The 576,716-nt window shown below is 42.4% G+C and overlaps 2 protein-coding genes across 12 annotated transcripts; both read left to right on the top strand.

The window, feature by feature from the left end:
* The first annotated feature begins 40,899 nt into the window (after positions 1-40,899).
* LOC130303199 (uncharacterized) lies at positions 40,900-56,066 on the top strand. Of its 3 annotated transcripts, XM_056551756.1 has the most exons (5): positions 40,913-41,029; positions 50,697-50,724; positions 53,090-53,326; positions 53,406-53,667; positions 55,050-56,066. In XM_056551756.1, exons 1-5 carry the CDS (start codon positions 40,938-40,940, stop codon positions 55,247-55,249), a joined length of 819 nt encoding a protein of 272 aa, XP_056407731.1. In that variant the 5' UTR covers positions 40,913-40,937; the 3' UTR covers positions 55,250-56,066. The 3 variants fall into 3 exon arrangements, 2 of the variants coding, with proteins under 2 accessions (XP_056407732.1, XP_056407731.1); XM_056551757.1 differs by lacking the exon at positions 50,697-50,724 and having other exon boundaries at positions 40,904-41,029; XR_008853336.1 differs by lacking the exons at positions 50,697-50,724; positions 53,090-53,326; positions 53,406-53,667; positions 55,050-56,066 and adding an exon at positions 47,092-47,479 and having other exon boundaries at positions 40,900-41,029.
* A 215,268-nt stretch (positions 56,067-271,334) lies between these two features.
* On the top strand, positions 271,335-573,534 carry BLTP1 (bridge-like lipid transfer protein family member 1). Of its 9 annotated transcripts, XM_056564133.1 has the most exons (87): positions 271,353-271,488; positions 294,934-295,052; positions 301,630-301,746; positions 307,646-307,724; positions 317,842-317,906; positions 326,780-326,966; positions 327,941-328,022; positions 337,022-337,215; positions 340,176-340,255; positions 341,119-341,269; positions 342,260-342,416; positions 351,936-352,014; positions 358,462-358,553; positions 360,090-360,207; positions 361,366-361,521; positions 362,720-362,817; positions 363,698-363,876; positions 367,124-367,230; positions 368,447-368,652; positions 378,675-378,902; positions 383,089-383,226; positions 388,462-388,638; positions 390,648-390,776; positions 392,912-393,031; positions 394,445-394,725; positions 395,403-395,653; positions 397,202-397,457; positions 401,235-402,075; positions 422,708-422,778; positions 423,579-423,752; positions 429,577-429,697; positions 430,247-430,387; positions 431,121-431,248; positions 431,621-431,823; positions 432,210-432,407; positions 434,996-435,207; positions 436,785-436,936; positions 437,958-438,108; positions 439,220-439,372; positions 447,277-447,517; positions 450,178-450,326; positions 455,783-456,002; positions 460,493-460,651; positions 462,378-462,553; positions 463,514-463,689; positions 463,818-464,524; positions 464,623-464,868; positions 467,203-467,296; positions 470,080-470,130; positions 470,984-471,190; positions 473,637-473,875; positions 484,822-485,066; positions 490,285-490,390; positions 492,765-492,862; positions 494,778-494,963; positions 498,284-498,452; positions 500,762-500,973; positions 503,205-503,403; positions 506,438-506,497; positions 509,525-509,751; positions 511,102-511,299; positions 511,484-511,614; positions 513,402-513,525; positions 514,818-514,927; positions 518,158-518,248; positions 520,564-520,629; positions 530,084-530,325; positions 530,489-530,704; positions 537,736-537,916; positions 539,264-539,453; positions 542,599-542,760; positions 543,923-544,062; positions 545,711-545,909; positions 548,170-548,373; positions 552,705-552,884; positions 553,117-553,254; positions 553,910-554,155; positions 554,661-554,814; positions 557,942-558,099; positions 560,149-560,341; positions 560,445-560,662; positions 562,282-562,533; positions 562,814-563,017; positions 565,970-566,164; positions 566,967-567,101; positions 569,408-569,573; positions 572,750-573,534. In XM_056564133.1, exons 2-87 carry the CDS (start codon positions 294,959-294,961, stop codon positions 572,964-572,966), a joined length of 15,243 nt encoding a protein of 5,080 aa, XP_056420108.1. In that variant the 5' UTR covers positions 271,353-271,488; positions 294,934-294,958; the 3' UTR covers positions 572,967-573,534. The 9 variants fall into 9 exon arrangements, with proteins under 9 accessions (XP_056420059.1, XP_056420108.1, XP_056420093.1 ...); XM_056564084.1 differs by lacking the exon at positions 511,102-511,299 and having other exon boundaries at positions 271,335-271,488; XM_056564118.1 differs by lacking the exon at positions 511,102-511,299 and having other exon boundaries at positions 271,356-271,511; positions 530,225-530,325.
* Positions 573,535-576,716: the final 3,182 nt, after the last annotated feature.

Below are 576,716 nucleotides of genomic sequence, written 5' to 3'. Positions count from 1 at the left end.
GGGGGATTTTAAACATACTAATTTGGTTCAAAGGTTTGCGATTTTCTTTCAGTGCAACAGTAATAGAATAGTATGTACTCATGGGTATCATTTTAATTGTATTAACCCAAAGAATAAATAACACATGTCATTTTTACCATAAATTGTACGGCGTGAAAACGAAACCTTCCGAAATTTGCAAAATTGCGGTTTTCTTTTTAATTTCCCCACACAAATAGTATTTTTTTGATTGCGCCCTACATTTTATGGTAAAGTGAGTGATGGCATTACAAAAGACAACTGGTCGCGCAAAAAACAAGCCCTCATACTAGTCTGTGGATGAAAATATAAAAGAGTTATGATTTTTTGAAGGCGAGGAGGAAAAAAAACGAAACCATAAAAATAAAATTGTCCTTAACCCCTTAACGACGCAGGACGTATATTTACGTCCTGCGCCGGCTCCCGCGATATGAAACGGGATCGCGCCGCGATCCCGCATCATATCGCTTGGGTCCCGGCGCTCATCAACGGCCGGGACCCGCAGCTAATACCACACATCGCCGATCGCGGCGATGTGCGGTATTAACCCTTTAGAAGCGGCGGTCAAAGCTGACCGCCGCTTCTAAAGTGAAACTGAAAGTATCCCGGCTGCTCAGTCGGGCTGTTCGGGACCGCCGCGGTGAAATCGCGGCGTCCCGAACAGCTGATCGGACACCGGGAGGGCTCTTACCTGCCTCCCTGGTGTCCGATCGACGAATGACTGCTCCGTGCCTGAGATCCAGGCAGGAGCAGTCAAGCGTCGATAATGCTGATCACAGGCGTGTTAATACACGCCTGTGATCAGGATGAAAGATCAGTGTGTGCAGTGTTATAGGTCCCTATGGGACCTATAACACTGCAAAAAAAAAGTAAAAAAAAAGTGTTAATAAAGGTCATTTAACCCCTTCCCTAATAAAAGTTTGAATCACCCCCCTTTTCCCATAAGAAAAATAAAACAGTGTAAAAAAAATTAAAAATAAACATATGTGGTATCGCCGCGTGCGTAAATGTCCGAACTATAAAAATATATCATTAATTAAGCCGTACGGTCAATGGCGTACGCGCAAAAAAATTCCAAAGTCCAAAAAAGCGTATTTTGGTAACTTTTTATAACATTAAAAAATGAATAAAAAGTGATCAAAAAGTCAGATCAAAACAAAAATCATACCAATAAAAACTTCAGATCACGGCGCAAAAAATGAGCCCTCATACCGCCCCGTACGTGGAAAAATAAAAAAGTTATAGGGGTCAGAAGATGACATTTTTAAACGTATAAATTTTCCTGCATGAAGTTATGATTTTTTCCAGAAGTGCGACAAAATCAAACTTATATAAGTAGGGTATCATTTTAACCGTATGGACCTACAGAATAATGATAAGGTGTAATTTTTACCAAAATATGCACTGCGTAGAAACGGAAGCCCCCAAAAGTTACAAAATGGCGTTTTTTTTTCGATTTTGTCGCACAATGATTTTTTTTTCCGTTTCGCCGTGCATTTTTGGGTAAAATGACTAATGTCACTGCAAAGTAGAATTGGCGACGCAAAAAATAAGCCATAATATGGATTTTTAGGTGGAAAATTGATAGGGTTATGATTTTTTAAAGGTAAGGAGGAAAAAACGAAAGTGCAAAAACGGAAAAACCCTGAGTCCTTAAGGGGTTAAAGGGGTACTCCGCCCCTAGACATCTTATTCCCTATCCAAAGGTTAGGGGATAAGATGTCAGATCGCCACAGTCCTGCTGCTGGGGACCCCCGTGATGACAGGCACGTAATGACAGGCAATACAGGGGCCGGAGCATTTTTACGTCACGGCTCCGCCCCTCTCAATACAAGTCTATGGGAAGGGGCGTGGCGGTCATCACGCCCCCTGTCATAGACTTGCATTTAGGGGGCAGGCCATGATGTCAAGAGGGGCGGAGCCATGATGTCACGCTGCTCTGTCTGCTGTATCGCCCGTCATTACGCACAGAGCGAACTCGCTCTGTGCACCAATGATAGCGCAGTGCCGCAGCGGCGATCCCGGGGCTCCCCAGCAGCGGGACCGCGGCGATCTGACATCTTATACCTATCCTTTGGATAGGGGATAAGATGTCTAGGGGCGGAGTACCCCTTTAAGGCCCAAATGGGCTGAGTCCTTAACCTCTTAAGGACCCATGACGTATGCATACGTCATGAGTCCCGGTCCTGCAATCGCGGCGGGCCCAGCGTCATAGTGAAGCCGGGACCCGCCTCTAATAGCGCGCGGCACTGATCGCTGTGCCGCGCGCTATTAACCCTTTAGCCGCGCGCTCAAAGCTGAGCCGCGTGGCTAAAAACTAAAGTAAAAGTGGCCGGCTAGCTCAGGGAGCTGTTCGGGATCGCCGCGGTATAATCGCGGCATCCCGAACATCTGTAGCACAGGAGGAGGTCTTCTTACCTTCTCCTGTGCTGTCCGATCGCCGAATGAATGCTTCAAGCCTGAGATCCAGGCTTGAGCATTCAATCGCCGAAAACACTGATTGATCCATTCCTATGGAGATGGATCAATCAGTGTAAAAGATCAGTAAATGCAATGTTATAGCCCCTTATGGGAGCTATAATGTTGCATAAGAAAAGTGTAAAAAAATCATTAACCCTTTCAATTATCCCTTCCCCTAATAAAAGTTTGAATCACCCGGCATTTCCAAAAATAAAAAAAACATTATGTAAATAATAATAAAAATAAACATATGTGGTATCGCCGCGTGCGGAAATGTCCAATTTATAAAAATATACCGCTTTTTAAACAGCTTGTTCAATGGCGTACGCGCAAAAAAATTCCAAAGTCCAAAATAGCGCATTTTTGATCACTTTTTATACCACAAAAAAGTGAATAAAAAGTGATCAAAAAGTCTGATCAGAACAAAAATGGTACCGCTAAAAACTTCAGATGACGGCGCAAACAATGAGTCCTCAAAGCACCCTGAACACAGAAAAATAAAAAAGTTATAGGGGTCAAAAGATGACCATTTTAAACGTATAAATTTTCCTGCATGTATTCATGATTTTTTTCGGAAGTGATACAAATTCAAACCTATACAAGTAGGGTATCATTTTAACCGTATGGACCTACAGAATAAAGAGAAGGTATCATTTTTGACAAAAAATGTACTGCGTAAAAATAGAAGCCCCCAAAACTTACAAAATAGTGTTTTTTCATCAATTTTGTCGCACATTGATTTTTTTTCCCATTTCACCGTAGATTTTTGGGTAAAATGACTAATGTCATTACAAAGTAGAATTAGTGACGCTAAAATTAAGCCATTATATATAATTTTAGGTGAAAATTTTTAAGAGTTATGATTTTTTAAAGTTAAGGAGGAAAAATTGAAAATGAAAAAACGGAAAAAGTCCGGGTCCTTAAGGGGTTAATGGGTTAAAGGGGTACTCCAGTGAAAAACTTTTTTTTTATTTTTTTATTAACTGGTGTAAGAAAGTTAAAAATATTTGTAAATTACTTCTATTAAAAAATCTTAATCCTTCCAGTACTTATCAGCTGCTGTATGCTCTGCAGGAATTTATTTTCATTTTAAATTTATTTTCTGCTTGACCACAGTGCTCTCTGCTGACACCTATTTCCATGCCAGCATCTGTCCGGAGCAGGATAAGTTTGCTATGGGGATTTGTTCCTACTCTGGACAGTGGTGTCAGCAGAGAGCACTGTGGTTAGACAGAAAATAAATTCAAAAAGAAAAGAACTTCCTCTGTAGTATACAGCAGCTGATAAGTACTGGAAGGATTAAGACTTTTTAATAGAAGAAACTTACACATCTGTTCAACTTTCTGGCACCAGTTGATAAAAAAAAATTCCACTGGAGTACCCCTTTAAGCTCAAGAATAAAATAGATTGAAAGTTTTAACCCTATAAAGATATATTAAACATGATCTATCAGCATCAATGTATCTTCCAAAGGAGATACCTTTAATATATCTATCCTTTCATAACATAGAAAATGTTGGACTCCTCACTAGAATGCCTCCTCAATCCCCTTCCCATCAGTAGCCCATCCTTATCCCAGCTTGATTGACTGGAAGCTGAGCCCTGACTGTCAATCAAGCAGTGACAGGGACATCCTAATGTTTACGACATACCTGGAACAATCTTTATTCATGAATAGAACAATAAAAGAATAATTACGTATTTCTAGTATAAAAGGTTGAATAGGTTATAGCAGGAGATGTTCCTTCTATGGTATTATCTGATGAAATTCCAAGTTGTATATATATCTATGACACCTGTTATTTGCTGGAGGACAGATGCGGTCTGTATACAAAATTTGCCCTTGAGCAGAAAAGTTGTATTTACACAGTTCCTATTCATTAACATAGATAATTCATAATATTCAGATGCTGTTAAACCAAATTAGGTAAAATTTAGCCATCATGATTTTGACCAAAGGTGTAAAAGTAACATCCTTTGTGGAAGCAATAAATACATATAAATGGTGTCCTCAGATATTATATAAAATCTATTTATCCCCTGAGCTATCAATAAATGACAATTTGACAACAACAAAGACCTACGGTACCTCTTGTGTACCCCTTTAATACCCTGCATGTCTCATCCTGTTTGCTTCTTTTGTTTTTGCTGATGAGCTTGAAAAGCCTTGGAGGTGGGGGCCTCGCACCTACATTACACCTCTACTATCTCTTTATAGTTGTTTATTTTTCCCCTGTTTTTGCTGGCCTTGCATGCCTTTAATATTTTGCTATTTATGTCATTTTTCTATCCGTTGACCTATCCATTCTCAGAAATGTATGCATAATAAATTAATGTAAAAATTGCCAATGTTAACTTTCCTGCGACATTAATAAATGTTTTGCCATGATTGTCAGTTACTGCATACAATGATGCTAGCTTGTGGCTAGATGGTTGAACTCCAGGAAAAGGTGTTTTTTTTTATGTTCCCAGGCTGCCTCTGGTATTGATGCTCCCATTGTCTGCCATACTGCTCTTTTTGATGCTGTGGGTCAAGATGTCACATTGTCACTGGCTGGAGACTGCTGTGGCCAGTCCTTTTCTGTGTAGCAATGCTTCATGCTGACATTCTTGGTGCTGATGTCGGCATGAGGCATTTCCTTTCATCCAATCACTGGTCACAGCAGTCTCCTACCTCAGCCAGTGATTGGCTGAGCAGACATCTTGACTTCCAGCACTCGGAAGGTCAGTGTGACAAACACCGGTAGCATTGAAACCGGAGGCTGCAGCTGACAGGGAAGGTGAGTACAGGTTCATTTTGTTTAAGCCGGCTGACTGGGCACATTTGAAAGCACAAGAACACAGACATAATTAGCAAAGAACTGCACAAGCAAAGGATCTTTTTAAAAGATTCTGATCACCTGATACAGAGCAATGGATTAGGTTGTGAGACAGATGCATAGCAACTACAGAAACAAGCTGACAGAATAAGACAGGGTAGCAGATAGATTCCTGGGTCTCCTGCCAATCATACATTGGTGGCATATCCTAGCAATATGCTACAAATATCTTTGATGATACAAACCCTTCAGAGCTCCAACAGAAACAATAGCAGCCTAGAAGGTATGGCTCCTTTTGTTGAAGGAGTACCGTAATTATTAAAGTTAAATTAAACTGTTAAGAAAGTATATGTCTTAATGTTTGCATGGAAACAAGCATTAATTCCCACAGTGCAAATGTGAATATGGTCTCCTATTACAAAAGTAGCATGAAATTTCCAATGTGTTGTACACAGTTTTTAGATATTTTTATTTCATCTTATTTGGCAAGAGGGCAGGGCTTAAATAAAAGAGGGTGCGGATCATATCCACATTTTGGTGTTCATTATTAAGCCAGCTTATATGTGGTAAAAACTTAAATGGGTTTATCCACAAGCAATGACTATAGTTGTCCACGTCTTGCTTTCTTTTTTGATTAAAAAAATTAAAATAATAATTAATAATACATTAGCAATCTACCTTTTTTAGTCTTCAGTAAAGAAAGGCGAAATTATTTAACCCCTTAAGGACGCAGGGTTTTTCTGTTTTTGCATTTTCGTTTTTTCCACCTTACCTTTTAAAAAACATAACCCTTTCAATTTTGCACCTAAAAATCCATATTATGGCTTAGTTTTTTGCATCACCAATTCTACTTTGCATTGACATTAGTCATTTTACCCAAAAATCCACGGCGAAATGGAAAAAAAAAAACTTTGTGCGACAAAATCGAAGAAAAAAACGCCATATTGTTTCTACGCAGTGCATATTTCAGTAAAAATGACACCTTATCATTTTTCTGTAGGTACATACGGTTAAAATGGTACACTACTTATATAGGTTGGATATTGTCGTAAAAATCTATTCTGGAAAAAATCATAACTACATGCAGAAAAATGTATACGTTTAAAAATGTCCTCTTCTGACCCCTATAACTTTTTATTTTTTATTTATTTTTGCGCTGTGGTCTGAAAATTTTATCGGTACCATTTTTGTTTTGATCGGATTTATTGATCACTTTTCATTCATTTTTTAATGGTATAAAAAGTGACCAAAAATACGCTTTTTTGGACTTTGGAATTTTTTTTATGTGTACGCCATTGTGCGTGCGGTTTAATTAACAATATATTTTTATAGTTCGGACATTTATGCATGCGGTGATACCACATATGTTTATTTTAATTTTTATTTACATTGTTTTATTTTTTTATGGGAAAAGGGGGGTGATTCAAACTTTTATTAGGGAAGGGGTTAAATGATCTTTATTAACACTTTTGTTTTTGCTTTTTTTTTGCAGTGTTATAGCCCATAGGGACATATAACACTGCACACACTGATCTTTTACACAGATCACTGGCGTGTATTAACACGCCTGTGTTCAGTGTTATCGGCGCTTGACTGCTCCTGCCTGGATCTCAGGCACTGAGCAGTCATTCGCCGATCGGACACCTAAGAGGCAGGTAAGGGCCCTCCCGGTATCTGTAAGCTGTTCGGGATGCCGCGATTTCACCGCGGTGGTCCCGAACAGCCGGACTGAGCAACCGAGATACTTTCACTTTAACTTCAGACGCGGCGGTCAGCTTTGATCGCCACGTCTGAAGGGTTAATACAGGGTATCACCGCGATCGGTGATGTCCTGTATTAGCCTCGGTTCCCAGCCATTGATAGCCGCCGGGATCGACCCGATATGACTGCGTGACCCCGCGGCATATCGCGGGAGTCGGCGGAGGACGTAAATATACGTCCTTTGTCATTAAGGAGTTAAAAACTGAATCTGTGACAATTTCAAGATATTTAGTACAGATGTTAGACACAATAGTCTTTTCAGATTCTTGGGCAAAATCTTAGACGGTTGCAAAATATTGTAATACATTTTTTATTGAACTAGCCTTACTTTTTAACTTTAAAAAGGGAGAACTCCTGAAAGATTGTGTCTGCAAAATACTGGTAAGCCAATAAATAAAGATATCACAAGATTTTGCAACATTCTATGATTTTGCATCACTGGACTAATACAGCTTTTCCAAACTACTGCATTGCTTTTCATCTGAAATAAAAGAACTAAAAGATTGTCCCTACAAAATATTGTTAGTCCAATAAAAAAGGGTATTGCTAGATTTTGCAACGTTCAATGATTTTGTATCTTTATCACTGGATTAACATGGCTACCCCAAACTACAGGTTCTAGGGGAAAACCAAGCTTTATTTAAATTTCACATAATACAGTCAGCAACTAAGTACAAACAGGAGACCCAACTGGGCCTATTAATAAGTAATCATTTTTTTTTTAATGAACTGGTGTCAGAAAGTTAAACAGATTTGTAAATTACTTCTATTAAAAGATATTTACCCTTCCAGTACTTTTTATGCTCGTATAGTTATCTCTTCTGCAACCACCCACTCCAAAAATATGGACAAGGATTCAAACAGAAACAAGACAAACAGTAATGCATAGGCAGGCATGTGTCAACATAAAAGACATTTTGTAAATTGAAAGCCTAGCATAAAAAAAAATTGGACTAATTGGTTACAAACAAAAGGCAGACTAAATGTCAGCATTGGACAGTAATGCTCTGTTACCAAAATTCCTGACTAAATATAAAGCTTGGAGAATAGTTAACTGAAGTAAAAAATGTTTCAACCTCATCATTGACAACATTTTCAAAAGGAAAAGATACATTATAAATTAAATAGTATAAATTAGGCTTCCTTTTCACAAAACCGCCTAAGGGTGAAAGTTTACAAAATGAGCAAATGAAAAAGGACATGTATTTTTATGTATGAACAATTGATATTGAGAAAAGAACAAAGAGACAAAATCTAAAGAATAACAGTATAACATGGCCTCTAAATTAATAAAAGCTATTACAATACAGAATCCTGTGGTTACAACGAATTACTGTATATAACAGCATCACTAAAAAGTTCAAAATTAGCTTGAAAATTCAGGGTCCTTACTCAAAATACTAGAAGCAGAGGATGACCGAAGAGAACTAGCTGATGCCTCCTGAGGAAATTGAAACTACACCAATAGTGTTAGGTAAACTAAACCCATAGAACCCTGATTCAGTAAGAACTTTAGGGACCACAAAATAGCTAAGGCTGCCCTCATTATTACCCCTGTATCCACCAGCTCCAGGGACACAGTGAAAACTTGGGTACCTACAGACTCGGACCATCAAAAGGTCTGAGACTGGGATAGTAGCAGGCTAATAGTATTAGGCGGCGGAAGGATAAACTAAATGGCTTTTGCCACCCTATACCAGACTGCTACTACTTGGTTTGTACCTACATGGATATTAAAAAAATCCCACACTTTTTGCATAATCAAATTTCAACAAGAATGCATTGTGCCACCCCTATTGTGCAGATACAAAACCAAGGAGTAGTAGCCTAGCATTACCAGTATGGAACAAGCTATTTATTGCCAGCCTAATAATACCAGTCTGCCACCGTCCAGTCTAAAATCATAAGTCTATTAGACGGCTTCCACTACTAAGCCAAAAGTAACACACACAAAACTTTACTTAAAAAAAGCCTTCTTTCTCCTGTCCTTTATCTTAAAGTTTTTGGAGGTCAGACCTCATGATCTGATGTTTAGGGCATAGGCCAAGCAAACAGCAGCGGTGATCTCAGGAAGCTCTACCCGTGCCCCAAGCCGGGTTCGGACCTAAGATAACAGAGGAAGATAGTGGAAGAACGGGACCACAGATTGGGGCCAGGTATCATCAGTGTCACCTGGACTTCTTGTCTGTACCGACAGGTTAGTGTGGTGACACTCATGACAGATTCCCTTTAAATTAGCTGAATTAACTCATTTGGACATAAATGGCAACAATCCAACGCATATATAGGGGCATCATGACAGTCTGTGATGTCTTCTTGATTCTTTGTACCTCCAGGTAGTTATCCAAAGCTAGGATGCCAGAATTGCCTGGCAGCAGCCTATTCCTGGCTTCTTATTAAAATAAACATGAGTGCTCAACAAATTTTAGCATGCAGGTTTATTTAGAACTAGAGACAGAAGAAAACTCATTTGTATGGCTGACTTAGGCTGTCAGGCATCGGGCATAGGTGAACTCATCTCATCGCAACTGATGACAACGTGCATCAGTTGTGATCAGTTATGGCATTCGGCACCCATTGTTTCTGGACACCGGACATGGGGAACGCAGCAAGCTGCATTACCTTGTCTGGTGCCATCCAGCGTGTCCAACCATCCAGCGTCAAAATTAAGACTTATGTAATAGCTTCTATGTTTGCAGGAGCCTAAGATTATCAGATAGATGAAAACAGCTGAAGCAGGTAAGTTATGCAATTTGCAAACAGACCTAAGGGGGCCATAAGACCATTAATTGAGATGTGAATAATTTGGGGCAAAATTGAAAACTGTCCTATATCCTATGTCAAACATATTTCAGTTTCACCATCATTTTGATGCATTCTGTAGAATAGGCAGGCTAAAAGACCCCAAGTGACATCATTTTGGGTGGTAGGCTATCTATGTTATCTCTGGAAAGTTAGATAACTACACTTCCTCTTCATATGAAGCTTCGGGTTATGACTATATTATAAAAATATAAACATTTTTACCTTATCATCTTATTTTCTGTCTTTCAGAATACAATTTTGATATAAGGATTCCATATTTTTCTCCACTACTGTAAACACTATAAATATATATTTCGCATTTATAACTGCCTACTACAAAGACACATTCTTTTTCTGAAAAAATATATAACATTTTTGTGCAATTTACTGTATTACATTTTTAGCTATTATTAGAAATATTCCTTTTATCTTGATCAAAGTATATAAGTGACATGCACTGTTTGCAACATAAATAACAAAACCAAATTTGACTATTTTAGCTTCTGTAGATGTTCTGCTCTGGAAAGACCATCGAGTGTGATATTTGGCTTCTGTCAATTACATTTTTTTCCTCAGTCAGCACAAATAGCTTTCTCTTATTACAATTTTCAGTGCTTCTAGTTACATGCAGTAAGCAAAATATTAGTTTTAATCTCACAGGCTTTAAAGCATGTTATTGTAGAGAGTTGAGCTATCCCTTGTTGCAGTCAATAATATAAATTGCCAGAAACCAATAAACCCATTTACATAATATTAGTTTTGTATTTACAATAAAGTAAGCGGTTTCATGATTTACACAGAAGGGAAAATGTACTGTCCACTTATTGGAAGCGATAATATTTCCTCATGAATTGGGAGCTTCTTGAAAAACAATGTTTGTTTGTAGGCTGTATTAATAACTTGACAACATGGTTCCAAATATATCAAAATAGAGATTCCGCCAGAGCCCTAAGCAAAAGGGGGAAATTACTTTGGGTTTGGGAACTTCTAGCCCCTGCAGTCTTTCCTGTATAGTGGTAGACGTTTAAGCCCAGGCAGTTCTGCTAGAATACTAGAATATAAATGAGCATGCATGTGCCTACTGTATTAAAATGAGGTAGGTGTAGTTTAAAAAGCAATGTAACTTTCTAACTTATCTCTTTCTTTCTCTCAGCAAAAGAACTGGAGCAAACATTTCCAGCCTGCCCATCCGAATTTTATCTATATTTTACAACGGTTTATATATTACCTATATATTGATGTATTGATGTATTATTAACCCCTTAGGCTAAGTTTCTACTTGTTTTGGTTTTTTTACGCCAAGAAAAATGCCAATTCTGCCGCATGGCGTTTTTTCTGCCAAAAAACACTGTGGCCAGATATTAGTTGTAAATCAATGAGAAATAGCAAAATTCTTATTCCACTTGGCATTTTTTTTTTTATCCTTTTGGCGTTTTTTCACTCTTTTTTTTGGCGTTTTCAGCTCCTTGGCAGTTTTCCAAAATCGCAGCATGTTGAGCCACTGGCGATTTTTATTGTCAAAAATTTTTTTGTCAAAATGTTTTTGTTTTTCTTCCATAGAAGTCTATGGGAGTGAAAAAAACGGCAAAAAAATTATATGAGGGTTTTAACTTTGGCGTTTTTGCAGACGGTTTATAGAGATACCATTTTTAATAACATTTTGTAGGGTACCATAAAAAAAAAAAAAAAAGATACAGTAGTGAAGGAAAAAATTGTATCTAACGAAATTTCTCTTTTTATTTAATTACAAAATTTATATGAATTTTTAAACAGTGATCAATTTATGTGGACAGGCGGGGACCTAAAAATGTAGCCGGCAATAATAAAAATGTAGTGTGTGTGTGTTTTTCACTTTTTTTCTTTATTTTTTACATTTTTTTTAGGTAATACTACTACTCCCAGGATGGAACACACTGTTCCATGATGAGAGTAGTAGTACCTGTACTAATTGACAGATCGCCCGTTGTGATCCTCCTTTATAATGTATAGATGCGGCTGGCCGCTCTTCTATGGTCCCCTGCACTGCCGTATATATACACCTATCCATATTTCCCGCAGAGAGCTGTGATTGGCCAGATGGTTCCAGCCAATCACAGCTCTCTGGGGGAAATAGGAATATGTGTATATATATATATGTCAGTGCAGGGGACCATAGAAGAGTGGCCGGCCGCATCTACACATTATACAGGAGGATCACAGCGGGTGTCATGAGTGACATCTGCTGTGATCTTTCCTTAACTGCAAGTACTACTACTACCAACATGGAGCACACTCTGCTCCATGCTGGGAGCTGTAGTACCTGCATTAATAGACAGATCACAGCGGGTGTCAGAAGCTACAGGTGCAGAGTGTGCTCCATGTTGGGAGTAGTAGTACCTGCAGGTAAGAACAGATCCCAGCGGGTATCACTACTGACATCCGCTGTGATCGTCCTATCTATTGCAGAGATGCAGAGCGGCTTTCTCCTGCGCTCGCATCTCTGCTCTGTACTCCAGCCGGCCACTTACTCATTCATATTTCCCTCAGAGAGCGGTGATTGGCTGCAACCATCTGGCCAATCCCCACTCTGGGCAGAAAATATGAATGAGTGATGTTCTATTCACATCACTGGCCGGAGTATAGAGCAGAGAGGTGAGTGCTGTATAAAGCCGCTCGCATCTCTGCTATATTATGGACGATCGCATCGGGTGTCAGACTGACACCCGGGATGATATGTCTATTAGTACAGGTACTACTACTACCATCATGGAACAGTCTGTTCCATGCTGGGAGTAGTAGTACTAACTAAAAAAAATTTAAAAAAATTGAGACAAAAAGTGAAACATACACACTTTATTATAAATGAATTAACCCCTTAAGAACATAGCATTTTTCCGTTTCTGCACTTTCGTTTTTTTCTCCTTACCTTTTAAAAATCATAACCCTTTCAATTTTGCACCTAAAAATCCATATGATGCGCCACCAATTCTACTTTGTAATGACATCAGTCCTTTTACCCAAAAATCTACAGCAAAACGGGGAAAAAAATCATTGTGCGACAAAATGGATGAAAAAATGTTAAATGCATATTTTTTTCCTTCACTACTGCATCCTTTTTTTTTTTTTTTTGGTACCCAACTAATTTTGGGTACCAAAAAAAACTGCTAAGGTGCAATTTCCACAAAAAATGAAAAAACGGCAGAAAAAATGCCAGATGCAGGAAATTGCACTGGCGTTTTTTTCAGGCATTTTTTCAGGTGTTTTTTTTTTCAACCCAAAAAATGCAGGACAAAAAAACAAGTAGAAACTTAGCCTTAAGAATGCAGCCCATTTTTACCTTCAGGACCGAGCCCTTTTTTTTGCAAATCTGACCACTATCACTTTATGCATTAATAACTCTGGGATGCTTTTTACTTTTCTTTCTGATTCTGATATAGTTTTTTCTTGACATATTCAACGTTAACATAGAGGTAAATTTTTGTCAATACTTGCATAATTTCTTGGCGAAAAATTCCCAAATTTCATGCAAATTTTGAAAATTTTGCACTTTTCTAACTTTGAAACTCTCTGCTTATAAGGAAAATGGACAGACCAAATCAATTATATATTGATTCACATATACAATGTGTCTACTTTATATTTGTATCATAAAGTTGACATGTTTTTACTTTCTTTTTCAAGACATTAGAGGGCTTCAAAGTATAGCAGCAATTTTCCAATTTTTCATGAAAAATTCAAAATCAGATTTTTTCAGGAACCAGTTAAGTGTAAAGTGGATTTAATGGCCTTTCCTGGGAGAAATACCCCATAACTGACCCCAGTATAGAAACTGCACCCCTCAAAGTATTCAAAATTACATTCAGAAAATGTGTTAACCGTTTAGGTGTTTCACAGCAGCATTGTGGAGGAGAAAAATCTAAATCTCCATTTTTTACACTAACATGTTCATGTAGCCCCATATTTTTTATTTTTACAAGGGTTATAAGGAGAAAAAGACCCCAAAACAATTCTCTCGAGTATGGCAATACCTCAAATGTTGACATAAAGTGCTCTGCTGGCTCGCTACATGGCTCAAGAGGGAAAGAGCAACTGTGGGATTTTGGAGGGCAAATTTAGCTGTCATGGTTTTTGGGGGGCATGATGCATTTAGGAAGCCTCCATGGTGCCATAACAGCAACAAAAAAAACTCCACATGGCACACTATTTGGGAAACTACACCCCTCAAGGAACGTAACACTAAAATGATGGTGTTTCTCCAAATTTTTCATTTTCACATGGGGTAATAGGAATAAATGGACCCCAAAATTTTAAGCCCAATTTCTCCCGAGTAAGGAACTGCCACATATGTGTACGTAAAGTGCTCTGCTGGCGCACTACAGGTCTCAGAAAAGAAGGAGCGCCATTGGGCTTTTGGAGAGAGAATTTTGCTGGAATTGAAGTTGGGGGCCATGTGCATTTACAAAGCTCCCATGGTGCCAGAAGAGTGGAAACCTCAAGGAATGTAGCAAGGCAAGGGTTAATAGTGAGTACTTACACCTCACAGGTTTTTTGAAACTCCCCACATGTGACCCCATTTTTGGAAACTACATCCCTCAAGGAACATAACAAGGGTTACAGTGAGTACTTACACCTCACATGTTTTTTTGGGCTGTAAAATAAAAAAATTGGATTTTTAACACTATTATGATAGTGTTACCCCAAATGTTTCATTTTCACATTAATAGGGGAAAAGGCCCCCAAAATTTGTAGTGCAATTTCGCCTGAGAAAGAAAATACCCCATATGTGGATGAAAAGTGATCTACGGACACACTGCAATGCTCAGAATAGAAGGAGAGCCATTGGGCTTTTGGAGAGAGAAGTTTTCTCTGTATTTACAGTTGACAGCATATTATCCTGTCATGTGCCAGTTTAACTTTCACTTTGGGGATATACCCCATATGTGGATGAAAAGTGATCTGCGGACACACTGCAATGCTCAGAATAGAAGGAGAGCCATTGGGCTTTTGGAGAGAGAAGTTTTCTCTGTATTTACAGTTGACAGCATATTATCCTGTCATGTGCCAGTTTTAACTTTCACTTTGGGGACATTTTAAGTGACACTATTAAAAGTTATATTTTAGGGGTGCATATAGGTTATATTTTTTTTTACCCCATGCTTTGGCCCTCGATTTTGGATTTATTATATCTTAAAGTGCTCTGCTGGTGCACTACAGGTCACAGAACTGAAGGAGCGTCATTGGGCTTTTGGAGAGAGAATTTTGCTGGAATTGAAGTTGGGGGCCATGTGTGTTTACAAAGCTCCCATGGTGCCAGACCCCAAGCTCCCATGGTGCCAGACCCCATTTTGGAAACTACACCCCTCCAGGAATCTAACAAGGGTTACAGTGAGTACTTAGACCTTACAGGTTTTTTAAACAGTGGGCCGTAAAAGTGAAAAATTTGATTTTTAACACTGAATTGCGGGTATTAACCCAAATTTGTTAGTTTCACAAGTAGTAATAGATAAAAATCCCCACAAAATCTGTAGCCCAATTTCTCCAGAATAAGGAACTACCCCACATATGGCTGTAAAGCAAAACAGGGTGCAAAACAGGTCTTAGGAGTGTGACAGCACCAATGAGATTTGAGGCCTAAAGTGGTAAGGTTCTGACATGAAATAAAAATAAAAAAAATAGCAAGTGACCACAATTTTGAAACTACACCCCTCAAGGAAGGTAACATGGGGTAAAGTGAGTACTTACACCTCACAGGTTTTTTGAACAGTGGGCCGTAAAATGAAGATTTTTTTTTTTTACACTATAATTTACAAATTTTGGAGGGCTTTTTCTCCTGACTATGGAAATACATCCACATATGGGATAACGTGCTGGGTGGGCGCACAAGGCTCAAAGGTCATAGAGGTCTGTTTGTATTTGAGGCCTATGGCATATCAGTATCTAATGGTTACATACATTCAGAGGAAAATAAAAAAATAAACACCCACATGTGACACCATTATAGAAATTAGGAATGGGTATAGGGGTAAAGAGGACATTTTGAACGCATGGGTGTTTCCTAAATTAATTTTCCAGGAATGGATGAAGGGTAGTTTTGGAAAATTGCAATTTTCAACCTATGCTGTGCTTCATCATTCTAATATATGACTCTGAATAGTCACCTAGAAATACGACAGAGCTCATGAGTGAGAACTCTTCTCATTTGAAGCCAATGTTTCTTATGGACCTGACAGTTCCATACATTCAGAGGAAAATATAAGAAAGGAACACCCACATGTGAGCCTATTTCAAACAGTCACCCCCTAGGGAAGGTGTATAGGGGAAGTGGAAATTTAGAACAGACTGGTTTCACTAAATTTATTTTCCAGGAAGGGATGTAGTATAGTTTGGGGAAAATGAAAATTGCAATTTTACTACTGATATGCCAATTATGGCATTTACTAATGATGCCCGCCCCAACCTCTATGCTCTGAATCATCATTCTGGGAATGGGATGTGTGTGGCCGTCCCTATTCTGTTATCTCAAATGCGCACACCGCTCAGGTGGGGAGAGAGCGCTGTACATTTTAGGCAACTTGCAAACCCCCAGTGCTGTAGACTGTGTGACCCATGACTCATTTTTGGGGGGGGGGGGGGGGAAAGATATTATCAGGGGTATTGGGGAAGAGTTTTTTTGGGTTTCACAATTTGGAAGACAACGTACTCTGGACTGGTACATTGGGGTAAAATTATCGGAAATTAAAATGAGGGAAAAGGATTAAAAAGGAAATACCCCATGGAAGTGTGATACTCCCTGAGGCAATCTTTAATGCAGAAGCCCAGATGAGTAGTGGTGTCCTTCCTTATCCCCCTCTTGCGACATACTCTGCTTTTTTTTCTGGGACCGTCCCTTCTTTCCAGTGTGAGGGACCTCACCTGGAAAGTGTTGGCCTCCAGTTCCAGAGGTGCTCCAGGCACCTCCAGTTCCAGAGGTGCTCTGTCCCGCTCTTTGGCAGTCGCCAAAGATTAAGGGCCTTTAGAACTTCCTCTTGGAACTGCAGGTATGTCCTTGTGTTGCCAGCCTACTGGGACGGTACAAAAGAGTTGTAGACGGCAACCTGTACTATGTAGACCGCAACTTTTTTGTACCACGCCCGTGTTTTCCGCATGATGTTACATGGCTTGAGAATTTGATCAGAGAGATTCACTTCCCCCACATACAGATTGTAGTACAGAATACAATCGGGCTTGAGGACGGGTCCCGCGGTACCTCCCACAGGGACAGGGGTGCTGCCATTACCATGAATTGTGGTCAGCATAAGGACATCCCTCTTATCCTTATACCTGACCAGCAACAGGTTTTCATGGGCACAGGACTCCCCCCGGGGGACAGGTGTGTGAAGGGGATAGGTCGGGAGGCCTCTTTGATTCTTGCGCAGTCCCACAAGTGGATGTGGATCTGGCGGCAAGGGATGTGAACAGAGGAATACTAATATGAAAGATATCCACGTAAAGGTGGTAACCCTTATCTAGCAATGGCAGCATGAGGTCCCAAACGATCTTCCCGCTAGCACCCAGAGTGGGGGGACATTCTGGGGGTTCAATACTGGAATCTCGTCCCTCATATACTATAAACTTGCAAGTGAACCCTGAGGTATTCTCACTAAGTATATACATCTTCACGCCATACCTCGCCTGCTTAGTGGGAATGTATTGTCAGAAGCTGAGTCTCCCCTTAAAAATGATGAGAGACTCATCGTTAGAGACCTCCCTTCCAGGGACATAGAGCTCCTGATTTTATACAGGCGGTCATACCTGGATCACTTCGGGGGGGACATGCCGCATTATCAGCATGATGCAAACATTTCCGAATGGCCTCGAACCGGGTACGTGTTGATATAGATTGTATCAGTGCTCTTGTAACTATCTTACTCCCGGACAAATCCGTATACAGAATTTATATACTGAAGTATACCAAAGTAAATCAAACAGAGTCATGTCGGTTTCAAATTCTTTATTAGCCTGTTCACTTGGTTGGATAACCTCTGTACTTAGCATAAGTTCCCACCCTCACTAGGGGGATGTCCTAGCATATAGGGAGTGAGCAAATAGCAGAGAGTAGAATGGGGAATGGGCATTGTCCTTTGTTAAACTTCAGGGGCCATCAAGTCTTCATGGCCAGCAACTTCCTCTACATGATGGCGGGGGCGAGATAGGAAAGAGCAGATGGGGGAGGGTTGAGCAAGTAACAGAGAAGCATGGAGTCCCCATCCCAAATGGGCATTTTAGGTATATATAAGCATTGAAGCTCTGTAATGGGGTATAGGCTTCATCTGGAAACTTGAAGTCCACATTCGTCATCACTGGCGTGGCATTCTCGACGGTCGTCTCACACTTCTTCTTTAGGCAAGGCAAAACACAACACACAACAAAGCAAGATTATCAGAATTATGAAATACCTTCTGTGCCATCTGTATCCAATGTTGGAGGGAGTAACGTAACCAGCCACCGCCACTCCCCAAATATAAGAGTTATGGCAAAAATCTAAATTAGCTGTGACCTCAAGGTTCCACACTGGGTAGGCAGTGATATATGTGCTTTGCACCCATTTCTTTGCACCCATCGCTTTAACCCCATAGCACCATGACTTATCGGTATGTCATTAATTGCCTTGCAAAAATGACAAACAGGTACATGATGATGATCGTGCATGCACAGGTGCTGGATAGAAGAGGCCAGCTGTAAATGACAGCTAGGCTCCCCCTGTAATAGTTAGGATAAGAGAATTTGAAGATTCCAGCCATTTAAAGAGAACCAGCAGCCAACTTAAAAAAATAAGAATGTATTTCCATTAAATAGTTTAGTGTACCCTGATCACACACCTTTTACAGTTTTTTGATACGCTCTTCAGTTTCTGGGATATGAGAGTTTATAATTTGTCTGTCAATTCAGGGTATCAGTCAGATGGGCATGAACTTAATTTTAATAATAGGAGTAAGAACAGGTGATGGACAGGGTTATGTAGTCTGGGGTATATATTACCTCAATGTACAAACTTCTCACTCCCTGACTGTATAATCTTGCCCATCACCTGATTGTCGCTCCCATTATTAAAATTAAGTTTACGCCCATTATAAACCCTCATATCTCAGGAATGGGAGGGTGTATAAAGAAACTGTAAAAATGTGTTTGATCAAAGCAATACTTTAAAACTATTTGAATACATTACGCTTAGGGTGCGTTCACACAGAGTAATTCAAGAGGAATTTGCACAAGTAATTCCTCTTGAATTCTCCGCTACAAACTAATGCGCATCTCCTCTGCCCATTGCCTTTAATGTTATTTCTGCTGGCCTGTTCACACTGCGGAAATTCTGCTAGCAGTATTCCGACGCTGAATTCCGTTCCGCTTGAAGAAAGAACATGTTCATTCTTCAGGCAGAATCCGCTAGCAGAAATCAATTGAAGTCAATGGTAAAAAAAAAAAGTTCCCCCCGACATCGTTTTCGCGTGGAATTCGCGGGTCAATTTGCGCGGAAATGGCTGAAAAACCCTTCACTTCTTTCTCCCCCACGTCTGTTTGCAATTCCGCGCAAATTGCGTGCGAATTTTCCGCGATTTTCGCGTGAAAATAAATGTCTTTTTCCGTCCGTAAATTTTTTGGTGGGAATTACTCTTCATTTACTCAGTGTGAACGCACCCACAGGAATTTGGAGCTCTTAGGCAGTGTTGTACAGTCTTATTTTATTGCAGTTTCGCAAAGAACCTGTTAGCCATGAAGATACTTTTTCGGAAAGTTCAGCGAGCCTGCTGAAGCAAACGTTTGAAAAGTTCTCTCAGCTCTAGTCAGAACACAAACAACCCCACATCCACTTTGACATTTGTTTTTACCTTGACAAACATGTAGATACATGCCTGCTTTATACAAACCAATAAATTGTGCGAATTATGAGCATGGGCTTGCTTGGCTGTTTATCATAGTGCCCAGGTGCAGAACAATGAATATATGAATTCTGGAATGCATGTTTTATTTTCTCCTGCATGGTTTTGGCTTGCCTTCAGAAAGTACTATATTGTTGTTCATAATTTCAATTCAATTCAACTCAATAACAATTTGTGATTAGCGTGGACAAACTTCTCCTTGTTAGTTGTGTTTCATTACTTTAATTCATTTAATTCTTTTCAGATGCATGTCCACGTCTGGAAAACAAAAGGCCACATTTTAAGTAAAATTACTACTAAAAATCAATTACTATTGATGTAGACAGCAGCATAAAGCTTTGCTTAAGCAGTGAAGACGTGTTATTTAAAAAGAAATGACTTCTGCAAATGCATGAGCAAAGTGACATCAATATGTGCATTACCAGCAACCAATCCATTGAGAAAAATAGGCAAATCTCATATCCAAATAATAACATAATAGATATTACTATGTAATTATTATTACTGTTGAAAATTAGTAATCTTTTTTCAAGTATTTGTGAAAGTGATTAAACCCTTAAAGGGGTTTTTACATGTTGTCTTTATTTTGTGGGTAAATATTTTGCAATAATATCCATATTTACATAGTTTTGTATTATTGTACTACTTGTCTATGTAAGTATGTAGTATGCTTAAGATAATCCTATTCTGACCACTATCACTTTTTTATTTTTCTGTTTATAGGGCTGGTTTAGGGCTCACAGCTGTAGTTTTTATTGACACCACATTTGTGTATACAGTCATGGTCCTAAATGTTGGCACCCCTGAAATTTTTCTAGAAAATTAAGTATTTCTCACAGAAAAGGATTGCAGTAACACATGTTTTGCTATACACATGTTTATTCCCTTTATGTGTATAGGAACTAAACCAAAAAAGGGAGGAGAAAAGCAAATTGGACATAATGGCACACCATACTCCAAAATGGGCTGGACAAAATTATTGGCACCCTTTAAAAATTGTGGAAAAATAAGATTGTTTAAAGCATGTGATGCTTGCTAGTTTGCAGGGAGAAAACATGGCTGCAGGAAGCTAAGGTAGGCTCCGCCTCCCTCCTCCAACTCGTGTCCCATGCCAAGCTATGCCGGGGAGTCCGGTGCAAGCCGGACAGCAGGAATGCAATACCCAATTGTGAACCCAATGTGGAAAAGAGGACCCTGGGCTGGGGAGCTCTTATCTCTGAGTTGAGATCCTAAGTACCTGAGATCACCGTGCAGGGAAAGAGAGAGAGCAGGAGACGGGTGAGCTGCGCCAGGCTGCCTGTGTGGGAGCTCCGGTACCCTCTGTGAACAGAGGCTGTGGGCGTGTGCCCAAGGGTGCCCGGTTCCCTGTGGGGGCTTCGGCGGTGAAGAGATCCCGTGGTGTGGCTGGAGGCGCGACGTCCAGTGGCAGGCGGTGCGCTAGGCACAGTGTACGGAAGACGTCGGGAGATCCAGGGATCACGTGGCGGTTGCCGGGGGAATGCCGACATCTGCGCCCAGCTGGGACGTATGTGGAGGAGAGCAGGGGACTGCTGTAGAGATGCTCGTCCCCACCGTGGTGAGAGACCGGAGGGGAGGAAAAGTGGACCGAGGCCCGATAAAGATTCAGCAGAAGGGTGAAACCGATCCATGTATCCCTCTGCCTATATTAAGGGTACTTTGACCCTTTGTGCTGCTCTATTTTGCTCTATTCTGTGAAACCAGGGGGATTATTAATGATAGTACCTAGCCATGAACAGCGAACAGTGATAATACACCGTTGGATCCTAGTGCTTATGGATATATGGAGGGTATATAACTGTATAACTGACTGGGCATAGTACCCATTCATATTTATGGTATAAATTATACCTGGACTGGACTGGAAAATAAAAGACTGGTTTAAGCTGGGACATTTTAAGTGGGGGGAAAAAAAAGATCTGGGACTGGAGCAAGGAAACATCAATTGGATTGCTCAAAATAGGTGTTATGACATCAGTGTGCAAGTAATTTTTCCTTTTTGTTTTGTGTAACCCGTGGTTAGTGTTGGAGGAAAAAAAAAAGAGTGGACAACTAAATTGCGGTGTATGTTAGAACTAGAATGCCCCCAAAAAGGAAATCCACAAGTCCGGTAAAAGAAAATAAGAACATGGGGAAAATGGATAAGTGTATGGCATCACCAACATTAACATGGAGGAATAAGCAGGGGAAGCAAACTGTAAGGGAGAATATATTGGAGGGAAGGTTCAGCTGTGACAATGAAAGTGATATTGGAGGCAATAGGGAAATGTAATACATCTATTGAGGGTTTAGCCAACCAGATAGGAAGTATTGGGTCAGACGGACATTGATTAGGGACGATATGAGAAAACTTAGGGAAAGATGTAAAGAAATGGAGGTAAGAGTGTAAGATTTACAGGATGAAATGCAGATATTGAAAAAAAGGTAGAAATAAGTCAGAAGGAGAACAACTTTCTAACTCAAAAAAATAACAGAAATGGAGGATACATCTAGGAGAGGGAATTTGAGACTGGTGGGCTTCCCGGAGGGGATGGAAGGGAAGGACCCTGTTGGCTTTCTTCAAAAATGGATAACTGAGGAATGTGGAGAAGGGAAAATATCCCCCACATTCGGCATTGAGAGAGCTCACCGGGTCCCGATGCGACCACTCCCACCGGGCAGTACACCCAGAACGTTATTGATAAAATTATCAAACGAAGGAGATAGGGATTTTATGAGCATTGAGAGAGAAGAGTAATGTCACGAATAATAATAATAATAAGATAATGGCATTCCCTGATTACTCATTTGAAACTCAAAAAAGCATATGGCATTTAAGGAAGTAAAAAAAAAGAATGCACTTTAATGGTATTAGATTCTCCCTCATATTACCAGCAAGGTTGCGGGTAGTATATAAAGAAACAATTAAGTTATTTCAAAACCTGGAAAAAGGTGTTAACTGGGTGGACAGTCAGGGTCTAAAAATTGCATAAATAAAGATAAAAAAATTTAAAACAAAAAAAAATTAATGTAAGAATGGTGTGGGGACAGGGGGGGGGTGGGGGGTGCATGTTAGGACCGGGACTTGTCAGAGGTTGGGATAGGTCAATTGGGGGAAGGGGGAGGGAAGAGGGTGGGGAATGGGAAGTCCTGTGCTGTGTGAATTATATAGTTTTTTTTTATAGTTTTTTTTTTCCTCTCTTACTCTCTTCTTCTTCCCTCTGGAGGAAAAAAAAGAATGAAAAAAGGGGAAGATAGGATGTGTACGAGCACAATGGTATGGAACATAAGGAGCTTGGGGGACAAACACAAAAGAGAAGGGATAGGAGATATTTAAAAAAAAAACACTTACCGGGTATAATTTATTTACTTGAAACACATTTAATGAAAGAAACTTCACAACAAAATAAAAAAAATCACATTATTATCACTCTTTGTTTACCCCATGTTCAAGAGGGGTCACAGTTATGATACATAGTAAAGTTAAATGGGAGCTATATGATGAATTAATTGACACAAAACAAAGATTTGTAATGTTATATGGGAAATTGGAGAAATTAGTATGCACTTTGGAATTTGTATATATATACCACCGCCATACACATCTGATGTTTTGAAAGTTGTAATCAGGTTTTGGCAAGGAAAGAGGGAATGTCCGTTATTCATTCAAGGTGATATAAATTGTGTGATGAATGATAATGTTGATAGGTTAAGAATGGGAAATGAAAGAAAGATTTATGGGCAAACACCTTTGAAGTAGTTTTGTGATGAAGTAGGACTAATAGATATATGGAGAGCTTGAAATCCAGGGAAAAATAAATTTTCGTGTTGGAATAAAACTTGCAAAACAATGTCCCACATAGACCTGTGTCTAAGTGATCAGTCAGGGAGTTTAAAGATTAGAAAAATTTATTATTGTACTCGGTTTATCTCCGATCATTTCTCGTTAATTAAGATCGATACGGGAATGGGAAATCTAGCGAGTGCATGTAGAATTAATGCATATTGGTTTGAGATTTTGGATAACGAGGTAATAAAACAACAGTTGAACAAATTATTTGACAGGAATTGGGACACAGCATCAGACCAAATTGTGTGGGAAACGGGAAAAGCATTTTTATAGGGGGGAACTATTACATGCAATTGGAAAAAAATAATTTAATAAGAGGGAAAAAATGTAATGGATGCAGTAAAAAAAAAAGCTGAGGAAAAATTTATAATAGAAAGCTCAGATAAGAATAAAAGGGATTGGGAAGAGAAACAAGAAAAATTAGAAACATATTTAATGGAGAAAAGTAGAAAGAAAGCACATTTTAATGGTCAACAGAGATTTACAGATATGGAGAAACAACAAGGGAACAGAAGTATCTAGGCTGTTAAAGATAGAAAAGGGGTGACACAGAATGACCCTGACAATATAATACATGAATTTGATGGATATTTTGAGTTATTATATAAAACAGAGTCAGATTTTAGCCAGGAGGAGTTAAAAGACGATTTGGACGGAATTGAGTTGCCCAGAATTCCAGAGGAAGAACTGGAGGAACTCAATAGTTGTCCCCTCTTCCCCCTGCTATTTGAGATGGTTGTAGAATCGTTGGCAGATAGTATAAGAAAAGATGCAATAATAGCGGGTTTTGGAGCAGAGGGGAGGGGGGGGGACAAGATTACAATGTATCGCAGACGATATTCTGATGTTCCTCGAGGACTCAAAAACATTTTTACCAAGAGTGATAGAAATGATAAGTAGTTATGGTAGATTTTCTGGGCAGGCAATAAATTGGTCGAAATCGGTTATTATGCTATTGGGAGACGAAAATACAGGGTGGACATATGGAATAAGGGTCATAAATAAAGGAGAGGAATTGAAATATTTGGGGATACATATATCAAGTGAGATAGGAAAATACCATCAGCTAAACACCTTAAAATTTATCAAGGACATGGAAAGAAACGTAAACATATGGAATGATTTAAATCTGTCTAAAGCAGAAAAGATAATACTGATCAAGTCAATCTTGATGCCAAAGATTCTGTATGTATTGAGATCTGCACCAATCTTGTGCGAGATGAGGTTGTTTAGAAAAATTATTTCAATTTTCAATTCACTGATCTGGGGCAGAAAAAGAACAAGAATCAAATTGGAATACTTGTGTCAAAAAAAGGAGAAGGGAGGGATAGACTTTCTGGATATATATAAGTATTTCTTGGCAGGACAAATCTACTTCTTGATCGAATGGAAAAAATTAGCTTTCTTTGACTTTTTGTTATCCGATAGTGGTGTGATATTTAAAGGGGTACTCCCATGGAAAACTTTTTTTTTTTTTTTTTATCAACTGGTGCCAGAAAGTTAAACAGATTTGTAAATCACTTCTATTAAAAAAATCTTAATCCTTCCAGTACTTTTTAGGGGCTGTATACTAAAGAGAAATCCCAAAAAGAAATTAATTTCCTCTGATGTCATAACCACAGTGCTCTCTGCTGACCTCTGCTGTCCATTTTAGGAACTGTCCAGAGCAGGAGAAAATCCCCATAGCAAACATATGCTGCTCAAGACAGTTCCTAAAATGGACAGCAGAGGTCAGCAGAGAGCACTGTGGTTATGATATCAGAGGAAATGCATTTCTTTTTTTGGTTTTCTCTTTAGTATACAGCCCCTAAAAAGTACTGGAAGGATTAAGATTTTAACTTTCTGGCACCAGTTGATTAAAAAAAAAATAAAAAAATTCCCCTGGAGTACCCCTTTAACCCCTTAAGGACCCTTGAGGTATGCCTACGTCATGACACCCTGGTACTTAAGGACCCATGACGGAGAATTCTGGGCCCCTGCCGTGCGCCGTGCGGGGATCGGACCGGGATGCCTGCTGAAATCATTCAGCAGGCCTCCCGTGCAAACGCCCAGGGGGGGGTCATCAGACCCCCCATGTCGGCGATCGCGGCAAATCGCAAGTGAATTTACACTATGGTGATCCGGTGACCCGGAATATAAGGGGGATCGCGGTTGTCTAAGACACCCACGATCCTCCTGAAGGGATAGGAGTGAGGTGGCAGAGGTGCACCCCTCCTATCCCTGCTATTGGTGGTCTAGACACGACCACCAATAGCAGATCGGGGGCGGGGGGTTAACTTTAGTTTTCCCCATCCTGCCCACCCACAATAGGCGGGGCAGGATGGGGAACGGAAGGAGACCGGTGCCGAAGATCCACTTACCCATCCGGGCAGGCGTCGGAGGCTGCAGGTGACGGAGATCGGCGGGCGGCGACGCCGTGCGGCTGGATCCTACGGCAGCCGGTGAGTTGCTTGGCAAAATCTGGAGGGTACAGTTTGAGACCTCTATACAGTGGTCTCTAACTGTAGCCCTCCAGATGTTGCAAAACTACAACTCCCAGCATGCCCAGACAGCTGTTTGGGCATGCTGGAATATGTAGTTTTGCAACAGCTGGAGGGCTACAGTTAGAGACCACAATACAGTGGTTTCTAACTGTATCCCTCCAGATCTTGCAAAACTACAACTCCTAGCATGCCCAAACAGCTGTTTGCTGTCTGGGCATGCTGGGATTTGTAGTTTTGCAACAGCTGGAGGACCACAGTTTGGAGATCACTTTGCAGTGTTCTCTAAAACTGTAGCCCTCCAGATGTTGCAAAACTGCAAATCCCAGCATGCCCAAACAGCAAACAGCTGTCTCGGCATGCTGGGAGTTGTAGTTGTACCTCCAGCTATTTCATAACTACATCCCCCAGCATGCCCTTCGGTGATCAGTACATGCTGGGAGTTGTAGTTTTGCAACAGCTGGAGGCACACCGGTTGGAAAATACTGAGTTAGGTAACGGAACCTAAGGCAGGTTTACAGTAAGTTTCCTGCTTCAAGTTTGGGCTGCGGCAAATTTTTCGCCGCAGCGCAAACTCCTAGCAGGAAACTCACTGTAACGCGCCAGTGCGAATGTACCCTAAAAACACTACACTAACACATAATAAAGGGTAAAACACTACATATACACCCCCTTACACTGCCCCCCCAACAAAAATTTAAAACGCATTGTATGGCAGTGTTTCCAAAACGGAGCCACCAGCTGATGCAAAACAACAACTCCCAGCATTTCCGGACAGCCACTGACTGTCCAGGCATGCTGGGAATTTAGCAACAGCTGGAGGCACCCTGTTTGGGAATCACTGGCGTAGATACTCCTATGTCCACCCCTATGTAATCCCTAATTTAGTCCTCAAATGCGCATGGTGCTCTCTCACTTTGGAGCCCTGTCGTATTTCAAGAAAACAGTTTAGGGCCACATATGGGGTATTTCCGTACTCGGGAGAAGTTGCACTACAAATTTTGGGGGGCTTTTTCTCCTTTTACCCGTTATGAAAAGGAAAAGTTGGAGGCTACACCAGCTTGCTAGTGTAAAAAAATAAAAAAAATAACACTAACATGCTGGTGTTGCCCCATGCTTTTTATTTTCACAAGCGTTAAAAGGAAAAAAAAGACCCCCAAAATTTGTAATGCAATTTCTCCTGAATACGGAAATACCCCATATGTGTGCGTAAAATGCTCTACGGATGCACAACAAGGCTCAGGAGTGAGAGTGCACTATGTACATTTGAGGCCTAAATTGGTGATTTGCACAGGGGTGGCTGATTTTACAGCGGTTCTGCCATAAACGCAAAAAAAGAAATACCCACATGTGACATTTTGGAAACGACACCCCTCACATAATGTAATAAGGGGTACAGGGAGCATTTATGCCCCACAGGTTTCTGACAGATTTTTGGAACAGTGGTCCGTGAAAATGAAAAATGTAATTTTTCATTTGCACAGCCCACTGTTCCAAAGATCTGTCAAATGCAAGTGGGGTGTAAATACTCACTGCACCCCTTATTAAATTCTGTAGTTTCCAAAATGTGGTCACATGTGGGGGGTTCCACTGTTCTGGCACCACGGGGGCTTTGTAAATGCACATGGCCCCTGACTTCCATTCCAAACATTTTTTTCCCAAAAGCTCAATGGCGCTCCTTCTCTTCTGAGCATTGTAGTGCGCCAGCAGAGCCCTTGACATCCACACATGGGGTATTTCCATACTCAGAAGAGATGGGGTTACAAATTTTGGGGGGCATTTTGTCCTATTATCCCTTGTAAAAAAAAAATTTTTTGAGGGAAAACTAGCATTTTAGTGAGAAAAAAATCATTTACACATCCAACTTTAACGAAAAGTCGTCAAACTAGCATTTTAGTGAAAAAAAAAATCATTTACACATCCAACTTTAACAAAAAGTCGTCAAACACCATGTGTTTTTATTTTTTTCTGTTCTGGCACCATAGGGGCTTCATAAATGTGACATGCCCCCCAAAAACCATTTCAGAAAAACTCAGTCTCCAAAATCCCACTGTCGCTCCTTCCCTTCTGAGCCCTCTACTGCGCCCGCCGAATATTTGACATACACATATGAGGTATTTTCTTACTCGAGAGAAATTGGGTTACACATTGTAGGAAGATTTCTCTCCTTTTACCCCTTGTAAAAATTCAATAACTGGGTCTACAAGAACATGCTAGTGTAAAAAATGAAGATTTCGAATTTTCTCCTTCAATTTGCGGCTATTCCTGTGAAACACCTAAAGGGTTAATAAACCTTTTGAATGTCATTTTGAATACTTTGAGGGGTTCAGTTTTTATAATGGGGTAATTTGTGGGGTATTTCTAATATGAAGGCCCTTCAAATCCACTTCAAACAGAACTGGTCCCTGAAAAATTTCGATTTTGAAAATGTTGTGAAAAATTGGAAAATTGCTGCTATACTTTGAAGCTCTCTGGTGTCTTCCAAAAGTAAAAACATGTCAACTTTATGATGCCAACATAAAGTAGACATATTGTATATGTAAATCAACATATCATTTATTTGGAATATTCATTTTTCTTATAAGCAGAGAGCTTCAAAGTAAAAAAAAAAGGCAAACTTTTCAATTTTTTCATCAAATTTTGGAATTTTTCACCAAGAAATGATGCAAGTATCGACAAAATATTACCACTAACAAAAAGTAGAATATTTCACGAAAAAACATTCTCGGAATCAGAATGAAAGGTAACAGCATCCCAGAGTTATTAATGTTTAAAGTGACAGTGGTCAGATGTGCAAAAAATGGCCAGGTCCTACAGTGAAAATTGGCAGGGTCCTTAAGGGGTTAAGGACTTATTCCAGCTGTTAGAATCGGGGAAGTTAGAAGAGGGTAAATGGAGGAAGATTTTAATGGTTAAAAGTCTTATTAAAACATGGAAGGTGTTTAGGAAAGAGATGGATATAAAGGGAATAATGGACAGGGCACCATTGCTGGATAATTTGAATATTCCTGAAGTAAGTGAGCTAGGAAAGATAAACGTATTTAATAATGCGTGGTGTATTAGGATAAAAGATGTATGGGGGAGAGGTAAATAAAAAAAACTGGATCAAATTGAAAGAAGAATTGAATTTAAAGGAGGGAGGATGGTTGGAATATATTGGTTTAAAAAAAAGCTTTTATTGAGTTTATTAGTAATGGAGGATGCATATATTCAGTATACCCTGAGATTATAAGTAAAATAATGGGTGGTAAAATAAATAAAAAATATATTTCGGATGTGTAGACAACTTTAACAAATTTAGGAAAAAATAAACTAACGCATAAGAGTTTTCAGAAATGGGAGGAGGAGATTGGTTCCATTAAAGAGATACAAAGGGATACTGTAAGGAAAAAATAACTTGGTATCTCCAAATTTTAATTACAGGTTAATACAATTTAATATTGTTTACAGACTTTGTTATGCACCTTGCTTCCTGGAAAGGATAGGTATCAGGGAAGGAAGTAATTGCAATAGATTTAGTACAGAGAAAGCAGGACAAAGACATTTATTATGGAGTTGCCCTGAGATTGTTAATTATTTGAGAGAACTATACTGCAAAATTGAGGAGATAACTGGTGTATGTATGGAGTTTTTCCCCCCTGACAGCACTTTTGGGTATAAAAGCTAATAAAGAGGAAAAAAATATGCTTAAGAATGTTATTCTATGCCTGTTTGTTGATTGTTAAAAATTGGATTCCCCCTAGGAGTCCTTGTTGTGTTGAATGGTACAACAATTTGAGAAAGATAGAAGGTTATATTGTAATGAGGGAGGGGGAGGAGAGATAGAGAGCCCTTTTTTTTCCCCTCTCTCGCACCATTAGTGAAAATTTGTGAGATGTGAAGGGGCATGGAGTTAGGAGGACAGGTTGGAATGGGACAGTTGAAAGAGAGTTACTGGATGACTGTGAGATGAAATATTAAAAGTGACAACTAAATAGTATTTTATACAAGGGGAAGATACATGGGGTTGGTGAAGTTGCATGGTTGTTTTCTGGCCTCCTGATTCCGTGCCCCTACACTCGGTAATGTATGCAGGACTAGGGGGTGGGTTGGTTGGGGGGAAGAAAATATTTTATATGTATAATGGTGAAGTTGGATGAGAGGATCTGTCTTTTCTCTTTTGTAATTTGAAAATGAAATAAAAAAAATAGCATGTGATGCTCCTTTAAACTCAACTGGGGCAAGTAACAGTTGTGGACAATATAAAAATCACACCTGAAAGCAGATAAAAAGGAGATAAGTTCACTTAGTCTTTGCATGGACAACAGAAAGAGAAGAAGAGAACTGTCTGAGGACTTGAGAACCAAAATTGTGGAAAAATATCAACAATCTCAAGGTTACAAGTCCATCTCCAAAGATCTAGGCTCCCTACATGACAGTGTGCTCAGTGTATCACAGGCCAAGGCGGGACATCTGACCGCAGTGTGTCGTTTCAAGCCTAAGAAGCAGGGACCGGGATGCCGATACCAGCGCAACGGGGGAATGTGGGAAGGTGAGCTAAAGTTTGTTTTATTTGTTTTTGCAGCCGGGGCACAGGGGAAGGTAAAAGTTTTCTGTTGCATTTCTCCATTTCTCCATTTCACCTGGCCAATTTTCATTTTTGCATTTTCATGTTTTCCTCATCTCTTTTTAAAATCCAAAACTCTTTTATTTTTTTCACCTAAAGACCCATATGAAGGCTTGTTATCTGCAGGGACAATTGTACTTTGTAATGACATCTTTCATTTACCATAAATAAATGGCACAACTCAAAACATATTATTTGCAGGCGGAAATTTATAAGAAACCTGGGGGGGGGGGGTTGTTTTTTACAGTGCACTTTATGGTAAAAATTATACATTATCCTTATTTTGTATGTTAATGTGATTAAAATGATACCCAATTTATATAGATTTCTCTAATATTGTAACATTTTATTTTGAAAAATGCTACCTTTTTGTAACAAAATTGGTATGCATAAAATTGCCTTTTTTTTTTACCCCTTTAATTTTTCATTTTTCTGTATACAAGGATGTATGAGGGATCATTTTTTCTGCCATGGTCTGTTGTTTTCATTAGTACCATTTTTGTTTTGATGAGACTTTTTGATAGCTTTTCATAAATTTTTTTCTAATATATGATGTGATTAAAAATCTGTATTTTTGGTGTTTGCTAATTTTTTTGTTTACGCCATTTACCGTGCAGGATCATACACATTATATTTTAATAGTTTGGACATTTACGCACATGGCAGTATCAAATATGTTTAAAAAAAAAAAAAATTTTATAACTGGAAAATCAGGGGGATATTTTATTAAGGGAGGGAGTCCTCAGTGCACAGAGCCTTGCTTGTCCTCAGTACACAGAGCCCTGCTTGTCCTCAGTACACAGAGCCCTGCTTGCCCTCAGTACGCAGAGCCCTGCTTGTCCTCAGTGTACAGAGCCCTGCTTGTCCTCAGTACACAGAGCTCTGCTTGTCCTCAGTACACAGAGCCCTGCTTGTCCTCACTGCACAGAGCCCTGATTGTCCTCAGTGTACAGAGCCCTGCTTGTGCTCAGTGTACAGAGCCCTGCTTGTCTTCAGTGTACAGAGCCCTGCTTGTCCTCAGTGTACAGAGCCCTGCTTGTCCTCACTGCACAGAGCCCTGATTGTCCTCACTGCACAGAGCCCTGCTTGTTCTCCCACACTTCCTGTATTTGGACTCCTCCCAGAGACACGCAGACAATAGCTGCAGGGACAAAAATATTATCATTTTTTAACTAATATATATTACAAATATACATACAATAGTATTATCTACATTATATTAAAATAATTGTAAACAACAGTAATAGGCATAAACAGATGCTGCAAAAGTAATATCTAAGCCATTAGTGATAAAGGCTAGAAAACATCTAGTAGAGCAGGAGAGGGTTCAGATTTAGGCAGCTAAAAGGATTAAATTAACACTCTGCTTCACATAATATATTTACAATGTTCCATGGTTTTATTCTACATAAAAGATTGAATATCTTTATTAATAATTTGCTTAACTTTTCTTGTAATGCTTGTATGATGTTTTATTTTCCATTCAGACATAATGCAAAATTCAAAATTCTTCTGGTTTCCCGTTAGCACAGAATACTACATGGTGGGAGCTTAGATGACAGTAACACAATCAGAGCTAAGCACCGGTCACTGTAGATATGTCAGGCACAATAACTACATTCAGCCCTGACATATTTTTTTCGAAGGATAACACTAGAGGATGTTAGCTACTAGCATTACCCTGCTAGTAGTCATTGCTATGGAATATAAAGTGACGTTCATTCAATTCATTCTGAAGCAGTGGGCTGAAAAAGAGAAGCTATGGGGGAACATAATGAAGGTAAGTTTTTTTTTTCTGTTAAAACACTACCAGTTGTCGAACCTCCCTATTGGAGTCTCGGAATGACCATCTGCTACAAACAACAAGGATCATCTGGATATTTCATCTTCTCCCGTCTACTAGTTAGTATGCAACTACTTTACAGCTAATCGACCATCCTGCTCAGCTTAAGCCTCATTTGGAGTAGAAGCCTTATATTGGTTAGGCTATGTTCACACCATCTGCATCTGTTATGCTGTTTCCATTAAATTTAGCTGTATACCAAAATTTGGTCAAACATGTTATTGCGTATAGTCCAATAAGAGAAGTAATGGAGAGAAGAAGCAGCACTCACGGATACTTGCAGGAAGTCTTTAATGCGGAGAGCACATGCAGACAGGTAACAAACAGCTGGAGTGTTCACAGGTAAGAGCAACACAGTGTTTCACCGGGGCTTCCTCCGGCTCTGATAGAGCCGGAGGAAGCCCCGCTGAAACACTGTGTCGCTCTTACCTGTGAACGCTCCAGCTGTTTGTTACCTGTCTGCATGTGCTTTTCGCATTAAAACCTTCCTGCAAGTATCCATGAGTGCTGCTTCTTCTCCCCATTACTTCTCTTATTGAACTATTCCTTGTGCTTTGCCGACACCTTGGATCGGGCTTATATTGAGGGGCTCCCCTGTTGCTTGTGTGCAGCGCTAGTGGCTTGAAGATTTGTTATGGTGAAGGCAGGTGGTGATTAGTCACTCTTTTTCAAGTCTTCCTAAGTATTTATTCAATGTTATTGCGTATGCCAAACAAAATTGTTCAGTTACAGTCTGTATTTTATAATGTAAGTTAATTGGAAAATGGATGGCTTACAGCAGTATCTGTTTTTAATCTTGTTATTCATTACCTCCTTGCATTGATATTTGCCTTCATATATTTGCTTTTGTGTTTGGTTGTTACATAATTCATCCCTACTTTAAGCCTACGTATATCTACTGGAATACTGTGAGCCACCTTTAGGACCGAGGAACGGCGACTGCTATAGCTATACTTTAGTTCTGCCATCTTGTGACCAGCTGGCATCATTACACTGTCCAGGTACAGTCACTTTAATACTTTTAAGAGAATCTGTTGGTTCCTCTCCTGACATCTAATGGCCAGAAGTCTTGAATATGGAATATAACGTAACATTCAGACTATTGTTTCCCTCCATTGATTATTTGTAGTATAAAGATGTGCTTTAATAAGTAAGAGAAAACAGAGGCTAGGTGAGTATTTACATTTTTTTTTTTAGCATCACCAGTTGTCAAGCAACCCCATATTGACTATCCAAGCATGCAAATGGACACTCGCTTTAAAAAACAGGGGAGAGAATGAGCTCTCTTTAGATACTATCTTTAGTGAATACCTATTAAATACAATTTAAATTTATCAAAAGCAGAAAATATAACATTAATAAAGTCAGTTATGATGCCAAAGATTTTGTATGTATTCAGTTCGGCACCAATTTGGTGTGAGATGAAGTTGTTTAAAAAAAATCATCTCAATCTTTAACTCATTGATTTGGGGTAGGAAAAGAATGAGAATTAAACTGGAATATTTATGTCAAACAAAGGAGAATTGGAGGGGTAGAATTTCCGGATATTTACAAGTATTTTTTGGCAGGACAAATTTATTTTTTCATTTAATGGGAAAGATTTGCTTTTTTGAATTTTTGTTATCCGGCAATGATGTGATGTTTATGGACATTTTCCAGTTTTTGGAATCAGGGAAGTTAGGAAGGTGTAGGAAGGTTTTGAAGGTTAAAAGTTGGTTAAAACATGGAAGGTATTTAAGAAAGAGATAGGCATAAAAGGAATAATGGATGAGGCACCGTTGATGGATAATTTAAATATATCCGAAGTGAGAGAGTTAGGAAAGATAAGCTTTTTTGGGAATATGGGGAGTGTTAGGATAAAAGATGTATGGGGGAGAGGGACATTTAAAGATTGGATGGAATTGAAGGAGGAATTTAATTCAGAAGAAGGTGGATGGCTGAAACATATTGGTTTAAAAAAAAAGCTTTTTTTGCGTTTATCGGTAAGGGAGGTTATATACATTCAGTATACCCCGAGATTATAAAGAAAATAATGGAGGGTAAAATTAAGAAAAAACATATCTCATATGAATACATGGCCTTGGTAAGATTAACTAAAAATAAATTATTTCATAAGAGCTTTCAGCAATGGCAGGAGGAGATTGGGTCCATTAAAGAAATAAAATGGGATATTGTATGTAAAAATATTAACTTGGTATCTCCAAATTTGAATTGTAGGATAACATAATTTAATATTGTGTACAAACTTTACTATACACCCTGTTTTTTGAAAGAATAGGTATAAGAAAAGGAAGTAATTGTAATAGATGTACTGTGGAGAAGGCAGGTTAAATGCATTTATTATGGTGTGGTAGCTTCGGGGTGTAGGGTAGGTAGGGTGTAGCTGTGCAGTGATTAAAGGGTGTTGGATTAACCCTTAACTGTCGTGACGCCAGGGTGAAGGTTCCTCTCTGTATATGTATCCTACCACCATCCGTCCCAGGAATGATAGGGAGGAATAAAGGATTGTCCACAACCGGAATTTTAGTAAACTGAAGATAACTTTACTGCAGATTTTATGCAGGTTAAAAGTAGTAACAGTCTTTACAGAGGACCGGACTATAGGCTCCTCACAGGTTTGGTTGGGACCTTGTAGGGAATAAGCTTGAAGTAATTGCTTTACGCTGTTCCACTGGATTTAGGGGAATTGTTTAGGTCCAGCAGTCACGTAGGATTAGGATTGAGTTAGATTGAACTCACGGTTTTGTATTCGGCTGAAGTTAGCAGGCTTCAGGCCTAGATTTGTCTTGAAGGTATACACGGAGCTTCTCTCTCTATGCTAGTCCGGAACCCAAGAGGGAAAGATTAAGTTTAAGTGAAAACAGCGCCCTTATATCTAAAGGGGCAGGCTTCAAGCTTATTGGTCCCCCAGACCTGTCAGTCCTAATACAAAGCATTGTGGTACAACACGTGACATGAGCACCTGACCTGGAAGGTCCTTAACCATAGCAGAACAATATAATTATCAATCATGTGACCTAAGGTCCTGGAAGCAATATTTACACTATACATTATATATAAAATATATACATAAAATGAAAGAAGGAAGAGGCGACTAGGGGTTATCCCACTAAGAGCATCCTATCAGCAGGGCCGCCATCAGTGGGGTACAGCCGGTACTCCCGTAAGGGGCAAGGACCCAAGGGGCCCGGCTGGGCCCGACATTTTTTACATTTTTTTTTTTACTCCTTGTCAGTCAAGGAGTGACTGTCACTCACTGACCGCTGGGGGGCCTGTCATTTTCCACTGACTGACTGACCGTACTCTGTACAATCAGTCAGTCAGTTACCCTCTTTCCCAGGCCCCGGCCCTGCCGCACATACCACGGAGGCCGCTGCCACTTAAAAAATAAATAAACTGCAGTGGCCGTTGGGAGGTACTAGCGCAACGAACGTGCCGCACGTAGGCACGTCCAGTGCGCTATGACGCGGCAAGTCGGCCCGGAAGTCAGAGGAAAGCGGCGCCCCGAAGAAGAACTGGAGTGGAGGAGCTGCCTGGAAGACGCGTGGCTGACATCGGGCCAGGAAGGTAACCACAGCAGGCTGCCTTCAATGCTCCGACCGCTGCTCCTCCAGTCTGGGCGCCCACTGCTCTGATCCGTAGGCCCCGAACCGGAGGAGCAGTGGTCAGAGCACAGACATACTGCCTCCAGCCATATACCGTGTATGTCTGAAGGCAGTATATCTGTGGGGGTACATGGGGCCTATAACTACTTGTTGGGGCACAAAGGGGGGCCTATATCAACTGTGGGGGCTGAAAGGGGGGCCTATATTTAACTGGGGGCTGAAAGGGGGGGCCTATATTTAACTGGGGGCTGAAAGGGGGGGCCTATATTTAACTGAGGGGGCTGAAAGGGGGGCCTATATTTAACTGGGGGCTGAAAGGGGGGGCCTATATTTAACTGGGGAACTGAAAGGGAGGCCTATATTTAACTGGGGGCTTAAAGGGGGGCATATATTTAACTGGGGGCTGAAAGGAGGGGCCTATATTTAACTGGGGGCTGAAAGGGGGGCCCTATATTTAACTGTGGGGGCTGAAGGGGGGCCTATATTTAACTGTGGGGGCTGAAAGGGGGGCCTATATTTAACTGTGGGCTGAAAGGGGGGGCCTATATTTAACTGGGGGCTGAAAGGAGGGGCCTACATGTAACTAGGGGCTGAAAAGGGGGGCCTATATTTAACTGTGGGGGCTGAAAGGGGGGCCTATATTAACTGGGGGCTAAAAGGGGGGCCTATATTTAGCTGTGGGGGCTGAAAGGGGGGGGCTATATTTAACTGGGGGCTGAAAGGAGGGGCCTATATTTAACTAGGGGCTGAAAGGGGGGGCCTATATGGGGGCTGAAAGGAGGGGCCTATATGTAACTAGGGGCTGAAAAGGGGGGCCTATATTTAACTGTGGGGGCTGAAAGGGGGGCCTATATTAACTGGGGGCTAAAAGGGGGGCCTATATTTAGCTGTGGGGGCTGAAAGGGGGGGGCTATATTTAACTGGGGGCTGAAAGGAGGGGCCTATATTTAACTAGGGGCTGAAAGGGGGGGCCTATATGGGGGCTGAAAGGAGGGGCCTATATGTAACTAGGGGCTGAAAAGGGGGACCTACATTTAACTGTGGGGGCTGAAAGGGGGGCCTATATTAACTGGGGGCTAAAAGGGGGGCCTATATTTAACTGTGGGGGCTGAAAGGGGGGGTCTATATTTAACTAGGGGCTGAAAGGGGGGCTAAATTTAACTGTGGGGGCTGAAAGGGGGGTCCATATTTAACTGTGGGGGCTGAAAGGGGAGGCCTATATTAACTGGGGGCTAAAAGGGGGGCCTATATTTAACTGTGGGGGCTGAAAGGCGGGGGTCTATATTTAACTGTCGGGGCTGAAAGGGGGGGCTATATTTAACTGTGGGGGCTGAAAGGGGGGGGCCTATATTTAATTGAGGGGGCTGAAAGGGGGGGCTATATTTAATTGAGGGGGCTGAAAGGGGGGGCCTATATTTAACTGAGGGGGCTGAAAGGGGGGCCTATCTTTAACTGTGGGGGCTGAAAGGGGGGCTATAACTAACACTGGGGCTGAAAGGGGGCTACCTCTAACTGTGGGGGCTGAAAGGGGGGCTATAACTAACTTAGGGCTGAAAGGGGGGGGCCTATTACTAACTGTGGGAGCTGAAAGGGGGCCTATAACTGTGGGGGCTCAAAGGGGGAGCCTATCATTACACATAGGGGCACAAAGGGGGTCTACAATCATGTATATTGGAGGCACGTGGGACCTACAATTATATATGGAGCACAGGAGGCCTACAAATATATATGGGGGCACAAAATTTGGAGATGTACAACTATATATAGAGGGGTCTACAACTATATAGAGGTGGACATTGTGCTGGAGAAAGGTTCCTTAAATGTCTGTCTGGTTGCTCTGACAGGTCCTGTGGAGATGGGCCTTGGGCAGGAGAAGTCTTCATGATGCCCCGGACCGGATAGTGGAAAAAGGAAACGTGAACGACTCTGATGAGAGTAGAAGTCCCCTGTGAGTATCTAAATGTGATTGTAACCATTTATACTGTCTGCAGAGTGATTTCTGGTATCTACCTCTTTATAGTCAGTGTGGGAGATTTATCAAAACCTGTTCAGAGGAAAAGTTGCCCAGTTGCCCATAGCAACCACTCAGATCGCTGCTTTCATGTTTCAGAGGCTTTCTTAAAAAATCTAAGAAGTTATCTGACTTGTTGCTATGGGCAACTGCTCCATTTTTCCTCTGCACAGGTTTTTGTAAATCTCCCCCCGTATGTGGAAATACTCCAATAATAATAATTTTTGGGCAGTTTCACAATATTCAGAATAGGGTATATTAGACTATAGCAGAGTGTGGCGCAGTAAAATTACTTTGCAGCACAGTGTATTACTGCACTACAATCTTCTATGAAGTAATTAGAAATATATCATTAGGAAAAAAAATGGGTTGGGGGTGGTCCTGGGGCGGACTCGGGGGCAAGACACGGGGGGGGGGGGGGGGCCAGGCCTTAAGCTGCGTAAGGGGCCCCAAAATTTCTGATGTCAGCCCTGCCTATCAGTACGGAGGAACTCTGACTTTAGGGACTTATAACACAAGGTACAGTACAAGTACAGTACCGGGACACCACAATGAAGTTCTGAGATTGTTAATTATTGGAGAGAAATATACTGCAGAATTGAAGAGATAACTGGAGAATGGAGTTCTCCCCCCTGTTGGCAATCATGGGTGATGATTCAAGTATAAAAGTCAGCAAAAAGGGGAAAAAAAGATGTTTAACCCCTTAAGGACCAATGCAAATAAACCTGTACGCCCCTGAAAGACCAGGCCTGTTTTTTCAAATCGGGGATGTCTGTCTTTATTAGAGAATAACTCTGGTAACGTTTTGCCAATCACGATAATTCTGACATTGTTTTTTTGTCACAAGTTGTCCTTCATGTACATAGTAAAAGTAAGCCGATATCATTTGTAGTTTTTTTTTACAATGCAAAAAATGATGAAATTTTTACAAAAAATTACGATTTTTTGCTATTTTAACACTAATTGGTTGCATATATTTATACTTACTGACCAAATAGTTCATGAAACTTATACTTTCAGATGTCTACTTTATTTTGACGTCATTTTTTTGTTTTTAATTAACATTTTAAATTAGTTAGAACCCTAACAATTTAACTTGAAATTTTGAAAATTTTGAAAAGTACATCTTTTTTTGTGTGCTATGCAAGGTTTGCAGAAATTAAAAGGTAGTAGAACATAGGAACACCCCCCCCCCCAAATGACCCCATTTTAAAAACTAGACCCCTCAAGGTATTCGCTAGGGGGTACAGTGAGTATTTTAACACCATAGTTTTTTGGCAGGAATTATTACAAAGTCAGTGTTAAAAATGCAAAAATTGCAATTTTTCACAAATGCATCATTTGGGGGGCATATTTTTTGTACATCACTTCTGATATTGAAAGAAATGCACCCTATATTTTATTTAGCTGCTTGTCCCATGTTCGGAAATACCCCCGCTTTGGCCATATATGGTTCCTTGACCGCGTGGTAGGACTCAGAAGGAGAGGAGCGCCATTTGGCTTTCAGGGCAGAACAGTACCCCCACCCCCACAAGTGACCCCATTTATATACCGCACCCCTACAAGTTATTGGCTGGTCAGCTGGCAGTAGAACGCGTCTGTCTGTGACAGTTAAGGCTCCTGATGGATATATCCGCCATGTTGTGGGAATAAGCACCCGCTCATGGCGAATATATCCATTACTGCTGCGGCTGGGTAGCTCAGTGTGTCCGCTCATGACTGCTGGCGGAAAATCCGCCGCTATGAGTGGACGCACAAAGCTACCCAGGCGCAGCAGCGAGCTCATTACCGTGACTGCTGCATAATGTGTAGGATCACGTTGCGGACATCCGCAGCATATTACATGCTGTGGATGTCCGCCAATGCGATCCTACACATTATGCTTTTTTTTAAATTAGATTCATTTAATAAATGTATTTTTAATATATTTTTTTTTACACTTTTATTACATTTTTATTTATTTTTACACTTTTATTTTATTTATTTATTTATTTTTACACTTTTTAATGCTTTGGAATACTTAGTATTCCAAAGCATTGGAGTTATATGCTGCCTGCCAGTTTTCACTAGCAGGCAGCATATTTCACTGGCAGGCAATACCCAGGGCAGACCTGGGGGTCTTTGTAGGACCCCCGGCAGCCCAGGTATGCAGCAGCACCCCGCGATCGCGATGCGGGGTGCTGCAGGAGAGACAGAGGGAGCCCCCTCCCTCTGTCAGAACTCCTTACAGCGCGCGGTCACTTCTGACCGCGGCTGTAGGGGTTAAACTGTCGGGAGTGAAGTGAACTTCGCTCCCGGCAGTGCGGCCACACACAGCACCCCGCGATCGCGCTGCGGGGTGCTGCAGAGGAGACAGAGGGAGCCCCCTCCCTCTGTCAGAACTCCTTACAGCGCGTGGTCACTTCTGACCGCGGCTGTAAGGGTTAAACTGCCGGGAGTAAAGTGAACTTCACTCCCGGCAGTGTGGCAGGCCCCGGCCAGCCGCGGACACACACAGCACCCCGCGATCGCGATGCGGGGTGCTGCAGGAGTGACAGAGGGAGCTCCCTCCCTCTGTCATAACACTTACAGCCCGCGGTCACTTCCGACCGCGGCTGTAAGGGTTAAAACTGCCGGGACCGAAGTTTACTTCGGTCCTGGCAGTGCAGCAGGGTCCCGGCTGTGTGATACAGCCGAGTCCCTGCCGCGATCTCGTGGGTGCACTGGGCAGCACCCACGAGAAGAATGGACGAGTATAGACGTCCAGGTGCGGGAACGGCCGCCAACCTGGACGTCTATACTCGTCCATGGTCGTTATCGGGTTAAGAATGCTATTCTATGCCCACTTGCTGATCATTAAGAATTGGATTTCCCCTAGGAGTCCAAGTTGTGTCGAATGGTAAAATAATATGAGGAGGATAGAAGGTTATATTGAGAAGGGGGAGGGGGAGGAGAGCTAGAGAGGAAGTTTTTTTTTTGGAAAAAATATGTGTGATGTGAGGGGGCGCGGAACTAGGAGGACAGGTTTAAGGGCAAGTAAAGAGTTGAAAGGTAATTGTTGGACTATTGTGAGATAAATTATTATAATAATGAAATAGTATTTTATAAGGGGGATTTATATGGGGAGAAGGAATTGATGTCTTCGGGTTATCTCCTGCCCTCCTGATTCCCCGTCCTTTTATTGCATAATGTATGTGGGACTTGGGGTGGGAAATAAAAAATATATATAAAAAGTACAACCGCAATTTTGCTCTCTCATAACTGTCTTCATGTATTTAATTTTGCGACAAACTCCCCTGATATAAACATTCACTTCATATTTATTCTAACATAATTTTTTTTCCTCTCTATATTCATTCCTTATCTCCATTCCTCATTTCATTCACCCCTGACATATTCCATATTTCATACAGTCTTTTCGCTGCTTTTTCTCCTCTCTTCATTCGACCCCTGTTATATAATATATAACTATCTGCCGGCCGGCTGGTCACGTGACCGCATCTCCGCTCGTGCGACGCTGCACTTCTAAGTATTCATATCAGTTCGCGCTACTCACCTCAGAGCGTTCCTGTCAGTCCAGTTCATTGCTGTCAGTGCTCCTGCTTTCTTCACGGACATCGGCTCTTTATCTCCTCTCCTCAGCGGCTCAGTAGTATCTGACAGCGCTTCTCTTACAGCTCCCAGCTGTGCTCTCAACATTATTATATTCTATCTAGGTAAATTTATTGGTGTCCAATAAAGCTCTTGGTCTGTGTGTGTGTGTGTGTGTGTATATATATATATATATATATATATATAATATAAGTATATATATATATATATATATATATATATATATAATATAAGTATATATATATATATATATATATATATATATATATATATACACAGGGTGGGCCATATGGATACACCTTAATAAAATGGGAATGGTTGGTGATATTAACTTCCTGTTTGTGGCACATTAGTATATGTGAGGGGGGAAATTTTTCAAGATGGGTGGTGACCATGGTGGACATTTTTCAATAGGAAGGGGGTCATGTGACAGATCAAATTTATTGGGAATTTCACAAGAAAAACAATGATGTGCTTGGTTTTAACGTAACTTTATTCTTTCATGAGTTATTTACAAGTTTCTGACCACTTATAAAATGTGTTCAACATGCTGCCCATTGTGTTGGATTGTCAGTGCAACCCTTTTCTCCCACTCTTCACACACTGATAGCAACACAACAGGAGAAATGCTAGCACAGGCTTCCAGTATCCGTAGTTTCAGGTGCTGCACATCTCGTATCTTCACAGCATAGACAATTGCCTTCAGATGACCCCAAAGATAAAAGTCTAAGGGGGTAAGATCTGGAGACCTTGGGGCCATTCAACTGGCCCACGACGACCAATCCACTTTCCAGGAAACTGTTCATCTAGGAATGCTCGGACCTGACACCCATAATGTGGTGGTGCACCATCTTGCTGGAAAAACTCAGGGAACGTGCCAGCTTCAGTGCATAAAGAGGGAAACACATCATCATGTAGCAATTTCGCATATCCAGTTGCCTTGAGGTTTCCATTGATGAAGAATGGCCCCACTATCTTTTGTACCCCATATACCACACCATACCATAAATTTTTGTGTTCCAACAGTCTTGGAGGGATCTATCCAATATGGGTTAGTGTCAGACCAATAGTGGTGGTTCTGTTTGTTAACTTCACCATTCACATAAAAGTTTGTCTCATCACTGAACAAAATCTTCTGCGTAAACTGAGGGTCCTGTTCCAATTTTTATTTTGCCCATTCTGCAAATTCAGTGCGCCAATCTGGGTCATCCTCGTTGAGATGCTGCAGTAGCTGGAGTTTGTAAGGGTGCCATTTGTGAGTAGCTAATATGCGCCGAAAGGATGTTCGACTAAGGCCACTCTCCAGTGACATGCGGCGAGTGCTACGCTGTGGGCTCTTGCTGAATGAAGCTAGGACAGCCACTGATGTTTTTTCATTAGTGACAGATTTCATGCATCCACATTTTGGCAAATCCAACACTGAACCAGTTTCATGAAACTTAGCAAGCAGTTTGCTAACTGTAGCATGGGAGATGGGTGGTCTCGTAGGGTGTCTTGCATTGAAATCTGCTGCAATGACCCGGTTACTGCGTTCACCAGACATCAACACAATTTCTATCTGCTCCTCACGTGTTAACCTTAACGACATGTCAATGGCTGTAAACAAAGAGAAACTTGTAAATAACTCATGAAAGAATAAAGTTACGTTAAAACCAAGCACATCATTGTTTTTCTTGGGAAATTCCCGATAAGTTTGACGTGTCACATGACCCTCTTCCTATTGAAAAAACTAAAGTTGGATTCAAAATGGCTGACTTCAAACTGTTCGCCATGGTCACCACCCATCTTGAAAAGTTTCCCCCCTCACATATACTAATGTGACACAAACAGGAAGTTAATATCACCAACCATTCCCATTTTATTAAGGTGTGTCCATATAAATGGCCCACCCTGTATATGTATGGGTGTATATATACTTACTTACCTAAGATTTAAAGTTCCCTTCAGTGAAAATAAATATATATTCTTTTCTACCTTCCCTCTTTTTCCTTTTCTCTTAACCTATATGGTAATTCATTTATATTAATACAATATACACACTTACCATTCAGTTACTCATATTAAATTCTATATTTCATTATATACTCTATAGTATTATTATATCAATATGTCCTCTCAAGGAAAATCAGCTTACAAAGATTCAGAGTATATTAACAATGACCAGATTCAGTTATTAGTCAATGAATCAGTTCAGTCAGCAGTTCAATCAGCCATGCTGACCATGCAAGATTCTATTGCTAGAACTGTGACTACTGCTATGTCACAGTCTAATGCTCAAAAGACACCTCATTCAGATAAATTCTAGTCTGCAGACGAGTCACACAGACCTACCAAAGGCCATAAACATTTGGCCAAAAAGAGGCATTTAACCCTTACCAGCTATCCCTCCTCAAAACCCCACAAAGGAGATGGTCAGGCTTCTTTTGAAGGATACTCTAATGCTATTAGCAATTTGACTGGTTCCAATTTAATGCACCCCAGACCTCCGCCCATGAGGAAGAACATAAACGGGCCAAGAAAGCCTCAAAAAGAGTCAAATCTGACTCTTATCAAGAATCATCCATTGAATATTGAACCATTGATTCAGACGAGTCTGATAATGATATAGCATTTTGTTCAGAGGATTCTGATGATGGTGACTCCAATATTCTCTTAACTGGAAAAGCAGATGAGGTCATTTTAAATTGAAGTGAAGTACCCTATTTTGATCTGTCTCGTATTAAACACCCCAGATCGGGGGAGTGGATACCACAACCACAAGTCCTTAAATATATTAATATGTGGATACGTAAATCGCTGGACAAATCAGCACATAATAAATTATGGGCAGAGTGCCCGAGACCCTCCTTACCTGCTAATGCGGCCATGACATCAGACATTAACCCAATTCTGGTGAGATATTTATTAAAAACATGCAAACATCCCAAAAAAAGGGTTTGGATCATTCCTTTAAATCCTGTCAGGATAAATTCCTAGACATTCTTGGACCTATCTTGAAAATTCTGGATTTGGCAGAGATATCTACTTCCACAGGAGTCCCAGTGAATGTTGAGGCACTCAAAGTTTGGGCACAACGTGCCATGTGTTTATTGGGTAATGCCAACGCGTCATTCTGTGCAGAGAGACTACGCACAATCCTGATGAAAATGGACACACAATTGTCCCAGTTGGCTAATAATGAGTCCACATCACGCACTAATGATCTCCTATTCGGAGAAGATTTCATCAAAGATATTGCTTGACCCATGAGTAAGGGAGCATTCCCTCGAAATGTTGCGTTAGACCCTGATGGCTCCCGACTAGTGAATATCATCTCTGCTGGGACGGTTGTATTCCGAATATAACACCTGCAAGCTTTGAATGTTACAGCTCTGAATTTCATGAAAATGACCGAATAAAGAAAAAACTATTGCAAAGCATCTAACAGTGAGTGTCTAAATATTTTGTAAAAAGTTAATGCTGCACAGCTCATGGTCTTACAAGGATTTGCACTGGGGAATTGGTGAATATCCACACCTGAGCATTGCTTAGAAGTCTACACAGGACTTTCTTTCTACTATGATATTCTAATTATGGCATCCACCCTGCGACTCATTCATCTCCATTCTCAATAAATCAAGAGAAATCAATTTTGACTCCATCCAAGGAACTGGAATTTCTGGGTTTCATGGTGAACACTCTTTCATTCTCAACAAGGATCTAATATCCTAGAGATCCATAGCCAGAATCATGGTACTTCTTTCGGCTTTAATTTAAGCCATATTCCCAGCCTCTCTGCCTTACAGGGCTCTTCAGAGATTGAAAATCATTCATCTGAAGAACAGACTTACTTATTCCGATGTAATCCATCTTTCTCCAGAAGTGAAAGAAAAACTACTATGGTGGCTCAAACATATTCAGTCTTCCACTCCCGTCCAGATTTTCAAATAGAGTCCTATGCAAGTTTCATCGGATGGGGAGCACGCGGCAGTCACCAACCCACAGGAGGAAAATGGTCTTCTTCTGAACAGACAAATTCCCTGACTTTTCAGTTGGCGTCCAGATACAGAATCTTCTGGGGTGGACGCTTTTCGGCAAACCTGGCCCTCAGAAACACTATATACCTTTCCCCAATTTTCTCTGATATCCAGAGTTCTTCTACACATCATCATCAACAAATCTACTCTGATTTTGATCACTCCATGGTGGCCAATGCAATCATGGTTTCCCCAACTTCTGGGGATGATATCCGAGGATTCTTCCTTCATACCCTCAGATTCTCCTCGATCCTTCAGGGAACCCACACACGTTGATCCAATCGAACCAACTAACCTTGATTGCTTGGAAACTTTCGCGCCATCAATTCTCACTCAACTAGACTCATCTTATCCGAGGCCTGGTCTCCAGGTACCAAAATGACGTATAGATTGGCCTTTGGGTGCGTTGGTGCTCACAACGGGACTTGGATCCCTTTCATGCACCTTTAGTTCATATCCTTAATTTTTTATCTGCTTCTTTTGATGCTGGTAAGGCATTCCATACAATAAATCTTTACAGATCGGCCATTTACTTTTACCATTCCTCGATTGACTCCATTCCAGTGGGGAAAAACCCACTTATATGTAAATTGTTGAAAGGTATTCAGTTGAAAAGACCTCCTCTTCCCAAATATCATTCCACCTGGGATGTGAACATTTTGTTGAATCTTTTTTCCTCATGGGAAGACAATGATTTTTTATCATTGAAATTACTCTCATTCAAACTCACTAATGTCTAACTATGTCTAATTTCCATTAAAAGAATCTCTGACATTAGAGCTCTCGATCTATCTCAAAAAGAATATCTTCCTAATGGAGTACGATTCTCCATTTCCAGACATACTAAAACTGGGTTAACCTCAATATTTTATCCTTCTTTCCCACATAATCTTAAACTGTGTGTGGTACGATGCTTACAATCTTATGGACAAAGAACTTCTTTTCTTAGAAATCCTTCTTCTTTGCAATTACTGATTAGGTGCTATGTCCACCAACTGTTTCAATCTGGTGTTTCTCTATCAGACATTTTTAAAACAGCAGATTGGTCTTCAGAATATTCCAGATATTCATGTTTCTAGGGCAATTATTTAATGTACCATGTACTTTCATGAAATTAGTTTATATTTTATTATTTATAATATTAATGTCTATTATTAAAGCTTTAAACTTGCAATAATGTGAAGTCCGGTCCTGTAATAAAATTGGAGATTTTCCTAGTCCTGATGACTGAAAATATGGATTTTATTAAGGACAAGAGATGAACATTATCTCTCCCGTAGATCTCTTCCCTAGGATTAATTAACTTAAATATATAATTTTATGTTTGTTCCAGCATATTAATATTTTCAAGACATCATTCTTCATCTCTATGGTGTTCTACTCTTCATCACGATTCTCCATTTCTTCATCCTTCAACCTGTTTAGAGTGTTCCAGTATCATTTGCATCTTCCAAGATTCCGATCCTTCTGCTGGATTCTCATGCGAATCTTCTCTTCTACCTCAAGATTCCTCATTGGTCACTGGTTCTCAATGTTCCTTATACAAGTTTTAATCTGTCAGCAAAGAAAGAGGGATAATTAGTGACTTCAAGAACTAATATAACCTTGCATACTGTTGATTGGCTAGTCATCAGATATAGCATGTTTGGTTGCCCCTTTAACATTTTTTCATGGTTTCTATTGTTAAAGTGCTTTACTGCTAAATGTTTTAGTAAAGAAAGAATTGCAATAATGTTCGTCTCCTGTCCTTAATAAAATCCAAATTTTCCGTCAGCAGGACTAGGAAAATTTCCAATTTTGGGGCATCTTTTCCTAGAACATTACATTGTGCCCTTCCTATGTTCTAGATATTTATGAATAAATTGACAACTGGATGTTACCTTTTCCCTTATTAATGGAATGTCTCCATACACAATATTATGTTGTCAGCTCTGATCAGACACTGTCAGACTGCATAGGGGAACACCCCTAACGCCAAGTTAAAAAATGTATTCATGACTTTCTAGGAGAAATAACAGAGGGGCGACAGAACAAAGAAATCGAAGAAAAAGATGTTCCAGAATTGTCAAATAATTGGAAAGGAATTATTTACTAAAATTAACATGTTCGGAGATCTTTGAATTATATTTAGAGTTTGAGGTTCACTAATAAGTTCAGAAAGTAATTGTTCTTCTCAAGTTGGACATAAATATCCTATTATCTCAAAGGGCCATACAAAACCCCACAATGGAACAGTTGTCACAGCTACTCCTTAAGAAGGGAAATACCAAGCGGGTAATTTGAAAGGACATATTTTAAACCCCTTCTGAGTTGCAATGTTATGTCATATACTTTTGTGCAACATTTTCTGTGCACTTGTTAATGATTATGTAATGCTAAATGTATTACAACAATTATGTCACTGTACGCACTCACAGTGACAGACACGAGTCCAGGCACTCAGAGAGTAGAAGCTAGGTAACCATACTTTCAATGGTGTCACCATTCCTATGTTAGTTGTGGACACTAGAAATGGTGTTCCAGGACTGCCTTCCTGTGGGGAAAGGAAGTGCCCGTCAGATCCAGCTATTATATTGTGCATTGCATCGGGCTAGGTGAGAAACGTTGCATGTCTGGACGCACTGTGAGGTTGAGGTGCATTAACTCCTTAAACGGGTACTCCAGTAAAAAAAAATAAAATAAAAATTAAATCAACTGGTGCCAGAAAGTTAAACAGATTTGTACCGGACCCCCCGAGGACCGGACCCGCTACTGCCGCTGTATAATCTGAGACGGCCGAGTCTCTAACAGCACCGCCCATACATCCAGAGCCAGGACCTACTCTGCAAACCACGTTCAAGGTACGATACATGTGATTATATTTGAAGCGCTGCAGTCCCCACTATTGAAGCCCACAAGCACCGCTTGCTACGTGAGACGGGTGAGTCTCTAACAGCGGACTCTCTGCTCAGAGAGCCGGGATATTATCTATTATCGCACGTATATGAAAACACTGTTACTCATTGTTACTAATGGATACAAACTATTTCTAATACCACTTTACCTTGCACAATATTTATTCATATTTCCTTCTGTACTATCCACCTGAATATATCCAATAAACATTGTTTAATCCAGTATTCATGACCCTGAGCCTCAATTTCTTTACCATAATTCATATTTTTTCGACACCATGGGTATAGGTGCAATTTAAGTTGCTCGGGTCAGAGGTTACTAGTGTTATAGGAGCCTCTCCTATATTCTACTTCTAGATTTGTAACTTACTTCTAATAAAAAAAAAACTTTATCCTTCCAGTACTTTTTAGCAGCTGTATGCTACAGAGGAAATTATTTTCTTTTTGAATTTCCTTTTTGTCTTGTCCACAGTGCTCTCTGCTGACACCTGATGCCCATATCAGGAACTGTCCAGAGCAGGAGAAAATCCTCACAGCAAACCTATGCTGCTCTGGACAGTTCCTGACATGGACAGAGGTGTCAGCAGAGAGCACTGTGGACAAGACAAAAAAGAAATTTAAAAAGAAAAGAATTTCCACTGTAGCATACAGCTGCTAAAAAGTACTGGAAGGGTAAAGATTTTTAAAATAGAAGTCATTTACAAATCTGTTTAAATGGGAACTGTCATGAAAAATTATTTGTGATATGTTGTAGTACTTAAGTACTACAACATATCTCTAATATACTTTTATTTAAAAAAAAATGCTTTTAAAACAATTTAAAAGCAATTTGAAATTCGGCCACTAGGGGGCGCCCTCCTAGTGGCCGAATGCAGTGCGGAGTGACGTCACTGCAAAATTCCGACTGATTCCGGCAGGGCATCAGTCGAAATTTTGCGCAGGCGCAGTAACAGCCAGGGCTGCGCATCGGCTTCCCACACTCGCCGACGGACCTGCTGCAAGGTGCGGGTGGTGCGGGGGGCTGCTCCTGCAAGGTGCGGGGGGGTGCTGCTGCAAGGTACGGGGGGGTGCTGCTGCAAGGTACGGGGGGCGGGGGCGCTGCTGCAAGGTGCGGGGGGGATGGGGGGCACTGCTGCAAGGTACCGGGGGCGCTGCTGCAAGGTACCGGGGGTGCTGCTGCAAGGTACCGGGGGGGGGGGTGTTTGGGTGTTACTTACCGAGCGGCAGGAAGAGGCTCCCCCGCACCCGTCCCTCCCGCATCGGCTCCTGGCTCACTCCTTCCCCCATGAAGCTCCTGTCCTGGGTGCCTCCAGTTGTTTTACCACTACAACTCCCAGCATGCCCTGACAGCCAATAGATGTAGTGGTGAAACAGCTGGAGGCACCCTGTTAGGAGAACTTAGGGCGGAAGTGCCGGCCTAAGCAGGCATCAGTGACGTGGTGCCTGCTGGGGAAGTCTGCCTGGTAGTGAGCACACTACCAGGCAGACTAAATGCCATTTTAAAAATAGTAAAAAAATAAATAAATAAAGGCAGGGAGGGGGTTAGGTATAGAGGGCAATAGGCAGGGACAGAAAAAAAATCATGATGGTGGGAGCTACCCTTTAACTTTCTGGCACCAGTTGATTTAAAAAAAAAGTTTTCTACCAGAGTACACACAGGTCACAAGTCACAGCTGCAACTTGAGGTGGGGAGGGAGGTCAGAGTTTTTTTTTTTATTTAGTTTTTTTATTATCATTCTCCATACAGTATAAATGACATGTTTTGTTTATTCTGCGGATCGGTACAATTATGGTGATCCTTCATTTATATACTTTATTTTAATAATTTATCTCATTTACATCACAAAAATATTTTTTTTCTTAAAAAAAATTGAGTCACCATATTCTGAGAGCTGTAAAGTTTCTATATGTTCCAACAATGGAGCTGTGTGAGTGTTTTTTTGTGCTTTTTTGTGTGTTTTTTTGCAGGATAGGTTGCAGTTTTTAATGGTACAATTTCGGGGTATGTCTGACATTTTGATCACTTTTTACAATTTTTATATAGGCAGGACTACCAAAAAGCAGTGATCTTGGCAAGTATTTTTTATTTATTTTTATTTATGGTGTTTACTGTGTGGTATACCACGGTAATTTTATTCTGCAAGTTGGTATGATTATGAAAATGCCTAATTTATGTACTATATTTATGGTTTATTCTAGAAGAACTGTAGCAGAAAATTTGACTTCCAATTGCGCAGGCAGTAACATGGATAGATGTACTATAAAACTTCATTATCCAATATAAGTGCTTTCGGGAACTGAACGTTCCCTTCCTCAGATAGGCAGACTACAACTGCAATCATGTTCACAACCTGTTAAATACAAGTATACAGGATCTGTGTGGCTCACAGCAATGGAAGTCATACAGGCTACGTATCACTGCGATTCAGCAACGGATCACATCGACAGAAGCCATGCAGACCACACCGCAGTCCAGAAACAGATCTGGTGCATGCCGAATTTCCTAAAACATAAATAGTCTTCTGTAAAATTTATATAAAATATAATGAATAAACATAAAATTGAAAAAATTATGATAATAATGATTATAAATACTATATATAAAATACATATCAATAACTATGTCAAAAAATAATAATACAAAAATAAATAAAGAAATAATCACAATAACCAGAATAAGGTGAATATAATCACCACTTAATTGGTGTATATATATATATATATATATATATATATATATATATATATATATATATATATATGCAAATCTAAAAATGTTGCAGTGTCTTGTAATACCTTTTTTATTGGACTAACAGAATTTTTTACAGACAAGCTTTCGGGATTCCTCCCTTTATCAAGTCCAAAGCAAATCTAAGCTGACAAGCAGAAGACACAGGTTACATCTCACAAATATGCAGGGGTTAAGACAATAGAGGTTGAGAATTCACACTAAGATAGGCCATAAATTGTCCTGTTATAGGAACATAGACTAAATAGATAATGGTGAGAAAAAGAGAGAGAGAGGGAGGAGGGAGGAGGGGAGAGACTGTAATTAAGCAGGACAAAGTGAGATGCAAAAGAGAATCCAGTATAGCACAGGTTATAAGATATTTTGATAATGAGATAAAAAGCTCAAATCCACATTGAGTGGATTTGAGCTTTTTATCTCATTACTAGCTGAGTACCCGGAATTGCCCGGTTTTTCCTTCTTTTCCTTCCTAATCCTTGTTGAAGACGAAAATAAACAAAGGAGGAAGCTTTTGGCTTCACATCCCATCCTCATATATTGTTGTCATATCCCAACCCCATATCCCTTCCTCATATCTCAACCTCATATCCCGTCCTCCTATCTTGACCTCCTATCTCGACCTCCTATCTCGTCCTCCTATCCCATCCTCCAATCCCGTCCTCCTATATCAACCTCATATCCCGTCCTCCTATCCCGGCCTCCTATTCCGGCCTCCTTTCCCGTCCTCCAATCTCAACCTCCTATCTTGACCTCCTATCCCGACCTCCTATCCTGTCCTCATATCCCGACCTCCTATCTCGACCTCCTATCTTGACCTCTTATCTCGACCTCCTATCCTGACCTCCTATCCCAACCTCCTATCTCGACCTCCTATCCCGACCTCCTTTTTCCATCCTCTTATCTCATCCTCCTATCCCGTCCTCCTATCCTCCTATCCCATCCTATCCCGGCCCGTAATATGTGTACCAGGTATTGAAATATCTCCAGCCGTACAGAAGTTATGTGGGAACATACATTTCCCCTTGATTTGCATGGGACTTTAAACAAAAACCTGACCCTCACAAATGGGGATAGTTAAGGGTTAAATTAACTATCCTATATTTTAAGTGGACATATAAGTAACATGTGACCAAGTATTATCGAAATATCTCCAGCCGTTTGAAAGTTATGCAGTAACATATATATCCCATAGACTTGTATGGGACTTTAAACAAAAACCCTGACCCTGGCAAATGGGCATGAGTAAGGGTTAAACGACCTATCCTATGTTTGTTGTTGACATATAAGTAACGTGTGTGCCAAGTTTCATGTTAATATCTTTAGCCATTTGGACGTGATGCTGGAACATACACACATACATACACACACACATTGGCCCTCATTTACTAAGACTGGAGTGTCGGTAAGTTTTTTTTTTCCTGTGTACTCCTCTATCTTATTTACTATTCTGTCGCAGTTGTCGGGTTTTTTTTCTGTCGCACGGGATTTTTGTGTCGCATGCGGAAATTGTGTCGCATCTACTCTAAGTGATTCTGAGACTATAAAAAGCCGACACAATTCCAGCAACAGGACACTGCTCATTACCTAAGCAGAGTACACACCTTGCTGCCCTCATGTAGCCAGCTTTATTGCCTCTACTAATGGAAAAAGAAGCCCTTTCTCAAGCATTTGTTGATTTCTTAAAGCAGCAGTTCCCTCATGAAGATGGCTTAAAATCTAAAGTTCCAAACACTTCGCAGACCCCTTCATGTGCTCCATCTGAACAGGTGATTCAACAACAGTGCACTAGCCTTACACTGTTTCCTACTGTTGAAGCTTACAATGAGGATGAAAATTATGAGGAGGAGGACGACAAATTTTCTGCTGGTGATTCTGGTAGAAAGCAGCGTTTTAGCCCCCAGGAGAAGCAAATCTCAGTTGAGGAGGTATTTTTTTAATCCTTTTTTTTGTGGGGGGGGGGTTAACTTACTTATCCTTTTTTGGGTGATAAATAATCTATTTTAGGTTTCAAGCCACTATGAAGACCTTTTTGGCAGAGAGTCAGATCGTGTCCCTCTATCAATCCGGAAACAAATATGGCGCAACTTTTGCCACAAAATTAATGCATGCAGGAGACTTGTTAAAGCCAAACTTTCCAAAATACACAAACATTGTAAACAGACCACAAGCAAAAAACTAACTGCTTTAGAGGAGATGATGGCTGACACCCTCCATCGTGAGCAAATCGAAGGAATTGGCAATTATGACTTGATGGCTGGACTTCAAGGTATGTTTTGCATATTTATGCCTTTGTTTTTCCTGGTTCATACATGGGGGGCACTGTGGGGTACAGGACTGTGCATGGTTGCAAGAGTTTTTCACAGGTGTTACCTTTCGCTAAAGAGTATTGTATATGAGTGTAGATGGGTGAAAGTGGGTCCAAGGAGGTGTTCAACCTTAAAAAAGATTTTTCAATTTGTTAATAGAGAATTGAACAATATTTTGCACAAGTGTGTCAGGCTAAGTTTACAATTTCGAATTTTTTCAGGTTTTTTGTTTTTGGTGAAAAAGCATGAGTATAAGCCCGAAAAAACTGCTGGTCACTGTTATGTGTCCTTTTTTTTTTAGGTAGTACTACTACTCCCATCATGGAACACACTGTTACATGATGTGAGTAGTAGTTTTTGTACTAAATGTCAGATCGCCCTGGCTGGCACATTTGCCAGCTGCTGCTATCCTCCTGTATACTGTCTAGGCTGGCCGCTCTTCTCTGGTCCCCTGTACTTCCGTCTAGTTACTAATGTTCATATTTCCCACTGAGATGTGATTGGCCAGAGGGTTCTAGGCAATCCCAACTGTCTGGGAAATCTTAATTAGTTTATATTCGTTTCCTTAGGTTGATCTTGGCGCTTGGAATTTTTATGTGAATATTTGGGAATATTTTCTGTTGTTCTCTTTTTTTTTGGATGCATTCGTGCCAAAACCATCAAATGCATTCGTTAGTCGTTAACATGCCTTCGTTATTTTACGCCTTGATTTGTTGATTTTTGGCTAACTTTCCACTAGAATTTTTTGCGTTCAGTTTTTGGATTTCTGCCACTGCAGGTTTGGAGCCAAAGCCAGAAGTGGATTAAGAATGAAGGAGAACTATAAGTCCTTCCTTTAGATTTCCCATTCCTTCTGAATACACTTCTGGCTTTGGCTCCCAAACTGCCTTGGCAGATCTAAAAAAACTGGACCAAAAAAAAAAAAAAAAAATGGAAATGTAGCCTTATATTGTTATTTGTATTCTTTTTCTGATTTATTCAATATTTGGATTTGGGCATTCGGATGGTAACGAACCCACAAAATCGGGAAAAGACTCTTTTGGATTGTGTTTTAATGTGTGACAGCCATTATGCCCCCTTCCCATAGACTTTCATTGAGAGGGCCATCCGTGACATCACAGGGGCGGGCATGATGTCACACGGGGGCGGGACGGACCACGGAAGCCTGATCCCAGCGTTCGGATCCCAGCATTCGGAAGTTTAGCTTCCGGGTGCTGGGACCGGACAACCCCTTTACTTATATTTCGGAGCACTATTGTTTTGTTAAGAATACATTAACATTTTGGGTGTGAGTTAATGCTAATTGTAACATTAATTGTTGCCAAAATACTTTCTCTTCCAGTCAATTTGCATGGGAGTAAAGAGGATGAGGAGTCACCTCTTCAACTTACCCAGGAACAGTATGAAGAAAGCCCTGTAAACTCGGGACCAGATGAACCACCAGAAACAGCAAAAATGAAACAGCAAACTCCACACTGCCAGACATGGACTTTGAAAGATTACCTAACTTGGTGCAAAGTTATATGGCTAAAAATGAGATAAATAGTTCAAAATATCTTTCCGCAATCGAAAATCTAACTACTGTTGTCCAGCAGTCTAGTGTTAAAGTCTGTGAGGAGGTATCTGGTGTAAGCAAAGCCATTTTGATGCTTAATGCTAACATGTGTCGTATAGCTGATCACATGGATTCTTGGGGTACACATCTGAGTTCAAACATTGTAGAGGGCCACCAAAAAGGTAGTCTAATTGGTTCCAACAAAGAAAGAAATACGTCTGTGGAAATCCCAAATGAAGCATGCTCTTCCAGTAACCCAAATTGTCTAAATACTAGAAATGCAAAGCAAAGTCCCACAGTTTTGGATATTAATAGCAGTGACAGTGATGCTGGCCATTTTGTAGGCCAAGTAAAATCTTGTACTGTTGCCAACCTGGATCTTGCTTGTCAAGATGCGGCCATGTGCCAGCCACAAAATAAAACTAGCCCTTCCGAACAGCAAAAATTCCTATTAAATATTAAGAAAGAAATGATGTCTACACCCCCAAACAAACAAAATATCTCAGAGCCAAAAAAATATCCAAAAAGATTGCGTAATTTAGCCAAGATGGGTCATCCCGAACCTCACAACCCTCCACCTACCCAAAAAAATAACCCCCCCCCCCAAAAAAAAACACCAAAAAATAATTTCCCTCAAAAATGGGTGCAGTTACACCACGAATTTGTGGATACTGGACCGTATACGGCAGGGGAGGGTGGGGGGCTGAAGAACTCTCTATTGCCGTATGCGGTCCTGTATGTAATGTATTTCAAGGAGCCAACCCGGACTGAAAGGCTGACTCCGGTAGGCTCAGTTTGGCAATGTATGCGTTTTCCCTACCGGACATAAAACCATAGTCCACTACGGTTTTAGGTCCGATTGCTAAACATCATACGATGCCAAAAAGAGCCAAACGGAGGCAGGGTTTCAATCCGGAGTAAACATTTAAATGCATTACATACATTACATACAGGACCGCATACGGCAGTGTGCATTTGTACCGCAACCCTCCTCTTCCTTGCTGTATCCATTTCTGTCTCGTCAGAATCGTGGTGTCAATGCAGCCTTAAAGACTAATGTCTAATTCAAATTTTTCACATGTATATAATGTTTAGCAATTTGTAACATTCAAAATAACGTCTACTGTAAGGGCCATGGATGTTAGGGATGAACATATGTTAAATAAAATCTTTCCTCAAGGTCACCTGCACTACCTAACAGTACTGACAGGTTAGAACAGGTGACACTGAGGATTTGTTATTTTGTTTGTGTGTTTTTGTGATTGGCAAAAATGTCAAAATTTATGTTTCAATTTTATCTTGCAATTAAAAGAGTCTAAATGCAAAACCATGTATTTTTCGAGTTTAGATTAAGCTGGAAAGAAAAGCAGCCAACAAAGAATCCACAGACTTTAACTTTTATTTTTTGAAACTTCATCTTTGTTTCTGTGTATTTTTTAACTTAAAATTTTTGTCATAAAATAAGGGCAAATATTAACATAAATAACATGGCAGAAACCCTGAGAATATGCAATCATGTCACCCTGATTACACATTTTTGTAAACAAAACAAACATTTTACACAGACAGCCTTTGGATTAGAGAATTAAGCCTCGAAAGCTGTTCTTCGAAAGCTTCCTTTATGTTGGTTAGCTCCACCAGCACTTCAGAAGCCACATTTTTGGGAACACAAACATCACCATCCAGAGGTTGATTTGGGATCCTTATTTCTGAAGTCGTGTCAGGGCTTGGAATCTCAACTAGAGTCAAAGTTATCATTTGCTCCTCACATTGTTGAATCTGAAAAAAGTTTAATAGGAAGAGTACATAAGTAAATTAAATTAATGTACAAATCTTTGAAGCTGTGAATGCCATAAATGGAATGATTTATTAACCAAAAACTTGGCCAAGAAACTTCAAAATATTACTTACTTACTTTGAGATGTTAAGCCAAGCTGAAGGGAAGGACCTCTAAGGTTGTGTTCTCTGGAATACTTCCTGTGCCATGCGCATCACAGGAAAGACAGCGGGAGCTTAGGGAGTTAAATGCATGGCTTAAGTCGTGGTGTGAGGGGGAAGGGTTTGGGTTTTTAGAGCACTGGGCTGACTTTTCATTAGGGTACAAACTCTATTCTACGGATAATTTGCACCTGAATGGAAGGGGGTCTGCTGTGCTGGGGGAGAGAATCCTGGAAGGGGTGGCTGAGTATTTAAACTAGGTGAGTGGGGGGAGGATAATAAAGCAAAGAAAGCAGACAGTGGGATGGATAGGTTAGAGAGGGGTCAGGACATAATGGCGGGTGGAGAGGAGTCCTGTGGGGGGAGGTTAAGAGCAGTGGATAAGGAGATTCATGCGTTACAAACCAGCTGTAAAAATAAATGTAGCCCGAAAAATTGTAATCCCAATAATTCAAAAAATTCCATTAGCCCCAATAACTCAATAACTACAATAAGCCCCATTAACTCAAAAAATACCGTTAGCCCCAATAACTTAAATAACAACGTTAGACGCAATAACGCAAAAAATCCCATTAGCCCCAATAACTTAAATAATAACGTTAGACCCAATAACTCAAAAAATCCCATTAGCCCCAATAACTTAAATAGTACAATTAGCCCTTATAACTCAAAAAATGACATTAACCCCAATAACTCTGAAAATCCCATTAGTGAGACTACATGTGTAAAACTTAATGGAAATGTAAAGTGTATGTTCACAAATGCCAGAAGCCTAGCAAATAAAATGGGGGAGCTTGAGGCCTTGATACTGGAGGAACACATTGATATAGTTGGGGTCACTGAGACATGGCTGGACTCCTCGCATGACTGGGCTGTCAATCTGCAGGGGTTTACATTGTTTCGCAAGGATAGAATGAACAGAAAAGGTGGTGGAGTCTGTCTGTATGTAAGAAGTGGTATGAAAGTCAATGTGAACGATGCCATAGTGTGTGATGATTCTGAGGATGTGGAATCATTGTGGGTAGAATTACAAAAGGAGGGAAAGACTGAAAAAATAATATTTGGTGTAATCTACAGACCCCCTAATATCACTGAAGAGATAGAAGGTCGGCTGTATAAACAAATAGAGAGGGCCGCCCGGGCAGAAACAGTGGTAATAATGGGAGATTTTAACTATCCAGATATAGATTGGGGTCCGGGGTTGGCTAAAACTACAAAGGGGAGAAAATTCCTAAATTTATTGCAGGATAATTTTATGGGCCAGTTTGTGGAGGACCCAACAAGAAGTGATGCCTTGTTGGATCTGATCATTTCCAACAACGCAGAGCTGGTTGGTAATGTAACTGTGCGGGAAAACCTTGGTAATAGCGACCACAATATAGTTACTTTTGACTTAAAATGTAGAAAACAAAGACAGACGGGGAAAGCAAAAACATATAACTTTAAAAAGGCAAACTTCCCTGGGTTGAGGGCTGCACTACAGGACATAGACTGGGGGGAGGTGTTCTCAAATACTGATACAGAAGGTAAATGGGACATCTTTAAATCAACTCTAAATAACTATACAGCTAAATATATACCAAAGGGGAACAAATATAAACGATTAAAACTAAATCCTACATGGCTGACAAATGAGGTTAAAAGAGCAATAAACAACAAAAAAATAGCCTTCAAAAAATACAAATCTGATGGGTCAGCTATAACATTTAAACAGTACAAGGAGCTTAATAAAATCTGTAAAAATGTAATAAAAACAGCAAAAATTCAAAATGAGAGACAGGTGGCCGAAGAAAGCAAAACTAATCCTAAATATTTTTTTAGATATATAAATACAAAAAAACCAAGGACAGAGCATGTAGGACCCCTTAATAATGATAATGGGGAGGTTGTCACGGGCGATCAAGAGAAGGCGGAGCTACTGAATGGGTTCTTTAGTTCTGTATATACTATGGAAGAAGGAGCTGACATTGGCCAGGTCAGTGCTGGTAACACATCATGTAATGTACTGAACTGGCTTAATGTAGAGATGGTACAAGGTAAGTTAAGTAAAGTAAATGTAAGCAAATCTCCAGGGCCGGATGGACTACACCCAAGAGTTCTTAGAGAGGTAAGTCCAGTAATATCTGTACCCTTGTTCATGATATTTAGAGATTCTCTGGTGTCTGGTATTGTGCCAAGGGACTGGCGCAAGGCTAATGTGGTACCAATCTTCAAGAAGGGCTCTAGGTCTTCGCCAGGCAATTATAGACCGGTAAGTCTAACGTGCATTGTGGGTAAATTGTTTGAAGGACTTATAAGGGATTACATACAGGAATACATAGGGGATAATAGTATTATAAGTGATAGCCAGCATGGGTTTACTAAGGATAGAAGTTGTCAAACCAATCTAATTTGCTTTTATGAAGAGGTGAGTAGAAGCCTTGACAGAGGAATGGCTGTGGATATAGTGTTTCTGGATTTTGCCAAAGCGTTTGATACTGTCCCTCACAGACGTCTGACAGGTAAGTTAAGGTCCTTGGGCTTGGAAACTTTAGTTTGTAACTGGATTGAACACTGGCTCATGGATCGTACCCAGAGAGTGGTGGTAAATGATTCGTACTCTGATTGGTCCCCGGTTATTAGTGGTGTACCCCAAGGTTCAGTACTGGGCCCGCTGCTGTTTAATTTATTTATCAATGATATAGAGGATGGTATTAACAGCTCTGTTTCTATCTTTGCAGATGACACCAAGCTTTGTAGCACGGTACAGTCTATAGAGGATGTGCATAAGTTACAAGATGACTTGGATAGACTAAGTGTCTGGGCATCCACTTGGCAAATGAGGTTCAATGTGGATAAATGTAAAGTTATGCATCTGGGTACTAATAACCTGCATGCGTCGTATGTCTTAGGGGGGATTAAACTGGCAGAGTCACTGGTAGAGAAGGATCTGGGTGTACTTGTAGATCACAGACTACAGAATAGCATGCAATGTCAGGCTGCTGCTTCCAAAGCCAGCAGGATATTGTCATGTATCAAAAGAGGCATGGACTCAAGGGACAGGGACATAATACTCCCCCTTTATAAAGCATTGGTACGGCCTCACCTGGAATATGCTGTTCAGTTTTGGTCGCCTGTTCATAAAAGGGACACTGCAGAGTTGGAAAGGGTGCAGAGACGCGCGACCAAACTAATATGGGGCATGGAACATCTTAGCTATGAGGAGCGATTAAAGGAGTTACAATTGTTTAGTCTTGAGAAGAGACGTTTAAGGGGGGATATGATAAACGTATATAAGTATATTAATGGCCCATACAAAAAATATGGAGAAAAACTGTTCCAGGTTAAACCCCCCCAAAGGACGAGGGGGCACTCCCTCCGTCTGGAGAAGAAAAGGTTTAGTCTAAAGGGGCGGCACGCCTTCTTTACCGTGAGGACTGTGAATTTATGGAACGGTCTACCTCAGGAACTGGTCACAGCAGGAACAATTAACAGCTTTAAAACAGGGTTAGATACATTCCTGGAACAAAATAACATTAAAGCTTATGCAGAATTATAAAACTACATCCCTTTCCCTTATCCCCTTACATCCTTCCCTTCAATCCCCTGGTTGGACTTGATGGACGTATGTCTTTTTTCAACCATACTAACTATGTAACTATGTAACTATGTAATTCCAAATTGAAACACTCGAGCTAATTTCCCTAAATATGGTTTATCTTTTCTGTCTCGGCTAGGTTCACACTGCGGTTTATCTTTACCGTTCACGCATACGGGAACCATAGAGCAAAACCGCAGTGTCAACCTAGCCTTCAGAAAATAACCAAGCAACTTGTGCAGCTAATAAAGATTTGAAGGATTCAGAATTTGAGAATATAGTTAAAGGAATAGCTTCGTGTAGACTTTTCCTATTCCTTCCTGCCCGGGCTGCTAAATCTCTTCCAAAAAATGGTCACTTACCTTCCTGCGTTACCACGGTGCTCCGCTACAGCGGATCATCTGTCCGGCCTGTATGTTTCCTATTTCTGTGTGCACAGATCGTCACACGGCACTTCAGTCAATCACCGGACGAGGCGGGTCCGTTGATTGGCAGAAGCACCGTGTGATGTCCGTGCACACGGAAATAGGAAACATACAGGCCGGACAGATGATCCGCTGTAGCGGAGCACAGGGGTAACGCAGGAAGGTAAGTGATCAATGTTTAAAATTTATTTTGCAGCCCGGCCAGGATCAAATCTGAATAGTCCGCACGTGAATCAATTTTTTGGCCAGAAACAGTGGACGCCGTATGCCATCCAACTGATGCCAATTTTTCATCGGTTGTGACATCAGTTTTGTAGAGATTTTGGCTGAATTCACCTATACCGGATTCCAGACATAGGTGAAACCAGCCTCAATGGTCAAATAATGCGTACCTTCTTCCTGAACAGATCAAGCACCCAGTACAGGCATTAACTTCTTAGGGTGGTTTCACACCAAGTTTTTGCAGATCCGGGACCGCATACGGCAGGGAGAGGGGCAACCGCACACTGCCGCATGTGATCCCGTATCTCATATAGTTCTCTGAGCGACCGGAGTCAAACGCTGCCTCCAGTCGGCTCCGATTTGCAAACGTATGCGATTTCTAACCGGACCTAAAACCGCAGTAGACTACGGTTTTAGGTCCGGTTAGAAACCGCATACGTTTGCAAATCGGAGCCGACTGGAGGCAGCGTTTGACTCCGGTTGCTCATAGAACTATAAGAGATACGGGACCGCATGCGGCAGTGTGCAGTTGCCCCTCTCCCTGCCGTATGCGGTCCCGGATCTGCAAAAACTTGGTGTGAACCCAACATGGCTAGGAGCAGGGCCCCATTCCCTTGTCCAACGTGAAGATTCTTTTAACCGGACTCTTGTGACTCCTTTAAGGTTTATGTCCAACTACTGCTAGTAGTGGAGGCAAGATCAATCACTGTTCTTTTTTGGGGGGGAAGCATGCAAATGTACATTGAGAACATTAATGTTATGATTCGGCTAGCTGGATGTGGATCCACTGTGTCAGCGAGGGATTGGCGTGGACCGTGTCGGTGGACCGGTTCTAGGGTTGCTACTGGTTTTCACCAGAGCCCGCCGCAAAGCGGGATGGTCTTGCTGCGGCGGTAGCAACCAGGTCGTATCCACCGGCAACAGCTCAACCTCGCTGAATGCTGAGAAGGCGTGGGACAGAAGGACTAGACAGAGGCAAGGTCAGACGTAGCAGAAAGTCGGGGCAGGCGGCAAGGTTCGTAGTCAATGTGGATAGCAGAAGATCTGGAACACAGGATTTGGACAACACTAACGCTTTCTCTGGCACAAGGCAACAAGATCCGGCCAGGAAGTGCAGGGGAAGTGAGGTAATATGGACAGGGAGCAGGTGGAAACTAATCAGACTGATTGGGCCAGGCACCAATCACTGGTGCACTGGCCCTTTAAATCTTAGAGAGCTGGCATGACAGCCGGGGACCGGGACGGGTAAGTGACTTGGGATGCGATTCGCGAGCGGGCGCGTCCCGCTATGCGAATCGCATCCCTGCTGGCAATGTCAGTGCAGCGCTCCCGGTCAGCGGGTCTGACGGGGGCGCTGCTGAGAGAGAGACGCCGCGAGCGCTCCGGGGAGGAGCAGGGACCCGGAGCGCTCGGCGTAACAGTACCCCCCCCTTACTTCTCCCCCTCTTTTTGTCTCCTTGTCCCTTCAAAAGAGACGAGAACATAGGGGACGCCTCTTGAGTCTCCTTCTGAAAAAAGAAGTCCTGGGTGGCTACACCAGCAGCAGGTAGTTCAGAAGAAGTGGGAATGGGGAGGGGGGGCAGAGGGTGAAGCTTGTCACGGGGCAGAGTGTCACCAGGACAGGGGCTATGAGGAGGCACGGCACAGGCCTTGGGGAGACCAAGCACAGGAGGAGACACTGAGGCCCGACAGATGGGACTGGGAGGAGACGTGAGGCATTTCTTGCGGCAAGCAGAACCCCAATTCTTGATCTCCCCGGTGGTCCAGTCAAGGGTGGGAGAATGATGCTGGAGCCATGGCAGACCGAGGAGAACTTCAGAGGTGCAGTTGGGCAGGATGAAAAATTCAATTTTCTCGTGATGCAGTCCAATGCTCATAAGCAAGGGCTCTGTGCGGTAACGCACAGTGCAGTCCAACTTCACTCCGTTGACCGAAGAAATGTAGAGCGGCTTGACGAGACGGGTCACCGGGATGCAGAACCTATTCACCAAAGAGGCCAGAATAAAATTTCCAGAAGAACCAGAGTCCAAGAAGGCCACGGCTGAGAAGGAGGAGTTGGCAGAAGGAGAAGTCAGCACGGGCACAGTGAGACGTGGAGAAGCAGACTTCGTACCAAGAGACGCCACACCCACGTGAGCTGGGTGCTTGCGTGCGTTTCCTAGACGTGGAGGACGAATAGGGCAATCCACCAAGAAATGTTCGGTACTAGCGCAGTACAGACATAGATTTTTTTCCCTACGGTGAGTCCTCTCTTCATGGGTCAGGCGAGACCGATCCACTTGCATAACCTCCTCGGCGGGAGGCACAGGGGTAGATTGCAAAGGATACTGTGGGAGAGGTGCCCAGAGATCAAGGTCTTTTTCCTGGCGGAGCTCCTGGTGTCTTTCAGAAAAGCGCATGTCAATGCTGGTGGCCAAATGGATAAGTTCTTGCAGGTTGTCAGGAATCTCTCGTGCGGCCAGCACATCCTTGATGTTACTGGATAGGCCTTTTTTAAAGGTCGCGCAGAGAGCCTCGTTATTCCAAGATAATTCGGAAGCGAGAGTACGAAATTGGATGGCGTACTCGCCTACTGAAGAATTACCCTGGACCAGGTTCAGCAGGGCAGTTTCGGCAGAAGAAGCTCGGGCTGGTTCCTCGAAGACATTACGGACTTCAGCGAAGAAGGACTGGACTGTAGCTGTGGCAGGATCATTGCGGTCCCAGAGCGGTGTGGCCCAAGACAAGGCCTTTCCAGACAGAAGACTCACTATGAACGCCACCTTAGACCGTTCTGTAGGAAATTGGTCCGACAACATCTCCATATGTAGGGAACATTGAGACAAGAAGTCACGGCAGAGTCTAGAGTCCCCATCAAATTTGTCCGGCAGGGACAAGCGGAGGCTAGGAGCGGCCACTCGCTGCGGAGGAGGTGCAGGAGCTGGCGGAGGAGATGGTTGCTGCTGTAGCAGTGGCAGAAGTTGCTGTAACGTGGCGGTCAACTGCGACAGCTGCTGTCCTTGTTGGGCAATTTGCTGCGATTGCTGGGCGACCACCGTGGATAGGTCAGCAAGACTTGGCAGCGGCACCTCAGCGGGATCCATGGCCGGATCTACTGTTATGATTCGGCTAGCTGGATGTGGATCCACTGTATCAGCGAGGGATTGGCGTGGATCGTGTCGGTGGACCGGTTCTAGGGTTGCTACTGGTTTTCACCAGAGCCCGCCGCAAAGCGGGATGGTCTTGCTGCGGCGGTAGCAACCAGGTCGTATCCACCAGCAACGGCTCAACCTCGCTGAATGCTGAGAAGGCGTGGGACAGAAGGACTAGACAGAGGCAAGGTCAGACGTAGCAGAAGGTCGGGGCAGGCGCCAAGGTTCGTAGTCAATGTGGATAGCAGAAGATCTGGAACACAGGCTTTGGACAACACTAACGCTTTCTCTGGCACAAGGCAACAAGATCCGGCCAGGAAGTGCAGGGGAAGTGAGGTAATATGGACAGGGAGCAGGTGGAAACTAATCAGACTGATTGGGCCAGGCACCAATCACTGGTGCACTGGGCCTTTAAATCTTAGAGAGCTGGCACGCGCGCGCCCTAGAGAGCAGAGCCGCGCGCGCCAGAACATGACAGCCGGGGACCGGGACAGGTAAGTGACTTGGGATGCGATTCGCGAGCCGGCGCGTCCCGCTATGCGAATCGCATCCCCGCCGGCAATGTCAGTGCAGCGCTCCCGGTCAGCGGGTCTGACCGGGGGCGCTGCTGAGAGAGAGACGCCGCGAGCGCTCCGGAGAGGAGCAGGGACCCGGAGCGCTCGGCGTAACAATTAAGTATTTCGGATGGGGTTGAATTCTATGCTGAATATATTTGCATTACAAATTTTATGTTTCATTTAGTAGGGTGTTTCTTGCTGATTCAAGACATTTGGAGGAAAGAAAAAAAAAACAACTAAAAATTACTGGGCTTGCAACATCTTCGGAATTCCCTTTCTGATCTTGATTTTCTTCATCATCGGAAATAACAATTTCCCCTGTGATGAAAAATTGGGGGATACAAAATGTAAACTATGGACTACCATAGTAAAGTTAAATCCTTGGCAGGTTTTTTTTAAACAAATATTCATTCCCTTACCTTGTTGTCTGGCAAAATTCTCTCTTATATTTTGGAGAAGCTTCTTCTGCCTAACTTTCATATCAGAATATCTTTTTTGGATTCTCCGACGGTCATGGTTTGTTCCAAACTTGACTCTGAATCTTTCCGACAACTTGTGCATAATCTTTGTTTTTCGTTTGTATGATTTTCCCATGGACTCCAAATCATACTTTTTGGCATCAAGATATCGAACCATGTACTCTAGTTCTGCTCGAGTAAAGGGAAAGGCATGTAGTGCTTTATTTTGTCCATCTGCAAAACGCAAATTTAGGATTTATTAATAAAAAATAAAGGCACCAAAATGTATGCTGGTTTGTAAATGTCACGAACATAACATTCGCATAAAAACATATATATTGTTGGCCCAATTTCTTAGACATCTCAAAAGTAAACAAAATGGTAATTCCATGCGTTATTTGGCCACAGAGCGGGATGAGACCTCTGTCTGTATGTGTAAGGCTGGCTTCACATATGTACGGAATCCGGCATAGGTGATTTCAGCATAAATCTCTACCCAACGGAGGGCACAACTGATGTAAACTTGGTATCACTTGTATGGCATGTGGCGTCCATTGTTTCTGGGCAACAGACAGGGGAACGCAGCAATCTGCGTTCCCCTGTCCAGTGCCCTCCGACATGTCCAACCATCCAGCGTTAAAATTGAGCTGACGGATGTTTGTGAACTGTCTAATTCAAAGGAATGTGATGAATTATAGCATCAGTTTCCATCCGGTGCATGACGGAAGGAAACTGTGCGGGACGCTGCACATATGTGAACGAGCCCTTATTTCTTATTTGGCGGAAACATATGTACGGGGTACTAAAGGAGTTAATGTTAAATAGAAAAATAAATGGAAAAGTTAAAGAAAAAAAAAAAAGACGTGGAATAATCTACATTTTAAAGGGGTACTCCACTGCCCCAGTGTTCACAACATTTCTTTCAAAAAGCCAATGTAGTTCCGTCACGCCTCCTCAATGCAACTCTATGGGAGGGGGCGTACTCCACCTCCCATAGACTTGCATTGAGGTGGCGTGGTCATGACATCACGACCACGCACTGAGCTTTTGGAACTAAATGTTCTGAGAGGTAGGGCAGCAGAGTACAGAATTAACATGTCCACAACCTTACACACAGCTAATCTTGAGAAAAGGCTCCTGTTTTTTAAATTAGAATTGGGGAAAAGTGACTTACCAGACTGAGATGTGCTTGGCTCCTCCGGTGCAGCCTCAGCCACCTTTTTTTAAAGATCAGATGCTAGTTTTTAAGGTAGAAAATGCAAAATTACTTTTGTACAAAATGTAGTAAAGTTTCACTCTTTTTTGTGTTTAGTAATGAATGAATTAGGCTGTTCAAATCTTACTTAAAGGACATGTGTCATGAAACTTATCCACTATCAGCAGGATAGGGGATAAGTTGGAGATCGCGGGGGGACACAGCGCTGGCATAGATCAGAAATAGGGCTGAAATATATCAGTCCGTGTGTTTTGCAACAGCTGGAGGCACCCTGGTTGGGACCACTGCTTAAAAAGGGAACTGCGCTGGCAAGCTTTTTTGCTCATTGTCAAACTAGTGCAAATCACATTAGGTGTGACAGTTGTGCAAATTTAAAAAAAATACCTTTTTTGGCTGTTAAATAAAATCAGTCGTCACTGTCAGTTCACGTCACAGTTGCCAGTTTTTTTGCCTGCAGGGCAAATTGTGTCACCCTAGTGCAAATCACATTAGGTGTGACAGTTGTGCAAATTAAAAAAAACAACCTTTTTTGGCTGTTAAATAAAATCAGTCGTCACTGTCAGTTCACGTCACAGTTGCCAGTTTTTTTGCCTGCAGGGCAAATTGTGTCACCCTAGTGCAAATCACATTAGCTGTGACAGTTGTGCAAATTTAAAAAAAAAAAAAAACCTTTTTTGGCTGTTAAATAAAACCAGTCGTCACTGTCAGTTCACGTCACAGTTGCCATTTTTTTTTTGCCTGCAGGGCAAATTGTGTCACCCTAGTGCAAATCACATTAGCTGTGACAGTTGTGCAAATTTAAAAAAAAAAAACCTTTTTTGGCTGTTAAATAAAACCAGTCGTCACTGTCAGTTCACGTCACAGTTGCCATTTTTTTTTTTGCCTGCAGGGCAAATTGTGTCACCCTAGTGCAAATCACATTTGGTGTGACACTTTTAACCCAAAAAAATTACAGGCAGAGGAAGGCCACCCCGCAGGGGCCGTCGTGGTGCTGCGATTCCCTTTGGCCCTAGAATGGCCAGTGTCCAGAGGCCACGTACCCTGAACCCCCAAAGTTCTGAGGACTTAGTTGACTGGCTATCACAAGACACCCAATCTACTACAGCTTCCGCTCGGAACCTTGACGCACCGTCCTTCTCCTCCTCTAGCCTAGGCACCTCTCATGCTACCACTTGCCCGCCTGCCGCCATCACCAACACTAGCACCGCAGCAGCTTTATTTGATCCGTCAGAGGAGTTATTTACACATCAGTTTGAAGACATGAGTGATACGCAACCATTATTGCCAGAGGATGTAGTTAACATGGATATGTCTCAGTCAGGCAGCATTACAAACATGGACGTACGGTGTGATGATGATGTTGTACCCGCTGCTGCTTCCTTTCTTGAGGTGTCAGATAGCGGTGAAGGTGTTGATGATGACGATGTGTCCATGGATGCCACGTGGGTGCCCGCTAGAAGAGAAGAAGAGGGGGAAAGTTCAGATGGGGAGACAGAGAGGAGGAGGAGACGAGTTGGAAGCAGGGGGAGGTTGTCGCAAGGAGCTAGTGGCACAGTCAGACAGCATGCATCGGCACCCGGGGTCAGCCAGACGGGATGCCAATCAACGCATGCTGTTGCCACCACCAGAATGCCGTCATCGCAGAGCTCAGCAGTGTGGCATTTTGTTTTTGTGTGTCTGCCTCTGACAACAGCGAGGCCATTTGCAACCTGTGCCAGAAGAAACTGAGTCGTGGGAAGTCCAACACCCACCTAGGCACAACTGCTTTGCGAAGGCACATGATGTCACATCACAAACACCTATGGGATCAACACATCAGTACAAGCAGCACACAAAGTCAAAGTTGCCATCCTCCTCCTGGTCCAGCATCTTCAGCCAGGCCAACCACTGCTGCCCTCCTTGCCCCTCTCAACCATCCGCCTCTCCGTCTCGCCTTGAGCAGTTCCTGTTCATCTGCCCACAGTCAGGTGTCTGTCAAGGAGATGTTTGAGCGCAAGAAGAGAATGTCTCAAAGTCACCCCCTAGCCCGGCGTCTGACAGCTGGCTTGTCGGAACTGCTAGCCCGCCAGCTTTTACCATACAAGCTGGTGGAGTCTGAGGCCTTTAAACCACAGTGGAAGGTACCCGGACAAAAAATTTTTGCACAAAAGGCAATCCCCAACCTTTACTCCATTGTGCAAAAGGAAATTATGGCATGTCTGGCACACAATGTAGGGGCAAGGGTCCATCTGACCACTGATACCTGGTTTGCAAAGCATGGTCAGGGCAGGTATATCACCTACACTGCGCATTGGGTAAACCTGGTGATGGCTGCCAAGCATGGAATGCGTGGCTCTGCAGAGGAGTTGGTGACACCGCCACAACCAGGTACTATTCCACATCCCGGATACGGCAGTGTCACGCCATCTTGGGGTTGACTTGCCTCAAAGCGGAGAGTCACACCGCACCAGCGCTCCTGTCGGCCCTGAACGCACAGGTGGACCAGTGGCTGAATCCGCACCAACTGGAGATCGGCAAGGTGGTTTGTGATAACGGAACAAATTTGTTGGTGGCATTGAGGTTGGGCAAGTTGACACTTGTGCCGTGCATGGCACATGTGTGTAATCTGATTGTACAACTCTTTGTGCTCAAGTACCCAGGGTTACAGGATATCCTGAAGCAGTCCAGGAAGGTGTGTGGCCATTTCAGGTGTTCCTACACGGCCATGGCGCACTTGTCAGATATCCAGCGGCGAAACAACATGCCAGTGAGGCGCTTGATTTGCGACAGCCCGACACATTGGAATTCAACACTCCTAATGTTCGACTGCCTGCTCCAAGAAAAAGCCGTCAACAAATATTTGTATGACCGGCGTGCTATTACATCATCTGCGGAGCTGGGAATTCTTTTGCCACGTTACTGGAGGCTCGTGCGCAATGCCTGTAGGCTCATGCGTCCTTTTGAGGAGGTGACAAATCTGGTCAGTCGCACCGAAGGAGCGTGCCCTGCGAAGAGAGCTGGATCAGATAGTAGATGAGCATGAAGAGGAAGAGTTGTGGACACCATCACTACCAGAAACAGCCTTATCAGCATTGCTTGCTGGACCTGCAGCAACGCTGGAAGAGGATTGTGAGGAAGAGGAGTCAGAGGAGGAATGTGGCTTTGAAGAGGAGGAGGAAGACCAACCACAGCAGGCATTCCAGGGTGCTCCTTGTCACCTATCTGGTTCCCATGGTGTTGTACGTGGCTAGGGGGAAGAAGATTATACCTTCCCTGACATCACTGAGGACGAGGAACGGGACATGAGTAGCTCGGCATCCGTCCTTGTGCAAATGGGGTCTTTCATGCTGTCGTGCCTGTTGAGGGACCCTCGTATAAAAAGGATAAAGGAGAACGACCTGTACTGGGTGTCCACACTACTAGACCCCCGGTATAAACATAAAGTGCCTGACATGTTACCACATTACAGCAAGGCGGAAAGGATTCAGCAGGTCCAAAATAAATTAAAAAGTATGCTGTACACAGCATATAAGGGTCATGTCCCAGCACAACAGGGATTTAACAGGGGAAGAGGTGAAAGTAATCCTCCTCCCACGAACACGCCGGCAAGGACAGGATGATGTACAGACATGCTGTTGATGGAGGACATGCAGAGCTTTTTAAGTCCTACGCATCGCCACAGCCCTTCGGGGTCCACCATCAGAGAACGACTACCTGGCCTTAACCGCAGATATCGACACTCTGAGGAGCGATGAACCCCTTGACTACTGGGTGTGTCGGCTTGACCTGTGGCCTGAGCTATCCCAATTTGCGCTCGAACTTCTGGCCTGTCCCGATTCAAGTGTCCTGTCAGAAAGGACCTTCAGTGCAGCAGGAGGTATTGTCACTGAGAAGAGGAGTCACCTTGGTCAAAAAAGTCTGGATTACCTCACCTTTCTTAAGATGAATGAGGGATGGATCCCGAAGGGACTGACACTGGGCGATACATTTGACTGAACAAGGCCTGATCAGATGAGCTGCCTTGGGCTAAAAATGGTCCACATGCTGCTGTATTTGAACTCTGAATGCCGGATGACTTGCGTGACTTATCCGCCACCAACTAGGGTTCAAGCCGCAATGTTTTAGGGCACTTTCTGCCTGGCGAAACAAACAGAAATTTTTCTGGCCACTGCTACAGCCACTGCTGTGACAATACCCCATTTTTCATCCATGTGTACATGCCTAATTTTCTGGCCTCTGCTGCTGCACTTGTTATGGTGCTGCAAATTTTATGGCCGCTGCTACAGCTTCGGCAATACCAAATTTTCCAGCCAGGTGTACATGCCTAATTTTTCTGGCCTCTGCTGCTGCACTTTTTCTGGTGCTGCAATTTTTCTGGCTGCTGCTACAGCTGCGGCTGCGACAATACCCAGTTTTTCATCCATGTGTACATGCCTAATTTTCCTGGCCTCTGCTGCTGCACTTGTTATGGTGCTGCAATTTTTCTGGCCGCTGCTGCAGAAGCGGCTGCAACAATACCACATTTTTCCTCCTTGTGTACATGCCTAATTTTTCTGGCCTCTGCTGCTGCACTTGTTATGGTGCTGCAATTTTTCTGGCCGCTGCTACAGAAGCGGCTGCAACAATACCAAATTTTTCAGGCATGTGTACATGCCTAATTTTTCTGGTACTCTCTGCTGACATCTCTGTCCATTTTAGCAACCGTGAATATTAGATGTATGCTAAGGGTAGCATGGTGGCTCAGAGGTCAGCACTGCTGCTTTGGCTCCTGGGGAGAGCCAAAAGCAGGGGAGTAGCAAAAGGTAAGTTAAGGTTAAATATTTTAATTGTGGTATCCCGTGCATATAGAGGTAATGCAAATTTTGCAAGACTATCAACTGGAACAGGAATAGGCATATGTACAAGTGATCTCCTGCTCTGCGTAAAGCACTGCAGGAGATTAGTGACCCAGCTGTCAATCACAGCCGAGATCCTGCCACAGCTACCGAGACCAAGATGGCTTCCTGTCTGCCAAGGTCCAAACATATGATATGTCAATAAATAAAGAGTAAAAAAAAAAAAAAAAAAATTTAAATATATATATATATATATATATATATATATATATATATATATATATACCCGTTTCCCAACAAAGCCATTTAATATCACACTATAAAAAAAAAAAAAAACTAAACCGTTACCTAATAGGTATTTCTACATTTATAATGAAGTGTACAATATAGCGATAATGTTATTTATCCCACACGGTGAACTCTGTAAAAGATAAAAACAACCCAAACCAAAAAAAGCGTGGAATAAAATGAGTAAAAGGTATCACAAAAATTACACTAATAAAAAGAGAATATCATCCTGCCCAAAAAATAAGCCCTCACATAATGCGGTCGGACAAACAATGAAAAATGTATGGCTGTGGGGACATGGTAATACAAAAATTGGAAAAAAAGAATTTTGTTGTAAAAAGGAAACAGAGTATAACATAAAAAACTTGATATAAAATAGGTTTTATATTGACGCCTTTAACCCCTTAACGACACAGGACATATATTTACGTCCTGCGCCGGCTCCCGCAATATGAAGCGGGATCACGCCGCGATCCTGCATCATATCGCGTCGGTCCCGGCGCTCATCAACGGCCGGGACCCACGGCTAATACCACACATCGCCGATCGCGGCGATGTGCGGTATTAACCCTTTAGAAGCGGCGGTCAGCTTTGAAAAAAGTGAAACTGAAAGTGACCCGGCTGCTCAGTCGGGCTGTTCGGGACCGCCGTGGTGAAATCGCGGCGTCCCGAACAGCTGATCGGACACCGGGAGGGCCCTTACCTGCCTCCTCGGTGTCCGATCGACGAATGACTGCTCCGTGCCTGAGATCCAGGCAGGAGCAGTCAAGCGCCGATAATGCTGATCACAGGCGTGTTAATACACACCAGTGATCAGCATAGGAGATCAGTGTGTGCAGTGTTATAGGTCCCTATGGGACCTATAACACTGCAAAAAAAATGTAAAAAAAAAGTGTTAATAAAGGTCATTTAACCCCTTCCCTAATAAAAGTTTGAATCACCCCCCTTTCCCATAAAAAAAATAAAACAGTGTAAAAAAATAAATAAATAAAGATATGTGGTATGTAAATGTCCGAACTATAAAAATATATCATTAATTAAACCGCACGGTCAATGGCGTACGCGCAAAAAAATTCCAAAGTCAAAAAAAGCGTATTTTGGTCACTTTTTATACCATTAAAAAAATGAATAAAAAGTGATCAAAAAGTCCGATCAAAACAAAAATCATACCGATAAAAACTTCAGATCACGGTGCAAAAAATGAGTCCTCACACCACCCTGTATGTGGAAAAATAAAAAAGTTATAGGGGTCAGAAGATTACATTTTTAAACATATAAATTTTCCTGCATGTAGTTATGATTTTTTCCAGAAGTGCGACAAAATCAAACCTATATAAGTAGGGTATCATTTTAACCGTATGGACCTACAGAATAATGATAAGGTGTAATTTTTACCGAAATATGCACTGCGTAGAAACGGAAGCCCCCAAAAGTTACAAAATGGCATTTTTTTTTTCGATTTTGTCGCACAATTATTTTTTTTTTCGTTTTGCCGTGCATTTTTGGGTAAAATGACTAATATCACTGAAAAGTAGAATTGGCGATGCAAAAAATAAGCCATAATATGGATTTTTAGGTGGAAAATTGAAAGGGTTATGATTTTTAAAAGGTAAGGAGGAAAAAACGAAAGTGCAAAAACGGAAAAACCCTGAGTCCTTAAGGGGTTAAAAAAAATATTAATCAAACTCAATAGTAAAACAGCTGTTTGTGCATATGTGTTAGTTTTGTGCCTAAATTGTTACATTCAGAAAATCTAAGTGTTACTATCATTTAAAAACAAAATTGACATGTTGCCCAGGTATGTCAAAAGTTTTCATTGCATCAGGTATCACATCTGAAACCTGCTGCGATACCTTATTATAAGCCAGGAAAGTGCATGACATTGCACTCGAATCCTGGCCACCCACCAGATGGTGAAATTTTCACTGTACAGATTTATATTTAAAAAAGTTCAGATTTGCCTGAAAAGTTTATTCAGATGATTGCAAAGCTTTAAAGGGGTACTCCACTGGGAAAAAAAAAAATGTTTTTTTTTATCAACTTCAGATTTGTAAATTACTTCTATTAAAAAATCTTAATCCTTCCAGTACTTATCAGCTGCTGTTATGATCAACAGGAAGCTCTTTTATTTTTATTTTATTTACTTTGTCTGACCACAGTGCTCTCTGCTGACACCTCTTTCCATTTAGGAACTGTCCAGAGCAGGAGAGGTTTACTATGGGGATTTGCTCCTACTTTGGTCAGTTCCTAAAATGGACAGAGGTGTCAGCAGAGAGCAGTGTGGTCAGGCAGAAAGGAAATTCAAAAAGAAAAGAAATTCCTGTGGATCATACAGCAGCTGATAAGTACTGGAAGGATTAACTTTTTTTATAGAAGTATTTTACAAATCTGTTCAACTTTCTGTCACCAGTTGATAAAAATGTTTTTTTTTTCCAGTGGAGTACCCCTTTAATACCTCAGCTTTCATCCAAGTTTTGGGACATTGTGATTCGTAGGGGTCTGGCTGTTAAGATCTGATTGCTAGAAGGAAGGGACAGAAGCTGTGCACCTGCATTTCTGCTCTGTTTTCCTCAAAAAGCCAAGCACACAGAGTACAATTGCCACAACAATCCCTATTAGAGATGAGCAAATTGAATCAGATGAATCCAAATTCGTTACGAGTTTCCTGAAAAATTTGATTCATAATGAATCCGAATATCGCCGCGATTTGATAAAATGTATCGCTTCATTAAACTCCATTTAGTGCGGTCCAGGCTCCAGGGGATCTAAAATGGCAGCTACACATGTGAGAACATGGGACAAGGAACACTGGGAAGGTGAGTAGGCGGGATCACCCTGAATCACATGTGGCATGCAGCTTATCAGCAGCCAGCCCTGTGATGTTAAAGGACATCTGCAGCATGATTAACACTTATCCCCTATCCACAGGATAGGGGATAAGTGTTTGATCGTGGGGGGTCCGACCGCTTGGACCCCCTGTGATCTCCTGTCCCGTGCAGGGGGCATGCAAGCCGCAGCATGACGTTGCGGCCAGCACGCCTCCTCCATACATAGTTAGTACGGTCAAAAAAAGACATATGTCCATCAAGTTCAACCAGGGAATTAAGGGGTAGGGGTGTGGCGCGATATTGGGGAAGGGATGAGATTTTATATTTCTTCATAAGCATTAATCTTATTTTGTTCCAGGAATGTATCTAATCCTGTTTTAAAGCTGTTAATTGTTCCTGCTGTGACCAGTTCCTGAGGTAGACCGTTCCATAAATTCACAGTCCTCACGGTAAAGAAGGCGTGTCGCCCCTTGAGACTAAACTTTTTCTTCTCCAGACGGAGGGAGTGCCCCCTCGTCCTTTGGGGGTGTTTAACCTGGAACAGTTTTTCTCCATATTTTTTGTATGGGCCATTAATATACTTATATACGTTTATCATATCCCCCCTTAAACGTCTCTTCTCAAGACTAAACAATTGTAACTCCTTTAATCGCTCCTCATAGCTAAGATGTTCCATGCCCCATATTAGTTTAGTCGCGCATCTCTGCACCCTTTCCAACTCCGCAGTGTCCCTTTTATGGACAGGTGCCCAAAACTGAACAGCATATTCCAGGTAAGGCCGTACCAATGATTTATAAAGGGGGAGTATTATGTCCCTGTCCCTTGAGTCCATGCCTCTTTTGATACATGACAATATCCTGCCGGCTTTGGAAGCAGCAGCCTGACATTGCATGCTATTCTGTAGTCTGTGATCTACAAGTACACCCAGATCCTTCTCAACCAGTGTATCCTCTATAGACTGTACTGTGCTACAAAGCTTGGTGTCATCTGCAAAGATAGAAACAGAGCTGTTAATACCATCCTCTATATCATTGATAAATAAATTAAACAACAGCGGGCCCAGTACTGAACCTTGGGGTACACCACTAATAACCGGGGACCAATCAGAGTACGAATCATTGACCACAACTCTCTGGGTACGATCCATGAGCCAGTGTTCAATCCAGTTACAGACTAAAATTTCCAAACCCAAAGACCTTAACTTACCTTTCAGACGTCTATGAGGGACATCTCTATGGGAGAGGCGGGGAGGCAGCGTTCGTGCCTCTCCGTTCCCCCAATAGAACTGTATTGGGACAGGGAGGAGACGGGGTGTCACTGTCGACTTCTAGGTCGACGCTACTTGCCTTAGCGCTCACTATGAGCACTAATGGGGGCGCCCCGTTAGGGAGATCGCGGGACCCCCCACGATCAAACACTTATCCCCTATCTTGTAGATAGGGGATAAGTGTATATTGCACTGCAGTTGTCCTTTAAAGCCCTATATATTCGGCAGCCATTTCTGCAGAAAGCCATTGCTGGGATTTTTCCTGAGAGAGCAGATAGTGTCTGTCTGAGTGTGTTACTGAGAAAAAAGATCTTTTACAGAGGCAATTCAATTCACCTAAAGCCCACATCAATGCAGGTAGGCAGATAGACAGGGAAAGTAGAGAGAGAGAGAGAGAGAGAGTACACTTTATGTTGCTAAAGCTAATAGGGGACAGTTAGTGTGAGCACTAAAAGACCTAGTCACCTGCTTTTAATGCCTAATTCAGGAGTAACCATACTGGGGCGTATTTTGCTATCCTAGGTGTATTATATACGCACTCACCGCTTTTACGTTTTTTCTGTTAAACTCATAGGGGCCAGTTATTGTTAAAGGCCATAAATACGTACACACCTGCTTTTAACGCCTATATCAGGTGTAACCATACTGGGGTGTAATTTGCTATCCTAAGTGTAATATACACGCACTCAGTGCTTTTTACGTTTTTTCCTGTTAAACTTATAGGGGCTAGTTATTGTTAAAGGCCATACATACCTACACCTGCTTTTAATGCCTAATTCAGATGTAACCATACATGGGCATATTTTGCTTTCCTAAGTGTGATATATACGCACTCAGCGATTTTACGTTTTTCCTGTTAAACTCATAGGGACCAGTTATTGTTAAAAACAACAAATAAGTACACATCTGCTTTTAAGGGAAATCTGTCAGTAGTATCACCTGCACTAAACCTGTTACACAGGCTTGTAGTGCGGGTGATGCTGATTAAAACGGTACTCACATTGTGTAGATTCACCAAGCCGTTCCGCCACAAATAGTTTTTCTATATATATGCTAATGAGGGCTTTGGGGCATGGGCGGAGCTCCGATCCGAGCTTCAGGCACCCTGACATCATCTTCACCAGGCGGCTGCTGCGCCCGGCTCATCAATATTCATAAACCCCCTCCCTGCTCATTCGGCCTTGTTATAGTACTGCGCATGCGCCGCTTACTGTGCAGCGACATCTGCAGCTATGAAGCCAAGGGGAACAGCTATGAAGCAGGGAGGGGGTTTATGAATATTGATGAGCCGGGCGCAGAGGCCGCCCGGCAAAGATGACGCCAGGGTGCCCGAAGTTCGGATCGGAGCGCCGCCCATGCCCCAAGACCCTCATTAGCATCTATAGAATAACACAATTTGTGGCGGAACCGTTGGGCAAATCTACACAATGTGAGTACCATTTTAATCAGCATCACCCGCACTACAAGCCTGTGTAACAGAGTTAGTGCGAATTATACTATTGACAGATTTTCTTTAACGCCTAATTCAGATGTAACCATACTGGGGCATATTATGCTATCTTAAGTGTAATATATACGCACTCAGCGCTTTTATGTTTTTTCCTGTTAAACCCACAGGGGCAAGTTATTGTTAAAGGCCATACATACTTACACACCTGCTTTGGACACCTAATTCAGGTGTAACCGTACTGGGGCGTATTTTGCTATCCCAGTTAAAGCACTTATTTAGTGCGAAACAGCGTTGTCGCCACTCAGTGGTGCCCCCCCTGCCAGTGACCATCTATGTCTTCTCCCTGGGCAACACGGATGTGAGTATGTGCTTAATAAAAGAAATTTGCTGAAACAAGAAGACCGGTGAGTGGCCGACTTTTTTTTACACATCTGCAAGTATAATATATATATATATATGGATTCAGCGCTTTTACGCTTTTTCCTGTTAAACTCATAGGGGCCAGTTATTGTTAAAGGCAAGAAATACATACATACCTGCTTTTAACTCCTAATTCAGGTGTAACCGTACTGGGGCGTATTTTTCTATCCTAAGTGTAATATATATATACGCACTCAGCTGTTGTACAAGTATGTCAGATAGAGAAGTGCCAGGACGTTCACAGAGGAGAGGCAGAGGCCTAAATTTGTCAGGCGCAGAAAGAGGCCGCCGCAAAGTAGGGGCACGTGGCAGCAGGAGTTGCAGCGAGAGGTCTGAGCTACCGGTGTCAGCTAGCGGTCATGTCTCAACCAGCAACCCAGCAGCCGTCATTGATTGGTAAACTCGGTCATCCACTTCATCCCAAGTGACATCTGACACCCCCAGTCAGCAGTCGGTGGGTTGTATAGCAATTATTTTTTAAATTATATTAAATATTATTTAAAAATGTACAAGTCACATGCAGATTACAGGCGTCGCTATTAGAATCACTGCAGCAGAGCGTCTGGATGTGGCAGCAGGGTCGGGAGACCATATAGCGTCACAATTGAAGAGATTATAGAGATTTTTTTAATTTCATTTTTATTTAATTTAAGTTTAATTTATTTAAAAAAATTTAAATCCTTTTTTGAGGACCCAAAATCATTTGTTCTGGTGCCAGCAGTAGTGGAAGTGTTAAGATTTTTAAGTAGAAGAAAATTATAAATCTGGAAAAAAAAATTGAAACCAACTGGTGGCAAAACATTAATCTCAGAGTTACCCTTGTTAAACAACCTCACTCAGGTTTATGGATCGGACTGGTGCAGAAATTTCTACAACTTAAACTGTCCCCCTTTTAAAGTTTGAAGTTTGTATTTTTTGCACTTGCATTTTCTGTAATCAAGGCTGTAGCTCCCATTAGGCGAGTGAGGCTATCGACTCAGGTGTGCTGTTGCAACGGAGCACAGCAGCCAGGGCTGCGTTGGCCCTGGCCGCTGCACCTGCTTGCACAGGGAGACCAGCACACATTACACTGAGGCATTAATTCCCAACCGGGGTGCCAGGACACTCTGGTGGGAAATATGGCGCAAAATTTTTTAGATTTTCCTGCCCAGGCCTGTGCACCTGAGTCACAGGCATTAAGGCCAGGCGGGAGGGAAGTCTTTGTGTAGTGCCGGGACGGGTGATGCTGCAGCTCCAATCCTTGTCTATCCGTCCTCTCCTGTGGAACAGCTCTGGACTCTGTATTCTCCCTGGTCCGTCAGCAGAATGATGGAGGGAAGGAGCTGGGGCAGCGCTGACAGAGGCCTACTCAGCTTCAGGTAGTGCACCTCCCCCCTTCTTTCACTCCTCTACACCTGTCTGTCAACCCTCTTAACCTCTCTGTAACTCCTGGACACCCCTCTGTTATCCCGCACACCCATTTGTCACCCCTCTACACCCTCCTGTCACCCCCCTAAACCCCTCTGTCACCCTTGTACACCCCACGGTTACCCCGTATACCCCTCTGTAACCCCTCTACACACCTCTTTCACCCCTGTATGCCCTTCTGCCACCCATGTACACCCCTCTACACCCCTGTCTCCCATGTACACCCTTCTGTCACTGTGTGGGGTAAGGCTGGAGGCGTTGTGTGTAGGTGAGGCAGGAGGCATTGTAAGGGGAAGGCTGGGGGTATATGGTTATATGTGTGTGCTTGTGCGGGGGGGGCTGAAGGCATTTGAGTGAGGCTAGAAACATTGGGGGAGATTTATCAAAACCTGTACAAAGGAAACGTTGCCCAGTCGCCCATAGCAACCAATAAGATTGCTTATTAATTTGTATTTAATCAAATTTTTTCTGAAACTTTTTCAAAAATTTGCTCGTCTCTAATCCCTATGCATCTTTATGAGAATTGCATTGTATGCTGTATGTTCAACTTTTCAAGGAAAGCTTAGTAAAAACGAAGATACACAGCCCTTGGCCAAGGGGTTTTGTCTCTTTATTCTTGCAATCAGTCAGGGTGTCCCTTTGTTTCTTCTCAGTTTTCTTCAAAAAGCCTAGCACACAGAGTATGAACGCCACAACAGTTCCTATGCATCTTTATGAGAATTGCATGGTGTTTGTATGCTGTGTGTTAACCTTTCAAGGAAAGCTTAGTAAAAATGAAGATGTACAGCCCTTGAAGGGGTTTTGTCCCCTGATTCTTGCAATTGGTGAGGGTGTCAGCAGCTGGACCTCCACCAATCACAACTCCTGACAACTTCACCATGACATGTCAGGAATTTTATAAAAGTGTTGAATGCTTCATGGCCATTTAGGCTCCAGAATCTGGCCGCATTTTGCTCATATCTAACTTTGTAATTTAGAACATATTTTGGTCTGCAATGGTCAACACATATGTCCTAAATTGAATTGAATTTTGGTAACTTTTTGGTATCTGCTCTACCTGTATGAGGCCCCCAAAATTCCTGATACCTGCCCTGCTTTATTTAAGACCCCCGTTGGACAGCCTAACAGCTTTCAGGTAATAGAATAGGTCCATCAAACTAAATTGGAAGCAGTATGGACCATCTACAGTATTTCTAAGAAAAGAAGCACAAAGGATGTACATGATGTGCTCAGTGAGCCCACAGGGGTTAAACAATCAGTTTACATTATCATGCTTTATTCAAAATGTGGTTCAATATTAAGTATATCTTCTACATCTACTCTCTTGTTTATCAGTTTGTATTCAGTTCATAAAAGCTCAAACCCTCCTTAGCTTAATGTTCATGTTGCTGATATGCCACACAGATTTCATCATTCCTGTCTGAGTTGAAAGCAATATTTGTCATAAACTCCTAACAAGCTTTTTGATACTGCCTTATTGCTATGCATGAAAGTGTTTACAAAATCAGTTGTCACCGTTTACGGACATGTCATTTTTCATTTCTGCTTTGTCCGCTAGAGCAATTAATATCTGCCACCGACCTTTAATTAATCGTACTGTGCATGCAGAATTTAGTGTTATCATCAACAGTCGCGTCATCATAACTCTCTCTGCAGAGTGTTTAATCCGATTGACACCATCCATCACTCTATCGTATTTATTATGTAACAGCTGAAACTATTTGACTCCAGCATCGTAACACTCCTGTAGCTGAAAGGTACCTTTGCAATCATTTATTGCCACCCTTAGGTTATGGCAGGACATTGATTAAGAATAATGTCTTTTTTTTTAAATTCAAACTATCACTGTCTACTTTTGTGCCTTTTGTGCAAGAAGTCAAATGAACCAAGCATTCAGGGATTTAAAGGAGTACTGCAATGGAATATACCTTATCCCCTATCCGCTGGGACCCCCTGCGATCTCCTGAAGAGGGCAACGGCAGTCTGCTAGAAGGGGGTGTACCGACCCCACACGGAGCAGTGGCCGACATGCCCCCTCCATGTATCCCATAAAGATAAATGAAGGGGGCGTGTCAGCCTTGGTTTCCTGTGACGGTCGTTACGGACGCTTCTGGCAGACTGCCGGGCCCTGTTCAGGAGATCGTGGGGTGTGCCAGCGGTCGGACCTCCCATCTATAATTTATCCCCTATCCTTTGGACACAAGTTATATTTCCCCCCACAATTAGACATTTATTTATTTTCTATGTTGTGAGGTTACCACAATGCTGTGGCTTTCTTTTTCTGTTGAAGTTCATTCTCTTAAATATCCCATAGTTCCATAGTTTGTAAGTTTAAGGTCACTTTCCTCTCTCCCACACATCAGCCACCCCAACCCATTGAAACACAAATGAGCTGAATTCCATTCAAAAGACAAGTGTTTTCTAACCAGGGTGCCTACAGGCGTCTCTTCCACCCAGCGGTCGCTCCACCCATTGAAGCAGGACAGGCTCCCTTTGCACACCTGATTAGTGATGTCATGTCTTGACGCACTGCAACCTGTGAAAACCCGAGACCTGAGTAATTATTAACGCTGTAAAAAATAAATATTGGTGCGAAAATCATAGAAGAATTACAAAGCCACTGTCACACACAGGTACAGACACTATATTATGACCTACACTAATTTTACAGCCCCTGTAGCATAGTCAATTGAAAAAAAAAATATCCTGGAATACCCCTTTAATACATATGAATTGTAGAGTTTTGGATTGGTCCAGTCAAAGACCTCGTTTACACTTAACCCCTTAACGACCATGGACGTGTATACTCCATGTGTCGTATACGGGGTATGGCACAGGCTCCCGACTCGAGCCCGCATCATACCGGTAGGCCCCCAGCTGATTCCTGTAGCTGGGAGCCAGCATTAATAGCCAACATACGGCGATCGCTGCGGTCGGCTATTAGCCCTTTAGATCGCCACTTTCAAAGCTGACAGCGGCGTCTAAAGGTGCCTTTATCCCATCCCTGGTGGTCAAGTGGGGGGGGGGCGATCCACTGCTGAGGTAGCTGGAGAGCTTACCTTTCCTTCAATGTGGGCTCCTGCGCTGAGAATGATAAAGCCTGGCAGGACCAGGTTTTATCAATCGAGCGCAGGGCACACAGATCAATGTGGTTCTATGAAAACACATTGATCTGTATGAGAAATCAAATGATTCGTCCTAAAAGTCCCCTAAGGGGACGAAAAGTGTTAAGAAAAAAAAGTTTTAAAAAAGTTTAAAAACACACACATTAACCCCTTCCTTATTAAAAGTTTAAATCAGCCCCTTTTCCCAAATTCCATATAAAAAATATATAAACATAGTAAAAATAAACATATGTGGTATTGCCACGTGCGTGTATGTCCGAACTATAAAAAAATATATTGTTAATTCCAAAGTCTAAAATAGCGTATTTTTGGTAACTTTTTATACCATAAAAAAATTAATACAAATCGATCAAAAAGTCTGATCAAAACAAAGATGGTACCGATAAAAACTTCAGATCACGGCGCAAAATATGAGCCCTCATACTGCCCCGTATGCCCCGTAAAATAGTTATAGGGGTCAAAAAAGGACAATTTCAAATGTATTCATTTTCGTGCATGTAGTTATGATTTTTTCCAGAAGTACGACAAAATAAAACCTATATAATTAGGGTATCATTTTAATCCTATGGACCTACAGAATAAAGATAAGATGTCATTTTTACAGAAAAATGTACAGCACAGAAACGGAAGCCCCCAAAATTAACAAAATGGCATTTTTCTTCAATTTTGTCGTACAATAGTTTTTTTTCCTGTTTTGCCGTAGATTTTTGGGTAAATTGACTGATGTCATTACAAAGTAGAATTGGTGGCACAAAAAAAAATCCCTCATATGGTTTTTTAGGTGCAAAATTTAAAGGGTTATGATTTTTAAAAGGTAAGAAGGAAAAAACTAAAGTGCAAAAACTGAAAAACGCTTGGTCCTTAAGGGGTTAAAAGAGATCTGTTTTTTCTACTTGCTTGTACGCAATTATTGATTCACCATCCTGTGTTTGCTGGATATTGCAGTAAGCTGATATAACTATATGCCTAACATAGCATGCCTATCTATAGCACAACCTACACAAATTCGAAAAAACCTGTGGTGAGGACACAGAGTTTCTTTTTTTTATTACTACAGGAGGGAGCACCCCTGGTTTGTTTTTTGTCCTGATTTATACCTATTTTATGGCAGCTTTTTTGTTTTGTTTGGCATTTTACATTGTGTGAACTCAGCCTTAAGCTATGTTGACACATTGTAAAATAAAATAAAAATGGTCATAAAATAAGTTTACAGTTGTCGTAATAGTGGCTGTTGGGGCCTACATTGTATAAAATAAACCATCATAATTCCATTTTTTTTAATACAATTTGTGCACTGGCAGATCCTTTTTAACCCCTTAAGGACTGAGCCCTTTTTCACCTTAAAGGGGTACCCGGTGCTTACACATCTTATCCCCTATCCAAAGGATAGGGGATAAGATGCCTGATCGCGGGAGTCCCGTAGCTGGGGACCCCCGGGATCATGCAAGCGGCACCCCATTTGTAATCAGTGCCCGGAGCGTGTTTGCTCCGGGTCTGATTATGCTCGACCGCAGAGCCGGCGGCGTGTGACGTCACGCCCCCGCCCCGTGTGACGTCGCGCTCCGCCCCTCAATGCAAGCCTACGGGAGGGGGCGTGATACCCCTTTGGATAGGGGATAAGATGTGTAAGCACCGGAGTACCCCTTTAAGGACTCAGCCCTTTTTGCAATTCTGACCAATGTCACTTTATGCATTAATAACTCTGGGATGCTTTTACCGATTATTCTGATTCCGAGACAGTTTTTTCGTGACATATTCTACTTTATGATAAATTTTCATCGTTGTGGTAAATTTTCATCGTTACTTGCATCCTTTCTTGGTGAAAAATCCCAAAATTTCATGAAAATGCTGCATTTTTCTAACTTTGAAACTCTGCTTGTAAGGAAAATGGATATTGCAAATAAATTCTATATTGATTCACATATACAATATGTCTACTTTATATTTGCATCATGAAGTTGACATGTTTTTACTTTTGGAAGACATCAGAGGGCTTCAAAGTTCAGCAGCAATTTTCCAATTTTCCACAACATTTTTAAAATTGGAATTTTTCAGGGACCAGTTCAGTTTTGAAGTGGATTTGAGGGGTCTTTCTATTAGATATACCCCTTAAATGACCCCATTATAAAAACTGCACCCCCCCCAAAGTATTCAAAATGACATTCAGAAAGTTTGTTAACCATTTAGGTGTTTCACAGGAATAGCAGCAAGGTAAAGGAGAAAATTACAATTTTTCATTTTTTACACTCACATGTTCTTGTGCATTCAGTTTTTGAAATTTTACAAGGTGTAAAAGGAGAAAAAGCCCCCAAAATTTGTAACCCAATTTCTCTCGAGTAAGGAAATACCTCATATGTGTATGTCAAGTGCTCTGTGGGTGCACTACAAGGCTCAGAAGGGAAGGAGCAACAATGGGATTTTGGAGAGTGAGTTTTTCTGAAATGGTTTTAGGGGGGCATGTCACATTTAGGAAGCCCCTATGGTGCGAGAACAGCGGAAAAACCCCCACATGGCATACTATTTTGTAAACTATACCCCCCAAGGAAAGTAACAAGGGGTCCGCTGAGCCTTAACACCCCACAGGTGTTTGACGACTTTTCGTTAAAGTCGGATGTGTAAATGAATTTATTAATTTTTATCACTTAAATGCTGGTTTTCCCCCAAATTTTACATTTTTACAAGGGGTAATAGGAGAAAATGACTCCCTAAATTTGTAACCCCATCTCTTCTGAGTATGGAAATACCCCATGTGTGGACATCGATTGCTCTGCAAGTCACATTTGGATTTTGGAAAGCAAATATTGCTGAAATTGTTTTTGAGGGGCATGTCGCATTTAGGAAGCCCCTATGGTGCCAGAACAGCAAAAAAAAAAAAACATGGCATACTATTTTGGAAACTACGCCCCTCAAGGAACATAAAAAGGCATACAGTGAGCTTTAAGACCCCACAGGTGCATGACAAATTTCTGCTAAAGTTGGACGTGAAAATGAAAAATTAGATTTTTCTCACTAAAATTTGGAGAAAAAGCCTCCCAAAATTAGTAACCCCATTTCTTCTGAGTATGGAAATACCCCATATGTGGATGTAAAGTGCTCTGCGGGCGAACTACAATGCTCAGAAGAGGAGGAGCGCCATTGAGCGTTTGTGAGATTATTTGGTTGGAATAGAAGTGGGAGGCCGTGTGTGTTTACAAAGGGGTGCAGTGAAAATTTACACCCCACTGGCGTTTGACAGATCTTTAGAACAGTGGGCTGTGCAAATGAAAAATAAAATTTTTCATTTTCACGGACCACTGTTTCAAAAATCTCTCAGACACCTGTGGGGCGTAAATGCTCACTGCACCCCTTATTACATTATGTGAGGGGTGTAGTTTCCAAAATGGGGTCACATGTGGGAGGGTCCACTGTTCTGGCACTATGGGGGCTTTGTAAACACACATGGCCTTCAATTTCAGACAACTTCTCTTGCCAAAATCCCAATGGTGCTCCTTCTCTTCTGAGCATTGTAGTGCACCCGCAGAGTACTTTACATCCACATATGGGGTATGTTCTTACTCAGAAGAAATGGGGTTACAAATTTTGGGGGGCTTTTTTCCTCTTCTCCCTTGTGAAAATGAAAACTGTAGGGTAACACCAGCATTTTAGTGAAAACTTATTTTTTTTTTTTCACATCCAACTTTAATGAAAATTTGTCAAACACCTTTGGGGTGTTAAGGCTCACTATACCCCTTGTTACATTCCATGAGGGGTGTAGTTTCCAAAATGGGGTCACATGTGGGTATTTATTGTTTTACGTTTATGTCAGAACCGCTGTAAAATCAGCAACCCCTGTGCAAATCACCAATTTAGACCTCAAACGTATATAGTGCACTCTCCCTTCTGAGCCTTGTTGTGCGCCCACAGAGCACTTTACGCCCACATATGGGGTATTTCTTTACTCAGGAGCCAAATTTTGGGGGGCTTTTTTTCCTTTTACTGCTTGTGAAAATAATTTTTTTTTTTACACTAACATGCTGGTGTAGACCCCAACTTTACCTTTTCATAAGGGGTAGAAGGAGAAAAAGCCTCCCAAAATTTGTAACGCTATTTCCCCCTCTCGAGATACACCATATGTGGTCCTAAACTGTTTCCTTGAAATACGACAGGGCTCCGAAGCAAGAGAGCACCATGGGCATTTGAGGCCTAAATTGGGGATTTGAATCCACCACAATAATACCTTACGGCAGTGTTTCCCAAACAGAGTGTCTCCAGCCGGTGCAAAACTACCAGCGTGCTTTGACATTCAGTGGCTGTCCTGCAATACTGTGAGTTGTTGTTTTTCAACAGCTGGAGGCTCCGTTTTGGAAACAGTGGCAGACAAGACTTTTTTTTTTATTGGGGGGGGACGGGGGACTGTGTAGGGTATGTAGTATTTTACTTTTAATTTTGTGTAGTGTAGTGTTTTTAGGATACATTCACATGGGCGGAGGTTTACAGTGAGTTTCTCACTGGGAGTTTGAGCTGCAACGGAAAATTTGCCGCATCTCAAACTTGCAGCAGAACTCGCTGTAAACCCACCCGTGTGAATGTACCCTGTACATTCACAAGGGGGGGGCAAACCTCCAGCTGATGCAAAACTACAACTCCAAGCATGCACTGACTTAACTCGGTGTTTCGCAACCAGTGTGCCTCCAGCGGTGGCAAAACTAGAACTCCCAGCATGCACAGTCTCTCAACAGTGGTTGCTGGGAGTTGTATTTTTGCAACAGCTGAAGGCACACTGGTTTCAAAACACTGAGTTAGGTAACAAACTCTGTTTCACAAGCAATGTGTCTCCAGCTGTTGCAAAACTGCAACAATCAGCATACATTGACAGCCGAAGGGCATGCTGGGAGTTGTAGTTTTGCAACAGCTGGAGGCACACTGCTACAACTCCCAGCATACCCTTTGGTAGTCTGTGCATGCTTGGAGTTGTAGTTATGCAACAGCTGGATGCACTTTTCATAGAAAAATGTGCCTCCAGCTGTTGCATAACTACAACCCCCAGCATGCATAGACTACCAAAGGGCATGCTGGGAGTTTTAGTTGGAACTCCAGCTGTTGCAAAACTACAACTTCCAGCATGCCCTTTGGCTTTGCATGACGAGAGTTGTTGCTTACCTCCTGCTGTATCCTGCCCCGGGACTGCCGCCGCTGCTGCAGCCGATCCTGCTGCTCCTGTTGCCGCCACCGATCCTGAGGGGACCCCCGCCGGACCAGGGCAATGTAGGAGACCCCCGCCGGCGCCGATCTCTGCTCCGATTGCCATCCCCAGCAGGTCCATCATTGATCGGTCTTTCTGACCGATCAATCACGTGGTCGTGAGGCGGCACCCGTGCCACCTCACTCCTGCTGAGTAAGGTTGAATGGGGCTGTCTCAGACAGCCCCATTCACCCTTTTTTTCCAGGTCACCAGAGACCCGATTGACCCGGAATAACCACAAATCGGACGTCTGAATTGACGCGCGATTTGCAGCGATCGCCGATATGGGGGGACCTCAGGACCCCCCTGGGCGATATGCCGGGATGCCTGCTGAATGATAGCAGGCATCCCGGTCGGGTCCCTGCCCGGCGAGCGGCAGGGACCGGAAGAACGCAGGGCATACCCATACGTCCTGAGTCCTTAAGGACTCGGATACGCCCTGTGTCCTTAAGGGGTCAATATAATGCATTATAACTTGTTCTTCAATAAAGGAATCTCTCGAGGGGCCACAAAAAACAATGAACTTTTGGAAGGCAAAGTTTGACCAACTCAGAGAAGCCCTTAACAATATAAAATGGGATAATATCCTCAAAAACAAGAATACTGACACTAAATGGGAGACTTTTAAAAATATCTTAAACTCTCACTGTAAGATGTAGATACCTTATGGGAATAAAAGGGTCAGAAATAAAAGAAAACCAATATGGATGAATAAAAATGTTAAGGGGGTAATAAATAGTGTTGAGCGGCATAGGCCATATTCGAATTCGCGAATATTCGCGAATATATGTACGAATATTCGTCATATTCGCGAATATTCGCATATTCGTAATATTCTCGTTTTATTTTCGCATACGCGAATATTCACATGTGCGAAAATTAACATATGCGAAAATTCGCATATGCAAATTTTCATATATGCGAAAATTCGCACGCCAGTCTCACACAGTAGTATTAGAGCCTTCTTACACCACATAAGCTGGAAGCAGAGAGGGATGATCACTGTGATGTGTACTGTGAAAAAAAAAATAAAAAAAAAACGAATATTCGTAATTACGAATATATAGCGCCATATTCGCGAATATTTGCAAATTCGCGAATATGCGATATTCGCGAATAAAATTCGAATTGCGAATATTCGCGAGCAACACTAGTAATAAATGACAAAAATAAAGCATTTAAACTACTAAAAGAGGACAGAAGTGAGGAAGCATTAAAAATCTATAGAGAAAAATGTAAAATATGTAAAACAAACAGATAGAAGCCTCAAAAATAGAGACAGAAAGACTCATTGCCAAAGAGAGTAAAACTAACCCCAAATTTTTTTTTAACTATATAAATAGCGAAAAGGTCAAAAATGAAAGTGTAGGCCCTTTAAAAAATGATGAAGAAGAAATTATAAACGGGGATCAGGAAAAAGCAAATATATTAAACAAATTCTTCTCCACTGTATTCACTGAGGAAAATTAAATGCCAGGTGAAATACAGCGAGATAAGGTAAACTCCCCTTTACAGGTCACCTGTCTAACCCGGGAAGAAGTACAGTGCCGCATACAAAAAATCAAAATAGACAAATCACCGGGTCCAGATGGCATACATCCCCGTGCTCTAAAGGAATTAAGTACTGTAATAGACAGACCCCTATTTTTAATATTCCGGGACTCTATGGTAACAGTGACTGTCCCCCAGGACTGGCACATGGCAAAAGTGGTGCCAATATTTAAAAAGGGGACAAAAGGGGACCCCGGAAACTATAGGCCTGTTAGTTTAACCTCTGTTGTATGTAAATTGTTTGAGGGTTTGCTAAGAGATGCTATTTTGGAGTATATTGATAAAAATAAATGTATGACACCATATCAGCATGGCTTTAAGAGGGATCGGTCCTGTCAAACTAACCTGATCAGCTTTTATTAGGAGGTGAGCTCCAGACTAGACCAGGGGCAATCGCTGGATGTCGTATTTCTGGATTTTTCCAAAGCATTTGATACGGTGCGTCATAAACGGTTGGTGCATAAAATGAGAGGGATTGGGCTGGGGGAGAATGTATGTAAGTGGGTAAGTAACTGGCTCAGTGATAGGAAACAGAGGGTGGTTATTAATGGTACTTATTCTGATTGGGTGCCTGTTACTACTGGGGTACCACAGGGGTCAGTCTTGGGTCCTGTTCTATTTAATATATTTATTAATGACATTGTAGAGGGCTTGAATAGTAAAGTAGCAATCTTTGCAGATGATACTAAACTCTGTAAAGCGGTAAACACAATAGAGGACAGGGCACTGGGAAGTGGCAGATGAGAAGTGGCAGATGAGGTTCAACACTGATAAATGTAAGGTAATGCACATGGGGAAGAAAAATCCGGGCTGGGATTATGTATTAAATGGGAGCACACTTGGGACGACTGACGTGGAAAAGGACTTGGGAGTTTTAGTTAACAGTAAATTTAGCTGTAAGGACCATTGTCGGGCAGCTGCTGCCAAGGCAAATAAAATCATGGGGTGCATCAATAGGGGCATAAATGCCCACGACAAGGAAATAATTCTACTGCTGTACAAATCACTAGTCAGACCACACATGGAATACTGTGTCCAGTACTGGGCCCCAGTGTACAAGAAAGATACAGTGGAGCTGGAGAGGGTTCAAAGACGGGCAACCAGGGTAATACGGGGAATGGGAGGACTACAGTACCCAAAAAGATTATCAGAATTAGGGTTATTTAGTTTAGAAAAAAGAAGGCTTAGGGGCAACCTAATAACTATGTATAAATATATCAGGGGACCGTACAGAGATCTCTCTCATGATCTATTTATACCCAGGACTATATCTATAACAAGGGGGCATCCTCTACGTTTCGAGGAAAGAAGGTTTCTACACCAGCACAGACAGGGTTTCTTTACTGTAAGAGCAGTGAGACTATGGAATTCTCTTCCGGAGGAGGTGGTCATGGTGAACTCAGTAAAAGAGTTCAAAAGGGGCTGGATGCATTTTTGGAGAGTAATAACATTACTGGTTATGTATACTAGATTTATAGGGACAGAACATTGATCCAGGGATTCATTCTGCCATATTTGGAGTGGGGAAGGAATTTTCACCTCTAGTAGGAGGGTTTTTTGCCTTCCTCTGGATTAACTCAGTAGGGACTCATTAGGGATATAGGTTGAACTTGATGGACTCTGGTCTTTTTTCAACCTTATGAACTATGTTACTATGTTACAATAAAAGCCAATAAAAAGCCCCCCCCCAAAAAAAAACACCATGAAAAATGCCACAATTTTTTTTTGCAGGGGTGTAATGTGGCTGCATTTTTTCATATGTTTTGTCGCTGCAAGTCCCAGCCTGACCTCAGATCTGATGACAACTGCCAGTTTGATTAATCATAAATAGGGACGGGCCAGTACTTGTGGAAGTAATGCAAATACCAACCATAGACCACTTTCACATGGCAATATCTAGGTTATTGTTTTGCATCACTATTTGTCAACCAAAACCAGAAGTGCAACCTACAAAAGTAAAAGCTGTAATATAAATAATTTAACCTCTTCCTCTTAGGTAGCACTTTTACATTTTTTAGTAGTTTAAATAGTTTTAACTAATCCTGTCTGCTGTTCTGGATGACTAGTGGACATATTTTGCCCTATAGCTGTGAGGTCTAGAAGTGCTGGTAGTATAAATCATTGTACAGGATCATAGAGATCTGGCCGTGCCCTCCTCTGGATGCAACATCTATTGCTAAGCAACTGTCCAAATACATTTGACTACTGCTAAGTGAGCAGTACAGGCAATAAAATATTTAATTAGGAAATCTGATTATTTTACTGGGATTTTCCTTAAAGAGCATTTCCACCTAACACATGTTCATACATACAGTCAGCATACACATGACAATTGGCAATATTCACAATGGAAAATAATTAAGACCTTTAAACTTATTAATAGTTTATATTTAACCAAGTCTTAAAATGAAGAAACATACATCCTAGAAAGCAGGCACCTGTCAATATACTCAGATAGGAAACCATTAACATAAAAGTGTCATTAAATACACATGGGAGATGACCTAAATCCTGATCTGGACACAAGCCATTCTCCAGGGATAGAAAATGGGAAAGGCCTGATTAAGGCTTTTCATCAAAGTCAAATCTTCAAGAGCTTACAAGGTGAGCCCTCTATATAACGGTATACAACTGGGCAGTATATTATGTGCTAAAGTCATCTCCTCCATGTCAAGGACATGTGTGTTGTCTCGCTTTTGCATTTGATATGCAGTATTTACAGGGGTTTTGGAGAAGTTGCCTAAAAGCATCCCAGAATTAGTTTGTACTAGATTAAATAAATGACTTTGAGGATTTTTTTTTTTTTTTTTTTTACAACAGAATAATGTGTATTAAAACACAAAAGGACAGAACATATAATTAAATTCAACATTTCCGGGAGGGAAGTCAGCTGGGAAGCTTAACGTTGTTAACATCATTACATGACTTTCCACTGCCTTGAATATTACTTTTTTGTGAGACAGGATAATTAGTCCAGTGACAAATAGCCACCATAACAATAAGTATTATAGTTTCAGATTTTCTGGTAAGGAAGAGTAAACCTGTTATTGCTTCTTTAATTCTCCTTAACTCCTGAATGGCAAATTGTCTTAGTTATTTGATTATCCATCTTTACTCTGTAGAGTACTGTTGTAATGTTGTACAACTAGGAAGATGACAACTCCAGCAGGAATGACTCTATTATGGTCAGCCAGAAACATGTACATCTTACAGATCTTTGATTGGCACAATAGAAAGCAGGTAGATTACTTTTTTTTTATTTATTTTTATTTCAGGGGGTTATGTCCTGTATATGTCCTGTTGCCATAAGTCTTAACCATAGAATTGAGATGTCACCTTCTAAACTCTTCATCAGGTCCCATTTCAAAATTCTTGTTCATGCCATGGGACTGGGTCAAAACCTGGGTCAAAACAGTGAGCAATAAAAGTATATTCTGCACTAAGAACACATGAAAACACAGAGCAAGAGGCCAGCATTACTAAAGAGGAGTGGATGTAGGGAGAGATGAATACACCTCCTGTCACTTACTGTCATAGGCCACAGGCTGCTTCAGACCTGTGACCAACAAAATCTCTGCAACACACTGAGAATGTTACAGGTGAAATAATGATATCACTGTTCTGTGCTGACTGTATACAGACTGTGGACAGAAAGAGGTCCCAACTTGTGGTGAGAACAGTGTTAAGTGAGTATTATTTTTCTCCTGGCACAAATACATTACTACTATATTGGTGCACAAAAGAGGACAACTACTGTGTGGGGAGTACATAGGAGGACTTAACTAAGGTTTAGGAATGCTCTATGGTGGCCCAAAGGGAAACACTAATGTATTTATGACTCAAAAGTGGGCATTACTACTGTGCTGGAGCACAAAAGGGCAGTATAGCAGTGTGGGGGAACTATTATTGTGTGTAGCCTAAAGTAGGCACTATTACTATTTGGGAACATTTATAGTGTGTTTTATAAATAAATAAAAAGTGGGGTACTATTACTGTACAGGGCATTAAGCAAATCATTATCTATACCATCTGGGGAATTAGTTAGTGGTAAAAGTGTGCACCAGTAAAATCCAACAAACCCGACACTGCATTGTGAAAAGCCAAAAAGGGGTGGGGTCTGTCATAGAGGGGGCATGGTCAGTTAGAAAAAGAGCTTGGTTTCACAACCCAACATGTTTTCTATTACTTGTAAATCTGTGAATCGCCAAAGTAAATAGAGAGGAATTCTGCAAGTCTGAAACAACAGTTCACACTGGTAAAAACCCGACACTCTTAGTAAATGAGCGCCAATGTGTCATTTTTACAGAAAACATGCGCTGCGTAGAAACGGAAGCCCCCAAAAGTTACAAAATGGCATTTAAAAAAATATTTTTTTGCCTCATTAATAATTTATATTTGGTTTTACCAGAGATTTTGTGGTGAAATAATTAATATCATTACAAAGGAAAACTGGTGGTGCAAAAACAAGTCCTCATATGGGTCTGTAGGTGACAAATTAAAAGCGTTATGATTTTTAGAAGGTGAGGAGAATGAAAGTACAAAAATTTTTCCTTTTTTTTTTCTTCAAATCAACTGGTTCCAGAAAGTTAAACAGATTTGTAAGTCACTATTAAGAAATATTTTTCATTTGAACTTTGTACAGCTGCTGTATGCTCCAGAGGAAGTTGAGTTGTTCTTTTCAGTCTGACCACAGTGCTCTCTGCTGACACCTTTGTCAGTGTCAGGAACTGTCCAGAGTAGGAGTAAATCCCCATAGCAAATCTCTCCTGCTCCGAACAGTTCCTTAAAAGGACAGAGGTGTCAGCAGAGATGTGATCAGACAGAAAACAACAAGTCAACTTCCTCTGGAGCATACAGCAGCTGATAAGTACTGGAAGTGTTAACATTTTTTAGGTTTAAATTATTTTTATTGAGGATTTTTAAGAAATTAAAACATGAAAATCAGGCCTTAGATGTAATTTACAAATCTGTTTAACTTTCCACCGGAGTACCCCTTTAAGGGGTTAAATTGATAAACTGTCATATAGCAGCATGTACACTGGTTAACCCCTTAAGGACCACAGGTTTTTCCATTTTTGCACTTTACTTTTTTCCTCATCACCTTCTAAAAATCATAATGCTTTTAATTTTGCAGACCCATATGAGGGCTTATTTTTTGCACCATCAATTGCACTTTGTAATGACATCAATTATTAAACCACAAATTTTATGGCGAACGCAGACAAATAAATATTTGTGGCGCACAATTGGGGAAAAAAAGCCATTTTGTAACTTTTGGTGGGTTCCTATTCTATGCAGTGCACTTTTCGGTAAAAATGACACCATATCTTTATTTTGTAGGTCCATACAGTTACAAAGATACCTAATTTATAAAGGTTTTATTTTATTTTACTACTTAAAAAAATGATAACTACATGCACCAAAATTTTTATGTGTAAAATTGTCATCTTCTGACCCCTATATCTTTTTTATTTTTCCACAAACAGGGATGTAAGAGGGCTCATTGTTTGCATCATGATCTGAAGTTTTTATTGGTACCCTATTTGTTTTGATTGGACTTTTTAATAACTTTTTATAAAAAAAGATTTTAGGGTATACGAAGTTTGGACTTGGGATTTTTATTTACGTGTACACCAACGTGCGGTTTAATCAACATTATATTTGTATAGCTTGGACATTTACGCACAGCGCGATACTACATATGTTTAATTTTATTTTTGTTTACATTTTTTTATGGGAAAAGGGGGTTAAATCCCCTTTATTTACTTTAAAGAAAAAACTTTTTTACACTTTTTTTTAGTCCCCATAGGGGACTATTACATGCAATCCTTGGATTGCATACACTGTACAATGCTATGTCATAGCATAGCATTGATCAGTGTTATCAGTGCTCTGCTGCTCCAGCCTGTATCTCAGGCATGGAGCAGCAGAGCGACGATCGGACAGTGGGAAGCAAGGTAAGAAGCCTCCAGCTGTCCTCTCAGCTGTTCGGGACGCCGCGATTTCCCGAACAGTCCCCTGAGCTAACCGGCAACGCTTTTCTCCCGTTTTAGATGCTGCAATCAACTTTTATTGCAGCGTCTAAAGGGTTATTACCGGCCATCAGCCTGATCTGCGATGTCCGGTATTAGCTGCAGGTCCTGACTGCTGATAGCAACCAGGACATGCCGGGTATGAAGCATGCTCAGCGATCACCTCTCACTGTACGTTTACTGACTATGATGTCTTCTAGGTAACTTCCTTACTATTTGTACAATTCATTTTCATGAGTCTTATGTCTCTATATTTTTAGGGAGGTACTTGATGGATATTTGTATGTTTTTGTGTAACTAAAAATTTTTATCATCATATTGATTTGTTGTGCTTGAATTTTTAAGCAAGTTTTTAAGTAATATATTGGCCCTCATTTGCTAAGGAGAACCCAGCTGTTTTTTTCAGTTTTATTTATTTTATTTTTTTAAACCAAGAGTCCCAGTACTGTAAGGGAACAGTGCTATTCAAGAAGCCACAATACTGCCCTGCAGACATACACTTGTAGTAACACAGAGCCCTGTATTTCCCTGCCTAGGGGGTAGAGTAGGTGGAGCTACATGTGTAGAGGAGTATGTTGAGCAGGAGGCTTGCAAACCTGACTGAAATCAGCCCTAGCAACTTCTGCAACACGAAAATTATGTCAGCAGGAAGTTCTTTATATAAATAAACAAACACATGGCAGAAAAGCAGCAATAGAGGATGCAAATGAAAGGTTGGCAGAAACAACTAGGGGAGGGATTACTAGTGATGGTCTCTTCTAATGAAAAAAAACCTAAACCCCTTTAACTCTCCAGGGTAGGGTCACAGGCGCATATGCCATGTATTTCACACTAAAAAAAAGTCTGCTTTGCAGTGGGAAATCCACTGCACATTTTGCTATAAGCAGACATGCACACAGTCCTGTGTCACAGTCACGTTGGCATGCGTGCCCTTACTGCACACACAGGGCTGTGGCACAGAAGCCCTGTGTGTCTGCTTAGAGCAAAATGTGCAGCGGATATCTTGCTATGTGAGACCTTACCCTAGAGGGTATCTGAACTGTTTTTGTAAACCAGTGAACCCCTTTAATATAAATATTCCCCATATTTCCTCCTGTTGCCTCTCTCCTATGTATGAGCTGCTGTAAAAGACATGTCAGATAAAAGGGAATTAGCATCACCTGCACTAATCTGTTAGTTAAAAACTGTGAAGTCCGGCCTACAACTTCTAGTTTAACACCTTCTTTATTAATATTCATGTAGCTCTGATGTGAGATCTCTCTAGAGAGCAGAAAGGTCGGACCACATTGCCAATTGCACATGCGCTGCTTCTAGGCTACACCTGGATGCAGTGGGTGGCACTACTTCATAGCCTCAGCCATCTTTTGCCTATGTAAGCATTCAATTGACAATGTGACAATGTGCGGATGATGCTTATGACAGATTTACTTTAAACAGATTGTTTATTTAAATGGAATTATTGATTTCAATACTATTGAATACACAATGCTACACTTGGAGCATTAATCTGTAAGTGAAAGTGACATTTCTTGTATTTTTTAAGATGATAGGGAGGTATTTTAGGAGAATTAAAAAGTAAAACTAATGCACTAACACTCAATTGGGAGATTTGTCAAAACCTGTCCAGAGAAAAGGATCACTTCTTTCATTTTTCAGAGGCGCTTTCAAAAATAAAAGAAGTGATCTGATTGGTTGCTATGGGCAACCCAGCAACTTTTCCTCTGGACAGGTTTTGATAAATCTCCCCCATTAATAAATGTAAAAATCACCACCACTATTTCTCATGAGCTTTTGGCTATAACTTGTTTTCTTCTACATGAAATATTTTGAGACCCTGATGGTTGCTTACATGAGCACATTAATAAAAAATAAATAAAAAAAGAGGTCATATGACATGTATGACAGTCTATGTATAAAAAAGAGTACATTTACATGTAGCAGAAGTGCAGTGGATTACAGAACTATGAGTATGAGACTATCCTATTCACATGCTATGGATTTTTACTGCAGGTAAGGGCCCGTTCACACAGCCGCCTGCTCCCATCAAAAACATGCCAGTTATGCAACCGGTTTACTAATTTTGCAAACGGGTTGCAAAGGGCTGTAAACGGATCCCATTGATCTCAATAGGATTTTTTAAAAGTCCTTTATCACCCCTTTTCACCCGTTGTGTTTGTAACCTGTTATTTTTGATGGCCAAAAGACGTTCCATGCAGAGTTTCTTTGGCCGTCAAAAATAACGGATGAAAAGTGGGTCTTTAAAATTTTACATTGAATTCTATGGCAAATGGATAAACCTTTAATGTCAGCCGTTTGCCCACGGTTTAAACTAACCGTTATTACTTCTGAGCATGCTCAGAAGAGGTTAAATCAGCAGACTCCTGCAGTGTTGTGGGACTACTACTACTCCCATCATGGAACAGACTTGTTTCCATGATGGGAGTAGTAGTTCCCTGGCTGCAGGAGTCTGCGGGTGGCTGGGGAGACTACATTAGTGCTTGAACTACTACCCCCATCATGGAACAGACTCTGTTCCATGATAGGGGTTGTAGTACATGGGCTTGAGGGATTGATCGCACCGGGTCTCACTTCTGAGACACGATGTGAGCAGAAGTTATAAAGCAGGGGAGCGGGCGGCATGGTCCTCAACCCTGTGATGAATAGAGTGTTTTAACTTTCATTTTTAAATCCCCCGCAGGGAGCCCTGAATAGCCGTTACTGAGGAGCCATTCAGGGCTCCCAGCTGTGTTTTTAAAGTGAACATTGTGAGTGGCAGGGGGGCTATATTTATATTAAAAGTGCCATGGGGGCAAGATACATAGCACTGCAGGGGGAAGGGGCAGACATATAGCCTATATATCTAGCCCCCCCAGCGCATTTATAATATGCCCCCGCAGCGCATTAATAAAAATATGCCCCCGCCGGCCCAATTAATAATATATATCCCCTGCCTGTGCATTAATAAAGATATGCCCCCGCCAACGCATTAATAAAGATATACCCCCCGCAGCGCATGTATAATGTGCCCCCCGCAGTGCTATATGTGAAAAGCATTCTAGCAGCAGCCGGCCGGCCCAATGCTGATGTTACAATACTTTTCATTCATAGCGCTGTGGCGGCATTTGCATATAGACACGCTGGGGGGGGGGCAGACATATAGCGTTATCTGCCCCCACAGCGCTTCTATATACATATGCCCCTGCAGCGCTATGTATGAAAAGTATTGTAACAGCAGCATCGGGCTGGCTGGCTGCTGCTAGAATGCTTTTCACATATAGCGCTGCGGGGGGCACATTGTACATGCATTGCGGGGGGTATATCTTTACTAATGCGCTCGCGGGGGTATATCTTTATTAATGTACTGGCGGGGGGTGTATAATTATAAATGCGCCGGCGGGGGTCATATTTTTATGAATGCGCTGCGGGGGGCAGTGCTATATATAGCTTGCCCCCATGACGTTATTATATAATTATGGCCCCCCTGCCACTCACAATGTTCACTTTAAAAACACCGCTGGGAGCCCTGAATGGCTCCTCAGTACCGGCCATTCAGGACTCCCTGCGGGGTATTTAAAAATGAAAGTTAAAACACTCTATACATCAAAGGGTTGCGGACCATGCGCTCGCTCCCCTGCTTTATAACTTCTGATCGCATCGGGCAGGGCCGTTTGAAGGAATTTGGGGGCCCCAAGCAAAATGGACATGGAGGCCCCCCCCTTTGATGTTCACGCACGTCACGCTCTAGGGCCGGCGTCAGGACATAGTAACGCCGGCCCTTGAATTCTGGGAGCGCAACGTGAGTGAACGTCAATGCGACGCACATTAGGTGCAGCAGTGGCAGTGTTCCCCCCACATTAGGTGCAGCAGAGTTCCCCCACATTAGGAAGGCAGTGTTCCCCCCACATTAGGTGCAGCAGTGTTCCCTACCCATACCCCCTGTCCAGCTCCCCCCCCAGGGCCATTTTTTTTGGTGGGAGTTTGACTGCTGAGACCCCCACCGATCACCTCGGTTAAAGTGGTTCTCCAGCTGTTGGAAAGCTAAAACTCCCATCATTCTGGAGAGCCTCTTGCAATGGGAGTTGTAGTTTTGTAACAGCTGAAGAGACACAGATTGGACACAGTTTTATCCATCATCACTGCAGAACTTACAAGTGACTACAGTTCTGATGGGACAGTCAGGAGAATACACAATGATATCAGTGACCTGAGTGACGTCTTCTGACTTGAGTGATATCTTCTCTGTTATCTTTTCTTCTTCATCTGGTCCAGAGACCAGGTCTTCCTCCAGCTCCATCTTCTCTACAGAGTCTGACATCCAGACATCATTGGTTCCTCAATGTCAGCAGATCCTCATCCTCTGCATGAAGACAGTAATCATTATAACCTTGCCAGAAAGTGTAACCTAAATAAAATACTGCCCCACACTGTACCCTGAATATAATACTGCTATACACTGTACCCACTTAATATAATACTGCCCCACACTGTACCCTGAATATAATACTGCCCCACATTGTACCCTGAATATAATACTGCCCCACACTGTACCCTGAGTAGAATACTGCCCCCACTGTACCCTGAGTATAATAATGTCCCACACTGTACCCTGAGTAAAATACTGCCCCACACTGTACCCTGAACATAATACTGCCCCACACTGTACCTCAAATAAAATACTGCCCCACACTGTACCCTGAATATAATACTGCTATACACTGTATCCACTAAATATAATCCTGCCCCACACTGTACCCTGAATATAATACTGCCCCACAATGTATCCTAAATATAATACTGCTATACACAGTACCCACTAAATATAATACTGCTATTCACTGTACCCACTAAATATAATACTACCACACACTGTACCCACTAAATATAATCCTGCTACTCACTGTACCCAGTAAATATAATCTTGCTATTCACTGTACCCTAAATATAATACTGCCCCACACTGTACCCTGAATATAATACTGCCATACACTGTACCCTGAATAAAATACTGCTATACACTGTACCCACTAAATATAATTCTGCCACACACTGTATCCTGAATATAATGCTGCCACACACTGTACCCTGAATATAATGCTGCCACACACTGTACCCTGAATATAATGCTGCCTCACACTGTACCTTGAATATAATACTGCCACACACTGTACCCTGAATATAATTCTGCCACAGACTGTACCCTGACTATAATGCTGCCACACACTGTACCCTGAATATAATACTGCCACACACTGTACCCTGAATATAATGCTTCCACACTGTACCCCTGAATATAATACTGCCCCACACTGTACCCTGAATATAATCCTGCCACACATTGTACCCCCTGAATATAATACTGCCACACACTGTACCCTGAATATAATGCTGCCACACACTGTACCCTGAATATAATGCTGCTCCACACTGTATCCACTGAATACAATACTGCCACACATGCATACACATCATATATACATATACACCCCCTCTTATCCACTGTCCTCATCATCCCCATAACCCCCCCCCCCCCCCGCCAAACCTCTCCTCATCATTACTATAACTCCCCCCCCACACCTCTCCTCGTCACTATTATAACCGGGGGGGGGGGGGGGGTTATGGGGGGGTGATGAGGAGAGGTGCAGGGGGGGCACCTCTCATGACCCCCATAACACCCCCTGCATCTCTCATGACCCCCATAACACCCCTCCTGCATCTCTCATGACCCCCATAACACCCCCCCTGCATCTCTCATGACCCCCATAACACCCCCCTGCATCTCTCATGACCCCCATAACACCCCCCCTGCATCTCTCATGACCCCCATAACACCCCCCCTGCATCTCTCATGACCCCCATAACACCCCCCCTGCATCTCTCATGACCCCCATAACACCCCCTGCATCTCTCATGACCCCCATAACACCCCTCCTGCATCTCTCATGACCCCCATAACACCCCTCCTGCATCTCTCATGACCCCCATAACACCCCCCCTGCATCTCTCATGACCCCCATAACAACCCCCCTGCATCTCTCATGACCCCCATAACACCTTCCCTGCATCTCTCATGACACCCATAACACCTCCCCTGCATCTCTCATGACCCCCATAACACCCCCCTGCATCTTTCATGACCCCATAACACCCCCCTGCATCTCTCATGACCTCCATAACACCCCCCTGCATCTCTCATGACCCCCATAACACCCCCCCTGCATCTCTCATGACCCCATAACACCCCCCTGCATCTCTCATGACCCCCAAAAAACCCCACTGCATCTCTCATGACCCCCATAACACCCCCCTGCATCTCTCATGACCCCCATAACACCCCCCTGCATCTCTCATGACCCTATAACACCCCCCTGCATCTCTCATGGCCTCCATAACACCCCCCTGCATCTCTCATGACCCCCATAACACCCCCCTACATCTCTCATGACCCCCATAACACCCCCCTGCATCTCTCATGACCCCCAAAACACCCCACTGCATCTCTCATGACCCCCATAACACCCCCCTGCATCTCTCATGACCCCCATAACACCCCCCTGCATCTCTCATGACCCTTTAACACCCCCCTGCATCTCTCATGACCTCCATAACACCCCCCTGCATCTCTCATGACTACCATAACACCCCCCCTGCATCTCTCATGACCCCCATAACACCCCTGCATCTCTCATGACCCCCATAACACCCCCCTTGCATCTCTCATGACCCCCATAACACCACCCTCTGCATCTCTCATGACCCCATAACAGCCCCCCCCCCCCCCGATCGCTGCAGAGGCGTGAGTCTGCTGCTGCTCCTGTCACTGCACGGAGGATGCTGGAGATTCCCGCGGGGACGCAAGCAGGGACAGGTCAGGTGATTGGCATAGACGTGCGTGCCTGCGCGGGGCACGTGACGTCTCTACTCTAATCATCCCCTGACCTGTCCGGTGCCGGCCCTGCTTTGTTTCTTAAGGGGCCCGTGCCCCCCAAAAAAGGTAATTTTGGTGAAATGTGCGGGCCCCCCCGAAGTGCCCCGTCGCTACAGGATGGGCAAGCACCGGCTCTGCTCGGGGCCCCCCAGCCAGCTCGGGGCCCCAAGCAATTATTTGGTTTGCTGGTCCGGTAGCGACGGGTCTGGCATCGGGTCTCCGAAGTGAGACCCAGTGCAATCAATCCCTCAGCCCCTGTACAACAACCCCCATCATGGAACAGAGTCTGTTCCATGATGGGGGTAGTAGTACAAGCACTAACGTCATCTCCCCAGCCACCCGCAGACTCCCGCAGCCCAGGAACTACTACTCCCATCATGGAAACAAGGTCTCATGACCCTATAACACCCCCCTGCATCTCTCATGGCCTCCATAACACCCCCCTGCATCTCTCATGACCCTTTAACACCCCCCTGCATCTCTCATGACCTCCATAACACCCCCCTGCATCTCTCATGACCCCCATAACACCCCCCTGCATCTCTCATGACCCCCATAACGCCCCCCCTGCATCTCTCATGACCCCCAAAACACCCCACTGCATCTCTCATGACCCCCATAACACCCCCCTGCATCTCTCATGACCCCCATAACACCCCCCTTGCATCTCTCATGAACTCCATAACACCCCCCTTGCATCTCTCATGAACCCCATAACACCCCCGCTGCATCTCTCATGACCCCCATAACACCCCCCTGCATCTCTCATGACCCCCATAACACCCCTGCATCTCTCATGACCCCCATAACACCCCTGCATCTCTCATGACCCCCATAACACCCCCCTTGCATCTCTCATGACCCCCATAACACCCCTGCATCTCTCATGGCCCCCATAACACCCCCCTTGCATCTCTCATGACCCCCATAACACCACCCTCTGCATCTCTCATGACCCCATAACAGCCCCCCCCCCCCCCCCCCGATCGCTGCAGAGGCGTGAGTCTGCTGCTGCTCCTGTCACTGCACGGAGGATGCTGGAGATTCCCGCGGGGACGCAAGCAGGGACAGGTCAGGTGATTGGCATAGACGTGCGTGCCTGCGCGGGGCACGTGACGTCTCTACTCTAATCATCCCCTGACCTGTCCGGTGCCGGCCCTGCTTTGTTTCTTAAGGGGCCCGTGCCCCCCAAAAAAGGTAATTTTGGTGAAATGTGCGGGCCCCCCCGAAGTGCCCCGTCGCTACAGGATGGGCAAGCACCGGCTCTGCTCGGGGCCCCCCAGCCAGCTCGGGGCCCCAAGCAATTATTTGGTTTGCCGGTCTGGTAGCGACGGGTCTGGCATCGGGTCTCCGAAGTGAGACCCAGTGCAATCAATCCCTCAGCCCCTGTACAACAACCCCCATCATGGAACAGAGTCTGTTCCATGATGGGGGTAGTAGTACAAGCACTAACGTCATCTCCCCAGCCACCCGCAGACTCCCGCAGCCCAGGAACTACTACTCCCATCATGGAAACAAGTCTGTTCCATGATGGGAGTAGTAGTAGTCCTGTCTGCGGGAGTCTTTAGGTGGCTGACTTCTGTTTGCATCCATTAGTAGTATGGTCCGTTTAGAAGGCAGTGATGGGAGAAAAGCGGGAAGGAGGTAAACGGCTGTGTGAACCTAGCCTAAATTAACCTGTGGTGCAAATATTTATATCTGTAGCATGTCAGAAACCGGGAACCAGAAAAGGAGTGGAGACTGGGAGCATTGGCCTGACAGCTGCAGAGGATTGGGGTAAGTATAGCTTATTTTTTATTTTTATGCCATTCTGATCCATATACTATATTATATGCCCAAACAACCCCTTTAATCCCCTTGCGACATATGAGGGATCTAGTCCATCATGGTGCCGCTCAGGATGTATAGAGCAGGCCACACCCAGTGACTCACAGTTAATTACAGTAGCTGGGAGCAACTACTAATAGCCGACATGTGCCACCACCAGCCATTATCCCTTTAGATCTCCTCTGTCAAACGGAGGTTGAGGGGCAATCCACTGTAAAGGTAGCTGGAGGGCTTACCATTGCTTAAAACCTGTCGGGAGCCGGCTCTACCAATGGAGAAAAGATTACACATATGAATGCATTTTAATAGAACTGCATTGATCTGTATGAGGAATCTAATGATTCCTTCTAAAACTAATTAACTAATAAACTAATGAAATAATGAATTAATTAAATAAAAAAAATTAAAAACCTTTTAATAAAAGGTTTACACATTAAAGGGGTACTACCGTGGAAAACTTTATTTTTTTTTATTTTTTTTAATTAACTGGTGCCAGAAAGTTAAACAGATTTGTAAATCATTTCACAAAGGAGGTAGTGTGGCACTGTGTGAGTGTGCTGGATTAGGAATGGCAGGTGTGAGTTGGTGAAGCTGTAATGCCTCTGGTGGTGCTCAATACTATAATAAGCAAAGTTCATGATATCCGTGAAGAGAAATGAAAATATCGGCACTCACCAGTGTGGCTGCAGGGTCTTCTTTATTGAGACATACTCACATGCGGGGTACAGAAGAGAGGGGAGTGGGGGGACAAGTGGTGGCGACCGAGCTCTAGTTTGGCACACTTGGTGTGTCCATTTTAGGACCTGGAGAAAATCCCCATAGCAAACATATGCTGCTCTGGACAGTTCCTAAAATGGACAGCAGAGGTCAGCAGAGAGCACTGTGGTCAGGACATCACAGGAAATGCATTTCTTTTTGGATTTCTCTTTAGTATTCAGCCCCTAAAAAGTACTGGAATGATTAAGATTTTTTAATAGAAGTGATTTACAAATCTGTTTAACTTTCTGGCACCAGTTGATTTAACCCCTTAAGGACCCAGCCATTTTACACCTTAGGACCCGGCCATTTTTTGCACATCTGACCACTGTCACTTTAAACATTAATAACTCTGGAATGCTTTTAGTTATCATTCTGATTCCGAGATTGTTTTTTCGTGACATATTCTACTTTAACACAGTGGTAAATTTTTGTCGATACTTGCATCCTTTCTTGGTGAAAAATCCCCAAATTTGATGAAAAATGTGAAAATTTTGAAAAACTCTCTGCTTGTAAGGAAAATGTATATTCAAAATAAAAAACATTTTTATTCCCATATACAATATGTCTACTTTATGTTTGCATCATAAAATTGACGTGTTTTTACTTTTGGAAGACACCAGAGGGCTTCAAAGTTCAGCAGCAATTTTCCAATTTTTCACAAAATTTCAAAACTCACAATTTTTCAGGGACCAGTTCAGGTTTGAAGTGAATTTGAAGGGTCTTCATCTTAGAAATACCCCACAAATGACCCCATTATAAAAACTGCACCCCCCAAAGTATTCAAAATCACATTCAGTCAGCGTTTTAACCCTTTAGGTGTTTCACAGGAATAGCAGCAAAGTGAAGGAGAAAATTCACAATCTTCATTTTTTACACTCACATGTTCTTGTAGACCCAATTTTTGCATTTTTACAAGGGGTAAAAGGAGAAAATGTATACTTCTATTTGTAGCCCAATTTCTCTCGAGTAAGCGCATACCTCATACGTCTATGTAAAGTGTTCGGCGGGCGCAGTAGAGGGCTCAGAAGCGAAGGAGCGACAAAGGGATTTTGGAGAGTACGTTTTTCTGAAATGGCTTTTGGGGGGCATATTGCATTTAGGAAGCCCCTATGGTGCCAGAACAGCAAAAACACCCACATGGCATACCATTTTGGAAACTAGACCCCTTGAGGAACATAACAAGGAATTAAGTGAGCCTTAATACCCCACAGGGGTTTCACAACTTTTCCATATGTACATTTTTTTTCTTTTTTTTTTTCACTAAAATGTGTGTTTCCCCCCAAATTTCACATTTTTGCAAGGGTTAATAGCAGTAAGTACTGCCCAAAATTTGTAACCCCATCTCTTCTGAGTATGGAGGTACCCCATAAGTTCCCCTGAAGTGCACTACGGGCGAACTACAATGCTCAGAAGAGAAGGAGTAATATTTGGCTTTTTGAGAGCAAATTTTGCTAGGGGGGCATGTCGCATTTAGGAAGCCTCTATGGTGCCAGAACAGCAAAAACACCCACATGGCATACCATTTTGGAAACTAGACCCCTTGAGGAATGTAACAAGGAATTAAGTGAGCCTTAATACCCCACAGGGGTTTCACGACTTTTCCATATGTACTTTTTTTTTTTTTTTCACTAAAATGTGTGTTTCCCCCCAAATTTCAAATTTTTGCAAGGGTTAATAGCAGTAAACACTGCCCAAAATTTGTAACCCCATCTCTTCTGAGTATGGAGATACCCCATAAGTTCCCCTGAAGTGCACTACGGGCGAACTACAATGCTCAGAAGAGAAGGAGTAATATTTGGCTTTTTGAGAGCAAATTTTGCTAGGGGGGCATGTCGCATTTAGGAAGCCTCTATGCTGCCAGAACAGCAAAATAACCCCACATGGCATACCATTTTGGAAACTAGACCCCTTGAGGAACGTAACAAGGAATTAAGTGAGCCTTTATACCCCACAGGGGTTTCATGACTTTTCCATATGTAAAATTTTTTTATTTTTTTTTCACTAAAATGTGTGTTTCCCCCCAAATTTCACATTTTTGCAAGGGTTAATAGCAGAAAATACCCCCCCAAAATTTGTAACCCCATCTCTTCTGAGTATGGAGGTACCCCATAAGTGGATGTCAAGTGCACTGCAGGAGCGCCACAATGCTCAGAAGAGAAGGAGTCACATTTGCAAACTTTGCTGAAATGGGGGGGACATGTCGCATTTGGGAAGCCCCTATGGTGCCAGGACAGCAAAAAAAAAAAAACACATGGCATCACATTTTGCATATTTCACGACTTTTGCATATGTAAAATAAAAAAAAAAAATTTCACTAAAATGTGGGTTTTCCCCAAAATTTTACATTTTTACAAGGGTTAATAGCAGAAAAGACACCACAAAATGTGTAAATACATTTCTTTGGAATAAGGACATACCTTAATTTTTTATGATTTTCGCTCCGCGGGTGCACACCAGGTCTTGGAGTGGGATGTCAGTCAGGGGCCTTGAGCTTATTATAGCAGCCAGGATGTGGGACCCCCCCCCCCCCTCAAGGAGCATTAATGGGGGGAGCACTGAGCCCTAAAATAGGGGAACACTATGGGGGACAACGGGCCGTAACTGGGGTAGACAGGTGGGGTACAGTGGGCCAGAAAACTATAAATCATAAAATAATAAAACAGGATATGTTCCCAGAATGATGACCCAGAGCATAGCCAAAACAAAAAAAAATATGCCCGCCCCAAACCCTATGCTCTGAGTCATTATTCTGGGAATGTTATGTGTGTGGCTGTCCCTAACCTGTTGCCTCAAATGCGCACCCGCTCAGGTGGAGAGAGAGCACTGCGCATTTGAGGCAACATAAAAAGTCGCTGATGATAGTGACTCAGTGACCTATGACCCATTTCTGAAAAAAACACCCCTAGAGGTCTTATCAGGTTTTTTTTTTTTTCAGTTTTTTTGGGCAATTTAGTGGTTTATGGGGGTTAAAATTTGGAATGTACTCTGGACTTTGTACATTGGTCAAATTATGGAAAATTAAAATGTAAAGGGAAAATTTAGTGCTCCATGGAAGTGTGATACTCCCTGAAGCAGCCTCTATGCCGAGGCCCGGATTATCTGAGCAAGTGTCACACTGATACGTAGTGTCCTTCCGTCTCCCCTTCTTGTGACACACTCTGCATCTTTTCTGGGATCGTCCCGACTTTCCACTGTGGGGGATCACACCTGGAAAGTGCTGGCCTGGGATGATCCTGGCGCCTACAACTCCAGACCCTTGGGAACTCCGGCCTGATCTTTCCCGGTCAGCAAAGATCAGGAACCTTAAGACTTCTTCTTGGTACTGGAGGAATGTCCCTGTGTTGCCAGCGTACTGGGATAGTACAAAAGCGTTGTACATGGCAACCTGTACCAAGTACACCGCAACTTTTTTGTACCATGCCCGTGTTTTCCGCATGGCGTTGTATGGCTTGAGGAATTGATCTGAGAGATCAACTCCCCCCATATACCGATTGTAGTCCAGAATACAATCGGGCTTGAGGACCGGTCCCTCGCACAGGGACAGGGGTGCTGCCATTCCCATGAATAGTGGTGAGCATAAGGACATCCCTCTTATCCTTATACTTCACCAACAACAGGTTATCATGGGTAAGGGCACGGGACTCACCCTTGGGGATAGGCGTCTTAACAAAATTTAGAGGGAGGCCTCTCTGGTTCCTCCGCATGGTCCCACAAGCGGACGTGGATCTGGCGGCAAGGGATGTGAAGAGAGGGATGCTGGTATAAAAGTTATCCACGTACACGTGGTAACCCTTATCCAGCAATGGGTGCATAAGGTCCCAAACGATTTTCCCGCTAACACCCAGAGTGGGGGAACAATCTGGGGGTTCAATACGGGAATCTCGTCCCTCATATACTCTAAACCTGCAAGTGTACCCGGAGGTACTCTCGCAGAGTTTATAGAGCTTCACGCCATACCGCGCCCGCTTCGAGGGAATATACTGGCGGAAGATGAGTCTCCCCTTAAAACTGATGAGAGACTCATCTACCGAGAGGTCCCTGAGCGGTACATAGGCCTCCAAAAATTTGGCCCCAAAGTGATCGATGACCGGCCTCACTTTGTAAAGCCGGTCATGGGCGGGATCACCTCGGGGCGGACATGCCTCATTATCTGCATAATGCAGGCATTTCCGAATCGCCTCGTACCGCTTCCGTGTCATCGCCATACTGTAAAGCGGGGTCTGGTAGAGGACGTCCCCACTCCAGTAATGACGGACACTTGGTTTTTTGTCCAGGCCCATATGCAGCGTGAGGCCCCAAAATGTCCTCATTTCCGCTGCATCAATGGCGCGCCATTCATTGGACCTGGCCAAAAACTAATCTGGGTGGTGGGCAATGAACTGCTGGGCGTACAAGTTTGTTTGCTCCACCATGTGATTGACCAGGCTGTCACTGAAAAAAAACTTTAAAAAGTCCAGATCAGTGAAGCCAGCCGTGTCAATCCGGATTCCTGAGTCGCCAACATACTCAGGAATCCGTGACTGATAACCCTCTGGGGAGCTCCAGACAGGTTCATCGGAAGGGGGCTCCGGTGCACTTGTCTGGGGGGCCGGACTCCTATTACGAGCAGCATTGCCACTCGTACTAGTGTCGGCCACTGGGTCACTATCATGGGGGGTGCGTGGCCTCGCCTGGCGGCGTCTCCGCCGCCGTACAGGGGACTCATCATCACTGCTAGATGATGAGGAGGACGATGAAGAACACAAAAATGTAGGATCTTCATCGTCCTCACTGGCAGATTCGGAGTCGGAGGCTAAAAAAGCGTAAGCCTCCACTGCCGAAAATGCCCGGCGAGCCATCGCCTTTTTTCTACGGTGGCGGGGGGAGGGGCGGTAGCGGGGGGGAGGGGGTGTGTGCGGGGGGGGCGGGGAAGTATGTAGTGTGGTGCTTGGTGTAATACTTTATATAACGGTGTGTGATTATCACTCACACACCGTTATAATGGAAAAAAAAAAAAAAAAACATGCTGCGGCCAAAAAAAAGGGGTGGCGCACGCAGCGCCCTGAACCCCTAATAGGTCCCGGGTGACACTGATCACAGGACCCTAGGGGCCTATTAGGGGGTCAGGTGGGGGGGGGATTTTTTTTTTTTTTACTTTTATGTTACTTTTACTTTCAGTTTACCTACCTTTCCCTAAGGGACACACTTTCCCTGCACTAGGGGGGCAATCTTCTTCTGTGAGGGGGCTCTGGATCATAGAGGGGGGGTCCCGGTCCTCTTCACACAGCTTTGCCCGCTGACTGAACTCGAGCGAGCGCGCAAAGCTGCGTGAGAGGTCCGTTAACCCCTCCTCTGCCGCGCTGCTATTGGCCGGACGATCGCCGGCCAATAGCAGCGTTGCTGGGGCGGTGACAGTATTGTCACCGCTCCCAGCAACCGATGGTGATTGGCGGTGTATCGTACACCGCTGATCACCTTCTTTTTTGCGGGTCATCGGATCCGAAGTGACCCGAATACCCGGAATCGGAGCAGATCGCTTGCGTGATTTCGCAAGCGAACTGTGACGATCGCCGATATGTGGGGGTCCCGGGACCCCCCTCGGCGTCTGCCCTGGATCCCTGCTGAAGGATTTCAGCAGAGATCCGCTTCCGATCTCCGCCGGGTGAGCGGCGGAGACCAGGAAAAGACATGACGTATGCATACGTCATGGGTCCTTAAGACCCAGGGTGTGAAGACGTATGCATACGTCATGGGTCCTGAAGAGGTTAAAAAAAAAAAAGTTTCCATGGTAGTACCCCTTCCATATTAAAAGTTCAAATCACCCATTTTCCATATAAAAAACATGTAAACATAATATATAAAACATATGTGGCATCACCGCGTGAGTAATTAAACTATTAAAATATTGAATTTGTGGTGGCACAGTAGTGGAGTTGCACCCCTGTATCATTGTTGCCCTGTCAGGCAGACTCTATTCTGTGACCCCTGGGCCTCCCCTTCACCTGTATGCCATGAATAGTTAAATAATGTATGGGTTATCCAATGCAATATTCATAATTGTTCTATGACTTTAATTACTGTTATGTTATTTTAACCAAGGTAGGTACCAGTGACTATGTGACCTACAGGGTGACCTATGGGACCCCTACAAAGTCTCCCCCCCATTTAAGCACTGGGTGGAGCTTCCTCTCTCTCTCTCTTTGAGTCTTTGCTGAGCTACAGTGAGGTCAAGTCTGGAGAGAGTGTCTGGTGTCCTAAAGAGGCCTAATGTCTACCACGTAGCCATGGCTCCACAAGTCCACTACCCCCCAGGTCCAAGTCAAAACCTGGTAAGCTACAAATGGGGTAAAGTTTGTCATTGTCAGTCTCAGCCAAGTCAGTCTAAGTCAGGTCTGCCTTAAGTCAGCGTGGCCCTGCATCAAATTGTCCAAGTCCACTATAAGTCCCAGCAAGCCCTTTCATCTCTGAAGTCACTGGTCACCTCCTTGGGTCTAGCCAAGCTGTATAGACTGTGACAACTTTCTGACTCAGTAAAGCTGCCGTTGTTCCCTAACTTGGCGTCGGAGTCATTATTTGCCACCTTACGTAGCCACGAATACAAGGGGTTAATGCCATCTGCCCCTAGGGTAATTCCATCTGCCCTAATCACACCCTCACCACGCATTATTTATCCCAGATGGTAAATGGTGAATTTTCTGATCAGGTCATATCCCAGAAAAAATTAAGTAAAATTTGATCAAAAAGTCTGATTGATAACACAATAGTACTGACACAAAAAAATATTAGCCCTCATACATTCTGGTATACAAATTTGGTGGCCCAGTATGGGAGGTGTTACACCGTACCCTTGCTGCCCTGTCAGGAAGCCTCCTGCAGTGTCCCCTGGACCTTCCTTGCATTCACCAGTCAAGTCAAGTCAGTCACAGTTATCATTTATCAAGTCAACGTGGCCTGCATTAAATTTACCCCATCTACTGCAAGTCCCAGCAAGCCCTTAAGGTCACTGGTCACCTCCGTGGCAGAAAAACCTTTGGGTTGTATTGAGGATAAACCCTGCCCTGGCATCACGAATACAAAGGGTTAATGCCATCTGCCCCAGGTTAATTCCATCTGCCCTGCATCTCACACCCCATACCACACAAAACATGTTAAAAAAAAAGTTTTACAGCTCAAAAAATTAAAAGAAAAAAATTCTATAAAACATGATGTAAATTATACATATGTGGCATTGCTATAATCAGACCCACCTAAAGTATCACGATAACATGCTAGTTTGACCACAAGATGAACAGTGTAAAAAGGAACCCCACCCCCTCCAAATTTGCAATATTGCATTTTTTTTATTTAACCTCACAAATTATATATATTTTTGGTTTCAAAGTATATGTTATAGAAAATTATACAGATATGTAAAATACTTCTACTTTGAAACAAACAAACAAACAAGCCTTTTAGTACTTATCAGCTGCTTTATGCACTGCTGCCACCTCTGTCTTTGTTAAGAAAACTCCAGAGCTACTAGCAAAGCCCAGTAACAAAGTTGCTCTGGACAGTTCCTGACATGGACAGAGGGGCCAGACTTGAATGACAACATGACTTCCTCCAGAGCATACAGCAGCTAGTAAGTACTAATAAGGCTTATACATACTGGGGATTTTTAAATAGAAGGAATGTTTTGTACCCATTGATTTGAAAAAAAATGTAAACTTGTTTTTCACCTGTACGCCCTGCGCCCACACCCCTTCTATGGCGCGCGCTCAGGAGCTATCAGCGCTTGGGATCCCGGACTAATGCCAGACATCGTGGGGATGCCCGACATTAACCCTCTAGACGCCGCAATCAAAGTTGATTGCAGCATCTGAAATGTAAAAAATCACATCCTACCTGCTCAGCAGTTCTGATCAGGACCAACACAGTGGTCCGCTGAGAGGAGTGTGGGAGGTCTCTTACCTGCTTCCTTGCCGCCCGATCGGTGCTCCAATGCTCCAGTGAGCCATGGCAGGCTGGAGCAATAGAGCACCGATAACACTGATCAATGCTGCTCTATGGGGTAGCATTGAACAGAATATGCAATCAGAAGACTGCATGTAATAGTCCCCTATGGGGACTAAAAAAATAGTTTAAAAAAAAATAAGTATTAAAAAAAGTTAATAAATGTTAATTAACACATTCCCTAATAAAAGTTTAAATCAGCCCCCTTTTTCCATAAAAAAAATATGTAAGCAAAAATAAACACAAACATATATGGTATTGCCACATGCGTAACTGTCCGAACAATAAATATATATTGTTAATTAAACCACATGGTCAATGGCGTATACTTAAAAAAATACAAAAGTCCACAATATTTTTGGTCACTTTGTATGCCCTAAAAAAAATGTATAAAATGCAATCAAAAGGTCCCATCAAAACAAAAGTGGTAGCGATAAAAACTAGAGATCACAGCACAAAAAAGAGAGCCCTTACACATAGGTATAAAATTGAAAAGGAAAACCACAGAAGGTGAGGAGGGAAAACCACAGTGCAAAAATGAAAAAATCCGGGTCCGAGGCGTTAAAAGCATAGGTCCCTATTTTTTCCGATTAAATATCTTAATAAAACGTGTGTTATAGTTTTAAATGGCAAATCCACTGTAAATGTCAGCAATAAAGAAGACCTCATTGACATTTTAATAACTGTAAATCATACCTTCATTTAGGTTCACCAGAGAGGAAGTCACTGTTACACATCCCTGTATACGGAAAAATAAAAAAGTTAGAGGTCAGAAGAGGACATTTTAAAACATGCTAATTTTTGCACAGAAAGTTAAGTTTTTTTTTTTTTTATAGAAGTAAAACAAAATAAAACCTATATAAATTGGGTATTGTTGTAACCGTGTTGACCTACAGAATAAAGTACCGAAAAGTGCACGGCGTAGAATGGAAGCCCCAAATAATTTTTTGGTTTCAATTTTGCCCCACAAATAATTTTATTTTGGTTTCGCTGTTGATTTTGTGGTAAAATGATTGGTGTCATTACAAAGTGCAATTGGTGGCACAAAAAACAAGCCCTCATATGGGTTCTTTAGATGACAAATTGAAAGCGTTATGATTTAGGGCATATGGCTGTAGCCATCTTATGAGCTGCTTCAATTATAGAATGTGCTACTGTATTACAAACCAATAGCTAAATGGATCCTAAAATAAATTCTACACTAAATTTATTTGTATTATAAAATCTGCACTGCTATATAATTATTTGTTATCCTGCGGTTCAATGCACTTTCATTAGATTTGGTACAAGGGACATTGCAGCACATCCATTGGTTACCTGCAGCACATCCATTCTAAATGCACAGTCTGCATTCAGGCTTTGCAGTCAAACTCTATGTCACCAACCATCACTCTGACAAGCTAAAAAAGAAAACATTTGGTTTATGTGAAGCTGAGTTTCAACATGCCCTCACCGTGAAAAGATTTCTTTTATCCAGTACATGGCATGGAAAGATGTTTTTGTCAGATTCTTTTATAGTGCCTAATACAGACACTGACAGAAATAATCTGATGCTGGACTTCCTTCAGGCTAGTTAATAAATCAAAGGTGCACATAGTATCAAGTAGACAGAAGATAAGATAAGAACAATCATACTCAGTCTTTTGACCAATGCTTTCTCCTCAATACTCTATGCTTAGAATATACAGCTTAAGGGAAGGTATTTGATAATTCAGCTCAATGTGCTAGACATAAAAAGTAAAAGCAACATGCCAGGTGCACCGTCTGAGGCTAAAATACTGTCAGACGAAATAAATGTGATCTGGAATACAGAGATAAAAGAAGGTGACAAAGGAGACCTGAACAAATGCAAAACTGTGTGGCTATCGTATGTGCCATCTGTCTCTGAACACCGGTTGAACAATAAATATTGCACCATTTTAAATTCCAATATTTTCTGCCTAGGACTCCTCTATATTGTACTTAAACCAATCAACCATTGTAAAACCTTACCTCCGTGCCCCCAAAACAGTTCTGACATGTTGAGGCATAGACTGCGCAATAGTCTGATATCAGAATTTATCAGCGAATCCCTTATATCCTGTGAGCTGCAAGGCAATGTCTCCATGAATCAGACTTGTTTTTCTAGCACATTTCACAGATGTTTAAAGCAGTCTGAGTTTTAATAAATGTGGAGGCCAAGTCAACATCTCAAACTTTTTGGGCCCTAATACATGGCCTACAAAGATCATGTAGAGAGGGGCACAGGAACAATCCCTGGATCATTTATGGAGCCTTCTGCTTCCATAATTCACCAGCCGCATATCCCCTTTTACAAGGTGAGATGTGCGGCCGACAAAAGACCGACGGGCCCTGTTACACAGGATGATATTAGCATATCCAGCCATTAATTGTCCGGTGTAATAGGGACCTTTGTTCTATTCCTAAAACCATTCCTGAACAATTTCTTCAGTATGGCTGGGTGCTGTATTCTGCTGTCATAAATTCAACGCAAGGTTACTCATGGTCGACTTGAAAGACAAGACAAATAGATTACTTCCCTTCACTTTATTTTGTCAGTATTTTATCTCATTAAAGGGGTACTCCACCCCTAAACATCTTATCCTTTGGATAGGGGATAAGATGTCTGATGGCAGGGGTCCCGCCGCTGGAGACCCCCGCATTCTACCATGTGGCGCCCACCTGTAACAGCTTCCGGAACCGCTCGAGGCCCTCAGGCTTATACCATCCCGACTACGAGAACGGAAGATCATGACGTCAAGACTCCACCCCCGTGTGACGTCACCCCCCCTCAATGCAAGTCTATGGGAGGGGGCATGACAGCTGTCACGTCCCCTCCCATAGACTTGCAATGAGGGGGCGGGTGTGACGTCACATGGGGGCGTAGTCGTGACGTCACGATCTTCCGTTCTCGTGGTCAGGATGGTATTAGCCTGAGGGCCTCCAGCGGTTCCGGAAGCCATTACAGGTGGGTGCCGCATGGTAGAATGCAAGGGTCCCCAGCGGCGGGACCCCCTGCCATCAGACATCTTATTCCCTGTCCTTTGGATAGGGGATAAGATGTCTAGGGGTGGAGTACCCCTTTAAGTCTCATTAAGTCATTCATTATTTATAAGCCTAAACTGAAGCAAGTTCATACAAGGCTCTGCATTTACCTGTCGCTACTTTCAGGGGCATAATCAGGGAAGGAGGGACCAGTGAATGGAGGATTAATTCCACATACTATTTACAATTGGTCACTAGGGTGACCACTAGAATCCTATTTTACCATCCACCTTATATTTAAAACATAACTTTTATTGCCTGAAAAAAAAGAATAAAATTGTCTACCACACAGTTCTCATTGTGCCTCTAATGTTGTGATAAAGCAGCTTTGCTGCAGTTGTGAATATTATTGAGAGATATGGCCATTACCTGAACTCCTTTTCTGACAACTGTGGCAGAGTATTAAAATCTAAAGACGCATACACCCGTACGACATTTCGCCACAGCAGTGGCTTTCTCAAGGACTTTAGGGCAATGGCATCCAAACGAGCTCAACCAGGGTTTTTATAACCTCCTATCAGTGATGTCACACTCCATCCAACTGTTTTTATTGTACTGCCCAATTCTTTTGTACCATCATGCTCTACTATATTACATCAACTTGATTGACAGTCTTGCCCTCCTACCAATACAGGGTGCGTATCATGCGCACTCTGATTGGTTCATGTTTACCTGACATTAGATGCATCATTCATCCTGGGCGAGCTGTTAGTTTCAAGCCGCTATACTGTACTGCTATAATGTCTGCGCGTCCTAGCGTGCGCGAGATATTAGAATGTCAGCACGCCAGTATGGATAACTGCGTATGTCTGCCAGTTGGAGGCATCTGCGCATGTGTGCGCAGTACTGCTATGCGTAGACTGTTAGTATCTTAATGCATTTCTCCATATTACTTGTACTGTGTCATTTGTCATCTATCAATTCATTTATAAAGGATTGTGTCAGCAGCTGAATAACTCATTGATCTACATAGGATATACTGAGATAAATCTTTGTGACAACATTTGTATATTCACATTGGATAATTTTTAGTATTCCATATTGGATTTGTCATTGTTACCTTCACTGTATTTCATATTTCATATGTAATACGGGAAACTAAAATTCCTGTATGTATCAACAGATATAGAACTTGGGGGGTTAGTATTCCATATTGGGGTTTAACAATGACACTATAATTATTATTTCATATAAAACTCTATAATTGTAAATCAACTAAAAAGGTGTACTATAAAAAAGAATTAGTAGATAATAGATTTGAAAGAAATTTGAGGACGAATATGACTTCTAAAGGGCTCAAGGCAATATTTTTCAATGATTAGAATTAATCTGGAGAGATTATTCATAGAAAAGCTGAGAAGGTGAACCCTAATGGACTCAATGACTGTAGCCGGTGAATCCAACATGACTCTTCATGTAATAGTTTCATATTAAGATTTCCACGTCAGGGTCTAAGTTTAACTTGGGTAATACCCCAAATTTGATGGCCAAGGGATTATCTGCATGTACCTCTCATGTGGCGTGAAAGTGAAGTGTCTGTCCACTTACTAAAGTACCTTGGCACCCACATTTTTCTGTCTATAGCGGGCCATACACTATAGGTTGTAGATGCCTAGATGTAGACTGTTTTCTGTCAACACTACGCAATCAAAGACAAGTTTCTAGTTAAAAGTAAACTGCCAAGTTGTGGATAAATATAATGATTGTTAAATGCAGTCCCTGGCATACTTGAAAAGACAGATGTGCACCATGGGGCATGCTCAAATCGATTCCATCAATACGAGCCCAGGGCATAGATTGTAGCTTGCATTGTCATCCAGAACAACAATGAATGACACATTATTTAGAAAGGAACAACTTTAGCACACGGTTAGAGTTCTTCTTGTGTCAGCTATTTTCAATAACTATTTGCTAAGAACCTTATATCATTTTGATCTTAGAAAATTAGGTTATTAACCATTAGTGAGATTGTTTTTGATAACACTGAGATGATGAATACTATAGGTAAAATGTACATGTATATGGTAATGTTCAAATAAAATGCATCTTAGGGCAGCCAAACAAAAAGACAATGCTGGAGGTACATGTAAATGAATCAGTTAAAGGGGTTATCCAGGAAAATACTTTTTTATATAGATCAACTGGCTCCAGAAAGTTAAAAAAATTTGTAAATTATTTCTATTAAAAAACCTTAATCCTTTCAGTACTTATGAGCTTCTGAAGTTGAGTTGTTCTTTTCTGTCTACGTGCTCTCTGATGACACGTGTCTCGGGAACCGCCCGGTTTAGAAGAAAATCCCCATAGCAAACCTCTTCTAAAAGTTTTTTCCTGGATAACCCCTTTAAGTTACCTACCGAAAACAACTGTGCAGGTCCTACATTTACATAAATAATATGATGTATAAGAAGAAGCAACCAAAAAAAAACACATCACTTTTAACAGTACACATCTAGGATAGATTTTTTTGCAATGTAGCTGGGGATGGGCTAAAGCAATAATTACAGTGCTATATATTTACTACTTTTATTTAATACTTTATTGAAAGAGTAATATAAAAAAAAATACATAACCAAGACTGGCAGTAGAAAATTACTTATGTACATTACACATGAAAGAGTTCAAACAGCATTAAAAAAAGAGTTAAAAATTAATCGGCTTCATAAATGCTTTCTAATCTGTACTTTTGAAAGTATTCTACATGCTATAGCAAAAGAGCTGAGGATTCCTCTAAGAACAGTGGGTGTAAATTATATATATTTGGACTGAAATGTCCTGGTTGTTTGGCAGCTGCTGATGCTATGCAAGCAAATGAATGAAATATGCAAAAATATACTCACAGTCTCAAATAAGTGCACAGAATCCAAGACAGTGGCATTGCTATGGGGGTGCGGACCACACGCAGGTGACACCACCATGCAGGAAGGAATCATCCTGGAATGGTGTTCCGGATCCATGGGAAATTACCGATTTTTGGGTGATGTGCCACCATCCAAGGACTGCCTCCACATGTCTCCCTTCTCTACTTCTCACTAACTGTAAATGTATCCTAATGGTGTGCTTACACTTAAATGCAGCACTAGTTTGTACGTTTGACAGAGTGAAGAGCCATTGGCTTCTCTCCCGGTCTGTCATGTTTATTGTGTAAACCTTCAATACCATGGCTCCATCAGAGGTCTTGCTGGCTTGCCACAATGGATTTAAATGCTGCCACCATGGCTCCAAGGTGAAGAGTCACAGTCAGTACTGCCCCTAGCTCTTTGCTATCCTGGCTTTTGCCAAATAAACAGTGCCTGGACCCACAGTGGGAAAGCAGGTAGGGTACTGTCTGGCCAGACTAGCTTCTAGAAAACATAATCTACCCCGGCACCCATGTACTGTGGATTTCTACTAAGCCTGACACACAACCCTAGTGATGCCACATGATAATCTCGATGCAGTGATGAATTACTTATACAGCAGCATTTAGAGATTAGATTGACACAATAGATCACACATTTTGGTATCCTGGATGATGCTTTAAATCAGGGACATACAAGCCATAAATAGAGAAGAAATAGCCAGGCCTTTGCACACAGCACACATATTAATAAGGATATCATTGGATTAAAACTGAACATAATGCACTGATGGGAACACAATGTCATGCCCAGTCACCAGATTTCACAGTCATGCAAGCTTATGCCCCAAAAAATGATGTAGTTAAAAATAAAACAACCTTTTTTGTACCCAAAGCTGAAACAAAATAGACCTGCAATGAATTCTGGTATTTTGAAAATGAAATGTCAGCAATGAGAAACTATATTATTCTTACAAAAATCAGCCATAATATTAAAGGAGTTTTCTGATCGAAGCTCAGGATATTTCATTAATATCGGATCTGTGGAATGCTGATTCCCAGCAGCCTCTAGTGAAGCATACATAGTGAATCAGAGCCAGAGACAGGAGATTCTGTTGTCTGTGTAGTGGCCATCCTGGGTAACTGCAGCTCAGCTCTCATTGAAGCGGTCCTGCAACATCTCACACCAAGAAAATAACAGCAGATTCTTTAAAGGGGTACTCCGGTGCAAACCTTTTTTTTCTTTTCTTAAATCAACTGGTGCCAGAAAGTTAAACAGATTTGTACATTACTTCTATTAAAAAAAAATCTTAATCCTTCCTGTACTTATTAGCTGCTGAATACTACAGCAGAAATTATTTTCTTTTTGTAACACAGAGCTGTCTGCTGACATCACGAGCACAGTGCTCTCTGCTGACATCTCTGTCCAGTTTATGATCTGTCCAGAACAGCATATGTTTGCTATTTTTTAATAGAAGTAATTTACAAATCTGTTTAACTTTCTGGCACCAGTTGATTTAAAAAAAATAAGGTTTTCACCGAAGTACCCCTTTAAGTCCTTTAAGCTTCTATGGATCGTAACACTTAGTGTTATACTGTATTCTGACAAATTATCCGATATTCTGGATTTGTAAGGCATGACTGCATAACATGAACAAAAATTCAAGGCTGTGGAAGAAACATAAAAATAAATTATGTTAAATATAAAAAGAAATTATGGTAATGTTTGCACGCTCACAGCTGGAAATGAAGACCTGCAGATCTATAAAATGAAAGGCTATGTACATATTTACAAAAATGTTATTGCCCCAATGCATCTAGAATAAAAATAAAGCAACTTTACAAATGATTGTAACCCCTTAGTGACCAAGCCAATCTTGATCTTATGGCCCAAACAGTTTTCTAAATTTTTTTCATTGTCACATTCTAAGAGCTAGAACTTTTTTTTACATAGCCTTATGAGGACTTGTTTTTGTGGGATAGGTTGTACTTTTACTTTTTTGTGTTTTACATAACCTATTAATAAAATTGTTTCAATTTTTGGTGGGGATAATGAAAAAAGGGATTTTGTCTTTGTTTTTGGTGTGTTTTAAAATGATGCTATTCACCATGTGGTTAAAATACCTTTATAAGGTGTTCTCTGGGTCAGTATAATTACAGCAATACCACACATATAGTTTAGTGGGGGAAGGGTTGTGTTTTAGTAGTTTGACACAATAGACACACTTTTTATTAAACAAAGAAATTCATGTGTCACCACATTCCAAGATCGATAACATTTTTAAAGAAAAACTTGTAGTTTTTTATGATTGCTGTATTTTCCATTTTTTGGGGAGGTAGATTATATAAAATAATTTTTTTTGGTACAGCATTCACCATTTGGGATAAATAATAAAACATTATAGTTTGTGTCGTTTTAAACACGGCAAAATCAAATGTGTAACAGTTTGCAAAACTTTTTTTTTATATAATGCAGATGATACTAGAGGTGCACCGAAATGGAAATTTCAGAACCGAAACGAAACCGAAATAAAAATAAATGTCCGGCCGAAACAGATACTGAAACCGAAAATGACTTCTCCATGTCTTCTGGTAAAATGCAGCGCTCCGCTCATTAGATTCCCCCACATTAGGTCGGGAGTTCCCCCACAATAGTAGGCAGCTCCCCCACAATAGTGGGCAGCTCCCCCACATTAGGTCAGCATTTCCCCCACAATATTAGGCAGCTCCCCCCAACAATATTAGGCAGTTCCCCCAAAATATTAGGCAGCTCCCCCACAATAGTAGGCAGCTCCCCCCCACATTAGGTCAGCAGTTCCCTCACAATATTAGGCAGCTCCCCACAAAAATATTAGGCAGCTCCCCACAACATTATTAGGCAGCTCCCCCCACATTTGTAGGCAGCTCCCCCCCCCCACAATATTAGGCAGCTCCCCCCCAACAATATTAGGCAGCTCCCCCCACAATATTAGGCAGCTCCCCCCACAATATTAGGCAGCTCCCCCCACAATATTAGGCAGCTCTCCCCACAATATTAGGCAGCTCCCCCCCCACAATATTAGGCAGCTCCCCCCCAACAATATTAGGCAGCTCCCCCCACCAATATTAGGCAGCTCCCCCCCCCACCAATATTAGGCAGCTGCCCCCCAACAATATTAGGCAGCTCCCCCCACATTTGTAGGCAGCTGCCCCCCAACAATATTAGGCAGCTCCCCCCCCCCACATTTGTAGGCAGCTGCCCCCCAACAATATTAGGCAGCTCCCCCACAATAGTAAGCAGCTTCCCCCCACCCCACAGACATACAGCTTCCAGCCATATACAGTGTATGGCTGGAGGCTGTATGTCTGTACTGCTGCCCCCACAGTGATCCGATCACCGCTCCTCCGGCCCGGGGTCACATCTACTGCTATGGCCCATGGACCATAGCAGTAGGTGCCGGGACCGGGGGAGCGGTGACCGGAACACTTAAGAAGATGACGCGGTCACTTACCAGGCCCCGGCTGGCGTGCGCTCTCCTGCGACGATCCTGCGGTCCTCCTGCGTCTCTATGGTTGTACGCACGGGACGTTAGTGACGTCCCGTGCGTACGACCATAGAGGCGGAGAAGCGAGGGACCGAAGGAGGATCGCAGGAGGACGCCGGGGAATGGTGAGTGACCGGCGGACATCCTTATGTCCCGAAAAGATTTTTCGGGACACAGGGATGTCCAGGATAGGATTAGGAATACTTCTTTTTATGTGCCCGGGCCGGCTCCCGTGTGTGGCTGCAGGCGGGGGCCGACCAGAGCATATAAAACCTAATACTGTATAAAAAAAAACAGGGGGCCTCCAGCTGTTGTGAAACTACAACTCCCAGCATGCCCGGACAGACTTTGCCGGTCCGGGCATGCTGGGAGTTGTAGTTTCATAACAGCTGGAGGCCCCCTGGTTTTTAGTATACAGTATTAGGTTTTATATGCTCTGGCCGGCCCCCGCCTGCAGCCACACACGGGAGCCGGCCCGGGCACATAAAAAGAAGTATTCCTATCCTGGAGAGCGCGACCCCCCCCCCCAGATGTTGCGGCCGGCCCCCCCTGCACCGCCCACGAGTGCCTCTGCCACTGGCAGTGTTTGCAACTTGTGCTGTGGGCGGGCAGGGGAGGTGGGTCATTATTGGCACATTTTTTGTTGTTTCGGCATTTCCCCAAAACAGTTATTTTCGGCCGATATGTATCGGCCGCCGATATATCGGTGCATCCCTAGATGATACCATTATATTATAACGTGGCAGCTTGTCATGTTCCAACAGTAAAGGAAACGTTTCATAGAGTAAATCCCTTTTGGCCACTACCAGAGACGTTTTTCTTTTTTTTCTGAACATAATTTAACCCCTTAACGACCAAGGATGTAAATGTACGCCCTGGCGTGGAGGTATTTCACGCACCAGGACGTACATTTACATCCTGTACATGACCACGAGCATTGGAACGGTCGTCATGTCATGCACTGCAAGTCAAGTCCCAGCTGCTATCAGCAGCCTGGGTCCTGCCGGTAATGGCAGATATCAGCAGGGGCGGACTGACAACACTCGGGGCCCCTGGACCAAAAAAGGCAAGGGCCCCTGCTAGGCTCTGCAGCTCGTCAATGTTCTGCCGCACCCCTATTCCAGCCAAATCCCACACAATAAACAAAAATTTAAATATGGTAGAAATATTTAAACGTAGGTAAATTTCCATGACCAATAATACTGGTATACAAGGAGTGAATATATACCACCACACAATGACTGGATAATACCACCATACTGTACTGAATAAAACCCCTATACACAGATCAGTATACTATAAAGGATCTGTATAAGTGATTATATATAGGACCATATGGCGGTAGATATCAGCTGTACAGAGATATGTATACAATATAAGTGATTACATACAGGACCATATGGTGGTAGATATCAGCTGTACACAGGATGTGTAGTGATTACAATTACATTTTGGGACTCACAATTTTTGGGACTCACAAAATAACATTAATGCTTATGAAGAAATATAAAATCCCATCCCTTCCCCAATATCGCGCCACACCCCTACCCCTTAATTCCCTGGTTGAACTTGATGGACATATGTCTTTTTTCGACCGTGCTAACTATGTAACTATGTAACTACTATGTAACAATTAAATATTTTCTGATCAGTGGTGTCCTCTTTCCTTTTCTTCTCCATCCGGATAAGACTGACATGGGGATCTCTTAACATCTGCAGGATAAACATGTCAGACTCTGCATTTTTCCAGTGTATGAGCCCCTAACTGTTATAAAGCCCTCCTTGGTGTCCTGCACCGTAAAAGGATAGGTAGGTAGGTAGCCAGATAAATAGGTAACTAGGTAGGTAGATCAGGAAGCCAGATATGTAGATAGGTGACAAGCCAGGTAGGTAGGGGGCTAGCTAGGTAGTTAGGAAGCCATGTATGAAGGTCAGGTATGTACATAGTTAGGTTGCTGGGTATGTAGGTAGTTAGATAGCCTGGTATGTAGGTAAGTAGTTAGGCATCTAGGTATAAAGTTAGGTAGCCCCCCCTTTCCCGTAGATATAGGCAGCAGAGTTAACCCCCCCCCCTTCCCTGTAGGTATAGGCAACAGAGTTAACTCCGCCTTCCCTGTAGGTATAGGCAGCAGAGTTAACCCCCCTTCCCTGCAGGTATAGACAGCAGAGTTAACCCCTCCCCCTCCCTGTAGGTATAGACAGTAGAGTTACCCCCCTTCCCCAAAGGTATAGGCAGCAGAGTTAGCCCCCCACCCTTCCCCAAAGGTATTGGCAGCAAACTTAACCCCCCTTCCCTATAGGTATAGGCAGCAGAGTTAACCTCCCCTTCCCAATAGGTATAGGAACAGAGATAACCCCCCTTTCTCCTTAGGTATAGGCAGCAGGGTCCCCCCCCTTTTCCCGTAGGTATAGGCAGAGTTAACACCCCCATTCCCCATAGGTATAGGCTGAGTTACCCCCCCCCCCTCTCCCCATAGTCATAGGCAGAGTCACCCCCCTAGTTACCCCCCCTTTCCGCATAGGTATATGTAGAGTTACCCCCCCCCCCTTCCCCATAGGTATAGGCAGAGTTACCCCCCCCCTTTCCCCATAGGTATAAGCAGAGCTTCCCCCCCCTTTCCCCATAAGTATAGGCAGAGTTACCCCCTCCCTTTCCCCATAGGTGTAAGCAGAGCTTTCCCCCCCCTTTCCCCATAAGTATAGGCAGAGTTACCCCCCCCCCTTTCCCTATAGGTATAGGCAGAATCCCCCCTTTCCCCATAGGTATGGGCAGAGTTACCCCCCCCCCCTTTCCCCATAGGTATAGGCTGAGTTACCCCCCCCCCCTTTCCCCATAGGAATAAGCAGAGTTACCCCTATTTCCTCCCCTATCCCTATAGGTATAGGCAGAGTTACCCCCCCTTTCCTACCCTTTCCCTATAAGTTTAGGCAGAGTTAACCCCCCCCATCCCCTCCCCCTTTCCCCATAAGTATGGGCAGAGTTACCCACCCCCCTCTCTTCCCCATAGGTATAGGAAGAGTTACCCAACCGCCTTCTTCCCCATAGGTATAGGCAGAGTTACCCCCCTCCCCCCTCTTCCCCATCTTCCCCATAGGTATAGGCAGAGTTAAAAAAAAATTAAATAATTATGCTCACCTGATGTCCCACGCAGCAATCTCCTTAGCAGCAGGGGCCCTCGTTTTCTCCCCTTCACAGTGAAGGCACCAATGAGTGACGTAATCGGCGCCTGTACTGCGTGCTGCATGGGGGCGGAGGTCACATCTCCTCTGTGTAAGCTGTCGATGCGGCTCAGACAGAGGGGACGCCTTTTCCTGTAATTGCGTGTATTGCACATACCAGAGAAGGCAGCTCTGTCTGTTGGGGATCTGGGACGAGTGTCCTGGATCCTTAGTAGCGGCGGTGGGCCCTTAACCCGGCTGGTCCCTTGGACGACATCCAATCGGACCGACCAGTCAGTCTGCCGCTGGATATCAGCGATCGCGCTAATGTCCGCCATAGACCCCTCAGATACCATGATCAATACAGATCACAGCATCTGTGGCAATGTGTGTGTTTAAATAGATGATCGGCTCACCTGCCGCACTGCCGTGGGGATACAGTCATCTAAAATGGTGGAAGGAGGTCCCCTCACCTGCCTCCGTCAGTCTCCAGTCGTCTTCTACTCTGGTCCGAGATCGAACAGACCAGAGCAAAAGATCACCGATAACACTGATCAGTGCTATACCCCATGCATAGCACTGAACAGTATTAGCAATCAAATGATTGTTATAAATAGTCTCCTAAAAAAAAGTAAAAAAAATGTCATACTGGCCGGCCCCCAGTTGATAAAGGGACATTTAAACCATCCCTGGTGGTCCAGTGGGGTGGTCCAGTGGGGCGATCCACTGTGGAGGTAGCCGGAGGGCTTACCTCCCGTCCTGTGCGGCTCTGACAATGATAAAGCCTGGCAGGACCAGGCTTTATCAATCGAACGCAGAGCACACAGATCAATGTGGTTCTGTGGAACCACATTGATCTGTATGAGGAATCTAATGATTCCATCTATAAGTCCCCTGAGGGGACTAAAAGTGTAAATTTTTGGTCACTTTGTATATCCTATAAAAATTTATAAAAAAGCAATCAAAAAGTCCCATTAAAACAAAAATGGTACCTATAAAAACTTCAGATCATGGCATACAACCCCCATATGCGGAAAAATAAAAATGTTATAGGAGTCAGAAATGACAATTTTACACATACTTTTAACACTGACGTTTCAGAAGACAGGAACACCGGGGGATGTGGATCCACTGGACCTGTGGGGCAGGTGACTCAGACCGTACCAGGGAGTCTAAGGTGCCGCTGGTTTTCACCAGAGCCCGCTGCAAAGCGGGATGGACTTGTTGCGGCCGGTGGCACCCAGGTCGCTACCCCTGGCACGGTTCGACCACACAGGCGGCTAAGGAGATTCAAGGCACAGGAGGGATAAGGCAGCTCGTAGTCTGGATAGCAGAAGGTCAGGGCAGGCGGCACAGTAGCGTAGTCAAGATGTAGCAGGAGTTCAGTAGGCAAGCGGCAGAGGAGCAAGGTCAAAGTCACAAAGCAAGGGATCAGATACACGGCAAGGCAATACTGAAGAATGCTTTCTCTAAGGCACAAGGCAACAAAGATCCGGCAGGGGAGTCAGGAGGGTGGAGGGATTTATCAATGAGCAACACGTGAATTGCCCTAATGAGCGTACAGGCCCTTTAAATCTTAAGCACACCCTAGGGGATGGGGACACCCGCACTGGAAGAGAGAGGCGGAGGCAGGAGAAACACCCGAAGAGTGACGGACTGGGGCTTGCATGCGGGCGCGTCCCGCGATGCGAGTGCCAGCCCCGTCGGCAGCAGCAGGTAAGGGGACCATGCACTCACCGCCAGCGTGTGCAGCCAGAGCACATAACGTAACAGTACCCCCCCCTTTGGTCTCCCCTTCCTTTTACGAGAGAGGAAACTCCTGAGAAGGTCACATTCCAGGATATTCTCCTCAGGCTCCCAAGATCTCTCCTCAGGACCGTAACAAAATTGTTTACCTCTCACAGTTTTTGTCGCAAAAATCGGTTTAACTTTGTAGATGTCATAAGAACCAGAGACAGGTGAGGGGACAAGATTCTTCTGAGAAAACCGGTTTATGACAAGAGGCTTGAGGAGAGAGACATGGAAGGAATTGGGGATACGTAACGTAGCAGGTAACGGAGTTTGTAGGAGACATGATTGATTTTTTGTAGAATCTGGAAGGGACCAAGTTAACGGGGACAGAGCTTGTAACAAGGTATCTTGAAGTGGATGTACTTGGATGAAAGCCACACCATGTCACCAGGAGAGAAGGAGGGAGGAGGTCTTCTACTTTTATCCGCTTGCGCCTTCATGCGTGAAGAAGCCTGGGATAACGACTGTCGGGTCTGTTGCCAGATGGTGGAGAAGTCACGGACCAGCTCATCAACAGCTGGCACACCGGAGGAGACTGGGAGAGGAAGAGGGAACGGAGATGGGTTCCGTAGATAACAAAAACAAGGGGATGACCTTGTGGACTCAGGATCCTTATGATTATATGAGAATTCAGCCCAGGGGCAAAGATCGACCCAATCGTCTTGGCGAGCTGAAACAAAATGCCGAAGATAATTTTCAAGGATTTGATAACCCTCTCCACCTGACCGTTGGACTGAGGGTGGTAGGCCGAGGAGAAGTCCAGATTGATGTCCAGATGGTTACAAAGGGCTCGCCAGAACTCAGAGACAAACTGCACACCTTGATCCAAAACAATATGCTGAGGAACACCATGTAAACGAAAGACATGCAACAAGAAGTACTTTGACAGCTGCAGAAGGAAGGCCTGGTTGATGAATGAAACGAGCCATCTTGGAAAACCGATCTACAACGACCCAGATGACAGTGTTATTATGAGATGGTGGCAAATCGGTGATGAAATCCATGGCGATATGGGACCAGGGAGTCTCTAGAATGAGAAAGACTGTAAGAGTTCTGCAGGTCTCTGTCGAGGAGTTTTCTCATGGGCACATGTTTCACAGGACCGAACTAAATCAGAGACATCACGTTCAAGATGGGGCCACCAGTAGTACTAGGAAATAAGAAGTAGAGTCTTTCGTATTCCAGGATGTCCTGCTGTCAAGGAAAAATGACCCCATTTCAGGACCTTGCGTCTCAATCTGGCTGGCACAAAGGATTTTCCCGGAGGAACTTGCTGAATCTCGGTAGGAGCGGCAGGAATCAAACAGTCAGGAGGAATAATATACATAGGTGTGGAGTCCAAACCAATGACGTCAGAGGACCTGGAGAGAGCATCAGCCCTGATGTTCTTGTCTACTGGACGGAAGTGAATGAAGAAGTTGAACCTAGAAAAGAACAGTGACCATCTTGCCTGGCGGGGGTTCAAACGCTGAGCAGACTGAAGGTATAGAAGATTCTTATGGTCGGAGTAGATGCTGACTGGATGAGAAGAACCTTCCAATGTATGTCGCCATTCCTCCAAAGCTAGCTTGATAGCGAGGAGTTCACGATCTTCAATTGAGTAATTCCTCTCAGCAGGAGAGAATATCTTGGTGAAGAACCCACAAGTTACGCTCTTGCCCTTGGTGTTTTTCTGAGTGAGGATGGCACCTGCTCCAATAGATGAGGCCTCAACCTCCAAAGCAAAGGGCCTCTCTGGATCAGGTCTTGTAAGCACGGGAGCAGAGGCAAATGCAGACTTTAAACAGGAGAAGGCCTCTTCAGCCTCTGGAGGCCAAGATTTAGGATTACATGCCTTCTTAGTGAGAGCCACAATAGGAGCAACCAAGGATGAAAAATGTGGGATGAACTGACAACAATAGTTAGCGAATCTCAGGAAGCATTGAATACCATGTAGTCCCAAAGAACGAGGCCAATCCAATACTGCTGACAACTTATCTGGATCCATCTGCAGGCCCTGATGAGAGACAATGTAGCCAAGAAACAGAAGACTAGATTTCTCGAACAGGCATTTATCCAGTTTGGCGTAGAGATGATTCTTCCGTAGTCTCCGAAGAACTAGACTAACATGAGAATGACGCTCCTCTAGATTCGAATAGAAGACCAGGATGTCATCTAGGTATACGACAACACAGGTGTAAAGAAGATCACGGAAGATATCATTGACAAACTCTTGAAAAACGGCTGGAGCATTGCAGAGACCAAAAGGCATTACAAGATACTCAAAATGTCCGTCACGAGTATTGAAGGCCGTTTTCCATTCAGCTTGGAGAAGACCTTGGCACCATGTAGACGGTCAAAAAGTTATGATATAAGAGGTAGAGGGTAAAGGTTCTTGTCCATGATTTTGGTAAGTCCCCTGTAGTCAATACATGGACGGAGCGAGCCATCCTTCCCTACAAAGAAGAAACCTGCTCCAGCAGGAGAAGAGGACTTACGAATAAATCCCTTTTGGAGATTCTTCAGGATATAATCAGCCATGGCTTTGGTCTCAGGAACTGATAGAGGATATATTCTTTCACGAGGAGGAGTGGTACCAGGCAGAAGATCAATAGGGCAATTGTAAGGACGATGTGGAGGCAGAGACTCGGCCTGTTTCTTTACGCAGAACTGGTTGGAGGCAAATATTTTGACAGGATTGTCCCCAGCGAATTATTTCTCCAGTTCTCCAATCCAGTTGCGGGGAATGGAGTTGCAGCCAAGGAAGGCCAAGAAGAATTTCAGAAGTACAGTGTGGCAGAACATAGAATTCAATCTTTTCTTTATGCGATACTCCCGCTTGCATCACGAGAGATTCAGTATGGAAGTGAACCTTACAGTCCAGATTTGTCCATCAACAGAGGACATGTACAAAGGTTTGGCAAGCCGAATAAGTGGAAGATGATATTTGTGGACTAAATCCCATCAATTAAATCACCTGCTGATTGAGAATCCAAAAATGCTGTAGCGCTGAAGAGAAGACTTGTACAGGAATAGTTAAGCATGGAGAGGTAGTTTTCACACCGAGAGACACCTCTCCTATGTATCCTAGGTGCGGGCGAACTGTACAGTCCTTGAGAAAGTTCTCCGAGCTAGCACAATACAAGCACAAATTCTCACTGCATCGTCGTGATCTCTGCTGTTGCGTATGACGAGAATGATCTCCTTGTATAGCCTCTTCGGCAAGAGGCGCAAGAAACTGAAGAGGTGGACGTTGAAACATGGGTGTCAGGCGAGCAGGTTCCCTCTCTAAGCACAGTTCCTGTTGTCTCTCATCAAAATGCACATCAATGCGTGTGGCCAAGTGGATAAGTTCTGTCAAAGAACATGGAGGATCACGTGCTGCAATGGTATCTTTAATCCTGCTTGACAGTCATTTTTTGAATGTGGCACACAAGGCCTCATCCTTCCAGGCAAGTTCAGAGGCTAGAATGCTGAATTGAACCGCGTAGTCACCAATAGTAGAATTCCCTTGGCAGAGGTTATGCAACGCCATCTCAGCTGAAGATGCACTGCGAAATTCTGCCAAGAAGGCCGACAAATTGGAGGATACTTGATCACCACAGTCCCAAAGGGGTGTAGCCCAAGCCAGGGCTTTTCCGGACAGTAGACTAATGACAAAGGCCACCTTCGTACGTTCCATTGGAAACAGTTCAGACATGAGCTCCAGGTGTATGGAGCACTGTGTAGCAAAATCTCTGCATGACTTGGAATCACCATCATACTTGGGAGGTAAAGGCAGGTGTAGCTGGGAGCCAGAAGACACTGCAGGAGCTGGAGGTGGGAGAGGGCCAGATTGTGGTACCTGCTGCTTTCGCAAGGCCAAAAGCTGTTGCTTCATGGCTGAAAGTTGAGAAAATTGCTGCACCGGTTGGGCCAACTGCTGCGACTGACGTACCACAATGGAGGGAAGATCCGCAACTTCAGCGGAATCCATGGCCAGATCTTACTGTAACACTCACATTTCAGAAGACAGGAAGACCGGTGGATGTGGATCCACTGGACCTGTGTGGCAGATGACTCAGACCGTACCAGGGAGCGGAGTCTGAGGTGTCGCTAGTTTTCACCAGAGCCCGCCGCAAAGCCGGATGGACTTGCTGTGGGAGGTGGCACCCAGGTCGCTATCCCTGGCATGGCTCAACCACACAGGCGGCTGAGGAGATGTGAGGCACAGGAGGGATAAGGCAGCTCATAGTCTGGATAGCAGTAGGTCAGGGCAGGCGGCACAGTAGCGTAGTCAAGACGTAGCAGGAGTTCAGTAGGCAGGCGGCAGAGGAGAAAGGTCAAAGTCACAAAGCAAGGGATCAGATACACAGCAAGGCAATACTGAGGAACGCTTTCTCTAAGGCACAAGGCAACAAAGAGGCATCAGGGAACTGAGGAGGGTGAAGGAATTTATCAATGAGCCACAGTTGAATTGCCCTAATGAGTGTGCTGGTCCGTAAAATCTTAAAGCTCCGGCGTGCACGCATCATAGGGGACGGGGACACGCGGGCCGGAGCAGAGAGGCAGGAGAAAAACCCGGAGAATGACGGACTGGTGCTCGCATGCGGGCGCGTCCCGCGATGCGAGTTCCAGCCCAGTCGGCAGCAGCAGATAAGGGGACCATGCGCTCACGGCCAGCGTGTGCAGCCGGAGCGCATAACGCAACAATGTTAATTTTGGTGCATGTAGTTATAATTTTTTTAAAGTAGTAAAATAAAATAAAACCTATATAAATTAGGTATCCTTGTAACCATATGGACCTACAGAATAAAGATATGGTGTCATTTTTACTGAAAAGCACACTGCATAGAATCGGAAGCCCCCAAAAGGTAAAAAATTGCGCTTTTTTTTGTCCAATTTTGCCCCACAAATATTATTTTTCTGGATTTGTCGTAAATTTTGTCGTGAAATTATTGATGTCATTATAAAGTACAATTGGCGGCGCAAAAAAAAAAGCTCACAGATAGGTCTGTGTGTGCAAAATTGAAAGCGTTATTTTTATAAGATGATGAGGAAAAAACGAAAGTGCAAAAATGGAAAAACCCTGCATCCTTAAGGGGTTGAAGTCAAAATGGGCTTGGTCCTTAACCCCTTAAGGGTCCGGGGTTTTCCGCTTTTGCATTTTCGTTTTTTTCCTCCTTGTCTTTAAAAAATCATAACTCTTTCAATTTTGCACCTGAAAATCCCTATGATGGCTTCTTTTTTATGCCACCAATTCTACTTTGTAATGACGTCAGTCATTTTCCCCAAAAATCTACGGCGAAACGGGAAAAAAAATCATCGTGAGACAAAAATGAAAAAAATACGCCGTTTTGTAACTTTTGGGGCTTCCGTTTCTACGTAGTAAATTTTTCGGTAAAAATGACACCTTATCTTTATTCTGTAGATCCATATGATTAAAATGATACCCTACTTATATAGGTTTGATTTTGTCGTACTTCTGGAAAAAATCATAACTAAATGAAATTAATACGTTTAAAATTGTCATCTTCTGACCCCTATAACTTTTTTATTTTTCCGCGTATGGGGCAGTATGAGGGCCCGACGACCCGCTATGGCCCCGCGTTATAGATCGGGAGCGGACTCATGACGTAGGCGTACGTCATGGGTCCTTAAGAGGTTAAAGGGGTACTCCGGTAGAATTTTTTTTTTCTTAAATCAACTGGTGCCAGAAAGTTAAACAGATTTGTAAATTACTTCTATTAAAAAAAATCTTAATCCTTCTAGTACTTATTAGCTGCTGAAAACTACAGAGGAAATTCTTTCCTCTTTGGAACAGAGAGCTAAAAAAAAAAAGTTTTCCACCAGAGTACCCCTTTAAAATTGCAGCTATATAAAAGATAATGTATAGTAAACACGAATGATATGGAGGCATCATACTAATATACCTCATTTATTATAAGTATACAAGGCCCATTATTGTCACACAGAATTATGTTGGAAATCTTTAATAATAAAGGACATAGCGCACATTGGAAGCATATAGGGGAATGACCTTAGAGGAGCATTTTAAGTGCAGAGTAGCAGCTGATTAGTAGATATGAGAGATTGTAAAAAATTGCTTCATTCTGTGCAGCAAAGCAGATGACATGACTTGTATAATGAGACAGAAAAACATTAATGAACATCACCAGGGAAACTGAATTTTCAATGACAGGATGTGTCACGGTTTCAACATTTTTTTTCTTTAATCCAGTCCTGTGTATATCAGTAATATATTACTTGAGAAAAGAAAATCCACCTTTGCTCCTGTCCTGTCACTGGTACTTTACATGTTATATATGCCTTCAGTAATGCTGTTAAACACACAGTGCAAGAGAATAACCTTATTTAAAAAGGGACATTATCATGTCATAGGTGCTATTATATCTTTTTAATAGGCTTGTTATATACTTATACTACAACTTTATATTTATACACTGTTTGACCATGACATGAAAACCGCCTGCCTAATATTGTTTAGGTACCTGTGAGCCACCAAAACAGCTTACAGGACAATTACTTTACTTCACAGAACCTTTAAAGTGTTACATCTCATACATGACTTTAGCAACAAATCCTTTAAAGTGTACCTATCATATCCCACAAAAAAAAATGTTACTCAGTACCAGTGGCGGACTAACAACACTCAGGGCTCCCGGTCCCAAAAAAGCAAGGGCCCCCTGCAATGCTCTGCCGCTGGTCACACTTCTTCCCCTATTCCACCCAAATCCCTCCACCATCCCTACACACAAAATAAACTAAATTTTATATATAAGAAAAACTTTAAGGTACCGTATATACTCGAGTATAAGCCGACCCGAATATAAGCAGAGGCCCCTAATTTCACCCCAAAAACCCAGGAAAAGTTATTGACTCGACTATAAGCCTAGGGTGGGAAATACATCATCCCCCCTGTCATCAACTAGACCCCCGTCATTAACACCCTCATCATCATCACCCTGTCATCATCCCCCCTTCTTCATTACCCTGTCATCATACCCCCTTCATCATCCCCGCCTATCATCATCCCCCTGTCATCATCCCACACCGCCTGTCATCATTACCCTGTCATCATCCCACACACCCCCTTCATCATCACCGCCTGTCATCATCCCCCTGTCATCATCCCACACCGCCTGTCATCATTACCCTGTCATCATCCCACACACCCCCTTCATCATCACCGCCTGTCATCATTACCCTGTCATCATCCCACACCCCCTCCCCCTTCATCATCACCACCTGTCATCATTACCCTGTCATCATCCCACACCACCCCCTTCATCATCACCGCTTGTCAATGTCTGATTACAGTGGTCTGCAACCTGCGGACCTCCAGATGTTCCAAAACTACCACTCCCAGCATGCCCAGACAGCCATCGGCTGTCCGGGCATGCTGGGAGTTGTAGTTTTGAAACATCTGAAGGTCCGCAGGTTGAAGACCACTGCGGCCTTCGTCATCATCCAATCGTAGAAAAACTCCCTGCACCGGCTTCTTTTTCAAATGCTTTATTGTGCATATAACTAATACACGCAAGACGCGTTTCAGCTAATCAGCCGAAACGCGTCTTGCGTGTATTAGTTATATGCACAATAAAGCATTTGAAAAAGAAGCCGGTGCCGGGAGTTTTTCTACGATTGGATTTGTTATCCTCCACGTGCACGGCGAATATCCAGTGCCGCCCTCCTACCTTTACTTTCGTCATCATTCAGACCCCCCCCCCCCCCCTTTAGTTTTGTACTCACCTCCCCTCGGCGGGACGTTAGGGTGAGTGACGTTGCCTTGACGACGACGCACAGGGACGTTCATGAGGGCCCCCCCCCCCCCGGGGAAGATGGACAGCCCGGAACGACTATCCCTCCCCACCGGACGGTCCCTGCAGCACAGATGGCCCATACCAGCTCACCCTAACGTCCCGCCGAGGGGAGTACAAAACTAAGGGGGGGGGGGGGGTCTTGATTATGACGAAGGCCGCAGTGGTCTTCAACCTGCGGACCTCCAGATGTTTCAAAACTACAACTCCCAGCATGCCTGGACAGCCGATGGCTGTCTGGGCTTGCTGGGAGTTGTAGTTTTGAAACATCTGGAGGTCCGCAGGTTGAAGACCACTGAGGGCAAAGAGTTCACTAGAGTAGAAGCCGAGGGGGGTGTTTTCAGCACGAAAAACTCCCCTGCTGAAAAACTCGGCTTATACTCGAGTATATACATTAAGGTAATATAATTTAGCATGACCAATAATACCAGTATAATAGGAGTAAATATATACCACCACACAATAACTGGATAATACCGCCATACTGTACTAAATAAAGCCACTATACACAGACCAGTATACTATACAGAATCTGTATACTATAAAAGTGATTATATACAGTGCCTATATAGCGGTAGATACCAGCTGTACAGAGATCTGTATACATTTTTTTTTTCTTCATTTTTTGCACTTTCGTATTTTCCACCTCACGTTAGAAAAATCAGAACACTTTAAATTTTGCACCTACAGACCCATATGAGGGCTTATTTTTTGTGCCACCAAATGTACTTTGTAATGAAATCAATTATTTCCCCATAAAATGTATGGCAAAACCAGAAAAAAAAATATTTGTGGGGCAAAATTGGAAAATAACGCAATTTAGTAAATTTTGAGGGCTTCCGATTCTACGCAGTGCACTTTTCGGTAAAAAGGACACCTTATCTTTATTCTGTAGGTCCATAAGGTTACAAGAATACCTAATTTATATAGGTTTTATTTTATTTTACTACTTTAAAATGATTATAACTACATGCACCAAAATTAGTATGTGTAAAATTGTCATCTTCTGACGCCTATAAATTTTCCATATACAGGGATGAATGAGGGCTCATTTTTTGCACTGTGATCTTAAGTTTTTATCTGTACGATTTTTGTTTTGATGGGACTTTTTGATTGCTTTTATAAACATTTTTAGGCTATACAAAGTGACCAAATAGATAGCAACCGGGACCCACCAGGTATGAAGCTCGCTCACCTCCTGAGCACGCTTCACATAAGTATACGTCTGTGTTCCTTAAGGGGTTAAAAAAAAAGCTTAAGGGTTTCACCATATTTATTTTGTAAAAAAACATAGATTGAGTTTTTTTTTTTGTTTTGTTTTGAAAGCAGCATAATAATAGAAAAGCATGTAAACATGGGTATTATTTTAATCGTATTGACCCACAGAATACATAAATAAAACATTATGGTAATTTTTACCATAAAGTGTGCAGCGTGAAAACAAAACCCTCTAAATTTGCTAAATTCCAGTTTTCTTTACTATTTCCCCATACAAAAAATATTATTTGTTTTTTTCATACAATTTATGGTAAAATGAATGGTTGTGCAAAAAACAAAAACAAGTCCTCATATGGGTCTGTTTTGGGTGTCCTTCTGTAACTCAGTTCTACTGAAATTAATGGAGCCAAGTTGTAATCCCACACACAACCTGAGGACAGATGTAGAGCTGCTTTTGAAAGAAATTAGCTCTGTTTTTCTTTTCCTGGATAACCCCTTTAACACCTTAAGAACCAAGGGCGTACCAGTACGCCCTTGGTCTTTGGTGCTTAAGTTCTGATGGCCTACCTGTATGTCTGGTCCCGTTACTGGTGTTTGAAGCATGCTAATGAGGTGAGCACGCTTCAAACCTGGTGGGCCCTGACTGCTGTCAGCAGCAAGAACCCACTGTTAATGCTGGGCATCGCTGATCGGGCTGATGCCCGCCATTAGCCCTTTAGACGCCTTTAGAGCACGGTGTCTAAAATGTGGGGTTAATGCTACGGCAGGTCAGTGGAGCTGATCGGGACCATCGCAATAAAATTGTGATGTCCTGATCAGCTAAGTGGACGGCAGAAGAGCTATTACCTGCCTCCTTGCCATCCAATCGGTCTTCTGCTGCTCCAGGTAGCTTACGCAGGCTGGAGCAGAAGAGCACCGATTACACTGATCAATGCTATTAGTGCACTGTGCAGAAACGGAAGCCCCCAAAAATTACAAAATGGCATTTGTTTGTTTTTATTTCACCCCACAAATAATGTTTTTTTTTTTCTGCAGATATTGGTAGAAAATAAGTGATGTCATTACAAAGTACAATTGGTTACGCTAAAAACAAGCCCTTATATGGGTCTGTAGGTGCAAAATTGAAAGCGTTATGATATTTAAAAGGGGAGGAGGAAAAAACGAAAGAGCAAAAATGAAAATTGGCCTGGTCCTTAAGGAGTTAAGGAGTGAAACACCCTATAACATGGTATGCAGCATGGTGTGCATAAATATGATGAGGGTTGTTTTAGAGGGGTGGCGTTTTTCAATGGCACAGTTGTAGGGTTTATTTTACTTATAAATTTAAAAATGTATTAAATTTTGAGAAAATTAAGGGGGAAAAGTATATTTCGATTTTTTTTTTTTTTTTTTTTTTGTGCCAGTGAAGCTGTACCCCTATACAAAGTGCAAGAATGAGCATTGAACATTGAAGGGGTGGGGGATTTATCATAGATTTTACCCCATTTTTTTGTGGTGTTGATTTGTAGCATGACTTGTTTCAGATGTAACTTTTGCTGTAGAAGCTATTTCTAAAATTATGTAGCTAAGCCATATTCTGGTTATCATTTCTGCAGTGGTCAGGAATTTATCATGTGCATTTTGTTGCACAATTTAACGCATAGCCTTCAATTTGTCACAAATGCACACCAGTCCTGAACAGGCTTAGAAAAAATTATTAATAAATCACACCTTTTGGTGCAATGGGTTAAAAATTCACAGAAAAAGTTGCAGAAGAGGAACCAAAATGGTGTGCTGAAGTATAATTTTAAAAAAGTGTACTAGCACCATATTTATCAGATGGCATGCAACTATTTAATACATTTGGTGCACATACTCATTGGCCCTCATTTACAAAGACTGGAGTGTCGGTTATGTTTTTTTTTTTCAGTGTACTCGTCTTTTTTTTCCTTGTGATTTACTCATCTGTCGCATGTGTCGTTTTTTTTTGTGTCGCACGATATTAAATTCTGTCGCACAGGAATAAAAAGTGCCGCACTGGAAAAATAAAAATTAAACCAAATAAAGTAAAGTTACTCTGCACAAGGATGTAACTTTACATTCATGATTGTTAATGGGTTAACAACCCAAAAGTTTTTTTTAAATATATATATTAAAAAAAAAAAAATAATAATAATATATATATATATATATATATATATATATAAATTTAAAAAATCTATTACATAATTTAATCATAAAAGCGTTGAGGGGTTAAAAATGCTTTTTAAGTATAAAACAAGTAATTTAATCATGAACAACAATGGTCAGCTGTCCCTTCCTCAAAAACACTCCATTTTTCCATTTTCACTCGACCCCTGGGCTGTTGGTTTTTCAGAGTTGAGAAATCACACTTTTTTCAGAGTGATTTCACAATTACTCCGAGTGATTTTTCCATTTTGTCAGATTAATGCCCATTTTTTAGTAAACCACGCCCATTTTTTAGGTTAAATTAAACTCTGAATGTTTTTGAAAATGTAGGCTGTGCGCCTAAATTTTGGGCACAGATTTGGCCGCACGCGGGATGCAACCAAATTTTGGGCGCAATAACCGGAAAAAAAACGTTGGTTCTACTTTAGTAAATGAGGGCCATTGTCACCACACAAATTAAAATTGTAGAAAAATCATTGAACTACACCACCGTAGGGATCTGTAAAACAGATTGTAAAACTTTACTCAAACTTCTGGTGCAATTCCAAAGCACTTTCTTTGGTATAATGTGGAACGTTACAGCTTAAAGGGCTACTCTAAAAATGTTTTTCATTTAACTGGTGCCAGAAAGTTATAAAGATTTGTAAATTATTTCTATTTAAAATTCATATACCTTCTAGTACTTTTCAGCTGCTGGAAGATGTGTAGGAAGGTGCTCCTTGCTGCCACCTCTGTCCGAGTCAGGAGCTGTCCAGAGCATGAGCAAATCCCCATCGTAAACCTCTCCTTCTCTGAGTACCTGATGTCCTTAAACTTTTAAAGTGAACCTAACATCTTCCTTCGGTTTTCTGTAAGAAATACTACTATACATTACACATATACACAGTGTGTGTCTGTGCTGTTGTGTTATATAGTAACCCTTGGATAGCCTTACAGGTAAACTGGGGAACAAAGACAAAGCCTAGATAAAATGTTTACACATTTGTTAAACAAATTGGCCCTGACTTACTATTGCTCGTAAATGGTCTGCTTGAAAATAAGTGTGGTCTGCTGCAAAAAGGGCATGGTTTTACAACATGACCTATTTCCTATTTACTATGGAATTAACAGAAAATCCTGTCAATAAATGGCTGGAAATTTCCAGCAAGAAATAGCAGGTCAGAAAATTTTCCCGACTTGTAAATTTAAAAATTTAGAAGAATCCTGCGAGTCTGAAAAAAACAACATTTTACACTAGTAAAAACCCAACCCTATTAGTAAATGAGGGCCAATAAAGGCATTAGTGTTCATCTGCTACCCAACATTTAAAGGAGTACTCCGCACCCCTAGACATCTTATCCCCTATCCAAAGGATAGGGGATAAGATGTCAGATCGCGGGGGTCCCGCTGCTGTGGGCCCCCGGGATCTCGGCTTCTGCACCCACCTGTACGGCTTCCACCTCACACCAGCAACGCTGGAGGCTTCGGAACCCGACCACAATGGCGGACGAGCGTGGCATCACGACTCCGCCCCATGTGACATCACGCCCTGCCCCCTCAATGCAAGTCTATGGGACGTCACATGGGGCGAAGTCGTGATGTCACGCTCATCCGCCATTCTGGTCGGGCTCCGAAGCCTCCAGTGTTGCCGGTGTGAGGTGGAAGCCATACAGGTGGGTGCAGAAGCCGAGATCCCGGGGGCCCACAGCAGCGGGACCCCATCAATCTGACATCTTATCCCCTATCCTTTGGATAGGGGATAAGATGTCTAGGGGTGCGGAATACCCCTTTAACCATTGTGGGACATTAAACCACCACAATTTCATATTAATCTAATGTCAAAATGTGCTTCCCTCTACCCTCTAGAATGCCGCATGTCTGGCTTGGTGGTGGGTCATTAATAGTCCGAGTAGGTAAGGTATCTGTTTGGAGCAGGGGCATTGCTAGATCTCCAAAAGATCCAGGATCAATGTTGCATGACTATAGATCAATGTTGCATGACTATACAGGATCAATGTTGCATGACTATACCAAATTTAGCTTCACGCATTGGGGTTTGAGGGAGGGGTTAGTCTTATTGGCTGTCAGCTGATGCTACTTCAAGCCAGGGAACACAAGCGCAAGTGAGGAGCATTATAGCCATAGCATGGATGTACAAGGTTAGGCCACTCTATGTTCTAAGCTGAGGTGGAGCTCAGGTGACAGCAGCAGCAGGGGGTTCAAATTTTTAACAGGTTCCCTACTTGGTGTGATGAATGCTTGTGGTGTAAATTACTTTGACTATAATAATCAAATATACCAATTGCCAAGTAAGGGAAAAGCACTAAAGATGTTTACCATGTGAAGCTATAGCTACCAGTATGATGTAAGCAGTGATAAGGAAATGCTGGGAATAGTTGTTTCACTAAACATAATTGCAAAATGTACAAGTGAGTTCAGCGCTGATGGGACACAATCAGGCAGAATACAGCATGATATTATAGACTCACAGGGAGCTTTTTCTCTGAGTCAATAACAGGGGGCATCTTCTCTGAATCAGTCACAGGGGGCGTCTTCTCAATTTGGAGGAGTTCACTTTTTCTTTTGTTCCCTATCCGGCCAAGACCATCATAATGACTTCTCCCGGCCATGACTCGTCTCCACAGAACCGGCCACAAACATTTTAGGCTCCTTTCTCCATAGTTACAGTCATGGCCATAAATGTTGGCACCCCTGAAATTTTTCTAGAAAATTAAGTATTTCTCACAGAAAAGGATTGCATGAACACGTTTTTCCATACACATGTTTATTCCCTTGGTGTGTATTGGAACTAAACCAAAAAAGGGAGGAGAAAAAGCAAATTGGACATAATGTCACACCAAACTCCAAAAATTGTCTGGACAAAATTTTTAGCACCCTTAACTTAATATTTGGTTGCAAACCCTTTGGAAAAAATAACTTAAATCAGTCGCTTCCTATAACCATCAATAAGCTTCTTACACCTCTCAGCCGGAATGTTGGACCATTCTTCCTTTGTAAACTGCTCCTGGTCTCTCTTATTGGAAGGGTGCCTTTTCCCAACAGCAATTTTAAGATCTCTCCACAGGTGTTCAATGGGATTTAGATCTGGACTCATTGCTGGCCACTTCAGAACTCTCCAGTGCTTTGTTGCCATCCATTTCTGGTGCTTTTTGACGTATGTTTGGGGCCATTGTCCTGCTGGAAGACCCAAGATCTCGGATGCAAACCCAGCTTTCTGACACTGGGCTGTACAGAGAGACCCAAAATTCATTGATAATGCTCAGATTTCATGATGCCTTGCACATATTCAATGCACCCAGTGCCAGAGGCAGCAAAACAACACCAAACCATAATTGAACCTCCACCATATTTCACTGTAGGTAATGTGTTCTTTTCTTTGTAGGCCTCATTCTGTTTTCGGTAAACAGTAGAATGATGTGCTTTACCAAAAATCTCTATCTTGGTCTCATCTGTCCAGAAGACTTTTTCCCAGAAGGATTTTGGCTTACTCAAGTTCATTTTGGCAAAATGTAGTCTTGCTTTTTTATGTCTCAGCATCAGCAGTGGGGCCCTCCTGGGTCTCCTGCCATAGCGTTTAATTTCATTTAAATGTCAACGGATAGTTCGTGCTGACACTGATGCTCCCTGAGCCTGCAGGACAGCTTGAATATCTTTGGAACTTGTTTGGAGCTGCTTATCCACCATTCAGACTATCCTGCGTTGACACCTTTCATAAATTTTTCTCTTCTGTCCAAGCCCAGGGAGATTACCTACAGTGCCATGGGTTGCAAACTTCTTGATAATGTCCCACACTGTTGCGACAAAGGCAAATCTAGATCTCTGGAGATGGAATTGTAACCTTGAGATTGTTGATATATTTTGGTTCTCAAGTCCTCAGACAGTTCATTTCTACTTTTTCTGTTGTCAGTGCTTAGTGTTCCACACACAGACACACAATGCAAAGACTACGTTAACTTCTCTCCATTTTATCTGCTTTCAGGTGGGATTTTTTATATTGCCCACACCTCTTACTTGCCCCAGGTGAGTTTAACCCCTTAAGGACGCAGCTCATTTTCACCTTAAGGACGCAGCCCTTTTTAGGAAATCTGACCACTTTCACTTTATATATAAATAACTCTGGGATGCTTTTACCTTTCACTGATTCCGAGAATGTTTTTTCGTGACATATTCTACTTTAACATAGTGGTAAATTTTCGTTGTTACTTGCATCCTTTCTTGGTGAAAAGTCCCCAAATTTCATGAAAATTTTGAACATTTTGCATTTTTCGAGCTTTGAAACTCTCTGCTTGTAAGGAAAATGGACATTCCAAATAAATGATACACTGATTCACAAATAAAATATGTCTACTGTCACGATGCCGGCTGGCAGGTAGTGGATCCTCTGTGCCAGAGAGGGATTGGCGTGGACCGTGCTAGTGGACCGGTTCTAAGCCACTACTGGTTTTCACCAGAGCCCGCCGCAAAGCGGGATGGTCTTGCTGCGGCGGTAGTGACCAGGTCGTATCCACTAGCAACGGCTCACCTCTCTGGCTGCTGAAGATAGGCGCGGTACAAGGGAGTAGGCAAAAGCAAGGTCGGACGTAGCAGAAGGTCGGGGCAGGCAGCAAGGATCGTAGTCAGGGGCAACGGCAGAAGGTCTGGAAACACAGGCAAGGAACACACAAGGAACGCTTTCACTGGCACTAAGGCAACAAGATCCGGCAAGGGAGTGCAGGGGAAGTGAGGTGATATAGGGAAGTGCACAGGTGAACACACTAATTGGGACCACTGCGCCAATCAGCGGCGCAGTGGCCCTTTAAATCGCAGAGACCCGGCGCGCGCGCCCTAGGGAGCGGGGCCGCGCGCGCCGGGACAGAACAGACGGAGAGCGAGTCAGGTAGGGGAGCCGGGGTGCGCATCGCGAGCGGGCGCTACCCGCATCGCGAATCGCATCCCGGCTGGCAGCGGAATCGCAGCGCCCCGGGTCAGAGGACGTGACCGGAGCGCTGCCGCGGGGAGAGTGAAGCGAGCGCTCCGGGGAGGAGCGGGGACCCGGAGCGCTCGGCGTAACAGTACCCCCCCCCTTGGGTCTCCCCCTCTTCTTAGAGCCTGAGAACCTGAGGAGCAGACTTTTGTCTAGGATGTTGTCCTCAGGTTCCCAGGATCTCTCTTCAGGACCACAACCCTCCCAGTCCACTAAAAAAAAATTTTTCCCTCTGACCTTTTTGGCAGCTAAAATTTCTTTGACCGAGAAGATGTCCGAGGAGCCAGAAACAGGAGTGGGAGGAACAGATTTGGGAGAAAAACGGTTGAGGATGAGTGGTTTGAGAAGAGAGACGTGAAAGGCATTAGGGATACGAAGAGAGGGAGGAAGAAGAAGTTTATAAGAGACAGGATTAATTTGACACAAAATTTTGAAAGGACCAAGATAGCGTGGTCCCAACTTGTAGCTAGGGACACGGAAGCGGACATATTTAGCGGAGAGCCATACCTTGTCTCCAGGGGAAAAAACGGGGGGAGCTCTTCTTTTCTTATCCGCGAACTTCTTCATGCGTGATGAAGCCTGTAAGAGAGAATTTTGGGTCTCTCTCCATATGATGGAAAGGTCACGAGAAATTTCATCCACAGCGGGCAGACCAGAGGGCAAGGGAGTAGGGAGGGGGGGAAGAGGGTGACGGCCGTACACCACGAAAAATGGGGATTTGGAGGAAGACTCAGAGACCCTGAAGTTATACGAGAATTCGGCCCATGGGAGGAGATCTGCCCAGTCATCCTGGCGGGAGGAAACAAAATGTCGCAAATAATCACCCAAGATCTGGTTAATCCTTTCTACTTGTCCATTGGACTGGGGATGATATGCAGAAGAAAAATTTAATTTAATCTTGAGTTGTTTACAGAGAGCCCTCCAGAATTTAGACACGAATTGGACGCCTCTATCCGAGACAATCTGCGTAGGCAACCCGTGAAGACGAAAAATGTGTACAAAAAATTGTTTAGCCAACTGAGGCGCAGAAGGAAGACCAGGAAGAGGGATGAAATGTGCCATTTTGGAGAATCGATCAACGACCACCCAAATAACAGTGTTGCCACGGGAAGGGGGTAAATCAGTAATAAAATCCATACCAATCAGAGACCAAGGCTGTTCGGGGACAGGCAGAGGATGAAGAAAACCAGCGGGCTTCTGGCGAGGAGTCTTATCCCGGGCACAGATAGTGCAGGCTCGCACAAAGTCCACAACATCCGTCTCCAGAGTCGGCCACCAATAGAAGCGGGAGATGAGTTGCACAGATTTCTTGATACCCGCATGACCTGCGAGATGGGAGGAGTGACCCCATTTGAGGATTCCGAGGCGTTGGCGAGGAGAAACAAAGGTCTTTCCTGGAGGAGTCTGCCTGATGGAGGCAGGAGAAGTGGAGATCAGGCAGTCAGGTGGAATGATGTGTTGCGGAGAGAGTTCAACTTCTGAGGCATCCGAGGAACGAGAGAGAGCATCGGCCCTAATGTTCTTATCGGCAGGACGAAAGTGAATCTCAAAATTAAATCGGGCAAAGAACAGAGACCACCGGGCCTGGCGAGGATTCAGCCGTTGGGCAGACTGGAGGTAGGAGAGGTTCTTGTGGTCGGTGTAGATAATAACAGGAGAACTTGATCCCTCCAGCAGATGCCTCCATTCCTCAAGTGCTAATTTGATGGCTAGAAGCTCTCGATCCCCGATGGAGTAGTTCCTCTCCGCTGGAGAGAAGGTCCTAGAGAAAAAACCACAAGTGACAGCATGCCCGGAAGAATTTTTTTGTAGAAGAACAGCTCCAGCTCCCACTGAGGAGGCATCAACCTCCAATAGGAAGGGTTTGGAAGGGTCAGGTCTGGAGAGGACGGGAGCCGAAGAAAAGGCAGACTTGAGTCGTTTAAAGGCGTCTTCTGCTTGAGGAGGCCAGGACTTGGGATCAGCATTTTTTTTGGTTAAAGCCACGATAGGAGCCACAATGGTAGAAAAATGTGGAATAAATTGCCTGTAATAATTGGCGAACCCCAAAAAGCGTTGGATAGCACGGAGTCCGGAGGGGCGTGGCCAATCTAAGACGGCAGAGAGTTTGTCTGGATCCATCTGTAGTCCCTGGCCAGAGACCAAATATCCTAGAAAAGGAAGAGATTGGCATTCAAACAGACATTTCTCAATTTTGGCATAGAGTTGGTTGTCACGAAGTCTCTGAAGAACCATACGGACATGCTGGCGGTGTTCTTCTAGATTGGCAGAAAAAATTAGGATATCGTCCAGATATACAACAACACAGGAGTATAACAAATCACGAAAAATTTCATTGACAAAGTCTTGGAAGACGGCAGGGGCGTTGCACAGTCCAAAGGGCATGACCAGATACTCAAAGTGTCCATCTCTGGTGTTAAATGCCGTTTTCCACTCGTCCCCCTCTCTGATGCGGATGAGGTTATAGGCGCCTCTTAAGTCCAATTTAGTGAAGATGTGGGCACCTTGGAGGCGATCAAAGAGTTCAGAGATGAGGGGTAAGGGGTAGCGGTTCTTAACCGTGATTTTATTAAGACCGCGGTAGTCAATGCAAGGACGTAGGGAGCCATCTTTTTTGGACACAAAGAAAAATCCGGCTCCGGCAGGAGAGGAGGATTTACGGATAAAGCCCTTTTTTAGATTCTCCTGGACGTATTCGGACATGGCAAGAGTCTCTGGGGCAGAGAGAGGATAAATTCTGCCCCGGGGTGGAGTAGTGCCCGGGAGGAGGTCGATAGGGCAATCATAAGGCCTGTGAGGAGGTAGAGTCTCAGCTTGTTTTTTGCAGAAAACATCCGCGAAGTCCATATAGGCCTTAGGGAGACCGGTTACTGGAGGAACCACAGAGTTACGGCAAGGGTTACTGGGAACCGGTTTTAGACAGTTCTTGGAACAAGAGGACCCCCAACTCTTGATCTCCCCAGTGGACCAATCCAGGGTAGGGGAATGAAGTTGAAGCCAGGGAAGTCCAAGGAGAATTTCCGAGGTGCAATTGGGGAGGACCAAAAGTTCAATCCTCTCATGATGAGATCCGATGCTCATAAGAAGGGGCTCCGTGCGGAAACGTATGGTACAGTCCAATCTTTCATTATTTACACAATTGATGTAGAGGGGTCTGGCGAGACTGGTCACCGGGATGTTGAACCTGTTGACGAGAGAGGCCAAAATAAAATTTCCTGCAGATCCTGAGTCCAAGAAGGCCACTGTAGAGAAGGAGAAGGCAGAGGCAGACATCCGCACAGGCACAGTAAGACGTGGAGAAGCAGAGTAGACATCAAGGACTGTCTCACCATTGTGCGGAGTCAGCGTACGTCTTTCCAGGCGAGGAGGACGGATAGGACAATCTCTCAGGAAGTGTTCGGTACTAGCACAGTACAGGCAGAGGTTCTCCATACGGCGTCGTGTCCTCTCTTGAGGTGTCAGGCGAGACCGGTCGACCTGCATAGCCTCCACGGCGGGAGGCACAGGAACAGATTGCAGGGGACCAGAGGAGAGAGGAGCCGAGGAGAAGAAACGCCTCGTGCGAACAGAGTCCATATCTTGGCGGAGTTCCTGACGCCTTTCGGAAAAACGCATGTCAATGCGAGTGGCTAGGTGAATAAGTTCATGTAGATTAGCAGGAATTTCTCGTGCGGCCAGAACATCTTTAATGTTGCTGGATAGGCCTTTTTTGAAGGTCGCGCAGAGGGCCTCATTATTCCAGGACAATTCTGAAGCAAGAGTACGGAATTGTACGGCATACTCGCCAACGGAAGAATTACCCTGGACCAGGTTCAACAGGGCAGTCTCAGCAGAAGAGGCTCGGGCAGGTTCCTCAAAGACACTTCGGATTTCCGAGAAGAAGGAGTGTACAGAGGCAGTGACGGGGTCATTGCGGTCCCAGAGCGGTGTGGCCCATGACAGGGCTTTTCCGGACAGAAGGCTGACTACGAAAGCCACCTTAGACCTTTCAGTGGGAAACAGGTCCGACATCATCTCCAGATGCAGGGAACATTGGGAAAGAAAGCCACGGCAAAACTTAGAGTCCCCATCAAATTTATCCGGCAAGGATAAGCGTATCCCAGGAGCGGCCACTCGCTGCGGAGGAGGTGCAGGAGCTGGCGGAGGAGATGACTGCTGAAGCTGTGGTAGTAACTGTTGTAGCATAACGGTCAGTTGAGACAGCTGTTGGCCTTGTTGCGCTATCTGTTGTGACTGCTGGGCGACCACCGTGGTGAGGTCAGCGACAACTGGCAGAGGAACTTCAGCGGGATCCATGGCCGGATCTACTGTCACGATGCCGGCTGGCAGGTAGTGGATCCTCTGTGCCAGAGAGGGATTGGCGTGGACCGTGCTAGTGGACCGGTTCTAAGCCACTACTGGTTTTCACCAGAGCCCGCCGCAAAGCGGGATGGTCTTGCTGCGGCGGTAGTGACCAGGTCGTATCCACTAGCAACGGCTCACCTCTCTGGCTGCTGAAGATAGGCGCGGTACAAGGGAGTAGGCAAAAGCAAGGTCGGACGTAGCAGAAGGTCGGGGCAGGCAGCAAGGATCGTAGTCAGGGGCAACGGCAGAAGGTCTGGAAACACAGGCAAGGAACACACAAGGAACGCTTTCACTGGCACTAAGGCAACAAGATCCGGCAAGGGAGTGCAGGGGAAGTGAGGTGATATAGGGAAGTGCACAGGTGAACACACTAATTGGGACCACTGCGCCAATCAGCGGCGCAGTGGCCCTTTAAATCGCAGAGACCCGGCGCACGCGCGCCCTAGGGAGCGGGGCCGCGCGCGCCGGGACAGAACAGACGGAGAGCGAGTCAGGTAGGGGAGCCGGGGTGCGCATCGCGAGCGGGCGCTACCCGCATCGCGAATCGCATCCCGGCTGGCAGCGGAATCGCAGCGCCCCGGGTCAGAGGACGTGACCGGAGCGCTGCCGCGGGGAGAGTGAAGCGAGCGCTCCGGGGAGGAGCGGGGACCCGGAGCGCTCGGCGTAACATCTACTTTATGTTGGCATCATAAAGTTGACATGTTTTTACTTTGTGAAGACATTAGAGGGCTTCAAAGTATAGCTGAAATTTTCAAAATGTTCACGAAAAATTCCAAATCTGAATTTTTCAGGGACCAGTTAAGTTTGAAGTGGATTTGAGGGGCCTTTCTGTGAGAAATACTCCACAAATGTCCCCATTATTGAAACTGCACCCCTCAAAGTATTCAAAATGACATTCAGAAAGTTTGTTAAACCTTTAGGTGTTTCAACAGGAACAGTGGAAGAGAAAAATGAAGATCTACATTTTTTACACTAACAAGTTCATGTAGCCCAATTTTTTTCATTTTTACAAGGATTATAAGGAGAAAACGTCCCACAAAATTTGTAGGCCAATTTCTCTTGAGTAAGGAAATACCTCATATGTTGATGCAAAGTGCTCTGCGGGCTCGCAACATGGCTCAAAAGGGAAAGAGCAACTATGGGATTTTGTAGGGCAAATATTGCTGAAATGGTTTTTGGGGGGCACATTGCATTTAGCAAGCCCTCATGGTGCCAGAACAGCAAAAACAAAAATGCATGGCGCACTATTTGGGAAATTACACCGCTCCAGGAACGTAACAAGGGGTATAGTGAGCCTTAGCACCTCACAGGTGTTTGACAGGTTTGCGTTAAAGTTGGACGTGAAAATGAAAAATGTGATTTTTAACACTAAAATGATGGTGTTACTCCAAATTTTTCATTTCATATGGGGTAATAGGAGAAAATGGACCCCAAAATTTGAAGCCCAATTTCTCCCGAGAGGAAATACCCCATATGTGGACGTAAAATGATCTGCTGGCGCACTACAGGTCTCGGAACAGTTGGAGCACCATTGGGATTTTGGTTTAAATGATTTTTATTGGGTTTTGAGAAAATTTGGCCAAAGAAAACAAAACACAGGCTTTTGGAGAGAGAATTTGGTTGGAATAGAAGTCGGTGGCCATGTACGTTTACAGAGCCCCCATGGTGCCAGAACAGTGGACCCCCCCCCCCCCATGTGACCCTATTTCGGAAACTACACCCCTCACAGAATTTAACAAGGGGTACAGTGAGCATTTACAGCCCATTGGCGTTTGACAGATCTTTAGAACAATGGGCTGTGTAAATTAAAAATTAAATTTTTCATTTTCATGGACCACTGTTCAAAAAATCTGTCAGACACCTGTGGGTTGTAAATGCTCACTGTACCCCTTGATACATTCTGTGAGGGGTGTACTTTCCAAAATGGGGTCACCTGTGGTGGGGGCCTACTGTTCTGGCACCATGGGGGCTTTGTAAACACACATGGCCTTCAATTCCAGCCAAATTCTCTCTCTAAAAGCCCAATGGCGCTCCATCTCTTCTGAGCCCAGTAGTGCGCCAGCAGAGCACTTTACGTCCACATATGGGGTATTTCCTTACTCAGAAGAAATTGGGTTACAAATTTTGTGGTTTTTTTTCTCCTATTACCCCTTGTGAACATAAAAATTTGGGGTAACATTAGCATTTTAGTTAAAAAAAATTAAATTTTAAATTTTCATGTCCAACTTTAATGAAAAATTTTCTAACACCTGTGGGTTGTTTAGGCTCAATATACCCCTTGTTACATTCCATGAGGGATATAGTTTCCAAAATGGGGTCACCTGTGGGTGTTTTTTTTTTTTGCGTTTATGTCAGAACCGTTGGAACTATCAGCCACCTCTGTACAAATCACCAATTTAGGCCTCAAATGTACACAGTACGCTCTCACTCTTGCAAGTTAAGAGTACTGACTTACTTACTGTGTAAGCCTTCTTATGAGACCGCAGAGCATTTAACATTCACATATGCGTTACAAATTTTGGGGTCTTTTTTTCATTTTTACAAAAGGAAAAATAAACCCCAAAATTTGTAACGCAAATAAATATTTTTATTTTTTTTACACTAACATACTGGTGTAGACCCCAACTTTTCCATTTCATAAGGGGTAAAAGGAGAAAAAGCCCCCCCAAATTTGTAACGCAATTTCTCCCGAGTACGGAAATACCCCATATGTTGCCCTAAACTGTTTCCTTGAAATATGACAGGGCTCCGAAGTGAGAGAGCTCCAGGCACATTTGAGGCCTAAATTAAGGATTTGCACAGGAGCAGACCCGGATGCAAGCGTTACAATTGCCTCTGCCACCACAAATAACTTACAGCAATGTTTCCCAAACAGGGTGCCTCCAGCTGTTGCAAAACTCCCAGCATGCCTGGACAGTCAATGGCTGTCCAGCAATGCTGGGAGTTGTTGTTTTGCAACAGCTGGAGGCTCCTTTTTGGAAAAACTGTCATACCAGATGTTTTGAATTTTTATGGAGGGAGACTGTGTAAGGGTGTGTATATGTAGTGTTTTACTCTTTATTTTGTGGTAGCATTCTCCCACTTAAAAAGATGAGAGAGGCCTGTAATTTTCATCATAGATATACCTCAACTATAAGAGACATAATGAGAAAAAAAATCCATAAAATCACATTGTCTGATTTTTAAAGAATTTATTTGCAAATTATGGTGGGAAATAAGTATTTGGTCAATAACAAAAGTTAATCTCAATACTTTGTTCCTTTGTTGGCAACAACACAGGTCAAACGTTTTCTGTAAGTCTTCACAAGGTTTTTTCATACTGTTGCTGGTATTTTGGCCCAATCCTCCATGCAGATCTCCTCTAGAGCAGTGATGTTTTTGGGCTGTCGCTGGGCAACATGGACTTTCAACTCCCTCCAAAGGTTTTCTATGGAGTTGAGATCAGGAGACTGGCTAGGCCACTCCAGGACCTTGAAATGCTTCTGACGAAGCCACTCCTTCATTGCCCGGGTGGTGTGTTTAGGATCATTGTCATGCTGTAAGACCTAACCATGTTTTATCCTCAATGCCCTTGCTGGTGGAAAGGGGTTTTCACTCAAAATCTCACGATACATGGCCCCATTTATTCTTTCCTTTACACAGATCAGTTGTCCTGGTCGCTTAGCAGAAAAACAGCCCCAAAGCATGATGTTTCCACCACCATGCTTCCTAGTAGGTATGGGGGTCTTTGGATGCAACTCAGCATTCTTTCTCCTCCAAACACGATGAGTTGAGTTTTTACCAAAAAGTTCTACTTTGGTTTCATCTGACCATATGACATTCTCCCAATACTCTTGTGGATCATCCAAATGTTCTCTAGCAAACTTCAGATGGCCCGGACATGTACTGGCTTAAGCAGGGAACACCTCTGGCACTGCATGATTTGAGTCCCTGGCGGCGTAGTGTGTTACGCCTTTGTTACTTTGGTCCCAGCTGTCTGCAGGTCATTCACCATTCTTGTGATTATTTTGACACCACAGGTGAGATCTTGCGTGGAGCCCCAGATCGAATAAGATTATCACTGGTCTTGTATGTCTTCCATTTTCTAATAATTGCTCCCACAGCTGATTTCTTTATACCAAGCTGCTTGCCTATTGCAGATTCAGTCTTCCCAGCCTGGTGCAGGTCTACAATTTTATTTCTGGTGTCCTTCGACAGCTCTTTGGTCTTGGCCATAGTGGAGTTTGGAGTGTGACTGTTTGAGGTTGTGGACGGGTGTCTTTTATACTGATAACAAGTTCAGACAGGTGCCATTAATACAGGTAACAAGTGGAGGACATAGGAGACTCTTAAAGGGGTACTCCAGCCCTAATACATCTCATCCCTCAATGGGGAACCCCGCAATCTGTAATTGCAAACCCACCTTTGGGAGCTCTCTGCAGGGCTGGAGGCTCCAAATGTGATGACCACGGGACCAGAGTATCATGACGACACGACTCCTCCCCCGTGTGACGCCATGCCACGACCCCTCAATGCAAGCCTATGGGAGGGGGCATGACATCATGAAACTCCAGCCCCGTGGTCGTCACACTACACATTTGGAGCCTCCAGTGCTGCGGAAAGCTCATAAAGGTGGGTGCACAAGGATATATTGCGGGGGTCCCCAATGACGGGACCGCCGTGACCAGGCATCTTATCCCCTATGCATTGGATAGGGGATAAGATGTATTAGGACCGGAGTACCCCTTTAAAGAAGAAGTTACAAGTCTGTGAGAGCCAGAAATATTGCTTGTTTGTAGGTGACCAAATACTTATTTTCCACCATAATTTGCAAATAAATTCTTTAAAAATCAGACAATGTCATTTTGTGGATTTATTTTTCTCATTTCTCATAGTTGATGTATACCTATAATGAAAATTACAGGCCTCTCTCATCTTTATAAGTGGGAGAACTCGCACAATTGGTGGCTGACTAAATACTTTTTTGCCCCACTGTATCCCCTATCCTGTGGATATTGAATAAGATGTAATGTACCGAAGTTCCCCTTTAAATCAATCATTCACTGAAGCCAATCATTCAAGAGCCAATGTGTTATTTAAGTGTTCCCCTAAATTTTTTGATCAATATATTATTGGACACGTAAACTAATTAGAGATGAGCGAACTTACAGTAAATTTGATTCGTCACGAACTTCTCGGCTCGGCAATTGCTGACTTTAGCCTGCATAAATGAGTTAAAGGGGTATTCCAGGCAAAAACCTTTTTTATATATCAACTGGCTCCGGAAAGTTAAACAGATTTGTAAATTACTTCTATTAAAAAATCTTAATCCTTCCAATAGTTATTAGCTTCTGAAATTTTCTGTCTAACTGCTCAATGATGATGTCACGTCACGGGAGCTGTGTATGATGAGAGAATATCCCTTGCATGACGGGAGAATATCCCCATAGGAGCTGGACAGCTCCCGGGACGTGAGTCATCAGAAAGCAGTTAGACAGAAAACAGCAACTCAACTTCAGAAGCTAATAACTATTGGAAGGATTAAGATTTTTTAATAGAAGTAATTTACAGATCTACTTAACTTTCCGGAGCCAGTTGATATATAAAAAAAAAAAGTTTTTGCCTGGAATACCCCTTTAACCCCTTCCCGACCTATGACATACCTGTACGTCATGGGTGGCAAGGTGTTCCCGACCCATGACATACAGGTACGTCATGAACATTACTGCCGCTACTCACGGCACCCCGCAGCGCCCGGAAAGATGGTGGCTATCACTGATAGCCAGCCATCTTACCGTGCGACCACGGGGGGTTTCGTCCCCCACCCCCCCCCCCAGCGATCGCTGCTATCAGCTGGTCAAATCTGACTAGCTGATAGCAGCGTTTCGCTATGAAAATACTTAGCAGCGCGGTGTGTGAGTTCCGATCACGGGGATCGGGACACACACCGCTCTGCTAAGTGTCCCTGACCCGTCCCCCGGCGTCACTTACCCATCCGAGCGGTGTCCCGAGCGGTCCCGGCGGTCCCGGCGTCCTCCATGCGGTCCCGCCTGCGCTGCGTCCCGGAGGTGAGTTTCCGGCAGCAGGGCGGCATCTTCATTGGCAGCAGTGAGATCGCCGTAAAGCGATCTCACTGCTGCCTCTGAGAGTTTCAAAACTGCAACTCCCAGCATGCTTAGACAGCGTTTGGCTTTCTGGGCATGCTGGGAGTTGTAGTTTTGCAACATCTGGAGGTCCACAGTTTGGAGACCACTGTATAATGGTCTCCAATCTGTGCTCTTCCAGATGTTGCAAAACTACAAATCTCAGCATGCTCAGTCTGTCCAGGCATGCTGGGAGTTGTAGTTCTCTAACATCTGGAAGAGCACAGATTGGAGACCATTATACAGTGGTCTCCAAACTGTGGACCTCCAGATGTTGCAAAACTACAACTCCCAGCATGCCCAGACTGCCCAAGCATGCTGGAAGTTGTAGTTCGGCAACATCTGATCCTTCAGATATTGCCGAACTACAACTTCCAGCATGCCTGGGCAGTCTGGGCATGCTGGGAGTTGTAGTTTTGCAACAACTGGAGGCACACTAGTTGGGAAACATTGTCCGTTTCCTACCTCAGTGCCTCCAGCTGTTGCAATTGTTGCAAAACTATAACTCCCAGCATGCACTGACAGACCATGCATGCTGGGAGTTGTAGTTTTGCAACAGCTGGAGGCACACTGGTTTGGAACACTAAGTTTGGTTGCAAAACACTTGAAAGTTTATTACTTAACTTAGTGTTTCCAAACCAGCGTTCCTCCAGCTGTTGCAAAACTACAACTCCCAGCATGCTCGGACAGCCAAAGGGCATGCTCGGAGTTTGCAACAGCTGGATGTTTGCCCCCTCCCCCCAATGTGAATGTACAGGGTACACTCACATGGGCGGAGGTTTACAGTGAGTGCTGCAAGTTTGAGATGGCGCAAATTTTGCGCTGCAGCTCAAACTTCCAGCGGCAAACTTGCTGTGAACCTCTGCCCATGTGACTGTACCCTAAAAACACTACACTACACTAACACTAACCTAAAATAAAAAGTAAAAAACACTACATATACACATACCCCTACACAGCCCCCCTCCCCCCAAAAAAGGAAAAACGTCTGGTACGCTACTGTTTCCAAAACGGAGCCTCCAGCTGTTGCAAAATAATAACTCCCAGTATTGCCGGACAGCCATTGACTTTCCAGGCATGCTGGGAGTTTTGCAACAGCTGGAGGCACCCTGTTTGGGAATCATTGGCATAGAATACCCCTATGCAAATCCCTAATTCAGGCCTCAAATGCGCATGGCGCTCTCTCACTTTGGAGCCCTGTCGTATTTCAGGGCAACAGTTTTGGGACACATATGGGGTATCGCCGTACTCAGAAGAAATTGCCTTACAAATTTTGGGGGGCTTTTTCTTCTTTAACCCCTTATGAAAAGGTGAAGTTGGGGTCTACACCAGCATGTTAGTGTAAAAAAATAAATTTTTTACACTGACATGCTGGTGTTGCCCTATACTTTTCATTTTCACAAGAGGTAAAAGGGAAAAAAGACCCCCAAAATTTGTAACGCAATTTCTCCCGACTACGGAGATACCCCATATGTGGGTGCAAAGTGCTCTGGGGGCGCACAACAAGGCCCAGAAGGGAGAGTGCGCCATGTACATTTGAGGCGATTTGCACAGGGGTGGCTGATTGTTACAGCAGTTCTGACAAACGCAAAACAATAAATATCCATATGTGACCCAATTTTGGAAACTACACCCCTCACGGAATTTAATAAGGGGTGCAGTGAGCATTTACACCCCACTGGTGTATGACAGATTTTTGGAACAGTGGTCTGTGAAAAGGAAAAATAAAATTTTTGATTTGCACAGTCCACTGTTTCAAATATCTGTCAAACGCCAGTGGGGTGTAAATGCTCACTGCACTCCTTATTAAATTCCATGAGGGGTATAGTTTCCAAAATGGGGTCACATGTGGGGGGGTCCACTGTTCTGGCACCATAGGGGCTTCCTAAATGGGACATGCCCCCCAAAAACCCTTTCAGAAAAACTCACTCTCCAAAATCCCATTGTCGCTCCTTCCCTTCTGAGCCCTCTACTGCGCCCGCCGAACACTTTACATACGCATATGAGGTATTTCCTTACTCGAGAGAAATTGGGATTACAAATTTTAGGGTGATTTCTCTCCTTTTACCCCTTTAAAAATTCAAAAATTGGGTCTACAAGAAAATGCGAGTGTAAAAAATGAAGATTTAGAATTTTCTCCTTCACTTTGCTGCTATTCCTGTGAAACACCGAAAGGGTTAAAACACTTACTGAATGTCATTTTGAATACTTTGGGGGGTGCAGTTTTTATAATGGGGTCATTTATGGGGTATTTCTAATATGAAGACCCTTAAAATCCACTTCAAACCTGAACTGGGCCCTGAAAAATTACGATTTTGAAAATCTTGAGAAAAATTGGAAAATTGCTGCGGAACTTTGAAGCCCTCTGGTGTCTTCCAGAAGTAAAAACTTGTCAATTTTTTTATGCAAACACAAAGTAGACATATTGTATATGTGAATCAATATGTAATTTATTTGGAATATCCATTTTCCTTTCAAGCAGAGACTTTCAAAGTTATAAAAATGCTAAATTTTCAAAATTTTCATGAAATTTTTAGATTTTTTACCAAGAAAGGATACAAATATCAGTGAAATTTTACCAATAACATAAAGTAGAATATGTCACGAAAAAACAATTTCGGAATCAGAATGATAAGTAAAAGCATTCCAAAGTTATTAATGTTTAAAGTGACAGTGGTCAGATTTTCAAAAAATGCCCAGGTCATGAAGGTGAAAATGGGCTGGGTCATGAAGGGGTTAAGCTTTCAGGTGCTCCGGTGGGCTGGAGACTCTTTCCTAGGACTGTATCAACTTTTTCCAGCCCACCGGAGCACCTGAAAGCTGAACTCATTTATGCAGGATAAGTCATCAACTGCCGAGCCGAGAAGTTTGTGACGAATCAAATTTACTGTAAGTTCGCTCATCTCTAAAACTAATCATAGACTGTTATAGAGTAGAATAATAATTTAATATGCATCATTCCCCACATATTTGATGTTTCAGTGGAGTGTATTTTTTAAGCGTTTAGGGGCCTAATATAGTTTTAAGGATGAACACCATTCTAAAGTAACGTGGTATCACTGCATTAACGAATCTCAATTTGTTCAGTGCCGCACACATTATTATTATTATTATTATTATTGCTCCAATTATCAAAAAGTGTTTTTAGTTCTGATGAAAAAGATGGCCAATTAGGCCTAACTGGATAACTGGATATTATTTTTACTATGTGAAAGTGTGTTGCATTTACTTTCAAGTGCATTTTCTCCGTGGTTCCACAAAAGAATGACATTGGTGTGTGTACCCTATTGGAGGCATACACTTCAGCCTGACTTGTTGACATAAAGGGAATAGTAAATAAGTCTGCCAGTTAGTGCACAGTGTATAAGGCATCAGGGTAGGCTGATAACAGACAAATCTGCATTTCTGTCTCTAAGTGAAAGTCTCTTTTGCTCATTATATCTATGCCTTTAGCATGAATCTAATAAGCAGTACATTGCTTTCAAAAGATTCCAAATGTTAACTCTTTTCTAGACATTGTAATGGGGAACTGTGAAAGAAGAATTCACCAATATAAATAACATTCAACATTTATTAGAGATATCAGAGCAGCACTGTTTTCACTATAAAGTGTAACTGTGTGCTGCGCATGGGCACCAACCACTGTAGACAAAAACAGATTTCTGCTCTAGTTAATAAAACTGCCCGAGAAAAATAAAAGAACATAAGCCATTACTTATACTATCACTATTTAGATACTTCTTCTTCTGTATTGTAGGCAGTACTTAAAATATGTATTTAATCAAGAATATATTTCTGTTGTCTAAAATTGACTGAATGTACTTTTTTCACATTGGTATCCTATTTAACTAATGCTAAAGTGTGCAGTGGGGTGAAAAAAAGACATACACAAGTCGATCAAATTTAACCTATTATTGTAAGTCCAGAGTAAGAGCTGTATTACACAGTCTGACTTATGCTCAATATGATCTGCTTGATCAGCCCTCATATTCTGAGCTTATTAGACGTGTCAGCTGTCGAACAATGATTTTTAAACTTGTCAAAAGCCTGGAATCAGCTTGTTTGGCTGATAATCTCCCAGTGTAATAGGATCCTAATTCATTGATCAACCATCACAACATGCTGTGGCAGAGAGTGTCACTGCTCTTACAGTAAAGAATCAATGTCTAGGATGATGATGAAACTTTCATTATTAAAGACATAATAGATGCCCCTTGGTATGGTTACAGGTATATGTATCAAAAGAACATTACTCAGATCTCAGAAGAAAGTTGGCCAGTAGCCCATAGCAACTAATCAGATTGCTTCTTTAATTCTTAACAAAACGTCTATAAAAAAAAATAAAAAAAAAGAACCAATCAACTGCTCCACTTTTCCTTTTACACAGGTTTTGATAAATCTCCCCAAATATTCTTTGTGGGGTTTGACTAGAAAGGAAAATCAATGGGGGAAAATCTATGGGGAATTTAACAAAGCTTTCACCAAAAAAAAAACATCTGTAAGAAAGTCCCAATTTTTTGCACAATACTCAGAACAGTAGCAAATTATGTGAAAATAAATAACTGTTGATAAATTCCCCCTATGTCCTTGTCATGTGACTACATGCCTTTCTTGATGTTTTCCTTGATTTTATTTTCCCTTCAGTCTTAGATACACCCAGTATTATTGAGTATGTAATTTTGAAATTAATTTTTGTGTTCCAAGTGCATAACATTTAACATATCCACATTACATTTCATTTGCCACTTCTTCACCCAAGTTTTCAGCTTTTCCAAATCCCTCTGTAATAAATCATTATCCTCTGTGTTATTTACCTTGTAGGACTTAGTGTCATTTGTAAATATTGAAATCTTATTCTGTATCTCCTCTACATGTTTATCAGTAAACATATTGGAAAGAGGGGATCTCCTAATCCCCCATGGTAACACAATATTATCTGAAAACCAATGATCATGACCAGATATTAATACAAAAACATGTAAATATTTCCCCAGACCCAACATACTCATGTTATGTACTAAGTGTTTTTGTGTAACATTGCCTAATAAAAAGATCTAGACATGTATATCGCAGCAGGTTTACCATCTATTAAGCAAGCACCGATGCTGTGCTCGATTCATAGACTGCTCAGCAATCGGGGACTCGCTGTTCACGGCAGATATTAGCAATCATATTGATGTCTGCAATTAGCCCTTTAGATGCCCTGATCAATGGTGATCATGGCATCTAAAGGCTTATTGACAGTTGCCAGTGGGTTTGAAATTCCATCTAGACAAAAATGATACTGATAAAAACTACAGATCACAACACAAATATTAGCCCTCATAGAGCACCATATACATAAAAAAAAAAGTTATAGGGGTCAGAATAGGGCAATTTTAATCATAACTATTTTGTTTAAAAAAATGTGATTTACTATGTAAACATGGATATTGTTTAATCATATTAAACATACTGGCCCTGCTTTACTAAGAGTGGAGTGTAGGTTTCTTTGTGGGGTTTAATTCCCTACAATTTTTATTCCACAGTATTTACTAAGGTTTCCCTATGTTTTCCACTTTCCCTACATTTTTGCATTTTTTTTTTTACACATGCTCTGATCTGTAGGGTTTTCCTCAACTGAAATCCACCACATTTTCTGTGGAAACCTTAGTAAATATGTTGGATTTTTGGGAAATGTCAGGAACACGCCCCTTTTTGGTGACCGCACCCCCTTTTCCCGACAATCACGCAAATTTTTTGTGTATTCTTAGTAAAATGGACAGTTAGTCATTTTTTTTTTTCAATTCTGGCAAAAATTCTAGCACAATGCGCCAGAATCTGGCGCACAACCCAACAACACATGTTGGGTTTGCAATAGTAAATGAGGGCCACTGTGTCAGTTTTACAGAAAGTGTACTGCCTAAAAACAAACCCTCCAAAAGTTGTGCAGTATATTTTATGGTAAAATGAAATGTGTCATTACAAATTACAATTGGTTGCACACAAAAAAACAAGCCCTCATATGGGTTTGTAGGTGAAAAAATAAAAGACTTATGGCAAAAAAGTAAAAAACTAAAATTTAAATTCACTATGTCCTCAAAGCCAAAATTGGCTGTGTCTCTAAGGGGTTAATAAACTAGTGAATACAAGTGGTCATAGCCAAAATCCACAATTCCAAACAACCCTCAATCCACTTTAACATGTTTTTTTTTTTAGCTCAGCTAAACATACTGTACATAAGCAGGGGATAAGCAGCTGGCAAACACATCTGCCAGGGTTTGAAAACAAAGGATTGGGCATTTAAATGTGTCACATCTTTGTTTCTGTTCACAGGCAACATTGAAGGGCTGTTGAGAGCCAATTGAGAGCTGTTCTTTGTTAGCAGTTTTCCTCTCCTTTTTTTAATTATTGCTTCAATACTTCATAAAAGAACATGTCAAAAGATATACCAAAAACTGTGATTTGTGTAATACAACTGTCAATAGTTTGACATACCACCCTGCACCTTAATAAACTTACATAGAGACCACTTTTGTAGTGAAACTATTCTTAGGCTAGGGTCCCACGTGCCGCATTTTTCTGTGTTTTTGCTGCTGCATATTTTCCTTCTCATTGAAGTCAATGGTTGGCAAAATCAGCTGCAGAAAATGCAGCATGATACAGGACCTACCCTACCCTTATTGTGTTTCTTGGGAAAAGTGCACTTGGAAGGGGAAGAGTAAATCCTGGGGCAGAAAAGGTGAGACAGCATTACCCTCCATTTTTGTATTTGTCTTTGTATCTGGTTCCCCTCCACTTTGTCTTTTGTTAAAATTTAGTTGCTAGTACCTGCGTATCTTCTCCTCACGTGCATTTTAGTGGACAGTAGCAGGAAATGGCACAAAAAGCACAAAAAGACATAACTAGTTGCTTGTGTGGTATCCCAGTACCGAATTGGATCCTGTCAGGTAAACATTGCTTCAAGTGCCTGTGCTAGGCCCTGTTGCTCAGGTGATGCTTTAATATTCATTGTAGTCTTTGCCCGTTAATTTATAATGTTTTGTACTGTATCTTTAAGAAATGTACAGGGTATCTGTTGGGGGTATGATGCAGAGTACCCATGTGACCCTGATTGCCCAATGGGAGGCCCTCTAGCTAGGCCATATATAGTGTAGGGGGAGGGGTTATTCAGTCTCAGTGTGAGTGGAGTGCAGAGCTCAGTGTGAGCTGCAGTCTGGAGAAGAGACAGCAGGAGTTTGAGGTGATTCAAGGGAAGCCTAAAGAAAATCTTCAAGCAGGCCACACAGTGCTAGTTCATACCCTGGCAGTGTAGCTTTAATTGGACACTATCAGAACCCTAGTAAGCGTAGGAGGCCTCAGAATTAAAGGGGTTATCCACCATAAGGTGATTTTAGTGCGTACCTGGCAGGCAGTAATGGACATGCTTAGGAAGGATCTGCACTTGTCTTGGGGCTAAATGACTATGTTGTAAGATTACCATAACACTGTGGATAGCTTTTTGTAAACTGGTATTTTCTGTTTGAGTTTTTCTTTTTTGCCTACAAATCCCATAATTCCATTTTCCTCCCTCCCACACATCAGCCACCCACCCATTGAAACATAAGTGATCTGCATCCATTCAAAAGACCTGTGGTTTTCAATCAGGGTGCCTACAGCTGTTGTATTAGTTGCAGATTGATCTCTCTTCCATCGCTCACCCCATTGAAGCAGAAAGGCTCCCTGTCATCAGCTGACTAGTGAGTCAGGTCTCGGCCGCATTGCAACCTGGGAAAAATCTGAGACAACAGTAATTTTGTATGCTGTTAAAAATAAATATTGGGGTGAAAATCACAGAAGAATTGTGAGAAAACGGTCACACACAGGTGCAGACACTATACTTTTATCCCCTCTCTTTCTAACAATTGGTTAAGGTCTAAACACTCAAACCCCAATCAATCAAAAGTAATGCCTTACCAGATAAGACTCATTATTATGATTGCATCTTGAAGAAGAGCAGTTTATATGCTTCTATTATATTTGCACAGACACTCCCATCTCCCAACTACATACACAGTAAGTAGTAAAAATATCCATTCATCTGATGCAAAACTCCAGAGAATGCTGCCTCATTTTCACCATTAATTCTTTTTTTAAACCTGATCCAACCACATGACATGAAGGACATGTCTTTTTTTTTATCAACAGCTAGTTCAATTCTTAAGTGCTTTATCATCATTGGAGTACAGTAATGGTTATTAATGAAGCATCTGACAAATATATGTCCTCAAAGATAGAAAGTATTTTAATTTACTTGGCATCTCTCGACTAGGAAGGTGTGATAAAGATACTGCATAGGCTGTGAGGTATAATATGTTTAGGATATGTTTCTCTTAGGTGAATGTGCAGTAACTGTACAGCAAGTATTTAATGTCTTATAATTGAAATTTTTTTTTCATTTAACCTGTTATGCCCTGAGTCCGCTCCCTTTCTATAACGCGGGGACACGGCATGGCCCTGCATCAAAGTGGGCCGGGCCTGGCCTCTAACAATGTTAGAGGCTGGGACCCGTGGCTAATAGCGTGCAAAGTTGATCGCCGCGTCTAAAGTGAAACTAAACTACCCCTGGCTAGCTCAGTGGGCTGTTCGGGACTGCCGCGGTGAAATTGCATAGGAGCTGTAGGACACGAGGAGGGTCCCCTTACCTGCCTCCTGGTGTCCAATCGCCAAATGACTGCTCAGTGCCTGAGATCCAGGCATGAGCAGTCAAGCCACAGAATCATCGATTAGTGATTTCCTATGAGAAACCATTGATCAATGTAAAAGTACATTTAGTGCAGTGCTATAGCCTCCTATGAGGGCTATAACATTGCAAAAAAAAGTGAAAAAAAGTTAATAAAGATCATCTAACCCCTTCCCTAAGAAAAGTTTGAATCACCCCCTTTTTCCCCACTTAAAAAAAATACAGTGTAAATAAAAATAAACATATGTGGTTTCGCCATGTGCGAAAATGTCCGAATTATAAAACTATATTGTTAATTAAACCGCACGATCAATGGCGTACACGCAAAAAAATTCCAGAGTCCAAAATAGCGTATTTTTGGTCACTTTTTATATCATGAAAAAATTTATAAAAAGCGATCAAAAAGTCCAATCAATACAAAAATGGTACCAATAAAAACTTTAGATCACGGCGCAAAAAATGCCACCCCGTACGTGGAAAAATAAAAAGTTATAGGGGTCAGAATATAGGAATCACAGCCCTACGTAAGCACATACAGGTTTTGATAAATCTCCCCCATAGAGTAAACCCCCCTTCTCCTTTTTGGTGAGCAGGGAGCTACCACTGAAAGAAAATAAATTCTATATATTTGTGCACATAAAACTTAATACGTTTCAGAGCCAGACTGGCTCAGACATACAGTACACATTAGCTGGACAGAAAGGAATGTAGAAATTGAATCTAGAAAAGAACAAAGACCACCTTGCCTGGCGAGGATTCAATCGCAGAGCAGACTGCAAGTACAGAAGATTCTTATGGTCTGTGTAGATGCTGGCCAGATGAGAAGACCCTGCCAATAAATGTCGCCATTCCTCCAAGGCAAGCTTATTGGTGAGGAGTTCTCGATCTCCAATGAAGAAGTTCCTTTTTCCTTTAAGCAGGTGAGAAAGTCTTGTAAAATAAACCACATGTTACAGTCTTGCCCTTGGCGTTTCTAAAGGTCAGAACGGCATTGGCTGGAACAGATGAGGCATCAACCACCAAAGTGGAAAATTAATCTAGATCCATCTGCAGGCCTTGATGAGAAACAATGTAGCCGAGAAATGGGAGACTTGATTTCTCGAATAGACATTTCCCAGTTTGGCATAAAGATGATTCTTCCGAAGGCGTTGAAGAACCTGACAAACATGAGTTTGATGCTCCTCTAAGTTGGTAGAGAAGATCAAGATGTCATCTAGGTGCATGACAACACAAGTGTAGAGAAGATCTCGGAAAATGTCATTGACAAATTCCTGAAAAACGGCAAGAGCATTGCAGAGACCGAAGGGCATCACGAGATACTCAAAATGTCCATCACGAGTATTGAAGGCCGTTTTCCATTGATCTCCCTCGCGGATACGTGTGAGATTATATGCTCCTCGCAAGTCCAGCTTGGTGAAGGCCTTGGCTCCTTGGAAACCGTCAAAAAGTTCAGAGATAAGAGGAAGTGGATAACATTTTTGGACCGTGATTTTGTTGAGTCCCCTGTAGTCAATACATGGGCAGAGTGAGCCATCCTTCTTCCCTACAAAGAAGAAACCTGCTCCGGCAGGAGAAGAGGATTTACAGATAAATCCCTTTTGGAGGTTCTCCTTGATATACTCTGCCATGGCTTTGGTCTCAGGAACCAATAACGCATAAATTCTTCCATGAGGAGGAGTGGTTCCAGGCAGTAAATCTATAGGGCAATCGTAAGGACGATGTGGAGGCAGAGACTCAGCCTGCTTCATGTAGAATACGTCAGAGAAATCTTGATAAGATGGAGGCAGACCAGGCATAGAAGGAGGAAAATAAACAACTTAAGGCTGGACTGGACTGAGACAAAGACCTTGACAGAACTGTCCCAAGTGAATAATTTCTCCAGTTCTCCAATCTAGTTGCGGAGAGTGACGTCTGAGCCAAGGAAGGCTAAGAAGAAGCTCAGAAGTACAGTGAGGCAGTACATAGAATTCAATCTTTTCTTTATGCAAGACACCCACTTGCATGACGAGAGGTTCAGTACGGAATAGCACCTTACAGTCCAAATTTTGTCCATTAACAGAGGAGATGAACAAAGGCTTGGCAAGCCGATTAACAGGAAGATGATATTTGTGGACCAAAGATCCAGAATTCAAAAATGCTGTAGCGCTGAAGGAAGACTTGGCAGAAGCGAAGACTTGTACAGAAATGGTCAGGCGAGGAGAGGTGGTATTCACACCTAGGAACGCCTCTCCTACGTGCCCTAGGTGCAAGTGTTTTCCCGGACACTGTGGATGAACAGTCTCTGAGGAAGTGTTCCTGGCTAGCACAATACAAGCACAAATTCTCACTGCATCGTTGTGATCTCTCCTGTTGCGTAAGTCGGGAACCATCCACTTGCATAGCCTTTTCAGCAAGAGGTGCAAGAAACTGTAGAGGTGGACATTGAAACACGGGTGCCAGGAGATGATATCTCCGTATTCGAGCAGGTTCCCTCTCTAAATGCAGTTCTTCCTGCCTCTCAGCAAAACGAACATCAAGTGGCCAGGTGGATAAGTTCAGTCAGAGAAGAAGGAGGATCACATGCAGAAAGGGCATCTTTACTCCTGCTAGACAGACCTTTTTTGAATGTGGCACACAAAGCCTCATCATTCCATGTTAGTTCTGAGGCTAGAGTGCGGAATTGAATCACAAAGTCACCAACTGAAGAATTCCCTTGACATAGGTTCAACAAAGCCATCTCAGCAAAAGAGGCACGTATGGGTTCCTCAAAGACACAGTGAAATTCTGCCAGAAAAGCCATCAAGTTGGAAGCTACCAGATCATCGCAGTCCCAAAGTGGTGTAGCCCAGACCAGGGCTTTTCTGGACAGTAGGCTAATAACAAAGCTCACCTTATCACGTTCCATCGGAAACTGTTCAAACGTAAGCTCCAAATGCATGGAGCACTGTGTAATGAAGCCTCTGCATAACTTGGAATCATTGTCATATTTAGAGGGTAATGGTCGACGTAGCTGGAGCTACGTGTTGCTGCTGTTGCAAGGCCAAAAGCTGTTGCTGCGCCTGTCGGGCCAACTGCTGCGACTGACGTACCACAATGGAGGGAAGATCAGCGACTTAAGGCAGGGGTACCTCAGCGGAATCCATGGCTGGATCTTACTGTAACCCTCACTGTTCAGTAGACAGGAACACTCTGGGTAGTAGATACTCTGAACCTGTGTGGCAGATGACGCGGGCCGTACCAGGGAGCGGAGTCTAAGGTGCCACTGGTTTTCACCAGAGCCCACCGCAAAGCGGGATGGACTTGCAGCGGCAGGTGGCACCTAGGTCGCTAGCCCTGGCATGACTCGACCCCACAGGGGGCTGAGGAGATTCAAGGTACAAAAGGAGAACAGCAACTCATAGTCAGGATAGCAAAAGGTCTCGGCTGGCGGCAACAGGAGCAAGGTCAGGAACATAGCAGGAGATCAGTAACAAGGCAAGGCAAAATACAGTAACACTTTCTCAATGGCACAAGGCAACAAAAATGGGATGTGAACACAGGGATGTGAACACATAATTAAGGACATACTGGCCCTTTAAATCTTAGAGCTCCAGCGCGCGTGCACCCTAGGAGACGGGAACACTCGTGCCAGAGGCGAGGGGCAGGAGAGGAGGTGGCAGAGGACCAGGGTGAGCGACATGCGAACCCCAGCCCCGCCGGCAGCAATAGATGACAGGGAAATGCGCTCACGGCCAGCACAGTCGGCCGGAGCGCAGACCGTAACAAGTATGTTTAAAATTGTCATATTCTGACCCCTATAACTTTAAAAAATGTTCGCATATGGGGCTATTTGAGGGCTTTTTTTTTTTTTTTGCACACCTTGGTCTGTAGTTTTTTATGGGTACAAATTTTTGTTTTGATTGGACTTTTTGATTGCTTTTTATTCATATTTGTATGGTAAGTGACCAAAAATTCACAATTTTGGACTTTGGTAGTTTTTTGACGTGTACGCCATCGACCGTGCAGTTTAGCTAATCTCATATTTTAATAGTTCGGACATTTACGCACATGGCGGTACCACATGATTTTTTTTTTCTTTATTACATAATTTTATTTATAAAATAGGAAAAGGAGGGTGATTTAAACTTTTATTTGGGGGGCTTATTCACATTCATTCTCTTACTTTTTTTTGCCACGTTTTACATTTTTTTGACCCCTTAGGAGGCTATACCATGCAATCTTTTGATTGCATACACTGTTCAATGCTATGCCATAGCATAGCATTAATCAGTGTTATCGGCGCTCTGCTGCTCCAGCCTACTGCGCAGGCAAGGAGCAGTAGATCGCCAATCGGATGACGAGGAGGCAGGTGAGGACCCTCCTGTCGTCCAGTAAACTGATCGGGACATTGCGATTTTGTCGCAATAGTCCCGATCAGCTCCGCTAAGCTTCTGGGATAGTTTTATTTTCAGTTTAGACGCCCCGATCAACATTGATTGCGGCATCTAAAGGGTTAATGCCGGGCATCAGCACAATCAGCGGTGCCCGGCATTAGCCGTGGGTCCTGACTGCCCGTAGCAACTGGGAATCACAGGGTTTAACCCTTTCTCCGCTCATGAGAATGGTTTGAACCCCATTAGCGGGATCAGGGCATACAGGTATGCCCTGAGTCCTTAAGGACTTGGATTGCATATACTGTTCAATGCTATGCCATAGCATAGCTTTGATCATTGTTATCGGTTCTCGACTGCTCCAGGCTGCTGAGGCTGCCTGGAGCATCAAGGAAGAAATCGGATGGCGAGGAGGCAGGTAAGGGTCCTCCAGCCACCCTCTAAAACTGCGATGGTCTTGATCAGCTCCGCTGAGCTGGCGGGAATGCATTTTTTTTTCTTTTAGACACCGCGATAAACTTTGATCGCGGTGTCTAGTGGGTTAATGCTGGGCATCACAGTGATCGGTGATGTCTGGCATTAGACACAGGTCCTGGTGGATGATCGCTGCCAGGACCACCCCACTATGACACGGGGTAAGCTCATGAGCCCGCGTCATAGCCGGGTAGCTGGCCCAAACGTCCTGAATGCTGGGGCAGTGGAGTACCCCTTTCATAGTGCATTTATTACATGCCTGTTATTTTGCACAGATCTTCCCAGCTATCTTTGACCTTGCTCAGTAACCAACACATTAATATCCTAACGTTCAAGTCACATTCTGGTTCAGTGATAATGGACACTGTACACATCTTGACAATAACACACTAAATGATCTTTTATCGCATATACTGTGTGTGTATGTATATTATAATATCTGTTCCATTCTAATACAATTGATTTAGTTGTAGACACCAGTGCAATCCCTTTCATTGCTCCAATGTAAATAATTAATCCCAAGGTGACACCTACAGGTACCACAGAGCTGTCATGATTGGACTTGCTAAAACCACAGCTGCTTCCTATCGCTCTACAAGTTTATATGACACACTGAACCAATATTCATTCTCACAGCATAAGAAGATGTGTTGATGGCAATGACAGTTTTATTCTGATGTTGTGAGTTTCTATGCCATAAAAAGATTTGGTGTCAGGGGATACAACACATACTAGTTTCCTTTTAGGCAATTAATTAATTAAAACTTTTTGTTTACTTTTCATTCATAGTACAGGGCACAGCAGATATTTTTGGAGGTTGCATATTGTAGATATAAAAGAAATGTACATCATATCTTGTGGAGAGGGCACACTGGGAATGCCAGCCGACCCACCACTATTTCTCTCAGGATATATTCCCTGTAATTTGAAAACATACTGATAATCAAATGCTCTATTTAAGGGGACTTAGATTGCTTAAATTATGTATATTGCGAATGTAATTTCTGTTTTTATAAATAGTGAATTAATTTGTTTAATTGACTTTAAAATAGGAAAGGGAAATGTGGTATCTCCTTCCAGATATGCACTGTACTTAATTTGATTCGCACATTTGCAGTGTCCCAGATTCTGGAACCCGCTGGTTTGTAGCAAGGATCAAATAGACAAGGATATACTGTACATTCGGTTCCAGTAACATTTGTATTGGAAAAGATCTTTAAACATATAGCACATGCAGAATAGAAAGTACGGAGACTGAACATTGAGATTATCTTCTTTTAGAATACATCCTGGATTGCACAGAAATACCTGGGATTACTCAGTGCACTCTGCTCATTGTTAGCAAAGAGTTTATCCAGCAGGTGGCAGCCTCCCATATTTATTAATATTTAGTTCTGATGTATGGTTAATCATTAGAATAGTCATTTTCATTTAGCGCTAACATATACCCATCGCTTTATAGTCTATAGGTTCAGTAAATATAGAACATTACCAAAAAATGTTTTAACTAATGAACATTTACAGACTAAGAGGCAAAGGGAATGAGAAATCTGCCCTTTAGAGCTTTTAATCTCTACATACCAGTTCTATAGAATATTAGGGTGAATACGCATGTGGCAGATTTCTTACAGTAATTGTCCTATTCATCTGAAATATTCTCAATTTATTTATCAGTCTGCTGCATGTGACCTCATCCTTCCACACAAACTTTTTTCTGCTTTTTTAAGCCAGGCCATTATCTTATCAGTATGACGGTTGAAGTTGCTTCATGGTGATGTATCATCAGTGTCCATCCTAACAACACATAATGAGCATAAAGCTAGGTTCACACTACACAATCTACGGGCAGAAAAATTCTGTCTGGAGATTCCAAGTGCGGCCAGGACTGCGCCTACATTGTCATCCCCATCGATGGCATTGTATCTCAGGAGAATTCTGCCAAAAGAATGACCGAGAGCATTCTCTCGGTGGTAGAATTTTAGCCGTGGAAATTCTGCAAGAATATTGGCATCCTTTCCTTGGCCTGTGAATGTAAGAGAATGGTGATGCATGTAGTGTATGTATCATCGCTCACCAGGAGTGATGCAAGCAGGATTTTCTCACAGGTTACGGTTTAGAAACTTTAAATAATACCTCCACACCAGGACGACATATTATTACTGTGGTGACTAAAACCATTATACTGTTATTATAAAATGAACACTATACACAGACCAATATCACCATTACAAGGGACGAATAATTGCACCACACCATTACCAAAGTACAGTGACTAGATAAAATTACCATACTAATACTGAATAAAACCACTGTACACAGTCCAGTATCACCAATAAAACCACTGTACACAGATCAGCATCACCAATAAAAACACTGTACACAGACCAGTTTCAACAATAACACAACTATACTATGGACAAATATTTGCACCACATCATGACCACTACCATCATATGGTGACAGGATAATACCATCATACTGATAATGAATAACACCACTATTCACAGACCAGTATTACCCCATACAGTGACCATATAGTGATGACCCTGTCTCTACACAGGCGTTGCATGCCATATAAGTGCAGTTACATGTAGTGACTCACAGAGACATCTTTGTTAAGACCGCCATGAAGATTCATCCAACCATGACTCGTCCCCACAGAATCTGCCAGAAAAACATGTTACATGTTTTTTCCTACCCTCAATGCCATTAATAATGCAGGTAGATAATGCCAGTAGGAAGGTATGTAGTTTTGGTAGGTAGATAGCATTGATAAGTAAAGTGCAGAGGTAGGCAGGTAGTAAAGGTAGGTAGATAGAGTAAGTAGGTGTGCAGGCAGATAGTGTATAGTATTATGTTAACATTTCTGACCCCCATAACAGTAATTTCTGTATGCAGGGATATATAAGGGTAATTTTTTGCGCCGAAAAAAAAATTCTCAAAGTGATATTTTTTTACATTTACGCCATTCACTGTGTGGTTTAATTAACAACGTTTATATATATATATATATATATATATATATATTCAATACATTGTAAATAAATTTGAAAAAGCCCCTCCCCTAATAAAAGTTTGAATCACCATAAACATATTTGGTGTTGCTGTAAATATACGAACTATTTATATATATATATATATATATATATATATATATATATATATATATATATAAATAGTTCGTATATTTACAGCAACACCAAATATGTTTATGGTGATTCAAACTTTTATTAGGGGAGGGGCTTTTTCAAATGTATTTACAATGTATTGAATATTTTTATTACAATTTTTATGCTATGTAGTTCTGCTAAAGAGAAGTGACCCCTCTGCCTGTTGCAACACTACAACTGCCAGCATGCTGTACTATATAGTAGTATAGTATAAGTCATGGTGCAAAGCCAGAGCCTGTGTCAAGGAATGCTGGAAGTTGAAGTTATTAACTACAACACTCAGCATGCCCTGATACAGCCTATGGCTCTGCAGCTTACCCAAACCAAAACTATAACTCCCAGCATGTTACACCATAAACTACTATAGTAAAGGTAATGGTGCAACATGCTTGGAGTTCTAGTTTGCAGTCAGCTGCAAAGGTATAGGCTGTATGAAGGCATGCTGGCTGTTTTAGATTGTAACTGCAACTCCCAGCATTCTTTCAAACCGTTTATGACTTTTCAGCTGACCCAAATACTTCCAGCATGTTGCACCATGACTTATACTATACTATTATATAGTACAACATGCTGGGAGTTGTAGTTTTGTGTCAGCTGCAGAGCCATAGGCTGCATCAGGACATGCAAGGAGTTCCAGTTACTAACTATAACTCCCACCATGCCGATACATCCTACGGCTCTGCAGCTGAGCCAAAAACTACAACTGCCAGCCTAAGTTACTTACTTATGGCACCTGTGAATGAGTTGCCCACGAGGAGGGGGGGGGCTTGCGGTTGAGGGCCAGGGGGTTGGGTTGTGAAGTTGTAGGCCGGGGGTGCAGTTGGAGGTTGGAGGTAAGATGGGCGGGGTGCAGCTGTAGGCCAGGGTGGATGTTGCGGATGTTGGCCAGTCCTGATCGTTGGCCAGTCCTGATCCCTGGCCACAGGACCTATGAGCAAAGAAGTCGGTCCCTAGTCTGGAGGAGCAGTGGTCAGAATACTAAAGGCAGCGTGCTGTGCCGGTATAATTACCTGGTCAGCCATCTGTCTTCATCGTCCGCGGTGCTCCTCCACTCCTTCTCTCCGGGCTCTGCCTTCCTGCAGCCTTAAAGGGGTATTCTGGGCAAAAACATCTTATGCCCTATCGAAAGGCAAGGGGGTAAGATGTCTGATCCGCTGGGACCCCCTGCGATCTCCCTGCAGCAGCCTGCATTCTATGCGTAGCTGCGTCTGCAGTTTCGGAAACCGCCAGGCTTCCGAGACGGGGACGTGACGTCACGCCACGCCCCCCCCCCCCCCCACGATCAGACATCTTATCCCCCATCCTTTCAAAAGGGGATAAGATGTTTTTGCCCCGAAAACCCTTTTGAAAAGTTTTAAGTGGCCGTGCATTGGCCTGCAGCACCTTTGTGCCCTGAAAAGATCATTAAAGATGCAGGGATGTCCCAGTCATACTGCCCGGTGGCATTCGACGCAAGGGAGGGGGCTCAGCCTGTGATCAGAATCTTCTGCCAGTGGCTAGGGATTCAGATTTTTCCTTTTGTTGTGTATTGTCCCCACAGTTTAATAAGAGGATACTACATTACATTAAATATTATTTTTTTAAGTTTACTAAGTGGTTAAATTTTGCATTGAGAATGAGGCTTATGCTGACAGCTGATAGACAGTGAATCATAATAGACATAATTACTAAGCATATTCTTCATCTAATTCACTGTGTAGCAGTCTGTCACTCCAATCATCCCTAAATAAATAATTGTTATGAATAGCACAAGGCAAGCTGAATCTCTTCCACATAACTATATCTTATGACATAATGTCACCTGCAGCACGCTTGCCACTGATCTCCCCATCAGCAATACTTGTGTTTCTTTCTTTACGTTCCCTGAGTCCCAATGACCTTGGCTGTGACCTTTGTTGCAGAGATAGACTTGCTAAATAATTCAGAAGAGCAGTGAAGCATACTGATAATATTATAAAGTTAAGGTAAGAGTATGTTGGAAATTCTGAGCTCAGGTTCACAGGCCACAAATTTACATAAAAGGTACAATACAATTTTGATGGGAAAAAAGATTATTGCAAAAGCTGCTGCTACTTTTCAAATACATAGCAAGGCCTATCCATTACTGAATCTGGGTGAAAAAGGTTTTAAGTTGTATGGAGAAATTCATCAACTGAATTCACATCTTAATCTTCAGGCATGTAAACATAACCTTAGATTTTATCCCCTTAAGGACGCAGCTCATTTTCACCTTAAGGACGCAGCCATTTTTTGTAAATCTGACCACTGTCACTTTAAGCATTAATAACTCTGGGATGCTTTTACTTTTCATTCTAATTCCGAGATTGTTTTTCAATGACATATTGCACTTTATAAATAATAACAATATTAACCACACCTCAAAGACCTCACCATAAATTATGGTGCATAATGATTAAAGACAGAGTTGTTTGAAAAAAATGCTGAATCTTTATTACAATATGAATAAAACATGTATATCACAAATATAAGACAGTAAAAAGCACCAATTAATTCTCTACCACTGGGCCCTAGTGGTAGATAGTATGTGGTAATATTATATAGGGTGGGCCATTTATATGGATACACCTTAATAAAATGGGAATGGTTGGTGATATTAACTTCCTGTTTGTGAACAACAACAAAAAACGTGGTCTCGAATGGCTGGAGGTGCTCAACCCCAAATGCAGTTGTGCATATATACTGGGGGAGCAGATCCTGCCCTTGTATTCCGTTGCTAGGGGCGATCCCCAGCATAAAAATGCATACAATGGAGGATGCCTGCAGCGGACTACAAGTGCCACAATAGAATCCTACACCAGATAAACGGTGTGGATGTGTAACAAGTAGAATACAATACAGAAATGTAGGTGCACTACTGTGGTAGATGTATACAATGACATTGGCTAATCCCTCAACACTGATGTTAAAATTGAGACATTCGCCAGTGTATCCTTACATTAAGGACACACCAGAGTCTGGTGTGTCCTTAATGTAAGGATACACTGGCGAATGTCTCAATTTTAACATCAGTGTTGAGGGATTAGCCAATGTCATTGTATACATCTACCACAGTAGTGCACCTACATTTCTGTATTGTATAACTTCCTGTTTGTGGTACATTAGTATATGTGAGGGGGGAAACTTTTCCCATTTTATTAATGTGTATCCATATAAATGGCAGGGGTGTGGAAATTTTATAAAAATTAAGTTGTCCATGGGACTAAAATGGAGCAAAATCTACTTGTCCCTCATGACGATCCATTTGTCCGGGCCAATTTTCGCTTTTACGCTCTAATTTTTTCCTCCTCGCCCTATAATAGCCATAAATGCCTACTATAATGATACCTTTTTAATTTTTCAATAACATATTCCTGGGCCAAAAAATATATTATATATACATATATATATATATATATATATATATATATATATATATATATGTATATATACATATATATATATATATATATATATATATATATTAGGTGAAGTGAAATTGAAATAGTAAAAGATAATTTTGCAGATTTGGTGGTTTTTCTTTTCTACACCATTTACCTTATGGTTGAGCTAATATGCTAGTTTCACACTTTAGGCCGGCCTGATTACAGCAATACCAGATTTCTATAGTACATAATGTTTTACTAATTTAAAAAAAATTCTGAATTTTTTTAATTGCCATTTTTTGACCCCTATAGCTTATTTTCCGCATACCAGGCTGTATGAGGACTCATTTTTTTGCGCCATAATCAGTGTTTTGTATTGGTACCATTTTGGTATTGATCTGACTTTTTAATCGCTTTTTAATTTTTTTCTGGGGATATTATAAAAATTGCAATTCTGTGGTTTGGTATTTTTTTTTACATTTACCGTATGGAATACATAATGTTATATTTTAATAGGTGGTACATTTACGCACGAAGCGATAACAAATATGTTTATTTTTATTGTGTTTGCATGTTTTTATATAGGAAAAGGGGGTGATTTGAACCTTCAACATAAAAGGGGTTAATGTGTGTCTTTTAAACTTTTATTAAAACTTTTTTGTTTTACACTTTATTAGACTTTTAGGAGGAATCATTAGATTCCTCATACAGATGAATAGAGTTCTATTGAACTCAATTGATCTGTGTGCTCTGCGATCCATTGATAGAGCCTGGTCCAGCCAGGACAGAGGTAAGCCCTCCGGCTACCTCTATAGTGGATTGCCCCCTGTGATCACACTGCGGGGGGGTGATCCACCCCACTAGCCCACCAGGGAGCATACACATCTCCCTTTAGATGCCGCTGTCAGCTTTGACAGCGGCGATCTAAAGGGTTAATAGCCAGCCACGGTGATCGCCGCATGCTGGCTATTAGCGGCGGCCCCCGGCTACTGAGAACAGCCAGGGGCTGCAGAGTATGGAACGGACAGGAGTCCGGAGCCTGCTCCATACAGACTGCTGGCTATTAGCGGCGGTGTGAGGTGGAAACTTGCAACCTGTGCAGACTTGCGTCCGCTCCTCCCCTCAGCTCTTTGAAGCTAGAGCTGTGTGGAGCGAAGGCAGAGGATGCAGGTCTGCATGGGGAGAAAGAAGGCAGAGCAGGGGACATAGGACGTACACAGCTTCTCATCTCCCCTCCCCCTGCTCTGCATTTGGAGGATGCAAGTTTCCACAGCCAGGGGCTGCAGAGTACGGAGAGTACGGAAGTTGGGAGTCCGCTCCATACAGACTGCAGCACTGGTCAGGTCCGGCCCTGCTTGCCCAAAGCCGGGCTAAAGGCCAGAAAAATTCACCTGCCCGGCGAACGGAACTGCTTGTCCCAGGCGTTGGGCGATAGGAATTCCCCATCCCTGAATGGCCCACCCTGGCGCCAATGCATCACCTTGCCAGGGGCGCAAGGAACACTAGGTATGCCTCTGCCTACATTGTCACTTTACCTGTGACATGGGTTGTGCACTTAACCCCTTAAGGACCCAGGTCACATGGGTACACCCTGGTACTTATGGACCCAGGGCGTACCTGTACACCCGTGGGAATTTTGGTCCCCGCCGCGCGCCGGGCGGGGACCGGACCGGGATGACTGCTGATATCTATCACAAGGGAAAATAGGAAATAAAGCCTCCCAAAATGTGTAACTCCATTTCTTCTGAATAAGAACGTACCCCATATGTGGATGTAAAGTGCTCTGCGGGCGAACTACAATGCTCAGAAGAGAGGGAGCGCCATTCGGCTTTTGGCGAGAAAATTTGTCCGGAATTGAAGGCCACGTGTATTTTCAAAGCCCCCATAGTGCCAGAACAATGGACCCCCACCCACATGTGACCCCAACAGTGGTCCGAAAAAATGAAAAATGTAATTTTTCATTTGCTCAGCCCACTGTTCCAAAGACCTGTCAAATGCCAGTGGAGTGTAAATGCTCACTGTACCCCTTATTAAATTCTGGGAGGGGTATAGTTTCCAAAATGGGGTCACATATGGGGGGGTCCACTGTTCTGACACCACTGGGGGCTTTGTAAATGCATAAGGCCCCCGACTTCTATTCCAACCAAATTCTCTCTCCAAAAGCTCAATGGCACTCCTTCTCTTCTGAGCATTGTAGTGCGCCAGCAGAGCACTTGACGTCCACACATGGGGTATTTCAATACTCAGAAGAAATGGGGTTACAAATTTTGGGGGGCAATTTCTCCTATTACCCCTTGTAAAAATTCTCTCTCCAAAAGCTCAATTGCACTCCCTCTCTTCTGAGCATTGTAGTGCGCCAGCAGAGCCCTTGTGTCCACACATGGTGTATTTCCATACTCAGAAGAAATGGGGTTACACATTTTGGGGGGGCATTTTCTCCTATTACCCCTTGTAAAAATGTAAAATATGGGGAAAAAACTGCATTTTAGTGAAAAAAATATATATTTTACACATCTAACTTTAACGAAAAATCGTCAAACAACTTTGGGGTGTTAAGGCTCACTGGACCGCTTGTTATGTTCCCTGAGGGGTGTACTTTCCAAAATAGTTGTCATGTGGGTTTTTTATAGCTGTTCTGGCACCATAGGGGCTTCCTAAATGTGACATGACCCCCCAAAAAAACATTTTAGAAAAACTCACTCTCCAAAATCCTATTGGCGCTCCTTCCCTATTGAGCCCTCTAGTGCACCCACAGAGTACTTGACATACACATATAGATATTTCCTTTCTGGAGAGAAATTGGGTTACAAATTTTAGGGTGATTTCTCTCCTTTAACCCCCTGTAAAAATAAAAAAATTGGGTCTACAAGAACATGCGAGTGTAAAAAATTTAGATTTTGAATTTTCTGCTATTCCTGGGAAACACCTAAAGGGTTAACACACTTATTGAATGTCATTTTAAATACTTTGAGGGGTGCAGATTTTATAATGGGGAAATTTATGGGGTATTTCTAATGTGAAGGCCCCTCAAATCCACTTCAAAACTGAACTGGTCCCTAAAAAATTCAGATTTTGAAAATTTTGTGAAAAATTGGAAAATTGCTGCTGACTTTTGAAGCCCCCTAATGTTTTCCAAAAGTAAAAACATGTCAATTTTATGATGCAATCATAAAGTAGACATATTGTACATGTGAATCAATATATAATTTATTTGGGATGTCCATTTTCCTTATAAGCAGAAAGTTTTAAATTTAAAAAAAAATTTGCACAATTTTCACATTTTTCATCAAATTTTGGAATTTTTCACCAAGAAATGATGCAAGTATAGACAAATTTTACCACTAACATAAAGTAAAATATGTCTCGGAATCAGAATGAAAAGTAAAAGCATCTAAGAGTTATTAATGCTTAAATTGACATTGGTCAGATGTGCAAAAAATGGCCAGGTCCTTAAGGTGAAAATGGGCTGGGTCCTTAAGGGGTTAAAGTTATCATGTTGTGCTCCCCGAATTGTGCTGAATTCAGCAAATGTAAGTGAATGGGTTCGTGTTGCAACTCCAAAATTGCTACAGCCAGAAATCTGTCCTGGATGGCATTATCATGCATGTCAGGACGCAATCACGGCCACTTGCGGGTTGTGGCACAACCCTATTTACTCACATTAACTGAGATGCAGCACAATTCAAGAAATGCAATATGGTGATCTTTGGTCACACAACTGCAGGCCCCATTTATAACTTTGCCTAGGGCCACACTTAGTCTAAAACCAGCCCTGGTTGTAGGGGGAAATACACTCAACTTGATCAGTAAAGGGGGGATGCATGTCACTGTATAGAAAACTAGCTATACCATACATTAACTTTGTATTTGCACACTTTATTCAATCACATAAAAAGAGTGAAGATATCATATAATTAATCCAGATTTGTTAAAATATGAATAAGGGGCTTCAGTGGAGACATTTATGAGATGGACTTTGTTTTCTTTTCTTTTTCTTTTTTCTTTTTTTTACCTGATTTGTCTGGTAGTGTGATAGAGACTGTAGTTCTGCTGCCTGTCTATCATTATCAGCGAGGCAGATGTTTAGAACACAAGCGCCTCTCCTGTTTCATTGTGCTGTCACAGAGGGAGCCAGGAGAAGAAGCTGAGAAGGAGCTGCATCTGTAACACTCACGTTTCTGTAGACTGAAACACTGATGATAGTGGATCCGCTGGACCTGTGTGGTAGATGACTCACACTGTGCCAGGGAGCAGAGTCTAAGATGCCACTGGTTTTCACCAGAGCACCCCCGCAAAGCGGGACGGACTTGCTGTGGCAGGCGTCACCCTGGTCGCTACCCCTAGTATGGCTCGACCAAACAGGCGGCTGAGGAGATTCGAGGCACAGGTGGGATAAGGCAACTCGTGGTCTGGATAGCAGGAGGTCAGTGCAGACGGCACATTAGCGTAGTCCAGAACATAGCAATTAGTAAGTAGGCAGAAGGCAAAGGTCAGGTCACGCATCAAGGGTATGATACACGGCAAGGCAATACACAGGAATGCTTTCGGCGCAAATCGCAAGTGAATTCAAACTTGCGATTTGAGGCTATTCCGGGTCATACGGGTCTATGGTGACCCGGTGACCCGGAATATAAGGGGGATCGTGGTTGTCTAAGACACCGACGATCCCCCTGAAGGCATAGGATTGAGATGGCAGGGGTGCCACCCCTCCTATCCCTGCTATTGGTCATCAGAAGCGACGACCAATAGCAGATCGGGGCAGGGGGGTTAACTTTCGTTTTCCCCGTCCTTTCTCTGTGCTGTAATTACAGCGCAGTGCCGCAGCGGGGATCCCGGGGATCCCCAGCAGCGGGACCGCGGCGATCTGACATCTTATCCCCTATCCCTTGCATAGGGGATAAGATGTCTAGGGGCAGAGTACCCCTTTAAGGTATAAATGGGCTGGGTCCTTAAGGGGTTAAATCTTAAAGCTCCAGTGCATGCGCGCCCTAGGGGACTGGGACACACACGCCAGAGCAAAGAGGCTGAGGCGGGGGCAGGAAAAGCACCAGGTGAATGACGAGCTGGGACTCGCATGCGGGCACATCCCGCAATGCGAATCCCAGCCCCGCCAGCAGCAGCAGGTAATGGGACCATGCGCTCACTGCCAGCGTGTGCTTTGATTAACCCTCTCCACCACCTGAGGATGGTAGGCTGAGGAGAAGTCCAAATTGATGTCCAGATGGTTACAAAGGGCTCGTCATAACTTCGAGACAAACTGCACACCACGATCCGAAACGATATGCTGAGAAAGACCATGTAAACAAAAGACATGCAACAAGAAGTACTTCGCCAGCTGTGGGGCAGAAGGAAGACCTGGCAGAGGAATAAAATGAGTCATCTTGGAAAACCGATCTACAACGACCCTAATGACAGTGTTATTATGATATGGTGGCAAATCGGTGATGAAATCCATGGCGAAATGGGACCAGGGAGTCTCCGGAATAGGTAAAGGCTGTAAGAGTCCTGCAGGTCTCTGTCGAGGAGTTTTGTCACGGACACAAGTTTCACAAGAACGAACAAAATTAGAAAGAAACATCACGTTCAAGATGGGGCCACCAGTAGTAGGAAATTAGAAGTAGAGTCTTGCGTATACCAGGATGACTTGCTGTCAAGGAAGAATGATCCCATTTCAGTACCTTGCATCTCAATCTGGCAGGCACAAAGGATTTAAGAGCATCTGCTCTGATGTTCTTATCTGCCGGATGGAAGTGGATGAAGAAGTTGAACCTAGAAAAGAACAGTGCTCTCAGCCTCTCCCGTACATGAAAAAATGGGAGGAAGAGATAGGACATCTCATACCCGAAGTAGACAGCTTGAAAGCGATTCAGCTCTGTCATAAATCCTCCCTGTCCTGTAAAGCACAGGAAACTAATTATAAAATTCTGACACGTTGGTATAGAGTTCCTTCACTGTTAGCTGTTACGCCGAGCGCTCCGGGTCCCCGCTCCTCCCCGGAGCGCTCGCAACATCCTCGCAATTGCAGTGCCCCGGTCAGACCTGCTGACCGGGTGCGCTGCAATATCTCTCTCAGCCGGGATGCGATTCGCGATGCGGGAGGCGCCCGCTCGCGATGCGCATCCCGGCTCCCGTACCTGACCCGTTCCCCGTCGGTCTTGTCCCGGCGCGCGCGGCCCCGCTCCTTAGGGCGCGCGCGCGCCGGGTCTCTGCAATTTAAAGGGCCACTGCGCCACTGATTGGCGCAGCAGGCTTAATTAGTGTGTTCACCTGTGCACTCCCTACTTATACCTCACTTCCCCTGCACTCCCTCGCCGGATATTGTTGCCATTGTGCCAGTGAAAGCGTTTCCTTGTGTGTTCCTAGCCTGTGTTCCAGACCTCCTGCCGTTGCCCCTGACTACGATCCTTGCTGCCTGCCCTGACCTTCTGCTACGTCCGACCTTGCTCTTGTCTACTCCCTTGTACCGCGCCTATCTTCAGCAGTCAGAGAGGTTGAGCCGTTGCTGGTGGATACGACCTGGTTGCTACCGCCGCTGCAAGACCATCCCGCTTTGCGGCGGGCTCTGGTGAATACCAGTAGCAACTTAGAACCGGTCCACCAACACGGTCCACGCCAATCCCTCTCTGGCACAGAGGATCCAGCCAGCCGAATCGTGACAGTAGATCCGGCCATGGATCCCGCTGAAGTCCCACTGCCAGTTGTCGCCGACCTCACCACGGTGGTCGCCCAGCAGTCGCAACAGATAGCGCAACAAGGCCACCAGCTGTCTCAACTGACCGTGATGCTACAGCAGCTACTACCACAACTCCAGCAACAATCTCCTCCGCCAGCTCCTGCACCTCCTCTGCAGCGAGTGGCCGCTTCCGGCCTACGATTATCCTTGCCGGATAAATTTGATGGGGACTCTAAGTTTTGCCGTGGCTTTCTTTCGCAATGTTCCCTGCACTTGGAGATGATGTCGGACCAGTTTCCTACTGAAAGGTCTAAGGTGGCTTTCGTAGTCAGCCTTCTGTCTGGGAAAGCTCTGTCATGGGCCACACCGCTCTGGGACCGCAATGACCCTGTCACTGCCTCTGTACACTCCTTCTTCACGGAGATTAGAAGTGTCTTTGAGGAACCTGCCCGAGCCTCTTCTGCTGAGACTGCCCTGCTGAACCTGGTCCAGGGTAATTCTTCTGTTGGCGAGTACGCCATCCAATTCCGTACTCTTGCCTCCGAATTATCCTGGAATAATGAGGCCCTCTGCGCGACCTTTAAAAAAGGCCTATCCAGCAACATTAAAGATGTGCTGGCCGCACGAGAAATTCCTGCTAACCTGCATGAACTTATTCATCTGGCCACCCGCATTGACATGCGTTTTTCCGAAAGGCGTCAGGAGCTCCGCCAGGATATGGACTTTGTTCGCACGAGGTGTTTTTTCTCCCCGGCCCCTCTCTCCTCTGGTCCTCTGCAATCCGTTCCTGTGCCTCCCGCCGTGGAGGCTATGCAAGTTGACCGGTCTCGCTTGACACCTCAAGAGAGGACACGACGCCGCATGGAGAATCTGTGCCTGTACTGTGCCGGTACCGAACACTTCTTGAAGGATTGTCCTATCCGTCCTCCCCCCTGGAAGGACGTACGCTGACTCCGCACAAGGGTGAGACAGTTCTTGATGTCAACTCTGCTTCTCCACGCCTTACTGTGCCTGTGCGGATATCTTCCTCTACCTTCTCCTTCTCTGCTATGGCCTTCTTGGATTCTGGATCTGCAGGAAATTTTATTTTGGCCTCTCTCATCAACAGGTTCAACATCCCGGTGACCAGTCTCGCCAGACCCCTCTACATCAATTCTGTTAACAATGAAAGATTGGACTGTACCGTGCGTTACCGCACGGAACCTCTCCTAATGTGCATCGGACCTCATCACGAAAAAATTGAATTTTTGGTCCTCTCCAACTGCACTTCCGAAATTCTTCTTGGATTACCGTGGCTTCAACGCCATTCCCCAACCCTTGATTGGTCCACAGGAGAAATCAAGAACTGGGGTACTTCTTGTCTCAAGTACTGTCTTAAACCGGTTCCCAGTACTCCCTGCCGTGACCCTGTGGTTCCCCCTGTACCCGGTCTTCCTAAGGCTTATATGGACTATGCTGACGTGTTTTGCAAAAAGCAAGCTGAGACTTTACCTCCTCACAGGCCTTATGACTGTCCTATTGACCTCATCCCGGGTACTACTCCACCCCGGGGCAGAATCTATCCTCTGTCTGCTCCAGAGACTCTTGCCATGTCAGAGTACATCCAGGAAAATTTAAAAAAGGGGTTTATCCGCAAATCCTCCTCTCCTGCCGGAGCTGGATTTTTTTTTGTGTCCAAAAAAGATGGCTCCCTACGTCCTTGTATTGATTACCGCGGACTTAATAAAATCACGGTAAAAAAACGCTACCCCTTACCTCTTATCTCGGAACTCTTTGATCGCCTACAAGGTGCCCACATCTTTACCAAACTGGACTTAAGAGGTGCTTATAATCTCATCCGCATCAGGGAGGGGGACGAATGGAAGACTGCATTTAACACCAGAGATGGACACTTTGAGTATCTGGTCATGCCCTTTGGCCTGTGCAACGCCCCTGCCGTCTTCAAAGACTTTGTTAATGAAATTTTTCGTGATCTCTTATATTCCTGTGTTGTGGTTTATCTGGACGATACTCTGATTTTTTCTGCCAACCTAGAAGAACACCGCCAGCATGTCCGCATGGTTCTTCAGAGACTTCGAGACAATCAACTTTATGCCAAAATGGAGAAATGTCTCTTTGAATGTCAATCTCTTCCTTTCCTAGGATACTTGGTCTCTGGCCAAGGACTACAAATGGACCCAGATAAGCTAGCTGCTGTATTAGATTGGCCACGCCCCTCCGGACTCCGTGCTATCCAATGTTTTTTGGGGTTCGCCAATTATTACAGACAATTTATTCCACACTTTTCCACTATTGTGGCTCCTATCGTGGCTTTAACCAAGAAAAATGCCAATCCCAAGTCCTGGTCTCCCCAAGCGGAAGACGCATTTAAACATCTCAAGTCTGCCTTTTCTTCTGCTCCCGTGCTCTCCAGACCTGACCCATCTAAACCCTTCCTATTGGAGGTAGATGCCTCCTCAGTGGGAGCTGGAGCTGTCCTTCTACAAAAAAATTCTTCCGGGCATGCTGTTACTTGTGGGTTTTTTTCTAGGACCTTCTCTCCGGCGGAGAGAAACTACTCCATCGGGGATCGAGAACTACTGGCCATTAAATTGGCACTTGAGGAATGGAGGCATCTGCTGGAGGGATCAAAATTTCCAGTTATCATATACACTGATCACAAGAATCTCTCCTATCTCCAGTCTGCCCAACGACTGAACCCTCGCAAGGCCAGGTGGTCGTTGTTCTTTGCCCGTTTTAACTTTGAAATTCATTTTCGCCCTGCCGACAAGAACATTAGGGCCGATGCCCTCTCTCGTTCCTCGGATGCCTCTGAAGTAGAGCTCTCTCCGCAACACATCATTCCTCCTGACTGTCTGATCTCCACTTCTCCAGCCTCCATCAGGCAAACTCCTCCAGGGAAGACCTTCGTTTCTCCACGCCAGCGTCTCGGGATTCTCAAATGGGGACACTCCTCCCACCTCGCAGGCCATGCGGGCATCAAAAAATCCTTGCAACTCATCTCTCGTTTTTATTGGTGGCCGACTCTGGAGACGGATGTTGTTGATTTTGTGCGGGCCTGTACTGTCTGTGCCCGGGATAAGACTCCTCGCCAGAAGCCTGCTGGCCTCCTTCATCCTCTGCCTGTCCCCGAACAGCCTTGGTCACTGATTGGTATGGACTTTATTACAGACTTGCCCTCATCCCGTGGCAACACAGTTGTTTGGGTGGTCGTTGATCGATTTTCCAAGATGGCACATTTTATTCCTCTTCCTGGTCTTCCTTCAGCGCCTCAGTTGGCAAAGCAATTTTTTGTACACATTTTTCGCCTTCACGGTTTGCCAACGCAGATCGTCTCAGATAGAGGCGTCCAATTCGTGTCTAAATTCTGGAGGGCCCTCTGTAAACAGCTCAAGATTAAATTAAACTTCTCTTCTTCTTATCATCCCCAATCCAATGGGCAAGTAGAAAGAATTAATCAGGTCCTGGGTGACTATTTACGGCATTTTGTTTCCTCCCGCCAGGATGACTGGGCAGATCTTCTACCATGGGCCGAATTCTCATACAACTTCAGAATCTCCGAATCTTCTGCTAAGTCCCCATTTTTCGTGGTGTACGGCCGTCACCCTCTTCCCCCCCCTCCCTACTCCCTTGCCCTCTGGTTTGCCCGCTGTGGATGAAGTGACTCGTGATCTTTCCACCATATGGAAAGAGACCAAAATTCTCTTTTACAGGCTTCATCCCGGATGAAAAGATTTGCCGATAAGAAAAGAAGAACTCCCCCCATTTTTGCTCCCGGAGACAAGGTATGGCTCTCCGCTAAATATGTCCGCTTTCGTGTCCCCAGTTACAAACTGGGACCACGCTATCTTGGTCCTTTCAAAGTCTTGTGCCAGATTAACCCTGTCTCTTACAAACTCCTTCTTCCTCCTTCTCTTCGTATTCCCAATGCCTTCCATGTCTCTCTCCTTAAACCACTCATCATTAACCGCTTCTCTCCCAAACTTGTTTCTCCCACTCCTGTTTCCGGTTCTTCTGACGTCTTCTCCGTGAAGGAGATCCTGGCCTCCAAGACGGTCAGAGGAAAAAAATTTTTTGGGGTGGATTGGGAAGGCTGTGGCCCAGAAGAGAGATCCTGGGAACCTGAGGACAAGGCTCCAAGAAGAGGGGGAGACCCAAGGGGGGGGGTACTGTTACGCCGAGCGCTCCGGGTCCCCGCTCCTCCCCGGAGCGCTCGCAACATCCTCGCAATTGCAGCGCCCCGGTCAGACCTGCTGACCGGGTGCGCTGCAATATCTCTCTCAGCCGGGATGCGATTCGCGATGCGGGAGGCGCCCGCTCGCGATGCGCATCCCGGCTCCCGTACCTGACCCGTTCCCCGTCGGTCTTGTCCCGGCGCGCGCGGCCCCGCTCCTTAGGGCGCGCGCGCGCCGGGTCTCTGCAATTTAAAGGGCCACTGCGCCACTGATTGGCGCAGCAGGCTTAATTAGTGTGTTCACCTGTGCACTCCCTACTTATACCTCACTTCCCCTGCACTCCCTCGCCGGATCTTGTTGCCATTGTGCCAGTGAAAGCGTTTCCTTGTGTGTTCCTAGCCTGTGTTCCAGACCTCCTGCCGTTGCCCCTGACTACGATCCTTGCTGCCTGCCCTGACCTTCTGCTACGTCCGACCTTGCTCTTGTCTACTCCCTTGTACCGCGCCTATCTTCAGCAGTCAGAGAGGTTGAGCCGTTGCTGGTGGATACGACCTGGTTGCTACCGCCGCTGCAAGACCATCCCGCTTTGCGGCGGGCTCTGGTGAATTCCAGTAGCAACTTAGAACCGGTCCACCAACACGGTCCACGCCAATCCCTCTCTGGCACAGAGGATCCACCTCCAGCCAGCCGAATCGTGACATTAGCATCCTTCTACCCGGGAGTCTCAGACAGATGTTGGCGCTGCAAAACAGAAAAGGGCACGATGCTTCATGTGTGGCTCACCTGTCCCTCGTTGTCCGATTTTTGGGCAAACGTACTCAACGTCATCCATCACATAACTTCAGTACAACGCCGACCGACTCCAGAGATCACCTTATTGTCTATTCTTCCCCCCTCCCTGCCCAAGCACACTTCTAGACTGGTTGTGCACCTCTTGTTGGCTGACAGAACAGTAATATCAAGACTATGGAAAACGACAGTCTCCCCTACTGTTACTTCCTGGCTTCAGGAAGTGTCCCACATGGAGGAACTGACGGCTGACACGAGAGACACGATGACTAGTTACACACTTACCTGGAGCCCTTGGCTCGCCTTCCTGAACTCCCCAGAGTTCGCGTCCTTACACCTTATACCATTACTCCACCTATATTGCGATTTAAGGCGCAGACCTACCCCCCTGTACACCACTATACCACGCGTCTGCTGCCTACCATGAAGACCTCGCCAGCCCCCATTCAAACAACTTGCCAAGAGATGCTGGAGATGGTCCGCCCTATGAGGTAATTGTCCTTACACGTCCCCCTTACTCTTGCCTCCTATCCCTCTTTCTCTCCATCCTCTTCTCCCCTTACTCCCCTTCTCTCTCCTTTCTCTCCCCCACCTCCTTCCCCCCCCCTTCCTCTTGATTATCTTTTATCTTTATTTCCCTTATTGTCGCTTATAGTTATATGTTATGTTTTACTGGGTTGTATAAAATCTTATGTGTACGAGTTTACTGTCTATTTCCTGATGATTAATGCACTCCTCTCACTACAAGATCCCAGGACTTTCTGCCAGACTAGCCCTGGAGCTAGATACTTTCCTAAGAGGAGTGGAGTTGTGATATTCTGGGCTACAGTTGCTCACCTACAACCTCAAGTGCTTGTATTAAGTGTTCCCTTAATGTGAATTTCCTTTTGTTCTGATGTACTTTTCTGACGAAAACAATAAAAATATCTTGAATTGAAAAAAAAAAAGAAAAGAACAGTGACCACCTTGCAGACTGAATGTATAGAAGATTCTTATGGTCGGAGTAGATGCTGACCGGATGAGAAGAACCTTCCAATAAATGTCGCCATTCCTCCAAAGCTAGCTTGATAGCGAGGAGTTCACAATCTCCAATAGTGTAATTCCTCTCAGCAGGAGAGAATGTCTTGGAGAAGAACCCACAAGTAACAGTCTTGCCCTTGGCATTTTTCTGAGTAAGAAGGCACCCGCTCCAATAGATAAGGCATCAACCTCCAAAGCAAAGGGCCTCTTTGGATCTGGTCTTGTAAGGAAAGGAGCAGAGGCAAACGCAGACTTTAAATGGGAGAAGGCCTCTTCAGCCTCTTGATGTCAAGACTTAGGATAAGAAGTCTTCTTAGTGAGAGCCACGATTGGAGCAACCAAGGGCGAAAAATGTTGGATAAATTGATGATAATAGTTAGCAAATCCCATAAAGCGTTGAATAGCACGTAGGCACGAAGGACGAGGCCAATCCAATACTGCAGACAGACAATTTATCTGGATCGATCTGCAGGCACCGATGAGAGAAAATGTAGCCAAGAAACGGAAGACTAGACTTCTCGAACATGCATTTCTCCAGTTTGGCGTAGAGATGATTCTTCCGTAGTTGCTGAATAACCAGACAAACATGAGTACGATGTTCCTCTAAGTTTGAAGAGAAGATCAGGATGTCATCTAGTCACAAGATAACACAAGTGTAGAGAAGATAACGGAAGATATCATTGACAAACTATTGAAAAATGGCTGGAGCATTACAGAGACAAAATGGCATTACGAGATACTCAAATTGTCTGTCACGAATATTGAAGGCCGTTTTCCATTCATCTCCAAATTGGAGAAAACCTTGGCACCACGTAGACAGTCAAAAAGTTCTGAGATAAGAGGTAGTGAGTAACAGTTCATGACCGTGATTTTGTTAAGTCCCCTGTAGTTAATGCATGGATGGAGTGAGCCATCCTTTTTCCCTACAAAGAAGAAACCAGCTCCAGCAGGCAAAGAGGACTTACGGATAAATCCCTTTTGGAGATTCTCCTGGATATACTCAGCCATAGCTTTGGTCTCAAGAAGCGATAGAGGGTATATCCTTCCATGAGGAAGAGTGGTACCAGGCAGAAGATCTATAAGGAAGTGGTGAGGACGATGTGGAGGCAGAGACTCAGCCTGTTTCTTGCAGAAAATGTCAGAGAAATCTTGTTAAGGTGGCGGCAGGCCAGGTAAAGGAGGAAGACGAGAAACAACTTTAGGCTGAACCGGTTGGAGGCAAAGATTTTGACAGGATTGTCCCCAGTGAATAATTTCTCCAGTTCTCCAATCCAGTTGCGGAGAATCGTGTTGCAGCCAAGGAAGACCAAGAAGAGTCTCTGAAGTACAATGTGGCAGAACATAGAATCCAAGTTTTTCTTTATGCAATACACCCCCTTGCATGACGGAAGTGAACCATACAGTCCAGATTTTGTCCATTAACAGAGGAGATGAACAAGGGCTTGGCAAGCCGAGTGATAGGAAGATGATTCTTGTGGACCAAAAAAGCATCAATAAAGTCACCTGCTGATCCAGAATTCAAAAATGCTGTAGAACTGAAGGAAGACTTGGCTGAAACTAAGACTTGTACAGAAATAGTTAAGCGTGGAAAGGTAGTATTCACACTCGGGGATGCCTCTCCCATTTACCCTAGGTGCGGGCGTTTCCCGAACGCTGTGGGCGAGCTGTACAGTCCATGAGGAAGTGCTCCGGGCTAGCATAATACAAGCACAAATTCTCACTGCGCCGTCGTGACCTCTCCTGTTGTGTAAGACGAGAACCATCCACTTACATAGTCTCTTCAGCAAGAGGCGCAGGAAACTGAAGAGGTGGACGTTGAAACATGGGCGCCAGGTGAGGATATCTCCGTATTCATGCTGGTTCCCTCTTTAAGCGCAGTTCCTCCTGTCTCTCAGCAAAACGCACATCAATGCATGTGGCCAAGTGGATAAGTTCAGTCAAAGAAGATGGAGGATCACGTGGGCATCTTTAATCCTGTTTGACAGTCCTTTTTTGAATATTCAAAAGGGGAGAAAAAGGACAGCGCTTCTTGGTATAACAAAAGAGAGATAATCAGTATAAAAGTGAAATATGACAGCAGCTCACCAGATGTGGTTGTGTAGCATCATACACAACAATGGTAAGCGCATCAAGAGGTAATGTATTCGCATCCCTCCAGCTAGGCAAGGTATTCAAGGAGAACGCTGGCTCCACGTGGTGCAGGATACAAAAGGAATGGAGATCAGATAAAATCGAGATAATTTATTTCCCAAGATGCAACGCGTTCCACTGCAGAAAAGCAGCTTCATCAGGCGTGCCAGACCAATTGAATACCTTTTTTGAATGTGGCACACAAGGCCTCATCATTCCATGCAAGTTCTGAAGCATTCCCTTGCCAGAGGTTCAGCAAAGCCATCTCAGCAGAAGAGGCACGTGCGGGTTCCTCAAAGACATTGGGAAATTCTGCCAAGAAAGCCGACAAATTGTAGGATTCTGGATCACCATGGTCCCAGAGAGGTGTAGCCCAGGCCAGGGCTTTTCTGGACAGTAGACTCATGACAAAGGCCACCTTCGCGCGTTCCGTCGGAAACTGTTCAGACATGAGCTCCAAGTGCATGGAGCACTGTGTGAAGAAGCCTCTGCATAACTTGGAATCGCCATCATACTTAGAAGGTAAAGGTAGATGTAGCTGGGAGCCAGAAGACACTGCAGGAACTGGTGGTGGGAGTAGGCCAGGTTGCGGTACCTGCTGTTGTTGCTGAAAGGCCAATAGCTGTTGTGCACCATAGCAGACAATTGGTTAAGTTTCTGCGCCTGTCGTGCCAATTGGTGAGACTGACAAACCACATAGTGGATATGCTGGACCTGTGTGGTAGATGACTCGGACCGTACCAGGGAGCGGAGTTTAAGGTCCTGCTGATTTTCAACAGAGTCTGCCGCAAAGCGGGATCGACATGCTGCGGCAGGCGGCACCCAGGTTGCTACCCCTTGCATGGCTCGACCACACAGGCGGCTGAGGAGATTCGAGGCACAGGTGGGATAAGGCAACTAGTGGTCTGGATAGCAGGAGGTCAGGGCAGGGGGCACAGTAGTGCAGTCAGGAACGTAGCAAATAGTCAGTAGGCAGGTGGCAAAGGAGCAAGGTCAGGTCACGGAGCAAAGGGTATGATACATGACAAGGCAATATACAGGAATGCTTTCTCTAAGGCTTTAGGGCAACAAAGATCTGGGAAGTGTGGGAGGTGGAGGAATTTATCAATGAGCCACAGGTGTTATTTCACTAATGGGCCCTTTAAATCTTAAAGCTTCAGCGCACGCGCCCTAGAGGACCGGGACACGCGTGCCGGAGCAGAGAGGCAGAGGCGGGGGCAGGAGAAGCACCAGGTGAGTGACGGGCTGGGACTCGCATGCAGGCACATCCCGCGATGGGAATCCCAGCCCCACCGGTAGCAGCAGGTAACAGGACCATGCGCTCACGGCCAGAGTGTGCGGCCGGAGCGCATAGCATAACAGCATCTCTTCTGTTCTTCCATCCATTAACCGGTTGCCGTCTAAGGACAAGCCGGCTCGTCCTGAGACAGCAAGTGGTGTATGGCACGGGCTCCTGACTCGAGCCCCCGCCATGCTGGCAGACCCCCAGCTGATTCCTGTAGCTGAGGGCCGGCATTAATAGCCGAAAGGCTATTAACCCTGTAGATTGCCGCTGTAGATCGCGGCTGAAACAGGCTTTATCAATCGAACGTAGTGCACACAGATCAATGTGGTTCTATGGAACCACATTGATCTGTATGAGGAATCAACTGATTCCTCCTAAAAGTCCCCTAAGGGGACTAAAAGGGCAAAGAAAATATAAAGTTGAATAAAAAGTAAAAAAAAAAATCCCCTTCCATATTAAAAGTTTGAATCACCCCCCTTTTCCCAAATTCCATATAAAAAAATATGTAACCATAATAAAAATAAACGTGGTTTCGCCGCGTGCGTAAATGTCCGAACGTAAAAAAATATAATGTTAGTTAAATCGAACGGTCAATGGCGTACACATAAAAAAAATTCCAAAGTCCAAAATTGCGTATTTTTGGTCACTTTGTATACTCTAAAAAAATTTATAAAAAGTGCACAAAAAGTCCCATTAAAACAAAAATGGTACCAATAAAAACTCAGATCCCAGGGCAAAAAATTAGCCCTTATATCAGAAGATGACAATTTTACACAAACTAATTTTGGTGCATATAGTTATAATTTTTTTAAAGTTGCTAAATAAAATAAAACCTATATAAATTAGGCATCCTGGTAACCGTATGGACCGTAAGTACACTGCATAGAATCGGAAGCCCCCAAAACTTACAAAATGGCGTTTTTGTCCAGTTTGGCCTTAAATTTTGTGATGATATGATTGATGTTATTATAAAGTACAATTGGTGGTGCAAAAACAAGCTCTTATATGGGTCTGTATGAGCAAAATTGAAAGAGTTATGATTTTTAGAAGGTGATGAGAAAAAAACAAAAGTACAAAAATTGAAAAACCCTGCGTCCTAAAGGGGTTAAAAGAGTTGCCGCAGACATTCAGACTTTGACAACAAGGGGACGACAGCCTTTTTCACTGTAAAGTGACCCCTAGTGGCCAGAACTTTAGTATAAATTTACATATACTGTAAATAATCTCTTCTACTCTGCTGCTACTGTAAATGCAGCAAAAACACCACATGTGGACTTAAACTTATGGTTTCTTTATAATATAACACAATAATCACCACTATGCTCTTATGAAAGATAGGTTAAAAAAATAAAAATTCCTGGCCATAAGGATTATCTCTGATTAATTCAAGAATCTCTGTTAATGATATGCTTGAAGCTTAGATTAAGCAATTTCTCAGGAGAGAGATAAAAACACCTTTATGCCTTTTTATTTTTAGCTCTTGCTTCAATCAGTTATAAAATTGTTCTTAACCACTTCCTGCATCCATGTAGGGGTAATTTGTGGTACTGAAATTACACAGAACACTGCGCAGGAAAATATAGTAGAAAAAAACTTTACAAAGAGATAACCATCATTTTAGTCATTACCTTTTCCAATCTTTCCTAACAAGTTACATCTGTACCCCTTGGCCATGTACTACAAGGCCAAATGGATCCCACACAGAACACATCTTATACCAAATTACTTCCCAACAATACTCAATACTGTAATATGACTGTAAAATAAATATTCATTGACCATTATATTGCGAAAACTTGAACTTTTACAAGTAGAGACTGCAAAGCTGTAAAAGAAATGCACAGATAACCCAGATTCATCAAATTGTCCAAGGCCGTCACGCCCCCTCCCATAGACTCACATTGAGGGGGCAGGGCATGATGGCACATGGGGCGGAGTCGTGATGTCACGATACTCCGTCCCCGTGGTCGGGAGGCATAACACTGAGAGCCTCCAGTGCTTCCTGCAGTGCTTACAGGTGGGTGCTGCATGCTAGATTGTGGGGGGTCCCCAGTGGTGGGACCCCCGCGATCATACATCTTATCCCCTATCCTTTGGATAGACAATAAGATGTCTTTGGGCCGGAGTGCTAAGTAAGGATAGGTGGGTAAGAACTAGGGGTGTGCACGTGGGCCCTTTAAATAAGTAAAAGAGGCTGCATGTGGTTCTATAAGCCAGAAATGAAAGTGCACATGATGCTGCATGGTGGCAGCCAGGAGAGCATGGAACGGAGCAGTGGTCAGCAGACTGAGCAGCATGCTAACAGGAGCCACCCATCAGCAGAAGAAAATGGTGGGATGAGGGTGAAGTAAGAGACTTCCCTCTTGATACATGCCAGTCAGCTGCACCAGACAAAGTAATGGTTTGCAGCCTTGGTATAAAATGCCAGAAGTCACAGACCATGATACATGATCACTCCCGGGCCTTGTTCACAACTCATCTGTGTGTAGAGAACTACTCTATACCTTCAAGCAGGTTGACATGTAATACATTAACCCCTTAAGGACCAGGCCAATTTTCACTGTAGAACCAGAGCGTTTTTTGCACATCTGATCACTTTCACTTTAAGCATTAGTAACTCTGGGATGCTTTTATCTTTCATTTTGATTCTAGGATTGTTTTTTCGTGACATATTCTACTTTATGTTAGTGGTAAAATTTTGTCGATACTTGCATAACTTCTTGGTGAAAATTCAAAAATTTGATGAAAAAATTGAAAAAATTTTCATCAAGCTCTCTTTTGAAGCTCTCTGCTTGTAAGGAAAATAGACATTCCAAATAAATTATATTTTGATTCACAAATACAATATGTCTACTTTATGTTTGCTCATAAAGTTGACATGTTTTGACTTTTAGAAGACATTAGAGGGCTTCAAAGGTCAGCAGCAATTTTTCAATTTTGCACAAAATTTTCAAAATCGGAATTTTTCAGGGACCAGTTCAGTTCTGAAGTGGATTTGAAGGGCCTTCATATTAGAAATACCCCACAAATGACCCAATTATAAAAACTGTACCCCTCAAAGTATTCAAAATGACATTCAGTAAGTGTGTTAACCCTTTAGGTGTTTCACAGGAATAGCAGCAAAATGAAGGCGTGTAACACTCACGTTTCTGAAGACAGGAACTCCGGTGTATGTGGATTCGCTGGACCTGTGTGGCAGATGACTCAGACCATGCCAGGGAATGGAGTCTAAGGTGCCGCTGGTCTTCACCAGAGCCCGCCGCAAAGCAGGATGGGCTTGCTGCTGCAGGCGACACCCAGGTCGTAACCCCCAGCAACGGCTCGATCACACAGGCGGCTGAGGAGATGCGAAGCACAGAAGGGATGAGAAAACTCGTAGTCAGGATAGCTGTGGGTCAGGGCAGGCAGCACAGTAGCGTAGTCGGGACGTAGCAGAAGTTCAGTAGGCAGTCGGCAGAGAAGCAAGGTCAAGGTCACAAGAGCAGGAGATCTGGTACACGGAAAGGCAATACAAAGGAACGCTTTCTCTAGGGCACAAGGCAACAAAGATACGGCAGAGAACTGAGGAGGGTGGAGGAATTTATCAACAAGACACAGGTGGTTACACTAATGAGTGTACTGGCCCTTTAAATCTTAAAGCTCACGCCCTAAGGGACGGGGGACACATGCGCCGGAGCAGAGAGGTGGAAGCAGAGGCAGGGGAAACACCCGGAGAGTGACGGACTGGGGCTCGCATGCGGGTGAGTCCCGCAGTGCGAGTCCCAGCCCCGTCGGCAGCAGAAGGTAAGGAGACCATGCGCTCAGCGTGTGGGCCGGAGCGCATAGCGTAAAAAGGAGAAAATTCCAAATCTTCATTTTTTACACTCGCATGTTCTTAATATAACTCAAAGACAAATGGAGCCATTTGGTAAAAATAATAAATAAACAAAATAAACTGTATTCAAAGAAAAGACATAGTAAATACATAAAGACTGAGGACTCCCACACTGGTGGAGGACAAAACAGCAAGGGTGACCCCTCAGGTCACATCAGGGTCTAAATGGAAAAATGCATAGACAGAAAAACAAGGTGCAAATGCACTTATAAAATCAAAGTGTCCAAAATAGACTACAAAAAATCAATATACAGACATACTTAATCAAGAAGCTCCAATGGGAGCTCCTGGGGGGTCCTGTATTTACTATGTAATTACTTTGAATAAAGTTTATTTTGTTTTTTTCCAAATGGCTCCATCTGTCTTTGAATATTATATGCTTATGAGAGCTTGTTGGCATTTTTCAATTTATAGGTGTTGTTATTTTTTGTCAGGATTTTTTTATCCCACTATATTATCTTTCTTTGCGCATACCTATTTTTTAGTGTATGCAATTTTCTTACTCGCATGTTGAAGACCCAGTTTTTGAATTTTTACAAGGGGTAAAAGGAGAAAAATCCCCTCAAAATTTGTAACCCAATTTCTCTTTAGTAAGGAAATACCTCATATGTGTATGTCAAGTGTTCTGCAGGCGCAATAGAGGGCTCAGAAGGGAAGGAGCGACAATGGGATTTTGGAGAGTGAGTTTTTCTCAAATGGTTTTTGGGGGGCATGTCACATTTAGGAAGCCCCTATGGTGCCAGAACAGCAGAAAAAAAACCACATGGCATATCATTTTGGAAACTACACCCCTCAAGGCACGTAACAAGGGGTCCAGTGAGCCTTAACACCCACAGGTGTTTGATGACTTTTCGTTAAAGTCGGATGTGTAAATGGAAAAAAAAAAATTCACTAAAGTGCAGTTTTTTCCCCCCAAATCTACCATTTTTATAAAGGGTAATGGTAGAAAATGCCCCCCAAAATTTGTAACCCCATCTCTTCTGAGAATGGAAATACCCCATGTTAGGACGTAAAATGCTCTGCGGGCGAACTACAATGCTCAGAAGAGAAGGAGTCCCATTTGGCTTTTGGAAAGCAAATTTTGCTGAAATGGTTTTTGGGGGGCATGTTGCATTTAGGAAGCCCCTATGGTACCAGAACAGCAAAAAAAAACAACATGGCATACTATTTTGGAAACTACACCCAAGGAACGTAACAAGGGGTACAGTGAGCCTAAACACCTCACAGGTATTTCACGACTTTTTGTTAAAGTTGGATGTGTAAATTAAAAAAAAAAAAAATTCAATAAAATGCTGGTTTTTCCCCAAATTTTACATTTGTACAAGGGGTAATAAGAGAAAATGACCCCCAAAATTTGTAACCCCATTTCTTCTGAGTATGGAAATACCCCATGTGTGGACATCATGTGCTCTGCTGGCGCACTACAATGCTCAGAAGAGGAGGAGCGGCATTAAGCTTATGGGGAAAAAGAATTTTCTCATCCAACTTTAACAAAAATTCGTCAAACACCTGTGAGTTTTTAAAGGGGTACTCCCGTGGAAAACTTTTTTTTTTTTTTTTTAAATCAACTGGTGCCAGAAAGTTAAACAGATTTGTAAATTACTTCTATGAAAAAATCTTAATCTTTCCAGTACTTTTTAGGGTCTGTATACTACAGAGGAAATGGTTTTCTTTTTTGAACACAGAGCTCTCTGCTGACATTATGACCACAGTGCTCTCTGCTGACATCTCTGTCCATTTTAGGAACTGTCCAGAGCAGCATATGTTTGCTATGGGGATTTTCTTCAGCTCTGGACAGTTCCTAAAATGGACAGAGATGTCAGCAGAGATTTGCAGTTTTGCAACATCTGGAGGGCTACAGTTTAGAGACCACTGCGCAGTGATCTCCAAATTGTGACCCTCCAGCTGTTGCAAAACTACAAATCCCAGCATGCCCACACAGCAAACAGCTGTCTGAGCATGCTGGGAGTTTTAGTTTAGCAACATCTGGGGGCTACAGTTTAGAGACCACTGTATAGTGGTCTCAGACTGTAGCCCTTCAGATGTTGCTCAGCAACTCACCGGCTTCCGTAGGATCCAGCACGACATCGCCACACGCCGATCACCATCGCCGCAGCCTCCGGATGGGTAAGTGGATCTTCTGCCGTCAGTCCTCTGTCAGTTTCCCCGTTCCGCCCCACCTATTGTGAGTAGGCAGAACGGGGAAACCGAAAGTTAACCCCCCCTGCCCCCGATCTGCTATTGGTCGCCGCTTCTGGCAACCAGTAGCAGGGATAGGAGGGATGGCACCCCTGCCACCTCACTCCTATCCCTTCAGGGGGATTGTGGGTGTCTTTGACAACTGCGATTTCCCTTATATTCCGGGTCACCGGGTCACCATAGACCCACATGACCCGGAATCGGAGCAAATCGCTGGTGTGAATTCACAGAGATTTGCGGCGATCGCCAACATGGGGGGGGTCTGATGACCCCCCTGGGCATTTGCGCGGGTTGCCTGAAGATAGATACCAGCAGTCACCCCGGTCCGGTCCCCGCTCGGCGCGCGTTGGGGACCGAAATTCCCACGGGTGTACAGGTACGCCCTTGGTCCTTAAGTACCAGGGAGCAAAGGCGTACCTGTATGCTCTTGGTCCCGAAGTGGTTAAGTAGATATACCAAGTAGTGATGAGCCCTATTTGAATTTGCAATATTTCATGAATATATGGACGAATATTTGTCCTATGTTCGGGAAATTCGCATATTCACTATGTTCGTTCTCTTTATTTGCATGCGAAAATTCTGAAATTCGCATAGTGCGCATGCGCAATTATATCTTTCACCTAAAAGAAGGGAGGGATCAGTGTCCAGTCTGGAAGTGCCGATATTTGCAAAAATATTCACATACATTCGCATTAAAAAATAATAATTTTCCTGGTTACGAATATATATCACTATATTCTAAATATTTGCGAAATTGCGAAGTTCCGATATTCGCGGTAAAAATTTGCATTTCGAATATTCGTGCTCAACACTAATACAAAGTCTGCCACAGAGTCTGTTTTTCCAACATACAACTCTGTTAAATGGGCTGTCTCATGGCAGAGAGGATATGTGTCCAACTTATGGGAGTCTGGATGCTGTAAACCTCTGACATGCCAGGTAATTTCCTACCAGCTCCATTCAGCTATTCTCAAAGGAAGCATAATCCAGGTATAACCCAAGTATAATGGAATTACCATGTGGACAGGAAACAAAGTGGCACAGCATATTTCAGATTTCGCATCACAAAAAAACTTACTTTCAATAAATGTGTAAAGGCCTATATAGAGATGAGCGAATTTATGAAAAATTTGATTCGGCCAATTCACTGAATTTTCCCCAAAAATTTGGTTCGGTCCGAATTTATTTGTGGCGAATCGCTATTAAAAACAGCTATTTCTGGGCTACAGAGAGCCTCAATGGTCCTCCGCAAGGCGAGCTACCACCTGTTCCAGCCCCTGCCTCTCAGCAACCCCCCCCCCCACTCTGAAAGTGCGAATGTTTAATTTAATCAGTTATGGTTCATTGTTATCGCTCCAACCTGTTTCATTCGATTCTAGTGATCATTCAAATTCCACAGGTAATATATGACGACGACCATAGGCCCTCACAATTGAAAAGATTGAAGAGATTTTTTTAAATTTTAATTGAAGATTTTGATTAGATTCACAAGTTTAATGTCCCAATTGCCCAAAGCGTTTACTTTGAACTAATAGTGTATGACCGCAAAACCCAAGATAAAAAGGAGTCACATGGTGGCGCAATGACAGAGCCTAGAGCTGGCAGCAGCCCGACGAGACCATAGGGCCTCACAATTGAAAATATTAAAGATATTTTGAAAAATTTTAATTGAAGATTTTATACAGATAAAAATTTAATGTGCCAACAGCATGAGGAGACCATATGGGGGCAAAATGACACAGCCTGGAGGTGGCAGCAGCATGAGGAGACCATAATGTGGCAGAATGACCCAGCCTGGAGGTGGCAACAGCCTGACGAGACTATAGGGCCTCACAATAGAAAAGATTAAAGATATTTTGTAAAATTTAAATTGGAGATTTAATCTCTTAATGACCACGGACATATATTTAGGTCAGTGGCCGGCTCTTGATCTGTGAAGCGCATTCAGAAGCTAATACCGGACATTGCCGATCGGGTTGATGTCCGGTATTAACCCTTTAGATGCCGCGATCAAAGTTGATTGTGGCGTCTAAAACGGGAGAATATGCTGCCAGTTAGCTCAACGGAGCTGTTCAGGACCGCCGTAATTTCTCTGAACAGCTGAGAGGACAGCCGGAAGTGCTTACCTTCTTCACGTCTATCCGCTATCGGTGTTTGATTGCTTCAAGCCTGAAATCCAGGCTTAAAGGGGTTCTCCGGTGCTTACACATCTTTTCCCCTATCCAAAGGACAGGGGATAAGATGCCTGATCGCGGAAGTCCCGCCGCTGGGGACCCCCGGGATCATGCACGCGGCACCCCGCTTGTAATCAGTCTCCGGAGCGTGTTCGCTCTGGGACTAATTACAGGCGACCACCGGACTGGCGGCGTGTGACGTCACGCCTCCACCCCCGTGTGACATCACGCTCTGCCCCTCAAAGCAAGCCTACGGGAGGGGGCGTGATAGCTGTCACGCCCCTTCCCGTAGGCTTGCATTGAGGGGCGGAGCGTGACGTCACACGGGGGCGGAGGCGTGACGTCACACGCCGCCGGCCCGGTGGTCACCTGTAATCAGTCCCGGAGTGATCAGGCATTTTATCCCCTATCCTTTGGATAGGGAAAAAGATGTGTAAGCACTGGAGAACCCCTTTAAGCAATCAAGCGCAGAAAACACTGATCAATGCATTCCTATGACAATGCATTGAATAGTGTCTGCAATCAGTGTTTGCAGTATTATAGCCCCTAGAGGGGGCTAGAACACTGCACAAAAAAAGTAAAAAAAAAAATAAAAAAAAAGTTAATAAATGTGATTTAACCCCTTCCCTAATAGAAATCAAGATCATCCCCATTCCCATAAAAAAACGTGTGTAAATAAAAACAAACATATGTGGTATCGCCGCGTGCGTAAATGTCCGATCTTTAAAAATATATTGTTAATTAAACTGCACGGTAAATGGCTTACACGCATGATGAGAACTGCAATCCAGAAACATTGGAATGTCTTACAAGTAGACCCAATTGTGTTAACATTTATTACTGATCAAGTCCCAATGACAGCAAAAAGAGCTAAAAATTTGAAAGACTCCCTAGTGAGGAGCCACTATGTGGCTAAAATAAAGAATCCGTTCGGGGCGGGACCGCCCAGAATAGGATTTTTTCCATGCGGAGATTGTAAGGCGTGTGAAAATATGGAGAGAGCGAAGAATTTTAGATCCACTGATGGTAAGAAGTCTTTTGAAATTCGACAATTCATAACATGTACTAGCACACAAGTGGTGTATTACGCCACATGTGGATGCAAGAAAATATATGTCGGTCTTACATCAAGGGAGCTAAAAATCCGCACTAGGGAGCACATGAGAAACATTTTAGTGGCTAGGGATGTTGAGGAGACTACTTTACTTAAGACTTTGCCCCGTCATTTTAAACAGGTCCATGGCTGTGATCCAAGATCATTGTAAATAAGAGGAATAGAAAATGTACAAAGTGGCATCGGAGGGGGATATGCAAAGCAAATTTTGGCAAAGAAAGAATGCCATTGGATTGTTACCCTAGGTACGATGGCCCCGTACAGCCTAAACGAACAATTAAGTTTTGTACTGTTTCTGTAATATGCATACACCATGATTTTAACGTGTTTTTTAGTTATATATGACATTCCCTTATGGTGTCCTGTTACAACCCAGGCCCTGGATATTCTGGAAGAATACATTTGAAAGAATATGACACAAAAAAATAGGGAATTTTTAGGTGCAATAAATAGGTGCAATAAATGAGATAGAAGTAAAATGAATAACTGTTTTTTGAGAGAATTATATTAGCATGAGAAATGTGACTCATAGCGAACTGTATGGATTGGATTTATAATGTCTACAGGGTAAAGAAAAATGCTGACCATATTCTTGTCACTCACTTGTCATTAGTGGTATTGGTCTTAATCACTTCTTTTTTTTATTATCTTGTCACTTGGTGTTCACCTTTTTCTGTTTCTATTTCTTTTTTTTCTCTTCACTTATCGGACCGATATATGGAGGGTTAAATTAATTTATCAACCTATAGATCCCTATAAATAGGAATCCAAAAAATCCCTAATTTCCCATATATATGTTATCTTTATGGTGACCCACAAGCTTTATTAGAATATAAGTGCATAAACATATAATGAAATATATAATGAAAACTACACGTGGATTAAAAATTGAGCAGGGCGGTAGCTTAGCCTTTGAGCTACTGTCTGTATACTGTGCATCAGGCCAGTGTACTCCAGCCTATTTGAGTGGCTATACTGGAATGGAGATGCCCAGCGTGCCTGCAGTGCACGCTGAGCGAGTTGCTAAGTCACCGCTCTGCTTTGTATTAAAATTGAGTCCCTACTCTGCCCCCCTCGACATGTTTCGCTGCCTCTGCAGCTTTATCAAGAGGTAGCGGGCATATGAGCGCGGGCGTTCTCTAAGTTATATTTATAGATTATCTTGATGTCCGTTTGATATCCTGGCAGCCTATCACAACGTGCTTAACTCACTATTCGTGTCATGATTGGACAAGACTAAGACTGGCACCTCTGATAACCATTCAGAGGTAGAAGGTATCTACCAATCATGTGCGCGTGTTTGCTTAGCTTCTCGGATTGGTTAAGAGACAAGTCCATCAAATGCGCATTCTCGTCTGCGCAGTGGAAAAAATCTCGAGATTACGGACCTGCGCAATCTCGTTTGCGCTAATACTTAGTTCCGTTTGCTGGTAACAAGTCTCAATGCGCCTGCGTATCTCGGTGTCTTACGTAATCTGCGCAGATTTGATATGCGCAAGGACTTAGTTTTTGAGGGCATTTTATCTCTTAAATGTTCATTCATTGTAGGTGTTGGTAATTATTAGGAATCCAAATTAATATGTAATATCAAGTGGAATTTCTAAGGTGTAATCCATTTTGTTCGTTATATATAAACAAAAAGAGACTTATCTTCAATTTTTATGTGATACAACAAGTATGTATTAAAAATTTTTAATCCACGTGTAGTTTTCATTATATATTTCATTATATGTTTATGCACTTATATTCTAATAAAGCTTGTGGGTCACCATAAAGATAACATATATATGGGAAATTAGGGATTTTTTGGATTCCTATTTATAGGGATCTATAGGTTGATATATTTCTTTTTTTTCACACCATTTTCTTCACCACCAAATTATAAGACATATTTGTTTAAATGGATGGTCAAATTTAAAATATATTCAGGGTATTTGTCAATAGGGCATATGTGCAATATATTCACGTGTTAATAATAAAAATGTATACCATGTCTTAAATTATGCAATGTGTTTTGATAATATATGAAATCATGGTTTAACACTTAGGGTACGTTCACACTACGGAATTCACGAGGAATTCCACAGGAATAATATTAGTGTGAATGGGTCTCCGCGTGACCCGTTCACACTGTGGAATTTCAGCGGCGTACAATTCCGCCACTGAAATTGTTCATTCTTTGTAAACACAGAGCGCACGTCACAGTGAGGAAAGTAGAACGTGTGCGCGCTGACGTGGTGACGCAGGAAAGCAGTATGCTGTGTGGGTGTCGACGTCACCGGAAGACCAGAAACTGCACTAGCGTTCCGGAATATGAGACAATAGGAGGTGTATATAAGAGAACAGAGAACAAGTGTGAGCAAGTCCCCTGAGGAAGGAACAAAACAGTAGCTGTAGGGGTTCAGTGGTGTACTGACAACAAACCAACATGGGTGAGTGTACACAGGATCCCAGAATGCTGGGTAGGATTATGCTATGTTTGCACAGTTACTAAATATACGTTGTGGTGCAGATCTAAGGTACGGGTAGATAGACAGGAGATGGGTTATTACCCACAGTGTATATGCCTAGTCTGCAGTTTATATTAGGCAACACAATGCTCTGTGTACACCATACCATTATTATTATAATCTGTCATTTATTGTGTCCAGCACCCCACTGAGTGGTTTTATTGGAGTGTCATTGTTTGTCATACCTCATGTTACCATTTTAAAATGATGATAAATAACATTTGTTAAATTATTAAAATAGAGTTTGTAGCTCTATTTTTTCCGCTTGGTGTACATACAAAAACAAGTGTGTAGCTTTGGCTGGTCTTTCACAGTAACTAGCTCAAATTAATTTTACAAGGGGGAAAAACACATCCAACACTACCATAAGTGTACGCACATATTACACTTATGAGAGGACAATAAGCTCCGCTACGCAACCTATATTAGGCACTGTAATCAGGTGACTATGGCTTTTCGTGCACACCCAGTGAGCCCAGTACAGTATTATTATGCACTAATAGCAGGTGTCAATGGCTTTTAGTGCTCAGCCTAACTGACCCCTATAAGTTTTAGAGTTGCTATACACCCCACTGCAGCAGAAGAGTCGCTGTGTATTACACCCAAAAGTGTACTTTCTCTCTGTCTCTCTCTCTCTCTCTCTCTCTCTCTCCCCCCCCCCCTTCCCTGTCAGTGCTTTTCTGCAGTGATTATGGCTTGTGCTGAATCGCTGCTGTAAAGCTGTTTTCTGTGCAACACACACACTGCTCTATCTCTGACTGCAATAAAACGCTCTCTCTTAAATACAACGCTGATAGGCTGCATGCTGCATGTGATTTCGGGTCATCCCGCCTTTCCAGCGTTCCTTGCCCCGTGTCCTCACATGTGGATCCACCATTTTAGATGCCCTGGAGCCTGAACCACTCTAAATGGAGATTAATGAAGCGATTTGTGCAATCGAATCACTGCGATATTCGGATACGTTGCAAAGCAAATTCTTTCTGAAATTCGTATTAAAGTCAGATTCGATTCGCTCATCCCTATCCTTTATATATTGATTGTTAATATAAATTATGTTCCCCTATTATGTATCCCCATAAAGGGGTACTCAGCTCTAGACATCTTATCCCCTATCCAAAGGATAGGGGATAAGATGTCTGACCGCGGGGGTCCCAACCTCTCCTCTAGCACCCCGAGTCATCACTGCACTGAGCTAAGTGTGCTCCATGCGTGATGACTCACGATACAGGAGCCGGAGTATCATAACATCCGCCCCCTCAATGCAAGCCTATGATGGCCGCCACGCCCCCTCCCATAGACTTGCATTGATGGGGCGGGGTGTTATGTCACAAGGGGGCAGAGCCGTGACATCATTTTACTCCAGCCCCTGTATCGTGAGTCATCACGCACGAAGCACACTTAGCTCAGTGCAGTGATGACTCGGGGTGCTGCAGGAGAGAATGCGGGGGTCCATAGCAGTGGACCCCTGCGATCAGACATCTTATCCCCTATCCTTTAACTTTCCTATTTTTCCAAATATACAGGGCTTTATGGGGTCTCATTTTTTTGTATCATTAATATTATATTTTAACAGTTTGAACATTTCTGCATGTTGTGATGCCAAATATGTTTGTTTATCTTTTAAGTTACTTTTTTTTTTTAGGAGTAATTATTTCAGAAGACTTAAAGGTAGGAAGACAATGTAATAGAGCAGCGGGAAATGCTAGCAGAATGCTTGGATGTATAGGGAGAGGTATAAGCAGTAGAAACAGAGAAGTGGTCATGCCGCTGTACAGAGCACTGGTGATGCCTCACTTGGAATATTGTGCACAGTACTGGAGGCCGTATCTCCAAAAGGATATAGATACTCTAGAGAGAGTTCAGAGAAGAGCCACTAAACTAGTACATGGATTGCAGGATAGCACTTACCAGGAAAGGTTAAAGGATCTTAACATGTATAGCTTGGAAGAAAGAAGAAACAGAGGGGATATGATAGAAACTTTTAAATACATAAAGGGAATCAACACGGTAAAGGAGGAGAGCATATTTAAAAGAAGAAAAACTACCACAAGAGGACATAGTTTTAAATTAGAGGGGCAAAGGTTTAAAAGTATTATCAGGAAGTATTACTTTTCTGAGAGAGTACTGGATGCATGGAATAGCCTTCCTGCAGAAGTGGTCGCTGCAAATACAGTGAAGGAGTTTAAACATGCATGGGATAAGCATAAGGCTATCCTTCATATAAGATAGGGCCAGGGACTATTGATAGGATTCAGATTATTGGGCAGACTAGATGGGCCAAATGGTTCTTATCTGCCGACACATTCTATGTTTCTATGTTTTTAATGGGGAAAGGGCTTACTCACATTTTTCAAAGCATTTCTTACTATGTATTTTACATTTTTTAAGTAATCCATAGAAGACTGTTGATAGCAATCTTTCAATTTCTATTGCTGTTCATCGCTATGCAGTGGCATAGCACTGATCAGTACAGTTGGTGATCTACTTCTGTCTGCCAGAAGGAGACTATAAGAATGAGCCAGAAAGTGATCAGCATGGAGCAGCTGAGGAGACCTTCGGCCATCATCTTCGATCGTCAGACCACTGTGATTGTGATGTGACTGGTCCCATGAGTGTCCACAAAGCCCACAACTGCTTTAGATGCCATAATCAGCATTGATCATGGAATCTATAGGTTAATGGTGGGCTATCAACAGCCGGGACTCACCATGCATGAAATGTTCGCTTTATGTTCATGACATAAATGTATGTAATGGTGCACTAAATACCAGGGTACCATGACATACATTTATGTCATATGTCCTTTAGGTGTTAATAAACACCAAGCTAAACAGAACTTTATAACCATGTGGACACCAAAGAAAGGGTGCCAGCAGTCACAAACCTGATCAGGGATTCCACAATAATATATACAAAATTACTCACCGGCTGGTGTTTTAAAAAAATATGTTTTTTGGTGTATTGTTGCACATTTTTATGCCCTCATCAGTGCATACTGCATACGTACATCTAATTAGTGTACCATTTTGTACCTGTTAATCTGTGAAAGGCCTACATACTGTGAAAGTCCAAGCAACAGTACTCACCGGTTGGTGTTTTACAAAAATACAGAGTTTTTAGGCGTACTGTAGCGCATTTTTCTGCCCTCATCAGTTCATACCACATACCTACATCTAAATAGTGTACTATTTTTTACCTGTTAATCTGTCAAGGGCCTACATACTGTGAAAGTCCAAGCAAAATTACTCACCGGCTGGTGTTTTACAAAAAGACAGAGTTTTTAGGCTTTCTTGTAGCGCATTTTTATGCCCTCATCAGTGTATACTGCATACGTACATCTAAGTAGTGTACTATTTAGTACCTGTTAATCTGTCAAGGGCCTACATACTGAGAAAGTAGAAGCAAAATTACTCACCGGCTGGTGTTTTAAAAAAATTTAGTTTTTTGGCGTATTGTTGCGCATTTTTCTGCCCTCATCAGTGCATACCACATACATACATAAAAGTAGTGTACCATTTTGTACCTGTTAATCTGTCAAGGGCCTACATACTGTGAAAGTCCAAGCAAAATTACTCACTGGCTGGTGTTTTACAAAAAGACAGAGTTTTTAGGCTTATTGTAGCGCATTTTTCTGCCCTCATCAGTGTATACCGCATACGTACATCTAAGTAGTGTACCATTTTGTACCTGTTAATCTGTCAAGGGCCTACATACTGTGAAAGTCCAATCAATAGTACTCACCTGCTGGTGTTTTACAAAACTTACAGAGTTTTTAGGCTCATTGTAGTGCATTTTTCTGCCCTCCTAAGTGCATAACAGATATGTACATCTAAGTAGTGTACTATTTTGTACCTGTTAATCTGTCAAGGTCCTACATACTGTGAAAGGACAGCCAAAAGTAATCACCGGCTTGTGTTTTACAAAATTTGTGGAGTTTTTAGACTCATTGTATACCTCAGTGCATACCACATACCTACAAGTAAGTAGTGTGCTTTTTTGTACCTGTTAATCTGAAACAAACCTACATATAGTGAAAAGCCAGGGAATAGTAACCACCGGCTGGTGTGGTTTCCAAGTGTACTATAGAGCCTTATTTTTCTGTCATATGTGCATACAACATAGCTACATCTAAGTAGTGTACTTTTTTGAACCTGTTAATCTGCAACAAGCCCACATACAGTGAAAGGCGTGTAGTGAAGAGTATTTTACTCCCCTTGTATACGCACTAAGTATGTCAGGCAGAGAAGAACCAGGACATGCTCAGAGGAGTGGCAAAGGCCTAAATTTATCAGGCAGAGGTCGCAGCAGACTAGGGGCGAGTGGCAGCAGGAGTCGCAGCGAGAGGCCTTAGCTCCGTGCAGAGGGGGCTTCATCGTCATCAGCAGAAGAGGGTTGCAGGTTGCCCGTGAGGCAGCAGATGAGCCAGCAAGGCGATAGCAAGGTTGGCAGTCAGCATTGTGGCAGAAGTGGAAATTCTGGAGCCAAAAGTGCTCGGGGTAGGCCGCCTGCTTCGTGGCAGCCTACCTTCCCGGGAGGTAGTGGAACAGGGGATCCTGGAGACGGCAGCAGTAGCAGTCAAGAATTGCACGCTGTTGGTGGTAAAATCAGATACTCGGCGGTCTGGCAGTTTTTCATCAAGCATCCGGAGGAAGTTAACACACCCACATGCAAGATATGTCAGCAGAAGGTGAAGGGTGGACAGGGTAGCAATGTTGGCACCACGGCCCCACCACGGCCCTGCATCAACATATGATGCGCCACCATAAAGCGACCTGGGACAACCGTGGCTCAGATGTGGTGGTCCAGCCTGTCGCATCACCCAGTGGCACGCCACTCCCTCTTTCAGCCAGCCAAGGGTCCACCACCTCAGGTGAAGGGAGCTGTGTGTCATACCCTCCTTCTGTCGCTACAGATGCTTCTGCTCCTCCTACTTGTTGTCAGCCATTCCGCCAACAATCCATAGGCGAAGCCATGTCCAATAGACAACAGTATGCGCCCACTCATCCAATGGCGAAGAAGCTGAATGTCCTCCTTTCCAAGTTGCTGGTGCTGCAGTCCCTCCCATTTCAAGTGGTGGATTCTTCCTCTTTCAGAGAATTGATAGCTTGTGCCGAGCCGAGGTGGAGAGTCCCAAGCCGTCATTTCTTTGGAAAGAAGGCAGTACCAGCCCTGCATAATTTTGTACAAGAGAATGTGTGCCAGTCCTTGAGCCTGTCGGTGTGTTCAAAAGTGCACGGCAGTGCCGACGTGTGGAGCTGTAACTACGGGCAGGGACAATACTTGTCTTTTACGGCTCACTGGGTAAATGTGGTTCCTGCACAGCCACAACAGCAACTTGGACAGGTCACACTACTTCCTCCTCCACGCTCTCGCTCTCAGGCAGTTGGTCCTGTGACAGTGTGCGACTCTGCCTCCTCATCCTCCACCGTGTCCTCGGCCTCCACTGCACCGTTCATCGTACCATGTGTGTAGGGCATGGGGTTGTCACGCTGTTCTTCACATGGTTTGCCTCGGCGAACAGAGCCTCACAGGGGAGGAACTGCTAAAATTAATTTGCCAAGAAATTGGAGTATGGCTTAGTCCACGAAAACTGGAAATGGGAACCATGGTGACCAACAACGGGAAGAACATCGTGTCCGCGCTGCGACAAGGAAGTGTGAAACATGAGCCCTGCATGGCACACGTCTGGTTGTCAAGCACTTCCTAAAGTCTTCACCCCATTTGCAAGACATCCTAACAATGGCAAGGAAACTGTGTGTGCACTTCAGCCACTCGTACACCGCAAAGCACACCCTCCGTGAGCTGCAGCGTCAGAACGCTATCCCATAACACAGTCTTATTTGTGACATTGCCACACGTTGGAATTCCACCCTCCATATGCTGGACAGACTATACGAACAAAGAAAAGCCATCACCGATTTCTTGATGATCCAAGCAGATAGGGGTACTCCCCTGTGTAACTTCAATGTGAACCAGTGGCAGCTCATCCGTGACACCTGCTGTTAGCTGAGGCCCTTTGAGGAAGCCACATTACTTGTAAATCGCCTGGATTACAGGATGAACAATGTAATTCCACTCCTACATTGCCTACAACAAATGATTGAAACGATGGCTGGTCACGGCAATGGAGACGTTGCGCCTACATCTCATTGCTACATGAGCCCTATGGGGGCTGAACTGGAGGAGGAAGAGGAGGGGCAGAGTGGAGCACAGTTTAAGTTTGATGAGATGGGCAGTGTTTCTAGTCAGGAGAGGAGCATGATCAGCTAGAGGAGCTAGAGGGTTATTATGAGGAAGGCGAGACAGAGGACCCAGACACACCGTTGCAGTATGCAGAGGAGATGGAGGCAGGGAGTCCCTCCGAGTCACTGGCACAAATGGCAGGATGCATGCTCAGTTTCTTTCATAGTGACCCCCAAATTGTCATAATTCATCAGTGGGATTACTTCTGGCTCTCCACCTTATTGGACCCTCGCTACCATCACAGAATGGGATCAAAGGCGAATGACCAGGGAGTCAGGAGTTTGTCTGGCGCAGAGAGGAACCATCAGACAGCCAGGTAAAATCAATGGATTTATTAGATGCAACGCGTTTCGCTGCGCATGCGCAGCTTCATCAGGCATGACAAAGGGAGGCTGGTAACAGGTATATATACCTCCAGGAATTAACCATTAGAGTGCTTTTTGAAAAGAATTGTTACATAGAGTTACATATCTATATGACAATATATAAAAAAGATACATAAAAACATATAAACAGAAATCACAAAAGTAGTAATAAGACAGCAATATGAAAGCAAAATACAATCCTATAAATATATATATAAATATATATAACATGATTATAATTATCGCATGTGATGTGAATATGACACCAAAACGACTCAAGAAATCGCTCCGCTAAATCGCCGGTGCGACACTCAACAACACAAGTTGGATATTATTTCAAAAAATATATATATGGTATAAAGAGTCATGTCAATTGATTCAAAAGATAGAAAAATTATTATTTAATTGTATATCGCTACCTTATTAAAAAATAATTAAAAAATGAATGAATGAATGAATGAAAAATAAGTGACAGTGCGATAAACCAAACCGCAACTGATCAGAGGGGAATGTATGAACACTACTTAGAGAATAAGATAAACTCTATTGACTAATGCGATATTGAGTATAGCAACCGGCGAAAACGCAGGGTGTGAATATTCGTACAAGAATCCGGATTAACAAACAATAAATAATAAAGGAATTAAAAATACAAGAATGTTTATATGTAAAAAAGAAAGGGAAATCAACAAAACTTAGATAATAAAACCTAAAAAATGAATAAATAAATACACCGTGGGGCGCTCCAGGGTGAACAGTACAGAAGGAGCAAGGCAAAATCAAGACATGATGTTTTCAAAATTAATCCATATGGAACGATGGGAAATTTTTAAATCCCAAAATATCAAATTATTTAACTGTATCAATACATTCATTAAAACCTTGAGGGTGCAAAGTATGTAGTTTGTGAATCCAAATTAAACATTAATTGAACATTTTTTACAAGAAGACCCTTCACTTAACCCCAGCCAGTCAGAATTTTTACTGGAGTCCATTAGATTTATTCTTCTTAATAATGTTTTCGAATTCAATCATACCATTTATCGGCAGAGTAGGGGCTGTGCCATGGGGACTCGATTCGCCCCTAGTTACGCTAATTTGTTCATGGGGCGATTCGAGTCCCTTGTCATGGCACAGTCCCTGTTCTTTAAGTCCGTTTTTTTCTTTCGTCGTTATATAGACGACCTTTTTTTGATCTGGGTAGGTACTAAACATGAAGCTGACCTCTTTGTCCAAGAGTTGAACACTAACACATGGGGTATTAAATTTACTATGCATTATGCAGAAAATTCCATCCAATTTTTAGACCTTGACATCCATAAAACAGCCGATGGCACTATTTCGACGAAGACTTTTTTCAAATCTGTCGATATTAATAGTTTTTTACAGTTCGACAGTGCACATTATCCAAGCTGGCTAAGAGGGGTGCCTTTCGGCCAATATTTACGAATTCGTAGAAATTGCACCTCTGATTTAGATTTTATCTCTCAAGCTGAGGTTTTAAAACAACGGTTTATACAAAAGGGCTATCCCAAATCGCTTCTTACTAAGGCATATCTGAAGGTAAAAGATAAAAAACAATCTGATTTGGTTACACCTACTTCTAAAAAATCCAGCTCTAATCAGCTTCTTAACCCCTTTAGATACAATTTTGTTACGAATTTCAATATTGAGGCATTTAATATTAGAAAAATATTAACTAAAAATTGGCCCATTATTCAAAATGATAACATTTTAAACCAACTAATTCCCCCAGTCCCTAATGTCACCTACAGACGTTCCAAAAATCTCAGCAATTTATTAGCCCCTAGCAGATTTTCTGAATATCGTACACCACAGAATTCCTGTTCTATTAAACCATATTGTTTTCCTTGCAAAAAAAGTCGCTGTCTCTGTTGCGAATGGATTATTCAAACTGATACCTTTTCTTCCTTTTTTACACAACAAACATTCAAAATTAAGGATTCATTAAATTGTGACACCACTTTTGCTATTTATTTATTAACCTGTGGTTGCGATCGCCAATATGTTGGCCGTACCACACAAACGGTGCGCTCCAGGATGAACAAACACAGATGGAACATAAAACATGTTTTTTTGTTGCATAGTCTCTCCCGTCATTTCACTCTCTATCATCAAAAAAACACTGAAACTCTGAAATTGACTATTTTAGAAACTATCCCCATTCATTTACCTAATAGAATACAAAGACTTAATAATCGCGAATCCTTTTGGATTCACAAACTACATACTTTGCACCCTCAAGGTTTTAATGAATGTATTGATACAGTTAAATAATTTGATAGTTTGGGATTTAAAAATTTCCCATCGTTCCATATGGATTAATTTTGAAAACATCATGTCTTGATTTTGCCTTGCTCCTTCTGTACTGTTCACCCTGGAGCGCCCCACGGTGTATTTATTTATTCATTTTTTAGGTTTTATTATCTAAGTTTTGTTGATTTCCCTTTCTTTTTTACATATAAACATTCTTGTATTTTTAATTCCTTTATTATTTATTGTTTGTTAATCCGGATTCTTGTACGAATATTCACACCCTGCGTTTTCGCCGGTTGCTATACTCAATATCGCATTAGTCAATAGAGTTTATCTTATTCTCTAAGTAGTGTTCATACATTCCCCTCTGATCAGTTGCGGTTTGGTTTATCGCACTGTCACTTATTTTTCATTCATTCATTCATTCATTTTTTAATTATTTTTTAATAAGGTAGCGATATACAATTAAATAATAATTTTTCTATCTTTTGAATCAATTGACATGACTCTTTATACCATATATATATTTTTTGAAATAATATCCAACTTGTGTTGTTGAGTGTCGCACCGGCGATTTAGCGGAGCGATTTCTTGAGTCGTTTTGGTGTCATATTCACATCACATGCGATAATTATAATCATGTTATATATATTTATATATATATTTATAGGATTGTATTTTGCTTTCATATTGCTGTCTTATTACTACTTTTGTGATTTCTGTTTATATGTATTTATGTATCTTTTTTATATATTGTCATATAGATATGTAACTCTATGTAACAATTCTTTTCAAAAAGCACTCTAATGGTTAATTCCTGGAGGTATATATACCTGTTACCAGCCTCCCTTTGTCATGCCTGATGAAGCTGCGCATGCGCAGCGAAACGCGTTGCATCTAATAAATCCATTGATTTTACCTGGCTGTCTGATGGTTCCTCTCTGCGCCAGACAAACTCCTGACTCCCTGGTCATTCGCCTTTGATTTCATACCTATCCAGGAGGGCTGCAGTGGACCTGCCTTCATATCTTTTCTGCTTCTAACCTTGTTGTGTGTGGGCGCACAACCAACTTTGGTAAGCGGCTTGGGAATTACCTTCCCCTACCCCCACCTGCAAGATCTACTGATCCCGCACATGAGGCGCCTTCCTTCCTTTCTCTAGATTTCAATCACAGAATGGGGGCCTTTTTTACACCCACTGAGAGGGAGGACAAACTGACCTACTACAGAGAGATCCTACGTAGTCAGTTGGTGTTACGCCAAGCGCTCCGGGTCCCTGCTCCTCCCCGGAGCGCTCGCGGCGTTCCTCTCTCTGCAGCGCCCCGGTCAGACCCGCTGACCAGGAGCGCTGCACTGCCGGCGGGGATGCGATTCGCATAGCGGGACGCGCCCGCTCGAGAATCGCATCCCAAGTCACTCACCTGTCCCGGTCCCCGGCTGTCACGTTCTGGCGCGCGCGGCTCCGCTCCTTAGGGCGCGCGCGCCAGCTCTCTAAGATTTAAAGGGCCAGTGCACCAACGATTGGTGCCTGGCCCAATCAGTCTGATTAGCTTTCACCTGTGCACTTCCCTATATAACCTCACTTCCCCTTCCCTTCCTGGCCGGATCTTGTTGCCCTTGTGCCTTGACAAAGCGTTTACAGTGTTTGCTTTACCAGTGTTCCTGACCTCTTGCTATCTCCATTGACTACGAACCTTGCCGCCTGCCCCGACCTTCTGCTATGTCTGACCTTACCTCTGTCTAGTCCTTCTGTCCCATGCCTTCTCAGCAGTCAGCGAGGTTGAGCCGTTGCCAGTGGATATGACCTGGTTGCTACCGCCGCAGCAAGACCATCCTGCTTTGCGGCGGGCTCTGGTGAATACCAGTAGCAACCTAGAACCGGTCCACCGACACGGTCCACGCCAATCCCTTGCTGACACAGAGGATCCACATCCAGCCTTCCGAATCCTAACAGTTGGCCAATGCCTATCGGCGGCATGGTCCATCTACTTTCAGGTCTGACTCGGGGGGCCCTCTGCGCTCACCTTCCACTGCCATGGCTGCTGGGGTGGGGAGGGGTGGCAGGAGCAGTACCAGCTCCATTATCAACAGCCTAAGTCTACAGTCGCTGATGAGTACCTTTCTTCACCGGCATAGTGAAGCAACTCATCAGCAGCAGGTAGACATGGAGCATGACCTGAACCAGCAGGTGGTGGCATACCTTGACATGGCCATGCCAACAAATCTTGAAGATCCGCTAGACTTCTGGGCATACAAACTTGATTTATGGCCGCAACTAGCAGAGTTTGCCCTGGAAAAGCTGTCCTGCCCAGCCAGTAGTGTACCATCAGAGCGGGTGTTTAGTGCGGCCAGGGCCATAGTCACCCCAAGGCGAACTCGTCTGTCCACGAAAAATGTGGAGAGACTGACCTTTGTGAAGATGAATCAGGAATGGATCAGCCAGAATTTCCACCCACCAATGCCAGATGTCTCAGAGTAGATTGACAATGCTTCTACACCAACACTTCACAATTATGGTTATGAAACCCTCTTGGGTGCCTACTCCTGACTGATCCTGTGTCTTTCAGGAACGACTTGCCTCACTGATGCTTCTGGCCTTGGGCCTTTAATTTTTGGATGTTTGCACTAGCTACATACATGCTTAATTGAAATTTAAAAATTGATCGTGCAATGTAATGGGTTATGAAAGCCTCTTGGGCACTGCTGATGCCTGCTCCTGACTGTCTGTTTCAGGAACTACGTGGTTTATTTATGCTTCTGGCCTTGGGCCTTTAATTTTTGGATGTTTGCACTAGCTACATACATGCTTAATTGAAATTTCAACATTGATCTTTCAATGTAAGGGATTATGAAACCCTCTTAGGTACTTCTGATGCCTGCTCCTGACTGCTCCTGTGTCTTTCAGGAGCTACTTGGCTTACTGATGCTTCAGGGCTTGGGCCTTAAAGGGGTTATCCAGGACAAAACTTTTTTATATATATCAACTGGCTACAGAAAGTTAAACAGATTAGTAAATGACTTCTATTAAAAAATCTTAATCCTTTCAGTACTTATGAGCTTCTGAAGTTAAGGTTGTTCTTTTCTGTCTAAGTGCTCTCTGATGAAACGTGTCTCGGGAACCGCCCAGTTTAGAAGAGGTTTGTTATGGGGATTTGCTTCTAAACTGGGCGGTTCCCGAGACACGTGTCATCAGATAGCACTTAGACAGAAAAGAACAACCTTAACTTCAGAAGCTCAAGTACTGAAAGGATTAAGATTTTTTAATAGAAGTAATTTACAAATCTGTTTAACTTTCTGGAGCCAGTTGAAATATAAAAAAAAAAAGTTTTTGTCACGCTGTTCTTCACATGGTTTGCCTTGGCGAAAAGTGTTGGAACAAATGGCTGGTCAGGGCAATGGAGACATTGCGACTACATCTCACAGCCACATGAGCCCTGTGGGGGCTTGTTAGATTTGGCCCTTTGTACTCACACACCGGGGTCTGGGCCACTAAAACTTGGGAGTTAAAAGTTCAATTTCAAAATCATTCATTTAAATTTCAAAATCTTAAAGTTAAATAAAAAAATCATACCTTTCAATGGTCTCCTCATGCTTCAGCCAACTCCAGGCTGTGTCATTCAGGCAATACATGGTTTACTGATACTGCTGCTGGGCTTGGGTCTGGGAATAAAAATTTTGTTATGGTAGGTAGCACTAGATATCCACCTCCACGCTGTGTCATTCAGCCACTATATGGTCTCCTCATGCGGCCAACATCACCATGCTGTGTCATTCAACCACTATATGGTCCCCTCATGCAGCCAACACCTCCACGCTGTGTCATTCAGCCACTATATTGTCTCCTCATGCTGCCAACACCTCCACACTGTGTCATTTAGCTACTATATGGTCTCCTCAGGCTGCCACCACCTCCGTGCTGTGTCATTTAGCCACTATATGGTCTCCTCATGCTTCAATGAAGAAACAAAATGAAATGATCCAGCACTTGTTGAAATCCACAGCTTTATTAGTTCCTCTATAAAAACAGCATGGCAACACACAATTCACAAGGTATGTGTAATCTTGACGCGTTTCGAGTGCATGCTCTCTTTGTCAAAAGATATACGTTCTATGGTAACCAGCACAGCTAAATAGGTGGTACTCCAGGTGTGTTGCATTGATTAAAATGACTCCAACATGGGAGTTCCAATAATTACAACAAAGGGTTAAAACCAAGATAGAACTTTAGATCCAATTTCAAGCTACCTGGCTTTGTTGATCAAATATGCAACATATTTGCAAAGAAAATATTGGGCAACAAAATAACCATGATAGGAAACAATAGATGATGGAATCTGGAATCTGAAAAATGATGAGGTGTAATATGTGTATAAATATTTCTTAGCAGAAAGAATATGATATATGAATGTTGTTGCAAAGAAACGCACCGTGTGAACTGCAACAAATGCATGTGAGGATGAAAATTGAAAATGATGTGTCATGAGTTAGTGGATGTCGGGAACAATACAATTACAAAGTATGGTATATGTGCATAGGGAAAATATGTGAAAACTTTTACACATGGACAATTATTGAAATAATATTAAATATATGTGATAAATATTCACTATTTATTTTGTAAGAGTAAATTGTGAGTAATATGAATAATATGTAATTAATTAGTGGATGTCAGGGAATAATATTAATTCCAACATATGATTTATGTATATGGACAGAAGACATGAACATTTGTGCACATGGACAAGTATTATAACAATGTTAGTAAGTATTCACTATTATTATGTCCATGTGTAAAATTATTACTGACTCGTCCTATTCATACAAATGAAGTTAATAATGAAAAAGAAATTCCTTTCTTAGGTTCAAACCATGGGGTATTCTGGAGCTTAATGTAAACTGCCAGAATGCCTCCCGATCCATGAGTTTGCGCTGTATGTCTCCACCTCTCATGTTCATGCCCACCTTCTCTATAGCAAATACTCGGATTGAATGTGTGTTCCTATTGTGTTCCTGTATGAAATGTAATGAAGCACTATATCGATTTCTGATGCTGCTGTTGGTAATGTCATTGACATGTTCCAAGAACCGAATTTTCAATTTACGTGTGGTGCAACCAACATATTGCTTGGAACATGTTTGACATTCGATGACATAAATGTAGTTGGTTGTAAGATATGATTTGATGATGTAGGAATTTGTCTCATCAGCATTATGAAAATTCTTGCACACTTTAACAAATTTACATGTGCGGCACACATTAGAGCCACAATGGTAAAAGCCTGTGGTGCGTAACCAATTAGAAGTTCCCTGGGATTGGGAAGTGATCATACTAGGAGATAATACATCGCCCAAAGTGGGGGCTCTTTTTGATACTATGCGACATCCTTTCTTGAGTATATCTGATAAACAGTGGTCATCTTTCAAGAGATGTAAATTGTTGTGGATGATACGTTTGACATCTTTGAATTGTGGTGTGTAAGTAACACTTAAGACCGGGATCGACGTGTAACCAGGAGTACAAGTGTTACGCCGAGCGCTCCGGGTCCCTGCTCCTCCCCGGAGCGCTTGCGGCGTTCTTCTGCGTGCAGCGCCCGGTCAGACCCGCTGACCGGGAGCTCTGCACTGTTATCACCGGCGGGGATGCGATCCGCGTAGCGGGACGCGCCAGCCCGCGGGTCGCACCCCGATCACCTCACCTGCTCCATCCTCCTGATGTTCTGTCCCGGCGCGCGCGGCCCCGCTCTCTAGGGCGCGCGCGCGCCGGCTCTCTGAAATTAATTCATTAATTGGTGCCTGGCCCAATCAGTACCTACACCTTCAATACATATAAAAAAAAACTTCCCCTTCCTGTCCTTGCCGGATCTTGTTGCCTTGTGCCCTGAGAAAGCATTTCTGTGTGTTCCATAGCCTGTGTATCCAGACCCTTGCAGTTGCCCCTGACTATGAACCATTGCTGCCTGCCCAGACCTTCTGCTACGTCCGACCTTGCTCTTGCCTTGTCCCTGTGTACCGCGCCTGACTCAGCTGTTAGTGAGGTTGAGTCGCTATCGGGTGGAACGACCTGGGGGTTACCTGCCGCTGCAAGTCCATCCCGCTTTGCGGCGGGCTCTGGTGAAAACCAGTAACCCCTTAGATTCCGTTCCCCTGGTACGGCCCACGCCATCACCTCACTGACACAGAGGATCCACCACCTGTGTCCTCTTCGCATACCAGCCCGGATCCTGACAACAAGAATTTGTATGATTAGAATTGTGATTTCTACATAACAGATTTTGTCTATCTTTTTTGATGACCCGTTGGTATGCAGTATGTAAATGTTTGTTTGTGTAGCCACGCAATCGTAATCTGGATGCCAGTTGTGTGGACTCTGGTTTAAATTAATTAATATCAGAACAATTACATCTAAGTCTGGTTAATTCCCCTGTGGGGATGGCTTTTACTGGCTTTTAAGGGGGATGATTAGAATCTGCACGTAGTATGGTGTTGCCTGAAAGAGGTTTGCGAAAGGTGGAAGAGACAATGGGGAAACCGACATTGCCTGTCAAACGCAAGTCCAAGAATGCCGCACTTTCAGAATGGAGCTCGAAAGTAAATTTGAGATGAAAAGAATTGGAGTTGAGATAGTCCACAAAAAGTGGTACGGGAGAGATGTCCCCTCTCCAAATAAGGAGGAGGTCATCTATGTATCTCCCGTACCACTTAATGTGGATAGAAAAGGGATTGGACACAGTGTAAATACAAAACTCCTCCCAGTGTGACATTGTTAGATTCGCGAGTGAAGGGGAATGCCAGGCCCCCATTGAAACTCCACTACACTGTAAAAAAAAATTGGAAAAAAATATGTGTGATCAAAAACCAGGTTACTTTCAGGATATAACCAATCAAGTCTGGGGTATAATGGCTATATTTATATATGTGGAATTTAAGGGCATCCATGGCAATTCCCCACGGAATACTCGTTTCTATGAAGTAACGTCACAAGTTAGCCAATGCCAATCATCTTGCCACATGAGTTCGTGGAGATTGCAAAGGACGTCCTTAGAGTCCTGGAGATATCCTGGTACTCTTTTGACCAAAGGTTGAAGTAAGAGATCAAGCCATGAGGATAAACGTTCAGACATCGATCCAATGCTGGAGACAATTGGTCAGCAAATTTTGGATGCTAACTTGATGCCATCTATGAAAAAGCTGAAGTTAAAGAGAGGATGGCTTCTACAAATGGATAATGATCCTAAACACATGTCGAAATCCACGGGGGATGATATCAAGAGGCATAAACTGAGGGTTTGGCCATGGCCTTCATAATCTCCTGTCCTCAACATAATAGAAAATCTATGGATAGACCTTAAAAGAGCAGTGCGTGACAGACAGCCCAGAAATCTCAAAGAACTGGAATACTTTTGTAAGGAAAAATGGGCAAAGATACCTCAAACAAGAATTGAAAGACTCTTGGCTGGCTACAAAAAGCATTTACAAACTGTAATACGTGCCAAAGGGGGCAGTACAAGATATTAACTCTACAGGGTGCCCAAACTTTTGCAGATTATATTTTGTTTTCTGTTATTCTGAAAGTGTAAATGATCTAAATAAAATCTAACTTTTGTTGACATATTATAAGAATGTCTAATCTGTAATTTGATGCCTTTTGGAGATTTTTCCATCTTTCCTTGGCTTCTTTATGCACATTAATAACATTTTCTACCTGGGGTGCCCAAACTTTTGATCCCCACTGTATATATCAATGGTCCAGATTTACCAAGCTGGGGAAAGAAAAAAAAGAGTAAATTTTACACAGGAACCAATCACAGCTCAGCTAACGAGCTCTGGCAAAGTGAAAGCTGAGCCGTGATTGGTTATTGTGGGAAAATCACTCCCTTTTTTCTCTCACATATTTTGAAAAATCTGGGCCAATGAGCGATGGGATTTGTTAAAGTGTGATTTGTTAAAGGGGTATTCCAGGTATAAAAAAAACAGGCCTTTTTTCTTTCAAAGACAGCGCCCTCCTTGTCTCCACTTTAGGCATGGCATTACAACTTGGCTCCATTCACTTCAATGCAACTGAGCTACAGAACAACACCCAACCTGAAGACAAACAGGGAAAGTTATTTGAAAGAAAAAAGGCCTGTTTTTTTTTATTCCTGGAATACCTCAATAACTACTTTAGTGCTTTAAAGTTGCGGTGATAGTTGCAGAAGTCCATCAAATTTATCAAACAGCACACAGTCGTTGATAAATTTCACAAACACAACCTCTTACTAACTTACCTTCTATTGTAAGTATGGGAAAAGTTATATAAGATTGGCGTCCATGCAACATTTTCATCAGAAAGTCGCATCCAATGTATCGAAAGTCGCATAGCAAAATCACCTCAGGAAACTGTCCATTTCGCTTCATAGTGACTGCCTGTATTGTCCACCATCTACAAGGTTGGGTAAGTTGGGGCTAGGCTCATTTTATTCTGACTGAAAGAGGGTTGCATTGCTAGTACTAAACTTCATATTCAATTTCTATTTGACAGATACCACCAAAAGTAGTTTGTCTATATTTTTTTGGACCACATTATTGTAATTCATAGGCTTCCTCTGAAAATCCTTCCTCTCAGGTCTCCCCTGGTGAGGGCACCAGTGGTGTTGGACCCACAGCTAGACACAAAAGCAGAAACGGAAACATTTTTCACAACATGAAACAGAAATTTTAGTTGAAGGTTAATTACAGCTTATTTCCAACCCTTCATATTTTGTGAGAAATTCAGAGCCACAACCAAACACGACCATCTGCTTCCAAAACCAAAATCAAACAATGTTCAAAGTTGGGGACCCGTTCAATTTTTTAAGACAGGTTTACGTCAACTTTTCTTTATTTTTTTTAGCAGGTTGAACTCACAGCTAAGAGGTTGAATTTACTGCAGTTCAAACCTCTTAACCCTAGTCGCTTATCAACCTCAGTATGTGGAAGATTTCTCAAAATAGTTGCTGATTTGTCTATAGCAACCAATCTGATTGCTGCTTTTATTATTGAAAAGGCATCTGAAGTATTAATTAAACAAGCTGATTGGTTGCTATGGCTAACTCAAAAACTTTTCCTCTGGACAGGTTTGGATAAATCTCCCCCATATCCTCACATATATATATCTGCAGAAGCTCACAATATCATGGAAAGAGTATGGTCGGTACAGCTGTGATTGGTGGTGCCCGTGGAGTGTTAATGCATAATAGTAAAGGAGGTCCGGGCACTCACCAAACTTCAAGCAAATAGTATTTATTGCATATCCTCAGGACAGGACCCATTTCGGCATATAGCCTTCCTCTGCTGGGAATCTGAATGCATGCAGGCACCAGTTAAATGCATGAGGAAGCGCCCACTGATGACGTCATCGGCCGGTACGACGAGAATGATGTGTAGTAGTTATGGTAACATAAACAACAATGTGATTGACATGTAATTGTCACGTGACAATCAAAAGTAACTAAACAACTGTGAAGCTGATCGCGCTCCCCGGGCCCGGGGAGTTAGTGCAGCTGATCCAGATCCAGTCGCGCTGCCAGTGTACGCTGGAGTCAGAGAAGCGTGTCTCTCGTAGTAGTTCATAGGAATGGTAGTACCGCGATCTCAATAGCATAATCTGGATCTAATTTAAATACCAGGCAAGTCCCTTGTTGGCAGTGTAAGTACCTAATAAGTCCAGTTTGCCGAAAGGAAGCAGAACAGACCCCAGCATAGTAAATGGTAACATATGAGTAACAGTAGCGGGCATCATATAAGGCAATCGGAGGCACATATCGGCACATGAGGAAGTACTTGGAGGTAGTATAGAATACTGGCATAAGGTATATAGAATAAAGCAGAGGATTATGCAAGGAGAGCCACATAAGTAACCACATAAATAAGTAGATGAGGATAAGCAAGTCAGCAGCGACAGGCATCATATAAGGATGGAACACAGTGTGATGGGGGCCACAAGCAGAGAAATGCATTGGTACAGTGCTGAAATATCAATATTAGTAATCATAAGGGCCACAATAGGAAAATGCATAGTGGAAAATCATAGCATATTCAGATCTTTGTGGCAAAGTGGGGTGCCCAGCAAAGTACCTGCAATAAATAAAATGTATAAAGCATATATGGCATTTAATACAAGATAAGGCATGAACAGCAGTGAGGGCATACCCATCTGAAGCAGACTCAGACACTAAGACAGCCCACCACGCCGAGCACACCCAAGCCCACCACACCCAAGCAGAGGGATCAGACCAAGCCTGGGTTAACTGGAAGAAAGGGATAATATGTAAGTTATCATGGTTCATAACAGACTGTAAATCTCATATTCCCTTTTGAGTCCTTTAGTCTCCAGTGTCTGTAGGGTATGTATCCAAAATGCCTCTCTCATTAGGATAGGGTGACCTGTTCAATGACCTGATATTTCAACTGCGAGATGGTGTGATTTTTCTTTGTAGTGAAGTCGGGGGTGCGATGAGAGGTGCATGGGGCAGATGTTGTAGCTCAGGGGAAGATGGTGTTAACCCCTAATGTTCGTGACGCCAGGGCGTGGTTTTAACCGAGAACCACCCAAACGGTAGCACTAGTTTAGGCAAGGCAAATAATAGTCCAAGGCCAGTTTAGGGTTAACGGTAGCTTTACTGAGGTAGACAGATGGTACAGTCTTTACAGCTAGGCCAGGATCTCAGAGAGATGACCAGTAACACAGGGGACCTAGCAGCTTGCTGGGACTTGCAGTGACTTTGAAAGACTTTAGCACAGCCACACTGACTATAACTGACTTGACTGAAGATAGTGACAGCAGGCAGAGAGGACTTGACTTACTGACTTGTGGCTGTAATTTAGGTTGAGGCCTCCAGATGTGCTGGACACTAGCTCTGAGACGTCTGGAATGGATTTGACCTCAGCAGAAAGTGTGGTGGAAGAGAGAGATTGTAGTAGCTCCCCCTCTTATAAAGGGGGGCTGAGCAAGGAGCCCATAGGTTAGCTGCGGGTCATCTGGTCAGCTGGTGCTCTCTGGGTAACAAAACATGTGACTTTAACATGTGAAAACCATTATCATGTGACTAATAACCATGTGACCATATCAAAGGTCCTTTACGCATAATATACAGTTATACAGATTATAAGGTTACAGTGCAGGTGAGCCCTGGGGATGTGTAGGGACTCAAGCTGATAGGACTGTGAGATGCAAATCCCATACTGGGACATTACAAACCCCCCTACTTAACTAAAGTTGCCCTCAACGTACGTCCTGGAAAGCTTTGAGGTGCAAAACGGCCGTGGGGCCACATGCAGTCCTGGATCATTGTATCCAACATCCATTTCCAGGCAGTTTTTGTCGACAAGAACTGATAAGGCAATAGAGTCTCTGTATCAATGTCCATACATGCTCTGGTAGATTTTGTATTAATGGAGAATAAGGATGATGTATAATAATGACAAAATACCTATGACTATGGTATAACACGACTTTTAGGCTATGACTATGTATATCATAACATTTGACTGTGCATACTATGACATTTGACTATGTATAGCAACCCTTTATATATTACTAAGATATAACACCGGCGGATTGGGTTGCCGGAGGCTTTCTGCCCAATGCCTTGGCTACTGGGGTCACCACCAGGATGAAGGACTCACCGAAATGATTGTTGGGGTGGCATCACTCATGCTCTGCTGCTATTACATTGTATGTTCTGTTTCTGGTATCAGGGCCGGCGTTAGGGTGGGGCAAACCAGGCAATTGCCTAGGGCCCCCATCCCCCAGGGGGCCCCCTGTCGGCTGCTCAGTAGGAGGGGGGGGGGGCAACAGTTTTATAGTGGCCGCAGCGTTGGCTTCTTGTTAAAGATTAGCAGCCCGGCCGCGGGCACTTTAAAACAGTGACCAGCTACGGGCCCTGTGCCCGCAGGGGGCCCCCGTCACATTCGGGACATCCCTGTGTCCCGAAAAATCTTTTCAGGACACAAGGATGCCCCGTTTACCTCACAGCGGTCCTGCGTTAACTTTAAAAATGCTGGGGCCGCTGGGAGGAAGCGCACGCAGTGACGTCACTGAGGTCACGTGCGTGCGCCCATAGCAACTGTACAGCGGAGCAGAGTAGTGAGGAGGACGCGCAGGTATGGTAAGTGACCTGCGGTCATCTTCACTGTTCCGACCGCCACTTCCGGCTGAAGGCTGTATGTCTGTGGGGGAACATACTGCACCTAATGTGGGGGAACTACTGTATACTGCACCCAATGTGGGGGAACTACTGTATACTGCACATAATGTGGGGGAACTACTGTATACTGCACCTAATGTGAGGGAACTACTGTATACTGCACCTAATGGGGGGGAACTACAGTATACTGCACCTAATGTGGGGGACTATACTGCACCTAACATGGGGGATCTACTGTATACTGCACCTAATGTGGGGGAACTACTGTATACTGCACCTAATGTGGGGGAACTACTGTATACTGCACCAAATGTGGGGGAACTACTGTATACTGCACCTATGTGGGGGACTATACTGCACCTAATGTGGGGGACTATACTGCACCTAATGTGGGGGAACTATACTGCACCTAATGTGGAGAACTATACTGTACCTAATGTGGAGAACTATACTGCACCTAATGTGGGGAACTACTGTATACTGCACCTTATGTGGGGGGACTATACTGCACCTAATGTGGAGAACTATACTGCACCTAATGTGGGGGACAACTGTATACTGCACCTAATGTGTGGAACTACTGTATACTGCACCTAATGTGGGGGAACTACTGTATACTGCACCTAATGTGGAGAACTACTGTATACTGCACCTAATGTGGGGGAACTACTGTATACTGCACCTAATGTGGGGGAACTACTGTATACTGCACCTAATGTGGGGGAACTACTGTATACTGCACCTAATGTGGGGGAACTACTGTATACTGCATCTAATGTGGGGAACTACTGTATACTGCACCTAATGTGGGGAACTACTGTATACTGCACCTAATGTGGGGGAACTACTGTATACTGCACCTAATGTGGGGGAACTACTGTATACTGCACCTAATGTGGGGGAACTACTGTATACTGCACCTAATGTGGGGAACTACTGTATACTGCACCTAATGTGGGGGACTATACTGCACCTAATGTGGGGGACTATACTGCACCTAATGTGGGGGAACTACTGTATACTGCACCTAATATGGGGGAACTACTGTATACTGCACCTCATGTGGGGGACTACTGTATACTGCACCTAATGTGGAGGACTATACTGCACCTAATGTGGGGGACTATACTGCACCTAATGTGGGGGAACTATACTGCACCTAATGTGGGGGAACTATACTGCCAAACTAATGTGGGGGAGCTATCCTCTTTACCTAATGTGGGGGGAACTATACAAAAATATAAAATTGTACTATTCTGATCCCTATAACTCTTATTTTTCTGTATATAGGGATGTATGAGGGTCATTTTTTGCGCTGTGATTTGTAGTTTTTATCGGTACCATTTTTGTTTTGGTGGGACTTTTCAATAGCTTTTTAGATATTTTTTTATAGTATTTGAAGTGACCAAAAGTGTTCAAATCTGGTTAGTGCACTATTACGACTTTTGGGGCCCCACTTTTTGCCTAGGGCCACGCTAAGCCTAAAATCGGCCCTGTCTGGTATGTAATGTCATGTCCATCTGTTTGTTGCACTTTTTTGATGTTTTAAACCCTAAGCTATGCACTTAAAAGAAATGGACTTTTAATGCACCTTATTCATTGTTACTCCATTGTTTATATGCATGAGCAGGTAGTGTCGCCCCTTTGTTTAGTCTCCCCCAGTGGACTTTTTCCCTCCTTCTTTATATGTTTTCATCATCATGTTACATGTATTTTAAATGACTCAATAAACATTATAATGTTTTAACCTTTATTTGAATAACTCCACAGTAATTTAGTGTTTATCTAATCTCTCAGGAGAGAAACTTTCCTTTACAGGCAAACAACGAAATTTTGGGATTCTGAATGGCATCATTCTTTTGCTTTACAGGTCATTGCCAACATTTGTGGTCATGTGAGTGAATTGAACATCAACTAGGGGGATGGAATGGTATACATTTATATCTCTCCACAGGCTTTGTGATAGATAGATATATATATATATATATATATATATATATATATATGCATGTATATATTTTTTAACAGGTCCTATGAATGACCCGGGTTGGATGAGGAATCCTGCTTATATATTCCACCAGACAATACATATGGTTTATCTTTGTGATTGTTAGGGTGATCTACCTGCTGCTTAATTTAATCTGTAATGAACCTTCTATGAGTTAGATGTTATTAGAGAGTTTGTCTTTTTAGCCCCATTTATTTATTTAAAGATACTAACCTGATGACGTCACTACCACATGCGATAGAAACGCGTTTGGGGATATGTATAGTGTTGATTCTATATTTGGGGATCTATGATGTGCATATCTTTGATGACTTAAAGGAGTAGTCCAGTGGTGACTCAGTGGTGAACAACTTATCCCCTATCTTAAGGATAGGGGATAAGTTGCAGATCGCGGGGGGCCCGACTGCTGGGGCGCCCTGCGATCTCCTGTACGGAGCCCCGACAGCCCGCAGGAAGGGGGCGTGTCGACCTCCGCACGAAGCGGCGGCCGACACGCCCCCTCAATACAACTCTATGGCAGAGCCGAAGCGCTGCCTTCGGTAATCGCCGGCTCTGACATTGAGATGTATTGAGGGGGCGTGTCGGCCGTCGCTTCGTGCGGGGGTCGATACCCGCTATCTGGCTGGAGATCCTGGCCACCGTACAGAGAGATCGCAGGGGGCCCCAGCGGTCGGACCCCCCGCGATCTCAAACTTATCCCCTATCCTTAGGATAGGGGATAAGTTTTTCACCACTGGACTACCCCTTTAATGCACTCCAGATAGTTGACTGGTTACTAAAAACATTTTAGCAGTTTGAAATAAGGTTTGCTTTATATGGATCATCATCTCGGCACATAATAAGAACACTGAACATTTTTGTTTTGGGTTTTTAGAGGAATATTAAAAGTTATGTTTTGAATGGGCACTGTCACCAAACTTTTTTTTTTATATGTTGTAGTATTTATGTACTACAACATATTTCTAATATAAACCTATTGAAACAATTTTCATTAAAATAGTTTATTTTAATGTTGAAAACCGGCCACTAGGGGTCTCCCTCCTAGTGACCGGCTGCAGGCTGGCGTGACGTCAAGCCTGAATTCGGACTGATGCCGGCTGGGCATCGCTCCAAATTCATTCAGCCTGTGCTCGCTCCCTGCCTGTCAATCAGACAGGGGGGAGCGAGCGCTGAGAGCACATTGGCTCCCTGGCTTGACACTCCGGCCCCGCCTCCCAGCATCTACACGCCGCCACCGCTCTGCACTAGAGGAATGGGGGGCGGAGCGGGGTTCGGGAGAGCGCCGCCGCTGCCCAGCACTAGAGGCATGGGGGAGCGGGGTTCGGGGGAATGCCGCCGCTGCTCTGCACTAGAAGCATGGGGGGGAGCGGGGTTCTGGGGAGCGCCGCCGCTGCTCAGCACTAGAGGCATGGGGGGAGCGGGGTTCAGGGGAGCGTTGCCGCTGCTCAGCACTAGAGGCATGGGGGGAGCGGGGTTCGGGGGAGCTACGCCGCTGCTCTGCACTAGAGGCATGGGGGGAGTGGGGTTTGGGGGAGCGCCACGGCAGGCTCTGCACTAGAGGTATGGCTGGTGGGAAGCGGGGTTCGGGGTAGCACCGCTGCGCTAACAAATTTATTGTTTTCACCACAGGGTGCCTCCAGCTGTTTCACCACTACAACTCCCAGCATACTCTGACAGCCAGTAGATGTCAGGGCAAGCTGGGAGTTGTAGTGGTGAAACAGCTGGAGGCACCCTGTATAGTGAACTAAGGGCAGAAGTGTCGGCTCCAGCAGGCATCAGTGACATCACGCCTGCTGGGGAAGTCTGCCTGGTAGTGAGCACACTACCAGGCAGACAAAAAGCCATTTTAATATAGTTAAAAAAAAGTAAAGGCAGGGACGGGGTTAGGGATAGATGGGCAATAGGCAAAAAAAAAACGGATGGTGGGAGCTACCCTTTAAGCACCTTCTTCACACTGAAATTAATCTTTAAACATTTTATGTATACACAATTTCCTATTTTAATAGAAGTCTTATTATTTATAAAGGAAGTTGCATGTTTATGAATATACTTGTAAGTTACCTTCAACACAAAAGACCACTTCCAGGGGGAGTCACAGCTTTTTCTTTTTTTCCAATGTTGAAATGTCATGTCTATAAATAAAATATTCAGAGGTTAAAAATGTGTTGCTTTAGCACAAATAAAAATTTAAAAATGGAAACCTATGCTGCGTCTGTCTTTTAAACACTGAAGAAATGCAAATCTGTGCAAAGTAGTATTATCTCAGTGTGCAGACTTTTATGACTTTGGAAAGAAAAGAATATGCTAATATATCAAGACATTGTGCCACTTAGAGATGAGCAAAGTTACAGTGATTCGATTCGTCACGAACTTCTCGGCTCGGCAGTTGCTGACTTTAGCCTGCATAAATTAGTTCACCTTTCAGGTGCTCCAGTGGGCTGGAAAAGGAGGATACAGACCTAGGAGAGAGTCTCCTAGGTTATCACACAGGTTTTGTTCTGGCATTTTCTGGAAAACTGCAATGCAGTTTTTGAGCCAAAGCCAGAAGTCTATTCAAAAGGAATGGGGAATATAAAGGAAGGATTTATACTTTATTTTAGTTTTTTATACTGTATTTTGGTTAGTGTTTAACCTCTTAAGGACGCAGGGCATATGCACACGCCTTGCATCCCGAGTCCTTAAGGACTGAGGGCATATGGGTACGCCCGTGGGAATTCGGACCGGGGTGACTACTGATGTCTATCAGCAGGCACCCCGTGCAAACCCCTGGGGGGTCCTGAGACCCCCCATGTCGGCGATCGTCATAAATTTGCGGCTATTCCGGGTCAATTGGGTCTCTGGTGACCCGGTCACCTGGAAAAAAAGGGTGAATGGGGCAGCCCCATTCACCATTACCCAGCAGGAGTGAGGTGGCATGGATGCCGCCTCACGATCACGAGATTGATCACGATCACAGAATGACCAATCACGACCCTGCTGAGCGGCGATTGGGACGGCGATCGAAGAACGGCGCTGGCGGGGGTCTTCTACCTTGCCCTGGTCCGGCAGGGGGTCCCCTCAGGATCGGTGGCAGCAACAGGAGCAGCAGGATCGGTGGCAGCAGCGGCAGCGGTCCCGGCAGCAGGATACAGCTGGAGGTGAGGCCTGTTCCCCTCCTGCTGTTGCTTAGCAACAACTCGCAGCATGCACAGCCAAAGGGCATGCTGGGAGTTGTAGTTTTGCAACAGCTGGAGTTCTAACCACAACTCCCAGCATGCCCATTGGTAGTCTGTGCATGCTGGGGGTTGTAGTTATGCAAAAGCTGGAGGCACATTTTTTCTATGAAAAAGTGTGCATCCAGCTGTTTCATAACTACAACTCCCAACATGCACAGACTACCAAAGGACATGCTGGGAGTTTTAGCAGTGTGCCTCCAGCTGTTGCAAAACTACAACTCTCAGCATGCCCTTCGACTGCCAATGCAAGCTGATTGTTACAGTTTTGCAACAGCTGGAGACACATTGGTTGTGAAACCGAGTTTGTTACCTAGCTCAGTGTTTTGTAACCAGTGTGCCTCCAGCTGTTGCAAAAATACAACTCCCAGCATGCACTGAGAGACTGGACATTCTGGGAGTTCTAGTTTTGCAACAGCTGAAGGAACACTGGTTGCGAAACACTGAGTTAAGTAACAAACTCTCAGTGTTTCTCAACCAATGTGCCTCCAGCTGTTTCATAACTACAAATCCCAGCATGTATGGTCTGTCAGTGCATGCTGGGAGTTGTAGTTTTGCAACATCTGGAGGTTTGTACATGGTACATTCACAAAATGTACAGGGTACATTCACAAGGGCGGGTTTTCAGCGAGTTCTGCTGCAAGTTTGAGATGCGGCAAATTTTCCGCCGCAACTCAAACTCCTAGCTCAAACTCACTGTAATCCCGACCGTGTGAATGCACCCTAAAAACACACACTACACTACACAAAATAAAAAAAGTAAAACACTACATATACACATACCCCTACACAGCCCTCCCCCCCCCCCAATAAAAAAAAATGTCTTGTACGGCACTGTTTCCAAAACGGAGCCTCCAGCTGTTGAAAAACAACAACTCACAGTATTGCGAGACAGCCACTGACTGTCAAGGCATGCTGGGAGTTTTGCAACAGCTTGAGACACCCTGTTTGGGAAACACTGCAGTAGGGTTTTTTGTGGCGGATTCAAATCCCCAATTTAGGCCTCAAATGCGCATGGCTCTCTCTCACTTCGAAGCACTGTCGTATTTCAAGGAAACAGTTTAGGGCCACATATGGGGTATCTCCGTTCTCGGGAGAAATTTATTACAAATTTTGGGGGGCTTTTTCTCCTTTTACCCGTTATGAAAAGGTAAAGTTGGGGTCTACACCAGCATGTTAGTGTAAAAAAAAAAAATATTTTTACACTAACATGCTGGTGTTGCCCCATACTTTTAATTTTCACAAGCGGTAAAAGGAAAAAAAGACCCCCACAATTTGTAACGCAATTTCTCCTGAGTACAGAACTACCCCATATGTGGGCATAAAGTGCTCTGCGGGCGCACAACATGGCTCAGAAGTGAGAGCGCACCATGTACATTTGAGGTCTAAATTTGGTGATTTGCACAGGGGTGGCTGATTTTACAGCGCTTCTGACATAAACGCAAAACAATAAATATCCAGATGTGACCCCATTATGGAAACTACACCCCTCACGGAATGTAACAACGGGTATAGTGAGCCTTAACACCCCACAGGTGTTTGACAAATTTTCATTAATGTTGGATGTGAAAATGAAAAAAAAAAAAGTTTTTCACTAAAACGCTGGTGTTACCCTACATTTTTTATTTTCACAAGGGAAAATAGGAAAAAATCCCCCCAAATTTTGTAACCCCATTTCTTCTGAGTAAGAACATACCCCAAATGTGGATGTAAAGTCCTCTGCGGGCACACTACAATGCTCAGAAGAGAAGGAGCGCCATTGGGCTTCTGGAGAGAAAATGTGTATGAAATTGAAGGCCAGAACAGTGGACCCCCCCACATGTGACCCCATTTTGGAAACTACACCCCTCACTTATAGTAATAAGGGGTACAGTGAGCATTAACACCCCACAATGTAATTTTTCATTTGCACAGCCCACTGTTCCAAATATCTGTCAAATGCCAGTGGGGTGTAAATGCTCACTGCACCCTTATTAAATTCTGTGAGGGGTGTAGTTTCCAAAATGGGGTCACATGTAGGGGGGGGGTCTACTGTTCTGGCACCACAGGGGGCTTTGTAAACGCACATGGCCTCCCACTTCTAATGCAACCAAATTCTCTCACCAAAAGCTCAATGGCGCTCCTTCTCTTCTGAGCATTGTAGTTTGCCTGCAGAGCACTTTACATCCACAAATGGGGTATTTCCATACTTAGAAGAAATGGGGTTACAAATTTTGGGAGGCTTTTTCTCAAACTACCCCTTGTGAAAATGAAAAATTTGGGGTAACACCAGCATTTTTGTGAAAAAAATCAAATTTTGCATCTTCACATGCAAATTTTGCGGAAATTTGTCAAGCACCTGTGGGATGTTAAGGCTCACTGTACCCCTTGTTACATGCCATGTGTTTTTTTTTTTTTTTTTGCTGTTCTTGCACCATAGGGGCTTCCTAAATGTGACATGCCCCCAAAAACCATTTCAGCAAAATCTGACTTCTTCTCTTCTGAGCATTGTAGTTCGCCCGCAGTGTACTTGACCTCCACACATGGGGTATTTCCATACTCAGAAGAGATGGGGTTACAAATTTTGGGGGGAATTTTCTCCTATAACCCCATGTAAAAATATAAAATTTGGGGGAAAACCCGCATTTTAGTGAAAAAAAAATGTCATTCACCCATCTGACCCCTTGTTACGTTCCTTGAGGGGTGTAGTTTCCAAAATAGTATGCCATGTTTTTTTTTTGCTGTTCTGGTACCATAGGGGCTTCCTAAATTGGACATGCCCCCCAAAAGCCATTTCAGAAAAACTCACACTCCAAAATCCCATTGTCGCTCCTTCCCTTCTGAGGCCTCTAATGCACCCACAGAACACTTTACATCCACATATGAGGTATTTCCTTACTCGAGAGAAATTGGATTACAAATTTTGGGGGGCTTTTTCTCCTTTTACCCCTTGTAAAATTTCAAAAACTGGGTCTGCAAGAACATGCTAGTGTAAAAAATGAAGGTTTTGAATCTTCTCCTTTACCTTGCTGCTATTCCTGTGAAACACCTAAAGGGTTAACACACTTTCTGAATGTCACTTTGAATACTTTGCGGGGTGCAGTTTTTATAATGGGGTCATTAATGGGGTATTTCTAATATGAAGACCCCTCAAATGCACTTAAAAACTGAACTGGTCCCTGAAAAATTCAGATTTTGAAAATGTTGTGAAAAATTTGAAAACTGCTGCTGAACTTTGAAGCCCTCTAATGTCTTCCAAAAGTAAAAACATGTAAACTTTATGATGAAAATATAAAGTAGACATTTTGTATATGTGAATCAAGATATAATTTATTTGGAATATCCATTTTCCTTACAGGCAGAGAGTTTCAAAGTTAGAAAAATGCAACATTTTCAAAATTTTCATGACATTTCGGGATTTTTCACCAAGAAAGGATGCAAGTAACGACAAAAATTTTAAGTGGAATATGTCACGAAAAAACTATATCGGAATCAGAATAATCGGTTAAAGCATCCAGAATGCATAAAGTGACAGTGGTCAGAATTGCAAAAAAGGGCTCAGTCATTAAGGTGAAAAAGGGTCCTTAAGGGGTTAATCCTTACTTTGGAGCTTATTTTGGTCCGAATTTTTGGCCAAAGCCATGAATGGAATTAAAACTATCAAACTGTCAGACTATATGGGCCAGAATTATCTCAGACAATCATACTGTGAGGCATCCATCTTAATTGTTCAAGCCAAAAACTCCATTCCATGTTGTGTAAAGTTGATTCTTAGTCCTAAATTCCAGAATTTCACATGGTGTCTGCAAGTGTGAAACATCCCTTTGTCTGTGTTTATATAAACCATTTTATGGCTCAGATAAGTGCATTGGAATTCAGGTCACTTTCAGCTCAGGAGTATATATATGTGTATATATATATATATATATATATATATATATATATATATATATATGAAAATACTTTTCCTTATATTCTTGACAGTATTTAGATATGCATTATCTATCATTATTATTATGATTATTATTAGTAGCATATTTATGTTCTGTGGTCAATATACCATTTGTAACCTGTTTAGTTTTCCTGCATCTATAAATTAGCAAGTATGTAATCTGGTGGTCTGATTTCGTCCCATGAATAGAGTCTACTGTTATGTCTTATCTAATAGATTGATAACTGTAAGAATAGACAAACTGAGAATCTATTCATTAGTTAAATTCAGGAGGGACCATTAATGTCAGATTCAGATTGAAGACTTGGGAAAATCCCAAGATTTCTGCTTTGTGTGTATGCTAGATGTCAAAATCTATTCCAGCTAACTATATTTATTGGCCATTAGTTGCAAAGATGACTTGACATGATATATCTATGTATTAGGTAATGGCTGCTAATTTTTAAGAAAATATTTTAGCAACTCATGGACAAGAGTGCCCTCTCTGGTCAGTGAACGTTTTTGTTCTAGAGACGTGAATGGTTAATTTCTTATCTGATCAAGATAAGGAAGCCTTGCTTAAACTGTAGTGGTGAGGCGAGAGGGATTCATCATCCTTGGTTCCTTCTTTTGGAGAGCATTATCTTTCTGTGACTGCTGGGTGAACAGGTTGATCCCATCCAACTTGCTTGACCCACTGGCATTCCTACTTTGTGGTAACTATAAAAGAACTTTAATATCTTTTGATTATTTTTGGCTATTCTATAGCAGGGCAAGTTCGTACTTAAGGTAATTTATATTTTCCTACCCATAGCTTGTGGAGGAATTTATAGATTTCCGTCCAGGCATAACTTTAGTGAAGCTGCAGACACTGACATCTATCTGAACAGAATAACTTTAATTGTACTTTTGATTCATATTTTCCAAAAGAAATAGCCCCAAATTATAGAATTAGTAAGGGAAATTCCCCTCTGCATAACCATCAATAATTTATATGTTATCATTTCTCAAGACAAATTTTCATTCATAATATATCTAAGTGGGAAAATCACTGTTGCATGTATTAACATATCTTGTCTTTAATATACTCATTTCTTATATACACCAACTGCGTATATGCTATATACCATTGATATCTATGCTGCCATCTTGTGGTCAATTTTGAATACAGTTGTGAACTAGGGCCTCTGAGAATCTCACTTGTTTAAAAATACATGAGGAAGATAAAGTAATAAACGTTATATCTCTTTTTTTGAGATATAACGTTTATTACTTTATTTTCCTCACGTATAAATTATACGACAAAACCTATAATGGCATGATTTGCTCCTTTTTCTATGATTACAGCCAACTCCTGATTAAGGCTATAACATGCTGACCAAAATGAGAGCCATTGGGAAAATTCATCAAAACTTGTGCAGAGGAAAAGTCAACCCGTTGCCCATAGTAACCAATTAGGCCGCTTCTTTCGTTTTTGAAAAGGCCTCTGAAAAATAAAAGAATTGATCTGATTGGTTGCTATGGGCAACTGGTCAACGTTTCCTCAGCACAGGTCTTGATGAAACTCCCCATATACCCAAACAGACTGAACATGGGGGTTCAACCAATGTATGAATTAAATGCATTTAGGGTACAAAGCAGTGCATCCTAAATACTGTATACAAAAAAATAAAAATGCGGATGGTACAGCACTCAATTAGCCATTTTCACTCCCCGGTGTCATGTGACTCATTAGTGTTACAAGGTCTCAGGTGGGAATGGGGAGCAGGTGTCTTAAATTGGTGTTATTCTCTCATACTCTAATACTGGTCACTGGAAGTTCAATATGGCACCTCATGGCAAAGAACTCTCTGAGGATCAGAAAAAAGGAATTGCTTTTCTGCATAAATATGGTCTAGGCTATAAAAAGATTGCCAATACCATTAAACTCAGATGCAGCACAGTGGCCAAACCATACAGCAGTTTCATAGGACAAGTTCCACTACTGGAACAAGTTATCCCAGAAAACCTTTACAAATATAATAGAATTTGACAGCATGCTGTTATCACTTTACCAGCTGCGCAAAACAGTGAGCAGTGGACTGAACTCGGACAGTGATTTACCGTAACCTGCATTACTATGTCTTGGTGGTGCATTACAAATCCCAGCCAGCAGTATCACTGCAGAACGAGCCCATAAAAGGCATCACATTAAAATATCTAGGAAGCCCAGCAAACCAGTGAGTTGACCTGTATTTAAACATAAATATGCATTAAAAACTTTGTGAACATGGAATATGCATTTTAGACCAATTTACGTGCATTTTCTGGGTTTGACATATAAGCCCTTATTTAGCAAGAGTGGAGTGTAGGTTTCTTTGTGGGTTTGAAAAAAAAAAAAACAGACTAACTCTCCATTTTGCTAAGAAACCCAGAAAAAGGGGGCGTGGTCTCCGAAAAGGGGCGCGTTCCCGACATTTTCACAAAAACCCAACATATATTCTAAGGTGATTTACTAAGGTGACAGCGACACTGCTGCAACTGCAGGCTTGAGAAAAAAGCCTTACAGAGGAGAGAACAGTCGGGTAGTGGTGCACCTATCTATTTCTATCTTTATCTATCCTTTTGTGTGGAAATTATTTTCTATCTTACCAGATGCAAAAAAACAGGCACAGACACAGTAAGGCGTAGCCAGGGTCTGAGTTTAGAAATTACGGCTCTACCTAAGCATTAGCATTTTTACACTAAAATGTTATTGTAGCCCCATTTTTTTCATTTTTACAAGGGGTATAAGGTAAAATGGCCCCCCAAACTTGTAAATAAATTTCTCTCGAGTAAGGAAATACATCATATGTGGATGTAAAGGGCTTTGTGGGTGCACTAGAGTGCTCAGAAGGGAAGGAGCGACAATGGCACTTTGGAGAGCGAATTTCGCTGAAATGGTTTTTGGGGGGCATGTCCCATTTAGGAAACCCCCATGATGCCAGAACAGTAAAAAAAAAAAAAACACATGGCATACAAGGGGTATAGTGAGCCTTAACACCCCAAAGGTAATTGACGAACTTTCGTTAAATTGGGACGTGAAAGTGAAAAATTAGATTTTTAACACTAAAATGCGGGTGTTACCAAACTTTTCATTTTCACAAGGAGTAATAGGAGAAAATGCCCCCACAAAATGTGTAACCCCATTTCCCTCGAGTAAGGAAATACCTCATATGTGGATGTAAAGTGCTCTGTGGGCACACTAGAGGGCTCAGAAGGGAAGGAGCGACATTGGGCTTTTGGAGATGAATTTTGCTGAAATGGTTTTTGGGGGGCATGTCGCATTTAGGAAACCCCCATGATGCCAGAACAGTAAAAAAAAAAAACACATGGCATACAAGGGGTATAGTGAGCCTTAACACCCCAAAGGTAATTGACGAACTTTCGTTAAATTGGGACGTGAAAGTGAAAAATTAGATTTTTAACACTAAAATGCGGGTGTTACCAAACTTTTCATTTTCACAAGGAGTAATAGGAGAAAATGCCCCCACAAAATGTGTAACCCCATTTCCCTCGAGTAAGGAAATACCTCATATGTGGATGTAAAGTGCTCTGTGGGCACACTAGAGGGCTCAGAAGGGAAGGAGCGACATTGGGCTTTTGGAGAGTGAATTTTGCTGAAATGGTTTTTGGGGGGCATGTCGCATTTAGGAAGCCCCCATGATACCAGAACAGTAAAAAAAAAAAACATATGGCATACTATTTTGGAAACTACACCCCTAAAGGAACGTAACAAGGGGTACAGTGAGCTGTAACACCCCACAGGTGATTGACAAACTTTCGTTAAATTGGGATGTAAAAAGAAAAAGAAAAATGTTTTTTGAATAAAATGCTGGTTTTACCGCAAGTTTTTCATTTTCACAGGGTAATAGGAGAAAAAGCCCCAAAAATTTGTAACCCCATTCCTTCTGAGTATGGAAATACCCCATATGTGGATGTAGAGTGCTCTACTGGCGAACTACAATGCTCAGAAGAGAAGGAGCGCCATTGGGCTTATGGAGAGAGAATTTGGTTGGAATGGAAGTTGGGGGCCATGTGCGTTTACAAAGTGCCAATGGTGCCAGAAGAGTGGACCCGCCCCCCACATGTGACCCCATTTTGGAAACTACACCCCTCACAGAATGTAATAAGGGGTGCAGTGAGCATTTACACCCCACTTGCATTTGACAGATCTTTGGAACAATAGCCTGTGCAAATTAAAAATAAAAAATTTCATTTTTACAGACGACTGTTCAAAAAATCTGTCAGACACCTGTGGGGCGTAAATGCTCACTGTACCCTTATTACATTCTGTGAGGGGTGTAGTTTCCAAAATGGGGTCACATGTGGGGGGGGTCCACTGTTCTGGCCCCATGGGGGCTTTGTAAACACACATGGCCTTCAATTCCAGCTTAATTCTCTCTTCAAAAGCCCAATGGCGCTCCTTCTCTTTTAAGCCCTATAGTTCGCCCGCAGAGCACTTTACATCCACATATGGGGTCTTTCCATACTCAGAAAAAATGGTGTTACAAATTTTGGGAGGCTTTTTTCCTATTACCCCTTGTGAAAATGAAAAACTTGGAGTAGCACCAGCATTTCAGGGGGGAAAAAAACACATTTTTAAACGAAAATTTGTCAAAGACCTGTGGGGTGTTAAGGCTCACTATACCCCTTGTTACATTCCATGAGGGGTATAGTTTCCAAAATGGGGTCACATGTGGGTGTTTTTTTTGTGTTTATTTCAGAACCACTGTAACGATCAGCCACCTCTGTGCAAATCACCAATTTAGGCCTCTCTCATTCCTGAGCCATGTAGTTCGTCCGTAGAGCATTTTACATCCACATATGGGGTATTTACCTATTCGGAAGAAATTGCGTTAGAAATTTTAGGGGTCTTTTTCTTATTTTACTTCTTGTGAAAATAAAACGTATGAGGCAACACCAGCATGTTAGTGTAAATTTTTAATTTTTTACACTAAAATGCTGGTGTAGCCCCCAACTTTACCTTTTCATAAGGGGTAAAAAGAGAAAAGCCCCCCTATATTTGTAACGCAGCCCATATGTGGCCCTAAACTGTTGCCATGAAATACGACAGGGCTCTGAAGTAAGAGAGCGCCATGCACATTTAAGGCCTAAATGAGGAATTTGCAATAGGGGCGGATCAGGATACAAGGATGGGGCTTGTCGCCACCAAAACCCTACAGCAGTGCCTCCAGCTGTTGCAAGACTCCCAGCCTGCGAGGACAGTCAATGGCTGTCCGGCAATACTGGGAGTTGTTGTTTTGCAACAGCTGGAGGCTCCGTTTAGGAAACAGTGCCGTATGAGAGGTTTTTCATTTTTATTGGGGGGGACGTGTAAGGGGGTGTAAATGTATATGTAGTGTTTTACTTTTTATTATGTGGTAGTGTAGTGTTTTTAGGGTACATTCGCACTGGCGGGGGTTCACAGTGAGTTTTCCGCTGGGAGTTTGAGCTGCGGCGGAAAATTTGCAGCAGCTCAAACTTGTAGATGGAAACCCACTGCAAACCCCCGCCCGTGTGAATGTACCCTGTACATTCACATGGGGGGGCTCCCCAAACCTTCAGCTGTTGCAAAACTACAACTCCCATAATGCACTGACAGACCGTACATGCTGGGAGTTGTAGTTTTGCAACAGCTGTGCCCACACTGGTGGGGAACCACTTAGTTAGAAAACAGACTCAGTGATTCCAACCCGTGTGCCTCCAGCTGTTGCAAAACTACAACTCTCAGCATGTACGGTCTGTCAGTGCATTCTGGGAGTTGTAGTTTTGCAACTGCTGGAGGCACATGGGTTGGAATCACTGAGTTAGGAAACAGACTCTAGCTCAGTGTTTCCCAACCAGTGTGCCTCCAGCTGTTGCAAAACTACAACTCCCAGCATGCCTGGACAGTCTGGGCATGCTAGGAGTTGCAGTTATGCAACAACTGGGGAAGAACAGTTTGAAGAGTGCTAAGTAGTGGTCTCCAAACTGTAGCCCTCCAGATGTTGCAAAACTACAACTCCAAGCATGCCCAGACTGTCCAGGCATGCTGGGAGTTGTAGTTCTGCAACATATGTAGGGCCAGATATTGCGGAACTACACGCCCAGCATGCCCATACAGTCAGTGCATGCTAAAAGTTGTAGTTTTGCAACACCTGGAGGACCACAGTTTAGAGACCACTACACAGTAGTCTCCAAACTGTGGCCCATCCGATTTTGCAAAGCTACAACTCCCAGCATGCCCAGACAGCCTTTAGCTGTCTGGGCATGCTGGGAGTTGTAGTTTAGCAACTTTTAGAAGGCCACAGTGAAGATCACTTACTGGCAATCTTCACTGCAGCCTCCTCCACCTCCACACTTTCCTGCTGCACCCCTTCTGGCGCTGCTCCGATGACGCCGCTGCTGAGACGCTGAGACGCTGATCCGCTAGGTCGGCCATGCTTCCCCCCTCTCCGCACGTGTTCCCCCCACTCTGCCTGGACTTTGATCGATGGGCAGAGTGGGGGAAATTAACTTTAACCCCCAACTGCCATTGGTCGGTCGTACTGACCGACCAATGGCAGAGGATAGGAGGAGGTGGCAACACTGCCATCTCACTCCTATCCTTTAGCATGGTTGGAGCTCCGCTCATTCTTATTTTCCGGGCGATCGGGTCACTAGTGACTCGATTGGCCCAAATTCGCTGCAAATTGACGGTCTGAATTGACATTGGGGGTCTCAGGACGCCCTCCGTCCCCAACAGGTTAAAACTACTTGAATACATTCTTATGTAACCCTAGCAGTGTTATACTGGGCTTTAGAGCTCTTAGGCAGTGTTATACACATGTTTAGAAGCTTCTTTCATTGCTGATTTGCTGATAACTTGTTCACCACAAACCAAACTTTTTGGAAAAGTTGAGCATGCAAAGCAGAATTTTTGTAAAGTTTGCTCAACTCTCGTGAGGAATACAAAGACAAATGTATCTTGCCTACTGTCAAGCATGATGTTGAGAGTGTCACGGTCGAGGGCTAGTGGCACTGGGGAGTTACAGTTCATTGAAGGAACCATGCCAACAGGTACTGTGACTTGCCAACAGGTACAGTGAAGCAAAGCATGAATCCCTCCTTCCGGAGACTGGGCCGGAAGAGCAGGATGCGAACATCATTACGACCCCCAAACACACCTCCGGGACGCAGTGCAGGAGATCGGCAGCGGGACCTGGCTGTCACTTACTCATCCTGCCACAGCTGCTAAGACCAAGATTGCACTGGTCTCGGGAGCAATAACCCCATAGATGCGGTGGTCAGTACCCCTGTCAATGGGATTGACAGGGGGCTCTCCCTGTCCCTTATCGGTGACCACGCCATGCAATGGTTGCCATGGCAGCAGGAGGCCAGAAGGCATCCTGTGAGGTCAAGCCATAAAAATCATCAAAAGGTAGCATGTATCGCAAAAAAATGGTACCAATAAAAAGTACAGCTCGTCCTGAAAAAAATAAGACCGCTCACAATGATCTTGTTGATGAAAAATAAAAAAGTTATGGCTGTCAACATGGCAGCACAAAAACGGGTTAAAAGGATTTTGCTGTAAAAAGGAAAAAGAACATAAAAAGCTGTATAAATTTGGTATCACCATAATTGTACTGACCCACAGAATAAAGATAACATAATTTAACCCCCACAGTGAACACCATTTAAAAATAATAAAGAAAACGCCAGAAATTTTCAGAATTTTTAACAGTATTTTGGAGTTTTTCACAAAAAAACAAAGATATATAAACGAAGATATATAAAGTACAATGTGTCATGAAAAAACTATCATGGAATCGATTCACTCAGTAAAAGCATTTTAAAAGTTATTATAAGGGACACATGCCAGATTTGAAAAATTAGGCCCGGTCATCAAGGTAAACACAGGCGGCTTCCTCAAGGGGTTAAACACTGTTAAACAGGCTGTGTACTCAACTGGTGAGATTTATCAAAATCTGTCTAGAGGAAAAGTTGCTGAGTTGCCCATACCAACCAATCAGATTGCTTCTTTCATTTTTGAAAAGGCCTCTGGAAAATGAAAGTAACAATATGGTTGCTATGGGCAACTCAGCAACTTTTCCTCAGGGCAGGTTTTGATAAATCTCCCCCTACTACTTTACATTGTAGCACAGTGTCATTTTTTCATTGTCACATGAAAAGATATAATAGAATATTTACAAATGTGAGGGGTATACTCCTTTATGTAAGATACTGTATATGCCAACGCCAATGCACTTGTAGTCTGAGGGTATGCTCACACCATTGAATTTCCGTGGAGAATTCCACAATATAATTCCTATAATTCCGCATGGAGATTCCGCAGCAGTCATGTCCCATTGATGTCAATGGCATTTTGCTGCGCTGTGCACACGGCAGAATTTACCAATTCCGGAGCCTGTGTATTCTTTCTGCTGAGTCCGCCTGAAAATGCATTGCAGTCTATGAGAGGGTGAATTTTTGAGCGGTCCTAGCGCTGGCATGTTCTGCCGGCACTTTTCTGTCGGGGCAGTGTCTGCACAGAGATTTTCCATGCGGACATTGCCCATGTGAACACAGCCTGAGAATACTCATAAATCTGTGATCCCCTTCTTAAAAGGGTCCTGGATTGGATAAACATGGCTGCTTTCTTCCATAAACCAACACCACACCTGTTTATAGTGTAGCAGGTTTTTGGGAGGGCCCCCTAGTGTCTCTGGGGTCCCTTACCCTAGGTACCTCACTACACCCGACAGGCGGATCCTGAGCCTCCACTATCTGGGAGTTGGGAGAAAATGTCTGCGGCAGTGCCTCTACCCAGTGGAGCATCCGGGGTAGGGATGTGGGGTCCCACTGGGAACATACTTGGTACGATGAGACTGACACAGCCTAATGTGAACTAACTTTATATAGTAAGTAGCTAATGAACAACATACATAGCATAATAAAATAGTGTAACACAGATAGGAATGCAATTTGGATTTTCCTCACCCACCCACTAGCACACCTGCGGCCCACTTTCTTATCTTCGCCCTAATGGCCGTTGGTGCACATAGGAGTGTTGGGACCCTTATAAGTCCTGCTCCGCAGTGTCACTGAAGCAGCTTGCGCTGTGTAATATCTACCACTGTACCTCAGAGTCTTTACTTTTGAGTAAGGAGACAGATGCCCTGTAGTGAAACAGGGAAAAGGCTTTAGGCTTACCGTCACAACACCATTAACTAGGTCAGTCCAGCAGTAGTCTGCTCTCACCGTATTCACCAGACATCTGGACTCAATGCTTGTCTCTGCCAGCAGGTCTCTCTCTCAGCTGGTGTGGTCTTGTGTGAAGCAAGTTCTCTCAGCTAGGTGCTGTCTCTGTGGTGCAGTCTCTCACAGTTAGAAGCACATCTTTTCTATGGCTAAGCTTGTGGTCATCTCAGCAAATCCTCAGGACACAGGACCTGTGTGATGTCACAATCATGTGACTGAAGTCTCCACCAATCAGCATTATCTCTCATGAAATGGCTGCTAATCATGTGATCACAGCTCCAGTCTTTATTAACAGCCATCCGCCATCTACTGGACATTTCAGATAATGCAGCCAACTCCACAGGGGTTACAATAGGTTATGTCTGGTATTACACCTCAGCTCTACTGAAGTAAACAAGGCAGAGCTTTAATACCACACACAATCTATGGACATGTGGGAGGCTGCTTTTGGTAAAAAGCAACCATGTTTCCCTTATAACCAAAGAACTTCTTTAATTTTGTGCATTGTGGTCTTTTTGTGCCAAAAATTGAGTCTTTGTGATGTTTAGAACAATTATAAATTTCTATCAAGTTGACAGTCAACTCCAAAAACAAAAAATGCCAGAATTATATTGGTTTATTTTTAACACTAAACAATACCTTTCCTGAATATCAGAGTTTGCATAAACAGTTAGGTGAATAATAAATACTGCAAATCAGAGAAGAATGAATCAGCAACATTAACTGTTCTCTTAGCAAAGCAAAAACAACTATAAAATTAGAGATTGCATATTTATGTAAGACAAAAATATATTTTCCGCTTGTTTAATGTTTTACATGATTTAAGAGGCGTAGCTCCAGGGGTTGCAGCAGTTGCAGTTGTAATCAGGCACCTAACCCTGAGGAGTTTCACAAAGCTGTTCTTTGGCCAAACACAGAGCAGCATTAGTACCCTAAGCCCATGTTCACACGACAAAATTTCTGTGCCAACTATATTGGAATCCAGCACAAAAATTCCGCTGCAGCAGAGTCCATTGAAAGAACCGGATTCTGTTGCACTGTGCACACGGAGGAATTTCCATTCCTGATGTTTCCGGCATGGAAATTCCATTTTCTTTGTCTGCACAAACAATGGACACGTTCATTCTTTGTTAGGAGACTGCACGGAATGCATAGCCGTCTATGAGATGGCGCATTCCTGTGCGGTCCTAGCGCCGGCAGACTATGGCGCCCCTACCTTCTAGGAATGTCTGCACAGAGATTCTCCATGCGGACATTCTGAGGTGTGAACATAGCCTAAGGATCTATTCACATGGCAGAAATTCCTCACATCCACACCAATCCGTTTCCGCATTCATTTGGGTGGTTTCTGAATTGTGCGGAATTGGTGCAGAATTTGCATACAAAAGTGTGAACGGGAGTGCAGAATCCCATAGAAGTCTATTGGGCTTTAATTTGAGGCTGAATCCGCATGCGGAATCTGTGTGGAATTCCACATGAGGAAACTCTGCCGTGTGAATAAACCCATCGGGTCTATTTACACGGCAGAGTTTCCACATGTGGAATTCCGCACAGATTCCACATGCAGATTCCGCTTTGAAATAAAGCCTAATAGACTTCGATGTGATTCCCTACTCCCATTGACAGTTCAGAATTTCCACATTTGGATTCCGCATGCATAGCGTACACAGACTCCGTACCGAATCCACATGAAATCTGCACAAGCCAGAAACCCCCCAAATAAATGCGGACAAGGAAATGCAGAAATTATGCAGTGTGATTATAGCCTAACTCCTTCTGTCCTGTCCCTCCTTTTATGTGTGAGGAGAGTCATGATGTCACGATCACGGAAGCCCAAGGTTTTTGTGACTGTAACGCTGCAGCGCCGGCCCGGAGATCACGGGGGTCCCTGCGGAACCCCCCCCCCCGCAATCAAACATGTCTAGGGCCAGCGTGCCCCTTTAAAAGGATTCGATTCTGTGTTAATGGATAAAAGTTTGCAGTTGAGAAAAGTAAGGAAGTGATCGCCAAGTTTTAAAATATAGTTTTCCTACAGGGCAGTCAGCAAAAAAAAAAAAGTTAAAACTCGGTCTGTTCTTTAATAGAGGTTGGAATATATATTGCCTTGGAATAAATAGGGACATGTCACATGCAATCAAGAATTGTGGACCTCTACGTAATTGATGTGCCAGACACTAAGCTCCATCTTCCTTACTGTAAGACAGGGAGCCATAATGTCACATCTCTCAATTACTTTTATCTGGCCCAACAGATGTGGTTTGTTGATCATTTTTGTACTGCAGCTTCATGGCAACACTCCTCTGAAAGAATAGTGATGAGCCGAAACAGGATGTTGGCTATTTGACCTTAATTCCAGACCATAGTACTGGCACAGCTGACAGAGCATGACACCGGTCGTAATGAAGACATATTTTATAATAACCGGTTACCTTGTTTCAGTTATAGAACAAACAAACAAAGACATGACAAAGATCATAGCACAGGAGAAACAGTCTGTCATTTTTCTTTACACTTGACCATACATTGAAACCTTGTGTAGTGCATAAATATAATATAATGTTCAACAGGCATATACCATAAGTAAAGAAGTGATAATGGGAACGGAGCTGTCATGTTCGGGCAGGGATAGAGTTCAGCCCGGAACTACCCCTACCTCTGTCCCTGCCTACTTGTGTACCTGCCCTAGGCAGCGGGTCCACAACAACGATGCTGGTCCCTTCCTAAATAAGTGATGGCAGTCAGTAGTCAAAACAATAAACTAAAAAAACAGACAAAGGTCGGGAACAGCTGGAGGCACACGAAACTAACAGAAATTAAACTAAACAAACACACAATGAAGTCAGGGTCAAAAACTAGGATATGGCGAAGTACAAATATGTCGAGCAACAGGATATGTCGAGGTACAAATTCGCTAATACAGAAGAGGTGTCAGAAAGCCAAGCCGAGAACAATATCAATGACAGAAAACACAGGAAAATAATGCTAGTTACTCTGAGACAAGCTCTTTCACAGGAAAAGTCTGAATGTAAAAGGCTTCCTTAAATACGCCTGTGCAGCCAGCAGGAGGACTCTAATAGGCTGCAACTGAATCACTCCCAGAAGCATAGAGGCGTAGTCCTAGCAACCAAAATAAACAAAAGTTTGTACAGAAGATGGAACAATGCCCCCAGAAGAACTTTGCCAGGCATAGTTCTCTGAGAGGCATGACATACCTGTGCACCCAAGTAGCCTCCACTACCACTACCACTTGGATGCAGACGCTTGACACAGGACCTGATGAAATGTGTGTCCTCTCCACAGTAGAAACACAGGCTGTAGATTTGGTGAAATCTCCTGCACTCCTCTGGTGTACGGATGGACCCTATCTGCATGGGTTCCTCCTCAGGCACAGGTTGGTGATTAGAGACAGGAAAGGAGTCAAGCAGAAGAGGAAAAGTAGAGGAAGATGAACACTCCCAACTGAGTTCACGCAGACGTCTGTCTAAATGCACAGCTAACGCCATAGCTTTGTCAAGGGTGTCAGGAGAGGGGTAAGTTACCAGCATGACCTTTGAGGTGTCAGAAAATCCCAGTCTGAACTGACAAATCAAAACTGGGGTGGTCCATTGGGAGGCCACACACCACTTTCTGAAGTCTGCACAATACTCCTCGACAGGTCTCCTGTTTTAATGTGCACAGCTGAGACTCAGCATAGGCATCTCGGTCTGGTTCAGCATACAAAAGTCCCAAACCCGCAAACAAGGAATCCACTGAGGATAGCTCAGGGGCATCAGGATCTAGGGAGAACACCCACTCTTGGGGACCCCCTTGCAGAAGGGACATAATAATTCCCAGTCTCTGGGCCTCAGTGCCACAATAGTAAGGTCTCAAACGAAAGTATAACTTACAACTTTCACAGAAGGTTTTGAACGTTTTCCGGTTACCAAAAAAACTATCCAGGAGACTAACTTGCAGCTCCCCAGGAGCTGAAACAGGAACAGATGAAACCTGGATGGGAAACACTTGATTAGCTGCTCCTGGTCTTGCTGCCTCTGAGTCAAGGTCTGGACTAAACCTGATTAAGACTGAGAAGACTATTGCTGAAATCTTTCAGCTAAATCCTGGACCAGCTGAGTGAGACTCTGCATTTTCTCCACAAGAGCAGACATAGCTTCCATGATATAGGAGAAAGGCAAATGCAGGTAGTTTGGCGTGTGAAAATGTCATGTTTGGGCAGGGATAGAGTGCAGACCTGAACTACCAACTCCCTCTGTCCCTGCCTACTTGTGTACCCGCCCTAGGCAGCGGGTCCACAACAACGGTGTGCTGGTCCCTTCCTACATAAGTGATGGCAGTCAGTAGTCAAAACAATAAACTACAAAAAAAACAGACAAGGGTTGGGAAGAGCTGGAGGCACACAAAACTAACAAAAATCAAACTAAACAAACACACAAGTCAGGGTCAAAAAGTCAGCAACACGGTATGTAGAGGTACAAATGCTAGTTACTCTGAGACAAGCTCTTTCACAGGCAAAGTCAGAATGGAAAAGGCTTCCTTAAATACACCTGTGCATCCAGCAGGAGGACTCTGATAGGCTGAAACTGAATCACACCCAGAAGCAAAGAGGTGTAGTCCTAGCAACCAAAATAAACAAAAGCTCTCAGGGCAGATTAACCCTTTGGGTTCTTACAGGAGCATTGTTCGTCTCTGAAGCAAACAGACACGAAAGATGCGACAGCACTTTATATGCAAGCATTGAATATATGGATTATTTTGAACTGCATTACTGTTAAATTTTCTATGCATATAAATGTGATATTGTTTGCACTCATTTTGATCAACTTGAGTGAAGCCATCCAAAAAAACAGGGCAGCCTTGTAGAGATGGGTCCCTTAACTAAACAGACTTACCTATCTCTGTAATTTAAACTCAGGGCAGTTAGGAACTACAGTGGAGAAAAAAATATTTAGTCAGCCACCAATTGTGCAAGTTCTCCCACTTAAAAAGATGAAAGATTTTTTAAGAATTTATTAGCAAATTATGGTGGAAAATAAGTATTTGGTCAATAACAAAAGTTAATCTCAATACTTTGTAATATATACTTTGTTGGCAATGAGGTCAAACATTTTCTGTAAGTCTTCACACTGTTGCTGGTATTTTGGCCCTATCCTCCATGCAGAGTTCCTCTAGAGCAGTGATGTTTTAGTGTTTTGTGGCTGTTGCTGGGAAACACGGACTTTGAACTCCCTCCAAAGGTTTTCTATGGGGTTGAGATCTGGAGACTGACTAGGCCACTCCAGGACCTTGAAATGCTTCTTACGAAGCCACTCCTTCTTTCCGGGCGGTGTGTTTGGGATCATTGTCATGCTGAAAGACCCAGCCATGTTTCATCTTCAATGCCCTTGTTGATGGAAGTAGGTTTTCAATCAAAATCTGCGATACTTGCCCCATTCATTCTTTCCTTTACACGTATCAGTCGTCCTGGTCCCTTTGCTGAAAAACAGCCCCAAAGCATTAAAGTTTCACCCCCATGCTTCACAGTATGTATGGTGTTCTTTGGATACAATTTAGCATTCTTTCTCCTCCAAACACAACAAGTTGAGTTTTTACCTAAAAGTTCTACTTCTTCTTCTTATTCCTCTCCTGAATCATCCAAATGCTCTCTAGCAAACTTTAGGTGGGCCTGGACATGTACTGGCTTAACCCCTTAAGGACCAAGTGTTTTTCTGTTTTTGCACTTTCGTTTTTTCCTCTTTACCTTTTAAAAATCATAACCATTTCAATTTTGCACCTAAAAATCCATATGATGGCTTATTTTTTGTGCCACCAATTCTTTGTAATGACATCAGTCATTTTACCCAAAAATCTACAGCGAAACGGCAAAAAAAAAATCATTGTGCGACAAAATTGAAGAAAAAACACCATTTTGTAAATTTTGGGGGTTTCTGTTTCTACGCCGTACATTTTTCGGTAAAAATGACACTTTATCTTTATTCTGTAGGTCCATACGATTAAAATGATACGATAAAAAGTCAAATTTTGTCATACTTTTGGAAAAAATCATAACTACATGCAGAAAAATGAATACATTTAAAATTGTCCTCTTCTGACCCTTATAACTTTTTTATTTTTTCACGTAAGGGGTGGTATGAGAGCGCATGTTTTTGTGCTGTGATCTGAAGTTTTAATCAGTAAAATTTTTGATCACTTTTTATTCCTTTTTTTATGGTATGAAAAGTGACCAAAAATACGCTATTTTGGACTTTGAATTTTTTTTTGCATGTACACCATTGACCGTGCGGTTTAATTTATGATATATTTTTATAGTTCGGACATTTATGCAAGTGGCGATACCATATATGTTTATTTTTATTATGGTTATATATTTTTTATATGGAATTTGGGAAAAGGGGGGTGATTTAAACTTTTAATTAGGAAGGGGTAAATGTGTGTGTTTTTAAACTTTTTTTTAAACTTCATTTAAACTTTATTTTTATTACACTTTTAGTCCCCTTAGGGGACTTTTAGGAGGAATCATTTTATTCCTCATACAGATCAATGTGATTACATACAATCCCATTGATCTGTGTGCTCTGCGCTCGATTGATAAAGCTTTATCATTCTGAGCACCGGAACTGCCGCAGCAGGAGAGGTAAGCCCTCACGCTACCTCAGTAGGGGATAGACCCCCCCCCCCCGCGCGCGCACGCGATTGCGCTGCAGGGGGGGGCGATCCACCCCACGGACCAGCTTCAGGAGGTCTCAATTGGTGAAAGAGAGTAGCTTGTGGCGTCATAGGACCAGTAATATCCCAATGTGTATGTATGTGATCAATGACGGAAGACCAGTAAGTAGACATGTGCAATTCGGTTCGGCACGAATGTCTAATTTACCGAATTTTACCGTTTTCGGGCATTCGGACCGATCCGAATGCACGAAAACATATTTTGAACATTCCCGAATAGCCACGATAATATGAATAGCAAAATAACAAATGCATTCGTTATTTTCCGAATGCATGCGGTAAATAACGAATGCATTCGTTATCTGTAAACGACCGTGAAGAATTCATTCTAATAACAAAGATAATAAAAAGGATACAAATACAGTTTGATTTTTCGGATACATTCGGTATTCGGGTACATTCGGTAAATCTTTTTATTCTTTTTTGGACTTTAGCGATCCTAAAAAATTATGGAGATACCTTTTTTATTAAAACTTCGTAGGGTACCATAAAAAAATCATAATAAAAAAGATACAGTAGTGATGGAAAAAATTGTATCTAACGAAATGTATCTTTTTTATTATGAAATGTTTATTTATTTTTAAACAGGAATCAATTTATGTGAGCGGGTAAAGCACTAAAAATGTAGCCGACAATAATAAAAATGTAGTGTGTGCGTGTTTTTCACTTTTTTAAAAAAAAATTTTAGGTAGTACTACTACTCCCAGCATGAAACACACTCTTCCATGATGGGAGTAGTAGTTACCTGTACTAATTGACAGATTGCCTGGGTCCCTTGCGATCCTCTTGTATGATGTATAGATGCGGCGGCCACTCTTCTATGGTCCCCTGCACTCACATATATATACTGTAACGCCGAGCGCTCCGGGTCCCGCTGCTTCCCCGGAGCGCTCGCGGCGTTACTCTGCTTGCAGCGCTCCGGTCGGCGCTGCTGACCGAGAGCGCTGCTACCCTGTCACCGGAGGGGATGCGATCCGTGGGACGGGACGTGCCCGTTCACGGATCGCATCCCATGTCCCTTCTCACCCGCTCCGTCCTTTCTCTGTCCCTGCCCGACGCGCGCGGTCCCGCTCTCTAGGGCGCGCGCGCGCCGAGTCTCTGAAATTTAAAGGGCCAGTGCACCACTAATTGGTGCCTGGCCCAATCTAGTCTAATCACTGTTTCCCCTATAAAACATCACTTCCCCTTCCTGTCCCTGCCGGATCTTGTTGCCTAGTGCCTAGTGAAAGCGTTCCAGTGTGTCCTTTCCTGTGTTTCCAGAATCTCTGCTGTTGCCCCTGACTACGAACCTTGCCGCCTGCCCTGACCTTTCTGCTACGTCTGACCTTGCCTTGCCTTGTCCTTTTGTACCGCACCATCTCAGCCGCCAGAGAGGTTGAGTCGCTACTGGGAGGAACGACCTGGGGGTTACCTGCCGCAGCAAGTCCATCCTGCTTTGCGGCGGGCTCTGGTGAATACCAGTAACCCCTTAGACTCCGTTCCCCTGGTACGGCCCACGCCATCACCTCTCTGGTTCAGAGGATCCACTTCCAGTGTCCTCACCTTCCGCCAACCCGGATCCTGACAGTAGATCCGGCCATGGTTTCCGCTGAGGTGCCGCTACCTAGCCTTGGAGACCTTTCCTCCATTGTGGCCCAACAGTCTCAACAAGTAGTCCAACAAGGACATCAGTTGTCACAACTGACTGCAATGGTTCAGCAACTTCTGCCTCTACAGCCATCTTCTCCACCAGTTCCTCAACTGCAAGCTGCCGCTTCCAGCACCAGAGTCCGTCTTTCTCTTCCGGATAAGTTTGATGGGGACTCTAAGTTGTGCCGTGGCTTCCTGACCCAATGTTCTCTGCACTTGGAGCTATTGGCTGACCAGTTTCCCACGGAACGGTCTAAGGTGGCATTCGTGGTCAGCTTATTCTCTGGAAAGGCGTTGTCTTGGGCCACTCCGCTTTGGGACCGCAACGATCCTGCCACCGCTTCAGTCCAAACCTTCTTCTCAGAAATACGCTCTGTTTTTGAGGAACCAGCCCGGGTTTCTTCTGCCGAGACGGCCTTGTTGAATCTTGTTCAAGGAAACTCTTCAGTGGGCGATTACGCCATTCAGTTCCAGACTCTTGCCTCAGAATTAGCCTGGAATAATGAGGCTCTCTGCGCGACCTTCAAGAAGGGTTTATCCAGCCACATCAAAGATGTTCTGGCCGCACGAGAGATACCCTCAACCCTGTCTGAACTAATCCCTTTGGCCATCGCATTGATATGGGTTTTTCAGAAAGGCGACAGGAGCTACGCCAAGAAAAGGATCTCGTTCACACCAGGCGGTTTCCCCTCCCAACACCTCTCTTCCAGTATCCGCTGCAACCTGTGACTGTGCCTTCCGCCGAGGAGGCTATGCAAGTGGATCGGTCTCGCCTGACCCAATTTGAGAGGACTCGCCGCAGGAATGAGAACCTTTGCCTTTACTGTGCGAGCTCTGAACATTTCCTGAAGGACTGTCCTATTCGTCCTCTGCGTCTGGTAAGACGCATGCACCTAGTAAACGTGGGAGAGGCGTTACTGGGTGTGGATTCTACCTCTCCTCGTTATTCCTGTACGGATTTCTTTGCCTGCTAAATCTGCCTTTTTTGCAGGACTTTTCCGATGTTTTTTGTAAAAAGCAAGCAGAGGTCTTACCTCCACACAGACCCTTTGACTGCCCTATTGACTTGCTTCCTGGTACTTCTCCACCGTGTGGCAGGATTTTTCCGCTCTCTGCCCCAGAGACCCAAGCCATGTCCGAGTATATTCAAGAAAATCTAAAAAAAGGATTTATCAGAAAATCTTCATCTCCTGCTGGAGCAGGATTCTTCTTCATTGCTAAGAAAGATGGAACCCTACGCCCATGCATCGATTACCGCGGTTTAAATAAAATTACCGTTAAGAATCGTTACCCACTTCCCCTTATCTCTGAATTGTTTGACCGTCTGCGGGGAGCGAAAATTTTTACCAAACTCGATCTAAGAGGGGATAATAATCTTATCCGTATACGTGAAGGAGACGAGTGGAAAACTGCATTCAACACCCGTGACGGACATTTTGAGTGTCTTGTCATGCCTTTCGGCCTTTGCAACGCCCCAGCAGTTTTCCAGGACTTTGTCAATGAGATTTTTCGTGACTTGCTATATACTTGTGTAGTGGTCTACCTGGATGACATTCTTATTTTTTCTTCTAACCCTGAGGAACATCGCCTCCATGTCCGTCAGGTGTTACAGCGCCTACGCAAAAATCACCTTTACGCTAAGATAGAAAAGTGTCTCTTTGAACGCAGTAGTCTACCTTTCTTGGGTTACATTGTGTCCAGCCAAGGCCTTCAAATGGATCCTGTCAAACTCTCTGCGGTACTGGATTGGCCACGCCCCTCTGGATTGCGAGCTATCCAACGCTTCCTCGGGTTCGCTAATTACTATCGTCAATTTATTCCCCACTTCTCCACCATCGTTGCTCCTATTGTAGCGTTGACCAAAAAGGACGCGAACCCGAGGTCCTGGCCATCTATGGCGGAGGAGTCCTTTAATCTGCTCAAGGCTGCCTTCGCTTCTGCACCTGTCCTGTCCAGGCCTGACCCCTCAAAGCCTTTTATCCTTGAAGTAGATGCTTCTTCTGTTGGTGCCGGTGCCGTTTTAACTCAAAAGACCACTACTGGGAAAAATCGCACGTGTGGCTTTTTCTCCAAGACCTTCTCTCCTGCAGAAAAAAATTATTCGATTGGAGATCGTGAGCTTTTAGCTATTAAATTGGCACTCGAAGAGTGGAGACATCTTTTAGAAGGCTCCCTGCATCCCATCATCATTTACATGGACCATAAAAATTTATCGTATCTCCAGACTGCCCAGCGATTAAATCCTCGCCAAGCTAGATGGACATTGTTTTTTGCCCGCTTCAATTTTGAAATTCATTTTCGTCCAGCTGACAAGAACGTTACAGCTGACGCACTATCACGTTCCACCGATGTTTCCGAATCTGAAGCCCCTCCACAGCACATCATACCTCCTGAGTGTCTCATCTCCTCCGCTCCTACCACTCTTGTGCAAGTTCCTCCAGGGAAGACCTTTGTACCTTCACGCCTTCGCCACAAAACTCTTAAATGGGGTCATTCTTCTCTTTTGGCCGGACATGCTGGTGTCAAGAAGTCGGAGCAGTTGATTTCCAGACACTATTGGTGGCCCACCTTGCAGAAGGATGTGACTGATTTTGTTCGGGCTTGTACTACCTGTGCCCGTGACAAGACTCCACGCCAGAAGCCGGCAGGTCTCCTCCTTCCTTTACCTGTACCTGAACAGCCATGGTCCCATATTGGTATGGACTTCATCACCGATCTGCCACCTTCCCGCAATAATACAGTCATCTGGGTGGTCGTTGATCGTTTTTCTAAAATGGCTCATTTTGTTCCTCTGCCGGGTCTTCCTTCTGCGCCTCAATTGGCGAAACAATTTTTTCTTCATATTTTTCGATTCCACGGGCTTCCCACGCACATCGTTTCAGACAGAGGCGTCCAGTTTGTTTCTAAATTTTGGAGGGCACTCTGCAGTCAATTAAAAATCAAACTAAATTTTTCTTCTGCTTACCACCCTCAATCCAACGGTCAAGTGGAAAGAGTAAATCAGATACTTGGTGACTACCTGCGACATTTTATCTCCTCTCGCCAAGACGATTGGGTGGACCTCTTGCCCTGGGCTGAATTTTCGTACAATTTTAAAAACTCTAAGTCTTCTTCCAAATCCCCATTTTTTGTGGTGTACGGCCGTCACCCTCTTCCCCCCCTCCCTATTCCCACTTCCTCTGGGGTTCCTGCCGTTGATGAATTGACGCAAGATTTTTCTTCCATTTGGCGTGAGACTCAAAAATCGCTTCTACTGGCCTCATCTCGAATGAAGGTGCATGCTGATAAAAAGAGAAGGGTTCCTCCAGTATTTTCTCCTGGTGACAAGGTATGGCTTTCTGCTAAGTACATTCGATTCTGTGTACCTAGTTACAAGTTGGGCTCCCGATTTTTAGGGCCTTTCAAAGTCAAAAAACAAATCAACCCTGTCTCTTACCAACTTCATCTGCCCCCCTCTCTCCGTATTCCTAACTCCTTCCATGTCTCTCTACTCAAACCTGTTGTTCTTAACCGCTATTCTCCCAAAGTCATTCTTCCTGCTCCTGTCTCTGGATCCTCTGATATCTTCTCTGTGAAAGAGATCCTCGCCTCCAGGGTTGTCCGAGGTAAAAGATTTTTTCTTGTTGATTAGGAGAATTGTGGCCCCGAAGAGAGGTCCTGGGAACCCGAGATCAATATCCTTGATAAGGAACTCATTCGTAGATTTCTGGGTTCCAAAAAGAAGGGGAGACCCAAGGGGGGGGGGTACTGTAACGCCGAGCGCTGCGGGTCCCGCTGCTTCCCCGGAGTGCTCGCGGCGTTACTCTGCTTGCAGCGCTCCGGTCGGCGCTGCTGACCGAGAGCGCTGCTACCCTGTCACCGGAGGGGATGCGATCCGTGGGACGGGGCGTGCCCGTTCACGGATCGCATCCCATGTCCCTTCTCACCCGCTCCGTCCTTCCTCTGTCCCTGCCCGGCACGCGCGGCCCCGCTCTCTAGGGCGCGCGCGCCGGCTCTCTGAAATTTAAAGGGCCAGTGCACCACTAATTGGTGCCTGGCCCAATCTAGTCTAATCACTGTTTCCCCTATAAAACATCACTTCCCCTTCCTGTCCCTGCCGGATCTTGTTGCCTAGTGCCTAGTGAAAGCGTTCCAGTGTGTCCTTGCCTGTGTTTCCAGAATCTCTGCTGTTGCCCCTGACTACGAACCTTGCCGCCTGCCCTGACCTTTCTGCTACGTCTGACCTTGCCTTGTCCTTTTGTACCGCGCCATCTCAGCCGCCAGAGAGGTTGAGTCGCTACTGGGAGGAACGACCTGGGGGTTACCTGCAAGTCCATCCCGCTTTGCGGCGGGCTCTGGAGAATACCAGTATCCCCTTAGACTCCGTTCCCCTGGTACGGCCCACTCCATCACCTCTCTGGTTCAGAGGATCCACTTCCAGTGTCCTCACCTTCCGCCAACCCGGATCCTGACATATACACATATTCATATTTCCCACAGAGCTGTGATTGGCCAGATGGTTCCAGCCAATCACAGCTCTCTGTGTGAAATAGGAATATGTGTATATATACGGCCGTGCAGGGGACCATAGGAGAGCGGCCGCCGCATCCATACATTATACAGGAGCATCACCGCGGGTGTCAGGAGTGATTCCCGCAGTGATCTTTCCTTAACTACAAGTACTACTACTCCCAACATGGAGTACACTCTGCTCCATGCTGGGAGCTGTAGTACCTGCATTAATAGACAGATCGCAGCGGGTGTCAGAATTTACACGCTATTAATGCAGGTACTACAGCTCCCAGCATGGAGCAGAGTGTGCTCCATTTTGGGAGTATTAGTACCTGCAGTAAGGGACAGATCCCAGGGATGTCACTTCTCCTGACACCCGCTGCGATCCTCCTTATGTGAATGTCGGGATCAGCTGTTCTCAGGGCTACAGAGCCGGGAGAACAGCTGACGCTGAGCCGTAGGTATGCATTGTATATCTACTGCCCAGCAAGAACTTACAGTGAGCCTTCAATGTGTATACAGTATACACATTGCTGGCTCACTTAACCCCTTGCTGAGCTGTGCGCTATGCGCAAGCCCAGCAAGGAAAGAGTTAACTTACACTGCTGGACAGTGTAGGTTAACCCTTTGGGCGGTATACACTATATACAGCTATCTATAGATAGCTGTATATAGTGTATACAGAAGACGAAGTCCGCTTACTTCCCTCGAGTACAAAGCAGGTCCGTGTAGCTCCCCCCCCTAGTGATGACGTAATTAGGGGTGGAGCTACAGAAGGGAACAAGGCTAGTTAATCTGAAGCTCTGTTCACATTGTCCATTTTGTATAATATGAACAGACCCTTCTGGCAGTGTCTACCCAGACAGGGAGAATCCAGCTGTTGCTAAACTACAACTCCTAGCATGCCCAGACAGCCAAAGGCTGTCTGGGCATGCTGGGAGTTGTAATTTTGCACCAATTGGTGGCTCCCTCTTTGGTAGACATTGCATCATGGGTGCTCTTCCCAGCGGACAGCGCCAAAAATGTCATAACCATTTTTTTGTGTTTTTTTTCTTCTCATTTCAGATCCGTGTATGCAGATGATTACTGCGGATTCGATGGATTACGGCAGATTTTTTTTTTTATAAAATGGTTAACGAGGGCTGTGGGGGACTGTTTTTTTAAATAAAATAATTTTTCCAATGTGTTGTTGTTTTTTTATTGTATTTTCAGGGTTAGTAGTGGAAGCTGTCTTATTGACTGAATCCATTACTAAGCCAGGGCTTAGTGCTATCCCCAAAAACAACTAGCGCTAACCCCTAATTATTACCCCGGTACCCACCGCCACAGGGGTGCCGGGAAGAGCCGGTACCAACAGGCCCGGAGCGTCGAAAATAGCGCTCCTGGGCCTAGGCGGTAACAGACTGGCGTTATTTAGGATGGGGAGGGCTATTAACAATGGTCCTCGCCCACCCTGGTAACGTCAGGCTGTTGCTGTTTGGTTGGTATTGTGCTGAGAATGAATATACGGGGAACCCTATGCGTTTTTTTTAATTTATTTATTTAAGGGGACCATACAAGAGCGGCCCAAGGGACCCCGGCGATCTGTCAATTAGTACAGGTAACTACTACTCCCATCATGGAAGTGTGTGTTACATGCTGGGAGTAGTAGTACTACCTAAAAAATGTTTTAAAAAAAGTGAAAAACACGCACACAATACAATTTTATTATTGTCGGCTACATTTTTAGTGCTTTACCTGCTCACATAAATTGATCCCTGTTTAAAAATTAATAAGCATTTCATAATAAAAAAGATACATTTCGTTACATACAATTTTTTCCATCACTACTGTATCTTTTTTATTATGATTTTTTTATGGTACCCTGCGAAATTTTAATAAAAAAGGTATCTCCATAATTCTTTAGGATCGCTAAAGTCCAAAAAAACGATAAAAAGATTTACCGAATGTACCCGAATACTGAATGTATCCGAAAAAAAGCAACCCGAACACCCGAATACCGAATGTATCCGAAAAAACAAAATCGAAAATATTACCGAACCGAAAAAAAATTTCAAAATGAAAAAACGAAATGAAACGAAAAATTTTCTAGTGCACAAGTCTATCAGTAAGATTGAGTCACCGGACAGGTCCAGACACCATGCCATAAATTCGTAAGGGGATGACTGCATTTTGGGCAAGCAGTTATCCTGTCTGGGAATGTGGGTGAGGGAAGAATGTTAAATCCATAAAGGGCTTTGTGCGCTAATTTAAAATATGTCTCCCTCCATCGCTCATTGATAACACATTTCCTAACAATGTGCCAGCCCTGGAGGATACAAGAGGTTATATTCTCATCTGGGATCCATTGTCTCCACGAATCAAACAAAGTATAAGTATGTATTTTGAGAAAGCGATCTCGAAGGGCATGATACAAGAGTGATATAGATGTCCTACGGGGATCAGGGCCTATTATGTTGTCTAGGTCATGGGTAAGAACCTCCCTGATTAAGTCTCTTAGGCGTGAGCGACAGAAGGAGAGAGCTTGATGAACTGCAAGCGTGTGAGACGGGGGGAGGTCAAAGCGAGCCATGACCTCTGGGTTGGTGCACCATCCGCCACCAGCTACGTCCATAAGGTCCCCAACTCTAACCAACCCCTTGTCGCGCCACAAGGCGCACCCCTGAAAAATGCTATCCCTGGGGAACTCAGGGTGTCCATGTAGGGGCATGTGTTTCGAAAGAAGAAAGGGTAAGTGAAAGACCTTGCATATTTCTTTCCACATAATAATCATGTCACGAAGTAGGGCAGAGCGCTTAACCTGAGGTGGTAGAGAAGAGTAAGAGGTGTGAAGAAGAGCTACCAAATTCCAGGGTGCAGCCTGAGCCCGTTCAAGAGGGACATTAGCATGATAGGAGGACCCATGGAGCCAGTCTATGACATACCTAAACAGGCAAACCAAATTGTATCCCCTGATGTTGGGAAAGTTCACACCGCCCACCAGCTTCCCCAGCATCAGCTTTCGCAATGCAATGCAAGGCCTCCTACCAGCCCATATGAAGGAGGTGAAGGCTGAATTGAGAGAGTTAACATCCGCGTGTTTCAACAGAAATGGTAAGGTTTGTAGTGGATACAATAAACATGAAAAGCTGATCATTTTTATTAAGGTGCAACGGCCCATAAATGTGATAGGGAGAGTGTCCCATCTTTGTAGTTCAGCACGAATTTTAGCGAAAAGAGGGGGATAATTTAGGGCGTAGAGAGACTCAGGAGTTTTGCCTATCTTTATACCCAGGTAGGTTATAGCAGTGTTAGCTACTTTGAGACCAACCTGCGCAACTTCTGGGAACCACCACGGGGGAGTCTGCCCCCGAGGCAACAGCTCCGTCTTGGTGACATTGATCTTATAGCCCGAGAAGGACCCATAAGTGTTCAGCGTGGCCAGCAAAGCAGGTAGGGATTGTGAGGGGTTGCTGAGAAAAAATGAGCACATCGTCGGCGAACATCGCCAGTTTAACCGACTCTACCCCCACTGAGATACCCTCATATAGTGTGGAATGCAAGAGATGTTGATCTAGCGGTTCTATCGCCAAGTCAAACAAGAGTGGCGAGAGTGGGCAGCCCTGTCTGGTCCCCTTGTAGAGTGAGAAGGGAGCAGACAAGATCCCTGGGGTATGTATGCGTGCTTTTGGGGAAGAGTATAGACTTGATAAAAAGGTCCGGAAAGCCCCAGTGATGACAAATCTGTCCAACACAAGATCCAGCCATGCCCAGTTAACGTTAACAAACGCCTTTTTGGCATCCAAGGCCAAAAGGGCTGGTTGCATAGAGGGCCCAATCCAGTGTTGTACAGAATCCAGCACAGAGAGGACCCTGCGGATATTAATGGTGGCTGAACGGTCGTGGATGAAACCCACCTGGTGAGGGCCCACAAGTCCTGGCAAAAAACTGGCTAAACAGTCAGCTAAAATTTTCGAGAACAGCTTGACATCCTGGTCAATCAGGGAGATTGGCCTATAGGAGCCAGGGTCGAGAGGGTCCTTGCCCGGTTTTGGTAAAACTTTGATGTAAGCCATCAAAGCCGAGGCGGGGAGCACACCCGTTTGCAGGAAGCCCCTGAACACCTCTGTGAGACAGGGGGACACTTGATCGTCCAGGGATTTGTAGAATTCCCCAGGGTATCCGTCGGGTCCCGGGGCTATACTGTTATGGAGATTCTTTATGGTTGCACGTACCTCCTCCTCTGTGATATCAGCGTTCAGTTCACACCTCTGCTCCTCCGTTAAGGACCATACCAGCAGCCAGTGCTGGACACTGGCTGCAATGCGGCTCCCCCCTGTTAGCGCCGCCTCCTGTGGCCGATCAGGGCCATAGCCAGAGCAGAGCTGGGTCGGGCCGGCCGCAGTAACAGATTATATATTAAAAAAATGTAAAAAAAAGCCGGCCCTCCGCTTGAATGTTTGCATTGCCTGTACAGTGCTGATCATGTGACTCCTCCACCTCCATACGACTGATCACATGATGGTGACATCATCGCAGGTCCTGTTACAGCCTCAGGCCAGCGCGCACAAACTTCCCTTCCCCTGCGGCGACGGGAAGGGAAAGCACTGCTCTAATCATAGACGGCCGCAAGGCCCCTTCTAGCGCGAGGCCTTAGGCGGCCGCCTAAATCACCTAATTAGAGAGCCGCCTCTGTCCACAGGTCACCTACAGGTCACATTACAAGAACAATTTTTTGAAAAATCTTGGCAAAAATGGCACAGTTTTACCGCGATTTTTCAAAATCGCAGTAAAAACCGTGCCCTTTTTGCCGCAATTTTTCCCCAAAATTGTTCTTGTAATGTTACCTGTAGGTGACCTGTGGACACCGGAGCAGGGAAAGTGACCCCACTGGGCTGCTACCCCCCAGCCCCAGGTTATACTGCTAGTGAGAAGAGAGGCAGGACAGGGGACATAACTTACCCTCACAGCCGCTGTGCTCCTGGGAGGCCTGTCAGCTCTTGGCCTCCGTCCTCTTCCTGTGCTGGGGGCGGAGCCATGAATCAGATGCCTTCATCCTTGCGCTACTGCCTGTCTCCCTAATGATACCGGAGCAGGAGCAGCGCAGGGATTGTAAAAAAAAAATAGCGCTTGTCTGAGTGGGGATTGGGACAACTGTCCTGGATCCTCACCAGCTGCACCTCTCTCTCAAGGGGGCCCTTGGCCAGTGCCTGAGGGCCCATGTGTAGTGGCGGGCCCCTGTGCAGCTGAACATGCTGCACATGTGATTTGTCTGCCCCTGATTCAGAGGAAAATACAAGAAAGGAACACCCACATGTGAGCCTAATACAAACAGTACACTCCCTAGGGAAGGTATAAAGGGGTGAAGCGGAGATTTGGAACAGACGGGCATTCCATAAATTTATTTTCCAGGAATGGATGAAGTGTAGTTTGGGGAAAATAAAAATTGCAATTTTAGTACTGATATGCCAATTACATTCCCAGAATGATGACCCAGAGTATTGCCAAAAGTAAAATTGATGCCCACCCCAAACCCTATGCTCTGAATCATCATTCTGGGAATGTGATGTGTGTGACTATCCCTATTCTGTTACCTCAAATGCGCACCCTGCTCAGGTGGGGAGAGAGCACTGCACATTTGAGGCAACTGGAAACCCCCAATGCTGTTGACTTTGTGTCCCATGACACATTTTTGGGGGGATAAAAAAAAAATATATCATCAGAGGTATTGGAAAATAGTTTTTTTGGGGGGAGGGGGTTGGTTTTAAAATTTGGAAGACAATGTACTCTGGACTGGTACATTGAAGTTGAATCCTGGGGAATTAAAATCAGGGAAAAGGATTAAAAATGTAGTGCTCCATGGAAGTGTGATACTCCCTGAAGCAATCCTTAATGCAGAGGCTCGGATGATCGGGCAAGTGTCGCATTGAGTGGTCGTGTCCTTCCGAATCCCCCTCTTGCGACTTCTTTCCAGTGTGGGGGACCTCACCTGGAAAGTGTTGGCCGGGGACGATCCGGGGATCCGAAGTTCCAGAGGTGCTCTGACCCGCTCCTTTGCGGTCACCAAAGATGAGGGCCTTTACTTCCTCTTGGAACTCCAGGAATGTCTCTGTGTTGCCAGCATGCTGGGACAGTCCAAAAGAGTTATACATGGCAACCTGTACCATGTAGACCACAACTTTTTTTTACCATGCCCGTGTTTTGCGCATGGCATTATATGGCTTGAGCACTTGATCAGAAAGATCAACTCCCCCCATATACCGATTGTAGTCCAGAATACAATTGGGCTTGAGGACCGTTCCCACGGTACCTCGCACAGAGACAGGGGTGCTGCCGTTCCCATGAATTGTGGACAGCATAAGGACATCCCTCTTGTCCTTATACCGGATCAGTAACAGGTTTTCATGGGAAAAGGCACGGGACCCATCCCGGGGGATAGGAGTCAGCAGGGGATATGAAGGAAGGCCTCTTTGATTCTTCCGGACTGTCCCACAAGCGACCGTGGATCTGGCAGCAAGGGATGTGAAGAGAGGGCTACTAGTGTAAAAGATCCACGTAAAGGTGGTAACCTTTATCTAGCAATGGGTGCAAAAGTCCCCAAACGATTTTCCTGCTAACACCCAGAGTGGGGGGAATCTCGATCCTCATACACTGTAAACTTGCAAGTGTACCCTGAGGTAATCTTGCAAAGTTTATACATCTTCACGCCATATCGCGCTCGCTTGGTTGGGATGTATTGCCGGAAGCTGAGTCTCCCCTTAAAGCTGATGAGAGACTCATCAATAGTGACCTCCCTTCCAGGGACATAGGCCTTTTAAAATGTGGCCCCGAAGTGATTGATGACCGGCCTGACAATCCAGACAAGTTCACCGATACCAATAAACTTGGCTGGGGGGCTTGAATAGTATAAGCACCAGGGGGACTCATACTAGCATGGGGCACAGGGTCAGGAGCAGAGAAGGTTTGTGGCCTCGCATGGCGGCGTCTCCGCAGCCTTGGTGGCTAATCATCAGAAGATGATGAGGTCTTCCTTGTCCTCTGTGGGGTCTTCCTCTATGTCGCTTTCAGTGTCGGAGGCAAGTATGGCATATGCCTCCTCCGCTGAAAGTGCCCAACGTGCCATTTTCCTACTCTAATGGGGATAAGAGGGGGTGTGTATGTGTGTGCGGGGAAAACTTTATTTGTATATGTGCTGTATGTGGTGTAGTGCGAGACTCCCTCCCTAACTCACCCAAACCTTACTAATCCCACCCTAACAGAAAAAATATAAACTAAAAAGGGAAAATACCCGGAAAAAAAAAAAAACGCTTAACCCGAAAAAACAGTACTACAGGACTGATTAGCGGAGGGTGGGCTTTAGCTAACGGTGGTGGACCGCTGTTCTATAGGTAATAGAGCCCGGCCACACAATTAGCCAAGGGGCACTAAGATCACTCTGAGGGGGGAGATGCTGCACGGGGCTTCTTCCTGATTAGCACCAGATGTAAAATGGTGCTGATCAGAGCGGAGCAACATGCTCCTGCTCTCCTCCCCCCCTCCTCAAACACTTTGATTGGTGCTTTTTACTACGGCCATCCAATCACATCTGTATGGTGGGGGGGTGGCGACACTGCCATCTTCCAGTACAGTATGGATGATGATTGGTGGTGTATATTACACCACTGGCCATCATCCTTTTCCGGGTCATGGGGTCACATGTCCCATGGACCCCCATGACCCGGAATCGCCGCAGATCGCCCGTTTGTATTTACCATCGATCTGCAGCGATCGCCAATATAGAGGGTCCTCAGGACCTTCCGCGGAGATGTGCTGGAATGCCTGCTGAATGACCCCCCCCCCCCCCCCCCTGGTGAGCAGCGTGGAACGGAATTGCAGCAAATTGCCGGTCCAATATGGGGGGACTTCAGAACCCCCTCTGCCATGTGCCGGGATGCTTGCTGAATGATTTCAGCAGGCATCCCAGTCCGGTCCCCACCTGGCGAGCGGTGGGGACCGGAAATGCTCAGTCCTTATCCGCCAAGAGGTTAACGTTGTGTCCCCTCAAAATAATTCAACACACAACCATTAATGTCTTTGGCGTGAATGGGGAGCAGGTGTTTTCTTGGTGTTATAACTCTGACATGATCTAATACTGGTCACTGAAGGTTTAACATGGCAGAGCAGTATTTCAACATAATAACAACCTCAAACTCACCTCCAAGACGAACACTGCCTTGCTAAGGAAGCTGTGAGAAAAGGTGATGGACTGGGCAAACATATGCCCAGACCTAAACCCTATTGAGCATCTGTGGGGTATCCTCAAACAGAAGGTAGGTCTCTAACATCCACCAGTTCTATCATGGAGAAGTGGAAGAGGACTCCAGTGGCAACCCGTGATGCTCTGGTGAACTCCATGCCCAAGAGTCTTAAGGCAGTGCTGGAAAATAATGGTTTCCACATAGGTTTTTTTCTGTCTTTTTTGGGGGGGAAAACTTCCACTGCAGTTTTTGAGCCAAAGCCAAAGGTGTATTCAAAAGGAATAGGGAATATAAAAGAAGGACTTCTCCATTTTCATGGATCCAGTTCTGACTTTGGCTCAAAAACTGCACATACAGGCAGGGATGTGCAGAGACTCAAGGGCAGGGACTCAAGTTTTAAAAAAAAAGGGCACTTCACATAATATAAAAAAAGTTTGTACCGCAAAGCTTACTTTTCTAAAAGTCCTACCTTGTTCTTCATGAATAGACCAGTGTTTTATAACCAGGGTGCCTCCACTGTTGCAAAATGATCTCTCTCCCACCCTGCAGTCGCTCCACCCATTGAAGCAGGACAGGCTTCTTTTGATCACCTGACTCGTGATGTCATGTCTCAATACACTCTAACCTGGGAGATCCTGAGAACTGAGTAATTTTGTATGCTGTTAAAAATAATAAATATTGGGGCAATAATAACATAAGAATTGTGAGACCACCGTCACACACAGGGACAGACACTATATTATGAAGTACACTAACTTTACAGCCCCTGTAGCATTGTCAAATAAAAAAAAAAGAATTCCTGGAAAACCCCTTTAACCTCTGGACCTCATGAATTGTCGCACAAATCTATCCTTAGGCGCACCTGCAACAATCAATGCATCTAAACTAAGCAAAAAAAAAAAGCTCTACCTCCAAAGATAAATGTCACTCTATAGATTTTGCTAAGAACATAAGTATGCTTAACCCCTTAACGACCACGGACGTATATTTACATCCGTGGCTGGCTCCTGTTAAGTGTAGCGCGCTCAGGAGCTGAGCGCGCTTCATACCCGGCAGGTCCCGGTTGCTATCAGCAACCAGGACTCACTGCTAATACTGGACATCGCTGATTGGGCTGATGTCCGGTATTAACCCTTTAGATGCCGCGAAAGTTGATGGCGGCATCTAAAACGGGAGAAAACACTGCCGGTTAGCTCAGCGGAGCTGTTCGGGATCACCAAGGTGAAATTGTGGCATCCCGAAAAGCTGAGAGTACAGTGGGAGGGTGCTTACCTTCCTTCTCGTCGTCCGATCATCGCTCCATTGCTTCAAGCCTGAGATCCAGGCTTGAGCAATCGAGCACAGATAACTCTGATCAATGCTATGCTATGGCATAGCATTGTTCAGTGTATGCAATCTAAGTATTGGATGTAATAGTCCCCTATTGGAGACTAAAAAAAGTGTAAAAGAAGTAAAAAAAAAAAAAAAAAGTTAAAAGGGGTATTCCAGGATTTTTTTTTTATTTGACTATGCTACAGGGGCTGTAAAGTTAGTGTTGTTCATAATATAGTGTCTGACACCTGTGTGTGACGGTTTTCTCACAATTCTTCTGTGATTTTCACTCCAATATTTATTTTGGCAAACATATAAAGAAGGATGAGAGGCCACTCACCAAATCCGTGTTCCAAAGCTTTATTCTTGAATATTCAGTGCATAAAAATGCGCTAGCCAGACGAGGTCAGACGCCTGGGTGGGGCTGCAATTACAGCGGCTGTTTCACACGATTACGTGCTTCATCAGACTGCATCAGGTTTTCTTACAATTCTTATGTGATTTTCACCCCAATATTTATTTTTACCAGCATACTAAATGACTGTTGTCTCCGATTTTTCCCAGCCAGCTTGCAATGCGGCCAAGACCTGACTCCCTAGTCAGCTGATGACAGGGAGCCTGTCCCTTGGGTGGAGGGATCGCTTGGTGGGAGAGAGATCAATCTGCAACAGCTGTAGGCACCCTGATTGAAAACCACACTGATTTGAATGGATGCAGCTCATGTATGTTTCAATGGGTGGGGTGGCTGATGTGTGGGAGGGAGGAAGATGGAAGAGGAAATACCAGTTCACAAACAGCTAGCCACAGTGTTATGGTAATCTCACAACATAGCCATTTAGCCCCAAGACATGCGCAGATCCTTCCTAAGCATGTGTTACGCTGAGCGCTCCGGGTCCCTGCTCCTCCCCGGAGCGCTCGCGGCGTTCTCCTCTCTGCAGCGCCCCGGTCAGACCCGCTGACCGGGAGCGCTGCACTGACACTGACGACGGGGATGCGATTCGCATAGCGGGACGCGCCCGCTCGCGAATCGCATCCCAAGCCACTTACCTGTCCCGGTCCCCGGCTGTCACGTTCTGGCGCTCGCGGCTCCGCTCTCTAGGGCGCGCGCGCGCCAGCTCTCTAAGTTTAAAGGGCAAGTGCACCAATGCCTGGCCCAATCAGTCTAATTAGCTTCACCTGCTCATATAACCTCACTTCCCCTTCCCAGCATTGCCGGATCTTGTTGCCTTGTGCCAGAGAAAGCGTTTTGTGTATGTCCCAAGCCTGTGTTCCAGACCTTCTGCTGTTGCCCCTGACTACGACCCTTGCTGCCTCCCCTGACCTTCTGCTACGTCCGACCTTGCTCTTGCCTTGTCCTTTTGTACTGCGCCTGTCTCAGCAGTCAGAGTGGTTGAGCCGTTACCGGTGGATATGACCTGGTTGCTACCGCCGCAGCAAGACCATCCCGCTTTGCGGCGGGCTCTGGTGAATACCAGAAGCAACTTAGAACCGGTCCACCGGTACGGTCCACGCCAATCCCTCTCTGACACAGAGGATCCACCTCCAGCCTGCCGAATCCTGACAGCATGTCCATTACTGTCTGCCAGGTACGTACTAAAATCACCTCTGTAGTTTTTATTGGTACAATTTGTCTTAGACTTTTTATTTAAAAAATGTTCTCATATCTGAAGTGACCAAAAATCCGCAATTCTGGAATTTTCTTACATTTAGGCCATTGACCATGCAGTTTAATTAATTATATAATTTAATAGTTTGGACTCTTCTGCATTGGGAAATACCACATATGTTTATTTTTGTTTACATTTACATTTGTTTATTTGATAAAAGAGAAAAGGGGGAGGGGTGATTCAAATTTTTATTAAGGAAGGGGCTTATTCACATTCAATAACATCTTTTTTTAAATAGTTTATTCACTATTTTGTACTACAACCTCCAGTATTCAGAACAACAATGTACTACAACTCCCAGTATGAAAAGGGACAAAGCACTACAACCCCCAGTATGCAAAAGGACAAAGCACTACAACCCCCAGTATGCAAAAGGACAAAGCACTACAACCCCCAGTATGCAAAGGGACAAAGCACTACAAACCCCAGTATGCAAAGGGACAAAGCACTACAACCCCCCCCCCCCCCCCCCCGTATGTAAAGAAACAATGCATAACAAGCTCACAACCTCCAGCACGCAAGACAACAAGGCACTACAGACCCTGTAGTGCCTTCTTACCTGACATACTGGAGGTTGTGAGCTTTGTGTGCATTGACCCTTTGCATACTGGGGATTGTAGTGCTTTGGCCCTTTGCATACTGGGGGTTGTAGTGCTTTGTCCCTTTCCATATTAGAGTCTTGACTACAGACTCTAATTATCACTGTACATCCTGGGGATTGTAATGCTTTGTCCCTTTGCATCTTTGCACATTAGAGTCTGTACTAATATGCAAAGGGTCCCGTCCCTGTGGCTAGAAATCCCCTCTCGCTGCATGCATATTCACTAATATGAGAGTCTTTTTCTGAAAGAGGGTCATAATGCACAGTGGAGCTCCACTTTCTACAGGAAACATGTGGCCTTCACTCCAGCTCAGCCTCACCTACTCCACACCATTATCACATGTCCTTCAGCCACAATGTCCTCTATCTTGCGCTGCCATTTTCAGCCCCCACATGTGACCTCCACTAAATTTTCTCTCCCTCTATTAAAATGTAACCATTACTTCAAATCATCTAAAAAGGTCCACTGTATAAAATTCTCTTTTTCTTATTAATGACTCCATATAGTTGTACCAAATACCAGTACCAATTGCCCAATCCAATATATTGGAGAACAAATGTCACTTATCAAAACTGCAGTTGCTTCCAGGTGGGGTTAAATGTCAGAACAAGAATGGGAATTCATACTGTCGGAGGACTTGCATCAACTTGCTCCAGATACTTTTGTATTCTTGTGCTTCTATGTCAATACTTGTTCATTAGGAAGAGGTCAGAATCAGGTCTTGTCTAGTTTGGCCACGAGATCTTTGTCAAATATCTCCACTTTTTTTCCCTTCTATGCTTGTGGCAGTACCTCAAAATAGGAGAAATGCACACCAGTGTTGCTTAAACACTGTTCTTCATTGCGTCACTATGTTCATCCTTAATGGAGCTAAGGGATACCAATTTGGCACCATGCATGCTTTATGCCAATATTTGAAATGTTAAATGTATTTTCTATTTCCACTTTCCACTAATAAGACACATCAAGACTACATACTTTTGGAATAATCTGGATAGGGGGAAACGCTCAGGATTTTAATAGAGGACAGATCTCCAGGGTCACCATTTGTAGGGCAGGTGCTCTATTAAAGGGGTACTACTGTGGAAAACTTTTTTTTTTAAATCAACTGGTGCCAGAAAGTTAAACAGCTTTGTATATCACTTCTATTAAAAAAAATCTTAATCCTTCCAGTACTTTTAAGGGGCTGTATACTAAAGAGAAATCCAAAAAAGAAATTCATTTCCTGTGATGTCCTGACCACAGTGCTCTCTGCTGACATCTGCTGTCCATTTTAGGAACTGTCCAGAGAAGCATATGTTTGCTATGGGGATTTTCTCCAGTTCCTAAAATGGACAGCAGAGGTCAGCAGAGAGCACTGTGGTCAGGACATCACAGGAAATGAATTTCTTTTTTTGATTTCTCTTTAGTATACAGCCCCTAAAAAGTACTGGAAGGATTAAGATTTTTTTAATAGAAGTGATATACAAAGCTGTTTAACTTTCTGGCACCAGTTGATAAAAAAATAAATAAAATAAAAAATTTCCACGTTAGTACCCCTTAGGGAGACTGAATTAGCTTTAGAGGCAAAAATTAATTCTGACAATGACAGCCCAAATTCTGCTTCTACCACCGGACCCCATAGTCTGTTAAATCATCAGGTGTAGGGCCTAATTATTTGCTGAATACTCCCAAAGGGGACCCAGGTTATAATCATTTAAATAAATTTAAAACAATAAAAGCCCTTCTAAACAATTCCTTTTTTTGTACACCCCTAGCAAAAAATGTACCAGTAGGTGAACTCCATGCAATTTTTAAAGGACATCATGCAGCAGGTCATCTCGTTCAAACTGGGGAAGTATGATGTAACATTATATCAGCTGTGCAAGAGGACGGTGGGGTACACCTACAGTTTTAGGCTTAAACCTCTATAATAATCCCTCAGGCTGTCATGAGACAATTGGTACAAGCTGCAAAATTGTATGGGACCTATAGGCGTCACTCCTGCACAAAATACAAGTGTTCCCATTTTTAACCCATCCATGGTTCACTGTGCAGGATAAATAACATTATAGTTTTATTGGGGAAACCTTTTATTTGGGCATTTACTTTTCCTACCTTTTTTGGCCCCTTAGGGGACTTAAAGCTGCAACTGTCTGCTTGATAGTATAGTATACAGCAGTACTACTGTATGCTATACATGTCAGTGTTAGGGTATGCCTGTGTGGAATTTCACCAGAATATTCTGCACGGACATTCCTCTACAGCAGAGTCCCATTGATTTCAATGGGATTCTGTTCTACTGTTCACACGGTAGAATTTCTGCGGCAGATATTTCTGCAGCTAGAATCACGATTCTGGTGTCTGCATAAAGAATACAAAAAGTTCAAATAGAGGTCGGCATAGCAAATAAGTGTTGGTGCCTGAGGACCAGGTATGTATAATGTAAGAAAGAAAGGGTCATTGCCATCTATGAGACAGCACATTTCCGAGTTGTCCTAGCACCCGCTGGATAATTCAAATGTATGGAATATCCGCCTGTGTTTTCAGTGTGGATATTCCACACATTTTATGCCGTGTGAACATGGCCTCACACTGACAGTTCAACTGTGGGGTTTCTCCACCTGGCTGCCTCGGAGGCCATGATTTGGCCTTTAGCTTCCATGGCAACCATCGGGACCCCATAATCGCATACCGAGCCCAACGATGGGTTTCAAGAGGTGTCACTGTGTCACTCCTAGATGCAGTGGTCAGTACAGATTGCAGCATCTACAGGGTTAAAACCAAGGACGTGCACAGACATTTTGGGGGGCAGGGGCTCAGGTAGAACAAAGAGGGCACTTCTAATTTAAAAATGTTTGTAAAAACCTTAGATATGTTAACACAACACAATTCCTGAGGTAAGGGACCTCTGGCAGTCATGTCAGCTAAAGGGGACCAATGGAGGTCCCAATTAGTAAGGGCATCATTATAGAACAGGTGCATTAAAAGGGCAGGGGCTCAAGCCCCCTTTTGAGTCAATGGGGGACATTTATGAAAGTATTTAGAGCCTTTTTTCTGCTTACAAAAGTCGCACAAAAAGTCGCGCATGCGCCTAAGCACTTTTTTGTGCGACTTTTGTAGGTAAGCAAAAAGTTACAAACAACCTTACCTAAGCAAATTTCAGTTTTCACTTCGCAGTGCTCGCGTATTTATGATGTGCGAAAGGCGCACGTAGGCATAAAAAAGTAGCAAACTCCCTTCAAAAAGTCGCAAGTCTGCTCCAGGTCTGACCTAGAGTACAAAACTCCTGTACGTGAGCAAATTTAAAAAGTCACCGCCCCCGCTCGTATTTCCTCCACTGCCGATCTCTCCGCCACCACTCATCTCCTCCAAACCCCCCACGCTGCTCATCTCTCCCTCACCGCTCATCTCTTCTCGCCGCTCATCTCCCACCCTACTGCGGGGGAGATGAGCGGCGGCGGGGGGGAGATGAGTGGCAGCAGAGAAATGAGCAGCGGCGGAGGAAAGATTAGCCGTGGCAGGGGGAGATGAGCAGCAACGGCGGAGGAGGAGAAATGAGCGGTGGAGGCAGAGGAGAGATGAGCAGCAGCGGGGGACAGATGAGCGGCCGGGGCAGCGGAGACAGCAGGCTCCCGGAAATATGAAACTACACTGTAATTTCATATTTCCCGGCCTGGGCTGTGATTGGCTGGTCGGTCTGAAATTACAGTGTAGTTTCATATCCCTGGGAGCCGGCTGGCTCCGCTCCTCGGCCAAGCCTTTGGGGGAGTGGTTTTTGGAATAAAAGTTTTTAAAAAGTGTTGCTGTTTTTTTAATTTACATTACAGGCTTAGTAGTGTAACCTGTCTGATAGATAGAGTCCTTTACTAAGCCGGGCTTAGCGTAAGCCACAAAGACAGCTAGCAGTAACCCCAAATTATTACCCCAGTACCCACCGCCACAGGGGTGACGGGAAGAGCTGGTACCAACAACAAAAATGGCGCTCCTGGCCCTAGGCGGTAACAGGCTGACGTTATTTAGGCTGGGGAGGGCCAGTAACAATTGTCCTAACCCACTCTGTTAACATCAGACTGTTTGGCTGCTTGGTTGGTATTTGGCTGAGAATAAAAATAGGGGGAACCCCACACGTTTTTTTTTTCTTATTTATTTCCAAAAAACGTGTGAGGTTCCCCATATTTTCATTCTCAGCCAGATACCAACCAAGCAGCAACAGCCTGACGTTACCAGGGTGCATAAGGACCATTGTTACTGGCCACCAAATACGAAGAAGTCCTCTGCATACACAGATCTGAAATTATAAGAAAAAAAAACACAAAAAATTGGTTAGTACATTTATGGTGCCCTCCCTTAGGGAAAACACCTATAAACCAGCGTTTCCAAACAGGGAGTCTCCAGCTGTTGCTAAACTACAACTCCGGTGATGAAAACAAGAGCCCTCACACAACGGAAAAATAAAAAAGTTAGAGGGGTCAGAAGAAGACAATTTTAAACATACAAATTTTCATATAAATAATTATTTATTTATTTTCTAAAGTAAAACAAAATCAAACCTATATAAGTCCCCTTTCACACTGCTGCAAACGTCTGTCAGCCACTTTTTTTTTTGTGCCTTAACAGACGTTAACAATGGGAAACAATGGGTCCCGACAGATGCCATTCACTATTATGGGGTCTGTAGGGCGCCGTTGTTTTTTGACGGGAGGAAAAAAAGTTGCATGATGTATTTTTCCTCCTGCTATTCTCTCCGGGTTCCCCCACGGACATCACACTATTGTGTCACAACAGCAATGTGAAAGAAGCCTGAGTTTGATAATATTTCAACTGTATGGACCTGAAGAATAGATAGAATATGTCATTTTTACTAAAAAGTGCACTGGGTAGAAATGGAAGGTCCTAAAAGTCACAAAATGGCGGGGTTTTTCCCCCATTTTTGTCCCACAAATATATATATATATTTTTTGTTTCGCCATAGTTCTTGTGGTGAAATTATTGATGTCATAACAAAGTAAAATTGGTGGTGCAAAAAACAAGGCCTTATATGTAAGGGGGGAAATTTTAAGCGTTATGATTCTAAGAAGGGGAGGAGAAAAAAAACGAAATTTCAAAAATAAAAATCCCTGTGTCCTAAAGAGGTTGGAGCAAAAAGCAACGATGATAAATGTCCCCGTAGGTGTGCACGTGCCTGCTTAAAACGGTTGTGACTGGCGCTTTCTTTAGGACAAATGGATACGAATGTGCGGGATGGGGGGTAAAAAGTTAGTTTTTACTTTCTTTTTTTTTTATGTAGGTAAATAAACCAAAACCTACATAAAGTATTGATTTAATTGTATGGACCTACAGAATAAAGTGAACGTGCCATTTTTACAGAAAAGCACGCTGTGTAAAAATGCAAGCCCCCCCCCAAAAAAAAAAAAAAAAAACTAAAAACGTTACAAAATTGCGGGTTTTTTTTCAGTCTCACCCCACATTTATTCCTGTACTGTGCAGTCGCATCTGCATCGTACAGAGACACTGCATTCCGTCCTCCCTCCCCGCGAGCTCTCACACTATGTTTACAGCCTTTGTTGCGATAAGTCGGGCAGCACGTGATTGGCTGTAACGCCTGGTTGCTCAATTTTGATTGGATAACCCGCACTAGTGGCCGCCCCTTACCGATACCTACTGATGACGTCACACACCGGGAGGGTTCCCATACACCAAGGAAAATGGCTGCCTATGTGGGCCGGGAGCGGCGGTGAGCCGGTGTTTATTACAAGGGATGAGGTGGAGGAGGTGTCACCGAGACCGGTGAGAGACTTTGGGGCGGGGCTGTAAGTAGACGTTACCGTATTTTACTCCAGTGTATTGTAGTGCCAGATGTGGGGTGTGTGCTGTGTGACAGGTCATGCATTTCCTGGCTGTGCAGCACTGATAATCTCTACGGCAGTGTTTTCCAAACAGTGTGCCACCCAGCTGATGCAAAACTACAACTCCCAGCATTCCTGGACAGCCTTTGGCTGTCCAGGAATGCTGGGAGTTGTAGTTTTGCAACAGCCGGAGGCACCCTGGTTTGGAAACACTGCTGTAATGGCTTGTGCTGTGTCCGAAACTGCCCTGCTGATGCTGGAATTACATTGTGTGGAGGCTGCCCTGAGATGGCACTGTCACTGGGGGGCGCTATATTCTGTCTCCCTGGCAGATGACAAGTCACAGATTTGAGGGGAGATTTATAAAGAGTGACGTTTGTCTGGTCTTACACTAAAAATTAGAGTGAATTGCACCAAATATATGAGAAGCGGTAAATTTGTGCTATTGTTGAGCGCCCCCCCCATTCATTTCTTCTGTTTCCTTTTTTAAAAAGGGGGAAAAAGTCAGATTTTAGAATACAGTATGTGCCTACACACACTCATATATATGGAAACTATTTGATCCATTCGCTTTTGTCTGTAAAAGTGTAAAGGGCGCTGTACTGGGGTTTATTCTTTTTTTTTATATATATATATATAAAGCAGGGCTGTGGAAAGCCAAACAACTCCTATTTTCCTGTATTCCAGCTCCAACTCCTTTTATAAATGGCACATGTATGATTGTGGGTAATAAATAGGAGCAAATTTACAGTAAGTTTAGGTCAGTCCAAATTTTACAGTCTGAGTTCTCCTCGGTGTGTATCCATAAAGTCCTGAAGACCCCAGAGCAGTGTTTCTTAAATGGGCACTGTCAGATACAAAAACTTTTTATATGTTGTAAAGCATGTAAAACCAATATTTCATACTGAAAAAGCCAGTCAAACAACTGCGACACCCCCCCCCCCCACCTGCTTGGACACATACTAGTCCTGCTGTGTCCATGTATTATCACCTATGTCATGGACACACTTCCTTGATTGACAGCTGTGAGCGCACAGTTCACAGCTGGAGGAAAAATCCTCCCACTGTCAGCTTGTGTCCCGCTACTGTCAGTGAGGACAAGCTGGGAGTTGTAGTTTTGCTAATGCTAGGGGAGATGTTAGCAGACAGCATACTAAGGGAGGGGGCGGAGACCTGCACAGTGAGGCCACGCCCCCTCCCTTTGCGAGGAATTCAGACAAGTTAGCTAAATTAAAAGTGTAATGAAAAAATAAATAAAGATGCTAGACACATAAAAATGTAATGTACATGGTCAGGATTAGGTATTTTTGTTGGATCTGACGGGTACACATTAACCAGGGTGCCTCCAGCTGTTGCAAATCTACTACTCCCAGCATCAGACTGCTGCTCTGATAATCACTGACCAAAGTGGTAGCCTGCCTTGGCTGAGCAGCAGTGTGATGTATTGAGCCCCAACACGGTTTTCTTCCTGGTGCCTAGGCCTAATACGTCAGGATATCACTGTCTCCAGCAATGAGCTTAGCTGAAGTTGACCCCTGTCACCGTGAAGAGATTCGCATTGGAGGCCGGGGCAGCAATACCAAAGTGGCGGGAGGTAAGTAAAGAGTTTTTTTTTTTTTTTGTAACGCCAGAAGTCTGGGCATAATTGAAAAAAGTTTACCACCATATTACCCCTTAAAGGGGTACTCCGCCCCTAGCATCTTATCCCCTATCAATACAAGTCTATGGGAGGGGGCGTGGTGGCCATCACACCGCCTCCCATAGACTTAAATTAAGGGGGCGGGACATGATGTCACAAGGGGGCGGGGCCGTGACATCACAATGCTCCGGCCCCTTTATCGCTGGTCTTTACGCACAGAGCGAGCGTGCTCTGTGCAGTAATGGTAGTGGGGTGCCGCAGCCGAGATCCTGGGGGTCCCCAGCAGCGGGACCCCGGCAATCTGACATCTTATCCCCTATCCTTTGGATAGGGGATAAGATGTCTAGGGGTGGAGTACCACTTTAAAGTGTACCCGTCAGATCCAACAAAAAACATTTTCTTTTATATATCACTCAGTACCTAATCCTGACCATGTACATCTAATTTTTATGTGTCTGGTGCCTTTATTTATTTTTTTATTACACTTTTAACTTTAGCTAACTTGTCTGAATTCCTCTCAAAGGGAGGGGGCGTGGCCTCACTGTGCAGGTCTCCGCCCCCTCCCTCAGTATGCTGTCTGCTCACATCTCCCCTAGCATTAGCAAAACTACAACTCCCAGCTTGTCCTCACTGACAGTAGCGGGACACAAGATGATAGTGGGAGGATTTTTCCTCCAGCTGTGAGGCCTGCGTTCACAGCTGTCAATCAAGGAAGTGTGTCCATGACATAGGTGATGACGCATGGACACAGCAGGACTAGTATGTGTCCAAGCAGGCAGGGAGGGGGGGGGCAGTTGTTTGACTGGCTTATTCAGTATGAAATACTGAAAATTTTCTAATGAAAGCAATTGCAAAACCTATTGGTGCTTTACAACATAAATAATGCTTTACAACATAAATAATTTTCTTTGTAGTAAACAGCAGCTGATAAGTACTGGAAGGATTAAGATGTTTTAATAGAAGTAATTTACAAATTTTCTGGCACCAGTTGATTTAAAATAAATAGTTTTCCTCCGGAGTACCCTCTTATCTGTGATTGACCTACATTTTTGACATGTCAAAAGTTTAGCTTGTAGTCTCAGTGCTCAGAACCCCGCCGATCACTAGATACAGCCTGCTGAAGCGTGCGGCTGTTCACTTCACTCCATGGCTCAGTGCCTGATCCAACTCGTTGCAGGATGGAGTGGTGAGCGAGCCGCATAGTGACTTGCACAGCCATACACCTCATTTGAAAAAACTTTTTAAATGACAGTAACAAATGTCATCATTGCCATCATGTAAATAATCAGGCCCTGTTATCGAGCAGTAGCAACAGCTATATCTGTAGTGACTGAACAGCTGTTTAGTGGCCTTAGCAGTCCACGAGTCAAAAGGAAGACTCGTGGAGTGCTAAGGCCACTAAACAGTTGTTCAGTCACTACAGATGAAGCTGTTGCTACTGCTCGATGACAGGCTCATGGGATGCTGGCAGCAGGGTAGAGAGAAAAGGCTACATTAAAGTGTACCTGTCGTAAAAAAAAATTTGACATGTCAAAAGTTTTTATTGGTCAGGGTCTGGGTGTTCAGTAGAATGAGCAGGGAGAACTGCACTGCTGCACGTTTCTCTCTCTGCTCTTTGTCTATGTGAGCAGGACAGCCCCACAGACTTACATTATAAGTCTGTTCTGGTAACATTCTTGTTCTAATGACTGGTCAGGGTCTGAAACTTTTTATATGTACCTCTGACACATCATCATTCCTGTGATTCATTAACCCCTTAAGGACATGGCGAAGCGAAAAAAAAATCATTGTGCGACAAAATGGAAAAACGCCATTTTGTGATTTTGGGGGCTTCCATTGCTACGTAGTACACTTTTCAGTAAAAATGACACCTTATCTTTATTCTGTAGGTCCATACGGTTAAAATGATATCCTACTTATATAGGTTTTATTTTGTATTACTCCTGAAAAAAATCATAACTACATGAAGGAAAATATATACTTTAAAATTGTCCTCTTCTGACCCCTATAACTTTTTTATTTTTCTACGTACAGGGCGGTATGGGGGTTTAGTTTTTTTCGCTGTTATCTGAAGTTTTTATTGGTACCATTTTTGTTTTGTTTGGACTCTTTTATCGCTTTTTATTAATTTATTTATGGTATAAAAAGTGACCAAAAATACGCTATTTGGGACTTTGGAATTTTATTGCGCGTACGCCATTGACCGTGCGGTTTAATTAACATTATATTTTTATAGTTTGGACATTTACACACCTGGCGATACCACATATGTTTATTTTTTATTTACACAGTTATTTTTTTATGAGAAAAGGGGGGTGATTCAAACTTTTATTAATAATAAATCATCTTTATTAACTTTTTTCCCACTTTTTTTTTTTTTTTTTTTGCAATGTTATAGCCCCCATAGGTGACTATAACATGCAGTACATTGATTCAATACACTGATAAATGCCTTTGCATTGCATTGCATTGATCAGTGTTATTGGCGGTTGATTGCTCAAGCCTGGATTTCAAACTTGGAGTAATCAATCGCGTTGCGTTCTAGCTATCGGGACATCGCGATTTTATGGCGATGGTCCCGATCAGCCCGACTGAGCAGGCGGGAAGCTTTCACTTTCACTTTAGACACAGTGATAAACTTTGATCGCCACGTCTAAAGAGATAATGCCGGACATCTGTCGGAACGGCAATATCCGGCATTAGCCAAGGGTCCTGGCTGCTCATAGCAGCAGGGACCGTGCGGGTATGATGCGAGCTATGCTCCGGAGCTTGCTTCATAACCCTCCAGTGCCACAGCGCCGTATAAACACGGCATTTTGCGTCAAGGGGTTAAAGTGGTACTCCAGTGGAATTTTTTTTTTTAAATCAACTTTTTAAAGAGCCGATTTCTAAATTACTTCTATTTAAAAATCTTACCCCTTCCAGTACTTATCAGCTGCTGTATACTACAGAGAACGTTGTGTAGTTATTTTCTGTCTGACCACAGTGCTCTCTGCTGACATCTCTGTCCATGTTATGAACTGTCCAGAGCAGGAGCAAATCCCCATAGCAAACCTCTCCTGCTCTACAGTTCCTGACATGGACAGAGGTGTCAGCAGAGAGCTCTGTGGTCAGACAGAAAAGACTTCAGTGGTTAGCAACATAGTTTTCTAGCAGAAATTTGTGTTTAATGTGTGGAAGTCGGTTTGTTTGTTTTTTTTGGCACAGACACAATTGTGGCGCACAACCTTATAGAAACCATTTAATAACTCCGTAGTAAATAAGGACCACTGTGTGATGTATTCCATGGTGAATCATGGTGAATTCCTGACAGTAATGGGGATTAGCTTAACAACCACACTGGTAATTCCCTTACTGGCAGGTATTTTCAAGCTCTCTGTCAGTCTGCGAATTACATCATGTGACCACACATCAGACTTGGCAAGTCTATTATATGTACCAGAAGTCACTGTCTATGAGCCTGACATTGAGTCTCCCATGAAAATGAAAAGTGAAAGTGACTTCTTGTCTTCACAGTTAACTCTGGGGGATTCAGCAACTCCAAAGTGATAGAACAGCCACACCAATTGGGCTCCTAGCTTGAAAATAAAGCTATCGGTAAAAGAGTTACCAACATGGCCATTTAGCTTATCCAGATTATTCTGGGCAGCAGAAATAGGCTATGGCAAGGTTTCCACTTGAGTTGTTTTCTTGCTTTTTTTTTACTGAAAAAAAATGCCACAAAAAAATAAAAAAATTCTGCAACAAGAAATAAAGGGGAAGCTGGGCCTGAAGGGTAATTTTTCTTGTCCCCAGAAAATAAAGTTAGATTGATAAGAACATTCATCACTAGTCAGGTGGACTTTTAATGCCCTTTATTCCTTTATCCCTTTATTGTGAACAATAGCCATGACTTGCACAATGAAAGACTATAGTAGCAGAGATGCATAGAGTAGCTATGATGTAGAATTACAGTCAACTAAAATCAACCGGTGTCTCATCTTAAAGGAGTAGTCCGGTGCACACTTTTTTCATGTTATCCCATCCGGGCTGCAAAATAAAAGAAAACACACTTTCTCTTACCTTCCAACGAGCCCCCGGAGCTCCGGTACACTCCAGTACAGGTGTTCGGTCCCCGGGCTGTATACTTCTTACGTCCTGTTAACCCGGCACGTCACACGGAGCTTCAGCCTATCACTGGCCGAGGCGGGACATCGCTGCGGCCAGTGATAGGTTGAAGCTCTGTGTGACGTGCCGGGCTAACAGGAAGTAAGAAGAATACAGCCCGGGGACCAAACACCTGTACTGGAGTGTACCGGAGCTCCGGGGGCTCGTTGGCAGGTAAGATAAAGAGTGTTTTCTTTTATTTTGCAGCCCGGATGGGATAACATGAAAAAAGTGCGCGCCGGAGTACTCCTTTAAATGGATGCCAGCATTCTGCATGTATGGTCCAGATCAGTAATATAGGGTACCTAGATGTATGACTGTAGTACTCAATATGGGAAAGTCTTACCAAGCTTCCTTTTGGTAAAGGGGTGCTTCGGAGGATTTTTAAAAAAAATCAACTGCAGCCAGAATATACAGATTTGTAAATTACTTTTATTTAAAAATCTTAAACCTTCCAGAGATTATCAGCTGCTGTATGCTTCAGTGAAAGCTGTGTAATTGTTTTCCCTTTCTGACCACAGTGCTCTCTGCTGCCACCCCTGTCCATGTCAGGAGTAAATCCCCATAGCAAACATCTTCTGTTTCAGACAGTTCCTGACCCAGAGGTGACAGCAGCGAACACTGTGCTCAGACGTAAAAAAAGACTACACAACTTTCTTCCACAAATTGATTTGAATTTTTTTTTCTCCCTCTGGAGCCCCCCTTTAACCCCATAAGGACAATGGATGTAAACATACATCCAGGCAGACCAGAGAAGTAGATTGCAGATTGCACTGACCAGTGCTATGCCTTTGCATAGCACTGATCAGTATTCGCAATCAAAAGATTGCTATTAATAGTTGCCTATGGGACAACAAAAAAGAAAGTTTTAATAAATGTGAATAAGCCCCACTCCCAAAAAGAATTAAACAACCCTCTTTTTCCTATTTTACAAATAAAAAAAACGTAAAACTATTAAAATAAATAGACATATTTGGTATTGGTATATGTGGAAATATCTGTAAAAAAAAATATATCAGTCCAAAATTGCCTATTTTTTTGTCACATAACATCCCCAAAAAATGCAATAAAAAGTAACCAAAATGTCACATAGATGCAAAAGTGGTACAGTAAAAAATTACACATTGTGGTGCAAAAAATGGACACATACATCTAAGCGGTTAATGGTGGGCATCCGCCTCATCGTTGATATCCACCAATGTCGGTAAGTCCGGGCTGCTAATAGCAGCTGGTACTTGCCCACTATGAGAGTGGTTAACACAGAGAAAGTATAATGAAAACGTTTCTATATCTTCTCTTCTTTGCATTCACTTTGTTTGGGTTTAAACAATAAAATAAAAAAGCAATGTACTAATAAAAACTGCAATGTTTGCGTTCTTTATTGTGATGGTGAATGATGATATGCCCCTGGGAAAAAACAATAAACATGGCTTTAGGTAGACTGAAATGATTCAGATTCTAAATCATGTACAGGGATGAGGAATTCCTATGGACCGACGCACGGGACATGCAGTTCCGGGCGCAGGGCAGGTGAATTTTACAGGCCCTTAGTCTAGCTTTGGGCAAGCAGGGCCAGACCTGAAACCCCCTGACAAGCACGGCGGCGCTCAGAGGGGTGTATGGAGCGGGCTCCGGACTAGTGGCCGATCCATACTCTGCAGCCCCCATCTGATTCCTGTAGCTGGGGGCTGCCACTAATTAACTCTTTAGATCACCGCTGTCAAAGCTGACAGTGGTGTCTAAAGGGACATGTGAATTCTCCATGATGGGCTTGTGGGGGGGGGGGGGTGACCCACTAAAGAGATAGCCGGAGAGCTTACCTCTGTTTTCCTTGTGTCCGTGGCTTTGTCATTGATAGAGTCTGGCTGGACTAGGCTCTATCAATGGATTACAGGGCACACAGAACAATGGAGTTCAATAGAACTCTATTGATCCGTTTAAGAAATCTAATGATTCCTCCTAATAAAAAATTTTTTTTAACATAAGTTTGAAAGACACACATTATCCCCTTCCATAATAAAAGTTCAAATCGCCCCCTTTTCCTATATAAAAACATGTACACATAATAAAAATAAACAGATTTGGTATTGCTGCGTGTTTAATTGTACGAACTATTAAAATATAACATTATGTATCCTGTACAGTAAATTAAGTAAATGTTAAAATAAAATACCAAACTAAAGAATTGCAATTTTTATAATATCCCAGAAAAAAAAGTTAAAAGCGATTAAAAAGTCAGATCAATACCAAAATGGTACCGATACAAAAAACTGATTATGGCGCAAAAAATTAGCCTCGTATGCGCAAATTTTTTTTAAGAAAACCACCAAATTTGCTAAATTATCTTTTACTATTTCAATTTGACTTCACCAATATGTTTTTTTTTTTGTTTCAGAGCATATGTTATGGAGACATTAAAGGGTACCTCTCATCAAAAAAACTTTTGATATATTATAGATTCATGTATGCAGAATAACTTTACAATTGCATGTTATTAAAAAATATGCTTCTTTCTATTTAATTTTCCACTTTGAAGAAATGACCACTAGGGGTCTCCCTACCAGTCCTGGCAGCAAGCATTTCAGACTCATGCTGGAGTCTTAAACACTACAAGCTGCCAGTCTGCTTTGTTCACAAAGGAGAACACTCGGAGCTGCCAGCCTGCTTTGTTCACAGCCTGTTTGGCTGTGAACAAAGCAGGCTGGCAGCTCTGAGTGTTTAGGACTCCAGCATGAGTCAGAAATGCTTGCTGACAGGACTGATCGGGAAAAATACAATAGAAAGAAGCATATTTTTCATTAACATGCTATTGGAAAGTTATTCAACATTCATTAATCTAAAATATATCAAAAGTTTATTTGATGAGAGGTACCCTTTAAGGGAAATCTGTCACCAGTGTCACCTGCATTAACCTGTCAGTACCGTGGCGGGGTTCTTCGGTAATCTTCTCCGTCAGCTCTGCTTCGGGCACCCAGCTTGGGGCAAGGGCGGAGCTTTGTGACGGCACCACTGCTGTTCCCTTACAGCAAGACTCAGCAGAGAGCAGCAGCGGCTGGGGCATGGGGTGGAGCTTAGTGACGTCACCACTGCTGCTCCCTGCTGGGTCCCGCTGTGAGAGAACAGAAGCGCTGATGTCACTAAGCTCCGCCCGTGCCCCAAGGTAGGTGCCTGGAGCGGACCTAACAGAGGAGATTACTGAAGATCCCCGCCACGAAGCGGGACCATGTGATTACTGTTGTCATCAGTGTCACCTGCACTACCTGTCGGTAATGACAGGTTAGTGCAGGTGACACTGGTGACAGATTTCCTTTAAAAGGTATCATTATAGTAGGTATTTATGGCTATTATAGGGCGAGAAAGAAAAAACAAGAGTGTAAAAGCGAAAATTGGCCAGGACAAGTTGATCATCATGAGGGACAAGTAGATTTTGCTCCATTTTAGTCCAGTGTACAAGTAGTTTTTTATTAAATTTCCACTCCCCTGATTGTATATACCACAACTAGAGATGAGCGAACTTACAGTAAATTCGATTCGTCACGAACTTCTCTGCTCGGCAGTTGATGACTTATCCTGCATAAATTAGTTCAGCTTTCAGGTGCTCTGGTGGGCTGGAAAAGGTGGATACAGTCCTAGGAAAGAGTCTCCTAGGACTGTATCCACCGTTTCCAGCCCACAGGAGCACCTGAAAGCTGAACTAATTTATGCAGGATAAGTCATCAACTGCCGAGCCGAGAAGTTTGTGACGAATCGAATTTACTGTAGGTTCGCTCATCTCTAACCACAACACATGACCCATAGTTTTATCAGAAAGGTGCTGAAAAGGTGTAGGTAGCGGTAATGCTAGAGACAAGGAGGACTGCCAGATGTGCATTGCAGGTGCCGCTCTATTGCCTTTGCTCATAGTACCGGCAGTAGCAGCCTGTTCCTGTTGCTCTCAGTCCAGCTCTAAATAGCTTTACCCTATGCTATACAGAATACCTTGTCTTGCAGAATAACTTGTGTTTTTAGTATGATTAGAGAACATTGCAGAACATGAAAATCCTATGTTTTACTTCTGCTCTTTTACTGTATTGTAGTCCTTTGCAGGAGGAGAGACACTGTCTCTTTCTTCATGGGTGACTGGTTGGCCATCACTAAAATAATCATTTAATTGTTGGACACAGCAGAATGCATCTTGTGTTCCATGAGATGTTCGGTGTAGAGGTCATTGGCAAGTAGAGTTTGGTCTCTGGTATCATCTGATAACAGTCCTTAGTCTGTGCCAGGCTGGATTGTCTGCATCTATAATTTATGACCTGGTTCTTCCTGCCATTGATTTAGCTTTATGCTGCATAGGCTTGGGATACTCTTGCAAACTCTTAAACAAAATTGGCTTCCTGGAGTTTTAGTTCAGAACGTTTTACCCTCTGTTATGTAATGTATTAGTAATACACATATCCATCTTCTGTTTATGAGCCTTTACTATTGACAGTCATGAAAGGGTAATTGGGGAAATTTATCAAACCCTTTACAGAGGAAAAGTTAAAGGGGTATTCCAGGAATTTTTTTTTTTAAATATATCAACTGGCTCCAGAAAGTTAAACAGATTTGTAAATTGCTTCTATTAAAAAAATCTTAATCCTTTCAGTACTTATGAGCTTCTGAAGTTAAGGTTGTTCTTTTATGTCTAAGTAATCTCTGAGGACACCTGTCTCGGGAACCGCCCAATTTAGAAGCAAATTCCCATAGCAAACCTCTTCTAAACTGGGCGTTTCCCGAGACACGTGTCATCAGAGATTACGTATTAAATTCCTATAGATAATCCAGAGATGACCCAAAAATTACCCATTCTTCCCATACACCCTAAAGATGTGGATTAAAAGTGCAATCTTTATTGTATTGTACGCACACAAATTATATTAAAATACTAGGAGCCACTGTAATCCACTTTCCTAATAGATGTGAAATGACCAACTGGTTCAGTGTTTGATATAGAGCACCCCAGATAGCGGTGCCTGCAGAACACCACTAAACTGGATGCTTGGACAGATGGCTACCTATATTAAAATCTTTCACACTGCCCCCCTCGACATGTTTCGCTGGACCACCAGCTTTATCAAGAGGTAAGCGGGCACTGGTTAAAAAACGCCGATACTAGGGGTTTTAAAACCTCCCCTGTGACATCACAGGAAGGGGATTGTATACACCAAGGGTTACTGAACCAATCCACCAACTGAACTGATGATGGATTCCAGCAAGGACCAATTAGTGTGTGATACATCATTCCCAATACTATCCAATTGTATCTATCCACCATCACTTGCCAATCAGGGCAGACCTAGCCATGATTGACAGTATCGCTCACCTTTTGGAAGCAGTGATCCCTTCCTGATGTGCTGCGCGAAGTAAGTCTGCGCGCACTGTTAGAAGAAAATCCCGTCTCAATACACTACTGCGCCTGCGTTGTTGCTAGGCGCTTGTTAGTAAACATACACTCACCCGTTCTTCATGTTCTCCGCCTCCGATGACGTACTGTATAGCTCTTGTTCGCACATGACCTGGTTCTTCCTGCCATTGATTTAACTTTAACATAGGCTTGGGATACTCTTGCAAACTCTTAAACAAAATTGGATTCCTGGAGTTTTAGTTTAGAACGTTTTACCCTCTGTTATGTAATGTATTAGTAATACACATATCCATCTTCTGTTTATGAGCCTTTACTATTGACAGTCATGAAAGGGTAATTGGGAAAATTTATCAAACCCTTTACAGAGGAAAAGTTAAAGGGATATTCCAGGAAAAACTTTTTTATATATATCAACTGGCTCCAGAAAGTTAAACAGATTTGTAAATTACTTCTATTAAAAAATCTTAATCCTTTCAGTACTTATGAGCTTCTGAAATTAAGGTTGTTCTTTTCTGTCTAAGTAATCTCTGATGACACGTGTCTCGGGAACCGCCCAGTTTAGAAGCAAATTCCCATAGCAAACCTCTTCTAAACTGGGCGTTTCCCGAGACACGTGTCATCAGAGATTACTTAGACAGAAAAGAACAACCTAAACTTCAGAAGCTCATAAGTACTGAAAGGATTAAGATTTTTTAATAGAAGTAATTTACAAATCTGTTTAAAGGGGTACTCCGGTGAAAACCTTTTTTTCTTTTAAATCAACTGGTGGCAAAAAGTTAAACATATTTGTAAATGACTTCTATTAAAAAATCTTAATCCTTCCAGTACTTATTAGCTGCTTAATGCTACAGAGGAAATTCCTTTCTTTTTGGAACACTGATGACATCACGAGCACAGTGCTATCTGCTGACATCTCTGTCCATTTTAGCAACCATGCATAGCAGATGTATGCTAAGGGCAGCATGGTGGCTCAGTGGTTTGCACTGCTGCCTTGCAATGCTGGGGACTTGGGCTCAAATCGCACTAAGGACAACAATAAATAAAGCGTTATTATTATTATAATAACGTCAGCAGAGAGAACTGTGCTCGTGATGTCATCAGAGAGCATTCCAAAAAGAAAATAAATTCCTCTGTAGTATTCAGCAGCTAATAAGTACAGGAAGGATTAAGATTTTTTAATAGAAGTAATTTACAAATATGTTTAACTTTCTGCCACCAGTTGATTTAAAAGAAAAAAGGTTTTCACCGGAGTACCCCTTTAACTTTCTGGAGCCAGTTGATATATAAAAAAAGTTTTTTCCTGGATAACTCCTTTAAAGGGTACTCCGCTGCCCCAGCATTCAGAACATTTAGTTCCGAACACTGGATGGGGGCTGCGGGGGTTGTGATGTCATGGTCTCGCCCCCTCAATGCAAGTCTATGGGAGGGGGCAATGCCACCGCAATGTCACGACTCCCACAGCGCGCATTCTGAACGCTAGGGCAGCAGAGTACCCCTTTAAAGGGGTACTCCCACCCTAGACGTCTTAGCCCCTATCCAAAGGATAGGGGATAAGATGTCTGATCTCGGGGGGTCCCGCCACAGTATTGCATGCGGCACCCACCTGTTTTTTGTGAAGAAGCGCTGGAGGGTCTGAGTCGCGACTTTGGGAACGGAAGTCCGTGACATTAGGACTCCTGACGTCACGGAGTCCTTAGGACTCCTGACGTCACGGAGTCCTGACGTCACGGAGTCCTGACGTCACGGACTTCCGTTCCCGTAGTCGCGACTCAGACCCTCCAGCGCTTCCGCACAAAAACAGGTGGGTGCCGCATGCAATACTGCGGCGGGACCCCCGAGATCAGACATCTTATCCCCTATCCTTTGAATAGGGGATAAGATGTCTAGGGTGGAAGTACCCCTTTAACATGTTGCCCAGACCACTAAAAGATAAGAGAAGCAATCTGATTGGCTGTTTTGGGCAACTGTTCCACTTTTCCTCTGCACAGGTTTTGACAATTTCCCCCCATTGTGTTCCTCATGCATTTCCATTTGTGTTTTTGCTGTTTTCCTAAATACTTTGTTGTGATATAAACAAGTATATGCTTCTTTAAAGCGTACCCCTACTTTCAGGTAACTTAGTTTTTAGGATAAACTGTAATGTGAGTGTTCATGAGGAGTAGCATTACTTCTGGCCAATATATCACTTGTATATGGCATTTTCACCAGTTTTTCCTCTGCAGGCTCCATCTCTAATTTTCAGTAGTCAGTGAGCTAGTGGCTACAGTCTTAGGCTATGGTCACATGGCATTGTCCGCACGGAGATTCTTTGTATGGACAGCCCCTGACCGATCGGCAATGCAGCGCCTCATAGACAGCAATGCATTTTGTGCGGAGTCTGCAGAAATAATGAACATGTCTGTTCTTTCTCTGGACACCGGGATTTGAATTTCCGCGCCAAATGTTTCTTGCAAAGAAATTCTGCTATGTTCACATCTAATAATCTAATTGAATTCAATGAGATTCTGCTGCGGAATCTCCGTGTGTATTAATTTGGAATTCCACACGGAAATTCTGCCGTGTGAACGTAGCCTAACTGCTATAATGCCCCACCATACACTTAAAACATGGAAATGGGTGTCCTGCTTTCCTGTATCCTTTACAAGAAGAACTTTTATATAGCAGTAGTGAGATATTACATGATTTGCTAAGAGTGGAGTGTTGTTTTCTGTGTCCCCCCCCCCCCCCCCCCAACAGGTATTTTCCAATGATATTTACAAATTACTTCCATAAGCTATCATTTTTGAGACAGATTTGAGCAGTTTTTGTAGAGTAAATAATGGACCATACTTATCAATCTGCCTGAAACCAAAACTGTCTGGTTTTGCCTATAACAACCAATTACAGCTCAGATTTCACTTTAACAGAGTTTGTTAAGGTATGAAAGCTGAACTATGATTGGTTGTTGTGGGCAAAACCAGACAGTTTTGGTTTAAGGTAGGTTGATAAATCTGGGCCAAAGAGATTAAGGTGTGAATCAAAAAGGTAGGCTGATAATTGAAGCCTATTTTTAAAGGGGTGTTCCAGCATCTAGACATTAAAACAACTTCCAGTGAAGGGAAATCTTATTGCTTCAAAATACCAAGAGATTTTGGATAATTTTATGCTTCCAATTTTTGTATTACCATTTTGGGTTCAGCCCAGGCATTACTGGTGAGTATTGTGTGGAAGAACTTTACAGAACCCTGAGTATTGTATGGAAGAACTTTACAGAACCCTGACCTTAACCCATATAGTTTTAAAGGGATATTCTGTTTTTTTTTATTTGACTATGGTACAGGGGTTGTAAAGTTAGTGTAGTTCTTAATTTAGTGTATATACTTGTGTTTCATGATCTTGCAATTCTTCTATGATTTTGCCCCATTGTTAATTTTTAACTAGCATACAAAATGAGTGTCGTCTCAGGTTTTACGAGGTTGCAGTGTGGCAGACATTACATCACTAGTAAGGTAGTCAGGTCATCAGAGGGAGCCTGTCTTTGCTTCAATGGGTCGAGTGACCGCTGGGCGGAAGGGAGATCATTCTGCAAGAATTGTAGTTTTGCAACAGTTGGAGGCACCCTGGTTAGAAAACACTGGTCTATTGCATTGAAGGGATTACAGGTGTGTTTCAGTTGGTGAGGTGGCTGATGTGTGGGAAGGAGAAACGGGAACGAACTCCAACAGAAAATAGCCATTTCACAAAAAGCTAGCCTCAGTGTTATGGTAATCTCACAACATAGCCATTTAGCCCAAAGACAAGCGCAGATCCTTCCTAATCATGTCCATTACGGTCTTGCAGGTACGGACTAAAATCACCTTATAACCCCTTTTAAGTGTGTGCTCAAAAGTGACACTTAATAAAATTAGCAACATATAAAAGTTACAGCTGCTTCCTAATATTTCCAGTTAGTGTGTAATCGTGTCACAAACATGTCACAATCTTTTGTGTTCTAAATATACTAAATGAGTCAATTCTAGATTAAGTCAATATTCTTAGGTACTGATTAGGATTTCGTTAAACCTTTTGAATGATTTTTACATTTTCCACCAAAAATATATGGCAGTTCTTCAACAAAATCTACAAGGGTTAAATGTAGATTTTGCAATGGACTTTCCTGTGCATTCACTGCTGGTTGCATCACTATACATTCAAGGGAATAATTCTGTGGTTCAAATCTGCAGCTTCATTGCAAAATAATGGTCAGTTCACACGTCCTTATTTTTTTCTACACAGGGAAGTCAATCGGCAGCAAAGAGAAGGATGTGTGAACTGACTAAAAAGGGTTTGAAAATCTGCAGAATAATTGTTTTTCTTTGTTGAATGTTTGTTACTACTATGTGCTGTAATTTGCTTTGAATCTGCAGGGCACAATACAAACCACATATCTGTAGAAAATGTCAACGCAGAGCAACTTATACAACCTTAAATCTGTTATGGTGAATTTATATTGTGTGTCCTCTCTCTGGCAGCCAAAGAATTGTAACTTCTTGCTGCTGTATCCCTGCTGGACCATTGCTAATGTGTACAACTAATCTTCCATGTGTGAATATGCCCTTAAAACAGCATGTTCATGTTAACCTAGGCTAAAAGCTTGTCCTGTACTAATTCAGTCATGCAGTGCTTAAATGAGCAAACCAGGCTTCTAGTAAGAATGCACCACAGTATTTGCATAAACTGCTAAATATAAGTATAAAAACAAGAAGTGAATCAGTTACCCATAAAATCACAGTTGTTACCCCTTGTAAAGGACAAGCGGGGCTCTGCGCACTGTGGACAAGCGGGGCTCTGCGCACTGTGGACAAGTGGGACTCTGTGCACTGTGGACAAGGGGGGCTCTGTGCACTGTGGACAAGCGGGGCTCTGTGCACTGTGGACAAGCGGGGCTCTGTGCACTGTGGACAAGCGGGGCTCTGTGCACTGTGGACAAGCGGGGCACTATGGACAAGCGGGGCTCTGTGCACTGTGGACAAGCGGGGCTCTGTGCACTGTGGACAAGCGGGGCTCTGTGCACTGTGGACAAGCGGGGCACTATGGACAAGCGGGGCTCTGTGCACTGTGGACAAGCGGGGCTCTGTGCACTGTGGACAAGCGGGGCTCTGTGCACTGTGGACAAGCGGGGCACTGTGCACTGTGGACAAGCCAAGAGCCTGCACAGAGCCCTGCTTGTCTTGCCCTCACTTCCTGTATTTGGTCTCCTCACAGAGACACACAGGTAGTAGTTGCGGGGACAGCATTTTTTTCACCCAAAAATATACACAATTTTTAATCATGTATATTACTATTATACATATAATAATATTATCTACATAATATCAAAAGTTTGTGTTAAGGACAGGTACACTTCACTTTTAAAGGATTGTTCTAGTGAAAGACCAGACTGATTATGAGGGGTCTGACTGCTGGGAAAGCGCGATCTCCAGAACTGGACCTTTGCTCTATGAGTGGAGCACATGATGCAGACAACACATGCCATTCATTTCTATGGGAGCATCGAATAGACCCGAGTGCTGTCAAAAAAATAAAGAAGACATTGAAGATATGCTTTAAATGCTGGACACATTTATTCTTAACACAAATCTCTATTACCATTAATATTTTTTTTAGCTTTTTGCTGGTTATTCTCTTAGACATGGGCTAGCAGCAGACGTCACTTTACATGAGTTAGATTGCTAGGTGATACAGTATGAACTATTACTAACGTACTGACTTCAGGCTTTATTCTAGTAATTGGTGCTTGAAGGAGCACATGTCTTCTTCATTATGACTGTGTCTTTTTCTTCTAAAGCTCTACTTTCATAATGTAGTATGGCAAAACTGCATTTTTGACTATATACCATGCGATTTTTTTTTTTTTGAGTTGTTAAAAAAATTATATATATTACTTTTTTGTTAGCTTTTCACTTTCTTTTGTCTGAACGCTAAAAACGAAAGCTGAAATCAGAATCTTTTATCAGCCACTACCTTTTGAAGCCAAATGTCAAAGAGGCGGAGCTGAGCTACTCAAGTGTTCCAGTCTGGAGCGCCTTCTTTCTCGCCCATACCTCCCAGCCTTTCCTTGACTGAGGTATAGGGCTCTGTACATCAGTTATGGAGGGGCTGGGAGGTAAGGGCAAGCAAGGATGCCCTTACCTAAAGACTCCTCCTCAGCCCTTTTTGTCATGCTTGATGAAACCGTGCAAGGGTGGTGAAACGTGTCGCATTCTTACCCAATAAACCATTCTTACCTTACCTGCTGTGTCTGTTCCGATCAGCGCCGTTGGACCCCACTCCATTCTACGACATCTCCTGCTCAATATTTCAGCAGCTTGGCTTCGCCTCCTTGACATTTGGCTGAGAAAAAAAAAAGATTATGTAAATTTGGCACCCACAATCAGCTCCAGGAAAGGTACAGTTAGCTTTTATACCCTAATAGCTATGCAATGGTGCTGGCAGGTCTTAGCAGAAAATACAGCAGACAGATTCCCTTTAAAATCTGCAGACTTTGTGAGATTTAGTGATACCCCCCTGTAAATACCTTTTTTCTTCTATCTTCAGTAGCTCCGTTTTGAGCTGTGTACGTGGGGAGGAAGTGGGTGTGACCCGACAGACGCAATGTCATCTGAGGCCTGCCAGGGACAGCTTCCGCTCTTCTTCCTGTATGCAGCGCTCCCTCTCGGGAGCGCGCATACAGGCTGAGTACAGGGAAGGGACGGCACCTCTGAGTCTCTCCTCTATATCTATGGCTATACAAGTACCATACAGAGAGGAGGAACATTGGAGTACAGAGCTGCCGTGCCCTGCAGGGATACACACACAGCTCTTGCTCCTGCCTGTCTGACAGGCGGGGAGCTGCACTTAGCATGCGATTTCGGACTCAGCAGCCTGGCCAGCCTGAGTCCGAAATCACTGAAACAGGGACTCCTAGGGAGACCCCTAGTGGCCAAACTTTCAAAACTATACATTTTTTTAATTCAATAAAATTTACAAACTTAATTTATATTAAGCTATAAGATATTAATAAAAAAAACTTTTGATGAGAGGTACTCTTTAAGATAGCTGGATAAGCCATAAAAGTCCCAGATGTGACTACCCCTTTACAGGCTATGACTGTTTCTACAGATTTTTCTTTTTTTTTTCTTCTTTTCTGAACACAAAATTCAAGGGGTTCCCCACCTCACTGGAAAAAAAAGGGAGCAGTAAATGTTCTAAAATAGCTTAAATAAACAGTACTCAACTCTTCAGTCCTCGGAGACACACATGCCACGTTATCCAGTAGCCGTTACACCATTGCTGTCAGAGGTAAATACCTTTTTTTTTTAATGATTTTTTTTTCTTCTTCAATCAATCGGACTACACTTTTTAAGCAACTTTATAAATCATAAAAAAAAAATGGTGCTGTAGAGTCTGTGAAATCATTTTAAACAGCTCCCTGATGCTTCTGACATAGATCTAACAGAACTCTGCTACAGACTATGTCAGCTCTTTTATATGCCACTCCGATCCAATCATTGGCATCATTGGTCTCATGCATGTTACCTCTAGACCAGTGTTTCTCATGACCCCCCCCCCAACAGGTAATGTTTACAGGATTTCCTCAGTCTTTCACAGGTGATATAACTGTGGTGATGCCTGATTCACTGACCATTATTATATCACCTGTGAAAGGCTGAGGAAATCCTGTAAACATGACCTGTTTGGGGGGGGGTCTTGAGGACCGCGCTTGAGAAACATTGCTCTAGGGGCTAGTGATTGACTACAGGGTTTCAAAACATCATGCGTGGAAGTAAACAAAAAGTGCGGTTGAGTGTAGTAGGAATGCTGGGCTTAGCAAGCTGAAGCCAGTTGAGTATAGCGTATTTTGTTATTTTAGCACTCTAGAAATCTCTAAAAAAAAACTTAAAGGTAGACCCTTTTTACACTTTTTTTTCTTATCAGTGATATGTCATGGATACATTTTGCAAAGAGGTCAAAACATACTTTAAGCCCAATTTTTTAAGTGTGAAGTTTGACTGTGCCCCATTATAATGTTATGCTTTGCGTTACACGGCAAATCTATGAATCTACAAGTTATGGACATTGAGAACAGAGCATGGTATTTCAAGCATAGGCATGTATAAGAATGTTGACTATGTGGTTTGCAAATACTTGTTGTTTGCTTCAAGGGGGATAAATTGATATTTTACTGTACAGAATATACCTTTACTTTCTCAGTAAACATAATTGACATCAGTGAAACCGAAAGCATCCCGGCAGCTCAGTCCCAAACAGCTTGCAGGACAGCAGGAAGATCCCTACCTGCCTTCTCTCTGTCAGATCACCGAATGACTGCTCTGTGCCTGAGATTCAGGCAGGAGCAGTCAAGTGCTGATTACACTGGTCAATGCCATGGTATTGCATGGCAGTAAACAGTGTAAGAGATCAGTGTATACAATGTTATAGCCCCCTATGGGGGCTATAACATTGCAAAAAAAGTGTTAATAAATGTGATTTAACCCCTTCCCTAATAAAAGTTAGAATCACCCCCCTTTTCCCATAAAAAAAGACTATGTAAATAAAAATAAATGCAAAAGCTTAAAAACGCTTAACGCCTTAAGGGGTTAGGGCCCAAAGGGGTTGAGTCCTTAAGCGGTTAAGTAGACTTGTGTAAATTCTTGTTACTACAAATAGCTAATCAGCAAATCACGTAGCAGCACTTCAATGCATTTAGGCATGCAGACATAGTCAAGACAACTTGCTAAAGTTCAAACCTAACATCAAAATGGAGTAGAAATGGGATTTATGTGACTTTGAATGTGGCATGTTTTGGTGTCAGATGGGCTAGTCTGAGTATTTTACAAACTGCTACTAGAATTTTCACATACAACCATCTCTATGGTCAGAAAAAGAACATAATGTCAAATGAGTGGCATTTGTGTGCAGAAAAATGCCTTGTTGATGTCAGAGGAGAATGGACAGACTGGTTTGAGATGACAGTAACTTTTCTAACCACTCATTATCACTAAGGTATGCAATATACCATCTCTGAAGCAGAAGACCACACTTAGTACCACTCCTGTCAGCTAAGAACAAGAAAATGAAGCTACAATTCGCACCGAAGACTGGACAAACATTGTCTGGTCTGATGAGTTTCAAGTCAGAATTTGGTGTTAACAACATGAAAGCATAGACCCATCATAGTAACATAGTACAGTTAAAAAAGACATGTCCCTCAACTTCAAACAAGGTAGTGAAGGGGTATGGGTGAATGAAGCGGAAGGGATGGGATTTTATATTTCTGCCGATGCATTAATGTTATTTTGTTCTAGGAATGTATCTAACCTTGTTTTGAGGCCCACAACTGATCCTGCTTTGACAAGTTCCTGAGGCAGACTGTTTCATAAATTCACAATTCTTATGGTAAAGAAGTCTTGTCGCCCCCCACCCCACCCCACACACACATTTTTCGCTTGGTCATTTATATACTTAAATTATATGATAATTTCCCCCTTCAACTTCTTAAAGACTAAACAAAGCCTTGTAGTAACTTCTTGGGTTGTTACGGCCAGCCAGGACCTACGTCTAATGCTGGCCACAGGCGATCGGACCGATGCCCGGCATTAACCCTTTAGACGCCCTGATAAAAGTTGATTGCGTCCGCCCCTCGCGACGTCACGCCACGTCACGCCCCCTTCCCATAGACTTTTGTTGAGGGGGTGGGCTTGACATCACAAAGGGCATCACATGGAAGCCCGCACACAGCCGTTCAGAACAATAAACTTCCGGACGCTGGGGAGCGGAGCTCTGAAAGCAGGGCAGCAGAGTACCCCTTTAATCCTTTCAGTAATTTTTAGTAGCTGTTTGCTACAGAGGAAAATCTTTTATTTTACAAATTTACAAAATGGCGATTCTTTTTTTGTTTCACCCCACAAATAATTGTTGTTTGGTTTTGCCGCAGGTTATATTATAAAATAAGTGATTTCATTACAAAGTATGATTGGTGACGCAAAAAGAGTCCTTAAGGTGAAAATAGGCTGAGTCCCTTAGGGGTTAATGGTTCATTCTGATGGTGCTGGAGGTTTAATGGTGTTAGGGGCTTTTCTTGGTGCATTTTTGGTCCCTTAGTACCAATTGAGCTTCATTTAAACATCACAGCCTACCTGAGTATTGTTGCTTACAATGTCCATTTCTTTATTACCACAGTTAATCATCTTCTGATGGCTAGATCCAGCACAATAATGTACCATGTCACAAAGATCATGTGATCTCGGACTGTTTTCTTGAACATGACAATGAGTTCACTTAGGGCTGGGCGGTATACCGGTTCATACCAAATTTTTTGGGCTGCACGATATGAATTTTCCCCCATCGCGCAGCCGCAATACCGGTTTGGCCCCTCCCCCTTGGGAATTAATTATCAGCCCAGCGCAGCACTGTCCCCACATCGGGGAACTAATCCTATGTTACCCACCAGCGCCGTTCTGCCCCCCCCCCCCCCCGCCCCAATTAATGATCAGCCCAACGGGGTACTACTCACAAATGTCAAACACTGTCCTCCTCCTCTTTGTTGGGGGCTGCCGGGCGCTGGAACTCCATACTGTACGCCAGTGGTCTCCAACCTGCAGACCTGCAGATGTTGCAAAACTACAACTCCCAGCATGCCTGGACAGCCAACGGCTGTCCAGGCATGCTGGGAGTTGTAGTTTTGCAACAGCTGGAGGTCCGCAAGTTTGAGACCACTGCTGTACGCTCTATCCCTATGTCCGGGCTGCAAAAGATACAGAAAATAAACTGTAACTCGCCTACGTCGGCCACACGCTGGGGACGGGAACATCGGACAGCCGTCGGCCTATCACCGGCCGGTGCGATGTCCCTCCCCGGCCAGTGATAGGCTGAGCCCACTGTCATGTAAGGAGCTCTGGCCGGCTTCTTACATGACAGTGTTCTCAGCCTATCACTGGCCAGGGTGGGACATTGCTGCAGCCGGTGATAGGCTGACGGCTGTCCGACGTTCCCGTCCCAAGGAACAGGGTGTGGCCGATGTAGGTAAGTTAAAGTTTATTTTCTGTATCTTTTGCAGTCCGGGCATAGGGATACAGCGTACAGCAGTGGTCTCCAACCTGCGGACCTCCAGCTGTTGCAAAACTACAAGTCCCAGCATGCCCGGACAGCCATTGGCTGTCCGGGCATGCTGGGAGTTGTAGTTTTGCAACAACTGGAGGTCCGCAGGTTGGAGACCACTGGCGTACAGTGAGTTCCAGCGCCGGCGGCCCCCAACAAAGAGGAGCAGGACAGTGCTTGAAGGTGACATATGTGAGTAGTACCCTGCTGGGCTGATCATTAATTGGGGGGAGCAGAAATGTGCTGGCGGGTCACATGATTTGGGGGGGGGGGGAGCCGAACACTGCGCGCGGGTCACATGATTTGGGGGGGGGGGGAAGCTGAACACTGCGCGCGGGTCACATGATTGTGAGGGGGTGAAAATACCGTTATATACCGTGGAACCGCCGTAAGTTTAAAAAAAAATACCGTGATGCACATATTTGGTCATACCACCCAGCCCTAAGTTCACTGTACTCTAATGGCCTCCACGGTCACCAGATCTCATTCCAGTAGATCACCTTTGGATGTGGTGAAAAGGGAGATTCACATCATGGATGTGCAGGCAACTAATCTGCAGAAACTGTGTGATACCATCATATCCATATGGACCAAAACCTCTGAGGATGTTTCCAACACCTTGTAGATAATATGCCATGAAGAATGAAGGGAAACGGGGTCCATCCTAGTACTCACAAGGTGTACCCAGTAAAGTGGCCAGTGATTGTACATTACAACCTAGATTTCTCCACTTGGTAATATTTTTTATAGTGTACAAATATTTGTAAGTTGTGTTAATTTTATTGGAACAGTGTTTCTGTATAATGCAATAACATTCTGTGTGACATACTCATATATAACAGACTAGGGAACAGATAATGACAGTGAGGTCTACACCACTTACGTGCTGTGCGGATTCTCTCTCCAGCTTTTTATCCTCATGTGTTCAGATCCTGAAAATGTTTGACCACCTGAAAAGTTCCTTGGTTTCCAGCAAATAAGCTATTTTTGTCAGAATTCAGAATAGCAGAAGGCCTCTACTAAGGAGCTGTTTTTTTCCATATACTGTAGCATAACGGAGCATTTTGCAGATTCTGTAACATCCACTGTAGGATTTAGTCTTTAATGTGTTGTTACAGGCAGTGAGTGAAACGTCTGCTTACCATGGACACGGCTAATGACAGCATTGTCCCATCCATCACCGAACTTGAAGGATATCTCACTGAACACAATTCCAATGTCGTATGGCTGCTTGTCGGTAAGTTCTTATATATAAAGCTTCTATTCTTTCATTTATTTCCCCGTTTCAAAATATGGTGAAGTGTTTAGCTTTTACTTATCTTACCTATCATCACTGAGCATTTTGAGGTGTATTACTGTACTTGGGCATGTAAATATAGCTAAACATACGAGCAATTACTATTGGAATCTTTTTATACATGCTTTTCTCTGCTGTGATTTTTCTTTTAGCCTTTCTCCATTCTGAAACTCTCTGCTTTGCATGCTTGATAATCCAGTTGTCAGTTTACTGGGTAAAGTGTCGGTTATGGATTTTCAGCTTACGCCAGAAGTTGTCATTCTGGCAAGACATTCTAATAAGACAGCTTCTCCGTGGTGGATCTTTACCTCTGGGCTGTGTGTACCCTTTAAGTCAGTCATGTTTCTTAGTTTTTGCCCTTTAATTGCAATTTAAAGCATGCAAAAGTCTTAAAGGAGACACCAAAGCCCTTCTAAATGTGTAGTTCTTCCTTTGAAGCCATGTTTGTGTGCCATGTCTACACACAAGCCAAGTTAACTCAGGGGTGCATTTCCTTGTTGTTATATCTCAGATTCAGGGGTTTGGCTACTTTTATACGAAAATCTCTTCAAGGTCATAAATTAAGTTTAGACACTTAACCCCTTAACCCCTTAAGGACAATGGACGTACTCATACGCCCCCGTTTCACAGTCCTTAAGGACCAAGGACGTATGAGTACGTCCTGTCTATTCCCAGCCCCCCCCGTCGCTAGCCGGAGGTGAGCCGGTGCCCGATACCTGCTGATATCGATCAGCAGGCATCGCGGCATATCGCCCAGGGTGGTCATGATGACTCCCCCCTTGTTGGCGATGGCCGCAGATTGCTGAACAATTCAGCCCAGCGATCTGCGGCGGATTCCGGGTCAATCGGGTCTCCAGTGACCCGGTGACCCGGAATTACTGGCTGATCGGGGCTGTCTCTGATGGCCCCGAACAGCCATAGCCAGCAGGGGTGAGGTGGCACTGGTGCCACCTCACGATCACCCTGATTCGTCGGCCGGTTTACCGGCCGACCAATCAGGAAACCTGCTGCGGGTGTCACTCTTCCGGAGGACGTGAGCGGGTGCCAGAGCTGGACCCCGGGAGCTGGGGACCCCGATCCCCGGCGTCCCTGTTGGGATCGGGGCCCCAGGAGCGGCGGCGGCGAGGGACTGACCTGCAGCGGTGGCGTGGATCAGCAGTTGGAGGTGAGTGACAGCATCCTGCTGTTGCTTAGCAACAGCTCCCAGCATGCAAGAAGGGCATGCTGGGATCTGTAGTTATGCAACAGCAGGAGGCAGACCACCACAACTCCCAGCATTCCCTTATGGGCATGTTGGGACTTATAGTTTTCCAACAGCTGGAGGCACATTTTTTCTATGGAAAAGTGTACCTTCAGCTGTTGTATAACTACAACTCCCAGCTTGCACAATCAGCTAAAGTTCATGCTGGGAGTTGTAGTGGTGCATCTGCTGGTTGCATAACTACAACTCCCAGCATGCCCGTTGGCTGTCGGTGACTGCTGAGAGTTGTAGTTTTGCAACAGCTGAAGGCACACTGGTTGTGAAACACAGAGTTTTTCTTACTTAACTCAGTGTTTCACAACCGGTGTGCCTCCAGCTGTTGCAAACTATAACTCCCAGCATACACCGTACATGCTGGGAGTTGTAGTTTTGCAACAGCTGGAGGCACACTGGTTGTGAAACACTGAGTTAAGTAGCAAACCGGTGTGTCTCCAGCTGTTGCATAACTACAATCCCCTGCCAAAGTAGTATGCCTCCAGCTGTTACATAACTACAAGTCCCAGCATGCCCTTCCACTGTCCGTACATGCTGGGGGTTGTAGCTTTTGCAACAGCTGAAGGCACACTGGTTGCAAAACACTGAGTTTGTTACCAGTGTGCTTCCAGCTGTTGCAAAACTACAACTCCCAGCATGCACTGATAGACCGTACATGCTGGGAGTTGTAATTTTGCAATAGCTGGATATTCCCCCCCCCCCCCCCAATGTGAATGTACAGGGTACACTCACATGGGCGGAGGTTTACAGTAAGTATCCGGCTGCAAGTTTGAGCTGCGGCAAATTCTCTGCCGCAGCTCAAACTGCCAGTGAGAAACTACTGTGAACCCCCGCCCGTGTTACTGTACCCTAAAAACACTACACTAACACAAAATAAAATAAAAAGTAAAAAAAACTACATATACACATACCCCTACACAGCCCCCCTCCCCTCCCCAATAAAAGGGAAAAACATCTGGGACGCCACTGTTTCCAAAGCGGAGCCTCCAGCTGTTGCAAAACAACTACTCCCAGTATTGCCAGATAGCCACTGACTGTCTAGGCATGCTGGGAGTTTAACAACAGCTGGAGGCACCCTGTTTGGAAATCACTGGCGTAGAATACCCCTATGTCCACCTCTATGCAAATCCCTAATTTAGGCCTCAAATGTGCATGGCGCTCTTTCGCTTTGGAGCTCTGTCGTATTTCAAGGCAACAGTTTAGGGTTACATATGGGGTATCGCCGTACTCGTGAGAAATTGTGTTACAAATTTTGGGGGGTATTTTCTGCTATTACCGTTTTTAAAAATGTAAAATCTTTGGGAAACCAAGCATTTTATGTAAAAAAAATAATTTTTTTGTACATATGCAAAAGTCGTGAAACACCTGTGGGGTGTTAAGGTTCACATTACCCATTGTTACGTTCCCCGAGGGGTCTAGTTTCCAAAATGTTTTTGTTGTTCTGGCACCATAGGGGCTTTCTAAATGCGGCATGCCCCCAGAGCAAAATTTGCTTTCAAAAAGCCAAATGTGATTCCTTCTCTTCTGAGACCTGTAGTGCGCCAGCAGAGCACTTTTCACCCCCATATGGGGTGTTTTCTGAATCGGGAGAAATTGGGCTTCAAATTTTTGGGGGTATTTTCTGCTATTACCCTTTTTAAAAATGTAAAATTTTTGGGAAACCAAGCATTTTAGGGGCTTCCTAAAGGTGACATGCCCCCCCAAAACCATTTGTCGCTCCTTCCCTTCTGAGCCCTCTACTGCGCCCGCCGAACACTTAACATAGACATATGAGGTATGTGCTTACTCGAGAGAAATTGGGTTTCAAATACAAGTAAAAATTTTCTCCTTTTTACCCCTTGCAAAAATTCAAAAATTGGGTCTACAAGAACATGCGAGTGTAAAAAATTAAGATTGTGAATTTCCCCCTTCATTTTGCTGCTATTCCTGTGAAACACCTAAAGGGTTAAAACACTTACTGAATGTCATTTTGAATACTTTGGGGGGTGTAGTTTTTATAATGGGGTCATTTGTGGGGTATTTCTAATATGAAGACCCTTCAAATCAACTTCAAAACTGAACTGGTCCCTGAAAAATATTGAGTTTGAAAATTTTGTGAAAAATTTGAAAAATGCTGCTGAACTTTGAAGCCCTCTGGTGTCTTCCAAAAGTAAAAACTCATACATTTATGATGCAAACATAAAGTAGACATATTGTATATGTGAACCAAAAAATATTATTTTGAATATCCATTTTCCTTACAAGTAGAGAGCTTCAAAGTTAGAAAAATGCAAAATTTTCAATTTTTTCATCAAATTTGGGGATTTTTCACCAAGAAAGGATGCAAGTTACCACAAAAATTTACCACTATGTTAAAGTAGAATGTGTCACGAAAAAACAATCTCGGAATCAGAATGATAACTAAAAGCGTTCCAGAGTTATTAATGTTTAAAGTGACAGTGGTCAAATGTTCAAAAAATGGCCGGGTCCTTAAGGTGTAGAATGGCCTGGTCCTTAAGGGGTTAAGGATGCTGCCTGTTTTTACCTTAATGACCAAGCCCAATTTTTTAAATCTGGCATGTGTTTTTTTAAGTGGTAATACCTCTTTCATGGATTTACTTAGCAACGCGATTCTGTAAATTCGGTAAAACTTTGTTGATTCGTGCAGCATTTTTTTGTGAAAAACTCCAAAATATTGTGAAAAATGTGAAAATATCTGACTTTATTATTTTTATGGCATTCACTGTGGTAAAAATTATGTTATTTATATTCTGTGGGTCAGTACGATTACGGAGATACCCAATTTATATAGCTTTTTTATATTCTTTTTTTTTTTTTTTCTTATCAGAATCCTTTTTTCCCCTTTTTTTTGTGTTGCCATGTTCCGACAGCCATACCTTCTTTTTATTTTTCGTCCAACGACAGTGTAAGGGCTTGTTTTTGCAAGACAAGCTGTATTTTTTTTATTGGTACCATTTTTGCAATTCATGCTACTTTTATCTTTTTTTTTTTTTATTCCACGTTTTGGACCAAAATTTGCGTGTTTTTTTTTTTTTTTGTGTGGTTTTTGTTGTAGTACAATTATCATTTTATTGTACGAGTAATTACAGACGTGGCAATACCTATTCTGTATAAGTTTGAGCGTTTTTTATTTTTTGGGTGATAATATAAGATTTTATTGGGAAAGGGGCATTTATTTAATTTTTTTTACACTTTATTAATTTATCTTACTTTTTTACATGTTATACTATGCTGCAGTACAGCTTGTGCGATACAACCTATGGCTGTACCTCACAGGCTGCCTGCCATGGCAACCAACAGGATCCTGCGATCACATCCTCTGGTGGAAAATAATTTCTTTCCAATCAACTGGTGTCAGAAAGTTAAACAGATTTGTAAATTACTTTTATTTGAAAATCTAAATGCTTCCAGTACTTATCAGTTGCTGTATGCTACAGAGGAAGTTGTATAGTTATTATTTTTTTCTGTGTGACCACAGTGTTCTCTGCTTACACCTCTGTCCTCGTCAGGAATTGTCCAGAGCAGGAGGGGTTTACTATGGGGATTTTTTTCCTGCTCTGGACAGTTCCTGACACGGACAGAGGTGTCAGCAGAGAGCACTGTTGTCAGACAGAAAAGAACTATACAACTTCCTTTGAAGCATACAGCAGCTAAGTACTGAAAGGATTAAGATTTTTAAATAGAAGTAATTTTACAAATCTTTACAAATCATTTTTGGCACAAACTGATATTAATCCCTTGCCGCAAAATGCCGTTTATAAACTGCGCTGCGGCACAGGAGGGTTATGAAGCGAGCTCAGGAGCTGAGCTCACATCATACCCGCACGGTCCCATCTGCTATCAGTAGCCAGGACCCGTGGCTAATGCTGGACATCGCCGTTCAGGCAGATGTCCAACATTAACTCTTTAGACGCGGCAATCAAAGTTGATCGCTGCGTCTAAAGTGAAAGCTTCCTGGCAGCTCAGTCAGGCTGATCGGGACCATCACGGTAAAATGTCATGATAAGAGAGAACGCATCAGGAGGGTGCCTTACCTGCCTCCTGCGCGTCCGATCGGCGATTGCTCCAAGCCTGAAATCCAGGCTTGAGCAATCAACTGCCGATAACACTGATCAATGCATTGCAATGCAATAGCATTGATCAGTGTATTGAATCAATGTATTGCATGTTATAGTCCCCTATGGGGGCTATTACATTGAAAAAAAAAGTGAAAAAAAAAAAGTTAATAAAGATGATTTAACCCCTTCCCTAATAAAAGTTTGAATCATCCCCCTTTTTCCCAAAAAAAACTGTGTAAATAAAAACAAACATATCTAGTATCACCGCGTGCGTAAATGTCCGAACTATACAAATATATAGTTAATTAAACCATACGGTCAATGGCGTATGCGCCCAAAAATTCCAAAGTCCAAAATACTGTATTTTTGTACATTTTTTTTATACCATAAAAAATTTATTAAAAGCGATCAAAAAGTCAGATCAAAACAAAAATGGTACCGATAAAAACTTCAGGTCACTGCGCAAAAAAGGAGCCCTCATTCCGCCCTGTATGGGAAAAATAAAAATGTTATAGGGGTCATAAGAGGACAATTTTAAACATATAAATTTTCCTGCATGTAGTTATGATTTTTTTCAGAAGTAATACAAAATTAAACCTATATAAGTAGGGTATCATTTTAATCGTATGATTACAGAATAAAGATACGTTGTAATTATTACCGAAAAATGCACTGCGTAGAAAAGGAAGCCCTCAAATATTACAAAATGGCTTTTTTTTTCTTACATTTTGTTGCACAATTAATATTTTTTTCCGTTTTGCCGTATATTTTTGGGTAAAATGTCTGATGTCATTACAAAGTACAATTGGTGGCACAAAAAATAAGCCATCATATGGATTTTTAGGTGCAAAAAAGGAGGAAAAAACAAAAGTGTCCTTAAGGGGTTAAAATGTTTTGTTATCCACCAGAATTGTCCTTTAAATATGTGCAGGATACTACATGTGTGTATAGACCCTTAAATGCTCTAAAATTATGAAATTCTTTTCATAAATAGCTTTGCAGATATTGATATGAACTATTCCATTCCTGACAGCTTGGAAACAAGCAGAGACATTGAAAGTTCTTCTAAGCCATGAACAGTTGTGCATTTTCTATAATGGAGAAAGGGAAAACAGTCCTTTGAAAATGAATGTATAGTGAGCAATCACATTAATATTGTGTGTATGTAATGCAATCATTTTAACACCTTTTTATTTCATTGCAGCTACTATCTTGTCCTGTGGATGGATTATTTATCTAACTTATTACAACTCTCGCAATGTAGGACTCATTTTAACACTGGTATTAAATAGATTATACAAAGATGGATATATTCATATTGGTGAGTACGATGTAACCCCTTTTTTTCTGTGACAGAAAAAGACATTTATGTGGTTATTCCACAATTATAATCTAATTAAAATGAATAGGTAAACAGACCAACCTTGTGTGGAGCCACCTAGGGAAGTTTATAACTAGAGATGAGCGAACTTACAGTAAATTCGATTCGTCACGAACTTCTCGGCTCGGCAGTTGATGACTTTTCCTGCATAAATCAGTTCAGCTTTCAGGTGCTCCGGTGGGCTGGAAAAGGTGGATACAGTCCTAGGAGACTCTTTCCTAGGAATGTAAGTTCGCTCATCTCTATTTATAACCCATAAGTAGTTTCATGTAGTGATGAGCTGGAGCCTGTTACCGGCCACCAGTACATTATTGTACATGAGGCTGAATAACAAGATCCGCCTTCTCTCTGCTTGTAAGGAGTTATAGCACATTATCAAACTGATATTTGCAGATTTAATGCACAAAGGGGGAGATTTATCAAAACCTGTCCAGAGTTGCTGAGTTGCCCATAGCAACCAATCAGATCTTTTCTTTCATTTTTCAGAAGTCTTTTTAAAAATGAAAGGAGCGATCTAATTGGTTGCTATGGGCAACTCAGTAACTTTTCCTCTGGACAGATTTTGATAAATCTCCCCCATAGTCTCTTCTTAAGCCATTTTACCAAAGTAGAGATGTATGCAATATAGTGGTATATAAAGATTGCACATACTACATCCAATATTAAAATGAGTTTGGATTTGGAAATGGGAGCAAAACCCAGACATCCTATTTTTCTGTATGGATTTTGATGGCAGCTAGCACTGACAGGTTCTATACTGACTTAAAAAAAAGAGGGGAGAGAAAGGGGAGAAGAAAACAGTACAGGAGAGACACACTCAAGTGTTGTAGGGAATTGTAGGAAACGACAACTTAGTTGTGGATGCATGCTGCCATCCGAGATGCCTTTTTAAAAATGGAAGAAGCATTCTGATTGGTTGCTATGGGTAACTGGTCAACTTTTCCCCTGCACAGCTTTTGATAAATTTCCCTCACAGTTCTGCTACACAAGGCCGTAAAACAAACTGAAACTGTTTAAAAGAAATCTGTCATCAGTGTCATCTGCACTAACCTGTCGGTACAGAAAGGTAGTGCAGGTGACACTGATGGCAACGGTACTTACCTTGTCCCATTCCGTGCTCCGGCAATCCTCTTCGGTATCTTCAGCTCCAGGCCCAACTTGGAGTATGGGCGGAGCTTACTGGCGTCACCGCTGCTGTTTGCTAGCAGCGGGATTTAGCAAAGAACAGCAGCGGTGACGTCATTAAGCTCATGCTCCAAGTCGGGCCTGGAGCTGAAGATACAGAAGAGGATTGCCGGAGAACGACAGCACAGAATGGGACAAGGTAAGTACCGTTGCCATCAGTGTCACCTGCACTACCTTTCTGTACCGACAGGTTAGGGCAGGTGACACTGATGACAGATTTCCTTTAGGGATAGGTTTCCACAAAGGTTTTTTTTCTGTTTGATAACTGCTACTACAGTTTTTGAGCCAACCAAGTGGATCTAGTAGGGAGAAGTATCCTTTCCTCTTGAATACACTTCTTGCTTTGGTTTTAAAACTGCTCAGACAGTTTTCCTAAAGAAACAGCAGAAAAAACTTTGTGAAAACCTAGCCTAAATGCCCTTTTCAGGTTTATAGCACAACTTGGAGAGGTTAGAGACACAACAATGTGTACCTTTTAAGCCCCAATGCCCAGTGTGCATCAGGAACCCGTGTCTACGATGTGGAATTTATAATACTGATGTCTTATGGGCCAGAGGTAGAGATGGGAAGGCCTAGAAAAATCATGAAAAACACAAAAAGAAGTAAGGAATATGTTCTTTAATAATGATAAATAATCTGTTTATAACATGGTATTCAAACAATATAACATTTAGACCTTCATGAAAGACATCTGAGAATCTTTGTAAGTTCTTGAGTTTCTGCCTCTCAGTAAAATGTTGAGACCAACATACAGCATTGAAATGGTTTTAAATTAATAAAACTACTGCTGAAAATGTAGTTATGCCTTTGGGGGAGGTGATAAGGGCCATTGGATAACCCTTTTAGAAACTCTTCTAATCACATTAGTGTATTTCTCATAAAAAGAAAGCTGTGGGGAATTGCTGATTTTGCATGGACACTTGCTGCTGTTTTGACTCTTTGTCATAAGAGGCATAAACATAATTTGTGTCTATAGAACTGAGAAATATGTGTGCACAAATTATTATTGTATAAATACAAGTAATTTTTAAAATTTTTCATCGATTTGCTCTGCATTCATTCTTTGTTTATAAGTCATTAGCTTATTCTTTATTCTTGAGCTGTGTTCTAGTGTCTGTTTAGGAGCTTAAAGGGATACTCCACTGGCCAGCCTTCCGGCTGTGTTCGGAACATTTAGTTCCGAACGCTGTGCTCACGCTGCGGGGGTCGGCCACACCCCTTGTGACGTCAGACCACGCCCCCTCAATGTAAGTCTGTGGGAGGGGGCGTGGCAGCGCGAGCACAGCCTTCGTAACTAAATGTTCCAAACGCAGGCGGAAGGCTGGTCAGTGGAGTATCCCTTTAAAGCAGAAATGTTGGCAGGTTTTGAGGGTATAAAGGCTGTATAAGGCTTTTGTCCCTGAATTCATACATATCTCTCATTAGCTGATGCCTCAGGTGCCAAAATATCAGTTTAAATTAACTAATCAGAGGTATGTACAAATTTAGAGTCAAAAGTCCTATACAGTTAAGCTCTTACTTTATACCCCAAAAACCTGCTAGAAGATCTGTTTTAAGGTTGTATTAACATGTACAGTATCTAGCGCATATTTGATATGAGGGATTTCATTTGGCAGATTTTATGCTGCAGATTTCAATGTTAACTAAATGGCTTAACACAGTTTCAAATCTGCAGCTTCAAATCCTCCACATCAAATATGCACAGGATACTGTACGTGTAAAGGGTAGGATCACACATTGTGCAGCTTGAAATACGCTGCATATATGCAAAATCCGTTGTGCAGCAGGAAATACACTACGTATTCTCCTATGAGCATACACACAGGGCTACCTGCAGCACTGTGGGCACAGTGAGGTTTGGAGGTGGACCTGCATGTCAAAGTCACGTTGGCCTGTTTGCCCCGCAGCGGATTTTTTGCAGCGAGAAATACGCTGCATAAACACAACCTGTGACCCTACTTTTAAGAAGTATGTGGCTTTAGCTTATAAAGTTTATTCTTGTATATTGAAAAATTATACAATTTTGTTATATAATTTCTCTATTGATTCCTCACTGATATCAAGATTCTTGCATGCTGTCTTCAGTGGGATTATTCACGTTTTACTTACAGTGGTTACAAATCTGTCCTGGTTGTTTGGATGCCCGGGTACCTAGGTTAGTAACACAATTCATAAGGTCGAAAAAAGACCAGAGTCCATCAAGTTCAACATATAACCCTAATGAGTCCCTACTGAGTTGATCCAGAGGAAGGTAAAAACCCTCCGACTAGAGGTAAAAATTCCTTCCCGACTCCAAATATGGCATCAGAATAAATCCATATAGATCTAGAATCCATAACCTGTAATGTTATTATTCTCCAAAATGTATCCAGACTCCTTTTAAATTATTTTACAGAGTTCACCATGACCACCTCCTCTGGCAGTCTCACTGCTCTTACAGTAAAGAACCCCCATCTGTGCTGGTGTAGAAACCTTCTTTCCTCAAGATTTAGAGGATGCCCCCTTGTTTTAGATACAGTCCTGGGTACAAATAGATCATGGGAGAGATCTCTGTACGGTCCCCTGATATATTTATACATAATTATTAGATCGCCCCTAAGCCTTCTTTTTTCTAAACTAAATAACCCTAATTCTGATAATCTTTCTGGGTACTGTAGTCCTCCCATTTGAGTTTATTGTCCTCTGCAAAGATTGCTACTTTACTCTACAACCCCTTTACAAGGTCAATAATAAATATATTAAATAGGACAGAACCCAAGACTGACCCCTGTGGTACCCCACTAATAACAGTCACCCAATCAGAATAAGTACCATTAATAACCACCCTCTGTTTCCTATCACTGAGCCAGTTACTTACCCACTTTCACACATTCTCCCCCAGCCCAATCCTTCTCATTTTATGCACCAACCATTTGTGGCACCGTATCAAATGCTTTGGAAAAATCCAGATATACGACATCCAGCGATTGCCCCTGGTCTAGTCTGGAGCTCACCTCCTCATAAAAGCTGATCAGGTTAGTTTAACAGGACCGATCCCTCATAAAGCCATGCTGATATGGGGTCATACATTTATTTTTATCAAGATACTCCAAAATAGCATCCCTTAGAAAACCCTCAAACAATTTACATACAACGGAGGTTAAACTAACAGGCATATAATTCCCAGGTCACTTTTTGACCCCTTTTTAAATATTGGCACCACATTTATAAGGACGCCAGTCCTGGGGAACTATCCCTGTTACTATAGGTTGATAAGGTTCAGTGCATTTCCCACCTAGTGAGCATAGAAATCCATTGAAGTTGCTTATTAATAGATGTACGGTTATGCAGATTTTCATCTACTTGATTCCTACTGAGTGACAGCAAGTACAAATCTTAAAAACTGTGAGAGATATATGCAGAAAGTATATTGAAGAGTTGTGTAACATTTCAATACGGAATGAATACATTTTATTTGCTAAAACCATACTACTGTCTGATAAGTTTTCAAACCAATATGTATATGTAAACTTGACAAAAATATGTAGACTTAAAGTGATGCCCCAGCCATAAATGTTATTTCATAAGGGGCAGCAGCAGGATGATGCCCAACAGCAAACCCTGCTATCCGTCTTAGGCTGCATTCACATCACAATTTCTCCATCCGACCTGAGTACACGATTTTTATAACTTAAAATCGTATGGAATCATATATAAAGTCTGATCCATTGTCCTCCATTAAAAAATCGGATCCATTACACACATTCGATTTGATCCGCATCCGATTTCACACGATTTTTGTTCGGGTTTGAAATCGGGGTTGACCACGATTTCAGACCTGAACAAAAATCGTGTGAAATCGGATGCTGATCAAATCGGATGTGTGTAATGGATCCGATTTTTTAATGGAGGTCAATATATCCGACTTTATATACGGTTCCATACGATTTTAAGTTATAAAAATCGTGTACTCAGGTTGGATGGAGAAATCGTGATGTGAATGCAGCCTTACCATTCGGCTCTGATCTCCTGATAATGACCCAGCTCTGATCCCGGCGTGCTGAATTGTAACCAGCCGTTTTAAACATGGGTTTGTATGAGAAGCGGAAGTCTCTTTCTCTATGAAACTCTATGAGACGCTCGTACAGTTTAATAGAGAAAGTGAGTTAAGCCTCACACACAAACCCATGTTTGAAATGGCTTATCACAGTACAATACAGCCTCACCCTGCACTTGCCCCTTATGAAATAACCTTATATGGCTGGAGTGTCATCCCATCTACAGGATAGTAGATAACTGTCTGATTGCGGGGATTCTGACCACTGGGGCCCCTACAATCAGGATAACAGGGACAAGAGTAGCCTGTTAGAACGGATTGGTGCATTGTACACGTGCACCGCTGCTCCTTTCATGCTCATGCTATGGTAGCCACCAGAGGTACAACACCAAGAAATTCTGCGCGTTGACCCTGAAAGCGGTGTATAGTAGCGGCGTCGGCAACGGGAGAGAAAATAACTTGAGTATAAGGTTTTTTGGTTGTAGCACCTGCCTGGTCGCATTTGAAGTGGCTTCTAGATATCTGTTTAACATGAGGAAACCTTTCAGATGATTCTGCTCACTAAGTATTTGTTTTGGAACATTTTGTGATCCTTTTTTCTCCCTCATTTCTTCATAGGATCGTTTTCTTTCTCTGTTCTTTCTGGAAAGATTATGCTACGTGAAATCTACTACATTACAGAGGACATGTCGATTAGGTATTTTACTCACTTTAGTTATGTTTCTCCTTAGTTACAAACCAGAATTTTGTCTATATAGCAGCGGACAGTTCTCTAAACTGCTGACAGGAAATAGCCCCAGAATTCTGCAGGGTCTGCACTGTTCACAAACTAATGAGTCCTTGGAAATAAAAGCTTATGACTTGGTTATCTTTATAAGTATTTACATTGGCAGTTGTACGGACAGAAAAATACAATTCATTTGGAAAGTCTTTAGACTCTTTTTTCACATTTTGTTATGTTGAGGGCATGTTTAAAAGAAAAAAAAAAAATCATGTTTTCCCCATCATTATGCTTTGTGTACCCCATAATGATGATGTGCAAAAAGAAATGTTACAAATCTCTGCTACAGTGACCCCTCGACATACGATGGCCCCAACATACGATAATTTTAACATGCGATGGCCTCTCAGAGGCCATCGCATGTTGAAGGCAGCATCAACATACGATGCTTTTTTATGTCGGGGCCATCGCATAAACGGCTATCCGGCAGCGCTGACTGCTTCAGCTGCCACCGGATAGCCGTTTACGGTGCCCCGTGAGCTCCGGTGATGATCACTTACCTGTCCTCGGGGCTCCGACGCGTCCTCTTCAGGATCCTCTGCATCGTCGGCGCTCTCCATCGACGTCATCACGTTGCTCCGCACACCGTCCCGTCATCCAATAGGAGCGGCGTGCGTAGCGATGTGGTGGCGACGGAGAGCGCAGATGCCGGGGAAGAAGAGGCCTTGCCGAAGCGTCGGGGACACCTCGGGGACACGGCGACAGCGATGGATGGCGACATTCCGGGCAGCGGTGACGAGCGTTGGCGGTCCGGAGCAGCGGGGACAGGTGAGTACAACTTTCTCTAACAGTGGTCTACAACCTGCGGACCTCCAGATGTTGCAAAACTACAACATCCAGCATGCCCGGACAGCCAACAGTTGTCCGGGCATGCTGGGTGTTGTAGTTTTGCAACATCTGGAGGTCCGCAGGTTGTAGACCACTGTCCAATACTTTACATTGCACGGATCTCTCAACATACGATGGTTTCAACAAACGATGGTCCGTTTGGAACGGATTATCATTGTATGTTGAGGGACCACTGTATTTTATTGAAAATGAAAACCTAAACTGTTAAATTTACATAAGTATTCAGATCCTTTACTCTATACTTAGTTGAAGCACCTTTGGAAGTATGATGCCACAAGGTTTTCACACCTGATTTGGGGGATTTTTTGCCATCCTTCTCTTCATATCCTCTTAAGTTCTGTCAGTTTGGATGATCACCTTGGGTGGATAGACATTTTCAGGATTCTCCAGAAATGTTGGATTTTCAATGTCTCTGTACTTTTCTCCATTCAGCTTTTTCTTTTTTTTTTTTTTTTTTAAACTTTGTTTATTGAAGATTTTCAGTATTTAAAACATACAATGTAATAATAAAGAATGCAAAGAACATCCATCAGCGTATACTATTACAAATAAGAAACTCGAGTGGTTAGCAAATGCAGAAAGAGAACAACTGTACCATTTGGCATATATATATCCTGGGAAAAAAACAACAATACACTTAGGGTAAACTTGACCAATCACACACACACTTTCATTCAAACAAATCAAAATACAAAATAGTAAAAATAAATATATATATATATAATTAAATCGAATAAAACACAGGGGGTGGGGGTGAAGAAGAAAGAAGAGAAAAAAAAAAAAAAGGAGTCTCAGGTTAGGGAAGGAGGTATCTGATGTGCTAAAGAATTGGAAAAGAAAGGAAAGACTGAGGACATGCCGACCAGATCTCGGAAATCTGAGACAGGCCTCTCAAAGATCGGATAATCTTAATGGACCTAAGGTGTTGCTCAGTGATGCTAGAGAGTACCACTCTGTATGCCTGAATGGAGTGACAATGGCCTCAATTTGTTCCCTGGAGAGATGAGCAATCATAAAAGTGCGCCATTTAGCGAAAAATTTCTTTGCATGTCGCTCACGATGTCTTTTTGTGTCCAGTCTGTCCACCTCCAGGAAGTCCTTTAATTCCTCAATCACTGCGGATATGGACGGCATTGCCAGTTTGATCCATTCCCGCAGAATGACTCGTTTTGCAACTAGCAGAATAACATGGACAAATTTTGGGATAGTGCTAAGGCCTACCGAGTCCGCCGTGGCGGGGTCGACAGACTGAAACAGAAGCGTTAGAGGTGACAACGGAAGTCTGACCTTCCAGTGCTTGGCCACATAGCCAATCACCTCACTCCAAAAATGCTGTGTGTCCGTACAGGACCACATGCCATGAAAAAATTCAGTTAAGGGAGTACCACATTTTGGGCATGAGGTGATCCTACTTGGGAAAGCAGGCGTGGCAGGAATGTTGAACCCTAAAAAACCATGGTGCATCATTTTAAAATAAGATTCTCGCCAGCGCTCATTGATCACAGTGACCCTGACCTTCGACCAGCCCTCTAAGATATGGTCTCTAATGTCGGGTGTATTCAAGATTGACCCCCATTTAGTGAAAATGTCATGTTTGGATACCTTTAGTAAGCGGTCACTAAGCGCCCTGTACAGGGAAGATATGGAAGCTTTTCTAGGCTGAGTACCCACCAAGCTCTCAAAAGGGGAGGGGGACACCTCGGGAGAGGGATCACGCAATCTGGATGTGCAAAATGACAGAATTTGTAACACTGGTAGGAAGTGTGTGGCAGGTAAAGCAAAGGTCTGTAGCACTTCATTGGGTGATAACCAACGTTTTTCCTCGACATGCATCAATTGTTTGGCCACCTCCACCCCTCTGGAACGCCATTCGTCAAATAATTTGTTCTCCCTACCCGGGGTAAACTCCGGGTGGCCCCAGAGGTTAAGGCGCCCGGATAACAAGAATGGGAGACCGTATGTTTTGCGTACCGCACGCCATGTCATGATAGTGTCTCTGATCATGAGTGATCGTTTTATATAGGAGGGGAGACCCGCGATTCGAGCGTGAAGGCAGGACATTAGATTCCAGGGATAGGCGTAATCGGCTTCAATGGTATGATTTGAGTGGAAGTTGGACTCATACAGCCAATCCAGTACATGTCTAAAGAGACAGGCTAAATTATACCCCCGTAGGTTAGGAAAGCCAACCCCGCCATCTGCCTTGTGAAACATCAACTTTTGCAACGAAATTCGCGGGCGTTTCCCCCCCCACATGAATCGTGAGAATGCCGTGTTAAGGGAGACGATGTCCGCGTGTTTTAACAGAATCGGGAGGGTCTGGAGCTGGTAGAGCAGTCTCGGGAAGCTGACCATTTTTATTAGATGACACTTTCCCAAAAATGTGATGGGGAGATGATGCCAACGCTCAAGTTCATCACGAATCTGTTTGAATAACGGTGGATAATTTAAGGTGTAGAGAGAAGAGGGAACCTTGCCGATTCTAATTCCTAAGTAGGTGATGGAGGTTTTTACCAGTCCTGTCGGAATTCCCATGGAAGCCCAATAGGATGCAGGTTTGGGTGGACCTAGCGGTAATAATTTGCTTTTGAGCTGGTTAATTTTGTATCCAGTGAATGTCTCATAATGTGACAGGGTAGACATCAGGGCATGGTAATGGGCTTGTGGATCTGCTAGAAAGATAAGAATATCGTCTGCGAAAAGGGTCAATTTGATAGCCTCCCGCTGAATGGTAATACCCCTATAAACTGTCGAATCTTCTAGATGCCTGGCCAATGGTTCAAGTGCCAGGTTGAATAAGAGAGGGGACAAGGGACATCCCTGCCTGGTTCCCTTGAAGAGGGGGAATGATGGGGACAGTAGCCCTGATGTAAACACTCGGGCCATAGGGGCTTCGTAAAGGCTGCCCAGGAAGGTTCTAAAACTCCCCGTGATACCGACCCTGTCCAGCACCATCCCGAGCCAGTCCCATCTCACGTTGTCAAAAGCTTTTTCGGCGTCTAGTGTCAATAACACCGGCTGTTCACCTGGCTCGGGACAGTGCTGCACCCTGTCTAATACCGTCAGTACTTTGCGTATGTTAGTGACTGCGGAACGATTTCGGACACACCCTACCTGGGAGGGGCCAATCAGTGTGGGCAGAAATGTGCTAAGGCGATCAGCCATTATTTTGGAAATCACTTTTAGATCCTGATTTATAAGTGAAATTGGGCGGTACGATTGGGGCTGGAGTGGGTCCTTCTCTGGCTTCAGAAGGAGTTTTATAGTGGCTGTGTTGGAGTGGAGGGGCAGGGAGCCTGAATGTAGAACATGGTTGAAGTAAGACGTCAGTGGAGGGACCACTTGGTCAACCAGGACCTTATAGAACTCACCGGAGAATCCATCAGGACCGGGAGCCTTTGAATTGTGCAAACTTTTGATAGTCCTCCGCACCTCATCCTCAGTGAAGTCCGCATTGAGGACCTCACGTTGATCCGATTGTAAAGTAGGTAAACGGACCGAATCCAAAAACGTCTTACCAGCCGCCATGTCCACCTGGTGTGTCGAATAAAGGGAAGAGTAGTATGAATGGAAGAGTGAGTTAATGGTTTTGGGATCTGTGTGAATGTCTCCAGACTCATCACGCAACGATGAGAAGTGTTGTGTCGCCTGACGGCCTTTTGCCAGGCATGCAAGGAGGCATCCCGATTTGTTTCCAAAACGGAATAACTCAGCACGAAAGCGCGAATATGCCGCTTGACTCTTGCGTTCCGACCAGAGGTCAAAAGTGGTTTTGGCCACCTTCCACGCATGGCAAGTTTCGCTAGATGGTTGGGAAAGGTAGGTAACATATGCTTGTTGGAGCATTTTGCTAGCCTCCTGAAAGTGGTGTAAAGATTTCTTTTTGACAGTAGTCATGTAAGCAATCAAGCGTCCCCTGAGGACGGACTTAGCCGATTCCCAATATAAAGGTGCATTAGAGAGATGTTCGCGGTTATTCCACGAAAACTCCATCCACCAGCTTTTCAGGGAGTCAACAAAATTGTCGTCTTTAGACATATAGGCAGGAAATCTCCATTGGAAACTAGCTCCCTTTGGGAAAGAATCAACCAAAGAAATGGAAATAGGGGAGTGGTCAGAGATCACCATCGCGTGAATGTCAGACTCCACAACCCGGGGCAGGATGTCTGGGGATACTAAAAGATAATCAATGCGTGACCAAGAATTATGACTGTGCGAAAAGTGTGTAAAATCTCTACCATCCGGGTGCATCAGTCTCCACGGGTCATTGAGGCCGAGGAACCTAAGAAAGTCTCATAAGTCCTATCACTAGGTCTGGTGTGTGATCTGTCTACGGTCCCACCTGTGCGATCAGCCAAAGTCATGGCTACCGCGTTCATGTCGCCCCCCACGATTTTACTGACAACAGGATCAGTCAGCATCTGGTTTTCCAAGGTTTGAAAGTAAGATTTGTTATCCCCATTTGGGGCGTAGCAACTATATAAGCTGTATTTTCGTCCTTCAAAGTCTAAGTGCACCCTAATCCAGCGTCCATCCTGGTCCGTCTCCTGTGATACAACTTTGCCACTAAAATGTTTATGGAGCAGTATAAGTGTACCCGCCTTACCTCCAACTGCCGGTGACCCCAACACCGACCCCACCCACATCTTGTTCATACGTGATAAATCGTCCTTTGTGAGATGTGTCTCCTGGAGCAGTGCTATGTCAGGATGCAGTCTTTTTAAATGTCGCAGTACCTGCATTCTCTTGTTGGGTGAGCGTAAACCCTTCACGTTCCAAGATATGATCCGCATGTCTAAAGCAGGGAGAGACAAGAGATGTGAGAATAGAGGAAGGATGAGAGGGAGGGAAAGGAGAGAGATGGAGAAGAGAGAGGGAAAAAAAAAAAGGGGGGGGGGGAAGGAACAGACAAGTAAACTAAACTGTATCACACACACACCTCAATCATACGTTCTCTAATAGGTATCTGGAGCAACCGTAAATACCGACAAACAATCCTTGAATCGTAGTACTCCGAGGAAGGATAACACTGTGTGGTACTACAAAATACAATATGTGAAGGGCTATTACACTACGTGCCCTTAGGATCCCACCCAGAGATCGGCACCGTGTTAGGGACTTCCTTTTTTCTACCAGAGAGTAAAACACACCCCCCGACATAATGCAAGCAACAAAGTAACTGCCGTGAGCATATACCCCGAACTACCCCCCCACCCCAGAACACCCCCATCCCCCCGCATAGCATACAGTGAGTCACCCCGCTTCCACGGCATAAACCATGAGGTAGGTAAACCCCAAGACCTGAGCTAACTGCATTGAAAGTCCAGTGGCCCGAGGGTCAAATAGACCAGCAATATACTGGGCCCACATTACATGTAAATTGTCCACAGTGTCTCCTCATCGAAAGAGGCTTCAGGCGCGGGACTGCCAACAAGACTTAAAAGCCATCACGCTGTGAATTCAGGCGACCAGGTGAAGTATTAGGGGGAGGTTCAGTAAGTGACCGCTGAGTCGTCCCAGAACTAGCGACTGGAGCCGAATTTTGTAGTGCAGCTGTTGCAGCAGAAGGGCTCCTGTATAGTGAAGACGTGCCATCTCCATGAAAGACACGCAGGGAAGCAGGAAATTGAAGCTGAAATTTGATCTTGCGGGAAAACAATTCGGAACATATTCCACTGAATGCCCTGCGTCGTCTAGCCACCGGTGCTGAAAAGTCCTCGAATATGAGTATAGTGCAGTCACGGATAATCAGTGGAGTGGGGCGCCTCCTAAAAGCCCTCAGTATAGCCTGGCGATCATTTTAGTCAAGTAGCTTGAAAATGACCTGACGGGGTCGATTGGATTGTCCCGTTTGTGGCGGGCGAGATGTATCCCTCCGGCTCCCCGGGTCCGGGCCCAGTCTGTGCGCCCTCTCCACCCTGCAGTAGTGATCAATACCCAGTGCTTCCGTCAATTCGATTTCACATAAGTGCTGGAGGTCTAAGGCAGGTACCTGTTCTGATAAGCCCACGATACGTAAATTGTTCCGTCTCGAACGGTTTTCCAAGTCATCAATTTTGGCCCATAAACTGGCATTTTCCTGCAATCACTCCGACATTTGGGACGAGGTATCAGAGTGGTGCTGGCGCAACATAGCCACTTCAGTCTTAAGAGTAGCCACTGATGAATTGGTTTGGGATAAATCCCGCCGAAGAGAAGCAAAAGATGCCTGCAGAGTTGCCTCCAGAGACTTTTGGATATCAGGCATAACTTGTGCGATAATCTTAGCTGCCAGCAATTTAAAATCAAAGCCCTGTGAGAGATCAGAGGGTAGAGGGACTGTGGCTGCAGCCCCCGATATCAGTTCAGTGCATATGGTGGGACTGAGGTGGGCACTTGTAGTAGGCAAGGAGTCCTGAGCAGGTATGATAGGAGCCCCAGTCAGAGGGGGGATGAGGGATCCTCCTACCTCCATGTTTTGCTCCCCAGTATATGCAGAGTCCAGGGGAGGAGTGGGAGGCACACTATGAATAGCACTGACCTTGTTCCCAGGAGTAGATCGTGCAGGGGAGTGGGGCGGCACACTCCGGTTGCTGCTGGCCCGATTTTGTCCCCGCCGCTGCCGGTATGCGTATTGGGAGAGGCGCTGCTGTGGCGAGTCCTCTGCAGGCGCCGTGTCACGTGGCGCCGCGGTCGCACGCTGCGAGGCCTTGCGGGGAGTCCGGTCTGCCGGTGAATCGCGGGAGCTGCGGAGTAAGTATCTCTCCATGCAGATGCCCGGTGTGCAGGAGAAGGGTCCCGGGTGGAAGGCAGTCCCGGGAAACCGCTGTAGCAGGTTGAGAGGTGCGTTCGTTGTCGGGAGGCGCGGGAGCTCTTTCAGCCGCGTCCTCTCATAGCAGCGCCGGAACCGGAAGTTTTCCATTCAGCTTTTTCTTAACCCCGACCAGTCTTCCTGTCCCAGCCACTGAAAAACACCCTCGCAGCATGATGCTGCCTCCACCATGCTTCACTGTAGGCATGGTATTGATGAGGGCCTGGTTTCTTCCAGACATGATGCTTAGAATCAAAACAGTAAATCTTGTTTCATCAGACCAGAGAATCTTGTTTCTCACAGTCTGAACATCCTTTAAGGGTTTTTCTTTTTTACAGCTTTGTGTTTTTTTTTTTTAATTATTATACTAAGGAGAGGCTTCTTTTTGGTCATTTTGGTTGTTTGAATGCTGCAGTGATGGTTAACCTTCCTGAAGTTTCTCCCATCTGCACACAAGTTTGAGGCTCTGCCAGAGTGCCCATTTGGTTCTTGGTGACCTCTCTTACAAGGCCCTTATTACTTAGTTTGGTGGGATGGCCAGCTCTAGGAAGAGTTCTGGTTGTTTCAAATTCTTCCATTCGGAAATTATGGTTGCTATGCTCTAAAAAATTTCAGTGCGGTGGAATTTTTGTGCCCTTCTCCAGGTCTGTGCCCCTACACTATTATGTCTCTGAATTCTCTAGGCAGTCCCCCCCATAGGCAGCTATAAGATGCATTGTCAGATGTGAGACCTTATATAGACAGGGCTGTCTCTTTCCAAATTACATTCAGGCAACTGAGCATAGAAACATCTCTAAGATGATCAAGACAAATGGGAGACCCCAGAGCTAAATTTCAAAGGATCTGAATACTTTTGTTCATGCTAAATTATTGTTTTCCCTCTTTAACAAATACATTTGCAAAAATTCAAAAAAAAAATTCATATCTTATTATGGAAGAAAACAAGATATTTTTTAAATATATTTTTTAAACGTTATTATTTATATTTGTTTTTATTCTAATTTCTTTATTACAGAACTTTTCCTGATGCAAAATGTCAAAACTTTACAGTGTAAAGTGCTGGGTGTCATTTTCATATTTTCTGCTTTCAGTGTTTGGGATCCAATTTCACAAAAAATGAAGGGGGGGGGGGGCAGGGATATAAAACTTAGCTTTTATTAGCTTGATTAAAATAACACCAAAAACTGAGGGTGAATGAAGAGAGGAAATCGGGGTAATGGTTCCTTGTCGGACGGCAAGAAGATACAATGTACCAAAAAATAGACTGAATCTCAAAATATATAGTACCACGTTATTTACGGTATTTGTCACACTATGTACAGTATTCCTCACACCAATAATTCTCTTCGCCCTATGCATTTCACTACACAAGTATTTGTGACCTCATCAGGGGCCAAACCAGGTGTGCATAAATTGGTAACAGGTACACATACAGAATCAATTGTGGCCTGCCAATACCATCACAGCCCCCAGGATATCTGTCATAGATGATAGCAAGTACATAGATACACATAAATTGTCAATTGCGGGCTGCCAATACAGTCACAGCCCCCAAATTATCTGTCATATCCGTGCAGGTAAGAATGCTACAAGTTAATAGGGAGCAGGCACCTTAGACAGAAATAAAGCAAGTTGAGCCATTCATCGCCATCCATCACATAGTTGCGATTAGTTTTGGCATCTAGGTAACTGCTTTGTACTCCCTCCGTGGTGGGCAGACGTGCGATACTGCTTGAAGCTGGCAGTATCGCACGGCTCCAGTGGGATCCAATGTCAACCATTCTTAATCATGTCTATATTATTAGCTCTAAATACAGCTATCTTACTGCATCAAATAATAGAACTTGTGTGATCCTCAAGTGTAAGAACTAAATTTGGCATACTGTAAAGGTCTGACAACCTCTTTTTTGCTCTATCATCTAAAATGCATCTACTTCTGTACATAGGACTTTGACTGATATGATGGTTTTATAATAAAATAAATAATATTTTGTACCTTGGAGTAAAGCCAAAATGTCACAGATTCAATGTAATTTGTCTTTTCTCGTGAGTTAGGTTTTTCTGTATTGTGAGGTAGACACTTCACCATTTAAGTTAGTTTAATGGTGGGACTGAAGCCACAGCTGTACAATAGCTGTGTATATTCTTATTTCTGTTTAATACTGAGACACAGGCTGGGTGTTCAATCCTTCTTTTTTTAATCATGTAATCATGATGTGGTATAATCTTGTTATCCCGCTGTTAAGCTCCACAGTACACTGCCTTGTGCTAAAGGTCTTGTCTTATTTAATATTCTGAGGTATTAACTACTGGCTGTTACAATTAAAGCAACAACAACAGTATACAAGATTACTTAGCATTAAAAACAATTTGTCTTTTCTTATTATGTTTCAGAATACAGGATGGATTTATTATATTTCGATGGTGGAAAATGTATAACCCAAAACAAAAACAACATGGTGGGTATACTACTTGATTTTTAATTTTTTTTCATCATTATACCTACAATGTCTTAACATACGTACCTTAGGTCCGCAGTAATGTCCCACCGAAGATCCTCTTCTATCGCCACTGAATTGCGCGCTAGAGGCGGGCCTCGTCGGCTGTATTTGCATGTTCATCGGTGCTGGTCTCCACGTCCTGGTGCTGGTCACATGAACGCTCAGTTGCGGCATGCGCTCACGTGACCAACACAAGGACGTGGAGACCAGCGCCCCCATAAATATAAATACAGACGACGGGGAGCGCCTCTAGCACGCAATTCAGTGAAGATGGAAGACTATTTTCGGTGGGACATTACTCTGGATCTACGGTATGTATGTTAGTAAGTGACCCCTCAATGGACTCCTGTTCACCCACACTATAACCCAGTGTAGTGGGTGAACAGGATGACAGTTTTCCTATAAAAAATAAAAAATTTAAAAATAAAGCAAAAAAACCATATGCCAGCTTATTATTTCTACAGGTCCTTATTCATAGTAGCCAGTTTAATGCAGTTTGGCTAATAGAATATCTGAACGAGTACAAGAAAATTATAGATTTAAACTTGCTATATCCATGATGGAAGTGCCCTCTTCCCTTTCTGCAGTGATGAACAGACTGCTGTGTATACGTGCATGCAAATCAATCTGCCCGTTACCACTTAAAGGGACATTTAGAGGTGGAGGGAGGTCTCCCTTCTTAAATATGGAGTATCTGTAATATGCTGCCCTAGTGCTGGTCGGTTTACCGGTTCATACCGAATACCATTTTTTTTTTGTTCCACGGTCCAAATTTTTCATCTACCGCAATACCTGTCAGGAGGCTGCTGCGGGCGGTCAGGCGCTATGCCTGCGGGTCCCGCAAATCCTGCAGCAGGCTGCTGCTCCTCCGAACTGTTTCCTCCCACCACCGCCGTAGTGCCGGGCAAATTTCACCTCACACCACCATTCATTTCCCTGCTCAGCCTGCTCTGGACTAAATGGTGTAAATTTCTATACAGGTGGGGGGTATGTGTAGAGCATTGCACCCTAGTCTGTACTTCAGTCAAGGGTGCAATGCTCTGCACATACCCCCACTTGCATAGGAATGTACATACACACACACACACTGCTATACACATGGGGGTATGTGCAGACTGCAGAGAATTGCACCGTAGGGTCTTGTACAGACCCTAGGGTGCAATACTCTTCAGTCTGTACATACCCTGTGAGAGCTGTAACAAAAAGTAAAAAAGTGTATTAAAAAAGTTAAAAAAAAAATTAAAAAAAAATAACTCCTTCCCATTTACCCCTTCCAATTTCATGTAAAAAAAAAAATAAAAAGATCAAAAAGTATGTGGTATAGCCGTGTGTGTTAATGTCTGAACTATTAAAAAATAATGTTAATTAAATTGCACGGTCGATCGTGTACACACACAAAAAAAAAAAAATACTAAAGTCCCAAATTTTTTTTTTTGGTCACTTCATTTGCCATAAAAAAAAGTCCTATTAAATCAAAAACAGTACTGATAAAAAGCATAGACCACAGTGGAAAAATTAGCCCTCATACATCCCCGCAGGGCAGGTATGTGCAGGTATCTGCACATACCCCCCCCCCCCCATGTATAGGAATGTACTACACACACTGCTACACATGGGGAGTATGTACGGAGTATTGCACTCTAGTGTTTGTACGTTCCTATGTTAGCGGGATTGGACAAACATTTTAGCGGGAGCGGGCGGGATTGGTCAAAACAGTCACCGGGAGTGGGATTGAAAAACCAGTCCGGTGCAGGGCTCTACATAGTAGTCCCCTGAGGAAGGAGTGAAAGCGCACTCTGGCTTCGGGACAATACCGCCATAATTTGGAAAAATACCGTGATATCCATTTTTGGTCATAGCTGCCCCTACCTAGTCAGTCTGTACAGAAGAGCTCTGTGTGGTATTTTCCATTGTTCATTGTATTTTAGTTACGTTTGAAGACTAAAAATTCTGTTCTATATCATATAAGCCAATTTCAGGTTATAATGGTATTTGAAATAATTCCCTAGATATTGGAAACTATAACCCTTTAAAATTGTTTTTACATAAAAAACAAACAAAAACAAGCACAAAAGAAACTGAACTATTTTAGGAAACAATAAATTTTGACAATGTGTATATACATATATATATATTTTTTTTTTTCTTTCTTTTTCTTTTTCTTTCATATAAATAAATATATATATATATATATATATATATATATATATATATTTTTTTTTTGTCATATGTATTTAGCCATTTGTAACTGGTCAAAATTACTAGCCATGACTAGTATAACAGACCCTTTTTAAAACAAAAACATGTTTTTGTGTAGACTTATATACACGAAGAATAGATCCGGAAGCAGACAGCTCCTTACATGGCTCAGTGGTTGTGCTGGGTTACTACAGCTCTGACTGAAATGGATTTAGAGCAGAGCTTCAGTAATCCAGTGTGGTCACTACACAATGTATGGAGCCGAGGCTTCCAGCTCTGCCCACAGTATACATCTGGGTATGGCAGCTCTGGCAAACAGCTGCTGGAGTGCCAAATGTGACCACCCCACCAATCAGATATTTATGGTCTATCCATTAAGGATACCATATGGGTATGATGGGGTTTGGGTTTGTGCTGACAATATTCTTGCTATATTCCATACTTTATTCATGCCTATGTTTTTTGTATGGCAGAAATATAGAGTTATGGCTAACTTTGTCTGGTGTTTGCTCTAAGTAAGCACTCTGCTTATATATTGGTGCTCATTTAACAAGCCTATTACAAGGCTCCGCTCGTTTGTGTGACTCTTTGCTGTCATCATTCTATGGCTGCACATTCCCTATTACTCAGGGCCATGTGTAGCCAACGAGTGTTTGTTTTTTGAAGGGTAAAAATCAGACGACTAACAAGTGTTTGCTTGTTTACTTGCTAAACGCTGCCCTAATAAACATGGGCGAAGTGTTGCTTAGGTTTGTTTCACTATTTTCATTTGTTTCTAGAGCAAAACCTGTGCAGAGAAATAGTTGACTAGTTACCCATAGCAACCAATCAGATTGCTGTTTTTAATTTTCATAGGCTGTTTTAAAAATGAAAGAAGCAATCTGATTGGTTGCTATGGGCAACTATTTCTCTGCACAGGGTTTGGTAAATCTCCCCAATTGTGTCTTATTAAAAGATGGTTGGTAAATCAATGTATAAAAAGTATGCCTGTGTGATTGGGATTTAGAAATAACTTTCTACAGCCCTAAATCCATGTTTTCATTGCATGTTGTTCAAACTTCTATAATGTTCATAAACGAAACGAGTTTGTCATGGGAAACAACCTAACTGCTGCTCTGTAATTGTATTATTTGTGGCTTAGGCTTTAAGACGGATTTATTATTACATTACAGATTCAGCATTTCTTTCACATTCTACACCTTATCCATACACCCAATAATGTATGATCCCTGGAGCTTTGAGCCTCAATGCGGACACTTGACTATTATATGCTTTGTGGCCCAGATTTACCTAAGAATGTCTACGGTAGAGCTATTTTCCCATGTTTATTTGGGTGGTGGGTTTGACTAGCGTGCATCTTATTTATCAAGAAGGTGCAGCAGGATGATGAATTTTGTGCAGCTCTGCTGTGGTGGGAAAAGCTCTACCACATACACTTTTTCTAGACCAGCGGTCTTCAAACTGTGGCCCTCCAGATGTTTCAAAACTACAAGACCCAGCATGCCCGGACAGCCAACGGCTGTCCGGGCATGCTGGGAATTGTAGTTTTGCAACATCTGGAGGGCCACAGTTTGAAGACCACTGTTCTAGACACTTGTGAAGGAGGGAAGTAGACACTTTCCCGGGTCCTGAATTTGGCAGGTTAGGTGTTTTTATTTACTTTCACAGAGCTGCCCTGACATTTTTACTTGCATTTTAGATGTTACAATCAAATTTGATTGTGGTGTCTAAGGGGTTGAAGTCAGGCATCACCGTGATCGGTGATGTCTGGCATTAGAGATGGGTCCTGGTGGCAGATAGCCACCAGGATCATCCAGCTATGACCCGCGGTCAGCTCCTGAGCATGTGCCATAGAAGGGGAGTGGGACGCTGTCGTCCACAAGAGGTTAAAGGTTGAATTGCAGAAGGTAGAAGTGATTCTCATGCCTACTGGTAGGTGGTGTAGCATTACGCCTAAAAAAGTACCTTTGCACACAAAATAGCGACTTTTGACAAAAGTCGCAAATGATAAATACGTGACCACTGCATGGTCCAAAATAAAAAGTTCTACGGGTAGGCAAAAAGAGTAAACCTGTCTATATCAAAAGACGCAGAAAAGTCTCTAAATATTCTACTTGCGCCTGAACTGCACCAAAACATAGACAAAAAAATGCTCTAAAAGCGATGATAAATCTCCCCCCTATGTGCTTTTTCAAAACTACAACTCCCAGCAGGTTGTGCTATAGAGCAGTGATCTCAAACCTGTGTTTCTGCAGCTAGTGCTGCACTACAACTCCCAGCAAGCAATTACAACTTCCACCAATGCATAAGGGGCAGTAACACAATAAAGGGCATGAACTTCTATAGTATAGCCTTTGGCTGTCAGGACTTGCTGGAAGTTGTAGTTCTCCTCAAGCTGCAGAGCTTCTCCATTAAGACATGAATAAACCTTGTGCATGTACTGCTTTAGAGCAGTCATCTGCAACTTATAATACTGCCCCTTTGTACAAAACGTCATACAATATTGTCCTTTCTTTTTGATTTGTACAGCCTCCTCCAGCCTAGCCCCACCTACCCTATGTCCTCATCATGATGGCAAGTCTTTCAGCCAAAAACTCCTCCCAACCCAGCCCCACCTACTCTGTCATCATCAAAGATCTCCATTCCCTTCCCCCAAATTTTTGATATTTGACCGTCTGTTTCCAAGCTTGTTAGGGACAAACTCTACTGTGTAATTGATTGAGGGGGACTATTTCCCAGAGGAGAGATTGTGGGTACCAGAGAGATGTCCATGGCCCTCATCTGATATAGGATTATGTCTAGAGAAGCAAATAATGTTTTGGGAAGGCTTCTTAGAGGAGGGGTATCTAAAATACCGCTATCTACAAGAGTGGCCTTCTCATGTTGCCGTTGTGTATGCTGTGTTGCCATGAGACCTTGCTATAGCAAAGCAATTCTAGCAGCTTACTGCAACATGCAAAGGTTTCTTGCCCTTGGTGGAGAAGCAGTTGGTTGCTGCCACTAGACTGCATCATATTTTTTATTGAGATTAGTGTCTGTATGATGGTTATAGTTGTAGTTACACTAACACTTTACATGTGAATGTGTGTATGAGCTTAGAACTTCGTATTTGACTCATAGCATTTTGTTTTATTTTATTAAATACTAAAGATTGCAAGTTAAATGCAACCTGTCTGATTTGTCTTACATAATTTAGGGTTACTCTCATAATGAGGCCTAATGGCTACCCAGGAGGATTAAATCATAGAGAGAAAAAACTCAATCATCTTCTTGTTAGTGATATCTTGACAGTGTCCCCTGTGGGTCGTGGTCTGCTTTAATTTTCCATGTATAATTGATCAGAGTCTCTTGGAGGAGATACTCCTAATTAATAGCCCAACTTTCTGTTCTTCTCTTTCATTAAGTGTTTTACAACCCTTGGCAAAAGTTATGGAATCTCCACACTCTGAGGATTTTAACTATGGTTTTTACTTTGTAGAAACTACACAGATCACAGATATGATGCAAAACAATGTTTGTTTCATAGCTGAACATTTTTGGCTTAGTACCTCAAACAAATGCAAGTCATTTATTTTAATTGAAGATGACGGACACCTATCCCCTATCCCAGGAGTGGACACACCATATTGTTTAGTTTGGCCCCCCAATGGTTCCAACCCGGGGTGCTGCAGCATTTTGGTAGGGAAGATGGTAATAGAATGCCTGTGACTTAGTACCTAATGGACTTAATGCCTGATGAAGCAGTCTATCTGTGAAACGCGTTGCATCATGGGTGAATAAACCTCATTTCCTTTAACCTGGGTGTCTTGCGCTCTCAATCCCGTCACCACATTGGAGTTCCTGTTTTTGCTGTGACTTTGTACCGGCACTGGTGTTTTACCTTGTCTTAGGGGTGAAGTCTGTAAGTCGCAGGCATTCCTACGACCACTAAAGGCTGCAAGCATCTTTTCTACCAGCACGTGCCCAATGAGCGATGCTAGAATGTTTAGCAATTTAGCAACATTGTTTTGTGTTATATCTGACATTTGTGATTTACTGCAAAGTAAAAAAGATGGATGACCTAATTCCAAATATGGAGATTTCATAGTTTTTGCAAGGGGTTGTACTTTTAGTTTCACTGTGTGGACTGACTTGTTATACAATTTAAAATAAGTGCTGCTTGGTAAAAGTTAATGTTTATTGTGATAAAATAACCAAACCACTTTTAGGAGGAAACATTTTATCTATAATTTCTAGCTATGTTTTTATATTGCTTTTAATACACTGTCTGTGGCTCTTCAGTTGTAACAAACTGAAAACTTCTAACCGTGCTGACTGACAAAGTAGACTAGTCTGTTGGTATGAAACAAATAATCAGTCGAAGAGCCCCTTTATGACAAATAAAGGAATATTTATTTTTTTTATTTTTTATTTAACTATGCTACAGGGGCTATAAAGTTAGTGTAGTTCATAATATAGTGTCTGTACCTGTGTTTGATAGTGGTCTCGCAATTCTTATGTGATCTTTGCCCCGATGTTTATTTTTACCAGCATACAAAATGACTGTTGTCTCAGGTTTTCCAAGGTTGCAATATGACCTGAGACATTACATCACTAGTCAGACGATGAAAGGAGCCTGTCTTCTTCAATGGGTGGAGCGGCCGCTGGGTGGAAAGGAGATCATTCTGCAGTGAATTGTAGTTTTGCAACAGCTGGTTAGAAAACACTGGTCTATTGTTTACAGCATAGCATGAAAGCTCACGAGTGCTTCAATGAGTGGGGTAGCTGATTTGTGGGAGGGGAAAAAGGGACCTCACACTTACAACCAAGGAATCATGGTACTTGTAGTTGGAGGGAGGGAGGGGACTCCAACGGAAAATAGCCATTTCACAAAAAGCTAGCCACAGTGTTATGGTAATCTCATGACATAGCCATTTAGCCCCAAGACAAGCGCAGATCCTTCCTAAGCATGTCTATTACTGTCTGTCAGGTACGTACTAAAATCACCTTATGGTGGATAACGCTTTTAACACCATATTAACTGGTAAAAAGTACACACACGCACTCAGAATAGATAGCAAAATAGACCAGGTTAACTTTATCTTAGGGGGTAACATTAGAGGTCAACATGATGTCATGTGAACATTTACAAGATGTAGGGGTGGAATTGTTAACCTTTTTTATTTTTGCTGCTATACAATACTAAAGTCTTCTGTTAGAACAGATGATTTCAGATAATGTAGTATAATTTCCAGTTCAATAGGACTGAAAAACCTCTGACAGCAGGAAAACAATTTTTTATTTAATTTTACAATATTTCTCTATTTCTATGCTTTACAATATTGGCCACAAGTTGCTAAAATATGAAGAATATAGAGAATGGTCTATTAATATTATTGTTTAATTGTGTCGTTGCATTATATTGTAGGTCAGTCTACAAATAGAAAATATTAATAGTAAAGTTTTAGATATGCCTCTGTCAATGTCTCTTTTTCTAACAGTCTTCTCCCTCCTAGGCACAATGCAGTGATTTGATTGTATAGTTCTCTAGTGCATTAGTGTTACTTTAAAGGGGTACTCCACCCCTAGACATCTTATCCCCTATCCCCTGTGATCTCTCCTGCAGCACTCCGTGTCATCTGCTGCACAGAGCAAACTTCGCTCCATGCCTGATGACGGGCGATACAGGAGCCGGAGTATCGTGACATCATGGCCGCTCAATACAATTCTATGGGAGGGGCGTGGCAGCCGTCACGCCCACTCCCATAGACTTCTATTGAGGGGGTGAGGGGGCGAGCGATGTCACGATACTCCAGCCCCTCTATCACCCGTCATCAGGAACAGAGTGAAGCTTGCTCTGTGCAGCAGATGACACGGGGTGCTGCAGGAGAGATTGCGGGGGGTTCCCAGTGGCGGAACCCCCGAAATCAGACATCTTATCCCCTATCCTTTGGATAGGGGATAAGATGTCTAGGAGTGGAGTACCCCTTTAATGAATTATCTGTTTTTATTTGATATCAGATGTATCCAATTTATATCCACTGAGTAATGATCAGGAGCCACATTCAGCTTAAAAATGGAGGCTATCTATTACATTTAGAGAGACAAGAAATCATGAATTTATGTAAAAAAAAATTTATAAATATTTTAAATGTATACGATAATACTTGTCCTGCGGTCATCAACCGTGTATGGAGCTGGCTCCTAACTCAAGTTGGCCCTATACTTGGTGGCACTCTGGGGGGACTTAAAAAGTTTGAAAATAGTAAAAAAAAAAATTTTAAACATTAAAAAAATTCCCTCAATTTTAATCAGACCCTTTTCCCCATTTTTCAACTAAAAAATGTAGGCAAAAAAACCTCAAACATATTTTTTGTCGAAATTTCAGAACTTTTAAAGCATATTGTTAATGAAACTTTATGGTGATTGGCATAAGTGTAAAAAAATATATACTGAATGCGAGAATTTTTTTTTTTTTTTTTTTTTTGTCAAATCACATCCCTCAAATCAGATCTGATCATTTTACATATAAATGCATCTTGTAGCACTGTTTGTATAAGATGAGGATGAGGAAATGGATTGTTGCTACCTTTTTTTAGGCTTTGACTGTTTGACACAGTAAATGCGTTGTCATACTTGTTTTTTCCTTTTAGATCCCAAAGCAGAAACCAGGCTGTACATCACAGTGAATGATTTTGAGTTCCATGTTTACAATCGCTCTCATTTGTACGGACACCTTCAGGAAGTTTTTGGCTTAGACCCTACTATATTTCCTCCCAGGAAGGACGATGATAAAGTTCGAGAGAATGGAAAACAAAAAGCACAATCTGTACTTGAAAGGTATTTTGCTTTGCTGAAATATAATAATAAAATGCATAATTTCAGACACTGCTTTCAAACAATTGTTACCAACCTATTTTTTGTGGAGGTTGTGACTGCATTGCATCTCCCTTTCCTCATTACTAATAATTTTCATAAAACGATTTTATCAGGCTCCATAGAAACACAGAGTGGTCAATCAATTGTAGAGAAATTTCTTATTTGTGGGAAGGAAAAATGCAAGGTACCTTGTGACCATCACAAGGAAACAATCCAAGCCATTTTTGCAAGATCACTAGCAACAATCTGTTGTATAGGGAAACAATACAGTCGCCCACAGGTTGTGGCAGTGCTGCAGTTCTACTTGGCCGCAAACTATTTTGTGTTGCTAATGAGTCCTAACCTAAAATGGCTTTTGAATAATTTTGCCTTAGGGTATATTCACAAGGCAGAATGTCCAGAATTTACCGGGTAGACATTTCATGGACATCAGAACATGTCGGCGCTTGGAAATGCACCACCTCCATAGACAGCAATGCATTTTCAAATGTATTTCACAGAAAGAATTGACAAGTGAATTCTTTTTGTGGAGGCTTTAATCCAGATTTTCATGGGAGATGTCTCCGCTGGGACTGTGCTGCTTCTGAATTTCCGAGTGAAATTTTTTTCCCGATTCCGCTCTAAAATTCTGCTGTGTGAACATAACCTAACCATGTTTAATATTTTTATTTTGCACAAGTAAACCATTGTATAATAGACAAGGCAAGATTACATTTTTACATGTTAAGTTGTTCTGGGGAACTTTTTGTTATAATGGGGGAAAAATTTGCACCAAAATGCCAATGTTTTTAGAATATAGGTTTAGTGATTATGAGGTAAATTTGCATATTTTCTTTTCTCTTCCACAGATAGCAAAAACATTTTTAAACTGTTGTTTTTGTAAATTCCTGGTTCAGTTTGTTATTATCCTTCTTTGTGTTACTTTTGTGTTTAAGTGGAAATGTTAAAATAGAATCCCCAGATCCATCCTCATCCTGGAGGTCTCTCATACCAGTGATTAAAGTGAATATCAGCACAGTAAGTATAATGCAACACAAGGTAAAAAAAACTTAGTAGTGTGTCAATTTTGCATTGACAAACTGTACAAAACAGTTATTCTAAAATGTAACATAACCCAACATCTGAATCTTATGTATGAGATGAAGAGAAATCTTAAAGTGCAAGGCAGGACAGCTACTCAGGGATTTATATTCCAATCTTATATTTATAAATATTTATTTCGGACTATGAGACATACCAGTTTATAGAATGCGCCTGTTTTAAACAACTAAAAGTAGAGGAAAACAATGTTCCACACTCACCTTTTCTGTCTGTATTTGACAGAAATGACAGCACGAAGGCTGTCATCCACAATCGAGCGGCAATAGGGGATAAAACTTGTGGCATTTGGGAGCACCATGTGGACACTTGCTCCTGATTTGCGGAATTTAAAAAACATGGCTTGAGAGAAAATGATTCCCTCTATCTGCTCCATATCCAGTGCATTAGCTTGTACATACAATATATTGATGATAATATACATCTCTGACCCTAAGGTTGAGGGATATACTCTGTATCCTTTTTACTTGTGTAGTTGGAGAATGATTATATTTTATTGTATATCTATGAAATAATACTGTAATGGGCCTTATTTACTAAGGCTTTTCTGAGTAGATCTTTTAGGGTTTTTTTGTGTCCCATGTGTCATGCCCCAGAATTTCCGACAAAAGATCCCCCCCAAAACTTACGATCTCTCCACTTTACTCAGAAAACCCTACAAAGGGACTTGTGGTAATATAGAAAAAAGAAAAAGACCGCAAATGGCGCCTCGTGTATTACCCTTAGAGTAGGTATGTAGTAGTAAAGCCCCTTAAAAGTGGCTGCTCACCTTGGAGAAGGAGAAATAGTGCATATCACCTCAATAAGAGGTGTATAGGTGGAGCAGGCTGCTCAGCCGGAGGGTCCGCAGGGATCAGGTAAAACTGTCCTGTTGAAGCATGCGAAGAGGTAGAGAAAAAAGGACCAACGATTTTCCAGGCGCTGCTAGCTCAAAAACACCGGAGGCACGAGTTATAGATGAAAGATCCTGGCAGGGATCATATTTATTAAAAAAACAAAAGTACAGATGACGCGTTTCGAGGGTAACCCCCCTCTGCCTCAGATCAACAGATTGTTGATCTGAGGAAGAGGGGGTTACCCTCGAAACGCGTCATCTGTATTTTTGTTTTTTTAATAAATATGATCCCTGCCAGGATCTTTCATCTATAACTCGTGCCTCCGGTGTTTTTGAGCTAGCAGCACCTGGAAAATCGTTGGTCCTTTTTTCTCTACCTCTTCGCTTGCAAAGGGACTTGGCCATCTGGGAAAAGGGGTGTCTCCAAAAAAAAACAACCTACATTCTCAAAAGAAACCTACAAATTTACTAATGTTGCCAAATAAAATGTGGTGGATTTGATCTCTAGAAAACCCGAAAGCTTAGAGCAGGTGTAAAAAACAGGGAAAATCACCAAATATAAAATACAATAGTAAATACCATGGAAAAATACCTTTTGGAAACAAAGACTCACAAGGAAAAGTACACACTCATCTTAGTAAATAAGGCCCGATATGTTATTTTTCTTTTGACTAAGTAGCTTTCTTGGGAGAGTCTTAAAGGGAAATTTTTGCCCTTGTTAGAGACAATACAACCTGTCCACCGAGTGGTTGAGGGGGTCTGACACTGCTGGACTCCTTTGGCTGCATGCTATAAGATGCAGGAACTTTTTGGCAAGATCTTTTTTCTTGCAAAAAAGTGTGTCCTATAGTCCGAAATACAGTATTTTAGTATACAGTCATGGCCGTAAATGTTGGCACCCCCGAAATTTTTCTAGAAAATGAAGTATTTCTCACAGAAAAGGATTGCAGTAACACATGTTTTGCTATACACATATTTATTCCCTTTGTGTGTATTGAAACTAAAACAAAAAGGGGAGGAAAAAAAGCTAATTGGACATAATGTCCCACCAAACTCCAAAAATGGGCTGGACAAATAAGATTGTTTCAAACATGTAATTCTCCTTTAAACTCACCTGTGGCAAGTAACAGGTGTGGGCAATATAAAAACCACACCTGAAAGCAGATAAAAAGGAGTGAAGTTCACTTAGTATTTGCATTGTGTGTCTGTGTGTGCCACACTAAGCATGAGAAGAGATAAGAGAAGAGAACTGTCTGAGGACTTGAGAACCAAAAATGTGGAAAAATATCAACAATATCAACGTTATGAATATGAGTCCATCTCCAGAGATCTAGATTTGCCTTTGTCCACAGTACGCAACATTATCAAGAAGTTTGCAACCCATGGCACTGTAGCTAATCTCCCTGGGTGTGGACTTAAGATAAAAATTGATGAAAGGTGTCAACGCAGGATAGTCCGGATGGTGGATAAGCAGCCCTAAACAAGTTCCAAAGAAATTCAAGCTGTCCTGCAGGCTCAGGGAGCATCCGTGTCAGCTTAAACTATGTGTCGACATTTAAATGAAATTGAACGCTATGGCAGGAGACCCAGGAGGACCCCACTGCTGACACAGAGATATAAAAAAGCAAGACTACATTTTGCCAAAATTGACTTGAGTAAGTCAAAATCCTTCTGGGAAAATGTCTTGTGGACAGATGAGACCAAGATAGAGCTTTTTGGTAAAGCACATCATTCTACTGTTTACCGAAAATGAAATAAGGCCTACAAAGAAAAGAATACAGTACCTACAGTGAAATATGGTGGAGGTTCAATGATGTTTTGGCATTGTTTTGCTCCCTCTGGCACTGGGTGCCTTGAATGTGTGCAAGGCATCATGAAATCTGAGGATTACCAATGGATTTTGGATCGCACTGTACAGCCCAGTGTCAGAAAGCTGGGCTTTCGTACAAAAGCACCCAGAAATGGATGGCAACAAAGCGCTGGAGAGTTCTGAGTTCTAAATCCCATTGAGCTCCTGTGGAGAGATCTTAAAATTGCTTCTGGGAAGGCACCCTTCCAATAAGAGAGACCAGAAGCAGTTTGCAAAGGAAGAGTTGTCCAATATTCTGGCTGAGAGGTGTAAGAAGCTTATTGATGGTTATAGGAAGCGACTGATTTCAGTTTTTTTTCCAAAGGGTGTGCAGCCAAATATTAAGTTAAGGGTGCCAACAATTTTGTCCAGCCCATTTTTGGAGTTTGGTGTGACATTATGTCCAATTAGCTTTTTTTCCTCCCTTTTTTGGTTTAGTTCCAATACACACAATGGGATTAAACATGTGTATAGCAAAATATGTGTTACTGTAATTCTTTTCTGTGAGAAATACTTCATTTTCTAGAAAAATTTCAGGGGTGCCAACATTTACGACCATGACTGTAGATATAATTCAAATTTATGTTTCATCTATGTGGAATTGCAATAGATTTGCAGTGATATTCAAAAACCCTATTCCACAAACAGCCAACATGTAATCCCATATATTCTGGTGGCAGCCTTTAAAATCATGATTTATAACCAACAGTTTAAAGGTGAACTTATAAGGGCGTAACAATTAATTTATCTACCAATTCTTCTTTCCCAGCAATGATAAAGCAAGGAGGCTATGGGGAAATCATTTAACTTTTTTGATCTTGCTGTTCAGAAAGGGAAGATATTGACATGGTGTACTTTGAACTAAAGGAATAATCAAATCAGGTTATCAGTCCTATATCTGTGATTACATGTTTCAGTTGTCAGTAATGATGGGTATACAAAGAAATTTTGAATAATACTGGTAAATGCGTCAGATATCACATCTCTAAGTACACAACTCAGCATTGAAATTGCAACACCAAGAAGGAACAGTCAAGGAATTATGGAAATCACAGGATTGATAGGCATGTTATTGATATAAAAATGGAAACAAAATATTTGAAACATCTCGATTTATTCAGTATCGAGTATGAGCTCTGTGCACAGATACACATGTACTTTTCTGCAGCTTGCCAATATATGAATTATTGATGCAGATAGATAAGGCAGCCAGCCAATATGAGGTTGTCATTATGGGTGTCTTCAACTACCAAGATATAAACTGGAAAACTGAAATCTGTGAATCTCTTAAAGGAGACAGGTTTTACCTGTAGCTATAGATAATTATCTTTCTCAAATGGTGCAGTACTTCCCTACAGAGGGTACCATACTGGACTTAAAGGGGTACTCCGCTGCCCCAGCATTCGGAACATTCTGTTTCAAACACTTGGAGCAGGTGGCGGGGGGGTCGTGACACCACAGCTATGCCCCCTCGTGACACCATGCCATGCCCCCTCAATGCAAGTCTATGGAAGGGGGCTTCTCCGTGATGTCAAGACCCCCGCCGCCCACACCCAGCGTTCTAAATGAACGCCGGGTGCTGCACAGAGATCACGGGGGTCCCAGCAGAGATCCCAGCAGCGGTACCCCTGCGATCAGATATCTTATGCCCTATCCTTTGGGTAGGGAATAAGATGTCTAGGAGCAGAGTACCCCTTTGGTTAAAGGGGTATTCCAGGCAAAAACTTTATATATATATATATATATATATATATATATATATATATAATCTCAACTGGCTCTGGAAAGTTAAACAGATTTGTAAATTACGTCTATTAAAAAAATCTTAATCCTTCCAATAGTTATTAGCTTCTGAAGTTTTCTGTCTAACTGCTCAATGATGATGTCACGTCCCGGGAGCTGTGCATAATGGGAGAATATCCCCATAGGAACTGCACAGCTCCCGGGACGTGAGTCATCAGAAAGCAGTTAGACAGAAAACAGCAACTCAACTTCAGAAGCTAATAACTATTGGAAGGATTAAGATTTTTTAATAGAAGTAATTTACAAATCTGTTTAACTTTCCGCAGCCAGTTGATATATAAAAAAAAGTTTTGGCCTGGAATACCCCTTTAGATATTCTGTCAGGTCGTTTAATATTAATGTGCAGTTGATGGACACCTAGAAAATAGGGACCTCGATATAATACATTTTTTTTAGAAAGGGATATATAAGTAAATCACAGCAAAAATCAAGCCATGAGCAGGAAAGAACTGCCTATAAAGCTTAAAGACAGGATTGTGTGGAGCCCCAGATCTGGAGAAGGGTACAAAAATGTTTAGTTGCACTGAAAGATCCCAAGAGAACAGTGGCCTCCATGTTTCTTAAAAGGAAGAAGGGTGAAACAACCAGGACTCTTTTGTAACAAAGCCGCCCAACCAGACTAAGTAATGTGGGGGATCAATGGTAAGAGATGACCAGGTATCCAATGTTCACTCTGGCTTTTTTTTTTATTTGTTTCTTTTTAAGGACAATTCAGTAACCTAACATAATGTGGAAAAAGTGTAAAAACTTTCCATATACACTATAAATAGGGGTCAGTATTGAGATCTTTCCTATGGTCAATTTATATGCAGTACTGTATCTATGACAAGTGGACACCAGCACAGAAAGGTTTTCTTTACTATAACTGCAGAGAGACTGGCACACTCTGCCAGAAGAAGTGGTCGTGCTGACCTCAGTAAAATAGTTTGAAATGTGTCTGAATGCATTTCTGGAGAGTAATAATATTACTGGTCATAAGGGAAGATTGATCAAGCTGTTTTGGGGTAAGATTCTCCTTGTTACCCATAGCAACCAACCAGAGCTCAGCTTTCATTTTACCAGACCATTATGGGAAATTAAAGCTGAGCTGTGATTGGTTGCTATGGGCAAGAAAAGAGAATCTTGCTAGAAGACAGCTTGATAAATCTCTCCTATAGTCTCCTATAATATACATCTCTCCTATAGGCTAGGTATGTGATGTGCAATTTCACGCTCAGTACAGAATCGATCACTTCGCACCATTCCTCTAATCTAATGATCTGCCAATGCAGAGGTTTTCCTCTGTGCACCTCTTGCTGCAATTCCAGTTCGTTGTTGGTTTCCCAGCCAATGGGACACACAATTTTCTGACATCTTTGCCTATGTGCTTTGTAATCTGCTAAATAAACCAATATTTTTCAGTACAAGGATTCTGCCCCTCTCATTTCGCAGCAAGTAAAGATAATTGGCATGTTGATGAACAGGAGGTATCGGACAATCATTCTGTACTGAATTGATCCAATTTCTGAGGTTTCATGTAACTGAACAAATTTGCTTTCTGTCTGGCTTTTATGCCATTGATCACTTGCAGATTTTAGGGACACCTAGACACCTCTTCTTCCTTGATTTGCACAACCCTACAACCTGTCCTTTTTTGTTTTTGCAATTTCAATGTTGGAGTGTGTATCACCAAATTGTTTCACATGTTTGATATTAATGAAAAAAATTTGCTAAGAAAAAAAGGGAGAAAAAGATTGCCATAACTAGTGCATCAAATGTATAATATACATACACTGGTAAGTGGTAATGTATAATACTCTACCACCATGCTATAATAAAGCATCTGACTAGAGTAATAGTGTATTGTATATTATTTTATACTTAGACCAATGCTTACCATTGGTGTTTTATATTATAAATCCAGTGATTGACCTTGGCCAATGATTGGCCAGTAAATGGCAGATCGTTTCCTGGGTGTCAAGCCAAAAGCAGGAATTGCTGCTCTGCCTGGAATGGGTGCCATTAGGTCAGATGTGGCAGGGGATTGGGGCAGATATGTACATTTTTTTTTCTTTAAAGCCCAGTCCCAGTTTAGAAATGTATGATATGATGCACCAATCAGGCCTTTCAGTTTTCCTGCATCCATTAATAAAGAAATAAGAGGAAGACTCATAGGGGAAATAATTGTCTAAAGTCATTTGGACGTTGCAAAGGTTAAAGGGGTACTCCAGAAAGAGGTCCAGTGTATGATTTGCTAAGGCTGCACACACCTTCCAGTTCTCGGCACTAAATAGATCATGACTCATCATTGCAGGACAGAAGCTACATGGTCTGTGTCTCTTAGGAGGGTGGGGGCTGCTTTCAAAGAGGGATTTGGACAGAGTGGATGATTGGGTGATGTCATTTCCTCACTTCATGCATGTAAGTGACTGACAAACAAAGAGGGGAAACTGTCCTATATAGCTAACAAATGATATTTAGACTAGGGCTGGGCGGTATAAATTTTACAGCACGATATGAATTTTTACCCATACCGCAATACCGGTTTGGCCCCTCCCCCTTGGGAATGAATGAATTATCAGCCCAGCGCTGTGCTGTCCCCACACCGAGGAACTAATCATTTGTCACCCGCGAGCGCTGTGCCCCCCAATTAATTATCAGCTCAGCGCTGCGCTGTCCCCATCGGGGTAAATACTCACACATCACCCGCAAGCGCTGCCCTCCTCGTCCTCCTGTTTGTTGCGGGCCGCCGGCGCTGGAGCTCTATACTGTACGCTGTTTCCCTATGCCCGGGCTGCAAAAAATAAACAAAATAAACTTTAACTCACCTCCAGTTGGTCCGGTACCGGCCTCACCTGCTTCCTGGGGACGGGAATGTCAGACAGCCATCAGCCTATCACCGGCCGCAGCGATGTTCCGCCTTGGCCGGTGATAGGTTGAGCGCACTGTCATGTAAGAAGCCGATCGGCAGTGAATCCAGATCTAAATCCCATTAAACACCTGTGGAGAGATCTTAAAATTACTGTTGGGAAAAGCTGCCCTTCCAATAAAAGAGACCTGGAGCAGTTTGCAAAGGAAGAGTGGTCCAACATTCCGGCGAGGTGTAAGAAGCTTATTGATGGTTATAGGAAGTGACTGATTTCAGTTATTATTTCCAAATAATAACCAAATATTAAGTTAAGGGTGCCAATAATTTTGTCCAGACCATTTTTGGAGTTTGGTGTGACATTATGTCCAATTAGCTTTTTTTCCTCCTTTTTTGGTTTAGTTCCAATACACACAAAGGGAATAAATGTGTATAGCAAAACATGTGTTACTGCAATCCTTTTCTGTGAGAAATACTTAACTTTCTTGAAAAATTTCTGGGGTGCCAACATTTACGGCCATTACTGTATGTCAGAAGTTTTTTCTTTCCTTTTTAAAGGGTACCTTTCATCAAAAAACTTTTGATGTATTATATATTAATGTATGCAGAATAACTTTACAATAGCATGTTATTAAAAAATATGCTTCTTTTTATTTAATTTTCCACTTTGAAAAATGCCCACTAGAGGTCTCCCTACCAGTCCTTTTTTATAGATTTCAGACTCATGCTGAAGTCCTAAATCTCAGACTGCAGCCAGGACACAGACAAACTCAGCACTGCTCCCTGTCAGGGAGTTTGTCTGTGTCCCGGAACCAGTCTGAGATTTAGTACTCCAGCATGACTCTGAAATCTATAAAAAAAATTAAAAAAAAGGACTGGTAGGGAGACCTCTAGTGGTCATTTTTTCAAAGTGGAAAATTAAATAGAAAGAAGCATATTTTTTAATTACATGCTATTGGAAAGTTATTCTGCATACATTAATCTATAATATATCAAAAGTTTTTTTGATGAAAGGTACCCTTTAAATGACAGATACACTTTAAACTGTTATGTTGAAACTTATGAATAATACTAAGATGCTTAATCACCTTGCATATATGTCAGGTCCCTGAAATGCCAGAATTTCCCACCTATCTCTGTACAGCTATATACACAAACTATAGTTATTTTACACTGTGAAATTAAAGGTACTGTCTGAGTCTTTAATGAAAAAAAAAACAGGACTCGCTTCCACCATTTACTGCTAATCCAGATACTCTAGTTTCCTCCTTCAGGTCTTTTCTTACAGTCTACCATCAATGCTGTACCTATTTATGCCAGTGATTGGCTCAATGGTTATGTGCTGATATGGCATGTCATCGCTGTGTGTGTGTAAACCAGCAACTTGTAAATGAAAGCAAAAATGGAAATACTGCTTTTTTTTGTTTTGTTTTTACTCCCGGGCAGACCCTTTTTTTAATCATTTTTAGTCTAAAGCATTTATTTTATTTTGTGAATACATAAAAACGTTGAAGGAAGTTGGAAAGCACTGGCGTTCTTTTATTGCTATAACACTGAAACATTGTTTTTTTTTTTTTTTTTTTTAGGGGAGGTTAGCCTTTGGAAATCATTATCAGCCGCAAACTCTGTGTGTCAATTTTGATGACGCATTCCTCACATACACGACAAAGCCACCATCAAGTCACTTGGACCAGTTCATGCACATTTTAAAAGGCAAATTGGAGAATGTAAGGGTGATGCTAGTTCCCAGTCCACGATATGTTGGTCTTCAAAATGATGAGTAAGTATGTCTTCATTGCACCTTTTTTTAAAAGAGCATTCAGAGTTTTCACTTGGTGTGTGCTTTAATCAGTTGTGCATTGCTTAAGGCTACAATATGCGTGTCTAATGCTTTCCTGGAAGCGCACTCATATCCTCTTGAAACACATTTTATAAATAGGCTTGCTGTCAATCACAAGCATTTTGCCTTTTAATTTTATAATCAGCTTGGTTGTCCCTCACCGCTTAAGAGTCCTGGAATATAGCAAAAAATAAAATAAATAAATAAATAAAACTGAAATTTAGGGCACTTGAAAATAGACACTTTATCAAAGTAGGTCTTTACAGGACTCTAGAGAAAACACGAATTATCTTGTAATATTCCTTGTTCTTTCAGTTGCTTGTTCCTCACAATTTTGATAGATCTACAAATAGAATATTTATCTTATAAAACATTAGTGTATGTATTTGTTCTTTTAGCAATGGGCAGGAAACTATTTTTCTAATCTGATAAATAAAGGGGCATGTGGCGCATTTTAATTCTCTTCTCTGGCAGATAGCTTCTCTCCATGTATTTTTATTTTTCAGAGCTGTATCTTCATTGTACTGATATGATGTTGCCTAGATACATTCAGTTAATGTATGCAGCAGAGTCAACCCCCTTTTTTCCGCCAAGAACAAATATTCATTCTTTTGTAAAGGATTGTGTTATTTTTTGCAACTTTGCAAATCATTAAAATTTAAGATATCCTATTAATTTATGTCTATAGCTCGTATGCAGGCTGGTATGTTTACACAATGGGAATACTTAAATGAGGCATTATTGAAGGCAACAGAAAATTGCAATAGACTTGTCAGTAAAAGCAGAAAAAGGAAGAGACCACTGTGGTACTCAGCAGAAGTGGCCAAAATCATAAAAAACAAAAAGCTAGCATTTAGTAGTTATAAAACAACCCAGAGCAATGAAGATGAGGACATCTACAAGACTAGACAGAAAGAGGCCAAGCAAGTTATAACAACTTCTAAAGTGCAGGCAGAAGAAAAACTAGCTCAGTCTGTGAAAAAAGGGGATAAGACATTCTTCAGATATATAAATGAAAAAAGGAAATTAAAACAAGGAATAACTAAATAAAAAACAAAGGAAGGAAGGTATGTAGAAGAGAATAAGGGGCTAGCCAACTGCCTTAATGAATACTTCTGTTCAGTTTTTACAGAAGAAAAGGAAGGAAAAGTACCTCAATTAGGGAGGAAGACAAATGAATCATTTGATGCATGTTTCTTTACAAAGGAAGAGGTTCTACGTTTTCTGTCTAAAGTGAAGACAAATAAGTCACAGGGGCCTGATGGGATAAACCCAAAATTATTAAAAGAGCTTAGTGGTGAGCTAGCGAGACCGTTAACAGATTTATTTAACCAATCACTGGTAACAGGAGTCGTCCCAGAAGATTGGAAATTAGCAAATGTCTTGCCCATTCACAAAAAAGGTAGTAGCTAGGAATCAAGTAACTATAGGCCAGTAAGTCTGACATCAATAGTGGGGAAATTAATGGAAACCCTACTAATGGATAGGATTGTGGAACATCTAAAATCCCATGGATTGCAAGATGAAAAACAACATGGGTTTACTTAAGGGAGATCATGTCAAACAAATCTTATTCATTTTTTGACTGGGTGACTAAAATAATAGATGGTGGAGGGGCAGTAGACATTGCATATCTAGATTTTAGTAAGGCTTTTGACACTGTCCCACATAGAAGACTTATCAATAATCTACAGTCATTGAGCTTGGACTCCCATATTGTTGAGTGGATTAGGCAGTGGCTGAGTGACAGACAACAGAGGGTTGTAGTCAATGGAGTATATTCAGAGCAAGGTCTTGTTACCAGTGGGGTACCTCAGGGATCTGTACTGGGACCAATTTTATTTAATATCTTCATTAGTGATAGCGCAAAAGGTCTTGATGGTAAGGTGTGTCTTTTTTTTGCTGATGACACAAAGATATGTAACAGGGTTGATGTTCCTGGAGGGATACGCCAAAGGGAAAAGGATTTAGGCAAACTAGAAGAATGGTCAGAACGAACTCTGACAACTGAAATTTAATAGGGATAAGTGCAATATAATGCATCTGGGGTGTAAAAACCCTCGGGCAGAATAAAGAATATTTGACACAGTCCTGACCTCAATATCTAAGGAAAGGATTTAGGAGTAATTATTTCAGAAGACTTAAAGGTAGGAAGACAATGTAATAGAGCAGCAGGAAATGCTAGCAGAATGCTTGGATGTATAGGGAGAGGTATAAGCAGTAGAAACAGAGAAGTGCTCATGCCGCTGTACAGAGCACTGGTGAGGCCTCACTTGGAATATTGTGCACGGTACTGGAGGCCGTATCTCCAAAAAGATATAGATACTCTAGAGAGAGTTCAGAGAAGAGCTACTAAACTAGTACATGGATTGCAGGATAAAACTTATCAGGAAAGGTTAAAGGACCTTAACATGTATAGCTTGGAAGAAAGAAGAGACAGAGGGGATATGATATAGACTTTTAAATACATAAAGGGAATCAACACGGTAAAGGAGGAGAGCATATTTAAAAGAAGAATAACTACCACAAGAGGACAAAGTTTTAAATTAGAGAGGCAAAGGTTTAAAAGTCGTATCAGGAAGGATCGCTTCTACTTTGTGTGTGCAGTGTATGGGATCCATTATAAAGATTAGTCTGCACTCACTAGATGTGAGGCAACTGGAAACTAGAGATGAAGCCTGCAGAGGGGAAACTGGTAGAAAAATGCCTATAGCATTTATATAATGACCAGAAGTATGGCTACTTCTCATGTATGTACACATGACCGTTTATCCTGAAAAGTTACTTTAAAGTCAGGTACACTTTAATTGTAATAGGCGTTTTCTTTTTGACTGTAGCAGTAGCTAAAATTTATTTTTAGTTTTGCTACAATATCTTCCTATCTTGTTTTATCTTGTAAGGCCTCCTAGACTCATGGGAGAAGGATTTGTGGTCATGCAGTCAAATGATGTTGACATCTACTACTACATGGATGAGCCAGGTAATCTGCATCAAGTGGATGGAAAAAGCTGGCCGACTGAAGTAATTAGCTCTATGTGTAATTCATTTCAAGGTTTGGATGTCATTTTTCTCTGTCACATCTGATGTGTTCCACTGATATCTTTGGTCAGCATCAACCTGATGTTTGTGCTCATACAGGATTTTTTCCATTTAGTTCAAATTAAACTTACAAATCCTTTAATATTTGCTGCAACACTTGATCTTGTCAAATTCAATAAAAATAGCAGAGTACTTTTTCAGGTTACTCTTATAAATATAAGATATGAATAAGAAAACTAGATTAGAACAATTTTAAAGGTGGCAATGCACATTAGACTTAGTTTGGTCTGCTTTGCCAATTTTGGCAGGACTGTCTGGCCCCAATGAGTGTGTATAATAAGGCAAGCTTAATGTATACATAAATATTTTGATGTGGGCAACTCGTAAAGGGCATTACTCTGATGCATGGATCCATGTAAAAAAGGGTGTAGCAGTGCAAACATGGCTACAATCATTGCCAATAAGGTTACCAGACAGTCCATGGTTGTGTAATAATTCAGAACAATCATAATGCATGGCATGAGATCATATCTGGAAAGCTGTCATTGGCAAATATCTATCTATCAAGGTGTTTTGCCACCATGGACACTTACCCCCCTTCCTGTGGATATGTGATAAGTGTCTGAAAATGGGGGTTAAACTGTTGGGAGTCCCCCCAATCTTGAGAACGGGTCTTCAGAAACTCCTGTCTGAATGAAATGGCAGTGGGCATACTCAACCTTGCTTCATTTATTGGCTGGCAAAGCACTATGGCTGTATTATTAATATTATACCAAAGTAATTGTTTTTTTCTTTTCTTTAAAGGGCTTGTCCCAGAAGATTCTGGAGAAAATGTTGAAGAAGAAAGCAATACAGAAGATTCAAAGCTTCAAGATTTACCACCTTGTTGGGGCTTAGACATTGTCTGTGGAAAGGGAACTGATTTTAACTATGGCCCATGGGCAGATAGACAGAGGTATGAAATCTATCACGTTCAGCACATGCAGAGTTTTGCTACTTTTATACTGTAGTGTACTTGGATATCTAACATATCAAAACCAATTTTATTAATCAAAATGGAAGGCAGTGGTAAAAAGACCCCAGCATTAAAACCTTTATTTCTTAAATGGGCACTATCCAATACAAAATGGCTCCTTAAAATCCCAGCACTAGGGGTCCCCATACCTATTGGGACACTAACCAGTCCTGCAGCAGCATCAGGCTTGTCCATGAATCCTGGACAAGTGACGACTCATGGACAAGGCTGCATGAGCAGACACCTCAATCACCTTTACCACCACAAGGGAGGGACACCCCCTTCCCCTGAGAGGATTTCTAACACTGTAAGCTAATAAAAAGAGGTATAGGTGAGAGAGGCATAAAAATGCCTGTAAATGTACATTGTCAGGATTAGGTACTTAGTAACATATTATTATAATTTTTTTTTTTTTTTTTGGGGGGGGGATCTGACAGGTACGCTTTAAATGTCTGCTGTCGCAACAAAACTATGAATTGCGTGCATGCATTTTACATTAGTTTTTTCTTTTACTGTGTAGTAATTTGTATTGTAGCAGTAAGCCTTTCTTAACAGTGGTCAGGTATTATAAACTTAAACAGGTCCTGTCGGTTCTGACAAAAATGCAATGCATGACAGTAGATGAAATTATAAGATTTTTCTCAAATACGTAACATAAGGAAATCTAAAATTTCCCTCAGAATTACAGAAAACAAGTTTTACTTTAATTTTAGCAGAAAGAGATCGGAACCTGCTGATTCTCATCCTCTCTGAAAGGCATCAGTTTTGTGGGGGAGCTCCATCTATATGGCATTTTAAAGGCAGGCTACATTTTATAGAATTTAAATGGCAGATGATTATTTTGTCAAGGTCTTCTGTATAATCATGTAAAACTGACTTTATTTGTTAGAACTATGTGTTTTAATATGATTTTTTTTCCTTTTGTGCCAGAGAGTGCTTGTGGAAATTTTTTTTCCCTCCAGACTATCAGGTCTTGAAAGTTTCTGATGTTCCACAGCCTGGAAAACCAAGACAGATACTTGCATTTGAATTAAGAATGAACATAATAGCTAATGCTACTATAGACTTGCTTTTTACAAAAAATAAAGTAAGTGTCACGTAAATTTATCTTTTTTCAAAAAAGTTTTTTCTATTGTGCTCATAAATGTACAGCTTTGCTCCTGCCATATTCATGGAATAGTCTTTGTCCAACAGCTCTTTCTCCTTTGTAAACTACAAGCTGTAGTTCGTTTTCTGATTTTATATTTGTTATAATAACCCTTTAAGGCTCAATCCTGACATTTACTACCCATTTTACTAAATAATGCATTCATCCTTGTATATGCAAACATATACAGATTAATCTATAATACTACAATAGGAAGATTTCTTTAACCTAGCATTTCATAGTTTAGTTCTGATTTGTGGTTCAGAACTTCTAAATATATACGTTGTAATTAGAGATGAGCGAACTTACAGTAAATTCGATTCGTCACGAACTTCTCGGCTCGGCAGTTGATGACTTTTCCTGCATAAATCAGTTCAGCTTTCAGGTGCTCCGGTGGGCTGGAAAAGGTGGATACAGTCCTAGGAGACTCTTTTCTAGGAATGTATCCACCTTTTCCAGCCCACCGGAGCACCTGAAGGCTGAACTAATTTACGCAGGATAAGTCATCAACTGCCGAGCCGAGAAGTTCTTGATGAATCGAATGTACTGTAAGTTCGCTCATCTCTAGTTGTAATTTCACAAGACCAGAATCAAGAGACTGCACTAAGAGAACTGTAAGGCACCTCATAGTAGTTATTTTATACTATTATTTTTGTTTGCATCCTTTTTAGTAAGCCTCTTACAAGTATGTTTCTAAACTTTTCTGATCAAACATATTAAATATTTTGCTACCTATGAAGTCATGTTAATGCCAGATTAAAGAAATTGTGTATGCAAGAAATAATTACCGTACATATGTAGTTGTACAAGCTAAGTTGTAGCATTAACACTTTATTTCATATCTGTATATTGGATGTATATTATACATTTTTCTCTTGTATGTTCAGACGTATATAGAGATGTATTAAAAGACATTTAAAAAACTGATAAAAAACAACAACTTTTTGCTTTCGTAACTGGTTATTTGGGGATTTTCTAAATTTAATGCCACTCAGTTTGGGGAGAAAAATAAACCTGATTCTTATTCTCTGTCCAAACACATAGGAAAAGCCAACTGTTTTAGCATGTGTTCTTAGGGTGGCCACTAAGGGTACTTTGGCTCCTCTGCTAACCCACTATTAAATGAGTGATTAGAAGATAACATGTAAAAGTCCCCTGGTGGGACAAGTTCACCCAGATTATTTTTTTACTCATTAGAGCCAGATACTGATAAATGTTTTTTTCTTATTTGTTTCTATTTTCTGATAATTTTATGCCATTTTACTTTAGTATGATGGCAAACATCTTGCCTAACCTTTTTTTAACAGCATTTAATGATATGCTTTATAGCAAGCTGGAGCTCTCTTATTGACATGCATGGAAAAGTTTACTGGGTGTACTCTAAGACCTTTGTAGAGGTCATTTTACAGGAGAGGGCAGGGGAGGTGGAACTGTGAGCTTCATGCAATGTCTTCTCAAAATACTGATATCACTTTTCACTCTAAGGATAGAGCTTTCTCCTTATCACAGACAGAACAGGAAGTGTGAACTTAAAGAAGTTATCCAGTGCTTAACAATTTATCCCCTATCCCCAACCCTGGCTGAGCTGCTGTGTGTGACATTTCGCGCACAGCAGGTCAGCTGGTACAAACAAGCCCACTCCTTTCATCTCTATGAGAGGGGCAGAGAAACAGAAACACTGTTTATCCACCTCTCTCTTAGAGATGAATGCAGGGGGCATGTTTGTACCCTGCTTGATACGAAATGTGCTCTAGCAGCGCAGAGTCGGGGCCCGGTACCCGAGATGGCGGGGGCATCGCAGCAGGTCAGACCCCCCCCCCCCGCGATCAGACATTTAGGAGATAAGTTGCTTAGTACTTGACATCTTCTTTAATAGTCTAAGTCGAAGCTAGTGGCCAGACTGAAAACTGTAAAAGTTAAGGATTATTTTAAAATATATATATTAAAATGGAAAATTAGAACAAAAACATTAACAAAAATGATTTAAAAATAAGTTTAACATAAAACCTTAATTGAAATAACCGTCACTTTCTGATCATGCTGTGTATTTCGTTTAATAAAGTATTTAAAAGAAATCTCCACATCCTGTCACCCCCCACCCCCAAAATAAAAAGAAATGTTTTGAATCCCCACATCCTATCACCCCCAATAAAAAAACATATATATGTTTTATATTCATTTTTATATAAAAATAAAATATTTTAATCCCTACACATATTTGATGTTGTCATGTCTGTAATGACTTGATACATAAAAGTATATTGTTGCTTATCTTGCCCAAATGCTGTAAAAAATAAATACGGTATGTGAGAATTTTTGTATTTTGGTAATAGACAGCCCTAAAAGTAAAGGATATTGATCAGTTTTATGTACTCATAATTTTTCTGGCCCAGCCAATACATTTCTAATGTTATTTTTACTGCATGGTGAACATCATAAATTTTAAATACAAAAAAATAAAGACATTGGGGGGAATATTCAAAAACTTGTGTTATTTTAAACAGTTTTTATTGCAATGTAAGTGCTCAATACAGGAAATACAGAAAAACATCATCAAAGTATGTAGTGAGTCATTCGGTCACCGTCCGGCCGGCACGCCGGAAAAGGAACGACATCTCATAGTGCAATAGTAGCAGATACATTAGCAATGAACCGCAACTAAGACAAATAAGAACAGTGTAAACCAACCACTATATAGTGGGAACAGGACAATTTTGGAAGGGGGGGACAAGGACAAGACAAAGACAAGACACGACATACACGTAGCAACACACAAACCCATCCAGGTCAGGGGGAAGGTGGGGGGGGGGGGAAAGGTGGGAAGGCGGAAAATCAAGGAGAGGGTAGTAGCAAGGGACAGGCAAGAGAGGAGGAATCAAGTAGTTGGGGAGGGAGAATGGGACATGAGGTGTTCCCTAACGGCCAAGAACCTATAAACAGTGTATTGAGCATGGGGGGAGGCACACCAAGCAGCCCAGATTTTATGGAACTTGGCAGGGTTCTTACGATGTTTATAAACCAAATACTCATAGTTCACCGTGGCGTTGACAAGGGCTTTCCAACTGGCTAGCGTGGGGGTTCTAGGGTCCATCCAATGCAACGCTATGGCCTTGCGAGCAATAAACAAAACCTCCCTGAGAAATATAACCTCTGTAGGTGTCCACTGTTCCTCATCAAAGAGACCCAGGAGACAATGTTTCGGGAGTAACGGGATCGGACGCTGCATCAACGTATTGATAAAACGTATTACATCGGACCAGAAGGAACCTATGTAATGGCAAGACCACATCATGTGCATAAAATCAGAGTCAGGGTTCCCACAGCGGTGACAAGAGGAGTCAGGTCGTCTACCCATCTTAGCCAAACGTATCGGGGTGAGGTACGACTGGTGGAACATATACAGCTGCACCAAGCGATTATTTATGGAAGGTGAGATGTAGAGATGTGAGGAGAGGGCATCATCCCACTCATCATCAGTCATGTCAGCTATACAAGCCCTCCAGCGCGCCTCTACCGATAATGGCTCACCCCCCAATTTGGCATTCAAGAGTGCGGTGTACAAGGCAGAAATAAGGCCCCGGGGTCCCTGAGTGGTGAACACCCCAATAATCGGGAAACGGGAGGAGGGAGCATTAGACCTAGGGAATTGCACTTGGAAGGCGTGTCTGAGCTGGAGTTAGCGGTAAAAGGATTGTCTAGGGACAGACTTCTCGTCAATAAAGTGTTGAAAGTCCCTAAAAGAGTCTCCGTCATGTACGTCGCTAAGAAAGATCACACCATGGGATTTCCAGACGTGAGGGTCAAGTTGGGCGGAAAAGTGCGGCAGTGTAGGGTCATGCCACAGTTGTCGATCCAACATGTCATCTGTGAATGCAAACTAGCGCTTGGCAGAGGTCCAGAATTTCAAAGCCAGTCTGTGCAAAGGAAGCCACCGGCCCCCCAGGCCAATCCTCCCCTCCAGAACGGGCCATAAATGGGAGAGATTTAAACTATGGGCAAGGTGATGTTCGCTGTTGGGGAGGGGGTGCGGAGAGACCCAGTGTCTGAGGTACCTAAGTTGACCAGCCATATAATACAGCTGTAGGTCGGGAAGTGACATACCCTCCTGAGTTCTAGGCCTTTGTAACGTGGCCAATTTTAGTTTAGATCTATTACAACCCCATATAAACGAGGGAAAGAGGGAATGTAACTGCCTAAAGAAGGAGACTGGTACTATGGCCGAAGCATGTTCTAACAGATAAAGACACTTGGGGAGAATCACCAGTTTTATAAGATTAATTCGACCCGCTACAGAGAGGGGCAAAGCAGCCCAAGTCCGGAATTTGTTGCAAACATAGAGAAGCAGTGGTAGAATTTTCGTCCGATGATCCTCCCCAAACTGCCTGTTGATAAGGATCCCTAAGTATTTAAACTGATCTACAGCTCGCAATCCCAGCAAACTGGACCCTACCTGTGAGGTTCTGAAAGGCATGTACACCGACTTACTCCAGTTAATTTTGAGGCCTGAATAGACCCCAAATCTGTCAATAAGGCCTATGCCCAGAGCAAGGGTGCACGCTGGATCTGACATGAATAAAATCATGTCGTCAGCGTACAGGCCCACCCTATCCTCCCGTGAGCCAATGCATATACCAGCATACTCCGGGTGTTGTCGGATCCGAAGGGCTAAAGGTTCTATAGCAATGGCAAATAAAAGGGGAGAGATAGGGCAGCCCTGTCGCGTGCCCCTACCCAATAGAAAATACAGGGAGAGAATTCCATTGATGGACATACGTGCTCTCGGGGACTTATATAAAAGAGAGATCCATTTAATAAAGTTAGGGCCAAACCCAAATCTCCGGAGGGCTTCCAACAGGAAAGGCCATTCAACGGAGTCGAAGGCCTTAGCCGTATCTAAAGAAGCCAGTGCCCAATCCCTCTGCTCCGTGACACCTATCTGGGTGAGTGTCTGGACCCTCCGGATGTTGTCAGAGGTGGATCTGCCAGGCATGAAGCCTGACTGATCAGCGTGAATAATTTCCAGTATAACCCGATTCAGTCTAAGAGAGAGCATTTTAGTGAGCAGTTTATAATCTAAGTTGAGGAGGGATATGGGTCTATACGAAGAGCATTCTAAGGGATCCTTATCTGGCTTCAAAATAACCACAATAGTGGAATCGTAAAAGGACTCAGGCAACACGTTAGAGGCAAAGGCGCGATTATACATGGTCAGCAATACCGGAGCCAGCTGCTCCTTGTATTGCTGATAAACCTCCACTGGAATGCCATCAGGGCCCGGCAACTTACCTCTCGCTAGGGCACCCAAGGCATCTTCCAGCTCTTCCAGGGAAAAGTCAGATTCTAGAGAAGAAGCACTGTCAGCGGAAAATCTAGGGAAGATTATGTCGTCCAGGTAGGCAGAGAGTTCTTGTAGGGAGTAGTTGGCCTGAGAGGTGTATAAATCAGAATAGAAGGAGACAAATCTGTCAGAAATACAAGAAGTAGTAGTCAACACAGTCCCGTCCACCGAACAGACATGCAGAACCGTCGGGGATTGGGAGTTCTGATGGATAAGGTGGGCCAGCAACTTACTAGACTGATTTCCCACCTCAAAGGCCATCTGTTGGGTAAAGAAAAGTTTACGAGCCGCTTTCTCCTGTAGGCAATTCAGATACTGTTGCCCCGCCTGCAACCAAACAGCTTTAGCGTCATCAGTCGGGTTAGATATGTAGGCCCTCTCCAGATCAGCACAGCGCTACCCCAGCTCAGACTCCTCCCTCATCGCCTCACGCTGAATTTAAGATATAGCAGATTGTAAACACCCACGTAGGAATGATTTAGTGGTCTCCTACACTACTACGCGATCATCTACCATTCTATGATCTGCAAGGAACATGGAAAGTTGTACGGGGATACCATTGTGGGGGCCAAATAAGGACAACCAGTAGGGGTTTAACTTCCAGCTCCGGACGACAGATGGGCTAGGAACCAGTAGAGTCAATAAAAGGGGAGAGTGGTCGGAGACCCCTCGGGTCACGTATGCAATCGCCTGGACCAGAGGTAGCACAGACAGGTTTCCCAACATCATATCAATGCGTGAGAGAGAGTTGCCACTGGCAGCCTGACAGGAATATGTGCGTGCATGTGTAAATGTCCCTCCAGCCCAGCTCCTGAACCAGGGCACATAGCGGAGTCGGGGAGAAAGAAGTGACGACACCAACTCCTCTCCTATCCATGGCCAGGTCCAACTCATTATTAAAGTCGCCCATGCAGAGAACTCTAGCCCCAGGAAAGGAGGCAGCGAAAACTGCAGCTTGGTGCAGAACCGACAGGGTACAAGGAGGAGGGACATAGATACCTAAAAGGACGTAGGGGGAGTTATCAATGAGTGAAAAAATAAACACATACTTGCCCTCAGAATCAACCTGAGTATGCCTCACCTCCCACCTCAGGGATTTGTGTACCATAAAGGAGACCCCCCTGGAGTGTGAGGTGTGACATGAATGTAGCATCCATTGCACCCAGGGGCGAGACAACCAACGGGTATTAGAAGCAACTAGATGCGTTTCCTGCAAACAGACTACAGAGGGTTGGTACTTACGAATAGTGGAATACACCAGAGAGCGCTTGCGTGGACATCCAAGACCCCTCACATTCCACGATAAGAACTTAACAGTCACCATGTGAAAAGCGGAAATCTGGGATCAAAGGAACAGTGGGTGAAAAGAGACGGGATTAATGCAAGCAGCCAAAATGTAAGGAGAAGAGGGGAAGGGAGGAAGAGGAACAGAGGTGGACAGGAGGGGAGGAAAACAACTGAAAGGGAATGGGGGAGAGGGGGAAAGAACGGGTAACCCAACCGAGATGGACACAGAATAAAACAGACACTAAACACCAGACAAAGACAAAACAAAGGAGCAATAAACAAATGCAAGATAAACAAGGCCATCACCCTAAGGCCTAGTAAAGGGGAATGGGGGAGAACCGTGTTAATACAAACAAGGGGGAAAACGATACCCCACAATCAGCCATCAGAGACAGACAGCATAACTATCAGAGAACCAGGGATCAAGAACAGAGAACAATATGTGGGGGGCTACACCCTGGGTAGTCCGGCTGGCATCAAAGCAAGTATAGGTGATGAGGTGCAGCATGCAATCTCAGGGGACCAAAATGTACAGCAAGTCACATCGGTGAAAGCAGCAACGGTCCATCAGGGGCAACAGGAACACAGGTGGAAGGCACTGATCGACGGGAGAGTACTAGTCCCAACAAGGTGGAGTCAAGCGTGGGGGAAAGGGTGAATGACACAGGGGGATGTAGGGTCCATGATGCATAGGTAAACAGGAGAAGGAAGTCCATGGGGGCATAAGGGGCAAGGGGAACAAGAACATCAGGCTAGAATTCAGTATGAAGTGGGAAATGCGGTCGCAGAGGGGCAGTCCATGGGGAGGGAGGAAAAGGGGCACTGGAGGGACACATCGGGGCCTCGTGAAGTCAGCTGCCCTCTGGGCAACAGCCAGGCCGAAAACCCAGCATGATCTCCGATGGGCAGGCATGGTGGAAAGAAAGACCATGGGTGAGGGCTTCAGGCAGGCACGGAGCAGGAGGCACGAGCACAGAAGGGTAGTCCAGAGGAAGACAGGGAGATGGGTACGGGGAGGGGGGGCACATTGGGCAGCATATAAGCAAAGTCACATGGGGCAACAGTACTCACAATCCAACGGCTATCTCGGAGGGAGAAGGAAAACCAGGTCCAGGTAGAGCAAAAATCGACAGGGCCCAGCCGAGCCCGGGATCCATACTAGGCCTCAGCGCCTCGCATTGCGCCTACGCGAGGCCCACTCCTCAGCCGTACCGGGTACACCATAGAGTAGGGGACCTCCATGGCCCTTAGCTTCCGCTTGACTGCTTGGAAAGTGGCCCGCTTCTTCTGGAGGTCCGGGGAGAAGTCGGGGAATATGGACACCGGAGAGCAGTTGAAGGAGATTTCGGGGAAGCGACGCAGCAGCCGCAAGGCAATATCCCTGTAGTCACAATTCAGCATCCTGGCTAGGAACGATCACGGTGGGGCCCCGGGCGGGAGGGGGCGAGTTGGGACGCGATGCGCCCTCTCCATCACGAAGGTTGTAGTGAACGGAGCGTCTGGCAAGAGCTCCTGTAGCAATTTTTCCACAAAGGACCCGGGGTCCTGGCCCTCCGAGCGCTCCGGAAGGCCAACAATCCGGAGGTAGTTCCTCCGCAGCCGATTTTTCCAGGTCGTCTGCCTTCTCCCTCCATTGTGACGCGGTGCGTTCCAGGGCAGAGATTGCGGTAGGTAAGGGTGCCACCGAGTCCTCGACAGATGAGATACGGTCCTCGGCCTGTCTCACCCGGTCCCGGAGGTTATGCAGATCTTGTCTCAGCAGGCCTATGTCAATCTTGACCTCCTCCAGCATGCTCGTTAGTGAGGTTTTGCATGTAGTGATAACGGCCAGGAGTTGTGCGGAGACATCACTTAGGGTCACCTCTCCCCCGAAGTAGTAGGCAGTGTGGAGAGAGTCACCGAACGGGAGCCAGCAGCTGCGTCAGCAGAAGCAGAGGGAGAGGATCCGTCGCCATTTTGATCAGGGCCGCCCGCAAAGCTCTGCAACCTCACGGCAGCCGCCACCCGCTTTTGTGAGCTGGCATGATGGATCCCAGCGATCCACTGCGGTTCCGAAGTCTCTGGGGTAAGATTCTGAGGTCCAGGATGAAGACGGGATACTGAATAACACGGGTTCAGTGCGGAGCTACTGCAGCATGCGTCTGCTCAGCTCAGCGTCTAAGCCACACCCCCAGACTTGTGTTATTTTGAACCTCAAAGAGTGTTAACTGCACAAAGTCCAACTAGACACCAAATGGTATATATAGTATGATACACATTCGTGTTTATTTTATCTATGAATTGGGAGGAACTCCCACTTATATTCCAGAACAAACGAGTTTAAAAGACCACCTTTACTAAGAATCCATATTTCTTCATTAATCCACTGAATTCCAGACAATAATCTGATTTCACAGAGTAAATTTAAGGACAAATGCTTGAGCAGCAGTATGGGTGGCATGCCTACACAGCAACTACCCTGGACTCTGTCCACCAGTACATTTAATCAAGAAGTAAAAGCAGCATCACTCACATATCACTCATCGTTTTACCCATGTTCTGATGCGCCCCTTAATCAAGGCACCACTCAATAGATAGATTATCGATACCTATGTAGGGGTTCAGAAGAAGCGCATCAGAACATGGGTAAGAACAATGAGTGAAATATTTACAGAGCACTAAGTACTTCGCACTTTGATACTGCACAAGTACTGTACAAGTACATTTTTGTTACTGCACAAGATTCAGTCCTATGGTGCTGACAAATACGTGTGTCACAAGTACCTAACTTTTAAAATGGACCACACTTTGCAGATCACTGTAGTTTGCATTAACTTTCTCTTTATATTCTACAGGAAACAAATGCTGTACATGTGAATGTGTGGGCAGGATCTTACTTGGAAGTGAACATCCCTATGACTGTCACTGAAAATGGTAAGATATTCTTGTAGTATTTTGGCCAAAAATGTAATCTTCTGAGAGAGTGCAATTAGGCTAAAATACAGCTAGTCTTAGTATGTGTATCATCTTTTTTTTTTCCTTTTCGGTCTAAACAAATGTTTGTTTATATTATTTGCTGTGGATATGTTTGTATTTCCACCTCTCCCATTGTGCTGTGGCATGAAACTCTATGCCATACTGTAATCTTGTAAATGAGTCATGACACAATAAACCTTACACCCACTGCAGACGTTGGCAAAACGGTTCCTCAAACAGGATATCATTTTCTTGTGTCTGCACTCGGATGTCATACAGTTGTTAATTACAAGTTGCCAACATAACATAGCAGCAATTCAGGACTTGCTTAACTTACAATAACTAAAGTGTGCTCGAAAAATGACACACACTGAATATTCTTGGATATTGGTTGCCGTATATATTTTCTATTTAAAAAGCAAATTGTATACATTGACATACCATACAAAAACGTACACAACTAGATGTATCCAGTTGTGTAAGTGTTTATGTTTTTTTGTACTGGTACAGTTTTGTGCGCTTTTTTTTTTTGCACAAAACCATGGTCAAAAACAGTTTTGAGCATGGTTCTGTAGTGTTTTTTAAACTTTACTCCACGTTCGCCCGGAACTCCTCCAGTGATACAGCACTACTACTAACTAATCCCATCATGGGACACACTCTTTTTCCATGGTGGGAGTGGTAGTTCTCCTGGCTGCAGGAGTCTGCGGGCGGCTGTGGGGATTCTGCAGTAGCGCTTGTACTACTACTCCTATCATGGAACGGAGTATGTTTCTTGTTGGGGGCAGTAGTACCATGGCTAAGGGTCCGATTGCATTGGGTCTAACTTCTGAAATCCCCTGCAATCCTAACTTATAAACCAGGGAAGCGGGCGGCATGCCGCACAGGTCCGAGGGGAGTTACATGAAAACTTTGCACTTTTAATTCATATTCGTTGCCCGGAGCTCTGAATAGCCAGCACCGACTGGGAATTTGAAATTACAGTGATGTTTATTCATATAACTGGGTGCCGGCTGGGGAAATGAGCACAATGCCGCCTGCTTACCCGAGAGGAGCCATCCCTCCTACTGCTCCCACCATGGAACTTAGGGGGCGCGGAACCCCTGTTCTCATGATCTTTGATGGGTCCAAGCAGTCAGACCAGCAACAATAAGGTATTCATCCCCTATTCTTTGGATTAATGGTATGATTTAATCTTTGAAAAATCCACCTAAGGGTAGGGTCACACGTAATGGATCCGTAGGGTATTTTCCGCCGTGACCGACCCATAGTATGCCTTCAGCTGTTACCCCGCCTCACCCCGCCCCCTGGCCTGCTCACAGTGGCAGTCTGCAGTTCGTAACAGCCACACAGAGGCCTGCGAGTTGCCGCACACATGAGCAGGGTACTCTGACATCGCGGCTCCTCCTGGAAACGGCAGGTTGCCCTGCTGTGAGTAGGCAGTGGATCTGCAGCGTAAAATATGCCTCGGATCCGTTATGTGTGACCCTACCCTAAAAGCCATTCTATCTAGCAAGAAAAATCCACTTTGCAATGGTTTTAAATAAAATTGTTTGTGTATACTGCCCCTATGCCTACAGACATTCTGTGTGTAACATGACTCCGCAGTCTTGTGTTAAAGGGAATCAATCATCAGATTTTACCCTATATAAGCGTTATATAGGGTCAAATCTTAATCTTCACCATCCTTGTGGGACTCTCCTGCCCCCAGGGATGGTGAGGATATGAACTTATAAACTAATCACCGCTGCGCCCGTGAGTAGTCCTCTGGGCGGGGAGCTCCTCTCACCTAGTACCCTTCTTCAGCCAGCAGCGACGCCCCCTCCGCTTGATTGATGGGCCACGTCATCGCTCTGCTCCGTCTGTTTAGTGAGCAGAGCGATTACACGGCCCATCAATCAAGCGGAGGGGGCGTCGCTGCCGGCCAAAGACGGGGACTAGGTGAGAGGAGCTCCCCGCCCTGGGGACTAATTACTGGTGCCACGGTGACTAGTTTATTAGTTCATATCCTCAGCATCCCTGGGGGCAGGAGTGTCCCCCGGAGATGGTGAAGATAAAGATTTTACCCTATATAATGCTTTGCCAAGCATTATATAGGGTAAAATCTGATGATTGGTTCCCTTTAAGGCGGCCAAACACAATAGTAAACTCCAGTCAGACACCTGTTAGAAGAACAGTTAGGCAATTCAGCTAAAACAGCTATTATAGGGGTGTGGGCTCTGTTACTACCTTTTTCCTCCCCATGTTGTCATGTTGTCTGCATTTACACAGTGGCTGTCACTAGAGAATATTGATTGTCTAAAGCAGGGGTACTCAACTATTCTTAGTGAGGGTCCGCTTATCCACGTCTGCCACTGGTAAAGGTCCGAGCAAAACGCTGAGGCCTGATTAACACCTAGTGGCCTCAGTGCCATGAAGGAAATAGGTAAAACGACTTAAGTCTGGAGGATGTAAATGTACTTACGGTTTCCTGTATTTTCTGAATACTGCCAGAGACTATACCCCTGAATAAAATACTGCCACATGCTGTGCCCATGACTATAATACTGCCACACGCTGTGCCCATGACTATAATACTGCCACACGCTGTGCCCATGAATATAATACTGCCACACGCTGTACCCCCTGAATATATTATTGAAGCACGCTGTTACCTGCAGCATGCTGTACCCCCCGAATATATTACTTCTGCACGCTGTACCCCTGAATATAATACTGCCACATGCTATACCCCTGAATATATTACTGCAGCATGCTGTGCCCCCGAATATATTACTGCCACACGCTATGCCTCTGGTATAGTGATGCCACATGCTATGCCCCTAATATATTAAAGCCACACGCTGTTCCCAGGTATATTACTGCCACATGTTTTGGCCCTGGTATATTTCTGCCACTTGGTATGCCCCTGCTATAGTAAAGCCAAACACTGTATCCCTGGTATAGTACTACCACACATTATATCCCTGGTATAGTACTGCCACACACTATATCCCTGGTATAGTACTGCCACACACTATATCCCTGGTATAGTACTGCCACACACTATATCCCTGGTATAGTACTGCCACACGCTATATCCCTGGTATAGTACTGCCACACGCTATATCCCTGGTATAGTACTGCCTCACGCTATATCCCTGATATAGTACTGCCACACGCTATATCCCTGGTATAGTACTGCCACACGCTATATCCCTGGTATAGTACTGCCACACGCTATATCCCTGGTATAGTACTGCCACACGCTATATCCCTGGTATAGTACTGCCACGCACTATATCCCTGGTATAGTACTGCCACGCGCTATACCGCTGGTATAGTATTGCCACGCGCTATATCCCTGGTATAGTACTGCCACGCGATAGATACCTGGTATAGTACTGCCACGCGATAGATACCTGGTATAGTACTGCCACACGCTATATCCCTGGTAAAGTACTGCCACACGCTATATCCCTGGTATAGTACTGCCACACGCTATATTCCTGGTATAGTACTGCCACACGCTATATCCCTGGTATAGTACTGCCACACGCTATATCCCTGGTATAGTACTGCCACACGCTATATCCCTGGTATAGTACTGCCACACGCTATATCCCTGGTATAGTACTGCCACACGCTATATCCCTGGTATAGTACTGCCACACGCTATATTTCTGGAATAGTACTGCCACATGCTATGTCCCTGGAATGTGCCCCCAAATATAATTTTAACAAACACTGTGCCATGTACTGACTAATTGTACCATAAATCAATGTATGATGCCACTGTGCCCCCCAGAATAAATGATGCCAGCGTGCCCTCCAGAATAAATGATGCCGCCGTGCCCCCCCCCAGAATACATGATGCCGCCGTGCCCCCCCCCAGAATAAATTATGCCACCGTGCCCCCCAGAATATATGAAGTCACTGTGCCACCACATAAACTGTGTCACTGTGACTCTTCATCTGCTGCAAACTACAACTCCCATCATGCACAGACAGACGGTCATGATGGGAGTTGTAGTTCTGTAACAACTGGAGAGTCACAGGTGGGGGAATGACTGCTCATCTGACGGCATAGGCTCCCCGTCCCAGGTCCCATGCTGCTCTGCTGCTCTGGCCTCTTCTAGTCAGGCCTGGCCAGAGCAGATGATGCAGGCAGCGCTAATCGCGCCGCTTGCATCAAAGGAAAAGTGCCGGGCAGCCAGGCAAGGAGCACAGTGTTCCCTCGCTCCGGCCTCGGCTATTCATTTGTATCGGTGTCTTAAGACACCGATACAAATGAATGAGGGGAGAGCGGCGGGCGGTCTGGGTGATTGGCGGCTGCGTTCTGGATGTGGACCGCGGTCCGCCAGTTGAGTATCCCTCGTCTAAAGTGTGCTTACTGCTGGAAAGTTTCCTGAGATGGTCAAGATCCATCTGCCTTCAAAACCATGTAAATGTTATAATCGAAGCTGGTATTCTACATGTGATTTCTTTAGCTTTTGGAGTTCCAGATTCCAAGTATAATGAATCCCTGTTATATTATTGCTCATATTACTGGCATTAATTATTATATCAGATTGGTTTGGTTAGAAAAGCAGCCACTTACTAGGAACTTTGTAGTCTCACCTGAAATCCCGTGTTCCACATTTCAGGCTAATGAATTCTTGCATTTTAAAGTGTGCCTCCAGGAGCAAAAAAAAAAAACATTGTACTACACTCCCTGACGAATTTTCCTAATATTCTTAATTACTAATCTTTGGTTTTAAATAACACCGCACAAGCTGTCCAATGTCCATGCAGAAAGATGCTCACATAAGGCTGGATTCACACCACGTTTTTGCAATACGGTTCCCATATCAGGTTTTTGATCAGAAACGGATTCCTCAAAACCTGACTAAACTGTATCAAAATGGGAAAAAAACTGACAAAACTGTACAGGATGCAAAACGGACACAACCGGATGCATCGTTTGGCATACGGTTTTCAATGGAGAGTCAATGCATACAGTTTTCAATACAGTTCCGTACGCTTTTTAAATTGAAAACATATACGGGAACTGTATTGCAAAAACGTAGTGTGAACCCAGCCTAATAGAGGAAAGCAGCAAGAATCCATGTCTCTTGGACACTTGTAATTAGTATTGTCCTGTCTGTTGTATGGTTTATATTGGAATTTGTCACTAAGAGAGAATCTTACTGTATATGAACTGTGCTGTGTCCTCTGCTTTAGTATATGAACAGTGCGCATTGCGGTTATTGGATAGGTTGTACTGCCTTATCTGGAGAAAGAGACAAACCACAATAATACAGTAGACAAATTAGTTGGTCAGGCATGTCAAGTATTTTTGTTTGGACAATTATGGCATCACAATTGGAGGAAGAAGGAACACCTTCACTACGAAATGTGGTTGAGTCAGTGTTGACTTCAATAGTTGTCGGCTAAATGTTGCCAACAGCTGTTCTTCCAAACCTCGCCATACACATGCAGTGGAGAAATTAGTTGTGACATCTGCTATTTGGCATCTTGATGGGCACCTATCCTTGGAATAAACTGTTACAATATAGACATCTTTAATTGAAGTTTCTGGGCACGGGCAGCGATGTGAGAGTAAAGCTAGGATGAGTATTTATGATGGTTGAGACGATATTGGGCTGGAGAGAATGGGAATAGCATTTCTCACACAGCCAGAGACGGCCTCTATTGCTATTAAAAAGAAATAGGCATTTTGGAAAGTTAAAGGAAATCTGTCATCAGTATCATCTGCACTAACCTGTCATACAGGCTTGTAGTGCAGGTGATACTGATCAAAATGATACTACAATGTCCTGAATGGCCCAGGCCTTGCGCCGTTATCACGGTTTTTCTTTTTATGTAAATGAGGTCCTTGGGGCATGACCGGAGCTCCGGGCACCGAACGTGATCTTCTGCCGGACGGGTGCACGGCTCATTAATATGCATGGACTCCGGCAGGTTTTCGCCACAGCGCATGCGCCGCTCTCAGAGTGCACCCGGAAGCGGCATCAGTTTCAGCCCCATGAGGCTGAAACTGACGCAGTTTCCGGGTGTACTCTGGTATCGGCGCATGTGCCGTGCCTCGAGAGCAGGGAGAGAAGCCGTGCATGAGCCGATCGTGCAGAAGATCATGTGGGGTGCCCAGAGCTCTGGTCCTAGCTCCGCCCATGCCCCAAGGACCTCATTTACATAAAAAGAAAACCGGGGATAAAGGCACAAGGGCTGGGCCATTCAGGACATTGTAGTATCATTTTGATCAGTATCACCTGCACTACAAGCCTGTATGACAGGTTAGTGCGGGTGATACTGATGAAAGATTTACTTTAAGGATTGCTCTTGGAAAAACTGAACAATTTTTCACCAGGTTAAAAGCATTAATTATTTATTAAGGGTGTGTATGTTTTTATGTTTTTTTTTCAGGTTATTCTCCTACAATCAAAGGGCAGTTATTACATGTTGACACTACTACTAGTATGCAGTACAGGACACTACTTGAAGCAGAAATGCTGGCAGTAAGTTTAAACGGTCTTTCATTATCTGACAACAGTTTATCAAACATAGGGGGAGATTTACCAAAACTTGTCCTGAGGAAAAGTTGCTGTGTTGCCCATAGCAACCAATCAGATTGCCTCTTTCATTTATCAAAGTACACAGCCCAGGCTTTCCCAGGCTTTCTTCCTTTCCTGCTCAAAACCCTGCCCCACTTTACAGGCAGTAGATAGCAGGTTGCAAAGAAGGCAGACACAAAGTGGCCAATATTTTAGGACTGCTAATCTGAGATGAAAAGTAATTTTTGGTAAATAAAGTGGTTAGGTATCGTCCATTTAACAGAACCTATTTAAGAATACATTGAAATTTAAAAGGTTTCTGTCAGCTCAATCTTACGATCTATGCTGCAGAAAGCATTGGATAAACGAGTCAAAATTAAACATACCAGTGTCACAGTGTCTGATGGTCAGCTGATAACTTTGTGTTCAGTAAATAGGGTTGATCTGCTGCAGTGCTTCAGCCTCGCTCGCCTCCCTGCTCCCCCACCTATTCCTCTCCTGCTTGAGTGATATTCAGGACTTGACATCCTGCAGGGAGCCCTGTCTCCATAGTTTGCCTGTAAGCTGAGTATGTCACTTAAAACAGGAGAGTGAGGGATGTGCAGACAATCGATGCTAAGGCACTTGGCCCAGCTTTTTGGACACTTGTGACCAGATGAAGAACAAGGTTTTATCCATTTACTCCATTTGGTTTTATCCAAATTCCATTTACTAACATCTATCCAACAGTGTCTGAAGTTGATTTGACAGATTCCATTTAAGTCTGTTATAAATAGTTGTATGGGAAAAGTTTTCTTTGCATTATGTGAGTACTCTTTTTCTTATAGAGGACCTGTCAGCTCTCCGGACATGCCTTTTTTCAGAAAATAATTGGCATTTGCCAGAGTATAACATTTCTGCAATATTTTTTATCACTCTTTATGTTACCTTTACATTTTTATTCCTCCATCCATGAACTATATGAATAAGTTGGACATTATCATTCCTTTTATTTAATTTTTTTTCAAGATGGGTGTGTCCTTATATAATTTGACACTATCAACACTGACAACATTGTAGGGACACACCATATTCACAAGGGAAATGGTAACACCCACATATCAGTTGTTTATTTAATTTTTTTTTATCAAGAATTAATAAAAAAGCAATGGTTCCATTTAAAGACAGGAAGCTCCAATATGCTTTTGTGGAGAATGACGGTTTTTACCAAAGGGCCATATCTGTAGAGCTGGCGTAGTGTAATTTTACATTATAAAGTGAAACCTCTCCAGAATAGCACCCTCTTACCCTTACTAAATTACTTCTGCCACAATTTACTGTCAAAGTTTGTTTTATTTACTGGCCAACTTTGAGAAGACCACTGCTTTAAAACTACTTGTTTTGGGTGGTCATCTTAAAGAAGTTTGCTATATTTACATTTGACTTTCCAAAATAAGCTTGAAGTATTTAGAAATATCCTAAATAAAAGTACTAATACTGGATATTCTTCTTTTACCATAGTTTCATATAAATGCCAGCTATCCCAGGGTGTGGAATATGCCCCAGACATGGCAATGTGAACTTGAGGTCTACAAAGCAACATACAACTTTATTTTTGCTCAGAAAAACTTTTTTACAGGTAAGTAACCTTATCATATTGGGAAATCAGTATTAGATTTTAACTTACATCTACTCCTTGACAGGAGGAAATACTCAAATTTAAATGTGGCGTTCGGTGGAAAGTTTGACAGGGGGAAGGGGATGTTAGTGAACTGCTGCCTAACCTACTATAAGGGATCTCCTGCCTACTATGGGGGGAATCTACTGCCTACCTTATGTGGGGTACATCTGCTGCCCACCTAATGTGGGGGACATCTGCTGCCTACTATGAGGGAACTGTTGCCTACTATGGGGGAACTGTTGCCTACTATGGGGAAACTGTTGCCTACTATGGGGGAACTGTTGCCTACTATGGAAGGAATCTGCTGCCTACCTAATGTAAACATCTGCTACCTACCTACCTGTGTAGCAAGCGCAGTTCCTGTGTAAATGTGACTCGCTGCAGCACTGTACATTTACGGCGCATATCCTTAAAGGGGTACTCTACCCCTAGACATCTTATCCCCTATCCAAAGCATAGGGGATAACATATCTGATGGCGGGGGTTCTGCCGCTGGGGCCCCCCGCGATCTGTCCTGCAGCACCCCCATTCACCAGCTGCACAAAACAAAGAACGCTTGGTGGCTGAAGATGGGCGATAAAGGGGCCGGAGTATCATGATATCATGACCCCGCCCCCTTGTGATGTCACGCTCCGCCCCTCCATGCAAGCCTATGGGATGGGGCGTGGCAGCTTGCATTGAGGGAGTGGGGCATGACGTCACGAGGGGGCGGGGCTGTGACATCACGATACTGTATCTCCCGTCATCAGCCACGGAGCGGTCTTTGCTCTGTGCAGCTGGTGAACGGGGGTGCTGCAGGAGAGATCATAGGGGTCCCGCCGCTGGGGACCCCCGCGATCTGTCTTCCTTTTGGATAGGGAATAAGATGTCTAGGGGCGGAGTAAACCTTTAAGTGGTTAGTTTGCTTTCCCAAAAAAACGGAAAAGTATTTGACTTTTTTTCTATTTCCCCTGGAAAAATAGAGTTAGTAGAATTTAACGATAAATGTATGAACCACAAAATGGTGGTTTAAAAAGTACATCTTGTCCTGCAAAAAACATACCCTCATATGGCTTTGTCAATAAAAAATAAAAACCCAGTGCACATATTCTTTATTTTACTTTTTTTTAATGATAGATCTTATTCAAGACTGGTCCAGTGACAGTCCACCTGATTTGTTTTCCTTCGTCCCATATACCTGGAACTTAAAGATCATGTTTCATCAGTTTGAGATGATCTGGGCGGCAAATCAACACAATTGGATAGATTGCTCAACAAGACAGCAAGAAAATGGTGAGGTCCTTTCTCTTACTAGTGTTCTTGGAGATTGGTTACTAAAGGAGTACAAATACTACTATAAAAAATTATTTTCAATGTAGAAGGAAAGATGTACTATTACTGACATGTGGTTGGGATCATCATTTTGACCCTTATAAAAGTTATTTACAGGGTGCAAAAGGCAAATGATCATCCTGTTAAACTGCTGAATGCCTGCTGTATTGTCACGTATGGACAGGGAACAGTGAAGCTCTAACTTACCCACAGCCACTGTCCCTTCCTATTGCCTATCTGCCCTAAGTGACCGATCGACAACCACGATGCAAAACACGCCCTGCAAGTGCTAGGGCAGCGTTGTCAAAATAATAAAATACAAAAACAGTAGGAGTCGGGTAACAGCTGGAGGCACACAAACTAACAGGTGCACTAAGACACACACATGGTCAAATCAAAGTCAGTCAAGCCAAGGTCGGTACAGGAAATATCGGAGTACAGGAACGCAGAGCAAGAGAAGAGTCAAGGGAAGAGCCAAAGATCAATAAACAAGCAGGTATCCAGTAAGCAGGAGGTGTCAGTTAAGGTATAACCTTTCACAGACAATGCACTGATCACTACTCCTAGCTAATATAGGCAGGTGATCAGGGATACTCCTTCCTGATAGGTAGCAGAGCTGAGAACCACACCCAGATGACACAGGTGAGCTCCATGCAGCTCCAGCCCAACTAGAGTCATTTAACTCTTTGTGTTCATCCAGTGCCAGCCGTTGCATGTCTATTGTAAGGTTGTCTTAGGAAAGATAACAGTGGTGAATTATGGGTTTATTGATAAACATATGCATAACATAGCTGTTGGTTGATTACACTTTCAATCAATCCCATGTTTTAAGTAGTTTAAATTTAAAAATCCTCTTAGTCTCCATTCCAACCAGTATTTTTATGTTCACAAATAATTTGCTCAAAATAATTGTTTCACTTATCAGGAATTATCTTTATTGTAGTGTGTTTCTATGTATTGTCATGAATTAGATAGTTGCTGTAAGGTGGTTATAGCCTTATGTTCCTCTCCGTATAAAATAGTAAATCCATAACAGCCAATGCATGCTATAATAGTACACATACAAGGTGTTTCCTTTCTTATATTCATTCTTCTTGAGTGCTGAATATCTCTGTATAGATTTTTCCTTTCATTTTATAGACTGTTTTTGTTATTCCAGTGTATCTGGCTGCCTGTGGAGAAACATTAAACATTGATTTTGCTCTGCCATTTACTGATTTTGTTCCAAGTACGTGCAGTACTAGATTTTCCTTAAGAGTAAGTATCAATGCCTTAAAACTCAGCTACCAAGCAATATAAAAAAAATAAAGTGCTTTTTTGCTTTGGAGGAGGGACCAGAATTTGTGAAAATTGTAAATGTATTTGTATATATGATCTATTTTTTGAATTAATATAAAGCATAGTTATGACAAGCTGTAAATACACAAACTGACAGTACATGCATTAAGTACATTTATAAATCGGAGCATATAAGGTTGTTGTATTGCATTTTTGCTTTCTGCATAAAATATATACATAAACATACACACACAATGCATTTGGGAAGTCTTTAATCCTTTCTCTAAGTTTACTAGGCAGTTCGTTTTCCCCCATATGGCTTAGTTTTTGCAGTAATATGCATTGTCAGCCATGAGACCTTTTATAGACAGGGCTGTGTCTTTCCACATCATGTCCAGTCAACTGAATTTACCACAGGTGGAAACATCTCAGAGACGAAGAGCAATGGGAGGCCACCGTGCTACATTTTTTCCTTTTTTAATAAATTAGCAAAAAAAATCTAAAATTTAGTTTTCATTTTGTAATTGTAGGGTGTTGGGTGCAGAAGTGTTAAAACCCCATTTTTTTAAATTTTTTTATTTGTTTATTTTTTTTAGCACAAGTCTGCAACATAAAAATAACAAAAGTTTCGAAGACTTTACGTGTGTGTGACATATATAGATATGTGTGTGTGTGACATGTATATAGATAGATGTGTGTGTGTGTGTGTAGATATAGGTGTATATATATATATATATATATATATATATATATATACATACATACATACATACATACATACATACATACATACACACAAACATATTGAAATCATTAGGGCTCAGATAAAATGTGACCTTTTGTGTTGTTTTTTTTCTAGGCAGGAGATGTAGACCTGCATTTATATTTACCTGACTGCCACTCCAGTAAATATTCACTACTTACATTGGTGAAAGACTGTCATCTAAATAAAACGAGTCCCGACTCTTGCAATTCAGCAGAGAATCAAAGTGGTCAAAAAAATTGCAAACCAAAATGGAGAAATGTAACAAAAGCTGGGTAAGATTTACCACCACAATGTTTATGGCATTCATTATTTGTCCACTTTCTACTTCAGTTTTTTAGAGGGGTTGTTCAGAAAAACAATTCTGGTTTCTTCGAATAATAGCACCACACCTGTCCATGGGTTGTGTTTGGCGTTGCAGTTCAGAAACATATCTATCACAGACTTTCTGCTCTTTCAGTGTAAGCGGTAGTAGCAGGCAGGGGAGGGAGGGAGTTACACACCACCTAAGAGAGTGAACAGTAGGGAGAGAATTCTTGGGGGACAGTCTGCAGTGGGGAAATATATAGGCTGTATACAAGCATAGAGAAAAAATATAGTGCACACAGCAAGCTAAAGAGTCTTTACCCTGTTGAGAAAAAATGGCGTACAGGTATGCCCTTGCATCCTGGCACTTAAGGACCAAGGGTGTGCCTGTATGCCCTGGATCATTAAGCCGATTTGAAGCGAGCACAGGAGCTGGGCTCACTTCAGAGCAGTGAGTGTCAGCTACTACCAGTAGCCTCACACTCACTGCTAATGCCGGGCAGCGACAGGGCATTTAACCCTTTAGACGCTGTGATCAATGCCGATCACGGCGTCTAAAGTGAAAGCGAAAGATGCCTGCAGCTCAGGGGAGCTCACGGAACCCCCACAACATGATCGCGGGGGTTCTGTGAGCCAAAGTGGAAGAGAAGGGTCTCCTTACCTTTCAATTATGTAGCTGGCTTAGCAAGGCTATATCGTTGGATCATCGATCACACTGTATGATGCTATGCCTTAGGCATAGCACATTATACAGTAAATGCAATCTAATTATTTCATTTAAAAGTCCCCTTTGAGGACTTAAAAAGTATAAAATAAAAAAAGTTTCTAAAATTATATAAAACTCTCCCCTAATAAAAATCAAATCCCCCTTATTTTCTCATTTTACAAAAAAGGAAAAAGAATATAAAAAATTTACATATTTGGTATCGCCACATGTCCAAACTATTAAAATATAATGTTTATGATCCCATACGGTAAATGAAAAAAAAAAAAAAAAAACACTGAAAATACAGTAGTAGTAGCAGTATTTTGGAAGAGGTCACAGGGGGACGAGCGTTGGGGCCCCCTGCAATCTCCTGTGTTTCTCCTTCACAGCAGCGCGTCACAACGTTCAGCAATCTTTGGCCCTCCCCCATATATGAAAAAATAAAAAAGTTATAGGAGTCAGAAAATGAAAATATTATGCATACTAATTTTGTTTAAAAAAAAGTTATCATTTTTTTTAAATAGTACAATAATAGAAAAACTATATATATTGGGTTTTGTTTTAATTGCGTTAACCTACAGAATAAAGATAATGTAGGATTTTTACTATTATGTACACTGCGTAAAAACCAAACCCCCAAAATTTGCAAAATTGCAGTTTTCTTATAAATTTCCCCCCGCAAATAAAAATTTTTGGTTGCGCCATACATTTTAGGGTAAAATGAAAGATGTCATTACAAAGTACAAATGTTCGCGCAAAAAACAAGCCCTCATATGGGTCTGTAGGTTACAAGATAACAGAGTTAGGGATTTTAACTCCTTGGGGATGAAGGGCGTATCCATACGCCCTCCGTATTTCTGATCACCGCAGCTCGCCGGGCGGTGATCGGACCGGGATGCCTGCTGATATCTATCAGCAGGCATCCCGTGGCAATTCCTAGGGGGTCCTGAGACCCCCCCCCCCCCCATGTCGCGATCGCAGAAAATCGCATCAGATTTGCTGGTGACCCCATCTCCCGGAAAATAAGCATGATCGGAACTGTCAGAGACAGCTCCGACCAGCCTAAAGGATAGGAGCCAGGTGGCAGTTTTGACACCCCCTCCTATCCCCTGCCATTGGTCGGTCAGGCTGACCACCAATGGCAAGAGGGGGGGGGGGGGTTAGAGTTCATTTCTCCCCGCTCTGCCCACCGATCAAAGTCGGTGCAGAGCGGGGGAAACATGGGCGGCAAGGAGGGAGCATGGTCTGGCTTACCCGGACCTTCGGAGGCGGCATCCCCGAGCAGCGGCTGCAGCAGGAGGAGCGGTGGAGAAGGCTGCAGTGAAGATCGCGATAAGTGATCTTCACTATGGCCTTCTAAAAGCTGCAAAACTACAACTCCCAGCATGCCCACACAGCCAAAGGCTGTCTGGGCATGCTGGGAGTTGTAGTTTTGAAACATCTGAAGTGGCACAGTTTGGAGACCACTATATGGTGGCCTCCAAACTGTAGCCCTCCAGATGTTGCAAAACTACAATTCCCAGCATGGCCAGACAGTCAGGGATGCTGGGCATGTAGTTCTGCAATATCTGGCCCTTCAGATGTTGCAGAACTACAACTCCCAGCATGCCTGGACAGTCTAGGCATGCTTGGAGTTGTAGTTTTGCAACATCTGGAGGGCTACAGTTTGGAGGCCACAACTTAGCGGTCTCCAAACTGTTCTTCCCCAGTTGTTGCATAACTACAACTCCTAGCATGCCCAGACTGTCCAGGCATGCTGGGAGTTGTAGTTCTGCAACATCTGAAGGGCCAGATATTGCAGAACTACATGCCCAGCATCCCTGACTGTCTGGGTGTGCTGGGAATTGTAGTTTTGCAACAGCTGTAGGCACACTGGTTGGGAAACACTGAGCTAGAGTCTGTTTCCTAACTCAGTGATTCCAACCCGTGTGCCTCCAGCTGTTGCAAAACTACAACTCCCAGAGTGCACTGACAGACCGTACATGCTGGGAGTTGTAGTCTTGCAACAGCTGGAGGCACATGGGTTGGAATCACTGAGCTAGAGTCTGTTTTCTAACTCAGTGGTTCCCCACCAGTGTGCCTACAGCTGTTGTAAAACTACAACTCCCAGCATGTACGGTCTGTCAGTGCATTCTGGGAGTTGTCATTTTGCCACAGCTGAAGGTTTGGGGTGCCCCCTCCCCCCCATGTGAATGTACACAGGGTACATTCACACGGGCGGGTTTACAGTGGGTTTCCTTCAAGGAGCTTGTGACATAGCCCCGCCCCCTCATGTTGTCAAGACCCACCCCCTCAATGCAAGTCTTTTGGAGGGGCGTGACAGCCATCACGCCCCTCCCATAGACTTGCATAGAGGGGGCAGGGTGTGATGTCATGAGGGGGTGGGGCTATGACGTTACGAGCTCCTGGCTCCAGTAGTGGAGTACCTCTTTAAGGCGTTAAAAGCAAAATTATGCAAAAAAAAGACTATTAAGAACATGTTTGTGATTGAAAAATCTATTTCTTAAAAGGTCTGGATGGGTGGAGTGTTGGACAGTTCCCACTGTTTTGTTAAATATTGACTATACCTGGCATCCAATATATCCCCAAAAGGCTGATGAACAATTAAAACAGTCACGTAAGTTTATTAATCATTTTATCTGTTTTTATTCTTTGTAACAATAAAAGGAATCTGTCTCTGTCATTACGTTTATCTGCCCCAGGACAGCAAAGACTAGTGACATAGACGCAGTTTATCACAGTGTATAACTTACATTGTTCTGTGCAGCTGTTCTGAAGATATAGGGGGAGATTTATCAATATTTGCTGTGTTATTGCTGTGTTATTGGCTTATGTGTGTCAAATTTATCAAAACAGTGTAAGACTTTGATAAATTTTGCACAAATAAAAAACCACCTCAGAACTTGCTGTAGGATGTCATTTTTCTAAGGCAAGGCAGAGGTGGTATAAATTTGTATTTTTTTTTTTTGAATGTTTACGCAATGTGTTTGCGCCTTTCTTAAAAGATGCAGTTTATAAATCTCACCCACTGCATAGTCAAGAATGAAGCATTGCATTTCACAGCCACAGTTGTCTATTTTTAAATGCTGCTAAATTTAAGCCAATAAAATGTCGGGAAGGCAATGATCTCCCCCATAGTCATTTATTTGTCTCACTTGGGTCTGGTTCAGAACCGCTTCCCCGGCTTACTGGTCGCTGAATGACAGCTATCTGCCTATACACCGGGAAGCTAGAAAGCTGACAGTCAGCATAGGTGGGAGGAGGGAGCAGGCCCTTGTGTATATCAAGTGCTACCAAGCGCATGTACATAATGGAAAGGATTACTTCCCTCTGCTTTGTATCCTCAATATCTCCGGCTGCACAGAATGATGTGTGTAAGGCTACATTCACATTACTTTTTCAGAGCTATACTGGGTTGTACAAAGGCATCACATCCTGTCAAAATGGGGTACCCACATGTAGCCTTATGTGTCTAATTGTGACACATTCGGTCTATTTCTAGAACGTTTATGCTTTATGTTCATGACTCAAAAATGTGGTTGACTGACAGCTCTAAAAACCTGATGTGAATGGGACCCAATGTATCGTTGTAGTCATCTTCTCTGTCCCTGATTTATGCTGTCCTCCAATAAGGCAGCAGAACCTAGTGACAGACTCTATTTAAATCCTGTGCAGAGAAAGTTTCTTGTTGAAAAGGTTGCTGAGAAAAGAAGAAGCAATCTGATTGGTTGATATGGGCAACTGGTCAACATTTTCTCTGCAGACCTGTTGATAAATCTCCACAAAAGTGATGCTATTTTTACTCCTCTACGCTCCATTTTTTATGTTATCAGTATCAGAAATGGAAGAATCGATGCTTTCAATGCTGAGGCCTTCTCAGAGAACATCAGAGAGAGTCATGTCTCCCACTGCTTTAAGTAGACCTGCCGTAGATCCTTCAGAACTGCCTCCAGATAAACTGCATGTGGAGCTAGAGCTTTCTGCGGACTCTCAAGTTATTTTCTATGGACCTCTCCTGAAGGCCTTTCTGTCCATAAAGGTATTATTGCCTATATCGCTGTACTTTTCATTTTACTTCCATGTATTGCTTAAAAGGAGCACACTCACTGTGGAGATAAATGGTAAAAACTAAATATAAGATACATCGTTTGTCAGTCTGTAGGGCTATGTGTTCCTGAAGTAGTCTTGTAGAATTCCTTAAAGTGGTACTCCACCCCTAGACATCTTCTCCCTTATCCAAAGGATAGGGGATAAGATGTTTGATCTTTTGGGGGAGGGGGGGCAACACCATTCTTCAGGCGGAAATTTCCAAGCGGATTTTCCGTTCTCAAATTCCGAAGTGTGAATTTGTGAACGTAAAACCATTCACTACACTATACATTTTAGTTAGCTGAATTTCTGCCTGCAATTTCAAAGCGGAATTGCAGGCAGAAATTCTGTAGTGTGAACCTATCCTAATGGGCATGCTTAGGAAGGATCTGTGCTGGTCTTTGGGCTAAATGGCTATGTTGTGAGATTACCATAAAGCTTTGGCTATCTTTTTGTGAACTGGATATTTCCTATTGGAGTTTTCTCTTTTACTTCAAATCCCATAATTCAACTTTCCTCCCTCCCACACATCAGCCACCCCACCCATTGAACCACAAACTAGCTGAATTCTATGCAAAAGCCAAGTGCTTTCTAATCAAGGTGCCTCCAGCTGTTGCAAATCCCCTGTGCTCACTCCACCCATTGAAGCAGAAAAGGCTCCCTGCCATAACCTGACAAGTGAGGACGTGTCTGCCACACTGCATCCTGGGAATACCTGAGACAGGAGTCATTTTGTATGCTGTTTAAAATGAACATCCAAAGCAAAGATCACATAAGAATGAGAGACCAACCATCAGAGGCAGGTACAGACACTATATTATGAACTACACTAACTTCACAGTACCTGTAGCATAGTCAAATAAAAAAATTCCTGGAATACCCCTTAATGGTCTATTCACATATGCAGTATTCTGCGCAGATTTCATGCGCAGGATTTTCTGCTGCAGATTTCAATGTAAACTCAATGACTGAACACAGTTTCAAATCCTGCGCGTCAAATCTGCGCATCGAATCTGCACAGAATACTGTACGTGTGAATAGACCCTTAGGTTACATTCACACATACAGGATCCTGTGCAGATTTGATGCACTGGATTTGTAGGGAGGGAAAAAAAATATTCTGTAGGTCTATACGGTTACAATGGTACCTAATGTATGTAGGTTTTATTTTATTTTACTACTTTAAAACAATTATATCTACATGCACCAAAATTAGTACCAAGTTAAATTGTCATCTTATGACCCCTATAACTTTATTTTTCCACATATGGGGCTATATGAGGGCTCATTTTCTGCACTGTAATCCTTAGTTTTTATAAGTTCCATTATTATTATTTTGATGGGACTTTTTAATTGCTTTTTATAAATTTTCTTATGGTATATGAAGTGACCAAAAATGTGCAATTTTGTACTTTGACTTGTACATAACTAACCTTATATTTTAATAGTTCAGGCATTTACTAGTTTGGGCATTACGCATGCGGCGGTACCACATATGGTGATTTTTCTTTTTTAGTACTTTATTTTATTTAAAAAATGGGAAAAAGTGGGGGGGGATTCAAACTTTTATTAGGAAGGGGTTAATTCCCTTTTATTAACTTTTTTTTTTTTTCTTTTTAGTCTCCATAGGGGGGCTATAACATGCAATCTTACGATTGCATACACTGTTCAGTGCTAAGCTTTGGCTCAGCATTGATCAGTGTTATCGGTGCTCTGCTGCTTCAGCCTGCTGAAGCTTCCTGGAGCAGCAGAGGACCAATCGGACAGCAAGGAGGCAGGTAAGGCCACATTTGCTGTCCACTCAGCTGATAGGGACATCGTAGTTTTACCGAGATGGATCTCGACCAGCTCCGCTGAGCTGCCAGGATCGTTAACCCCACATTTTAAATTTTCGACGCCGCTATCAACTTTGATAGCGGCATCCAAAGGGTAATCTCGGGCATCAGCCCTCATAGCAACCGGGACCCACCATGTATGAAGTGTGCTCAGCTCATGAGCATACTTCAAACACCTTTAAAGGGACCAGGGTGTACAGGTAGGCCCTCGGTCCTTAAGGTGTCAAAATGATACCCATGTTTACATGCTTGTCTATTATTGTACTATTTAAAAAAATATATATTTTTTTTTACAAAATAAATATGTTTAACCTCTTTAGGACGCAGGGCGTATCCATACGCCCTGCATCCCGAGTCCTTATGGACGCAGGGCGTATGGATCCCCCCGTGGGAATTCCGGTCCCCGCCGCTAGCCGGTTGGGGACCAGATCGGGATGCCTGCTGAAATCATTCAGCAGGCACCCGGCACCCCCCCCCCATGTCGGCGATTGGAGAAAATCGCATGTCAATTCAGACATGCGGTTTTCTCCAATTCCAGGCTGATCGGGTCTCTGGTGACCCAATCACCCGGAAAATAGGGCTGATCGGAGTTGTCAGCGACAGCCCCGATCAGCCTAAGGGATAGGAGTGAGGTCGCAGAGCTGCGATCTCCTCCTATCCCCTGCCATTCGAGGGGATCGTGGGAAGAAGATGGAGGCCGTACCTGCAGCAGAAGATGCCTGGGGACCCGGGATCTTCGCTGGAGACTGCTGGATACTGGATCAGGTAGGGAATCGACGGTGGAAGGGGGGGGGGAATTGAAAGTGAAAGTAAAACGATCTTTACTGTGGCAACCACTAGGAAGGCCAAACTGCAACTCCCAGCATGCCCAGACAGCCAAAGGCTGTCTGGGCATGCTGGGAGTTGTACTTTTGCAACATCTGGAGGGTCACAGTTTGGAGACCACTGTTACAGTACGGTAGCCCTCCAGATGTTGCCAAACTACAACTCTCAGCATGCCTGGAATGCCCAGGCATGCTGGGAGTTGTAGTTCTGTAACATCTGTCCCTTCAGATTTAGCAATTTTCATGAATTTTTTTGAAAATTGCTGCTCTACTTTGAAGCCCTTTAATTTTTTCAAAAAGCAAAAATATGTCAATTTTATGATGCCAACATAAAGTAGACATATTGTATTTGTGAATAAAAATAAAATTTATTGTGAATATCCATTTTCCTTACAAGCAAAGAGCTTCAAAGTTAGAAAAATGCAACATTTTCAAAATTTTCATGAAATTTTGGGATTTTTCACCAAAAAGGGATGCAAGTAACGCCGAAAATTTACCATTAAAATAAAGTAGATGTCACGAAAAAACTATCTCAGAATCAGAATATTCGGTAAAAGCGTTTTCGCGTTATTAATTCGTAAAGTGACGGTGGTCAGAATTGCGAAAAAGGGCTCAGTCCTTAAGGTGAAAAAGGGCTGCGTCCTTAAGGGGTTAAAATTGCCCCATGCTGACCACCAATAACGTTCTCATTTTTTCCTTACATGGGGCTGTATGAGTGCTTATTTTGTGTGCCATGATCTGTAGTTTTTATTTGTACCAATTTTACATATCTTTTTGAAATATTTATTCTTTTTTTTTTTTTTTTTTTTTTATGGGATGTGACCAAATATAATTAATTTTGGACTGTAGTGTTTTTCTTACATTTTGCTGGTTCACCATATGTTATCATTAAGGGATCATTAACATTATATTTTAATAGGTGAAACATTTCTGCACATAGCAATACCAAATATGTTGTTGTTTTTTTGGTTTTTTTTGAGGGGGGAATTCACCTTTTTATTTATTTATTTTTTTTGAGGGGGGAATCCACTTTTTTTTATTTATTTATTTTTTTTTTTTGAGGGGGGAATCCACTTTTTTTTTTTTTTGTTGCTGATATTTGCCATTATTGCTGAGTCTCTGGCTGCTGGTAGAAGCCAAAGCTCACCTGCTAGCGAGCACTGCTCCTGTGCAGCACACTACATTTATGGCGGGTGTCCATAAGAGGTTAAAGAGAATGTATCCACATCCTGCTGGAAAACTTATGGGGAACTTTCTTTTGCCAAGGACCATTTGGATATTTATAAAATGCATGTCTGGACCATAGCAAATTATCAACTTTAAAATTTAGCCTACTTTACTTGACTAAACATTTATTTAACTCACTCCCAATGTGATGGCTGGAGCTTCTTCCCTTTGCTGAGGCGTACGATGTAAACCGGTATTGATGATGATGATGATGATTGTACTTGCAACTGCTTTTCCAGGATTGCTTTGCTCCATATGGAGGTAGCTTGCCCCTGTAGGCTGGACGCCCCTGAAGGTACAAAGGGTGGCTTGCCCATGGTAGAACACCCCCTGATTGTTGTTTGCTCCCTTTATATAGGACCACCCTATAGGTTTTTTGCCCCCTGTATCTAGGATACTTGTGTTCCTTTCTCCCACTTATTTCCGGTCTGTCACTGGACAGCTAGGGAGGGCTCCTCCAGTTTATTGTAATGGCTGGAGCGGCTGCTGTCATGGTGCCAGGACTTTTCTCCTTCCGTCTTCTATAACTAGGATGGGGAGCACTGTGACGAAATGGGCAACATAGTGTATGGGGGGGAATGTCACTTTTTTTTTTATATCCCTAAATTTTTATTTTTTTATTTTATTTATTTTAAACCCTAATTATTTTTTTTATGGAAAGGAACAGCAGTTCCTCAACATACTATGCATCAGAATTATCCCTCATAGTTCTGATTATTCATACATGGTAAGAATTTGCTTCACAAATTTCTTTACAATTGCTTTAACATTTTCTTATTTTAAAAAAAAGCTTGTTGGACTTTTTAGCTTATTTATCATAAAAACAAGAAAACTGAGATTGGTCCTAAGAGAAAAAAAATCCAGATTTTGATTTTAGGCCATTTCGCCTAAGCCTACAGGAGAGTATAAAAACATTGATTATCTCTTGGCAATTCCACCTTTTTAAAGGATGAAATATAGTAAGCAGCATTTCATTGAAGTTGATGTGCTGTTGGAACCAGGTTATGTCTAGAATTTTGGAGATCTAGGGAACTGTAACAAGGGCCATATTGTGATGGCTGGGTCAGAGCAACCTCAAGACATCCGGTTCTGTGGGTGTTTCAAACGCCGACCAAGGAAGGACAAATGGTGAACGGGTTCATGGGCTCCAAAGCACATTTATGTGCATAAGAAGTGAAGGCTAGTCTATCTGGTATGACCCCCCTATGTTTCTATTTAAAGAAATATATATAATGTGTGGAATGTATGAATATTTTACAACACCATTGCACACAGCCTTCAGCTTGCTCTCTTTCATTTCCTACATTTATTATAATTGCAAGCGCCATCGTTTTCTGGTCTCTGTTACTGTCAGGGCTAAGTGTAAATCCATCAGTGTTGTACTAAATATTGTGCATTCCTGTTTCATCTGGTGCCAACTGTCTGATGCTTTCATGTGTGAAAGTTTTCAGAGATAAGCTTGGCAATATGTATTTTAGAAGACATCAATCGCTGATGTTTTATTGCAGTCATTATCTGCATGCATATTTTACCTTGTAAATGTTTTAGAGTCTTCTGAAAGTGTTGTCAACATGAGATGCAGAGCATCATTTCTTTTTGACTTTCCACTTCTTTCTGGGGTCTATTTTCTCTATGGTTTATGACCTCTATGAAGGTTTCCTTTCCATCACAATCATGTTACACTAATTATAAGCATTGTTCATATCCGTCCTCAAATCCATTTCTGTAAGCTCTGTAGGGAACAATTGCTCTATTTTAATATGCTTGTTAGATTTCTGAAAATAATTTTAAGAGTTGAATTAAAATTGGTGGGCTTGTAGCTGAAAGCACTGTGAAATGCAGGTCTGCCGCTTTTACATTATTCAACTGTGGGACCATTCTTTGTAAATCTCTTTGTTTGTCCCATTGACTTCTGTTCTGCTTCAAAACTACAGCTGTTCTCAATATTTGGCAAAGCTGTTACAGTCAAAAATAACTCACCTCCACAGGGCAGAATCCGATTGATCTGCAGAAGACCGCAGTGCTATTGTGGAATATGTTTCTAATTATTTCTATTCACAAGGCTGGAAACATTGAACAATCCAAAATCATTCAGTAAACCCCATTGAGAGGGATCAAGATCAAGCATTATCGGTGCTGTCTTCAAGTAGTGCAACAGTGATGGCTTGTGGCCGATTGTGGTATTTAGCAAAAAGACTGAGCACAACCTGCCTGTTTGTTTTATTGTAGATTGCAGATTTTCTTAAAGGGGAAATATAATCCAAATGATCTTGTGATGTGTTAAAGTAGTAGTCCAGTCCTGAAAAACTTATTCCCTATCCTAAGATAGGGAATAAGTTTCAGTTAGCAGTGGTCAGACCGCAGGGACCCCCCGCAATCTCCCTTACTAGGCCTGGCAGCCCGCGGGAAGCCCTTCGGCAATCTCCGGCTCTGCCATAATGCTGTATTGATGGGGCGTGTCGGCCGCTGTTTTGTGCGGTGGTCGGCACACGCTATCGGGTCGGAGAGCCAGGGCCCCGTACAAGAGATCAAGGGGGGTCCCAGCAGTCAGACCTCCCGCTATCTGGGATAAGTGGATACGTTTTTCAGGACTGTACTACTCCTTTAAATATGATAAATAGAATATGACAATGGTAAAGTCTGTCACATCAGACTACCACTGATACTCAGAAAGATAAGCATCTATGGAAAAACTAAAGCATATCTGTACTTTTAGGTAATTTTTCAAGATAAGCTGCTGTGTGTGTACCTGAATTATAGCACTATTTCTGGCAGACTTCATTTCTAATGTTCAGTTGGCTACCAGTAATAGTTGTCAAGGAGTGTAATTGTTCAAAGCTGACTGTCAAAACTGACAATGACATTTAAACGCTGTATCGGACTGGATCAGCTTCCTGGAACAAGATCTCGGGGAGCTGATCTATTGTCATGACAGCCTGCGATTTTCTGAAGGCCTTAGTGGATGCCAAGACAGATCTGCTCTTACAACCTGAACTAGCAGATCGCAGGGTCAAGTCAATGCAATCCAATATCACTGTGAACTGTTTTTTTTTTTTGTTTTGTTACATCGATCAATGCCCTACCGATAATAAATACAGATTATAGGGTAAAAAATAAGTCACTACACAGCTTTATAGACAGAAAAGTAATAAAGTAATAGGGGTCAGAAAATTGCCTTTTTATATATATATATATATATATATATATATATATATATATATATATATAAATTATTTATTTTTTCAGAAATTGAAAAATTAGTTCTTTCCTCTTTCTGCTGCATTTTACATCTTTCTGCTTTATTATCCACATCTTATCTTACTGCTAGGATTCATGTATGGGTGACTTAAATGTGTTTGTCGATGTTCGGCTGGATTGGTGAAGAAGAATCCAGATAGTTTTTTTTCTCCTCTAGCCCTTTGAGTTTGTTCTAAGATGGAATTTATATTTATAGATTTTTTTTTTACCCCTCTACCCAGGTATAATTCTGTTTATAACATTGCCTTTCTTGTTTTAATTATGTGTTGGGAAATTCCCATGTAGTTCCTTTGGTTACTAATGCCATCCAGGGATCCCTCTGGCAACTTCCCAGTGGTTTTCAGTTTTGTAATGCCTGACACTACCTATCCCTAGATCACATAGAATACACCCCTTATAGCTTAAAGGAAATCTGTCACCGGAATCACCTGAACTAACCTGTCAGTACCTGTCAGGTGACACGGACGACAACGGTACTTACCTTGTCCCATTCCGTGCAGGGGATCTCCTGTAATCTTCTCTGTTAGCTTCAGCTCCAGGCACCCTGCTTGGGGCTCGGGCGGAGCTTAGTGACGTCACCGCTACTGTTCTCTAGCAGCGGCACCCAGCAGAGAGTAGCAGCGACTTCGGGCATGGGTGGAGCTTAGTGACATCACCACTGCTGCTCCCTGCTGGGTCCCGCTGCTAGAGAACAGCAGCGGTGACGTCACTAAGATCACTACAAGATCTTCTTAAATAACTGAAGATTTTATGTGAATCCCATGATGCCTGCACTGAATGTCTAGAAATGTTGGTTTTGTACCTCGTATTAGGTGTGAATGTGATTTTAATAATAGAATTGAATATCAGATGATGGATGGGATTATACAGTCATGGGGTGTGTAGTATCTATACAATACCATTAGTATCCTGCACCTTGATAAAGCCAGTCTCTGCCGGCGAAATGTCAGTGGGATGCTAGGGAAATTTGTATTTTAATTAGCAATCAAGGATTGGAGAGGAAGGAGGTTTAGACGATCAGGTATAGGGGAAGATATAATTGACCCAAAAATAAAGGATAAAAATGATATAATCCTCTAGCAATACCTCCTGAATAATATGGCTCTGAACAGGACCTGATTCCAATACATTGTTTGTGTTTTTAATACACAACTTTTTTTTTATTAATGGAGCACATTATTGGGGTAATTTTAGTGAAAATCAATAAAAGTGATATTTTAAAGGGGTAACCCTAGTAAAGAGCTTAGTCCCAGAGGGGCTATATGCCCTGAAGGTAATTGGTTTTGAATTTCAATAAACCCTGGGTACTCCGTGGGAGATTTTGTTATTATATAGTATCCATACACACCCCTCAATGTACAACATTCACTACCCCTGACTGTATAATCATGCCCATCACCTGATAGCCACTCCCATTATTAAAATTAAGTTCACGCACATCTGATTTATTCCCTGAGTTGTCAGACAAATTATAAACCCATATATCTCATGAACAGAAGGGGGTATCGGGTAACTGTCAAAGGTTGATTTAATAGGGGTCCCTAAGTGATTTAATAACAATAAAATCTCACATTTTGGGAATTGGCCACAGGTATCATTTATTGGTAATGTTCGCTTCACAGTCCTGACCTCAGTATCTGAGGAAAGGGATTAAGGAGTAATTATTTCAGTAGACTTAAAGGTAGGAAGATAATGTAATAGAGCAGCAGGAAATGCTAGCAGAATGCTTGGATGTAAAGGGAGAGGTATAAGCAAAAGGAGAAGTGCTCATGACACTGTACAGAACACTGGTGAGACCTCACCAGTATTGTGCACAGTACTGGAGGCCGTATCTCCAAAAGGATATAGCTACTCTAGAGAGAGTTCAGAGAAGAGCTACTAAACTAGTACATGGATTGCAGGACAAAACTTACCAGGAAAGGTTAAAGGGGTACTCCCGTGGAAAACTTTTTTTTTTTTTTAAATCAACTGGTGCCAGAAAGTTAAACAGATTTGTAAATCACTTCTATTAAAAAAATCTTAATCCTTCCAGTACTTTTTAGGGGCTGTATAATAAAGAGAAATCCAAAAAGAAATGCATTTCCTCTGATATCATGACCACAGTGCTCTCTGGTGAACACTGCTATCCATTTTAGGAACTGTCCAGAGAAGAAGAAAATCCCCATAGCAAACATATGCTTCTCTGGACAGTTCCTAAAATGGACAGCAGAGGTCAGTAGAGAGCACTGTGGTGAGGACATCACAGGAATTGCATTTCTTTTTGGAAGTGATTTACAAATCTGTTTTAACTTTCTGGCACCTGTTGATTTAAAAAAAAAAAAAAGTTTTCCACGGGAGTACCCCTTTAAAGGACCTTAACATGTATAGCTCAGAAGAAAGAAGTGACAGAGGGGATCTGGTAGAGACTTTTACATACATAAAGGGAATAAACACGGTAAAGGAGGAGAGCATATTTAAAAGAAGAAAAACTACCACAAGAGGACATAGTTTAAAATTAGAGGGGCAAAGCTTTAAACATAATACCAGGAAGTATTACTTTACTGAGAGAGTAGTGGATGCATGGAATAGCCTTCCTGCAGAAGTGGTCGCTGCAAATACAGTGAAGGAATTTAAACATGCATGGGATAAGCATAAGGCTATCCTTCATATAAGATAGGGCCAAGGGAATATTGATAGGATTCAGATTATTGGGCAGACTAGATGGGCCAAATGGTTCTTATCTGCCGACACAGTCTATGTTTCTATAACCAGTTGCTACATGGTATTTTTCAGTTTGCCTCCAAGTTATTTTTGCATATCCTAGTTTATATAGTTTCTCTTCCCTTTAGGAAAATTACTTTGGAGAGGATGACATGTACACAGACTTTGAAGAAGTAATATCCAGTCCTGTGTTGTCTATGGCCACATCTTCTAGTTCCGGATGGACTGCAGTAGGTATGGAGAATACCAAGAGAGACCATGATCAAGCAACTAAAGCCATCCATCCTTTGACACTAAGACCATGGGATATCACTGTACTTCTCAATGTGTACAAAGTTCATGCCAAACTACCAGTGGTAAGTGTTTATGCACACACACACACACACACACACACATATATATATATATATATATATATATATATATATATATATATATACACAGTACAGACCAAAAGTTTGGACACACCTTCTCATTCAGAGTTTTCTTTATTTTCATGACTATGAAAATTGTAGATTCACACTGAAGGCATCAAAACTATGAATTTACACATGTGGAATTATAGACATAACAAAAAAGTGTGAAACAACTGAAAATATGTCATATTCTAGGTTCTTCAAAGTAGCCACCTTTTGCTTTGATTACTGCTTTGCACACTCTTGGCATTCTCTTGTTGAGCTTCAAGAGGTAGTCACCTGAAATGGTTTTCACTTCACAGGTGTGCTGGTGTGGAGGAGGAGGTGTGATGGTGTGGGGGTGCTTTGCTGGTGACACTGTTGGGGACTTATTCAAAATTGAAGACATACTGAACCAGCATGGCTACCACAGCATCTTGCAGCAGCATGCTATTCCATCCGGTTTGCGTTTAGTTGGACCATCATTTATTTTTCAACAGGACAATGACCCCAAACACGCCTCCAGGCTGTGTAAGGGCTATTTGAGCAAAAAGGAGAGTGATGGGGTGCTGTGCCACTAACAGATGACACAACTAATACTGATTTTAGAAAGGGCACTTGCCAATGGATGGGATATATTAGCTAGCAAATGAACAGTACAAGGGGTACTCCAGTGTTTAAAGGGGTATTCCGCCCCTAGCATCTTATCCCCTATCCAAAGGATAGGGGATAAGATGTCAGATCGCCAGGGTCCCGCTGCTGGGGTCCCTCGTGATCACCGCTGCAGCACCCCGCTATCATTACTACTCAGAGCGGCCACCACGCCCCCTCCCATAGACTTGCATTAAGGGGGCAGGCCGTGACGTCACAAGGGGTACGCAGCCGTGACGTCACGATGCTCCGGCCCGTGTATCACCGGTCATTATGCACAGAGCGAGCGTGCTCTGTGCAGTAATGATAGCGGGGTGCCGCAGCAGAGATCCCCGGGGTTCCCCAGCAACGGGACCCCGCGATCTGACATCTTATCCCCTATCCTTTGGAGAGGGGATAAGATGTCTAGGGGCGGAGTAGCCCTTTAATGAAAAATAATATGCTGCTGGTAGGGGGGAAAATAAATAAAAAACACATGCTTACCTAGCCCGAGGACTAGGTAAGTATGTCTTTTTTTTTTTGTCTATCCTCCAGCCTTCAATAGGGTCATAGACACCCAAAGCTTTAAGGTGGACCTATACAGGCACTCGAATGTCACCTGCCACTCTTTGCATAACAGTCCTCATAATTCTATGGTAAATCCATAATTTTAATCTATTCACACACCGTAGGATGTAGAAACATTTAAGAAGTGCCCATCATATATAGATCCAGCGGGTAGTAACTCAAGATTACAACGTTCGTTTCTTGCTATTTCTGTAGTTTTTATTTTAGAGACTTCACCATAAATCTTCTAACAAAGTGGAGCTTAGCACATCAACAGACGAATCTGAATGGAGATCTTCCTGCTGCTCAACACCTTGGACACGACAGCGTTTCAGGGGTTGTGTCCCCTTAGTCATGCATACCAGATGGAAAAGGTGTGGATTATATAGCAAAATAGATAAGCACCTGTTCACATAGACATAGTAGTAAGAGAAAAAATTGCATGCAATTATTTCAAAGTCAATTCATATTAACTAAAAAGCTATCATGCTATAGAATTGATTTAAAACTACATATGTTGTTCAAACCATGCAGAAAACACTATCCAATTCTGTAATCCAATAGCATTAACCATCCTTGCTGTTTGTCCTACATATGTGAGTCTGCACGGACATGGACTCACATATGTCGGATAAACAGCCAGAATGATTAAAACTTGTCTCACTGAACACAAGTCTGTTATTAGAAAATCCCTGAGTACAGAAAAAATGGACGTATCGAGTTATGGAGAGAGTACTGTTGCTAGACATTTTCGTGAATGTGGTCATTCTACAGGGTGGGCCATTTATATGGATACACCTTAATAAAATGGGAATGGTTGGTGATATTAACTTCCCGTTTGTGGCACATTAGTATATGTGAAGGGGGAAACTTTTCAAGATGGGTGGTGACCATGGCGGCCATTTTGAAATCGGCCATTTTGAATCCAACTTTTGTTTTTTCAATAGGAAGAGGGTCATGTGACACATCAAACTTATTGGGAATTTTACAAGAAAAACAATGACGTACTTGGTTTTAACGTAACTTTATTCTTTCATGAGTTATTTACAATTTTCTGACCACTTATAAAATGTGTTCAATGTGCTGCCCATTGTGTTGGATTGTCAATGCAACCCTCTTCTCCCACTCTTCACACACTCATAGCAACACCGCAGGAGAAATGCTAGCACAGGCTTCCAGTATCCGTAGTTTCAGGTGCTGCAGAATGGGCAAAACAAAAATTGGAACAGGACCCTCAGTATACGCAGAAGATTTTGTTCAGTGATGAGGCAAACTTTTATGTGAATGGTGAAGTTAACAAACAAAACCACCGCTATTGGTCTGACACTAACCCACATTGGATAGATCCCTCCAAGACTGTTGGAACACAAAAATTTATGGTATGGTGTGGTATATGGGGTACAAAGATAGTGGGACCATTCTTCATCAATGGAAACCTCAAGGCCACTGGATATGTGAAATTGCTACATGATGATGTGTTTCCCTCTTTATGCACTGAAGCTGGCACGTTCCCTGAGTTTTTCCAGCAAGATGGTGCACCACCACATTATGGGTGTCAGGTCCGAGCATTCCTAGATGAACAGTTTCATGGAAAGTGGATTGGTCATCGTGGGCCAGTTGAATGGCCCCCAAAGTCTCCCGATCTGACCCCCTTAGACTTTTATCTTTGGGGGCATCTGAAGGCAATTGTCTATGCTGTGAAGATACGAGATGTGCAGCACGTGAAACTACGGATACTGGAAGCCTGTGCTAGCATTTCTCCTGCGGTGTTGCTATCAGTGTGTGAAGAGTGGGAGAAGAGGGTTGCATTGACAATCCAACACAATGGGCAGCACATTGAACACATTTTATAAGTGGTCAGAAACTTATGAAAGAATAAAGTTGCGAAAGTTGGATTCAACATGTCCGACTTCAAAATGGCCGCCATGGTCACCACCCATCTTGAAAAGTTTCCCCCCTCACATATACTAATGTGCCACAATCAGGAAGTTAATATCTCCAACCATTCCCATTAAGGTGTATCCATATAAATGGTCCACCCTGTATTACAACACTCAAATGGTTAATACTGGAAGATGTCCCAGAGTTGGCAAAAGAGAATCTTAATAAAAGGCGTTTACTACGGAGAGAATGCTACTGGATTACAGAATTGAATAGTGTTTTTCCGCATGGTTTGATTGAAATATGTAGTTTTAAATAATTTCTATAGCATGATAGCACTTTAGTTAATGTGAATTTACTTTGAAATAATTGCATGTGATTTTTTTCTATTACTACTATGTCTATGTGAACAGGTGCTTATCTATTTTGCTATATAATCCACACCTTCTCCAATTCTGGTACGCATGACTAAGGGGGCACACCACCGAGACGCTGTCGCGTCCAAGGTGTTGAGCAGGAGGAACATCTCCGCTCGGCTTCATCTGTTGATGTGCTAAGCTCCACTTTGTTAGAAGATTTATGATGAAGTCTCTAAAATAAAAACTACTGAAATAACCAGAAATTAACATCGTAATTGTGAGTTATTTCCCTGCTGGGTCTATATATGTTGGGCACTTCTTAAATGTTTCTACATCCCACAGTGTGTGACTATATTGTAGCTGGTAGGGAGAGGTGGAACTCCCTTGTGGTACTATACACTGCATTGTGTGAATTGTGGTAGATCCTTTGAACTGTGTTCTTACATATCCATAAGTTTCACACTACTTCAGATTATCAGTAGATGCTGTGCTGAATGAAACAAACATTGGTCCATAGAAAGTGGAAGGGTGTTACTTTGGTATTATAAAACATGATTTACATGACATTCATTGACCAGGCGGCAGGCATCACTGCATAGCATTGTCTAATATTTTTCTACACGTAATGTGGGTTAACAGTCCAGCATGTGTATGTGAAATGATTGAGTATAAAGATTTCCTTTATTTTAATGTCTTCATTCTGTTCACAGCACTGTGGTAGCGATGGACCAGATTGCCCTACTACTTTTCTTGAGAGACTCTGCTTCGAGATGAAGAAAACATACAGAGAAACATTGCTTCAACTTGTCCTGTCACCGGTGTACATATTTGTAAATGACAACTATCAGGTATACTCAAATGGTTTCTAATAGCATGTAGATACATCTTTCAAGTCATTTTTGTTTGGTAGTTGCTATTTTTCTAAAACTAAATGATTTATCTTTATTCCCCACCCTTTTATTTTACAGACAGTTTGATCAGTCTTGCTAGACTGTGACTTACTGGTAATACAATTGCGCCAGGAAAATACTCACATATGTGGACACATAAATATAACCAGTCACACACACTTACTGTCCCACACCCCCTCTTACAGACCTAAAGGAAAAAAGTAATTTCCTATACCTCATTTAGGTGTGTAGCACTAGGGTGCTGAAATAAGCTAAACCTGCTTTTACAAAACTTATGAGGTTTGAATAAAGTATAGAAATAAATATATTATGAAAACCAATTGAGAAGACAGAAACAAGTGGCACTGCTAGCAACCACAGGGTCTAATTATAAAGGATACACATCGGAGGTTTACAACAGATAGGTACTTGTACAAGGGGTCCCATCGGCGGTGCTAGGTGAAACAGATAGTAGTCAATAATAGAACAAACAAAGAACAAAATCACACCTGCACTCACCGCAAGGGTACCGCAACTCCGGCCTCACTCGAACGGTGCCTCCAATCAAAGATCGGGCATATCAGATGTGGAGCGCTCAGAAAAGGCGACTGCCGGCGGTTTTCACCCAATCACTATGCGCTTGAAGCGCATAGCGATTGCGTGAAACCGCCGGCAGTCGCCTTTTCTGTGTTTGTTCTATAAATATATTATGACCACCTTTAACTATGGTGCACAAAACAATAAGATTCAGAAAAAAAGGTCACTTTGTAATTGCCAAAGACTTCAGTGCCTTAAAGGGGTAAACATTTTTTTTTTTAATCAACTGGTGCCAGAAAGTTACACAGATTTGTAAATTACTTCTATAAAAAAAATCTTAATTCTTCCAGTACTTATCAGCTGCTGTTATGATCCACAGGAAGTTCTTTTTCTTTTTGAATTTCCTTTCTGTCTGACCACATTGCTTTCTGCTGACACCTCTGTCCATTTTAGGAACTGTCCAGAGTAGGAGCAAATCCTCATAGAAAACCTATCCTGCTCTGGACAGTTCCTAAAATGGACAGAGGTGTCAGCAGAGAGCAATGTGGTCAGACAGAAAGGAAATTAAAAAAAAAAAGAACTTCCTGTGGATCATAACAGCTGCTGATAAGTACTGGAAGAATTAAGATTTTTTTTTTTTTTTATAGAAGTGATTTACAAATCTGTTGATTTAAAAAAAAATCCCAGTGGAGTACCCCTTTAAGCTGTCATGACCACACCTAGAAAGATTAAATTGCAAAGACTTTGATGTTTGTTTTTAACTTATTTTTAAACTTATTTGACAAATGAAATGTTGAGCAGGAAATTACAGTTGTAGCAGAAATACAGTATTTTTTTGTTGTTTTATTATGCAAGGTGATAGTAATTGCTGGGTAAACAGAAATGAGATTCATTCTTTGTAAGTCACCTTTTCTATTGGAATATAGGAATTAAATTGCAAAAAACATGTATTTTCTTATTAAAGTAGAATATAATCTTGAGCTTATGTGTTTAGGTTATTTCCAGAATTATGTGAGTGGACACAAGAGAGGAGAGTCTGAACACAAGGCAATTAGGGCCTCTCGAAAGCTTTTTGAACTGTTCAGAAACATCAAGGGACATGTGGGAAGTAATTACTTGCTGTGAGAGTAGTGTCTTTATTAGGCTGTGTCCTAAATGGGACGTCTGAGAAACAGTACAATTCTCCAGTACTGCCAGACTGGCCTTCAGATCATGCTATTTTTTTTCTTTGTTACATGGTAGTTTAGAAATATTTTATGGCGAAACCTGCAGTACAATAGTATATATAAAGCAGGTAAAAGAAAGCTGTGTAACCCTGAGTTTAGGGTTAGGAAACACAAAGAAGTTGCTTGTTGCAAGCAATTAGGTTGCAGCATGTATACTTCCATGGTGGGGAAAAATTGTCTGAGAGAGGTAAGAAAGGTAACACCATGGGTCCAGGAACACAAATTTGGAATTAAAGGGTTGTCCAACACCAGTGGCATATGTGCTTGTGTAGGTGAAAAAAAATATAGTAAACAGTGTGTGCAGCTCACAACTAAAAAGATCCAAGGTTTAAGTGGTTAAATGGCGATCCCCTCTGGCCAGAGAAAAATAAAATAATGCAAATATTAACCACACCTCAAAGATCTCACCATACAATATGGTGCATAATGATAATAATTGAAGACAGATTTGTATAAAAAAAATGTAGATATTTTATTACCAAAACAGTGTAAAATATATATATAAAACATATACACACAATGTATTAAAAAGCACCAATTTACCCTCCTACCACTGGGCCCCAGTGGTGGATGCTGTATAATGTATTAGCAGCAATAGTTGCTATATAATGCCGACACTGTAAAACTAAATAGGAAATATCCTAAATAAGTCCAATCACTAATGGTTCTGATTGTAAATGTCCATTAGATATGTTACACTAGATGAATACCGCTGGTGGAAACAGCTTGTCAATGGGAGAAATTCTCATGGAGGCAGCCGAAGTCGGATCTGTGCTGACTTTGAAAGACTCCAGCAGGCACAATCGAGCTGGGGCTCCGGCAGGAGCACGGTAGTGAATGTCAGGCTGGAACTCCTGCAGAAGTAAGATGAAGCTCGCGGTCTCACTCATAGCGGGGGGACGTCAGGAGCTGATGCAGACTCTGACTACAGGTAAATCCTGGATGTTCCAAATAGATGCCTTTAGTGCTGTATTCACATGGATAAAATCTAGACGCGTTTCAGGGTACTTAATATGCTCATACGACCCCTTTTTCAGTAGATGAAAGTGTGAGACTGGCTTTCATCTACTGAGGAAGGGGTTGTATGAGCATATTAAGTACCCTGAAATGCGTCTAGATTTTATCCATGTGAATACAGCACCAACGGCATCTATTTGGAACATTCAGTATCCACCTGAACCATCAAGGATTTACCTGTAGTCAGAGTCTGCGTCTGCTCCTGACGTCACCCGCTACAAGTGAGACCGCGAGCTTCATCTTAGTTCTGCCGGAGTTCCAGCCTGGCTGTCACTACCGTGCTCCTGCCGGAGCCCCTGCTCGATTGTGCCTGCTGGAGTCTATCAAAGTCAGCACAGATCCGACATTGGCTTCCTCCAGTGACAAGCTGTTTCCACCAATGGTATATCCATCAGGTCTGTCACAGCATGTGACCAGCTGCTAACACACTGGTGAGTGTAACAGGTCCGTTGCAATACGGAACCAGCGGGATTCCACGGGTGAAATTTAATTACAAGAACTGTATGTCCAAAATCGGATTCATCTAGTATAACATATCTAATGGACATTTACCATCAGATTAGTTATTGGACTTATTTAGGATATTTCCTATTTACTTTTACAGTGCCCGCATTATATAGCAACTATTGCTGCTAATACATTATACAGCACCCACCACTAGGGCCCTGTGGTAGGAGGGTAAATTTGTGCTTTTTAATATATTGTGTGTATATGTTTTATATATACCGTATTTTAAACTGTTTTGGTAATAAAATATCCACATTTTTTCATACAAATCTGTCTTCAATTACTATCATTACGCACCATATTGTTTGGTGAGATCTTTGAGGTGTGGTTAATATTTGCTTGTGTAGATGAGTTGTTGTTTTTTTTTCTTAATTTTTTTTATCCCAGCCCAATTTTGTGGTGTCGGACAACTCTTTTAAAGCCGTTATCCCTAGATAATAACTTCACCTATTCACAAGATATGTTATAAGTAAATGATTGGTAAGGTTGAACTGCTGGGACCCCCACTTATCATCTTGCACTCTATTCACTCACTATGGGACTGCCGAAGATAACCGAGCACTGCACTTACTCTGGGACTGCCAAAAATAGCCAATTGCTGGGCAAGCAATGTGACTGCCAAAGAAAGCTAAACATGGCTCGCTTTAAGGGTGCATTCCCACAGGGCGTATACGCAGCGTATTTGACGCTGCGCAAAATTTATGGCAGCAGCGGGAAATACGCTGCGTATCCCTTGGTCACTATACACACATGGCTTTCCGGCGGCAGCCCTATGTGTGCAGTGAGTTTTGGAGGCGGAGCCATATGCCGGCGTGTCTGTGACGCGCGGCTCCGCCTCCAAAACTCACTACACACATAGGGCTGCCGCCGGAAAGCCCTGTGTGTATAATGACCAAGGGATACGCAGCGTATTTCCCTCTGCTGCCATAAATTTTGCGCAGCGTCAAATACGCTGCGTATATGCCCTGTGGGAACGCACCCTAAGACTGCCAAAGATAACGGAGGGCTGTACTATGCTATGTTAAGCAGTCCCATAGCAAGTGAATGGAGTAGCACTTAAGAATGTGTGCTGCTGCTCCTTTCAGGTAAAGAGTACCTCTCATGATCTTGTATTGTATTGTATTGACATTGTATAATCCTCCCATTTCACTGCCCCCATCATGACAAACCACCCCCTGCGTTTATTTTTATTATTTTAGTTTTCTACCTTGATATTGCTCTGTATTTTCTGCTTAGTCTCAGTCAGATTTACAGACTGGGAAGGGGCATTACCCAGCAGGTGTGACATCTGAAGCCATACAGGGGAGAACTTCCTCCTTCACTCTGCTACACACAGCCCAGAGCAATTCAGTGTGAGATGAGCTATGATTGGATAAGGCTGCACACACCTTTTTTAAACACAAATAAAACATTGAAAACTTAATTTTTTTTAAACAAAGTATATTAGAAAGATTTTTTTATTTACTATAAGGAGTGCAATAGCAAAAATTAGTTTTAATGAGCGTGCCCATTTGAGACATGAGACCTCTGTTCCAGTGATTGTTGATGGTCTCATTGGTCAGACCCCCACTGACTACATGCTTTTTACTTATTCTATGAATAGGCGACAAGTTATCATTTGGGATGATCCCCTTAACTTTTAATTCTCTGTGTAATGGGAGCAGGGGATATGAAGTTACTGGTTATCTGAAAAGAGATCCAACTCCTGTAAACTCAAAAGATATCATATAAAATTAATCATCACATGATTTAGATTACCATGTCTTTCTTACAGTTGGAAAGCTAGTTGTAGTCACCATTCATTTGTCTTGTGTTTGTTATTTCTGTCAGTTGTTTTTATTGTTCTATTGTCATTTAATTGTTTTTGAGTGCTAGAAGACTTATCAGTTTACTGTTTTTGCTATAGAGGCCAGCAGTGGATGGAATGCTTCGAGAAGGTCACATTAGCCTCTCTGGCTTACAGTTACGTGCCCATGCAATGTTCTCTGCAGAAGGCCTACCCCTAGGCACTGACAGTCTGGAATATGCATGGTTGATTGATGTGCAGGCTGGTGCTCTCAGTGCAATGGTCACCACACCACAAGTAAGTAAAACATTCTTTGTGTTTAAGAGAACATTATACAAAAAAATCGCAGCAACTACCCCCTTTTTTCATTTATCACCCATGTCCCAAGGTAAGCGGTACATTTATTTTAAATTAATGGCTTGTGCTTTGTGATGTCTGGATTCCGGGAAGCACATTCATTCAGCTGTATATATTTCTCCCATATTGCTGTGTAGATTCGAAACTCACATGCTTATTCACTACTCAAACACACAACTGCAAAAATATATCAATGGCTCTTTTGTAGAAGTTTTAAGCTTTCTTAAAGCAGTCCTGCCCCCTCAATATACAGCCCTATTTCAGGTATGTTCTATTTAAAAAAAATAAAAAATAAAACATTTGTCCAGATTTACTAATGCAAATGTACCAGAAAACTGTCTTAGTCACGTACCACATACCCTGCACATATAGGAGATAAGTGTCCTATAGCTGCAGTACTCCTTTAACATTAGAGAGGATCCGTTCCTATAACATGCTGCTTTTATATACGATAGCATAGTTAGCGGACAGGCCGGATTTAATTCACAAATTGTAAAATCAATGTAGATTAAAAAATATTTTTATTCTAAAAATGTTTTCCTCTATATGCTAAGGGAAAAGTGACGAGTGGTCATTGTGTACACTGTTTAAAAAAATGACCATAATTCTGATGACATAGACTTTTTAGTGGAATACATTCTTAGATTAAAAATAGCCGTTTTTATACCTATTTGGTGGCTATATATATATGTATTTTTACTATGTGTGAACCCAGCCTTAAAGCAATTGTTTGACAGCACCCAAAGACACATTATTCGATAGTCGAGTTGGGACCCTTTTCTCAAGATCTTTGGGACGTCCCAGCGGTCAAAATCCTCCCCCTCCCAAGAGTCATACAGTATCTTGTCAAAAGTATTAACGGTCAGACTATTTCTTTAACCCAGAAGCATTATGGGGGGAATTTATCAAAGGTGGTTTAGGTGAACAATTTTTCTACAGATTAATTTTGTGTGGTGGTAAGGTGTATGTGTTCCAAACTTATTAAACGGTTGCATGGCATGTGAGAAATGTGGTGCTTTGTTTTTTTGTTTTTTAAATGACACTTTAGTACACCACAAATTTTGCAGAAAAACTATTTGATTTTGACACACCTACACTATCATCAGAAAATAGTTTACTTGAAAAGTCGCAAAAAAGTAACTGCAACAAATATAGAGACAAAGCAAAAATATAATCTGCATACAAGGATTAATTCTCCCTTATCTGCTTATCTCCCTCATATGCTCTCTTATTAAAGCATATACACAGTTGATATTAGTTTCCTTTGCAGGTTCCCTTTTTACACAATGACATTTTGTTTCACAGCCGTGGATACAGACCAATGCAAACTTACTGCTTTGGCTGAAGCCATATCATTTGCACATAGCACTTTTATGCACGGTAATGGTTCTTTTTTACTGATGAAATATAGAATTTTTCAAAGCAGACATCCAGCTTTCAAATTGTGCTGGAAAATCTCACAGCTGTGTACCTTTTACATAAATTGGCTGAAAGACGATGAAAATTGATTTCAAAGTATGTGGGAAGGGGAATGGAGCCTACTTTTCTTATTTATTAAAGTTTGTGGGAAGGGGAATGGAGCCTGCTTTCCTTATTTATCAGAAAGTGCTGTGCGGCAGGTGACCATAGAACATTAGGATCTAAAGGATGTTGACAGAAAAGACTCATAAAATACAGTTAATATTAATAAGCAGGGGTAGTTATAGAAATCCTTTTTATTTTTAAATCCAAAGCCCTCGGTCTTGAATCTCAAACCATATTAGCTGATAAATTGTACCTACTTCTGAAATATAATAGCACAGGTAAACCAGGGGGTAGATTATATAGCTGCGATGATAAATCTCCTTTTCATTGGCAAGCTGTGCCAATATGCTCTTACTTTTGTAATATTGTTCTTACTGATTTCTCGGTTATAGTCCTCACTATATAAGTAACCTGCTGTCTTGCAGCTGGCGTGCCTGCTGGATTGGGGGCAGACCTTTGTGTTCCATGTCGCATGTAATGAGTTCCAGCTGGAAAGGCCGAAGTCTGTTGTGATATGTCAGCATGGTATTGATCGGAGGTTTTGTGATGCAAAGGTTAGTATTATTTCACATTTACAGTGTTTTCGAGGAAGAAACAGACTGTTGCTATTTGAAAAAAAAATGAAGACCATCAAATAGCTACTTTTTGGTTCATGTTGGTTTTCTTTTTAAGTTTTCTGCAGGTTATATACCAGAAGCTTGGGTCCAGTTAACCTAACTGACAGCATGATAGATGCCTATATTTATTGCTCTCAGTTGGGGGCATCAGACTCTTGGTTGGGCCAGGACTTGTGGCTGTTATACAGATGCAGACATTTGTCCACATTACGCTTGTGTGAAACACAACCTAAGTGTAGGTTTATCTTGCAGAGATTGGTGACATGCCATTTACGTGTGATCACTTTTTCCTGGGTATTTGGCTATAGACTGATCATTTTTAGATTAATAATAAAACTGACTGTCAGCAGTCCTTTTTGGATGGCAATGAGAAGCATCCTTGCTGTAGTGCCATCCTATTCAGTTTGTCTTTTCCTATATCTTACTCTAAGTTCTAACAACACAGACTAAAACAAGCAGCTCCCACTGTTATTGGTTTGTGTCTTTGGCATCACATCTTCTAGCTGTGCTGTCAGACCCTGATAGGGATTTCTTATCATGGAACCCACACTTTTTTCTCGGGTTGCAAGACAACATTTTGGTGCATTGCCCGTGTGCCAGATTTGTGTCTTACATGTGCCAGAAAATCACAATTAAACCCACATACCAATTTGCATAAAGGTTTGAGAAAATGGGACATGTCAAACCATCAGATTTCTCATTTTAGTCAGTTCAGAATCCACATAGGATTCCTTGTTGGAAGTTTTTGAAAAATGTTGGAAAATTGACCAGTTTATTTTCAGTTATTTTTATTATTTCTGCTGACATTTTTTTGACCCCTACCACCACCAGTGGGTGGGTGGCTAAAGTTTTATTGCCATAAGTCTGGGGCTAATGTATTTTATTAATTAATTAATTTATAAATTTTTTCTTTGTAAAATGTATTCTATTCAGCGTAGGCTATGTTCACATCAGCATTACAGAGCTCTGTTATCCACTCTGGGCTGGATGGAGGGTGTGACACCGGACACAACAGATCCTGACAGATCCCATTCACTTTGAATGGAGTCTGTCGGATTCCATTAGCTGTCTTTTATTTTGCCGGATTTTAGCAGAGAAAAAAAAAATCCTGCCTTTTTGTCCAATTATTTTAACGGAATTAGTGAATGGAGCTTCCTAAGGCTGATATGAACATAGCCTTTCATCATATTACTGGTATAATACACTGCAGTAGTAGTTATAGAAGTAGTGCAGTGTATTGTGCCTGTCAGCATAAGGGTATGTTCACACTACCGAATTTCTGAGCAGAATTTAACTCAGGAATTGCTCTTGAAAATTTCATTGCAGCAGCTTCCCATTGTTTTCAATGCCCCCTCCATGTATCTCTATGGGAGAGCCTGAGATTGCCAACGGCTCTCCCATAGAGATACATGTAGGGGATCTGTTTACACATCCTCTTCCCGGGGAGAGCCCGGGTCCTGTTCAGGAGATTGTGGGGGTCCCCGCTTTCAATAGGGGATAACTTTTTAAGCATTATATATCTCCTTTTACTGCCTAGACAGTTAAGAAAGTCTTATCACAGAAACGCGTCCTGTACACCTTTTATGATGTAAATAAACACGACTTGATCCACTATTGGTGAGTGCTGGGATTGTTGTTCTGCTATACAATACCAGTTGACTTCTTGGCAGCTTTGCAGCAGTGAGAAATATATTTTAATGAGGCTCTGTTCACACTGGCATCATGACTGTCATTATCCCTTCCCTTGTAGATTGTAAGAACTCCTGAGCAGGACCCTCTCCCTCTATATCAGACGGTCATTTCCCATTTCATGCTCATTGTGCTTGTGTTTCCCATTATTATTATCATTATTAATAAATCAATGACTAATATGACAGATCCACTGTAATCTGTCTTACTCCTTCCGGTTAGACTGAGAACCAGTGGACCAAAGTTAAACAATTTATTTTTGGAGTAGAATAGCTCAACATGCTGAACTTGTCTTACTGTCAGTAACAACGGAATCCTAACTAAAAAGTGTGAACATAGACAGACGTTAATCCTTGTTTGCTATTGTTTTTTCATTTCCTCAGCTGAGCTGTCATCCGGGGCCCTGCCTTCCAGCAGATGACTTGAAGTATAGAATGACCCGTCTCTCAGCAGACGGTGCAGATATTTACATTGTCGAGCATGGCTGTGCTACAAACATTAAAGTAAGTTCTGTACACATCAGAATAGGAAGCCTTTGCAAACGCTGACAGGTTAGTTTGTTTAGGGCATGTTGTCATTTTAATAAGACCCCTACTAAATGGAGGCAAAAGTTGGTGGAAAGGAAATCTTCTGCTCTGGAAGACTTTATGATCGCCGAGGGTTTATCCCGTATAGGGCTTTCCTGTAAAGTAGACAAAACACTGTGCAAGGGAAAAGTGGTGAGGGGCAGACAGCACTGCTGTCTTCTCATTTTCATCAGTGGGGATCATAAGGTGATGGCATATCCTAGCAATAAGCTGTCACATTTAACATAGGAATGCCCCCATTTAATGGTGTGACTCTCACTATAAAGCAAATGTAAACAAAAATGTACTAGTAACTTATTGCAACCAACTAGGTAACTAATGTAATTATATACATTGCCTTCAAAGAATTGAAGCAGTCATCTATTTGGTTTCTTGTGATATTTCTGGCAACCATGTATGGTGGCTTTCTTTTTTTTAAATCAGAAATTTTTTATTAAACTGTTTTGCTTAAAACAAAGAACATACAAATACAAACTCCCCCCCAGAAAGCAAACATCCCTCCCCCCACCCCCAAGTCCCATGTCTGACCCTCCCAGTGGAGTATGGTAGCTTTCTAGTGATAACTGGCAAAAGGTGTTTACATTAAAAAGCTAATGCAACTTTGTAGGTAGTCTTAATTTAAAAAAAATAATAATAATTTTATGTCTGTAGCATCTATACAGGCGTATAGGATTCCACAGTAACAGACTTCAAATGGAGCCTGTAAAATTCAATGTTTTCATTGTGTATTTAATTTTTACATATTAACATACACTATACGGACACAATTTTTGGTCACACCTCTTATTATTGAATTCAGATATTTCATTCATACTCTTCTGGATAAATGGGCAACTATTTCCACAGACATATTCCAAAATATTGTAGAAAGTCTTCCCAGATTAGTGGAGGCTGTCATAACCAAAGAGGGACCAACTTCATACCAATGCCTGTGTATTCAGAATGGGTTGTCCTTAAAGCTCCTGAAAGGGTGATGTGTAGTTGTCCCATTACCTTTGTCTATATAGTTAAAATGTGATATGGGAGAAAAGAAATGTCTTGGGAATCACAGGTGTATGGGTGTCCACAAACATCTAAACAGCAGCCTGTGAACATTGCAGTACTATGCGATATAAACGTGAATATGTTGACAAACACATACAGTACTGGAAATGTGGTTCCTAACATCTCAGCTCTAGCCAAGTTCCTGCAATATGTTGATATTCTAAAAAAATGCTTGCTGTCCTAGGAACAAGGATTCAGGAGCTAATAGTTATGCTGACATTGATTTTATTTTACATTTCATTTATTTGACGTTATATATATATATATATATTTATTTTTAAACAGATGGGTGCTATCCGACTTGCAAATTGTAACCTCCATAACCAGGCTGTAGGTGAAGGTATTAGTGCAGCTATTCAGGATTTACAGCTAAGACAGTACATTGAACAGTTGGACAGCAGCAGATTGGGACTACAGCCTGCCGTTTTACGCAGAGCCTATTGGCTGGAAACTGGCTCAGTGATTTTAGGGCTCATTACAGCAGACATTGCTCTAGCCACTGATCATTCTTCCAAACATGAGGTTCAAAGGAACTTTTTGGAAACTCATGACAGCAGAACTAAAAGGTGAGTCAAATTCTACATTTATTTTCTTGTGGACCATTCACAAGTAAGGCAAGCTAACACTCAAAAGTGGTTGTACATAGTTGGAATTTCAGGAATAACAATTGCATGTAATGTACAGAAGAAAGAGTAAAATGTTCTCTCTGGAAATTGAAAGTTTCCAAGCAGGCAGACAAGCTGAAGAGCTGCTAGTCCTTTAATATCCAATGATAAATCCAGACAAACAAGAAATAAAATATAATGCATTTGGAAAGTTTTTATACACTTTTTACACATTTTGTTAGATTGCAGCCTTGTGCTAAAATAAAAATAAAAATATTCCCCTATCATTCTGCACTCCATACCCCATAATGACAAAGTGAAAACAGAATATTTCAAATCTTTACTAATTTATTGAAAAGAAAAAACTGCAATATTGCATTAACATATGTATTCAGACCCTTAACTCAGTACTTATTCAGTCTCCAGTCTTTTTGGGTATGATCCCACAAGGTTTCCATACCTACATTTGTGGATTTTCTGCCATTCTCTCTGCGGATCCACTCAAGTTCGGTCCTATTGGATGGGGAGTGTCCATGGAAGCCATTGTATTTAGACAAATAATTATGGCTTAGTAAAATCTCAGTTATGTAAAGCATTGTATTTCACTTTCACACTTGACTTTATTATCTTCATTATAGATTGTGGTTCTTATGGCCTGATGACACTATAAAGAACAAGAGGAGTAGAAATAAGTGTGGATGTCTGGGAGGGTGCAGGTTTTTCGGTGGCACTACCACAGGACTTGATTTTTTTAGATTGGAGGAGCTGACCCCATCAAGTAGCTCTGCATTTTCAAATACCAGTTGTGATTCAGATATGTTCTATGGACAGTCTTTACTGCAACCTACCGAATGGATAATTACTAAAGAAATGCCAAAAGCAGGAGAAGGTGGGTAGCACATTGAATAGATCTTTTCTAGTTTTTGTACTGTACTTCTTAACTCACTATAAAATGTACAGATACTGTATTTGACAAATTTTTGAGTTACTAAATTGGGTAAATATGTTATGTATGCTGCATATACTCTTAACAGTATACAACAAACTTTGTTCTACCTGATCAACTTAGCATCCTTAAAGGGTTTATCCAGGAAAAAAACTTTTTATATATATCAATATCAACTGGCTGCAGAAAGTTAAACAGATTTGTAAATTACTTCTATTAAAAAATCTTAATCCTTTCAGTACTTATGAGCTTCTGAAGTTAAGGTTGTTCTTTTCTGTCTAAATCCTCTCTAATAACACCTGTCTCGGGAAACGACCAGTTTAGAAGCAAATCCCCATAGCAAACCTCTTCTAAACTGGGCGTTTCCCAAGACAGGTGTCATCAGAGAGCACTCAGAAAAGAACAACCTTAACTTGAGAAGCTCATAAGTACTGAAAGGATTAAGATTTTTTAATAGAAGTAATTTACAAATCTGTTTAACTTTCTGGAGTCAGTTGATATATATATAAAAGTTTTTTCCTGGAATACCCCTTTTAATTTAACTTTGGATTGTGTTCTGGTTCAATGCCATAGAGAAAAAAAACACAACAGATACCGTATTTATCTGCGTATAACACGCACTTTTTAGGCAAAAATTTTTAGCCTAAAGTCTGTGTGCGTGTTATACGCCGATACACCCCCAGGAAAGGCAGGGGGAGAGAGGCCGTCGCTGTCCGCTTCTCTCCCCTGCCTTTCCTGGGGTCTAGAGCGCTGCTGTCGGCCCTTTTCACCCCCTGGTTATCGGCGCCGCTGCCCGTTCTGTCCCCCTGACTATCGGTGCCGGCGCCGATAGCCAGGGGGAGAGAAGCGGCGCCGACAGCCAGGGGGAGAGAAGGGGCAGCGGCACCCATTGCCGGCGCCGCTGCCCCGTTGCCTCCCCCCATCCCCGGTGGCATAATTACCTGAGTCGGGTCCGCGCTGCTCCAGGCCTCCGTCGTGCGTCCCCGGCGTCGTTGCTATGCGCTGAACGGCGCGGCGCATGACGTCAGAGCGCCGCGCCGTTCAGCGCATAGCAATGACGCCGGGGACGCACGGGGGTGAAAAGGGCCGACAGCAGCGCTCTAGACCCCAGGAAAGGCAGGGGGAGAGAAGCGGGCAGCGACGGCCTCTCTCCCCCTGCCTTTCCTGGGGGTGTATCGGGGTATACACGCGCACACACGCACCCTCATTTTATCATGGATATTTGGGTAAAAAAAATTTTTTACCCAAATATCCTTGGTAAAATGAGGGTGCATGTTATAGGCCGGTGCGTGGTATACCCCGATAAATACGGTAATTTAAATAAGACATAATGAAGCACATGTAAAAAGAAAAGTATAAATGCAAAATATCGTTCACATTATTGATACTTATGCGACATCTGCATGCTGGGGTTTGCAGTTTTCTTCTGTCTAAATAAAAAATTAATAACAATGTGTGTGAATATATATATATAATATTTTTTTTTTTTAGCTAAGACTAATGGCTGTAGAAGAAAGGAATGGGATGCAAGATCTGTGGTGATAGAGATTGAAAGAAAAGCACAGCACTTAAGCCTACAAGTTCCACTACGTTCTCACAGCTCATCATCTTCTGAAGAGAATAGTAGCTGTAGCGCTGCACTTCCTTTGCTGGCTGGTGAAAAAGACAGCCCATCTTCTGTTACAGAGGAAAGCCTAGGACAAGTTGACTATGCACCAAGAGCAAAATCGCAAGAATCCCATGGAAGGTAGCTACCCTTTCTCTTGTTGTATTAGTAATTTTATTACATTTACTGCATTAAATAGTACCTGTCATTAGCCTATTTGAGTTACCTTTCTAATATACTTGTACTTTGTGTTAAATTTACCCCTAAAAGTTCAGCCACCAGGGGTACTCCTTTTGGTACTTCCTGTAATTATGCTTGCAGATTGTCTCCTATAGCAGCCTGGCAGAGAAAAAAGTCAGCAGATGCAGGCAGGACCTCAGCTCAGCACAGTCTATAGAGTGTATAGTATCAGAGAACTGAAGGGGGGGGGTGCAGCCTCACTCAATCACCTGCAGATCTCACACTGAACTGCCCTGGGCTATGTGTAGCGGTATGAGTGAGGGAGGAAGTTCTCCCCTGCAGGGCTTCAGATGATGTCACACCTGCTGGGGAAGGCCTTTTCCCAGTCTGTGGAGCTAACTGAGACTCAGCAGAAAATACAGCACAATATAAAGGTAGAAAACTCAAAAACATAATAAAAATAAAGGCAGGGGGTGGTTTATCATGATGAGGGGAGTGAACTGGGAGGATTATAAAATTTAACAAGATCGTGGCAATTAAGTGATTTATAGATGTTCTACAACATTACGAATTAGTCCCCATTTAAAGAAACTATCCAACGTTTTAAAAGGTTACTCCGCTCCCCAGTGTCCGGAACACTTAGTTCCGAACGCTGTGTGCGGGCTTCCGTATTCAGCCCCGCCCCATCGTGACATCATGGCCTGCAGAAAGCCCGCAGACATAGGCTTTCAGATTATGCGGCAATGAAAGTCTATGGGATGGTGGCGCAACGGCCGTCATGCCCCCTCCCTTAGACTTGCTTTGAGGGGGCGGGACGTGACATCACATGACGGGGCGTGACGTCACAAGGGGGCGGGCGTGAACATGGAAGCCTGCACACAGCGTTCGGAACTCAATGTTCCGGGCGCTTGGTAACGGAGTAACCCTTTAAAATGAGTGTGCTATCCTCCTCACTACATGTTGTAAAAAATTAATAAAAAGTGTGCTGGCTGTGGCAGTCAGGTATTGGCATGAATCTCAACCTCTGAGGCCAGTGATTGGCTGCAGAGGTCACATAGATGCACTTTATCACTTCAGGAAAATAAATAAAGGCCAAAAATTTGTGCCACTGGAGCATTGTTTCCGGACCAGTGGGGTATTTGACAGGTAAGTAATATTTATTTTGTTTATTTCCTGCAGCAACCCCTTTAGGCTATGTTTACACAGCAGAATTAAAATTTTGCAGAATTCCGGGTGGAATCACATTGAAGAATTTCAGCAAAATTCAGAGTTTTGAGCACACAGAAATTCTGCTGAAATTGTGTTCAAATTTAGCAAAACTGCATAAATTCCGCTACACGCTTTTCTGCCGTGTGAACATAGCCTTACAAGTAATCTATCAGCCTATCTATAAGCAACAGACATAGGCTTTCCGATTATGCGGCAATGAAACTAACTGTACCTTATTAATAAGTCTACTGACCTTTTCATAAGTGCTAAAGTATGTTTTTTATTCTCGGCTAAGAAATCAAAGAAGTGAGACTGAATTTCTGCAGCATTACTTGCCTATTGGCTTCTGCTTTCTCTGCTCTGCCATGGTTGCCAGTGCTGACCCCTGTATACAGAATACCTGTACAGGGTGGAACATTTATATGGATACACCTTTATAAAATGGGAATGGTTGGTGATATTAACTTCCTGTTTTTGGCACATTAGTATATGTGAGGGGGGAAACTTTTCAAGATGGGTGGTGACCATGGTGGCCATTTTTAAGTCGGCCATTTTGAATCCAACTTTTGTTTTTTCAATAGGAAGAGGTTCATGTGACACATCAAACTTATTGGGAATTTCACAAGAAAAACAATGATGTGCTTGGTTTTAATGTAACTTTATTCTTTCATGAGTTATTTACAAGTTTCTGACCACTTATAAAATGTGTTCTATGTGCTGCCCATTGTGTTGGATTGTCAATGCAACCCTCTTCTCCCACTCTTCAACACCGCAGGAGAAATGCTAGCACAGGCTCCCAGTATCTGTAGTTTCAGGTGCTGCACATCTCGTATCTTCACAGCATAGACAATTGCCTTCAGATGACCCCAAAGATAAAAGTCTAAGGGGGTCAGACCGGGAGACCTTGCGGGCCATTCAACTGGCCCACGACGACCAATCCACTTTCCAGAAAAACATGAAAAAATAAGAAGTGCCTAAAATATCACAATTTTATTGAGTCTTTGTTAAAATTCACCAAAACATAAATATGTGACCCATACAAAAAAGTGCTCCAAAGTAAAGGATAAGTAACTATCCACCAAGGTTACAATTGCAGTCTGCGACTGATAGTTATATCATTTATAGTCCAGCATGCTATCACATATTACAATACAAACTCTGAGAGAAAAATATGTGAATGGGTCACATATTTTTGTTTTGGTGAATGTTAACAAAGACTCAATAAAATTGTGATATTTTAGGCACTTCTTATTCTTTCATGTTTTTCTGTCAATGCTAAGAAGCCTTTATGATTTAGGCCAAGGATAGGCCAATATCATCTTATACTCTCAATCCACTTTCCAGGAAACTTTTCATCTAGGAATGCTCGGACCTGACACCCATAATGTGGTGGTGCACCATCTTGCTGGAAAAACTCAGGGAACGTGCCAGCTTCAGTGCATAAAGAGGGAAACACATCATCATGTAGCAATTTCGCATATCCAGTGGTCTTGAGGTTTAGTGGGTTAGTGTCAGACCAATAGCGGTGGTTTTGTTTGTTAACTTCACCATTCACATAAAAGTTTGCCTCATCACTGAACAAAATCTTCTGCGTAAACTGAGGGTCCGGTTCCAATTTTTGTTTTGCCCATTCTGCAGCACCTGAAACTACGGATACTGGAAGCCTGTGCTAGCATTTCTCCTGCAGTGTTGCTATCAGTGTGTGAAGAGTGGGAGAAGAGGGTTGCATTGACAATCCAACACAATGGGCAGCACATTGAACACATTTTATAAGTGGTCAGAATCTTGTAAATAACTCATGAAAGAATAAAGTTACGTTAAAACCAAGCACATCATTGTTTTTCTTTTGAACTTCCCAATAAGTGTGATGTTTCACATGACCCTCTTCCTATTGAAAAAAAAAAGTTGGATTCAAAATGGCCGACTTCAAAATGGCCACCATGGTCACCACCCATCTTTAAAAGTTTCCCCCCTCACATATACTAATGTGCCACAAACAGGAAGTTAAGATCACCAACCATTCCCATTTTATTAAGGTGTATCCATATAAATGGCCCACCCTGTATAATAATTGGGCACATAAGTGATGATGCACTGAAGCCTCTGTCCACAGCTTGTGCTGAATTCGTATGCATGGTGCAGGCACCTGGCACCTGTATACTGGGCTCTGTCGCTGTGAGGGAGGGTAATCCAGGTGGCAGTTGATGCTGTGGCTTGGTACAATTTGTTATATGGATGCTTTATTTGTCATACCATGTCTGCAGCTCATAGCATCCTAATGGACTGATACCCCTTTAAGATTATTTTATTTAGGTACTTTATAAAAAGCAAAACATACAAAAAGCATAAAAAAACATACATAATCAGTGTAATGTAATACCATGCACTGCAGTCTGAATTACTTAGCAACGGAAAACTAGGATGAATACTTCTGCGAAGGTCTGCTTGATGAAATTTGATGAAAGATTTTTAAATAAAAATATATTAAAATAATTAACACATGGTATTTTACATGGTTTTTCGTTTTAGTGTTCCTCTTGAAACTTCGAGAAGTAGCCCTGTTTCTCCAAACTCTCAAGATAGATCTGTGGTTCATTCTCCACTCCGATCTCCTTTGAAACGTCAGGCATCTGTATGCTCAACAAAACGTGGCAGCACAAAGAGCCTGTCTGCTGCCTTTTATGGGGACAAGGCTCCAGGACCTGTTGGAGTTCAGTTCAGTAGTGATGTCTCACGTAGTGATGAAAATGTCCTGGATTCACCAAAGCAAAGGAGGAGTTTTGGTTCCTTTCCCTACACTCCATCAGCAGACTCCAACTCATTTCATCAATACCGTTCAATGGATTCCAGCATGTCAATGGCAGACAGTGAAGCTTACTTTTCTGCCGCTGAAGAGTTTGAACCTATAAGCAGTGATGAAGGTCCAGGAACATATCCTGGGAGAAAAAGGCGGAAAAGGCAGACTCAAAATATTGACTACAGCCGTGGTTCAATTTACCACAGTGTTGAAGGTCCTTTAACTGCATCTGCCCAAGGAGAAGACAGGCTGGATGCGAGAACATTGCCAATTCGAACTCATGCTTCTCAGGCTTCATTTGTCTCTGCTTTAGGAGGAGAAGAAGAGCCATTGGAGCATATATATCCAGTGGAAGCTGAAAAATCCATAGATAATGAGCAAACTACTCAGCAGCCTGTAATGTCTTGCTATCAGAACTACCTGAGCCAATTTCAAGTGTTTAACTGGTCGGTAAAGCACCCCACAAATAAAAGGACTTCAAAGTCCTCCCTGCATCGACCCTTAGATTTGGATACGCCAACTAGTGAGGAAAGTTCCATGTCTTATGAACAGCTCTGTGTCCCAACGTTTAAGGTAGGTCTGACCGATGAAAAGGAAGCAGGGGGGGAGGGGATTGTTCCCATCAAAATGCTTAAAAATGATATGTTAAAAATACTTGTGCACACAATGTACTTCTATGTAGAAGTTTTATGCAGGTGTGGAAAGAATGCTTTCAAAATTAGAAATGTTAATAGTTTATTCTTATCAGTTAGTAATATGCAAAGTGAATGAACAGAACTGAAATCATATTGATATTTATAACTTTTTAAGGAGCTTGTCAGGGAGGTTGTTCCAAGCATCTTGAAGAACTAACCACAGGTCTTCTGTGGATGTAGTTCTGCTCAAATCCTTCTACCTCTTCATATAATCCCAGACAGACATGATGATCTTGACCAGGGCTCTATGGCAGCCAAATGGTCACTTCACAACTCGTTCTTGTTCTTCTTTCTGCTGTGGATATTTTTAATGACATTGACATATGTTTGGCGTTCTTGTCTTGCTGCAGAAGAAAAGTATGGAGCTACACAGAAGCCTCCCTGATTCCATTGCATGATGGAAGTGTCTGCCTGTATTTCTGGAAACCATTTAATTTAAAAGACAAGGTACCAGATTTATCAAACTGTGTGAGAGAAAAAAAAAGTGATTTTTCCACAGCAGCCAATCACAGCTCAGCTAACGAGCTCTGGTAAAGTGAAAGCTGAGCTGTGATTGGTTGCTGGGGGAAAATCACTCTACTTTTTCTCTCTCACACAGTTTGATAAATCTGGACCATTTTTCATTTTTGCATTTTCGTTTTTTCTCTTTACCTTTTAATAGTCTTTCAATTTTTCACTTACTGGGCCATATGCATGCTTGTTTTATTTGTAGCCATTGTTATATTTTCTGTGCACACTCTTATATTGCCCAGGTGTGGAACTTCACCGCTTCCACTCATATTCATTTTGTAATAGTCTAGGACAACAGTCCACCATAATAATAAATCCATGCACTCATGATTACATACATTTCTTTCTTCATTTTATTCTTTGTTTTCTGTAATTTTCAAAGCTTAAATGATTCATGCAATAAAATCCATAAAGCAGAAGCAACCACACGCTAACAGAGGTCTTAACACGCTAGTCAGGAGCCATCAGGGTCTGATGTGATGTTTCGGGGGAAGGCCCCCTTACTCATGCGTACTAGAGCCTGGTCTTCCAAGGTATTAGAGAAGATAGCACATGTGTAGGTAATTAACCCTATTTTTCCCCATTTTTCTGTTATCCATTTTAACATTTATACGCGGCATCTAGACCAATATCTTGGATTACAAATAGTATATTTACAAAAAAAAGCTTTAAAACTTCAGACTTCATTTAAGCTTGATGGAGCGATCATCTCAAGGTATGTTATCCAATACACCTCTCGTTGCAAGAGACGCCTGCTATTAGTGCTGTCATTCGCATCAGTCTGAACTTGTTCCAAAATCTTCCACTGTAGTTGGAAGAAAGTGTTTTGCCACAGTTGTTTCCCTGTATTTATTTGACTCTCCTGTTGATTTAGTACTAAGGGCTTTCTTAATCGGGTTCTCATGTTCTGTTAAAGGGGTTATCCACCATAAGGTGATTTTAGTACGTACCTGGCAGACAGTAATGGACATGCTTAGGAAGGATCTGCGCTTGTCTTGGGCTAAATGGCTATGCTGTGAGATTACCAGAACACTATGGCTAGCTTTCTGTGAACTTGTATTTCCTGTTTTCAGTTTTCTTATTTGCCTACAAATCCCATGATACCATTTTCCTCCCTCCCACACATCAGCTACCCCACCCATTGAAACTAAATGAGCTGCAGAGCTGTGGTCTTCAATCAGGGTGCCTATAGCTGTTGCATTAGTTGCAGATTGATCTCTCTCACCAAGCGATCCCTCCACCCATTGAAGCAGACAGGCTCCCTGTCATCAGCTGACTAGTGAGTCAGGTCTCGACCGCATTGCAAGCTGGGAAAAATTCAGAGACAGCAGTCATTTTGTATGCTGTTAAAAAATAAATATTGGGGTGAAAATCACATAAGAATTGGGAGAAAACCGTCACACACAGGTTAAGACACTATATTATGAACTACACTAACTTTACAGCCCCTGTAGTATAGTCAAATAAAAAAAATTCCCGGAATACCCCTTTAACCTCACTTTTATTTTCCTGCTTGTTTGACTGACATAGCAATCTCCACGGGACATTTTAACATGTGTGTGTGTGTGTGTGTGTGTATATATATATATATATATATATATATATATATATATATAAATCCAAATTGAAGCAGCACCTCCAAATAACTGCTTTGAGTGGGTGCCAGCCCTTAGACCTCGGTGCTCCGGTCCGTTTTTCAATAAGATAAATGTAGGCAGCACACCAGTATTTGTGCACAAATCCTGGTGTGCTGCCTACATTTATCATATATACACATCTTAGGACGATATATGTCTTCTACTTTAATTACATAATTACTGTGTGAACATGACAGGCGGGGATATGTTCCTTTTCTTTTTGTACCCAAAAAAAGTTTGGTAATCTTTTTTTCTACTGCCTATATCGCCCCGTATCAGGCTATTTCCAATAGTTTTTCCCTTTATTGAACACAAACTTAGGTGGTTCTTTAAAAAGACTACCAAATTTGGGATCATATGCCCCAATATTTATTCACAATTTTCTTGATAAGATTAGTGTGTCTGTCATATGTACTAACGTACACAATCCATTATACTTTTATTTTTCACTTTTTAATAATTCTAACCTGTCTATAAGAGCCACTTCACCTTTAATCCTTTCAAGATCTTTTTTTATCATACCCCTTATTTTAGAATTTTTTTTGTAAATAATTTCTTTATTCTTTTCATATTCTTTCTCGTTATTGATAATCCTTTTTGCCGGATAAACTGGCTTTTTGGAAGTCCACGAACGATACTGGGATTATGAAAACTTTTTTTGTGTAACATGTTATTTTTTGGGGGCGGCAATGACAGTATTCACACAGGCAGCAGGTTTCAAACGTCCAAGAGGATGTTTATTACAATGATTTTAGGCACAATGCACAGTGCAAACAAAACAACAAAACCTAAGCCTGTCCGGCTCTAACTAAACATCAGGATACTTCACTATCCTACTGTGGGCCTAATGTCTGGCCCCGAGCCAACTCACAAAATGTCCATAGAGGTAGGTTCAGACCTGGTAGGTTGGAGCAGCAGTTCTGGCTGTGGCTGCTTCTCATCTCAGTCTCTAGCACTCATACCCGAACAGCCCTTTACTATAGGGCTTCCTCCTTAGCAATCAGCACAGGAAGCCTCACCTGAGAACACCTTGGATTAGGGAAACCTGTAGTGGACTTGGGGAGTGGACTAGAGCACTCCCACTTCCAACCTGTCCTCCAGTCCAGGAAATCCAGCCCATGTAACTTAAACAAAAGAGCCCTAGCAGACTATGTTCTGCTAAAGCAACATATAACCTTCTGGATTTCCTTTATTGTGCACCCCATCCACCACTTTCCCGTCCACTTTACCACAGGTAGTATCAAATTGATTTCCATTTTTAGTTACTTCAACATCTAAAAATTGTATTTCTCTATTGGCTCCATTGGGGGACACAGACCATGGGTGTATGCTGCTGTCACTAGGAGGCTTGACACTATGGCAACAAGAAAAGTCGGCTTCTCCCAGCAGGATATAGCCCGCCCACAGGCACCTGAGGTAATCAGTTTTTAGCTTAGTGTCTAAAGGAGGCGGACATGGTCTGGAGTTCTCCCCAGACCAGGTCTCATATTTTTTATTTTCCTAGGATTAGGAGACGTGTTAGTTTTTTATTCCTTTTTCTTTCCTGTTTTCAGGTGGGGACTCAGGAACTGCGGCTCACTGTTTCCCCATTGCGATTGAGGGGGCACAGACATCACATTTACGTACTGTTAACCCCATCTCGCCAACGGTCAGCGCCTGGGGTTGTACCTCATGGGTCCCGGTCCCCCTACCTCCCTGCTCGCCTCGCTCGCACATGGTAGCCCGGCATGATGCAGGGGACAAAAGCTGGCTGAAGACTTCATTGGCAAGACTTCATGAGGTAAGTTCTTCTGACTAAGGTGAGTATTTTCCCCTTGTTTTATTTAGGGAGGACTTTCAACATCTGGAGACCCCCAGTTTTTGTCCCTCTCTTCTATATGGGGACTGTTGGGGCTGGCCAGGAGGGATTTCCCTCCTTTCCTTTATTGGGGGTTCTTTATTATATCTGGGGCTGAGCAGGCACATGTATGTTTCAGTTTATCATGTGTGTGTGGTGTTTCACAGTATTACCGCGGCTGCTTTCGTTTTGGCAGCGCAGCTGGCGACAGTATCTCGCCCGCTCCCTCCCTTCCCCCGCTGACGCATATGCGTTCGCATATGCGCTCGGGGCCGGGAGCGGGCACCATTAGGGACTGGGCCGCATATCTTTCATTGTGAGCGCTCGGCGCCATTCTTACTTTTGTTTTGGCAGCGCAGCTGCCGACAGTGTCTCGCCGGGCTGTATATTACTTCGGCCTACCCAGGGCCGCCGAAGCCTGCATAATTGCGCAAACTGCACCCCAATCAGCGCTGTGCGCACGCATAGGGGGATATTGCAGGGCCAATCCCAGAGCCTTGTGTTTAGCACAGCCCCCTCTTCTTCATCAGCCGCAGTTGTCAATGTGTAAAAATGCTACTCACAGCAGCTGCCTTAGGGACAGAATTGGGAGATGTGGTCCATGCCCAGAACTGTTTCTCTCTCCCAACAGATAACTAGCCCTTAGTTACTCATTACACTTGTAAAGCTGTAACTCAAAAATTTCTGGTTCTACTGAACCCTCTTGTTCTGCCTGCTCCACTGCTCCCCCAGACCCCCCTGCTATTTCTACCCTGGATGCTCTTCCAGACCCGGTGGGTTCAGCCGCCCCTCCAGCCTGGGTTTCCTCCCTCTTCCAGTCTATATCCGACTTGGCTGAGGTCTCCCGTTCTGTGGTGACTGCCTTGGAGAGGTCCTCCCTACACCGGCCCGGCAGGCACGGGCGCTCCCCTCACAGGCATCGCCCCGTTACTCCAGCTTGTAGCAAGCGTCACTCCCCTAGAAGATGCTCCCATGGTCGCCGCTCTGGCTCTCCAGACCCATGTACCAGGTCAGTCTCTCTCTCTTCCAGGGCCGCCTCACACGTTCCCATTCACCTGGAGAACTTGTGGATGAAGTTTCCGCTTGGGACTCTGGTTCACCAGCGGACAAGAAGAGGACCGGACGGATATGTCGGACATGGTGCACTCATTGGTTTCGGCCATAAGAGACACCTTCCATCTAGAGGACCCAGGAACTTCGGACGTGGCTCCAGAAGTTTTCTTTCATCGTGCCCAACCTCCAGGGCTGCCTCACCTCGTTCCCATTCACCCGGAGAACTTGGGGATGAGGTTTCTGATTCGGCCTCCGACTCAGAGGACCGCACGGATATGCCTGATGTGGTGTACTCATTGGTTTCGGCCATAAGAGACACCTTCCAGCTAAAGGACCCAGGAACTTCGGACATGGTCCAGAAGTTTCCTCTCATCGTGCCCGACCTCTTCTAGGGCTGCTTCACCTATTTCCCATTCACCTGGAGAACTTGTGGATGAGGTTTCTGATTCGGCCTCCGACTCAAAGGAACGCACGGATGCCTGATGTGGTGTACTCATTGGTTTCGGCCATAAGAGACACCTTCCATCTAAAGGACCCAGGAACTTCGTAAGTGGCTCCAGAAGTCTCTTTTTTTTGTGCCCGACCGGCACCCAAGACCCTTCAGCTCTCACGCTGAATTTTACGCCCTGCAGGTATCCGCCTAGAGGCACCCTGACAAGAAGTTTCAGGAAACGAAGAAGGTTCAAGCGCGGTATCCCTTCGCCGTGGACCTCCTCTCCAACTGTGGATCTGCCGGTCTCCCGCCTCTCTAAGGTGCCTACCTGGCCGTTTGCTGATGCGGCTTCCTTCAAGGATCCAGCGGACATGAAGCTGGAGACTTTGGCAAACTTTGCCTTTGAGACAGCAGGATCTTCCTGCTTTTGCTTCTGCCTGGGGGTCAAGGGCCCTTTCAGTATGGTCTCCCATCTCCGCCAGGGTAGTCTTCAAGATCCCTCTGGAGGGTTTATTTCATCTAGCTCTCCGATGCTCCACAACTGGAGATTTTCTGTGTTCTGCTTCCATGCGCAGCGACTGTGCTGCCTTTGCCACAAGCTACCTGGTAGCCACTGTCCCTCCATGTGGCTTAAAGCCTGGAATGTGGACGCCGCCTTCAGGAAGTGAGGCGACGGGCGGAAAAGAGTTCTTTATTACCTCTGGATAAGGCTCACAGAACCGCTTTCGGTCGTAAGTCCTCCTTCGGGTTCTGCTGACCTTTGATGCCACCAAAGGGTACCAACAAAGGGTCCAGCCGGGCGCCTTCACGGGAAGAGGGCTCCCTCCTTCCGGACCTGTCCCTCCTGGAGGTCGACTATCCATTCCGGCCGTTTTGCGGCCCCATCAGACACCCGTAGGCCTTCCTCGGTCTGAAGGGTCGCCCCCCACCCGCCGACCTTTCTCGGGTGGTTGGGCGCCTCTTACTCTTCTGGGATGCCTGGACCACGCACATTCAGGATCCAGCTCCTTTTTTATCCAGGGAGTAATTGTCCCGGTTCCTTCAGGGGAAAGTTTTCAAGGTTTATTCCATCCTCTTTATGGTCCCCAAGAAAGGCGTTTCTGTTCGCCCAATCTTGATTCTCGAGTATCTCAGCCAGCATCTTCTGCTTTCCCATCCCGATTGGAGTCTCTCCGTTCGGTGTTGGCATCCCTGGTTCATGGGGAATTTTCGTTCCTCGGTGGACATCAAGGATGCCTGCCTCCACATCTTATTGTTCCGGTCATCAGCGGTACCTCCGCTTTGCAGTTTTGGGCGGTCATTTTCTATTGTGGCTCTTCATGTCGGTCTGACTACTTCTCCGCGGACCTTTACCAAAGTCCTGGCGCCTGTGATAGCCCTTTTACGGACAACAGTTGTTTCCGTGATTCCTTACTTGGACAACCTCCTGATCAGAGCTCCAGCCAGGGCCCAGATCCTGGAGAGTCTTAGTCTCAACCTCCAGACCTTGTCTCACTTCGGTTGGATGGTCAATCGGGACAAGTCCAACCGCTCTCCTGGGGCTCCAGTTCGTCGCGGCCTCTGCCCGCTTCGACTCCGCCGACCTTATCAAGAGTCCGATTACTTCGGCACCCTGCTCCAGTTTCCATTCGCTTTTGCATGGATGTCCTGGGTCGGTTAGCGACGGCCGTGGAGGCCGTGCCATTTGCCCTGTTTCATCACCGACCTCTTCAACTGGTGATTCTCTTCCGGTGGGACAGGTCTCCATTGTCTCTCGACTGCAAGATCATTCTCTCTCGACAGTCTTGTCGGTCCCTTCTATGGTGGCTTCGTTTCCCCCCTGTTTTTCGGGGGCGCTTCTTCCTGCCCCTCCCTGCCAGTCTGTCGGGCTGGGGAGGTGTTTTCAAGGACCGGCCGGTCTGGGGCCTTGGTGCCTCGAGAAGCCCTTTTCCCCTTCAACATGTTGGGGCCTAGGGCAGTCCTTTCTTTGCTTGCTTCTTGGGAAATTCCCTTCTGGGAGGAACTCAGGTTTCCGGCCATCTCAGCGCTCTTCATTCTGGGCGTCTCTGGGATGTGGTGTTTCTCAGCCGGTCCTCAGCCGTCTAAGGCGAGTAGTCCCCACATCCGGAGGTGTTTGCAGTGATCTGCAACCTCTGGGGCGCTCCAGGCGTGGACCTCTGCACATCCCGCCACAATTAAGCGTTCCTCTCTCTTGGTCGGGCTTTGCCCTACCTTATCTGTTTATTGGTCGGGCTTTACCCTTATCTGTTTCCTCCCCTTCCTCTCTTTTCGGGGTCCTGAGGAAACTCACAGCAGAGGGCGTTCCCGCCATTCTCGTGGCCCAGACTAGCCCCGGCGGGCATGGTACGTTGTCGTGGTCAGGCTCCTGAACCACTTAACTCTGCACCTTCCCTATCATCCAGACCTCCTATATCAGGTCTCCTGTGCCACCCCTATTTGCCGTCTCTGCTTTTGACGGCGTGGCGGTTGAGACAGCGGTTCTGAGGACCCACGGTTTCTCTTCCCAAGTGGTTTGCACCATGCTGAGGGCTCACAAGCCTTCCTCTGCAAAGATTTACTTCCATACCTGGCGGTCTTATTTCTGTTGGTGTGAAACTCAGCCTTTTTCTCCGGTCGTGGTTGGCTTTTTAGCTGCCTTAGGGGTCAAAGGTTCGGCCGTTTCCATTCTTTTTCAACGTTCTCTGGCGTTCAGTTATCATGTCCGAACCTAGTTCAGGGAGTGGCACAAGCTGCCCCTCCTTATCAGTCCCCTTTTTTCCCTTGGGACTTGCACTTGGTCTTAGATGCCCTGCAAGGCCCCCCTTTTGAACCTCTCAGCGACATTTCTCTTCGCCTCCTTCCCCGGAAGGTGGCGTTCCTTATTGCTCTTCCCTCTGTTAGGAGGGTGTCAGAGCTGGCAGCTCTCCCCTGCCATTCTCCCTTCCTGGTTGTATACCAGGAAAAGTTGTTTTGTTTTCCGTCCAGGTCCATCCTTCGTACCTGATATGGTTTTGGCTTTTTCATCTCAATGAGAACATCGTCCTACCGTCCTTTTGTCTGGCCCCTTCTCATCCCTGGAAGCGTTTGTTCCACAACCTGTTGTGGTCGTTGGACAAGACAACCATTTTGGGTGTTTACCTCTGCAAGGGGAAGATCCCACCCTTCAGGGTTTTGGCTCATTCCACCTGTTTTTCGGGGCATCCTGGGCCCTCCGCTATGTGGCTTCGGCCTTGCAGTTCTGTAAGGCGTCCGCGTGGTCGTCTTTGCACTCTTTCTCATGGTGCTACCAGATTTATACCTTCACATCAGTTGATGCTACTCTGGGCTGTAAGCTGGTCCCACCGTCCACCTGTCTGATTCCTTACCCACCCAAGGGACGGATTTGGTACGTCCCATGGTCTGTGTCCCCCAATGGAGCCGATAAAGAAAAGGAGATTTTTTTTATGCTTACCGTAAAATCTCTTTCTCGAAGGATGCATTGGGGGACACAGCTCCCACCCTTTTTTCTGGTGTTCCTATTTCAGTTATCTGTCTGTGTTCAGTTGCCTTTTCTTCTGATTGCTCGGACAGTTTGTGGTTTTCTCTTGATCTGTCGGTCTTCTCCCATTGCTGCTCTTCTCCTAGTCCCTGCTCTGGGACTAAAACTGTTTACCTCAGGTGCCTGTGGGCGGGTATACCCTGCTGGGAGGAGCCGACTTTTCTTGTTGCCATAGTGTCAAGCCTCCTAGTGACAGCAGCATACACCCATGGTCTGTGCCCCCCAATGGATCCTTCGAGAAAGAGATTTTACGGTTTATCTCCTTTTTCTGATGATAAGTAACGATGAATTTAATAGTAGGATGGGTCTCATTTAGATATTGTACAAAATGAAGTAGGGAGTCCTTTGATCCCTCCCACTGCAGGAACAAATCATCCACACTCGTGGTGTGTCCATGCCATGGGAGGAAAAGATGACCTCATTTTCAAACATGCATAAAAATATTCGCCAGACTTGGGGCACCAGACTTTTTACTTGTAAAAGAATTGGGTATCAAAATGAAAATAATTAATACAATTTAAGACAAAATCCAATAGGCACTGGGCCCTAGCACTTATACTTTCCAATACATATAATAAAAAAATTATAAAATAATCATGTAATGAGATAGTAAATAAGAGTAATCAAGGACAGTAGACTGAGCACTAAGCAAATATACAATTAGACTCGGTAAACGCAAATTTGTTCTGAAATAATCAAGTCAGCTCAGTACTGTGACCGTAAGTAATGTTCAAGTCAGCTCGGTACTGCGACCGCAGGTAATGTTCTAAAAAGTCAAATATGCAACGGTACTGCGACCGTATGGCAGCTGCAACAATTTTCCAATGAATGCTCCAGGAGAAACAAGCCACAAAGTAGCGGTGCTGCGACCGCAAAGCAAAAGGTCAGTTCAATATAACCTCTATATCCTGTAACACTGAGTGGCAGTATAGATAGAGTGAGTGCCGACAATTTTAGGTATATTCACGGTACTGCGACCCCGCTGGCTCACTCAGAGTGAGGAAGCCGTGGTGGATAATCTTGCAGTGGGCCAACAATCAGGAGGCTCCAGCGGTTGCAAGGCTGGGTGATGTGATATGGGGGGGAACGATTTGTGGTACTATGTACCTCTCACCCGATCACTCCTGTAGGCTCTGCGATGTCGGTCCTCACTCTGGGAGCGTGGCGGCTTGCTGTGGCTGTCTGCGGTGGCCGTGCTCGGCTTCTCCTCGTGGTGGTAAGCATGTTGGGCGTGTGTGGGAATCCAGGCGCGCCGTGATAATCCAAGTTAGGCTGGTGTTTGTAGTGCTTCGGATAGCGTCAACTGCCTTAGTCTGCTGTGGGACTAGACGCGTTTCGGACCTTCTAGGTCAGTCTTCAGTAGTCTGAAGAAATGATGCCAAAATGTGCCTTATATATAATCCAAGTGAGGCATAAGAAATGGTGATGAAAGTCCGGGCGCGGGTCCAAATGGGAAAAACAGGAATGGATCCGCAAACCGGGTGGAAAAAGGGTAGGTGAATAGAAGAGATGAGAAAAAGGATAATGTACAATATAAAATGTGTAAAGATCTTTGGAAGGAACAGAGGCTGGACATTGGACTGTATGGTTATTGGACATTGGTTGTATGTACATTATTATAATCTATTCACATTTCATCATTTTATCCATTATTATTTCATTTCATGTTTAATTCTTATCTCATATCTATTATATATATGTTTCATATATCCTTCACCCTATTCGATATGTTACCCCACCATATCGGTCTATTACCATCATCAACACCTCACACCACATTGATTCATTTTAGATCTACAGTCTCACAGACCTACTGTCACGATGCCGGCTGGCAGGTAGTGGACCCTCTGTGCCAGAGAGGGATTGGCGTGGACCGTGCTAGTGGACCGGTTCTAAGCCACTACTGGTTTTCACCAGAGCCCGCCGCAAAGCGGGATGGTCTTGCTGCGGCGGTAGTGACCAGGTCGTATCCACTAGCAACGGCTCACCTCTCTGGCTGCTGAAGATAGGCGCGGTACAAGGGAGTAGGCAGAAGCAAGGTCGGACGTAGCAGAAGGTCGGGGCAGGCAGCAAGGATCGTAGTCAGGGGCAACGGCAGAAGGTCTGGAAACACTGGCAAGGGACACACAAGGAACGCTTTCACTGGCACTAAGGCAACAAGATCCGGCAAGGGAGTGCAAGGGAAGTGAGGTAATATAGGGAGTGCACAGGTGATAACCCTAATTGGAACCACTGCGCCAATCAGCGGCGCAGTGGCCCTTTAAATCGCAGAGACCCGGCGCGCGCGCGCCCTAGGGAGCGGGGCCGCGCGCGCCGGGACAGAACAGACGGGGAGCGAGTCAGGTAGGGGAGCCGGGGTGCGCATCGCGAGCGGGCGCTACCCGCATCGCGAATCGCATCCCGGCTAGCAGCAGGATCGCAGCGCCCCGGGTCAGAGGACGTGACCGGGGCGCTGCAGCGGAGGAGGTGAAGCGAGCGCTCCGGGGAGGAGCGGGAACCCGGAGCGCTCGGCGTAACAGTACCCCCCCCCTTGGGTCTCCCCCTCTTCTTGGAGCCTGAGAACCTGAGGAGCAGACTTTTGTCAAGGATGTTGTCCTCAGGTTCCCAGGATCTCTCTTCAGGACCACAACCCTCCCAGTCTACTAAAAAAAAATTTTTCCCTCTGACCTTTTTGGCAGCCAAAATCTCCTTGACCGAGAAGACGTCCGAGGAGCCGGAAACAGGAGTGGGAGGAACAGATTTGGGAGAAAAACGGTTGAGGATGAGTGGTTTGAGAAGAGAGACGTGAAAGGCATTAGGGATACGAAGAGAAGGAGGAAGAAGAAGTTTATAAGAGACAGGATTAATTTGACACAAAATTTTGAAAGGACCAAGATAGCGTGGTCCCAACTTGTAGCTAGGGACACGGAAGCGGACATATTTAGCGGAGAGCCATACCTTGTCTCCAGGGGAAAAAACGGGGGGAGCTCTTCTTTTCTTATCCGCGAACCTCTTCATGCGTGAAGAAGCCTGTAAGAGAGAATTTTGGGTCTCTCTCCATATAATGGAAAGGTCACGAGAAATTTCATCCACAGCGGGCAGACCAGAGGGCAAGGGGGTAGGGAGGGGGGGAAGAGGGTGACGGCCGTACACCACGAAAAATGGGGATTTGGAGGAAGATTCAGAGACCCTGAAGTTATACGAGAATTCGGCCCATGGAAGGAGATCTGCCCAGTCATCCTGGCGGGAGGAAACAAAATGTCGCAAATAATCACCCAGGATCTGGTTAATTCTTTCTACTTGTCCATTGGACTGGGGATGATATGCAGAGGAAAAATTTAATTTAATCTTGAGTTGTTTACAGAGAGCTCTCCAGAATTTAGACACGAATTGGACCCCTCTATCCGAGACAATCTGCGTAGGCAACCCGTGAAGACGAAAAATGTGTACAAAAAATTGTTTAGCCAACTGAGGCGCAGAAGGAAGACCAGGAAGAGGAATGAAATGTGCCATTTTGGAGAATCGATCAACGACCACCCAAATAACGGTGTTGCCACGGGAAGGGGGTAAATCAGTAATAAAATCCATACCAATCAGAGACCAAGGCTGTTCGGGGACAGGCAGAGGATGAAGAAAACCAGCGGGCTTCTGGCGAGGAGTCTTATCCCGGGCACAGATAGTGCAGGCTCGCACAAAGTCCCCAACATCCGTCTCCAGAGTCGGCCACCAATAGAAGCGGGAGATGAGTTGCACAGATTTCTTGATGCCCGCATGACCTGCGAGATGGGAGGAGTGACCCCATTTGAGGATTCCGAGGCGTTGGCGTGGAGAAACAAAGGTCTTTCCTGGAGGAGTCTGCCTGATGGAGGCAGGAGAAGTGGAGATCAGGCAGTCAGGTGGAATGATGTGTTGCGGAGGGAGATCAACTTCTGAGGCATCCGAGGAGCGAGAGAGAGCATCGGCTCTAATGTTCTTATCGGCAGGACGAAAATGAATCTCAAAATTAAATCGGGCAAAGAACAGAGACCACCGGGCCTGGCGAGGATTCAGCCGTTGGGCCGACTGGAGGTAGGAGAGGTTCTTGTGGTCGGTGTAGATAATAACAGGAAATCTTGATCCCTCCAGCAGATGCCTCCATTCCTCAAGTGCTAATTTAATGGCTAGAAGCTCTCGATCCCCGATGGAGTAGTTCCTCTCCGCTGGAGAGAAGGTCCTAGAGAAAAAACCACAAGTGACAGCATGCCCGGAAGGATTTTTTTGTAGAAGAACAGCTCCAGCTCCTACTGAGGAGGCATCAACCTCCAATAGGAAGGGTTTGGAAGGGTCAGGTCTGGAGAGCACGGGAGCCGAAGAAAAGGCAGACTTGAGTTGTTTAAAGGAGTCTTCTGCTTGAGGAGGCCAGGACTTGGGATCAGCATTTTTCTTGGTTAAAGCCACGATAGGAGCCACAATGGTAGAAAAATGTGGAATAAATTGCCTGTAATAATTGGCGAACCCCAAAAAGCGTTGGATAGCACGGAGTCCGGAGGGGCGTGGCCAATTTAAGACGGCAGAGAGTTTGTCTGGATCCATCTGTAGTCCCTGGCCAGAGACCAAATATCCTAGAAAAGGAAGAGATTGGCATTCAAACAGACATTTCTCAATTTTGGCATAGAGTTGGTTGTCACGAAGTCTCTGAAGAACCATACGGACATGCTGGCGGTGTTCTTCTAGATTGGCAGAAAAAATTAGGATATCGTCCAGATATACCACAACACAGGAGTATAATAGATCACGAAAAATTTCATTGACAAAGTCTTGGAAGACGGCAGGGGCATTGCACAGTCCAAAGGGCATGACCAGATACTCAAAGTGTCCATCTCTGGTGTTAAATGCCGTTTTCCACTCGTCCCCCTCTCTGATGCGGATGAGGTTGTAGGCGCCTCTTAAGTCCAATTTAGTGAAGATGTGGGCACCTTGGAGGCGATCAAAGAGTTCAGAGATGAGGGGTAAGGGGTAGCGGTTCTTAACCGTGATTTTATTAAGACCGCGGTAGTCAATGCAAGGACGTAGGGAGCCATCTTTTTTGGAGACAAAGAAAAATCCGGCTCCGGCAGGAGAGGAGGATTTACGGATAAAGCCCTTTTTTAGATTCTCCTGGACGTATTCGGACATGGCAAGAGTCTCTGGGGCAGAGAGAGGATAAATTCTGCCCCGGGGTGGAGTAGTACCCGGGAGGAGGTCGATAGGGCAATCATAAGGCCTGTGAGGAGGTAGAGTCTCAGCTTGTTTTTTGCAGAAAACATCCGCGAAGTCCATATAGGCCTTAGGGAGACCGGTTACTGGAGGAACCACAGAGTTACGGCAAGGGTTACTGGGAACCGGTTTTAGACAGTTCTTGGAACAAGAGGACCCCCAACTCTTGATCTCCCCAGTGGACCAATCCAGGGTTGGGGAATGAAGTTGAAGCCAGGGAAGTCCAAGGAGAATCTCCGAGGTGCAATTGGGGAGGACCAAAAGTTCAATCCTCTCATGATGAGATCCGATGCTCATAAGAAGGGGCTCCGTGCGGAAACGTATGGTACAGTCCAATCTTTCATTATTTACACAATTGATGTAGAGGGGTCTGGCGAGACTGGTCACTGGGATGTTGAACCTGTTGACGAGAGAGGCCAAAATAAAATTTCCTGCAGAACCAGAGTCCAAGAAGGCCACAGTAGAGAAGGAGAAGGCAGAGGCAGACATCCGCACAGGCACAGTAAGACGTGGAGAAGCAGAGTAGACATCAAGGACTGTCTCATCTTTGTGCGGAGTCAGCGAACGTCTTTCCAGGCGGGGAGGACGGATAGGACAATCCCTCAGGAAGTGTTCGGTACTAGCACAGTACAGGCAGAGGTTCTCCATACGGCGTCGTGTCCTCTCTTGAGGTGTCAGGCGAGACCGGTCGACCTGCATAGCCTCCACGGCGGGAGGCACAGGAACAGATTGCAGGGGACCAGAGGAGAGAGGGGCCGAGGAGACGAAACGCCTCGTGCGAACAGAGTCCATATCTTGGCGGAGTTCCTGACGCCTTTCAGAAAAACGCATGTCAATGCGAGTGGCTAGGTGAATAAGTTCATGTAGATTAGCAGGAATTTCTCGTGCGGCCAGAACATCTTTAATGTTGCTGGATAGGCCTTTTTTGAAGGTCGCGCAGAGGGCCTCATTATTCCAGGACAATTCTGAAGCAAGTGTACGGAATTGTACGGCATACTCGCCAACGGAAGAATTACCCTGGACCAGGTTCAACAGGGCAGTCTCAGCAGAAGAGGCTCGGGCAGGTTCCTCAAAGACACTTCGGATTTCCGAGAAGAAGGAGTGTACAGAGGCAGTGACGGGGTCATTGCGGTCCCAGAGCGGTGTGGCCCATGACAGGGCTTTTCCGGACAGAAGACTGACTACGAAAGCCACCTTAGACCTTTCAGTGGGAAACAGGTCCGACATCATCTCCAGATGCAGGGAACATTGGGAAAGGAAGCCACGGCAAAACTTAGAGTCCCCATCAAATTTATCCGGCAAGGATAAGCGTATCCCAGGAGCGGCTACTCGCTGCGGAGGAGGTGCAGGAGCTGGCGGAGGAGATGACTGCTGAAGCTGTGGTAGCAACTGTTGTAGCATAACGGTCAGTTGAGACAGCTGTTGGCCTTGTTGCGCAATCTGTTGTGACTGCTGGGCGACCACCGTGGTGAGGTCAGCGACAACTGGCAGAGGAACTTCAGCGGGATCCATGGCCGGATCTACTGTCACGATGCCGGCTGGCAGGTAGTGGACCCTCTGTGCCAGAGAGGGATTGGCGTGGACCGTGCTAGTGGACCGGTTCTAAGCCACTACTGGTTTTCACCAGAGCCCGCCGCAAAGCGGGATGGTCTTGCTGCGGCGGTAGTGACCAGGTCGTATCCACTAGCAACGGCTCACCTCTCTGGCTGCTGAAGATAGGCGCGGTACAAGGGAGTAGGCAGAAGCAAGGTCGGACGTAGCAGAAGGTCGGGGCAGGCAGCAAGGATCGTAGTCAGGGGCAACGGCAGAAGGTCTGGAAACACTGGCAAGGGACACACAAGGAACGCTTTCACTGGCACTAAGGCAACAAGATCCGGCAAGGGAGTGCAAGGGAAGTGAGGTAATATAGGGAGTGCACAGGTGATAACCCTAATTGGAACCACTGCGCCAATCAGCGGCGCAGTGGCCCTTTAAATCGCAGAGACCCGGCGCGCGCGCGCCCTAGGGAGCGGGGCCGCGCGCGCCGGGACAGAACAGACGGGGAGCGAGTCAGGTAGGGGAGCCGGGGTGCGCATCGCGAGCGGGCGCTACCCGCATCGCGAATCGCATCCCGGCTAGCAGCAGGATCGCAGCGCCCCGGGTCAGAGGACGTGACCGGGGCGCTGCAGCGGAGGAGGTGAAGCGAGCGCTCCGGGGAGGAGCGGGAACCCGGAGCGCTCGGCGTAACACCTACATTTCTTATCTAATTAAACTCACACTGATATTTATCCAGTGTGCAGCAAAATAATCCCATTTTCACACATATCCCGTTATGCATATATCCTGCGTCCATTATAGATCCTGACATTTCTCACTCAACCGAGTGAAATCTTGGTTAATACCAACCATACAGTCCAATGTCCAGCCCCTGTTCCTTCCATAGATCTTTACACATTTTATATTGTACATTATCACATATGTCTATATGTCTCACCCATTACTTTCTAAACAGTTCTAATTTCCAACATATTAAACACCTTTTTCTCATGTCTTCTATTCACCTACCCTTTTTCCACCCGGTTTGCGGATCCATTCCTGTTTTTCCCATTTGGACCAGCGCCCGGACTTTCATCACCATTTCTTTTCCCTCACTTGGATTGTATATAAGGCACATTTTGGCATCATTTCATCAGACTACTGAGGACGGACCTAGAAGGTCCGAAACACGTCTAGTCCCACAGCAGACTAAGGCAGTAGATGCTATCCGAAGCACTACAATCACCAGCCTAACCTGGATTATCACGGCGCGCCTGGATTCCCACACGCGCTCAACACACTCACCACCACGAGGAGAAGCCAAGCATGGCCACCACAGATAGCCACAGCAAGCAGCCATGCTCCCAGAGTGAGGACCGACATCGCAGAGCCTACAGGAGTGATCGGGTGAGAGGTACATAGTACCACAAATCGTCGTCCCCCCCCCCCCCCCCCCATATCACATCACACAGCCTTGCAACCGCTGGAGCCACCTGATTGTTGGCCCACTGCAAGATTATCCACCACGGCTTCCTCACTCTGAGCGAGCCAGCGCGGCCACAGTACCGTGAATATACCTAAAATTGTCGGCACTCTATCTATACTGCCACTCAGTGTTACAGGATATAGAGGTTACATTGAACTGACCTTTTGCTTCGCGGTCGCAGCACCGCTACTTTGTGGCTTGTTTCTCCTGGAGCATTCATTGGAAAATTGTGGCAGCTGCCATACGGTCGCAGTACCGTTGCATATTTGACTTTTTAGAACATTACCTGCGGTCGCAGTACCGAGCTGACTTGAATATTACCTACGGTCGCAGTACCGAGCTGACTTGATTATTTCAGAACAAATTTGCGTTTAACGAGTCTAATTGTATATTTGCTTAGTGCTCAGTCTACTGTCCTTGATTACTCTTATTTACTATCTCATTATATGATTATTTTATTATTTTTTTATTATATGTATTGGAAAGTATAAGTGCTAGGGTCCAGCGCTTTTTCCCTTTGTATTACCTGTTTTATTACCAATAAATTACGCTTTTAAATTTATCCAAGTGAGAACTTATTCTCTATCTCTGATACTACTTCTTCTTTCTTTTTTTCCCTTACCTTCTTTATCATCCTATATTTTCCCCACTGCTCTCCATCCCCCCCTTCTTTTCTTTTCTTCCCTTTCTTCTCATCTTTCCACCCACTCTCTACCCACTGTAATACTTACCGTCACACACACTAATCATTACCACCATCATTACATATTCACAGACAACAACTCATCATTAACAACCACCACACTACTCACTTCCACACAAGACCTTGAGAACCAGTCATTCCCCATTATCCTTGCGTATCTATATTTAATCGGGTATAAAGGAGATTATACCCAGACTAAAGTTCTCGGTCACCACAACAGATTGAGTACATCTCACACACCTTCGTTTTAAAATCCAATAGGCCCATAAGAAAAGCAATCATGCAGTTACTCAATTGTTTATTTTTACACAGGACTTCATAGATGCATTGTGCACCCTCGCTCTGTGGAATGTTTGTGTACAGACTTTGAACGTCTAGAGTACAGAGAAACATTACGTTAGTAGCATCAATCTTGGACAGTGATTGTAAAAAGTGTGGTATCTTTTAGACACCTCTCCAATCTTTTAGCCTCCTGCTGGAGGAAACTATCGATAAGGATCGCGAGCGGCTCCAAGAGGGAGCCCATACCAGAAATGATAGGGCGTCCCGTGAGTGCATGAATTTATTATTACAGTGAACTGTTGCCCTAGACTATGTAACCTATTGTACTTTGTGATACCAGCTTTCATTTTACCACAAAATCTACAGTGAAGCAAAAAAAAAGGGGAAAAAATTTGCTAAATTAGAAATTTTGTAACTTTTCGGGGGGGGGATTTATGTTTTCTCGCCGTGTGTAGAATGACATGTTATCTTTATACTCCAGGTTCATACGATTACAACAAGACACAATTTATTTAGGTTTTGTTTTATTTTACTTTAAAATAACATTTAAAAAAATTAAGAAAATTAGTATGCTTAAAATTCTTCTTATTCTCACCTCTGTAACACTTTATTCCCCCATATACAGTGATGTATGAGGGCTAGTTATTTGCCCCATGATGAGTAGTTCTTATTACTACCATTTTTAACTGGACTTTTTGATAACTTTTTAGTCCTTTTTCTTCTTTCTGGAGTTAACAAAAATCTGCAATCTTTGATTCAGCCTATATTATGCGCTATCACTAGGAAAAAATGAAAATACAAAAATTAGAATTGTCCTGGTCCCAAATCCATTTACTGAAATGCAGCCCTAAATGTGTAAGGAACCTGCTTACCTGCAGACATTATTGAACCACTCTTCAGCCCTTCATCAAAACGGCCTTCTGTTACAGCCTGCTGCCACTTTTCTGCACCCCAGTCCCTATGTTATTTTGCATTGACACTTGGCCTTTGTTTCCATGTCAAAGATATGGCCACAATTCTTCTTTAAAGACCACTTCTTGTCAGACATGTCCAAGCAGTAGATTGATATTCCTGAGTCCCACTTGTTTCTGCCAGTTCTGAGCTGATGGCACTGCTGTACATCTTCCCATTTCAAAGGCAATAAGCATGATGTGTCTTTCGTCTGCTGCACTTGAGTTTTCTTTGCTGACCACTGTGTCTGCAGTCCTCAACATTTCCTATATCTTTGTGCTTTTTCAAAAGAGCTTGAGCAGCACATCTGGAAACCCCATTCGGCTTTGAAATCTTTGCCTGTGAAAAACCGTTCTGATGCAAGATAACTATGTTGTGTATTGTTGCTGCTGTTAGTTTTGCAATGATGTATCATCTGTGAAACTGTCTTTCACAACCTCACCTTTGTACACAGCTGTATCTGTTTTAGTTAATGACTGTGTTTCAACCTAAAAAATATAAAAATGATCATTTATTACCTGTTTGGTATAAATGGTTAATCATACATAAATGGTTAAACATACTGAGTATAATCTTACAAAATTACGGACTTTGCGTAAGAATTGATGGTGTTATGAAGGCAATGGGTGGTCACACCAATTATTGATTTGATTTACATTTCTGTTCCATTTATTTTCTTTGCATTATGTTATTTAATAAAAAAATTGTACCGTAGTTTGGAGTATCCATTAGAGATGAGCAAACTTACAGTAATTCGATTCGTCACAAACTTCTTGGCTTGGCAGTTGATGACTTATCCTGCATAAATGAGTTCAGCTTTCAGGTGCTCCGGTGGCTGGAAAAGGTGGATATAGTCCTAGGAGAGTCTCCAGCGCACCGGAGCACCTGAAAACTGAACTCATTTATGCAGGCTAAAGTCAGCAACTGCCGAGCCGAGAAGGTCGTGACAAATCAAATTAATGGAAGTTCACTCATCTCTAGTAGCTATATTAGTCCAGTGATGCAGATGCAAAATCCTAGAATGTTGCAGAATCTTGCAACATCCATTTTTTTTTTTTTTTTGACGAACAGTATTTTGTAGATAAATGTTTTGGCAGTCCTCCCTTTTTCAAGTCAAAAGCATTTGAAAAAGAAAGGACTCCGAAAACATGTTTCTACAAAATACTGTTAGTCTAATATAAAAGATATTATAAGATTCTGCAACATTCTATGATTTGACAAAAAATACTATTAACACTCTTTTTGAAAGCATTTTTACTTTGTGGCATTTTTTACACCTAGCTAAATAAATAAAAATAAATAATAACTAATTAAAGGGATATAAAGATGTATATATTCTGACTCTGTTTAACCCATTTTTGTGTATTTACAGGTCATAAGACAAGGTCTTTCAGCCAATACGTTACTTGACAGAGGGATGCAACTCATGGGCACTTCTTCTAGGTGAGTTATAAAACCTGTAAATGTGCCCTCAGTTCAATGACTAAGAAAGAGAAGCATTGTTGTTGAAATAAAAATATACTATTGTATTCTAGATTAACATCTAGACAAACATGGACTGGTACAACGCAAAAGTTCTTAAAGGGGTAGTCCAGTGGTGAAAAACTTATCCCCTATCCCAAGGATAGGGGATAAGTTTGAGATCGCGGGGGGTCCGACCGCTGGGGCCCCCTGCGATCTCTCTGTACGGGGGCCAGGCTCTCCGGCCAGATAGCGGGTGTCGACCCCCGCACGAAGCGGCGGCCGACACGCCCCCTCAATACATCTCTATGGCAGAGGCGGAGATTGCCGAAGGCAGCGCTTCGGCTCTGCCATAGAGTTGTATTGAGGGGGCGTGTCGCCGCCGCTTTGTGCGAAGGTCGACACGCCCCTTCCCGCGGGCTGTTGAGGCTCCGTACAGGAGATCGCGGTGGGCCCCAGTGGTCGGACCCCCCGCGATCTCAAACTTATCCCCTATCCTTAGGATAGGGGATAAGTTGTTCACCACTGGGTCACCACTGGACTACTCCTTTAATACAGTAACTATTGTACTGCTAAATATACTTCGAACTTAGATCTTTTTAAATATAGGAGATCAGCCACAGTAAGAAATCATACTGTATACAGAATATATGTAAATGTAATATATATATATATATATATATATATGCACTTCCCATACAATGTTTCCCCATATATTAGTGTCATTATACAGTGCTCATTCACAAAGATATCTTTTCTTTTTTTTTTTTTTTTTCGTTTAGCACCCCTTACACTCCCTTAGAGAAAAAATCAATGGACAATACAGAGGATGAAACAATAACTGAAGAATGGACTCTTGATCAGCCTGTTTCTCACACAAGAACAACAGCTATTGTCGAAGTAAAAGGAGCAGTGGATGTTGTTTTAAGTCCCCTTGTAGCTGAAGTATTAGACAGGTAATTTTTTTTTCGCAGCTACATACTGGTGACTTTGTCTTTTAATCAGATCTAGCTAAGCTGTTTATTTTTCTTTGCAAAAAACATGTGAAAAAGGTAAAAATAGTAGTAAGCAATCTGTTTTGTATATATTAAGTTGTGCAGATAATATAGAGATGGCTCCTTAACTATGAATGATAATTAATTTTTTATCTTTAGGCCTCAGTATCAACATTGACCTGTTGTACAGGCTTGTACAGTGGTCCCTCAACATATGATATTAATTGGTTCCAGGAGAACCATCATATGTTGAAACCATGATATGTCCAGTACATATGTCTATGTAAAAATGGTAATTGGTTCTGGGGCTTTGGAACCATTGTATGTTGAATACATATCTCTATGGGAAACTGCTAATTGGTTCTGGGATGACCATTGTATGTGGAGTGTATGGGGAATGTTTAACAAACCAGGGTGCCTCCAGCTGTTGCACAACTACAACTCCCAGCATGCATGTACAGCCATTGACTGTCTGGGCATGCTGGGAGTTATAGTTTTGCAACAGCTGGAGGCACACTGATAGGGAAACATTGATGTATGGGGTGTATAGTGTGTCTATGTATTGTATGTGATGTGTGACATCGCATACAGTACTGTACAGTTCTTTAAATACCTTCAGGGGAGACAGAATGTCCTCCATTACGATCCTGCCGACTACAGCTCTATAGGAAAGGAAGGGGAGCAGCTCATTGGATGCCTGCAGCAAGATGCTGCAGGCTATTGGCTATGGCTGCACTGGGGGGGGGGCTTACACAGAGCTCACAGTGGAAGCCTCCATGAGTTACGTGAGGACAGCATGTGAGTAACAGGAGGCAGAACGGGGCACACGGGGACATTAAACAACTATCTGTCAGTTGCTGAAGTTGTCAGCGCTGTCAGATAGCTGTTTGTACGATGGCCCCGACACACAGCAGCATGATATGTCGAGGCTGCCTTCAACATACGATGGGCTCTGAGAGGCCATCATATGTTGAAATGATCATATGTCGGGGCCATCATAAGTCGGGGGATCACTGTAGTGTGGGTGACACTGATGGCAATGATACTTACCAACTCCAACTCCGTGCCTTTGTTCTGCTGCAAGAAACAGTGCCATGCTTGTTCATGGGCTGTGTCTAGTATTTAAGTTTGGCTCCCTTAAGGTGGATGGGGCTAAATAGCAATGCCACGTGCAACAGGTGTGGAGCTGTTTTTGGAAGAAGCAGACATTTTTTTAATTTTATTTTTTATAGTATGCTCTATAAGTGTCCACAGGACAGGCCATCAATTGACTGTGTCCGACACCTGGCACTCCCACCAATCAGCTGTTTATCTCCTGCACTTAGCAAAGAAAGGAGCCGGAAGCAGTTGGCACCATACTGCGTAGTGGCTGCACTGTGTTACTGCAGCCTCAGCTCGTAAGGTTCATAGAAGCATAGGCTGCAGTAGTGTGGTACCACCACTACATAGAGTATGGAGCCAGCTGCTTTTGGCTCTATTCTCTGTGTAGTTCAGTCACCAAATAGTTAGTTAATATTATTTCCCTGGAAAACCTCTTTAATGCACATGGACAAAGTAATTTTTATAATAGATGTATTTTGCAGTATTTATGGAAAAAATTGTAAGTTGTTTTCAAAAGAAAAAGAATTTCCCCGGAATTGTCTTGTCTTCATAGACAACTACACCCTTACCAGGGTCTTGATGACTCTTGTTCCAGTTTAAAGGGGTACTCTGGTGCTAAACTACTTATACCCTATCCTGTGAATATGAGATAAGTGTCTGATCACAGGGAGTCTGACCGCTGGGACCCCCATGTGATCTCCTTCCCGGAACCCTTGCTTTCCTTATTCTTGGAGCAACCACCGCTCTGTGCACTGAGCAGTGATCAATACGCCCCCACCATTCAACTATATGGGAGAGCCGTAGACACAGCACTCATGTATCTTTGGCTCTCCCATAGAGATGCATAGAGGGGGCGTGTCGACACAGTTCCATGCACAGAGTGGTGCCCGCTCCATGCATGGGAAGAGCCGAGGCATTGGGTAGGGGGTCGGACCCACCGCGTACCATTACACCCCTGTTCTGAATTCCTTAAGGACGCAGGGCTTACCTGTACGCCCTGAGTCCCGTTACCAGCGTTTTAAGCGTTCTCATGAGCGGAGAACGCTTTAAACCCTGTGGGTCCCGACTGCTATCCTCAGCCAGAACCCAGGGTTAATACCGGGCATCACCGATCACAAATGAACGTGAAAGAATCCCGGTAGCTCAGAGGAGCTGATCGGGACTATCGCAATGAAATCGCGGTACATTTACACAGGGGGGTTTGCAGTGAGTTTATCGCTGCAAGTTTGAGATGCAGCAAGTTTTCTGCTGCAGCTCAAACTCCCAGCGGGAAACTCGCTGTAAACCCCCGCCTGTGTGAATGTACCCTAAAAACACTACACTACACTTACACAATATAAAGGGTAAAACACAACATATACATATACCCCTACACAGTTACGCGCCGCCCCCCCCATAAAAAAAAAAAAAATGTCTGGTACGGCAGTGTTTCCAAAACGGAGCCTCCATCTATTGCAAAACAACAACTCCCAGTATTGCCGGACAGCCATTGACTGTCCAGGCATGCTGGGAGTTTTGCAACAGCTGGAGGCACCCTGTTTAGGAAAGACTGACGTAGGGTAATTTTGTTATCGGAGGCAAGTGTAATTCTTGCATCCGGGTCTGTCCCTATGCAAATCCCTAATTTAGGCCTCAAATGCGCATGGCGCTCTCTCACTTTGGAGTTCTGTGGTATTTCAAGGCAACAATTTAGTGCCACATGGGGTATTTCTGTACTCGGGAGAAATTGCCTAAGAAATTTTGGGGGGCTTTTTTCTCCTTTTACCCCTTATGAAATGGTAAAGTTGGGGTCTACACTTGCATGTTATTGTAAAAAAAATATATATTTTTTACACTAAAATGCTGGTGTTGCCCCATACTTTTCATTTTCACAAGAGGAAAAAAGACCCCCAAAATTTGTAACACAATTTCTCCTGAGTACAAATTACTATTTGGGCGTAAAATTCTCTGCGGGCGCACAACAGGGCTAAGGAGTGAGAGCGCACTATGTAAATTTGAAGCCTAAATTGGGGATTTGCACAGGGGTTGCTGATTTTACAGTGGTTTGACATAAAAGCAGAAAAATAAATACCCACATGGGACCCCATTTTGGAAACTACACCCCTCACAGAACGTAACAATGGGTATAGTGAGCCTTAACACCCAACAGGTGTTTGATGTTAAAGTTGGCTGGGAAAATGAAGAAAAACATTTTTTTTCACAAAAATGCTGGTATTATCCCAAATTTTTCATTTTCACAAGGGAAAATAAAAGAAATGTGGTTACACATTTTGGGGGGCTTTTTTTTCCTAAGTAAGAACATATTTGGATATAAAGTGCTCTGCTGGTGCACTGCAATGCTCAGAAGAGAAGGATCGCTATTTGGCTTTTGGAGAGAAAATGTGTCCGGAATTGAAGGCCATGTGTGTTTACAAAGCCCCCATGGTGCCAGAACAATGGACCCCCCCCCCCCCACGTGACCCCCATTTTGGAAACTACACCCCTCACATAATGTAATAAGGGGTACAGTGAGCATTTACACCCCACAGGTGTCTGACAGATTTTTGGAACAGTGGTCCGTGAAAATGAATAATGTAATTTTTCTTTTGCACAGCCTACTGTTCCAAAGATCTGTAAAATGCCAGTGGGGTGTAAATGCTCACTGCACCTCTTAATAAATTTTGTGAGGGGTGTAGTTTCGAAAATGGGGTCACATATGGGGGAGGTCATTTTCCCCTATTACCCCTTGTAAAAATTTAAAATTTGGAGAAAAAAAAAGCATTTTAGTGAAAAAAAAATTTTTCATCTACACATCCGACTTGAACGAAAAATCGTCAAACACCTGTGGGGTGTTAAAGGGGTACTCCTGTAGAAAACTTTTTTTTTTTTTTTTTAAATCAACTGGTGCCAGAAAGTTAAACAGATTTGTAAATTACTTCTATTAAAAAATCTTAATCCTTCCAGTACTTATCAGCTGCTGAATACTACAGAGGAAATGGTTTTCTTTTTGGAACACAGAGCTCTCTGCTGACATCTCTGTCCATTTTAGGAATTGTCCAGAGCAGCATATGTTAGCTATGGGGATTTTCTCCTACTCTGGACAGTTCTTAAAATGGACAGAGATGTCAGCAGAGAGCACTGTGGTCATGATGTCAGCAGAGAGCTCTGTGTTCCAAAAAGAAAACAATTTCCTCTGTAGTATTCAGCAGCTAATAAGTACTGAAAGGATCAAGATTTTTTTATAGAAGTAATTTACAAATCTGTTTAACTTTCTGGAACCAGTTGATTAAAAAAAAAAAAAAAATTCCACGGGAGTACCCCTTTAAGGCTGGGGTGTTAAGGCTCACTGTACCCCTTGTTACGTTCCTTGAGGTGTGTAGTTTCCAAAATAATATGCCATGTGGTTTAGTTTTTTGCTGTTCTGGCACCATAGGCGCTTCCTAAATGCAACATGCCCCCCAAAAACCATTTCAGCAAAATTCACTCTCCAAAATCCCATTGTCCCTCCTTCCCTTCTGAGCCCTCTAGTGCACCCACAGAGCACTTTACATCTACATATGAGGTATTTCCTTACTCAAGAGAAATGGGGTTACAAATTTTGGGGGATTTCTCTCCTTTTACCCCTTGTTAAGATTCCAAAAAAATGGCTCTACAAGAACATGCGAGTGTAAAAAATGGAGATTTTGAATTTTCTCCTTCACTTTGCTGCTATTCCTGTGAAACACCTAAAGGCTTAACAGACTTTATGAATGTCATTTTGAATGCTTTGAGGGGTGCAGTTTCTATAATGAGGTCATTTATATGGTATTTCTCACAGAAAAGCCCCTCAAATCCACTTTAAACTTAACTGGTCCCTGAAAAATTCAGATTTTAAATTTTTTGTGAAAATTTGGAAAATTGCTGCTATAATTTGAAGCCCTCTAATGTCTTCAAAAAAGTAAAATCATGTCAACTTTATGATGCCAACATAAAGTAGACATATTGTATTTGTGAATCAATATATCATTTATTTGGAATATCCATTTTCCTTACAAGCAGAAAGTTTCAAAGTTAGAAAAATGCTAAATTTTCATGACATTTTTGGATTTTTCACCAAGAAAGGATGCAAGTAACGACAAAAATGTACCAGTATGTTAAAGTAGAATATGTCACGAAAAAACAATCTCTGAATCAGAATAAAAAGTAAAAGCGTCTCAGAGTTATTAATGCATAAAGGGGTACTCCCGTGGAAACCTTTTTTTTTTTTTTATCAACTGGTGTCAGAAAGTTAAATAGATTTGTAAATTACTTCTATTAAAAAATCTTAATCCTTCCAGTATTTTTTTTTTATTGGCTATATACTACAGAGGAAATGCTTATCTTTTTAGATTTCTCTTGAAGTCGTGACCACAGTGCTCTCTGCTGACATCTCTGTCCATTTTAGGAACTCTCCAGAGCAGCATTAGTTTGCTATGGGGATTTTCTCCTGCTCTGGACAGTTCCTAAAATGGACAGCAGAGGTCAGCAGAGAGCACTGTAGTCATGACATCAGAATAATCACATTTTTCATGAAATTCGGAACGAATTCGACTTCGTCAGCTTCAATTCTCCCATCTCTAGTAAATACAGATAACATGAAAATTGACATAAAACTCTCCATTCTGTAAATGTTATATGTATCAGTTTTTTATTAACTGGGATTGTTAAACCTGGTTCCTGTTCTTAGGTACATAGAGGCCATGGTACATTTCACCAGCACCCGGCATCCAGCTGCGATTGTTGATGACCTACATGCAAAGGTGCTAAAGGAAGCTGTGCAGAACAGTAAAACCACATTCTCAGAAAATGTAAGGATTTGTTATATTAATTAATTATTTATTTATATTTCTGTCATCTGAATGATATGATGTGTTTTCTAAATCTGGTGCTTCCACATTAGTTCAATTAAGCAGATACCTGGTAGTGGGGAAGTACTAATCTTGGCATCTGGTATAGTATTGGAGAATTAAGCCTGTAGTATACTATTTGGATTGTTTTGTGTCATAGCTAGTTGTAGATGTACTATACAGTATAGCACATTAATTGTAGCCTGTAGATATTTACTGAAAAGGGTTTTTCAATCACAATCTGTAGGCCTTCCATGAGGTGTACTTGATGAATGGAGCTATAATCTTTGGGTTAGAGTAATGTATAATTTATGTGTAGATCTTGGAAAGGTTATTGCACACTTCATAAAACCAATTATAAGGATGCAATATATTGCCATCTTGTTTCTGGCTGATAGTATTTCCAGAGTACTGTTTAAAGATGATCTGTATGGAGTAAAATATTTTTTGGCCTTAATACTTTGTAAGAAGATAATGTCTGTGTATTTGTCTTACATTCTTTTTTTCCAGTTACCATCAAAGCAAGATAATAAATTATCCAAACCAGAGAGTCATGTTAAAGGAAGCACAAATCAAACACAGACCAAAGGTGGACTTAATCAAGATAAGGTGAAAATCAAGGGTCTCCAAGCCAATGTCTCAATACCCAAGGTATACCTTCCGTTACTGTTGAATAACTTATATTATATTTTAATATTTAATTTTTTATATTACATTTTCACTGCTTTTCCATATGACTTCCAGTGAATTTTATAAACGGGTCCATTTCTAATGAATAGGTTTTAGACATGAAACTCGTTAGGGATCTTATGGCAACTCTACAACCCAGCTGACAAACGACACATGCTTCATTGATTTCTATGGTAGTACCAAAAGAGGCATAAGTTCAGCACTCGAGATCTCCGGCGATCCCATAGATTTGAATGAAGCACCAGTCGTCTACAGCACATGCTCTCTCTGTGATGCACAGAAAGCCGAGATCACGAGGGTTCCCAGATGTCAGACCCACTAGGATCAGACATTTGTCCCCTATCCTAAGGGAGAAGTGTATTTTTAACTGGATAACCTCCTTTAATTTACCTACATATATCTTGAGACACATTTGGCTTTCCTGATGGGTTCTATCTAGCTAAAGATCATAAATCCAGGCCAGGTTTACACCAGCAGTTCAGGATTTAAAATGGTCTGAAAGACTGAAAACATTTTCTGATCGAGCCATAGATTTAATGCTGTAGAGTATATTTTGCTGTGCTGCAGTACTTCATCTTCTTCCCGTCTTATAGTGCTGAAGCTTTCCTTAAAATGATGTGTCTTACTGTTCATCTTTGTTTTAGAGTAATAAACAGGGGTAATCTGTTGAAATAATAACTCTGTCTTATTTCAGGTGAATCTCTGTTTATTACAAGCATCCATTGAAGAGTCTTCTAATACAGCTGCAAATAAAAGCATTACCCATGTTTCTTTAATAGCACTTTGCTTCGATAGAATAGCTACACAAGTCCGCATGAACAGGTAAAATAAAGTTGTTTTAAAAGTCGTCTAATATAACTGCAAATGAAAGTATCACTCATGTTTCTTTTAACAGCGCTTTACTTTAATAGAATAGCTACACAAGTCCGGATGGACAGGTAAAATAAAGTTGTTTTAGGCAGAGTGCACCCTGTTTTTTTTGGAAGCGTGGAATTAATTTTAAGCATATTCCTTGGAAAGCACGTTGAATAAGAATTATCCTTGTCCGTGACCATGACTAAAAGCACACTCAAAAGAGGAAAATACTTGGCAAAATATTCAGAGTGTTATAGTTTTGTTCTGTATATAAAGTATTTTGTTATATGTTTAATTATTGAATTATGGAATCTTGTTCCTTTTGTTAATTCTCTAAAGAGGCATAGTAGAAGAATTGGCCAACAACCCAGAGACTGGTCGTCCACCTGTAAACTTGGAGAAATATGCCAATGCTACAAAAATGCAACCACAGTCATCTGGGTCATTGAGATCCAATGCTGGAGCAGAGAAAGGGAAAGAAATAGCTGCCAAATTAAATGTTCATCGAGTACATGGTCAACTCAGAGGCTTAGATACATCAGGTGAGATACTCTACAGTCACATCACTATAACAATCGGCTGGATGTTTAAAATTCATATTGAATGCTAATATGCTATAATAAGGTATACTTTGGGCTGTGCAGCTGCTTTACTTCGTAGGTAAATAATATGCAAACATTTAAGGGAAGCTAGTGTTCCCGCCCTGTGGTGCTAATCTCTTGAAAACATGTGGATATTGCCATATACAGGCTTTTTAGGAGTTAAGGTATATTTTATTTACAAAAAATATAAAACTTTGCTGTCTCTATTTGCAGTGTGAGCGACTGAAATATTTTGTAGGTGTTCAGACAAAATGTTATTGTGTCTGCTGCCTTGTAGATAACTCTAGTATACTCATATGATTGGATTTTTCTTTCCCTTTGATCAGACATGGGAACCTGCGCAATCACCACGATTCCCTTTGAAAAATCAAAGGTTCTGTTCACCCTGGAAGAATTAGATGATTTCACTTTTGTGGATGAAACTGAACAGCCTCCAACTACTGATGTAACCCGCATTGGTCCAAGTCAAGAAAAATGGGGATGGATAATGTTTGAGTGTGGAATTGAAAACTTGGTCGTAAAAGGTGATTTATTGGTTATTGTTTTCAATAATGAAAATTAAAAAAACAACTATCTACCATTATTTACTGTGCAAAAAAAGTGCAAACTTTTGTTTAAACCACGTTTTTACTTTAACGGAAACAGTCAGAACATGCCATAAAAGGGTTTGGGGGGGGAGGGAATAGCTTAAATCTGTGCTGTGGCAGATTTATGAAGAGACTGGCAAATCTTAAATGTGCTGAATCTACTGGCAATGAGAAGTATACTTAAAATCATTGTGTGAAATGCCTTAGTTATATCCCCTGTTGGAGATACCACATTTAAAAAGGTTTGTGATATGATGCCTTTGTATGTATACTCATTTGCTCATATTTGGAACAAAATATTGAGAGTGTACCTCTTATGTAAATAAAAAAAACATGACCGGGGGTCCAATTGATAAAATCTTTATTTTAGAAAGTATATAGCTTGTGAAACATGGACGTAAAGAAGGTTGCTCTTATCTTAGTAAAATGGCTAAGTTACTGTTAGATAGGTTTCTTTGGCTGATTTTGGATCAAATTGTTTTTATTGTTTATACTATTATTTAAGTTTACCATGACCTGAATAAAAGTATTTAATGCTAATTTTATTTATAGCTCCAAAATCTTTTACTGCACTGTACAATACAAAGAGTACATGTACAGAAAAAATAATCAGACATTAGGTAACATACTTAGTTACAATAAAAACAGGTGTGAATTCCTTCCTGTTCACAAGAACTTACTGTCTGTGAGGAATTAGGGCAAACCTATAGGTAAAAAACTAATTTGTACAGTGATCCAGCTATCTTTTATGAAAATAGGGTATTGAACATAAATTTGAATTAACCTGTCACCAGCCAGTATCTGTATATGTATACCAATGCACTGCCTGCCTACTTGATACTGACCGTGCTACATTGTGCTAATGTAGAGCACTTTCATCCTGCTGTAGTTCAGCAGACTAGCTGCTTTGTACACTGTACACAATTATGTGGTGTATGAAGAGTACTAGATGCCACCCTGATCCCACATCCAGACTCTACAAAGTTGTATGGAGCGTGGGAATACTGTTGAGTGTATGGGAGGCGGGGAGTATTTAACTTTGTATTTTTTTCTGATTGTTTAGCTTATCGCATTCTGAAAAAACCTAGTGAAGTACAGGAAAAGTCTAGGAGATAAGAGTGAGATTGTTATGGAGGATGTTAGTCTTAGTTCATTAGCAAAAAGCATAGCCTGAGTAGGGTGCAGGACCAAGATGAGGGAGAGGATATAGGAAGATGTAGTGCCGATGAGAGTAAAGTTTATATTGTATTCTATAGTAAATAGGCAACTAGTGCAGTGACTGGCACAAGTGGAGGGATCTGTGTAGGAGCTTGACCGAAAGATGAGACTGGCTGCAGCATTCAGGAGAGAGAGTAGAGAGTTTGGAGAATGGGAGACTCATTAGTAAAGTGCTACAATAGTAAAGATGGGAATGTATTACAAGAGATTGAATATAGGGCATAAAGGACAGATTGGGGTCTAACATGACCTTTGCATCCTGCCTTGGATTTATGAAGGTATACCAGTTTAAAATAAAAATAAAAGAGCTATTTAGGTAAGCAGATGGCGTAAATGCAAAAAGTTCAGTTTTTTAAAGATTTTGTTTGAGATAGAGGAACTGAGGACTGCTGTTGTCAAAGGAATAGGTATATCAATTGGTGTATAATTTACAGGATCCAATCCATCCATTGTCTTGTACTCCTTTTTCTTATTAAGATTCATTCTTCCAGGCAAAAAGTTATCTAGACACCTAATTGTTGTTGGTATATATCCCATTCACACAGGAGGCACAGAGAATAGGAGCTGGCTTATATTAGCAAGGTAGTAGATGAAGAGAGATGTGTTTAAAATTGTAATGGCAAAGAAAATATGATAGTTTGGGATACCTTCACCTCAGCCATGGTTATTGAAATGTATTTGTAAAGGAACATTTAACTGCATGAAGAGAAGGGCACCTTGTGTTTGAAGGAAAACCCTGGCAGAATATATTTTGAAGCTCTTTCATCTTTTGTTTATACATGTCTACATAGTTAACAGGGTTGCCAGGGGTTTAGAATACCCATTTGTCAGGTAAATCTGAGTAAATGGAGATCAGTCTCCCTGTGAAGACATCCATCAATTAACCAGAGCGGAGCAGCTCTGTCACCGGTTGGCCCAGCGCATCCATGCAGACAACCCCAAGTTTATCATCCTCTTCTCCATTGTGCTAAATAATAATGCAACATTTTTTTATGTATTTGAGTAAATATAAAGGTTGCCCTTCAGCTAAAGAATGGATATGTAGGCCCGAAGTCTCTCTTTGTTACTACATTGGGTATCTTTCTTGCCAAATTAAATTCCATATTCATAAGGTTAGGCATTCAGGGCCAAGAACTTGAAAATATGGTAATGCAGGTGTTCATCCATTCAGAATGTAGTAAGCTTCAAAAAATAACTTTTTAATGGTTATGATGTAAAGATGATCAAATTAAAATGTTTGTCTGAGCCAGGTCTATGTCTACCTATGACTACCTATGAATTCAGGTAACAGTAGTTTCTTTTTTTAGGTGGACGGCAATCTGGGGCTCTCTTGTACAATTCATTTGGTGTAATGGGGAAATCTAGCACCACTGAGCGGAATGGACACTTTAAGTCTAATGGTTCTTCAGATTCACCTACTGGAAGTGGGTATAGCACTGATGTATCTGATGATAATATCCCATGTGATGGCTTGAGCCCATCCTCTGATATCAATGGATATTCTGTGTCTGATGAACAAGTAAGTAAATGTTAGCTATAGGAGATTTATTTTTGAAGTAAATAAATTATAACCTAATATTTCAGTTCAAATTTCATTGTTTCAGTTTATTGTCATTAACTTCAAATATTCCCAGATACTCTTTAAATTGCAATATATGTAAAGAAAATACAGTGGCACTCACCGGATCATTGTGTAAGTCTTTAAGAACTTTTATTCAATGTCCATTTAAAAGATGAACTCCGGAATGGAGAGAGCAACAGGAGACCTCCAGAGAGCTCACTGGTTCAGTGTCAGTTCTTTTGCCGCTACGCTTTTTGATCACACAACTGACTGTTGTGTGAACAAGCACCGTAGCTGCAAAATAGCGGTCACCGGAGCTCTCCTGTTTCTCTCTGCATGCCAGAGTTCAGCCATTTTGCAGCTACGTTGCTTGATCAGACAACTGTTTGCTATGTGATCAAGCAGCGTACCTGTCAAACAGCTGTCACCGGACCAGCGAGCGCTCGAAAGCTCTTCTCGCACCTGATTTCATCTCAGACTTTTCCCAACAATCTGGTGAATGCTGCTGCTCTTTCTTTACATATATCAGCTCTGCTGCCTAAGCAGACAGAGTAGAGCAGTGATACAGGCTGTCAATCATGCCGAGGGGTTGTCACTACGGCCGGAGCTACAGGACCAAGTGAGTTTACATCCCCGCCCAGGGAACTGCTTACAAGGCGGCGGGGGAGACTTTATAACTTCATATCCTCATCATCCCTGGAGGGGGGGCAAAATGTCCCCCGATGATGGCAAGGATAAAGATTTTATGGTTATAAATGGTTAAAGCTAATGCTTGATGTCTATGGAAGATGGATTGCTACTATTGATTGTTCATGCCTCCTGTATTAAGGACCAATTTGTATTTTGGTGTTGTCGGGGAGGTGGTGTGAGCCACTGGGGGGATGTTTGAATTTGTAGATTGTTAAAGGGGTATTCCAGGCCAAAACTTTTTTATATATCAACTGGCTCCAGAAAGTTAAACAGATTTGTAAATTACTTCTATTAAAAAATCTTAATCCTTCCAATAGTTATTAGCTTCTGAAGTTGAGTTGTTGTTTTCTGTCTAACTGCTCTCTGATCACTCACGTCCCGGGAGCTGTGCAGTTCCTATGGGGATATTCTCCCATCATGCACAGCTCCCGGGACGTGACATCATCATTGAGCAGATAGACAGAAAACTTCAGAAGCTAATAACTATTGGAAGGATTAAGATTTTTTAATAGAAGTAATTTACAAATCTGTTTAACTTTCCGGAGCCAGTTGATATATATAAAAAAAGGTTTTGCCTGGAATACCCCTTTAATTCTTTAATTGAAAACTAATAAATAAATATAAAAAAAAAAATCTAATACTTGATTCCCTTTAAGTAAGAACTCCATATTCTTCTCTTTCCCATGTAATTCTATCTAGCCAGCAGTATTCTAGCATCCTCAGTGTGACAACCAGTAAATGACATGCTCTACTGTGTGCACAGGACTGTTATGCTTATACTAATTCCAATGTCTTTAAATATGCACTACTGGCCATTAACTATTTTTTTTCCTTTTACCTTGTAGGATGAAGGTGTTGAATCAGATGACTTGAAAAAAGATCTTCCACTAATGCCTCCTCCTCCTGACTCAAGCAGCATGAAGCTAACTATTAAGGAGATTTGGTTTAGCTTTGCAGCTCCAACAAATGTACGGTCTCCAGCTCTTACTTTTTCCAGGTTAGTGCAATGGTCCAGTCATCATATCATAATTTGTATTTTCTACTAGTTAGTGCTGATTAATTTTATGATAACTTTTTATCATTTTTCTCAACACCGATTTCAACATACTGTTTCACACAGTTTAGAGAGTCAGTAGATGAAGATGAGGCATTTTTCCTACAACAATTCATATCAATATACTCTGTTCCTCCTGCTGTATAACATGTAGCCTGCAGATTTCATTGTATTTTATGTGTGAAGGGTTACTTTTAGGCTTTAAAGGAGAACTCCAGCCAAAATTAACTTATCCCCTATCCACAAGGTAGGGGATAAGTAGCTGATTGCGGGGGGTCTGACTGGTAGGACCCCCGCGATCCCTAGAATGGGACCCTGCTCTCATTGAGGAGCGCATGCGGTAGACGGCACATGCTCCATTCATTTCTATGGAACCGAAGAGAACCGAATACAGCACAAATAAATGGAGTGCATGCTGCCTACGGGCAGAAAACACATGCTCCTCACTGAAAGAGTCGGGGGTCTGGTTTCGGAGATTGCGGGAGGTCCAAGCTGTGGCCCTATCCGGTGGTGTTCACCTTTAATCACATTCAACAAGGTTTTACAACCTTTCTTACCAATCTACCAAGTTGGTACCTGTGCTGTGAGCATTTTTCCCTTAAATATTGTTCTATTTTTAGTGTATATGAGATATGGCATTAAATTATTTTCGGTTAGAGAATGCAGGGGCCACATCGCTGGTTTAGTCACACATGAATGAACTGCAAGTCCCTACACAGCTGGTGGATAAGGTAAAGCTGTGCAGGGACAAAAAGTAAAAAGCACACAGTGCTGCTGCTTCATTCTCAGGATTGGTGAGGGGCCTAGAGCTGGGACCACCATCCGCATTTAAAGTGATTACAGATCCTACAGAGATATGCCTTCACTCTGTAATAAGATGGTGATAACATCTAATGATATACCTTCCAATAACTGCTTTTGCTTCTTTAAATCTGTGTATATTAAATCTTTTTTTGACATTTAGACAACTAAACCTGCTTAGTACTGCAACCCCGGCGGTTGGGGCATGGTTGGTTCCTATTGACCAATTGAAATCTTCACTTAACAAGCTGGAAACTGAGGAAACTTTGAGAGTCTGTGCTGTCATGGGCTGTATAATGACTGAAGCACTGGAGGTGAGTGGAGTGATTTATTGTATCGGCTCATGCACATCTAAAACAGCATTGGAATACAAAAGATCCTTTTAAAGTAGAAATGGGTGCCTCTAAGCAAAGCTACACCCTTAGCTGTACACAGACTTTAACTTGAAGATCTGCTCCATAGATCTGTGTGAATAATGGGCGCACACTTCACTTTGCTGTGGAAAATTTCCACAACAAATCCATGTAGGGAAATCCACCAAGAAAATTTGCTCCTAAGTGTGTCAATTTTAGTGTGGATTTGCCAATGTAGATTTTCCTTTGGATTATGAAATGCCAAAAAATCCATAAATGCTGCTTTTGCTGTGGGTAGTCTCCAGCAAAATCCACAATACATTGCTTACAGATTTTAAAGGAGTAGTTCCATGGAAAAAAACTTATCCCCTATCTATCTTATTCCCCCCCCCCCCAAAGCAATCCCCTGTATGAAGCCCCGACTTTCCCCTGGATCAGCTTGTCACAACCCCCGCCTGAAGCGGGGGCCACCACGCCCCCTTCATAGATCTCTATGGGGGAGCCGAAGATAGCCGAATCATTCTCCTGTAGAGATATATGGGGAGAGTCGGTGCTCCAGTGCTCGGACCCCCCTGCGATCTAAAACTTATCCCCTATCCTGCAAATAGGGGATACGTTTTTTTGCATGAGATCTCTTTACCTTCTTTATTGAGGTCAATAAGGAAAAGCTGCAAGAAATCAGCAAACAGTAGCCAACATTTACATACTTTGATTATCTGCACCACAGATTGATATTCAGTGTTTGAGTCATAAATGGGCATCCTTGAATACATTTGTTGGTGCATTGCATTTCTTTCCTTTTATTGATCCTATTATAACACTAATCTATAATAGCGATCTCTGTGCACATTTTAATGTAGATTATGTTTATATATGAACTGAAAAAATATGTTCTATACAGAATATAGGCTTAAATAAAAAATCATCTTCTAAAAACTGGAAATAGGAATTTTCTTTGTCAGTGAGCAACGCTCTCATTTAGATATAATTTTAGTAGTCATTTTTATCTTAAGCTTTACGTAGAACTGATTAATGTTAATTATTTTTGTTGCTATTTGATTGTTTGTTACAGAATAAAAATCTTCATTATCCCCTGAGAAGCAAGTATAACAGGCTCACTAAACAATCACGTTTCCTTCAAGAAAATCCATCCTGTCTGCTTTGTAACTTGCTTCATCACTACTTACATGAAGCCAATTACTCCATCATTGAAGATGCCACATTGGTATGTTTTATTGCTGTTTTCCGCTTTCTTATACAATAAAACTTCTCCAAAATATACTGTATTTTTCACCATATAAGACGCACTTTTTCTTCCCGAAAACTGGGGGAAAAAAGTCGGTGCGTCTTATACGGCGAATACACCCCTATCGCGGCGGTCCCTGCGGCCATCAACGGCCGGGACCCGCGGCTAATAAAGGACATCACCGATCGCGGTGATGCCCTGTATTAACCCTTCAGACGCGGCGATCAAAGCTGACCGCCGCGTCTGAAGGGAAAGTGACACTAACCCGGCTGTTCAGTCGGGCTGTTCGGGACCGCCGCGATTTCACCGCGGCGGTCCCGAACAGCCCGACTGAATAGCCGGGTTAGTGCTTACAGGACACCGGGAGGGACCTTACCTGCCTCCTCTGTGTCTTCTCCGTTCAGGGATCCCCTGTATGGCCAGCGCTCTCCTTCCTCGTCGTCGCGTACGTGCGTCGGCGTGCGTAACGACGTGATGGTGGCGACGGAGAGCGAGGATACCTGTCCGGCAGCAGAGATGTTCCGGAGCGATGGGGACACGGCGATATCGATGGAGCGACATCCAGGGCAGCGGTGACGGGTCCGGAGCGGCGGGGACACGTGAGTATTACCTCCTATGCAGTGGTCTTCAACCTGCGGACCTCCAGATGTTCCAAAACTACAACTCCCAGCATGCCCTGACAGCCAACGGCTGTGCGGGCATGCTGGGAGTTGTAGTTTTACAACATCTGGAGGTCCGCGGGTTGAAGACCACTATTGGGTTCAAAATCTTAATTTTTTTAGATTTTGCACCTATAAATTGGGTGCGTCTTATACGCCGGTGCGTTCTATAGGACGAAAAATACGGTAACCTCTTTGGACCACACCAGAATTCGAGTGACAGATTTTATGGTCTACCATACATTATGCATAGAGGTAATATTCTTTGAGAAGACCACCCCATTAAAATATCGCTTGTAAGTACAAAGAGGTTTCAATGTATTTCTTACATTTTAATCTAGGCACAATCTTAACTGGTTTGACAAATGGTGTTAATTGTGTAACAGTTGAATGCAGCTCTACTCCAACAGGGATTTATAGGAAGTTATTACCGGCATGAAAGTAGATGTGCTGTCAATCATGCTATATTTAAAGGGAACCTGTCATTGGTTACATGGTGTCTGAACAGCAGGTAGCATGAAACACAAAGGGGATCACAATCCTGATACACTGTCTACTCTGAAACACTTGGGCTTTTCAGAAAAACCATAGTTTTAAGAAGCCACCAGGAATGGGTAAAGTAGTCTTTATGACAGTCCCAAGGCCGCCTTGCTAGCCCTACGTGTCATGTATCTCTCTGTGTATAGTACAGAACAAAGGGACAGTACTCAGGAGTCTTCAGTAGAATGTGAACATGCTGGGTTCATTGTTAAATTTAATAAAATACAGCAATAACTGTGCATCTTACTGTGAAATCCCATAGATTCCAGACATGTCCCAAACTCGGCCTGCAGCCCTTATACCTCCATAACATTAACTACCCTGTAGTGGGTTATATGTCATTAATCAAGAAATACCCAAGTAAAAGTCCGAACATTTTAGGGGTTCTTTTTCTCTTATACTGTATTTGTGCACAGGAAAAGATGTGTCACTCAAGGCTACTAAAGTGGAGAGAAGCTGAGAGGGCTGCCCCCCCAGTGACTTCTTGCCCAGTTCCCAGCAGCTTCCTAATACTAGGATAACTATTAAACGAATGAACATTTCAGAATGAATCATGGTGTTTTAACCACTGCTGTTTGCTAGCTGGGTCCCGCCGTTAGCAAACTGCAGTGGTGATGTCACTAAGCTCCGCCCATGTTCCAAGTTGGCCCTGGAACAAAAGGTATGTCAGAAGATTGTGGGAGAACAATAGCATGGAACGTAATAAGGTAAGTATCGTTGTCATCAGTGTCACCATAAATAAACCAAAATGACCCCCACAGGGGTGTTAGAGGCCAAATTACCACTTAATAACTAAACCCCAGAGCCGTAGCCCGGGGTGAAAAACACCTCTATTAACAAGCCCCTCTAAAAATTTACTTTTATTGATACATGTAAAAAATATATAATCCCAGAAAAAATATTTTAAAAGCCAGTGCTATCAGGAATAATAACTGTATAACCGGAGCCCTAGAGCCTTCAAAATAAAGGGTACTGCAGTAACCCTAAATCCCTGTAAGCGCTACAATTAAAAACACTATATTGCTGCCTCCACATGTTTCGCCGTTTCCACGGCGTTCTCAAGAGGCAAAACAGTGGCAACTACAGTCCAAAATGGCGGAGGGGGCTATTTATAGACATCCCCTTAGCATCATCAATAGTGGACCTATTATGGGATGTTCACTGTAGCAGCGCCGGTACTTGGGGTTAGTTAGCACTGTGTTTATTTACGCTCGTTGTTATGGATATGTGGTCACATGACTAACCCACGGGTCTCATTAGAGACACGTGGGCCGTCACGTCACACGATGCGCTGAATGCGCATCGTAGAGAAGCTTGTATTGAAGCTAGGAGCGGGCGGGTCTGTTGCATGAGATCTTGCGGTCATGTGACCAGTGCGGTCACATGAGTAGTTACGGCGCCTTTTCGTCATACACAATACTGGAAACTGGCGCAGAGGACAGGAAGTCCACGCCAGCTACCCGGATCGGCAGATGGGAGACTCTGATGCACACCTGATAGGTATGTTATTATTAAAAGGTATATAAAAAGAGGTACATGGCAGTTATTCACAACACCCCTGAGGAAGTCACAGTGTGACGGAACGCGTGGGGCTCTGGCATCCCGTCTGGTATTAGTACAGCAATTCTCTGTCTGTTGTCTGTTGTGGCTCATACTTGGTCTGTATTTATTATTACTTATACTTATTGTGTATTGTGATAAAGGAGGGTTATTGGCACTTCATTTAGTGACTATTTTTTGCCAACTTTTTCCATAGTCAGATTTATTTATATATAATTTGTACCATGCAGACGGGATTGTGTGGAGGGGGGGGGGGGGGGGTTCATGACCCCTCTCCCATGTTGTGTGCTCTAGTTTATAGAGTTTTTAATCAATTTTAGCCCTTGTTCTTCTTTTTTCTAATGTTATGATATAACAGAATAAAGTATACATATTTCAAAATTGGTGTGCGCTTTTTGCAGTGGTTACTGTTGTTGGTTAAAACTGTGTTTTCAATTACTGAATAGCAGCACCCAAAGTATTTTTGTAATTTGGTTGAGCCCTCCTCCACATATTTGTTTGCTACTATTATTCCTCCAATCATAATAGTTGTTAGAAATACTCCAATGATAAGCCTATATCTCCTATCACTTCCTAGGTCTACATGGTCCCCTTGGCCAATAGTAAATCATTACTGATGTCAACATACCTACGTATCTTCTCCTCATAGGTCCGCATGTCTAGCCCCCTATGTTGTCATCTGTCCGCGCGACACATGCGCGCATCAGCTAATGTAGAACTTATACTTACACGCACAATCCATGAGTCCCTCTGCGCTGGCGCCGAGCTGCTCTGTTCCTCCTGCAGCCGCTCCGTATCTTGCGCATGCACTAAATGTCTACTGCGCCCTCATTATTAATATTTGGGGGCAGTTGTTACCTCTTTAATTTAAAGCATCTATAAATACCCATATATGGAGTTCTCAGATAACCTATGGTGATATAACCAATGTTTGAGCCTGCAGCGGGTGGGGCAGTAATGGTCACCCACAATGCCTCACCACAATGCCTCACCTAATTTTTAAGCACTTTATAGGGGCCAGCGGAGAAGGAGAATGGAATACTGATAACAGCCAACAAGGCCAACCTCTCCTCTCACAATATGTGGTACATGAGTGCGTGACATACAACTTATTAATTATGACTCCTAATTACGCAAGCACATTCCCCGCAGGGACATGAATTATCTGCCATAAGCGACTGTATGAAAAACACTGGGAAACAAATCACTCAAATAACTACTCATAAATTAAAGAAATGCTGCAAATGAAAAGCCCTCATTCAGTCCTGTGGGAGATTGACTATGTAACCTCCAAATCCATTTTGCTTCCTCATGTAGGAGGAGATTATCAATGTTGCCTTTACGTGGGCCTAATTTCACTTGACACAGACCCACATATTGTACATCTTGTATTCGACCGTCGTGTAATGCCCTCATATGTCTTGAGACTGGTGTATTTTTTCCAGTCCTAATAGAACTCAAATGTTGCGAGATCCTTTTTCGAAACTCTTGTGTAGTCTTTCCCACATACCACTTGGGGCAGGGGCATTGAGCAATGTACACTATATTGTGAGTAGAGTACTACAGTTAATAAACTGTCTAATGTCGTACTTACGTCCATCAACTGGATTAATCACCATTTTGCTCTTTTTCACCTGTTGACAGAAGCTACAGTGACCACATGGGTAGCGACCCACTGTTGTGTTCCTTAACCAACATTCTTTCCTTCCTAAGGGCATCAGATGACTGTGTACTAGTTGATCTTTAATACTGGGGCCTCTCCTAAAGGTGACACTGGGAGACTTACCTATCACCTGAGCAAGATCTAGATCTCTGGTGAGCAGATGCCAATGTCTCCGTAGTATTGCCATCACTTGGTCTGTGTGCCCGTCATATGTCCCTATACATCTGACCTTCTTCGAGGTCTCCACACTTCTGGTGGTAGTTAGAAGGGTATCCCTATCCGAACTACAGGCTCTCTGATACGCCCCAAATTCATGGTATAGCGTAACCAGACCATCCCACAACATCAGGACGTCATCAATATATATATTGATGACATCCTGATGGTGAGTGGATATGAGTGGATATATTGATAACATCCTGATGTTGTGGGATGGTCCGGTTACGCTATACCAAGAATTTGTGAGCAGACTAAATAACAATGACATTGGCATGGCTTTTACCTCAGAGGTCGGGGGAAGATCTATTCACTTCTTGGATTTAAACATCTATAATGATGAACAAAATCGTATACAAATGGATATATTCTTCAAGCAGACCTCGACCAACTCGCTCCTCCACTGGGGGAGCTGGCACCCGGGATCTCTAAAAAGGAGTATCCCGTGGGCCAGTACCTCAGGGCGAGGAGGAATTGCTGAGAGGAAGCTAACTTTCAAAAGGAAAGTCAAAACCTCTGTGGGAGGTTTAGACAGAGGGGTTACCCCAGGATACATCTGAAGAGGGTCGTATCAGAGAGCCTGTAGTTCAGATAGGGATACCCTTCTAACTACCACCAGAAGTGTGGAGACCTCGAAGAAGGTCAGATGTATAGGGACATATGACGGGCACACAGACCAAGTGATGGCAATACTACGGAGACATTGGCATCTGCTCACCCGGGATCTAGACCTTGCTCAGGTGATAGGTAAGTCTCCCAGTGTCACCTTTAGGAGATGCCCCAGTATTAAAGATCAACTGGTACACAGTAATCTGATGCCCGTAGGAAGGTAAGAATGTTGGTTAAGGAACACAACAATGGGTCGCTACCCATGTGGTCACTGTAGCTTCTGTCAACAGGTGAAAAAGAGCAAAATGGTGATTAATCCAGTTGATGGACATAAGTACGACATTAGACAGTTTATTAACTGTAGTACTCACAATATAGTGTACATTGCTCAATGCCCCTGCCCCAAGTGGTATGTGGGGAAGACTACACAAGAGTTTCGAAGAAAGGATCTCGCAACATTTGAGTTCTATTAGGACTGGAAAAGATACACCGGTCTCAAGACATATGAGGGCATTACACGACGGTCGAATACAAGATTTACAATTTGTGCGTCTGTGTCAAGTGAAATTAGGCCCACGTAAAGGCGACATTGATAATCTCCTGCTCCGTGAGGAAGCAAAATGGATTTGGAGGTTACATAGTCAATCTCCCATAGGACTGAATGAGGGCTTTTCATTTGCAGCATTTCTTTAATTTATGAGTAGTTATTTGAGTGATTTGTTTCCCAGTGTTTTTCATACAGTCGCTTATGGCAGATAATTCATGTCCCTGCGGGGAATGTGCTTGCATAATTAGGAATCACAATTAATAAGTTGTATGTCACGCACTCATGTACCACATATTGTGAGAGAAGAGATTGGCCTTGTTGGCGGTTATCAGTATTCCATTATCCTCCTCCGCTGGCCCCTATAAAGTGCTTAAAAATTAGGTGTTGGTTGGGTCGACAGAGTGAGAATAGAGGTGAGGCATTGTGGGTGACCATTACTGCCTCACCCGCTGCAGGCTCAAACATTGGTTATACCACCATAGGTTATCTGAGGACTCCATATATGGGGTATTTATAGATGCTTTAAATGAAAGAGGTAACAACTGCCCTCAAATATTAATAATGAGGGGTTATACCTTTGGACGGGTTTTTTTGCATTATTTGGTGTTTTTTATTTTTTAACTTTATGGAAATTGGGGTGTTAGGTAATTGCATAGGATCATTATTTAGAGTATATTTTTTTTATTGATTTGGTGATCACAGTTTCTTTAGAGTACTATGTTTAATTATATTCATACACAGGAATGGATTGGCTATATATTCAGGGTTTTTATTTCAAGCCATATATAGTTTTTGGATTTGTGGATAATTATTATGGGATACTTTTGGGATATTAGTACACACAGTTGGTTTCAGTAAACGCAGTTCACATTATTATTGATATATTTTCTCTTAGCAGTATGAGACTTATCTGGCCACTTTAGATTATGCTATTGTAAACCATGTCAGGGTATTAATATACATTTGTTTATGCTAATTTGGCCATCATTAATAAGGCCGTCATCTATGAATATTGTCCCATTATGTCACTGTGCTGGGAATTATAATTGTTATATTACCATAGCCTATTGTAAGGTGCATTGGCAATAATTTCCCAGCGTAGGCGCATTGCAGGGAACTAGCGTAGTCAGAGGACAAGTTCCTGCGCAGGCGTACTGTAAGTAGCGGACGGAGTTAGAGGATAAGTCCCAGCACAGGCGCAGTAGACATTTAGAGTTCCGACGGAATACGTACTTTAGGCGCATGCGCAAGATAGGGAGCGGCTGCAGGAGGAACAAAGCAGCTCGGCGCAATCGCAGAGGGACTCATGGAATGTACGTGTAAGTATAAGTTCTACATCAGCTGATGCGCGCATGTGTCGCGCGGACAGATGACAACATAGGGGGCTAGACATGCGGACCTATGAGGAGAAGATACTTAGGTATGTTCATATCAGTAATGATTTACTATTGGCCAAGTGGACCATGTAGACCTAGGAAGTGATAGGAGATATAGGCTTATCATTTAGGTATTTCTAACAACTATTATGATTGGAGGAATAATAGGTCCACTATTGATGATGCTAAGGGGACGTCTATAAATAGCCCCCTCCGCCATTTTGGACTGTTGTTGCCACTGTTTTGCCTCTTGAGAACGCCGTGGAGACGGCGAAACATGTAGAGGCGGCAATATATTGTTTTTAATTGTAGAGCTTACAGGGATTTAGGGTTACTGCAGTACCCTTTATTTTGGAGGCTCTAGGGCTCCGCTTATACAGTTATTATCCCTGATAGCGCTGGCTTTTAAAATATTTTTTCTGGGATTATATATTTTTTACATGTATCAATAAAAGTTAATTTTTAGAGGGGCTTGTTAATAGAGGTGTTTTTCACCCCGGGCTACAGCCCTGGGGTTTAGTTTTTAAGCATCAGTGTCACCTGCACGACCTGTCTGTACCGATAGGTTAGTGCAGGTGACACTGATGACAGATTTCCTTTAATGTTATGGCTTGGATTGGTGTATTAATATATAATATTTTTGCATTTGGAAAAATGTTTATCTCTATTCATCATAACAAGATTAATAATAGTATTTCTTTTATTTCTTGTAGAGTGATGGTCTCCCTGCCCTTGTCACATTGAAAAAAGGTCTTGTTGCCCTGGCTAGGCAGTGGATGAAGTTTATTGTTGTCACTCCAGCTTTTAAGGGGGTACGTTTGGTCAGACCAACCCAGCCAATGAAACCACTAAATACTCTGAGGAGAGATGAGGATGATCTGAATGGTTTGGAGAATGGTGGAGCTCTGCAGAGTGATACCAGTGCAGATGGTGCTGAGTTTGAGTTTGATGCAGGTATGTTACATTCATGTCCTCTAGTTTATACATATGGCAGTGTCAGGCAAATATATATCTTTATAGACCTTAGTGATGTCACTGGTGGGCCTTAGATGTTTGCACCATTTATTTTTTGTGCATAGTGCACCAAAATACATTGTCCCAGCCATGACTACAGTAAAAAATAATTCTCAGTGTTTATATCCTAAATGATAAAATAGGAAACTATTAATGTTTATCAATTACTAACTATATTTTGTTTGGGTTGAGCCAATTAACAGGAATCTGTCAGCTCTTTTTGCTGTAGACACTGTAGTATAGCGCTTAGGTAGTTGATGGGGAGCTAAGAGACATGCAGGGCTCTGGCACTTTAATAGATTGGTACCACCACCTTGACACTTGTCTGAAAAATAATATGGGCTCACATTCACTAATAATAGAAAGTAGTTTTCTTTTGTGAGTTTTTTTCCCTGACGGTATTATCCTAAGTTTGGCACCTTTTTCCAGAGCTCAAATCCACCACATTTTATGTGGGAACATTAGTAAATATGTTTTTCACCCTCTTTGAGAAGACCACACCAGAATTTGTGTGACAGATTTTATGGTCCACCATACACTGGGTCTGTGGGTGGACATAACTCGGGACCGCGGGTCGGGTTCTTGTCATAACTGGAAGATGGCCACTGCTATCAGCAGCAGACATCTGCCGTTTATGGCGGATATTGGAGATCACTCCTATGTCATGATCTATATGGAACACGGCATTTAAACAATAAATGCTGCTATTTCCTGGTGTCTAGTGGTCAGCCACACCCCCCACATCAGGTCACATATATGCAAAAGTGGTACCTGGCATCGAACAACATTTTTTTTCCCTATTTCTATTGTTGTATTCTTTTTTATGCCATTAACCCCTTAAGGACCAAGGGCGTACAGGTACGCCTTTGCTCCCTGGTACTTAGGGACCAAGGGCATACCTGTACCCTGTACACCGGACCGGGGTGACTGCTGATATCTATCGGCGATCGCCGCAAATCGCCGGCGATTCAGATTCAGACCGGCGATTCTGGGTCAATCGGGTCTCTGGTGACCCGGAAAAAGGGGGAATGGGGCTGTCCGAGACAGCCCCATTCACCCTTACCCAGCAGGAGTGAGGTGGCACGGGTGCCACCTCACAATCACGTGATTGATCGGTCAGAACGACCAACCAATCACGACCCTGCTGGGCGATAATCGGGGCGGCGATCGGGGCCAGCGGGGGTCTCTTACCTCTCCCTGGTCCAGCGTGGGTCCCCTCTGGTGCGGTGGTGGCGACAGGAGAAGCAGGATCGGTGGCGGCGGTCCCGGCGGCAGGATACAGCAGAAGGTGAGGCCTGTTCACCTCCTGCTGTTGCTTAGCAACAACTCTCAGCATGCAAAGCCAAAGGGCATGCTGGGAGTTGTAGTTTTGCAACAGCTGGAGTTCCAACTACAACTCCCGGCATACCCTTTGGTAGTCTGTGCATGCTTGGGGTTGTAGTTATGCAACAGCTGGAGGCAGATTTTTTCTATGAAAAAGTGTGCATCCAGCTGTTGCATAACTACAACTCCCAACATTCACAGACTACCAAAGGGCATGCTGGGAGTTGTAGCAGTGTGCCTCCAGCTGTTGCAAAACTACAACTCTCAGCATGCCCTTTGACTGTAAATGCATGCTGATTGTTGCAGTTTTGCAACACCCGGAGACACATTGGTTGTGAAACAGAGTTTGTATCCTAACTCAGTGTTTTGCAACCAGTGTGCCTCCAGCTGTTGCAAACATACATCTCCTAGCATGCACTGAGAGACTGTACATGCTGTGCGTTCTAGTTTGGCAACAACTGGAGCACACTGGTTGCGAAACACTGAGTTAGGATACAAACTCTGTTTCACAACCAATGTGTCTCCAGCTGTTGCAAAAGTGCTCTGTTTTTAATGATCCCATTTCCTACCAGGCACAGTCTTCAAACTACGTTTCCCAGCAGTCCCCTCTTCCCCTGGCATTATGTGGGCACCCCACTGCAGGGTGCCTGTTCTGTCAAAGTGACCTCGCAGGGAATGCAAGGAAATTGAGCTGCAAGCCAGGGTTTTTAGAATACCGCTTTAACTTGCCTTGATTTGTTTCATTTTTCACCAGATCTAATGTAATTACACTTAAAGGGGTACTCTGCCCCTAGACATCTTATCCCCTTTCCAAAGGATAGGGGATAAGATGTCTGATCGTGGGGGTCCCTCCGATGGGAACCCCCGCGATCTCTCCTTCAGCACCCCATGTCATCTGTTGGACAGAGCGAACTTTGCTCCGTGCCCGATGACGGGCGATACAGGGGCCACAATATTGTGTTGTTACGGCGCCCCCCCCCCCTCCCATAGACTTGCACCGAGGGGGTGAGGCGTGACGTCACCAGGGCCCGAGGCTGTGACATCACGGGGATGACACAGGGTGCTGCAGGAGAGATCGCGGGGGTTCCCAGCGGTGGGACCACCGCAATCACACATCTTATTCCCTATCCCTTGGATAGGGAATAAGATGTCTAGGGGCGGAGTACCCCTTTAACAGAAACTAGACAAGGAACATAAGACACCATCTGCATTGCTGATAAGACATCTAACTTTAGTTAACTTTGTCTTACATACATTTTCTTTGATGTTCTGTTTAGCTACGATCAGTGAACACACCATGCTTCTCGAAGGGACCAATACCCGGCCTCCACCTGCAGGTGTTTCTTCTGGCCCTGTAAGTGGGGCTGAAATTATTAGGAAGTTATCGAAGTCTCATGCTCATACTGATTCAGCTCTGAAGATTAAAGTGAGTTCTTTTTCTTTTTGGATGCATTCTGACTATCTCAATCTTATTTTACATCCCCTTGTTGTATGTAAGTTTAATAATATAAGTTCCTGGTTCAATTTATGCTACATATAGCTAAGACAACTATACAGTTGCAAAGAATATAGTCTGTGTCAGTGAAAGTGGGTAGGAGTATGTGGTTGGGCACAAAGGCAAGGGAATAATAGGAAATGGGTTGGCTAATCCTGGGCACTTGCTGTGCTGGGAAATGCAAGAATAGTGCTTCGCTATCTTTGGTGGCTCCATAGAATAAGTGGTACACATGCTAACCTGTCACTGTTCGGCTGGGAGAGTCTGGTCCCCATTCTCGAGTTTGTGTGGAGTCCCATAGCATAGCAAAAATCCACCAATGCACTGGATGACAAGTGTAAATATTCTTGGCTCTGTACCTTCTGCTACTGTCACAAAATTACCTCCGGGCTGCTTCGAGTTTTCTGTAGATGGCGTAAGATCTTTTTTATTTATTTATTGTTTTTTTAAGTATTTAAGTTTTGCATTTTTTAACGTACATACGCCACCAACAAGCTGGAATAATAAACATGAACAACAACAGACTCCGTGGGTCCCAGGGGACTATATGTGAAGCAAAGACAGGGAATCAAATCTACAAAAGTGGGCGGCAGCAGGGCACATCTGAGACCGAACCAGAGGAGGCCCAACAAGGACAAACACACGCACACAGACGCAAACACGCAAACCCAACCCCTCCCCTCCCAGCTCCTCCCCCTACTGGGACAAACTAGTTGGAGGGTCCGCTGACACATCCAGCAGAAGCCAAGGGGTTCATACTCTGTCAAAATTCTTAGGGCACTTGCGACTCACATATAGGGCTTGATACAACTGGACATATTTGTTGACCATATTAAGCCAATGAGACAGCGGGGGAGGGGAAGTATCCTTCCAGGTTATCACTACCCCTTTACGAGCGCAGAATAGCAGGAAGCGAATCATCAAACGTCGGTGTGAGCTAGAGACCACGTCATTAATAACTTCCAGCAAGCATACCACCGGAGTAAGAAAAAAAGGAAAGTCCAGATTATCAGCAAGAAACTCCATAACCTCCCTCCAGAAGACAGCAACGACAGGACACTCCCACACTGCATGCAGAAAAGTACCAACTTCCACAGAGCATCGGATACATAAATCAGACTGAGAAACACCAATGTGTTTAAGCTTAGCAGGGGTGTAATATAACCTCAGAACATATCTTGATTGTATCAGCATATCTCGACTACTGACCACAGTAGCATAATAGGAACATTCAACCTCCTTCCATTGACTGTCAGACAAATCCAGAGATGTCATCACCCATTTATGGAAGGCTTGTAAGGAAGGGTTTGGTCCCAGTGTCTGGAGGAGCACATAAGCTTGAGTAAGGGGTTTAGAAAGGTCCTTAGTGCCCAGGAGAAGCTCCACCTCAGAAAACACAGGGGTAAACATCAGGTAGCCATACTGCGCTTGAACTGCGTGTCGGAGCTGGAGATACCTAAAGAAGGCATTTCCAAGGATGCCATAACGTTCCTTCATATCTGAAAAGGACAAGAAAACTTGGTCTTCCCCAAACAGGTGAAGCACGAATTTAACATTATGAGGACCCCAAAAACCGGCCTCCTGTAACCCATGTAGGTGAGGTAAATGTACATTCCCCCACAAGGGTGCCCTAGGATAAACCAGTGGTTGTGGAAATTTGCTCTCCACCACAGACCACACCTTAGCAATAGTCTGAAGAGGAACAGGAAAGAAAGAACGAGAGTTATATGGCGTAAGATTTCTGACTACAAATCATCTTTGCCACTCCCTGCAGTGAGCTGGAGTTTGTGCAATATCTGTGTTTTTTGCAGATTCTGAAGATCAGTTTTATAGGTACGTTAGCTTAGTACCCGCCGCTGCCTGGGTTTTCCTACTTAATCCTTGTGGTGGAGGAAAAGCAACAAAGGAGGAAGCTTTTGTCCTCATATCCTGTTCTTAAATCCTGACCCCATATCCCCTCATCATATCCAGACCCCAAATCCTCTCCTCATATCCTGACTCCAAATCCCCTCCTCATATTCTGACCTAATATTCTGTCCTCATATCTCGACCTCTTACCCAGTCTCCATATCCTGTCCCCATTTCACGTCCTCATATCCCCTCCCCATATCCCGTCCCCATATCACGTCTTCATTTCTAATCCTTATCCCGTCCTCATATCCTGTCCCCATTTCACGTCCTCATATACCATCCCCATATCTGACCTCATGTCCTGTCCCCATATCCCGTCCTAATATCCCGTCCTCATTTCTAATCCTCATATCCCGTTCCCATATCCCATTCCCATATCCTGTCCCCATTTCTATTCCTTATAACCAGACCTCATATCCCGTCCTCATTTCTAATCCTCATATCCCATCCTTATATCCTGTCTCCATATCCTGCCCTCATATCTAATCCCCATTTTTTTATTCCTCATATCCCTTCCTCAGGTGAGGCTGAGTTGTGATGTAGATGAAAATAAAATGGGTGTGGCTCAAAGGATGGGAATGTCTTTGCGAGAGAGAGGTCATGGAATTGGGGGGGTGTGGCTTGCCTGCTGGACTGACACATTCACCAGGAGATGAAAAGCAGAGCTTGTGGAGTAAGGCCCTAGAAGTCCCATATACTTGCACGGGACTTGAAACAAAAACCCCATCCTTCACATATGGGGGTAGGTTAGGGTTAATTTAACTATTATATATTTTTATTTGACATATAAGTAGCATGTGACCAAGTATTATAGAAATATCTCCAGCTGTACGGAAGTTATGCATTAACATACATTTCCCATAGACTTGTATGACCCTAGCAAATAGGGGTGGGTAAGGGTTAAATCTTATGTTTGTTGTAGAAATATTAGTAACATGTACCAAGTTTCATGTTAATATATTTAGCCATTTGAAAGTGATGCTGGAATATACACAAATACATACATACATACACACATTGAGTTTTATATATATATATATATATATATATATATATATATATATATATATATATATATATATATATAAAATGTGTGTGTGTGTATATATATATATATATATATATATATATATATATATATGGATTTGTAACTGATGCTTGATACTTAACAGTAGTGCAGCTCACAACATAGGCCAAGTGAGGGAGGCCAAGGTTAACTGATGATGGCAAAAATACCTGATGTGCCTAAAATATTTAGGAAAAAGCAGTATACAAAGAAAGATTAGTCCTCCAGTTCTACAGATGGTTTTAATCTCTTAATAAAATATATTTAACAAATATCTGATATGTTGACAAAAACAAATAAAATGTGCACCTTTGGTCTTGTTATGAATTCATGTCTTCTGATCTTAGGCCTCTTTCACAATGCTTGCAGGCTATGCTATATGGAGCTCCGTCAGCAATTCTGTCTTAGAAGAGAAAAAAATAGTGCTTGCACTTTTGTGCACTTTTTTTTTTTTTGCCCCCACTGATCTCTGGTAAACTCAAATCTGACTTAAGTCAATGGGATCCGTCAGGACCCAGTGGTCACCTGAACAATCTGGAAATGGGATGGAGCACAACGGCAACGTGAACATAGCCTAACTGGAAGTTATTTGTATTATGAAACCAAATAGTGGATAGATAAACATTTAATGAGATAAAAAGTCAAATATACAGAACTATTCATATAAAGTCTGCCCCAGGGCCCTTGAGGTTGCTCTATGTTCTGCCATTGATCTAACAATCTTCATAATCCAGACTACATAAAAGCGTGAGGTGCCAGACTTACAGAGACAGGTGTGATTGACAGCCATTATGTGCCAATCAGTGGTGCTTCTTCAGACTGAAGAAGCACCACTGATTGGCGCGAAGCAGCTGTCAATCACACCAGTCTCTGTAAGTCCGGCACCCCATGCTTTTATATTGTTTGCACCGACTGACAAAGAATTATCCGCAAATCGATCATCTAACAGTGAGTGACGTTCTGTTCTTTTCGTATATACATTGGATTGGACTATGTGTCTTAAGTGATAAAGCACCTTTTTGATCGTAATAGTCCACACTGCTATGAATACTGCTGCATGTACTCTGGTAGTCTAGGCTTGTGTGAGTGAAATGTGAGCAGTGCTGGTCACTGTGCCTTTAAAGCTTGTGGCTTCATAGTTCAAACCTCCCCTTCCTGTCTTTAAAGGGGTTGTCCTGGCACCAGAAAAGGTCCTACCTGTTCTTCTCCCTGGCATTCCACTTTTGTTTACCGGTCGTCTCAGAAGTATACTGTTATGAGAGGAGGTGGGGTCAGTCACGATCACCATGTGCAAACAAAACCACATATTGGACACATGTGATAATCTTGACTGGCCCCGCCCCCTCTCGTCTCATAACAGTATATTTCCAAGATAACCAGGGAGTGGAAGTGGAGCACCGGGTAGGACCTTTTCTGCTTCCCACATCCCTTTAAATCTTTGCTCATGCGGCACTAGTTAATTGGTATGTTAGGTTAAGTGAACATCTTCATCTGAACTCTGTCACAGATTCTGTTGATAATAGAAAAATCTGAGCTGAATGGTTTGTTGCAGAATAGACACAAACTGGTCCAGAAGAATCCCATTGACCTTTATTGGGGTCCCTCAGGTTTTCCTCTAATACCTGATTTTTTGCAGGATTTGAGTAGAGAAAAAAAAAAACAGCTCGCAGTATTTTTTCTCTCTGCTCCTGTCCTACTATTTCGACGGATTCTTCAAATAGAGCTCCCTGAGCTCCAATGCACATGTGAACAAGGCCTAATATGTAAGACAATCTGATTAATTCTCAGCAAATGTCTTGTGTTTCCTAAAAACATATGTTTTTAGGCTGGGTTGCCACATTTTATTTATTGTCCCCTTTCTTTTTTTCACCATTAGTCTTTGAAACCTCATCTCTTCATTTAACACTTTCCTGACACTCCCTGTGCCCTAAGGCTCTTGAATACACAGATACTGGTTGGAGGACTGGTTCATGCACTACAGTATTGAGATGATTGGGCATTGTACAGAACAAGCTCCTTTACCTCCTTTGTTACCCCTGTTTGCTCATAGATTTTTTTATGAGGAGGGCTCTCGCTCCTCTTGTTTGAACTATTAGTTACTCTGTACTGTCTGACATGCAGTACCCTCTTTTTAGTAAAGTGCTGCAGAATATGTTAGTGCTATATAAATAAAGATTATTATTATTGTATATTTATTTTATATAGCTCGAGGGATTGCTTTAACAGTCTCTCAGCTTCTATGAACTACTATTCTCCTGTTCTACTTTGTCACTTGGCATTACATGAACATAGATGTGCTGTATTGCTTTCCTGAATATCTAAATCCCCGGGCGCCAAATTATCTCTGCTCATGTCTTGTCAAATCATATTCTTATGCAAAGTATATGTGTTCTTTTTTTTATTGTTAAAGGGGACCCACCCATATCAGTCTTTAAGCTACACTAGTGGAGACACCGCAAATGATTCTCCTGCTCATGTCAGTAGATCTGGAATGCCTGTGAAAGAGAGCCCGAGGAAAGAAAGTCTTCTGAGCTACTTAACTGGGAGTTTCCCAAGTCTTCACAATCTCTTGGATGGAACACCACAGAGGAATGCTACAGCTGTTAAAAGCAGTTCTCTTACGAGGACAGGTATTAGTTCTATTTCTATGCCCATGGTTCTCCCCTTTAATTCTATAAAATGTTCTGTGTATTTTAATATGAATTTATATGATATTTACTTATTTTTTGTTTAGACTTTACAACATTTAAAGGGGTCCTCCGGTGCTTAGACATCTTATTCAAGCCTATGGGAGGGTGCGTGACAGCTATCACGCCCCCTCCCGTAGGCTTGCATTGAGAGGCGGAGCGTGACGTCACACGCCGCCGTCCCTGTGGTCGCCGGTAATCAGACCAAGAGCGAACACGCTCCGGGGACTGATTACAAACGGGGTGCCGCGTGCAAGATCACGGGGGTCCCCAGTGGCGGGACTCCCGTGATCAGGCATCTTATCCCCTATCCTTTGGATTGGGGATAAGATGTCTAAGCACCGGAGAACCCCTTTAAGCGTAAGTATATAGCCGCTTTAATAGGTTAATATACGTTAAGGCCCCCAGTGGACATTAGGCTGCTCTTTACTGTTATTTACTGTTTAAATCAGCAAGTGCAAACAACACCCTCATGTGTTTTTTCCAATGGCTGCACAATGTTGCCGGTTATCGTCTGAAAACACTCATAAATCACAAACAGACTTTTTAATTTTTTAACAGTGTGTGAACATAGCCTTATATGTTTCACAACAAGAAATTATAGTAAACTCATTGGTTATCTTACCTTACTAAGATTTTAATCAATTATCACTGCCAAAATGATCAGTGCTTTGCTTTACTACTTACATATGCCAGACTTAAAACATTGCAACATTATTTGTATCATGGAGAAGTCATTTAGGTGCAAAATATAAAAGCTGCTCCATATTTAAATTTGCTTTAAAGCATTATTTCCCAAATGGTCCTAAAAGGGTACACCTCTGTTGACATGATAAGCAATGATGTTTAAAGTGTACCTGCTGTTAGCAAAAACTTTTGATATAATGAAGATACTATTATATGTATATTTGTAATATACATTGATAAAAAATGTGTATATTTTTGGGTAAAAAAAAGGCTGTCCCTGCAGTTATTGCCTGTGTGTCTCTATGAAGAGTCCAAATACAGGAATTGAGGACAGGACAAGCGGGGGATTTGTGCAGGCTCCTGGCCTGTCAATCATCCTGCTGTGTGAGCCGAGAGCATGTCACATAGCCTCACTGCACAAGTCAATAGCTGCAGGGACAAAATATACACATTTTTTAACCAATGTATATAAAAAGTTTTTTTTTTTTATGACTGGTACATTTAAAGGAGTTATCCAGTCTAAAATGTATCCCCTCTCCGCAGGAGCCCTCTGTGATCTCCTGCACCACTCCGTACACAAAGCTTTGTCGACCACTGAACGAAGCAGTGGCCAACATGCCCCTCTCCTTACGGGAGAGACGGAAATACAGCATTCGAGTATCTCTGGCTCTCCCATAGAGATGCATGAAGGGGTTCTTTATGCCATACACACTTCACTCATGCAGGGCGCCGGGCAGGAGATTGTAGGAGGCCCCAGCGGTAGATGCCCCAGCCCCCCACCGGGGTATTCAGCCTGCTATTTATCTTCCTAGTAAAAATCCTTTTTTTGCACAGAGCAACTTATTAATGATGAATGATCAGCTTGATAAGTGAGTGACTAGAATCTGACTTGCTGCCAGCTAGGAGGCCATTAAAACAATGGATCTTGTGAAAATGATATGCTAGTCGGCAATGCCTCCAGTAAATGTCACATTTTCATTTACTAGTTGTGTTGGCAATAATAATAATTTCTAGGTTGGCTTGATCACTGAAGAATGTTCCTTACATAATCTTCCTTACATACCATGTATACTGACCAGTTATTTCTTTGATCACTTAGAAATGATCGAGCTGTAATGGTAATTGAATAGTGAATAGACCTTTACTAATAAATTATTCCCTTTTTAGTTTCTGTGCCCAGCAGCCATGTTTTTGTTGCTCAGCAGCTTCTCTGTCAGGAGGTTTGTGTGTTTATTGCTTAGTGCTGTGTGAAAGCAGAACTTACAATGCTGGGGAATACATTGATATCTCTACTACTTCAAAATGTACTGTTCCCTCTAGAATTACCACATTACACTAAAACCTAGGCACAGAGGCAGTGTTACTTGTACCATCCTTGAGCTGCTGTTATGCAATAAAAGAAAGCAAAAGATTTTAAGTATAGTGCTGTGAAGAATTATTTTATTGTAAGGTAAACGAGTAAACAAATAGATGCTGCTTTTTCATGATCGTTCCATTTATTAAAGATAAAAATGTATTCAAAACCTACATCACCCATGTGAAAGTGTAATGCCCCCTTAAGCCTAACAACTGGTTGTTCCCTTCTTGGCAGTACCAACAGCAACACACCTTTGCAATATTTTCCGATCATTTACATCACTGAATTTTGGCACATTCTTCTTTGCAGAATTGTTGTAATTCAGCCATTTAAGATGGTTTTCGAGAATAAATATTCAATTGAAAGGAAAACTGTCACATATTTTCTCCCGCACTATCCACAGGTATTGGTGGATAGTGCGGAAGACGCTGATTAAAACGAGCCCTACCTTGGTCTGATCCGCGCCGCCGTTCGCCCGCAATTGTAGTTTTAATCTCTGGGTATATCCTGCTGTAACTGGCAAAGGTGGTGCTTCTGCGGGCTAACGGACACTGACGTCAGCGCCGCTCATGAATATTCATCCCTCCTGTTCTCCCTCTCTTCGCCGCTTCTTACCAGAGGGAGGGATGAATATTCATGAGCAACGCTGACGTCAGTGTCAGTTAGCCCGCAGAAGCACCGCCTTTGCCAGTTACAGCAGGATATACACAGAGATTAAAACAACAATTGCGGGCGAACGGCGGCGCGGATCAGACCAAGGTAGGGCTCGTTTTAATCAGCGTCTCCCGCACTATCCACTAATACCTGTGGATAGTGCGGGAGAAAATATGTGACAGTTTTCCTTTAATGTCTCATCACAGCATCTTAGTGAAAATAATATATGGCTCGAGAAGAGTCCCATTCCTTGATTCACAATAGAAATAGACTCGACACTCATATGCAATTAAGTATGTGTAGATTTATTCTGCATATTTAGTAATCCAACATATTATTTACTTGACGTTTCAATCCATATGAGGATCTTCATCAGATGTCTAGTATTGCTGCGGAGGCTGGTGCTGGAAAACGGCTTAAAGCCAGGATTAGAAGAAGGTCTGTGATGCGATCCACATCTCGATCATTGATCGCATCAAAGAGCTTCTTCTAATCCCGGCTTTAGGCCGTTTTCCAGCACCAGCCTCCGCAGCAATCCTAGACATCTGATGAAGATCCTCATATGGATTGAAATGTCATGTAAATAATCTGTTGGATTGCTGAATATGCAGAATAAATCTACACATACTTAATTGCATATGAGTGCAAAGTCTATTTTGTCATCACAGCATCTTTGCAGGATTCAAATTGGAACTTTGACTCGAAACCCCTAAATTTTGTTTATTTTGACTGATGTGGAATGTGGTGTTGGCTGTACACTAGATGTAACAGGACTGATGTCTTCCAAAAAGTTCCACCTGTAACTCATCAGTCCACACAATATTATCCTAAATGTCTTGGGGGGTCATCTTGACGTTACTTTTTCACATAGGACTTAGGTAGGGCTAAACAGCAGCTTTCCTTTAATAAATGAAATTATCGTTTAATGGGTATGTTCCCACTCTGTTTTTTCTAGCCACCTTTTGAAGCTTATTTTGGTCAGAATGTTTATCAAATTAGGAGTAGACCTGGGACATAGAAAATCTGTGTTAATGGACCCACTCCCAATATTGATAAAAAAATACTGAAAAAATAAGGCTAAAAGTGGGAACATAGCCAAAAACAACATTTTGTGTTTTCTTGGGTTATCCTTGATAAGTATTAAAAGTAATTTGATGATCTGAATCACTCCATTTGTGGAAGGGATGGATTACAGTATGTTAGAGAAAAATATTTTGACAAGTTATCTTGCATTATTTGCTATGTGTCTGTTCACTCTCAGCTGTATTTTATTTTTTCAGTAATTGCTGCACTATTATTTGTTTGATGTATATTTCCATAGTTCATCTGTCTTTCTCACCAACAATATGTGACATTGCACTGTCTGTATCCTTGTTTGTCCACAAAAGAGCACAACTGCATGTCCTAGTAGATAGCAACTTTGTATTGGTTACATTATTTTAGTTGCACGTACAAAACCATAAGATAACTGAAAAATTCTGTCAGTTGCAGTGTACCCACTGGGTGTTTTACACAGCTAAAATTTTGTAGTATTTAACAATTGTATAACGTATTAAAAGTGTGATTCTTTTTAGATGGCCTATAATTGTTTTGGCCAATTTACAGTTCACTATATTGATGGTTTACAGTGAAGTGCACCTTTTAGACACCATATTACTCAGTGGATAATCATGTCTTATATGTTCTTTCTTGGGCGTAAGAATTCTCTGAAACCTCTCCTGATTCATTGATACAGGGATCCCTGTGGCCACAGAAATGTTATCAGAACATCCTTTATTGTCTGAACCATCCTCTGTGAGCTTCTATAACTGGATGTCAAATGCAGTGGGTAATAGAGGCAGTGTGGTACACGAGTCACCCCTGATCAAGTCTGGACACAACAGTCTTCCAACAGGTATTGGCACTTAGGTTCTTTTGGAGTATTGTTTAGATAAGAGTTTGTCCACTTACGAAACCTGTGCAAGCTGGACAAACTGTTCCCATGAATCTGGTAATGTGAAGCAAGTTACGGACAAATAGCATAAGAAGAAAAATTTCCTAATAAATAATGCTAAACAGTCACATCTAGATATTGGATGACAAAGATTTCTACACTAATAGGATCTGAAAAGGGCACAATTAAAGAAGGAAATACATTCCTGATTCTTTATATTAATCAGTAAATTGAGTAAAAGTATTTGTTTTCTGTGACCATTGTCATCCATTGTCATACTGTAAATCCATGTGTGTATTTTTTATTTTTAAACATTTGTGTTTGTAAGCTACTTATCAGTATAGTTGTTCCCACAACCCAAAGGGTTAACATAAAAAAAAATGCAAGTAACAATGGTTTTGCTGCAGCATTTGCTTCTCTAACTGAAGACTATTGTGGTGTTAAGATAAAATTCTATTTTTTTTACATAAATAAGGTTATGTGATTTAGTTGATTTCAAGAAAAATAGCTTGTTCTGATGTACATATGATTTCCCTAAGTGTTCCAGGAAAACTCATTATTCTAAGGTCTGTTACATTCAAATATTCAAATTCAGAGTGTAACACATGATTCCGTGGCCTATATTCCTTTAAGAAAGTACACTCTTTTTAGAATTTTTATGTATAGTGTTATGATGAGGCATGGTGCTAAAATATTGTTGTTGTTATCTGCACCCAGTACCTCATAATGAGAACGTGATAAATGGGATTGTGTGGAGGTACAGATCTGGAAAAGGGTACAAAAATTCTGCTGCAATAAAAGTTCCCAAGAGCACAGTGGTCTCCATAATTCTTTAGTGGAAAAAGTTTGGAACAGCCATGGCTCTTCATAGAGCTGGCTGCCCCACCAAAATAAGTAATATGGGGAGGAGAGCCTTGTTAGAGAGGTGACCAAGAACCCAATGGTCACTCTCACTGAGCTCCAAAGATCCTGTGTGCATATAGGAGAAACTTCCAGAAGGTCAACCATCACTGCAGCACACCACCAATCTGGTCGGCTCATTTTTGAACCATATCGGTTTTATTGACGAACTAAAAACCATAGCAGTCCACAGTTTTCAGTCCAGCAACAAAACATTATTTGGTCTAAAAATTAGCCGACCAGAGTCACTATCCGTTCAGCTCATTCAAATGAATGGGATATGGCACGAGTCCGGCGGGGATACGGCAGTGGACGATTTTTAAATTTCCCTGCCATATTGCATAATTGTAGTGGGAATGTAGCCGAACAGAGCTTGAGAGGATCTGCAAAATTTCCACACTAGGATCTGCAGAAAATCCCCAAATCATGGTGTGCAAACCTTGTGGCACCATGCCGAAGAAGGCTGGAGGCTGTAACCTCTTCCAAAGGTGCTTCAGCTAAGTACTGAATAAAGGGTCTGATACATATATCAATGCAAGATTTAGATTTTTTTCATGTTTAATAAATTATATTATTTTTAAATAAAATATTAATATTCTGTTTTCACATTGCTATTATGAGGTATTGAGTGCAATATGATGTCTTTTTCTATTTTAGCACAAGGCTGCAATATAACAAAATATGAAAAAAGTAAAAGGGTCTGAAGACCTTCCAAATGCATTGTATGATGTAATGCTTTTTTCTTTCTAATTACTAATCCTAAAGTAAACTTAATTTTATGTTTTAGGAACTACACATAACCTTCCAACGATCCCATCAGCTTCTGATTTTAATACCGTACTGTCCAGTGATCAGAACACCTTGGATGGAACTCATTCTCAGCACAGCAGTAGCCAAGAGGATATTGCGGGAATTGAAGAGGGCAACCAAGGGTTTCCAGCAGTCCAGCTTGCAGATGCACAGGTTAAATAAAATATTAGAAATAAGTCATCTGAACTATTCTCTCTTTAACTGTTAATAGCAGTTAATAGCATCTTCGAAGCTCAGTGAAATAAGTTACTCATAAATCTTTTGATGCATTAGATATTATGCAACTTGCATCAAAAATGTCCAAAATTGTTATAACAACAATGCATTTTTTTCTCTTTTTGTAATGTCATTTTTCTTGTCATTTTGAGAAAATCACAGGAAAAAACCTACGGTATCATTAACATTATATTTTAATAGTTTGGATATTTATGCATGCGGCGATACCATATATGTTCATAAATTATAAAAAAAAAATTTACACTTTTTGGGGGTGAAATGGGGAAAATGGGACAATTTAAATTTTTATTGGGGGGAAGGGATTTTTCTAATTATTTTTTTTTACACTTTTTATGTCCCCATAGGGGACTATTTATAGCAATCATTCGATTGCTAATACTGTTCAGTGCTATGCATAGGGCATAGCACTGATCAGTCTTATCGGTCATCTTCTGCTCTGGTCTGCTCGATCTCAGACTAGAGCAGAAGACCCGTGGGAGGCAGCGGAGGCAGGTGAGGGGACCTCCGTCTGCCGTTCTGGATGATAAGATCTACGCGGGAGCTCCGATCATCCATTTTAGTGACCGCAGTGCTGCAGATGCCATTATCTGTATTGATCACGGCATCTGAGGAGTTAATGGTGGATATCCGCGCGATCGCGGATGTCGACCAAAACCGGTGGGTCTCTGACTGCTATCAGCAGCAGAGAACTGCCATGCATGACACGAGCATCGCTCCGATGATCGCGGTCATGTATAGGACGTAAATGTACGTCCTGCTGCGTTAAGTACCACCTCACCAGGACGTACATTTACGTCCTGCGTCGTTAAGAAGAACACATTCTTTAATACATTTGCTGTTGAAATGCAGTCCTTTCATGCTTCTAATGTTTTGCAGGTGGTATTCAAGCCTCTGCTCCGTCATACAGGCATCCAGTCACAAGATGTTGTACCACTCAGCTATAGGATGTATTTTGGAGAGTACTTGTCCTTTTCTGGTACGCTTGACTGTCTTAGAGCTGACATAGTTGATTCTGATACGTCAAAGGAAAGAAGAAGTAAAAGAGCCAGAAGGTTTGCTTTTTTGATACTTTATTTGCCTTCACATATGCTAGCGAGTATTTTTTACACTCTTTATCTAATTATTACTGCCTTTTAGTAAAAATATGACAAGACATTAAATTTTTTAAATTTTTTTTAAGGCAAGGGGCCATACATCTACCTCCTCTTGAATTCAAGCCAGCTTTGATGCTAGAAACTTTCAGCATTAATGCAGTGATAATGGAGAAGTCTATGTGCACACCGCAAAATTCCACCAGTGCCCTCTCCTTTCATGACCTTAGTAAGCGGTACTACAATACCTTCCACTGCAACTTTACCATTTCCTGCCAGTCAATTAGTCAACATGTAGACATGGCTTTGGTAAGGCTTATACATCAGTTCAGTACTATGATTGATGATATCAAAGCAACGCAGACCGATATCAAACTAAGCAGATATACAGCTGGTTCAGCATCACCAACACCCACCTTCAAGACTAGAAAACACAGGGACTTTCGCTCCTCTGATTTTAGCCGTAGCTCTCGGGGCAGTTTAAATGGTGGCACCAGGGTAAATAATTTAAAGAACAAAAGAGCCAACAATGATATCAACAAAAAAGAGTCCCGGAACAAGAACTCTTTGGGAAGGTCAGAGAGGAGAACCTCTAAGGTTTCTCGAAAAGGATCAAAAGATGCCGTAGATCATATGACAATTCATATGGATGATTCTGATTCCATAACTGTGTCTGAACAAAGTGAACCGTCGGCAGAATGCTGGCAGAATATGTACAAGCTGCTAAACTTTTACTCTTTAATCTCTGACCCCACTGGATTTTTGGAAAAATCATCAGAACCACTTGCCCCTGCCGGTAAGAATGCATGTTTCCTGTGTCACATTTATGTATTATTGAATTTGTAGTGTATTGATATATAATAAAAAAAAAATCTCTTTTTGAATAATAACTAGGAGGGAGGAGTCCGTCAGAGCCCACATGCAGAGTGGTGTTTGAGAATGAACAGGACAGTAATAGCTTGAACAGGAGTCAGAGAAAACGTAGCTTGGTTACAGCTGAACCACAGCATGTCACCTTGATTGTTTTTGGAATTGGTATGGTGAATCGCACCCATTTAGAAGCTGACATTGGAGGCCTGACAATGGAATCAGAACTCAAGAGGATTCATGGAAGTTTTACCTTAAAGGAAAAAATGAAAGGTACTGTTTTAAACATTCCTGTAAAGTTTCCTTGATCATTATGTGTTAAACTGTGGGAATATTCCATCATCTGCTATTATGTCTAACACTAATTTGCTTGTTTCCTGCCAAAACAGTTTTCTTCTAAACAGTGTGCATCTAAATCAAAACATATCATTGCGTATAGATATTAAGGCCATTAAGACAGGCCGATTATCGGCTGAATGAGCATTCCTAATAATTGACCCTTGTAAAAGGGCCCAGCGATCAGCTGATGGAGGAGAACATTTCTATTCTTCAGATAATCACATTATTGGCTGCACATCGATCTTTGTAAACATGGGATGTGCAGCCGACAATGAGAAAGTAAAGGGTCACACAGTTAAAGGGATTGTGTCACCAAATGTGATTATTATTTTTTTTAGAGGTTAAATAATTTTTTCACATTTTTAAAATATTTTTGGAAATAGTTAAAACATGTTTTACTTGTCACAAAATATAAAAAATAAAATAACTTGTCATATCTCCTATTGTTTACCAGCAGAGGGAGCTAACACGATGAATCTGGTGAAAGCAAGCAACTTGTCTGGCTGCTGCTGCAAACTAGACTTCGCCTGTCTACCTTCCTCCTCTGTCTATGTGCAAATGAGAGTGGGTAGGGAAGGGGGGGGCAGCGTTTATAGTTTATATGTTTCCAGTTTTTTTAGTTCCACTTTCACCAATTTGTTGGTGTCTGAAGAGTGGTAAAGAACAGACAAGATGTCTCTTGATAGGTCACTGCTCCTCAGGGACTTCAAGAAAATGGTGCTGGCTCCCCCTTACATTTCACCTAGCCTGTGCTATGCACATGTGCAGTAAGCAGTCAGTGCTTTTCTATGAGACACTCTGTCTTAAAGGGGTACTACGTTGGAAAACTTTTTTTTATAATCAACTGGTGCCAGAAAGTTAAACAGATTTGTAAATTACTTCTATTAAAAAATCTTAATCCTTCCAGTACTTTTTAGGGGCTGTATACTAGAGGAAATGTTTATATTTTTGGATTTGTCTCATGTCAAGAACATGGTACTCTCTGATGACCTCTGCTGTTCATTTTAGGAACTGTCCAGAGCAGGAGAATATCCCCATAGCAAACATTTGCTGCTCTGGACAGTTCCTAAAATGGACAGCAGAGGTCAGCAGAGAGCACTGTGGTCGTGACATCAGAGAAATCCAAAAAGATAAACATTTCCTCAGTAGTATAAAGCCCCTAAAAAGTACTGGAAGGATTAAGATTTTTTAATAGAAGTAATTTACAAATCTGTTTAACTTTCTGGCACCAGTTGATTAAAAAAAAAAAAAAAAAAAGTTTTCCATGGTAGTACCCCTCTAACTTTCTTATGCCCTATGCCGGCCATAAAGCAACTGTGTAGGTTTTGTGAAGTGACACACCACAAAGATGCTACAGTAATGGCAGGCCCCAGTACACTCTTTATTAAAAAATAACATTAAAACTACATTTGTCCTAAAACTAAATACATACATGAAATGCTTTAGCTTGATAGAATTAAAAAAAAAAAAAGAAAAGAAAGAAAGAAATGGTGACACATTCCCTTTAATTGAGCCATTTAAAACTGAGCTTTTGTATTTTATTTTCCCTCTATGGAGTTCAGTGTGCTTTTTCCATATACAAGACAGTAGTACATGTTGTGTTTTTAAAATACACACATTTTATAGGCCCATCTGAACAGTCCTATAGACTAATATGAGCTTCATATTATGGACCATAAAAAAAAACTTAGGAAATACAGATAGAAAATGTTACCACATAGCTACTGCATTGGTGCCGAAAACTGTGTCAGCATGCAGGCTTTACACCAGATCAGGGAGATTTTCTAATTTGTAATGCCAGTTTGCTTTTGCAGGTGAATAGGGGTCTACCCGCAAAACCACATGGCTGTTAATACTTTTGGCCTCATGGCAGCTGCTGTGGGGGCACTCATTACAACACTGGTTTATTATACATGGATTGACTCACCTGTCCATTATTTTTCAATCTGTGACTTTCTAGCTTTTAGAGTTGGGTTGGAGTTATGACTCCAATCATATATTGACACTTTTGAATATATATACCCTATGTCAGTGTCTAAAGAAAATTTTGCTTCTCCACATTTAGAGTTGAATAATGGCACTATTATTGCTGACCCCTTTTGTTAACCTCACTACTAACTAAACATGTTAAAATGACAAAAAGTTACTCTCATATAAATGGCATGTTTATTTTTATGCCATACAGCAACAACCTTTTTTGCTCTTCCTACATTTTTACTTTTCTTCAATAATGTGAACTATTAATGGCTTTTTTCTGTATTTGTCTAGATGTTCTGCATCAGAAAATGACTGAAACATGTGCTACAGCCCATATTGGTGGTGTAAACATTGTTCTTCTGGAAGGCATTACACCAAATATTCAGTAAGTTTCACTGTGTTTTGTGCATACATTTTGTTCAATAACTGATATAAATGTTAGTACATTTAATGATTGCTAACTTTTTAGCAGTAACAAACACTTGAGCTTAAGGGCCCGTTCACACTGAGCAATTCATGAGGAATTTACTCAAGTAATTCCTCATGAATTCTCCACTTGAAAAAATACATCTCTTCTTCCAATAGACCTTTAATGTATTTTGCTGCGGAAATTCCGTTGCGGAATTCCTCTCCGCTTGAAGAAAGAGCATGTTCATTCTTCAAGCGGAATCTGTTAGCAGAATCCCATAGAACTCAATTGTAAAAAAAAATTCCGCCCGACATTGTTTTCAAGCGGAATTTGCGCGAAAGTTCCACGCAAAAAAAAAAAAAAAAGGCTAAATTCTAATTGGTGTTTGTAGTCCAGCAAAAAAATAAATAAAAACTGTTTCCTCCTATATTTATGTGTGGAAATCTGCGTTAATTCCGCACAAATTCAGCGCAAATTCCGCGTGAAAAAAAGGCTTTAATTCCGCGGCTGAATTTTTAAGCGAGAATTCCTCGCCAATTCCTCAGTGTGAATGGGGCCTAAAGAGGTATCCCATCTCAGCTTATCTCCTATCCAGACAAGCCAATTGGTTGGGGGCCAGAATGAACGGATCGCACCCCACCTGCATGACCACCACTCCATTCTTGTATACCTTTCTCTTTCAGTAAAACACTTGATGAAGAATTATGAAGTATACATCAGCTATTTTGTACATATTTAGTCAATTCTATGAACAGCACAGAGTGCAAAGCATTTGAAAGAGATTTTCAGTTCTGATCCAAGACTCCAATATAGTTTTTGTGATAGGAGTATATACACTATTAAGCACAGTTTTTTGAATGCTCTTCTTTTGCTCCATCTTGGAATCCTGTTGTGTAAGCTGCAGTCTTAGCCGGGCACATGTTAGTTTGTTTTCCCAGGGGAGCCATTAGTTCTTTCATCTGTATTCATGCTTCCAAGGCAGTCTTTAGACAATAGACGTGCGCCTAAGCTCTTTTTTTGCGACTTGTTGGTACACATAAACTAGCACACAGCCTAAGTAGCTTTTAGTTTTCACTTTGCAGTGGTCACAAATTTATGAAGTGCGATTGTCACACATGGGCATAAAAAAAGTTTCAAACTCCTCCAAAAAGTCGCAGAACTAAGCCTGGTCAGACCTGGCTTACAAAAATGCCTTTGGAGTCGCAGTTAAAAAGTCGTAACCGCGACTATTTGTGCAGAATAGATGCAGAAAAGAGAAGGAAGCATACAAAATGGAGCTCCGAAGTGATTTATTGATTTTTGCTTATGTGTGCCAAATTTATCATCCACCTTGATATAATGATAAATGTGTCAAAGCAAAAAGAATTACTTCAAAACTCCCTTTCCAAAGACAACAATGCTAAATCTCCCCTAGTTCCCTATGGGGTTGTCTCTCCATATGCATACCCGGCAGGTTTCCTGTCTAGTTTAAACTCATAGGAATTGAAACATTATTATTGGTTTCATAAACTGTGTGAGAGATTATCAGAACTCCCTAAAAGACAAAACCATCTTTGTTGCTCTTTGTTGAAATAAAAGCTGCACTGTGATTGGTTTGGTATGGGCAACAAATATTGTTTTTGATAAATTACTGTTTTTATGAATGAGTGGATAATTTTTCAATTTAATATATATTTTTTAAACACTACTGCAAATATTTCATGAAGTTGTTTAAGTTAAAGTGAAGGAAGTGGATTCAGAAAGAAGTAGTATAAGTTTCATTGCACCCCTATAGTAAATAAAAAAATCTTTCTAATGTACTTTGTTTAATTTTTTTTTTAGTTTTCTATGTTTTATTTGTGATTAAAAAGCTGCCACTAGGTGTCTACCTATTTGTCCAGAGCACATCTCCCCCCCTCCCAATATCTTGCACAGACTTTGGACTCCTGCTGGCCTGGCAGAAGTCCAAAATCAGGAAATGCCATCTAGAGTGCTGGGGGGTGGGGGGTGGGGGGTGCAGCCTTAGCTCATCTCCCACACTGAACTGCTCTGGGCTATGTGTGGCAGAGTGAGGGAGGAAGTTCTCCCCTGTATGGCTTCAGATGATGTCACGCCTGCTGGGGAACGCCCCTTCCCAGTCTGAATCTGACTAAGACTAAGCATAAAATACAGAGCAATATCAAGGTAGAAAACTAACAAATAATAAAAATAAAGGGCAGGGGGGGTTTATCATGATGGGGGCAGTGAACTGGGAGGGTTATAAAATTTAACAAGATCATGAGAGGTACTCTTTAAGCAAGAGTTTGGGGATTTTACTGTTTAGGCATTAAACATTTATTAACAATTAAAGTGATACATCAGCCCTGAACCTTGAAGATTTGATATAAAGTGATATCATAAAATGCACACTTTTTTATTGTTCTTTTAAAATGTTTACATTTTATCCAAAATATTTTGGATGTTAACTTACTGGTCTTTTTCTGGATACACAGTCTCTGTGGTCTAATCACAGCAAGAAAAGAGAATCTATTTTTCCAAATATCGTCTTAGTGAAATAATTGTAACATAAAAAAATTGAATTCAAATACTTGGATACATGTTTGGATTTACAATTTAAGGCATATAACTGTCAGGATTCCGTATAAAATGTGAAACATCAATTGTAACTGTCTGAACTGTGCTCAGGTGAAGCCTGATTCTTGGGTTTACAGTATTGTTTCCAGTTGGATTTGATCTTTTTTTTTTCTTCTTCTTGCTTTCTCTTTAACTTTCATCTTTAGATTGGAGGATTTTCCTACATCTCCAACAAGCACAGCCAAACAAGAGTTTCTGTATGTCCTGATCATTACTTGTTCAGTTGTTGTGGTCTTGTTGTGATGTGATGATTTAAGTACTTACAGTACCCCCCCCCCCCTTTTCCTTCCTTATTGGAGGCTTCATTTAAGTGCATGTAACAATTTGGCTCACACAGCTCAGGGCAATGGCATTTATATGTGTAGAGTGAGCACATGGACATGGTAGACTTGGATCTTTAGGGTACTTAGTAAAAAACAGAAATGTTGTGCCTAGGTAAGTATTGTAACCAAATAAAATAAAGTTTCTGAAACAGAGGACCACCCATTCTCAGGAACAGTGGGGTACCAGTTGGTCATATATTTTTTCACATTATCCATTTGCCATTTTTTTTAATGGTAAATTTTGCCAAAGGATAACCTCTAAAGTTTATTTCCCTGGTGCTTTGCTTAGAATGTTAGAGACCTCTTTTGTCTGTAAACTATAGTAGCCTGATGGGTTTCAAGTGGGGGACTTGTTTCATGGACCTCCACGAAAAGTTAGCGAGCTGATGATTTTAATACTTTATTATTGAAGTTAAATTCAGGTTGTCTTGGATTAAAAGTGATTTCAGATTATGTAACCATATGAAATTAACCCCACTTTCTCTCCTATCTAACAAGCATTATAGTATATACTGTAAATTAAGCCATAAACTTGTGCAGAAAATGTTTCTGCCCCTTTTTGTGTAAGACTCTGTGCACCACACTGTCATGTCTGATAACAAGCAAACAAGAGCATGACTGTCGTCAGTAATGCATGTCTTGGTGTGAGAGTAAACCATTTATTTTACTGGGACAAATTCACGAGTATGCACAGTGTTAATGTCTTAAATCTTTTATGTTTCTTCAGGACTGTAGTGAAATGCAGCATTGCAAAATCTCAAGCCCTTTATAGTGCTCAAAGAGGCCTGAGGACAAGCAACGCTGCTGTCTTCAAAGTTGGAGCAATCAGCATAAATATCCCTCAGCACCCAGCAACTCTGCACAGCATGATGGTCCGTAGTTCTCACCAGCTCTCAAAGCAGATCTCTGATCTCATCCGGCAGCCATCGACAGTGTAAGTCAGTACATGAAAGATAGTAACGATCGGTCTACATTCACTTGCATGAATAGTATTGTTATGTAGACCGTATACCAATGAAGTTTACCGGATACAACAGGATCTACATTTTATTTTGAACAGTAGCACTTGTGTGTTTTTATGTTAGGGAAATAAATGTATTTAATGATTACAGGTCACACAAGGTCTTAGTGACAATACAATGTATCTCATCACATTACTCTAACCTTAACATAAAATTGGACCTATAGCCTATTCTGACCTGTATGTTGCAGTAAATACTTCCCTGTGAAATGAAAGTTCTGGAGCTTAGTTTTATAGCACTGGATTGCAGCATATTGTAGTTATTAGGAATAAAATAGTTTGTATAGATACTGGCATAAACTTGGTAAATTTGAAGATATTTTGACTAACACAGTGATGAGTCAAGTTAACAAACCTGTTGTGAACAGTTTCTAAACAATACAACATATCCCTACACACACTGTTCCATACACAGTAATAAGCCAAATCAGATAATCTCATCCTTTTGCTGCGGTTGCCAAATTTTCACGCCTCCACACATTTCATTCCGAGGAAGGATAACATTAAAGGGGTTATCCACGTTGAGGTGATTTTAGTATGTACCTGGCAGACAGTAATGGACATGCTTAGGAAGGATCTACGCTTGTCTTGGGGCTAAAGTGAGATTACCATAACACTGTGGCTAGCTTTTTGTGAACGGGTATTTCCTGTTTGAGTTTTCTTATTTTGCCTACAAATCCCAGAATTCCATTTTCCTCCCTCCTTCACATCAGCCACCCCACCCATTGAAACATAAATGAGCTGCATCCATTCAAAAGACCTGTGGTTTTCAATCAGGGTGCCTACAGCTGTTGCATTAGTTGCAGATTGATCTCTCTCACCAAGCGATCCCTCCACCCATTGAAGCGGACAGGCTCCCTGTCATCAGCTGACTAGTGAGTCAGGTCTCGGCCGCATTGCAACCTGGGAAAAATAGTATAGAGACAATAGTAATTTTGTATGCTGTAAAAAATAAATATTGGGGTGAAAATCACAGAAGAATTGTGAGAAAACGGTCACACACAGGTACCGACACTATATTATGAACTACACTAACTTTACAGCCCCTGTAGCATAGTGAAATAAAAAAAAATCCTGGAATTCCCCTTTAACCCGATAACGAACATTGACACCTATGTTTGTCCAATGGCCGTTAACGGGGTATGACACAGGCTCCCGACTCAAGCCTGCTTCATACCAGCCGGCCCCCAGCTGATTCCTGTAGCTGGGGGCCGGCGTTAATAGCAGACATGCGTCGATCGCTGCGGCCAGCTATTAACCCTTTAGATCGCCGCTTTCAAACTTGACAGTGGTGTCTAAAGGTGCCTGTATCCAGTCCCTGGTGGTGCAGTGGGGTGGCAGGGCCAGGCTTTATCAATGTGCACACAGATCAGTGGGATTGTATGTAATCCCATTGATCTGTATGAGGAATCGAATGATTCCTCCTAAAAGTCCCTAAGGGGACTAAAAGTGTAAAAAAAATAAGTTTAAAAAATTTTTTAAAAACACACATTAACCCCTTCCTTATTAAAAGTTTAAATCATCCCCCTTTTCCCAAATTCCATTAAAAAAATATATAACCATAATAAAAGGAAACATATATGGTATTGCCACGTGCGTAAATGTCCGAACTATAAAAATATATCGTAAATTAAACCGCACGGTCAATGGCGTACGCGCCCAAAAATTAAAAATTCCAAAATAGCGTATTTTTGGTCACTTTTCATAGCGATCAAAAAGTCAGATCAAAACAAAAATGGTACAGATTAAAACTTCAGATTACGGCGCAAAAAATTAGCCCTCATACCAATCTGTACGCGGAAAAATTAATAAAAAAGTTATAGGGGTCAGAAGAGGACAATTTTAAATGTATTAATTTTCGTTCATGTAGTTATGATTTTTTCCAAAAGTACGACAAAATAAAACCTATATAAGTAGGGTATCATTTTAATCGTATGGACCTACAGAATAAAGTGTCATTTTTACCGAAAAATTTACGGCATAGAAACGGAAGCCCCCAAAATTTACAAAATGGTATTTTTTCTTCAATTTTGTCGCACATGGTTTTCTTTTTTCCATTTCGCCATAGATTTTTTGGGTAAAATGACTGATGTCATTACAAAGTAGAATTGGTGGCGCAAAAAAATAAGCCCTCATATGGATTTTTTGGTGCAAAATTGAAAGGGTTATGATTTTTAAAACGTAAGGAGGAAAAAACGAAAGTGCAAAAACAGAAAAACTCTTGGTCCTTAAGGGGTTAATCTATTAGACTTTGGCTATGTAATTTGGAACTATCACGTATCATCATAGACACTTATCATCAAGTTACACGTGTTAGCATTGTTTGATTAGTGATAATTTATTACTATCTCTTTTACAGTGTGCCCCCAGCAAAAGAGGATGTTGCCAATCCATTAATCTCTGAAAAGACCCCCACTAGTGTAAACCAAACTCCCATTGAAACCAATGTGTTTCCTCAGCTCCCAGAGGGTCTGGAGAAGAAGCCTATAGTTTTGAAGTTCAGTGCTATGTTGGATGGCATTGCTATTGGAGCTGCACTTCTACCATCCCTTAAAGCAGAGTACAAAATGGGAAGAATGAGAAGTCATGGAATGACAGGTACAAAGCTATGTACAAATATATCTATTTTTATTGTGATTATGCAGTCATGGCCGTAAATGTTGGCACCCCTGAAATTTTTCAAGAAAATTAAGTATTTCTCACAGAAATGGATTGCAGTAACACGTTTTGCTATATACATGTTTATTCCCTTTGTGTGTATTGGAACTAAATTATTGGCACCCTTAACTTAATATTTGGTTGCACACCCTTTGGAAAAAATAACTGAAATCAGTCGCTTCCTATAACCATCAATAAGCTTCTTACACCTCTCAGCCTGAATGTTGGACCATTCTTCCTTTGCAAACTAAACATATGGGTTTAACCCCTTAAGGACCAGGCCATTTTATACCTTAAGGACCGGAGCATTTTTTGCAATTCTGACCACTGTCACTTTAAACATTAATAACTCTGGAATGCTTTTAGTTATCATTCTGATTCCGAGATTGTTTTTTCGTGACATATTCTACTTTAACTTAGTGGTAAAATTTTATGGTAACTTGCATCCTTTCTTGGTGAAAAATCCCAAAATTTGATGAAAAAAATGAAAATTTTGCATTTTTCTAACTTTGAAGCTCTCTGCTTGTAAGGAAAATGGATATTCAAAATATATTTTTTTTGGGTTCACATATACAATATGTCTACTTTATGTTTGCATCATAAAATTTATGAGTTTTTACTTTTGGAAGACACCATAGGGCTTCAAAGTTCAGTAGCAATTTTGAAATTTTTCACAAAATTTTCAAACTCACTATTTTTCAGGGACCAGTTCAGTTTTGAAGTGGATTTGAAGGGTCTTCATATTAGAAATACCCCATAAAACACCCCATTATGAAAACTACACCCCCTAAAGTATTCAAAAAATTATTCAGTAAGTGTATTAACCCTTTAGGTGTTTCACAGGAATAGCAGCAAAGTGAAGGAGAAAATTCAAAATCTTCATTTTTTACACTCGCATGTTCTTGTAGACCCAATTTTTGAATTTTTGCAAGGGATAAAAAGGAAAAATTTTTTACTTGTATTTGAAACCCAATTTCTCTCGAGTAAGCACATACCTCATATGTCTATGTTAATTGTTCGGCGGGCGCAGTAGAGGGCTCAGAAGGGAAGGAGCGACAAATGGTTTTTGGGGGGCATGCCGCATTTAGGAAGCCCCTATGGTGCCAGGACAGCAAAAAAAAAACACATGGCATACCATTTTGGAAACTAGACCCCTCAGGGAACGTAACAAGGGGTAAAGTGAACCTTAATACCCTACAGGTGATTCACGACTTTTGCATATGTAAAAAAAATATATATTTTTTTTACCTAAAATGCTTGGTTTCCCAAAAATTTTACATTTTTAAAAAGGGTAATAGCAGAAAATACCCCCCAAAATTTGAAGCCCAATTTCTCCCGATACAGAAAACACCCCATATGGGGGTGAAAAGTGCTCTGCTGGCGCACTACAGGTCTCAGAAGAGAAGGAGTCACATTTGGCTTTTTGAAAGCAAATTTTGCTCTGGGGGCATGCCGCATTTAGGAAGCCCCTATGGTGCCAGAACAGCAAAAAAAAAACACATGGCATACCATTTTGGAAACTAGACCCCTCGGGGAACGTAACAAGGGGTAACGTGAACCTTAATGCCCTACAGGTGTTTCACGACTTTTGCATATGTAAAAAAAAAAAATTATTTTTTACCTAAAATGCTTGTTTTCCCAAAATGTTTACATTTTTAAAAAGGGTAATAGCGGAAAATACCCCCCAAAATTTGAAGCCCAATTTCTCCCGATTCAGAAAACACCCCATATGGGGGTGAAAAGTGCTCTGCTGGCGCACTACAGGTCTCAGAAGAGAAGGAGTAACATTTGGCTTTTTGAAAGCAAATTTTGCTCTGGGGGCATGCCGCATTTAGGAAGCCCCTATGGTGCCAGAACAGCAAAAAAAAAAAACACATGGCATACCATTTTGGAAACTAGACCCCTCGGGGAACGTAACAAGGGGTAATGTGAACCTTAATACCCTACAGGTGTTTCACGACTTTTGCATATGTAAAAAAATATATATTTTTTTTACCTAAAATGCTTGGTTTCCCAAAATTTTTACAATTTTAAAAAGGGTAATAGCAGAAAATACCCCCCAAAATTTGAAGCCCAATTTCTCCCGATTCAGAAAACACCCCATATGGGTGTGAAAAAGTGCTCTGCTGGCGCACTACAGGTCTCAGAAGAGAAGGAGTCACATTTGGCTTTTTGAAAGCGAATTTTGCTCTGGGGGCATGCCGCATTTAGGAAGCCCCTATGGTGCCAGGACAGCAAAAAAAAAACACATGGCATACCATTTTGGAAACTAGACCCCTCGGGGAACGTAACAAGGGGTAATTTGAACCTTAATACCCTACAGGTGTTTCACGACTTTTGCATATCTAAAAAACTATATATTTTTTTTACCTAAAATGCTTGTTTTCCCAAAAATTTTACATTTTTTAAAAGGGTAATAGCAGAAAATACCCCCCAAAATTTGAAGCCCAATTTCTCCCGAGTACGGCGATACCCCATATGTGGCCCTAAACTGTTGCCTTGAAATACGACAGGGCTCCAAAGTGAGAGCGCCATGCGCATTTGAGGCCTAAATTAGGGACTTGCATAGGGGTGGACATAGGGGTATTCTATGCCAGTTATTCCCAAACAGGGGGCCTCCAGCTGTTGTAAAACTCCCAGCATGCCTGGACAGTCAACGGCTATCTGGCAATACTGGGAGTAGTTGTTTTGCAACAGCTGGAGGCTCCGTTTTGGAAACAGTGGCGTACCAGACGTTTTTCATTTTTATTGGGGAGGGGGGTTGTATAGGGGTATGTGTATATGTAGTGTTTTTTACTTTTTATTTTATTTTGTGTTAGTGTAGTGTTTTTAGGGTACAGTCACACGGGCGGGGGGTTCACAGTAGTTTCTCGCTGGCAGTTTGAGCTACGGCAGAAAATTTGACGCAGCTCAAACTTGCAGCCGGATACTTACTGTAATCCTCCGCCCATGTGAGTGTACCCTGTACGTTCACATTGGGGGGGGGGGGGGGGGGGGACATCCAGCTGTTGCAAAACTACAACTCCCAGCATGTACAGTCTATCAGTGCATGCTGGGAGTTGTAGTTTTGCAACCGCTGGAGGCTCCGTTCTGGAAACAGTGGCGTACCAGACGTTTTTTATTTTTATTGGGGAGGGGGGCTGTGTAGGGGTATGTGTATATGTAGTGTTTTTTACTTTTTATTTTATTTTGTGGTAGTGTAGTGTAGTGTTTTTAGGGTACAGTCACACGGGCGGGGGGTTCACAGTAGTTTCTCGCTGGCAGTATGAGCTGCGGCAGAAATTTTGCCGCACCTCAAACTTGCAGCCGGATACTAACTGTAATCCTCCGCCCATGTGAGTGTACCCTGTACGTTCACATTGGGGGGGACATCCAGCTGTTGCAAAACTACAACTCCCAGCATGTACGGTCTATCAGTGCATGCTGGGAGTTGTAGTTTTGCAACAGCTGGAGGCACACTGGTTGTGAAACACCGAGTTTGGTAACAAACTCAGTGTTTTGCAACCAGTGTGCCTTCAGCTGTTGCAAAAGCTACAACCCCCAGCATGTACGGACAGCGGAAGGGCATGCTGGGTGTTGTAGTTATGCAACAGCTGGAGGCATACTACTTTGGCTGGGGATGCTGGGGATTGTAGTTATGCAACAGCTGGAGATACACTGGTTTACTACTTAACTCAGTGTGCCTTCAGCTGTTGCAAAACTACAACTCTCAGCAGTCACCGACAGCCAACGGGCATGCTGGGAGTTGTAGTTATGCAACCACCAGATGCACCACTACAACTCCCAGCATGCACTTTAGCTGATTGTGCAAGCTGGGAGTTGTAGTTACACAACAGCTGAAGGTACACTTTTCCATAGAAAGAATGTGCCTCCAGCTGTTGCAAAACTACAAGTCCCAGCATGCCCATAAGGGCATGCTGGGAGTTGTGGTGGTCTGCCTCCTGCTGTTGCATAACTACAGCTCCCAGCATGCCCTTGTTGCATGCTGGGAGCTGTTGCTAAGCAACAGCAGGAGGCTGTCACTCACCTCCAACGATCCTCGCCGCACAGGTCAGTCCCTCGTCGTCTCCGCCGCGGCCGTCGCTCCTGGGGCCCCGATCCCAACAGGGACGCCGGGGATCGGGGTCCCCAGCACCGGGGGTCGTCTTCCCGCACCCGCTCACGTCCTCCGGAAGAGGGGCGGAGCGGGTTGCGGGAGTGACACCCGCAGCAGGCGCCCTGATTGGTCGGCCGGTAATCCGGCCGACGAATCAGGGCGATCGTGAGGTGGCACCAGTGCCACCTCACCCCTGCAGGCTCTGGCTGTTCGGGGCCGTCTCTGACGGCCCCGATCAGCCAATAATTCCGGGTCATCGGGTCACTGGAGACCCGATTGACCCGGAATCCGCCGCAGATCGCTGGACTGAATTGTCCAGCGATCTGCGGCCATCGCCGACATGGGGGGTCATAATGACCCCCCTGGGCGATATGCCCCGATGCCTGCTGAACGATTTCAGCAGGCATCGGGGACCGGCTCCGCTCCAGATGGTTGCGGGGGCCGGTAAAACACATGACGTTCTCATACGTCATGTGTCCTTAAGGACTCGGAAATGGAGACGTATGAGAACGTCATGTGTCCTTAAGGGGTTAAATGGGCACTGTCATCAACATTTTTTTTTATATGTTGTAGTACATATGTACTACAACATATCTCTAATATATTTTCATTATTATTATTATTCTTTTTTTTTATTAAAACCTTTTATTTTACGTTTGAAAACCGGCCACTTAGGGTCTCACTCCTAGTGGCCGGCTGCAGGCTGACGTGATGTCACGCCTGAATTCAGACCGATGCCGGCTGGGCAATCGGTCCGAATTCATTCAGCCTGCGCTCGCTCCCTGCCTGTCAATCAGACAGGTGGGAGCGAGCGCATTGGCTCCCTGGCCACTGGCCGGGAGGCCACTCCTCCCACACATGTCGCCGTTGCTGCAGGACTCTGCGGCATGTAATTATGTTTAGGGGAGATATGTTTAGGGTGATCAGGGTTTTAACACGGGGGTTTGGGAGAGCGGGGTTCGGGGTTTTAACATGGGGGGCAGGTTAGCCCATGGCCCTGACTTATTGTTTTCAACACAGGGTGCCTCCAGCTGTTTCACTACTACAACTCCCAGCATGCCCTGACAGCCAATAGATGTCAGTGCAAGCTGGGAGTTGTATTGGTGAAACAGCTGGAGGCACCCTGTGTAGATGAACTAAGAGCGGAAGTCGGCCTGCTGGGGAAGTCTGCCTGGTAGTGAGCACACTACCAGGCAGACAAAAAAGCTTTTTTAATATAGTAAAAATTTTTTATTAAAAGCAGGGAGGGGGTTAGAGATAGATGGGCAATAGGCAGGGACACCCACCACTGACCTTTGACATTGTGCCTTCAAGCAGAAACTTTCTGGAAAGCTGTTATTGGCTACATTATAACACACTGTTACCCGGAACTCCTGATTCAACCGCAGGGTACCGGCGCCATGCTGTAAAGTCACAAAGAGGAAGAGCTCCCTGTCCGCAAACAAAATCTGGCCTAATTTACCCGCATTTCTTGGTCTGTCAACCCCCAGAACAAGAGTGCAAGGGGGGGGGGGGGGGCTGCACGGATTGGTACCTACTTCGTATGGGCTAGAAAACTAGGGGCGAACCTCAACACGCCGAGGCAGCAGATCTAAGATGCCGGAGTCCCCAGCATCAAGCCGTGCTACCTCTCCCGCACAATCAGGCTGCGGCTATATAAACTGCTTGGAGATACTAGAGAAGCCGGTATGCATTACACCTTTCCTGCTGCTGAAGTGCAAAAGCTATCACACCCAAGGTGCAAGAGTGGTCACTGCCATACAGAAAACTCTGCAGCAGCTTCAACAGACTGTCACCCAACATTGCGCTCGCCTGTCTGCGATGGAGGATAGGGTTTCTGCTGTGGAGGAGACGGTGGATGGTGCAGCCTCCCGTGTGACCTTCTTGGAAGCTGATTTTCACAGCTTATGAGATGAGGTCAAGGATCTAGAAAACAGGACCCGAAGAAGCAACTTGAGGATTGTGGGCCTACCTGGGATGATACACAGCAGAGACCTCTCTCATGTATATGAAGTCCTGCTTCCCAAGGCTCTCGGTCTCCCCAGACCCTGCAAAGTGGAGCAAGCTCACATACGGAGACCTGATATGCGCAGTAATGGGGACAGGGGGATACCCCCGGGACTTAAGCAATGCAATAGACCTCGTCAGGTTATAGTAAAGTGCCTGGACTTTACCGATGAAGTGGCGATACTATGTGCCTTCAGGCAAAGGCAGGAAAATTTACTCTTTGAGGGATGCAAGTTGTTACTGTTTGGCGACCCTAGGTGACACAGAAGCATAAACTGTTTGCATGACTTTGTACAAAAAAGGAATTCTATTTTCTCTCATGTACCCTTGGGGTCTTTTTTCCTGATTGAACTATTGCTACCTATCCCTCGCAATAGTAGTCAAGAGTATTCTCCTAGACCTCTCCACATGCTGGTGGGTTGGTAGCAGCGGATTTGCCTCTGCCCATCTCTCTATCTAGAATGTCTCTGAAATACCTGGGGATTGAGGTGGGAAGAACTGCACAATCCTTCTACTTAACTTCCCCAATATCAGGCATTATAATATAGCCTGTCTATATAGACATTTCATCAACTGGGTGATACTATACTAAGACAGTATTGGAATCAGAACTGGTGAGTCCTTGCATGCCCTTCTTCATACGCAGTTCTGGGCTATTCCTAGCTCTATGAGGATCTCCTGCATTGTGCAGGATACTGTGGTGCCATGGAAGACTTGAAGAGTGGTTATGCAGCTCTCATTTTCAGTAAGCAAACACTTGCCTCTATGGACCCTCTCAGAATTTGCTTTGGGTAGGGATAATAGTATGTTCCACTTGTAGAGATCCTTGGACATTTTAAAGGTAAAACACCTCCTTTGTTCAGATGAACCAAGGTATCTTACTTTCTCAGAACTATCTTCAGCTTATACTCTGGGCCCTGAACACTACCTTCCTTATTGCCAGGACATTGCCTTCTTAAGGCCCCATATTTGGGACCTCTTGAGGGAACATGTGCCAACCTCTTTTGATGCCTTTATTTCTCCAGGGTATCACTCCCTCTCAGGGCTATATAGGCACCTTAATAGACAGGGAGCGTCAAGTGTGCACTTGTCTTTGTTCAAGTACTGGGAGGGCAAATTGGGTAGTGAGAATTTGAGTCTCCCTATTTTGGGAGGATGGTCCAAAGTGTGCAAAGCTATAGTTAGCGAATTGTGGAGGGAAACTCAATTTAGGATTATGCACCGTGCTACCTATGGCTTCACTTTCCCTCGCACCCCTGATCTCCCAGACCGCATCAAGCATTGCCCGAATTGTGGGGCTCGTTACTTGCCCTATTTCAAGGTGGTTTTGAACTGACCTCTTTGCTTTCTTGGGCAAGAAACTACATGTCTCCTTACAGGTTGACCCACAGCTGATAGTACTGCACATAGTACTGACGACACTCTGGTGACACTCCTGACACACATGATTATCCTGGTAGTCAAGAGGTGCGTACTTGTGCACTGGCTGCAGCTGTCCATGCCCACAATGTCAGAAGTCCTTCTATAAGTAAAACGGTACCTATTTATGGATCTGACGGACCTTAGTCGAGCAAAAGAGAAATCGGCAGAATCTTTTTTTTTTTTTTTTTTTTATAATGGAAAATCTTCATTGTGACCATTTTAACTGATAAGGACATTGCGAAGGTGGGTGGGACCTTTCTAGGAGACAACCTGGTATCTAACTCGGGCAATTGCAGACTCTCTTGGTAGGTTACACATCCCATAGCTTTCTAACGTAGAGTAAGAGGAGGGGGGGTGGGGAGGCGCCACTAGCGATCTTACCTTTGAGGAGCATCAAGCTGTTTTTGTGGTTACTGCATGTACTCTTTTTCTGATCAGAAGTTCCATTGGTAATACTTTTCGTGACTTTTGGCTGTGCAAGGACATACTGGTGACTGTGACCCTAAGGGGTCTCTAACGGACCTTGGAGGGGTTTCATGGAGTTGTCTATTTTTCATTGTCTCTTTACCATGCGCAAACTTTGGGCCCCTGGCCCCAGCATGTAAGAACCCAAAGGGTTAATCTGCCCTGAGAGTTTGTTTATCATGGTTGCTGGGACTACGCCTCTGTGCTTCTGGGTGTGGTTCAGCTTGCTGAGCCAATTAGAATCCTCCTGCCAACAGCACAGGGATATATATATATATATATATATATATATATAAAAGGAACCTTTTCCCATTCATAAGTATGTAGAGGATCACCTGGCACTGCTCCGGGACGGCTGATTAATCAATCTATGCGGTCCAAACATTCAGCGCTAGTTCACATCAGCAAACTAGTGGCGGTGCTCTTGCTAGCTTGTCTTGGCATATCTATCCGGGCCTGAGGAAACACCCAGAGGGCGTGAAATGGTGCCGTCGCTCCGGACGGGGCTCCTTACCACCTTCTGCCCTGCCGTTACATCCGTCCATGTGTAGCCACCATCAACGTTAAGAATAAAGAACACAGCATTCGAACCGTGGTGAGTGATCCGTGTCCTCCTTTCCCATTCATGCTTCGCTTGTGAAAGTTCTTGTGACTCTAGCTAGCAATCTCTATACTTATATTGTCTGATCTGTTTCTGTGATTGATTGGATTGGCTTTTGACTACTCTTTGGCTCTCTGTTACTGTACTCTGTTCCCTGGCTTTGACGCGGCTTGTTGACTTTGTATTCAGTGTGTATGTGTTTAGGTTTTTCTGTTAGTTTTGTGTGCCTCCAGCTGTTCTCGACCTTTGTCAGTTTTTGTAGTTTTTTTGTTTTAACCAGTGAATTCCCATCAACTATTTAGGAAGGGATTGGCACCGTGGTTGTGGACCCGCTGCCTAGTAGTAGGCTACGCAAGTAGGCAGGGACAGAGGGAGTGGGCAAGTTCAGGGCTGCACTCTATCCCTGCCCGACGTGATAGAGCATATAGGCTGACATTTATCATTGTTTTTAGACTGTTTTTTGTGTCTACAAAAGGCACAAAAAAGGTGCAAGCAGGGTTTATTTGTGCCTTTTTTTGCGCCTTTTGGTTTATTCATTTCTGCTGATTTTGAGTTGTAATCCACAGATTTTGGCAATACACATGATATGGAAGGGTTTTATCAGCTGCGCCTTTTTGTAAGAAGGCGCAAAGCCTCTGAAAAGTCTCTAAAACTACACCAGCTCAGACTTAGCTTAGCTTTTTGGTGTATGTGAAGAGAGAAATTTCAGAAAATATAACCTGCACACTATTTATTAACTGCCCTGTGATCATTTAATACATTTGGTGCTCCTACACATTACCAGCACACAAAAAAAGGTATAGAAAAATGCTTCACTTACACCTACAATGATAAATGCCGGCCATAATCTTTATAGTGTTAAAGTTATCTCTTCTCTCCTCACACAGCGTACAGTGTTATTATAGTGAATTACTATTACATTGTACAGGGGAAGATTTATCAAAAGAATGGTGTAGAGAAAGAATGGTGCAGTTGCCCATAGCAACCACCTAGACGGCTTATTTTATTTTTAAAAAGCTGTCTGAAAAACAAAAGAAGTAATCTAATTGGTTGCTATGGGCAGTTGCCCCACTCTACGTCTACAAAGGTTTTGGTAATTCTCCCCCTGTGACAAACTACTCGAGACAGCTATAGCATAGCAGTACATAATGTATATTTACCTCATCCTGGCCAGTGATTATTCAGCCAGGCAAGCAAAACCCCTTATACAGGAAAAGTAAATGAACTGTATGCTGCAGGCTGTAAATTCACTGTGTGTGAAGAGAACTGAGCAACTAAACATGCCTGACCAAAAGAAGTAACTGCCCATGGTAACAAGCAAAAAACAAGAGCCCATCCAGCTTAAATTGTTAGGGCTGCCTTAGGATTTGTTTGATAGTATTGTTAGCACCAGAAAACATATTTATGAAGTTACATTGTCATTCACAATTAGTATTTTCTTCAGCTTTATTGGGGGCAAGGCACCAATCTTTTAGTAACTTACACTGTTTCTTATAGTTTTCTTAGTGGGTGGAGTTTCGGCGTATCCTTTTAGATTTCCCATAGGGCACATTCGTAAGCCATGTTATAAAGTGACTGTTTCGAAAGTGAAGGTAGCTGTTGCTATCCATCTGTTGAAAATATGATTTAGTGTTACACTTATTGTCAGAGTGCTTGAATACAATCACATATAGAAATTCAGCATCATTAGGGTAGATGGATTATGTGAACTGAATGTACCAATTATTTACATTGATGAATTCAGTTCACACAGTGTATCTTCCTTCTATCTTCTAACTTCCTTGACTATGTTTTGATTGGCTGGCCGGGATCTTGTGACCCCCTTGCATGGCTACAGTGCCCTTGACTAAGCTATAGCTGTAGTTCTGTTCTGAGCATATGGGCATTGTTTTATGTACGTTGTCCTGAGACCCACCAGAAAATATTTTATTGTGAAGATTCTAATAAGCTGTTTCAATACTGTATTCTAGAATGCCTTTTACTTATTAAAATATATTACCCCTCCCCTCTTTTTTCCCTTTATGGCCCTCTTCTCTCTTTCCCACCTTTGTCCCTGGGAAGATTCAGATTTATCAATCTGTCTGAGGACAAAAACTGTCTGATTTGTTTATAGCAACCAGTCACAGCCCAGCTTTAATTTTACCAATTCAGTTTAAGAAATAATAACTGAGCTCTGATTGGTTACTAGGGGACATCAGACAGTTTTTCAAACCAATGAAAAGAATATTAAACAAAAAATAGATAACATAGATGTGATCCATTCTCTTTAAAGGGTTTCTTGGATTTTTGTTGCAGGTGCCCAAACAAGGTTTACTTTTGAGTTGCCAAATCACAGATTGCGCTTTACTTCAAAGATATCCCCTACAGATATGTCTGCAATTCCCCCATCAGCAAGTTTGAATCTCCCTCCAGTCACAATGCATGGTAAATACATCATGGAAGAACATGACAATTACTCAGATCAGGCTTGGAGTATGGACGACCTACTTGCCAAGCAGGGTTACTATCTGCAAGGAAACTACTTACGCTGCGTGGCTGAGGTGAGAAAATTAAGTTCCTTACACTGTTATTTCCAGTAGGGTATTCTCCATTTCACATCCACTTACAATGGTTAATGTCTGTTTAATTTGGGAAGCTATGTCTATCTGAGGCATAGTTAAAGAGGTAGCAGAGGTAGTAATTACAAATAGGCTCCAATACCTGGGGAATCAAATACTCCACTGCTGGCAACAAAAAATGTCCAGAAATTCCCACATGTCAAATTATTTTAGGCATACAGAGGATTTGAACATCTTGCACCTCTTCAGACCCGCAGCAGAAAAATCCAGTCTAACCACACTGTATAAAACCACTTTAAGATTACCCACTGTAAATATACATCCACATTTGCTGGGCTTTATGTAGAAGTGATGTATGTTTATGTCCAATATTCTAATGCTGAATTCGTCCCCCACAGGAACTGAATTTAGATTTTCCTAAGACTGGTGTCACATTAGTGTTCCTGTGTTCCATTCTTGTCATCTGGTTAAGAAACAAGAAATAACATGAACTGATCCCATTGAGGTCAGAGGGTCATTTTTGTAATGATTTCATCTCAGTTTGCAGTCAGTTTTTTTGGTGGAACAAAAATGGTAAATCTGGTAAAAATTATCATTGAAAGTCTTTGGTGATGGATGTGACCACAGGGAGTTCCATTTACATCTGTTCACGTCCTTTTTTTTAGACTTTCCAGATACGTCCGTTTGCCAAACTGAGCATGCTCAGAAGTTGGCAAATAAACAGGAAGTGAGGCCAGATTATGTGACCTGAATGCCAGCAGCCTAAAAACAGCCAAAACCTGATATATGCAGAGTTCAGTAAAATAAACCTTGTCAGAAGGCCCTGTTCAGAACATCAGAAAAATCAGGTGGAAGCCAAATCAGGATGAAAGTGCTAGGAAGCACTATGTTTATTTAAATAAATACCAATAGATGCATTTCGGAGGATCATACCTCCTTCCTCAGAATGGCATGATGCCATTCTGAGGAAGGAGGTATGATCCTCCGAAACGCGTTTATTTAAATAAACATAGTGCTTCCTAGCACTTTCATCCTGATTTGGCTTCCACCTGATTCTTCTGATGTTCTGAACAGCGCCTTCTGACAAGGTTTATTTTACTGAACTCTGCATGAACTATATGGGAGAAGTTCTCTTCTACCCATTTGCACATTGGGCCCAGCAGTTTGAACTCAGAGGATCTCTACAGACCCCATAGGGGTGATATGCGCAATTTTTAACGTGGTCAGGTGAGCGGCCACTTTATAGAGCCCCCCTTGCCCTGATATACTCAGGGACCACGGTATCTTGGGTAATACGCGAGGCACTGTCCTCTTTTTCTCTTTTTCTTTCCACTAAAACCTGATATAAACTGATAAAAAGAAATAGATTCAAACTGATAAAAACGTTTCAGGTTTTTGACTAAACATTCAAAATATTACAACATTATAGTACAGATCACAAATGCTGATGTTGCCCAAGCCTTAAGAGCCACTGCTCCTTGCAACATCATTGGGACCTGATTGGTTTAGGTTTCTGTCATTTGATCACTATGACAACCTGCTATTCACAGTAAAATATTTATTGGATTGTCCCAGGGTCTGAGCTGTATAAAATAATTTTCTTTCTTCCTGTTTCCTGTCTGTAAGATTGGCTTGAGACTGAGATGATACATTTGAATACATTTAATTGAACATAAACCCTTATCTCTCCTTCATCTTATGTGTTTGGAATGATAGCACAACTTGCTGCTGCCCACAGTCAACTAGCACTGTGTATTGGGATAGTGAATGGAAATATAAATTACTTGTTTGTGAAAATCTTACAAAGAGCGCTTACTAAAAAGAAGATGTGGGGCTGCTACTTAGGGGCACCATTGATTAGACCTTGTACACACATTTAAAGGGAATCTGTCATCAGTGTCACCTGACTAACTTGTTGGTGCAGGCTTGTAGTGTGGGTGACACTGATAAAATGATACTTACCATGGGCTGATCCATGGTCCCATTTGCCTGTTATCCTTATTCGGTTGATGTTGGCTTGGAGCAGGCTGACATTACAGCTGCTGATTTCTCACTCTGCTCAGCTGCAGGCAGGCTTGATGAAGCAGCAACCATGACGTCAGGGTGCTCCTGAACAGGTTAATGCGGGTGACACTGATGACAGATTCCTTGTATGTCCAGAAGAATTAGGATATGTTCACATGGTGTAAAATAAAATCAGAAAGATACATGTGTTTCAAGGTAGAGATACTTCTGGAATGTGTATTTTATATGTATTTTTGAGAGGCATTTTTTGCAATTGCAAGTGTTATTTCCAAGCTATTTTTCATTTTTTTAATGCAGCCCCATATAATCATGTAATAATACACATCAAAAAAGTGACATGTAATTTTGTTGTTATTATACACCTTTTAAAATTATACCTGTAAAATAAAACTGCATGTAAACTTGATATTTTCCCAGTTGAAGCCATTATGGATGTAAAATCAGCGTATTTTGAAACGTAATACAAACATTTTACACTTCAAATTGTATGTACAGATACACCATGTGAACATAGCCTTAGGGAGTTAATTTTTGGATTAATATTATAGACCAGTGATGGCGAACCTTTTTAAGCCCGAGTGCCCAAACCGTAATGCGCGCCAACTTTTTTTCCCTCAAAGTGCCAGCGCAGCAATTAAATCAGAATACTGAGGTTTTTAGAAAAAACAACTCATACAGTTGCCATAACTAATTAACATCTTTTGTTTTAAAAGAAGAACACAACAACAGAGTTCAATGATCCAAACTTTTTTACATTTTTATTGAGAGTTTATGGTTCCACACATTAGGCTGGCAGTATAAGTCCCCCCCACATTAGGTTGTAGTTCCCCCCACATTAAGTGCAGTATAGTTCCCCCACATTAGGTGCAGTATAGTTCCCCCACATTAGGTGCTGTATAGTTCTCCCACATTAGGTGCTGTATAGTTTCCCCACATTAGGTTGTAGTTCCCCCCACATTAGGTGCAGTATTGTTCCCCCACATTAGGTGCAGTATAGTTCCCCCACATTAGGTGCAGTATAGTTCCCCCACATTAGGTGCAGTATAGTTCCCCCACATTAGGTGCAGTATAGTTCCCCCACATTAGGTGCAGTATAGTTCCCCCACATTAGGTGCTGTATAGTTCCCCCACATTAGGTTGTAGTCCCCCCCACATTAGGTGCAGTATTGTTCCCCCACATTAGGTGCAGTATAGTTCCCCCACATTAGGTGCAGTATAGTTCCCCCACATTAGGTGCAGTATAGCTCCCCCACATTAGGTGCAGTATAGCTCCCCCACATTAGGTGCAGTACAGTTCCTCCACATTAGGTTGTAGTTCCCCTACATTAGGTGCAGTACAGTTCCCCAACATTTTGTTGTAGTTCCCCCACTTTAGGTGCAGTATAGTTCCCCACATTAGGCGCAGTATAGTTCCCCCACATTAGGTGCAGTATAGTTCCCCCACATTAGGTGCAGTATAGCTCCCCCACATTAGGTGCAGTACAGTTCCTCCACATTAGGTTGTAGTTCCTCCACATTATGTGCAGTATAGTTCCCCACATTAGGTGCAGTATAGTTCCCCACATTAGGTGCAGTATAGTTCCCCACATTAGGTGCAGTATAGCTCCCTACAGTAGGTGCAGTATAGTTCTTCACATTAGGTACAGTATAGTTCTTCACATTAGGTGCAGTATAGTTCTTCACATTAGGTGCAGTATAGTTCCCCCACATTAGGTGCAGTATAGTTCCCCCACATTAGGTGCAGTATAGTTCCCCCACATTAGGTGCAGTATAGTTCCCCCACATTAGGTGCAGTATAGTTCCCCCACATTAGGTTGTAGTCCCCCCCCACACATTAGGTGCAGTATAGTTCCCCCACATTAGGCTAGCAGTATAGTTCCCCCAAATTAGGTGCAGTATAGGTCCCCCACATTAGGTACAGTACAGTTCCCCCACATTAGGTTGTAGTTCCCCCACATTAGGTGCAGCATAGTCCCCCCACATTAGGGGCAGTATAGCTCCCCCACATTAGGTACAGTACAGTTCCCCCACATTAGGTTGTATTTCCCCTCATTAGGTGCAGCATAGTCCCCCCACATTAGGTGCAGTATAGTTCCCCCACATTAGGTGCAGTATAGTTCCCCCACATTATGTGCAGTATAGCTCCCCCACATTAGGTGCAGTATAGTTCCCCCACATGAGGTGCAGTATAGTTCCCCCACATGAGGTGCAGTATAGTTCCCCCACATGAGGTGCAGTATAGTTCCCCCATATTAAGTGCAGTATAGCTCCCCCACATTAGGTGCAGTATAGCTCCCCCACATTAGGTGCAGTATAGCTCCCCCACATTAGGTGCAGTACAGTTCCCCCACATTAGGTTGTAGTTCCCCCACATTAGGTGCAGTATAGTCTCCCACATTAGGGGCAGAATAGCTCCCCACATTAGGTGCAGTATAGTTCCCCACATTAGGTGCAGTATAGTTCCCCCACATTAGGTGCAGTATAGTTCCCCCACAGACATACAGCCTTCAGCCATATACAATGTATGGCTGGAGGCTATATGCCTGTGTACTGCCCAACTTCGTTGTTCCGACCACCGGTCCGGGGTCACAATCTACTGCTATGGACTACAGGCCATAGCAGCAGGTACCAGGACCGGAGGAGTGGTGGTTGGAACACTGAATATGATTTACAACATACAGGTAACTTTCCATGAGCGTGCACGTCCTCCTCCTCGCTGTTCCGCTCTGCTGTTGCTATGGGCGCACACACGGGACATCAGTGATGTCCCTGTGTGCGCTACCTCCCGGTGGCCCCCGTGTTTTTAAATTTAACGCAGGGCCGCAGAAAGGTAACTGGGGCATCCTTGTGTCCCGAAAAGATCTTTCGGGACACAGGGATGTCCTGAATGGGCTGATGGCAAACTATGGCCACGTGCCCACAGAGGGGGCTCGGTGTGCCACCTGTGGCATGCGTGCTATAGGTTCACCATCACTGTTATATGTTATAGACTAAAGCAGTTGGCTTAGAAAAGAATATAACAATGAGAGTGTATTTTCCTGTTTATGCCCATCAGTACCTATTTCGAAATTAGAAAGTCCTTTAGTTAATATAAGTGGGACGACTAATAAATTAAAAAGACTAAATATTAGTAAATAAATATTAAATATTGACAACTTGTCCATCTTTATGACAGGTTGGGTCATTTGAACACAATCTTACTACTGATCTATTGAACCACTTGGTGTTTGTCCAAAAAGTCTTCATGAAAGAAGTCAATGAGGTCATACAAAAAGTCTCAGGTTTGTGAATGACTTTTACACTTCTTTTTATCATGGTAGATATTGTACTTTAGCTACTGTTTTATTTCAAGTTCTCATTTAATGTTTACCGTTGTTTTTATGTTAAAATATCAACTATGGCAGTATGTGCTACTCCACAATGTATGATGATGTTCAGGCTTATTACTAAAGATTATCTCACTTAATTCAGTAAATCTTGCACATATGTAGATTGGAGCCTTTAAATTGCAGTCCGACAGTCTTTCATTTCATGATCATATATCTGTTTACAGCATGATGATGCCCCCCCCCCCCCCCCTCCTCCTCCTTTTACTGAGTTATAGGGCTGAATCTGACTGAATCAGTGAATATGACAGATGGGTGGGACTTTTCATATGGGCTTAGCTTTGTATGGTGACTGTATGGGGTGTGAATATTTAATAAAGGAGGCGTGGTCTCATGTTCAAGCATCTATATTTAATGAAGTGTGTGTGTGTTTGAAGCCACACCCACATCATTAAATATGCACGCCCACATATAATCACCACACAGAGCTTTGCCAAACACAGACCATATGAAATAAATTTCAGTCAAAGCCCTACAACTCAGTATCGGGGAGGGGGGGGGATTGTCATGCTGTAAACATGCCCCCCTGAGCTATCAACAGGATCCTGCAACTTTTTTTTTTTTTTCAAATTAACCACAGGTTCTCTTTAATATCTGTTCCATCTGTTCCATTCTATTTCTAAACATTATAGTATAAATACATACACTTGATACCTTCAAGTATTCATTTATCCTTCATTATGTAACTTGGTGATCAGTTTCCTCAGTGTTATCGGAACTCATTATCTTATTATTAAAAACATTATAGAATATTAGCAGGGTTAGATGGTTTAGCAGGTTACAGGTTATCTATTGTGCAATGAAAAATTGCACAATTTACCAATGCACCTCTTGTATAAATTCCACATTGCAGCCATTAATAACTCTGTCTTGGCTATGCTATAGGAACACAGATATATGGCCCTGTTCAGTAAAAGTTGCAATGTGCGTTAGATGAACTCGTTCAGTGGACCAACTGACCATATATTTTGTATGGGGTGTTTTGACTCTCCCTTCTGACGGCAGATGTTGGAGAAAAGAAGGTTTGGCATGCTTGCTGGATTTCAACATGCCTGATATTTTGTTCTCACTGGAGATAAACCACTGTCAGGGAGACTTATTTAGCTTTTCCTATATTGGGAAGCCAGGAGGAATAGCTGTCAGCCGATGTACATTCAGCCAACAGATATGGAGGAAGTATGGCCACCTTAATAAAACTGACACAAACAAACCTAGGTGTGTTAATGCTCATAAAACCCCTATGAACAGTAAAGGAGAAAAGATTGAGTTGAATAAAAATATTTATATTTTCCACTAAGGTACTGTAGGCTTACTGGGAGTTTTAGGAATCCATTTTAGGAAGCCTCCTCTTGCTGAATTTACAGACAATAATTTTTTTATATCATGTGTACAGTTGTGAAGTTTTGAGACTGACACAAATTTTGGTTTTCACAAAGTTTGTTCCTTTACAGTTTTAAAATCTTTTAGTCAGAGGTTTCTATGGTATACTGAAGTACAGTACTAAGCATTCATAGGTTTTTAAACTTTAGTTGACAAATACATCGTTAATGCAAAGACTCAATTATAACAGTGTTGGCCCTTAATTTGGGACACGTCTGCTATTCTCCCTGGCATTCTGGATATCAGCCTCTGGGTCAAATCCTGACTGATGACAACTTGTTCTTGAAATTTATCACAATTTCTGTGTTTTTGTTTGTTGGTTGCCATCAGTCAGGATTTGACCCATGATTACGGGCCAAATTGCAGAAGTCTTGAAAAAAAAAAAAAAAGGTCAAATCTGTCAATTTTGAGTCTTTGCGTAATCTTTATGTATTTGACAATAAACAGTTAAAAAAGTATGTAATGTTATTAACTGTACTTCAGTATACAATAGAAAAATCTAACAAAAAGCACACAAAAAAACACTAAAGCAGCAAACTTTGTTAAAACGTTGTGTCAGTCTCAAGAACTTTTGGCTTTGACTGAACCTCCAGTTATAAATAAGGGGGGGGAAAAAACACATTCTGTAGCACTTACAGCTTTGAGTTTTCCATGTAGATTACTAGATAAGTCCTCCTTATTGAGGCAGCGAGACACCTAAGCTGTACTCTTAAGTGACAGGTTGAAAAGCTGAGCGTCAGTCTGTCTCCTGGGCATCTTTATCCAGAAAGTCTGTGACGCAAAGCTTATAAAGAATCACCTGTATTTCCTGAATACATAATACTCCGATAAGAATCTGTGTTCTGTAAAAGTAGTCTTGTCGCATAATGTATTTTGAATATATTTTCAGGTGGAGAGCAGCCAATCCCTCTCTGGAATGAACATGATGGGACCACAGATGGAGACAAACCAAAAATCCTCCTTTATTCCCTTAATCTGCGCTTTAAAGTATGTACATCAAATTTTATGTCATTTATCATACATTCCAAAAGGAGTTGCAGTCTAGACCTAATGGCAAACAAACGAACATCGAGAAGATTTTAAAAATGAAAATAAAAACTTTAACATAAGACCTATCGACTTCCTACTGGACATCATTTTATCAAACTACAAAATTAATACAGGCATTTCACTATACACCGATATACACCATGAGGAAGATTTATCAAAACCTGTGTAGAGGAAAAGTTGTCCAGTTGCCCATGGCAATCAAAGGCCCTTTCAAAAATAAAAGAAGCAATCTGATTGGTTGCTACGGACAACTGGGCAACTTTTCCTCTGCACAGGTTTTGATAAATCTCCCTTCATGTCCTGCTTTATACAGAACCAAGGACAGATTCACCCCTCAATCCCCCACACTACCAACTCTTTTTCCATCTCACATTTACAGACCACAGACCAGAATGTTGATCCAGGGACATATTCCGATTGCTATATTGAAGGTGGGAAGGAATTTTTTCTCTCATTGGGCAATTGGCATCAGCCTTTTGTAACTATGTAAACTACCCATTTACAAACTTTAGAAAAGACATTCAGCCTGCTCCTGTGTTTCTCTCCATTTCCTGGCAATGCTGCAGATAACATCCTGACTAGAGTGTTGTAAATGAGTGTAAGACTCACAAATATTGCAGGTTAGCTGTCAATTTCCAATGCTATTATCTTTGATACAGAAAAGGAAACAGTCACACTTAAACTGTTTCGATATACAAAGAAAGACAGGAGATAGCACTCACCATAATGCTTGCTAGTAGTACATCTAAGGCTTGCAGGGAGATGGTGGTGGGAGTGGGGGCACTCCGGGACAGACTGTTTTGTGCAGTGACGCACTTCCTCTAGCCTCTAAACGACTAGAGGAAGTGCACCACTGCATGAAACAGTCTGTCCCAGAATGCCCCTGCCTGCCCCACCATCTCACTGCAAGCCTGAGATGTACTACTAGCAAGCATTAAAATTCATCCCTGGATGGTGAGATCCGTCTCCTGTCTGTCTTTGTGCATATACTACATATCCTGTCTACATAGACTGAGCACCACCGTAATCCAGTTTACATATCCTGCAAGCGCAACTCCTTCTGACCACCGATATACTGTATACATCCTAGTGATGTAGCTGCCAGTTTCCATAGTTTCTTTTGTTATTGTTAAACAGTTTCTATAACCTGTGCACATCCGGCTGTGTGTGGAACGTTATGTGCAGTCAGCACCCAGTTGAACCCTGGGGACTTCTATTAGCACAGCTTATGTTAACCAGATTCATGTGCTTCCAGCTCAAGAGACCTATGATCAGTTTATAAACAACACAACAGAAATAGACCTGTCAGTCCCTGAATAACCTCAGTCACACTACACCTACCTTGCCTCACAAGGTTGCTGATAGTGCCTTTTCTTAATAGCTTCACTGAGAGCCTTCTTGAAGTCAGCTCACCAGAGGAACATGCCATGGGAGTGCTCGCTTTCTTCCGGTGAGGCAGATTGGTCTGCTGCTAGTATACCACTTTTTTTCGTTTGGGCTGCTGGGGGCAGGAGACCTAGAAGTTTCTGTCAGAATGCCGCTGGCTCTTGCAATGTAAAAAAAAAAAAAAAATTTGTGTTTTTTTTTTTATTATTATTTATGCTGCTGGGTACACTTTAAATCCAAAGACCTTGTTGTAATTTCAAATTGTTACTCTGATGTCTTGGGTTTTACAGTTGGGGGAATAATTTATTATATTTTAGGGTAATTAAAAGGGTATTGGATCTTACATCTTCAGGGAATTAGCAGTTAAAAAATATATTTTTTTGGTATCTTAACAGCTAGACACACTAACAGTTAACATTGACAGTTAAGTATTTAAATCATATTTTATTTATATTTTACATCATAGGGTATTCAAGTGACAGCTACAACTCCATCTATGAGAGCGGTCAGATTTGAGACAGGACTAATAGAACTGGAGTTGTCTAATCGGATTCAAACAAAGGCCATTCCTGGAAGCAGCAGCTATTTAAAGCTTTTTGGAAAATGTCAGGTTGACTTGAATTTGGCACTTGGACAAATTGTTAAGCATCAGGTTAATTTATTTACCTTATTTTCGAAAATATCTATTTACTTTTGTTTTAAACATGTTTCATAGTTTGTGTGTTTGTGTATATTTCATGCCAATCTGATTAATACCACATATGTATTTATTCTTTGAAAATATATTTAGAGTACTGGGGTGGACTGCTTTTTAATCTGTCCCTTAAAAGGAAGTGGCACTAAAGAACATTGCATTAAATATTAATTCCTTAATAAAGTAAAATTAGAACAGCTCCTTTTAATTACAGATGCAAAGCAGAAAAAGAGAAAAAAAATTTAGGCCCAAAATGTGTGGGTTCATAATAATGCCAAAATCCTCATGTATACTATAGAATTTAGAGGGAATGTATCGCCTAGAGCCCATTGGCATGAATGGCGTAGGTCTTTAGACATGCTCAGTGACCTTTGCAGAGGTCATTCCTAAGTAAGGAGAAGGCAGAGCTTAGAACATAATCTATATATCCACTTCTGTCAGCTTTTACTGTACTTCTATCTGTGATGATACGGAGGAGACTGGTGAAAAGTGATCTGTAAAGAACATCAAGTGTTTTAATATCAGGCCTAGTGGTCTGACTGAAAACTGCAAAATGTCAGATTAATGGAAAAATAGAGAAAACAAAACCACAAATTTTTACAATATATGTTTAACATTACTTGATTTAAACAGTAGGTCATTTGCTGATGACACATTCTCTTCCAGAACTACTGTCCATGTGGTCTCCGGCTTGTGTTTCACCCTTTTCCAGGCTTACCAGAGTCCAAGAGGTGAACCTCATGGACTCTGGTAAGCCTGGAAAAGGGTGAAACACAAGCCGGAGACCACATGGACAATCGCGCAGTTCAGTGAGCACTTTGGGTGAATATTGCTGTAATATCGTTAAGAAGTAACCTTATGGTTAATGATACTAAAGGCAAGTTTTTTAAATGCAAATCGTGTGCAGCGTGATTTTTCTCTATGTCTGAATACGGATTGAGCCTCCGATTGTCAAGTCACATGATATACCTAAAGTGCATGTACATGGTACCGCTATTTATGCTATGGACATTTTTTTTGTGTACCATTAACTTATTTAAAGAGGACAATCTCTATTTGTTAGATGGGTTTCTTGCAGTGCTGTCACAAGGAAATGTAAAGAGAAATAGGTCATCGGAAGATTACATTTTGTTTGAATCATTTTTTTAATAGACTGTTTCATTTAGATTCCTGTATCATGTTCTATAATTAAAACAAGAATTGTAAAATCTTACAATTTTCTGGCCACTTATCCATAAAAATGGATAGTAAATCTCACAGGTAAATTATGGTTATACACCTATACCTTAGGTGGTAGAATAATTTATTTTTTTAAAAGAAATATTTACCATAAACGTCAAGGATAATACCAGAGTTACTGGTACATGATGAGTAATAGTGTAAGAGACTGTGCTTCAATTAGAAATTAATTTATTAAAACCGTATAATTAAATATCAAATTTTCAGTCCTGACACGGGGCCCTTGTGGTAGGATATAACAAATAATACTTTAAAACAATATAATACACACTGTTAGAGTTCAATCCAGCATTTAGTGAGTTAGGCAATCTGATAATGACAGAGTTCATTAGAATACAGGGTTTTCCCCGTATAGAATGATGGCAGGCGTCTATTACCACCATTATAAACACGTATTACCTGCAGATTCAGACGGTATCATATAGGATCTGATGGAGCTATGCTCTTTAAAACCAATACTGCATGATGAATGCGCTGCTGCGGCTGATCTGTAGCCACTGTGCGTGGGAGCACTGGCAAGTGCTGCTGCGGCTGGTTCGTTAGCAGGGACCCTGGGATTACTACAAGTGGTTGAGGCTCTGGCAATCTGACACATTTCCACCTGCCGGTGCCTCAGCCACTTGTGGTATTCACGGGATCCCTGCTCACGGTCCAGCCGCAGCAGCGCTTACCAGCGCTCCCACGCACAGTGTCTACAGATCCGCCGCAGAATCCCTAGTCAGCACATTTATCATGCAGTATTGGTTTTAAAGAGCATAGCTCCATCAGATCCTATATGACACCGTCTGAATCTGCAGGTAATACGTGTCTATAATGGCAGTAGATGCCTGCCATCATTCTATGCGGGGGAAACCCTGTATTATTATGAACTCTGTGCTTATCAGATTGCCTAACTCACTAAATGCTGGATTGACCTGTAACAGTGTGTATTATATTGCTTTAAAGTATTATTTGTTATATCCTGCCACAAGGCCCCTGTGAGAGGACTGAATATATCATATTTAATTATACAGTTTTAATAAATTCATTTCTAATTGAAGCATGGTATCTTACACTATTATTCATCATGTACCAGTAACTTTGGTATTATCTTTGAGGTTTATGGTAACTACTATTTCTTTATCCTGATAATAAGGTGACACTTTCTGTTCCATAGAAGGTACTTCTCTGAAGTCAACTCCTTCCTGGGATTACAATAAAAGGTGACACCTATAACACAGCTCCCCCCCTCCCTGCGCAGTGATCTTTCCACAGGTCACAGCGCATGCCTAGGAAACTCTTACTTAGAAAACCATCGCCATACTACAGGTTCCCTATGGTTCATGTGACTGCTGTTAACAACAGACAAGGCAAGATGGCCGCCCTCATAATCATGTACAAAAAAAAAAATCTATTTAAAAAAAGTCTTATTCTTTTTTTATTTATTTATTTTTACTTTTTTTATTTTTTAAACTTCTGATCAGTTACATCTATGCTCTTCTAGTACAGCCTGCCTGAGGCAGCCTGTACAAGAAGATCTGCCATGGCAGGCACAGAGGCCTTCTGAAAGTTCCCTCTAAATGCCATGATTGCTATTCATTGCAGCATGTAAATGGTTAAACTGCTGGAATTGGACTGAAGTCCTGGTAGTTACAGGCAGGCATTGATACAGCCAGCACCTGAGGTATATAGAGCCAACTCTGCGCCTAAGCCCGCTCTATATTCAATACTGCCAAGTCACTGTAAAAAGGGTTTTTAAAAAAAGAATCCTTCTCTTATTATTTTAAAATAAACAAACAGAACAGGCTACACTCACATGTTTATTACCATGCTACATCCAGTGCTGCAGTTCCGGTCCTCATAACCAGAATTTATACTGTAGTTTATGAAGCACTGGACATTTAAAACTGCTGATGTTTTTCACCTTTCTCTGCATCTATGCTTCACCACATCTTATGTTCTCTGTGAATGTGCGTTGTGATTTTCAGGTGACAAGGCTGACTGGAAGGTGTACATTTCATTTAACATATGTTACTTTTTGTTTGTTGTGACCTCTACAGGTTTATGAAGAGGCTGGATCAGATTTTCATCAAGTTGCGTATTTTAAAACACGCCTTGGCTTGCGTAACGCATTCCAGGAGGAGATCAGTGGCTCAGCAGGCAGAGAAGCAGTACTTATCACTCTAAGTAGACCTATAGTCTATGCACAACCTGTGGCCTTTGACAGAGGTAGCATTAAATAAGAATTTTCCTTCATACCATTATTTCACCACCTACATTAAGTTGTTACTTTTGCAAGTGCTCATGTATCTCTGTAGCATTGAAACAAAAACACAAAAAAATTAATCACTTTTACTTTTACATATGTGCATGAATATTTTATGTTAAAGGGAACCTGTCAGCAGATGTTACCATATAGAACGCATAGCAAAGCATTGTGTTTGGTAAGCTCCTCTTCCTCACCATCCCCTGTGGACGTTCCTGCCAGCAGGGATGGTCAACAGGAGCCCCATAAGTAGTCCCCTGGGCTGGGAGCTATACTTACTTAGTCCCCTCTTCTCTGGCTGTAATCACACCCCCTCAGTGTGATTGACAGCCCTCGACACCGCTCTGCTCCCCAGATGGAGCAGAGCAATGAGCGGGCCTTGTTCTGGCTGTCAATCACGCTGAGGAGGCCTGATAAATAAGGGTATGCAGGGTTCTCCTTTCACTTTGAGTGCACAGAATGTTAAAAACACAAAGTATAACAGAAAGTAACTTTAATAGGCACTGTCAGATCCAAAAACTTTTTATATGTTGTTACTGATGAACGTTAAAGACCTTTTATAATATAGTTGTTTAAAATTTTTTGAATGTTTAATAAAGAAAATGTCCCCTAAAAAATCATACCTACTGGGACACTAACCAGTCCTGCATCAGCATCATCTTGTCAAGGACAAGAGATGACTCATGGACAAGGCAGCATGAGCAGACACACCAATCGCCTCCCACCACCACAAGGTAGGGAAACTCCCCCTTCCCCTGAGAGAATTTCTAACACTGTGAGCTAATTTTTATAATAAATATAGGTGATAGAGACATACAAATTAGATATACATGGTCAAGATTAGGAGTTGTTTTTTTTTTTGTGATCTGACAGGTACGCTTTCATTATGATAAAGCTATAAATGTATGTACGCCCAGTGACTAAAAATAATGCATCAATATAATAGTGTCAGATTGCTGCAAAACTTGTCCTGCAGTTATGTCTCAGACAGATATTTAAATGATTACAGGTGTGGTCTGATTACACTGGTTCATGCCACAAGAAGGCGTAAGAGTGCTTTCCCCCGCTACTTTTGGGTAGAATACCTCTCAGCTATTGAGCGTTGACTGCTAGACAACAATGCAGATATTTTGCCCAGTTTACAGACTGAGATAAGTAGGATGGTTGTTTTTACATATTGCCCACCATCTTGGCCATTAAGACCAAGCTGTTAGAAGGTATTGGACACATACACACAGCTTCAGATGGCCCGACAAGTCCACCAGTAGAGAGGATTGAATGATCTGCCAAAAAGCACAAGTAGCTCCTAGTGTTCTTTGCCACTATCCAGACACAGGTCGCACCATCATTATACATCCTTGTGTCTGCCTGGACCATTTCCAGATGCTTAGAAGGAGGAGATTTGATGTCACAGCACCCAGTATGTGTCCTGCCATTGATAGCCAGACACTGTGGCGTTTTTGTTTGTGGTGGTTTCGTGAAAAGAATCCTAAACTGCTACAGGATGGAAACATATCATCTTTAGTGGTAAATCATGGGTCTATTTTGGATCCGACAATGGTCAGGTGCCAGTATAGAGGCCTTGTAGTGAGTGTGCTTTCATCCTTCTTTTGATGTAGAGCGATACACTGCCCCAACTGCTAGATGGCATCGCATATGACAGTCATTAACTCTTAGTATTGATATGTGACACTAACAGCCCAGCAATATTTGCAGGACAACCTGCCTTTACATGTTTTGCCTCTCATGGCAGGCCTTCCATCTGGCATTTTTTAATAGGATTATGCTCACCCACACACAGCTAAGGTTTCCTAGGCATTTCTCTGCAAGATTGCAACACTTTCTTGGCCTGACCAGTTGCAAGATTTATTGCCAATAGAGCATTTATAAGACCAGCTGGGATCCGTCAGCAAGATCTACAGGCCCAGCTGCAACATCTGTTGGTAATAGAACCCCAGGAGGCCCAACCATCTCATTTTGTATCCAGGCTAGAAGCCGCCCAGCAGGGTACTAGAGCCTCTAGTCAGTTTTACAGTTTCCCCAATAAACATATTATTTCACTGTAATAATATAATTACTTACAGATTTCATCATCACATTCACAATATATAAAGTTTAATTTGATTTCAACAACTCCTCCTTGGTGTGTTTTTTTTATTATTATTATTATTATTTTTTTTTTAATCAATGAGTGTATTTTAAATCTAGAACCCCTTTTACCCCATTAATGCTTTTCTTCAAACGTTGACAAAATTGCTTTGCTTCTTTTCAGCTGTTTTGTTTTGGCTAAATTACAAGGCAGCATATGATAACTGGAATGAACAGCGCTTGGCACTAAACAAAGATATTCACGTGGCAACTAAGGAAGTGGTGGACATGCTGCCAGGGATTCAACAGACATCTGCACAGGCTCTGGGAACGCTCTTTCTTCAACTAACTGTTAATGATCTGGGTATATGTTTGCCCATCACAAGTGCCCCTCCGGTATGATAACAAGCTAGAAGAATGTTTAACACTGCTCAAAAAAATAAAGGGAACACTTAATCAACACAATGTAACTCCAAGTCAATCACACTTCTGTGAAATCACACTGTCCACTCAGGAAGCAACACTGATTGACAATCAATTTCACATGCTGTTGTGCAAATGGAACAGACAACAGGTGGAAATTATAGGCAATTAACAAGACACCCTCAATAAAGGAGGGGTTCTGCAGGCTTTGACCACAGATCACTTCTCATTTCCTATGCTTCCTGGCTGATGTTTTGGTCACTTTTCAATGCTGGCGGTGCTTTCACAAGTGGCTCAGGTAGTGCAGCTCATCCAGGATGGCACATCAATGCGAGCTGTGGCAAGAAGGTTTGCTGTGTCTGTCAGCGTAGTGTCCAGAGCATGGAGGCGCTACAAGGAGACAGGCCAGTACATCAGGAGACGTGGAGGAGGCCATAGGAGGGCAACAACCCAGCAGCAGGACCACTACCTCCCCCTTTGTGCAAGGAGGAGCAGCAGGAGCACTGCCAGAGCCCTGCAAAATTACCTCCAGCAGGCCACAAATGTGCATGTGTCCACTCAAAAGGTCAGAAACAGACTTCTTGAGAGTGGTATGAAGGCCTGAAGTCCACAGGGTGAGGGTTGTGCTTACAGCCCATTAAACAACTTAAAACCCCCAGAGGTACCAGGGCTACAAATGTATCACAACAACTTTAGAGGAAACCCCGAAAGGGGTGCCCTAAACTAAGTCCCTCCCAACTAAAATATAACTTTTATTAATAGCAGTTAAAATTGAATATGAACTAGTAAGGTGCAATTAGCAAAATGTCCATTAAATGTTAGGACCACACAGTGATTAAAAACACAGCCCCAGTCCTCCTATATTGTAACTGACAACCGCACTGATAGTACTGGGTGCACCATAATGGTCTGGCCCCTCCACTTTTTAGCACTATTATTGGTTGTTAGTGAGGAAACTGTAATGCTGCTATAGCCTCTGCCTTTAACGTTTCACTGGAACCCCAGCTTCATCAGAAAGGTCTATGTGGCTCATACACACTACTGAGCCTCAATTTGACTTGTTTTAAGGACATTACATCAAAGTTGGATCAGCCTGTAGTGTCGTTTTCCACTTTGATTTTGAGTGTGACTCCGTATCCAGACCTCCATGAGTTGATAAATTTGATTTCCATTGATAATTTTTGTGTGATTTTGTTGTCAGCACATTTAACTATGTAAAGACGAAAATATTTCATACAATTAGTTCATTCATTCAGATCTAGGATGTGTTATCTAAGTGTTTCCTTTATTTTTTGAGCAGTGTATTATGCATATGGGTCAAGGAGTGTTAGGCTAGGCCATGCCAAACCATGAAATTACTTCAGTCAATTGTTCAGTTATTCTTTGTCAAGACTTAGACTATATAAAACAAATGCCTGTAATGGTAATCCAATATTTATAAACCCCTTAAAATAAAGCTGAAAGTCTACACCCCCATCTCCTATTGATGGCTTTGTTTCAAATCTATTGTGGTGGTGTACAGAGGCTGAAAATTGTTTTTCTATCCTAATACTTCTAGGCCTGACTGTATATTCATGCATGCATATGGAGACAACACAGTGGATCAGTGGTTACCACTGTTGCTTGGCAGTGTGTATGGGGGCATCCCTTCTTTACCTTAGCAGATAATGTCGGGGGAAAGAAGGGTCAGCCATGCTGGATTTCAGCTGGCCAACTCTTTATTTTTTTTATTGAGATATGCAGCTGCTAGAGGAATCGGCAGATTATTACTTCCTCCCCCATCATTCACAGCGCTTGAACTTTCGGCCAAGCTCAATGATCATACATATGGAGATGAATTGGAGTGGTAGCTGTTGGCAAAACAAATGTTTGGGTGACAGCTATTGAAGGTGTATGGGTACCTTAAGTGTCATTGTATATTTCCTTCCACACCAAAAAAAACACACACTAATAGGTATTTGGCTTGCTATGAAATTGGCCCTAGTGTGTTTCGGAACTGGGGAAAGAAACTGATGTGTGTGACGACAGTCTGTATAGTGCTGCAGAATATGTTGGTGCTATACTCTGGTATCTCCAGACAATGCATGAAGTACATGCTGACACACCTCTCCATTCAACATTCTAAAGTATGTGGATTGGGAATAAGTTTTTAACTGGACTACCCCTTTAATATTGTTAAAAAAATCTACATTTTATTTCCACAGGCAAACCATACAGCTGACTTTGATACCGGTTCTGCTTTGGTGCTTACAATTGAGAGTACTCTAATCACAGCCTGTTCCTCTGAGTCTTTGGTGAGCAAAGGGCACTTCAAAAATTTCTGCATTCGCTTTGCTGATGGTTTTGAAACCTCATGGGATGATTGGAAGCCAGAAATTAGATCTGATCTGGTTATGAATGCATGTAAGTATGTTGTTTGCTTTTTTTGTTTAAGGATAATTTGTCTCTAGATCTATTCTGCTTAATAATTGTGCTCACTATTCCCTAAGATTTATTTTGCTATATGAGTTCGTTAATGGAATTTCTTTGATGCTAAGGCCTCGGGCACATTGGCGTAAGTAAGGTTTCTAAGTGTTCATATTTTATGTAATATAGTTAATTTTATCAATCTATGTTTTATCTATGTTTTATGCAATACACAGATACATTGAATCGGAACTGTGTAATTTTAAAGGGAATGTATCACTTAGATCTTTTTTAACAGATCAGAGCCATATACTAAAACAGTTTATTTTCATTTATTACATTTTTTTTTACCTTTTTTTCTATTTTCAGATTTTTTTATTTTGTATATTACTATAGGGCAGCCAAGCTGCCTGAGCTGCTTTAAAAGCATGTAGAGATCTGCTTTACAGCAAGTAAATTGGACATAGGCAACAATAGATAGGAGCTGTTACATTTACATGAATAAAAAGGTTACTGGTTGTTCTCTAGGGCTACAACGATTAATCAGTATTATTGTTAAAAATCGATAATGGGATTCGCTGTCGATGAATCCCATCATCGATTAATCGATCTCTGATTTGTTGTTAAGCAAAAAATGAGTTATAAATGTCATAACGCCGGTGTGTTGACATTTGTAACAAATTTTTTGGGTCATCGCTGCACTTCAGCAGGCGGGTCTGTGTTCTGCCCAGTCCCCAGCCAGCTCCCAGCGCGGGACTATAAAGTTCAATGCTGTGATGTCATATTCCCCCACTGGAAGCTCTGATTGGTCGGCACCAATTGACCAATCAGAGCTCTCATCGGGGAATATTAAATCACCGCACAGTAACTTAATATTCCCCGCTGGGAGCCGGCCGGGGGCGGAGGTGCAGGTACCATCAGTTAGGGCATAATGCGGTCTAAGAGACTGTCCTTTTCCTGACTTTGCTGGTCCCGCATGATTGACGTACAGTGCTTCTTGCTAGGAGGGTGTTAGGGTGAGGAGGAGGCGTGCCGCTGCGAGAGTTGGCCGGCCTCTCCAACTGTTCATAAGACAGCATGAATTTAACTTCACAAATCGCGGGCAAAGTAAGGAAAAGGACCTTCTCTTAGGACGCATTATGCTGGAGGCACCCTGGTTGGGAAACACTGTGCAAAGTAATAGGGGGTGCAGGAGAAACACAAAAACATTGTTCACTTGTTTTTATATGCCTGCTGTACATATTTTTTAACGTAAAGCCCAAAAAAGGCCATCATTTTGCTGTTTTTCTCCGATTCATTGATTAATTTATCGGCAAAGATTCAAATGTGCAATTAATCGTTTTTTGCACCCCTTGTGTTCTCTAACCTCTACAGATGTCATTCCACAATGAGTTAAAGGTTGAGTTGTGAGCTTCAGCTGTTCCGAACGGTGTCTTATCTATATTTTGATGTAACCTTTCACTGTAACCTTTCTGTCTGTGATGATGATGATGATGATGAGGACAGTGCTGTCAAGTGATATATACATAACACGAAGTCTCATCTTAATATTAGGCCTAGTGGTCTAAAGGGATTTAGGATTTTTTGTATAATATAGATAGCAAAATGGAAAATTAGAGAAAAAAAATCACCATGAATTCTTAAAAAAAAAAAAAAATAATAATAATATATATATATATATATATATATATATATATATGTGTTTAACATAAAAGCTGTAATTTCCCCTATAATGGAGCTGCAGGAAAGTGAACATTTACTTATTTACTTCCAAGTTTCCCACAAGTAACAGCTTATTGCTAGAGGTGCAAGCAGGGGAACTCTTTTTATATTGTCACAGGAAATTTGTTAGAAGTAGGCATTGTCCATATTGGAGAACTCCTTTAAAGAGTAGCTATCACTAACTAAAATGTCCCTATTCCCCCTCCCCATCTTTCCCTGACACTATTTCTTCGGTAGCTCAGAGTTGAGCAGCCTCACGAGTGCAGGAAGTCGGCGGGCGGGCCGGTGTGACGTTATCTGAAGACTCGCCGGCCACCGCTTCCGCCCGTCTTCCTGTATGCTTTGCTCAATGTCGGGAATGCGCATACAGGCTGGGAGGGACGGCAGCCTCTGAGTCTCCTCCTTACTGTTTGGTTTTGCATGTGCCATACAGAGAGGAGGAGAGTCTTAGAACGGAGCTGCTGTACTGTGCCCAAGATACACTGCAGCTCGCGCGCGTAAGTTATGAGGAGCGGGAGATGTAAGTGGGGGGGCGGGGATATTTAAATTTCGCTGTGCTCGCTCTCTATTCCTATTTCCTGTACATGCAGAGAGCGAGCTGTGAGCGCGCATTCCGGACCACGCTGGGGCACGCTGCCCAGCCAGCGTTGGTCCGTGCGTGCTGAAATTCAGCAATGAAAACTCAACCTGAGCCACTTAGGGTGACACCTAGTGGCCAGGTTTTCAAAGTGAAAATAAACATGTAAAACATAATTTTTTAAATGAAAATATATTAGAAACATTTTTTATTTAGCAAAATCTTTTTAATAATTTTTTTTTTTAAATGAGAGTACCCATTTAAGCTTTTATCTTTTTGGTATGTGTGTGTTGAATTTGTTTTTTAAAAAGACAATTAAATCTACGCAAAGAAAGGTAATCTGTCAGGTCCTGGGCACTTCAGGTGGTCAGCCCCTACCGATGGACACTTGCTGCTCATTTACATATGTGAAAAAATGCAAACTGTCCAGCTCACAAGCAGAAGTTGTGCAATGTATGCATGTGTAGAGGCTTTTAACCTCTACCTGGTGCTGTAAAATCATCCAAAATTTGTGAAACCATCCGAAAAATTTTCTTTCTTATGAGCGTTATGCCATTTATTGATGAAAGTTTATTATTATAAATTCTTCTTTATGGGTATACAATTTTTTATGTTATTTTGTATAAAACACATTGGAACAGTTTTATAAAAACTGTCTAAAAGAAAAACGTTTTTCCCATAGCAACCAATTATTGCAGATCTCACTAATGAATTAATATCTTTCTCTCTTAGGTGTTGTTCCTGATGGAACATACGAAGTTTGCTCCAGGACCACAGGACAGGCTTCTGCAGGTTGGTGGATACCATTCATTATCTAGGACTGTAAATTAAAAACTACATATGTATTCTGGATAGCATTTACATTTTTTTTCTTTTTAAATAAATTTCTTAAATATTATTGTCCAACATTAAAAGGGGTTTTCTGGTTATTGACAAGTGTCAGGAATTGGGAGGTAAAATAAAACTTATACTCACCCCTCCTGTCACTCCCGGTCCACTCTGTGCATGGGATACTATAGCCTCTCACTAATCTTCAGCTGTCATGTGCAAGAGGAAGTGCACAGCATGCCTCAATTTGTAAGGCCATGCTCACACTTTGGAATTTCTGTGTGGAATTCCACATTGAAATTTTATGCGGAGATTTCGCTACAGCAAAGTCCTGTTAAATTTAACGGGATTCTTCTGCGCTGTGCACTCAGCAGAATATCTGCACCAAATGGGATTCCATGTCCGCAGAAAGAATGAACCTGTTCATACTTTCTGGGAACTCCGCACAGAATTCATAGCCATCTGAGACGGTGCATTCCTGTGCAGTCTTGGTGCTGGCATGTTATGCCATCGCCCCCAGTCTCCAGAATCTCTGTGTGGACATTCTGACGTATGAACATAGCCTAAGGGTAAAAAAATAAAAGCTAAAGACAAGCAAATCCAACATAAAAAGGGGACTTAAAACATTACTATATTTTCTGTCTAAGTCAGGAAACAGCTGAAACTAAAAGTCATATCCCATTGCCCAAAACATTATCAGACGAGACTGCCTTCCATTCTGGAAGTCTCATAGACTTGATGGGACTTCCAGGATGGAACATCAGGAAGTCTATTTGATCACTTGAGTTTCAGCGCTAGTCTCGAGCATCAGGAAAACGCTTTTAGTTTCACCCTTATTCTGCCACCAGCCGAAAAGATAGTAACACTTTAAAAGACTGTTACTAGTAATGGAATGTAATCATTATTAGTTATTATTCCCATTGAGCTAAATTACATCTTTTCCTTTTTTGTGTATATGTTTAGTTTCCTTCACATTGGAGTCTAAATTGTCATCTTATGTGAAACAATCCATTTGGGGTTTTGCTTTAAAAACTACATCCAAAAACCTAAAAGTGAGAATACACACTAAAGGATCTGACCAATCACCTGCTAATTTGGCAGCTGTGTAGCCTTTATAAAATAGCTCTTGTTTTGTAAAATACATACGGTAGATAAATTTAGGGAAAAAGTAAAAAAAAATAATAATAATAATTATATGTATTATATTGTGTGTTTATTTATACAATTGTATAAGAATTGCTCCAAAGGCAAATAAATTAATCATTTTGGTAACAGTCTAAAACTAGAATTGAACTGCTTTTACATGCAGGACTTATTTTGATACATCATGCATACTCATCTAGGATAAATGAGAATATGCATGGGTATTTAGCTGCTGGGTTGTTTAGTTGTCAAATCTCTAGATTGGTGTAAATGTTTTTCTAGTCAATGTATTTTAATCTGGCCATACATAATGGGATTTTTCTGCAAAGTCTGATGATTGGGCTATTTAGGAGGCCTTTAGGGGGTATTCCAGCTCCTTTCAATCCCCCACTGGTCTTTGTTCATTCCAACTTTTGAGATGTCTTAGCAGGACCTGCCCACTCAGCCAGTAACTGATTGAGGCAGTACAGTGAAGTGGCCAATGATTGGCTAAACCCCAGGTCCTGCTGACATAGGTCATCTCAAAAGTAGGAATGAGCAGAGACTGGAATACCCCTTAAAGCAGTCTTTATGATTCTTTTGTTTACAAAATATTGTCATAATATACTTATGTGTTGACTTGTTTATATAAGATAAACTTGGCACTCTATATTTGATGCAAAGGGTTTTTATTAATACAGTCCATAAATCATTTCAATTGACGTTTCAGTCCCACTGGGACCTTCATCAGAATTATACTAAAAATAATCAAAAAAACAAATATGATAAATATACACATAGGTCTGATGTCACAGCAAAATCACATGCAGAAATTCAACCGCATAAAGTATGGAATAATGAAAAAATACAAATGAAATAATATATCTTGGATGTCATATGTCATTAGATACAGAAACATAGATGAGATACAGTGGTAGTAAGCAGGTATAAAGGATAGGAGGGTAATCCATATGTAACCATGGAATATATTAATAGCATATAGTACCCCTGCTAAAAAATGGGCACATAATTGTAGAATAGGAGTAAAATGGTGTAATACCTGGTATAGGCATAACATGTAAGTGTGTATATAATACAAATTGAGCAATGCTGCATACTTAAGCAAAGGGGCTGTATGAAGCATGTGTAGACAGCTATGGGGCATGTGGCAGAGCTGCAGAACAAACAATATCAATGGTACATATTTAACAGTAGCTTATAACAATAGTTCCAGAAATAATGTGTTGACTTTTTTACCATTTACTGGATGACAAAAACATGAACTGTACCAAAAAATGTATTGGTTTTGCGGTATGGTTTTTGGTTGTTCACTTTTTACTTTAGATACCAAATATGTTGTTTTTATAATGTTTTAGTTGTGAAAAATGTGCAGCCAATAAGCCACAGTTTTGCCATTTGAGGAATAGCCACCCGGCACACTACCCTTGCATGTGAACTCAGCCTTACAGGAGGTAAATGGTGACTGAGTTTTCCAAATAAATTTTGACATGTCCTAGGGACCTGTCCAAAGTCTTGATTGGTCAGGATCTGAGTATTCAGGTGCTGACCAAACTCCAGAATGAGCGATGAAAACAAGGTTAAGCATGTTCTCTCCCGGCTCTGTGCCAGATTACCAAGACAGCCCCATAATGCACCTCTATGGGGCCGTCACGGGGAGAAACATTGCTCAGCTGCGCACTTTTCCCTGCAAGGTCTAGCCCATCAGTCTGGCTCTGAACACTCAGACTGACCAATCAATGCTTTTGATATGTCCATAGGACATGTCAAAGATTTTTGCTTTTTTATTTACTTATTTATATATCAAAAAAATATATTCACATTTAACATTTCTTTATTTTTGCACTACAGAAAGCAACAGTGCAGGCACATGGACTTTGAATGTTTTATGGAAGATGTGTGGCATTGATGTGCACATGGACCCCATTATTGGTAAAAGGCTTAATGCTCTCGGCAATACACTAACCACACTGACTGGAGAAGAGGACATAGATGACATTGCGGACTTGAACTCTGTGAATATAGCTGACCTGTCAGATGAAGATGAAGTTGACAGTATGTCTCCCACAGTACATGCAGTAAGTTACAGCTACATTCATTATTGTGCACAATGTCCTGTATAATGTTTATTGTGTACCTGACTAGAGATGAGCGAACTTCCAGTAATTCGATTCGTCACAAACTTCTCGGCTCGGCAGTTGCTGACTTTAGCCTGCATAAATGAGTTCAGCTTTCAGGTGCTCTGGTGGGCTGGAAAAGGTGGATACAGTCCTAGGAGAGAGTCTCCAGCCCACCGGAGCACCTGAAAACTGAACTCATTTATGCAGGCTAAAGTCAGCAACTGCCGAGCCGAGAAGTTTGTGACGAATCGAATTACTGGAAGTTCGCTCATCTCTATACCTGAACATATTGTTATATTTCTAGTGTAAAAACAAGACAAACCTTTCTGTTTTTCAAATTTCTTTGCCAGTTTTATTAAAACTATATGCTCATTGTAACTATGACTGTGTTAATAGAAGAAAAAACTTGTAGCAGCCTCCATTGCCTGATGAATATTGTTTTCTGTTAGACTAACACTCTATTCACACCTGCACTAGTTCCTTCCCGTCAGGTAGCATGCTTCAGTTTCCAATGCACTGGCTTAGTTGTCTTCTAGACAAATCTGTATTTAATTTGGCATAGTCCTTATTTTATAGAACTACAGTTGGCACTTCTCCAGCTACACACTCAGATAAGGGAATAACAATACTTCTGAGCACTCAGTGGCAAGTGCGTTTCACAACATATATGATACAAGAGATGAGCGCTGTTGGCACTTACCCATTTATATGTGTACTTTGTTAGAATGCTTCACATTTTCACCAGTTAGTGACCATTTATTGATTTGCTTATCAGTGGTTGTGCACCATAGATTTCTCATCTCCTAGATCAGTAATGTGGCATAGAGCTGTGTCATTTCTAGAGCATGCTGCAGTTCCAAGTGCAACCGAAATACTCACCAGGTATTAGTAAGAACTGCACAAACTGCTGAAAACATTTGGAAGACTTGGCTGTGTTGTCACACACTTTCTGCCATTGTGTTTATAAAGCAGAAATAAACATTTCCATTATATTATCTCCAACATGGAGCCATGGCATCTTATCCACTCTTTAATAATCAGTGACTGTATTTTGACAGCAGGATACCTACATTTTCAGATACAATTAGCTGAATTTCTTCTGATTGGGAAGGTAATAATCAAGGTAATAGTCACATATTAGAGAACTTTTGGTAAAGCCATCAGTTTAACATGGACATTTTTTTTTCCCATAACCCTGTTTAGATAGATTTGAGAAGAATTTGAATGTAACATCTGCAGCAACATAGCTTTGTTATTCTGTTGGAACCAGGTTCCCAAATAGAACTAACCGAATTGTTTACTGTTTAGAACCCAGAAGCAGTTTTTGTAAATGGAGAAAGCCTCAAACTTACCTTTGGTCAGCGACTTGTAAATCACCTACTTGGCCTGAAACCTAAACGTCAACGTTACTCAGTCCCTGCAGATTATCTCTCTAGTTCAGAAATATCTGACTCCAGTTCTGTCCGGTCACATATGAACGCAAGCAGGTCTCACTCATGGGCAAATGTATGTAACAATGATCCAACCTTAATCAAATCAACCAAACTCGGATCACTGGTGAATGTCACAAGGAATTAAATTGACTCTTAATCCGTGATTTCTGCATGCCTAATTTACAGGGTTATTGGTTCTAATAAAGTAAATGCTACTGCATGGCTAAATGTAAATGTAATAAGATCTATTATTGTAGGAGACAGCTGACCACAGACGACAGGGGCAGCCTGGATGTCAAACCATAGATCCACGAGGACGGAAATTTGTGAAGCGTCTAGTTGATATTCGAGAGCTGAATGAACAAGCCAAAGTTATTGATGATCTCAAGTATGTGAGGAATGGAGAGCACTGTATAAATCCAACTGCAGATAAAACCATTTGTTATTCTATGTTGTATTTTTTAGTGTCTTCACTCTCGATGAAAATGTCGATTGCTGACAATGCATGCAAATAGAATATTTTATTATTTTAGTGAGAGTTATGTTTTTAAACAGATTATATAATCAGAAAAACACCTAATAGTTAAATTTTTAACAATTTTTTTATTTTCTATTTTTAAGAAGTTTTGGGGTTTTATTTATTTATTTTTTTATTTTCCAGCTTGCTATCTATATATACATTTTATAGCAGTTTTTATTCAGTCCACTAAGCCTTAAAGGGTACCTGTCATCAAATAAACTTTTGATATATTTTAGTTTAATGAATGTTGAATAACTTTCCAATAGCATGTCAATGAAAAATATGCTTCTTTCTATTGTATTTTTTCCGATCAGTCCTGTCAGCAAGCATTTCTGACTCATGCTGGAGTCCTAAACACTCAGAGCTGCCAGCCTGCTTTGTTCACAGCCAAACAGGCTGTAAACAAAGCAGGCTGGCAGCTCTGAGTGTTCTCCTTTGTGAACAAAGCAGACTGGCAGCTCATAGTGTTTAGGACTCCAGCATGAGTCTGAAATGCTTGCTGCCAGGACTGGTAGGGAGACCCCTAGTGGTCATTTATTTAAAGTGGAAAATTAAATAGAAAGAAGCATATTTTTTAATAACATGCAATTGTAAAGTTATTCTGCATACATTAATCTATAATATATCAAAAGTTTTTTTGATGAGAGGTACCCTTTAAACTAAGCTGACACTTGTTCTGTACAAATGTTCCTTTAGTCTGCTCCACATCATAACAGACAGAAGTACAGTGAAAGTTTGACACCAGTATAGAGATAAGGCAACAAAGTTATGTTTATAGTTTGGCCTCCTCCCTCCTTATGGAATGAACTTTGCAAAGGTCACAGAGCGTGACCAGAAACCTTTCCTATTCATATCAATGGGTCAGCTCCTATCTATTGTTGCCTATGTCTATGGGGCTTGCTGTAAATTAGATCACTTAAATGTTGTTAAAACAGCACAGGCAAAATGTCTGCCCCAATAATAAAAAAAAATTACATTTAGAAAATAGAAACTAAGAAGAAAAAAAGAGCACATTTTTACATCTAGTGCCGATCATTAAAAAACATACCTAGGTGGCACAATTACTTTAAAGGGGTATTCCAGGAAAAACTTTATTTATATATATATATATATATATATATATATATATATATATATATATCAACTGGCTCAAGACAGTTTAACAGATTTGTAAATTACTTCTATTAAAAGAATCTTAATCCTTCCAATAATTATCAGCTGCTGAAGTTGAGTTGTTCTTTTTTGTCTGGCAACAGTGCTCTCTGCTGACACCTCTGCTTGTCTCGGGAACTGCACAGAGTAGAAGAGGTTTGCTATGGGGATTTGCTTCTAAACTGGGCGGTGACAGGTGTCATCAGAGAGCACTTAGACAGAAAAGAACAACTCAACTTCAACAGCTCATAAGTACTGAAAGGATTAAGATTTTTTTAATAGAAGTAATTTACAAATCTGTTTAACTTTCTGGAGCCAGTTGATATATATATTTTTTTATTTTTATTTTTTTTTAAAAAGCTTTTTCCTGGATAACCCCTTTAACTTGTTTAGTATGCGTTTCTGTTTTGAAACCAATACTGCCAGCAAATATTTTGCTATATATCTTTTTGCTAATCTGATCAAAAAAGTGTTTGTTAAAAATAGCTATAATTCTTTCTAAGGAAACTTGGAGCAAGCGAAGGAACCATAAACCAGGAAATTCAGCGTTATCAGCACCTTGAGTCTGTGGCAGTAAATGATATCCGTAGAGATGTCCGGAAGAAGCTACGCAGATCCAGTATGAGGGTAAGTTGGTCATGATCATATAAAGATGAAGCCAGTATTGGCATGAAAGCGGGATATTCAGCAACCAAAAACAGCACTACATCTGTCCTTAGGTTGTGTGTCGTATTAAAATTTGTCTCCTTTCACTTCAATGGAACTGAGCTGCAAAATCACACACAACCAGAAAACAGGTGTTGTGCTGTTTTTGGAAGACGCCAACTCTGTAACTATTAACTAGCTGAGTACCTGGCGTTGCCCGGTTTTTCCTTCCTAATCCTTGTTGTGGAGGAAAATAAACAGAGGAAGCTTTTGAATTAATATCCCGTCCTCATATATTGTTGTCATATCCCAACCCCATACCCCGACCTCATATCCCGACCTCCTATCCCGACCTCCTATCCCGACCTCCTATCCCGACCTCCTATCCCGACCTCCTATCCCGACCTCCTATCTCGACCTCCTATCTCGACTTCCTATCGCGACCTCCTGTCCCGATATCTTTTCCCGACCTCCTATCCCGACCATCTCGACCTCCTATCTCAACCTCCTATCTTGACCTCCTTTTTCGACCTCCTATCCCGTCCTCCTATCCCGTCCTCCTATCCCGTCCTCCTATTCCGACCTCCTATCTCGACCTCCTATCCTGTCCTCCTATCTCGACTTCCTATCTCGACCTCACATCCTGACCTCCCATCCCATCCTCATATCCTGACCTGTAATATGTGTACCAGGTATTGAAATATCTCCAGCCGTAAGGAAGTTATGTGAGAACATACATTTCCCATTGATTTGCATGGGACTTTAAACAAAAACCCCGACACTCACAAATGGGTGTAGTTAAGGGTTAAATTAACTATCCAATATTTTAAGTGGACATATAAATAACATGTGACCAAGTATTATCGAAATATCTCCAGCCGTTTGGAAGTTATGCAGTAACATATATTTCCCATAGACTTGTATGGAACTTTAACCAAAAACCCCACCCCTGGCAAATGGGGGTGAGTAAGGGTTAAATTACCTGTCCTATGTTTGTTGTTGTCATATAAGTAACATGTGTGCCAAGTTTCATGTTAATATCTTTAGCCGTTTGGACGTGATGCTGGAACGTACACAGATACACACACACACATTGAGTTTCATATATATAGATTGAGGAGTGATGTTATAATTATGTTTGTGTAATGGGGGAGGATAACTTCTCAACTTCAGGAGTGCAGTACAATATCTTAAGGAACCAGGGATCAAGATGACACTAACTAAATCTGCATGTATAACACATTTGGTAACTTTTGTCTATTTATCACTGAAAGGCTGCTTCACTGAAAGACAAATGGGGTCTTGGATATAAGCCTAGCTATAATCGTTCCAAGAGCATCACTGCATCTGGAAGACCACCGCTAAAACGAACAGACAGAGCAAGGTAACTTGTGTACTATTGCAGCCTGGTATTTCTACTAAGATTTATAGAAACATAAAATATTGCACTTACACCTATAGAACTGAGAAAAGTACACAACTGACAACTAAGCAGGATTTCTTTACACTGGGCTTTTCTACTTCTACTGTCCCTTGACAGTGAGATGTTCACAAAGGGTTTCCTTTGCAGGCGTCCTTTGTTAGAGGATTGCAAAGAGAAAAAAGGCTCACAATCCACCAGCAATTAATAAACCACTGGTATTAACCCTTTCTTACATAATCAGATACATGTATGCAGGGGAAAGAGCCCTTTTCCAACACCTTGTCCTTTATGAACTTATCCACCCTTGAGCACTAACAGACAGGGTTGGGTAAAACTCTTATTCCAGCTGCTTAACCTCTTATGCACCACGACCAGTGCTGTTATTCACAGTTAGGCTACCATTGCATTGGAGGAGTATATACAGGGAGACCACACCTATGTTTGTCATTTCTAATGGCATTTAGTTTTTCACAGATCATATTATTATTAATCCAAGAAATTAAAGTAGGTCTGGTAGCGAGTTAGATTTTCAGTTAAAAGCTATGTGATTGTTAGCGGCTAATAAAATATATTGAATTTGACTAAACATATGGTTGGGCATAATATTAGACTTAATCTTCCTGAGACAAGAAGGACGTATCGGAGCACTCACCTCGGACACCAATTATCGTGCGGAATATTCTTTATTCATGGTACAGATGCAAGTGCATAGCAGGGAGGAGGTAAGATGGAACAGGTACGGGTGGGATCGGCCAGTGGGCGACAGTCCGTTATCGCGCTCTTGCGCTTCGTCAGGCGATAACGGACCGTCGCCCACAAAGCCAATCCCACCCGTACCTGTTCCATCTTACCTCTTCCCTGCTATGCACTTGCATCTGTACCATGAATAAAGAATATTCCGCACGATAATTGGTGTCCGAGGTGAGTGCTCCGATACGTACTTCTTGTCTCATGAAGATATTGTTTGCATGCCTAACAATCGAGTAGCACCACACTGAGACACAAACAGACATGAAGCTGCTAGCTCCCTGTTTGCCAACAGAGAGCACTCCAAAGTCTAATAGAACTCTGATAAGTGCTAGGTCCATAGTCTCCATTGTCAGTATAATATTAGACTTGCTTTCAAGTAGGCATATGGATCGACACGGCCTGTAACTTCCCATATCAGACTATCATAACTATTTACAGGACCACCATATATGATAGTAAGTCTTTTTCCAATTATAAGTAATGAAAGGAAATCTGAATTATTAACCTGTTAAGGACGCATGGCGTACCTGTATGCCCTGGTCCTGTTACCAGGGTTCCCAGTGGGTCCCAACTGCTATCAGCAGCCAGGACCCAGGGTTAATGCCGTTCACCGCCGATGTCCGGCATTAACCCTTTAGACACCGCAATCAAAGTTGATCACAGCGTCTAAACCAAAAGTAAAAGTATCCCAGCAGCTTAGTGGACCTGATCGGTACCATCGCAGTGAAACTGCCATGTCCCGATCGGCTGAGAGAACAGCGGGAGGACATGCTCCCTGCCATCTATTCAGGCTGGAGCAGCAAAGCACTGATAACACTGATCAATGCTGTGCTATGGCATAGCATTGAACGGTATATGCAATCAAAAGATTGCATCATATAAGCCCCCTATCGGGACTAAAAAAAGAAAAAAATAAAGTGTTAAAAAAAGTTTATAAAAGGGAATTAACCCCTTCCTTAAATAAAATAATGTAATTAAAAATAATCATATATGGTACACATAACGCGTGCACAAATGTCCGAACTATTAATATATAAGGTTAGTTTAAGTCGCACAGTCGATGGCGTACAAGTAAATGAAATACCAAATTCCAAAAATTTAACATTTTGGTCACTTCATATACCATAAAAAATTTAACAAACAGCGATCAAAAAGTCCCATCAAAACAAAAATAGAACCGATAAAAACCAAGGCGCAAAAAATTAGCACTCATATAGCCCCGTATGCGGAAAAATAAAAAAGTTATAGGGGTAAGAAGATGACAGTTTTAAGCATACTAATTTTGGTGCATGTATTTATTATTTTTTCAAGTAGTAAAATAAAACCTACATACATTGGGTATCCTTGTACCCATATGGACCTACAGAATAAAGATAAGGTGTCATTTTTACCAAAAAGTGCATAGAAACTGAAGCCCCCAAAAGTTACAAAATGGCATTTTTTTTAATTTCACCCCACAAATACGTTTTTCTTAATTTCGCTGCAGATTGTTATAAAATAAGTTATATCATTACAAGGGACAATTGGTGACCCAAAATGGGCCTGTAGCTGCAAAATTGAAAGTGTTATGATTTTTAGAAGGGGAGGAGGAAAAAACTAAAGTAAAAAAATGAAAATTGGCCTGGTCATTAAGGCTAAAATGGGCTGAGTCCTTAAGGGGTTAAAGAGGTTTTCCAGGAAAACCCTATACTTGGCCCTATGCCTCCCTGAGGAATAAAACAACAAGAGCCCACACACTTACCTCTCCTGCTCCCCCAGTGCTGCAGTTGTCATATCTTTTGGTCTTAGCTCTTGTGCTGTTTTTTCTTCTTCCAGTGATGTCCTGCTCCCCTTCCCTGCTCTGTGATTGGCTGAGCAGATAGTGGGATGTCACTGGAAGAAGGAAGAACAACACAGGGGAAGCTGGAAGAAATAACAGCTGCAGCGTTATGGGAGCGGGTGAGATAAGTATGTGGGCGTTTGGTGTCTTATTCCATGGGGAGGCAAAGGGCTAAGTATAGGGTGTCCTAAGTACAGTTACTCTTAGCCCTCATGCTTGGCTCTTGGAAGCTGAGGTGGAAAAAAATAAAAATATAAAAATGATAATTGGTTACGTCCTTAAAGCGTACCTGCCATTTAAGGTGACATTTTCGGGATAAGCTATTGCCTCCTGCAATTTGATAGCAAAGTGAGCTTACAGGACCAGATGTTGGTTTACCTGATTTTTATCGTGGAACCTTTCGATAGGAGAGAGGGAAGAAACCTGATAACAGAAGAAATAAGCATTTTTGCATTATAAAATATAGTACACTATTGATCTATGCAAAGTTTTTGTAGAAACGACATGTACACTTGTACAGAGTTAAAAAGATATGCTCCTTCCCAGTCTGGACTTCACCTTGACCAGTGTTTACTGACACTCACTGTACCGTGATCACCCTATTTTTTCTTCTCTTATGTAGTTCAAGATTAGATGGTGAAGAACTTCCTGAAATACGTATTGAAGCCGCTTCCCCTGCTGGGCCTAGAGTCACCTTCAACATTCAAGACAGCGTAAGTACAACACTTGACGAATAACACCAGTCCAGTGTGAGTTATGTTTTGTTGAAATGTCCCTGTCATTTAAAAAATAAACAATAATGATAATTTATTTCACAGAGTCATGTCAAAAGTTTTGATTGGTCCTGCAGTCCTATAGACTTATAACCGAGCCGCACAGAGATTGCTAGGTGGCGGGGAGTTAAGCTCACTACCGTGCATCTCTCCCTAATTGTTCTCCTGATCAGTGGGGGTCTCAGAACTAGGACCCCGACCGATCAAATCATGCTAAAAGTTTTTTTTTTTTTCCAAAGTCAGTTTTTATTGATTTTTTGTCATGAAAAAGCAATAATAACAATAATAACAGAGGCCGTCAGGCGGTGACAATCAATGAGTCAAATATAACAGTGTCAATATCAAAAGGCAGTGATAACGTGGGTTGTGTCCCCATGGTCACGTTGTTCCTCAGGGAAGTCACTACTATTCATAGGGGCTCTATGTCGTCCTAACTAGTGGGCCCCAGGAACCACACTAAGTCCACCCGGCTGGAGGAAAATCAGATGTATGTGAACAACCTAGTCTATTGCATAGGTCTGTATGGACAGGGTAAGGTCCAGCGGGAGACCGTTCAGGTCCACGAGTGATCTACGCACCCTAGGGAGCATACACGGGTAGGCGATGGGAGATCGTGACTAAGAAAATATTTTCCTTGGGCCTCAGTAGGGGGAACACCTAACCACAATAGGGCGATGTTAAAGACATGTGAGAAGGGTTAAGGCAGGAAAAGAAAAGAACAAACCAGAGGAGGAGGAGGAGAAAAACAGCAAGATAGAGGGAGAGAAGGGACGAAAAAGGTGGGAGGGAAAGAGAGAGGGCAGGATAGAGCAACATATACGTTCAACGCTAAAAGTTTTTTATTTTAAATGACAGGCACTTTAAATCCTTTGTGTTGGTAAGGGTGCATTCACATCATTGCGTATTGATCCCCGCCGGATCCAGCAGCCATATCACACAATCTTTATGTGACTGTAGCCTAATTGTGATTTTTGAAGTATTCACACAATATTATAATGGGATACTGAATTTATTTTTCCCCTTTAGATTATTTATAGTTTAGGTTATTAACTCTTTTAATAAAAATACAGGATATTGTCATAGCTAGCATATATGCTGAATATTTTATGCTGTGTTTAACTATATATTGACTTACACAACATAAAATCTGCAGCATATATGCCTCGATTTGTGCTTCATAGGCACAGATACATCAGGAAACTGTCAAAATGACATGCCAACATATCCATGCTAGGACAGGCACAGGTCCCATTTATTTTGATTGCCAAGCATAGCCAGCTAGTGATTATGTTCTAGTCCTTTCCTGAGCGTATACAAGTTTTGACTTAGTCTGAGAAACATTACTTGCAGCAGCATTTTTCAGTACGAGACAAAACTCTGATATGTTGGGAAAAAGGCCCAAATATATCCGTGCCTTGGAGGAACAAATCTTGGTGTGAACCTAGCCTAGTATATATTCTGAAAGTTATTGTTGTCACCTATTGTGGTGCAGCACTACAGCAAGCCATCAAGTTGTTCTAGTTTTGTCCCTGTGAGCTTTGTGAATGTCAGTACAGTAGTTATTTGGATAATCTAGGTTCATAATTATCTGATCATAATGTAGTCCTAAGGGAAACCAGAGAAAACATCTGCACGCTGTGCTGTCAGTTTGACTATAAATGACTTTTGGGAAATGTCATCCATTATTTTCAATGCAGGAAATGTCATCCATTATCTTCAGTGGTGACTTTAGTCTGAACTAATTCATATACAGATGTGTCTCTTAACTTCTCTCTAAACTCAATGTAAGATTACCAGTATTTATGATGTGATCTCCAGACACTCTACTTCCAAGGGCATGTTTCCATGTGAAAAACCATGAGGTTATAAGCCGTGTCAACTGGGCCAAAAAGCATGCAGTATCACTCCCAATTACTGAGATGAGAAACCATACATAAAATAAGTGACAATTCATGTGCATAGACTCCAAAGCTCCTACCTCTTGTTTAATATGGCCCATTGCACAGTGTGGGATTTACCCATGTGCATATGCTCTAAGTGTAAATACTATTTAAGTCTATCTATTATACAGCCTTCTAAATGTTTTGATATTGTGTTGAATTTGTTTCATGAGAGAAAGAGAAGGTAATGGCGAACATATCTGTATGTGTAATCTGCCCCTCAACATGAGTGCTGTGATTGGTTTTTGTTGGCTAATTATCACTATCTAAAATCCATTATTTTATTTCTTTTTTTTTTGTTTGTTTCAAATGAAGTTGAATAATACAGTTTTAGGAATAAATCATCAATATCGATATTCTTGGGAGGAAGGGTATTTCAAGGTATTTGGAAACGAGAAACTGTCTTGTTCAGTCTATTCCAGCTTCATCCAAATGTTACTCTTTCTCTCTGTTACTTAAAACAAAAGCAGAATTGCATCAACTATTCTCATTTACTGCCGGTTCAAATTGTACATTGGAAACAAACTCGCTTTAGAAACAAATGTAAACTCATGTCATTTTACTGCAAATTCAAAGGAATTTTCTGTGATTTAAAAAACATTCTTTAAACTTTAAAGGAGACTTGTGGCCACACCTGACTTGCCTGTTTTAGTAAGTACTTGTGTTTCCCATGAAGTAACAGTTCTTGAGTACCTTTTCTGATAGACTTCTACTGTGCCCTTCCTCTGTACTTCTTAAAAGAAATGTCTTAATAGCCAACTGGGTGACACCTTCTGAAAATGTCCAGTAAATAAAAGTGTTGTAACAATAGGTGCTTCAGCATAGTTATTTTATGGGGTATACAAGTGTCTACTAAAACAGGAAAGAAAATTTAAATGTTTTCTATAATCTATTAAGGACATAGGGCATACAGGTACACCCTTATGTCCTGATACTTAAGGACCAAGGGCATACCTGTATGCCCTGATCCCATAAGCGTCTTTGAAGCGAGCGCAGGAACAGCTCTTGCTTCAGAGCAGTGAGTGTCGGCTATGATCCCCCCCGCTGACCATCATTTAACCCTTTAGACGCCGTGATCAATGCCGATTACGGCATCTGAGATAAATGAAGTGAAGCTTGCCGGTAGCTCAGTTGAGTTCATGGAACCCCTGCCAGGATTCGGTGAGCTAAAATGGCGGAAGAGGGTTCCCTTACCAGCCTCTTAATGCCGATCCAATGATGCCAGGCTATATTAGTGGATTGTCGATTTTACTGTGTAATGCTATGCATAGTGTCAAACAGTGAATGCAATCTAATGTTTATGTATAAAAGTCCTTAAACTTAAAAAGTGTGAAATAAAAAATTAGAAAATGTTTGTAAAATTATATAAAAACCCCTCCCCTAATAAAAAAAATTCAGTCACCCTTATGTTCTTATTTTACAAAAAAAAAAAAAAAATAATAATAATTTACATACAGTCATAGCCGTAAATGTTGGCACCCCTGAAATTTTTCAAGAAAATGAAGTATTTCTCACAGAAAAGGATTGCAGTAACACATGTTTTTCTATATACATGTTTATTCTCTCTGTGTGTGTATTGGAACTAAACCAAAAATGGGAGGAAAAAAGCAAATTGGACATAATGTCACACCAAACTCTAAATTATTGGCACCCTTAACTTAATATTTGGTTGCACACCCTTTGGGAAAAATAACTCAAATCAGTTGCTTCCTATAACCAAAACATAATTGAACCTCCACAATATTTTTCTGTAGGTACTGTGTTATTTTCTTTGTGGGCCTCATTCTGTTTTTGGTAAACAGTAGAATGATGTGCTTTACCAAAAATCTCTATCTTGGTCTCATCTGTCCACAAGATGTTTTCCCAGAAGGATTTTGGCTTACTCAAGTAAATTTTGGCAAAATGTAGTATTGCTTTTTTATGTCTCTGTGTAAGCAGTGGGGTTCCTCCTGGGTCTCCTGCCATAGCGTTTCATTTCATTTAAATGTCGACGGATAGTTCATGCTGACACTGATGCTCCCTGAGCTTCCAGAACTGCTTGAATATCTTTGGAACTTGTTTGGGGTTGCTTATCCTTTCATCAAGTTTTCTCTTCCGTCCACTCCCAGGGAGATTAGCTAGAGTGCCATGGGTTGCAAACTTCTTGATAATGTTGGGCACTGTGGACAAAGGCAAATCTAGATCTTTGGAGATGGACTTGTAATCTTGAGATTGTTGATTTTTTTTTTCCACAATTTTGGTCCTCAAGTCCTCAGATAGTTCTCTGTTGTTTAAGCTTAGTGTGGCACACACAGACACACAATGCAAAGACTAAGTGAACTTATCTCCTTATTATCTACTTTCAGGTGTGATTTTTATATTGCCAAAAACTTTAGTGCCCAGGGGGGAACGGGGTTAAATAACCAAAAAGAACCTCCAAACCCCAGTCACCGGAGTGACGGGGTGAAAAACCCCTATTGAAAATTCCCTCCCTAACTATAATATATAAAACTTCACTTTTATTTCACTATTATTATTAAAAAGTCCCCTGTAGTGAATAAAATTAGCAGGCTATTCCCTCAACTAGTGTAGCTTCTCCTATCTGGAGTTCACAGTAATATGTACTTGACAGTGGCTGCAGACCACTGTCGATTGGGGAAGGTGCTGCAAATAAAATGTAATCAATCTGTCTCCCCTACATGTTTCGTGGTATGACCCACGTCCTCAGGGGTTAAGAGACAAATGGCCACGTGTATATGCAAGTGCTTCCTTTTATAATGTCCTCTGGACACTCCCCATACCTTAGAACCAATCATAATCACGCATAGACTTACCTGTTCCCATGCCACCTATCACTTCACCGTTTATTGCAGGTACCTGGGGTTAGGGGATAACTTCCGGCGCTTGTTAATGACATATATCAGTCGCCGCACTTACCCGTGTTTTCCTTTTGTTTACATATTCCGTTACGTAGATCGCGCATGCGCCCTATCTCCGGGCTCGCCGTTCAATGCGCGATCAGCGCTATGAGGACTCGCGCATGCGCGCGGACTTAGACCCAGGTCCGTAACTCAGAATGTCAATGCGCATCTGCACGGACTTAGAATCTGGCTGATAGAACGTTATCTGCCCAGTAAAGGTGACATATATAGATCACTAGGATCTCTTACTCTATATGTTAGGGTTAAGGTATCAGATAGAGTAGACTTATAGGGATCTATAATAGACACCCCATATAATCATTAGCTGTACACTCTAATCTCTATTATTGTATATCTAACAAGTGTATTCCACTATTGATAAAGCGGTGGTATAGTTTAATCCTAGCTGCCTTGTAATTAATTATTTATTTATTTATTAATCTGTACACTTGCACTAAAAACAATTTATTTAGTTGTCTTCTATCTTTTTAGGGGTAAGTTCTATGTCTGTCCATATATACACGTTTTATGCCAAAACCAATGAAAAAATGGGGGAACACATTAGTTGTATATCGATCAGGAAAAATATCAAATATGATAGTTAAATTTGCCCAGAATAATACCATTGCCAACTATAAATGAAAGAGATTTTTTATTAGAATTGTACCCTTTCTACTCATAAAAAAGCCGCGAAGGAGAAGCCTTCATTAAGGCCATAGGGACTACGTGTTCCCAGTCTATAGATCCATCTGGATTCTTCTTGTAGCAATATTTTATCTATATTGCCTCTACGTGGGCCCAGTTGTTTCTGACAAATACCCCAAAATTCGATCTCAAATACATTCTGACCATGAACTGCCCTCATGTGTCTAGCAAGTGGCGTATCACTGTTTGTACGTATAGTGCTCAGGTGTTTGGAGATTCTCCTCCTAAATTCTTGTGTTGTCTTACCGACATAGAGTTTGTGACAATTACATCGAGCTGCATAGATTATGTTTTTACTTGAGCAATTAATGAATTGTCTAATCTGATATTGACGTCCATCAAGTGGATTAGAGAACTCTTGAGTCTTGGGTAAGTATTTGCAGAAACTACAATGGCCACATGGAAATTTCTTTTCCATGTGGCCATTGTAGTTTCTGCAAATACTTACCCAAGACTCAAGAGTTCTCTAATCCACTTGATGGACGTCAATATCAGATTAGACAATTCATTAATTGCTCAAGTAAAAACATAATCTATGCAGCTCGATGTAATTGTCACAAACTCTATGTCGGTAAGACAACACAAGAATTTAGGAGGAGAATCTCCAAACACCAGAGCACTATACGTACAAACAGTGATACGCCACTTGCTAGACACATGAGGGCAGTTCATGGTCAGAATGTATTTGAGATCGAATTTTGGGGTATTTGTCAGAAACAACTGGGCCCACGTAGAGGCAATATAGATAAAATATTGCTACAAGAAGAATCCAGATGGATCTATAGACTGGGAACACGTAGTCCCTATGGCCTTAATGAAGGCTTCTCCTTCGCGGCTTTTTTATGAGTAGAAAGGGTACAATTCTAATAAAAAATCTCTTTCATTTATAGTTGGCAATGGTATTATTCTGGGCAAATTTAACTATCATATTTGATATTTTTCCTGATCGATATACAACTAATGTGTTCCCCCATTTTTTCATTGGTTTTGGCATAAAACGTGTATATATGGACAGACATAGAACTTACCCCTAAAAAGATAGAAGACAACTAAATAAATTGTTTTTAGTGCAAGTGTACAGATTAATAAATAAATAATTAATTACAAGGCAGCTAGGATTAAACTATACCACCGCTTTATCAATAGTGGAATACACTTGTTAGATATACAATAATAGAGATTAGAGTGTACAGCTAATGATTATATGGGGTGTCTATTATAGATCCCTATAAGTCTACTCTATCTGATACCTTAACCCTAACATATAGAGTAAGAGATCCTAGTGATCTATATAGGTCACCTTTACTGGGCAGATAACGTTCTATCAGCCAGATTCTAAGTCCGTGCAGATGCGCATTGACATTCTGAGTTACGGACCTGGGTCTAAGTCCGCGCGCATGCGCGAGTCCTCATAGCGCTGATCGCGCATTGAACGGCGAGCCCGGAGATAGGGCGCATGCGCGATCTACGTAACGGAATATGTAAACAAAAGGAAAACACGGGTAAGTGCGGCGACTGATATATGTCATTAACAAGCGCCGGAAGTTATCCCCTAACCCCAGGTACCTGCAATAAACGGTGAAGTGATAGGTGGCATAGGAACAGGTAAGTCTATGCGTGATTATGATTGGTTCTAAGGTATGGGGAGTGTCCAGAGGACATTATAAAAGGAAGCACTTGCATATACACGTGGCCATTTGTCTCTTAACCCCTGAGGACGTGGGTCATACCACGAAACATGTAGGGGAGACAGATTGATTACATTTTATTTGCAGCACCTTCCCCAATCGACAGTGGTCTGCAGCCACTGTCAAGTACATATTACTGTGAACTCCAGATAGGAGAAGCTACACTAGTTGAGGGAATAGCCTGCTAATTTTATTCACTACAGGGGACTTTTTAATAATAATAGTGAAATAAAAGTGAAGTTTTATATATTATAGTTAGGGAGGGAATTTTCAATAGGGGTTTTTCACCCCGTCACTCCGGTGACTGGGGTTTGGAGGTTATTTTTATATTGCCCACACCTGTTACTTGCCCCAGGTGAGTTTTAAGGAGCATCACATGCTTAAAACAATCTTATTTTTCCACAATTTTGAAAGGGTGCCAAAAATTTTGTCCAGCCCGTTTTTGGAGTTTGGTGTGACATTATGTCCAATTTTCTTTTTTTCCTCCCTTTTTTGGTTTAGTTCCAATACACACAAAGGGAATAAACATGTGTACAGCAAAACATGTCATACTGCAATCTTTTTTTGTTAGAAATACTTCATTTTCTAGAAACATTTCTGAGGTGCCAACATTTACGGCCATGACTGTATTTGGTATCACCGCATGCGTAATTGTCCAAGCTATTAAAATATAATGTTTAGGATCCCCCACGATGAATGTAAAAAAATTGCAAAAAACTAAAATACAAATACCAAAAATCACATATCAGAATTTTTTTTTATCAAAAAGTCTTATCAAAACAAAAATGGTACAAATAACAACGGCAGATCATGCATCCTTGTATAAAGAAAAAGGTAAAAGTTATAGGGGTCAGAAAAGGAAAATTTTATGCATTTCAGTTTTGTTAATAAAAAATTAGCATTTTAACACCTTCCCTCTTTGACGATTTTTCATTTTTGCACTTAAGTTTTTTCCTCCTCACCTTCTAAAAATCATAACACTTTCAATTTTCCACCTACAGACCCATATGAGGGCTTGTTCTTTGCGCCCACAATTTTACTAATTTCACTACAAAATCTATGGCGAAACCAGAAAAAGCGGCTTTTAGTGGCTTCTGTTTCTACGCAGTGCAGTTTTCGGTAAAATTGACACCTTATATTTATTTTGTAGGTCCATATAGTCGCAAGAATACCCAATTTATAAAGGTATGATTTTATTTTACTACAAAAAAAATAACTACATGCGCAAAAATTTATAATATTAAAAATGTCCTCTGATCCCTATAAATTTTTTTTTTTCCACGTACGGGGATGTATGAGGGCTTTTTTTTTTGTGCCGTGATCTGAAGTTTTTATCGGCACCTTTTTCGTTTTGCTCTGACTTTTTGATAATTTTTTATTCATTTTGTAAAAGTATAAAAAGTGACCAAAAATACGCTATTTTGGACTTTGGAATTTGTTTACGTGTATGCCATTGACCGTGCAGTTTAATTAATGATATATTTTCATAGTTCGAACATATGTGGTGATACCACATATGTATATACTTATTTTTATTTTTTTTAAATGGGAAAATTAGTGAAGGGGTTGAATCACATTAACTTTTTTTTACACTTTTTTTTATTTTGCAATGTTTTTTTGCAATACCTTGATTGCAGACACTGATCAATGCTATGCCATAACATAGCATTGATCAGTGTTATCGGCGCTTGACTGCTCCTGCCTGGATCTCAGGCACAGAGCAGTGAATCGGTGATCAGACCGCAGGAAAGAAGGTAAGAGACCTTCCTCCGTCCTCTCAACTGAGCGGGATGCCGCGGTTTCGCCGTGGTTAAATTAACCTCTTCTAGACGCTGCGATCAACTTTGATTGCGGCGTCTAAAGGGTTAATTGCGGACATCAGCTCGATCCGGCATTAGCCATGGGTCCTGGTTGCTTATAGCAACCGTGACCCACCGGGTATGATGCGGGCTCACCTGCTAAGCGTGCGTCATACCTCGGGAGCCTGCAATGGACGTACATTTGTGGCAGGGGGTTAAAAGTAGTACATTAATAAAAAAAAAAACAATATAACTTGGGTATCGTTTTAATCGCATTGACCTACAGAATAAAGATAATGCATAATTTTTTCCATAAAATGCACTGCGTAAAAAACAAACCCCCCAAAATTTGCTAAATTACACTTTTCTTATAAACAACAAATAATATATTTTTTGTTTTGCAGTACATTATTGTAAAATGAAAAGATGTCATTGTAAAGTACAATTGATTGTGCAAAAAAACTGCCCTCATGTGTCTGTAGTTGGAAAAAAAAAAGAGTAATGGATTATAAAAGGAGAGTGTGTTAAGGGGTTAACCCCTTAACGACAAAGGACGTATATTTACCGCCTTGGCCGGCTCCCGCAATATAACGCATGTAACTGAAGCCGGTACCCGGGGCAGCAATCGCGGTGCCGCGCGCTATTAACCCTTTAGACACGGCGTTCAAAGTTGAACGCCACGTCGAAAACGAAAGTAAAAGCTTCCCAGCTGCTCAGTGGGGCTGATCGGAACCACCGCAGTGAAAATGCGGTGTCCCGATCAGCTAGGACGTGAGCGGAGGTCCTCTTACCTTCCTCCGACGCGTCCGTTTGGCGATTGATTGCTCCAAACCTGAGATGCAGGCTTGAGCAATCGACGGCCGATAACACTGATCAATGCAAAGCTATGGCTTTGCAGTCATCAGTGTAAAAGTTCAGTGTGTGCAGTGTTATAGCCCCCTATGGGAGCTATAACACTGCAAAAAAAAAGTGTAAAAAAAAAAAGTTAATAAATGTGATTTAACCCTTTCCCTAATAAAAGTCCAAATTACCCCCCTTTTCCCATAGAAAAAAAAACATGTAAATAAAAATAAGTGAAAACATATGTGGTATAAATGTCCGAACTATAAAAATATATAATTAGTTAAACCGCATGGTCAATGGCGTACGCGCAAAAAAATTCCAAAGTCCAAAATAAATAATTTTTGGTTACTTTTTTATAGCAGGAAAAAATTAATAAAAAGCGATCAAAAAGTCAGATCAATACAAAAATTGTACCGCTAAAAACTTCAGATCACGGTGCAAAAAATGAGCCTTCACACCGCCCCATATGCAGTAAAATAAAAAAGTTATAGGGGTCAGAAGATGACAATTTTCAACGTATACATTTTCCTGCATGTAGTTATGATTTTTTCCAGAAGCACCATATGACAAAATCAAACCTACCGTATGTAAGTTGGGTATCATTTTAATCGTATGGACCTACAGAATTAAGATAAGGTGTCATTTTTACCGAAAAATGTACTGAGTAGAAACAGAAGCCCCCAAAATTTACAAAATGGCGTTTTTTCTTCAATTTCGTCGCACAATGATTTTCTTTTCCGTTTTGCCATAGATTTTTGGGTAAAATGACTGATGTCACTGCAAAGTAGAATTGGTGGTGCAAAAAATAAGCCATCATGGATTTTAGGTGCACAATTGAAAGGGTTATGATTTTTAAAAGGTGAGGAGGAAAAAACTAAAGTGCAAAAATGGAAAAACCCCGGGTCCTTAAGGGGTTAAAGAGTAACTATTATCACTTAAAAGCTGCTCAAACCACAAGTTATTGGGGGGGGGGGGGGGGGGGGGCAGTAGCTTCCTCTCATTCCAATAGCCTTGACTGATAGATATGTTCCTGTGGATGTCTTCCAGGCTGAAAAAATGAAGTTACATTCTTTTGCTATCTGGTTCATGTTCAGGACCATACAAATGTGTATGTATATATATGTACATACACATATACACCAGTGCACAAAGGGGTTAGACAATGCCCCGAGTGCAGGTGTGGGTGACTCTTCTATCAGTTTCCCTTAACATAAATAATAATGCACTTATTTTAATATGATAAATTTAAATTTGTTTTGGTAACTCCACTGTTGGTTGCAGCTATATTGTAGTGTGTTAAACATTTGGATCATTGTATTAGTTAAAAGGACTACTAAAAAAAAACATGGTTGCTTTCCAGAAACAGCATCACTCTTGTCTTGTGTGATATTGTAGCTTAGTTCTATCAAAATTAATGGAGCTAAGTTGTAATACTGCTCACAACCTAAGGACATGTTTTTTTTTTTTTTTATAAATCCTGGATAACTCTCTTTTGAGAATACCAATGAATCATTTATGAACCGGTTATGAGTGAGGTTGCTGTATGGTTTTCTGCAAATCTGCATGAATAACCTCTTATCACTAATAATATCTATTTGATTTTCAGGCAGTCCTAATGAATCATTCAGTCTACCATCTTGTATGGCTACAGTGCTACATGTTTACTCTTGGTGGCTGTTTTTTCACTTCTTTGTGCTGTAATAAAATCCCACATAATTCACCACATTTCTTCCATTTTTCACTTGCTATTCAGTGTATGTGTATAGGGGAAGAACTCTTGGGACTTTAATTGCTACTGCTCGTAGTCGCTTACATGAAGGCAACAAAAGAAAGCTGCTATAAGTAAAAAGGTTTTCTTACAACTCCATATTTTCTTTTATGTTTTTCCCCTTTGACACAGTTTCCAGAGGAGGTAGATGGTGATCTGTTGTCAGTTTCCATTGATGGTCCATCTCATTACTCATCCATTAGTGATGGTGCACATTCCGTGTTCAGTACCCCCAACACCCCACAAGTGTTTTCACCAGGCATTCCTTTCCAGACCGAAGAAAAGAGAGAGGACACCACTTCATCTTCATCAGAGGAGTCCGAAAAAGAGGAAGACCATGATAGAGAAAAGATGTATATTTACAGGAAACCTCAGTAAGTCAATCTGGAAAGATGTATTTTGTCCAGAAAATTATCATCGGAGTCTCTTCCTTAACCCTGCTATTATTATTCTTGAGTTTATTTCAAATATAGAGCATTTCTTTAAAATTGTTAAGTTAACACAACAAGGATACCATGCTGTTTTTGTAACACTTAGACCGAACACCCGCAAGAAGTCTTCTGGATTTGCTGCGGTCCATCAACTTTTTACAGAGCGCTGGCCATCTACACCATCAAGCCGAAACGTATCCAGTACTGCGACTGAAAGAAACATAGACTTCGAGCTAGACATAAGAGTAGAAATAGATTGTGGTAAATGTGTGCTTCACCCTACAACTCTACAGCCGGATCATGATGACATAAGTTTGAGAAGGTAAAATTTTATTATAAGTAGTCACCTTAGACACCTAATGATCGATTAGTTAATGTAAAAAGGTATATACTGTATACTGTAGCCATGCAAGGGCTCATGTTGATCCACAGAGAATGAAGGAATGTTTAAAAATATTTGCTGAAAAAGTAAAAATCTGTATTGTACTTCATAACCGCTATCATAGTAATACTGTATACTCTTCTCAAAAAAACTCAAACATGAGGGTGATATGAGGGCCTGACTTCCACAGGTGGTGGTTGTGCTTAAAGCCCAACACCGTGCAGGACGCCACTTCGCCACTGGTGCCCTGTGCTCTTTACAGATAAAAGCAGACGTGACAGTCTGGAGACGCCGTGGAGAGTCTGGAGACGCCGTGGAGAATGTTCTGCTGCCGGCAACATCCTCCAGCATGACCGGTTTGATTGTGGGTCAGTAATGGTGTGGGGTGGCATTTCTTTGGGGGGACGCACAGCCCTCCATGTGCTTGCCAGAGGTAGCCTGACGGCCAGTAGGTACCGAGATGAGATCCTCAGACCCCTTATGAGAACATATGCTGGTGTGGTTGGTCCTGAGTTCCTCCTAATGCAAGACAATGCTAGACCTCATGTGGCTGTAGTGTGTCAGCAGTTCCTGAAAGAGGAAGGCATTGATGCTATGGGCTGGCCCGCCCGTTCCCCAGACCTGAATCTGATTGAGCACATCTGGGACATCATGTCCCGCTCCATCCACCAATGCCACGTCGCACCACAGACTTCCCAGTAGATGCTTTAGTCCAGGTCAGGGAGGACACCCCTCAGGAGACCATCAGGGTTCTCAAGATTTTGAGTGTGACTCCATATCCAGACCTCCATGGGTTGATAAATTTGATGTCCATTGATAATTTTTGTGTGATTTTGTTGTCATCACATTCAACTATGTAAAGACAAAAGTATTTCATACGATTAGTTAATTCATTCAGATCTAGGATGTGTTATCTTAGTGTTCCCTTTATTTTTTGAGCAGTGTATTTCTGTTATAATGTTAGTATTTATTCTTTAAATTGTCTTTATTTTCCACCAGATGATGTCAGGGTTAGGAAGACTAGGCCATGTCCGATTCTTTTGTTTTTAGGTGTCTTGTAGCAACTTATTACCCTGTCCCAGTAAAAAGTACATGAATGCACAAAGTGAATATGCATATATAGATAGTAGAGATGAGTGAAGTTACAGTAATTCGATTTGTCACGAACTTCTCAACTGGTCGGGCATCATTCAAGTGGAGTCACTGCTCCAAGGATTCTTTTTTGTAATCTTTCTCCGTTTATTAGGAATCAGTGTCATTACTATCTGCTCCTGCTGTGATAACAAGCACCATGGCTGTAACCTTGGTAGGTTCATGCCACCTTGAGAGCAGTGGTGACTGCCCTCTTGACACTGCACAGACTGCAATTTCATAGACTTTCAAGGGATTGGTTTGGTCAATGCTGCTCTCAATAGGGCATGAACATGAGGAGCAGCAGCTTTAACTGTATAATTATGGCTCAGCTTTTTTACACAGGCCACAAGTAATAGTAACATCATATTTATAAGCAGCATATTTATAATATATTTTATTTAATCTGCAAAAGACCATATTAGTGTACATAAAAATGTTTACTAACGTGCTTGCTAAACTATTAGGGGAGATTTATCAAAACCTGTGTAGATGAAAAGTTGACCAGTTGCCCATAGTAACAAATCAGATTGCTGCTTTCAATTTCTAAAGGGTCTCTGAAAAATGAAAGAAGAAATCTGATCTGTTCCTATGGGCAACTAGTCAGCTATTTCTCTACACAGGTTTTGATAAATCTCTCCCTTAGTGTTTGAAGTTACAAGTCCAAAATTAGAGTAAACACTATGAAGGAGATTTATCAAGCTCCGTAGTAGATTTATTTATTAAATTTTTTGAGTAAAAAAGTTGCATGTGCGACTTTTCTATACATGCTGCGACTTTTTGATTTTTGCTTATTCCAAAGCACATTTCTGAAATCTGCTCACATAGTAATTATTTTTTTTTTACTTTACAGTGGTCATGTATTTATCAAATGCGATAGTTTCTATTTATTAAGAAAAAAAGTTAAATCTCCATTTAAAAGTTGCATATTTATTCCAGGTCCAACTTGGCATACAGAAAGTGCATACGTCTGCAGAAAAGGAAATAACACCCACTTTAACAACTGTTCTTGTTCTGCATCATAAAGCAAAACTACTACATTAATGTTAAAGGGGTACTCCGGTGGAAAACTTTTTTTTTTTTTTTTTATCAACTGGTGCCAGAAAGTTAAACAGATATGTAAATTGCTTCTATTAAAAAATCTTAATCCTTCCAGTACTTATTTGCTGCTGAATACTACAGATGAAATTATTTTCTTTTTGGAACACAGAGCTCTCTGCTGACATCACAAGCACAGTGCTCTCTGCTGACATCTCTGTCCATTTTAAGAACTGTCCAGAGTAGGAGAAAATCCCCATAGCAAACATATGCTGCTCTGCACAGTTCCTAAAAGGGACAGAGATGTCAGCAGAGAGCACTGTGTTCCAAAAAGAAAATAATTTCCTCTGTAGTATTAAGCAGCTAATAGGTACTGGAAGGATTAAGATTTTTTAATAGAAGTAATTAACAAATCTGTTTAACTTTCTGGCACCAGTTGATATAAAAAAATAAATAAATAAAAAGTACCCCGTAAATCATAGAAAAGATTTATTATATAACTAATAACTCTATTCATTTTAAGGTTGAAAATACACACTGCACACCTTGTTAATTTTAGGACACGTACATGCTGGCGTACCCACTACATTTTAAAATTAATGTTGTGTTAAAATAGAATAAGGAACAAAATACTTCTGTAAGAATTTTTACAGACTATGTAAATAACCCATATGTGGCACAAAAATTTTTCCTTAAAAAAAAGAAATATCCATAGTAATACAGCTTCATGCACATTTTGGGTGGGTAACGTACCAAGCTGTTTTTTTTATTTGTGGCTTCACTATTGTTTATATGCCTGTTGGTGCTGCGCTGACTTCCTTCCTGACGTAAACTCCGGCCTCAGCGCAGCGACGCAAGACTCCGTCCCACAAAATGAGGGCTCAAAATGAAAACAACAAAGCCTCCAGAGTACGGATATTCATAGTGCGGCATAGTATGTTTTTAATATTTTTTTTTAATTTCTGAGGAGGGTGGATGGGTTATTACGGGATAGTTGGAGTGCAGCTATTTAGTGCCAGGCAGGCCAATCAGGGTGTCACCTGGTGCGGTACGCCTCCCTCCCCGTCACTCTCTAGCATCACTACAGGTAATAAAGGGTAGATAAAGAACTTCGGCTATTAACATAAGGGAAAAGTTTTCTGCTTTAAAGAATGCTTTTGTAAGCGGTTTTCCTTGCGTGCGATTTATTTATCAAGGTTGTGCGACTATTTGATAAATAGGTCGCATGTAAGCAAAAGTAAGTTAAAAAAATTGTGAAATAAAAGCCATACGTTTGAAAAGAATGATTAATCTCCTTCTATGTACCTACATTTTAGCCGCTCTGTTACCCACCAGCCATGGGGTCACCCAGTGTTCCTGCCTTCTCCCTTCCTTCCAGCATGCTTTTATAATAAGGTGACAGGCACTGAAGGGGTGATCCTGCTAGTGCTCCCGGGGAGCCAAAGCAAAGAGGATTAAGATGAGGTGATTAAATCACAATTAAATAAATGATAACCCTTTTCACTTCTCTGAATTCTAGGATCCTCTGGCTGAGCCCATTACTGATTCTCCTCTTTTCTACCTTCCTTTCTGGGTTTCCACTGCAATGCTTATCTGCGGCCTCGGTCCTCTTTGGACCCGATCTTCCACCCTACCCCTAGCTAAGCTTGTTAAACCTCACAATCAGGCCACAGTACTAAATCAGCTTCATTAACTACATCCTTTCTTAAAGGCGGCAACATTTTTTCTTTTTAAAAATGTCTCGAGTATAGGTGTATTGGTCATTACTGTGTCACATAGTTGCACAGCCTTTTCAGTAGTGATGCCAAGCAAGTGCTCCTTCAGCAGAAACTAGCAGCCCACCTTTTAGACTCCAAGGCCACACTTTGATGAAGTCAGGGACTGGTTTTTCTTGTGGCTGCACACCATGGCTTACTCTGCTGTCCTCCTCTTAGTCAGGAATTAGGGGTGCACTTACTTGCACACATCTTCTTAGCAGAACTACCTATGACTCCCACTCTCCACCGTTAGCTTCCCCTGCCCAATTTTGTCAAAGGTGCACTGTGACGACTACTCTCTACTAAATAAGCACTTATTGCAGAGGGAGGTCTCCAATTCGGCCTTTCATAAGCAAACCAAGCACCAAACTTTGTTTTTATGGTGGACATTATTATTGCTGCAGTCTGAGACACATTGTACACTGAGGACTCTGGTCCCTCTATTCTACTTCAGTTGTGAGGGTATCTCCTTAGATCACTCATGTTTTTCCTCACAACTCTTTCTTTGATGAAGTCCTTTTAATATAGTATAGAAAACTCATTGCTCTCTCATCTGGCCATGGACATCACTATAGCAATGGCAAATGCTACCTCTTCCATCACTCTCAAGATCTATGCTTAGTATCCTTTGTCGTGTTATCATTAAAGGGTACCTAAAGCTTTAAAAAAAAAAAAAAAAAATAGTTTTTCTACTTTTTTAGTCAATGCACTATTTCCTCTTAGGCATTATCACCCTGTTCCTAATTCCTAAGGACAAAAGAGTTTACAGAGATTCCCTTTTGTGGTGGATATTGGACACCACATCCCAATATGTCCACACACTAGTGATTCCTCAGGCCTTCATTTCAGTCTCTCCATTGTAAGTTTGAAGCTCTGTCCCTCACCCTGCAAATTTCCCTTGTGCCCCATGAAGGTTCTTACCACAAGCATGGCACCTCCTTGGTTAAAGGGAAATTCCTAGTGAGAGTCAGCTTCCAGACAGCCTTCAGTAAAACTTGGACTTCTCCAGCCCTTCTTGGTTGTCCCTTTTATGCTTCCTCACCTGTCCATTATCACAAAAGACTTTGGTCTTTGGAGGAGATGATACTTTCAATCAATTTCTTTACTACTGGCAAACTCCCTGATCCCCCTCTCCAGTACAGATCCAGTCTGACAGTGCCTCTGCAAGCACTTTCTTGTACTGCAGGGCCTTGATACTCAGCAGCATTGTCAGAATTTGGTAAGGTTTCTGCTTTTGGCTTAGAATTAAATTCTAGTTCTGTCAATGGTCCAAATCTAACGATTGCACAGCTATATTGCAGTGTTCCTTAGCAAAAACCTACTAGACCCAGGCTAGTAGTACCCATTCTTCTTCTCATTAGGACCCACAGGAGAAGACAGAAACATATTCTGTTCATCTCTATTGTGTTTTGCATCCTACATTGTGTTTAGTGAGTGGTATGAAGTAAAAGATGCAGTGGCAATGCCACTGTGTCTTTTGGTCCCAGCAATCATGTGATCACCTTGTACCATTTGGCACGGCAGAACTACTGTGTATGCAGACTAAAAATGTTTTCCCTTAACTGGTGCTCCTGATGGATGTTCATGATGCAGTGTAAATGTCTTCAGTGACCCCATGAGGAAAGTATGTATAAAACTATATCGTAAAATAAGATACAAATGTTGACTTGGGACTACACATTATGTATACAGATGACAAAAACAAAATAAGGAACTTTTTACTTTAGGATGAGTTTGCAGATTTAAAGAGAATCTGACAGCTAGGTCACCGTCTTTAAACCCAGTATACTGGGGTATAGTGCAAGTGAACAGCTGTAAAATAAGGGGTTAGTCACTTAAATCCATAAGTTATATGCAGAGTCAGGCTTGCAAACAGATTTAATCCTAATGCGCCCGAGCACACATTGGAGGCAGGGTGTCGGCTAGCTGCTAATAAAGGCCGCAGGTGAGTGCTTTTCTCTCTGTGCATTCACCTTCTGCCTTCATTACCATATGAATTAAGGTTGCAGGGCAGACTGGGAAATATGGAGGAGACACGGGAGCTCAGCAAGTCGGCTACCCGCCTCCAACGCACACTGGGGCACATAAATCTGTTTACAAGCTGTTTTACAGCTGTTCACCCGCACTATAACTCAGTATACTGGGTTTAGTACGGGTGAACTAACTGTCAGATTCTCTTTAAAGAATAAAGATGAAGAAAAAATCTATACTTAGTAAATCGCTAAAGAGTGTTTGGTTATTTAGGACCAAAAACACTCATTATCATCGATCATAAAGGGGTTGCATACGTTTTTCTGGGTTCAGCAAATACATGTAGTTTGGATAATTAAATTTTATACAACTCTCCAATACCTCATTCAAAATAAAACTTTATTGTTTATTTGGTTTCTAATGGTGTGTCAATGGGAAACGGCCAGCCATTTTGATTACACTACACTGCTACATGGGTCCTTAACAGTCACATTTGATCTTACCTATGCTCCTGGTCATATTCCTAGGATAACAGAAAAAAAATCAAAAATGTAATGGGGAGTATGCTAATGAGTGGCCAAGTGTCTGCTGAGTGTTCTTGCACTAGGGAAGTGTCCTGGCTAAACAGCTGTAAACCCTCCACAAATAGCTGTCAAACTAGAGCAAAGAGGAAGGTTTGCAGCAGAGGATCCAAGATATTTTCCTGGTTCTGGAATGCTTAGTCATGAGCGTGCAGAGGTTGAGTGATTTTCCCAGCATTATGATTAAACTTGGTTCCCCAGAATCTGTTTGGTGGTGTTAGCAGTTTGGTGTGATCAAGCCTGCTGACAAATTCCTTTCATAATTGCTGTCATCACACAGTAATCTTAATATCTTTATCAGTTTATGATTAATTCCAAAGTGTTATGGTCATCTGATGCTCTTTATGTTGCTTCCTCATGAAGTATTTCTGGCAAACAGTAATTGTCTTGATATTTGCAGACTATATGCTTAATGAAGCTGTAGGCGATTATGGTTCACTATGTGTACCAGCAATAGCATTTACAGAGTGCATTATGTTCCCTTTTTGTGCAGGAGCTATGACAGAAGCTCTCGAAGTCTTGATCAAGACTCTCCATCTAAAAAGAAAAAGTTTCAAAACAATTATGCATCAACAACTCACTTGCTGGCTGGGAAAAAAGTGCCATCATCTTTTCAAACTAAACCAAGTGACTCTGAAACCACAGTTTTTTATATTCCAGGAGTTGATGTGAAGGTAAGTTCAAACTGAACAATCATTATGTGGTATTGTGTCTGATCATAACAGACGTTTCCTTCAGATATACAGGAGTTGGACAATATTACTGGAATGGGAACTATAGCTCACACTTTTTTCTTTTTGCACATAATACAGTTGAAGTACGTCAACTGATGCTTCAGAATGGCTCTATTGTGGAGCGAAATGTAGCTACCTGTAACAAATAAGTGAATAAAGAACACTTTACCTGGCTTGGACATATGGAGTGCCGCTTCCTCCTTGTATCTGCCTCAACTAATACAGATACTAATTGCTGAGATTCTAATCTTATTTTTAAGAATACCCCTGATTAAGGGCTCCTTCAAACTACGGAATCTCTGTCTGGGCAGAAATTCCATCCTTAGCAGGCGCTGTCAGAACAACCTGGAGCTGGGACTGCTTGGAAATGTGCCATCTCCATAGACAGCAATGGATTTCCAAGTGATAGATATTTATTCTTTCAGCAGAGTCTGGGGTCCAGAATTTCTTCAGTGGAACATGTGTTAATGGTGCAGCAGAATCACATTGAAACCAGTTGGAGGCTGCTGGACAGTATTTTCTGATCACAGTAGAAATATAGAAACTCACCACATCTTCATAAAATCTTCTTTTATTAATACTCATAACATCATATGGGTAGGACAGACAGTGTACAGCAAGCAAGGCTACAGCAGCCGTTACAAGGCCCGATAAAGCACTAGAGCCTGTAGCCTTGCTTGCTGTACACCCCCTGTCTGCCCTCCCCATATGATGTTATCGTGAGTATTAATAAAGGAAGATTTTATAAAGCTGCGGTGAGTGCCGACTTTCTATATTTCTACTTTGATCGGTATTGACTGCTACTGGATAATGAGTCAGAGCACCGCTAGACACCTCACCTAAGTATTGTAGCTTTCCATTGATCTGGTCTACCTGAGTAACGGCATTTTTTTAAACCACTTTCAGTGTTCTAAGCTACAAGACTGGTAAAAAAAAAATGGGGAAGCTACCAGAGAGGTAACAGGTGTGTCAAGAAGGGTACAACTTAACTATGTAAATGGGGGACGCTATCAGAGAGGTAACAGGTGTGTCAGGAAGAGTACAAATTGGGTGTTCTAGTTATTTTGTCCAATCCCTGTATATGATTTGTGTAAATGAAGGACAGATATGCCTGTATACCCGCAGCAGAAGTTGGAGTGTAAACCTTAGCTCTCCATAGGCAAATCCTAAAGATGTGAACGCGCCCTATAAGTCTTCAGTGTTCTGAGATTGAATGGTATGCTGTCTTGCAGAAATTTTCTATTTTATTTTTTTATAAAAATAATATAATAATGTGTTTTTGTTTAGCTGCACTATAACTCAAAAACACTAAAGACTGAGTCGCCAAATGCATCAAGAGGATCATCTTTGCCAAGAACCCTTTCAAAAGAATCAAAACTGTATGGTATGAAAGATACTGCAACATCTCCTATAACTAGTACTTTCCACAGCAAGACTAACACCTTATTACCACCCCCTCCCCCACCTATTCCCTCAGGTACTTTGTCTATTGCGCATGGAACAACTTTCATTGTACCTTTTTTCATCACTCATGATTTGTAAATGTCCATGTTCAAATTATAAAGTGTAGTTTGTGTAACATTATAGTTTTTTTACATAACACTACTACTTTTTTTTTATTATGCTACAGAAATGTTTTAATAGCAGGTGCTAAAACTTTTAAATTAGTTTCTTAACCTTTTTAAGCCTTATACCCTCTAGACAAAGAAACTTTTTTAACTTACCCCAAAATCGTGTTCTATAATCATTAAGCAAAAGTGCTTAACTCATAAGTGCAAGTTTATGAGTAAATCTGTTACTAATAAGGAAATATGATAGGCGTAAGAAGCAACAAAAGTAAAATTGGCACACAGTTAATGTAGAGGTCCACACTTTCCCCAATTAATAGCAGTACAGTGCTGTCCACTCACATTCAGTACAGTTAATGCCACCACCCACATTCCGTACAGTTAATGCCACCACCCACATTTTGTACAGTTAATGCCACCACCCACATTCTCTACAGTTAATGCCACCACCCACAATCCGTAAAGTTAATGACACCACCCACATTCTGTACAGTTAATGCCACCACCCACATTCCGTACAGTTAATGACACCACCCACATTCTGTACAGTTAATGCCACCACCCACATTCTGTACAGTTAATGCCACCACCCACATTCCGTACAGTTAATGACACCACCCACATTCTGTACAGTTAATGCCACCACCCACATTCTGTACAGTTAATGCCACCACCCACATTCTGTACAGTCAATGACACCACCCACATTCTCTACAGTTAATGTCACCACCCACATTCAATAGTGAGAGTTAACAGGGTAGTATACCAATACAAACGATACTCACCTGCCCAATCTGCTTCCATTCTGATAGTGCCTGGTCACCACTTATGTGCATTTCCTGGTCTGCGTCTTGACATTAGGAAATTCCTGCTATGAGGTCACCTCTGCGGCTAATGATTAAGCATTCATTTCTTTGTGTCAAGACAGGACCAAGATGTGCTGATCAGCAGGGATCGGGCATCGTTGGTATGGTAGCATGGGGATCAAGCTGGTACTTTAAGTGCTGTTAGTCTCACAAGGCGACTTTGACTTTGATTATATAATATTTTGATTACCTATAATACACTGCACTACTACTGTAGCTCTCTCAATATTTGGCATAGTAGTCAAGGGATGAGCTACTTGTGCCCTGCTGACTAACAATGTATTGTGGCCATTAAGAGGTTAAACACAATTAAGCTGCAGGAAATCAATAAGTAGTGATGGAAACAATGTCACTCAGCTGTTTCTGTCATTCAACATTAATACATGTGACAAAAGTAATGGGCTCATTTGGTTATATCCACAGGGTTAAGGTAAACGTAGTAAACTTTCAACCCATTGTTAAGACAAACACAACAAGAAACATTTTCTCTCAACCTCTTTAGAATGTCATCTACGATAAGAGCAAAGCAAGCATTGAACTAAGAAATTAGTTATTATTATTACTATTTAAAAAAATCTTAATCCTTTCAGTACTTATGATCTGCTGAAGTTGAGTTGTTCTTTTCTGTCTAAGTGCTCTCTGATGACACCTGTCTCGGGAACAGTCCAGAGTAGAAGCAAATCCCCATAGCAAACCTCTTCTACTCTGTGCAGTTCCTGAGACAAGCAGAGATGTCAGCAGAGAGCACTATTGGCAGACAGAAAAGAACATCTCAACTTCAGAAGCTGATAATTATTGGAAGGATTAAGATTTTTTAATTGAAGTAATTTACAAATCTGTTTAACTTTCTGGAGCCAGTTGATATATAAAAAATGTTTTTCCTGAAATACCCCTTTAATGAATTGGTAAGTGCACGCAATCTTACTATAAAAGTAATGGGCTTTCCATCCATTCTCTGTTAGTTTACACCCAACAATGGGTGTCAATGGACCCCTCTTTTGACCATGGAGGTCAAACCACGGAGATGATTAATATGCCATAATTGTTTATTGTGGAGCATCATTTGTAATGCCTTATAAATGTCAGGTTTAAAACTTATGCACATACTGCAGTTTTCTCGTATTTTATTGCATCAATTAGCATTGTTGCTGATTTTTATGAGGCATGCATACAATATGTACAGTCATATACACATCAAAATAGACATGTACATGAAAACATATCAGGGATAATATGATTTTTTTTATTCAAGAATTCAGGTTTCATTTGTATTTGTCAAGTGAAGTGTGTGAAACTCTTCCTGGCAGCAGTAGGGTTAATAGATCCCTTCCAATAAGGGGAGATTGCATTGTCTTTCCATACTCCATACTGGAGTTTAAAATAAATAATATGCAAGTTAAAGAGTACCTGTCATCAAACCATATTTTCTTAACTAACTCAGATTATATTTCCTAACTACTCCTAACACCCCTCTTGCCTTTAAAAAAAATTATTTCAGCTTTTTAGCTCTGTATCAATGTATTTTTGTTTTTAAATATTGTAAAGATTTTTAGAAATTAAACAGTATACAAAACAGAATCTCTCAACAAACTATAACGATAATGGTAATTTCATACATCCAAAAATAAGTGGCATAATATATAACTGGATAGACATTCTGTCATTAACATATCCCATGTAGAAGATAAGTAAATAATGGGAAAATGCATAGTAAGCAAAGATAAACAATTTTCAAAACTAGTCAACTAATAAAAAAGTACAAAAATGAAAAAACTATTTCCAAATGTGAGGCAAGGTGTATACAACAGTTACCTGTAAATCACAGCACAATCGAGGGGGTGACAGACGAACGCAGCCGTTACTAAATAAAAAAAAAAAGAGAAATTGTCAGTCTGGGCTAGAAAAAGAACTAGGGGAAAAATAAAAGCCTTAGAAGAGACATCATATTCATGTGTGAGGACAATAATATGGTATATATAGGTTAGCTCAGATGAGGAAGGTGAAGCTGAAGTCCATCAGAGCAGGCTCACAACTGGCAAATCTAGATCTGGCCCTGGTACATTATCAGTTGAAGGGTGTGGTATGTGATGAGTCAGCCCAATGGTCCCAGATCCTGTGAAATACATGTTCTTGCTGTCTGTATTATATTTCTAATTTGTATACTTTCACTTAAAATGTTACCTTGCAGCCAAAGGAAAGGGAAGTGGTGGAGTGAAAACAGCAAAGCTATATGCCTGGGTAGCCTTACAGTCTCTGCCTGAAGAAATGGTCATCAGTCCAAATCTTCTTGACTTTCTAGAGAAAGCCCTGGAAACTATACCAATAACACCCATTGAAAGAAACTATACTGGTAAAAATTTGCCTTCGCAATCTCTCCTTGCAACCAATATGTAACGTGTGAGTTTTGTAATCTTGTCATAATAGAAGATATATTTTTTTCACATGGTAAGAAAATATTCATATAAAAATTACTAAAAGAGAGTACCATGAAAGGCTAGTTTCACACTGTGTTTAACGGTGTACACCCGGCTCCCTTAACATGTGCGCCCTTAACATACGTTAAATGGATCCATACAGACCCGTATGCCTGACAGAGGCAAAAAGTGCGTAGATTTGCCTCTGTTTGGTATGTATGCAGTGCAGTCTTCTGGCTGGAATAGCACGGACCCCACCTACTAATTCACTGTGCTGGATGCAGCAAAAGGACATATACATCTGCATACAAAGTGGCATCCATTGTAAGCATATGTTTGATGCACACATCGGGAAGTGTCTACAAACACTGCATAACTCAGTGGGGGATATTTATCAAAGTTGTCTATGTCCCGCATCAATATAGACCAAACTACAGAGGGTTAGTCTGGTCTATTGTGCACCTAATTTATCAAATGGCGCACGGCTCTTGATAAATTCTGTGTACAGACTTCGGGATCTATGCTTTAGTCTATATTTAAACCTGCTCAACATGGTCTGACATTTCGGCGTACTTTCAGCCTATGCGACTTGTCGCTGAAAAGTCGCTTTTGATAAATTCAGCACCAATGCATTTTTCAATGCATTTCAGTCTAAAATAGACTTGCATGCATCATGTTCTAAAAATCCTCTAGAGCAAAAGTCGCAGAAAAGTCGCACAGATTTAGACTGCGACTTTCTGTGCGACAAATTTAGACAAGAAAAACCAGTCTAAATCCTTTGATAAATCTCCCCCAGTGTATAAGGAGCCTTAGTAACAGTTAATGAGATCCAATCTTGCTGAGAATTGCAAACTACCATTAAAACTCTTGTTGATTGCATTTTTTAGGGTAATTTGTAGCTATGAAGAACAGTTTTCTGACCCTTTATTATCCAGAGTAGCATGTTGTTGGAAAGGCTGTGCCTCTCATTTGCAGTAGTGAGTCTGTCACTTTTTTTAATGATGTGATTTCCCATTTCATTTTCCTATTTTTATTTTCCTACCATCTATACATGTAGACATAATGTAAAATACATAAGTTGTTTGTTTGTTATTACAGCTGTAAGTACCCAAGATGAAGATATTGGACAATTTGATCTCCAAGATCCCCTAGAAGAATCCACAACATCACTGGTGTCCTCTTCAACATCCGCCTACTCATCGTTCCCTGTTGATGTTGTTGTTTATGTTAGAGTTCAGGTATGTTTTATAATTTTGGGTGTGAGGGAATTCTTATTTAAATGAATAGATTCAAAATCTGTGCATGATCTTAGTTTTCATTAGGTTGCCTATATTTACATGTTTATAATAGGTAGGGTTTTTACAGTTGCTATTACATATATCTTTTTGTTTTGTTAAATATTAAAGCGTCAACCAGTGGTATAGCTGAAAGGGACATAGTACTTGTAACTTAAAGGGGTACTCCGTCCCTGGACATCTGGGACCCACCGCGATCTTCAGGCGGCACCCCGGCGTTCTGAACATTTTTGTTCAGAACACTGGGTTCGGGCAGCCGTGGTCATGACAGCACACAACACCCCCCTCCATTCATGTCTGTGGGAGGGGGCATGACGAGTGACCTCAGCCGTCACGCCCTCTCCCATAGAAGTTAATAGAGGGGATGTGGCGTGATGTCATGACCACGGCTGCCCGAACCCAGAGTTCTGAACAAAAATGTTGAGAACGCCAGGGTGCCGCCCGGAGATCGCAGGGGTTCTGGGCCACTGGGATAGGGGATAAAATGTCCAGGGGCTGCTGCACATTTTTCTTCCCTCATGCACTCTTAGAAATGCACAACAGGGGAGATCTATAATGTGCACTACCCCTGTACTTAACTAGGGCGCTCATTGGTCACAGAGCAGCTCATGCTATGCAGTATTGATGTAATGACCTTGGGCACCAGCAAGAAGGCTGGTCCCAAGCCCATTACATTACACTGCCATTCAGCGTGTTACCAGCCTAAGCTGGACATTTCTGCAGCCAGCGATAAGCTCAGCGCAGTCTGACATGTCGCACCCCAGAGTGTGGAAGAAGACCGGGCCCAGAAGCCGGGAGAATGATATGATGATGCACACTGGGAGAGCGGCAGAAGTTGAGTTAAAGTTTGTTGTTTTTCTTTTTGCAGCCCGGACAGAATGAAGAGATTAAAAAAGTCAGAAGAGTACCCCTTTAAAGGGAATCTGTCATCAGTATAATCAGACTAACCTGTTTCTTATAGGCTTGTAGTGCGAGTGAAGCTGATGACAGCTGTACTTATTGTTTCCAAATCTGTGTCTCTGTTCTGCCAATATTTTTTTTCTGACACTGATGACAGTTTTCCTTTAAAGAGTTAAACTTACTTTGATGTTGAACTTAAATGGAAACATGCTGACAATAAATGCTAAATGTATATTGCAGCTCCCATATTGATACTTTACTGTGGAGACACTCCCTAAGCATTTTACCAAAACCAAAGATCATGTTTGGAATCCCAGTGGAAATGAAATGAAAAACATGGTGTAGGCTACAGCAACCCAGCAGATTCTAGTTTTTATTTTTCTATTGCAGCTAAAAACAACTGATTTGGGTGCTGTGGATACCGGCACTGTAAAAGTGTTTCCCACACTGGGATATGGGATCCACACCGATCCTGTTGTGCCATGAAAATCTTTGCTGATTTTCTCTGCCAAGGGATGCGCTTAACCATGTGCTGTACAGGGAGCTGCAACAACGCCCAATTCACTGTCGCTATGGACTATCCTTATTAAATAATAATTTAACATGGGAATATCTTGTTAATATTTTAATAAATAGTTTTCATTATTATTTTTGTGTGCTTTAAAATTTAGTCTTTGATGTCTTTCTTCAGCCCTCCCAGATCAAGTTTAGTTGCCTGCCAGTTTCACGTGTTGAATGCATGCTGAAGCTTCCATCATTAGACCTTGTCTTTTCCTCAAACCGAAGTGAACTAGAAACACTAGGAGCCACCCATCCTTCAGAATCCAGTGTTGGTAATCTTTCTACAACAAGTGGGTCAAAACCAGTCCCGAACAAGTTGGGAGCGGCAGGTAGGCAACATATTACACACTGGGGGAGAATCTCACAAACTGCTGTAATTTCTGTTCCAGTAATATTATTCACACTTTCTCCACACATTTTCAAAGGTCTCTTGTGCTGCTTTGAAAATATGTGAAAATTCATTTTTGCACCAGTTTTGTTTTTGCCCAGAAATTGCTGCAGCCATATTGGATTTTTTTTATGCGCCCGAAATTGGCAATTTTGGTGCCAAAATTGCAGATTTTTGTGCCAATTTTTACATCCCAGAAAAATTTGGCGGAAACATCTCATGAAATATTCCATGGTTACTAGTGCTCAGACAAGCGATAACTGTATAAATAAAACCTTTTCTGAGCTTAAATGTGAGTGCAGGTGCAGTGACCATGAAAAAAAAAAATATATATATATTTTTTTTATTTTTTTTTATAACATTATTCAATAATAATTATTTCTTTTTTTTTTATAATTACTTAAAGGAGAACTCCGGTATGGGTGGGAAAAAACAACTTAAGTGTTAGATCGCGGGGGGTACGACAACTGGGGCCCCCCGCGATCTCCTGTACGGGGACCTGGCTCGCACCTGCTCAATCCACTTCTATGGCAGGGCCGGAGATTGCCGAAAACAGCACTCCAGCCCTGCCATAGAAGTGAATGGAGGGGGCGTGTCGCCCGCAGCTTCGACTGTGGTCGAAAACGCTCGGCTCCTGCATTGAGCAGGAGCGAGCCGGGTCTCCGTACAGGAGAATTGCGGGGGGGCCCCAGTTGTTGGACCCCCCGCGATCTAACACTTATCCCCTATGCTTAGGATAGGGGATAAGTTGTTTTTCCCACCCATACCGGAGTTCTCCTTTAAATGCCCAAAAAAACAAAAGCAATAAAACTACAACCATTTCTGTGATTTCTACACTATGAAAAAGCTGACGTGAACAGTGTATACCGCGGCACAAAACTCTTTGAAAATGTGGACGCTACTTTTCGTGCCACTGTATTTTACATTATAGGGTTTTGCTATACAGTTTTTTGTATGTGGACCTATTTTTAAACATTTACTTTGTTCAAGCAAGGCTATTGATACATTTACAACTTTATTCCTTCTCTTGACCCCCAATATTTAATTGCTTAACATTCTGAATAATTCAGAGTATCCCTAGTTGTATGTAAAAACATTATTTGAAAGCTTGTATATATATATATTTATATTTACAACTTTACAACTAGGATCTTTTAATCCATTATTATACAAAAGCAGTCGGGGGGGGGGGGCATTTATTATTGGCTGTTGTACACAAGTCAAAATCTTTTGAACAAAGCTTATTTGCGCACAAATTGGGACTTTTTGGTATTTTATGCAATGCTGTTTTGGGTCTTGGTAAAAAGGAAGCCGGGCCACCGACACACACATTTGCTTTTCTTTACAACAGAAACTGGTATACATTTTAGCTAGAATAATATATACCCGCTTATACTTGTCAAAATTTCAGTGTGTTGCACACAGCCACTGAATGACATTGTCACATCTTGCTCTAGCGCAGTATCCTTTAAGATGGACACTGGTGTTTAATACATTTGTCGCAAAATACTTTTATTCCATAGAAAAAGTCATAAATCGGTTAGAAGAAAGTTCAGGAGAGGAGAGATCAGGGGTGGAGACTGAGACCATCAGAAGCAACTTGACAGGTTTTACTGTGAACAGCACACTGCATTCTGCCCATATGCACAAACAAAAAGGCTGGAGAAAAGCCAAAATTTTTACCTTTAAAGGAGTACTCTGAGGAACTGAAACTTACCCCTATCCACAGGATAGGTGTCTGATCACGGGGGGTCCGACTACTGGGACCCCCAGCGATCTCCTTTACTTGGCCCCACTACTTACTTGTCCTCATCGCGCTTCAGCCCCTATCTTCCGAAAAGAGCGCAAGTGACAGCCTGTTCAGCAATTCACTGGTTGTGGGACAGGTGTCCTGTCTCAGCCACTGATTAGCTGAGTAGGTCGTCACTTGCTCTCGTCTCCATTGGTGGGAGCCATATGGTTCAGAGGACAGCTAAGTAGTGGGTCCCTGTACAGAAGATCGCTGGGGGTACCAGAAGGTGGATCCCCCACAATCAGACACTTATACCCTATCCTGTGGATATGGAATAAGCCTCAGTCCTCCATTGTACCCTTTTAAGTATATGAAATGAACAATCATTTATATGAAATAACATCATGGGTTATCACCGTTTTTAGATTTGTATACCCAGTCACAGATTGAATGAAATTCTAACTTACAGGGCCATCACCAGGACTGGGAAGCCCTCTTGGAAGAACACGGCACAGCAGCAGCCAATCAGATCTGACCAGTTCAAGCAGCAACTCTTCAGGGCTGAGCTTTACAGCATGCATGTCGGATTTTTCTCTCTATGTGTTTCATCCTTACGGAGCTGGCAAGCAGAAATCTGGAGTTTCTGGTCTTGCTCCAGGACCTAGTGGCATAGGTATTATAAACCTACTATGGTTATGTTTATTATTGGTTATATGTTCTCTATTCATTCTATGTATCTCTCTCTCTCTCTCTCTCTCTCTAGCTCTATCTCTATCTATATATATATATATATATATATATATATATATATATATATATATCTCAACGTGTGTGTGTGTGTGTGTATGTATGTATGTGTGTATGTTCCACAAAAACTTCCAAACGGCTAAAGATATTAACATGAAACTTGGCGGACATGTTACTTATATGTCAACAACAAACATAGGCTAGGTGATTTAACCCTTACTTACCCCCATTTGCCAGGGGCAGGGTTTGTGTTTAAAGTCCTATACAAGTCTATGGGAAATATATGTTACTGCATAACTTCCAAACGGCTGGAGATATTTCCATAATACTTGGTCACATGTTACTTATATGTCCACTTAAAATATAGGATAGTTAATTTAACCTTTAACTACCCCATTTGTGAGGGTCGGGGGTTTTGCCCCATGCAAATCAATGGGAAATGTATGTTCTCACATCACTTCTATACCGCTGGAGATATTTCAATACCTGGTACACATATTGCAGGTCGGGATGGGAGGTCGAGATAGGAGATCAAGATAGGAGGTCAAGATAGGAGGACGGGATGGTCGGGATAGGAGGTCAAGATATGAGGACCGGATATGAGGTGGAGATAGGAGGATGGGATAGGAGGTCGGGATAGGAGGACGGGATAGGAGGTTGAGATAGGAGGTCGGGATAGGAGGTCAGGATAAGAGGTGGAGATAGGAGGATGGGATAGGGGGTTGAGATAGGAGGTCGGGATAGGAAGTCGGGATAGGAGGTTGGGATAGAAGGTCGGGATAGGAGGACGGGATAGGAGGTCGGGATAGGAGGTCGAGATAGGAGATCGGGATAGGAGGTCGAGATAGGAGATCGGGATAGGAGGTTGGGATAGGAGGATGGGATAGGAGGTCAGGATAGGAGGACGGGATAATAGGTTGGGATAAGAGTTCGGGATAGGAGGTCGGGATATGAGGACGAGATGTGAGGATGGGATATGGGGTTGGGATATGATGACGGGATAGGAGGTCAGGATATGAGGACAGGATATGGGGTTGGGATATGACAACAATATGTGAGGACGGGATATGAAGTCAAAAGCTTCCTCCTTTGTTTATTTTCCTCCCCAACAAGGATTAGGAAGGAAAAACCGGGCATAGGAGGTCGGGATAGGAGGTCGGGATAGGAGGTCGGGATAGGAGGTCGAGATAGGAGGTCGATATGTGAGGATGGGAAAGGAGGTCGGGATAGGAGGTCGAGATAGGAGGTCGAGATAGGAGGATGGGAAAGGAGGACGGGATAGGAGGACAGGATAAGAGGTCGAGATAGGAGGACAGGATAAGAGGTCGAGATAGGAGGTCGAGATATGAGGACGGGAAAGGAGGTTGCGATAGGAGGAATGGATAGGAGGACGGGATAGGAGGTCGGCATAGGAGATCGGGATAGGAGGACGGGATATGGGGTTGGGATATGACAACAATAAATGAAGACTGGATATGAAGTCAAAAGCTTCCTCCTTTGTTTATTTTCCTCCCCAACAAGGATTAGGAAGGAAAAATTGGGCAACGCCGGCTACTCAGCTAGTATATATATAAAACTCATTGGGGGACATTTACTGATCTAGTCTATTCTGGTAATGCTTATAGACCAGCGTATGTGGTAGTCTCCTGTCTATTGTGCTCCTAATTTATCAAAGGTCTCACAGCCCTTGATAAATTCTGTGCTCAGACTTCAGGGTCTACAGCTTAAACTGCATTTAGACCTGCTCCAACATGGTCTGACATTTCAGCGTATTTTGGGCACATGCGACTTGTCGCACAAAAGTCGCACTTGATAAATTCAGCACCAATGCATTTTCCAATGCATTTCCGTCTAAAATAGACTTGCATGCATCATGTTCTAAAAATCCTCTACAGCAAAAGTCGCAGAAAAGTCGCACATATTTAGACTGCGACTTTCTGTGCGACAAATTTAGACAGGAAAAACCAGTCTAAATCATTTGATAAATCTCCCTCAATGTGTGTATGTGTGTGTATCTGTGTGTATGTTCCAGCATCACGTCCAAACAGCTAAAGATATTAACAAGAAACTTGGCACACATGTTACTTATATGTCAACAACAAACATAGGATAGGTGATTTAACCCTTACTCACCCCCATTTGCCAGGGTCTGGGTTTTTGTTTAAAATCCAAAACAAGTCTACGTGAAATATGTTCCTGCATAACTTCCAAACGGCTGGAGTTATTTCGATAATACTTGGTCCCATGTTACTTATATGTCCACTTAAAATTTTGGATAGTTAATTTAACGCTTAACTTCCCGCATTTGTGAGATTCGGGGGTTTTGTTTAAAGTCCCATGCAAATCCCCAGTTCCCACATAACTTTCGTACGGCTGGAGATATTTCAATACCTGGTACACATATTACACGTCAGGATATGAGGTCGAGATAGGAGGACGAGCTAGGAGGTGGATGATAGGAGGTCGGGATAGGAAGACAGGATAGGAGGATGGGATAGGAGGTCGGTGAGAGGAGGTCGGGATAGGAAGACAGGATAGGAGGATGGGATAGGAGGTCGGTGAGAGGAGGTCGGGATAGGAAGACAGGATAGGAGGATGGGATAGGAGGTTGGGGTATGAGGACGGGATATGGGGTGGGATATGAAAACAATATATGGGGATGGGATATGAAGTCAAAAGCTTCCTCTGTTGATTTTCCTCCACAACAAGGATTAGGAAGGAAAAACCGGGTACTCAGCTAGTATATGTGTATATATATATATATATATATATATATATATATATATATATATATATATATATATATATATATAAATATCCCAACTGCTGCATTGTGAGATACCAAACTCATATAGGTTATTTTTTTGTTTGTTTTTGTGGTTTTTCTTCTACCACTTTTCGAACAATAAACAATTTAGTTTTTTACCACATAACTTTTGTTCCTATTTTGGGAGGACATATGATTCATAAACAGAGTATTATTTCTTACAGCTACTATTATGTGCTGTTTTTTTTTTTCTTTTTTTTTTTTTTTTTTTCAGAGCACTTTATTTTTTTTAAACTTTTTCAAATCTTGTAATGGGACTTGGACATGCAGTAATTTGACCACTTTTATAAATACACTGCAACATGTTGGTATAGGAGTGTATTATGCCAGTTTTAGCCATACCATTATAATGAAAGCTTAGCATTTTATGCATGGTGCAGTAGAATCCCCTGGAAAACAATGGGCGCCTGCTGCATCAGAATTTCCGAGCGTAATTTCTGAGGAGGTTGAATGCCTGAGATCAGCATTTATCTTCTTTCTTGTTAGTTGCAGCACACTTGCTGCTGATCGTTGTCTGGTTTAGAAAAGTCATTTTAAATCCTGGAAGGCAATTGTAAGTTCATAAATAAATGTCATTTATTTTGGATAATCATCTCTTGGCCACAGTTATGAGTGTTTCTCACCCTAGCATACCTATTAAATCTGTGCATTACATTGATAGTGCTCATTGGTTTTAGTAAGGCCTATGAAAGGCTTTTTTCACACTGCCGTTATAACACGGCAGTGTGACGGCCATCAGGGGGAGCCGGGGAGAATAGCGGGAGAAAAAATACTGCCGCCATCTCCCGCTATTCCCATTAAAAACGGCACCTGACGGTCCCCATATTAGTAAATGGGAGCAGTCGGGACCCATTATTGCCCTTGCTCCCCGTCACGAAAATGGTAACAAAAAAAGTCTGTTTTTGACGTGGAGCAATGGCAGTGTGAAAGGGGCCTAACACTGCATTTTCTCTGTGGTGGGGCAGAGCGATTTAAGGGGGTACTCTGGTGAAAAAAAAAATTTCAGATCAACTGGTGCCAGAAAGTTACACAGATTTGTAAATTCTGTAAATGTAAAAATCTAAATCCTTCATTTCTTTTCAGCTGCTGTAAATTACAGAGAAAGTTGTGTAGTTCTTTCCAATCTGACCACAGTGCTCTCTGCTGCCATCTCTCTTCGTGTCAGGAACTGTCCAGAGCTATGGGGATTTGGACAGTTCCTGATGCAGACAGAGGTAGCAGCAGAGGGCACTGTGGTCAGATTGGAAAGAACTACACAACTTTCTCTGGAGCATACAGCAGCTGATAAGTACTGAAAAGATAAAGATTATTAAAGGACATCCGTAGTGCAATATAACTTATCCCCTATCCCCTATGGAAACGAACAAAGCTTAGATATTTATCTTTTTGTTTTTATTTCAGCTTTAACGTACAGTATTTGTCATTTGTAGGAAATGCTGAAGAGGAGCTTACATCGGTAACTGGCCGAAAAGACTCCCTCAGTATTAATCTGGAGTTTGTCAAAGTCAGCTTGTCTAGAATGAGACGCTCTGGTGGAACATCTTTCTTTGAAAGTGTGTCACTTAATAAAGGATCATGTAAAATGGACACCACTTTAATTAACATCTCAGGTACAGTATTGCTATAAATCAGATGTTTTTTTAAGGTGTTGATAATCATGAACGTATGAGTAAAGTTTATTAGTGATATAAAATTCTAAATATCCAGGCCAATGAAATACAATACCAGGAAGTCCAGATATAGCTCTGTGATTCGTTTTAATATAAAATACTATACTTTTGTGCCAAATAAAAAAAATAAAAAATAAAGAAGACTCTTATGATTTTTTTCCCCATACTGTAGCTGTCTGTGATATAGGTTCTGCTTCATTCAAGTATGACATGCGTCGTCTCAGTGAAATTTTGGCATTTCCAAGGGCATGGTATAGAAGAAGTATTGCAAGAAGACTATTTCTTGGTGATCAAACCATCAATTTGCCAGGTAAGTTAAACATGTAGTCTTGTGAGACTGGTTACAAACAGTCTTGTCCTATCCTAGGCTGGCTAAGAGAACTTTACTCCCCCCCAGTTACAAGGTGGGGGACATTCATTGTTGGCCTCCTCATAGTTTATATTTTAAAGTATGGCTTTACGTTGATATTGCAGATTAAAGGAAATCTGTCACCAGTGTCACCTGCACTAACCTGTCGGTACCGACAGATAGTGCATGTACCATTGATGACAATGGTACTTACCTTGTCCCATTCCATGCCCGGGATCTCCGGTAATCTTCTCCATTAAGCTTCAGCTCCGGGACCCAGCAGAGAGCAGCAGCAGTGATGTCACTAAGCTCCGCTCATGCCTCAAGCCGCTGCTGCTCTCTGCTGGGTCCCACTGCTAGAGAACAGCAGTGGTGACGTCACTCAGCTCTGCCGTGCCCCAAGCCGGGCCCGGAGCTGAAGCTTAACAGAGAAAATTACAGGAGATCCACTGCACGGAACGGGACAAGGTAAGTATTGTTGTCATCAGTGTCACCTGTACTACTTGTCGGTACTGACAGGTTAGTGCAGGTGACACTGATGACAGATTTACTTTAAATTAATTCTGTAAATGCTAGATTTCTTGATCCAGTAACAGTGTGCCTCTTTTTTTTCTAGCTTCTGGACCTGGAACTCCTGATTCTATTGATGGAGTTAACCAGCATCTCTCTCCTGAATCATCTCGCAAAGCCTACTGTAGAACCTGGGAGCAGCCCAGTCAGTCAGCCTCATTCACTCACATGGCACAGTCACCCAATGTTTTTAATGAACACACACCAAACAGTAACATGTCTCCTGCCTCCTTGAAATCTCCAGCAGTGGCTAGATCTAGAAGTGTTTCTGACTCCTCAGTGCCACGCAGGGGTAAGTATTCCTATAAACATGTTGGGGGAGATTTATCAAAACCTGTCCAGAGGAAAAGTTGCTGAGTTTCTCATAGCAACCAGCCGTGCACAATGTTCACTCTCGCCTGCATGATTGACAGGGCAGAGGATGAGTCCTGTGTTGAGACCAGGTCCCATCCACATTTCCAGATTTTGGTCTCCGAGAGACCAGACTATGGGCAGGACCTGAGAAGGAGCCCCCTGGTGGCCAGAATTTTCGGTACAAAAAATAAATAAATAAATAACAAAGACTTTATTTTAGACAGGAACCAAAAGGACACTCTTTTAGTCTCCAGGGAATGCATAAGTATCTATTGATATATTTGACATATGCACCAGATATTCTTGCGGATACGCTAAACAAAGACTACAGAATGCGGTGTGAAAGCATCCTGATTTGTGTATTTTCTCATGGTCATTCACCTATGTACAGCAGTAAAATTGTATGCTATACCTAAACATTTTTTGTCTTTTATTTCATTCAGATTCTGTCAGTAAGACTTCAACACCTTCATTCAGCAAGGCCAGTAAACCATCAAGCCAGCAGGGGTCCCCATGGGAAACACTTGTTGTTTTTGCAATCAATCTGAAACAGCTGAATGTTCAAATGAATATGAGTAATGTTATGGGAAATACAACGTAAGTTCAGAAGAATTCATTTCACTCGGTAATGTTTTAGGACCCCAGTATTCACTGTACAACCTGTTTAGACATTTGTTTCTCTATCTGATAACAAAATATACATTAGATATAGATAGCTCAAACTACAAACACAGTTTTTCAACAAGATTTTCAGCAGCTAAAAACCACCTGGTCCATCTAGTCTGCCTTTATAGTATTTCCTTCTTATTTTTATCATAAAGTAGGTATATGTTTATTCCGGTTATGCTTAACCCCATAACGACCAGGCCAATCAGGTCTGTATGTCACTTAATGCACCGTACACATATTTTATTTCATTTTTATATCACTGTATTTAAAGAAATATAACATTTTTATTTTTCCACCATCTTAGCCATATAGGGCATGATTTTTTGCACGGGAAGCGTTGTATTGTTATTCTTTAGTGCATATATTTATTTATTTTTTATAATAGGCAATGCAAAAAAACAGCAATGACAACTGTTTACTATGTTCCTTAAATCTGTGGCAATTCTCAGTATGTCACTTTTTCTTAGTAAAAGCATGTTTTATTAATAAAAAAAAGCTATTTTTTGTGTTGCTACATTCTGAGAGATGCCTTTTTTTCCAGGATGAGTTGTTTTTTCACCCCCATTTTTCATGGTTTTTTTTCTGTAGGGGGGTGGGGAAAAAAATGTAAACCCAATATATTTTTTTCAACATTTAATAGCGTGTGGTAAAAAGAATAATTTTAATATATATAATAATTTTAATAATTGTAAAAGGGTATTCTGGCATTGAAAAAAGGAAATTGATAATAACCTACCCTCAGGTGCTTCTGCAGCTCCCGTTTCCCTCTTTTATGATTCTCTGCTGCTGCTCCTGTCTTCTGCCTGCTTTCAAGATGAGATTTGAATCAGGGCAGCATATGCCCAGCATATCACTAGCTCAGAGAGGACATTGCTGTGGTCAGTATTTTTAGCTGAGCAGGACCTGCTCTGAGCTCTCGTCTAAGAAACAGGCAGAAGACCGGAGCAGTGGAGGAAACGGGAGCTCCTGCAGGTGACATGGGGTAGGTATTTTTTTATTTTTAAATGCTGGAAAACCAATGAATTCTTTAAAGGAAACCTGTCAACAGAATCACCCGCACTAAACCTGTTACACAGGCTTGTAGTGCAGGTGATCCTGATTAAAACGCTCCTTACCTGGTTAAAAATGGTTGAGCGCTTCTTCAGATATCTATATTTTTAGTTTTCTGTTATTCCCTGGCTTGGGACTCAGTGGGAGGTGTTATCATCTGGGACTCGGCCACACGTCATTATAGCTGGGCGGAGCTGCCGCCCGGCTCATGAATATTCATAAACTTATCCTCATAGTCTAACTCCTTTTTCTAGGTCTGGTGGGGAGGGCCGCGAGGATAAGTTCATGAATATTCATGAGCCGGGCGGCAGCTCCGCCCAGCTCATATGACGTGTGGCCGAGTCCCAGATGATAACACCTCCCACTGAGTCCCAAGCCAGGGAATAACAGAAAACTAAAAATATAGATATCTTAAGAAGCGCTCAACCATTTTTAACCAGGTAAGGAGCGTTTTAATCAGGATCACCCGCACTACAAGCCTGTGTAACAGGTTTAGTGCGGGTGATTCTGATGACAGATTTCCTTCAATGATTGTTTTACGCTTAGGACCTGCCACGTTTTTGTAGCTTTCTTTGGATTTGCTCTATTTTATGAAAATCTTTTTGTAGTTGAGGTCTAACCTTTACACCTGTCTAAATATTTTTGAGTGAATAACACAAGATGAACGGTTGTTAAGTCCCTCTTTAAATTAATTGTCTGATGATTGGTTTACAAAACTTGCATGTTTAGTTAGGGGAAATAAAGAACTGCCAAACACCTCTGTCAACACTTATTTTCCAGGAAAACAGTAAAGTAGAAGCGTTACAATCCAGTGCCCCTGAATGCAAAACATCCGCTGATAGTTGGGCTAGCCTGTTTTACAGTCTTGTCTTGCAGCTTCTCTTTCCAAAAGTTCCTGCTTACCATATTGTTTTCCCTTAACTAGCACACTGAATTTTTTGGTGTGAAATGTCTCTGGTTCAAACAGTTAAATTAAGAAATATTTAGAGTATTGCATGTTAGACTGATGTATTTTTTACATATAGATATATATATATATATATATACACACATATATACCCGTATTTATCGGCGTATAACACGCACTTTTTAGGCTAAAATTTTTAGCCTAAAGTCTATGTGCGTGTTATATGCCGATACACCCCCAGGAAAGGCAGGAGGAGAGAGGCCGTCGCTGCCCGCTTCTCTCCCCCTGCCTTTCTTGGGGTCTAGAGCCCTGCTGCCGGCCCTTCTCTCCCCCTGGCTATCGGCGCCGCTGCCCGTTCTGTCCCCCTGACTATCGGTGCCGCTGCCCCTTTGCCTCCCCCCATCCCCGGTGGCATAATTACCTGTTGCCTGGGTCGGGTCCGCGCTGCTTCAGGCCTCCGGCGTGCGTCCCCTGCGTCGTTGCTATGCACGGCGCGGCGCATGACGTCAGTGCGCCACGCCGTGCAGTGCATAACAACGACGCAGGGGACGCACGCCAGAGGCCTGAAGCAGCGCGGACCCGACCCCGGCAACAGGTAATTATGTCACCGGGGATGGGAGGAGGCAACGGGGCAGCGGCGCCGGCAATGGGTGCCGCTGCCCCTTCTCTCCTCCTGGCTGTCGGCGCCGCTTCTCTCCCCCTGGCTGTCGCCGCCGGCAATGGGGTGCCGGCACCGATAGTCAGGGGGACAGAACGGGCAGCAGCGCCGATAGCCAGGGGGAGAGAAGGGCCGGCAGCAGGGCTCTAGACCCCAGGAAAGGCAGGGGGAGAGAAGCCGGCAGCGACGGCCTCTCTCCCCCTGCCTTTCCTGGGGGTGTATCGGGGTATACACGCGCACACACGCACCCTCATTTTACCATGGATATTTGGGTAAAAAACTTTTTTTACCCAAATATCCTTGGTAAAATGAGGGTGCGTGTTATAGGCCAGTGCGTGGTATATCCCGATAAATACGGTAATTTTAAGGCATTAATGTGCATAACATTTTCTTTGATAAAAAAAAAATTCAGATGTTAAAACAAATTGCATTGTTTTCAGATGGACCACAAGTGGTCTAAAAAGCCAAGGACGTCTGTCTGTGGGAAGCAACCGAGATAGGGAAATCAGTATGTCTGTAGGCCTTGGGAGATCTCAGTTGGATTCCAGAGGGGGAGTAGTCGGTGGTACAATAGACGTTAACACATTGGAGATGGTTGGTAAGCTAGCCTACAGACTTTTTCAGACACATTTTAAAGCAATTTCCTTTTTTTATATGTGGGTATACAAACTTTGGTAAAAACAACCCTTAAGTCAGTTTTTTTTCTTTATATGTCTGTCATAGTATTTTTAACTGAGCTGTCTCCTGAATATGCTTCCCTACTCATATACAGTATCTAACATAAGTGAGTACACCCCTAACATTATTGTAAATATTTTTAATATCTTTGCATGTAACAACACTGAAGAAATGACACTCTGCTACAATGTAAAGTAGTGAGTGCACAGCCTGTATAACAGTTTTGTTGCTGTCCTCTCAAAATAACTCAACACACAACCATTAATGCATTGGCAACTCTCTTAAGTGAAATTGGGCCAAAAGTGTGAGTATTTTGTGTGAAAAACATTATTTTACAGCATTGCCTTAAGCCTTGGGTATACAGTTCACCAGAGCTTCACAGGTTGCCACTGGAGTCCTCTTCCACTCCTTCATGACAATATCACAGAGCTAGTGAATATTAGAGATCTTGCGCTCCCCCACCTTACATTTTAAGGTGCCCCACAGATGCTCAATAGGATTTAGGTCTGGTGATATGCTTAGTCAGTCCAGCACATTTACCCTTAGCCTAGCAAGGCAGTGTTTGTCTTGGAGGTGTGTTTGGGGTCGTTATGATGTTTGAATACTGCCCTGTGGCCCAATCTCAGAAGGGAGAGGATCATGTTCTGCTTCAGTTATCACAGTACATTTTTGGCATTGATGTTCCCTTAAGAAACTGTAGCTCTCCAGTATCAGCAGCACTCATGCAGGCCCAGAGCATGACACTCCCATCACCATGCCTGACTGTAGGAAAGACACACTTGTCTTTGTACTCCTCACCCGATTGCCGTCACACATGCATCAGACACCATCTGAACCAGATAAGGTCACCTTGGTCTAATCTGACCATTGGACATGGTTTCAGTAATCCATGTATTTAGTTTACTTTTCTTCAGAAAACTGTTTGCAGGTTTTCTTGTGCATCATCTTTAGAAGAGGTTTCCTTCTGGGATGACAGCTATGCAGACCAGTTTGATACTGTGTGCGGCATATGGTCTAAGCACTGACAGACTGACCCCTCCCCCCTTCAACCTCTGTTGCATGCTGGCAGCACTCATACGTCTATTTTCCAAAGACAACCTGTGGATAAATGCTGAGCACGTGCTCTTGGCAATCTTCTTGTAGCCTAGGCCATCTTGATGTAGGGCAACAATTCTTTTTTTTTCAGATCCTTCGAGAATGACATGAAGTGCCATGTTGAACTTCCAGTGACCAAGATTAGAAAGTGTGAGAGTGATAACACCAATTTTATGACACCTGCTCCACATTCACACCTGAGGCCTTGTAACACTAATGAGTCACATGTCACCGGGGAGGGAAATAGGCTGATGGGCCCAATTTGGACATTTTCACTTAGGGATGTACTCACTTCTATTGCCAATGCCATTAATGGCTGAGTATTGAGTTATTTTAAGGGGAAAGCAACTGCATGCACTGTTATACAGGCTGTGCACTTTACATAGCAGAGTGTTTACAAAATATTTACAAAAATGTGAAGAGTGTACTCACTTATGTGCTGTACATGCTGTCAGTCTCTGGTGTGGAGAGCAGGAACAATGCTTTCCTCTTGAATACAGCAGACCCCTAACTAAAATGAGTGTAAAACTCCAAATAAATATGGAGCAAGTCATGGCGCATTTTGTGGTGTATTTGCATTCGTTAAACTTCCTCAATATTATTTGTGCCATTTGGACTAATAATACAGCAGACATGTCTTAAACAGGGCAGTATATTCAGGCGACTGTGCTTTCTAAAATAATTATTACATTGAAGTGTTGTTTTTACAATGTGACATCTGGCCTCTGTGGTACAAAACCCCAGAAAACATAAAGGTATTGTAGCTACAGCTGAACATTCCAGTGGATGAGTAAATAATTTTCACTTATATACATAATAGATATTTTATCTTACATTTCATATGCAGTCTGAATAAATATATATTTTGTCACAGCTCATATTTCAGAACATCCCAATCAACAGCCCAGTCATAAGATCCAGATAACAATGGGCTCCACTGAAGCCCGTGTTGATTACATGGGATCCAGTATCCTTATGGGAATCTTCAGTAACGCAGACCTAAAGTTACAGGATGAGTGGAACGTTAACCTGTACACCCCAATGGACACAAGCATATCTGACAAAAGGTACACACGCATGTATCATAATTGCTATTATTATAATTGCCTCAAACCAAATTCTAAGGTAATTGTTTACTTGATCTTTATTTTAATTTGTTCTTTGCCTTAGTGTAATATTTATCCACGGAGACCTACAGTGGGACATTTTTCAGGTGATGATATCACGATCAACCACTCCAGACCTTATTAAAATTGGAATGAAATTGCAAGAATTCTTCACTCAGCAGTTTGACACAAGCAAACGTGCACTGTCCACTTGGGGGCCTGTTCCGTACCTTCCACCCAAGGCTGTTGTGACCAACGTGGAAAAGAATTCACGGGAACAATGTATGAGTTGCAGAATTTTTCAATCAGTACTATGTATAACTTCAATAATTTTTTTTTCTATGTACACACCTTTATTTGTTAACTTCCTTATTTACATAATATTCAGATTATTAATACTATTTCTGATACATTTTATGCAAATGCATAGCCTTAACACTATTCACTCATGATAAAAGGGTCTTCCAGGATCTTTAAATTAAAGACCTATCCATCAATATCTAACTTCCAGCACCCCCTGCTGATCATCTGATTAAAGGGGCCATGCCACTTGCTCTCCATCCTCTTCACTTCCTGCCAGGCATAATTTCATGCATTTGATAGAGGTTCTACCTAGTACTGCGACTCATTCCATTGAAGTGGTCTGGGACAGCCCTTCAATCGTAAGGATAGCCTTTAATATACAAGGCCTGGAAACCCCTTTTTAAAGTGTATCCCTTTGTTTATTTTTCTTGAAATTTGGTTTTCAGCCGTTCTGATTATTTGAATGGTGAGCTAGTACTGGAGAACAAGATTTATGTCTGTCAGTGTTTTTCCTCCAATAGCATTGCCTTCCTGTTTTTTAAAGTGTTTAGAGGCATCACAAAACTAAGGTTATGTAAAATGCTCTGTATAAATAACTGGTGTTCCCTAATCTACATTACCCATGTAGTTCTGTATCAAGTAATGTAGTTACAATATGCAAGAATAAAAGCAGCTATTTGTATTTTAAAATTGTCAGCAATATTGAGCAAAACTGCTAACAGGCCTGCAGCAGGTCAGGGAAGACAGTAGAATCATACAGCTTGTACAAGCTCCTAGCTGCCACAGGTGCCCAAAAGGCATTGTCTACTCGTTGGATAAGTGCCCAAAGCTCTCTATTTTAAGAGCGTTCCCAGCCTCTCGTTTCAGCTATGAGTGATAGTCCAAGTGGTCTTCTGATTGGACGCTAGAGCTATTGGTCATAGCTGAGAGGAGGGGCCAGGAACTCTCTCAATGCAGAGGGCTCTGGGCACCTATCAAGTAGGTCCGCCTCCTGGGAACTAGCAGCAGCTGGGAGCTTAACATATATTTTCTCAGCCATGCAAGCTGTATAACTGACACCACAGGTATGATTCGACTTCCCTTCTGACCTCTCTGTAAGGCTAGGTTCACACTGCGGAATCTGCGGGCAGAAAATTTCCTCCTGGAGATTTCGAGTGCGGACAGCGCCGAATGATTCAGGTGCGGACACTGCAGTCTCCAATAGACTGCAATGTGTTCCGCGAGTATTTCCGCCTAAAGAGTGAGCAACGCCATTCTTCAGGCGGAAATTTTCAAGCGGATTTTCCGTTCACAAATTCCGCTTCACAAATTCCGAAGTGTGAATTTGGGAACAGAAACCCATTCACTATACTATACATTTTAGTAAGCGGAATTTCCGCCTGCAATTTCAGAGCGGAATTGCAGGCGGAAATTCCGTAGTGTGAACCTAGCCTAAGGGTTTCAGCAGTTTGCTGACAGGCCTGCTATGGTAGAACAGAGGGATGGCACATGGTAAAGCAGTGACTCCCATGAAATCTAAGAATAAATGTGGGATAGAAAACTTGTGAAGAGTAGAGGTGTTAAAGAGTAGTGAACTCAATCATCCTTGTGTTTTTCAGTGCTGGATGCTGCTCACCACCGTCACTGGCCAGGAGTACTCAAGATTATATCTGGTTGCCACATATCCTTGTTTCAGATACCACTACCAGAAGATACTGTTCAGCTAGGAGGCTCTATGAGCCTACATGGCAATCATATGACATTAGCATGTTTCCATGGGCCCAATTTCCGTTCAAAATCTTGGGCATTATTTCATTTAGAAGAGCCAAATATCGCATTTTGGACTGAAGCACAAAAAATTTGGGAAGAAGGTACTTATGGAGGCATACATACAGTAAACATTCACCAGCTATTGTACAGACAGTGTAAATATTTATAAGGGATTTGTGGTTGTGAAGGCTATAGATGTGTATACATGATGTTATACAAAGTGTTATTAGTTAATGGGGATTGTTATGAAACTCTAGAATATATAGAAGTTAAAAAAGTTTAGATTTTGGTAAAAATTGTTGCTTTCCTACATTGCAAATAAACACCTGAGGCTCATGCTTTTTTAAATATGTAAGTAATATGTATACTCTTAATTTTAAGGCTCAAGTGATCACTCAACATACATTGTACAAACCCTCGATTTTCACCTTGGACACAACACAATGGTCACTAAGCCCTGTGGGGCCCTGGAAAGTCCTATGGCAACAATCACTAAAATCACACGAAGGCGTCATGAAAACCCACCACATGGAGTAGCTAGTGTAAAGGAATGGTTTAACTATGTCACTGCTATGAGAAATGAAGGTAGGTTTTGCAGTTATCTTGTCTTATGTCTGCTCTGTTTGCTCTTGTTTTGTTTGTTGTGGCACTCTGCTACAAACATTATGGGGAAGCTAAGAGACTTTAGCACTTTTCTGTGGGAAAAGTAGTATTTCACATTTTCCTACAATATAAAAATGATTAGAATCTCAGGGCTTAACCTTAATAGTTACCACATTTTTCTTTTTCTTTTGCTAAACAAGTTAGTGTTGGTTTATTAATCTTTTCCTTGTAATCTACAGGCCAGTTACCAGCAAACCTATTTTTAACAGAAGACTTAGGGTATAATATAAGGCCAAATGCAGACTTGTTTGTAACTGTCCCATTCATCTGACTTAACCATGCAGAGAGCTGTCCTTGCTCCAGATATATTCCCACTCAGATGTATAGAACCAAATTTCCGTTGTAGGAATCTCTGCAAATCTGCACTGTGTGAATATCACTTTGGTGAAAACTGCATATTTTAAGCCTACAATATTACAGTACATAATAAAGAGAAACTGACAGCTAGTTCACCCTTATCCCAATATACTGGACTATTGAGCATGATAATAGCTTTAAAAAGAGGAGTTATTTGCATATTTAGGTGAAATATTTCCAGAGTAAAGGCCATTACGAATTCTGTTTACATTGCTCTCCAGCATTCAATGGAGACGGGGAGACGGCTCGCCCAGCTCCCCTGCCTCATCAATGTTCACTTCCCGGCCTGCCCCCTTCTGTGAGAGCCTGCAAGGGGTGCTGTAACTAGGCAGCAGTGCCTGCCAGCTGCTCTCAGAGCAGAGTGCTCATCCCCCTTCCAGCATGATTTACGGTCTTATTTCTCTCCCCAGCATGGTTCTCCTTGTCACTCTTCATCCAAAGCATGGCTCTCAATCTCATTCCTAGTTCACAGCATGACGACACATTTTATTTCTTGTCCCCTGCATCACAATCCTGGTCCCCGGCAAGGAACTTTGTCTCATTGCTATTTGACAGCAAAGCTCCTCATCTCATTTTAATTCTAAGCATAGAACTCCATCTCATTACTGTTCCATAGCTATTCTTCTTATTTTAGGCTACTGGCATGGAGCATGGACTTCTTCAGCATTGCTTAACTCCCTACTGCAGAAGGACATGGACTGCAATCTCCCCATCTGACAGCCTTCATCTCCCTGCCTCCTTCCTGCTTTATTAGCTCCTGTGATGCGGCACTATGCTGGCAGCATCTCTCCCTTAACCCCTTAAGGACGCAGACAATTTTATTTTTACGTTTTCGTTTTTTCCTCCTCGCCTTCAAAAAATCTTAACTCTTTTATATTTTCATCCACAGACTAGTATGAGGTCTTGTTTTTTGCGTGACCAGTTGTCCGTTGTAATGCCATCACTCACTTTACCATAAAATGTATGGCGCAACCAAAAAAATACTATTTGTGTGGGGAAATTAAAAAGTAAACCGCAATTTTGCTAATTTTGGAAGGTTTCGTTTTCACGCCGTACAATTTACGGTAAAAATGACGTGTTATTTATTCTTTGGGTCAATAAGATTTAAATGATACCCATGATAACATACTTTTCTATTACTGTTGCGCTTAAAAAAAAATCACAAACTTTTTAACCAAATTAGTACGTTTAAGATCCCCCTATTTTGAAGACCTATAACTTTTTCATTTTTCTGTATAAGCGGCGGTATGAGGGCTCATTTTTTGCGCCGTGATCTGTACTTTTTACTGATACCATATTTGCTTATATAAAACTCAATACATTTTTTTATTTTATTTTTTTGGAATAAAATGTTATAAAAAGGCAGCTATTTTGGACTTTTTTTTTTTTTACGTTCATGCCGTTCACCGTACAGTATCATTAACATTTTATTTTAATAGTTCAGATATTTGCGCACGCGGCGATACCAAATATGTATATAAAATATTTTTTAACACTTTTTGGGGGTGAAATAGGGAAAATGGGACAATTTACGTTTTTATTGGGGGAGGGGGTTTTTCAATTTTTTTTTTTACTTTTACACTTTAATAGTCCCCATAGGGGACTATTTATAGCAATCATTCGATTGCTAATCCTGTTCAGTGCTATGTATAGGACATAGCACTGATCAGCATTATCAGTGATCTTCTGCTCTGGTCTGTGGGAAGGCAGATCAGAGCAGAAGACGCCCGGAAGGCAGCGGAGCCAGGTGAGGGGACCTCCGTCTGCCGTTCTGGATGATCGGATCGCCGCGGCAGCGCTGTGGGTGATCCGATCATCCATTTAAGTGAACGTGATGCTGCAGATGCCGTGATCTGTATTAATCACGGCATCTGAGGGGTTAATGGCGGACACCCGCGGGATCGCGGGTGTCCGCCATTACCGGCGGGTCCTTGGCTGCAATCAACAGCCGGGACCTGCCGCGCATGATCCGGGCATCGCTCTGATGCCCGCGGTTATGCTTAGGGCGTAAACGTACGTTCTGGTGCGTTAAGTACCACCTCGCCAGGACGTACATTTACGTCCTTCGTCGTTAAGGGGTTAATGCCTCTTCCACGCCTTCCCCTCCTTGCTTTAGATTGGTGTTGCATCAGAGTATAGAGCTGCTTTCAGATCCTGCATTTAAGTCCTATGTGTGTTCTTTTCAAGGTTCTAGCTAAAACATTTGCTCACAGACTTTGTCTTTTGTCCGATAAGGGGCTAATCTGTTTATGAGGGGCTACTTTCACAGACAATAAAGGGAGAAAAATCAGTCACAGAAAAAGTTGAGATGGGGGTTTTCTCAAAGAGATGGTCGTTTTTGGGTTGTTTTTAAATCTACAGTTGCATATTATTATGCTTCAGCTCTACAGCGCTTCAGTAGCATAATGCCCACCAATAAAATTTTATTTCAGATTTGTTGCGGATTTTGACTTAACCATTGAAGTTAGTAGGGAAAATATGTCCACAACATGCTGCTGATTTTTTTTCTTTTTGCAGAACTAAACTTGCTTCGAAATGTTGATGCAAATAATCCAGAGAGCAGCACTGCGGTAAAAAATGCAAGTTTGTTGAGTGGTTTTCATGGAGGATCCAGTTACAACCATGAGACAGAGACCATCTTTGCTTTACCTAGAATGCAGCTGGACTTCAAATCAATACATGTACAGGACCCACAAGAGCCTGCACTGCAAGGTAATACCTGTTGTTAATATCGAACTACACTACTTATATACCTAAAAAAAAATATATATATATGTTGTTTACTTGCGACCTCTACAATGTCCTGTTATTAAAACAGTTAGTATGGTGGACCAGTCCCTATAATTTGCTGCTTTTTAATAGGACAGCATTGTATGTGTCAGATCCATATAAACACTAAGATAGAGCTGCTGCAGCTCACATTAGGGGAGATTTATCAAAACCTGTGCAGAGAAAAAGTTGGCCAGTTGCCCATAGCAACCAATCAGATCACTTCTTTCATTTTTTTAGAGGTCTGGTTAAAAATGAAAGAAACGAGCTGATCGGTTGCCGTGGGCAACTGGTCAACTTTTCTCTACCTAAGTTTTGATAAATCTTCCCCATCATGATGCTTCTGTGTAATGCATAGTAGCTGAACTGCTTTGCTTGTCCTCAACACTGGCACCAGTTGTGGAACATGTGAGCAAATATGAAATGCATATAAAGTTTGCATATGTTGAAAGGATATTTGTGTACTGTATATCTATGCTTTTGGTAATTAGATGATATTGGGGGAGATTCATCAAAACTTGTGCAGATGAAAAGTTGACCAGTTGCCCATAGCAAATAAATCCGATGGCTTCTTTTATTTTTGAAAAGGCCTCTGAAAAAAAAAGAATCTATCTGATTGGTTGCTATGGGCAACTGGTCAACTTTTCCTCAGTACAGGTCTTGGTGAATCTCCCCTATTATGTGTGGGTATATTGTATGGTTGACTGCTTAATTTGTATATATAATTAACATTTGTGTCTTACAGATGTTGACAGCAAACCAAAGGTGGAATGCAGTGTTGTGACGGAGTTTACAGATCATATCTGTGTTACTATGGATGCTGAGCTTATTATTTTTCTGCATGATCTGGTGTCTGCATATCTGAAGGAAAAAGAGAAAGGTGAAGCCATTAAAACATGCCATGTTTAGTTATATAGGAGTATATGAGAGTGTATATGGATGCCTATTTGTCTAACTAGAGCTTATGTTAGAGTGCATTCACGCATACCGGATTCGCTAGTGATTTAAAGTTGCAGATCTGCAGTTGCAGATTTTACAAGGCAATCACTTTATTGACATGCCAATCAAAAATACATAAGAATTGTCTTTTAATATCCACAGTTGTGAATTCGCTATTTGCAGTGTATTCTATGTGTGTGATTGCACCCCTAGGCCATGTGTACTAGTCTGAATTTCTGTGCGGAGTTCCGCATTGAGATTCTGCACAGAGATTCCACTGCAGCAAAGTTCTGTTAAATTCAATGGGATTCTGCTGCGCTGTGTACACGGTGGAATTACTGTGCCAGCTATTTCTGGCACAGAAATTCCGTTTTCCAAGTCAGCAGAAAGAATGAACCTGTCCATTCTTTCTGTGGACTCCACATGGAATGCATTGCCGTCTATGAGACGATGCATTCCCATGCAGCCCTAGCGCCGGTGTAGTGAAGAAAATTGTTTGTTCCCTGTAGATAAATGTATCCGAGCAGCTGATGATAAATGCTGAGTCAGCAAAGCCACTCTGATTGGCTGAGATGCGCACACCCGCCCCGCTCGCTCTGCTCAGTATTTGGCGTAAGCTCCCTGGACACATTTCATTACACCCTGGTCTCTGCGCTCTCACAGCGGAATATACAAACTGTATACTCTCTATGAGAGTGGATAGATCGTGGCGGAGAACAGGGTTGTTGAAAACTGTGTCCCCTCTGCTGCAGCTCGCTCTCATCGCAGCTGTAAAAATGTGAACCCGATCCCCACGGCTCTCATGAGCCTGGGGGATGTAGAAATGTGTGTCCCTGCTGCTCGCTCTCTCCATCCCCAATCCCTGCAGCAGGGATGTAGAAATGTGTGTCTTGGGGTGCAGAGGCAAGGGAGACCGCTATCCATCACCGCTCTTCCCTGCCTCTGATTACTGCTTCTTCAAATCAGTTTACCCGTGCCTCACTGCTTCCCCACAGATTTTCTACATCTTAGAGGCAGGGGAGCATGGTGATCGCGCTCTCCCCTGCCTCTGCATGGGGGGACACCGTCACGGGGAAGCAGTGAGACACGGGTACACTGATTTGAAGAAGCAGTAATCAGAGGTAGGGGAGAGCAGTGATGGCTAGCGGTCTCTCCTGCCTCTGCACTAGGACACACATTGCTACATCCTCGCCGCAGGGATCGGGATGAAGAGAGCCAGCAGTGGGGACACACATTTTTACATCCCCACGCTGATGAAAGCTGTGGGGATCGAGTTCACAGTTTTACTGCAGCGGCAAGAGTGAGCCGCAGCAGCAGGGACACAGTTTTCAACATCCCTGTTCTCCACTTCTGTCCCAATCTCTCTGTGAGAGCGCGGAGATCAGGGTGTAGGGAAATGTGTCCAGGGAGCTGATGCCAAATACTGAGCTGAGCGAGGCTGCACCCCCCCCCCCCCCCCCCCCAACAACCAATAGTACGGGGCAGGCGTGCGTGTCTCAGCCAATCACAGTGGCTTTGCTGACTCAACATTTATCATCAGCTGCTTGGACACATTTCTCTACAGGGAACAGTTTTCTTCTACACCAGGAATGTTATGCTGGTGCCTGCAGTCTGTGGAATGTTCGCACAGAGATTTCCTGTACGGTCGGTCATTCCGAGGTGTGAACATAGCCTTATAATGTTTAGAATCTGAATTCTCTAGAAGTATGCAATATACACATAAGAAGATATGCCTGCTTTATCTACACTGTTATGCTAGATTTTTAGGCAGAATTTGTGTGTTAAACTGTTGTAAATGTTTGGGCAATGGGTAAATTGCCCAAAAATTTGGGGACTTTTATGCATTCCCTCTTTTTCAATGAGTAATGTGGTTAAAGTCAATAGAACTACCACTTTTGAATTTGTAGCCTATTTTGTCAAAGAGACAATTTAAAAAATTGTTGCAAATTTTGGCACAATCACTATGTTTTGGCACAATCACTCCAGCCCAGACCACACTTCAAAACTTGCTTAGATATAAGATATTTTTTTATATTTGAACAACGTGCGCCTTTTTTATATATTTGGGGGAAGTACACTTGACACACACAGGCAAACAGCCAGAAAAAAATTACTAGATTTACACATGCATTACAGATTAAATTGTTATGTAGTCAGAAATGCTGGAGTAGGGTGTTGAGCAGTTCTTATATAACATTTCTAATTTCATTTTCCATTCCTATTATGACTTGTGTTCTTTCTGTTTAGTTATTTTCCCACCGCGAGTCTTCACTACTCGTTCAGGGCAGAAGAGTCCTGTGATACAGATTGATGATGGCTCTTCTGAGAAGGACAGAGAGGAGGGCACTAACTACACATATGTGGACTGGCGGGAATTCATGTGCAATACTTGGCACCTGGAGCCCACACTGAGGTATTTATTTATTCCTTAAGTATTCATTTTTATTATAAATACTTATATTTCTAACGAGTGTTCGCACCCCACACAGAAGCTAGCAAGAAATAGCCTTGTTCTCCATGACTGAATATACAGCAAGCAGTGCCTAGAAATATAATTCCTACCTCACGTTTACATTTATTTTTATTATATGAATTATTAGCAATATAAGTCACAAATCACATTGTACACATGAAATATGTTTAATTCAGCAAATTAAATTCCATCTATTCTAACTTCCTGCTGCATCATCTATGTGGAAAGGGATTTAGGGGTAATTATTTCAGAAGACTTAAAGGTAGGAAGACAATGTAATAGAGCAGCAGGAAATTCTAGCAGAATGCTTGGATGTATAGGGAGAGGTATAAGCAGTAGAAAGAGAGAAGTGCTCATGCCACTGTACAGAGCACTGGTGAGACCTCACTTGGAATATTGTGCACGGTACTGGAGGCCGTATCTCCAAAAGGATATAGATAGTCTAGAGAGAGTTCAGAGAAGAGCTACTAAACTAGTACATGGATTGCAGGATAAAACTTACCAGGAAAGGTTAAAGGATCTTAACATGTATAGCTTGGAAGAAAGAAGAGACAGAGGGGATATGATAGAGACTTTTAAATACATAAAGGGAATCAACACGGTAAAGGAGGAGAGGATATTTAAAAGAAGAAAAACTACCACAAGAGGACATAGTTTTAAATTAGAGGGGAAAAGGTTTATGAAGTAATATCAGGAAGTATTACTTTACTGATAGAGTAGTGGATGCATGGAATAGCCTTCCTGCAGAAGTGGTCGCTGCAAATACAGTGAAGGAGTTTAAACATGCATGGGATAAGCATAAGGCTATCCTTCATATAAGATAGGGCCAGGGACTATTGATAGGATTCAGATTATTGGGAAGACTAGATGGGCCAAAGGGTTCTTATCTGCCCACACATTCTATGTTCTATGTTTCTCTATGTTTCTATGTAGGAACAAACTACATGGGATAAAGAAAAGCATGTTCACACTTGTTGGATTTGCCTATGGCAGATCCGACATGTATTTACAAGAAAGATCTGCAGCAGAAATCAGAGGCTGACGTTTTGATTTCTGTCGCAGATGTGTTAGCGTATCTACTCAAAGATTAACCCCATTCAGTGAGGCTACTCTGCAGTGGAATCTGCAGAAATAATCCACATGCTTATTGGGGGAGACTTATCAAAACCTGTCTAGAGCAAGAGTCGTGCAGTTGTCCATAGTAACCAATCAGATTGCTTATTTTTAAAAAGGCCTCTAAAAAATAAAATATGGGCAACTGCACCACTCTTCCAGGTTTTGATAAATCTCCCCCACTATCTCCACAGGGGACTTTTTGTACTGTGTAAATGGTTTTTCTCTTTTTTCTTTATTGTATAGGGTTCAAATTTATTGCACAAGCTAGCAAAATAAAATGTCCTAGAAAAGCTGCATTAATTGTCAACATACATAAACTGATCACCTACATCAGTTTTCCAGTTGTTTTTGTTTAGTTTTTTGCCTTTTTTCCCCCATATGCTTTACAAAGAATTGTGCATTGGCTAAAAAGTAGTCACAATGGATTTGGACATGAAACTTCAGCCAATTTCGGTACAGAAATTATACAGTTTATCAAAGCTGTTTTCCCCTCTGCAAATCGAGGAACATTGAAAACCTCAATGTATGCATAGTACTGGTCCCTTTAAAGGGGTACTCCCGCTCTAATACATCTTATCTCCTCTCCAAAGGATAGGGGATAAAATGTCTGATCGTGGGTGTCCCGCCCCTGGTGACCCCTGCGCAATCTGTCTTTCAGCACCCACCTTTGCGAGCTCTCCACCGCCTGGAGACTCCGAGTGGGCAGTGTGATGACCACGGGGCCGGAGTATCATCACGTGTGACGTCACGCTCAGCCCCCTCAATGCAAGTCTATAGGAAGGGGGAGTGACGGCTGTCACGCCCCCTCCCATAGACTTGCATTGAGGGGGTGGGACGTAACGGCTGTCACACGCCCTCACATAGAATTTCATTGAGGGGGAGGGGCATCATATCACACATGGGTGGAGTCGTGATGTCATGATACTCCGGTCCCGTGGTTGTCACTAGAGATGAGCGAAGTTACAGTAATTCGATTTGTCACAAACCACGCGGCTGCTGACTTTAGCCTGCATAAATTAGTTCAGCTTTCAGGTGGGCTGGAGACTCTCACCTAGGACTGCATCCACCTTTTCCAGCCCACCAGAGCACCTGAAAGCTGAACTCATTTATGCAGGCTAATGTTTGTGACGAATCGAATTGCTGTAACATTGCTCATCTCTAGTCATCATGCTGCACACTTGGTGCCTCCAGCACTGCGGAGAGCTCGCAAAGGTGGGTGCAGAAGGACAGATTGCGGGGGTCCCCAGTGGTGTGACCCCCGCGATCAGACATCTTATCCCAGATCCTTTAGATAGGGGATAAGATGTATTATGGCCGGAGTACCTCTTTTAAAGAAGCACTCCAGAAGCACTTTTTGCTTATATAGGCTATTATAAGAATAATGTAGAGGTTCTTGTATATGTCTTGTTTTACCTGTTTTAGATGAACTGGCATTTATGAGTTTTGAGACATATTTATTTCTGTTTCCACACTAAAATGATTTTCTAATGCTGCTTCTAGTGAAGCCTCTGACTTTGCATAGAGAGGAGGTGGAGTCTCTCATCACTGCAGTTTATCTAATTAGGCTGCTGGAACCGAAGTCCAGTCGGGTATACTGATTAGATTTATAAGTGAGTTGTGTCAGTTCACATTATACGCAGTTTTGAATAGTTTTTCTCATTCAAAGTGAGTTTTTTTTTAGAGAAATACTGCCATGAGGAGAAAGTCATTTAAAGTATAATTACAATTGGCACTGTAGGACTGGTGATGGTGAGTGTGCATGATACTGGAGTACTTCTTTAAGTACCTGGTCAACAGAGGTCCTAGCTCCTTATATCATAGATAATATCAGCAGATACTACTCTCACTATACAGTACCATTCACATAGTCTTTTAAATGATTTCATTATAATTCCTGGTATATACCTGCATTTTAACAAAGGTTCTTGTGTAGCAGAGTACCAGTTTGTATGTGTTTAAACCCTTCTATAATGTATATTTCATATGTTGTACCCCCATAGGCTTATATCTTGGACAGGAAGAAAAATTGATCCTGTAGGTGTTGACTATATACTTCAGAAGTTAGGTTTTCACCATGCAAGAACCACTATTCCCAAATGGCTTCAGCGTGGAGTAATGGATCCTCTGGACAAGGTTCTGTCAGTCCTCATCAAAAAGCTTGGATCAGCTTTACAAGATGAGAAGGATAAGAAAGGAAAAGACAAAGAGGAGCACTGAACATGTATAAAATGTGAACAAATGACAAAGATCAAATGAGTTACATTTGTTTTTTATATTGTACAGGAAGATGTTTTAATAGGGATTTAGAAGTGAGAAACTGCTTTTATCTCTCATCCCTGTGGACTGTTTAGCTGCATCTCCTACTGTGAGCGCACACTTGGCCTTTGTCGTGATAAAATCTGCTACTGCAATGTGTATGTCACTACGTGAAAATAGTTTCAATACATTCTGGCTGAGGGAAAGCTCACATCCATTTTCCTTCCAGCACTGTATACATCTCCGTATAAAGACGACTCAGGGATGAGAGGGGTTTGATAATTCCATTGTGAATGTACCTGTTTACTATGGTGCATGCTACCTTTCCACAAAGGATAAAGCATTGCATGATTATGTATATTTTGGACTAAATATTGGGGTTCGACACTGTAAAATGTCTGCAGTCATGTTTTTATTACAATATGTGCAATATTATAATTTTTCTGTTATAACTGCAGAATATTAACTGTGAATTTTTGTGAATTTTTCCGTTGGCCATAACAATAAATTGTTCACAAATTTAAATCTTTTTTATGCTATTCTATTTGAATATACCAGTTTCATCACTTTGAGCCCTGTTTCCCAATGTTTTCCACCTTGGAGCACTCCTCGAACTTTTTTTTACCTTGGGGCACACCTAAAAAATTATTTTCCACAAAAAAAGGTAAAAAGCATTGCACAATACCTATATATTTCTGTTAGTTGTGTGCAGGGTGGGCCATTTATATGGATACACCTTAATAAAATGGGAATGGTTGGTGATATTAACTTCCTGTTTGTGGCAGATTAGTATATGTGAGGGGGGAAACTTTTCAAGATGGGTGGTGACCATGGCGGCCATTTTGAAGTCGGACATTTTGAATCCAACTTTTGTTTTTTCAATAGGAAGAGGGTCATGTGACACATCAAACTCATTTGGGAATTTCACAAGAAAAACAATGATGTGCTTGGTTTTAACGTATCTTTATTCTTTCATTAGTTATTTACAAGTTACTGACCACTTATAAAATGTGTTCAACATGCTGCCCATTATGTTGGATTGTCAATGCAACCCTCTTCTCCCACTCTTCACACACTGATAGCAACACCGCAGGAGAAATGCTAGCACAGGCTTCCAGTATCCGTAGTTTCAGGTGCTGCACATCTCATATCTTCACAGCATAGACAATTGCCTTCAGATGACCCCAAAGATAAAAGTCTAAGGGGGTCAGATCGGGAGACCTTGGGGGCCATTCAACTGGCCCACGACGACCAATCCACTTTCCAGGAAACTGTTCCTCTGGGAATGCTCGGACCTGACACCCATAATGTGGTGGTGCACCATCTTGCTGGAAAAACTCAGGCAACGTGCCAGCTTCAGTGCATAAAGAGGGAAACACATCATCATGTAGCAATTTCGCATATCTAGTGGCCTTGAGGTTTCCATTGATGAAGAATGGCCCCACTATCTTTGTACCCCATATACCACACCATACCATCAATTTTTGTGTTTCAACAGTCTTGGAGGGATCTATCCAATGTGGGTTAGTATCAGACCAATAGCGGTGGTTGTTTGTTAACTTCACCATTCACATAAAAGTTTGCCTCATCATTGAACAAAATCTTCTGCGTAAACTGAGGGTCCTGTTCCAATTTTTGTTTTGCCCATTCTGCAGCACCTGAAACTAAGGATACTGGAAGCCTTTGCTACCATTTCTCCTGCGGTGTTGCTATCAGTGTGTGAAGAGTGGGAGAAGAGGGTTGCATTGACAATCCAACACAATGGGCAGCACATTGAACACATTTTATAAGTGGTCAGAAACTTGTAAATAACTCATGAAAGAATAAATTTACGTTAAAACCAAGCACATCATTGTTTTTCTTGTGAAATTCCCAATAAGTTTGATGTGTCACATGACCCTCTTCCTATTGAAAAAATCAAAAGTTGGATTCCAAATGGCCGACTTCAAAATGGTCGCCATGGTCACCACTTATCTTGAAAAGTTTCCCCCCTCACATATACTAATGTGCCACAAACAACAGGAAGTTGATATCACCAACCATTCCCATTTTATTAAGGTGTATCCATATAAATGGCCCACCCTGTAGATTAAGTGCTGTTAAATCCAGTGACTCTCTGATCAAAGTTGTTTACTTTCCCTTTTCTTCTCCAGTCCCTGTATGAAGTCTAGCCCTGTAAGTAGGACCCCCCTGAAAGTAGTCCCCCCTCCCTTTAGGTAGGACACCCAGTTTGATAGTTTGCCTTCTGTAGGCAGGACCCCTGCTGAATGTAGTTTGCACCCTACTACCTGTGGATAGGACACCTCTGTAGGTAGTTTGTGCCCCCCATAGGTAGGATCCCTCTGTAGGTAAAAAGGGGTATTACGGTCTATAGCACTTATCTGCTAACCTCAGTATGGGGTATAAGTGTCTAACTGTTGTGGTCCCCCTGCAATATTTATAACAGGCTCCAAAGTCTTCTTCTGGTGTTTAGTGCACGGATCTCTCACCACTAGTATATGATAGTTAATCTTATGAAGTGAATTTGCACATAAAATAGAAGGGAAGATTTATTAGAACTGGCATAAAGGAGAAGAGAACCAGTGGACCAACCAATAAGGTTCAGATTATCATCTACCAGGGGTCCCTTTAAAAATGAGACACACGATGTGGTTGGCTTCTGTCACCACTTAAGTGACACTTTTTATTTACAGTAGTTATAAAAAAAATTGTGAAAAGTTATTCATATTAAAACATACCTGTCATATGACCGAAATAAATAGTCCTTCTATATGTTACTCACTAGGTCATGCAGATTCTTTACATGTCTTTTTAAGTGTCTAGCTTCTGTATTTGGCTCGCAAAGCTCTCTGTTCTGCTGCTCACTTATTCTGACATCCAACGCTTAGGAAGGGGCGTGTTTGAGGCAAGCACTGAGCTTGCCCTCGCTCACCTTGCATTCACTTCCTCCCTGAGTCTGGTGGGCTGGGTCTCTTCATCCAATAACTGCAGGCTGCTCTGTAACCCCCTCCTCTCTGTTTTCATGTTGTAGTCTGATAAACAAGACAGGAGTGAGCACAGAGGTGTGGTAGTACAGCGCTCACTTACTGGATTTTGTCCCAGCCTGTGCTTCAGCTTGGACAAAGATGATGCTGCAGCAGGACAGGATTATGTTCTGGATGGTATGGTAACCTCTAGTGACCTTTTTATAAGGCAAGATTTCTATAAAAGGGAGATAAAAAATGTTTATGATTTATTTTAGAAATGCTAATAAGATGTACATCATATAAAAAGTTTTTGATTCTGTCAGTGCCCATTTAAGGTAAAGTGTATCATTATTTCCCCCAAAGAACATGTACTTTTGCATTATAAGGCCTTTTTCATACACTTTCTCTGACCTCACAAAAGCAACAAAACAGCAGAAAAATTAAATAACGTAAAGGTGCATTCACACGGCCATCTGTCATCAGTTTGTTTTTTTTATCCCTGTTTTGTTTCCTTTTTTGCAGGCTGTAAACGGATTCAAAACGGTTTAAAAAAAAAAATCCCATTCATGTCAATGGGATTTTTTTACAATCCTTTTGCACCCGTCTGCACTCATTTCTTCCTTTTCTTTTTTTTTTTTATCAACTGGTGCCAGAAAGTTAATTTGTAAATTACTTCTATTAAAAAAAATCTTAATTCTTCCAGTACTTATTAGCTGCTGAATACTACAGAGGAAATTATTTTCTT

This window comes from Hyla sarda, chromosome 1 (genome assembly GCF_029499605.1).
Source record: "Hyla sarda isolate aHylSar1 chromosome 1, aHylSar1.hap1, whole genome shotgun sequence".
Taxonomy (NCBI): Eukaryota; Metazoa; Chordata; class Amphibia; order Anura; family Hylidae; genus Hyla; species Hyla sarda.
Note: the sequence above shows the minus strand (reverse complement) of the source record. Positions and strands in the feature narration are given on the sequence as shown.

Coding starts and splice junctions, on each gene's coding strand:
- LOC130303199 (XM_056551756.1), top strand. CDS start 40,938: ATGGTCGTTATCGGGTTAAGAATGCTATTCTATGCCCACTTGCTGATC. Junction 41,030..50,696: donor AGTCCAAGTTGTGTCGAATG/GTAAAATAATAT, acceptor ATTTTTATATAG/GCAGGACTACCAAAAAGCAG. Junction 50,725..53,089: donor ACCAAAAAGCAGTGATCTTG/GCAAGTATTTTT, acceptor TTCTTAAAGCAG/CAGTTCCCTCATGAAGATGG.
- BLTP1 (XM_056564133.1), top strand. CDS start 294,959: ATGGACACGGCTAATGACAGCATTGTCCCATCCATCACCGAACTTGAA. Junction 460,652..462,377: donor ACACAACAGTCTTCCAACAG/GTATTGGCACTT, acceptor TTTATGTTTTAG/GAACTACACATAACCTTCCA. Junction 490,391..492,764: donor GGTCATACAAAAAGTCTCAG/GTTTGTGAATGA, acceptor ATATATTTTCAG/GTGGAGAGCAGCCAATCCCT.